The sequence below is a fragment of the Moschus berezovskii genome, chromosome 3, assembly GCF_049115385.1.
Source record: "Moschus berezovskii isolate FMDL1 chromosome 3, NW_MosBer_1.0, whole genome shotgun sequence".
Classification (NCBI taxonomy): Eukaryota; Metazoa; Chordata; class Mammalia; order Artiodactyla; family Moschidae; genus Moschus; species Moschus berezovskii.
The window spans coordinates 123,533,461-124,027,707 of NC_142462.1; the positions used below are offsets into that span (position 1 = coordinate 123,533,461).

Consider the following 494,247-nt stretch of genomic DNA (forward strand, 5'->3'; position numbering starts at 1 on the left):
TTCACGAGGCTGCAGAGTCAGGCGCGACTTAGTGACTGAACAGTAGTAACAGAGAACTCGACCCCACATGCCTCAGCAAAGACCCTGAGCGCTGCAATCAGGTCAAGCGCAGTCAAAACAAAAGCAAAGAGTGAGAAGACAAAGGAAGAGTCGGGGAGACCCAAGCGGTCTGCAGAGGCACCTGTTATCTTCAACAGCCACGGAGCGGGTGTTCAAGAAGTGGGGAGGTCCAAGGCAGGGTAAGATGACCCCGGCCACACCCTCAAGGCGCCTGTCTACCAGGGTTTGAGAAAAGCTCAGCTCTCAGGGGGCCACACACTATTAGTGAGCAAGTTGGGAGGCATGGTTTCAGCCCCTCAGCCGCCACCAACACAAACCCGCCCCCTCCCCAGCTCCCCGCACACGGAGCCTGAAGCCCTTTGGAAGAGCTACAGGACGTTTGGAATGCTGACACGACGGCTGCTGGCCAAGGGCCAGGACTGCTCACCTCCAGCATCTTCTGTCCAAGCCGAGACGGTTTGTGTTCTTCTTGCCCTTCTCCTGTATCCCTCTTCCCCCAGTGGTGGTCTGGCGCAAAGTGGCCCCCCCAGTAGGGGTGAGTGAGCCTGTCTACTTCCTTGTGGGTGAGGGGGAGATGGGGTGGGGTGTCTGGGTGTGTGGATGTGCAATAAGGATGCTGAGTCGGCTGCCCTTCCCAGGTCAAGCATTACAGACTCCGCTCTGGTGAACTTCGCCCAAATCTAATAGTGCGAGAAGGCGGCAAAGTCAAAACAATACCTTCAGTTCAGTTCAGTGCAGTCGCTCAGTTGTGTCTGACTCTTTGTGACTCCATGCACTGCAGCACACCAGGCTTCCCTGTCCATCGCCAACTCCTGGAGCGTGCTCAAACTCATGTCCATTGAGTCGGGGATGCCATCCAACCATCTCATCCTCTGTCGTCCCCTTCTCCTCCCGCCTTCAGTCTTTCCCAGCATTAGGATCCTTTCCACCGAGTCAGTTCTTCGCATCAGGTGGCCTAAGTATTGGAGACTTCAGCTTCAACATCACTTCTCCCAGTGAATATTCAGGACTGAGTTCCTTTAGGATGGACTGGTTGGATCTCCTTGCAGTCCAAGGGACTCTCAAGAGTCTTCTCCAGCACTGCAGTTCTAAAGTATCAATTCTCTGGCGCTCAGCCTTTATAGTCCAACTCTCACATCCATACATGACTACTGGAAAAACCAATGCCTAATTCCCGAAACATCATGTCCTTAACTGTCTTCCAGAGACTGCTCCAAGGGCCCAGAGTTCTCACAGAAGAAACAGGAAGATTTCCTGAAGATTGGCAGGGGACTCCTGACACTAAGAGCAATGGAGGAGGCCACTCTGTGCTGGGGGTGCCCAGATACATGCCACACAAAGAGCCACAATCCCGCCTGCTAGAAAGAGTGACTTCAGGGGCTTCTGTGGGCATCAAGAAAGGCAGATGGGCACTGGGTTTGGAGACAGGGTGGTGAAAGGTGTAAGTGGAGAGTGGTGACAATTGCATGACAATGTGAAGGTACTTTGAACAATTTAAAGTAGTTACAATGGTAACTTTTATTGCGGGTATTTTACCACACACAAACACAAAACATACTGTATCACTGGGGAAAAAAAGAGGGTTTTGTGAAGCCTCAGTATTATTACTATTATAATTAAGGTTAGCCAGAGAATTAAAATTATTTGGAGAATAAAACATGGCCACAAACCCTTGCATTGTCTGCTCAGTTGTATCTGACTCTTTGCAACCCTATGGACTGTAGTCTGCTGGGCTCCTCTGTCCATGGGATTTTCCAGGCAAGAATGCTGGAAAATCTTTCCCCCTCCAGGGGATCTTCCTGGATCAGGGATCAAACCCTGATCAAACCACCTCTACCTCTGAGTCAGCTGGGAAGCCCATACACCCTTCAGTTCAGTTCAGTTCAGTCGCTCAGTCGTGTCCGACTCTCCACGACCCCATGAATCATCCTTAGAACACCGTATATACATGTGTCCTAGGCTGGGAGTGTTGCCAGGGTCCTGAGAAGGATGGGACCAGCAAGAGACAGCAGAGAGTCCCTAGTCTCTGAGCAAGAGTGCAGAGCTGGACCACCAGACTCCGCTCCCCACCCCCATCACTCCCAGGGCAGCATGCATCCAGTCTGTTCCAGGGGTCACTGTCCCTTCCAGAAAGGGTCAAGATTTTAAAAGAAGCAGACCTAGAAGACCGAATCCCCCTCTCATGCCAAGAAAACTTCCATTGTACAAGGCCACTCTTGGCCACGGCTTCTAACTGCTGGCCTGAGAAGTCAGGAGTCAGGCCTTCTGGGTAAGAGAGCTGCCACTCAGAGACGGGCCCCGAGGGAGGTTCAGAGACCCGACAAACCCACGGCTCTCCAAGCTCACCCCACATCCGGTACTGGAACGTTTGGTTCTTTCCTGGGTGTCTCACCAGGGCTGCGTTAGCAAAGACATGGCTATGCTGAAGTTTTAAAGCCAGCTGGACGACATCCCAGCCCTCCAAATTTCACTTTATCTCCCCCACAGACTATTCCTGGCAGTTTCAGAGAAATATCAGAGGCTAACAAGACAAAGGGAAGACAGTTTCTAAAGCGCTTTCAGAATTCACTAGCTTTGACTTCAAGTCTGGCCAACAGAGTAACAGGGATGGGATTTGGTCTCCCGCCTGCTACCTGGAACAACCAGAAGCAGTGCGTGCATTGTGTTTGACTCTGTGACCTCATGCATGAACTATAGCCTGCCAGGCTCCTGTGACCATGGGATTTCCCAGGCAAGAATACTGGGGTAGATTGCCATTTTATCCTCTAAGGGATCTTCCTGACCCAGGGATCAAACCCACCTCTCCTGCGTCTCCTGTATCTCCTGCATTGGCAGACGGATTCTTTACCACTGCGTCACCTGGGAAGCCCAAAACAACCAAAAACCAAACATCAAATATGTGAAACAACAGTTTGCAAGACACTGGGCACCTGGCAGTAAAGGATGGTAATTCCTGAGAGACAGGGACAAATGAAGGAGTTCTGCGAGAGGAATGCTTACTGCTCTGAGAGAATTTCCAGACTTCAGAACAGGAAGGGGGAGCCTGGACTGAGCCCAGTGGACTCCCTGAGTTTCAGAAGCAGCTGAGCGTCCAGGATGAATGAAGTGCTCAGAGCTGACTGGATAGAGTCCCACAGAGCAGAGACCCTGGATGTCTACGAAAGGCCCCTCTTCCATTTGCAGCTGGAGACAGATCTGCTCAGGCGTGGGAGGAAACCACCCAAGGTGGAAAGGGCTGTATCCAACCCCCACCGCGCAGGGCTGAGTGGTGCAGCGAGGACACGGAGACTGCCACTGCAACTGGGCTCCAGGTTTTCAGAGGAGACGCAGAGGCACGGCGCCCCAGCTGAACAGCTCGAGACAAAAGCAGTGTCTGAAACGAAACACCAGCAACACTGGATGGAGTCAAGAACAGAGCAGGCATTTCAGAATAAACTATTAGCAAGCTTGAAGATACAGCCGTGGAAACTATCCAAAACAAAAAGCGGAGAAAAAGAATTTGAAAAATGGAAAAATCATCAGTAATCTGTAGGACAACTTCAGGCAGCCTTATATATTGGTCCCTGGGTCAGGAAGATCCCCTGGAGAAGGAAATGGCAACCTACTATAGTATTCCTGGAGAATCCCATGGATGGTGGAGCTTGGCGGGCTACAGTCCACGAGGCCACAAAGAGTCAAACACGACTTCAGGACTGAACAACAGCAGCAGCAAGGAGTCCCTGAAGAAGAGGGAAGAAGGGAAGAGAAAAAATATTTGAAGAAACAATGGCTGCACGTTTCCAAATTTGATGAGAATTATAAATCCACACATCCAAGAATTCACCAAATTCCATACATAAGAAACACAAAAGACACAAGCTCCACCAAGAAGAAAATGTCATCTGAATAGCGTGTGTCTATTTTAAAAATGTAACTTTTAGTTAAAACCTTTCCTCAAAGAAAACTTGAGGTCCAGATGGCTTCACTGGGAAATTGTACCAAATATTTAAGGAAGAAAAGACCAATTCTCTACAAATGCTTCTAGAAAATTGAAGAGGAAAGGGTACTTCTCAGTTCATTCTGTGAGGCTGGTATTACTCTGATATAAAAATCAAAGACATTATAAGAAAATAAAATTACATACCAGTAGTCATCATGAACATAGATGCAAAAGTTCTGAAATAAACTTTGGCAATATATAAAAAGCCATACAACATTAAGACCAAGTGAGATTTACTCCAGGAATTCAAAGTTGATTTAACAATCAGTCTTGAGAGTCCCTTGGACTGCAAGGAGATCCAGCCAGTCCATCCTAAAGGAGATCAGTCCTGAATATTCGTTGGAAGGACTGATGCTGAAGCTCCAATACTTTGGCCACCTGATGAGAAGAACTGATTCATTGGAAAAGACCCTGATGCTGGGAAAGACTGAAGGCAGGAGGAGACGGGGACGACAGAAGATGAGATGGTTGGATGGCATGACCAACTCGATGGACACGAGTCTGAGTGAACTCCAGGAGTTGGTGATGGACAGGGAAGCCTGGCGTGCTGCAGTCCGTGGGGTCGCAAAGAGTCAGGCACGACTGAACTGAACTGAACTGAACTGATGGCACATGGATGGGCTTCCTGCTGGCTCAGATGGTAAAGAATCTGCCTGCAATCCAGGAGACCTGGGTTCAATCCCTGGGTCGGGAAGATCCCCTGGAGAAGGGAAAGGCAACCCCCACCAGTATTCTTGCCTGGAGAATTCCATGGACAGAGGAACCTGACAGGCTACAGTTCATGGGGTCACAAAGAGTCAGACATGACTGAGCAACTAACACTTATGGCACGAGGACAGACATACAGATCAATGGAATAGAATTGAGAGACCAGAAATGAATTTATACAAGTAGGGTCAATTCATTTTCAACAGGGTTGAAATTCAATTTCAATTCTTGAGAGAAATTCAATTCAATGAGAGAAAAGAGCAATCCTTTTAAAAAATGGTGCTAGGACAACTAGAGGCGTGAGTGCATGCTATGTCACTTCAGTTGTGTCCAACTCTTTGTGACCCTATGGACTGCAGCCAACCAGGCTCCTCTGATCATGGGGATTTTCCAGGCAAGAATACTGGACTGGGTTGCCATGTCCTGCTCCAGGGGATCTTCCCAACCCAGGGACTGAACCCACATCTCTTATGTCTCCTGCCATGGCAGGTGGGTTCATTACCACTAGCGCCACCTGGGAAGCCCAGGACAACTAGATAGCCCCATGCAAAAGAATGAATTTGGACTTCCTATCTCACACTATACACAGTAATTAATTCAAAATGGATCAAAGACCTAAAACATAAGAGCTAAAACTGTAAAACTCTTAGAAGAAAACACTGGTGTACATTTCCATGACCTTGGATTTGGGAATAATTTCTTAGACGTGACATTGAAAATGTAAGCAAGCAGTTTTTTTAAATTGGACTTCATCAAAATTTAGAACTTCTGTGCTTCAAAATATATGATCAAGAAAGTGAGAAGTCAGTCCACAAAATGGGAGAAAATATTTGCAAATCATATCTCTGGTAAGGGTTTTGTATTCAGAATATACTTTAAAAAAATCTTACAACTCAACAATAAAAATACAAATAACCCAACTTAAAAATGAGGAAAGGATTTGAACAACATTTCTCCAAAGAAGAGTACCAATAAACACATGAAAAGATGCTCAACATCACGAGTCATTAGAGAAATGAAAATTAAAGTCACAATGAGATGCCACTACACACATATTAGAATGGTTAAAACAAACAAGCCTATTCACACCAAGAATTCTTGTTGGCCAGAATATGAACTTTCATGCATAGACACACTTTGTTTTATTGCCCTTCACTGCACTTTGAAGATACTGCTTTTCATAAACTTAAAGTTTCAAGGCAACCCTGTGTCAGGCAAGTCTATCGGCCCATTTTCCCAACAGCAGCTGTTCCCTTTGTGTGTCTGTGCCACATTTTGGTAATTTTTAAAATATTTCCTTTTTTTCCCCCCATTGTTATCATACACTAAGTCCCCTACCTACAAATGAGTTCCATTCTGAGAGCATGTTTGTGAGTTCAATTTGTTCCTAAGTCCAGCAAAGTGAGCCTAGCCGACTCCCCAACTAGCCTGCCTAGCCTAGCCCAACTAGCCTAGCCTACCCAACTACCACATTCAGCTATATGGTGCTGACCATAAGAGGTCTATACTTTCCACACAAATAACACTTTAAAAAGACACAAACGCACAAAAGAAGAAAAACGTTTTTAATCTTGCTGTTTGGTACCTTGAAAAGTACAGTAGTTCAGGACAGCAGCTGGCATATGGGGGCTGGCACTGCATGAACAGGCAAGAAGAGTTACGAACTGGAGAAGGAGGGGAGCTGGGAGACGGTAGAGCTGAAGGGTCCTCAGCGATAGGAGACAGAGGGCAAGCTGCGGTGTCACTCACGCCTGACTTCGATGCCACAGGTTCTTGCTGGATCCAGAGCCATCTACCCTCTTGAAACAAAGATCCACTGATGTCCCGGCAGTAGCTCTTTTCTTCCCATCATCCGATGACACCGTAGCACTGGACGGCTTTCTGCACGGCGGCGGCAACCCTCGTCTAGTTCTGACAGCGCCTCCTTGAAGAAAGCAAGCCTCCCTGCCATCCCCTGTGTCGTGAATCTCTTGCCTCTCTTCGTCCTTTCCCGGGACCTCCAATTCCATCAGGTCTTCGTTCGTAAGTTCCACATTCACATCTTCGAAAATTCACAACTTGAAGGTTGGTAGGTAGGGGACGTTGTATTTATTATGATGATCTGTGACAAGTGACCTTCGATGTTATTAGTAGGTAGGTGTTGCTGAAGGCTCAGATCGTCGTTAGCACTTTTCAGCAATAAAGTATTTTTAAGCATTTTAAAATTAAGGTGTGTGCTTTTTAAAAGGGGCTTCCCACGTAGCTCAGTCGGTAAAGAGTGTGCCTGGGTCCGGAAGATCCCCTGGAGAAGGAAATGACAACCCACTCCGGTATTCTTGCCTGGAGAATTCCATGGACAGAGGAGCTTGGCGGGCTACATACAGTCCATGGTTTCTCAAGAGTTGAACATGACTTAGGACTAATCTACCACCGCTTTTTAAAAACATATGCCGTTGCGCACAGGACACGATGGTATAAACATAACTTCTACGCGTAGTGGGGACCCCACATTTGTGTGACTTGTTGTATTGATATATTCACTTTATTGCTGTGCTCTGGAGCTGAACATGTATCTCAGAGGCATGCCTGCACATCTGATAAGAATATAAAACATTACTCACTTTGGAAAACAGTTTGGCAATTTCCTAGAGAGTACAACATACACCTACCACATGACTCATCCATTCTCCTTTACTCAGGAGGACGAAAGCATCCATCCATATGAAGACTTACATGTGAATTTTCATAGCAGCTTTATTTGCAGTTTTCACAAACTGGAAACTCCCGAATTGTCCACTCGAGAGTTTAGCTGAGCAAATGCTGCCTCAGCATCCACTCTGTTGGCCGGGGAGCAGGGGATGGGGGGCAGTGGGCCTGCAGGGACCTTCCTATTATTTCAAGGGATCCGTCTCTCCTTCCTTCAGGGTCCTGGTTTGATCCTTTCTACCCTCTCTGGCCCCAGTGCAGGGTCCCTCCCATTATGCAACAATTAAACATCTCACAATTCTTCTTGAAGTGGAATTACTAGGCTTTCATTTGCTGTTAAGCGAGGAAGGGGAGTGGAGGGGACGGGGGTGGGGTGGGGGGGAAGAGAGGTTCTCTTTCCCTGCGTTCCAGAACTCAGCCTCAGGGAGAAATATTTGACACACACACCTTCCTAAGTGTCCTCATTCTCCCTGGTGCACGTGGCAGCCGTCTCTGGTTTCAGGCCAACTCTGCCAACTCCTTGCGAGTATTAATAGTTACCTGAAACTACCCCATCATGCACACTGTTCACCAGCATCTTGTCTGCAACAGATTATGAAGAGATAAAGCCAGGTCTCTGTATTTGCCAGCCAACAGCAAAGTGACCATTGCCAAGAAGGGTAGAAGCTTTCTTACAGATTTTACACACACACACACACACACACACACACACACACCCATAGCATGAAACAAAAATTCCTATGTTTTAGAAGTTTTATATGATTTCACTATAATCAAGTGGCAGTCACAAGGCAGGTACAATTATACTTCCCTGGTGGCTCAGATGGTAAAGAATCTGCCGGCAATGCTGTCAACCCCGCTTGCATCCCTGGGTCGATAAGATCCCCTGGAGGAGGGCATGGCAACCCACTCCAGTATTCTTGCCTGGAGAACCTCAAGGATGGAGGAGGCTGGCGGGCTACAGTCCGTGGGGTGGCAAAGGGTCAGACACAACTGAGAGACTAACACTTTTTCACTTCAATAACTTTTAGCTTTCATAACAACTCAAGATAAGTATTATCTTCCTGGTTTTAATGATGAGGAAACTGGGGCCTCGAGTAGTTAAGCAAAGTGGCTCAGCTAGTGAGTGGAGATCTGAGATTCCAGTTCTGTTCACGCCAAGTCTAAGGACGTGTCCGTGAAATGACAGGGAGTCAGTGGCTTGAAAGGAGTAAGTCCACCTCTGTGCCAATGCACAGGAGGTTCATGGGTCAACCTTCCTGTCCAGTCCCACAGAATTTCCCGAGTGAGACCTTGGGTGGAGATCTGGCAAGAGTGCCTTTCCCTGAATATTCAGAAGAGGGTCCATGGATGCTGCTGGCCCAGCATTTCTCTGGGGATGAGATAAGCAAGCCAACAGCCACCCTTGGGGCAGAGACCTCAGAGGCTCTGCACGCGGGCACCTCTTCTCTTCTGCCTCATCTGCCACAGCAAGGCACCCTCGTTAGAGAGCGTGCCTGTGTCCATGTGCGTGTGTCTGTGTGTGACTTGGAGGGACAATGGGGGAGCCTGGTTTAGCAACATCTGTTTTCACTCATTCCAGAAGATTTCTAGCTGCCCGCAAAACCATGTATTTGCTTATTCTCTGTGTGGATTCTGAAGCCAAGGGTAATTCGTACTGGAGCTGCTAATCCTGCAAATGGTATTTACATGAATTTCAGGTTCTTTCAGGTGGAGGCCAGGTCCAGCGGACCACTAACTCCACACCTGCCTTTATTTTCCTGGGAGCAGAGAGGAGGAATCGGCTGGGAGGGGGAGGTCGGCATTCTTCGGCTGCTGCAAAACAAACTGAGCTTCGTGGGTTTAAGCAAGAAAGGGGGATTTACTGGAAAGATAGCAAGTGAAAGAGAGATGAACACCCAGGTTAAAGAAGGTCAAGCACTCAGGAAAAGCTGGCTTCTTGGTAGCCAGGACTTGAGGAATGCATGTCTGGATGAGGCTGTGAGTGCACTTGGCTCCGGCCTCCTCCTCTCCCAGGGTAACTTGGCACCAGAAATCATTCCCAAGAAGAGACAGTCCAATCCCCACCTTGAGTTTCATTTGGTTGGGAGCAGTACCCTGTGACCGCCACCTCATTGGACCCACAGCAACTGTCGTGAATCCAAGTCGCTCACTGCCCTCGACCCGTGGCTGCCCAGGGCTCACACACAAACACCGCTGTCTCCGCGGTCGCTGAGGAGAAAGGCCCCAGGGACCACCCCGTGGGGACCACCCCGTGGGTACCACCCGAGCATTGCCCCACTCCCAAATAGGGGACAATCCAACTGACACCCCACGCACCCCCACCAGTGTACCATGCCCCGAAGTGGTGTGACAGGGTGGCTGGTCTCTGAGTCCAAGAGCTTGATTCACGTTCACTTCCCATCAAGATACCATCTTAATATTCTATAACCTATGAACTATGTGATAAATCAGACACCAAAATCCTACACTACTTACGAAGAGAAGAATATTTTTAAGGTATGCTTATCTCAGTAGAAGAATTGATGCTTTTGAACTGCGGTGTTGGAGAAGACTCTTGAGAATCCTTTGGACTGCAAGGAGATCCAACCAGTGCATCCTAAAGGAAATCAGTCCTGAATATTCATTGGAAGGACTGATGCTGAAGCTGAAACTCCAATCCTTTGGCCACCTGATGCGAAGAATGGACTCACTGGAAAAGACCCTGATGCTGGGAAAGATTGAGGGCAGGAGGAGAAGGGGATGGCAGAGGATGAGATGGTTGGATGGCATCACCAACTCAATGGACAAGAGTTTGAGTAAGCTCTGGGAGTTGGTGATGGACAGGGAGGCCTGGTGTGCTGCATTCCATGGGGTCGCACTGAGTGACTGAACTGAACTGATCTCAGTCTGAAAGCTGGGAATGCCCCTGCTCTGGGCAATGGGCAGGAGTTAGGGGGCACCTTGGAGTCAGTCGGCAGGAGATTTGCCTCTTCAGCCACTTCCAGCACAGCTCTGGGCAAGTGACAGTTACCTCGTAAATCTATTTCCTTTTCTTTTACAAATTTGGCCACGCAGGAGGCATGCAGATCCCAGTTCCCCATCAGGGATTGAACCCTTGCCCCCCTGTGGTGGAAGCACAAAGTCTTAACCACTGGACCACCACGGAAGTCTCATAAATCTATTTATTTAAATATAAAAGAGAAAGATCATATAGTCACCTCATTATAAATAAAAAATAGTTTAGTACAGTGTTTTGGGCATACTGATTGCTTAATAAATATTAGCTATGTTGCTGTTACTAGTATTTACTGATAACCCACTATGGCTGGATGACAAGAAGACTCTTGAGAGTCCCTTGGGCTTCAAGGAGATCCAACCAGTCCATCGTAAAGGAAATGAACCCTGAATATTTATTAGAAGGACTGATGCTGAAGCTGAATCTCCAGTACTTTGGCCACCTGATGCCAAGAGCTGACTCACTGGAGAAGACCCTGATGCTGGGAAAGACTGAAGACAGGAAGAAAAGGGGCAACAGAGGATGAGATGGCTGGATGGCACCACCGACTCAAGTGACATGAGTCTGAGCAAGCTCCGGGAGATGGTGGAGGACAGAGAAGCCTGCAGTTCTTAGGGTTGAAAAGAGCAACTGAACAAGTATGGCCAGGCCCTGCTTCAGTGGCCCAGATTCTCTTAGAATTTGCTAAAAGTCCCTATGTAAACAAGTGATGTTAAATCTTCTCCCCCCATGGAAAGCTTACTTTGGCATGATGCCACTGGCCTAACCCTGTGGGATGTGATTAGCAAAAAATCCAAAAAACTTGCTCTTTTCTTGGGGGGGGATCTGTTGAGAAGGCAGCCTGTGATGTTTAGCAGGGGTCCTGAGGACCCAGTGGGAAGAAATTCCTGTTTGGCCCAAGTCCCAGGCATCACTGAGCTCCTCCTGATAAACGGGTTTATCTTTCGAACTCAGCATCACAGGACGCATCCGGCTGAGAGGCGGGCCTCTGTTGCACAGAACACTGGACGCTCACCTTACACTGGCCTCACCTTTGTCCTTCTACCGAAAAAGCCCAAAGATGTCTTCACATTCCTTTCCCATCTCATTTTTTTTTTTTAGTAAGATGGCCGCTCTCCCAGGCACTGGTAGCTTGGGGGCTGGCTGCCTGGCCAGGAGCAGGGTCCTCACGGCTGACCACTCAGCCAGCTTCCCGCGACCCAACCAAGGGGCTGTTCTCAGCGTCCAGCAAAGCCTGCTGGCGGGCAGCCACCGCCCGGCCCGCCTCGGTAAGGCCAGGCCGAGGCTCCACGGCCATCCGCTCTCCTCTTCGGATGTTCTCAGTCACTGATTCCGAAGAGGAGGGCTTTTAGCCGCAGTCAGCAGGGAGGCCAGGAGCCTGTTTACAGAAAGCTCCTTTTACAGGCCTGGGCTTCGCAGGCCTCAGCGCTCTCACCCCGTGGGGCCATCGGGCTCCGCAGGTGGCTCGGGCAGTGCGGGTTCAGCCCAGGGCCTCACCCCGGCCGGCCCCTTCCGCACCTCCCGGTCCGGTTCCGCCAGCGGCCGCCGCCCGGCCCTGGATGTGGGGGACAGGCCGGGTGAGAGGCTTCCCAGGCGCCAGGAGGGCGGGCAGGGGGACTTCTGCTACATGCAGAGTACCTCCCGACAGCCCCAGCCCCCGGGAGGAGAATGCCGAGCGCCCTCACGGGGGGAGCACGTCAAGGACAGAAGACTCACCCCTCGGAGCCGTTTTCCAGGGCGCCGGGCATTAAACGCCTTGACGTTTTTCGGGGGCAGCCATCACCACCACACCACCCAGAACCTTCTCATCTTCCCAAACGGACACTGAGGAACTACAGTTTTCCCTTTTTATTTTTGAGCTACATATTTAAATTCTGTCATTCAACAGGTGGTTTTATTTTTTAATTGAAAATCTCTGTGCTTTCTTGAGGGGAACACAGATCTCTAGGGCCCTGGAGGTAGAGACCGGAGGAGGTCTCAGGGAACATGGCAGGGTGGTCTCCAGGGGCGCAGAGGATCCTGGGACTCACCCAGACTGGGGGGGCAGCAGTGGGGAGGGAGGGGGAGGGGTGGAGGGGCGGGTGGGGGCAGCGGCGGGGGCAGCAGCGGGGGGAGGGGCGGGTGGGGAGAGGGTGGGAGCATCGGTGGGGATTTCAGAGGGGATGTTTTCCAGGGGTCAGACAGGCCTGATACACAGCACGTGTGGTTCCTGGTGGTCAGGGGGCGTGGGTGGGGGTCGGACGGCTGAGGACAGGACGGCAGGGTGAGAGCCCCGCTCTCCAAGCCACAGAGCAGACACACAAGTATGTGAAGCGTGTGTGACTCTCTTCAGAAGGCGCTGGCCCCCGGTCCACCGGCCCCCTGGCCTGACTTCAAACAAATTACAGGCCTGCCCACAAGCACTTTGCTGGGAATCCTGTTTTTCTTCCTGAGACTGAGAAGCAGATTGGCGGGCACATTAGAGGGCCGGGGGAACAGGAGGTCACCCAGGAGCACAGGCCTATCGCTGAGGCCCGAAATCACCAGTTAATGAGGTGCTGGGGAGCAGGACAAGTTCAGAGAGACCTCTGGAACTCCGGAAGGGCTGCGAGGCCTGGCCCCTCCCCAGGCTTCCCGGACTGGACCGAGCTCCTCGGCTATGGGCAAGTCTCCCTTAATTCCCTGAAGTGAAGTGAAGTCGCTCAGTCGTGTCCGACTCTTTGCGACCCCATGGACTGTAGCCTACTACGCTTCTCAGTCCATGGGATTTTCCAGGCAAGAGTACTGGAGTGAGTTGCCATTTCCTTCAGGGCCTGCCCACAAGCACTTTGCTGGGAATCCTGTTTTTCTTCCTGAGACTGAGAAGCAGATTGGTGGGCACGTTAGGCAGCAGAGGGCTGGGGGAACGGGAGGTCACCCAGGAGCACAGGCCTATCGCTGAGGCCTGAAATCACCAGTTAATGAGGTGCTGGGGAGCAGGACGAGTCCAGAGAGACCTCTGGAACTCCGGAAGGGCTGCGAGGCTTGGCCCCTCCCCAAGCTTTCCCACTGTACAGCTGGAGAAACTGAGGCACGGGGCAGTGACTTGTCCAGGACACAGTCTAGCGAGGGACGAAGAGAAGATCAGGGTGGAGACCCCGAGCTGGCCCTTAACCCTTGCTCTGCCGGGGTCCTGGGTGAACTTGGGTGCGTCCCTTACAGCTAATAACCAGTATTCATACGGCACCTTCTCAGAGTTACTTGTTTGGCTTTTACAGCTTTGTAAACAGCTGGAACAGGGCTTCCCAGGTGGTTCGGTGGTAAAGAATCTGCCTGTCAATGCAAGGAGACGCAGGAGACGGGGGTTCCATCCCTGGGTCGGGAAGGTCCCCTGGAGGAGCAAATGGCAACCCACTCCAGTATTCTTGCCTGTGAAATCCCATGGACAGAGGAGCCTGGTGGGCTACGGTCCATGGGGTTGCAGAGTAGGACATGACTGAGTGACTGAGCACACACGCAAGCATACAGCTAGGACAATAGACATGATCGAGCTCCTATCATAGAGCAGGAGACTGAGGTCCAGAGAGGCTATTTGGTTCATGTTACGGGCTGCCATGTGTCTCTCCCAAACTCATTTGGGAACCTCAGATGTGCGTACGTGCTAAGTAGCTTCTGTTGTGTCTGACTCTGTGACCCCATGGACTATAGACTGCCAGGCTCCTCTGTGCGTGGGGATTCTCCAGGACAGAACAGCGGGTTGCCAGGCCCCCCTCCAGGGGATCTTCCCCACCCAGGGATCAAAGCTGAGACTCTTAGGTCTCCTGGCAGGTGGGTTCTTTACCACCAGCAGCACGTGGGAAGCCCTAGAACCTCAGGATGTGACTGCATTTGGAGATGCAGGGTCTTTAAAGAGGCGGTTATGTGAAAATGAGGTTGTTAGGTTGGACTCTAACCCGATATGACTGGTGTCCTTCTAAGAAGAGGTTTGGACACAGGCAGCACAGAGAAAAGGCTGGGTGAGGACACAGGGAGAAGACGGCTGCCTGCAAGTCGGAGGCGCCAGCACCTCGATCGCGGACTTCTTGCCCCCGGAGCTAAGAGAACAGTTTCCATCATCCTAGCCCCGCACCTACGGACACGCTTTGCTCCCAGTTCGCACCAGGTTCTGCTTCTTCCTGAACCCTTTCCTCACGGGTCACCGGGAGTCTGAATGAGGTGACGCAGGGACTGTGGTTCTGCGTGTGTGACTGCTGCTGGGTGGACGACTATTACCTTAACTCTTGTGATACACACCCACATATGCAAATGTGTGTGCAGTCCAGTGGAGTGATGAGAAGCGAAGGTATCAGCCAGGCCCAGTTTGAACCCTGACTGCGGTGTGACCTTGGGCTAGTTGCCTAACCTGTCTGTGTCTGGCTCTCCTTTGCAGTGGTGATAATAAGCTTATCACGATAATGGTGTTATTGTACGTAAGCTTCCCTGGTGGCTCAGACAGTAAAATTGTCTACTTGCGATGATGGAGACCAGGGTTCAATCCCTGGGTCAGGAAGATCCCCTGGAGAAGGAAACAGCAACCCACTCCAGTACTCTTGCCTGGAAAATTCCATGGATGGAGGAACCTCATAGGCTACAGTCCACGGGGGTCACAAAGAGTCGGACATGACTTCGCGACTTCGCTTTCGTACATAAGTAAAATGACACAGATTTTACTCTTAGCCCGGCGTCAAGTCAGTGCATAAGATAAAAACTTCAATGGAAGCATCATCAACATCAACATTGGGGAAAGGGGTGTGAGGTCCTGCAGGCCGGGGACCAGCTGGACTGCTGACCCCTCCTCTCCCAGGCCTGACGTGGAGCTCTGAGGGTCAGACAGCTGCAGGAAAGACCAGCTCAGCAGTCACAGGGGCCTGGCATCAGGCAGGGCCTCCCACACCTGGAGACAAATGTGGCTGAGCTCAACCAGAGAGACGGCCTCCCCGGAGCAAGCCAGCAGAGAACACAAGAGCATGGCTTTCGGCAAACCCTCTTCTTGACTTACAGGAGGTGAGGCATTGTGGGCTTAGGGTCTTGCACTGGTTTGCAGTGAGTTTCATGGTAGTTTCTTCAAGTCCTTAGTTTAGATGGAGAGAGCTCAGGACTCTGGCGGTCGGCCGTGGGCAGGAGGCGCGTTACCTTGGTCACTCCCGGGTCCAGCAGCTTATTTGTCGTCTCACTGAGTGGGGGGTACGGGGGTAGGCTGGACACTGAAGTGTGGGTGGGGAGGGTCAGGAGCTTCTTTTTTATGGTTGGGTGATTTATTTTCGGCCGTGCTGGGCCTCCGTCGCTGCACATGGGCTTTCTCTGGTTGCGCTGCGTGGGCTTCTCATTGGGTGGCTTCTCTTGTTGCAGAGCTCGAGCTTCAGTCGTTTCGGCACAGGGGCTCAGCAGCTTTGGCTCCCGGGCTTTAATGCACAGGCTCAATAGCTATGGCACTTAGCGGAGCTTTGTTGCTCCAAGATGTGTGGGATCTTCCCGGATCAGGGACGGAACCCGTGTCTCCTGCACTGGCAGGTGGATTCCTTACCCTTGAGCCAGCAGGGAAGCCATGGGGGTCTCTTATTCCTGGAAACCCCACTCCCTCCCAGGCCAGGTTCCTCCTTCCCTGTCCCCTGCGGGGGATGTGTGTGTGTGAACGCCCCTCCCACCAAGGTGGGCCCACTGCCCTGGAGAGGGCCCCGTACAGAGCGGGGGTCCTGGGTTGAGCAGCACTGTGAGAGTCCAGGATGGGGTAGTGATGCTCCCCCGCCTCCACCCCCGCCTTTCAGCCCTGAAGGTGCCTCCTGTCTCCACCCCCTCCCCGCCTCAGAGCCCACCTGATCAGGCAACAACCCCCCCTTCCCCCCCCCTCCAAGCCCTTCAATGTCTTTCTCCTTAGGGGCTGTAAGGGGTGATGTGCCCCCGCACTCGGGCCCATCCTTTCAGAAGGTTCTCCCCTATGAGAGTCTCCCCGAGATGCCGACTCAGGGGCCCTGGGTCAGGCTTTGGTGGTGGAGTGGACCAGGCCACACCGGCTGGCCTGGTCCCCTCCCCCACCCCATCACACCCTCCATCCTTGCCCCTCCCCCATCAATTCCCTCACCTCGGTCCCCCTCCCCCACCCCATCACACCCTCCCCCATCACAACACCTTCCCTCCTCCCCTAGCTGGCCTGGGGCAGCATCATTGGCTTTTCACACGTGAAACGACAGGGTTGGACTCCATGACCTGCAGGTCCCCTGCGGCCCTAACGTTCTCCCAGCGGGTGCCTCACCGCATCCCCCTCCACCCTTCCTGGTCAGTCCTTCCAGGGCCCGGGGCACCCCCACCTACCCACTTACCCCCACACTGTCCCTTGGTCACAAAGGGCAGAAAAGTCACTCAGCACTTGGCTTTTAGGACGTTTATTCCCCACGGTCCCAGAGTGGGCAGAGGGGACTGGCCCTCTCCTCGGGGGGGTGCAGCTCCTGGTCGTGGCCAGACCTCGGTGGGCGGGCGGGCGGTTAGAAGAAGTTGGCCACCCGGCGGAGGGACTGGACACGCGCGCTGTGGGCCTCCCAGTCGGAGAAGCTGCGGAAGTCGCCCCTCTCCACCAGGTACATGCGGCCCCGGTAGTTGGGCTCCTCGTAGAGAACCCACCTGGGTGGGGGGCGGCAGGAGGGGTGGTGGGGGTCAGGGGCGGGGGCTGATCAGATCCTGACCTTGCAGCCCCACGGCCACCCTGACCCACAGCCGCCACCCCGCGCCCCTCCCACTCAGACTACACATCCTGGGGCGTCATCAGGCAGCTTGTCTTGGCCACGGGCTTACATATCTCCTTTTCAAATTGAAGTCAAGGAGGCAAAGGATGAAGGCTGCATGGGGAGTGAGCAGAGCCCGGGTCCAGAGGTAGCATCCACCACGGGCAGCCTCCAGTGACCCCTCACCCCTCTGAGCCTCATCTCCTCTGAGGCAAAGTGGGGCCTGAAGTCCCTGTAGTCAAATCTTAGCTCCTACCTCCCTGCCTTCTTTCCTAAACAAGCCCCTGGGACCCCCAGGGGTGAGTGGAGGTTGGGCCTCAGGGCTCAGGACAACTTCTACCCAAAGGTATGACTCTGGCCTCACAAGACACAATTTAGCCAGCAAATGGTTGTTTTGGAATTCTCTCCCAGATCCCCAGGTGGCATCAGCTTGGGGCAAACCTGGAATTTCTGAAAGACCTTTGGGTCAGGGCCCAGGGCCCAGCAGCCAACATCCGTCATGCCAGGAAAGGTGGGGAGCATCTTCCTTCAGTCCCTGGCATGACCATCCCTGGCACCCTGACCCCATGTCTTAAAGGATCCCACGATGCTGTGACAAGAGCTGGGCTCCTGGGACCCATATTTTGGGGCTCTTCTGGGGGCTGGGGCTGAGGTCTGGGGAGACACCCAGTCCAGAGCAGGAACAGCCTGACTTGGAGCCAAAGGCCTGCCTGTCATCCCAGCGGGGCCACTCACTGCAGGGTAGGGATAACTTTCTGGGCCTCAGCTTGCTCCTCTGTAAAATGGGGACACACTGTCCACCCAGCCAGGTAGATGGGGAGGAGATGGCCAGCTTGGGTACGAGCAGGAGCTGTGAAACTTGGCCCAATGGGCATGCACAGAGGGCGCAGAGACTGCCTTGGCTGGTGGAAGGAACTGGGTGTGCAGGGAAAACCCACTCCACCACGCGGTCCACCAGAAATGAGCCACCTTGAGGCATGTCTCCCCGGGGAGGCCCGCCTAGTGGGGCTGGGTGCTTGGAAGGAGAGAGGTCCAGTGCAGGGTCAGTGAGGGGTGGGCAAGTGGGCAGGGCCACCCTGCCCAGAGCAGACTTCCCCTAGCTCAAGCAAACCATAGCCCAGCCAATCCTAGAGAATGACTGTCTGCAAAGGGCCCCCTGCCCTTTGCGGGGGGTGGGGTGGGCGGGGGCCCTATGGAGCCCCGCATCCCCTCACCCTGGCCTTCCTGGGCCAGGGAGGCGGCTGGGGGAGGGAGGAAAAGGGTCTCAGGGCAGGGGACAGGCTGCCCCTCTGCTGGGGGTCCGACCCACCCTGGCAGGCGGGGACCCGTGGGTGGAAGCCAGGTGGGTTCTACTCACGCTCCATCCCCGTACGCCTTGATGGCGTTGACACAGTTCTTGGTCCAGCCCCGACTCTGAAGGAAGGGACAGTCTTCCTTGAACTCCAGGCACTGGCCCGTGAAGTTGCAGCCCTCGAAGATTTCTAGGCGGAAGTGTTCCCCGTGCTGCGGGCCCCCACCGAGAGCGAGGAAGGGAAGCGGGTGAAGGGAGTGCCCACAGAAGCATGTATGGGTGGGAGCGGAAACTCACCCAGGGCCCCGGGGGCACCCAAGAGCTCCTGGGCTGAAGAGCTAGTGAGTGCCCACCCCAGCCCAACACCCGCCCCTCAGCCCAGAACTGGCAGATAAGACTTGTTTGGATGAAAGGCATCTATTTCTTTACAAAGATTCAGTCTACTCTCCTCTTTCTTTAACTAAAGAACCCAGGATCCAGCTTGGAACAGCGGCTGCCCTCGGACCAGTCTGGGGCACTGGGCTTCCTCCTGCCCAGACACACCACCACATTCCTGTGCCCATCACCCCCCCGCCCCCGGCCACCCTGCCCCGGGCTACAGGCCATGGGCAGCTTTTAAAGGATAATATTTTACAAACTGTAACAGAACCTTTTATTAAAACATGAAGCCAAAAATCTAAAACAAATAAGAGATCTCATTTGCTAAAATCCCTGCTGGCTCACTGGGCCGAGGACATACCCTCTTAAGAGTCCCCTGTATTTCCAAAAGCCCGAGGCGGGCCAGCTCCCCTTGGGCTCTGGCGCCGGCGGGGGCTGGGTCTATGCCAGAGCTGGCCCCAAAGACAGTTCTTTATGAGAACAGCATTCAAAAGATAGCCGGGATAGTTTTCATACAAATAGCATTATGCAAGACCCAGGGCCAGCCATGGCAATTCCTTTTTTCCAAATGTCCATGACCTGATGGGAAGCCTAAGAAAGCATTCTTACAATCTGAGAGGGTTAAGCCCAGCTGGGTTTTCAGCCCTTGTGGAAAAGAGAGAGGTTAAGGGGTTTCTACTCAGGAGGCCCCTCCCCTGGGGGTTCTTAGATGCTTGTCCAGGGAGGCGCTCCTGCAGACACAAGGTCTGAGACGCCCCATGAGTGGCTCACCCAGCTCTCCAGAACCAGCCGTGTCCCACCCTAGCTTCCAGAGCTCACAGCAGACTGGTTAGAACTTAAACTTGGGTGACTCCTAAGGAATGGGAATGCCCAGTCCTCAAACCCCACGCTAGGGACAACCAGACACACACAGTCCTTCGCAGAGGAGGAGTGACACCCCGTATCGTCCACCCTGGGAAATGGCAGCCGTCTGCTGGGTCCTGTCCCCTAGTTCTCACTGCCTGGCCAAGGATGCCTAAGCATCTCCCATCGGCCACTGGAGCGAAGGCTCCCGAAAAGTGCTACAAGGTGACTTGCCTGGTGGACACACCAGGCCCACATGAGCCTTACTTTAGCAGAATGCTTCCCCCATCTGGCTGCAAATCCAAACTCCTGATGTTTCCAATAGCATCTTAAGTGGAAAATTCAGCAAGATTTTGGCATCGGAAATCGAAACTGATGCATGGCTGAAAACGCGGGCAAGAAGACTCCCAGGGGCTCTCCGATTTGGTCCTCATGCGTGGGAGTGGCTAGGTCTGTGTGGGGACATCTCACTGTCTTAAAGATCCCATGGTCTCATTCGTTCCTAAGGCTGGGAGGGTCACCCCCCACCCAATACCTGTTCCACGTCTTGAGCGGGCTCACGGAGCCCTGGGTCACTCCAGTAGGAAGCCCCCCAGCCCCACGCCGGCCAGGTGGAGGACCCCGGCCCACTCACCATCCTCACAGGCCGACAGGAGCCCATGTGGTCGTTGTGGCCGTTCCAGCGGTAGAAGTCAGGGTAGTCGCCGTGCTCCAGGATGAACTGCTGGCCCCGAAAGTCGGGGTGGTCGAAGCAGACCCAGGCCCCACTCTCCACACGGACCGAGTTCACCCGGTTCATGAAGCCTCGATCCTGGAAGTTGTCACAGTCCCCGAAGACCTCCAGCTTCCTGCCCGTGAAATGCTTGCCCTCGTAGAGTGTGATCTAGAAGAGCCAGGTGAGAGGGCACAGGGTCGGGCATGCCTCTCCTTTCAGTTCTGGGAATGGACACATGGGGCCCAACACCCCCACTGAACGCTGAGTCCCCAGGCCCAGACCTGCTGCATACACTACGTGCTCAACCCTGTCTCTTGATCGGGTGAAAGAATGCATGGTCGGCTAGTTGAGGTCAGCTGCAATGCCCTGCCGTCCCCACCCCGGGGGCCCACGGTTGAGCAGACAAATCTCAGAAGATCCGAGGAGACAGGCACTTCCCCTTTGTCCAGGGGCCCCTGTGAAAACAGGCTCTTTTCAAACTGCCACTGCAGTTTTTAAACTCAGTTTTTGTTCATCATTAAAACACAACATCCAAGGAAATGCTTCCAAAAGAAAACACTTCACTCAAGACTCACCATTATAACTCAGTTTTCAGAAAGTCTGGTTTCTGGGACCCGTCTGCTTCACCGGACAGACTGAATCCAACAGAGCCACGTCAGGGCCCGGCGTGGGATTAATAGCTCAAAAGTAGGTTTTTTCAGTGTAGCCCCGTCCCTTTGTGCCCTAGGCCACTCCTCCGAGTGACATGCATGTGTTAGATCTGGAGCTTTTCTAACCCGGCAGTCAGTTCAGACACCGGGCTCCATGGTGATAGAGCACTGAAGGGTGTCCTCAAACTGAGCACCGTGAACCCGATGATAACTAGACCTGTTGTGGTGATCATCTGGTAAGGGATAAAAATATCCAGTCACTACATTATACACCAGAAACTAAGCCAATCGTGTCAGTCAACTGTACTTCAATAAAAACAAAATGGAAACAAACATGAACCATATCAACCTTAAACTCACTCACTTTCTGCAGAGGAACCTAACATTCCAACCATTTGATAACTCTTCAGGGGCTTCCCTGGTGACTCAGAGTCTGTCTGTGCAATGCAGAAGACCTGGGTTTGATCCCTGGGTTGGGAAGATCCCCTGAAGAAGGGAATGGCAACCCACTCCAATATTCTTGCCTGGAGAATCCCAAGGACAGAGGAGCCCGGTGGGCTACAGTCCATGGGGTTACAAAGAGCTGGACACGACTGAGCGACTAATACTTTGGGCTCCTAGAAGGGGCCTGGCAAAGCAATCCTGCCTGGGCCCAGTGACTGTGGCCATCACGTATGTTTGCTATCACGATGGTACAACTGCCCCTCTGGGCCCCAAGGAGTTAAGTGAGGCCAGAGGCTTTGGCCGAAGGGATGTGCGTGGACTCGGAAGCTCTGAAAATGCCTTGTTTCTCCTCTCTGCCTCTGCCGCTGTCAGGGTGTCACTCGGCAGCACAGAGGGTGCGTGGACAGTGGTGGAGGGTAGCTCCTGGGGCTGTTCGTTACTGAGGCATAACTTAGCCCGCGCAGACAGATGCAGTAATACTCTCACTCACTAACCTTAAATGTAGCCCCTGGGTACCAAAAGACAGGGAGCCAGAGAAGACGGGAGGGGTCCAAATTTACCCTCCTTCCCACACAAGTCTGTTTGAGAGCTCTCCCCACCCCCAGATATTCAAGGACAACTGGTCACCCACAGAATTCGGAGGCCCCCTCAGATCTGAACAGTTGTGCAGAGAACTAGTCCCAAGTGCCCCTGGGCAGATTCTGAGGAAGGAGCAGCCCCGTTAGAACAGCCCCAGGGAAAGAAGCGGGCCCAGGGCCTGCAAGGCAAGGCAGGAGTCCCCCACCGCAACCCAGGCCCCCCTCACAGCTCACCACCCTGCATGCTCCTGGCTGGGGGTGAGGGTTGGAGCCCCAGAGCTAGAGCTTGCTGGAGGGGCTGGAAGGGGTGTTGGGGGGACTTCCTAACCCCCACATCACAGAGGCGCTCAGCCATGGCCAGGCTACCCCGGGGTTGTCAGATGCAAAGGGCACCAAGCAGCAATTTGCCACCCTCTGCCCCCAGCCCGCATCCCGAGCACCAAGAGCCACGGGAGGGGGTTCTGGGCCCCACCCCGGGGCCTGCGGTTGCCGCGGGCACTCACCTTCCCCGAGCGCTGCGCCATGGTGCGCCTGGGCCGCCTGCAGCTCTGGCCCGCGGGGCCCGGATATAGCGGGCGGCACCCTGCTGGCTCAGCGCCGCCCCGACAAAAGATTTGCTGGGCCGGCTGGTTAGTGCTGTCGGGCATGCTAAGCCCGCGAGGGGCCGCCCGGCCGAGGGACTCGCCCCGTCTGGGGGTCTCCCCGGTGCTCACGGGGGTCACCGCGACCCGAGGCCGAATCTCTCTCTCAGGCTCAGCCTGCCTGCTGGCCCTGCTGAGTCAGGACCACGCGCCCCCGCTGCCCCACCCCTACCCTGGGGTGGGGGTCTCCAGGCTGCCCTCCTCCTCACGGAGCCCTGAGCCTTCCCAGACAGACGGCCACTCCCCTCTCCCACCCGGACCCGGGCTCACCCTGTTACTGAGTCGTTCTTTGGGTGAAGGATGGACCCCAGGCTCCAGAGGGCAGAGATGACAGTCCCTGCCTGCCACCTGCCCTCTTCTCTTGTCCAACCCAAATTGGTGTACCCCACCCACAGTGAGGCCAGGCAAACCCAGGGTTGGAGCTGGGCACAGAGAAAGGTTTCTTGCAAAGGACAACCAGGCGACTCATGCTCAAAAGGTTGCAACTCCCTGGTGGGTTTCAGGTGTTTTTAAAGCAAGGTGAGGAGGAGAGTCACAGGGTGTGTGCTGATCAGCTCTGGGATAAGTGTCTGATTGGTTTTTGGTGAGGTAATGGGGCAGTGTCACAGGGGTTAACATGATCAGTCCTCAGGCTCCAGTAGGTCTGGGGGCTACAGTGCTCACGGTCATCAAGTAGTTAGCTTCTTTTACTTGGTGGGGATTTTAGCATCTGTAAAACAACTGAACTGAAAACAACTCAGGAAAGGTGCACACTTTACCTAGGTACTTCAGGGAGGAACGAAAGATTCTGTGACTGCCACATGGCTGATGTACTGTTCAAATTCTTACCAGTTCTCCTGGCCCAGCTACTATCCATTTTTATCACTACATGTTCACATCCTTCCAATCACTAATTCTTTTTTTTTGTTGTTAATTAATTTGCTGTTGTTCAGTCACTAAGTCGTATCTGACTCTTTGAGACCCCATGAACTGCAGCATGCCAGGATTCCTTGTCCTTAACTACCTCCTGGAGTTTGCGCAAACTCATGTTCACTGAGTGGGTGATGCCATCCAACCATCTCATCCTCTGTTGCCCCCTTCTCCTCCTGCTCTCAATCTTTCCCAGCATCAGAGTCTTAGTTAATTAAAGTTAATTTATTTTTGGCTGTCTGGGTCTTCAGCTGCATCCATAGGCCTTTTCTGGTTGGGCATGTGGGCTCTTAGTTCCCTGACCAGGGACTGAACCTGTGTCCCCTGTATTGGAAGGCGACTTCTTAACCACTGGGCCACCAGGGAAGTCCCCCAATCATGAATTCTTGAGCCAGGCTTTTGTGACTCAGCTGAGGCCTGGGAGACAACAGTTTTTCTCTAAACAAGAGGCAGGCAGGGGCCATGGGAGGAGGACGGGGTCTGTCCCAGGAAGGCCCCTTAGGGTCCTGCTCTGTTACACTGTGGTTTTTGTTCCCAGCCCCACCGTATCTTTTCTCTCCAGCAGCACCCTGGTCTGCCCCCCACCCCCCAAAGCACACACACACACCTCCGTGTCTGGCAGTGGTCCCGAAGCCTCCACTTCCGTCTTGCTCCCGGAATCCTGTCCTCTACCACCCCCAGTCAGTGCTCACCCTCATCTGTCTAGGTGTCACCTGCCCCAACTTGAACCACCCCCCCTGCCCTTGCGGATGGGCTGCAGGGCTCAGCACCCAGACCACCCCTGATGGCAAGGACGGGTTTACAGGAGCATGCAGGCCCGCCTCAGCGTGGGGCTTTCTAGGGCAGGGAAGTTCCTGGCACAAGACTGAGGCTCAGGCACGGTTTACAGGGTGAACAGAGTCAGCACTGCGGCCACAAGATGTGCAGGCCTCAAATTGCTGGGGAGACGAGATGTGAACACAGGAAACAGTGCAGGGTGGTTAGCTGGGGCGAGGGGCCAACCCGGAGCTCAAAGGAAAGAGACATCATTTGGAGCAGGGGGGACCCCGGGGGGCTTTCCAGGGCACAGGGCAGCGAGGAGTGGGTGTGGGAGCGGTCTGAGCTGTTTTCGGGAAGGCAGGTGTTATCACCATCTCACGGACGAGACACTTCAGGTTCAGGAAAAAGAAGTCATGGATTCTGGGGGTTCAGGGGGCCCTGCCCCTGCTCTGGGAGGCTGTCACGTGTAGTAAATACACTATAACCCGCATGTCACCCTGCATCCAAGGGTCAGGCCTGCCAGGGGGCCCAGGCATCCACACTGGCCAAACCACACATTCTAACATTTGCCTTTGGACACGGGCCCTGTCGCGGAATATAATTAAAAGCAAGCTCTCCCAACCCAGAAAGCCTGTCCATATAGGTTAAAGAGAAAGAACGGTCATATTATTGACATTAAACCAAAAAGCGACGCCTCCCAGGCAATCTACAGCAGTGACTGCAAAGACAGGGGCGTCTCAGCCTTCACACAGCCAGGCAGGCTTTCTTATTACCCACACGTACGTGTGCTCAAGGTAAAACGGCTCCTTTTCTCGTATCTGTATGCCCATAGATAGGCTTTGCACTTCAGAGTAAGGTGATGGCTGAAGTTAAGCCCTTCTCCTCCCAGGAAACTGGGAGGTGGGATGTTATTGTTTCAAAGAGACAGCTCCCAGCTCCTAGAGGAAAAACCTTCAGAGTATTAGGCTGGCAAGAGGCTTAGTTAGCCGTCAAACTGATGCATATACATGAGAAAAAGAGGAATTCTGGAAGAGAAAGGCAGGGAAGTCTCTTCCCTTGTATTCAACTGGGAAAATTAAACCCTTTATTATTTTTTAAACATAGGCTTTACTTTTTCTAGGAGTTTTAGGTTCACAGCAAAATTGACTAAAAGTGTAGAGAGTTCCCACGTCCTCCCCACACAGCGCCCCCCACACAGCTTCTTCCACCATCAGCGTCCCGCCCCAGATGGTGCATTTCTTGCAACTGATGAAATATACTGACACATCATTACCACCTGAAGTCCATAGTTTACATTATAATTCACTCTTGGTGTCGAGTTTTGACAAATGTATAATGATATGTATTTGTCATTACAGCATCTTAAATATGGAATATTTTCATTGCCCTAGAGTTCCATAGAACAGCAAAGAGAGATAAGAAAGCCTTCCTCAGCGATCGATGCAAAGAAATAGAGGAAAACAACAGAATAGGAAAAACAAGAGATCTGTTCAAGAAAATTAGAGATATCAAGGGAACATTTCATGCAAAGATGGGCTCGATAAATGACAGAAATGGTATGGACCTAACAGAAGCAGAAGATATTAAGAAGAGGTGGCAAGAATACACAGAAGAACTGTACAAAAAAGATCTTCACGACCAAGATAATCACTATGGCATGATCACTCACCTGGAGCCAGACATCTTGGAATGTGAAGTCAAGTGGGCCTTAGAAAGCATCATTACGAACAAAGCTAGTGGAGGTGATGGAATTCCAATTGAGCTATTTCAAATCCTGAAAGATGATGCTGTGAAAGTTCTGCACTCAATATGCCAGCAAATTTGGAAAACTCAGCAGTGGCCACAGGACTGGAAAAGGTCAGTCTTCATTCCAATCCCAAGGAAAGGCAATGCCAAAGAATGCTCGAACTACCGCACAATTGCACTCATCTCACACGCTAGTAAAGTCATGCTCAAAATTCTCCAAGCCAGGCTTCAGCAGTATGTAAACCGTGAACTCCCAGATGTTCAAGCAGGTTTTAGAAAAGGCAGAGGCACCAGAGATCAAATTGCCAACATCCGTTGGATCATGGAGAAAGCAAGAGAGTTTCAGAAAAACGTCTATTTCTGCTTCATTGACTATGCCAAAGCCTTTGACTGTGTCGATCACAATAAACTGTGGAAAATCCTGAAAGAGATGGGAATACCAGACCACCTGACCTGCCTCTTGAGAAACCTTTATGCAGGTCAGGAAGCTACGGTTAGAATTGGACATGGAACAACAGACTGGTTCCAAATAGGAAAAGGAGTACGTCAAGGTTGTATATTGTCACCCTGCTTATTTAACTTATATGAGAGTACATCATGAGGAACACTGGGCTGGAAGAAGCACAAGCTGGAATCAAGATTGCCAGGAGAAATATCAATAACCTCAGATATGCAGATGACACCACCCTTATGGCAGAAAGTGAAGAGGAACTAAAAAGCCTCTTGATTAAAGTGAAAGAGGGGAGTGAAAAGGTTGGCTTGAAGCTCAACATTCAGAAAACAAAGATCATGGCATCTGGTCCCATCACTTCATGGGAAATAGATGGAAAAACAGTGGAAACAGTGTCAGACTTTATTTTTTGGGGCTCCAAAATCACTGTGGATGCTGATTGCAGCCATGAAATTAAAAGACGCTTACTCCTTGGAAGGAAAGTTATGACCAACCTAGATAGCATATTAAAAAGCAGAAACATTACTTTGCCAACCAAGGTCCGTTTAGTCAAGGCTATGGTTTTTCCCGTGGTCATGTATGGATGTGAGAGTTGGACTGTGAAGAAAGCTGATCGCCAAAGAATTGATGCTTTTGAACTGTGGTGCTGGAGAAGACTCTTGAGAGTCCCTTGGACTGCAAAGAGATCCAACCAGTCCATTCTGAAGGAGATCAGTCCTGGGTGTTCATTGGAAGGACTGATGCTAAAGCTGAAACTCCAATACTTTGGCCACCTCATGCGACGAGTTGACTCACTGGAAAAAGGCTCTGATGCTGGGAGGGATTGGGGGCGGAAGGAGAAGGGAATGACAGAGAATGAGATGGATGGATGGCATCACCGACTTGATGGACATGAGTTTGAGTGAACTCCAGGAGTTGGTGATGGACAGGGAGGCCTGGCGTGCTGTGATTCATGGGGTCGCAAAGAGTTGGACACGACTGAGTGACTGAAATGAACTGAACTGAACTGAAAAATCCTCTGGGCTCTGCCTATTCATTGCTCTTCCCCACTGTGCCCCAACTCCCGGCAACCACTGACCTCTTTCTGTTTTTATTTTTTAAAACTTAAATTAAATTTTATTTTGGCTGAGCAGTGGCATGCAGGATCTTAATTTCCTGACCAGGGATTGAACCTGAGTCCCCTGCAGTGAAAGCCTGAAGTCCTAGCCACTGGGTCACCAGGGAAGTCCCACGAATACTGTGCTTATGGGTAAAACCATGGGACAATTGAGGTTTCCCTGGCGACTCAGTCTTAAAGTATCTGCCTTTAATGCAGGAGATATGGGTTCAATCCCTGGGTCAGGAAGAGCCCCAGGAGAAGGGAATGACAACCCACTCTAGTAATCTGGCTTTGGAAATCCCATGAACAGAGGAGCCTGGCAGGCTACAGTCTGTGGAGTTGCAAAAGAATCGGACACAGCTTAGCAACTAAACCACAATGGGACAATCGCTCACTGATGGTTGCTGCTGCTGCTGCTGCTAAGTCACTTCAGTCGTGTCCGACTCTGTGTGATCCCATAGATGGAAGCCCACCAGGCTCCCCTGTCCCTGGGATTCTCCAGGCAAGAACACTGGAGTGGGTTGCCATTTCCTTCTCCAATGTGTGAAAGTGAAAAGTGAAAGTGAAGTCGCTCAGTCGTGTCCGACCCCTAGCGACCCCATGGACTGCAGCCCACCAGGCTCCTCCATCCATGGGATTTTCCAGGCAAGAGTACTGCAGTGGCTTGCCATTGCCTTCTCCGCACTGATGGTTACAGGGTATCAAATACCCCTGGGCCCTGCCAACTGAAGGCTTCCCTCCCTCAGTCATTCTGACAAACACTTTCAAATTTCCAAATGATCCCAGGGACCATTCTCGCCCCCTTCGAGGTTCACACCTTTAGTGAAATTGCTGGGGCAAGCATGAGCACACCTTCAGCTCCACGGGATGCAGGAGAGGGCCCCTGACCCGTGGGTTTGTGTTCAGCCACACAAACTGGGTTTTCTTCGCTGTTTACTGCTTATTCATATCCTTTGTCCACTCTCCCAGATCCCCTCCTGACTGGTGTGTGAGTGTTAACCTAAACCTATCACCTGTTCCTTTGTGGTTGGTGTCTATCAGCCTGTTAGCCTATCCTTTTCACGTCTGTATGTTACCCTGTTATCTGTTCCCTTGTTCTGTCCATGTGTGTTTTAACCTGCCATGTAACCTGTTCTCTATCCCTTGGTGGTGTGTGTGGATTATAAAGACCTTTCCCCATCTGTGGCTTAGACCACTGGCCTGGGTCCCGTTGGACAGGCACGGAGGGAGCTCCTTTGGCCAAAACCTGTGCTCTGCTAAGGCAGCCTGTCTGTGGACCAGTGGGAGCCTGAACCTTCTGGGTGGACGGGTGAGACATCCTCTGGCTTGCTCAGTGTTCGGCCCTACCAACCAGGGTGCCCTGCTCTGCCCTAGTTCAAATCCACTTCTGGGAGACTGGAAGATATGTCCCTTCCACAAGAGGGGCCAGAGGTCTCCAGGAGGAGCATCAGATTGGGGCAGGGAAGGAAGGTGTGGGAGCGCAAAGGCCGGACGCCTGGGTCCTAGAGGAATCCCCTTGTTCCTCCCACACCAAAACCTACCCTCAAATACTGAGCGATGAAGTAAGTGAAAGGTGCTGAAGCCTGACCCCTAGAGGTGGTTACAACAACTACACCTCCCTTTCCCAGGGAAACGGGCCAGGCTGGGATGGGTTTCCCTGGTGGCTCAGATGGTAAAGAATCTGCCTGCAATTCAGGAGATCTGGCTTCGATCCCTGGGTCAGGAAGATCCCCTGGAGAAGAGAATAGGTACCCACTCCAGTATTCTTGCCTGGAGAATCCCATGGATAGAAGAGCCTGGCAGGCTGCAATCCATACTGTCAAAAAGAGTCACACACCTGAAGGGACTTAGCACGCACATACAGGGAGGATGGAGAAGCTCTATTCAGTCAGCAAAAACAAGACCGGGAGCTGACGGTGGCTCACATCATCAGCTCCTTATTGCAAAATTCAGGCTTAAATTGAAGAAAGTAGGGAAAGCCATGGGAGAAGGCAATGGCACCCCACTCCAGTACTCTTACCTGGAAAATCTCATGGATGGAGGAGCCTGGTGGGTTACAGTCCCTGGGGTTGCTACGAGTCAGACACGACTGAGCGACTTCACTTTCACTTTTCACTTTCATGCACTGGAGGAGGAAACGGCAACCCACTCCAGTGTTCTTGCCTGGAGAATCTCAGGGACGGGGAAGCCTGGAGGGCTGCCGTCTATGGGGTCGCACAGAGTCGGACACGACTGAAGCGACTTAGCAGCAGCAGCAGCAGGGAAAGCCATGAGGTCATTCAGGTATGACCTAAATCAATCCCTCATGATTATACCGTGGAAGTGAGGAATAGATTCAAGGGAATAGATCTGACAGACAGAGTCCCTGAAGAACTATGGATGGAGGTTCATAACATTGTACAGGAGGCGGTGACCAAAAGCATCCCCAAGAAAAAGAAATGCAAGAAGGCAGAGTGGTTATCTGAGGAGGCCTTACAAATAGCTGAGGAGAGAAGAGAAGCGAAAAACAAGGGAGAAAGGGAAAGATACACCCAACTGAGTGCAGAGTTCCGGAGGACAGCAAGGAGGCAGAAGAGGCTGTCTTCAATGAACAGTGATAGGAGGTAAAGGAAAACAACAGAATCGGAAAAACCAGAGATCTCAAGAAAACTGGTGGTATCAAGGGACTATTTCATGTAAGGATGGGCATGATAAAGGACAGAAATGGTAAGGACCTAACAGAAGCAGAAGAGATTAAGAAGAGGTGGCAAGAATACATTGAAGAACTGTACAAAGAGATCTTAATGACCCAGAAAACCACAATGATGTGATCACTCACCTAGAGCCAGACATCCTGGAATGTAGGGTCAAATGGGGCTTAGAAAGCATTACTACGAACAATGCTAGTGGAGGTTATGGAATTCCAGCTAAGCTGTTTCAAATCCTAGAAGATGATGCTGGGAAAGTGCTGCACTCAATATGCCAGCAAATTTGGAAAACTCAGCAATGGCCACAGGACTGGAAAAGGTCAGTTTTCATTCCAATCCCAAAGAAAGGCAATGGCAAAGAATGTTCAAATAACTGTACAGTTGAGCTCATTTCGTATACTAGTAAGGTTATGCTCAAAAATCCTTCAAGCTAGGCTTCAGCAGTATGTGAACTGAGAACTTCCAGACTTACAAGTGGGGTTTAGAAAAGGCAGAGGAGCCAGACACCAAATTGCCAACATTCCATGGATCACAGAGAAAGCAAGGGAATTCCAGAAAAACATCTACTTCTGCTTCATTGACTATACTAAAGGCTTTGAGTGAATCACAACAAACTGTGGAAAATTCTTAAAGAGTTGGGAATACCAGACCATTTTACCTGCCTCCTGAGAAATCTTTATGCAGGTCAAGAAGCAACAGTTAGAATTGGACATGGAACAATGGATTGGTTCCAAATAGGAAAAGGAATACGTCAAGGCTGTATATTGCCACCCTGCTTATTTAACTTCTATGCAGAGAACATGTGAAATGCCAGGCTGGATGAATCACAATCTGGAATCAAGATTGCCAGGAGAAATATCAACAACCTCAGATATGCAGATAAAGATGATGGGGAACTATTTCCATTCTCTGGAGAGTTTGCTCCTTGGAGGTTTTGCTAAAAATGGCCTTTAAAACAATCTAGGCCTAGTGCTTTTTATGTGGCTGGATTTTTTTGACTATGGATTCAATTCCTTTAACAGTTATAGTTCCATTGGGGCATTCTACTTTTTTCTTGGGTCATTTTTGGTAATTTATACTCTTTCATGCTATGGATCATCCACCAAAATTTTCGGTTTTACTGGCATACCGAGTTCATAGGGGCTTCCCCCGTGGCTCAGTGATAAAGAATCTGCCTGCAATGTAGGAGACACAGGAGATGCGAGTTCAATTCCTGGGTCAGGATGATCTCCTGGAGGAGGGCATGGCAACCTCCTCCAGCATGTTGCATGGAGAATCCCATGGACAGAGGAGCCTGGAGGGCTACAGTCCATGCGGATCACAAAGAGTCAGACATGACTTAAACAACTCAGCAGGAGCACCAGAGTTCATAGCATCCATTTACAATTTTTAAATGTTTTATCTGCCATGATAACCTCTTTTCTCTGCTGATATTCAAATCCGAGTCTATCTGACATTTGCGTGTGGCCCTGGATCCTTTCCCGCATGGGTTGAATCTGAGTCCTTCTCTCTGAAACTTCTTTTCCTTCTGCCCTCTCCCCCCAGGGGTGCCCTCATATGAGCCCAGAAAGATGAAAGGAGGCCAGCCTGCGGGCAGTGCTGGGTGGGTGGCCCTTTCCCCCCCTCCCAAGGCTGTGAGTGTTTTCCCACTGTGGGAAGAGTGGGTGCTTGTCTGCTTTCCTTCAGGTGACAGCATCTCCCAGGCCAGGGTGGGGGTGGGGTGGGTGGGAGTTAAATCAGCAGTCAGATGGTCTCCTCCGTGGTTCCTGTTTCCTTGGCCTTCCTCACTGGCATCCCAGAAAAGGAAGCTGGGATGCCCATCTGGCAGATCAGTCGTCCCCAAACAGAGCTTTCACGGGGCTTCTCTGATCAGGGAGCTCCGGCCCATGTGGCTCCTCACACAGCCCCCCGCAGACAGAGGGAGATGCATGTCTGTCCCCTGAGAGGCCAGGCGACCAGCACTTTTGGCACCTCGAGGGGTGGAGAGCCCCCCGAGAGGTTACACGGGAACTCTGGGTGGCCAGTCACCCATCCCGTGCGGGGAGGGTGGAGAGCCGGAGAAAAAGATGCAGGCCCGATGCGCCCCCGCCGGGATCCGGGCGAGCGGAAGGGCAGACGGGGCCGCGTGCACTTGGACTTGGGGCGAGAGACCCCGGGTGCCTCTGTCCCCCCATCCCCGCGCCTTTGCGGAGCTTTGAGAGGTTAACACGCCCAGCGCCAGGCAGAGCGCCCCCTCCCTCTCCTGGGGACCCTCTCCCGCCCCCACCGCCGGCCCGCTTTCAGATCGCCCTTCACTCCGAAAACCCGAGAAGGCATCGCGCGCGGAAGATGAGAGAAGGAACCGCGGAGCAGCTTGCGGGTCACCAGTTCGAGGACCGCGGGCAGGGCCTCCGCCCCACTCCCAGACCGGCACCCCGCCCCCACTTCCACCCCCGTACCCCGCTAGAGGCTGCGGGGCCCGGGAATGCAGCAGCAAGCGCTCGGGGGCCGCGCCTCGCCCGGCCGAGGTGCGGGGCTGCTCTCAGCTTGGTCGGCTCCGGACTCACCCGACGCACCAGCAGCACTTCGTTTGGGGTTAAATCACATGGCGCGGACAACGGGCTGCAGGTGCCACCGGGGAAAGAAAAATTGTTAGGAAATACCCCCTCGAAACTGAAAAAAAAAAAGTTTTTTTTTTTGTTTTGTTTTCTGTCTGAAAGTTGGGAACTTCTTATTCTGTGGTGGAACGCCTGAATGCAACTCAAGAAACAAGCATCACTGGAAACAACCAATTAAGTTCAAACGCCTCTTCATTTTGCAGATGGGAAAAAAAAAGGTGGAAGGTGGATTGTTGAGCCAGCGGCAGAGGGAGGGCAAGACGGAGGGTCCCTGCCCTTCTCAGCAGTCAGCCCAGGATCACGTCTTTATTCCAGGGGCTACATCTTCCCCAAGGGCTTACATAAAGCAGGCAGTGTGCCCCCAACCCTGCCCCTGCCGCCAACTCAGCAGCATCAGGAAGGGAAAGTCTAGGTCTCAACCGCAGACTGAGCCTGCATGAAGCGCCCGCCCCCACCTTGCGGTGGCCCTGAGGGTCACACTCTCCCGCGTCCTCCGTGGTCAGGCCACTCTGGATGGTGGCTGTTCCCTTGCCCTCTGTCCACCCCGTACCTGACCAGGGCCGCCTTCACCTCCACCCTGCTCCCCCGACGCCCCCTCCTGTGTTCTTGCCCCAGGCCCCCGCTGGTGATTGTTCTTATCAGAGGGGTAGTGGGTGGCTGCCCCCTGCTCGTTTCCCTGGTAACTGATGAGTCAGCCTGACGGTTCCCCTATGACTTCCCTTCCCTTGCCAGAAGCAAGGCCTGCTGCCATGTCCTGTCCACTGTCCGTGGGCTGTCACTTCAGGAACTTGCCTCCAAGGTGTAAGCTTCCCCGTCCATTAAACAGCTGTCTCTGTTGCTGGCTCCAGGCTCGTTTTTCAGCCTTGAAGCTGAGCCAACCAAAGCCCTTATAGGCCTCGGGGTGCAGCCCAATAGTGCACACGTGTGTTCACATGCATTTTCCTTCTGCAGGGGATCTTCCCAACCCAGGGATCGAACCTGGGTTTCCTGCGTTGCAGGCAGATTCTTTACCAACTGAACCACTGGGGCAGTCATGAGAGTCGTGCCTTATAAAGTCCCCGGAGACCGGCCTCTCCCCTAGTACCATACTAGGACTGTGTCTGTGAGCCAGGAGGCAGGCCTCTCCTGACACCCAGTCTGCCGGGACCTTGATCTTTGACGTCCCAGCCTCCAAAGGGGAGAGAGAAACCTCTGTGGTGATGGGCCCCCCAGTCTGTGGTGCTGTGTGAGCCCGGCCCGAGCGGGCCCGGAGAGCAGTCACAGCCTCTCTGAGCATCAGTTCCCTGCTGTAAGCCTGAGAGTCCTGGCCACTTAGCTTCCTTGTGCTTACAACCAGCTCTCTCTGGTTTGGTAGGAACTGTCCAGGTTTTCAAAGTCCAGCCTTGCAGGACCCCTGAGGGTGGCCACAACGATTATCAGAAATGGAGCGGCTGAAAACAACAGAGATGTATTCTCTCCCAGTTCCAGGGGTCTGAAATCTAGGTGTTGGCAGGCTTGGTTCCTTTCTGGAGGCTCCGAGAATCTGTTCCACGTTCTCCTGGCTTCTGGGGGTGGTGACACCCCCTTGGCAGGTGGCTGTGTCACTCCAGTCTCTGCCTCTGTCTTCACATGGCATTCTTCCTTGTGTCTGTCTCTCTGAGTCCAGATTTCCTCTTTTCATAAAGACGCTGTTGGTTAACCAACCCTACCCTCATTACATCTGTGGAGGCTCTCTTTCCAGATAAGGTCACGCGCACAGGGGCTGGGGATCAGGCTACAACACGGCTTTTTGGAGGCCAGAACTCAACGCCCCTCAAGGACCAGGCAAGCTGGGCCGGTGGGTCAGCCTGCACACTCTGAAGTCCTGCAGTCATACAACTCCCACCTGTGACCCCCCTTATTCTGAGGTATCATTGCCTAGGTCAGTTGTTCCCAAATTGTGGTCCCTGGATCCCCACCAACAGCAGCAGCAGCCCTGGAACTTGCCAGAAATCCAGATGTCTTCAGAGAATCAGAAACTCTGGAGGGGCAGGGGCGTCCCTGGTGGTCTGGTGGTTGAGAATCTGCCTTGTGAGGCAGGGACAGGGGTTTGATCCCTGGTCAGGGAACTGAGATTCCCACATGCTGCGGAGCAACTCGGCCCATACACCGCAACTGTTGAAGCCTGCAGGCCCTGGCGCCCAGGCGCCACACCTGGAGTCCATGTTCCACGATGGAAGGTTCCCCATGATGCAGCGAAGATCCTGACATAGCCAAATAAACAAACAAATAAACTCTGAGGCTTCCCAGGTGGCGCTTGTGGTAAAGAATTCTGTTGCCAATGCAGGGGACATAAGAGACACAAGTTCGATCCCTGGGATGGGAAGATCCCCTGGAGGAGAAATGGCAACCCAATCCAGTATTTTTTCCTGGAGAATCACACAGACAGAGGAGCCTGGTGAACTATAGTCCAGGGGGTCACAAAAGAGTCAGACACAGCTGAGCACACTGGGGGTGAGCCCTCCGCCCCCCAGCCCCGTGTGTTCTCCCGAGCCTTCCAGGCAGCTCTGGAACCAGTCAGGGTTTGAGAACCAGCAGTCAGCGGAGGTGCTGCCCCCGCAGGCATTGCAGGGGCGTCTGTGACGACCCAGGGCTCTTCCACTGGTCATTTTACAACTTCACGCGACGGTGCTCCAGTTACAGGCACAGAAAAGGCTGTGCCTCTGAATGATTTCTGCTCTGGGATAATGACAATGCACACGTCAGAGCTGAGGAATGTAACCTTTCCAGCTGTGCCAGATGTCAACACCAGGCTGGCCCTCTGCTTAAGCCTTTTAGGGTAAAGTTCAGGGCATGTCACCCTCACAGCCACACCACACAGAAAAACTAGATGACCGCATGGGTTTACTTGGATTCTTTGATGGGAGTGATGGGAGCAGGGGGAGAAATGAAAATTATAAGAACACCAGGAAGCCAGGACTCTTGCAGCAGGCGGCCTTCCCGGTGGGAGTGGCTGCCGGGCAGGGCTGCTTTGCTTTTGGAAGTAATGAATCAAAGCCCTGCCCAGGCCATTCTTGGGCAGCAGCAAGAACTGGGTGAAAGGTCTTGACTCTTGAGGACATGATGTTTCCAGAATCCTATTCATGCCTTAAAAAGATAAGCCGGGAAATTCCTCAGCGGTCCAGTGATTAAGACTCTGTACTTCCAACGGGGCTTCCCTGGTGGCTCAGCTGGTAAAGAATCCGCCTGCAAGGCGGGAGACCTGGGTTTGATCCCTGGGTTGGGAAGATCCCCTGGAGAAGGGAAAGGCAACCCACTCTAGTCTTCTGGCCTGGAGAATTCCGTGAATTGTATAGTCCATGGGGTTGAAAAGAGTCGGACATGACAAAGTGACTTTCACTTCACTTCCAACGCAGGGGGTGAGTGAGGGTTTTGATCCTTGGTGGGAGGACTAAGATCCCATATGACACGTGGAGCAGTCAGAAAAAAATAAATAAAAGGCATAAAAACAAAAGACATGTTTAAAGGAAAAGGTGAGCTAGGTCCAGCATTCTTGCCTGGAAAATTCCGTGGGCAGAGAAGCCTGGTGGACTCTAGTCCATGGTGTTGCAAGAGTCAAACAGGACTCAGCAACTAAACAATAAAACGAAGAACTTAATGTTGATGGTTCCAAACTCAAATCTGTATCCATTAAACCAAAAAGAAAAAAAAAAGATGACCCAGGAATTCCCTGGCGGTTCTGCAGTTAGGATGGCACTGCTGAGGGCCTGGGTTCAATCCCTGGTTGGGGAACTAAGATCCCAGGAGGCTGAGCTGTGCAGCCAATAAAAGGCAGGAAAAAAAAAAAAAGAGCCAAGTGCATCTCCCAGGTTGTAGCAGAATGTGGGAGCTGGAGGGACCTGGAGGTGTGAGACGACCTCAGGGAAAGGACTGATGTCCCCATTGAGAGTCCGAGGGAACGCGTTCTCTGTCCCCTAACCAGGGCTCCTCCACCGAGTAACCGCAGGGGCCCACTGGGTGTGTGCGACTGAGCGCCGTGGGTCCAGACGGACCTCCCGTGCATGTGACCTGTGAACTTGGGCGGACTCACGTGTCTTATCATCTTGTGTTCTCGATACCTCGGGCCAGACTGGCAGGAAGCTTCCTGGTAAATTTGCTTGTGGAGGAATTTGTGACTTTCCATCTTGCCCTTTTGGGACGACGATACGGCAGGAGTTCAGAGTCACCGACCGTGGCGGGAGTCGCTGGGTTAGGAACCTTGGAGCTCCAGCAGCAGTGGAGGCCCTGCTGAGGTGGGAGAGCGCAAGCCCGGGGGTCTGATCAGCTCGTTATCCAGAGGACAGTGGTCAGCACTGGTGCTGGGCTTTGGAAACAGCCAAGGTTTCTGTACCTGTGGCCATGACAACAATCCGCGGCAGAGAGGTCTTCTCGGTACAGGAACCAAGACCAGAGGCCATAGCGGAGCTGCCCAGAGACACAGACACATTAGCTGCAGAGCTGGGACCATGACCGCCGAATCTTCGTCTGATGTGCCATTCATCTGGGGGGTTCCCTGTGTGTTGGGGTCACATTCACGCGTGGTGTTGTGCAAACAACAATTAACTGAGTTACGTGCGGGGGGTGTGGGGTCTCTCAGGAATCTGGCCCCTCCTCTGATAACAGATGTTAAGTTAGCTCTCAGCGTCTCTGCAGCCCTAATTGCAAAGCAGACTTCCCTGGGTCAGGCTAGGATGCTGCCAGAGGTAAAAAGGGTAATAAGGACGGGAGAGAAAAACTTGACTCATGTCAAGGTTTTTGGCCTGATGTGTAAGTCTCCCCTCATGGGGAGATGAAGGAGTGCTATGAAGATAAAAATTCTAGAATTTTCTAAGAACGTTTTTGAAGACGCCCCAGTTTCCTGCTGACATGGCCTTCATGTCAGCCTCTGTTCATCCACACAACAGTCTCGGTCAACGGAGTAACCAGGGCAGCCATAAACCTTCCGCCAGCAAGCCGCTCACGTGCGGCTGGAGACCACAGGAGCTGGAAGGGTTTTCTCAGGAGTCCAGACTTCTCCAAGAATCATTAAACCTTTTCTCCATTGAGATGATCTCCTAAAGGCAGTGCTGACTGTGGTCCTCTGACACCCTATTAAGAGAGCGTGGCTCTTTCCTTGTTGGTGAGCTGCTCAGTCGTGTCCAACTCTTTTGTGACCCCGAGGACTGTAGCCCTCCAGGCTCCTCTGTCCATGGGATTTCCCAGGCAAGGATACCAGAGTGGGTTACCATTCCCTTCCTCCAGGGCATCTTCCCGAGCCAGGGATTGAACCCTCCTGCATCTCCTGCATTGGCAGGTGGACTTTTCGCCACTGCTCCACCGGGAAGACCATCGCTTCTTCCTCGTTAGGAGTGATAAGGGATGGACCTGACCTGAGACGGATTAAAGGCCATCCCAGTGTCCTGTGTGAAAGGGGAGGGGTTCCTGCACATTGCAGCAGACACAGGCCCGATTCCAGGGAACCTGTCTAGAAGGCAGCATGCGGGAGGGGTCAGCTACCCATCCACTCAACAAACAGGTACCTGCAGGCTCCAGGTCACCACTGGGGAGCATGCAGGAAGAACCTTCGAGAAATCAGTGAAAACCCTGGCAGCACACTGTCCAAAAGTATCAGCTTTTTCATAGGTCTGGAGATGAAAGGCTCGCACCAGTCTGGGGCTGTTTAGGAAACCGGCCCATTCCCAGCACAGCGAGCTCCTCGAGGCACGGCCACTTGCCCCACTGCCAGGTGCCTCCTTAGCGGCTGCAGGAAGGGTCAGGACGGGGCTGGTGATTTCTCAGCCCAGAATGTCATCGTCTGCAGTCCCCTAGAAAACCCCCTCTGTGAGGCTTGTCTCTGACCCGACTCCCTTTTCCCCGGGGGTGTTTGTCAAAAACAATCAGTGGCAATTTATTTGATGCTGTGAAAGTTGCTTAGTCGTGTTCAACTCTTTGCGACCCCATGGACTATACAGCCCATGGAATTCTCCAGGCCAGAATATTGGAGTGGGTAGCTTTTCCCGTCTCCAGGGGATCCCCAACCCAGGGATCGATCCCAGTCTCCCACATTGCAGGCAGATTCTTTACCGAGTCACAACAAATGAAAACAAGGAAGCTCTTAATTTTTTTCACAAGAAAAGTTGGAAAATGAGATGCCCGAGGCCCTGGACAGGCACATTTATTATTAAAAGCTTTTAAGCAAGGGAGTAACATAAACAATGTGTAAACACATTGATTTGGGCTGCAGTGTAAACACTTTGGAGGGTGTGCCGTTAGAGGAGGGCAGCATGCAGTTAACACGGAAACAGTGGGGAAAAGGTAAGATTTCAGAAGGCAATGCCTTTAGGGTTTGTTGCCGGGTTGGCTGAGGATGGCTCCCAAAGCCTAGCTTCACCACCGAGTGGTGCCTTTTCCTGAAACAGGGTCCAGTGGAAGACCATGTTTATTGGGAAAATCAAAGAATTCAATTTGGGGCATGATAAATTTGAGATCATGCCTATGAGACATCTAAAAGACAGGCCTGGAGCCCACAGAGGCGAGGGTGGGAAAAATGAATTCTTGTCTTCAGGAAACATTGACAGACTTAATTTTGGGGGGATCCAAAATCACTGCAGATGGTGACTGCAGCCATGAAATTAAAAGACACTTGTTCCTTGCAAGAAAAGTGATGACCAACCTAGACAGCATACTAAATGCAGAGACATTACTTTGCCAACAAAGGTCCATCTAGTCAAAGGTGTGGTTTTTCTGGTATGGATGTGAGAGTTGGACTATAAAGAAAGCTGAGCGCCGAAGAATTGATGCTTTAAAACTGTGGTGCTGGAGAAGACTCTTGAGAGTCCCTTGGACTGCAAGGAGATCCAACCAGTCCATCCTAGAGGAGATCAGTCCTGAATATTCATTTGAAGGACTGATGTTGAAGCTGAAACTCCAATACTCTGGCCACCTGATGCAAAGACATGACTCATTTGAAAAGACCCTGATTGATTTCCCTGATGCTGGGAAAGACTGAAGGCGGGAGAAGGGGATGTGGACCTGTTTGAGTAAACTGCGGGAGTAGGTGAGCTGCAAAGCTGCAAAGAGTCAGACACGACCGAGCGACTGAACTGAAGGAAACAGCACCCAGAGCTGTGTGTGGCGATGAAATCAAGAAGGAAAAAGGGCCCACAGGGAGGTCAATGGAGGAGACAGCCAAGGAGACTCAGGCGAGGGTGAGCTGGGAGACCAGAGGGCGGAAGTGAGACTCGCAGAGACGTCGCCAACCGTGTGCAGCGCTGCTGGAGGGGCAGGAGAGAAACTAGGGAATAACCCGTTGGATCTGGTGACAAGGAGGTGATGAGCAACTGTGGCAAGAGCAGCATCACTAATGACCTGGTGGGCAGTGAACGGACAATTTAACTTTGGTCAAATTCCATCACATTAACTTGAATTTGTCATGTGATTTCATAGTTTGTATTTACTATGAACGGCAAGATAGTTTTGGACATACACCTCATTTTGTTATTTGCACTTACAATACTGCAGTAAATCTAGGATAGCATGCATGTTCCACTAAGAAGAATTTTAAAATGTAAGGCACAGGTCTTAGGAGTGATGACATAAAATATTAAATAACAACGCTGAAGTCGAGCCTGGCAGCTCTAAGGGCCCAGAGTGAATGTGATTACTGCCTGCTGCTAACACTGCTAAGGCAGTTTCCTTGTCTGTACAAAGCCTGGCCCTGCTTAACAGGGCGAAAATGAGTCACCCAGTCGTGTCCGATTCTCTGTGACCCTGTGGACCGTAGCCCGCCAGGCTCCTCTGTCCATGGGATTCTCCAGGCAAGAATCCTGGAGTGGGTAGCCATTCCCGTCTCCAGGGGATCTTCTCCACACGTGGATTGAACCCAGGTCTCCGGCACTGCAGACTCTTTACCTGCAGAGCCACTGGGGAAGCCCTCACAGGGTGAATGTGAAGCAAACCGGAACAGGTGCCGCTGGCCTCCTCCCATCCCTGTCTCCCGGCCACGCGCTCGTCCCCGAGTCCTGCCGCTCACTGCACTGGGAAGCAGGACCGCACGACCCTGGTATTCAAGGGCTGAGGTCAGACGCAAGCTCTCCAGGGTGCAGAGTTCTGTTGTGTTCCTAACACTTGGAACGGTGGCTAGCACACAGTAGGCGCTCAGAACACATCTGAATGCACAGTTGAGCTGCACCATGTGGAGGGCCATGTCACCTCCAAACAGGAAAGCCAGGCCTAGAGATGATCTGAGAGTCACACTTTAGTTGCCAGGATGAATATGCTGGGCTTCCCTGGAGACGCAGTGGTAAAGAATCTGCCTGCCAATGCAGGAGACATGGGTTCTATCCCTGGGTCGGGAAGATCCCCTGGAGCAGGAAATGGCCACCCACTCCAGTATTCTTGTCTGGAGAATCCCAAGGACAGAGGAGCCTGGCGGGTTAGGCTACCATCCACAGGGTTTTGAAGAGTTGGACATGACCGAGCGACTAACATTTTCACTTTTCTTTTTTTTCCACATTCAGTCAGAGTACTGACATATAATATTACACCTAAGAATAAACACTGTTAATGATACTACATTGCTAAAACTTATCTTTATTTAAATAAAAAATATTTGGTGAAGTTTTTCTAAGGCTCAAATTTCATCCTTGAATGATGAGGCACAAAAAAAAAACTTCAAAGATCCAAAATAATGACATATTCTAAAAACATAACTTTATCATTAAAAAGTCAGTTACAAAGTGAAATTATATTTGATCAACAGAATCAGTAACATTTAAATGTTAGAAATGGCCCTGTGAAATTTTACCTGGGAGAGGGCAGCATTTAACGTTATCAGTCAACTAAGCCAGAGCTGAGGTGACAGACACCAGGCAATTTCAGTCTCTGGTTGTCCTTCCAAGCTGCTCCTTTCAGAGCAGGCGGTACGTGAACACAGAAGACTGACCAGCAATCTATCCTGTCCTTCAAACTCCTGGAGGTTTGGGATGGGGACAGGTCAGGATATTTCCTAAGTAAGATCCTATCTGCTATGGACATCAAGCTAAGTACAAGGAGGGGCAGTAAGTGTTTCCCTACATCTCCTTCAAGTGCCTAAGAAACAAGCCAGAGGGAGCCCAGAAGGCCCTCAGGAAGCCTGTAGTCCCACCTGCGAGAAACACTCCACCCAAGAGGGGGCCTTTGGGGGCTAAGGTGGGCACAGTCATTATTGGGGAACACTCCTCTCACAGATCTCCCCCCTCATAGCCACTCAACTTCAAGCAATTAGAGACCCCCCCAAATTCAGGCACTCTACCCCACTGCCCATGGCCACCAGGTGGACCCCTCGCCTCTGTGGCCACAGCCCCCAGCGGGTTCCTTGCAATCCAACCCAGAGACTCCCAGGAGGCTGGGAGAGGTGCCCTCAGGAGGACAGCTTTCTTCTTTACAAGCCACACTGAGGAGCACAAAGATTAAGGTTTGCAGCTATTTTATTTACAAGTATACATTTAACACAATGAAATAAACACTGATATATCGAAGCCTAGTTAATAGTAGTGTAACAATATGTATCATTTGGATGATTACATTATTTTAAACAACAAACTACACTGAAAAATTAATGCGATAAAATTCTTGGTCATAATATTATTAAGAAATACAATATATAAATTGAAAATATGATTGCTCAAAATTTGAAAATGGAAGTGAACTCATTTGGACAGAGTCAGAGTTGAACATAATCTGAAAGGAGGGGTGGGGGAGAACCTCTGACCCAAACGAACCCTTTCAGGTGAACAGGCGAGAAACGAAGCGCTTCATCGTAAAGGACGACGGGCAGGTGGCTTCCGCAGGGGGGACTGGGCCCCAGTGTCCCCAGTTCTGCAGGAGAATCACATCACTGAGCAGGAAGACTTTCCTTGTGAAGCGGCCCCATCGATTTTTTCTGCCTCCAAAATTATCCTTCTAAAAACATCAACAGCAGTCTGAAAACACAGAGAAAACCAACTGGCGTTAGTTTTAAAGTGGAGCCGTGACCAACATGGGGTTGCAAAGAGTCAGACAGGACTCAGTGACTGAAACACACCACAATGAATGTGGTTTCTGCTGGCTGGACAGGAGGGGGCCCACTGCCCAGTCCTGCACTTGGAGGTCAGGGGTGGAGGCTACCGGCTGGAGGTGCCCCAGAGCTGCAGGAACCAGGGCTTCCACGTCCCCCAGAGACCCGGTTTTCATCCGTCACCACAGGAAGCCAGAGGAGCCGTCATCCCCGGGCTCCGGCCCGCTCCCCTCTGACCTTAGGGCCCAGTCTCCGCCCCCTCTCATCCAGGGGTCTGGACTGGAGCAGGGCAGGGGCTCCTCCTGCCTCACACCACACCCTGCCCTTCACACCCTTTCCCCTCCCACCTCCTTAAACCCCTCAGCTCTGACTCTGAGGCTGTCCCCTCCCCGAGCCTGCTGCCTCCAGGCCCCCCATCTCTCCTGACGGTGACTCCAGGGCCCGGCCCTTCACAAGGAGGAGCCCCTGTCCCTCAGGGCAGCCGTCAGTCCCTGTCCTTTCGGGGCAGTGACTGTGATAATCCCAAAACGCCCATTTTCAAAAGCTTTGGGGGGCAGCATCTACATCCTGCCATCACCAGGCACCAGCCCCCATCGTGCTTTTCAGCTCCGCTCAGCGTCCTCTGCCAGCACCCCTCAGCCTCCTTCCTTGAGCCAGCCACACTGCCCTGCCCTCTCTCCTGGGCCAGCACAGGCCCAGGCAGCCTCCGCCCTTCTGCTCCCCGCCCTGCCATCCGTCTGCCTGCACCCACACAGCGGACGCAGCTGGGGGACACTCCCCCAGGGCCCCGAGTCCCAGCGCCCACTCACACTTCCCTGGTCCAGTCACTCCGCGGGAGGAAGGGGTCACGCCTCCTCCTTCCACTGGGGTCTCTGAACCTCTGCCCTATTGTCACCCTCGGCTGACGACTGCGTTCTACACAGAAGCAGCACCCATAAGTGAACTCTGCATACTTTGTCCACCAGTGACCATGCCCTTGAGTCTGAGTTCATCCACTCTGGCTCGTGCTTTCCTAGGATGGAACGATGGAGGCAGCCCGAGGCGAGCCCCAGACAGCCCCCGGCCCAACGCTCTTGTCTAACCGAGGCCACTGGCTTCAGCAAGTACTCCTCTTTCCGCATTATCCATTCCCCTCCTTTGCCATGACTAAGCAGGCACGTTGGTATTTATTTCACCCTGAGTTTGAGTGAACTCCGGGAGTTGGTGACGGACAGGAAGGCCTGGCATGCTGTGATTCATGGGGTCGCGGAGAGTCGGACACGACTGAGTGACTGAACTGAAGAAAAATGCACAGAAAAATGTGTGGAAAGATGCATGCCAAACTCTTACAAAGAGTGTGCCTGGAATCTGGCTTTCTAGATAAATCTTAGCACTCTCTTGATTACCTGTGTGGTCTGACTCTGCCAAAGTGCATTCTCTTTCATCAGACTGCTGGAATACAGTGTGTGAAGGCCTCCACAGAAAATAAGCCAAAACTGCAAACACATCTCATACTTCAGTAATAGTCAAAGTGCAGTATTCGCACTGACTTGAAAACTTTTTTTGAAACCACTGTGCATTTTGTTATCAACAAATCTGACTCGATTCTACTGAGGACAGTTTATTTTAAAATACTGGATTTTTGGTTAGTACCACGCTATACTTGAACATTTATCAATAAAATATTCGAGCAGTTTACACAGCCTGGTCTCTAATTGTGTGACTACTGATGAGGTGTCTCTATGACTAGAGTCTCTCTTCCTACACACAGACCAAGAGTAGTAAGCATCCCAGTACGGAGCACCCGTGTGGGCCAGAATCACCTACACCTCTCATGCACGCAGGTCAGAGGGACTTGGTTACTCCTACCTGGTGGGGCACAGATGCGACAACAAGCTGAGACAAGGTCCCAGGAGCCGTGACCGAGGGCTGAGAAGGGTCCACACAAGTGTGTGGACTGCGGCTTCCCAAGGACACACACAGCATCACTGTATGTGCCAAACTGCAGAGTGAGGATCCTTCTGCCTTAATGGAGTATTTCACGTCTGATAAGGCGTTTGTTGGTCTGATGAAGATGCTCAAGCAACCAAGGGAACGGTGAGCTGGGTCATCTGACCCTCGAGCTTGTCTGGGATGTTTGAGGCCACCATACTGCACCTTTATCTTCTCTGAGAGTTTTGGCTGATACCACATACATTTGCTAAATGTATCAAAACTTTTAAAGAATCACAGCAGTTGGAATTTTTTCATATTAACTTTAAGCCCTGAGCACAATTCCAGCTTTCCTCCGGATACTGAAAAAGCAGTCTACTGTCTTCTAAATGAAACTGAAAGGTCAAAGAGTAAATCTATCCAGAATTGTATTAAGAATCTTAAGCTATACTAAAGTATAACATAAACTAGATAGGAGAGGCCTGCATCCTCAGACCGAAACGTAGTTCAGCAACAAACCCTAAGCCAACCAGGCCACTCTCAGTGACCACAACCCCAGGTCACTCTCAGAAGATAAATTAGCGTGAGGTTTACTAGGCAATTCCTCTTGATTACATGGAGGCAGGGTCCATGAAGTGCCTACACCTTCGAGGCTGCTGGAAAGAGTAATAAAGGAACCGCCAGACACGTCCAGAGCAGTAACACACAAACATACACACAGCACAGGGGCTACAGAAACCCGCAGGAAGAGTGGAACAGCTGCTGACGCCCGTGCAATTGTCAAGTCAAAAAGAGTAACTGCTCCTGGATCCTCAGATTTTCACCAAAGAGAAGCAAAACAGAGGGAAGTCAGTAAACAGACCAAATAAAGCGCAGGGCCAATTCAACTGTACTCCTCACCCCAAAACCTGTTTAAATTGAGATACAGCTGTCACAAAATAAATATTCCAGGTGTACAACATCATGACTAGATGTAAGCACATACTGTGAAAGGATCACTGCACTAAATCTGGTTCAGTCACAATTTGTTTATTCTTGTGGTGAGAACTTTTAGGATCCACTCTTTTCTTAGCAGTTTTCAAATATACTGCATAGTCACCATGCTATATATATATCACATCCCCAAGATTTATTTTATAACCTGTAGTTTATACCTTCTGACCACCTTCAAATCTATACTGTAAATTTTCAGGCACAAAGAAACATGGGGTCACCTGTGTAGCAGCCACGGGGCCCCGCTCCTGAGCTCAGCAAGCGTTAACATCCTCGCTGCGTTCGCTTGCTCTCCCTCGATCCATCCACCCGTCGATTCCATCTGAACCCAAGTTGCAGGCGTTATGGAACTTGGCCCCCAAACACTCTGGTTTGCCTTTTCTGAGAATAAGGATGTAGTTTCTTCCTAATCCCAACACCACCACCACACCTAAGACAGTCATTTCCAAAACATACCCAAATCTCTCCAACTGACTGGAAATGTCTTTCACACTAGCCACTGTAGACCATTTTAGAACAGGCTCACAGAGACGTTTACACACAGAACGGTCTCCATCTCTCCCTCAAGAACACTATCGCCTGCTACACTGTGGGTCAGGCGCAGGCCCCCTCTTCTCATCTATCAGAAAGCACGGTAGAGAGGACTAGATTTGGGTTAGGTTTAAAATTCAGTCCAAGTTTCTACACCATCTGAAGTACAGATTCAGATTAAAAGGTTATTCATCTCCTGGATCTTAAATGCCTCACTTCTAAAATGAGACAGATCAACTAGATGATCTGAAGGGTCCATAAAACACCCAATGGCTGGTTTAATTCAATTAGAGACAACATAGGTATCTCTCAGCTCTTATTATCTGAATTCTCACTGTCTGTATGTGTGTGTGTTAGTTGCTCAGTCGTGTCCGACTCTGCAGACTGTAGTCCGCCAGGCTCCTCTGTCCATCGAATTCTCTAGGCAAGAATACTGGAGTAGGTTGCCATTCCCTTCTTCAGGGGATTTTTCTAACCCAGGGATTGACCCTGGGTCTCCTGGATTGCAGGCAGATTCTCCAGCCACCAGGGTCTGCACTCAGAAACTAAATGACTGCAGATAAATGTCTTGCTATCTACAACCCAGGAGGCAACCACATAGATTTAAGTTCCCTCACCTGGTGACACAGGGACAAACATATCTGCCTGTCAGGGGATCCCTGGGTTGACCAGGCACCCACTAGAAACAAAACCACTGCATGTACAAAACCACTGGCTGGACACTGGAGAACACCGAAGCTCAGTGATACTGTCCTTGAATCTAGGCATGAAACAAAGGGGCCAAGAGAGGAGAAACTAATTGTGGCTGGAGGAGGCCTGAGGGCCAAGGAGGTGGGATTTGAGTAGCATCTCCAAGGGCAGGGTTCTGGTTGGGGAGAGGGGGCGGAGCTGGGGAAGGACAGCCCACTGTCCTCGACCACAAGCCCCTCCCCCGACCCCGGAACAGGCAAAAATGCAAGCCAATTCATTTTACCTGAGGATCAGACAAGAAAACGTGTTGAAAAGACTTTAAGTATGCAGCTAATTACATTAGAGAAACATGAGCGCACAGGGGAGGCATCTGCAAGCGCCATGGTGTTGAGGGGAGTGGGAGGGGCTTGGTGGGCCTGCCGAGCACAGGATGTGGTGGAAGAAGAAACTGCAGAAGTGTGATTCACACCCTGCACTCAACACCATGCTGAGCGCTTTGGGGCTTGTTCGACAGACGACGGGCAACCCACAGACAGTGAGTGACATCATCTGATCTGCAGCGAACAGAAACACTGGTGAGAATGTGGAGGCGGGAGGCAAGCTGGGCCGCTCTGGGTCTAAAGGAAGGAAGAGGAAAAAGGGGACACGGGAAGCCTGCTGACAGAGAACTTACATCCCTTCTCACACAGGCCTGGAAAGGAGCATCTACCTGCTGGGCTGATACTGGTGAAACATGCTTGTGGAGTGGTTCTTACTGGTTTCTATGTTTTAAAAAAACACATACATCTCAGTTTTACCCAACATAAAAAGAGGGGAGGTACAAGAACAAAATGATTGCCAAAGTGATTTCAAATCGTTCTTGTTTCTCTTCTACGCCTGGACTTACTTCTGTACCAGCCTTCAGCATGGAACAAAAATAAGACTATGTGTTCGCAAAGGAAGTACTGCCTTTACATTAATTAATTTCTATTTATCATACAATTATTCTAGGTCCCATCATACTTAGAACACTGACTGAATTAAAGTATCAACAGCCTTTTATCTTCCTAAAGCAACCCAGAGCTGGGTACTCGAGATGGTAGGAGAAGGAAGACTGAACAGGAGTGATGATGGCGGGGAGACGCTGACTCAGCAACACACAGGCCCACGACTGAGGGGATTCAGGGCAAGGTGAGTTTTAAAAACCACGTACCTGATTTTCTTTAGCAGACGATTCCAAAAACGCTGCGTTCCAAGACTCTGCTAACGCTTTCCCTTCTTCATAACTGATCACCCTAACAGAAACAGAAAATTCTGACTGAAGTACTTTGCTCTTTACCACGTAAGGCATGTGTAACTGACTCACGAGGCAGTCAGCTCAGTCTCATCCAGCGTGCACGCAGTCTCTCGGCCACCCTGAGCCGGGGCAGAGCAGACACTGCCTGATGGGGCCGCCCAGCTCCTGCAAATCCCCTATGGTTCGGAGAACAGGACTCCAGGATGCCCGCCTCTGCAACAATCAACTCCGAAGCCCTGAGAGACGGGCAATTCTGAAAGGGCCCACAGTGCCCTCCTGATGCCCACGGGCTGGGTCTTCCCATCTAGGTCTTTCTCTAGACGCTGAGCTCCCCAGGAACAGGGTCCTCAGTCCGGTGCTCAGCAAACTGTGTTGACTAAACCAGCACTACCACTGTCTTTTTAGTCTGCTTTGTGCAAAATGGCAAAAGCATCTGAAGATAATTTTCTACAGTGTGTGCCCTCTTTTGAAAAGGAAACATTTCCCACGATGGGTGAGATTTTTTACTGCAGTTTTGTTTCTGTTATGCAGTCATCACCACACTTCTGAAAACAGAAATGCTCCAGCTAAAAATATTCTGGCTTTAAGAACAATTAAAAACAGAACCTCAGTGACTACATCACTTTATATAGCAGTATTTAGAAGCTACATACCTTTCCATATGTAGGTCTTTCTTATTCCCAACCAACATAATAGGTATTCTGTTAACACAAGGGAAAAAAAAGCCAAAGTACACTAGTCAGTGCCTGATTTGATGGTTCAGATGATACTAGTGTATCTAAAAAGAGATAAACTATTGCTACTTACTGTACTTTTCCCACCATATCCAACAATTTGCCATGGATAACTTTGATCACTTCAAAACTATAAAACAGAAAGCATGAAATCAGACACCCATTTTAGTGGTGACATTCTAAAATGGTTGTTATTGATATTTACATTGGTAACAATAGAAAATGTCACAGACTCACCATTTTAATATAAAGTAAACTGAACACAAGGAATTCCTTTATTTTTTCCTAGCCCTCTTTTTCACACGTGTATGTATTCAACACTCAGTAGCCCTTACTGAGAATATTCAAGGTGGAATAGGCGAGATACTTAAATTGGAACGTTTACAACTGGGCTGATTTAATCTCTGAATAAAACATTTGTAGAACGTTCCTTAGCAATCAGCCCATGCTCCACACTAATAAGGTAAAAACACAGAAAAATAAATCAATTACGTATTTCCCATTTTAATTAGCAGGAAAGCTCAGATCATGTTCATTCACTATTCTGGGCAGTCTGAGGTAAGACATAGTTTTTTATTCCACTGGTGCAAGAGAATATCTAATGGGATAATTTTTTCCCTTAACAACTTGTTTGCTCCCCCAGACAACCACTAAAAGCCATTAAAGTCTGACTGTTACTACTGCCAGTTCCAGCGTAACCCCTCAGAAGGATTAATGTCACTGAAGCATGGCAAATAAACTGCAGCAAGAAGCAGCAGGCCTTACCTTTTGATTGATGTAACAGAGTACACAAGAATATAACCGTTAATATCTATGGAGTATGTCTGAGGAAAGATGGAATATTCATCCTGTGGAAGAAAAAATAATTACATTTGAAAAAAGTCTTCACATGGGACTTCTCTGGTGGCTCAGTGGTAAAGAATCTGCCTGCAATGCAGGAGACCTGGGTTTGATTCCTGGGTTGAGAAGATCCCCTGGAGGAAGAAATGGCTACTCACTTCAGTATTCTTGCCTGGGAAATCCCATGGACAGAGGAGCCTAACGGGCTACTGTCCATGGAATCTTACAAGAGAGTCTGACACGACTAAGCAACTAAAGAACAACAAAGTCTTTATATAGGGTAACAAGCAATCTGAACTATCACATGGTCAAAGAAATCAAAGCAAACAGAAAGTAGATTATTATTTTAGAGACATAACTTTTTATACACCCAAGATTTAAGGCTGGTTTGGGGACAATAATATGCTTTAAGCCAATACTGACAAATGGCTCAGGCTAGTCTAAGACTTTCCAGGGACAGCTAATGTCTTGCAGTTTGTGAGAGAGACAGAAGGAATGAAAAGACTGGTTCCATGATCCTGTGTCAAGGAAAAGCACCACCACATTTCTTACGGACATAAAGCCCAGAGTCCCTTAGGCCTCGCAGAAAATTCACGAGTGCTCTAGTTTATCCTGTAAATGTGTATTTTCACCTATTTCCCTCACGTGAGTCACAGTGGCCTGGGCCCAGTCCCTGGGTCATTAGTGGGCTGCTACCAGCACTTGAAAAAAAGAGGATGACTGAAGAAACAAAACACCAGACTCAAGTCAGCACACTCAGACCTGTTAGGCTCGAATGAGCTATTTCCTGAGCAACTTTAGGAATTAAAGGCAAGCCTTATGCCACTGCCTCTTAGGACCAGTTTTATAAAGCTTTACGACAAACCCTGGTGCTTTGCGTACAGAATTATTTAAAGCACACAAAAGTGTCTAACATCAATGCAGGATTCAAGAGTGCCACTGTCTGGTACAAACATTTACTGCTTCAGCTGAAATACAGCTGCTACTATACTATCCCATCCCAAGCTCTACTATAGGAAAATCACACCAAGCCATCCTCACATCAAGTAACTGTCTCTGGTAACTGTGCAATTCCAGTGTGATTATGACAATGACCCTGAATCATTGCCCCATGCTAATGTGTCTCAAAAAAAAAGAGAACTATCAATGCTCTGATATTAATCAGAAAATAGCATTTCAACATCACAGAGCTTACCACACATGCAAAGTAAAACCATTAATTATTAGTACAATTATGATTAAATTTAATTCACTCTTTAGTGTTGATGTTGAAAATCAAATTATTAATGGAATGACAGATCTTTCTACTCAGATTAAAACAAAATTTCAAATGCTTTTAGTCGAGAGTTCAGCAACAGTAGACTCAAAGTTAAAAATTATCTTTTCCCTGAAGCAAAGATGAGGGAAAAAAGAAAATAATCATCATATTCCAGAGGCACAGTGTGAAAAAACTAGTAAGAAAAGTAAAAGGGAGGAAAAAGACCCTCAGCTTTAATGGTGATCAAAGAAGACAAAATTCCTAGGAATAAAACCTAAGAAAATAGAAGTGTAATATGTAGTCCAGCTGAAGAAAATCTTAAAATAGTCCTAAAAGATAAAAAGGCTTAATCAGCCAAAGAGTGTGCCACAGACTTCAGCAAGAATATGCAGACTCCTAAGGATATCTATTAATTAATCCTAAATTATGCACGAATGTAACATACTCCTGATGAAAAGTGTACTTCCTGAGAAAGAACAGCAACTGCACAGCAGGTGGGTAGAAACCATAAAGCTAGAGATTAAAACAGAGCAGGACTACCTCACGAATGCAGCAGACTGGGAAGGCTGCAAAGACCCAGATCCAGGAAGCAGGCATATAACACTGGCATTTCAAATCAGTATGGATGAAAGGTAACCCACAGCTAAATGTACAGCAAACAAACGCAGAGCCACCTGGGGGTAAACGACTAAGTTGGATCTCTAACTCACACCTTAGCAAAAATGTATTCCAGAGGAATTAAAGATCTGAAGATGAAAACTGACACTGTGTACACAGTGGATGGGAGAATAAAAAAAAAAACTAACAACAGTCTTGGTTAAAAAGGGATTAATTAACTCTATGAAAATGAAGAAGTTCTTCATGGCTAAAAGTCTTTCAAGCAAAAGGAAGACTGAAAACAAAACCTTGACGCTCAGCTCATATACTAAATCCTAATTTTCTTCACATATTAAGGGATCTTTAAGATCAGCAAGCAAAGATCACCCCCCAAAAGACAAGGGTGAGGTATGTGAATAGGATAATTCACAGAACGGCAATAAAAATGTCCTCAAACACAGGAAAATAAGATCAAATTCCTTAATAAGAAAGATGACTAAAATGACACTGGGATACTCTTTTTCATCCAGCAGACTGGCAAATAAAGTTGGCCACACATCGCGTTGGTGAGGCTACAGGGAAATAGGCAGTCCTATTGACTGCTGCCAGGCAGGTGACCCTATGGGTCGAGTAGGCCCCCCACCCAGGAAATCTTCTTATATATGTGCCAGATATAACCATCTTTCTAAAGCAACACAACATGTTGACTGCAGCACTGCTGCTGGTGGCCTGACCGGAAACAACCTAATTGGTGATCAATAGTTAAATCATGATGTATCCTGGGCTTCTGTGGCAGCTCAGTGGTAAAAAACCTGCCTGCCAATGCAGGAGATGTGGATTCAGTCCCTGGGTAAGGAAGATCCCCTGGAGAAGGAAATGACAACCCACTCCAGTATTCTTTGCCTGGGAAATCCCTCGGACAGAGGAGCTTGGCGGGCTACACTCCATGGAGTCGCAGAGAGTCAAACACGACTTACTGACTAAACAACAAATGATATATCCAAACAATGGGCTATTACGCAGTCCTGGTGGAGCCGGCCAGGGCAGGCCGTCTGTACTTATAAAAAACAATCTCCAAGATGGAGATACAGAAACACATTCCTTTTTGTGTAGAAAATAAAATAAAAAAACTTAAAATGAAATATATTTGCATGTTCATGTATAAAAGAGCCTGGAAGCATTTCCTAAAAACTTACAATGGGTTACTGTTGGCAGAGGGAAGCTAAGACAGCTACTGTAGAATGATTTGAGTTTGACTATTTATCTTTTTGCGTTGTTTTATTTCTATTGACATGCACATGTATTATTATTTTTAGATGACCCTAAAAGACAACAAAAAGGGGAGGGGTGGGAATTTGACATTAAAATTGACTCTGACTCACTTGTCATGAGTTTACTTAAATTAGACCAAAACAAAATATTTCATGCAAACTAAAAATAACCAACTTGTATTTACTATGCTCATCGCCATCCCTAGCTGGGCAATTAAATCAGCTGCATAAAATAAATACTAAATAAACAGTACTTGTTATCAAATATTGCTATACAGTAATTGATTACATGTAATTTTACTCCTCAGATGCATGAGTGAACAAATTTATTACAGACTGCTTCTAAGGATAGTGCCCTTTAATCATTCTTCCTTGCTACAACGGTCTTAAACACAGACCTAGCCCATAGGAATCCAATTTAAAAACAGCTCTTGGAGCAGTAAATGTAAGTGCCACGTCATCCAGTTTCTACAGAACGAGGGTGGGACTACGGTACAAGAAATACTGCCCCGGCTGTACCATCCTGAATGGTATATAAACACAACACAGCCTTTAATGGTCTCCCAAGTGTGAATACAGCCTTTAGGAACTATTAGCTGCAACGAGAACAAATTATTCAAAGCACCTAATCTGGGTATATTCTGGGCAGAAATTTTCAAAATATTCTGAGCCCGTGGTAACAAAACCCAAAGGAGCGAGACAGCAGGGCTCAGGACGTAGCCCACGCTCCTATCACACTCATACCAGACACATTCCCTGAGAGCTCTGGTCCTTTTGGGGACATTCTTTGTATCACTCCATCATTAAAACAGTTAATGGCAAAGTGTACGTTTATGCTTTAGAGCAAAACAAAACCTCACAGAACACATTCAGAATAAGGTCCTACCCCAGGGGCTCTTCTACACTGGTTTTTAGGCCATGTGATCACTCATCTGTGAGGTCAGTCATCTATGGATCAGTTAGTTGTTTATGAGGTTGGTCACTGGTGAAGATTTCATTGTTTCTATTGTTCCAGTCGGCTCCCACTCTGCAATGCACAGGGACCCCACTGACTGAAAGCCTAGAATGGCTCTGCTCTAAGAAAACCCCATGAGGTCTGAAGACGGAAGCCCAGCAAATCCACACGGACGCTGAATGAACGAGCTAGGTGTTACAGCTCTGGGACACACACATTTGCTGTATCTGAAGCTTCCAGAAAGAAAACTCCAGGATTCCCTGCATTGCCCAAATGACTCAATACAGCTATTGTCTTGCTTCACTGTGGGGGTGGGGGTGGAGTGGGGCACGGTTTACACTTTCCTTCTTTGTTCACTTCAAAATATAAAGCAGAGGGAATTCACACCAAACCTAGAAGGCAGACTACATCCTTCTAAGTCTATCCGTCTTCCCAGGTCCAGAAATAAAGCCTCCGTCTAACATGGCAGACCAGTCCTACTTGACTCTCACCTGCCTGCTAGTCTGATCCTCTGTTGACTCTAAGACACAAGGTGGCATCCCAGCGTCTTTACAGGTCCCAGCCTTCAGTCAACAGTCATAAATTCAGCTGAAGAAAGCGGCTTTTAATCAATCAAAGTGGGACTGGCTGACGTGTAATGGGGAAGATGAACCATCAAAGGGCTCCCTCTGCTCCTCTGGAGCTCCCCTCATCTCGTTTATCCTCTGTGTGCACACTACGTCACTTCAGTTATGCCCAACTCGTGGTGACCCCGTGGACTGTAGCCAGAACCCTCTGCCCATGGGATTCTCCAGGCAAGAATACTGGAGTGGGCTGCCATACTCTCCTCCAGGGCATCTTCCTGACCCAGGGATCCAACTCCCATCTCCTATGTCTCCTGCACTGGCAGGTGGATTCTTTACCACTGGTGCCAGCGACCCACTCGCCACCTTCACTGTCACATTCTATCTTTTGTGGGGAGGGGTTACTTACCTTTGGCAATTACTGTCTAGCAAATAAAACTGACACTCTTTAATCTTGTAATCATATAATAAATCCATGCAACCAGCTCATTTTTGCCCTATAGCTATCCTATGCCTTTTCCCCTGGAAAAGATCTACTTTTGTCCTTAATGTAGAAGGAAATGTATTTCAAAGGGACGAAGAGGAAAAGCACTGATGTGATTCTCTGATACGGAATCAATGTTTAGAAAATAGAAAACTAACCTGTAATAAATATAAACCTTTACAATGTCATCATGAATATATTTAAAACAAATTCTAAAGTAGAAAAACAAGCGAATTATTTGAAAAAACTTCCATACGTCTCTTTGAAAAGACAAAGCAGTCGCCTACCGATGTCCAAACACACAAAATCACAGGGGCTCTCTTGGCATCGTCCTTGTGCATGAATCAGTAGCAGGGCCAGGATGTCGGACATGCTGTATGGGATTCTGACAGACTTACCTGCCCAGCTGTGTCTACAAGTTGAAGATGATACTCCTGTCCATTTACTGTGATCAATTTTGTGAAAGCTACAGTGAAAAAGGAATTAAAATATTTGTTAGCTAGAAAAAAAAGGACTTTTGATCACTGAAAGCTTGAACAATGACAACCAATTAAGCAGAGTCCTTAATAATCTCATAAAATGATCCCAGAAAACAAAAAAGAATGTCTGAGTTAATAGACTCTTCCCTTCTTCCATTATTTAACTAAGCAGTGACGACTGACTAAAACCAATGTCAGGGAAACCTTGAACTATTTTCAGAGAAACTGAAAGCAGATAACACTTCGTATCTTATAAAAAGCAGTATGAGTGCTCTGTGGACAGTCCTCTTGTGAAAAAGCGCAACATATAAAGCCTGAGGTCTAGAATGAACCCAAAGCACACAACTTTTCATTAATTTATAGCAAGTCTGGTGTCAGAACACAAAGAGCTAATATTAACTGAAGTGCTAAGAACTTCCAGTGCTAAAAAATTAACAATTTTATCAAGAAATAGAACGGCACAGAATAGATGTTCTTTGTGAAGTCACCACTCCGACTTGGCTTAAGGCTGGAAGCAGTTAGTCACAACTGCTTTTCCCTATTAGGGGGTGGGTGGGAATCACACTCAAGTCACTTAGGGAAAGTTCATAATTCTAAGGAGAAAGACAGCAAACAGAGATGAAAGAGGAAAGAACTATTAATAGTAACAGGATATGAACCCCTGGTAAATAACCATCCGAACCCCTGGTAAATAAATGGGACAGATTTCCTCTGCACACCCCAGGCCCAGCATCTTGACTCAGCCTGAGTCTTCAATCTCCTAGCTGGCCCCCCACCTGACTGGAGCCGGCCAACAGAATAGACCCCTTGCACCACTGAGAGGGGACCCACTTCTGCCACTCTGTTCCACAGATGAAAGAGAAAGCAAAAAGTGACTGATGAAAATCCTGAGAGAAAGCCGTGATGAGGAGGAGAGATCTCTCAATGATGAATTCACCCGGGAGAGAAAGGCTGGCCCCCAAGAGAAGTCATAATCGAAGAGACTCATCCTGGCACCAAGTTCTTCCGATGCGACCAGGGCGGGGCTAGAATCAGGGAAGCGAGGATCGCAGAGCAGACCACTCAAGCCGAATGCCACACTTCATCATTCCGGTGCTCTTTCTGCAAACCATCACTTCAGTGAAATCGTCACACCAGATAAAAACTCCATCAGAACATATCAAGATAGGGAGCACCCAAGATAAACTGCTTTCATAACTTCCAAGAAAAAAACGCTACTGTACTCTTCCCCCACACTGGAAGCTTAAATGTGGGGTGCACAGCAGACCGACTGTGCTTCTGATGCCTGTCAGCCAGGGGCAGTCATGGTGTGCCTGTGTGAAGACCTGCGCCCTCCCCATCACACTCAGTCAGGTGAGACCAGAAGCGCATCCGAGACTTGATGGAAGCTCTGTCGGGGACGCTGGTGAGCAAGAAACCTGGAAAAGATCACCGAGACAGAACATTCATTGTTCAGGAACTCTTTCCTGGGGACTGGTGATCACTGCCAGCACTGTTCCAAGTGTTCAAGATACTGCAGTCTCTGACCTCGATGAGCTGACACCCTAGGAAAGGGAGGATAAGCAGATGGAGCGACAGACACACACAGTCGATTAGCTTCTCTATGAGAAGCATCCAGGCAGAGCTGAAACTGCAGGTGAAAAAGTAAGAAAGTCAAGGAAAAGTGAGAAAGACTAAGCCATGAGACTGCGAGAACAGTGAGGGTGGGGGGTGGGGAGAGGGCACCATAATGAACACGCTGGGACATGGTGAGGAGCCTGGCGCGGTCTGTATTGAAAAAAAGCTCACTCTGGCTATGCCACGAGTAACAAGACGGACAGAAATGGATGAGGGACACCAAGAGACGCCATCTAGACTACCACGGTCTAAGGACAGGGGCCTGGACTGCAGGGCTGAGAAACGGTGGATCCTGGACACCATGCACAAGGAGAGCCAGAGGGTTCTCTCACGGACTGGAAGCAGCTGTGAGAGAATGCAGATCAGGACGACTCCTGAGCTCCTGAGGCCCGAGTCACCAGCCATCAGCAGAGGGCAGGCCTGGAGGAGCTGCGGCGGGGGGGCGGTGTGGCTGGCTTTAGTTATGTTCAGCGTGAAAGCCCAGGAAATATCCAAGGGGCAACGGGGGCAGCTAAAGAAAACAGCTGAGCTGAGGGGAGAGACAGGGTCACCAGAGAGCAAGGGTCTAAGCGCCGGGGGCACTGCGAGGCCAGGTCAGAAAGCCATAAGAGATTCAACCAAGGAGCAGGGGAAGTACCGGCCAGTGAGGGGAGAGACAGAAAAGAAACAAGATATTAATAAGCGTTTTAGTGTTTCATTGCCTAGGAAGGGGATGTAAACCCTCCTACACACAGCAGTGAAATCAAACTGAAGACCTTCCATATGCCGCGGGAACACTGCCTCTTCTTGTTACTACAGAAAAAAGGCAAGTGCAATGAGAGGCACGCCTGTGGGTTCCACAGCCCAGAAGGACACTCGACATGACCTCCTGGTGTAGAAGGGAAAGGCAGCCGGCTCCTGCGAGCCTGTCCTTGGGCTCTCCTCTCTCCCTCCCTTTTCCAATCACTAGAGAAACTCCTCCAATTTCCAACCTCAAACCCTGAAACTGCCGCAAGCAAGACGAACAGATGCTTATGAGCTAAAGTTAAACCTAATAAGCAAATAAGCAGCATATTAATAAAGGTTTCTAAAATGAGGTACTCACAAAGTAAGATCTGTGTTACTAATGTGTGCTGAGAACTCCTAATTCATAGTCTGTTGGACAAGTTACCCACCATGCAACGCGTGGTGATGCGGTACAACGCCTAAGGAGAATTTCCCAACTTCTGGTGAGGAGCTGTACTAATTCACCAACAGTGCTACTTCCAGATGGCAGAACTGTGAACCGCTGCCATTTTTCCGTTAAATTATAAACTACCACTGTGAGATTTCATCATATCAACTTAGTTTGAATTGAGGTGTGACAGCAGCCATGAAATAGACAGCTTATTAAAAAGCAGAGACATTACTTTGCCGATAAAGGTCTGTCTAGTCAAAGCTATGGTTTTTCCAGTAGTCATGCATGGATGTGAGAGTTGGACTATAAAGAAAGCTCAGTGCCAAAGAATTGATGCTTTTGAACTGTGGTGTTGGAGAAGACTCTTGAGAGTCCTGTGGACTGCAAGGAGATCCAACCAGTCAATTCTAAAATAAATCAATCCTGAATATTCCCTGGAAGGACTGATGCTGAAACTCCAATACTTTGGTCACCTGATGCAAGGAACTGACTTCTTGGGAAAGACCCGGATGCTGAGAAAGATTGAAGACAGGAGAAGGCGACAACAGAGGAGGAGATGGGCGAATGGCATCACCGACTCAACGCACATGAGTGTGAGCAAACTCCAGGAGACAGTGAAAGACACAAATGTCTGGTGTGCTGTCTCTGTGTGACCCCATAGATGTGTGACCTCATAGATGGAAGCCCACCAGGCTCCCCCGTCCCTGGGATTCTCCAAGCAAGAACACTGGAGTGGGTTGCCATTTCCTTCTCCAATGTGTGAAAGTGAAAAGTGAAAGTGAAGTCGCTCAGTTGTGTCCGACCCTTAGCGACCCCATGGACTGCAGCCCACCAGGCTGCTCCATCCATGGGATTTTCTAGGCAAGAGTACTGGAGTGGCTTGCCATTGCCTTCTCCGGTGCTGCAGTCCACAGGGTCCCAAAGAGTCGGACACAGCTGAGCAACTGAACCGCCACCACAGTCACATTTATCGCATCAATTGAGTTTGAATCGAGTTGTGGGAGTAACACTACAGCATACAAGAAAGCACACTGGCAGAGCAGTGTTTGGTCTAGAAAATTTCTCAAACTAGAAACTATGACCATGGTTTTACTGATGCTATTCTCTTAAACCCCTGTTAAAAGATGACCGAGTCCCAGAATTTTTGCTTTTGCAGTGATACTTCAGAGATGTGTTACTACTGAATGTTTGCTAGCAACAACTTGGACTAGATTATAAAGTTAGGTGTAGCGGTTCCCAGATTTAGAGTACTGTTTTTAAAACCATAAAACTACAAATTCATTTATGATGCTACCAACAAGTTTATGACAACCATTTCCTTGCTTGTTTCTTGTTTTCTCTGAACAACTTTCTTCCGCTACATTGTGGGGGAAAGGGTGGAGCTGTGTTAGTTGGTCAGAAGCCTCATATACGGAACGTGATGTCTGTATATGCCTCATAAACTTAAAACATTTTTTTAATCATTTATTTTTGGCTGCCCTGGGTCTTCACTGCTGCCTGGGCTTTCTCTAGCTGTGGTGAGCAGGAGTTCCTCTCTGGTTGTGGTGCTTGGGCTTCCTTTGTTGCGGAGCGTGGGCTCTAGAGCAAGGGCTCAGCAGTCGCTCTGCAGCATGTGAAATCTTCCCGGACCAGGGATCGAACCTGTGTCCCCTGTGCTGGCAGGAGAACTCTTAACCACTGGACCACCAAGGAGGTCCCACCTCATGAACTTTAAAGGGACTCATACTCTGACAATCATTTCTGCTCTTGCCAAAAAAATTAATAAATACTGAGAACTCAATATTTATTACTGAACATTAAGTGTTAGGAAAATATTAAAAACGTGATTAAAGATGATGCTGATAGCCTTCAAGGTAGGATTATATTCTGGTTTTGAGATAGCATCAAGGTAAGAAAGTCCCACTGGCATCAGGTCCATTACTTACATACAAAGAAAATGTATTTATATACAACATGACTTTCCTTCCAACTCAATTTTAAATGGCACAAAGCTACACAATTAGAAGAACCACTTTTAGGGCATAGCTTGCCATGAAAACTGTCTTCTAGGGATAAAATTCCCAAATGAGCCTTATCTCTTTAAGGACACAAACTTCGAAATTGATACATATAGCAAATATTAAGAGAAAGGTCATGGGTTATTCCAACACTGAGGCAACCAAGCTTGCGCATGGAGCACTCAGATGAACCTGCTCATCACTACTGGCACACCAGTCAGTGCCAGCTAAGCACATCAACACAGGATGTGGTCAGGACACCTTCTTCCAGAGACTGGCAGGGGTTACCTCAAACTCGGATCTGCCCAGAGTTAGCTCAGCAACCTGCAGGCTTCCTTCCCCGCCACCAGCATGCTGGGACGCGAAGGACAGTTGAGCATTTTAAGCCAGAGGCTGGCAAACTCTGTCTGAAAGGGGCCAGACAGTAACTATTTCAGGCTCTTCAGGCCAGATGGTCTCTGAGGCAGCCACTCAACAGCTCTGCGATTGTAGAGCTAAGATGGCCAGAGACAGTGGAGCATACCATCTTGGTAGGGCCATGTTCTGATAAAACTTTATCGATCCTGAAATCTGAATTTCACGCAATACTCACATGTCACTGTCATTATTCTTTTACCGTCATTATTCTTCTTTTGACTTTTTCAAATATTAAAAAATGTAAAAATCATTCTTTGCTCATGAGTCATACAAAAAGGCAGTGAGGCCTTTGTGACATGCAGGCCATCGTCTGTCAAACCCGTCATAAGCCTCTTTTTTGGGAGAAGTCTTCAAATCCAGCTGTTAAAAGTCATGAACTTGGCTGTTAAGTCAGCTTCAGTCTAACATGCCAATCAGACTTTGACAATCTCAGCTTTAAATCTGTAAGCTCCTGGGGAGATTCTAGGTAAGTCCTGGTGTCAAGAACCTTAAGACTTGGTTCTAGTGTCTACATAGGGTTCTAAGACAGCCTGAAATAAGACCAGCGTTCAAAACACCAGCTTCCCAGGATGGAAGTGTTCCAGGTTCTCTTCCCTGTTTCCTGCAATCTAGGCTTGTGTCATGGGCCTAGACTCCCTTAGAAAGATTCTGAAACCATAGACTGATACTGGACAAAGTAAAGGCTGAGGCTGGTTCTGGTCTTGGGGGCTTTTTTCTGCACATGGCCTGAAATGCCAATGAGCACTGGATGCAACTTTTCAGAAAACGCTGCAATGGCTCGCTCCAATCCTGAAACAGGTCACTCTCTACAGACTCCACTCAAGTCTTCAGATCTGGAAGGGGCTGTGGGGACTAGCACGTCTATAAGAGTAAGGTACAAAGGATCTGGAGTGTTTTCATCCTTTCAAGCTTGGAATCGCTACAAAGGGCTACCATTGAGAAGAGGAAAGAAAAGATTGGATACTCTCTTTTCTTACAGCAGCATCTCTAATAGGAGGTTCCAATGTGCACCTGGATCCTATGGAAATGAGTAACAACTTAGAGATAATGGGATCTGGACATCATTCATTCAGTGTGAAGTAAAATTCATTCCGTGTGAAATGGGTAAAGCTGTGGAAATTTTTCTGGGCCGCGGGTTAGAGATCTACAGGTTTAACTGAATACCCTTAGCAATCAAAGCCTCCAGGAATACACAGTGGCTGCTGATAAGCAAAAAGCAGGCTTCTCAGCTTATAAATCCCTGAAAACAATACTTACTATTTTCTATGGTTGGATCGTAGGAATCAACAAATTGGCCTTCAACAAACTGAATCGTCAACGAAGATTTCCCTATAAAAGAGAGCAACAGCTCAGTATGTATTGGCATATTAAGGTAAAAAAAAAACAACTTTAATTTTACTATTTTACCAAAAATAGTCTAAAAGGAAATATATTCCATATATACAATAGGAATTTAAGCAATGAAGCTAATATGAATTAAACATGTCTGTGATATTAACAAACTACTAACCAATAAGCATATCACACAGTTTGTTAAAAGTAAACAAACCTTTAAATAGGGTCTAAGCTAATTTCCTCTGGTGTCCCTGAAATCTGGTTATTAATTTTGAACATAAAATTAATACAGCACAATTAGTTTCTTTGAGCTCTTTAATTTATGGATGTTTTAAGTGTTTGCAAGTATAGTTTTTAAAGAGGATAATCTGAAAATGGGCTTCCCTGGTAAACAATCTGCCTGCAATGCAGGAGACCCGCGTTCGATCCCTAGGTTGGGAAGATCTCCTGGAGAAGGGAATGGCAACGCGCTCCAGTCTTCTTGCCTGGAGAATCCCATGGACAGAGTAGCCTGGTGGGTTACAGTCCATGGGATCACACAGAATTGGACATGACTGAGTGACTAATACACACACACAGTATCTGAAAATATGTGATAAAAGTCTATTTTAAAAACTTTTTGAAGGTAGAAATTCTCTCAATCATTCAACACTGAAGGCCTCGTAATGCCTGGCACACAGAGGAAAATGAAGAAACGTTCTGACTTCACAAAATCTCCAGTAATAACCGCGCCTGTATGTTAACAAGTCAAGAGCCAGCCTTGAGTTCTCTCTCCTCTGCTGTCAGTCAGCTTCTACTGGGGGTGTGAGGACAGGGACCCTGTGAAGAAAGGGGGCGAGGCCACATGACAGCCGCCCTGCTGAGTCCCAGGGGGCTGGGCCCAGGACTCCCCTCAGACACCCAAACTCAAAGATACACAAGTCCCTCAAGTAAAATGGTACAGTATCAATGAGCTAACAAAAGAGAAACAGACTCAGCGACACAGAAAACACAGAAACAGACTCAGCGACACAGAAAATAGATTTACGGTTACCAAAGGCGGAAGGCAGGGGGGGACCTATTAGGAGTTTGGGACTAGCAGATATAAACTATAAACAAGAAGGTCCCACTGTACAGCACAGGGAATTATATCCAATATCCTGTTAACAGACTATAAGGGAAAAGAATATGATAAAGTATATACGTAACTGAATCACTTTGCTGTATACCTAAAACTAACACACATCTCTAGATTACTTATAATACCCAATAATACAAATTAAATACCAAAGTAAATAGTTGTCAGTGTGTAACAAATTCAAGTTCTACTTTGTGGAACCTTCTGGAATTCGTCCCCCAACCTAATATTTTCCATCCGAGGTTGGCTGAACCCCTGGATGTGGAACCTGCGAATATGGAGGGCAGACTGATTTTACTGGCAGGAAATAGGAAGTGGTCCCTCCCTAATTTCACCCCAAATCCTTCCTTCTCTCCCATTCTTGCTGCTGCTGCTAAGTCACTTCAGTCGTGTCCGACTCTGTGTGACCCCACAGACAGGAGCCCACCAGGCTCCCCCGTCCCTGGGATTCTCCAGGCAAGAACACTGGAGTGGGTTGCCATTTCCTTCTCCTATGTGTGAAAGTGAAAAGTGAAAGTGAAGTCGCTCAGTCGTGTCCGACCCTTAGCGACCCCACGGACTGCAGCCTACCAGGCTCCTCCATCCATGGGATTTTCTAGGCAAGAGTACTGGAGTGGCTTGCCACTGCCTTCTCCCATTCTTAGAGCATTATTAAACACCCTTCTTACGGGCCTGCTGTATCTCAGGGAACCTCCACCTCAAAGGATGTGCAGGGAGGGCCAAGGAGAGAAGTTTGGTAAGACTAGTTTCACACTTCTGGGGTTTGGGTGGTGCCCATCTCCCTCCAGACTGCAGAGAGGTGTGGCTCAGACTTTTACACCAAAGGCAGTCCCCACACACTCCAACTAACAACACTTCCAGGTCAGGGCTGTGGCAGATGATGAGAAAAGCCCCAAGCTGGCAGGCCTCTCTGGACGTATGTGCAGTAAGCACAGTTCAGAGCATCTTTAGAATGGCCAAAAACTGAAATTGTTCTCTACAAAGCAGTCTACAAGAGCTTCTGAAAATTAAATGTTACTGCCCTGCTTAAAACCGTCAGTGCCATCAGAATAAGCCCCACCTCTGAACCACAGCCCGCTGCCCCAGGCTCTACCCACCAGGGACCCCTACCTCATCTGCTGTGCCCACCCCAACCCCAAGTGAGTGAAGTCGCTTAGTTGTGTCCGACTCTTTGCGATATCATGGTCTGTAGCTCACCAGGTTCCTCCGTCCACGGGATTTTCCAGGCAAGAGTCCTGGAGTGGGTTGCCATTGCCTTCTCCAGGGGATCTTCCCGACCCAGGGATGCAACCCGGGTCTCCTGAGGTTCAGACAGACGCTCTCTATCTGAGCCACCACGGAAGCTTGGTCGTATCTTTCCATCTTCATATCCACCCCCACCCCCAAGCTCCAGTCACATCCTTCCATGTTCACCGAGTTCCTGCTGCCTTCATGCCTTTGTCCCAGCCACCCCACCCCCATCTCTGAATGTACACACTTCTATTGTTATTCTGGCCTGAGTTCAAACATCCCTCTCTTAAGACCGCCCAACCGGAGGTGTACCCACTCCCTGCCAGTCACTCTCTCATAGATGTCTTGTTTTCTTTTTCGTGCTTAAAAGTTGTCTGAAAGGATCTTCTTTCACTAATCAGTCTACCAAGACAAGCACAGTGCCTGATACACTGTAAACACACATGTTCAGACCTTTGAAGGGCATGCTCACACTCAGACCACAAAAGATGTCAATTTATATACATGACTAGGAAATAGGTCAACAGAAATTATCGGGTTGGTCCAAAAGTAATTGCGGTTTTGCACTGCAGGAATTTGCCATTTGATATTGTAATAAATAAATATGGTTATGTTATACATCATTTTAATGTGCGTTTCTTGCTTTATGCTTTTTTACTAATGACTATTATGTGCTGTTTATTTCATATTTATTTTAGACTAGGGAAATGATGTTAGACAAAACGTAAATTCAAGCAGTTTCTTATTCTAGTTCAAAATGGGTCATAAAGCAATGACGACAACTTGCACTATCAACAGTGCATCTGGCCTAGGAACTGCTAACAAACGTACAGTGCAGTGGTGGTTCAAGAAGTTTCGCAAAGGAGACGAGAGCCTGGAAGACCAGGAGCACAGTCGCCAGCAATTGGAAGGTGACAAGGACCAATGCGGAGCAATCATTGAAACTGAACCTCTTACAACTACAGGAGAAGTTTCTGAAGAACTCAGTGTTGACCATTTTATGGTCGTTTGGCATTCAAAACAAACCGGAAAGGTGAAAAAGCTAAGTGGGTGCCACACGAGCAGACTGAAATTCAAAAAATTGTCATTTTAAAGTGTTGTCTTAAGTCTACGCAACAACGAGCCATTTCTCTATCAGGTTGTGATGTGCGACGAAAAGTGGATTTTATACTACAACCAGCAGTGACCAGTTCAGTGGCTGGACTGAGAAGCTCCAAAGCACGTCCCAAAGTCAAACCTGCACCAAAAAAGGTCATGGTCACTGTCTGGTGGTCTGCTGCCCGTCTGATCCACTACAGCTTTCTGAATCTCGGATAAACCATTACATCTGAGAAGTACACTCAGCAAATTGATGAGATGCACTAAAAGCTGCAGGGCCTGCAGCGGGCACTAGTCAACAGAAATGGCCCAATTCTTCTCCATGATGACACCCAATCGCACAACCAAACACCTCAAAAGTTGAACAAATTGGGCTACGAAGTTTTGCCTCATCTGCCATATTCACTTGACCTCTCACCAACCGACTACCATTTCTTTAAGCATCTTGACAACTTTTTTTTGCAGGGAAAATGTTTCCACAACCAGCAGGAGGCAGAAAATGCTTTTCATGAGTTCATCGAAGCCTGAAGAACAGGTTTTCATGCCACAGGAATAAACAAACTTAGCTCTCATTGGCAAAAATGTGTTGACTGTAATGGTTCCCATTTTGATTAATAAAGATGTGTCCGAGCCTTGGTATAATGATTTAAAATTCACGATCTGAAATCGCAATTATGTTTGCACCAACCTAGCAAGAAACACGTGTCTAGTCTGTGTTGGTGTCCAAGTAGCGGCCTGCCTGCGACACAGAGTTGCAGCAGTTGTCCAGCAATGCCATACACTTCAGGTGCGCTGTGGTCAAAAGAAACCAGGCTGTATCGCCACACTATGTGCCTACTGCCCTGCGTTTCTGTATGTTTGCTTTTTTCTTTGGCTTTGTTTTTCCTAAAGGGACACACACACAACCCAGCCTTAGCTCATTTGTGATTTTGTATTTTAAGAAGCAAGCGTATGTCCGTGGAGGAAATGTTTTTACTTTGAGAAAATTTTGATGAGGGAGATGGTAACACCTGGCCTAGGTGAGGTGAGACACTAGCCCCTTAAAGGAACATTTAGCTCAAAATACAACAAAACTCTTTTATGCAATGAAAGCAGCAAGAAGAAAAAAAACCCAAACACCTCTTTTATAAGTTAGCACGGCTGAAAAGTTTTGAAGAATTTTTAAAAAAGGAATTAAAAATTATTTTTGTAACTTTTTAAAAGTAGAATTACATTAAAACCAGTGAAAGAAAGAAGGTATGCTATGCTATACATGTTGCTGCTGCTGCTGCTGCTAAGTCACTTCAGTCGTGTCCGACTCTGTGCGACCCCATAGACGGAAGCCCACCAGGCTCCCCCGTCCCTGGGATTCTCCAGGCAAGAACACTGGAGTGGGTTGCCATTTCCTTCTCCAATGTGTGAAAGTGAAAAGTGAAAGTGAAGTCGCTCAGTCGTGTCCGACCCTTAGCGACCCCACGGACTGCAGCCTACCAGGCTCCTCCATCCATGGGACCTTCTAGGCAAGAGTACTGGAGTGGCTTGCCATTGCCTTCTCCAGCTATACATGTTAAGCTTCCCCAAAGAGGGAAATCAGTAGGAAACACTGGATTAGATAGTAACAAACCATAATGTGTTGGCACCAGGTAAGTCTCAACAACCTTACTTGCAGGGGTGGGGGTTGGAAACAGCCTCATAAATTATTGAGTCAATTTCCGAAGTGACGACCAAATTCAAAGAAGTTACACGTAGTAAGGGCTTCCCTGGTGGCTCGCACAGTAAAGAATCTGCCTGTGATGTAGGACACCCGCTGTCAGTCCCTGGGTTGGGAAGATCCCCTGAAGGAAATGGCAGCCCACTCCAGTACTCTTGCCTGGAGAATGCCGTGGACAGAGGAGCCGGACGGGCCGTGGTCCACGGGGTCGCGGAGAGATGGCCACGACTGAGTGACTAGCGCGTCACTCCTCTTACACACGGCAGACACGCCGCACGCAACAGTGTGCACACACAGGCGCAGAGAACCAGCGGCCACACTGAAGAGAGACACGGACCGGCACACATCCAGTGACAGCCCCACGGACATCTTCATAAAGCGCACAAGTCACCTGACAGGCTAAATGAACGCTTCACGGGAAAACACAAGTAATTACTCTGACAAAAGCAGACAACATAGTTCAACTCAGATCACAGGCAGGCTGACAGCAAACTCTCCTTTCTGGAGTAACTGGGACACGAGAGTTGAAACCTCAGCTCCCCAGGGAGCAAGCTGGACTCCACTCAGAATGGTCACTGGAAAAGGGGATTACTCATGAGCAGAAGTGGGACTGAGGAAAAGCTAGGTCTCCCTTGGGTCTTTCATCCTTGGACTCTCCCCTAAGGGGAGATCATTAAATACTTAAATTAAGAAGGAACAGGAAGGTCCTATTTGCAGACCTGACACAGTGGTCTACTGTTTTCAGTCAAAAGTAGAACTATGAGATAACTAGGGCTAAACTCTTTCCAAGTCAGCACTAAACGCTAACTATCCTCAGTGAGCAAATCCCACTACTCACAGCGCTCTCAGTCCTGCTTCCAGTCACTCCTGGCTTTGGGAGGCGCCCTCACCAACCTCCTCCTCCAAACCGGCCATTCAGCTCCCCGGTCAAGTTCACAAGCACTTTGCTTGCCGCAACTACAAGACACTTTGCTAATCTACAGCAAATTATGTTCTTTACTTGATCACCTTTCAAAGTCTGCCCTCATTATAGTAAGTTCACATATTTACTTTGGCTTTTGTCCTAATCCAATAAGGATTCTGAAACACTAGTTATTTCCTGAAGATGGTTCAACAATGGTCATACTCTCAGAAGGTGCATTAAGTTTTAAATCTGGAGAATCTCAACTCCAGATCAACTCTTTGGAGAAACGCTGTATGAAAACAATACAGGCGTGATCCGAGAGAAAAGGAAAAGCAGCACGTGCCCAGATGAGGGTTTATCAATACAGAGACATAAACCACTTGTTTTATAACAGTACTATCTTTAAAAGGTTTGAAAATTACATATTTCAACACCCCACAACTATCCTCCAAGAACCACCTCAGTTTTAAAAATCATAAAAGTTATTTTTAAAGTTTCTTCTGAACTTTTTTACCAGATCAAAAATAGCACTGCCATATTTATATGTATTTTGCAACGGTGATTCAGCATACTAAGTTTTTTCACCCAGTATTTTCACACAGAAGATAAACCTTCAAGGTTGTTAACTGAATCTTGCACTTCATGACTGTTACAAAATGGGCACTATTTATACAAATGTTTTAGTAATTTTCAAGATTAATTTTGAATGACTTTCCATGTTTATTCTCCAAAAAGAAAAACACTTATGTATCACTCCCTATCCCCTCCCTAACCCTAAACCAGCATCCTCTGTTACAGCAGTCAGGAGATCACAGGGATAAAACGAGGAGGAGTAGGTTTCAATCTGCTAGGCTGTCAAGTCCTTGGAAGAAGGGTCCATTAGGACCAAAGTAATAAATCTGGGACACAACCCATGCCAAGAACTGCTTTCATTTTCCCCGAGTCCTTAAACTCACCGTACAGGACTTTGATGACCATGCATACGATCTGTCCAAGCTCAACGGTCCTGCCACCAATAACCATCTCCACACCACAAAACACCCACATAACTCCACCTCCATCATCTGCAGTTCCCAGCGCCCTCACCTTCTGACTCCCATCACCTAATCCAGCTTGTCTCTGGAAGCAATGTTGTCCAACTAGGGGTCATAACCCCACTAGATCATGAAATCAATATACTCAACAGAGCTACGACCGGCACTGTTTTTAAAGAAACAGGCACACCAGAGTGGACTGCAAATAATAAAGTCGCCATTACTGTTATGTAAACTAACAGTTATATAAACGCTATGACTGGGGTAAAATGTGTTTCTCACTACAGGTTGAAGCCAAAAAAAGTTAAGAGACACGTGACTCTCTGATTGTCTTGAATCTCCAATCTCTACCAGGGCTCACCTCCTTCCCTATGGTTTAAGCCCCAAGATAAATCACTATGCACTACGATGCAATGCTCTTTTATCAGAACCCGCTGATTTCCTTTCTCTGGGCTTGCTGATAAATCCTCTGATCTCAATCTAATCTTTGGCCTTTCAGTGAGCCTGTTGAGCTCAGCTGCAGCTGTGTAGGCTGGCAACAGTCTCCAGCTGCGCCCCCCTCCCCCGGTCCCCTCTTCAGGAATCCTTTCTAGGGTGTCCCTGTGGCAGCGTCACAGGGTAATTTATTACAAATGCAAATTTTTTGAGCACATCCAAACCTCCTGGATAGGAGTATATTTTTAAAATATTATTTATTTTTAGCTGCATCAGGTTGCTGCAAGTGGAATCTTGGTTGTGGCCTCGGGGGCCTAGTTTCCCCACCATGTGGGGTCTTAGCTCCCCGACTAGAGATCAGACCCGAATCTCCTGCATTGGAACGTGGATTCACCAGTGGACCACCAGGAAGTTAAGTCCTCCCGCCCCAAATGGGAATATTAGCAACCCCCCCAGTCATTTGCTGCACCCTGAAGTTTACCCAGGCAACAAGTTCAAATCTGACCATTCCAAATCAACTACCTCCTCCAGCCTGAAGGGTCTTCCCAAATCCTCCAGTTCCTCCCAGCAGCTCAGATCATAAGCATTTAAAGCACACACATACTGGGCCGGGAACTAGGATACAGCTGTGATTACCAGCTGGAGTTGAACCGGGGTCACAGCCATGACCCCGCGGTCTTCCATTCACCTTCGTCTTGGCTCCACGCACATCCGACAGTGAGCAGGGAGCACTGGGCTGTGCAAGGCAGCCTGTCTGTCTGGCCCTCTTCACACTGTTGCTTTGAGGCTAAGGTGTGCGGTCAGCACACCCTCCTTTCCACAAAGCGATTCCAGCCCCTGGCTCTAGATCCCACCCTCTCCTGGTCTCCTCCACACTGTCCTCCTGAAAGACTTCTGAATTCACTCTTCATTTCTCCACTGGTTGGCTCCAATCCATCTGGTTTTTCACACGCCTCTGAAATACTTATTAAGTCTGTTTAAAAATCCCAGGCAGTATATTCCAACTTACGTTCCCCTTCTGTTCTCAGGGTTGGAGAGAGAATTGGCTGGGCACTGCAGCTGTCAGGTGCTGCCTGCTGGATCAGAGATGAGTGTGCAAGACACAAACCGATCTGTGACTTAAAGCTCCACCCACTAACCCAGAGGAAACGCAACCGTGGGGAGGCGTGTGGCCTCTATGTCCTCCATCACCACAGTACCTAACAAAACGTGTGCAGCCTCTGGTGTCAGGAGCTTTTAGTTAAAAGTCAGGAAAACAGAGGCTAAAGCTATGGAAGCAATGAAGGAAGAGAAGCAGCACTTTCATTTTACAAAAGAAATCAAGGAACAGTGAAGCCTGCAACCCAGAACAATTCCAAGAACCCCCTGGCCTGAGGCATGCTGGGACTTCTAGATGTCTACCTCTGCAGGGACCAGAGGCTGCACAGCCACCCAGCTGCAGGTGCTCTGTTCTCCCCGCCCACTCCCCAGAGCTCAATGGTGACACTACCACAGCTTTCATACTGTGGTGCTGGAGAAGACTCCTGAGGATCCCTTGGACTGAATGGAGAGCAAACCAGTCAATCCTAAAGGAAATCAACCCTGAATATTTACTGGAAGGATTGACGCTGAAGGTGAAGCTCCAACACTTTGGCCACCTGATGTGAAGAGCCGAATCACTGGAAAGAGACTCTGATGTTGCAAAGACTAAAGGTGGGAGGAGAAGGGAGCGACAGAGGATGAGATGGTTGGATGGCATCACCGACTCAACGGACATGCGTTTGAGCAAACTCCAGGAGATAGTGGAGGACAGAGGAGCCTGGCGCGCTGCAGTCCACGGGGGTCGCAGAGTTGGACACGACTGAGCGACCAACTACAACAACTGGTGCTGAAACCCTGGTTTCCAGTTTCATGAGTCAGAGACAGAGGTGCTGGACGAGCCACTCTGTAAAATGAGGTGCGCCCCCAACCTGTCCAGGCACCTTTGGCCCTCCCAGTTCTGCGCCAAACAGCTGCATTTTCTACGATGTCAAGCTTGATAACATTTCGTTCTGTTCTGAAGCCCAAGTTTTCAAAGCCCTGACTATGGGTTAATTCATTAATTTACTCAAATATCTATTAAGCAGCTCTTGGCGGGCTGTCAGAGTCGGACACAACTGAGCATAGAGCACACACATTCCAGGCACGTTTGTAGGCACTGGGATCTATCACCAAACAGACAGAAACCTTTCTCTGGTATGTAAGTTCTAACAGTGAGAAGTACATTAAAAAAAAAACAAAAAGATAAGCACAATAAACGCAGTAAATTTAGAGAAAATATGCATCTGTTCCTTGTAAACAAAAGGATAAAATCAACAATTACCATGATTTTTTAAACTAATGAATGAATGGATCTAAGCAGCAATAAGGAGCAGCTATTAACGCCACAAAAAGAGAAATAACCAGATATTATGGGTCTCCTGATGCAAACAGAGACCTTTAACCTGGAAACAATTTTAAGAAGGTTGGGGAAATAAAAAGAAACCACCTAAATCTAACCCAATTCTTAGATTTAACTGCCAACTTACAGGAAATAACAGGGGACAAGTGAATGCCTTGAATCCTATGGGATGCAACAGCAAAACCCAGGATCTAGGTAACACGTTAGGACTCCTATGAATCAGAATTTCCTGGGGTGGGCCCATGTGTCAGTATTTTTCTAACTCCTCTCCAGGGATTCCAGCGTGTTTGAAGTCTGAAAATCAGCAGGGTTTCCCTAATGTTGAAGAACAAGGAGTTCTCCCAGGGACCATGTTAAAGTGTAGATTGTTAATCTAGTCGATCTGGGGTAGGGTGTGGGATTTTCCATTTCTACCAAGCTCCCTGGTGATACTGATCTCCAAACCAAGCTCAAAAGTTTAGAACTCTGGTTCTCAAACTTAGCTGCACTCCAGAATTACCTAGGGAATTCAAAAGACTAGTGGCAGGGCCTTGTGGCTCAGCTGGTAAAGAATCTGTCTGCAGTGCCAGAGACCTGGGTTCTCTCCCTGGGCTGGGAAGATCCCCTGGAGAAGGGAAAGGCTACCCACTCCAGTATTCTGGTCTGGAGAATTCCATATGGTCCAAGGGGTTGCAAAGAGTCGGACACTACTGAGCAACTTTCATTTTCATTTCATTCACCCCCAAGTAATTCTGATTAAATTAGTAAAGGTGCAATTGGGGTGCGGATTTTTAAAAGCTCTCCGAGTGATTCCAATGGGCCACAAATTTGAGAACCACTGGATCAAGGTCAAGGATGGCAGAAAGAGATGGAAGAAACTCTGTTCTTGATGTGACTGACCACTCAATCAACCGCCAGTCTTCCATTTCTATGAATGAATACCCTTTCCTTGGACTTTCCAGGTGGCGCTAGTGGTGAAGAACCCACCTGTCAAGGCAGGGGACATAAGAGATGCAGGTTCGATCCCTGGGTCAGGAAGAAACCCTGGAGGAGGGCATAGCAACCCACTCCAGTATTCTTCCCTGGAGAATCCCATGGACAGAGGAGCCTAACGGACTACCAGGCTACAGTCTATGGGGTTGCAAAGAGTCAGATACAACTGAGGCCACCTAGCACGAACATGTACCCTTTCCTTATTCTGTAAGCCAGCACAAGATAAATAACTTTGCAGTCAAAAGCATCCTGACTGATTACAATATTACTGCAGTTAGAAGTGAAAATTTAAGTATCTTCTGTTGAAGATCACTCCTCTTCTCTTTGATAAATTTGAATTTTAGAGTGATAGGACTCTTCTCTGCTTTAAGAAACATTCCTTATCACTTGACTCTACATCCACTCGTAACTGACATAACCTAGAAGTAGAATTTCTCAAGGAACTTAGGTCTTTGAGAAACAAACATCAGTGATGCCTTCTAGTAACTGTCTTGAATGATCCTCAGAAGAGGATCCCTACCAGGAACCAGTGATAGACTTTATTTGCTTGGGCTCCAAAATCACTGCAGCTGGTGACTGCAGCCATGAAATTAAAAGACGCTTGCTCCTTGGAAGAAAAGCTATGACCAACCTAGAGAGCATACGAAAAGCAGAGACATTACTTTGCCGATAAAGGTCTGTCTAGTCAAAGCTATGGCTTTTCCAGTGGTCATGTACGGATGTGAGAGATGGACTATAAAGAAAGCTGAGTGCCGAAGAATTGATGCTTTTGAACTGTGGTGCTGAAGAAGACTCTTGAGAGTCCCTTGGACTGCAGGATCAAACCAGTCAATCCTAAAGGAAATCAGTCCTGAATATTCCCTGGAAGGACTGATGCTGAAGCTGAAATTCCAATGTTTTGGCCACCTGATGTGAAGAACTAACTCACTGGAAAAGACCCTGATGCTGGGAAAGATTGAAGGCAGGAGGAGAAGGGGATGACCGAGGATAAGGTGGTTGGATGGCATCACTGATGCAACGGATATGAGTTTGAGCAAGCTCCAGGAGTTGGTGAAGGACAGGAAAGCCTGGCATGCTGCAGTCCATGGGGTAGCAAAGAGTTAGACATGACTGAGTGACTGAACTAAACTGAACCAGGAACCAAACAAACGGCTCACAAGAGAGTCTTGGACAGGGGCCAGATGAAGGCTAATGAAAGAACACCAAAGAAAGGAGTGGTAAAGATGGATGGCAGAGGAAGTAACAGGAGGTGAACTCTTAATACCAACCTGCAACCCCAAATTCCTAATCACACAAAAACCCCCACTGCTAAGAAAAAACAGCCATCAGAGCAATTGGGAATAGATGAGATTAATCTTACGAAGACTCCAAAGACTATAACAAAAATATGCCAAGTTTCCAGAGATTATCCAAAGCATCACTTCTACTTTTAAAAACTTACACAAAAAGGGCTTCCCTGGTGGCTCAGAGGTAAAGAATCCTCCTGCTAATGCAGAAGACACAGGTTTGACCTCTGATCCAGGAAGACCCCATAGGCCATGGAGGAGCTAAGCCAGGTGTCACAACTACCGAACCTGCTCTCCTATAGCCTGTGTTCTGCAACAAAAGAAGTCACCACATGGGAAGCCCTTGCTGCAACTAGAGAAAAGCCCATGTAGCAAAGGAGACCCAGCATGGCCAAAATAAATAAATAAAATTAAAAATCAAAAAACTTATGGGAAAAAACAGGTTAAACACGATGAAGTGATTATGAAAAAAACTTCTTTTTCACAAACCCCTTGTTTAAGAAAACCCTAGGTAACATCTTTTGAAATACATTTCTATTTCACATAAAATATATTTCAAGGAAATAATGGAATAACTGTGGTTTTATTTACAAGGCAAAAAGCATTCACCACTGAATAATCATCTTTTCCCACTTCCAGGACTCCTCTTACTCTAAGAAACATCATCTCTTAACCACAGTCTCGGGGGGGCAGGGATTGATGAGTGCACCAGTAACTGAAAATCACAATACATCCTGGCACCAAGGAAACAATTAGTAGAAACAGCACTGTGGGTTCAGGATTTGAATTCAGATTATGGTGTGAACCCCAGTATGCCACTGTGCCCTAAACACTCACGTGTGTGATGACTACTTAAAATCACAAATACAAAGCATAGGTGATTATAGTAATCATCTATAAACGATTACTAAATTCTAGTACAGCATTATGACCAACCTAGATAGCATATTAAAAAGCAGAGACATTACTTTGCCAACCAAGGTCCGTCTAGTCAAGGCTATGGTTTTTCCCGTGGTCATGTATGGATGTGAGAGTTGGACTGTGAAGAAAGCTGATCGCCGAAGAATTGATGCTTTTGAACTGTGGTGCTGGAGAAGACTCTTGAGAGTCCCTTGGACTGCAAGGAGATCCAACCAGTCCATTCTAAAGGAAATCAATCCTGGGTGTTCATTGGAGGGACTGATGCTAAAGCTGAAACTCCAATACTTTGGCCACCTCATGCGACAAGTTGACTCACTGGAAAAGAGTCTGATGTTGGGCGGGATTGCGGGTGGGAGGAGACGGGGACGACAGAGAATGAGATGGCTGGATGGCATCACCAACTCGATGGACATGAGTTTGAGTGAACTCCGGGAGTTGGTGATGGACAGGGAGGCCTGGCGTGCTGTGATTCATGGGGTCGCAAAGAGTCGGACACGACTGAGCGACTGAACTGACTATATAGCATTCCAAAGTCAATAAAGCTTTTCCCAAATTACGATCACCACAGTAAGATTCTATGACAATCTAAAAAATCTATCAGTGTGATATGCCTGATTGACACATACAAGGATCCTGTATCCTCAACAGAGAGAAAAGCACCCATGTGAAAAGTACACACATACCCCCTCTGTAGGACTGGAGAGTGTTTTGCTATTTTGTTTTTTTTTTAAAGGAACCACCAAAGGTTTTCCACTTAATCCTATTTAGAAAAACAAAACAAAACTGGAGAATTTCCAGTCATAAGAGGGATATGAGAAGATGAAAGACCAGGAAGATCAGGATGAAATTCTGAAAAATGGACTAGAAACGAAAAACGCAGATTTTAACCTGCTTCAAAGTAAAGTATTTATTACAAACCAAAAAAGGAGTGGGGGGAAGGGAAAATTAATCTGTAAGGTAAACAACAACTTCAGTGTGGGATTGGCTGGCATAAAGACAATGTACGGATGAATGGAACAATATACAGGCCCCGGAAATAAACCCAGATGTATAAATGTTCAGCTGATTTTGGATAAATGTGCAAAGCAATTGAAGGGAGAAGAACCTTTCCAAAGAAGTGTGTTGCCATAACTGGATGTCAATATTAAAATAGAAAGAACCCACTGCATCTCATATCAAAGTCTAGGATGAGAAAATGGATCACAGACCAAACTGTAAAACCTATACTATGAAACTTGTAGAAGAAAGCAAGGAGAAAAATCCTTGTGACTTTGAGTGAAGATTTCAAAAGTGCAATCCATAAACATAAAAAGGATATAGTGGATTTCATCAAAATGAAAAATGGTCAGCGATAAATCTGTTAAGGGAGTGGAAAAGACAAGCCACAGACCTGGAGCAAACAGGTGCGAAACATACCATCTGACAAAGGGCATGAATCAGGATATGTAAGAAACTCTCAAAATTTAACAGTAAGAAAACAAAAAATCCAATTGAGTGGATGACCAACAGATTTGAACACTTTAACAAAGAAAATGTTCAAATGGGAAGTAAGCTCAAGAAAAGATGCTTATCATTTTTCATTAGGAAAATGCAAATATAATCACAGTGATTAAAATGTCTAATTAAAAACGCCCACCATAAAAAATACTGACAACACCAGTACTGGAGAGGATGTGGAGCAACTGATCTGTCTGGAGGGGATGCAAAATGGTACAGTCACTTTGGAAAAAGTTTTTAAAAAATAAAACATACATTTATCAGATGATCCAACAGTCCCATTCTTCAGGTATGTATCCAAGATAAATGAAAACTAAGGTCACGCAAAAACTTGCAAGCATTACCCATTAACAGCTTTGCTCATAACTGCTCCAAAGTGGAAACAAACCAAAAGTCCTTCAACAGGTGATTGGATAAACAATTATATGAAATTCACACAAACGAACACAACTCGGCAACAGAGAAGGATTAAACGACAGCAGACACAACAACCTGGACAAACCTCAAACAGATTCCATCTGTGTCACATTCTGGAAAAGACAAGACTGCAGGGACAGCAAACAAGGGGGCAGGGCTGTCTAAGAGGGGCACAGGGCCTCCCGTGGGGATGGACAGAAAACTACTCCATGTTGCGTGGTGACACAACTGTCTCTGCGAAAACAGCCACACAGCAAAATGGACAGATTTTACTGCATGGAACTGTACTGCAAGTTTAAAAAAGAACTCTAACCTTCACCTTATGCACAAAAATTAGCTAGAAATGAGTCACAGACCTACACTTATGAGCCAAAACTATTAAACTTCTAGAAGTAAACATAAGAAAATGAGAAAATCTTTATGATCTTCAGGGAGGCCAAGACTCCTATGTGATTAAAAAAAAAGAATAAACCATAAACAAACTCTGATCAACTGGGCTTTATCAAAATTACAAATTTCCATGTTTTGAAATACAAGAAAATGAAAAGGAAGCCATGGACTAGGAGAAAATATTATATATATATACATATATATGAAAAAGAACTTTGATCAAAATGTGTAACTCAATAAAAAGAACCCAATAATAAAGACAACACTTTAACAGACGTTTCACAAAAGAAGATATACGAACGACCACAAGATATATGAAAAGATGTTCAAAGTCAGTAGTCATTGGGAAATTCAAATTTCCATAGCCTGACAACAAAACCACCACATCAGGATGGCCACAGTTAAAAGAACTGACAACAGCCAGTAGCAATGTGGATGGGTCTCATCGCTAGTGGGAGTGTAAAATGGCAGCTGAAACTGGTAGCTGCTCAGAAAACTACAAACTCAACACATACGTGACCCTAACCTCACTCCAAGATAATCACCAAAGAGAAATGGCTGCATGTTGACAAAGACACAATAAATGCCTATCAAATCTTTATTCTTAGCAGTGAAAGACTGGAAACAACAGGTGATTGGAGAAACAGATCCAGGTGTGTCCATGCAACAGACTACTACTTGGCAATAAGAAGAAACTTACACATGTAACCACATGAATGGCTCTCAAAAACATTATACTCATTGAGAGAAGTCAGACAAAGAGTATTCACAGCATGATTCTATTTATGTGAATTTCAGAACAAGAAAAACTAATTGATAGTAATGGAAAGCAAATCACTGTTTGCCTGGAAGTGGCATGAGGTATGAGGGAACTATGCGGGATGATGAAAATGTTTCTCATTCTGACTGAAGCAGTGGTTTTACACAGGTGAATAAATCTACCAAAACACACACCTAACTTTACACTTAAAATGGATACTTTATTATACATAAATTAAACCTCAACAAAATTTGGCTTCTTTTTTATTGATGTACAGTTGAGGTATAATATTACAGAAGTTACAGATGTATAATACAGTGATTCACTATTTTAAAGGTAATGCTCCACTTACAATTAATATAAAATACTGACTATATTCACCATTTTATACCTACTAGTTTGTGCCTCTTAACTCCCAGCTCTATTTGGCCCCTCCCACTTCCCTCTCCCCACCAGTAACACTAGTCTGTTCTCTGTATGTATGAGTTGGCTTCTTTTCTGTTATATTTACTACTTTGTTGTATTTTTTAAGATTCCACATATAAGTGATACATCAAGGAGTATTTGTCTTGGAGGATGTTATGCTAACTGAAGTCAGACACAGGAAGACAAAACTTGATTTTTAAAAATGTATAACAAAGGGAAGACAATACATTGACTTTTTTTCACCAAGTAGGACAGGATGGTGACTATCAGGTAAGTGACGGTAAGCAGTTCTCCTGGTCTGTTTCCTCACTGTAAAACAGAGATAATAAGAGTACCTACTTTAGAGATGGTTGTGAGGATTAAATGAAGATACATGTTGACTATCTGGTATGTAATAATAATGACAGTTATTGAGGACTTATTATCTAACCACATATTCTAGATATTCATTTAATCCTAGCCAACATTCTAATAATTATCTCTAATACATTACCTTGGCTAAGAAAATTATATACAGTAATAGTTACTAAAGCTAAATTCTCAAACTCACATGAAAAAATATCAATAAATAAAAACACACACACTACTGCAGAAAATTACGGTTTCAGCTATCACTCATTGCACAACAATAACCTCAAAACTCAGTGGCTGAAACCAACATCCATTTCATTTGCTCCGCATTCTATAAGCAAGGCTGGGCTTGGCTGGCTCCTCAGCAGGGAGGGCGGGACCTTCTCCCTCCCCATGTGACCTCTCCTGAGTGTCCCCCCCAAACTACTGGAAGCTGCTGACTTCTTACGGCTTGAAGCCTGGCACTGGCCCATGGTCATCTCTGCAGTGCCCCGCTGGCCACGAGTGCTGCAGGGCCAAGACGTGAAGAAGCCCCAGGAAGGGGCTTCTCTGGGAGCCACTGACAGAAGGACAGGGATAAAGGGGACCAGGTCTGCAAACAGCAGAGAAAGACTGCAGAATCAGCCGAGGTTGCAAACGGGGATGGCAACCTCAGTGTATGTATCATCGCTATTAAAAGGGCTAGAATAACAATGAACTGTGTGAAGGCTTGTTTAACAATGTGTTCCTCACACAATATAAAATATCAATTACATGCTTATTAAAGTACCCATTTTAGTGAAAAAAAAAAAAAAAGTGTAGCTGTGTCAATAGTAGCATTGGTTATCGTTGCTTTTTTGAGGAGGCAGGGTGAGATGTATACATATCAGGGTCACCAAGGAAGACTTTTGAAAAATACAAACCCTGACCTTGCTGTTCTCATTTTAAAAAGGGTGTCTAAGGAGTTCCGGTGTGTTCTGTACAAGTGCTCCCTGGAGTCTAATAGGCACACTCATCCCCACACCTCCAGCACACACAGGGTCACATGAGGGCATGTGATGCAGATAATCCAGATTTTAATTGTTCACCAGAAGCTACAAGTGAGACACTGTGTTAAAGAGTTTACAAAACATTTTCACATGAATTATCTCACTTGTTCCTATGAATTAAGCAGGACTGACATCACCTTATTCTTTCTCACACTTCCTTACTAATTTTCAAAAAATGGGTGTTAGGAGAGAAAAAAATTAAGGTGCAGTTATCACAACAAAGAGAATAAGTAAAACTGATTCGTAAAATTATTAGTCATTCAAATGCTTACTGGGTGCTTACTACTGTCAGGTGAAGCTAATGCTAAAGAATCCGCCTGTCAATGCAGAAGAAGAGACGTGGGTTTGAGCCCTCGGTTGGGAAGATCCCTTGGAGAAGAAAATGGCAACCCACTCCAGTACTCTTGCCTGGAGAATCCCATGGACAGAGCAGCCCGGCGGGTGACAGTCCATGGGGTCGCAGGGTCGGACACGACTGAGCGCACAGAGCATACACGCTTCCAGACACATGCCTCTGAGGAAACGCAGAGAAACAGGTGTGTATTTAATACTGTAACAGGAAGATCTGAGCTGCATAAATGAAGAATTTTGTTATCTGTCAGGGCTACTGAACTAAAAAGAAGAAAAGAAAGTGCTGCTAAGAAACTGCTTCCCTAAAGATTTCAAGAACAGGATATTCATCTATATGGAATGATTTACAGATAAAGCCAAGTTTGAAAGCAAGGGAACAGAACTGAAAAACTGCAGTCAATTAAATGATTGGCAACAATGAAGAATGAATTTTGCTAGATCCGGGGCCAAAACTGGGGAGAAGGTTGGGGGTCAGGGTGGGAAAGAGCTGGAGAAAAGCAAACGAGAGAAATTCCTAAATTATAACACGATCTTGTAACAACCACATGGAGCTTAAGACTGATTAAAACTAGTAATAACAAAAAAGTCAGGAAAATGAATCGAGACATGAAATAGAGCCTACTTATCAATCAGCATAAATGGTTATTGATACAGATTATTTCTTCAAAAGTTCTTTAAACATCTGCATTGATCCCGTGTCTTAGCACCAATTAGGTCCTCATTATTCCTGAGCTACTTCCTGGAGGTTAAGGCATCCCAGTCCAGTAAATGTTTTAAGAACAGCAGTCAATGATTATTAGTGGCAGTGATATATATGTTTGCTGCGGCTCCCTCACTAGGCTGAAGTTCCCCGGCAGCAGAGGTCAGGACTTCCCCAGCCTTGGGGACTCAGCACACAGTGCCTGGTCCATGGAAGGGACACAGTTGACTCAAAACATTTAATGAACGTCTGAATGACATGTGGTACACTTAACCCACACACTGTCCTCGTCAACCAGTCATGTCAGTAGTTCAGTCTTTTGGGGGCCTGAGGTCCTCTGGGGAGCTGATAAAACCCTGGACTCTTTCCCCAGAAACTGTTCACATGGTCTCAGGCAAAGCTCCTGCAGTTCCAGTTTACGCACCACCACTGGCAGTGGGCAGCAGAACCGGGAGTAAACACGTCAGGTCCCCCAATTCACGATGAGAACAGGCCACCGGAACTGCCCAGAAAATGAATCAGGTCTCTCAGCCTGGATGTGCACAGGAGGTTTCTTCTGAGATGGAAACACAAGACTGCACCTCTCCCTTCAGTAGCCACCCCAGTGATGCGCTGCTCTAAACGTTTGCACAGCTCTCCTCTGCAGTGAGGTGCTCCTGCTCCTGAGGGTACTCAGTGTCATACTCACTTCTAATTTCTCGTCAGCAGATGGATTAGAGGGCTTGCTTCCCTGGTGGCTCAGACGGTAAGGAATCTGCTTGCAATGTGGGCAACTTGGGTTCGATCCCTGGCTTGGGAATATCTCCTGGAGAAGCAAATGGCAACCCATTCGAGTATTCTTGCCTGGAGAATCCCCATGGACACAGGAGCCTGGTAGGCTACAGGGGGTCGCACAGAGTTGGATATGACTGAGTGACTAAGCACAGCACAGATGGATTAGAAATTCCACAGAGCTTTCCCACTTCCATTCCTGCCACGGAGAGCCAGGTGGTGCTAGTGGTAAAGAACCCGACTGCCCTGCTGGAGACGTAAGAGATATGCGTTCGATCCTTGGGTCAGGAAGATCCCCCAGAGGAGGAAATGACAAGCCACTCCAGTATTCTTGCCTGGAGGATCCCATGGATTGAGAAGCCTGGCGGGCTGAAGTCCGTGGAGTCACAAAGAGTCAGACATGACCGAAGCGACTTGACACACACGTCCAGTCTGGCAAGGTCATTTTGATCCTTCCTCCATCTTGAATTCAGCCACCATGGTTGGATTTTGCCAGCTACGTTGTTTATTCACTCACTTAAATCATGAACAAGACTAAAAACAACCTGTATTTACAAAATCTTCTCTTTAAAATAAATTCTGAAAGTGATTTAGATTTGAGAATGAGCAAAATACTGGCCAGATGCATTTATACTCATGACACACTAGTCCAAGAAAAGCATTTCCATGTTCTAAAACTATATGAACTGTAAAAGCCAGTATTTTCCTCTCCATGTTCACAAATTATTCATTATGCCATCATGGAGCTAACATTCAACTTTGAATCTTGCAAAAGTAGGATGGTAACATGGCTTGTAATATTTATTTCTGTTTCAAGTCCTGGAGGAGTCTCTCTGCAAGCATGAAAGCATACCAAGAGGAGACACGGGGCAGGGGAGCAGGTAGGTGAGGGGGACTCGCTTCTGTCACGGCTAGGCCGCCAACCAACCAAGGACACGGAGGAGCTAATTATACCGGCATTCTTAAAGGGCCCTGCTCTCACCTGCCTACAAAGCACAGTACAAGATCTTCAGCATGTCTGTTCTAAACTAACACCAATGCAGACTGCAAATTCTGATGCCCTATGTGGAACTCTCTTTTGTCAGAAGCCCAATATATATTTAAAACTTTTAAAACTATTAAAACACTAAAATAGCATCCTGGGACCTTTGTGTTTCAGATATTAAATTATATTTCTAAATCAATCGGCAATTCATGTCAAAGGTACTCAACAGTCTGCATTCTGACAGTTATCAGTTTAAGACAGACTATGAGTACTCTAAAATTTAATTTGGTACTTCAAAATAAATTAGAACTAAGAATAAAGGTTCTCTCAACTGTGAGCACTAAAGATTTCATAATGTTTTATCTTGCACAATCACGTCCCAGGTCAGTTCTGATTTATTCAGGTGAATAAGTACAATCCACTCATGGACAGTATTAAAGTTATTAGCTCTCTTCCAGACCTTAAGCTAAGGAAAATGTTGCATCTTTCTCACTTCATAATCACAGATGCCATTTCATATTCTGTGATAAAGTTGCTGATATTTGGACTTGAAAACCATGTAATTAGCATATAGGTCTTGGGGGTGCTGCCACCATGGCAATTCTTATTACTCTTTTGGGAGCTTCACTGGTACCAGGCTGAAAACCAAGCATTCACCCTAACTGCACAACCATCAGAGGCCAAGTCAGCTGGCATTTAGACACCCTAAATCTCCCCAGGCTTCAGTAATTCACTGCATACCACACAGGAAAGCTGCCCTCCAATTCCCTGCATAGCCAGCTCCTGCCTACCTTTCCAACCCTGCTTTCCCCTCCCACCTCATGAAGCCCAGCCACCCCCACTTCCTTCCTTCTCAGCATGCCAAGTTCTTTCCCGGCTCACCAGCCTGGTCTCCTGTGATGCTGCAGGGCCTCTTCTGGAAGGTTCCTCTAAGACTGTGGTCACCACAGCCCTCTGAACAGGAGCGAGCAGCAGTCTAGCCAGATTCTGTGCACCATGGTTCTCCAAGTGCAGTCTGCACAAGGCTGGGGGTCCCCGGAGACACTCTCAGGGGGCTCATAAGTCAAACTACTTCACAGTAAGTTCCCTACATGCTGCTGAGTCACTTCAGTCATGTCCGACTCTGTGTGACCCCATAGACGGAAGCCCACCAGGTTCCCCCGTCCCTGGGATTCTCCAGGCAAGAACACTGGAGTGGGTTGCCATTTCCTTCTCCAATGTGTGAAAGTGAAAAGTGAAAGTGAAGTCGCCCAGTCAAGTTCCCTACATACAAACTTTAAAGATGAGAACACGCCCCTGAATGCCAGCTGTTGGACTTCTGTTACTACTAGACTTTTCAAGGTACTGTAAGAGTAAAAATGTTTTGTTTTTATGTATTATTTGTGTGAAGAGTATTATAAACCTAGTACAGGATAGTACTGTATATCCAACTGTGTTAGCTTGGGCACCTAGGCCAACTCTGTTGGACTTAAGAAAAAAACTGGACTTAAGGGGCTTCCCTGATAGCTCAGCTGGTAAAGAATCCGCTTGCAATGCAGGAGACCCTGGTTCAATCCCCGGGTCGGGAAGATCCCCTGGAGAAGGGAACGGCTACCCCCTCCAGCATTTTGGCATGGAGAATTCCATGGACAGAGAGCCTGGCGGGCCACAGTCCATGGGGTTGCACAGAGTTGGACATGACTGACAGACTTTCACACACACGCAAGGATGTGCTCTCAGAATGGACCCTGTTCCTATGTAGAGAACTCACTGTATAGTCTGCCTTTCCCACTAGGCTTTTGTGTGCAACAATGGTACAAAACCAATGGTGGTCAAACCGCTGGCTTGGTGCCCCTTAGCACAGATCAGACACTGGTCACAAACTGTAAAGGACAGTCACATATTCTTCACTACTATGCACACACAGTAAAAAAGGAGGAAACAAAAAAGGCCATTTTTACTTAACAGTGTCCTTGAGGAAGCAGCAAAAATAATTTATTAAATCTTGACCTTTAAATTCACGTCTTTTGAATATTCTGTACACAGAATGGGAAGTTTGCATACAGTGTAGCTGCTACACACTCAAGCATGGCGTCACCTGGGGAAAAAGCACTCATGCAAGGGTGTGGGAAGTGGTCTGAAACAGGCAGCTTTATCGTGGAACGCCATTTTTACCTGTAAAAACGACCAACAAGCTATTGCTGTTCCAGATGCAGGTCTCTGGCAGACACCTTCTTGGAAATGAAAGAAATGAGACTCTCATTTCAAGAAAAGCTGGTAGCATTTTGCCAACAATCAAACTTGAACTTTCAAGAGGAATTCTGGAAAATCTGCATCACTCAGGGTGATCTTAAAACTATTTCCCGATATTTAATTTTTCTGAGAAGATGGGTGCTGATGTTACAAGATGTCATTTAGAGAAATAGTTGTATATTGAAATGTGTTTAAATGTGGTAAGATCTGCAAAAGAGTGAACCAGTATTTCCAACTGACTGGATCTTAATGACCCAGATAACCATGATGGTGTGATCACTCACCTAGAGCCAGACATCTTGGAGTGTGAAGTCACTGGACCTTAGGAAGCATCACTACGAACAAAGCTAGTGGAGGTGATGGAATTTCAGCTGAGCTATTTCACATCCTAAAAGATGATGCTGTTGAAGTGCTACTCTCAACATGCCAGCAAATATGAAGAACTCAGCAGTGCCACAGGACTGGAAACGGTCAGTTTTCAATCGAATCCCAAAGAAAGGCAATGCAAAGAATGTTCAAACTACTGTACAACTGAGCTCATCTCACATGCTTTTAGAAAAGTAATGCTCAAAATTCTCCAAGCCAGGCTTCAACAGTATGTGAACTGAGACTTTCCAGATGTTCAAGGCAGAGGAGCCAGAGATCAAATTGCCAACATCCGTCTGATCATAGAAAAGGAGAGTTCCAGAAAAACATCTACTTCTGCTTTATTGACTGTGCCAAAGCCTTTGACATGTGTATCACAACAAACTGTGGAAAATTCTTAAAGAGATGGGAATACCAGACCACCTTACCCGCCTCCTGAGAAATCTGTATACAGGTCAAGAAGCAAGTTAGAATCAGACATGGAACAACAGATTGGTTCCAAATCGGGAAAGGAGTACGTCAAGGCTGTATATTGTCACCCTGCTTATTTAACTTATATGCAGAGTACATCATGAGAAATGCCGGGCTGGATGAAGCACAAGCTGGAATCAAGATTGCTGGGAGAAATATCAATAATCTCAGATATGCAGATGACACCACCCTTATGGCAGAAAGCAAAGAGGAACTAAAGAGTCTCTTGATGAAAGTGAAAGAGGAGAGTGAAAAAGCTGGCTTAAAACTCAACATTCAAAAAATGAAGATCCTGGCATCTGGTCCCATCACTTTATGGCAAGTAGATGGGGAAACAATGGGAACAGTGACAGCCTTTATTTTCTTGGGCTGCAGATGCTGACTGCAGCCATGAAATTAAAAGACGCTTGCTTCTTGGAAGAAAAGCTATGACCAACCTAGACAGCACATTAAAAAGCAGAGATACTACTTTGCCTACAAAGGTCTGTCTAATCAAAGCTATGGTTTTTCCAGTAGTCATGTATGGATGTGAGAGTCAGACCATAAAGAAGGCTGAACGCCAAAGCACTGATGCTTTTGAACTGTGGTGCTGGAGAAGACCCTTGAGAGCCCTTTGGACTGCAAGGTGATCCCACCAGTCAATCCTAAAGGAAATCCATTCTGAAGATTCATTGGAAGGATTGATGTCGAAGCTAAAGCTCCAATACTTTGGCCACCTGATTCGAAGAGGTGACTCAGTGGAAAAGACCCTGATGCTGGGAAAGATTGAAGGCAGGAGGAGAAGGGGACAACAGAGGATGAGATGGTTGGATGGCATCACAGACTCAATGGACATGAGTTTGAGCAAGCTCTGGGAGATGGTGAAGAACAGAGAAGCCTGGTGTGCTGCAGTCCTTGGGGTCACAAGGAGTCGGACACGACTGAACGCCTGAACAACAACAATGTACCATGTTCCCAAATCAGGTAGAAGATCCATGCAAAGTGCAGACAAGTCAATGGAGTTCAGAGGAACACAGTAAAACAAACAAACAAACAAAACCCTTCATGTGAGTTCAGATATTACAACTAACTTCTAAGAAACTACCACTTACGGAGTCTTCGTGGGTATCAGAGTGTACGTATGCACGGGCACGCTCAATTGTGTCCCAACTCTTCGCGACCCCATGGTCTACAGCCCACGAGGCTCCCCAGTCCGTGGAATTTTCCAGGCAGGTTGTCATTTCCTACTCCAGGGGATCTACTCGACTCAGGGATTGAACCCGTGTCTCCTGCATTGGCAGGTGAATTCATTACCACTGTGCCACCTGGGAAGCCCGAGTATCAGAAAACAGCCACAATCACGCAAAAAAGTATTGTGTTAGTAGTTTAATGTAACAGTATTAAAATACTCCTCTATTTCCCAAGTACCTATCTGGCAGGGTGGATTTCCTTTATATACCTTATATTAAAGTTATGGACTTCCCTGGTGGCTCATACTGCAATGGAAGGAACTCAGAAGCAGGTAAGAGAATTCAAGTGTTTTTTAAACCAGGCGTTAAAGACACTTGCAAATTTGTAAAACAAAATCCCACTTGCCTTTTTTTGCAGAAATTGATAAGCCAGTCCTAAAATTCCTATGGAAATAGGAGGGACTCAGAAGTTAATCTTGAAAAAGAATTAAGTTAGAGGGTTCACACTTCCCTATTTTGAAACTTACCATAAAAAAACAGTAATCAAAATAGTATGATACTGGCACAGGGACCAACACAGAAATCAAAGGAATAGTCCAGAAAGAAAAACATATATTTGTCATCACTGGGGTTTTTTCTTTTTTGTAATTTATTATTTAATGTGAAGTGAGTTTCTATTACCACCTTGTAAGTCTTTTTTCAGAGGGAAGAGGGATGAAGGGGAGGGGCTTTCTTCTCCATTGCAAACAGTACTTCCATTTTGAGATGGATCACTTGGTTTTTGACAAGGATGTCTAGACAATCCAATGAAGAAAGAACAGTCTTTTAACAAAGACAGTGGGACAACTTGGTGTCTATATACAAAAGAATCAAGTTTTACTATTTCCCACCACAAAATTTAGCTCTGAATAGATAAAAGACCCAAATGTAAGAGATAAAAATTTAAAACATTTAGAAGAGAACATAGCAGTAAATCTATATTTCTGAACTAGGCAATGGTTTCTAAAATATGACACCAAAAGTACAAGTGACAAAATAAAAACAAAATGGACTTTGTCAAAATTGAGAACTTTTTGCTTCAAAAGAAGGCCACCTTCAAGAAAGTGAAAAGAACCCACAGAATAGAAGAAATTATTTGCAAATTGTAAATGACCCTTCACAAACTCATAAGGATGGCTAGTACAAGAAAGACGGATGAGCTAGTTAATTAGTGTTCAGTCACTAGAAGTGTCTGACTCTTTGCAACCCCACCGACTGCAGCACACCAGGCTTTCCCGTCCTCCACTGTCTCCCAGAGTTTGCTCAAATTCATGTTCACGGGGCACAGTCAATGAAGCAGATGTTTTTCTGGAATTCCCTTGTTTTTCTCTATGATCCAACGGATGTTGGCAGTGGTTCCTCTACCTTTTCCAAACCCATCTTGAACATCTGGAAGTTCTCGGTTCATGTAATGCTGAAGCCTGGATTGAAGGACTTTGAGCATTACCTTGCTACCATGTGAAATGAGTGCAATTGTAGGGTAGTTTGGGCATTCTTTGGATTGCCCTTCTTTGGGACTGGAATGAAATTTGACCTTGTCCAGTCCTATGGGCACTGCTGAGTTTTCCAAATTTGCTGGCACTTTAACAGCACCATCTTTTAGGATTTGGAATAACTCAGCTGGAATTCCATCACCTTCACTAGCTTTGTCGGTAGTGATGCTTCCTAAGGCCCACTTGACTTCACATTCCAGGATGTTTGGCTCTGGGCGAGTGACCACACCATCATAGTTATCCAGGTCATCAAGGCCTTTTTTGTATAGTTCTTCTATGTATTCTTGCCACCTCTTTTTAATCTTTTCTGCCTCTGTTAGGCCCTTGATGTTTCTGTTCTTTATTTTTGTATCAAATGTTTCCTTGGTATCTCCAATTTTTTTGAAGAGATCTCGTCTTTCCCATTCTATTGTTTTCCTCTATTTCTTTGCATTAAGAAGGCTTTCTTATCTCACCGTGCTATTCTCTGGAACTCTGCATTTAGTTAATTATTAGAGAAGTGTGGATCAAATTTACAATGAGGTATCACCCACACCGGTCAAAATGGACATCAAATCTACAAATAACAAGTGCTGGAGAAGGTGTGGAGAAAAGGAAAGCTTCCTACATTGTTGGTAGGAATGTAAGCTGGTGCAACCACTATGGAAAAGTGGTTCCTTAAAAACTGAAAACAGGGCTGCCATATGACTCTGCAATCACATTCCTGGGCATATACCGCCAAGACAAAAACTCTTAATTCAAAAAGATACATGCACCCCAACATTCATAGCAGCACTATTTACAATAGCGAAAACACAGAAGCAATCTAAACATCCACTGACAGATGAATAAAGAAGTTGTGATACGTATATACAGTAGAATATTACTCAGCCATAAAAAGAATGAAATTATAGCATTTGGAGCAACATGGATGGACCTACAGATTATCATACTAGGTGAAGTTAAGCCAGACAAAGAAATACAAATACTCTGCGATATCGCTTACATGTGGAATCTTAAATATGACACAATTAAAGTTATTTATGAAACAGACTCACAGATAAACTTACCATTAAAAAGGGGTAAGGGTGTGTGAGGAAGGGGTAAATCATGAATGGGATTAGCAGATACAATCATGTATCAAATATAAAATATACAAGTTCCTACTGGATAGCACCCGTGGAGAAGGAAATGGCAAACCCCTCCAGCATTCTTGCCCTGAAAATCCCATGGACAGGGGAGTCTGGTGGCCTATGGTCCATTGGGTCAAAGAGTCGAACACAACTGAGTGCACACACATACTCTATACCATGGGGACCTATATTCAATGTCCTGTAATGAAACATAATGGAAAAGAATATGAATGTATAGGCATGTATAACTCAATGTTCGCTGTACACCAGAAACACGACACTGTAAGTCAACTATGAAAAGTGAAAGGCGTGAAGTCGCTCAGTCGTGTCCCACTCTGTGTGACCCCGGAGACTGCAGCCCTTCAGGCTCCTCCGTTCATGCGAGTCTCCAGGCAACAATACTGGAGTGGGTTGGCATTCCCTTCTCCAGGGGATCTTCCCGACACAGGGATTGAATCCAGGTCGCCTGCACTGCAAGCTACCAGGGAAGCCCTGTGAGTCAACTACACTTCAATAAAATTTTTAAAAAAAATTAAGATAATAAAAAAATAAAAATTAAATAAAAAGATAGATGATTAGAAGTGTTGGTGTGGATATGGAGAAACTGAAACCAATTTCAATCGTTAGCTGGAATGTAAACTGGTTGAAAAACAGTTTGACAGTTCTTCAAAATGTTAAACGTACAATTACCACATGACCCAGCAATTACAATTATACTCCTAGAAGTATACCCAAAAGAAGAGAAAACATGTCTACACAAAAATTACACATATAAAAAATATGTAGCGGAATGCTCCTAACAGCTTTATCTATATTAGCCCAAATGTAGAAACAGCCAACATGCCCATCAGTTAACGAACTGATAAGTAGAATGTGGTATATTCAAATAATGGATTATTATTTGGCAACCAAAAGGAATGAATTACTGAAACCTGCTTCAACACGGATGAACCTGGGAAATATTTATGTTAAATGAAAAATGTTAGGCATGCAAGGCCATGTATAGGTGATCCCATTTACATGAAATGTCCAGAATAGGTAAATCTGTAGAAACAGAAAGAAGATTAGTGATGCCAGGGGGTGAGGTGCGGAGAGGGTGGGAGGGGACTGCTGCTGAGTACAGAGCTTCTTTTGGGGGGATGAAGGGAGGCACGGATTGCTGCAACTCACAGGGATATCACATTAACATTTGATATAACAAAAAAAGCAAATTCACAGATATACAGAACTAATGTTTAGAAGGAGGGAGAGGCAATACAGCAGCAGGACATTAAGAGGTACAAACTATTATGTGCAAAATAAGCTCAATGCATTGTACAACAGGAGGAATATATAGGCAATATTTTATAGCAACTGTAAACAGAATAGCCTTTAAAATTGTGAACCATTCTACTGTACACCTGTAACTTATATAAATATGATACATCAACTATACTTCAAAAAAAAAAAAAATCTAGGGACTTCCCTGGTAGTACAGAGGATAAGAATCAACTTGGCCAACGCAGGGGACACAGGTTCAATCCCTTGCCAGGGAAGACTCCACATGCCATGGAGCAACCAAGCCCTCAAGTCACAACTACTGAAGCCCAAGCACCTAGAGTCTGTGGTCCACAACAAGAGAAGTCCCTGCTCACTGCAACTAGAGAAAACACACGCAAAGCAACAAAGACCCTGCGCAGCCAAAAAAAGTCTACAAATATCGTATTAAGCACTGGAAAGTCAAAATTACAAAAGCAAGCTCTGAATATTTCTTGTACGGAACAATGAATGGCACTGAAAGAAAAGTCAATTTCAAGCTTCAACACAAGGTGGTCACCACAGGACTATCCCCACCCACAAGTACACAACTTCACAATGTTATGAAGCACGTGAACAAACAATTTCACATACTAATACACTTTATACATGGCAAGCAATGTCTAACTTTACAATTCCTCAATGCAATGTTAGAAAAGGATACGGTAATTTAAAAATATACAGTAAATCAGCATACAGTTGGATGGTATTCTATTGGGAACAAATTTAATGATATCTTTCCCTCTGAAGTAGCCAAATCAAAGGATGCATGTTCTTTACTACCTAAAACGTTTTGACAAGGAGGGTAATAATTTGAGTTACTTTTACTGAACTGCCTTTTACCACACCACAGAATTTTTTCATGTTCTCTTAAGATCTTTCACATTCCTTTGATCCCATCCTGTCTGTTAACCTCCGAGAGTAATATATGACAGTCTTTTGATTGTTGTGGTCTAATGGTAAACTAGATTATCAAACCTCTCTGTAGAACATTCCAGTGAAAAATGTGCCAGATTTTCTTTGAAGACAGTTGTTAACCTGGCACTATAACTTTAGCCAGATTAAGTTTAGTTGCCTCCTATCACAGGACTACTCATTCAGTTACCTCCTATCATGGGACTACTCATTTGTATTAGAACAATGGACGTCAGGGAGCTGGCACATTTGGCTACCACCAAAACAATTCATACAAAGCACTCCCTGCAAGCCAGCCTGCGCTACAGGTGACGTGTCCTTAAAAGCTTAACATTGTAAATAACAGGAAAAGTCCTTCAGGACAAAAAAAAAAAGTTGTATAAATTATCTGAGAATTCTGTTTTTCTCACTGGTAAGTTTTTTCAGTCGGACATGACTGAGCAACTGAACTGAACTGAAGTTTTTTCAGTGTTTTAAATAAATACAAAATTTGAACACCAAATAGTAAAACAGTCACTGCACTTAGTAGTTTCATCTGAAAGCAAACCGTCGTGTCTGACTCTTTGCGACCCCATGGACTATAGCCCACCAGGCTTCTCAGTCCATGGGATTCTCCAGGCAAGAATCCTGGAGTGGGTTGCCATTTCCTTCTCCAGGGGATCTTCCCGACCCAGGGATCGAACCCGGGTCTCCTGCATTGTAGGCAGACACTTTAACCTCTGAGCCACCAGGGAAGCCCAAACTTCTAAAATAAACTCACAATGACAAGTATTTTACAAGTCAAACTGGCATATGATATTTAGTCAAGAGAATATTCTAAGAAAGATGCGATTTCTGGCTTAGACTTTTCCCACCACTCTTTTACCCCCCGTCAATATGACACTACAGTTTAGCATCACAGTAACACAACCTAGGAACACAGGTACTCAGATTTCTCTACCCTAGCATCATTGGCAAGCAGACATGTCCGTGAACTTGGAAGTCTGAGCAATTCTCTGAAGAGTGGCTAGGATGTGGAATTAGGGAACTATCTCCGTTTCCAATGCTGGCAAAACAAAAGAACCCACAAACTATAAAAAATCCTGATTCCTAACAAAGGTAAACAACTGTAAAATCAAATGCAAAGACTGGTAGTCACTGAACCTGTGCAAAACACATTTTAATCATCACCACGTATGAAAATAAACATGGAGACAATGGAGCAGGGTTTACCAATAGGAAGGCATAGAAAACAGGGACTGGACCTACTCTGGCTGCCCCTGGAGGCTAATCCAGCAGAGTATTTCACGAACAGTGGTTTAAAGTAAATGTGAAGTAAAGGCAAATGGGTGATGTGTCACCTCTGGGTCTTCAAGAGGATGGGAACAGAAGGCAGGTAAGACACAACTGGTTTCAACTGGACCTAAACAACTTTTTTAACAAACAGTGATAAAATGCTAGACTAGGTTACTTGTGACTGGAATCACCATCTCAAGAATTTCAAGGGGTGAATAAGCCAGGATGTTTGGGACATTTTCTTCAGTTCAAAGCAGGCAGCCCAGGTAACTCATGTCACCTGTAACTTGATTATTCAGACACTGGTACCTTTAACTAGTGGGCACTCTGAGGAGACAGACTCATTCAAGAGACAGGATATGTCCGAGGCTCACTCTCCACAATGCAGAGGAGGAAAAGAAAGAGAACAGAGAAGCAAAGGCTCTGAGATACAGACTGTCAATAAAGGTGGGATGCAGTGGCTCCATATGGGCATTCGGGGCTGTTAGACTTGAAAAGCCTCCATCTGCCGCCCGGTGACTTGACGGCTGCAGTTGTTAAGACTGTCACCTCTCCTTCCCTCCACGATTACCGCATCTGACAGGAGTTACCCCCGGGGCTCCTGGTGCCCCTTATCTGTACACAAGAGTCTCTCAGCCTCTCATTTTGATACCCCCCCCAGCACTTTGACAAAGAGAGATGATAAAAGGATGAGTAAGCACGCTGCAGCTGATATTGGTCAAAGAGCACAGACCCTGGCACCAACCGTGGAAAATGGGGGTGAAGGAGAAGGGAAAGCGAAGTCGGGGAGTTCGGCCAATGAGCAGGCAGTTACCAGCTTTCCCAGGGCAGTTTGTGTCACCTCCTTCTGCAGTCACCACAGACTCCGAACCCCTGCCCTCGCTACCCCCACCCCACTGTGGTCAAGTGCGCCCTTTTCCTTGGACAGCTACTTCTTAAAAACAACACAGAGAGATAAAAGTAATTTTTCCAGACTTCCGGTTGTCAAAGACAATAAAAACCTCACCCTGAAGCATGGTTAAGTTCAACGGTTCTGTTTTCTCCCTCGTTTTCTGGCACCCCGTCCACCACCTCCCACCCCAGCCCACCTCTGTTCGGGGTGGAAAAAAGCGACTGCCACTCTCAGTTTCAAATATATGTCAACCTTTGGAGGGGGGTGGGGAGGGGTACTTTTGAATTACTTCGACATTCTGGTTACAAGTATCTGACCTTATTTTTTCCTCCCCAAAGGAAAAAACAGGGCACCAAGAGGGCAGAAATTTCCCTTTATCTGCTCTCCTACTTCGGTCGTTGGCAGCATCTCGGGGGGCTTCCGAAGCGGGAGGGGGGGGGTCTTTCGAGTTTCTTCCTAGGAAACTGGCCCTCAGCAGCCAAACGTCCTTTGAGCTCCCGGATTTGCTTTAAAATGTTGAAACTTCACAAGACAGAAACATTACGGCTAAGGAGCCACGTCCTTTGTTGAAGCCCCACGGGTTTTAATTTGGGGTGGAAAAGGCCACGAGCAGCAATCACGGACTGCCCCCCGCGGGGACGGGGACAGGTGCGACTCCGGGGCCGTGCGGGGCCCTGTGGCGGGCGGCGCGGCGGCCGGCCCGGCCCGGCCCGGCCCGAGCGCCTGTTCGCCCGCGGCCTCCCACACGCGTCCCCCGCGGGCCCGGCCGCGCCGCCGGCCTCCGCTCCAAGATGGAGGTGGCGGCGACGGCGGGCGGCCGGTTACGAAACGCGCGGCCGCCACATGGCCGCGCCGGCCCCAAACTTGGCCGGGCCCCGGGCGAGGCTCGGGGCCCGGGGAGCGCGGAGGCCGCGCGGCGCCCGCCACTCACCCACAGACCGGTAGCCCAGGATCGCGATCTTCCGGGACTTGGACTGCGGCATCTTGGCGGCCTCCTCAGCCCCGGGTCAACCACATCAACAGCGGCGCCGGCGGCTCCTGCGCTGCGATCGGCGGCGGCCGCGCCGGGGCACAGCGGCATCCAGGGGCGGGGCGGGGCGGGCGGGCGCGGCTGCCTCAGCTCCTCGCTCGCGCGCCCAACCGCCCGGAACCGCCGCGCGGCCCCGCCCCCAAACACGCCCACGTGACCGCGCGACGCCGCAGGCGGCTCGCGTCAGCACCGCCCTCCCGCGGCCGCCGCCCCCTCCCCCAAACGCACGGGGTGTGCGTCGGGCGCTGTTTTACTTTAAAGGGAAAAAGAGGGGACGCCGAGATGCCCCTGGAAAAGTCACGACTAAAACTCGCTGCGTCATGACCCGCCCACCGTCTTCCGCCGCCTTTTAATGACGCCAGTACTCCCCGAGCGCTGATTGGACAGTTCCCAATCGCCCGCGCGCTGACGCGACGGAAACTCCTTCTCCCATTGGGGGGGCGGTCAGTGAAGAGGCGGGCCCGGAGGCGGGGGCTGCTTGTCCCGGCAGCTAAAAATAAACTCCGACTGGGAGCGCGCGGCTAGGCGCCGGTGAAGTTTGAAGGCTTCGAACTTCAGAGGGGCTGGAGGCGGGTGGGAGGGGCGGAGAGAGGCTACCTCCCCAGGGATTGGTTAGATCGCGGGGAGGGGGCGGGGCGACGTGTGGGAGGTGCGGTGATTGGTGGGCCGCTGAGCGGTCGGTGAACTCGCGCCCGCTGAGCCCTTAAAAGGCACGAGGCTGGTGGCGGGTGCCTTCCTCGTGTGTTTTTTTGTTTTTGTTTTAAAATTGCTGCATTGGCTTTCGTGAGTGTAGGTTGGAGGATGTAGGTGATGACGAAGCATCAGCCATGGGTGAAGGATCATGGGAAGAATGGAGTATACGTTCATTGAAAATGTGAACGCGTTTCGTGAAAAAAGCGTTCTCCTGAGTTCTCATGCGTCTCCTCAGTTCTGGTCTTAACCCTGGCGTTTGCGGAGCCCGCACACCTCACGGGAAAGGACAGCGCCGGGTCGACGCAGGTTTAAATGTCAACGCCTGCGTGGCTAATTGAGTAAGGCAGACTTAAAACACTCGCCGTTGTGGGCTGAGAACTCTCCAGAACCGTCCTTCCAGGGGGATTTAAGACCGGTGAGCCGGCGCCCTGGCGTGGGCTGACCTCTCCGCTGAAGGGACGCTGCTGTATTTCCCTCCAGAGGTGCCCTGACAACCCCTTTTTCAGAGGTGCTGATGAGGGCTGTCTGGGGGTAGCCCGGGTCTTGGAGTGCAGGGAGCGGTGCCAGCTCGGGAGGCCTGGATCATGCGACAAGAAGGTGAAAACCGGCCCCAAGAAGACAGGATGCGGTCAGAGCTTTCTGTCATGCTAGGTATTCTTGTCCATGGAGGCTGCTGAAGAAGCAGGTATCTGCTACTCGTACTAAAGTCCCTCTGTCGTCCTCGGGCTGTCTGGCAGTGTTGACCTGCCTGGTTAAGTGGGACCACCGCTCTCTGGTCATGGCCTCGCCCAGTGAGCACCGAGGAGAAACCCCCAGGAAACTGAGCGGCAAGGGCAGGATTCTTGGGTTAGGAAGATTTAGAGGTGACAGTCCCTAAGACTGTCGCTGTGTTGGGTTTAGAACACCGACGTTGGGGCAGAATCCTTCCACTGTCCCTGCTCACTGGAGAGGGTGCGTGCACATTCAGGTCCTGGAGGGGGGCGTCCTACAGTTGAAGTCCCAGGCCACCAGCTGGACATGAGAAAACCTTTCAAGTTGCCTTTTTTTTTTTTTTTAATTGATGTTTGCATTCCACCCTGTAATTATTTGAAATACTTAAACAATTCAGGCCTTAAAATGGACTCCCCAGGAAAATGTATAATTTTTGTCCTGTGAATTGGATGCCTCTCCTGCAGTATTTTTTCCAGGTGGCATAGTGGTAAAGAATCTGCCTGTCGAGGCAAGAGACACCGGCTTCTGTCCCTGGGTCAGGAAGGTCCCTGGAGTAGGAGATATCAACCCGCTCCAGTATTTTTGCCTGGGAAATTCTGTGGACAGAAGAGCCTGGCAGGCTACACTCCACGGAGTCAGAGTGCGCCCATGCGACTGAGCCAGTACCCACTGCAGTATTTTGAACTAATGGTACCAGACTCCCCAGTAGGTTGTGAAATCAGCTTAGTGGTTTTTTTGTTTTTTAATAGAAGAACAGAAAAGGAAATAGTGCCTTGCATAGTAAGGGTGAGTATTGTTTCATGACACTTTTGCTGTGTGTGTTGCTGCTGCTGCTGCTAAGTCGCTTCAGTTGTGTCCGACTCTGTGCGACCCCATAGACGGCAGCCCACCAGGCTTCTCTGTCCCTGGGATTCTCCAGGCAAGAACACTGGAGTGGGTTGCCATTTCCTTCTCCAATGCATGAAAGGGAAAAGTGAAAGTGAAGTCGCTCAGTCGTGTCCGACTCTTAGCGACCCCATGGACTGCAGCCCACCAGGCTCCTCTGCCCATGGGATTTTCCAGAGTACTGGAGTGGGGTGCCATTGCCTTCTCCGGTTGTGTCTGTATAGATATTTATATATGCTATGTATATATGTATTGTGTACTGCATTCCATTGTAATATGTATTTCTTTCTGTGTGTTGCCCCAAAAAGTTTGAAAGCACCGCCCTAGCCTGAGAAGTCCAGACTTAGGAATCCAGACTTTCAGGAGTCTAGACCGAGAAGTGCAGTTGTAAATGACAAATTCATTCGCAAAATATTCCAGTTGTGTTAAAGCCCTTTCAGGCCAGACCCCAGAGTTCTGAAGATTCCTTTGTTCCAGAATGGGGAGAATTTCCTTGGTTTAAGAAATGACTCAGATGACATGAAATATTTGGGATTGATGTATGAATTCACATAGAAATAGCTGACTGCTGCCAGACCATATAGGATAAGAGACCAGATGGGAAATGCAGGCAGGGCCTTATTGGGGCTCATGCTGCAGCAGGAAGGAGAGAGAGAAGCAACAAGGGCCCTTGCTTGGGAGGGGAGGGGTGGCTTGGTGGTCTGCCCATCCGCTTGGTGATGATGGGTGCGGGGATCACCCTTTTCTCCTGACACTCAGAAGCAACCATTGGGTTTTGGCCTTCTTGTCTCTTACTGTTGATAATTCTCCCCTACAGTGCACGTGTGCAGCTATCTTTCAGTTCAGTTCAGCTGCTCAGTCGTGTCTGACTCTTTGCAGCCCCACGGACTGCACCACGCCAGGCCTCCCTGTCCATTACTAACTCCCAGAATTTACTCAAACTCATGTCCATTGTGTTGGTGACACCATCCAACCATCTCATCCTCTGTCGTCCCCTTCTCCCACTCCAGTCTTTGGCAGAATCAGGCTCTTTTCAAATGAGTTAGTTCTTCAAATCATGTGGCCAAAGTATTGGAGCTTCAGATTCAGCATCAGTCCTTCCAATGAATATTCAGGACTGATCTCCTTTAGGAAGGACTGGTTGGATCTCCTTGCAGTCCAAGGGACTCTCAAGAGTCTTCTCCAACACCACAGTTCAGAAGCACCAATTCTTTGGTGCTCAGCTTTCTTTATAATACAACTCTAACATCCATACATGACTACTGGAAAAACCATAGCTTTGACAGATGGACCTTTGTTGGCAAAGTAATGTCTCTGCTTTTTAATATGCAACTATCTTTAGTCCCTTGTAGTTTCTTTGTGTTCTGTTGCCCAAGGCGTGGGGAGAGGAGATGAGGAGACATCTGTCCAGGTGCGAGCACTGCAGGAGAGGGTCCAAGGTCCCAGCCTATCTCAGAATGTGTCCCCCTCAAAGATATGTCAAAGTCATAACCCTCTCAAAACATAATCTTATTTTGAAATAGAGCTGTTGATGATATAGTTGAGGTCAAACTGGAGTGGGCTTCCATGATGGTTCAGTGGTAAAGTATCCACCTGCAGTGCAGGAGCCGCAGGAGACATGGGTTTGATCCCTGGGTGGGGAAGATGCCCTGGAGCAGGAAATGGCAGCCCACTCCATTATTCTTACCTGGAGAATCCCATGGACAGAGGAACCCTGGTGGGCTACAGTCCATGGGTGGCAAAGAGTCAGACACCACTGAAGCAACTTAGCAGCAGCAGACTGGAGGAGGGTGAGCCCTAATCCGACATGACTGGTCTCCTCAGGAGAGAAGACAGGGACACACGCAGACACACCCACCCACCAGTGTGACGATGGGGGTAGAGGCTGCAGCGATGCCCCTCCCTGGAGACTTCAGAGGGACTGAGCCCTGCTTCCCTCTGAACTTGGCGGGTGTTTATACTTCTGGACATCAGAACTGTGAGAAAAGAAGCCTCAGTTTACAACACTTTGTTAACAGCAGCCTGGATAAAAGAACCCATCACCAGTCCTCAAGTTGTCAGTAGACTTTCATTTAAAAGTTGACTCTAGTTTCTGCCGGGCTGTGGATGAAACTGACCTTCTTCCCAACACCCCAAGCCAGTGTGCGCCTCCTGGGGGTGTTTCCCTAGGTGGGTGCTAACTGCCCTGCAGAGCAAGTCCTGAGGGTCCCTGTGTGGTCATCGGGCACGATGTCTGAAGGGGAACACCATGCTCCTAAGAGCTGGCACAGCAGTACCCAGGGAAGCTCCAGGAGAACAGGAGGTCAGGTCCTTGAAATAAAATGTGATGGCTTGGCCAGCAAGGCTTTGATTATGACTGCGTATGCTCTTCATGTGTACCTTAGATGTGGAATTTAGCCACAGTGCTTACAAGCCTCCAAAAGTTATAATTATGGTTTGGGGGACCATTCGCCATTGGTTCCTCCTCCTGTGTGAAGCGTTCTCAGTGTTGGACTTTATCCAGCTTGTTGGGACCTGGAGAGTTTCTAACATTATTGTGCAGGAAAAAAAAAAAAAAACACGAACTTCTTATAGTTTTTTTTTAACGTTTTTATTTATAAATAAAATAATTGAGCACGAAAGATCTGATGCTTTCAAATTGTGCTGGAGAAGACTCTTGAGAGACCCTGGACTCCTGGGAGATCCAACCAGTCAATCCTAAAGGAACTCAACCCTGAATATTCATTGGAAGGACTGATGCTGAAGCTCCGATACTTTGATACAAACAGCCGACTCACTAGAAAAGACCCTGATGCTGGGCAAGATTGAGGGCAGGAGAAGAAGGGGGCGACAGAGGATGAGATGGTTAGATAGCATCATTGACTCAATGGACATGAATCTGAGCAGACTCCAGGAGACAGTGAAGGACGGGTGAGCCTGGTGTGCTGCAGTCCATGGGGACATGACTTAGTGACTGAACAAAAAACAAAAAAACCTAGGTAATATATGGATTGAGCATGGCATACTCATGACAACGTTTTGTGACTGGGATGAGAGGTGTCCTAGTGGGGTTTCCACAATGGGGAGGGGCCATCAGTGTTGCCCTCACTGTTCAGTGTATAGAATATTATAATGGATTCCTTTTCACATGTCTAGTTCCGAGGAATTACAGAATGTATTACCTCAGTTCTGCTAAACTGAATCTCACAGAATGGTCATGGGTCTTAAAAAAGTTTTCCTTTCTCTTACACTGTTGGTGGGAATGCAAACTAGTACAGCCACTATAGAGAACAGTGTGGAGATTACTTAAAAAACTGGAAATAGAACTGCCATATGACCCAGCAATCCCACTGCTGGGTATACACACCGAGGAAACCAGAATTGAAGGAGACTCATGTTCATTGCAGCACTGTTTATAATAGCCAGGACAGGGAAGCAACCTAGATGTCCATCTGCAGACAAATGGATAAGAAAGCTGTGGTACATATACATAATGGAATATTACTCATTAAAAAGAATACATTTGAATCAGTTCTAATGAAGTGGATGAACCTGGAGCCCATTATACAGAGTGAAGTAAACCAGAAAGAAAAACACCAATACAGTATGCTGCTGCTGCTAAGTCACTTCAGTCGTGTCCGACTCTGTGCAACACCATAGATGGCAGCCCACCAGCCTCCCCCATCCCTGGGATTCTCCTGGCAAGAATACTGGAGTGGGTTGCCATTTCCTTCTCCAATGAATGAAAATGAAAAGTGAAAGTGAAGTTGCTCAGTCGTGTCTGACTCCTAGCGACCCCGTGTACTCAGCCTACCAGGCTCCTCCGTCCATGGGATTTTCCAGGCAAGAGTACTGGAGTGGGGTGCCATTGCCTTCTCCGCCAATACAGTATACTAACACATATATATGGAATTTAGAAAGATGGTAACGATAACCCTATATGTGAGATAGTGAAAGAGACACCGATGTATAGAACAGTCTTTTGGACTCTGTGGGAGAAGGTGAGGGTGGGATGATCGAATAGCACTGAAACATGTATACTATCATATATGAAACAGATCACCAGTCCAGGTTCGATGCAAGATACAGTGCACTCAGGGCTGGTGCACTGGGATGACCCAGAGGGATGGGATGGGGAGGGAGGTGGGATGGGGCTTCAGGATGGGGAGCATATGTACACCCATGGCGGATTCATATTAATTTATGGCAAAACCACTACAATGTTGTAAAGTAATTAGCCTCCAATTAAAATAAATACGTAAAAAATATAAAGTTTTCCATTCAAAAAGCCCGTGAATTATTGATGAGAATGAAAATGCAATATAAGTATACACTAAGAAAAATAGCAGGCTGCACTTCTTCCTTGTGTGGGCTCTTTGCTAGCTATGTTAAAGGTAAACATGGTAACCTAATCATATCTTACCAAGAAATGACCAAGCGTTTTTCCAAAAAGGTAAAAATTGACAAAGGGTTTCCCTGGTGACTCAGTGGTAAAGAATCCGCCCACCAGTACAGGAGACCTGGGTTCGATCCCTGGGTTGGGAACTTCCCTTGGAGAAGGAAATGGAAACCCACTTCAGTATTCCTGCCTGGGAAATCCCATGGACAGAGTAGCCTGGTGGGCTATAGTCCATGAGGTCGCAAAGGGTTAGACACGACTTAGCGACTAAATACACACAAAAGTTGACAAGAGCATTAAAAATACGAATTCATATCCATTATCGTTAATGATGACTTAGCATAATTACACCTTGGTATTAGCTAATAAAGTAGTAAATATCCCTTAACCAATAGTGAGATGTTAAAAAACTGAGCATCTAAAACACTAAGGCAGATTTTACAAATATTTCTGCAACTTTTGTTTTCCCTTTGGAAAATTTCAAGGATGTATAAAAGAGGAGAGATTAGTGCAATTGACCCCAGACCACCTGTCCCCTCTTCATTTGGTATTTACCGAGTCATGGACACTCCCATTTCCTGCCAACTATTTTCCACCCACATGTGGATTATTTTGAAGTAAGTCCTACATGTCATACCATTTCAAATTCATTTATTTCAGTATTTTCTCTGAAAGATGACTGTGTGTGTGTGTGAGATCTTAGTTCCTCCACTGGGGACTGAATCCAGGCCCACAGTGAAAGTGCGGAGTTCTAACCACTGGACCACCAAAGAAGTCCCTAAAAGATGACTCTTTAAAAAAGAAATGCCATTTTCGCTCTGAAATACAAGCCCATTAAGGAATCCTTAGTACCACCGACCGGCCAGACTATTCCAATGTCTCTTAATGCATCATCATTTTCTTTTACAGTTTGTTTAAATCAGAATCTAAATAAAGTTCATATGATACAATTGGTCACTATATCTGGTCTTTTTTTCTTTAAATAAACTTTATCTTTTAGATGTACAGAGTAATTGGAAAGATAATGTAGAGGATTCCACATACCCTGGACTCAGTCTCCTCCCTCTCCGCTGTACTATTTGTTAAAATGACTAAACTTCATACATTATTCAGATTTCTCAATTGCCCCCTAATGCACTTTTTCCAGGACACCCCGTAACAATGAATCGTCATGCCTCCTTAGGCTCCCCTTGGATGTGACCATTTCTCAGACTTTTCTTGTCTTTGATGACCTTGAAAGTATAAGGCTTGCTCACAGGCATGATTTTGTAGCTTGTTCCTCAATTGCAATTTGTCTGGTGTTTGTCTCAGACGTGAACGGGGCGTGCAGGTTTTGGGAGGAAGACCACAGAGGTGAAGTGTCACTTTCCTCTCATCGAGGGTGGATCGTCCCCATGTGACCTGCCACTGTGGATGCTGTTCTGGATCGCCTGTCTGAGGTGGCAACTGTTGGCTTCCACAAAGGTAGTGAGATCCTCTTTCTCCCTTTCCATGCTGTCCTCTTTGGAAGGGGGTCACTGTGTGCAGCCCTCAGGGACTGGCGAGTCAAGTTATGCTTTCCCGTACTTGCTTCCTGCCTGAAGAATTTCTTTGAGCATAGTTTCCTGGCAACAAATTCAGCATTTATTTATCTGAAAATCGTCTTTATTTCTTTTAACTTTTTAAAAATGGATTTTTTTCCCATTTTTAATTAAATAATTTTTTTGGCTGCCAGGGTCTTCACTGCTTTTCAAGAGCTTTCTCTGTTTGTGGCGAGTGGGGGCTACGTTTTTCATTGCCGTGGTTCTCTTGTTGCAGCGCACAGGCTCTAGGCATTCAGGCTTCGGTAACTGCAGCACCCAGGCTCAGTAGTTGGCACCTGCAGGTTTAGTTGCGCCACAGCATGTGGTACCTCTTTAGACCAGGGATCAAACCCATGTCCCTTGCATTGGCAGGTGGATTCTTACACACTGCACCACCAGGGAAGTCTCTTTAACTTTTTATTTTGAAATAATTATTGATTAACAGCTTACTTATATGCAGAGTACATCATGCAAAATGCTGGGCTGGATGAAGCATAAGCTGGAATCAGGATTGCCGGGAGAAATATCAATAACCTCAGATATGCAGATGACACCACCCTTATGGCAGAAAGTGAAGAGGAACTAAAGAGCCTCCTGATGAAAGTGAAAGAGAGTGAAAAAGTTGGCTTAAAACTCAACATTCAAAATACCAAGATCATGACATCCCGTCCCATCACTTCATGGCAAATAGATGGGGAAACAATGGAAACAGTGGCAGACTTTATTTTTGGAGGCTCCAAAATCACTGCAGATAGTGACTGCAGCCATGAAATTAAAAGACACTTGCTCTTTGGAAGAAAAGCTATGACCAGCTTTGACCTCTATGACCTAGACAGCATATTAAAAAGCAGACATTACCAACAAAGGTCCATCTAGTCAAAGCAATTGTTTTTCCAGTAGTCATGTTTGGATGTGAGAGTTGGACTGTAAAGAAAGCTGAGCACCAAAGAATTGATGCTTTTGAACTGTGGTGCTGGAGAAGACTCTTGAGAGTCCCATGGACTGCAAGGAGATCCAACCAGTCCATCCTAAAGGAGATCAGTCCTGAATATACATTGGAAGGACTGATGCTGAAGCTGAAACTCCAATACTTTGGCCACCTGATGCAAAGAATCGACTCATTAGAAAAGACCCTGATGCTGGGAAAGATGGAAGGCAGGAGGAGAAGGGGACAACAGAGGATGAGACGGTTGGATGGCATCACCAACTCAATGAACATGAGTTTGAGTAGGCTCCGGGAGTTGGTGATGGACAGGAAAGCCTGGTGTGCTGCAGTCCAGGGGGTCGCAAAAAGTCGGACCTGACTGAGCGACTGAACTGAACTGGAAAAAATAGTACAGAGAGGTCCTGTGTACTACTCTCATGATGGTAAATCCTATGTAAATGTAGCATGATATCAAAACCAGGAAATTGAAATTGTATGATCCACAGAACTCGGAGTGCACCAGTTTTTCATGCACGTGTGTGTGTGATTCTGTTCAATTTTAGTACATTTATGGATTTGTGTTACCGAAACCACAATCAAAATACAGAGTTGTCCCAGCATTACAAAGATCTCCCTCATGTTATTTTATCCCTCTACATTTTTGAAAGGTTTTTTTTTTTTTGCTGGATATACAATTTTAGGTAGACCGTGGTGTGTGTGTGTATGTGTCTCTGCGTGTTTTACTATTTAAAGATGTTCCATTTTCTGCAGCCTCCGTTTTTTTCTGTTGAGAAATCAGCTATCATCTTGTTAATTCCTTTAGGTCCTATGTTCCTTGCTACCCACCTCCTTTTTAGATTTTGTCTTTATTTTTGGTGCTTAGAGTTTTACTGTGATATGTTTGTGTGTAATTTTCTCTGCTTTAATGCTGTTTAAGTTTTACTCAGCTTCTTAGATTTGTGAGTTATTGTTTCTGATCCAATTTGGAAAACTTCCAAGCCAATGTTTCTTCAAGTATTTTTTTTTGCCCTATACTCTCTCCTCTCTTATTCTGGGACTCCAGTTTCACACATATTAAGCAATTTGATAGTTTTCTACCAGTTATTAAGCCTCTGTTTGTTCTTTTCTCTACTTTTTTTCTTATTTCTAATTTAATAATTTTAAAAATTTGGGGTAACACATTCTTCAGTTCTAGGATTTCCATTTGATCCTCTTATAATTTTCACCTCTGTCCTGAAGTTCTCCTGTCTCTCCCCAACATACACCTGTTTTCTGTAGGTTCTTTAACATACTTATCACAGTTGCTTTTAAATCTTTGCTGATTGTAATGTCTGAATCATTCATCAGTTCAGTTCAGTTGCTCAGTCTTGTCTGACACTTGTCTGAAACCTTAAATAGCCACCCCATGGACTGCAGCACGCCAGGCCTCTTTGTCCATCACCATATCCTGGAGTTTACCCAAACTCATGTTCATTGAGTTAATGATACCTTCCAACCATCTCATTCCTTCTCCTCCTTCCTTAAATCTTTCCCAGCATCAGGGTCTTTTCAAATCAGTCAGCTGTTTGCATCAGATTGCCAAAGTATTGGAGTTTCAGCTTCAACATCAGTCCTTCCAATGAACACTCAGGACTGATATCCTTTAGGATGGACTGGTTGGATCTCCCTGCAGTCCAAGGGACTGCAACACCACAGTTTAAAAGCATCAATTCTTTGGCACTCAGCTTTCTTTACAGTCCACCTCTCACATCCATGCATGACTACTGGAAAAACCATAGCCTTGACTAGACGGACCTGTGTTGGCAAAGTGCTGTCTCTGCTTTTTAATATGCTGTCTAGGTTGGTCATAACTTTCCTTCCAAAGAGTAAGCGTCTTTTAATTTCATGGCTGCAATCATCATCTGCAGTGAATTTGGAGCCCCCCAAAGTCTGACACTGTTTCCACTGCTTTCCCATCTATTTGCCATAGGTCTGCTTTTAAAAAAATATTATGTATTTTTGGCTGTGCTGGGTCTTCATTGCTTTGCATGGGCTTTCTCTAGTTGCGGCAAGCAGGGGCTACTCTTCATTGTGGTGTGCGGGCTTCTCATTGCGGTGGCTTCTCTTGCTGCAGAGGACAGGCCTGAGGTATGCTGGCTTTAGCAGCTGCAGCCCTGGGCTCAGTAGTTGCAGCTCCAGGGCTCTAGAGCGCAGGCTCAGTAGTTGTGGTGCATGGGCTTAGTTGGTCTGAGGCATGTGGAATCTTCCCGGACCAGGGATCGAACCCATGTCCCCTGCATTGCAAGGCAGATTCTTATCCACTGTGCCACAGCGAAGTCCCACAGGCCTGCTTTTATTAAATGACTTTTCTCTTGATTATAGGTCATTTTTTTTGTTTGCTTCTTTTCACATCTTCTAATTTATATTTTATAGTGGCCATTATGGATGAAATGAATCTTGATATATGGTAGTTTTATCCCTCTAACCTTGTTCTTATTTTTCAACATTGTTGTGACTAATCTAAGATCTTTGTCTTTTCATGTGCATTTCAGAGTCAGTTTTGTCAATTTCTACAAAAAAGCCTGCTGGAATTTTGATTGGCATTGTTTTGAATCCATAATCAATTTTGGGAGGACTTACATTTTAGCAATATTGAAGCTTCTGACCCATCAGCAAAGTGTATCACTCCCCTTGTTTGAGTCTTCATTCATTTCTCAGCAGTATTTAGTACTTTTCAGTGTATGGGCTATATATATCTTTTATCAGATTTATTCTAAGTATTTCATATTTTGATGCTGTTATAAATGGGATTTGGAGTAGGAAATGGCAGTCCACTCCGGTATTCTTGTCTGGAGGATCCCGTGGACAGAGGATCCTGGCGGGCTACGTCCAGGCAGGATCCTGGAAGGTCCATGGGGTTGCAAAGAGCCAGATACGACTGAGCATGCACGCATGTAGTACTTAAGATACTACGTGTTAGACGTGGCCTAAGCATTTTATGGGCATTAACTCATCAAGCTTTTAAAACCTTCATAACATCCCTATAGGGGGCTTCCCAGGTGGCACTAGTGGTAAAGAACCTGCCTGCCGGTGTAGGAGATGCAAGAGATGTGGGTTTGGTCCCTGGATCAGGAAGATCCCCTGGAGAAGCACATGGAACCCACTCCAATATTCTTGCCTAGAATATTCCACGGACAGAGCAGCTCAGCAGGCTACAGTCCATGGGGTCGAGAAGAGGCAGACGTGACTAAGTGATTGGGCACACGTAAATGGGATTTACATTTTTCTATTTTTGATTGCCTATTACTTGTATACAGAAATACGATTGATTTTTGACTGCTGATTTCTTATCCCAAAACATTGCTAAACTCACTAGTTTTAGTAGATCTTTTTGTAGAAGTCCATTAGCTTTTCTGTGTTGATGATCATACAGTTTTTACTGGTTTTCATTTCGGATGCTTTATACAATTTTCTTGTATTATTGCACTATGATCCTGAATAGAAGCGGTGAGAGCAGATACCCTTGACCTTGGGGAGGAAGCAGTGCACATTTCACCGTTAAGTGTGGTGTTTATTTGCTTGAGGACAAGACAGAGTTGGTTCAGACTCTCCTACCTTAGCAAGAGGTGTTTGTATCTTAAATCATCTTGAAAAAAAAACAACAACACTGGTGTGCCAGTTTTATTCCAGAAATGGCCTATTAACAAGGCAAGGACTTCTGTTTTGAGTAAATACCCCAGGGTTTGAACTCCTGCTCTACCTCATAAAATCTGGCAAGCCACACAAACTCCGTGTGCCTCCAGAGCCCACCGATGGACTGGGTGAGGCTCCCCAACTAACGCTTGGGGAGGCTTCGCCTGTCTTCTTGGCCCTTTACTTTGCATTCCTTCTTTTCTCTTTTGCGACTGGATTAAATACTTGATTCTGTCTTAATTGTGTATTCTCTCATGAAGTATATGAGATGGCATTGAATATAAATGTTCCTCATAGCCTTGTTTTCAAATTATTCTATGATATCTACTTTTCTCTGAATTCTTTCATAATATCAGTTCATATCGTGTTACTTGTTCTTTAATGTGGTTTTTGTTAAAGATTTCATCTCCAAGGAAAGCCAACTTTCCTTTGATTTTGATGGAGGAGAGATTAGCTACATAAGTCTTTTGAAATTAAAGCGAGTCAACCAAAACACAAACATGAAAGGAGTATCGAATGTTTCCATGAACTGAAAAGGTTCCCATCCCAGAACTTCTAAAGCCGGGAGGGCTCTTTTGCTTGACCTTGAAGAAGGTGGCTGGGAAGAAAAGAAGACCAGCTACGGTAGTTAAGAGGGGAACAGCCAGCTAGAGACAAACCAATGAAAAGCCTTAGAGGCAGCACTCGGCTGGAGGAAGAAAGAGATCTGACTGGAGCATGCTAGACAGAGGTCTTCCCTGAACTGGGCAGCGCCAGGCTTGGTTCAGAAGTTTCCTTTGGTAGTGGGATGGTCATGACCAAGGTCAGGGTCAGAGAGGAAGCTTACAAAATGGGTTGGATGCTAAAAAAAAAAAATAATGTAAAAAGGTGATGTGCCTAGACAAACGACAAGAAAGAAGCTTAAATTGTGTGTAAGGAAATTTGGCTGTGAATTTCCTTCCATGAGAATTACAATTTTTAAGATTAATGCAAGCAAAAAATTAGCCAGCTGTCAAGAGTTCAAGAAAATGTGTCGTTTAGTATAGCATATACTAAACAATAAAAATATTCAAACAGAATTTTGGGAATAAGCTTTATGCCCTGGTTGAACAACAGTGTCCTTTACAGAACTTCACCTAACAGTACCTAAATTCTGAACTGAAATAGCCCATCCTGATTTGGAGTATAGCTTTGTCTCAGCATTTGCTGAAATATAGGAACTCATTAGTAACTTGAGCTAATATTAGATCAAAATCATTACATTAGAACATCGAGTCTGAACGGATAGTTTTATTTTCAACTCCCCTGAGCAGGCCAGCCAGGATGCTCACCGGTTTAATTCCACAGCTGCTTTCTGGGGAGACCTTGGAAGGTTTTTCATGCCCACAGGGCCCTGCTGGAGGGTTTCTCCCTTCACAGGGTGTCATGGTCTGTGACGGGATGGTTTTGGTCCGGCGCTGGCTGGGTCAGGACAAGCACGTGAGCCAAGGGTGGCCCGGCTCGAAGGGTGAGCTGTATTGTGTGATTGGCTCAGCGGTCCCAGCTCCTCAGGGCTTGCACATAAGATGCATCAAGTTGGAAGTAGGGTAGAAGCTGAAAGATACAGGGAAACAGGAGCCACAAGCCGCTGAAGACCACGCAGCAGAGACAAGTGCCACAGGTAGAAAGGGTGAAACTTGTGGGGCAGCAGAAGCCGAGTGTGAGAACAAAGGCACCAAAGCATTGCAGGCTGGAGCAGAGAGAGGTTTACTGTAGGGCCAGGCAAGGGGACCGGGGTCTCGTGCCCTCAAAAGCCCAAAGCTCCCCGAAAGCTTTCAGCAAAGCATTTTTTTTTATAAAAAAGCCAAGTGAGGGACTTCCCTGGTGGTCCAGTAGTTAGGACCAAAACTCCTGATGTAGGGAGCTCAGGTTCGATCCCTGGTCAGGGAACTAGATCCCACATGGCACAAGGAAGAGTTCACAGGCTGCATTTCTCAGGCTGCAGCTACAGAAGGTCTTGCACGCTACAGCTAAGGACTGGTGCATCCAACTAAATAATTTTAAAAAATAAATAAAAGCTGGGTAAGGAAGGAGGGTCTTAGAGTCTGGGATCAGCTTGTGCACAAGCCTCTGGACTGGCTGATGGGGAGGTCACACAGGGTGGTGTCACAAGGGTTAACAGGATCTGTCCTTGGGCTCCAGAGACCTGGGAGCAGGGGGCTCCTACTCCTCAAGTAGTTAACGTCTTCATTTGGTGGGGTTTTCACACCTGTGGAACAACGTAGGCGTGTGCATCTGGCCCTGTTAGGCCAGTCCTTCAGAGGCGTTCCGGCAGAGGGGACGGGGGCGGCCTGTCCCGGGAAGGCCCCTCAGGGTCCTGCTCAGTCAGAGGGGAGCAGCGCTGTCTCCCAGAGCCGGCCGTGCGGGATGGGGGTCTCCCTCCGTCTCACCTGTCTGTGGAACCTGTCACCAAGGTGATCAGCCTGCCTGGAGCTTTTCTGAGGAGCCCAGGACAAAGGCAAGTCTCTTGCTTCCTAACTGACTGGTTCTCTCCTTGAGTGAACTTGGAGCAGAGTTGCCTGTTGTCAGTATTTAATCATAATTCTTACAGAGGGAGAGGCGGAGGGGCCGGCTCTTGAAAAATATGTCTTTTCAGTCCCTGAAAAATATTAGGGAATGCGGTCTTGAAAAATATCAGGGGGCAGGGGCACATAAATTCTGGAAAAGTGGAGGGTTTGTCTTAGAAATTATGGTTAACCTGTGACTTTTCAAGTTTCAGATTGTGTAAGTAGAGTTTCATTCAGCAAATGATGAAAATTGTCATTTTGTAACTATAGCTTTGCAGTTTTTTTTTCACTTGTGATTTCCCTTCCCCGTTTAAGTAATTTTTGTAAATTGGGTAAATAGTGGAGGCAGTCAGGATTACTCACTGGATATCCGTACAACCAAAGGCCGCCAGATAAAGGGAAGAACTGCTTGAGTAATTAATGGAAACAGCACAAGCCCCTGGGGTTTCCTATATTCTTCCTTCTTAGACACACTTATGTTAAGGTTGAAGCCTGGGGTCAGAAGGGAGGTGTTTCGGCCCCAGTTGAGATAGATATTTGGGAATAGAGTAGAAAGGGGTGGAGAGAATGGCAACTTTCATTTATTTCCTTCTTCTGTCCCTGGGTTGTTGTCAATATAGATCCATTTTTAGGGAGAGTTTCATGAGAGCAAAGGAAAGAAAGCATTGATTGGAAAGAATATATGTAAAAACCAGCTTTGAAAAACAGTTTATCAGAACAGAATTCTTTTCAACTGCTCTCAATACTCATCTCTCATCTGTCTCATTAACTGGAAAGAAATGAACTGTAAATAGCCAAAGCAGTATGATAGGTAAGCTGATTCTATTCAATATAGCTGAAAAAAATTTCTTAAGCCACTCAGATTTTCAACATATATTGGATAAAATTCAAGGGCAAAACTTGGTATTTCTTTAATAGTGTGCATTGTTCAAAATGGCACTTAAAACACATTTTACCAAATTATAATAAAATATATGTATTTTAATCATTTTTATGTCATCTTTTAAAATGTTTAAAATTTCCTACCTCCAAAGAGCAAAAAGTAGAAGTTTATGCTAGCTGCTGGACTGATCAGTTCAGTTCAGTCTCTCAGTTGTGTCCGACTCTTTGCGACCCCGTGTACTGCAGCAAGCCAGGCCCCCCTGTCCATCACCAACTCCCGGAGCTTGCTCAAACTCAGGTCCATCAAGTCGGCGATGCTATGCAACTATCTCATCCTCTGTCGTCCCCTTCTTCTCCTGCCTTCAATCTTTCCCAGCATCAGGGTCTTTTCCTATGAGTTGGTTCTTTGCATCAGGTGGCCAGAGTATTGGAGTTTCAGCCTCACCATCAGTCCTTCCAATGTATATTCAAGACTGATCTCCTTTAGAATGGACTGGTTTTATTTCCTTGCTGTCCAAGGGACTCTCAAGAGTCTTCTCCAACACCACAGTTCAAAAGCATCAATTCTTCAATGCTCAGCTTTCTTTACAGTCCAACTCTCACATCCATACATGACCACTGGAAAAACCATAGCTTTGACTAGACAGACCTTTGATAAGATGGACTGATAAGTCTTAGCATTATGTGGTCATACTTTTCTCTTTCACAGAAAACATAGGAACATTTTTATCCTATCTCAGAAAAGAAACATTTCTTTTAAATATGATTCTTTATTAAAAAATAATTTTATTTATTGATGTTTTGGCTGCACTGGGTCTTCGTTGCTGTCCGGGCTTTCCCCTAGTGTTGAGCAGGGGCGGCTCTCTGGTCGTGGTGGGTGCATGCAGCGGCTTCTCTTGTTCTGGAGCACGGGCCCTAGGGTGCACAGGCTTCAGTAGCTGTGGCACGTGGACTCGGCAGTCGCAGCCCCCGGGCTCCAGAGCGCAGGCTTGGTAGTTGTGGCTCACAGGCTTAGTTGCTCCATAGCATGCGGGATCTTCCCAGATCAGGGATCAAACCCATGTCTCCTGCTTGGAAGGCAGATTCTTCACCACTGAGCCACCAGGGAAGCCCCATTAATATGATTCTGATTATTTTCAAATAAATGGAAGATGAAAATGGATGGTCTAAAATAAGACTAAAAAGTCTGGAATGTGATTTTTTTTGTGTTTATGCCAGACTGGAGCATCCGTGTAATATTTCTGAGGCTTTTTGACACCATTATTTCTGAACGGTGTTTGCTTTCTGACTTGTATGCTGAATTGCATCATGTCAGGAAACACACTACGTCTGATTGTCTTGTAGTAGAAAGTACAAGTCCCATCTATGAAATGTGTTTGCTAAAAAATTAAACCTGAGTCTGAAGAAGCCCCAAGCCAGGTTAGAGGAACATACTAAGTGATGCCCAGTGAAGCATCAGCAATCCAGAGTGTACAGAGATCTGTGGGATAAGCCTCCCGATTCCTTCAGCAACCAGGTGACCTGGAAAAAGGGGGGTGGGCCGAGAAACTCTTACAGATTAAAACAGGCTTCCCAGGTGGCTCAAGTGGGTAAACAATCCTCCTGCAGTGCAGGAGACACAGGTTCGATTCCTGGGTCAGGAGGATCCCCTGGAGGAGGGCATGGCAACCCACTCCAGAATTCTTGCCTGGAGAATCCCATGGACAGAGGAGCCTGGTGGGCTACTGTCCATAGCGTCTCAAAGAGTTTTACATGACTGAAGCGACTGAACACGCACACATAGATTAAAAAAGCGGAGAGAGAAATTAGCCAACTCCAAAACATGGATCTTATTTACATCCTAATTTGAACACGCTAAATGTATGTTGCTTTGGGAATGTTTGAGAACAGAGGGTATTATGTGATAGTAAGGGGTTTTGTTAATTATGTTCAGTTGAGATAATCATATGATAATTAAATGTCTTAAAAAGTCCCTATCTATTTGAGATAGTGCTGAAATATGCAAAAGTTCTAAATAGTAGAAGGAGAAAATGGGATAAGAAATGGAGTGGAATGAGGAAAAAAAAATAAAATAGGGAAAAAAGATACATGAAATAAAGCCATGATTCATGGGGTCGCGGAGAGTCAGACACGACTGAGCGACTGAACTGAACTGAATAGAAAACATAAAGCCAAATACAAATACAGTAATTACAACAAATGGATATAAAATGTTCTGAAGGCAAAAATTGACAGAATGGATTAAAAAAAAATCTATCCATGTGATGATTGCAAGAGAAACATCTAGAACATACAAAAATTTGAAAGTAAATGTTGCAAAGGATATACCAAACATTGATCAAATGAAAACTTGTGAAGCTGTATTGATTTTTTTAAAAATTAGGTTTTAAAGCAAAACCATTACTGTGAATGGAGAGTCTGTAAATAATTATAAAAGGTTTAAATCCCTAGAAACATATCATGATTCCAAACTTATATAAGCAATAACATTTTATTCATGGAAAATATATCAAGCAAAACTTGACAAAACTACAAGGAGAGAAAGAAATCATATAGGATATTTTAATACCTTTCAGTAGTTGGTAGGTAAAATCGTTTTTAAAAATCAGGAAAGTTTTTTTTTTGAGAGGAAAGATTTGAGGAGCAGAATTAATAAACTTCTATAATGCCCATCTATCAGATATTGCTCTCAACAAACAGAAATACATTCAAGCCATTTATGAAGCCATGTCTTGTGTCATGAAACAAGTCAACAGATGTTTAAGAATTTCTCTCATTGGCCATATTCTTTGATCACAGTGCAGTTAAGTTGGAAGTCGGCAACAAAAACAGAGAGAACCCCACACATTTGGGAAACAGGAAACAGATTTCTATGTAAGTCATGGGTCAAAAAGAAATGAAAAAGGAAATTAGAAAGTATTTAAACTGAATGATAATAAAAGTGCTACAAAAAACACTAAAATCAAGGCTTATGGGATGCCATGAAAGGGAAATTTTTAACCTTAAATGCTTACATTAGAACAGCAAAGAAGGCTGAATATTAATGAGTTTAGGATAAGAACTTAGAACACAATAAACTCAAGGAAATCAGAAGGAAGGAAAAATAAAGCTGGAATTAAAAATATACAAAGCAAAAATTAAGTATTACCAACAAAGGAAGATGTTGGTGTTTGGGGAAGAACTAATACAACGGACAAGCATCTGGCCAGACAGTGGGCCTAGAAAAGCCACTGGTCCAGTTTGAGCAGGAGGATGGCCAGCTGAGGAGAGCTGTCCCTAAGGACAAGGAAACAGATGGGTTATGGCATGTTTCTGAAATTCGTGTGAAGAGACAAGTTCTTCTTGCTGAGAGTTTGGGAGCTGAAATAATGACAGGGGATGGAAATCTAAGCAAATGAAGAAGTGATGGGTGAGGCCAGCCAAGGCAGTGTGTGTGGCCATCCAGGGCTGGGGTCTTTCAGGAGGAGAAGGGCATCGGGTTGGTGGTGTCTGGGTGGGAACTAGGCTGGACCAGGAGGGCAGGGAGTCAGGAGGGTCAGACCGTGAGGACTACGAGGCTGTGGGCTAGTCCCCCCTGAGGGGCTCACAGGGCCCTAGGCACGGGGCTGGGGGAGGAGGAGGGTTGCTTCCCCGGTCAGTGACCCCCTACCTGACCATCAGGAGGGTTGGAGGCGGCTGATGAGCTTGGGGCGGGGCAGGGTGGCGTTTCCCATCATTTCACTTCCCCACAAGGCATGCTCCACGCGTTCTTACATCTTCATTTCTGTTTCACAGAGGTGGGAGCATTCTTCTCCAAGACAATTTGCAAATAATAGAGGAAAGTACGTTCTGTTCTCTTTTAAAAACTATTTCTGCTCCTTAAAAACTATTTCATAAAAGAGCACTGGGATCAATGAATTTATAGCATAATAAATAGAACTTTCAGGTGCACGCCTGTAATGAACAAACCTACATTATTCGTCACGTGTTAAGTTGTCTGGAATCAATAACATGGTTGCTTTTGAGTGACAACTTTGAATGTACTAATAACAGGAAGTAGCACGCACAGTCTGCTTCTAATGAAGGCATGTCAAAGTACCGGGAAATCGAATGAATCTGTCACTGAAAAATCGCAAGTGTCTGCTTTGTCTGCTTTTTAATTCTCAGCTATATACCTCCTATCACTTACTTTAATTTTAATACGTCTAGGTTTACATAAAACTACTTTAAAAGGAAAGACAACTTTAATTTTGTAAAACATTTTGTGAAGTTTTAAGAACAACTGGTATGGAACATTTCAAAGACATAACTAAGCACCTGGCTCTGTCGCATGCATCAGTCAGCCATCACCTGTCCTGGCCTGTCGGTGTGTCTGTCTCTGTGTCAGCCAGCCCTAGGATAGGATTAGGGCCCGCCCTGCTCTGCTTGGTGACATCTGCAAAGACTCTGCTTCCCAGTGAGGTCCTCTTTGCAGGTCCTGAGGGTGAGGACTTCAGCAGACCCTCCTGGGGGATGTAGTTCCCTCCATGACAGTCGTTGAGAACCGGGTTTCAGGGCATGGGCTTTGGAACCAGACAGGACTGTTATCCAACCTCAACATCCTCAAATCTGAAGTGGTTTGAACTTGAGCCTGTGAACTTTTCTGTGCTGACGCAGACCAGCTCCCGATGGTGTGTGGGGACTGTGCTCATAGGAGAAACACGTTAGCTCCTTGCTGGCTCTCCTCCAGCTGCGTGCTTTGCATTGTTATTTGTATTGGTCATAATTATTCATAGAATGTGGTCAAAACAGGCCTCACCAAAGAGGGTGAGATGCCAGCAAGACTGAAGCCGTGGCTGAGCTGGAATCTGGGGTGGGGGTTCCAGGGAGAGAAAGCAGCTGGAACCAGAACCCTACGACCCCCAGTGCTGCTCTCCTTCACCACCCCCCGCGCCCCAGGAGGGCCCACATTCTATTGTTGCCCTCACGGGATGGGGTTCTGGAGGGTACAGTGGGTCAGGAGCAGGGAGCACAATGGACCCTAGTGAAGGAGAACGAGGAAATGTCACCAGCGCCCGCTCAGACAGGAAAACGAGACTGTCCTCGGAGCTGGGAGTGGATGGGACGGACCGGAAGGATGCTGGCCACACGCGTGGCCCAGGCAAGTGCTCTGTGCCCAGCGCAGCTGTTGCCAAGTAAATGAATTAATACTGCAGCTCCCTCGATCGGGATTAAACTCCTCTCCTCTTCACCGTGGTCCTGCAAAGTACCAGGGATGATGTGGCCCTCTTTCCAGGCCGGCTTCCTGGACACCTGCAAACTGCTCCGCTGCCCTGTCCCTCCTTCCACTCTACACTTCCGACTGGGACTCATCTGGGGCTGTTCCTTAAACAGTGCCTTTTGGTTTCTGGAAATCGAGCTGGCCAAAGAAAGATGGTGCCTCGAATTCTCAAAATATCACCAAGTGGCTGCTCCCGCTTTGTCAGAGGGTCAGGAGCGAGCTCACTGGATCCTCTGCACCTTCTCTGGAGGGGAGAGGCGCTGGCCCTAAACTCACCTCCTTCTGGTCTGTTCTCCTTGAGACCCCAGGGACTGTAGCCCACCAGGCTCCTCTTGTCTATGGGACTCTCCAGGCAAGAATACTGGAGGAGGTTGCCATTTCCTTCTCCATGTCAGCCCTCAAATCCTGCAGCTTAAGTGAGAGGAGGAGCTTCCCTGGTGGCTCAGCTGGTAAAGAATCCGCCCGCAATGCGGCAGACCCAGGTTCGATCCCTGGGTTGGGAAGATCCCCTGGAGACGGGAAAGGCTACCCACTCCAGTATCCTGGCCTGGAGAACTCCATGGACTGTATTGTCCATGGGGTCGCAAAGAGTCGGACACGACTGAGCGACTTGCACTGTCGAGGCAGAGGAGAGGGCTGCCTCTGAGTGTGTGGATGGCGCTCCATCTTCTGTGGTATTTCTCCAACTTTACCAAGGAAACCTGCAGTTTAGAGGGAAGAGCTCTTGTGAGCCAGCCCACAATCCTAGTCAAGTACGGGCCTTTACCAACCATTCATCAAACATCGGAGGAACATTCAGGAAGCACCTCCCTGGTGCCAGTGACTCGCCAGGATCAGCGATCGGACAAACAGGGTATTCTTACCTTCCCAGGGACCCAAGCGACCACTGCGGCGACCGTGATAACATGTGCATCTGACTTTACACAGTCCTTGAGCTTTTAGGAGCACCCTTCCTCCTAGCCCTGTGTACACGTGTATTTATCCCTCTCAGTGACTCCGCAGAGGGGGAATGGGGCTAGGAGCTCTGAAGGATTTTTATAGCAGCCTGCGGACCTCAGGTGGGCCCAAGCCTGCTCTCTGCTTTCTGGAAAGGAGGCAGGACACAGCAAAAACTTAAGCGCAAAGCGCTCAGCCTATCCTGAGTCAGGTGAGGCGGGGAGGCAGGAGGTGGCTGTTCGTGGGTGCGGAGAGTCCTGGGAGGCTTCACGGAGGAGGCAGTGTTTGGTGAGCGCCTGGAGAGAGGAGCTGACCGTCTCCAGGTGGACAGGTGTGTGTGGGGTCCCATCCCCACCGAGGAGGCCCAGCTGGATCCTGCAGGCTGCCAGGGGGTGGGTAGGGGGCTGACGATTTCTGAGCAGTGAAATGAGGTGATCAGAGGTTTGGGTGAAGATGGCAGCGTGATTACTGTGACGGATGAATGTCGGAAGGGTCACCTTTTTGGGTTTATGGACCTGATGTGCCCGAAAGCTGTCAGGAACGCTGCCATTGTGTGATGTCTTTGAGGGACGGGATGGGAGGCGAGAGGTTTCCAGCGTGTCTGCGGGCAGGGGGCGGGGTGTGGGTGGGGGCGTCTGGGCGGTGATGGAGGGGAGGGCGCCGCTCCCCGTGGGGAGCCCCTGCACCCCCCCCACCCCCGGCCGCCGAGCCCACGAATCCAGCGGCCTGGACGTGGGCAGCGAGTTGAGAGGGTGGCCAGAGCCTCAGGTGTGCGGATGCGGGAGACGGAGGCCTCGGGTGTTGGACCCTGAGCCCTGGAGCCGGGAGGAGGTGGAGGGAACAGGCCCCAGCTGGGAAGGGGTGGCATTGCCCCTGGATGGTGGAATGCATTTCTCTTTCAAGTGCTCCCAGGACCAGTGGGTCACTGGAATGAGCAAGGGGGCCCCCCAGCTTGTGGCCAACAAGTTCTGGGGCTGGAGGGAGTGCTGGTCCAGATTCTCTGCTGTCCTGTGTCCTGAGGGCTGGGGAGAAGTGGGAGGGGCAGGATGCTTGAGTCCTGACCTTGGCGGGCAGGAATGACCCTGACCCCAGGCCTCTCTCTTCAGTGTGCCAGAACCCGGTATCTTAGGGCTCTGGTTGCCAAGGAAACCTGGCAATGGGGATGCAGGTGTTCCAGGGAGGGAGACACAGAATTAAGAGTCAGGCCTGGCATCTCAGTGAGTTTTCAGGTTCTGACCGGTGAGGTGTGGGGTCGGGCCCCTTCTGGCTCAGAGATGTCTAGAGAGAACTGGGTGTCTGATTTTCTCCCTGCAGGTCGGAACCTCAGTTTGCTTTGAGAGTTGAGTGTTCTATGCAGTGTGTTTAGTCCAAGAAGGAAGATGGCGTGACTCACACTGAGAAGGAATTTCAGGTGAAGTTGCTTTAAGTGTGTTCCACACATTAATTTATACTGTCAGCTTTGCAGGTGAAAAAAATTATTTTTTCTTTTTTAACATTTTCACATGTAAAATTTGTTACGTGAAAAACAATTAGCCTGTTCTAAAATTTCTTTATGAAAATAAGATAACTGAGCACAATTGACTTTCCAAACATTTCCCTATGGGCAACAATTTCCCCTTTAGAGTGCTTGATATTATGCAAAGCAACGTTCCCTTTTTTGGTGAAAATGCTTTGGAAGGAAATTGTGATGAGGGTCATGTGGACCCATGGAATTCACCTGCAGATTATTTCAATTGTCTCTACTCCCAGAAAGACTGCCTGCTGAATTTTTCTTCCAAAGACAGGTGGATTCAGCTAGGAAGTAACAAATATAATCAAAATACCAAGAAAATACTGATTTTTTAGGGCAGAGTTTCTAGCTTCAATACTACAGACATCTTGGGCTAGATACTCTTTGTCATGGGGGCTGTTGGGTGCAATGAGGCGTGCTTTGTGACACGCAGCCCCTCTCTCTGTTCCCAGTGGTGACAGCAAAAACATCTGCACTTTGCCAGATGTCTTCTAGGATGGAAATCTCTCTGGATTGAGAACCAGTGGTCTAAGTGGACTGTCTGTTCTTGCAAAGATGTCTCGCTAAGACAGTCATGGGAGATGTTATCGGCTCAACACATCTGTAAGTTTTTCTTGGAGATCAGGAGACTCCATTTCCGGAACAGATATGGTGTTTCCGACACGCTCTTGCTTTCACATCAGTCACTTTTGTTCACGCCAATCTCTGGAGGTGCTGTCAGCCTCTTGGTACAAGGGTTTCCAAGGTGAGCTCCAGCTCTCAAATTGTTTAGACGTTTCCCCTTAGAATCCTTCTTTCACCTGGCCTTCAAGTCCCACTTTTCCTTGTTGCCAGAAGGGCACCCAGAAACATGTTTACTGTAACCCAGTCTTGATCATTTGCTGGGAACAAATAACACTTAGATGGAAACCGAAGGATAATGGAACTTGGTTACTTGTAGCCTGACCACTAGACGGGGCTGCTTCCTTAGGCTCTACACGCTGATGTGCTTGGCCCGACCGTACAACTCAAAACCCTCAAACAGAAACAGTAGGCTCGGGGGTGGGGCAGAGACCTGCAGGACACGAGTGTGGCTCATGGGAAGAGTCGTGGCTCTTTTAGAGCCTGAGCTGTCTTGTGAAGCAGAGGACACGGGGCACGCCTCCTGCACATCGTGCCGTCTGCGCAACTCTGCCCGTGCCGCCCAGGCGAGGGTGGGCTCAGGAGAGACACGCTGGCCTTCAAAGCCACGCTCCAGCAGCTTCGCGACTTCTTCCCTTTCTCCAAGTAGTGTCCTTTTTTAACTGAAGTGTGAGAAGAAAGTGAAGTCGCTCAGTCGTGTCCGACTCTGCGACCCCATGGACTGCAGCCCACCAGGCTCCTCTGTCCATGGGATTTTCTGGAGTGGGGTGCCATTGCCTTCTCCGGGGGCTCTTCCTGACCCAGGGATCAAACCTGGGTCTCCTGCATTTCAGGCAGATGCTTTACCGTCTCAGCCACCAGGGAAGCCCCAGTTGAAGTATAGTTTATAAATTTATAATGTTTTAGATACACAGCAAAGTAATTAGTTATATATATATATATACACACACATACATATCTGTATTTTGTTGAGGTTTTTTTCCATTGTAGGTTGTTACAAGATACTGAATATAGTTCCCTGTGCTATATAGTAGGTCCTTGTCATCTATCTATTTTATATGTAGTAGTGTATCTGTTAATCCCAAACTCCTAATCACCCCCGCCCTTTACCTTTTGGTAACCATGGACTTATTTTCTATGTCTGTGAGTCTGTTTCTGTTTTGTAAATAAGTTCATTTTTATCTATTTTTTTAAGATTCCACATATAAGTGTTATCATAATATTATTTGTCCATCTCTGATTTATGATCATCTCTAGGTTCATCCATGCTGCTGCAAATGGCATAATTTCATTTTTTTTTTGACTGAGTGATATTCTGTTGTACCGCATCTTCTTTATCCATTCATCTGTTGATGGATGTTTATGCTGCTTACCGTGTCTTGGCTATTGAAATAGTGCTGCTATGAACACTGGGATACATGCATCTTTCCTAATTAGAGTTTCTGGCTATATGCCCAGGAGTGGGATTGCAAGATCATATGGCAACCCTATTTTTAGTTAACGATCCTCCATACTGTTCTCCATAGTGCCTGCACCGATTGCATTTCCTCCGGCAGTTTGAGTTCCCTTTTCTCTACACCCTCTCAGGCATTTTTTGTACTTTTGGATGATGGCCATTCTGACTTGGGTGAGGCAATACCTCCTCGTATTTGATCTGCATTTCTCTAATGATCAGTGATGGTTAGCATCTTTTCATGCCACCTGTGTCCTCTTTGGAGAAATGTCTGCTTAGGTTGTCTGCCCATTTTTTGATTGTTATTGAATTATATGAACTGTTTGTATATTTTGGAAATTAGGCCTTTGCTGATCACATTGTTGGCAAATATTTTCTCCCAGTCCATAGGCTTTTCATTTATGGTTTCCTTTGCTATGCAAAAGCTTGTATGTTTGATTAGGTCCCCTTTCTGCTTTTACTTGTCTTGAGAGACTGACCTAAAAAAAAAAATCGGTACTTATTTATGTCAGAGAATGCTTTGCCATGTTCTCGTTTGATGGAGTCACATCTTGCATTTAAGTCATTTTGAGTTTATGTATCGTGTGGTGTGTTTGAACTTCACTGATTGACATGCAGCTGTCCAGCTTCCCAGCACCACTTGTTAAAGAGACTGTCTTTTCTCCACTGTGTAGTCTTGCCTCTTCTGTTGAAGACTGACTGTGTGTGGATCTATCACTTGACTCTATTCTCTTCCACTGATTCATGTCTGTTTTTTTTTGCCAATACCAGGCTATTCTGATTACTGTAGCTTTGTAGTAGTGTCTGAAATCTAGGAGGGTTATGCCTCTAGCTTTGCTTTTTCCTTGGTATTGCTTTGGCAATTCTGGGTCTTTCATGTTTCCATATAAATTTTAGCAGTATTTTCCGTTCCGTTCCGTTCTGTCGCTCAGTCGTGACCGACTCTTTGCGACCCCGTGGACTGTAGCCTACCAGGCTTCTCCGTCCATGGGATTCTCCAGGCAAGAATACTGGAGTGGGTTACCGTTTCCTTCTCCAGCAGTATTTTAGTTCTAGTAAAAAATGTCATGAGTAATTTGATAGGGATTGCATTTAAATCTATAGACTGCTTTGGGTAACATGGCCATTTTAACAATGTCGATTCTTCCAGTCTAAGAGCATGGGATATATTTCCATTGTTTTGAATCATCTTCAATTTCCTTTATCAGTGTTTTATAGTTCTTAGCATATAAGCCTCCCACCGCCTTGGTCATGTTTATTACCAGGTATTTTTTTTAACTTTCTCTGATATTTCATTGTTCTCCAAGATTTACCATTAGCCTGTCACAAACACTACTGTTTCTATGGGGAAAACAGGCAAGATCTCTTTCATATTTGGCCTGTAAGGCGATGAAAAAATTGACCCCTATCATAATAAAATATGCATGGAAATTTTAAATGAAATGTTTTATTTAATAATGGAGAGAGATAAAGTTTATGAATCAAATTATTAAGGTTTTTTTTCCTGTTGATGTAAAAAAGGATAGGAGAATGCATGTTCTCCTTTATTTGGGGAGAAAGATCTAAGTGGGAAATTGCATGTAGGGTTTTAACTAATGTGTGCTGAAATACAAAGTATTTTAAAGAACTTCTTTAACAAGATGGCAGATAGTAAGATTTATTTTAAGTTTTCAATCTGCAAAAAAACACAAAAAACAACCCATAAACAAAAAACCAAACTATACTCGTGTGTGTATACACACACACACACACACACACACACACACAGTGTCAACATTTTCAGAGCACTTACACTAGGAAACATTGTGTTTCTCCTCAACCATATGACAATACTGTATATGCCACAGTAAAATTTACAAAACAATCGCATCAGCAGTCATACAGACATCATGATTTTCATGTCAAAACACAAGAAAAAAAATAGACATTTTCCGGGCACTTTGTTTGCAGCCCTGCAGAGCAGGTTCCCACACATGCTGTTAGAAATGTCAGCTTTTAAAACCCAACAGTGGCTCTCTCAGAAGTCTTATCCTTTCCAGGTCCGAACTGAAATGACGAGAAATCTGCCCTTTTAAAGTAGCAACCAATGGTTTATTCATGGGTACGGTGAAGTTTACCCACCAAGATGTGTAAAAAAATTGCATGAAAGTAAAAAATAAATAAAGCTGCTGTAAGTCAGCCTTGTTTTACACTATGGTTCAGAACGGAACACTTAAACATAAGACCATCATTAAAATTTTATAAAGTATTTATATTCAGATTACAGCCAGTCAACAAATTGAATGAAAACAAACTGATTTGGTAAAGGTTCAGAGACGTTCACACTCCAGCAGTGCTGTTTTGCCAGGACGCGCCCCAGCTGCCGTGGGCAGCGGTGACGACGGGCCGCTGTTCCGACATAAGGCACTAGTTCTCAATAGGCCACACACTCACCTTATGTCATGCTGCCTGTTAAGATACCAGTGACTTCTTTAACATGAAAAAGAATAAAAACGCAGGACACAGTGCACTTTAATGACATACAGCATTTGAAATCTTTCAGACGACGGTCTGAGAACAGTCTTTTAATGCAAGCTTGAAATCTTCAAACACATACAAGCTTTCTCTTCTTATGCTTCGTGTCAACATCACTGGGGAAAAAGAAAAACCCATCGCTAAAGCCTGATGCCACACGTTCTCAGCCACGTTTGCTGTGTTCGTCGCGGTCCGTGCTCATGAGGCAAAGCGTGGCCCAGCATCTTTGTTCAAGGTCTCCTGCGAGGGCTCCTCCGCTCACGGGGGTCACTCGGCTTCTGCTTGCTTCTGTTTGGCACCTGCCAGGAGATGGGAAATGGAGGTTTCAAAGCAACATAAAAATACGTTGCCTCTGCGCTGGTCCTAGGCGAGCACAGAGGTGGTTCTCCACCCCGTGGCTCCCACCCTCACCTGCAGAGCCTCACGAGTCGTGGGCGATGAGCAGGTGGGTCCAGGTTCCACTGCCCCCCTGCATCGCTGCAGCATGCCTTTATTCCATACTGCATATTGTAACTCTAACTGTACAAGGATTAATTGGAAAAGAAGAGGGTTTTGCTACTAAAAATTTTTAAAAGAAATGTATATTTAAGTTTTAGTGAAGGTGCAAACTACTTCCGTTGTATATACTTACAAAAAATGTGAAAAAATAAAAAAACTATTATAACTTGTTTACAGGACCTGCACCTAACACCTCCTCTCATCTTGGCCAGGATATTTCTAAATGGGTTGGGAGGGGGGAGTTGCTTTTTTTTCTCATTACAACAGCTTCTCTGTTTTCTCATCAGACACTAGAAGACAGTTCACTTTGAAAGAGATTAACAATCTATAAAAATAAGGGGTTAAAAGATTGCAGCTCCTGCCATTGGGCTGTTGACTCACTGGTTGCATGTGGAGATACTTAAGTTCGCTTGAAACATCTGAGATAAGCCGGACAATGAACTATAGCTAAAACTTTTTTGAACAAGAGAAAATGTTAATTATCAAATCAGTATCCTTAATGGGGAATTGTGTCCATTATCCAGTGAAAAGAATAACTACTGGTAAAAGCAGAGACATTATTTTGCCGACAAAGGTCTGTCTAGTCAAAGCTATGGTTTTTCCAGTGGTCATGTATGGATGTGAGAGTTGAACTATAAAGAAAGCAGAGTGCCGAAGAACTGATGCTTTTGAATTGTGATGTTGGAGAAGACTCTTGACAGTCTCTTGGACTGCAAGGAGATCCAACCAGCCCATCCTAAAGGAAATCAGCCCTGAATGTTCATTGGAAGGACTGATGATGAAGCTAAAATTCCAGTACTTCAGCCACCTGATGCGAAGAACTGTCTCATTAGAAAAGACCCTGGTGCTGGGAAAGATGGAAGGCAGGAGGAGAAGGGGATGACAGAGGATGAGAAGGTTGGATGGCATCACCGACTTGATGGACATGAGTTTTAGCAAGCTTCGGAAGATAGTGATGGACAGGGAGGCCTGGCATGCTGTGGTCCATGGGGTGGCAAAGAGTTGGACATGACTGAGCGACTGAACTGAACTGCCCTTTTATTCACATAATACTGGATGATTTCAAAAGCATCTCTTACTCATTATCCCATAAACATCTACCCTGTTCATCCTGGGCGGGGGCAGGGACAGGAGGCCTGTGTCAGCTGCTCATTCTGTAGAAGGGGCAGAGGCTGCACTAGGGAGCCTTGAGCTGGCCCACATTCTCACAGCTCCGGGGGAGAGCGGACAGATAGCGGGCTTGGTTGCCCAGGTGGGACCTCTGCTCTGACGCTCCCACCACACTGTCTGGTCTGAAGGAGGTGCTCCCTCCATTCCAAGAGAGCTCTGCCCCCAAGGCTCATGGATAATCCAGATACTGGGAGCACAGGGCACGTCCTTAAATAAACAGTGTTACATCCACTGTACTAGAAAGAACTCTTAATTTGACTATCCCTGTCTTCACAATGCTGCTGCTGCTCCTAAGTCGCTTCAGTCGTGTCTGAATCTGTGCGACGCCATAGACGGCAGCCCACCAGGCTCCCCTGTCCCTGGGATTCTCCAAAGAAGAACACTGGAGTGGGTTGCCATTTCCTTCTCCAATGCATGAAAGTGAAAAGTGAAAGTGAAGTTGCTCAGCCGTGTCCGACTCTTAGCGACCCCATGGACTATAGCCCGCCAGGCTCCTCCGTCCATGGGATTCTCCAGGCAAGAGTACTGGAGTGGGGTGCCACTGCCTTCTCCGTCATAACGCTATTTCTGTGTTAACATACATTTCAAATCCAGCTGTGGCCCAGGTTTCCTCCTTGCATTCTCATTAATGCTGACTTGCATCAGTGACTTAGAATTTCTGAAAAAATCCAATCTGGATGGAAATTTAAACTTGCCCAGATGAACATTCTCGTTCTTCTGGTTTGTGATGCCAAGGCACAGACAGGATAAAGAATTGCTTACTGTGGACTTGTGATGCACAAAGAATCTTGGCCTCGGGGACAGAAGGGAGCTGATGTTTGGCCTGACTGCCTGGCAAGCTGTGTGCCTTGGCCCAGAGCCAGCCGGGTAGAAAAGGGGTGTCTTTTTCTCAAGGTGCCAAGTGACGTGGCCATGGGGATGAGCCTGAGTGGAGAAGAGTCCTTTCCCTAATGTGCATGGAGGGGCTGTAGAGCTGACCCGTGAACATATGGAGCCGGGGCACTGCATACAGCCTGGCCTCTGTACCCACGATTCCACCTTGCATCCTTGGTTCCGCCTCTGTGGATTCAACCAGCCATGGGCCGTGTGGGACTGCAGTCTTTACTACTGAAAACATTCCACACAGAAGCGGACCCTTACTGTTCAAGGGCCAGCTGTGCGCCAGCGGAACCACCCTCTCCACACTGGTCCTGCTTCTTCGCTTTCTGGTTTGTCTGTGAGGTTCGTCCACTGTCAGAGACAACTGTGCATTCACCATCCACCCATTCTACCGGTGGACAGAATGCAGTCTGTCCATTCTTGCGTTCAAAGATGTCTGGGTTATTCCCAGTTTTAGGTTACTGTAAGTAATGCTACGGACAATCTCACAGTCTTTTAGTCCTTTTCTCATTTCATGACTATAGAGATTATCATGAGCCGTAAAAAAATGAAATCCTGCCATTTTTGACAACGTGGACAGATCGTTCACTTACTTCAGCATGAAATAAGACAGGAAAAGATAAATACCATATGATTTCATTCATATGTGGAATCTTCAAAAAAAAACACAAAAACCCTGAGCCAAAACTAATGAAATAACAACAAAAACACATGAAGAGAGGACCGGTTTCCAGAAGGATGGGGATGGGGCTGACGTGTGTGAGTGGTCATCTGCATGGTGGTGGCTGGACTTGTGGGCTGATCGCTCGGGGTGTGTGCAGAGGCTGACCTCTAACTCTGTACTGAAACTCGTCCTTAAAACGAAGTTCTCTAATGTCTGAGATTTGAAACTGACTGCAGCAAGCCCCATCTCGAGAGGTTTGGCTCAGCAGACGCAGGCTGGGCCAACACTGGCCGGGTGCTGCTGCAGCTCTGAGAAGCCCCTGACCCCTGGGGCCACGCCCCTACCCCCGCCCTCCTGGCTTAGTGGGGTCTGCTTCCTACTGGTGGTGAGGGTTCCTTTAGGGCGGGTATCTTCAGGTCACAGGCCAACTGTAAAAACTAGTTGTAGCTAGTCTGATTAGTTTCTGACCTAAAGGAAAATCAATACCCTAGCAAACGCAAATTTTAATGTTTAACTTGAGTTCAGAGGGCACATCATTCACTCTCAGGCCTTGGCCTCGAGCTGTGAAGCCTGAGGCTGGGCTATCTGTAAATGCTTAGTACGGTAGGACGTGGGGGTGGGGGGCGGTAGTTTTAGGACCCATCGAGTAAACATGTGGCGTGGCAGAAACACCAACTTCTCTCTTCTAAAGCCCCCTCCCCCGTCTTGCAGGCTCCCTGACTGTGACCTGAGGGTTTGCTTAGAGTGAATCTGGGAGAAAATGAGTTTAGTCACCAAATGTCATTTGGCAGTTAATGTAAATAACTATTAATACACTATTAATGGAAAAGTTTGTACAGCTCATTTGTTTTATACACTCACTACTAGTAAGTCCTTTTGGAAGGGTGAAAGTGAAAGTGTTAGTCACTCATTTGTGTCCAATTCTTTGTGACCCCATGGACTGTAGGCCACCAGGCTCCTCTGTCCATGGGATTCTCCAGGCAAGAATACTAGAGTGGGTTGCCATTTTCTTCTCCAGGGGATCTTCCCAACCCAGGGCGTGAACCCAAGGATGGTTTCAATAGGTAGATCCCAAAGAATTTCCTTCCTGATTTCCAGTTAGCAGCCCTAAAAATTAAGTGAAACCGAGAAGCTCTTTTTAAAGGAAAAGGTTATGATGAACATGGCAGTGAGTCCTTGATTACTGAAGCACTCTGGGTGTCGATAGGATGCTCCCAAGTCAGAATACTTTCTATAAACTTTTCTCTCTCAAGTAGGACAGTGAAACTTTAAAACCACAGCGAAAGTGAAAATGCCTGATGAAGTACGGTAGAGAAGGCTGTGGCTGGCAGGTGCTAGGGAAGGGCTTACTGCTCGTCCCCACCCCTGCCATGCACTTACGGTGAAGGTCAGACACTAGCATTTATACCTGCTGGGGTGAGTATCAGGGCCTGCAGAATATCCGACAGGGAAATAATTCCCACGATACTATCAGCTTCATTGACGACCACCAGCCGATGGACCTGCAAATGAGAGAAGAGGAGGCCCCACACATGAAAGCTGAAATAAGTCAAGTTTTAAAATGAACCTTAGAAAGTCTTTCATGTACTATACAGCGAATAACAACCACTAGTGGCTCAGATGGTAAAGAATCTGCCTGCAATGCAGACCTGGGTTTGATCCCTGGGTCAGGAAGATACTCTGGAGGAGGGCATGGCAACCCACCCCAGTATTCTTGGCTGGAGAATCCCCATGGACAGAGAAGCCTGGAGGGCTACAGTCGAAGCATTGCAAAGAGTCGGACATGACTGAAGCAACTTAGCCCTCATGCACACGAGAAACATTAGCTGGCTATGTCTGGCTCAGTTTTCTACTTTCAAAATATTAATATAGGAAAGATACAACTCAAAATATGAAGTGTACTAGTAGCTATTTCATGTAGCTATAATCTCTGGAATGGTTTTAGATTTTTTTACAGTTGTACTTTGGTTTCTAATAACTATCAGATAACACATGGGAAAGAAGTCCAAATAAACAGCAAAACTAAAAGGTCACTACACTTAGATTATTTTTTCTCTCTTCTCTATGAAGTTCATATATTAAGAATAACAGAGGATAATCAACTATAATAAAGCCTTTCATAAGTGGACAGTGTTTGATGTATTACTGTAACAAGGTATCCTTAGGAAAGACAGAGCAGGGAGCTTCTCTGACGGATGAGCTTCAGGACTCCGGCCTGAGGCAATCACGTGCCGGTGGTCGGCTTGGAGATTCTCTCCCCCGTACTGACCACGGAAACCCTGGCTGGTACAGAATCAGGGGTGGGGTGCACAGGAAGGAGATGGAGGGAGGAGCAGAATCCTTTTCAAAGTCTGTCTCGAATGATACCCTGTTGCTGACGCTTCTCACATCACAGCTTGCTTTTAGGTTAAAAAGGAAATTACTCTGTCATCTTCATCATGCTAATCGTACATTTCTTTTAAAAGCTCCTCTAGAACAACTTAGGTTCTTCAATCACCCTATGATATAACACAGTTATCTAGTAACTGTGACCATAAATTGATGCTTGACAGCTAGGGTCAGAGAATGCTTTATATTCTATACTAGACACAGTTGGCTGTTAATATTTAATAATGATAAATGACTCTCTTTTGAACTACTGAAGGTCAAGGGGCAATCATTTCACTTAGAATTAGTTGTACCAAAAGTATTTTATTTGTTGATGAGTCTAAACTTACAGATGTTCCTTTTCTAAAAGCTAGTGTGATAGTCATCATTTAAATAAGCCAAATCATCACTGATATAGACATCGCTGATGAATACCCTTCTCCTAACAAAAATACGTTGAAGCTAAAAACTGGTCTTTGTCCCCAGTTTTCAGCTTCAACATATTTTAGTGGAAAATAGTTAATGAGGGAAAAAGTCAAGAAGGGTAACTTGACAAAACTTTAACTACGTCTTCATTTTCCTCAATGACCTATTTCATATTACAGTGAAATTTGTGTTGCTCACCTGGTGAACTTCCAGGACAAGCCTGAACTTTCTTCGTTCATGTGACAGTAACACACGCTCAAACAGGAGTGTGGGAACATGCAGGGGTGTTGGCATTCCCATGTCCTCACGTCCCCAGAAACAGCCGTGTCAATACTGGGGTGCAAGTCTTTCTAGACTTGTTTCTATGCACGTGCGAGTTACACTCACACAAAGGATCACACTTTATATTGGCCTTTCTTCTCGGCAATACATTGTTTTTCTGTATCAAGAGCATCCTCCTTTAACATGATCCTTAATGATTATAAAAGAGTCCATCAGATGGATGTGGTCCATTGTCCTTATAATTACAGAGGGCTTTCTTATGATCTTCAAAAGCACATAAAAAGAATAATAGAAAGCTTAGATGTATTCCTAAGCCACTTAAAGCCCTTTGGAAAACTAGTAATGGGTATTAAGTTTAAGTAGAAAAAGGAAAGCCTTCATGCGGAGGGCCAGGGAAACAGGGTAGAAGTCTGGAGACTGAGGCTGGGGCGTCAGCCCCGAGGACAGGGGAGTGGGGCTCTTCACACGCGTGACACTGGCAGGGCCGGTGGACTTGGGTGCCACTGGCTCCTGAGCAGGGGCTCCAGACTCCACACTGCTTCACAGGTAAGATTCAGAAAGCAGGCTAAGGTCACCCGTCGTGAGCCTAAAAACACTCAGGCACTTTTCTTCTTGGACTGTATCATTGCATTTAAATAAAAATCAGAGCAAACTTGTGAATGGCTTCTGCCCAGTTAGGGGTTAGGAGGAACACAGTCGGATCGATGCTTCAGTCCTAAAGACTGATAAAGAGGCAAATTCCTAACAAGAAAGGAAGGATTATCTGAGGATGGGTTTAATGTATTCGATACACTATGGGGGTGATCCTGCGCATCTTTTATTTAGAGTGTTATGCAAACTATATGAAACAATCTTACAAGCAGTAAAATAAAAGGGGACATGAGGCTGAGGGTCAGGAGATGGACAGGAAAAAATCAGGAAAAGACACACTGATGGGAAGACAATTACTCTAACTTAGTAAAAGATCAGAACACAGTTTTATTGACTTACTTTGTTAAAACCATATAATTACATCTATAGCTTTAAATTCACCAACACCCTAATGAAACTTAAAGCTCTTGGGACTTCTGTTTTCTTAAGTTTTAAAACCATGAAAGTAGCCTACCCATTTATTTGATTCGGCTGTGACATCAGGACTTATAAATTGAACTCAGTGGCCATTCACAGATGACCTACTAGGTGCCAGAACACGCGATATGCTCTACAGCAGGAGACTGCCGCGTCACTGGACTGGAAGGCTGCCTCAAGGGCTGCTCCTGTGACTGGAATTCTGGGGCCCTGCTTCCTAGTTAGTGCTGGTGGAGGGAAGGAAGGAGGGAGGTGGGAGGGACGTGCGTGTGTGTGTGTCTGTGCGTGTGTGTCTGTGTGTGTCTATGTGTGTGTGTCTGTGTGTGCATGTATGTCTCTCTGTGTGTGCGTGTGTGTCTGTGTGCGTGCATGTGTGTGTCTGTGCACGTGTGTGTCTGTGTGTGTGCATGTGTCTGTGTGTGCGTGTGTCTGTGTGTGCGTGTCTGTGCACGTGTGTGTGTCTGTGTGTGGGTGTGTGTCTGTGTTTGCGTGTGTGCGTGTGTGCGTGTGTCTGTGTGTGTCTACGTGTTTGTGTCTGTGTTTGTGCGTGTGCATGCGTGTGTGTGTGTGTGCAGCCGCCTCACCTCCGCTCTCACGATTCTGTCCACGATGGTCTCCAGTATCTCCAGCTTACTGCACTTCACTACACCCTCGAAATACTGCGACCGGTGCTGTAGGGCCTGGGTCACTGTGATGTCTAGGTTGTTGTACGTTTTTTCAGCAGCTAGGTTCTGTAATCAAGTAGCAGTGAATTATATCCTTTGTTTCCATTCACATTAATGACCAAAGTAAGTTTAAAGCAACCTGATTTTTTAAAAACATTGATGTTTATCTTATTTTAGTACCATGGTACTGGCTTAACACATGCCATGAGTACTGTTATTTCATCATCTTATCAACAGTAAAGCTTGTAAGGTATACCTTTATTATGAAGCAATTGTGTTACATTCTGACTATGTGACCTATGGAAGATTCCCCCATTCTTACCCAATAGGGTTTTTTTTTTTAAATTGAAATATAATTGATTTACAAGGTAGTGTTACTCTTTGATATACAGCAAAGTGAATTAGTCATATATATGTATTTTTTCATTTAGGTTATTACCAGATCTTAAATATAGTTCCCTGGGTGTTCATTGGAAGGACTGATGCTAAAGCTGAAACTGCAATACTTTGGCCACCTCATGCGATGAGTTGACTCACTGGAAAAGACTCTGATGCTGGGAAAGGTTGGGGGCGGGAGGAGAAGGGGACGACCGAGAATGTGATGGCTGGATGGCATCACAGACTGTGTGGACATGAGTTTGAGTGAACTCCGGGAGTTGGTGATGGACAGGGAGGCCTGGCGTGCTGTGATTCGTGGGGTCGCGGAGAGTCGGACATGACTGAGCGACTGAACTGAACTGAACTGAAATATAGTTCCCTGTGCTCCACAGTAGGATCTTCTTTATTTCATATATAGTAATTTGTATCTGCTAATCCCAAACTCTTAATTTATCCCTCTCCCTCTTACTCTGCAGGGGTGTTCCCTGATGTCTAAAGTCTTTTGAGAGGGGGACTAACATTTGCCAAGGGTGAGAAGTCCCCGGGCTGGGGAAGAAGGTTTCTGCTAGGAAGGCTTGGGGGCGGGGAGCCATCAGGACCAAGTACTGGTGGAGGAAGTCCTACAGATGCGAATGGTTCTCAAGGCTCTGATTAAACTTACGGGGGTCCCACCCAACCAGATTCCACTAAGCCTGTTTTATGGGGTCTATGATGTTAAACGGATTAGGATGAAACATAAGGGCCTGAGACAGCTACAAAAGAATACTTAAATGCTGCAGTCAATATTGTGGCAAAAAAAAAAAAAAAGATGTGCATGTCTGGGGCTATCAAAGTTTCAGTTCCCTTTCTTAGAATTAATGTAAACATCTAAGGAAATGCATTTAAATGAGTGGGGGGGAAGAGGGAAGCACCAAGTGGAAGGATGTAGCACCAAAATCAATCTAGTAAATTTAAACCAGGGATTAAAGAAGATCTTTATATAACGCTATGTAATAGGTTTGCTGTTCTCTTTAGAACAGCTGGTGCCAATCAGCAAGTAGTGGGCTATGTGAGTCCAGGGATCCATGTGTGTACTAGGCCCATGCCTGTCGCAGAATGAATCTCTGTCCCCCCCACAGAAACACGACCACTCAATATACACACACGCTATAGTAACAGGTAAGTCACGGCTGATCTGGAAAAACAAAGAATTATAACATGCTGTCTGTATGTTATTCACTGCTAAATCAATGAATAAAATACCAACAAAAGTACAATTATTATGGGGGAGTCTGTGGGATTCTCTGATAGGATCCTCATCCTCAAATAAGCCAGGAATTATTAAGTTAGGAAAAATCACAAAAACAGAGTAATGAATATGCTTGACAGGCATTCTAGATGACAGGTCTAACAAAATTAAAAATACTTACAATTACATCAAATTTGGAATAAATATCCACAACTTTTCCTAAAAATAAAAACATATGTTAGAAAAAGCCTTAGAAACAAGAAATAGCATTTGATATCAATCTTAACTAGATAATCACTAGGAATTAAATACTGCTAAACAAAATAAACTCGTTGGTTTAAAATAGATATGAAATAATATCTTAATGGAAAATATGATTCTTATTACCCTGAGTGCTCCCTGGTCTAAGTTTTCCTTTTCCCCACTTATCTGATACGCCAGGTCATTTAACAATAATTTTACCCTAAGTGGCTCAGATAGTAAAGAATCTGCCTTCAATGCAGGAGACCCAGGTTCGATCTGTGGGTCAGAAAGATCCCCTGAAGGAGGAAATGGCAACCCACTCCTGTATTCTTGCCTGGAGAATTCTATGGACAGAGGAGCCTGGTGGGCCACAGTACATGGGGTCACAAACAGTCAGACACAACTGAGCGGCTAACACACACATTTTACCCTAAGGAGATAATAGGTATGGCTTGGCACACAGACCTGACTCGTCCACCACAGGCAAGGCTGACACTCGTCTTTCCACAAAAACATTCAAGGCTTTAATGATGGGAGTGTCCGGGTGTATGAAGGCGATGTTATGGTAGGTCCCAATTCCAAGTGCGTCCAGGTTCTGCTTCATGAAGGCAGGCTTTGGCATATCAGACATCTAGACAGGAAGATAATACAGATGCTCTAGAGCCGAGACACTCCTTGTTAATGTTCACATGTCCACACTTGATGAAATACTATGTGCAACAAATTAAAGTTAGTCTTTTCTAGAAATCTACCCGGAAATCTGAATTAATATGAACATGTTACATATAAGGACTGTGTCTTTTGTTCAAACCAGCCTGTATGTCTAAGCTTCTATTTAAGTACTTAGTAAATTAATATGAAAATGTTACGTATAAGGACTGTGTCTTTTGTTCAAACCAGATTGTATGTCTAAGCTTCTATTTAAGTACTTAGTAAAACGCTGCGGAGCACTAACATTTTCTCCTTTTCTTCATTCACTGGGAAAGTGGACAGAAGGGAACAACAGGTCTGTTTGGATATTAAGGCCCATCAGCCACCAAGAATCTTTTAAAATTATTCCTGTTAAATTCGTGGTCCTGCTGTCATCTTTAAGTAACAGTTACTAAGAAGCCACACGCTTCCAAATCTGAAGTGTTGGATGGTGGCTAGCTGAGCGGCTAAGCCAGTTCTCACCCCATCCCACCTCTAACATCCCAAATTCTCCTTTGGAGGACTCCAAATTTTGTCTACGAGGAACAAGAACAAGCCAACTGAACAGAATTAGAAGAACATTTAAAAGTTAACTTTTCTTTTCATGGGCTGTTTTAGAGGAGGATGGAGAAGTCAGAAGAGAGAAGCCTAGGGTCACGTTTGACTAAAACAAAACAAGATTCTATGGTTTCAAAAATCCACCTTTTATAAAGGGCACAGTTGATTCCGTCCTCCTGGTGTACCTTATAATTATCAGGAAAAGATGAACAATTAGAAGAAACAAAATGTTCAAGTCAAAGAGTTCATCAATATTCAAATCATGAGAATCCTAGAAATTTAGAGAAAAAAAAAAAAAGAAAGGCCTATTAGGTCACCTAGCCCATCTTGATGCAGGATCACTAACCCCTGATCCATACTGTCCACTCGGGCAAATGGGCAAACATCTCCAGGGGCAATGCTACTGCTTCTGAGAAAGTGCTTTCAATTCAGTAAAAATCAGGCTTTAGAATTCTTCATTTTTTATCTGGAAATTCCTAGCTAGACATTCTAACAGCATTATTGTAATGATCACATTGGCCCAAAGAGAAGGCAGGACTGGCGGAGGCAACCTCCTCTCCTTTGTATAGAAGAGAAAAATGGTCCAAGGCCTGTCTCCGACTGTGGGTGGCTCCTCCTCGACAGAGCGGTGTGGAAGCGGGCTGGAGCTCCGCCACCCGGGGTCCAGGTCTGTGAGCCAGGTGCCCTGAGGGCTAGGACCTGAGCCACCTCCTGAGGGGGCCAGGGGCAGCAAGGGCTACCATGGCAGGCCCACGCCACCTCGCTGAACTGTATCACTTACGAATCAGATGAGTAAAAATACCTACCTGAGAAGGGTGGTGGCGGGGATCGGTTTCATCACGTGAAGCGCCTGACACAGCGCCAGTGCTTACCGGGGTTTGGCGCTCATAATTCCTATTCTTTTTAAATGATGACTTTAAGGGGTACATGGGCGAAAGGCCTGGCCCAGCCCCAGCCGGGGTCCTGCCGAAGCTTGGAGCCAAGGGGATTGCATCCAGCCCACGGCGGACGGGGACTCTGACCATCAGAATCCATGCCTCTGCAGTTCTTCCCTGGACTGTCTACCAAACTTCATGCTTTTTTTTTTTTTTTTGTAAATTAACTCTTCTCCTTCCTACTTTTTCTATGCATTTAAGCATCAAGAGGGTTGCGTTTACACAAACTTACTAGAACACAGGGCTGGTCTGATGGACAAGGCATTTCTCCCAGTCTTAACTAAACTCTCTGTGCTGCTGTCTGGCAAGGGGTTTGTGGGGAGCAGGTCCAGGAGCAGCAGCTGAGCTCTTGCATGTCACACCAGACGCGACACTACTTCCTTATCTGAAGCTGGAGGGAAGACAGCAAAGCTAACCTCATGCAGATTTTACCTTCTTTTAAAGAATGGTTCTTAATACAATCTCTTCTGAACCAGGAATGAGGCTGCCTACTGGTTCCAGCTGATCAATTACTTATAACCTCAGTTTCGGTGCATGCAATTAGAGGGAAAAAAAGATTAAAGCCCTTCTGTAAACATTCTGGTCTGTCTGAGCCTCTTTTCAACACTGCGAAGCAAAGAGGTTCTATGTTTTTGCTGATTATGAAGCCATCTTATTTCAAACACAGTTGAGAAAACCTACAGGAAATATAGCCCGCATCTGGACCAGCATGGTATCTCTTGGTCAAAATTTTATTTGCTGCGGGTGTTTCTATCACTGCTGCACTTATCGGGGGACAGGACTTTTAGAATATATTTCCCAAATCATGACACCAATAACGCTTCATAAGGCAATCTGGCTCATTATCTTGTACAGCAGTTCCTTAATTAGACTGACCTGCGAATTGCTTTATGTCCCCTCATTTCCGGCGATAAAAATATTCTTATTTAAATAGGGAATTCCAAGTGTTTTAACTATTTTGATACTTGCGCTAAAAGGGGATTGCTTTTTAATTGGAATCGACTTTGAGAATGTGCAATTCAAACAGCAGTGAGATGAGAAACGGAGACCTCAAAGCTAACAAATTCCTTCTATGAGGGGTAACAGGGAGCCAATTTACTTGAAGTAAATTAGTTAAAGCAGATGCAACTACGTCTTTAGAAACACTAAAAACTACTTACAAAAAGCTGGAGGAACTTGAGGATTCTTTTGTGGGTAAGTATATAAAGTGCATTCCCACTGATGGGGTCAATAACTGGCAATCTGTGGATTTTATTTTTGATCAACGAGTGCACAGCATCGAAGAGGCTGCGGGAAAAGCCATTACAGTTGTTAGGAGGCTTTAAAGGAGAAGTAGAAAACTGTGGACCACCCCGGGTTTCAATGTATCTTCAATGCCTTCCAGTAACAATTATTAAGAGGTTGATAGACATGAAAGTGTTCTGGAAAAGTTTTAGACTTCAGACTTCAGCAAAATTTTTGATCTTCCACGATCGGTGTTAATATAAAACCTCAAACCCAAATGTAAGTGACAAACCTCTAGGAGAGCAGTTTTTTTTTAATAGCAGGGTTGATGCTTTTGAGAAATGACAGAAGCTAAGCCCAACTGGAAAAGACTCTGATGCTGGGAAAGGTTGGGGGCGGGAGGAGAAGGGGACGACAGAGAATGAGATGGCTGGATGGCATCACCGACTCTGTGGACATGAGTTTGAGTGAACTCCGGGAGTTGGTGATGGACAGGGAGGCCTGGCGTGCTGTGATTCATGGGGTCGCGGAGAGTCGGGCACGACTGAGCGACTGGACTGGACTGAACTGAACTGAACTGAACTGAACCCCCAGGGAGGCTAATGGATGACCCTGGCAACAGAGGGCGCTGTGGTGGGCTTGGCGAGGCTGCCCTGACTTCCCTCACTGGCCGCTTCCTGCTCTGGCCTCTCCTGTGACTGCAGACAAGGAGGGGCTGCTGGGTGGAGCTGCTTTTTTTAGGGCTTGGAAATAAAAATCAATATTCCACCTTTTCTCACTGTGTGTGTGCGTGTGTGTGTGTGCTCAGTCGTGTCCCACTCTTTTCAAGCCCATGGACTGTAGCCCGCCAGGCTCCTCTGTCCATGGGGATTCTCTAGGCAAGAATACTGGAGTGGGTTGCCATTCCCTCCTCCAGGGGATCTTCCCGACCTAGGGATCAAACCTGGGTCTCCTGCATCGGCAGGCAGGTTCTTTACCATCTGAGCCTCCAGGGAAGCCCACCCTTTTCTCACTAGAGCACTAGTTTTAAGAATGCTTTTATACAGATGTAGAGGCATCTCTGAGCTATTTCCTGGAAGCCTGGTTGGTTCCACATGTGTGGCCAACTTCCTGGATCTGTGGTTTGATGTTTGTCTTTAATTTTGGGAAGCTCCTGGATCTGGAACAGTGGGACGTCCAGCAGGACGACCGAGAGCAGCCTTGCCTCTGACCACCTCTGGACCAGTGCCCGAGGAGGCTGACTGCTCAGCTTCAGTGCCCATCAGAACTCCTGGGGGAGCTGCTGTAACGCACATTCCTGGGCACAACACCCTCCAAAGGCTGGTCTGTGAGGCTCAGAGGACAGCTCAGGGATTAGCAGCTCTAAGAACTAAACAGCTCCCCACTTGGCTTCTGTTGCAGGTGATCTGGATTCTTGAGTTGCTTAGTACGACCACCTTCTAGTCCATCACCAACCCTGTGGACCGACAGTGGTGGTGATTTCCATCGTCTCTTAAGTTTACCGAATTTAATACTAAAGGCTGGCCCCCATCTAGACAAAGTAACCTGTCACCCATGGTCACAAAATGGATGAATCTGAATGAATGAATGTTTTCAAAGGAGAAAAACTTGACACGTTTACCTTGCATCTGGAGATATATTCACTAAAGGCTTAAATGTTTCTTGTAAATAAAGCTCTGTATTTATAGAAAGAAAATATGTAATTAGTAACATAGTTGCTATTTGTAATTATTAAGTTAAAATATCCTTCCATTTACAGATAATGATTAGAAGGATTAAAAACTGAAACTGAATTAACTTACTGAAAACTATTGTGTTAATGATAGTTATGGTTATTTTAAACAAGTTCCATACTGTTTTTCAGATGGTGCCTTTGTGGAAAAGTATTTGAAAACAATATTACCATAGATATTGTAAAAACCAGAAAAGTCAAGAAATCTAGTAAAAGAGCAATACCAGCAGAGGTCACTGGAATATCACCAAGTCATGATCACCCTCAAGAAATGAAGCTTAGTATGATATCCTCTAAAGCTAATTTTTATAAAAGATAAAAGCTGTAACAAACTTTGTTCTTTAAATGTTACTAAGTTTTATTTTCCACACCAAAGCTCAGATCTACTGTATCTGGGGATATTTCTAGTATGTAGAAATCATCCTTGTAAAGATAAACTGTAATTCATTTGCTTTACTAGGATTCTATAGAGAAGGTATTCAAGAAAATCTTGACATTATTATTACTACCAAATGCCACGTAATATACAAAGTGTAAATATACTTAAACCTTGGTCTAACATAAGTTAAACAGTATAATTTATTAAGAAGTATCTGTCTTGGTATTAAAATATATATTCACTGCATAAAAGGCTAATATGTGGATTCCATGTTGACTTACTTTGGTTTGGCGTGATAAAGCCACCATAAATCAAATATATCAGTCAATGAAACTTCTGTACAGGATTAAAAGAGGCCCAGTCCTTTAGAGAATTCTAACAGATGTTCAGATTTTGCAGCCAGTCTAAAGGGTGCTTTTCAAACCAAGCAGATAATGGGAAGTACCAAGCTAAATTTCAGATTTAAACTCAACAACTACCTTTAGCGGGAACCTCTGTTTCTGTCCACACCCCTCCCTGAACGCCTGCAAAGGATCCCTCCTTAATGACACCCACCCCTGGCTCCTAGCTCTGCTATTCCTGCTGGCTGCTCCTTTGCCCTCGCTGTACCAAACCCAGCAAGACGGGTCTCATTAACGATAACGATTTCACAGCCCTGAAATCACAATTTTAAAAATGCCTCCGTTTCAGAAAAAGGTTATTGTGATTATACACAAGAAGGGTGAGATCCAATGTGGCAAAAGAAAGCAATCTTAGAGTTATTTTCTTGTGATTTAATTCAAATCATCAAATCATCTAGTTTAAGGTTCATTTGTTCTATGTTTCTACATAATTTGCAAAGAAATAATGGCCGAATTTAAGTAGGAACAGATCCTTGCTTTAGTTAATTTCAGGCATTCCTTTTGTGCGTTTTCTATCCAAAGACAAAGATTTGGGAGGGAATACTCAGTGAATGGTGGCCCCACTGAAGGGCGGAGACTCGGGCACTGTTCCTTATTCATCTACATCCCAGCCTCATATAAAGATTTGCTGCAGGTTCTCTGTACATGTGTACCTTATAGAACGGGTAACACTTATATGACATACAGCAGTATCAAAATAAAGACAGAAAAGAATGTTTTAATTAGCACAGTAGATTATAAAGTGGAGAGAAGAGGACCCGTGAGATTAAAACGTTTTACGTATAAGCAGAGCACCTTTTTCCTGTTATTAAAAAGATTTAACACTCAATATTGCTTACCCCTCCACGTTTCAATCTTATGTTCCTCCAATTCATAAATCTGTACCTAGAAATAAGGAAAATGTTTATTTGCAAATGTTAACATATACAAGACAAGGGAAAGAAGAAACTACTATTTCATAACTACTGCTGAGTCCCATAATTCAACAGATGGGAACAAGCGAGGTAGTTCAGAAATGTAGAAATATAAATGAGAGACATAAAGCGTGCTCTGCATTTCTTTGAAGACAAATGTTGTATAAATTTAAAACATAAACCAACACAATACTATTAATTTGAAAATTTGTGATACACTTTAAAATTTAAAACTTTACTGTACAGTTAGTATACAACTTATACTAACTACAAATTTAAAACTTATGTATAAACACATACTCCTTCTTAGGATATATAAGATTTTTAGCCTCTCTGGTTTAAAAAGCGCAGTTGGTTAAACTGTGCTAATTAAGTTGCTGGATCAGGTGATGCCTGGACCAGGCGGGCGTCTTCGCAAAGGTAGAGAGGGTTTGATGGCAGCCAGTCCCCTGGAGTCATCGGCACGTGCATCACTGCATCTCGGCTGTTGCTTTTGGTCAAAGTACTTAAGGTCCCTGAATCTGCGTCCCTCCCTAAACAACGGGGTGGAAGGCTGTCCACACTAGCTTCTGTGAGGTCTACGTGAGGGAGCCTGGGGCACAGGGCCTCCCCGCCTCCTGCAGCACTCGCTACCCTGGGGGGCCCCTAGAGCCCTGCCGCAGGAACGCCTGACCTCTTTCTGAGCTCCCAACCCCGCCTGGCAACGCTGACACAGTCCTGTGCAGAGCCGCCGCCGACTGGCAGGGGCGCAGACTCTGCAAGGCTTATCATGGGGATGCAAGGGTGAGCAGAGGTCAGAGGCCAGACCCGGAGATTCAGGAGGCAGGTTTCAGCCAGGCTCTGCCTGCCAGGTGGACTTCACGTCAACCCAAAAGACAAACCCATGTAAGGGCCCGGAGAAGAAGAGGACTTCTTCACTTCTTCACTCCCCACCCCGGGGCCGGGGGCTCGGGGACTGACAACCCGGGGCGGGCTCCGTGTCGGGGGCAAGAGGCCAGGGCGGCACTGACGGTTTAAGCAGCGGGCCCACGAGACGGCACCAGAGTCAGAAGCAACAAGAGCAAGCGTCGGGGAGGTCGGGCCTCGAAATGGTGACTGTGGGGACGGAAGGGGCCCCTGGGAGAAGAACAGAAAGGTTCAGAGAAGAATGAAGGCCGGGAGACAGAGACAGATGGGTAAAGAAGCCCCCCACCTCCCGGTGCTGATGCTGGGTGACTGGATCACAGCAGCCAGGACACAGAGGAGGATGAGGAAGGAATCAGCCTCCGAAACGAGGAAGGTGGGCCTCTGGCTGTCACAGCTGAAAGCAGAACATCCTGGCCTCTCTCAGGCAGTTCTGAGGTGAAGCCTGAGCCCAGCAGAGGAGGCGCCTCCCTGCTGCCTGCCTGCACAACCCCTTGGGGCTCTAGCTGCAGTCATCAGCGTGGACATGCTCGGCTAACATGGGTGTCTATTATGAACTGGGGGTATTTGGCCCCAGCATGATGGGCAGGTGTGTATAGTGTACAAGGTATAAGCACGTGTAAGACAGAGTCGCTACCTCTGAAAACGACCTAACAGGAGCCTCAGATACCCTGATGACAGCGCTTGGCACGACAGACGTTTTAGGGCATCCTGTGTGCTGTGTTCGGTAGCATCCTTGGCCTCCGCCCACTCCACGCCAGTCGAACCAGCCCACCCTTTCCCACCAGGAGACGTAATGTTCCCGGGGAGGCAAAATCACTCCTAGCTGAGAGACCGTGCCCTTGGCGAAATCAGAGCACAACAGGAAAAGTGACACTGGAATAATTCCTGGGGGGCGCTGAAATGGGGACTCATCCGCTCCAGGGGGACAACAGGGAGCTCACCATGGCAGAGCGGGTGCCTGAGCAGGGTTCTGGAAGACCACAGTGTCAACCGGCAAGGACCAAGGGCCTGAAGGAGAATGCCTGTGGAGGGCGTGGATTTGGATCTCCAAAGAAGAGCAGCCACAGTGGGAGGAGAGAAGGGGAGTCCGGGGGAGGGAGAGAGAGGAGGAACGGAGTGGACAGGTCGGCATGAGAGGAGAAGCAAGATGGACCCCAATTGCCCAGCGTCAGCAACACCCTGGCCGGCTCTGGGGACGGCGGGCAAGAAGCCGGCGACCCCCGCTTGAGAACAAAACTGGGCTTTAAAAAAAAGGCTATCTGGTACCTCCACTTGTATAAACACAGTGGTTAATAGGAAAACTAGCCGCCGTGGCTCTCATCATCAGGAACAGTTCTTTTTATAATAGACATAAAAACGATAATTTAAAATTTCCATTTCCAGTTGGTGAAAAATCAGCCTGGAAAATCTTCCAGAGAAGCTACAAAATCGTTCACAGTCACAGTCCCGGTCTCAATGAAAAGAAGCATCCAGAAGAAATAAGGTTTGATAGTAAGATTGGAAGTTACCCCAGGTAGAATTAGTAGTTTAAGATGGATCAACAGACATTATCTGAAGATCCCTGATGCTAAAGACTGAGACCTATGGGACACGATCAAGAGGTCTAAGACACAAGGACTCCAAGTCCCAGAAGGAGAGAAGAATGAGATTAAAAAAAAAATGTTTTTTGAAGAAACAGCAGCCCCCAAAATAGGTAGAAATGCAACTTAGAAGATCATGGAAACCCAACATAGCCGCAACAGGATGAATACAAAGACACACTGCAGTCAACAGCGGAAATCCAAAGTTAAACAGACAGCCTTGAGTCAGGAAGAACTGGTGCCTTACAAAGAGGAGACAAGGAGCCATTTCCACTGACTTCTTATCGAAAGCACTGGGGGGCAAAGGACAACAAAACCACATCCTCAAAGAGCTAAAGAAAACAAACAAAATCAGTTAACTCAATCTCTATAAAACAGCAAAGCTGTCCTTCTAAAATCAAGATTAAAAAAAAAATGAAATAATGACACTGTTGGACAAACAAAAACGGAGATAATTTGTCACTGATGTGGACCACACAAATGCTGGTGGGTGTTCTTCAAATGCAGTGAAAACAGATGGCGACTCAGACCACAGAAAAGAACAGAGAATGGTACCTATGTGGGTAGATACAAAAAACTGATTTTTTTCCCCTTTTATTCATTTTGTTTAAAATAAAAATGCGACGGGCAGATTAAATGGAAGTATACTTCCTACATAACACCAATATAAACTCTAAATGGACTGTGGTAAGTTAAAATTGATTCTGAAATGCATACAGCGACCACAAGACAACAAAAACTGCAGAAAGGTATACCTGAAATAGTCACAGAGCTCTACTGGCCCTGATGCAATAGATGAGATCACACTTAGTCTCCTGCTACAAATGACCAGAAATGGGAAAAAATACGTGGGGCTGCTTTCAGACAGGAGACAGCGGGCGGGGCAGGTCGGCTGTCCCTGAGAGAAGGGAGGCCAACAGCTCTGTGACCGCCATGTCCTGCTTTAGAGGCACTGGGACCTTGATGCGGGCAGCTGGCCCCTAGCAGAGCATGACGTCACACTGAGCTGAGGAGACAGAAATCAAAGTCTAGACAGAATGAGCCAAGTGGGACTTGCAGGACACACCACTAGACAGAGCAGGGCTGGGGATCCAGAAAAAGAGAAGGCTGCACAGAGCTCCTCGAGTTTCTGACGGAACACTAAGCAGGCATGCACGGGATGAGGCTATGTGAGCCCGGGCAGATGTACCCTGAAGGACATCTACCTTCCGACCACAGAGTGGAAACTCCTTGCCAAACAACCAGGGAAATCCATGAAGATCCCTGAAGTATCAGCAGAGCTAAACCAGCCAGAGTAACAACGAACACTCTGACAAAGCTTAGAAGCAATCCTTGAAAGAAGCCCGTGAAAAGATACTCGACATGATTAGCCATCAGGGAGATGCAGCTCAAAATAACAACTGGGTATCAACTCACACACACCAGAATGGCTGTCATCAAAGAGAGAGGCAGTCACAGTGTCAACGAGGGTGTGGAGAAATTGGCGCACTACACACTGCTGGCAGGAAGGTGCAGTGCTTCAGCCACTGTGGAGAAGAGCTAAACACAGGTTACAGTGTGACCCAGAAACTCTGCTCCTGGGTCTATACCCTTTTTTTGGGCTTCAAGATCACTGAAGATGGTGATTGTAGCCAAGCAATTACAAGACGCTTGCTCCTTGGAAGAAAAGTTATGACCAACCTAGACAGCATATTAAAAAGCAGAGATGGTACTTTGCCAACAAAGGTCTGTCTAGTCAAAGCTGTGGTTTTTCCAGTAGTCACATATGGATGTGAGAGTTGGACCATAAAGAAAGCTGAGCACCAAAGAATTGATGCTTTTGAACTGTGGTGCTAGAGAAGACTCTTGAGAGTCCCTTGGACTGCAAGGAGATCCAACCAGTCCATCCTAAAGGAGATCAGTCCTGAATATTCATTGGAAGGACTGATGCTGAAGAGGAAACTCCAATACTTTGGCCACCTGATGGGAAGAACTGACTCATTGAAAAAGACCCTGATGCTGGGAAAGACTGACTGAAGGCTGGAGGAGAAGGGATGACAGAGAATAAGACAGTTGGATGGCATCACCAACTCAATGGACATGAGTTTGAGCAAGCTCTGGGAGTTGGTGATGGACAGGGAAGCCTGGCGTGCTGCAGTCCATGGGGTTGCAAAGTGTCTGACACGACTGAGCGACTGAACTGAACTGAACTGAGGTCTATATCCAAGGGACATGAAAACAGAAATCCACATAAAAACCTGAATGTGACTGTTCACAGCAGCGGTATTCCTAATCGCTGAAAAGTGGAAACCATTTAAACGTCCATCAACTGATGAGTGGATAAGTAGAATGTGATACAGCCACACAATGGAATATTACTTGGCAACAAAAGGAAATGCAGTACTGATCCATGCTGCAACGTGGGGGGATCCTGAAAACACTGTGTCATGTGAAAGCAGTCGGCCACAAAGGACCACATGTTGTGTGACTCCATTTATATGTAGGCTAATCTACAAAGCAGCTCAGTGGGCCCCCCCGAGGTTTGGAGGTAATGGTGGACTGGTGGCATGTCACAGCTGAGAGGGGTGAAGCTTCTCTTCAGGGTAATGAGAATGTTCTAAAACTGTAGTGACGACTGCACAGCTCTGTGATATACTAAAAACCACTGGACTGCTCTACTCTAAATGGGTGAAATATAAGATACACAAATTATATCTCAACAAAGTTGCTTTCAGTGAAGGATCTTCAAGTAATTTAACTGCCTGCCCCAAGTCCAATACTCTTTGAAGGAAGACAAAACAGATATTCAACCACATAACGTTATAATTATAATATCCACAATATTATAATATATTATATATAATATTCAGCATTCATTAGGAATTATTAATTTGTAAGAAGCAGAAATGCGACCCATGACAAGAGAAAAACCAGTCACTAGAATCAGACCCAGAATAGAGATGATGGAAATAGTTTCTGATACATACATATCTGATATATAACAACTGACATAATATGTTCAAGGATTTCAAGGAAAATATAAACATTACAGGGAGGGAAATGGAAAATATAAAAAAGATCCAAATGGAACTCCTAGGACAGAAAACATACTATCTGAAAGGAAAAAAAAATAGTAGGTAAGATATTGTGGAGGAAAGGAACCGTGGAAATGAAGACATAGAAATAAAATATATCTGAAATGAAGCCCAGAGAGGAAATACTGGGGAAAACGCGTCGAAACAAGAGAGTGTCAGTTGAGTAACTAGCATCCTAGAAAGTGGAGGCGGGGACAGAAAAATACTTGAAGAAAAGGTGTCTAAGAGAACGGAGAAAAAGAATATGATAATCTCAACAGCTGCAGAATGCACCTGACGCAATTCAACATCTGTTCATGAGAAACATTTTTGGCAAACCTGAAAACGGAGGAACATCCTCAACGTGATAAAGGGCATCTACGAGAGAACTACAGCTGGCACCAAAAGTAACAGTGAAACACTGAATACTTCCCCTCTAGGAGGGCACACAAAGCAAGGAGGTCTGCTTTCACGATGTCAGCACTGTACTGGAGGGCTCAGCCAATGAAATAAAGCAAGAAAAACAACAAAAACCAAACAAGCTGGTAGAATCACGAAAATCACAGCGTTAGATAAAGGCCACATGTGGGTTTCCAACTATGCTGTTATTAAACAGCGGGACTGGACCAGGGAGTTCTGTCACTAAAATTAGCCAGTAGAAAGATGTCAAAAGTGAGTTTCTCCAACTTTAATTTTTCCTTCGTTAAAACCACAGTGTCTGTACAGTCCTTGTTACAGCATTTCGGGGGTAACTGCAAGAAGCTGCATGAACACTCACAGGCCCGGAAGGTAAACCCCGTGTCAGCTCATCCACTGCGAGGCTTCACTGGGCTCAGCCATCCGGTCCAAAGACGTCTGAGTGGCCTCCTTCATTTATACATCCAGGCAGATCTCAATGCTACAGCGTGCCCATAATGCCATTACAGAGCACAAATTTAGTCACATTTATAGTAGGGGCTTTCCTGGTGACTCAGTGGTAAAGATTCTGCCTGCCAATGCAGGAGACTCAGGGTTCAATCCCTGGGTCGGGAATGGAAAAAGAAATGGCAACCTACTCCAGTATCCTTGCCTGGAAAATGCCATGAATAGGGGAGCCTGGCAGGCTACAGTCCATGGGGTGACAAGAGAGTTGGACAATACTGAGCAGCTAAACAAACAATAGACTATCTAGGCAATAAGTGGGGGCTTCCCTGGTGGCTCAGATGGTAAAGAACCGGTTCGATTCCTGGGTCAGGAAGATCCCCCAGAAGAGGGCATGGCAACCCACTCTAGTATTCTTGCCTGGAGAATTCCATGGACAGAGGAGCCTGGTGGGCTGCACTCCATGGGACTGCAAAGAGTCGGATGTGACTGAAGTGACTTAGCACACAGGCATAAATAAGAACACAGAATCCCACTAATCTGAGATTTCTGAAAGCTGAATAAAGAGGCTATTTTTTTTAATGTTTCTGAGACTACTTTCTTCAAGCTTCAAATATCAAACTAATTTACACTGAAGTTTCCTGCACATATATATATGAAAGTTGCTCAGTCGTGTCTGACTCTTTGCAACGCCAAGGACTGTACAGTCCCTGGAATTCTCCAGGCCAGAATACTGGAGAGGGTAGCCTCTCCCTTCTCCAGGTGATCCTCCCAACCCAGGGATCGAACCCAAGTCTCCTGCATTGCAGGTGGATTCTTTACCAGCTGAGCCACCAGGGATGTCCAAGAATATTGAAGTGGGTAGCCTTTCCCTTCTCCAGCGGATCTTCCTAAGCCAGGACTCGAACTGGGGTCTCCTGCATTGCAGGTGGATTCTTTACCAACTGAGCTATCTGGGAAGCCCTATGTGTGTGTGTGTGTATTTGGAAAGATCAACCAGCAGCACTGCTAGACCAGTACCAAAAAACACACAAAATCTTAACACACACACATACACAAACAGTTCTATATACATGCATAGACATACATAGTTCCACTTACTTGACATAAGGATTTCTGGCACTTACCATGGGTGATTTATAGTATCTATGTAGTATATTAATGAAATCTGTAATTGTTAGCATTCCTGGAAGAAAGAATTACATACTAAATATAAAACTATGAAAATATTAAAAGAAAATTTCAGGTGATAAGCAAACCTGAAATATTTATTTACTAGAAAACCTTCTAAATTATACTATAATGATTACCAGTGCAGCTTAATATATCATTTAAAACTATTAACCTGTTAATTATCTACCCCAAACTAAGATATACAAATTTAACTGAAGTTAAAGTCTAATAGTAGTTAATGGAATTAATCACAGTATTTGGCAATTCACTGAGAGAAAACTTTCTGAATGTTACAAAAACATCACGAAAGACTTGCATCTGCACACAAATAATTTCGGATACTTTAAGATCAAGTATGCCATAAGCTCTGGAGACAGGGCACTTTTGGCAGCACGTGGGTGCTTTTCTGAGAATCCTTCTAAAAACAATGGCTTACTCAGGCATGATTATGAAGGGCCCACTGTGTGCCGGACCCCAGAACTATGGGGGTGAAGACAAGGACGGCTTCCCTGGTGAAGCTGCAGCCAGAGGGGAGGCGGACACAGGGAGTCATTTCAAGACGATGCACTGCCTGCTGAGAAGGGGTAACACCCGCAGTCCACCGTGATTCCTAAGATGACATATTATGGCGCCTGGATACTGTGAGTCAGCGGTATTTTTAACAGTGTAATAATGATTTAGCAAAGGCATCAACCATGTTTCCATCATTTCATCTGCCGTGTCAGAAAGACGTTCACCCAGGAGGAAACGGGGGTGCCCTGCAGCGGGAACCTAGCAGAGTTGCCGACCAGCAGAGGGCGGGCCTCAGGCCAAGGAGCCCCGGTTCCTGGGGCTCTCGGGACCAGGAAAGGCCCAGAGGAAGCTTTGGTGCCAAAAAGGTGCTAGATGAAAAGAAACCCAATACAGGTTCATAAATGATTTGAATTTACTAGCTGCCCCACCTCACAGGATGTAAAAAGTAACGGTGTTTTTTAACTTGGTATTTTAACTTGGTAATAATGTTTTTACGAGGCTGGATTCCAACACCTCAGGTGTTCAGATTTCTCCCCAGGCCCACACTGCTTACCTACAAAACTTTGTTTTTTACTCTCCCACAGAGGTGCTGCTCGAACACCATTGGCGACTAAGGCAAAGAAGGCCTTTTTAACCTAAGACGAGAGAAACAACACACATTTTTAGTCATACATTTGCAGGGAGAAAAATACCTTCAACTATTAGGTTGGTGCAAAAGTTTAACTGTGGTTTTGCACTGTTGAAATCTGCCGTCTGATACTGGAATACAATCTTAATGTGGTTATGTTATACATCGTTTTAATGCGCCTTTCTCACTTTATGGTTTTTTGCTAATGACTTATTACTTGCTGTGTATTTTTATGTTTATTTTAGACTATGGAAATGATGTTAGACAAAAAGCCAGTTTGAGCAATTTCTTGAATATTCGAGCTCAAAATAGGTTGTAAAGCAGCGGAGACAACTCACAACATAAACATGACATTTGGCCCAGGAACTGCCAATGAACGTACAGTGTGGTGGTGGTTCAAGAAGTTTTGTAAAGGAGGCGAGAGCCTTGAAGATGAGCACATTGGCCACCCATCGGCAGGTGACAAGGACCGATTAGAGCAATCATCAAAGCTGATCCTCTTATAGCTATGCAAGAAGTTACCAAAGAACTCAGTGCTGACCTCTGTGCTCAGTCAGCATTTGACACAAACCGGAAAGGTGAAAAAGCTACATAAGTGGGTGCCTCATGTGCTAACCAAAAATAAAAAAATCTTCGTTCTGAAGCGTCATCTTCTCCTGTTCTACGCAACAACAATGAGCCCTTTCTTGATCGGATTGTGATGTGTGACGAAAAGTGGATTGCATACGACAACCAGCATTGACCAGCTCAGTTTCTAAACCGAGAAGAAGCTCCAAAACACGTCCCAAAGCCAAACTTGCAACAAAAAAGGTCAAGGTCACTGTCTGGTGGTCTGCTGCCCGTCTGGTCCACTACAGCTTTCTGAATCCTGGAGAAACCATGACATCTGAGAAGCACGCTCAGCAAATCAATGAGAAGCACTGAAAGCTGCAAGGCCCGCAGTGGGCACTGGGCAACAGAAAGGGCCCAATTCTTCTCCACAACAAAGTCCGACTGATGTTGCACAGCCAACACGTCAGAAGCTGGAACTGGGCTATGAAGTTTTGCCTCACGCCACACGTTCACCTGACCTCCCGCCAGCTGATGACTACTTCTTCAAGCATCTGACAACTTTTTGCAGGGAAAACGATTCTTCAATCAGCAGGAGGCAGAAAATGCTTTCCTGGAGTTTGTCAAATCCCTAAGCACGGGTTGTTATACTACATGAACAAACTCACTGGCAAAAATGTGTTGATTGTAATGGATCCTATTTTGATTAATAAAGATGTGTTTGAGCCTAGTTATAATTATTTAAAATTCACGGACTGAGAATGCTAATTATGTTTGCACCAACCTATTAAAATATTCAACCTAATCTAACCAGTTATCTTCAACATTGAGTTTTGTAAATTTGATAAGTTAAAAATAACTGAATGTATTAATATAAGCAATATGCTTCTGTATTACACTGCAAGGTACACAGGGATTGGAGATTAGTTTTTAAAACAAAAAATGCAATTAACCTCAAAAATTTTTTTCTTGTATCTAAAGTGTCTTGACTACATACAGATTTCATATAATTAACACCACATAAAAGAATTAAACTTCAGAGTTTAATCCCTTTTATAGGTGGTTATTAATTCATTTGAAAACACTGAAGTATCAAAGTACTTGAAATGAAAATCTGTTTTTCATATGTTTAATAACAAAATATCAAGCATACCTCCTTCATTCCCCTGAGGGTGAGAAAGAGAAGGACTGAAGGACATAATATACACATACTTTTATATATTTTTGAGACAGACACCCACCACCGTATGCCCGTCGTGGGTTGGGTCTTGTTCAGAGTAGTTCACACGCAAACTCTCTCTGAGCCTCCAGGACAAACACCCTCCCAGATACCATGGCAGGGAAAGAAGGTGGTGGAGGTGATGACTTACTAAGCTCAGTGATGAGAATGACTTCTAAATATAGAGAGCAAAGGGCATCTGGAAAATGGCTCAATTTTACTGATTATCAAAGAAATGAAAGTTAAAGCAAATTAAAAATATCATTTATAGCTGCTAAATAAGTCAATATTTTTAAGTTATAGCACCTAATACAGGTGTAGCTGTAAAACCACCAGTGGCATCACAGATTGCTATAGTTAAGTTACAGTGAAGTTGCTCAGTCGTGTCCGACTCTTTGCAACCCCATGGACTGTAGCCTACCACACTCTTCTGTCCATGGGATTTTCTAGGCAAGAGTACTGGAGTGGGTTGCCATTTCCTTCTCCAGAGGATCTTCCCAACCCAGGGAAAGTACCCAGGTCTCTCACAACGTAGGCAGACGCTTTACTGTCTGAGCCACCCGGGAAGTCTAGTTATAGTTATTGTTATAACTAATAGTTATAGTTATATAAATTGTTATAGTTTATTGTTAAACAAATAGAATAGCTTCTGACCCACAGCTTGTATCAAGAATCACAAAAATACTGTTTGTGTACCAGCTTTTTCTCTGTCGAATTAGTTACACAAAAATTTCAGGAGTAGGATTCTTGAATCGACGATGTTCAGTGTGGCTTATTTCTACTACAGAAAACTGAAACAAGATCTGCCTCCTGCAAACTTGTTAAATACTGGCATACCAATGAAAAAAAAATGTACCAAACACTGTAACTGTGAAGACTGTGTTGAAATGGGGAAGAAAAAAAAGGTTTATGGCAGTGAAAATGCAGACTATAAAATTATGCATTATAATTACATAAAACATGTATTTAAACAGAAAAGATCAAAGAGAAGCAAAAAAATTTAAACTTTTATACTAAGGCGTTGAAGCTGTGGAAGTGTATGTCTTCAAATTTTTTTTAGTCTGTGTCACAGTTATGTTTATAACCAAGAAATAAAAAGGCTCTTTTTTCATCCACTATATTCCCAACCCCTCGTTAACAGAACAGCGAAAACAAACGGGAGGGTCACAGGAACCAAACGCTTCACGTCAGAGGAAGCGTAATGGGTCGGCACTGGTCCCTGCCTTTATTCACGGAACAAGAGTGACTAACAGAGGTGCCTGGCTCATCAGAACGGGAGCCGAAGGATGGCTGCAGCTAAGAGGGACTCTCACTGGCCGTTTCCCACACTTGTCCTGGCTGAGCCTGGCACTGTCCTCAGTACAGCAGGGACTCCATCAACCTGCTGGACAAACGGGCAGGGGACTGGGGAGAGGAGATGAGAAGAGCCAACCCAAGGGCATGAGGGTCAAGAGGGAACTGAACGGCATCCACAAACTGGTAAGATGGTTTTTGAACCACAGCTTGTATCAAGGATCATAAAACATTCACAGTGTGTGAAACTAAACGGCATCCGGGGTAGAGAGCGGGGCTGAATGGTCTGTTTCTGCCTGGACCACAGGAATCTGGGAATCCTTGATGGTGGGCCTAGAAAATATCACCAAAGGATACGGGGGAAAGTCACGGACAAATAGATTCTGAAACACATTAAATATCTGCTTAGCTTGTTTTTCTAACTAGTTGGAGTAGGCAGGGAGTGGGGGCACTTTTAAAACCACAAACTCTTCATTATTTTCTCCAAAATAAGAGATTTAGCACAGAAAAACCAGTGTAAAAATCATTCATGAGGATCATTCATGTAAGCCTGAGTGACCACAGCCGTTAAGGTTCGGGTTTGGCCATGGTGAAATAGCTGAAAACAACTACACAAGTTGGACAGACCGTATGCAAACCCTGATGGGAAAGCGCCAGCAGGCACCACACAGGCAGGATTCAAGGAGCTACAATTATTGAGAGAAAAGAGACCGACTGAGTTCCATAATCTTTCTGGAAATTTTTCCAGAGGCGTTTTTCCAATCATCTTCAAATCAGTGAATTTCAATAGAAAACTGTAATCTATCAAAAAGAGACAAATAAAACGAGGGCAGGAAACATACAAAGAAAACCGCACCCAGCACATCACCTGTAAGATGCTAGAAATCAAAGGCAAAGAGAAAACTGAATCGACCCGAGGGAAAAAGGACATTCACGTTCAAAGAAGGAACAAGTGCACAGACGGGGACGCCAACAGAAGCAGGGTCTGACCCTGAAGACGGTGACTGTCCTTCCAGAAACAGCAAAGGATCTTGCTTTTCCACAATAACTTCCCTGCCTGACCCGTTACCTACAAGCTGTGAGTGTTCGTCGCTCAGTCATGTCTGATTCTTGCGACCCCATGGACTGTAGCCCGCCAGGCTCCTTGTCCATGGGATTCTCCAGGCCAGAACACTGGCGTGGGTAGCCTATCGCTCCTCCAGGGGATCTGCCCGACCCAGGGAGCAAACCCAGGTCTCCTGCATTAGGGAGTTAGGGATTCGAGGTGAAAAGTACCTTCATTTCTAGATGGGAAGCTAAGACAGCCAGTGAAGTGAAAGTCACTGTTGTGTCCGACTCTTTGCAACCCCATGGACTATACCGTCCATGGAATCTCCAGGCCAGGATACTGGAGTGGGTAGCCTTTCCCTTCTCCAGGGGATCTTACCAATCCAGGGATCGAACCCAGGTCTCCCACATTGCGGGCAGATTCTTTCCCAGTTGAGCCAATAGGGAAGCCCAAGAAGACTGGAATGGGTAGCCTATCTCTTCTCTAGCAGATCCTCCCAACCCAGGAATCGAACCGGGGTCTCCCACATGGCAGGCAGAGTCTTTACCAACTGAGCCACACAGGAAGCCAGACGCTGAGGAAAATGCTGGGAGTGAAGCAGAGGCGCCTCCCACTGCCTTCAGGGTGTCGAAGCTGCAGGACTAACCAGGCTGACTTCAGCTTTTCCTTGGCTCAGGCCCTTTGCCCTCTCTGAGCCCCGGACATTCTCAGCCACACAAGGGGCTAACAGACGTTTTCCTCACAAGTGCATGGGTGTTTTTTTTTTTTTTTGCCATGCCACATGGCTTGCTGAATCTCAGTTCCCCCACCAAGGACTGAACCTAGACCTTTGGCAGTAAAAGCCTGAAGTCCTGACCACTAGGCCAACAGGGAGTTCCAGCAAGTGACTGGGTGAACCAGACTTGCTCTGAAGATGTTCAGCAGTAAGAGTCAAAAAGGAAAAAAGCTTTTAATTTTCCAGTCTCTACAAACCAGACCAGAAGCAGAGAAAGATTCACTGTCTTAACTTCAGCCACACAGACTGTTGACATGTCGACACGCCATGGAGGGTGGGGGCTGCAACTCGGCCCTCCAGAGACGGAACAGAGCCCTCTGGAGTGGACAGGACGTGCTCTCAGCCCCGAGGCGGGTGCATGTCGGTGTGGCCAGTCAGTAGCCCTGCCTGTCCCTCCTCTGGCTTGGCTGCAGCTTCTGTACCATCAGGAGACCTTCTAAACCTGCTTCCTTAGCACCATGTGTGCGGAGTCCTTTGAAACTGTACTTAGAAAACTTCACAACTACAGAAGGCATAGGGTGTCACCAAGTACCAAAGAGAGACAGGATAAAAGTGGACGGGCACAATCAAGTTTCAGTCTTCAGGGAAAAACGCCAGGGTCCTTGAGTACCTTTGAAAAATTTATTTCTTTTCACCTGATGAGCAATTTACTTAAATTGATACCAATTAAAAACTTATATTTTAATAGGCGTGGGGGAGAGTCAGGTGTGGAGAGAAGCCCACGACTGGAGGCTCCGGACGCCGGCGGGGGGAGGCGGGGGCGGGTCTGAAAACAAGCAGGGAGATTGTTTCAAATCAGATCATAACTGCATCAACCATCAAAGGACTATTTTTTCCGGAGAAACTGCATCAGAAATAAAATGCACAAAGATGAACACTGGGGTGCTTCCAGTGGAAAAGACAGCTGGCCCGACTCCTGAGTGAGACCCACCAGGCGGAAGCCCCGCGTGAACAGCCTGTTCCTCCAGCTGTGGGTGTTCCCTGCTTAACTGTGTGCCGCTCGGCACAGCTGTGAACGCTGAAGCTGTACAAGTTCCAGTCTGACATCCGTCTCATTAGATGGGTGAAGAAAACAGAACAAAAAGGGGACGTCATAAGAATGCTAAAGAGCAATTCAGGGGCCCACGATCTCCTGGCTGAAGTTGCAGAAGAAAGGAAAAAACAGGCAGATTTCCTGGGAAGAAACAGCACGATGAACCACAGACCAAGCGACAGGTCAGGCCCGAAGGCCCACTGGGTGCCGGCTCACAAGAGGGAAACTCTACAACCAGGCGCGAGGCATGGAGTTCAGGAGCCCCAGAGAGATGGAGGAAACCTCAAAAGTGTCAGAGGGGGAAAAGAAATCACACATCAGAGACGGAACTTAAAGAAGAAAAAAACACAATAGCTTTCTCTTCAGCAACACCGGCAGCTAGAAGTAGTGGAACAAAGGCTTCAACATTCAAAATACACATTATGGAATTCTGCACACAGTCTACAGATTGAGTGCAACGAACGTTTTACTTTTCAAGTAACTGCTTTCTCATGTATCTTTTCTTGGAAAGTGTACCAACGTTTGAATCCTCCTAACGAGGAGATCCAACCAGTCCATTCTAAAGGAGATCAGTCCTGGGTGTTCATTGGAAGGACTGATGCTAAAGCTGAATCTCTAATACTTTGGCCACCTCATGCGACGAGTTGACTCACTGGAAAAGAGTCTGAAGCTAGGAGGGATTGGGGGTGGGAGGAGACGGGGACGACAGAGAATGAGATGGCTGGATGGCATCACCGACTCGATGGACATGAGTTTGAGTGAACTCCGGGAGTTGGTGATAGACAGGGAGGGCCTGGCGTGCTGTGACTCATGGGGTCGCAAAGAGTTGGACACAACTGAGCAACTGAACTGAACTGAACTGAACGCCAATAAGACTCATTTGAAAAGACCCTGATGCTGGGAAAGATTGAAGGCGGGATGAGAAGGGGATGAGAGGATGAGATGGTTGGATGGCATCACTGACTCAATGGACATTAGCTTGAGTAAACTCTGGGAGTTGGTGATGGACAGGGAGGCCTGGCGCACTGCAGTCCATGGGGTAGCAAAGAATCAGACATGACTGAGCGACTGAACTGAACTGAACCCCAGTATGACCCGGCTTCCCTGGTGGCTCAGTGGTAAAGAATCCACCTGCCAATACAAGAGACATGGGTTCAATCTCTGGGTGGGGAAGATCCCTTGGTGAAGGGCATGGCAACCAACTCCAGTGTTCTTGCCTGGAGAATCCCATGGACAGAGGAGCTTGGAGGCCTACAGTCCATGGGGTCGCAAAGAGTCGGACAGGGGTAAGAGCCTGGGCAACAGCAAGCCCCAGTGTGATGGAGCTGAACAGGGTTAGAGGAGGTCACCAGGGTGGGACCACTGTCCTCATGAGAAAGACTTAGAGTGGTCTTGCTCCCCAGGCAACTGTCCGCAAGCCGGGAAGACAGGCCTCACCAGCCAAGAGGATTTGAAGCTGGGAGAAACGAAGCCCGCTAGTCAGCGGGGTTTTGTCACGCAGCCCTAGTGGACCGAGGCAGGAAGCTCCGGGGGAAAGTGCTCTACCAAAACAGAGGGAATAAATCAAGAGCGCAGAAAAGCCTGCGTTCCGGTTACTAGGAGAGGGTGGAGGCCCTGACAGCGTGAAGCAGTGAGGGTCTCGGGTGACGGTGACGACCGAGGAGGAGACGCAGAAGCAGCAGGGGTGGGCCTGAGAGGGGCTGCAAGCCTGCGGGCCCAGCCTGACTGCACAGGAAATCCTACCGAGAGGTCAGACAGTGGGAAAAGCCTTAGATGATCAAAGAAAATTAAAAACGGAAGGGTCCTGAGCTCCAGGAATAACACTGAACTGAACAAATAGGAAATGTAACCACGGTACAACATGACACAGTCAGATGCATGAACACACCCCCTGAGATTCGGTTAACGGGGGTGGGGGGCCGGCGGGAGGGGAGGAAGGAAGCCACACGAGGAACAAAGCACCCAGCTGCCAAGTTAGAAAGAAGGAAAGTGCCTTAAAATGAACGACTCAAGCTAAAGTGGCAGTGACTGCCAGGCCTAACTGCTGAACTGCTGTTTCTGAGAATACGATGAGGAGGCGAGGAGGAACAGACACCGCTGTTTGTATGGAAGCCTGTGTGCACCACCTTTATTGACGTGACAGGTAAAGCCACTGCCTGGACTTCCTGCTAACAGCCTGCCAGCTGTTGTGTGAGCCCCCCATCGGGTCAGCCTCACACCGCAGTTCCGACCACTTAAGTCTTTTCTGGAATACCGATATGCTCTAATTCCCATTGTTCTGGACAGCAGGGACTTACGAATTAGTCCCAGGGATCATTTAGCTAATTGAGGAATCCTTCTGGATATTGGTTATTATTTTCTCTCTCTCTCTCGGCTTCAAGTCATCTGTTAATTAGATGATGCGGCCAATAAAATCAATATTCAAGTCACTGCTCCAAATGCTAATGGGCTTAGAGGGAAAGAACCTTAAGGCATCCAGTGATTTCTTAGCTAGGTTACCCCAGAAAGCAGAGCCTGGCCCGCTCATGGCTTATCTGAGAAGACGACCCCAGGAGTAGGAGTAACACAGGCCTGCAGGGAAGAGGGGGATGGGTGGTCGAGCTGGCCTGATGTGGCTCGATTCCTCTGGGAATCGAGGACTCCTCCCAGAGGGGGAGAGGCAGGGGCGCTTACCCACCTGCTTGTCCCCCGCTGGTTCCAGAGGCAGGGTGCTGCCCACCGAGGCTGCAGGAGGCAGGGCTGGCTGGAGTGACAGGCGGCCTGGTCCCTGAGAGGAATCCAAAACAATCAGGAGCCTTGCTCCAGGGAGACCGAGATTTCACTGACGTTCTTTTAAGGTCCATCAGTTCAGTTGAGTCACTGTCGTGTCCGACTCTTTGGGACCCCATGGACTGCAGCACGCCAGGCCTCCCTGTCCATCACCAACTCCCAGAGCTTGCTCAATCCATGTCCATTGAGTCGGTGATGCCATCCAACTCTCTCATCCTCTGTCCACAACAAGCTATTAATTCGCTGAGCTGCCTAAATATGCTTCTGCATCTTATCGGTCAGGACGCTGCGCCAGGCTCTGTCAGCCCCCAGGCTGGCCTTTCCGTCATGGTATTACCACAGCTACGAACGATCCAAAGAGGAAATCGGGTTCCTCGCCCTGACTTTCTGGGGTCAGGCCACGACAGGTTTCTAGAGACTACTACTTTTATTAATGATTCATTCAAACACCTTACTTGGGATGGACACCGCGTGTTCCACTGTCTTTTGAGGAATCTTGTTTTGCCTCTCACCTCTGGCCTCGGGCATCAGGCCTCAGACCTGCTCACCTGGTCTCCACAATTCCTCTGACACCACTGCACAAACTGGGGGCCAGAAAGCAAACAGGCACTCTCCTACAGTCTCCACTCCTACCCTGGACTTAGCTTCTTCTAATCACCATTTATTGCACTTCTTCCATTTTGAAGATCATTGTCCTTGATGATGAAAAAGCACAAAATGAGCTGAAACATCTCTCTTCCCCTTTATTAGCCCCTGCAGCGTGAATTTTGGGAACAGACTGAACCCTTATCTTTCTTGTCTCTAAAGTAGGCAAGTGGGGCTTTCCCGGTGTTATTGTTGTTCAATCCTTAAGTCGTGTCCGACTCTTTGTGACCCCAGAACTGCAGGACACCAGGCTTCCCTGTCCTTCACCATCTCCCGGAGTTTGTTCAAACTCATGTCCGTTGAGTCAGAGATGCCATCAAAACATCTCATCCTCTGTCGTCCCCTTCTCTTCCTGCCCTCAATCTTTCCCAGCATTAGGGTCTTTTCCAATGAGTCACCTCTTCACATCGGGTGGCCAGAGTACTGGAGCTTCAGCATCAGTTCTTCCAATGAACACTCAGGGTTGATTTCCTTTAGGATGGACTGGTTTGATCTCTTTGCTCCCCAGGGGACTCTCAAGAGTCTTCTCCCGCACCACAGTTCGAAAGCATCAATTCTTTGGTGTTCAGCCTTGTTTATGGTCCAACTTTCACATCCGTACATGAATACTAGAAAAACCATAGCTTTGACTAGACGGACCTTTGTTGGCAAAGTTATGTCTCTGCTTTTTAATACGCTGTCTAGGTTTGTCACAGCTTTTCATCCAAGGAGCAAGTGTCTTTTAATTTTGTAGCTACAGTCACTGTCTGCAGTGATTTCAAAGCCCCCCAAAATAAAGTCTGTTTCTGTTTCCACTTTTTCCCCCATCTATCTGCCATGAAGTGATCGAACTCGATGCCATGATCTTTGTTTTTTAAGTGCTGAGTTTTAAGCCAGGCTTTTCACTCTCCTCTTTCACCCTCATCAAGAAGGACAGTTTAGAGGTCAGCATTTGCCCTGTCAGTTACCCAGGTAACTTACATCCAATTAATGCCAATATATGTTAGCTTTCTATTCAACGACTGTTGTGGTTTCTGTGTCCTGACTGGACCCCAACGGATCAGAAATGCACCCAGGAGGGTTTTGGGGACCGAGGGTTTGGGACTGGGCTCATGTCTTGGGGCCTGAAAACAGTGCTGAGCTCTGGGTCAGTGGGGCACAGACCCCGTGGCCCCGGGCAGGGAGCACTGAGAGGGAACCAGGGTCCCCTGAGACCATGGCGCCCCCGCCCCAGCCTGCAGTTCCTAGAGGAGAGCCGGGGCCAGGGCTGCAGTCACTGTGGCGAAAGGAATGTGGGTTCTGGTGTGGGCAGGGTCCTGCCAGGCTGGGGTTCACACAGGGGACTTGTGGTCACTGAGAACCAGACAGCCTCTACGGCAGCCCCCAAAGAGCCCTTCCCTTACAGCTGCAGGGCTGAGATTTCCCAAATCAAACACACGGTGCTAATTCTGCAGGGGACAGAGCGTCACCACCTCAGGGGCCACTGTCTCCCTGCGTCTTGGACGTGAAAGCCTAGGCGCTGACTTGGCTCAACCCCAGAACCCAGCACAGTGACAGGGCTGGTGTCAGAACTGCCTGTCTTGGCTTGGAGGCCCAGGGACAAGTTTTCCTGGGTGGATGCCCTGCGCACGTGGGGTCACTCATTCCTTAGACAACCGCAGCCAACCCCTGCTGCCCCAAGACCTGAGGCAGGCTCCAGCCTGCCCCAGAGAGGGCCTCACATGTAGGGACAGGGACAGAGCTTTGCCACTTCGTATCTGCAGAAAGGGAGTGTGGGAATAGCTTCTGGATTACATGGGATTTGGTGGAGTTACTGGCAGTGTGGACGTGACGTCTAGTGTAGCCACTGGGAAGGCTCAAAAGGTTTCCGAGTTGATGGCCTTGAAAGTAGGGGATTGGGGAACATGTGTGTAACAAGGCCGAGATGCCAGAACTCTGGTGCTCTGAGGAGGAAGAGTGAACCCACGAGCTTACGGAGATTTCGGCACGTGCGTCTGTGCGCCCAGCCCCCAGCCCCCTTGCCCAGCAGGGCCCAGAGGCCACACCACCCTGAGAAGCTGCGCGCTGGTGGCGCTCCGCAGGGGGCACACCCGTGTGGACCTCGCTGATGCGCCTGGGGTGAGGGTCCTCCTGGGGAGGGCAGGGCTGTGCTGAGCTGCCAAGGACGAGGCAGCAGGCGCCCGGCTCGGGTGAGAGTGTTCTGATCCGCGGGCCCTTGGCAGTGGCTGACCGGTTACAGCATCCCTGGGAACGAGGCAGATGCCCGGCCTCTGAAATATCCCCTGATCCACACAGCCAGAAAAACTCTCAGCCCAGGGACTGAAACCCTGCCTTAGTCAACAACGTGCAGGCCCATTCTCCCACCATTCCCAGACCCGTGTCCCCTGAGGATGGTGCCCCACCCAGGACTGCTGCTTCTCCAGGCCCGCTGAGCGCAGAACTTTCAGGGTCACCAGGCACAGGCTTTGAACCGACGCCACTTCCGAGCACCTCCAACGCCACTGTGGCTGCAGTCTAGTGGGCGAATGGTCTACCAGGGGACAGACGGAGTCTCAGCCAAGGTCAAGCCCCAGAGCTCAGGGCTCTGCAGGCCACACTGGTTACCCCCGAGTCCTCGAATAGAACACTGGGATCCCTACTCTGACTCTCGGACACAAAGGGCGTGGGATGCTATGGTCAGACAGGATGCCCCTCGAAACCACAGGTTGGCAAGCCAGGGGCAGAAGGGCGTCCCCGGGGAAGCGCAGAGATGGAGGTGCTGATGGTCACACTCCGGGGGAACCTGCTCACGTGGCTGGATTCCTGCGACTCCAGACTGGGCATCTTGGGCCTTGCAGCTGCACCTGCACGGGTGTTGTCTCTGGACTGATGTACTCGGCCCCCGAGATGCAGGTCGCCTCGGCGGGCACAGCCCACTTCCATGCTCTCCGACTCCACCATCTGCAGAGATGCGGACTGGCCCCCCAGGCCTCGTGTTGCGCACAGTGGCATCGCTGACACTGGGCTGGCTGGTCTAACGGGCGGGGAGGACCCACACTTCACAGATGCCTCAGAGTGAAGTCTGCAAGCCTGAGGGGTCAGGGTCGGGGGGCGGGCAGCAGCCTGGAGCATCAGAGACCCCCCACCCCGTGAGACTCCGCCTGCCCCCGGCTCCCCACCACCTCTTGGGCCTTTGGAAGAACACGCCTCCATCTGAGAGCTGCTCTGACCCGTGCACTGAGTGACCAGCGACAGCGGTCTTCAGAGGGCCCAGAGCAGGGCATGGCTCTGCAGCAGGGTGGACTCCTTGTCCACCCGGGCCTGCGACACCCACAGGCAGAGCTGCGGCTGCTGGATGAATGGCCCACCAGGCACCAACAGGCGAGTCACTGGTTTGGGGGTGGGAAAAAGATTTCAAAAAAAACCCCACACCTTCTTCTGCAGGTCACTATTTTCCTTTTGAGAAATGGCTCCTGGCTTCCTACAGGGCCTGGTAGGGGAAGAATAACTCAGATGAAAGCCGAGGGACCGTGCAAGCCCAGCACCCACCCCGAGAGGGTGGCATCGGGCCTGTCTGGCCCGAGTGCTGGCCCATCCGCACCTCCAGCCGTGGAACCATCTAAGGCAGGCTTCTGCCCTCCGGGGAGTAGCGGGGAGCCGGGCAGTGCCCCCTACCTTAGTCACACCACCGTCAGGGGCTCGTGATGACTGTTGACCTCGAGGGGAGAACCAGTCAGCCCGAGCAGCGGGACTCTGGGATGTGCACTTGGCTTCCAGGGCACCAGGAGCCAGGCGCTGCATGTCCGCAGACACGAGACACACGGACACGACACATGGTGGGTATCACGGCCCAACCCAAAGGAGGCCTGCGGTCTCATAGAGGCCGAGGACACAGGCGCCGGGGTGGGGGCCCTCCAGCCCTGCCCTCCTCAGGCCTCTCTAGTCGCCTCTGTTTTTGGTGACCCCCGTTTTCAGTTGACGTGTGGATGGCTGACCCTGGCTCCTCAGACCAGCAGTGTCTTTGATACCCTCAGAATGACTTGATCGAATACATTTCTTTCTTTTTTTTTTTTTTTAGGTAATTAATTTATTTTTTGTTGGAGGTAAATTATTTTACAATATTATATTGGTTGGTTTTGCCATACATTGATATCATTTCTTTTTTTTTAACTGAAACACATTCTGGACAAACTTCTACCCGTCTTGACGGCTCTGTGCTGCCCTACCACGGGCACACTGAGTGCTGTCCCGGCTGCCACCTCGAGAGGAGGACGACCGTCGTGTGGTCCCGGGACAGACACACTGCAGCCTCCCAACCTGCCTCCCTAGCCCTCAGGACGTGTCCACGGCCACCCTACAGGCTGTGTCTAGACAACGGTCTGCTTAGCCTTTCAGACACATAATTAAAGTGCCAAAGTGTCACCGCCATTTCCATGGTAACCCGTTTTAGCTCCTTGAAAGCATGGAGCCCACAGGATTCGTGACTTCCATGGGACGAGGCTCAGGCAGCTTCTATTAATCCAGGGGGTGACAGTCACTGGATTAGTGACCTCCGAAGATCCATAAAGCATCACATTTTTCACGAATCACTCGCTCTGGCTAAATGCTACATTCAGAAAAGAGTCCATTCACCATGAGGGAAAAGCTGAGTAAGAATGAAACCCGGGAGCTTTTCTGTTGCTGGAAAACCTCTGGTCAGGCCTTTGGCAGATGGCTGAGGGTGAGACGGGGTGATCTACTTCTTTATTTGGGGAATTCAGAATTTCCAGGTACTTCACTACTGCAGTCTGAGGTTTTAGGGGTAGAGACGGTTTCCTGAAGTTACTGTCTGCTTCCCTAAGAGCCTGCCTCTGGACACCGCTCCGTCCTCCTCGAGTCAAGGAATCAAGAGCTGGAGAAGGGGCCTCAAAGGGTGCCTGGGCCCGGGTGAATTCACCAAAGTCACAGGGTATCAGGCCAATTTACACAAAAATCAGAAACAACTGGAAAATAAAACTAAGGACAAAGCGATTTTCACATTTCTGAGAATTCTGGGCACTGATGCCAAATGCAAGCAGAGTGGTCCCCTAGAGCCCAGGCGTCCTGGGGAAGAACCGCAGGGTGTCCCCAGGGGCCCACAGACCAGGGGGCTGGGCAGGGCTCCCAGGACCCCGCTGGATGAGGAGCCGAGGACCCGGGGTGAATGCGCTCGCCCACTGGAGTCCCACCGAGGGAAGGAGCGGTGGTCTTCACCTGAGAGCTGCCCCTGGAGGCCCTCAGCCCCTCCCCGCTCTCCCCCAGTCCCTCGGGGGCTCCCCAGGGGGATGACACCCTCATAAAGCGCCAATGGCCCGTGAATTCCTGCCTCAGTGGCTACTTTTGGGGAACCCAAGCGAACGTCATCCTCTTGGTAAAGATTTATGCATAAATTTACATGCACACGTGTATACCTGTGTGTGCACACATATCTTATTACACTGGATGTAATCTGAGTATATTGAATGTATTGTTTGGAACTTTTCACATACGATTGTAAGTCACATTGGTATAAAATGAGTTGCAGTAGGCACAATTTTAATACCATAATAATCGGGTTCAAATTTCCTGCTGAAAGAGATCGACAGTTTTCTCTTAAGAGATTATCCACCTGACTAATTTTTTCTTTATAACTGAAGTTTTTTCAACTTTATTCTGGTAAATAACTAACACAGGCCATCAGGATGTGCCGAGGAGGGACCGGGGTAGACACACATCAGGGAGACCTAAGTTCAGATTCCACCCCATGACTCCCTGGGTCTGTGGACCAAGTTCTCAAATTCTAGAATATGAGTAAACTCTAGATAATGAGTTTCCTTATCTGTTAAGCAGTGCATTCCTTAGAAGACTGCTGTGACGACTGAAAATTCAGATGGTGAAACTCAGCACAGGCCCCGATATGCAGAAAGGACTGGATCCAAATTATCTGACAGAGCACCCACCGAAATAACACAGCCCAAACCCAGGGAAACAGGGCTCACTCACTTGTAATGTGGTGTCAAAGACGACAAGCTTGGAGCTGGTTGGAACGATGTCGTAACACTTGTGTGACCTCATGAATCGCATGTAAACGCCACTTTCGGAGTCTTCTGCTGAAAAGGAAAAAACAAGGCTAGTATCAGTGATAAATAAACAAGAACTTCCTCTATCACATTAAGAGTATGCATGAAAAATCTATTGCTAACGCACTTAATGGAAAATAAGAAATGTTTTTCCCTGTAAGAGCGAGAAGCACATGCCACTCAACCCTGCTGTCCGTGCTGATGCAAGAAGGCAAGGGAAGAAATGAAGCCTCTGGGCTGAAAAGGAAAAAGCAAAACTGTCTTTATTTGGTGGACTATATGATTTTCTACACAGAAAATACCAAAGAATTACAAAAAAAGCTCACAGATATAAAAAAAAAATAAGTTTAGCAGGTCACAGACGACAGAGTAAGTAAAAAACCAAAAAAAAAAAAAAAACCCACATGCTACTGTATTTCTACATACTAGCAAGGAACAACTGGAAATTTGAAAACATTAAAGGCATCATTTATATAAAAATGAAGTGTAAATAAGGATCTACTTAAGGAGACCTGAAAACAGTAACTGCATGAACAAATCTGTATAACGTCATCGCTATTATTTTAGTTCCTGTAGAAGTTAACGGACAACTGGCAAAAGGAATGACAAGGTGCTGGACTCCAAAGCTGTGGCTGTGGCTGGCTGGTGGCCCAGTGCCCTGCCTGCAAGCACCTCACTCCTATCTCCTGGTCCAGTCAGAGGACACACCTCCACACCGCTCAGCCCACACCTACCTCTAAATCTGGGGAAGATTTAGGTTACCTGGATAATACCCAGGGAGAAAAAAACCTGCTTTATTACTGTTGTTCGGTAACTAAGTCGTATCTGACTCTTTGTGACCCCACGGACTGCAACACGCCAGGCTTCACTGTCCTTCACTCTCTCCCAGAGCTTGCTCAAATTCATGTCCATTGAGTCAATAATGCCATCCAACCATCTTGTCCTCTGTTGTCCCCTTCTCCTCCTGTCTTCAATCTTTCCCAGCATCAGGGTCTTTTCCAATGAGTCAGTTCTTCGCCATCAGGTGGCCAAAATATTGGAGCTTCAGCTTCAGCATCAGTCCTTCCAATGAACACCCAGGACTGATCTCCTTTAGGATGGACTGGTTGGATCTCCTTACTGTCCAAGGGACTCTCAAGTGTCTTCTCCAGCACCACAGTTCAAAAGTGTCAATTCTTCAGCGCTCAGCCTTCTTTATGGTCCAACTCTCACATCTGTACATGACTACTGGAAAAAATACAGCTTTGACTAGATGGAGCTTTGTTGGCAAAATGATGTCTCTGCTTTTTAATATGCTGTCTGGATCTTTCATAGCTTTTCTTCCAAGAAGCAAGCATCTTTTAATTTCATGGTTTCAGTCACCATCCATAGTGATTTTGAAGCCCAAGAGAATAAAATCTGTCAATGTTTCCATTTTTTCCCCACTTAGTTGCCATGAAATATTGGGACTGGATGCCATGATCTTAGCTTTTTGAATGCTGAGTGTTAAGCCAGCTTTTTCACTCTCCTCTGTCACCTTCATCAAGAGGCTCTTCAGTTCCTCTTTGATTTCTACCTTAAGGTGCTGTAATCTGCCTATCTGAGGCTGCTGGTAATTCTCCCAGCAATCTTGACTTCAGCTTGTAGTTCATTCAGCCTGACATCTCACTTTATTATACATACTAATTAGCAAGATGGGGCTTCCCTCAAGGCTCAATGGTAAAGAACAGGAAACATGGGTTTGATTCCTGGGTCGGGAAGATCCCCTGGAGAAGGAAATGGCACTCCTCTTCAGTATTCTCACCTGGGAAATTCCATGGACAGAGGAGCCTGGTGGGCTACAGTCCATGGGGTCACAAAAGCGTCGGACATGATTAAGCGACTAAACGATGACAACAGAATTAGCAAAATGAGAGTTAGAAGTGCAAAATGGCACGACAGGAACCAACTTCCTTGACTGTGTCAAGAAGCCCGTTATTCTATTTCTGACTGTGGTGAACAGAGTCCATGCTGGCTGGTTTGCCAATTTCACGATAAAGCTATTCAGTGAGCTACTCCCAAACCTCTGTTTCCAATTCTGACTTCTCTTCGGGGCACTGTAACTCGTAGTTCACACCCATCTCTCCCATCACCTCCGGCACAGCCCCCTTCTCCCACGTCTCCCCTCCTGCTCGTGGAATAAAGTCAGCCGACTGCCTGGCATTCAGGCTCCCGGGCTTGGCTTCTCCGTGGCCTTGCTTGCCTGTTTCCTGCTCCGTCCAGGCACACGGCTGGCTGCCAGGCTCCCTGCACTCCTTAACCTCGCATGCCGGCAGTCGCTCTTTCCGCCGTAATGGAGGCGTCTTGCTCTCCGCTTCCTTGCCCCAAATGCCGTCTTCTCCATCCCAAATGCCGTCTTCTCCACAAGGGCACTGACTGTCCGAGTGCTTGTTTCTGCGCTGCGATCCCAGGCATGACAAGGAGTGACCTCATGCAATTTACGTGACAAGCTCGAAGGGTGTGCCTGCATTTGCTCTATGTGTGAGCCGACTTAGCCACTGGGGTGGAGTAGGAAGTGACGGGAGTGGGGTTTCAATCCATGTTGAGGAGCTGCTGTCTGCTTGGCTGTCCTGGTGTGCAGACACCTGGGGTGTCCTCCCAGCACACGAGCTGGCGGGGGCAGCGAGGGCTCCAGGATGCGAGTCCCCAGATGGGTGAGATGCTGGCTGCAGGCAGGAGCGACCCCGAGTCAGGAAGGGCAGGCTGTATTCACTCTGTACCTTCCATGGCTCCTCACTGGGCGAACCCGGTGTGATCTGCATGGCTCCAATAGTCTTTCTCTTCCTGGATGCTAATTTCTTTGAATGGTCAGAATCTTACCCATTTACTCCGTTAATTAAGTCCATCAATACCTATTTATTGCAGATGGCCTTAGTGTGGGTTCTCCCACAGCTGACCCGTGAGATCAGGGGAAGTGAGATGAAAGGAAAGAGTCAGAAAGAAAAACACCAATACAGGATATTAACACATACATAGGGAATTTAGAAAGATGGTACGATGACCCTATACGTGAGACAGCAAAAGAGACACAGAGATAAAGAACAGACTTTTGGACTATGGGAGAAGGTGAGGGTGGGGTGATGTGAGAGAACAGCACTGAAACATGTGTATTATCATATGTGAAACAGATCGCGAGTCTAGGTTCGATGCATGAGACAGGGCGCTCAGGGCTGGTGCACTGGGATGACCCTGAGGGATGGGATGGGGAGGGAGGTGGGAGGGGGTTCGGGATGGGGGACACATGTACTCCCATGGCTGATTCATGTCAGTGTATGGCAGAAACCACTACAATATTGTAAAGTAATTAGTCTTCAATTAAAACAAGTGAATTAATTTAAAAAAAAAGAGAGAGCGAGCTCTAGTGACCTTCCTCAGAGAAGGCAATGGTACCCCACTTCAGTACCCTTGCCTGGAAAATCCCATGGATGGAGGAGCCCGGTAGGCTGCAGTCCATGGGGTCGCAAAGAGTCGGACATGACTGAGTGACTTCACTTTCACTTTTCACTTTCAGGCATTGGAGAAGAAAATGGCAACCTACTCCAGCATTCTTGCCTGGAGAATCCCAGGGACGGCGGAGCCTGGTGGGCTGCCGTCTATGGGGTCGCATAAAGTCGGACACGACTGCTTAGCAGCAGCAGCAGCAGTGACCTTCCTGGTGGTCCAGTGGCTAAGACTCCACACTCCCAATGCAGGGGGCCCAGGTTTGATCCCTGGTCAGGAACTAGATCCCACCTGTTGCAACTAAGAGTTATCATGCAGCAACAAAGACAAAAAATCCTGCACATTACAATGAAGTCCTGGTGCAGCCAAATCAATAAATAATAAGTATTTTTTTAAAATAAAATAATTAAAAACAAAGGGGGAGCTCTAGTCGGCAGGTCACAGCTCCATGCAGTCGCAGCTGCTGGGGACCCCGGAGAGGCTGTGCGTGCCTCCTCATCAGAACCACCCAGGCTGCTTTGGTTAGGGGTCACCCAGGGGTATTGCTCCTGCCTCGAACCCACAAGTCCAGCTGCCAAAGAATACCCTCAGGTAGAGGTGTTCAGAGAAGAGAACTTGGATGCAGGGGAGTTATCCATGGCATCAGCTCCCAAAACTCTAAGTTTTGTGTACTAAACATATTTTGGGGTACCATCTTAATTTGTCTGATTTTTAAAAATATTTAAATAAACATTTTATTTTGAATAGCTTTAGATTTATAGTAAAGCTGTGAAGACACAGCAGCTCCTTGTATTCCATACATTGGGTTTCCCCTACAGGGATCATCTGAGGTCCGTCAAGTCAGAGCTATGTTTTTTCCAGTAGTCATGTGTGGATGTGAGAGTTGGACTATAAAGAAAGCTGATCGCCAAAGAACTGATGCTTTTGAATTGTGGTGCTGGAGAAGCCTCTTGACAGTCCCTTGGACTGCAAGGAAATCCAACCAGTCCACCCTAAAGGAAATCAATCCTGAATATTCATTGGAAGGACTGATGCTGAAGCTCCAGTACTTTAGCCATCTGATGCAAAGAGCCGACTCACTGGAAAAGACCTTGATGCTGGGAAAGATTGAGGGCAGGAGGAGAGGGTGAAGACAGAGGATGAGATGGTTCGATGACATCACCGACTTAATGGACACGAGTTTGAGCAAGCTCCGGTAGATGGTGAAGGACAAGGGAGCCTGATGTGTTGCAGTCCACGGGGCTGCAAAGAGTCACACAGGACTGGGTGACTGAACAACAGCAATTTTCTGAGATAACATTCCCCTAAAGGATGTGCTGGTGTGTTTGTCATGACCGACAAATCACAGTGACGACTTACACATGATTAAAAACTCACAGTTTAATCTCGGTGTGGACACATGATATCTCTCTCATTCTCTGAGTCACAATCCAACACCTTGTTAGGACTGGTGCTCGGAGTGGCAGGGTCCCTTCCGAGGATGGGGCTGCTTGGGGCCCGGCCCACATTCCCGGAGCCCACTCGGCTCTGACTCCCTGTCAGCTTCCCCGGGGTGTCCTTGTTCACAGCTGCAGCCCAGCTCGATGCCAGCGGGATGTGGGGAGCTGGGCCCTCAGGGTCTCACTGTGAGAGGGGAGCCCTCATTTCCCTGGTGGTGGGCAGTGTGCCTTCAATCACTAACGTCTCACATGAGTGGGGTGCATTTGTCTCAAGTCAGCCCTCTGGGGTAGCGCCTCACAGGCAGTCCTGTCTCCGTAGTCTCCCCAGACCCTGACCTGCCGGCCCTGCTAATTCTGAGGGCCGCTGGGAAGGTACTGAGGATGAGGTTCTCTGACTGGAATTCGTCTGATGTTTTTCTCATGCTTAGCCTCCACTTCTGGGTTTTGAGGCAGGTCTGTAACATTTTTTTTTGTAATGTAAAAAGCTTGACCAAACAAAGCAAAATGTTAAATATGTAAAACAGATGACAGTAAATTGAATTTTTCTTTGTTACAAAGGCTAGATTACTACTGATATAATAATACTGCTAATGAAAGGGTTAGCCTTTAAAGTTAGGAGAATAAAGTATAATACTATGAAATGTCACTGCTTCTCCACCTTTGGTAAAACTTTCTGAATAGGGCACCGTTTATTTTATTTCCATTATGATGAAGTCTCCAATTGTACCTGAAGGAAGAAATGCATTGAAACAGGATATAAAGAGTCAACTGGAGTTAAACCAAAAAGAAAAAAAAAAAAAACCCAAACCAAAACCCCTCAAAACCATTCAACCACAAGAGGCTGTTTGGAATACATTACTGAAATTCCTGAGAAGGCCAGTTCAAGCTCTCATTACTCAACAGGTTAACCGGGGTTAAGACAGCATCACAGGGTCCCAGGGGAAAAGTGTAACTAAAGGGTGTCTCACTGACACCCAAGTTGTGGTCTGTGAAAGCTGCCCATCATGGGTGGATGGACGTTCCATATTCTACCACACGCTAACCCAAGGCCATTGTCCAAGGGAGCGACTGAAGACTACTGCTGTCTAGGAAAAGTATATGTTGAACTGTTTACCTGTGAAGGTTAGCAGAACAATCTGGAAACTGCGACATCTAAGCTTCAGTTCAGTTCAGTTCAGTTCAGTCGCTCAGTTGTGTCCGACTCTGCGACACCATGAATCACAGCACGCCAGGCCTCCCTGTCCATCACAAACTCCCGGAGTTCACTCAAACTCATGTCCATCGAGTCGGTGATGCCATCCAGCCATCTCATTCTCTGTCGTCCCCTTCTCCTCCTGCCCCCAATCCCTCCCAGCATCAGAGTCTTTTCCAGTCAGTCAGCTCTTCGCATGAGGTGGCCAAAGTATTGGAGTTTCAGCTTCAGCATCAGTCCTTCACAATTCTACACACGAACCAGCGTGTCCGTCGCTGAAAGCAGATCTGACTACACGACACCCTTGACACGTCCTCACTTCACAGCACAGTCACGCCACTCAGCCGCCACGCACATGCCCTAGGAATTTCACACCCTAGGATCCCATCCGCACTTCCTTTCAAAGGCAGCTTCTCAGCTCTGGGACCTTGTCCTCGTGCCTGCCTCTGCCCAGGGCACTGCCTCAGGTCGGGGCCACTGCAACCCTCCCTCCCTTTCTGAATGGTGCTCATCTGGAATGACAAAACAAGACCTTTCTGGAAACAAGGCTCTCTGCAGGTATACTTAAGGTAAGCATCTTGAGATGAGGTCAAAAGCTATGACAAACCTAGACAACGTATTCAAAAGCAGATTATCACTTTGCCGACAAAGGTCCGTCTAGTCAAGGCTATGGTTTTTCCAGTGGTCATGTATGGATGTAAGACTTGGACTATAAAGAAAGCTGAGCGCTGAAGAATTGATGCTTTTGAACTGTGGTGTTGGGGAAGACTCTTGAGAGTCCCTTGGACTGCAAGGAGATCCAACCAGTCCACCTTAAAGGAGATCAATCCTGGGTGTTCATTGGAAGGACTGTTGCTGAAGCTGAAGCTCCCTTTGGCCACCTGATGCAAAGCGCCGACTCACTGGAAAAGACCCTGACGCTGGGAAAGATTGAGGGCAGGAGGAGAAGGGGACGACAGAGGATGAGATGGTTGGATTGCATCACTGACTCAACGGATGTGAATTTGAGCAAACTCTGGGAGATGGTACAAGCCAGGGAAGCCTGGTGTGCTGCAGTCCACAGGGTTGCAGAGTTGGACATAACTGAGTGACTGAACACCACCACCACCACCACCGTGGATTACTAGCTTGTACCCTAAACCCAACTACCCATGTCCTCCCAGGACAGAGGATGCAGACACAGAGGAGGAGGCCATGTTGGATGGAGGCAGAGATCACAGCGACACTGCCAGGTACCAAGGAGGGCGAGCAAAGACTAGAAGGCAGGAGGGAGGCCTGGGATGGAGCCTCCTGGAGCCCCCAGAAGGGGCTGGCCCTGCTGACTCCTGGTCTCAGATATCTGGCCTCCCGACTGTGGGAGGATGAAGCGCCCTGGCTCTCAGCCACCAGGTGTGCAGCACTTTGTCCCAGCGGCCTTGGGAGCCTCCTCCGCCTTCCTAGTTCAGTTCACAGGCCCAGTGCGCCTTTCTCAAAGGCCCGCAAGCCACAAGCGCCCCCTCCACTGCCAATGCCACCACTGGGGCTTTGCGAGTAACGCCCCTGTGCAGTCGTGATGCATCTCCTACCAAAGTTAGACATCTGCAGCAGATGGCAGCTTCAGAGGCAGCAAGTTCCTCAAGTGTGTCAGGACAAGCTCACACCTGCTAACTGGTGTGGCGCTGACAGACGCATCAGGGAAAGGCAGGGGTCACAGTAAGGATCCAACCCCCATCTTCAAGAGCTGAGGGTGAAAGGATGCAAGCGTGAGTCACTTCAGTCGTGACCCCACAGACTGTAGCCCGCCAGGCTCCTCTGTTCATGGAATTTCCCAGGCAAGAATACTGGAGTGGGTGCTATTCCCTTTTCCAGGGATCTTCCAATCCAAGGACTGAACCTGGGTCTCCTGCATTGCAGATTCTTTACCATTTGAGCCACCAGGGAAGCCCCAAGGGTGTAGGATGAAACGCACTTTAAAACAAAATTTACACGTCGCCCAAACAGCGATAAAAAAAAAACAAACCCAAGGTAAAAAAACTGACTCTTTATTTCCAATTCTTATTAACTTTAACTTAATGTAAGATCTTTCATTGTAATTCCACAAAGAAAAACGACTATCAATAGGCCAGTCAGTTTAACATTTGTCCTTCTACTTTATTCTACATTTGGAAATGTAAGGTTACTATACTCATACAGTATCTTTTCTTTTTATGTGTGTTAGTTGCTCAGTCGTGTCTGACTTTTTGCGACCCCATGGACTTCAGCCCGCCAGGCTTCTCTGTCAATGGAATTCTCCAGGCAAGAATGGATTGCCATTCTCTTCTCCAGAGGAACTTCCCAACCCAGGTATCAAACCCTGGTCTCCTGCATCACAGGCAGATTCTTTACCATTTGAGCTACAGGGAAGTCCTCTCTTTTCAGAAAATTATTTAAAATACTTGAGCAAGAAATAAGCAAAAATCATTTAAAATAGTTGAGCAAGAAATAAGCAGAAACGGAAATGTTAAAGTTAAAAGTATATGGAAAAGATTAAACTCCTGTGAACATTTCCTAAAGTGCTTAGATACAAGGCTATCAACAAAGTCAAAGTTTAAATGTAATTTTACAGGACTTATAAGGTAGCAGAATAAATGAAGTGCGTTAGTTTTTGTTTTTCCCTTCCATGCTTTATACGCTTGGCTTCGTGTGTGCTGGGGCAAAAGGGTCCACTGAAGACAGAGCTACAGATGCTCTTCCAGACAAGGGGGCAAAGAGTTATTAAAACAGTAGGAAAAGCGTATGTAAGTGAAGGCACAAAGTTTCCCCAATTAGTTAGTTGCAACAAATAAACGATAATATAAACAAATACACAATACGTAATAAAAGAAAATAAAATTTAAAGGTTAGTTGCAATAAACGCCCAAGGAATGTCACAAACAGACAAGGCTGTGACCTTGAAACAACTGAGTCCCATCCACTTGAAAATTCTCGGAACTACATGGCTCAAACCTCTACCACAGCCAATGTTTCTTCTTTCTCAGGAAACAGAGCACAACTTCTGAGCTGAAGCAACAGTGAGGACCGAGGTTGGTGCGCAAGGGTCCAGCCCCCAGCAGCAGCCGGCCAGGAGGTTAAGGAACCCCCTGACAGCAGTGATGCCACAGACAGCCTGGGGCTGCCCCAGCCAGCTCCTGCAACCCGAAGGAGTCTCCTGCTTTCTCTACCTTGTTTCTTTAGGATTTTGTTAATGCAACATAGGTTGAATTTTATCAGCTGCTGTTACAGTATCTACTGAGAGGACCAGAGGTTTCTCTCCTTTTATCTGCTGACATTAATTCCCTGGTGGATTTCTTAATAAACTGTAATCCTGCATTTGTAGGACAAGACCTTGTTTGGTCACCACAGACGGCGTGGCTCACTCCGCCGATGTGTTCATGGGAGTTCTGCCCATGCTTTAAATGCCAGGCGAATCGTTTGTTTTCTTCTGTGTGTGCTGCCGTCCGGTTCTGATGTTCGGATCAAGCGCGCTCCACAGAAGGGGCACGGTCCCTGCTGTCCTTTCCTGAGCCCTAGAATAATTAAAGTGACCGCGGCCTTAGCGGCTCCTTGATGCTTTTACAGAATTCACCCATCAACAGGCTGAACCCCAGGCCTCTTCTGCAGGAGCAGAGGAAGGGTAAGGCCCTTTACTGGAAACAAATTGAAAAAATCTTTATTGAGATAATTCACAACCATACATTTCACCCATTTGAAAAGTGTAAATCAATTAATTAGCTTTTAACTTCTTTTATGGTGATTGATGAAAGGGATAATCGATCAGGAAAATACAAACTTACTCAAAAACTTACTCAAAAGTGACTGAAAAGATTCTTGAATGTATTGATATAATTTGATATATTTAGATTTCTTTCAATGTGATTTTCTAAATCTCTGCATTTATTAAAAAGTCCTTATTTCTAACACCAGGCATTTTCACTCTTTTGTTCTTGAAAAGACTGGACACAGGTTTACCCATTTTATTGGTCTTTTCCCAAGAATTAAGCTTTAGCTTTTGTTGAGCAAGACTATTTTTTGTATTCGATTTCATGGATTGCTGACATTTCGGCAGCATTTCTGGGGCGGGGAGGAGAGAGACCTGAACATATTCAACAAACCGTCTTGAACCACAATGTGGGACCCAGCGCAGTGAACCGGTCAGGTACGGCTCGGACAGGCTTCTCACCCTGTCCCCGCCAGCGTGCTTCTGCTTGACATCTGGATTAGAATGCGGTTCGGACGCGTCTTGACATATTCCAGTTATCAGCGTTTCAACACGTCTGTAAACGTGTGCGCGTCTCTGTGGTTTAGCGACACAATGGGTCCTCCGGCCGCCCCTAACACAGCGCAGCAACCTTCTACAGCACGTGGAAGTGCTGCCCAGAGTCATGATTTCACTCCTAAAGACGAGGAGTGATTTGCAGAGTCAGGCAGGGAGGACACATGGTTCCCTGCAGAGCCCACAGGCCTGGGTACGTCAGGCACGTCAATACGTCCGGTATGTCAGTACGTCAGGTATATCAGTACGTCGGTACGTCAGGCACGTCAGCACGTCAGGCACGTCAGGGAGCACGCGCCTCTCCAGCAGGTGCTACAGGAACTCCGGGCGCCGGCGGGAGCCTGTGTAGAAGAAGGAACAGGGCACGTCTAGAGCAGATCTGTGTCAGAACTGCCATCACATTCTGCGGGACGCTCCGGAAGTTCCTTCATCCCCTCGGCCTGGATCTCATCGTTTGTAAAATGGAGAGGACACCATCTTTCCTGCAGAGTGATTCTGCGGGATGGGATAGATCACAGGCGCTGCTGACTGGACGGTACTCATATAGATAGTCACACGCAGAGACGTCTGACCCCGAAGCCGGCGCTGGGCCGGCCGCAGTCACCCGATGAAGCACTGATGGTGGCCTGATCCTACCTTTTGGCTCGTTTGCCTTCCTGGTCCTTTCCAGGGGCATCACTGTAGTATATTTGTGGAGACTATACAACAGGGCAGGTGCCATTACATTCAGGTTATTTAATGCACGGATAATCCTGTTTAGCTGGGTGCTAAGACTCTGATGCTGGGAAGGATTGGGGGCGGGAGGAGAAGGGGACGACAGAGAATGAGATGGCTGGATGGCATCACCGACTCGATGGACATGAGTTTGAGTGAACTCTGGGAGTTGGTGATGGACAGGGAGGCCTGGCATGCTGTGACTCATGGGGTCGCAGAGAGTCGGACACGACTGAGCGACTGAACTGAACTGAACTGATGGTTACTTCCTGCTTACACAAGGAGAAACTGAAGCTTGAAATAACTTGCCTAAGGTCTCACAGCTCTTAAGTCGAAGAAGTGGGACTCCAACCTGGGTCTGACTCATGCTCTTGATTACTTGACACTAATTACACATGCAACTTAAAGGGGGAGGGGACAGGCCACATGCGTAAGCATCAAAGCTCAAGGAGTCATTGTGAAAGGAAGAGCCAAACGAAACGAAGGGACGTGTCTTCCTGAGGTCTTACTGAAACAAGTACACATTCCACAATACGTTGTCTATGAAAAACAATCTACTGGTAGCAACTTGATGCATTCGAACTGTGGTGTTGGAGAAGACTCTTGAGAGTCCCTTGGAAAGCAAGGAGCTCAAACCAATCAATCCGAGAGGAAATCAACCCTGAATATTCATTGGGAAGACTGATGCTGAAGCTCCTATGCTTTGTCCATCTGATGCAAAGAACTGACTCATTAGAAAAGACCTTGAAACTGGGAAAGATCAAGGGCAGGAGGAGAAGGGGACGACAGAGGATGAGCTGGTTGGATGGCATCACCGACTCGATGGACATGAGTTTGAACAAGCTCCGGGAGATAGTGAAGGACTGGGAAGCCTAGAGTGCTGCAGTCCATGAGGTTGCAAAGAGTTGGACATGACTGAGTGACTGAACAACAACTTACTATTAGAAACAAATGACCAAAGTATAACCTAAAATAACATGAATCAGCTACTACAAAGTTCAGAACCTCAATGATGTGACATAAACTCAGAAACACAGGAAACAGCTCTAACTGGGACAGAAGCAGCAAGTGAAAAGATTTAAGATGTGACTAAAATTTGACCAAAACTTCCAAATTATCTTCCTCCCCAAAGGACTTTCTCCTTTGAGCATCTGAGTGAAGCTCGACTTCTCCCCTAACATCAGCACAAGTGCAGTCACAGCCACAAAAGAAAAATCTCAGAGACTTTCTCCTGGGACACCAGCTTATGGGAGTAAGTCATCACATTTCCATGACTGCCTCTGAAGCTGTTCCGGACAGAGTCCACCCTAACCTCACGTTCAGGAGTGGGAGTCTCGGCCCACCTGGGAGGTACACCCACGTCATCTCACTGCTCTTGGATTAGCACACATCAACTTGGCAAGGGGGCTTCCTCTCACTGCCTTTAATAGAAATGCCTTTATTTCCTCATAAGAAGTAACATTAACTACTGAAGTACACTGAGCCCACGTGCCAGAGTAAAAGTTAAAGCCCCCAAAACTATCAGTTCACGTATGTGACAAATATTTACTGAAACTAGGTCTTGTTTATCATGATATCTCCGAGACCTGGCAAATAGTAAGTTTTCAGCTCTGTCCTCACAGGGCTTACACAACGGCAAGGAAACATGAACACATTTCTCCTGAACAGCCCCATCAACCAGGTGGGGTCATGACATAAGGTGTGAAGGCTGGTCTGGGGATTCCAGAAAGTCGCCCTTCCTGAGGGAGTGACATTTAGGCTGAGACCTGAAGAAAGCCAGCGGGTGGCTCAGAGGACGGGGAAGAACCATCCAGGGAGAGGGGACAGCCCACCTGAAATCCAGAAGGCGCAGACAACAAAGCTGAGGAGCGTGCACGAGGCCTGGAGAAGGGTGGTGTGAGGTGAGGCGGGCAGAATGGAGGGGCAGAGAACACGGGGGGGGGGGGAAGACCGGACTCCTGCCTGAAGGCAGAGGAAGCCAGAGAAGGCTTTTAAGCTTGGGAATGACGCCATCAGACACATGTTTTCAGAAAGTATCGCTAACTGCAGCATGTGAAGTTGACTGAAGGAGGGCAGAGTGGATGCTGGGTGATCAGGCTGTTTAACAGTCAGCAGAGAGGTGACGATGGCAGAATGACAGATGGGAGGGATTCAGGAGATGGCAGGGAGAGGACAGACCGCTTGGATGTGGGGGGGTGAGAGAGGCAGGGCTCAACGTCATTCCTGTTAAAATACAAAGCAAAAAACCAGGGGGACACGGTGCCCATTTACTGAATCAGGCTGGGGGAGAAAACAAGAGGGGAGCGGGAGGCTGGGTGAGAGAGGTGGTGGTGCCTCAGGTGGAGACACCCAATAGGCAACCAAATACTCAGGAGAGATGTGGCTGGAGATAACTGCGGTTATTAAAGCATCCTGTAATTAAATACACGGGATTAGAACACTGGGCAACAGGCAGGGGGTAATTACAGCCCTGGAGTGAGTAGGACTGTCTAGGGGAGGGGACAGGAGGAGAAGACAAGGGGGGCTCTGGGCAGAGCCGGGAGCAAGACCCGTATCTGATGTCTGCGTGAGTCAGACCTCACGCCACCTGCTACTACAAAACAGAACAGAACCTAAAAAGGAGACAGAGGCAAGCCACCGCGGAGACAGGGACGAGGAGCGCGCGGGGGTGTTCCCCGGGAGAGCGGGGCGGGGCATCTCGGGGGCGGCCACCAAGCGCTCAAAACCGGAGGAGGACCGAGGTCCGCGGGAGTTCGCAGAAGGACTGGGGAGCCTGGGTGGAGAGGTGGAAAGGGGCTGAGGACGGACGGGAGGTGAGGGCGTGGAAAGTGCGTTTCCGGGTAAGGGGCTACTTCCTGTTGGGAATGCAGGCTGGCTCGGAGCCCGCGCGGTGAGCCTAAAGACCGTGTTTGAAACCTGGTGACCCCACCTTCCCAGATACACCCTGGGAGGTATCTTACTGAACCTCTCACCCTCTTAATGTCCCCCTCTATAAAACAGAAAACAGGATTAGATGAGATCAATGTAAAAGATTTACAACAGTATCTTAATATACTTAGTACACACCAGTTACTATAAACCAGAACAAGGACACAAACGTTCTTCCACTTTTCATTTCACGGGTAAGATGCAAAGTCCCTGGGGTCCCGGTATGACAACTTCGCAAGAGTTCTTCTGCCCCCACTGCAGAGCTGCAGGATGGAGCCACCCGGCCAGTGAGCACACAGCCTGACTCACCGGCCTGGACTCCGGCCAGCTGTTGGCTGGGGCTGCCGGGCGCCCACCAGGGAGCAGACAGCCAGTCCTGAGAGGGAAGGTCATGGCGATCCTTTCATCCCAGAGATGACTCAGCCCCGCCTCGGCTCCCGGTGACTCCCTGGTTACTTGTGAAGCCCGGTGGCCGGTCCCGCTATCAGATCCCCAAACCCTGCTGTGAACTCCCCTCTTGTTTAAAGGAGTCAGGGGTCTTAACATTTCAGATAACAAAACCTCCACTCCTCTACCTCATCAAATCTAAGATACCATCAAATGTGAAGTTATAGCCTGACTTCAGAGACTTTAAAATGTACACCTAAAATCTATTAAACATGGCAAACTTTCAAATATGGGGCCAGCCAGGAAAGAAAATGTTTCACTGTGAATATTTCATAACAGCTGTAACTATTTTTATAATCAAGACACAGTCACTCTCTTGTGGAAGGTAAGTTGCAGGCTCGGTAGGGAAGGGCAGAGTCTGAATGGCAGGTCATCAGAGCCTTCTGATACTATGAGGCGATTGGCCAGCGACCGAGCTGTGATCGTCACCCTGTCACCACCAGAGGTCAGCACCCCTCACACCACAGTCAGCGAACCAAGTGGACGCAGCCGAGCCTCCCAGGCCATCTGCTATCAAGGCTAAGTGATGAGGAGGTATAAAGGCAAAGGAGGACGTTCTTCCCTAAGAAAGTCAGAGCAGTGTTTCTCATTATCCACACCTTCCCCCCCCCAACTGTCCTACCCCCATGAAACCTGAATACTGCAAATATGATGTATATCCATTCAGGGGCCCTTTGGAGAGCCAGAAACCACTATAGTATCTAAGATTTTTCTGTCCCCCAACAAGAACCAATCTCTGCTCACATCACAGCAACATCCTCATCACAGCAACATCCTCCAGTTGAGAATGAGCGAGTTTGAGTGAATGTACATTTCTGGTTTCTGTAGAGCGGCTGCTGGTTGCTCTAGGTCATATTTTCAGGCTGGAAGGAAAACCACAAGTTTGCCAAGTGCTGGGCTTCGTTTTACAGAGAAAACCCACAGCAGCGACAATGACAAGCCAGACAACGCCTGGAGAGGCTAGGGTCACCCAAGAACGCAGCTGCCCCGTTACAGAACTGGGGCCTCAGGTTACCAGGCTCCTGACTGAAAAACAGCCCTTTCCCTCTCGCTTTTACAGTCCACGTCTGCGTTTTACCTAGTTTTCATCGTGCAGACTGGGTTGATCAGTCTTGCTAGGAAAATGAGTTTTGAGGCAAGTCTTGAAAAGACTATCCTTTGAGGAACTCCTTGTAGGTGAAGAAGGAATAGCTCAGACAGAAGATTGCGAAGGAAGCAGCAGACAGTGAGGGAACAGAGGAGAGGTGAGTGGACAGAAGTGAGACGGTGGGACGAGCCCACACAGTGAGCCACCGAAAGCCTGAAATGACTGGAGGGGCTGCGACAGCTGGAACGGCGAGAAGAGGGTGAGGAGATAACACAGGTAGTTCCCAGGGGCTATAACGTTCTTGACATGGTGCCAGAATCATAGGTTTATTAATCATGGAAACATTTCAACCCTGAATATTCACTGGAAGGACTGCTGCTGAAGCTGAAGCTCTAGTACTCTGGCCACCTGATTCAAAGAGCTGATTCACCGGAAAAGACCCCGAAGATGGGAAAGATTGAAGGCAGGAGAAGGGGATGACAGAGGATGGGATGGTTGGATGGCATCACCGACTCAACAGACATGAGTTTGGGCAAGCTCTGGGAGATGGTGAAGGACAGGGAAGCCTGGTGTGCTGCAGTCCATGGGGTCGCAAAGAGTCGGACACGACTGAGCCAGTGAACAACAACAACATCATTTACTGGAGAAAGCATTCGAGGGCTGTGTTCAGGTGCTTATGGCGGTGCTTGGTCTTGTTGTTAAATAAGTTCTAGACAGTTAACCTTGATAAAAACAAACAAGTATGACTGGTGTAATAAAACATTTGAAAAGCGAACACATAATGTGACTGCTGAGCACTAGGCGCCGCTCTCATCACTTTGCAGATCCTGAATCATCCCATCCTCCCATCACTCCCATAAAGGAACCATAAACCCTGGGTGTAGTCACCAGAATACTGCTGAGCACCCACGGTGCACCACTGTGTCATGAGCTGGGAAGGGGAGGCGGGATTTTGGAGAAGTACAGAAGGGCTCTGGTTTTCCCTGGTGGCTCAGACAGCAAAGAATCTGCCTGCAATGCAGGGCTTGATCCCTGGGCTGAGAAGATCCCCTGGAGAAGGGAATGGCTACCCCCTCCAATACTCCCGCCTGGAGAATCCCGTGGACAAAAGAGCCTGGTGGGTTATAGTCCATGGGGTTGCAAAGAGCTGGACACGACTGAGTGACTAAGCACGCGCGTGCAGAAGGGTTTTAGGGAGGGACTCTGGGAGGGTGAGACCTGGGCTGAGCTGTGATGGTGGTGGTATGAGACAGGATGTACACGGTGGCGATGCTGGCAGCTGGAGGACACAGCGAGAGAAGGTCTCACCCTCCAAAGGATGAAAACCTTGAGTCACTGAGACCACGAGGAGTCACAGAACAGGGGGCCGGCCTACTCTGCTGTGGGCCCAGGTTTAAACAAAAGTTTGGCTGGAATGCCAGCCCTGCCAGTGGGACCACGTTGCTGCTCTGCGGCGGCCCGGGTGGGCTGAGGAGTTGCGACAGGGACCGAGACCATCCAGTCCTTGACAGAAGGAGACTGGGGAGGCTGGTTCTCCATCTGTGAGGCAGCGACAGCCGCACCTGCAAGCTTGGCAGAAATGCAGACTCTCAGGCCCACTCCCCATTCCCCGATGCAGAGAACTAGAATCTGCCTTTTGAAAAGCTCTCTCATGCACAGAAAGCAAGCTCTCCAGTCTCTCGTGTGCATGGCTGGGAAGAGGCGGTGAGGCTGTAGATGAAAAGTCTGCGTGTATTCTATATATAGACACAGAAAAGTGGTAAAGATTTTCCCCATACAGGAATGGGGCTGTCAATTCATGCTCTGGAAAGGTCCCTCTGTCAGGGCATGAGGGTAAGAAATGGGCAGCTGGGGTCAGAACCCAGGCAAAGGAGGACCTGAGCAACAACACAGGGGAGACTGAGGTCCAATTTGTTCTTTCTCCCCAGAAGCAAAGAATATTTTTAGAGATGACTCCAGCTTCACTAATGCCGCCAATTTTGTTTCTAACAGAGTATCTGTTATAATCTATTAGGAAAGAGAAAAATGCTTGGTTACAAAAACACAACTAATCAAGTGTCTCGGTGTATCCCAAATGTATCTCCATCTAAGGAGAGGCTCCAGATCACAATGCATGAAGGATGACTTTGGGTGAATAAGAAGGGAGCTGGAAGATTAAATGAGGATCTACTCAACAGCCATGTATTATGTAGGCTGCTAACAAGTCAGCTCACAGGATACTTAAAGGTGTAATGTCTGTTAGGACTCACTGTTTCCCCATATAAACGTAAGATTCTGCTTGATAGTCAGTTTTTCTGTATTTTGGATGAGTAAGCAATCTGAAGTTCAAAAGAAACAAAGCAGCGTTTGAGACGACCACGCGAACACTATCCCTTCCAGCTTGGCTGACAGATTCCAAGAAACTGCTATTTAACATTTTGCCTCCTTAAGAATCCAGAAAAGTTTGACAGGGTTATTTGTGGGGTTCAGCATGCTTTAAAGTAATGACAGCAATATAGATAAAAGCAGATGGCTGAAAATGGGAAATTCCTTTCCTTAGATGCTTAGGTTTAACATTTTACATTCACTCCATTGGCAGAAACAATGCAAAAGAGAAAAGGCTTATATATCTACTTTGAAAAATGTAACATAATAAATCTCAAGTAAGGAAAAAAACCTAACCTGTGTTGAGAAGAATCTCTATGGAAGATTCATTGATAAAAACTTACAAAGTCCATGAATTCAGTACAATGGTGCTTAAACTTAACAGCAACATTTACACAGTGCTTACTGTGGATTTACAGTGTACTAAATAGCATTATGGGCTTCCCTGGTGGCTCAGAGGTTAAAGCATCTGCCTCCAATGCAGGAGACCCGGGTTCGATCCCTGGGTCGGGAAGATCCCCTGGAGAAGGAAACGGTAACCCACTCCAGTATTCTTGCCTGGAGAATCCCATGGATGGAGAATCCTGGTAGGCTACAGTCCACGGGGTCGCAAAGAGTCGGACACGACTGAGCGATGGAACGGAACGGAACGGAAATAGCATTATATAGACTATCTCATTTAATCTTCAAAACACTCTGATATTAGCTCCTTATGAATGGGAAAACTAAGGCACAGGGAGGTTAAGTAACTTGCCCAAGGTCACACAGCTTAATAAGTTAAGATATGGATCTGAAGCTGAGCCTGTGCTCTTTACAATAACTATGTGGGTGGGTGTGTGTGCTCAGTTGATCAATCTCTTTGCGACCCCCATGGACTGCAGCCCGCCAGGCTCCTCTGTCTGTGGGATTACCTCAGCAAGAATACTGGAGTGGGTTGCCATTTCCTCCTCCAGGGGATCATCCTGACTCAGGGATTGAACCCAAATATCCTGTAGTGGCAGGCAGGTTCTTTACAAGTGAACCACCTGGGAAGCCCCTAACTATAAGCACCTCTCTAATAGCATCTACTCTCCTTTCTTTTTGCCCCCATGTAAATCACAAAATGATGAAAATGTAATGGACTCCCATTGTTACTAAAATCAGGGACAAAGAAAACTCTTATGATTTCAACATTCAAAGTCTTAATGGAAAGGGGGGGCCCTTTGGACAATGCCCAAAATTTGACCTGCAATGCAACAAAACCGAGGAATAGTGAGGTGGATTGGACTTAAGACACTGGACTATTTTTCAGTAAGATGGAATGAAAATTAAGTCCCAGTAAAATTCTGAAATGTGTCATGTAACTGCTTGTTAACAGTAAATATGGCTGCAGACTTTTGATGATAATTACTATGAATACATTATCTTCTGGCTAACAGGTCTGTGAAATGCAGGAACTCTAAAAGGTAAAATAAACGTGGGCCTAAAAAATTAGGCCCTGGTCTAATACTGTCGACTGAACGTTCTCATATTGGCTGAGAGTGCTTATTTAAGTAATTGCGTGACTGTAAATGAACGGAAGTATTAAAGTTGGCACAAGGCACAGCATCCACATGGCACATGCTTTGTTCCCGGAGCTTTAGTCCATCAGTACTCTTGGAAAAAAAGAGAAGTCACTAAATGAATAATGAAGACCACAAGACAGTGTGGAGGTCTTTCACGTTCCTCAAATTGTCCCACACCCGTACAAAGTTCTTTTTCAACTCTGAGCTCATCGTATTCCATTTTAAAAACTAATTTTACCAAAGAACAAGCGCATCCCCTCCAAATTTTCAGTTTCAAAATAAAGATTCAGGTAAGAGCTAACCGTATTCCATGTTAAATATTCATTTTTGCCAAAGGAAAAAAAATCCATCCCCTCACATTTTCATAGCTTCGAAGTAACATCCAAGTAAGAAGAAGAACGGGGGAAAGGGGCCAGGAAGATGAAAAAGTGAAAGAAGAGGCGACAGAAACGATGGAATGACAGGGTCACCTGAACTCAGAGCCCATTCGCTGAGCCGCCCCCGGTTTTCCTATTGAACTTTCCCTATTAAGACAAGAAGACACACCCTGCTGGTGGTATTTTCACAAGTACAGATAGGGAAGCCGTGTGTGTTATTTAAAGGTACGGACCATACACATAATTTGGGGGCGACTTCCACGCGTACCGTGGCATTACAAACAATCACGACTGCATGTCACCTTGCTCTCAGCCGAGTCCAGCTCGTAAGGACAAAAGGACCGACCATCCGTGCCGAGGGCCGGGCTGCGGGCTCCCCTTGGAGCCAGCTCGATTACGCCTCCGAGAGGCACCGCGGCCGCTGCAGACGCGCTCTGTCGGCCCCGCGTCTCCCTCGCCGGCCCCCGCCGCGGCCGGACGGGCGGTGGGCGGCGGGGACCCGCGGCCTCCGCGGCGGAGACCCGAATGTCCCCGCGCCCCGGCCCCTCCCGGCCCCCGGCGGAGGCGCGATCCAGAGGCAGGCGGTGTGTGCGGGGGGCACTCACCTTCTTCTTCCAACTCGAATTTCTCCAGCATGCCGGCTTCCGCGGGTCCCGGGGCCGCCGCCAGCGCCGCCTGAGGAGGAGGAGGACGACACGGATCAGCATGCGCTCGGCGGCGCTCGTCCCCGGCCGCGCGGGCGGGGGCGCGCGGGGGCGGAGGGCGGGGGTGCGGGGAGACTGGGGCGCGGCGGGGCCGCGGGGGGCCGCAGGGCCGCGGTACGGCGGCGGGGCCGCGGGGGCGGGGCGGGGGCCGCGGGGGCGGGGCCGGGCCGCCGGGCCGCGGTACCGCGGAGGCGGGGTCGCAGGGGCGGGCCGGGACGCGAGGCCCGGACGCGGGGGCCGCAGGGCCGCGGGATGGCAGCGGGAGCGGGCAGAAGGGGGCGGGGCCGAGACCGCAGGGGCGGGACCAGGGGCGGGGCCGGGACGCAGTACGGCGGCGGAGCGCGGGGGCGGAGCTGGGGTGCAAGGGGCGGGGCCGGGGCGGGGCGCGGCCGCGGGGGGCCGCAGCACAACGGCAGGGGCGGGGCGGGGCCTAGGCCACAGGGGCGGGGACAGGGGCGGGGCCTGGGTGGGCCGGAGTGTGTGGGTGGGGGCGGGGCCGCGGGGCCCCGCGGGGCCGGGGGTGGGCTCTGCTGCCCCGCCGGGCGCTCGGCTCAGCGCCCAGTCGCCGCGAGGAGGGGGCCTCCCACGCGGCTGGCAGGACGGGGGTGGGTCGGTGGTGGCACGGCGCGGTCCAGCTCGCAGGGCCCGGCAGGGAACCGGCGGCGCGGCCCCGTCCGCCCTCTCCGCCCCAGGCCGGCCGCGGCCAGACCTGCCGCCCCCGCATCGCGAGTGGAACGGCCCGCTCCCCGCCCCCTTTGCCCCGCGCGTTGGTACCAACCGGCGAGAGGGAACCGTGGGAAGAGGACCCCGGGGGGCAGGGGCTGGTCCGCGCCAGGGCAGCGGGCGCGCCCCGCTCCGGCCGCCGGGGCCGGCGACCCGCCTTTCGCGGCGGCCGGTCTTCTCATCCTCTGCGCGTCCTCCCATCCCCTCGCTCACACCCGCTCACCTTCCCCCCGCCACCCACGGAAGCGCGTCCCCGCAGGTTTAACCTGCGCAGGTGTGGTCTCGGCCGGCCGGGGGTGGGGCCCGAGGGGTGCGGAGCCGGGGCGGGGGTGCGGTGGGCGGGGCGACGTGCCCGGGAGAGGGGATGGAGGCTGCAAGACCCCAGGGGAGACGACATCGCAGACTGGGGCGGAGGGCGGTGTGAATGAGGGTGTGCTCGCTTGGTTTTCTTTTAAATTTTAGCCCGGCGTCCTGCATGCAGTCCACTGAGTCGCGAGGAATCGGAGACAATAAAAAAGCCCATCCCTTTTCCCTTTATTAAAAAATTTGTTCCCTGGAATATATGTATTGTAGATGCACTGTGTTGCTGTCAGTTTTACCCGGCCATGAAACTCTTGCTTCCTCTCTTCATAGCTCGTTCTCTTTGGGGAGCCAGTGCCAAAAAGTACATACAATTCTAAATCTGGCTCTGGCCACTTCTGTTACCCTGGATCTGGGTATCTGAGACTCTCCGATCGCCAGCACAGGTTGGCAGGCGGCGGGGCCTGGCAGCCGAGAGCTTCCTGGAAGAGCAGGGTAGCCAGATAGGCGACAGGCACCCCTCTCCCGTGTTATAGGCAGTGACTGCCCCAGGTGCAGGGCCCTTAGCTCACTGCAGAGTGCAAGCACCATGATAAAGAGATTAGCTCGCCAGCGCTAATTAAGGCTCCACCCCCACGCCCCCAAGGAACTTGGTTCTGTCACTGCAAGCCTAGCCTGGAGGAGGAAGTACTCATATCTTTATGCCTTCTTTTTGCTCTGTCATCTCTGTTGGGTCAATTTAAGTCTTTTTTTGTCACACCCTGTAGCATGTGGGATTTTACTTCCCTGACCAGGAATTGAACCTACACCCCCTGCATTGGAAGCATGATGTCTTAACCACTGGATCCCCCTATGTCCTACCAATCTCTTAGTCTTAATCTTTGCCTTAAAAAATGAGGGGGGAGGAAAATAAAAATAATTTTGTAAGAGGTGGTAAAAACTCTTCTCTGTGTCATGCTTAACAGCAAAAGACTGAATGCTTCCTCTCTAAGTTCAGAACAAGACAAGGATGTCTGCTTTCACACTGTTCTTATTCACCATAGTACTGGAAGTTCCAGTCACTGCTGCTGAGTCACTTCCATCGTGTCTGACTCTGTGTGACCCCATAAACAGAAGCCCACCAGGCTCCCCCGTCCCTGGGATTCTTCAGGCAAGAACACTGGAGTGGGTTGCCATTTCCTTCTCCAATGCATGAAAGTGAAAAGTGAAAGTGAAGTCGCTCAGTCGTGTCCAACTCGTAGCGACCCCATGGACTGCAGCCCACCAGGCTCCTCTGTCCATGCGATTTTCTAGGCAAGAGTACTGCAATAAGGCAAGAAAAAATAAAAGCCATACAAGTTGGAAAGGAAGAAATAAAACCATCCCTACTTGCAGATGATATGATTGTCTGCGTAGAAAGTCCCAAGGAATCTACTAATTAAAAAACCTCCCACAAAACCCCCAAAACACCAAAACTGGAACTAATGAGTTGGTTACAGGATACAAGATCAATACATAAAATCAGTCATATTTGTGTATGCTGACAATGAACATGGGGAAACTGCTATTAAAAATATTGTTGGGACTTCCCTGGTGGCCCAGTAGCTAAGACTCTTCACTCCCAAAGAAGGCAGAACTAGATCCCAGGTCAGGGAACTAGATCCCACATGCCACAACTCAGAGTTCACATGTCGCAACTAAACACCCCCTATGTTGCCACTCTGGAGATTGAAGATCCCTCATGCCACAACTAGGACTCAGTACAGCCAAATAAATATTAAAAGAAAAACCAACATTATTTACGATCACCACAAAGAAAATTAAATACTTAGGTATTCACTTGGGAGAACATGTCACAAGATCTGTATGCTGAAAATTACAATGTGGGGATGAAAGAACACTAAAATAAGTGGAGAGGTACCTCATGAACTCAGCATAGTAAAGATATCATTTCTCCCTCCAGACTGATCTCCAGGTTGAATGCAATGCCCATCAAAATCCCAACCAGGTTTTTCATAGACAAGACAAGCTTCTAAAATTTACATGGAAAGGCAAAGCTAAAACAGGCTTGAAAAAGAAGAATGAAGTGGGAAGAATCACTCTATGGATATTAAAGCTTACTACAGGGTCTTCCCTAGTGGTCCAGTGGCTAAGACTCTTAGCTTCCAATCCAGGGGGTTCCAGGTTCAATCCCTGGTCAGGGAGCTAGGCCCCACACGCTGCAACTGAGTTAACACGCCACAACTAAAGATCTCACATGCCGCAGCAAAGATCAGCGAGCCCACGTGTGCAGCAAAGACCCGGCGCAGCCAAACAGATAAAGATAATTATTCGTACAAAAAATAAAGCTTACTACAGCGCTATAGTAATCAAGACTGTGTGGTTTTGGCAGGGAGACAGACACAACGATCAATAGAAACAAGTAGAGAATCCAGAAATAGATCCACATAAATACTGCAAATCAACGTATGATAAAGGTGCAAAGACAATGATGCTGGAGCAATTGGACATCAACAGGCAAAAAACCCTAATGTAAGCCTCACACCTTATACAAAAATGAGCTAAAATTGGATCAAGAACTTATAAATATGTAATACTGTGAAATTTTTAGAAAAAAAATTGGAGAAAGCCTTTGAAACCTATTGATAAACAAAGAGTTAGATCCGACATCAAAAGCATGAGCCGTAAAATAAAAAATTAATGAATTGGACCTCATTAAAATTTAAAATGTTTGCCCTGTGACAGAGCCTGTTGAGAGGATAAAAAGACAAGCTACAGAGTGGGAGAAAAAGATTTGCAGACCACAAAGCCAACAAATGACCAGTATTTGGAATATGTAAAGAACTCTCAAAGTTCAATAGCAGAAAAAGAAAACAATCCAGTCAGAACATGGGCAAAAGATACAAAGAGACATTTCACTGAAAAAGATGTATAGATGGCAAATAAGCACAGGAAAGTAAGGCCAGCACATTAGCCCTTAGGGAAATGCTATGAAAACCACAATAAGCTATCACCTCACACCTGTTAAGACTGGTCAAAATAAAAATGGTGGTCACACCAAATGCCAGTGAGGGTTCAGAGAAACAGAATCTCTTGTGCGTTGCTGTGGGGATGTACAGTTTTACCACTCTGGGAAACAATTTGGCAGTTCCTCAAGGAAATAACCTTCCAACTGTCATATGATAGATACATCAATGGCATTCTTTGGCATTTATCCTGGTGGAAACAAAACATGTTTACACAAAAACCTATGTATGCATGTTCACAACAGCATCATTTGTCACAGCCAAAACTGGAAATAACAGATGTGATTCAACAATGTTATATCTATACAGTGGAGTACTACTCAGCAATAAAAAGCAATCAACTATTGATACATACAACCACTTGCATGAATGTCCAGGCAAGTATCTCAGTGAAAAAAGCCAGTCCTTAAAGGTTTCCCTGGTGGCTCAGATGGTAAAAGCATCTGCCTACAATGTGGGAGACCCAGGTTCGATCCCTGGGTCGGAAAGATCCTCTGGAGAAGGAAATGGCAACCCACTAGAGTACTCTTGCCTGGAAAATCCCATGGATGGAGGAGTGTGGTAGGCTACAGTATATGGGGTTGCAAAGAGTCGGACACGACTGAGCTACTTCACTTTCACTTTCAAAAGTTATATACTGTATGATTCCATTTGTATAATGTTCTTGAAATGACAAAATGACAGAAATGGAGAACAGATTAGTAAATGCTAGGGGTCAGGGGTGGGGTGGGGGTGGGGGAACAGAGGTACCTGTGGCCATAAAAGTAATGATAGAACTGTTCTGATTCTTAAATGTGTCATAGTCAATAACCTGCCTGAGATCAGTCAGTCAGTTCAGTTGCTCAGTCATGTCCGACTCTGCGACCCCATGGACTGCAACATGCCAGGCCTCCCTGTCTATCACCAACTCCTGGAGTTTACTCAAACTCATGTCCATTGAGTCGGTGATGCCATCCAACCATCTCATCCTCTGTCATCCCCTTCTCCTCCCGCCTCCAATCTTTCCCAGCATCAGGTTCTTTTCAAATGAGTCAGCTCTTCTCATCAGATGGCCAAAGTATTGGAGTTTCAGCTTCACCATCAGCCTTCCAATGAACATTCAGGACTGATTTCCTTTAGGATGGACTGGTTAGATCTCCTTGCAGTCCAAGGGACTCTCAAGAGTCTTCTCCAATACCACACAGTTCAAAAGCATCAATTCTTTGGCACTCAGCTTTCTTTATAGTCCAACTCTCACATCCATACGTGACTACTAGAAAAACCATAGCTTTGACTAGATGGACCTTTGTTGGCAAAGTCATGTCTCTGCTTTTTAATATGCTGTCTAGGTTGGTCATAACTCTTCTTCCAAGGAGCAAGCGTCTTGTTATTTCATGGCTGCAGTCTTGTTATTTCATCTGCAGTGATTTTGGAGCCCAAAAAAATAAAGTCTGCCACTGTTTCCACTGTTTCTCCATCTATTTGCCATGAAGTGATGGGACCGGATGCCATGATCTTTGTTTTTTGAATGTTCAGCTTTAAGCCAACTTTTTCACTCTCCTCTTTCACTTTCAAGAGGCTCTTTAGTTCTTCACTTTCTGCCATAAGGGTGGTGTTATCTGAATATCTGAGGTCTGCTTGTGATATCATACTGTATTTTCCCCCACAAGTCAAGCCAAACTGACTTGTGTGGAGAAAATGACAATTGGGGTTCATTTAGAAAAAAAATCTTTATTGAGAACTTCCCTGGTGGTACAGTGGTAAGAATCTGCCTGCCAATACAGGGGACATGGGTTTAATCCCTGGTCCAGGCAGATTCCACATGGCGGGGAGCAAGTAAGTTCTCAAGCCCAAACTACGGAGCCCACGTGCTGCATGCAACTACAGAAGCCCGAGCACCGCAGAGCCAGCAAGTCGCAACTACTGAGCCCGAGCGCTTCCAGCCTGTGCTCCACAAGAGAAGCCACTGCAATGAGAAGCCCGAGCAGCACAAGCTGAGGGTAGCCCTGCTCGCCACAGCCTGAGCAGCGCACGCGCAGCAACAAAGCCCAGCGCAGCCAAACCTTAAATGAGTAAATAAGTATAACAGAAAGGAAATGTTATAGAAATCTTACTGAGCTATGATTCACGTACCGTAAAATATGATTCAGTACATGCCCAGGCTTGTGCAACCATCTCTGTTTACAACACTTTCATGATCCCAAAGGCAGACCCTGTACCCATCACTGTCTTTAACCTCCTTAACCTCCACGCCCAGTCCTCGGCAACCACTAATCTCTTTTTGGACTCTATGAAGTGAAGTGAAGTTGCTCAGTCGTGTCCGACTCTTTGCGACCCCACAGACTGTAGCCTACCAGGCTCCTCTGTCCATGGGATTTTCCAGGCAATAGTACTGGAGTGGATTGTCATTTCCTTCTCCAGGGGATCTTCCCAACCCAGGGCTCGAACCCGGGTCTCCTGCATTGCAGACAGACGCTTTACCATCTGAGCCACCAGACTCTATAGATTAGCCTATCCTGGACATTTCACATAAATGGAATCATATAATACGTGGTCTTTTGTCTCTGACTTCTTCCACTCAGCATAATGCATTCAAGGTTCATCCATGTTGTAAAATTTAACACTTAATTTCTTTTTATTGCTGAATCGTATTCCATTGAATGGATAGACTACATTTTATTTATCCATTCATTAGTTGCTGGATATTTGGGTGATAATATGATTATTGCTTCTACAGACACTCACGTACCACGGTTTGTGTGGACATACGTGATCATTTCTGTAAGGTGTAGATCCAGGAATGGAATTTCTGGGTCATATGGCAACTCTACATTTAACATTTTGAGAAACCACCACACCGTTTTCCACAGTGACTGCACCTTTTTACGTTTTCACCAGGAATGTACAAAGGTTCCGATTTCTCCTGTCCTGTAGTTTTTGTAAGATGTTACACTGGGGGACACTAGGTGAAGGGCACGCAGGATCTCTCTATTATCTGTTACAACTGCACGTGAATCCACAATGATCTCAAAATAAGTTTAATTTTAAAAAGTTTGGTGGTACCTAGTGGAGATATCAATCATCCTGATTTTGGAAAAGTCTACATTTCAATTCCCTGCAGTCAGTTTGGCATACTTAAAAAAAAAAAATCCCTCATTGATATTCAGTAGGAGCATCAGCAATTTCCCTGAGATCCTGATGAATGCTTTACTGGGAGGCAGAACTGTGCAGCCAGTGGGAGTATGCATTTCTGGGTGCTGTGAACTCTGCAAAACTGGTCCTCACACCCCAAAGTCCCGTGCCTATGACTGTTGACATGTGTGGAGAATAGAGATGGAGACAAATTAATGTGAGTCTCTTACTTTTACTGCACTTGATAGTGGGGGTACAGGAATAGAAGAAAATAAAAATGTCTCTATCAAATACGCAAGCGAGGCTGAATTTATCTCCACAGGTTATTTTTTCACTTTGTAAGACATCTCATGCTTTCTTCCTTTGAAAGGCATGCAGTCAGAGGATACCAGAAGGAGGCAGATGCCTCTGCTTTATGACACACAAGGTCAATTTCAGGGACGTGAAGGCCCGAGACGCTTTTCAGATGTGCACGGACATGTCGACAGGCTGAAATGAGTGATGGATGGGTTCGGACAGATCATCTGAAGTTGGTGGTCGTCGGCTGCCCTTTCAACGGTGATGTTTTCTTAAAGTCTCAACAGACTTACACGCCAGACTTAATTTTAGCTATTTCAGGCTGGCGGGGAAGCCAGGGGCAGAGAAGAGCAGAGAGGGAGGGCTTGGGCCATGTTGTGATGCAAAAAAATGGGGCTTGGATTGATGTGACCTGGCGCCTCTCATTCTTGAGAGGTACCCCTCCCTAGACCTCGTGTAGATTTGCGGTATTTCTACGTTATACCATTCGCTTCTGTGGCCAGTCTGGGCTTACTGGACTTCAGTGCGATGGGAGGGAGTGGAGCTGAACTTTACTGAAAGAATGCCTGAGAAACATGGAGCCCTTACAAGTGTGACTTTTTGGTTGCTGCAAAATGCTAAGTTATTAAGGACCATCTTGCATAACTGTGCCCAGTGTTTTGAATGATTGTTGGAAGGGCAAACGCCAGTCTGGAAACCTAATCATAAAACAACGGCCAAAAAAGCTTTCCTGTATGCAATGAGGTCGGATGTGAGTTCACTTTGCCTTTTAAAAAAAATCCTAAATAGCTACTTCAAGAAATCAATCAACCTTAAATACTGGATGAGGAGCTCTTGAATAATTTAGCAGCTTCGTTGTTTCTCCCCTGCTGTCTTCCGAGAGTTCTGCTTTTCTGCAAAGACATCCTCCGTGTGGAAGCAAAGGGGAACAGGAAGCTCCCACCAGTGCGGGCAGGAGATGCGCACGCACCGCCTTCTACCTCCCACTCTGCGCTCCCTAGACAGGCCTCACCGCCACTCCTGTGCTGCTGGCCTTCAAGCCTCGGCCACAAGCCCTCAGTTCTCCTGAGTTCCAGACCACCTCACGGTCATCTGCACTTTAATCTTCTACAGGCAGCTCAAACTCCTCCATCTCACACGGTCCCTGGGCCCTCCACTCTGTCTCAGCATCCTTGGAGGCCGTCCCAGGCGTCTCTGTCTCCATCACACTCCTTAGCGAGCCTGGTTGTTGGAACAGCTCTGATTTCTCCCACCTCATCCTTTTCTAGTCCATTCCCTACCCCGGAGCCAGGGCCCCTTTTAAACACAGACTTGTTCTTGTTACTCTCTTCAGAACCACCCCGTGACTCTCAGGACCCTACAGGGATGCCGTGCAACTCCCCAGCCCTGAGCAGGACCTGGTCATTTTATTTCTTCACCTTCTCTGGCCAAGCTCCTCTGCATCCCCTACACTGGAGCCCCGAGGCTTGAATATTCTGCCCCTCTTTCCTACTTCTGCCACTGGGCTAGTTCCTGCTCACTCCTTTATGGGTCTTGACGATGAGAAAAACTTTTTAGTCATATTAAGAACTAGTCCAGGAGAAAAAAAAGATGCTAAAAGTATATACTTTTTGGATCTTCCCTGGTGGTGAAGTGGCTAAGACTCCACACTCCCAATGCAGAGGACTAGGGTTCGATCCCTGGTCAGGGAACTAGATCCCACATGCTGCAACTAAAACCTGGTGTAGTCACATAAATAAATATTAAAAAATGAAAACAGTGGTCTAGTGCTTAGGAGACTCTGTGCTTTCACTACCTGCGCCCAGGGTTTGATCCCTTGTCGGGGAACTGATAAGACCCTGCAAGGTGTGGGACAGGGCCAAAATACATATATATGTATATGTATTTATATCATATATAAATATCAGCCTTCATACTCCTCAGAGGTTTTATCATTTGCTTCTATTTTTCTCTGGAATCTTAATTTAAAAAATTTCCATTAGGAATTTTTCTTTGAAAAAAAGCTATCTAAAATAAATTCAAGGTTTGCCTATTAAAAAAAAAAAGAATGAGTCTTAAGAAAGCGGCTCAGGTTTCACCAGGAAGCCTTTCTTGATTCTTGACCTCTTCTAACAGCTTACCTGGTAAATTTCTTCTCTGAACCCACAGGCTTCTACAAGGCGCGTAGCATGAGACTGGGATTCACTTTTCTGTCCTCCCCTAAATCCCATAAACTCTCTGAAGGGGAAAAACGACCCTGTTTGATTGTATCCCCTGTGCCTGACACGTAGTAGGCTTTGTAAAAATACTTGGGTGAATGAATTGTCTGTTATCAGCAAACCAGTTGAAAACACAGTGGGTGAGCAGATGATTTTAACAGCATAAACAGGCTCAGAGGTGATTTACTTCCACTCACTCTGACTTCTCCTGGACCTTATTTCTGTTTAGCAATAATGACACCCACTTCCCCTTGAGCATCAGAGCTGGTATTTTGAAGAAAGGAAAGTGACTGTGCTAAGAAACAGGAGCAGCATTTTTATTTTCATAGACTCTGTCTGAGGTCTAGAGGTTGTGGATGACTGTGCTAAGAAACAGGAGCAGCATTTTTATTTTCATAGACTCTGTCTGAGGTCTAGAGGTTGTGGACGGCACATCCTGGTTTGGGTGCCCCTGGAGAGCTCTGCCAACTCTTACCACCTCTCCACAATTTTAGTTTCTGTTGAGTAAGAACAATTGATTTTTTAAAGTGCTGCAGAAATTTGATAAAAACTGAAACTACTTAACTATTAAAAACTGAGTAAAAACTCTAATTATTTATATCTTAAAATATAAGATATTTAACAACGTAACTATTAATCCTTCTGATCAATCTTAATCATTATATTTGGGAGAAAGGTTTTGTTCCTTTTGACAGTTTTCTAAATAACAATTTCAGATAGTATAAAGTTAGTTCCTTCCTAACATTTATTTATGATTTCCTTTAAAGAGCATTTATTCCACAGAATCGTTTCAGAGAGTATGGTAACCAATTTCTACAGTTCAGCAAGTCAGCTCAAAACTGTTTCAAAGGAGGCATAATGAAATAAGAGATGAAGAGGGACTTCCCAGTGGTCCAGTGGCTAAGACTCCGCACTCTCAATACAAAGGGCCCAGGTTGGAACCATGGTCAGGGAATTAGACCCCATATGGTGCAACTAAGACCTGGTACAGCCAAATAAATAAATAAAAATAAATATTTAACAACAATAAAAAAGGATGAAGAAAAGGGACTAAACAAAAAAAAATTCTTTTTTGTCTGGCTTCTGTTAAATTTTCTTCTAACTTTCAAAAAATAGACAATGTTAAGATTTTGAAGATAATCATTCAGCGAGTATTTACCATCTGCTATGTGCCAAGAACCACAAAAGGTGAGTCAGTGAAATATCTGGTGTGATGAGAAATTCACATCAAAGATATGAAGTAAGAACCCTAAACATATATAGATTTAATCTGTTTACTCTTCAAATTCTGGATCTGTGGAACTCATTACTCAGGGTCTAGAATATGTATTTCTTTCTCCTTTCACAAATAAATCCAAATTAGTTTTTTTTTCTTTTTTTTTCTTTTTGCTAATTGAAATCTTATCAAGTTTGTGTTTAAGGGGAACGAAACACCTTCTATTACATTGACAACTCTTATTATCCCATAATATCCCATAATTAGCAAATTAAAAAAATAAGCATTGCTCAGCCAGTTCAATTAACCTTTCAGTTCTTACTGCATCAAGCCATGAACTTTGAAATCTCTATTTCAAAACAAACAGAAATTTATATTCCTCTTATAAAGTAATCCCTCAAATGATATAAAGTCTTTCTTCACTGTTCTCTACTCTCTCCCCTACAACTATTAACCCTTCTGAGAAGAGACTACTGTTAGTTGTTTTTCCAGCTCTTTGTATCCCCTTTTTATGGAAATTCTGGCCAGAAACTGGTGGAAAGCTACAGAAGTGATTGACACTACTTCCATTTTTGTTCCGTTTTGGTGTATGTTGATGGACAGGAAGGCCTGGCGTGCTGTGATTCATGGAGTCGCAAAGAGTCGGACACGACTGAGCAACTGAACTGAACTGAACTGAAGGGATCAAAAGGAAAGTTAAACGGACCTGTTCATGCTCTGCTGCACCCTCTCCGCTTGACCCCGGGGAATTCTGAGATCTTTTTCCACTCTCTTTGGTGTTATGTAGCTGATGAGGATGAACTGGGGACACAGAGCCATCTAAACACACGTGTAGGACCTCAGTGTGTCAACCTTTTGAGAAAGATTTTTACATCTCTTTTTTACTGTGATATAATTTACCTGTGATAAACTGCATCCATTTGCAACTGTGTCAACTTGAAACCAGTTCTACAATCAAGATACAGCACATTTTTATTACCCCCCACCAAAGTTTCCTTGTGCTCCCTCCCTATTTCTGCCCACAGTTTCAGGCAACTAGTGATCTACTTTCTGTTACTATAGGTATTTTCTAGAATTTTATATACAGGGAATCATACAGTATACACTCTTTCGCCCCGGCTTATGTCACTTAGCATGATGATTTTGAGATTCATTCGCACTGTTCAGTGTGTCAGCAGTTTGTTCTTTTTTACTGCTGAGTAGTATTCCACTGTATGTACGGATGTGCCATATTTTGCATCACCATTCACTTGTTTGATGGGCATTTGGGGAATTTCTAAATTTTGACCATTGTGAATAAAAATGCTATGAAGACACATGGTCAAGTCTGTGTGTGGACACATTTTCATGTCTCTTGAATTAACAGCAAAGAGCAGAATGACTGGGCATACAGTTAGCCTTAAAGTGTTTCTTTATTTTTAGTTATTCTAGTGGGTGTATAATAGTTTCTTACATTGTGGTTTTAATTTGCATTTCCTTGAGCACTACTTATATCTTGTTTATTGGGCATTCATAGATCTTCTTTTGTGAAGTGACTATACAAATCTTTTGCCCATTGTTTAAATTGGGTGTTTTGGGTCCACATTAGGTTGCATGAAGGCGGCATAGAGACTCTATTTTGCATAGTACATCTGTTTAATTATATTATGACTGTTCATGTACTACCTGCCTCAATAACTTCACTCAGATAATAAAAAATAATGGCATAATGGTAGTTTAAAGCTGGTTCAATTGCATGATTTTACAAGCTGATCTACTAAGAGTGAAAACAGAAGCCTATTAAAAATAGATAAAAAGATAACGTGTCACAGTGCTTAATGCTTCTGGAACTGTCGGAAAGGCCCTGGTCCTTCTTCCCCTTGAACGTGAGCTGGCCCTAGTGGCTTGCTTCTCACAGAACACAGCAAGGTGATGCGCTATCACTTCCATGATTAGGCTACACAAGACTGTGGCTTCTCTTGTACTAATAGACTCGCTCCTTCCCCAGCAAGCCTTCAGATGACACCTCAGCCCTGGCTGACGTCTTGACTGAAGTTTCATAAAAGACCTGGAGGCAGTTGACCCAACTAAGCTGCGCCTGAACTTCCGACCCACAGAAAGTGTGAGAGCGTAAATACATGCTTTAAACTGATTCAGTTCAGTTCAGTTCAGTCACTCAGTCGTGTCCGACTCTTTGCGACCCCATGAATCACAGCATGCCAGGCCTCCCTGTCCATCACCAACTCCCGGAGTTCACTCAAACTCATGTCCATCGAGTTGGTGATGCCATCTAGCCATCTCATTCTCTGTCATCCCCGTCTCCTCCCACCCCCAATTCTTCCTAGCATCAGACTCTTTTCCAGTGAGTCAGCTCGACGCATGAGGTGGCCAAAGTATTGGAGTTTCAGCTTCAGCATCAGTCCTTCCAATGAACACCCAGGACTGATCTCCTTTAGAATGGACTGGTTGGATCTCCTTGCAGTCCAAGGGACTCTCAAGAGTCTTCTCGGACCTTTGTTGGCAAAGTAATGTCTCTGCTTTTTAATATGCTATCTAGGTTGGTCATAACTTTCCTTCCAAGGAATAAGCGTCTTTTAATGGCTGCAATCAGCATCTGCAGTGATTTTGGAGCCCAAAAAAATAAAGTCTGACACTGTTTCCACTGTTTCCCCATCTATTTCCCATGAAGTGATGGGACCAGATGCCATGATCTTTGTTTTCTGAATGTTGAGCTTCAAGCCAACCTTTTCACTCTCCTCTTTCACTTTCATCAAGAGGCTTTTGAGTTCCTCTTCACTTTCTGCCATAAGGGTGGTGTCATCTGCATATCTGAGGTTACTGATATTTCTCCCAGAAATCTTGATTCCAGCTTGTGCTTCTTCCAGCCCAGCGTTCCTCATGATGTACTCTGCATATAAGTTAACTGGTGGTAATTTGTTACGCGCCAACAGACGATGCAACAAGTGTTTAAAAATATAGTTAGGATTCAAGTTCTTTGTCAGATACATGTACTGTGAATATTTCATTCCATTCTGTGGCCTGTGTTTTCATATTCCTACCATATTTTTCAAAGAGCAAAATTTAAAATTTTGATGAGATCCAGTCCATCCTTTTATGATTCATGCTTTTTGTGTCCTATTTAAGAAATCTTTGCCTCCTCCAACACTGTGATGATTTTCTCTAGTGTTTCCTCCTAGAGACTTATCTTTTTTTTGAAACTTTACATTTTGACTTTGACATTAGGTCAATGATCTGTTTTAGTTTAACTCTGTATTATGATGTGTGGTGAGGTTAAATTGTTTTTTCCCATACTGATCTCCAGTTGTTCCACAATGCTTACTAAAAAGACTTTATTTTCCCCATTGAACTGTCTTAGCACATTTATCTAAAATCAGCTAATCACATCACAGTAGCCAAGACATGGAAACAATTTAAATGTCCATCAACATATGAAAGGATGAAGAAGATGTAGTACACACACACACACACACACACATACATATATATACACCATACTTCTCAGTCACCGGCTTCCTTGGTAGCTCAGCGATAAAGAATCTGACTGCAATGCAGGAGTTGCTGGAGACATGGGTTTGATCCCTGGGTTGGGAAGATCCCTGGAGGAGGGAATGGCAACCCATTCCACTATTCTTGCCTGGAGAATGTCATGGACAGAGGAGCTTGACAGGATACGGTTCATGGAGTCACAGAATTGGACACAACTGAAGCGACTGAGCATGCATGCATGCACTTCTCAGCCATAAAAAAGAATGAAACACTGCCATTTGCAGCAAACATGGATGGACCCAGGGATTATCATACTAAGTGAAATAAGTCAGAGAAAGATAAATATCATAAAATTGCTTGTATATGGAATCTAAAATATGACACAAATGAACCTATCTATGAAGCAGAAATAGACTCATATGCATAGAGAACAGACTTGTGGTTTCCAGGGGGAGGGGAGAGGAGGGAGGGAAGGATCGGGAGTTTGAGATTAACAGATGCCAACTATTATATACAGAATGGATAAACAACAAGGTCCATGTATAGCACATGGAACTCTATTCAATATCCTGTGATAAACCATAGTGGAAAAGAATATGAAGAGGAGTGTATATGCATATATAAGTGAATGACTTTGCTGTACAGCAGAACAACATTGTAAATTGTTATTATTTGTAAAGTGCATTATTCATACACTCTGATTCTTACCTAAATATATCATCTTATGTTTCTTTATTAAAAAAGACATTTTTGTTATTCTGCATGACATTATGTATTTAACCTATACATGTATACGTGTAAGATTTAAGTATTACATATGTAATGACACGCATGAAGATATACGCGTATATATGTGTATGTGTGTGTACTCCGCAGCTTAGCCTCAATTGTTGTCAGCCTGTAGCCCTCAGTGTGTGGCGGATTGTACTAAACTGTAGTGGATACTGTTGGTTGTCTACTTGGCGTCCACTTGTCTCCTACCACCTTCTTTCTAGAACACCCCACTAATTTTGTCACATGTATACCATTTCCTTATACGAGTCATAATGGTGACTCAATCCCAGGCTAAAGGAAAGGACTTAAGGTTGGAGAGGCCAGCGCCCACATGCATGTGTTCATGTCCCCATCCATCCCATTCCTGCCACAGACAGCCTGGAACCCTGACTGCTATGGAGGACCAGTTTTCAGAGGAAGCCAGTGCTGGGAGAAAGTGCTTCGGCCCTTGGCGACACCACTGAGCTGGCCTGTGTCCCACCTTGCCTGGGGCCTGTCCCACCTCTGGGTCTGTAATACGAGGCAATAGACGTCTTTGTCCTCCAACTCAGTCTGAATTGGAATTTTCTGTTCCTTTGCAGCCAAAACATTCTAGGTGATATTTGGTTATTATATTAAATACAGGCCATCCCTGCCCTCAGGAGATGATATTCTAATTCAGTAAAGATTATGTCTACTTGTTCACTGTACATTTCTGCATATATAACAGTGTAAAAACCTTACAAAGTACTTTAAAAAACGAACTTTAGCAACTGCTTGCTGCTGCTGCTGCTAAATTGCTTCAGTCGTGTCCAACTCTGTGCGACCCCATAGATGGCAGCCCACCAGGCTCCGCTGTCCCTGGGATTCTCCAGGCAAGAACACTGGGGTGGGTTGCCATTTCTTAGTGGACACAAACACTAAGAAGGAAGAAAATACTTGAGAGCCAGTCTTCCTAAAGAGATGCTATTTGGGAGGGGGCATGCCATGCGGCTTGTGGGATCTACCTTAGTTCCCCAACTAGGGGTTGAACCCAGGCACCCTGCATTGGAAACTCAGAACCTTAGCCACTGGGTCACCGGGGAAGTCCCTAAAGAGATGGACTGGAGCGGATATTGACGGAAGCAGGGAAAGGAGAGCGTCTCAGAGAATGGCTGCGGCAGAGCACAAGAGCCCCGAAGGGAAAGACACCTGCAGGACACAGCAGGCCAACAGTATTTAGTGCAGTAGAGTGTTTCAACATTTCATCAGGGGCTTCCCTGTGACTCAGATGGTTAAGAATCTGCCTGCAATTCAGGAGACCCGGGTTCGATCCCTGGGCTAGGAAGATCCCCTAGAGAAGGGAGTGGCAACCCACTCCAGTGTTCTTGCCTGGAGAATCCCATGGACAGAGGAGCCTAGCAGGCTACAGTCCATGGGGTCGCAAAGAGTAGGACACAATTGAGCAGCTAACACTTTCACTTTCACAGATGATTTACAATGTTGGGTCAGTTTCAGGTATACAGCAAAGTGATTTAGTTGTACACACACACATATACATATGTTTGTCTTTAGATTCTTTTCTATTATAAGTTATGGTGTATAGTTCACTGTACTGTATAGGAGGTCTTTGTAGAGGGTGGGGTGTCCTTGCAGAGAAGTTAAAGAAAGATCAGTAGAGCCCACGAGAAACTAAGGGGTGAAATCAGATTTCAAATGTAGGCTCTAAGGAGTGAATGTCAATCTCCTCAAACTGTTCTTAGTGCTATGAAAAGATTTTAATATCTGCGTGGAGTGGAGAGGGTTGGCTGGGGGGGGCGGGGACCAGCAGGAAAATTTCAGATGTCTGTACAATGAAGAAATTCAGCAAGTCTGAGGAGTAGCACAGAGATAAAAATAGTTTGAGCTTGGTATTTCAGTGGATAGGGAATACATAGCAAAGAGACTAGAATATCGGGGGAAATTGGCAGGATGAGCCTATTTGAGGTAAGAAGCAGGGAAAATGCTGGGATGAATCTGTTAAACCTCAGATGTTGATTGCCTGGCCAAGAAGTGCCTTTCAGGATGTGAGTAGGGGAGCTGTGGGTATGTGGCTCTGCAGGAAAGGAGGAGTGGGTGGTTTAATTCATCAGCTGTGTGCCCCGATGTACAGCTCTGGTGCATTTTTGTGATTTCTGTCGTGTCCCCATACAAATTATGCATTAATTTATTTATGTTTGGCTGCGTGGAGAAGGCAATGGCAACCCACTCCAGTGTTCTTGCCTGAAAAATCCCATGGATGGAGGAGCCTGGTGGGCTGCCATCTATGGGGTCACACAGAGTTGGACATGACTGAAGCGACTTAGCAGCAGCAGCAGCAGCGTGGCATGTATCCTCTTAGCACCCGGACCAGGGTTTGAACCTGAACTCCCTGCACTGGAAGCATCTTAACCACCGGACCGCCAGGGAAGTTCCTGGACAGTTTTTAAACTGACTTAAAAAAAACTAGCCAAAATTCCATGAAGTCATAAGTTTGGATATTCTCGATACTTCCTCCCCACCGCGATTCACAAATACATTGCTGTGAAAACTGTTCATTCTCATACTGCCCTGAACTCATCCAGCATAACACAGGGGCTCCCCCTGCACTTTGGGAAAACTGGTCCAGGGGGACAAGGAGTTGGTACCGAGAGCCAGAGACCCAGGGCTGGTGTTCACAGTGCAAAGGGAGGAGACTTTCAGTGGGGGAGATGAGGCCCTCTGACTGAAGCGATGAGAGGAATCAGAAGCACCAAGAGCAGCAGCCCCGGGAGCGGCCCCACAAGCACCTCTACTCCACCTGCAACAGGCAAAGCAGGGGGTGCGAATGGAAGCCTTTTTTTTTTCTTTTTCGTCTCTTTTTCAATATTATTGAATGTGAGCTAAGGATGCAGGTCTAAACTAGAGGTTTTAAAACGGTAAACTGTGACCCATGCATGACTCGTGAAGGCAGTTTAAGGGGTCAGGGCGACATTAGTTAAAAATGAAATAATATGGAAATACCACTTTGCATTGCAGGTTGGTGAGGGAGTTATCACTTCAAGAAATCTGTCTTAATTATCCACATGTATGTGAGAACTCGGAGAAGGCAATGGCAAGCCACTCCAGTCCTCTTGCCTAGAAAATCCCATGGACGGAGGAGCCTGGTGGGCTGCAGTCCGTGGGCTCGCTAAGGGTCGGACACGACTGAGCGACTTCACTTTCCCTTTTCATTCTCACACATTGGAGAAGGAAATGGCAACCCACTCCAGTGTTCTTGCCTGGAGAATCCCAGGGACGGGGGAGCCTGGTGGGCTGCCATTAGTGGGGTCACACAGAGTCGGACACGACTGAAGTGACTTAGCAGCAGCAGCATGTGAGAACTGGGCCAAGATTTTCTATCGTAGTTTCCAGGTGACGCTAGTGATAAAGAACCCACCTGCCAATGCAGGAGACATAGGAGATGAGGGTTTGATCCCTGGGTGGGGAAGATCCCCTAAAGGAGGGCATGGCTACCCACTCCAGTATTCTTGCCTAGTTAATCCCATGGACAGGGAGCCTGGCGGGCTATAGTCCATGGGGTTGCAAAGAGGCAGACATGACTGAACAACTGCACGTGCATGCACACATGAGGGACCAGATGCTCCAGTATCTTTCTGAGGAAAGGTACACGGGGAGGTAATTCTGCAGAAACCTATATGTCTAATCATGGCTTTCAATTGGCTGCCCTGCCAAATTACCAAATTTGCAATCATTTCACCTCCATTTTGAAAGTACCACTCCATTGCCTGCTACCTTCTGCTGTTCTAAAGTCTAGCACTATTCTGAGTCACGATTCCGGTTTCTTTAAACTAAATTTTGTTCGCCTTTTCATTGGAAGGACTGATGCTGAAGCTGAAACTCCCAATACTTCAGCCACCTGATGCGAAAAAATGACTCATTGGGAAAGACCCTGATGCTGGGGAAGATTGAAGGTGGGAGGAGAAGGTGACGACAGAGTATGAGACAGTTGGGTGGCATCACCGATTCGGTGGACATGAGTTTGAGCAAGCTCCAGGAGTTGGCGATGAACAGGGAAGCCTGGCATGCTGCAGTCCATGAGGTTGCACAAAGAGTTGGACACAACTGAGCGACTGAACTGAACTGAACCTTTGTTTGCACCTCCTCTCTGGAAGATTTATCCTGTCTTTGCCCCTGTCCTTTCTGAAATTTCATGATGCTGTGCCTTGGTGTAGGTCCTTTCTTTTCCCTCTTTTTTCCTTTCTTTCTGTTTTGTTTCTTTTTGTATTGGGCATTAGTCTGGAAAGTAGGGCTCTTTCCTCATGGGCAAGGACCTTTTTCTCCTCTGACTCTCCTCCTATCTCCCTGGTTCTTCCTCTCTGGGCTAGTGTTTAGAGGTTGAACCTCCTGGACAGATACTCTCATTTTCCTTTTCATAAACTAATTTTTAATGTCTGCCTTTTGTCTATTTTCTGGGAGATGTGCTCAACTTTATCTTCCAGTGCAGGAATCAAACCTGGGTCTCCTGCACTGTAGGCAGATTCTTTACCATCTGAGCCACCAAGGAAGCCCAAATAAACATCCATGCATATCTAGTCGCATATTTTTATTTTCCTAGGACTCTTGATCATGGAATACAACCCCCCACCTTTTTTTTTTTTATAGCATCCTGATCTTGTTTCATGGCTGTAGTACCTTTTCCTCCCTTTAATTGCTTTCTCCAAATTCCTTTTATTCTGTTTGCTTTTTGTCTTTGTCTTTCACAGCTGAGTTTCCTCCAAGTCTGGTTTTCCTTGGATTCACATCTAATAGAAATGCTCTCAAGAGCTAGGTAGGGGGCTTGTGGGGAGCTCACCAGTCTGTGTATAGGCTTTTACTCAATTTGTGTCTTCAGAACCTGTACTCCCGGGCAGGCATTCAGAAAGCAGAGAAAGCAGACTTATCGTCTCATGAGGGTGACAATCTGAGATGCCTGTATGGTAACTTTCAAACAAATTCACCCCCTTGCCTTCAGAGGTCCCGAGTCTTCCAACCAGAGTCCCTAAGACTCCTGTTTCAGTTGAAAGTAAGTTTTTAAAGAAGGATGACAATTAAAACTAGGAGGATTCATCAGAAGAAGCCTTCAAATACCACCATGAAAGCTTTATGGAAGTGAAAGAAAACCAATAAAGGGAAGTGGAGTGGATCACAAAAGACGAGCAGCATGGCTGTAAATTTCATTCAAAAACTTCAGGGAGTTACAAGCTTATTTACCTCTTAGGTGCCTGGGTGGTTTAGTGGCTTAGTCTTAGTATACTGTTCGGTTTATAACTCTAGAAAAACGGTACCGATTTCTGCAAAGCAGAAACAGAGACACAGATGTAGAGAACAAAGGTATGGACCCCATGCGGGGAAGGGTGGGGCGATGGAATGAACTGGGAGATTGGCGTTGACATATACACACTGTTGATGCTGTGTATAAAATAGGTGACTAATGAGAACCTACCGTATAGCACAGGGAACTCTACTCAGCGCTCTGTGGTGACCTGAAAGGGAAGGAAACCTAAAAAAGAGGGGATATATGTACACCTATAACTGATTCAGTACGCTGTTCAGCAAAAACGAACACAACATTGTGAAGCAACTATACTCTAAAAAAATTATATATATAAAAAAAGCATGCCAGCTGAAAATTAAGTTTTGATTAGCACTGCTCTCCTTCAGTGGTCCTGAATACTGTTCAAAGATTTTTTATTTACTGTTTTAAAAAGTAATTTACAAGATTAAAAAAAAAAAGCTTCATTATCCCCAGCAGCTCAGAACCTTTCTGCCCTGTTCTTCCTTCTCTAAACTTGATGGGTCAAAGCTCCTTGCCTTCTGGGTGCTGGGAAAGGCACTTTGCTGACACCATGACACGGGCTTGGGAGAGGGCAGAGGAAAGGACGGCACAACCATGACTGCCACCGAGAACACGAGGGCACACGCAGCATCTTAGGTTTTCCAGCAGAAGGACGATCTACAGGTGAACCGAGAGGAACTCACTCCCGGCATCTGTAGCGTGAAGGGGCCGCCCGCCGTGCCTCACTGTTTCTCCCCCAAACCCTCCCTGCCCTTGGTCTGATGACTATGACCGTGTCAGAGGCAGAGAACTGAGAAAAGTCAGTGGTGGTGGCGCTGGGCGGGGGAGCTCAGAGACGCTTGGGCTGTGTTACTGCTGTTGATCCACTCTTGAAAAGGAAATTGTTCCCACATTTAACCTCAGGAGAGCCGCCCAATTGTAGGCATTATTCAGGAAACAGGTGAACAGGTCATGATATTTTTATTTTTCTCCTTACGTGCTGTGTCCTGGGCCTTTCTTTGGAAAAGAACAGCTGTAGTTTTATGCTCGTCAAGGGCTCAAAGCCGGAGGCCCCATCTCGGGGCGCCCTGACTTGCCACGGGAAGCAATCAGTCCCCTGAGGACAAGGCAACCCGCTGATTCCTCCCGGGAGGCGATCGCCGTCTGGAAGCCCTCACTCCCATGGCTGTGCCCTCACATGCTCCCCAGAGAACTGCTGGGGTGCGCAGTGGAGAAGACACCACACAGCCTCTGCTGGCCACAACGTCCCCCGAGAGGCGGGCGAGCCTGAGCCAGGAGGCAAGTTCCGGAGCGGACACCGGAGCCTAAGCCCGGCTCTCGCACGTGAACATGGTTTAAACTCCAGCACTGGCTGCACTGTTTGCCCTGGAATCGAGCATTTCAAGATGACACAACAGAGCACTGCGCCAGGAGAGGGCCCTTCTGAGCAAGGGCCTGGGGGCTCAGACGGTAAAGAATCGGCCTGCAGTGCAGGAGCCCTGGGTTTGATCCCCGGGTGGGGGAGATCCCCTGGAGAAGGGCATGGCAAGACACTCCAGTATTCTTGCCTGGAGGATTCCATGGACAGAGGAGCCGGGTGGACTTCTGTTCATGGGGCCGCAAAGAGTCAGACACGACTGAGCGACTAACACTCTTTCCTGTGTCACTGCATGGGTCCCACAAGCATGTAGCCATTAGTGCCTCACTGTCCCCATCTGTAAAATGGGACTCATAACTGTACCTACCTCAGAGGGCGGCAAGGAATATGCATAAACTACACATAAGGCGCCGACACAGCATTTAACGAGAACTTGAGAAATGACTACCACATCCCCATACAACCTACACTTCACGTCAGACCATCTCAATATATTACCCACATTTGATGAAAATACAGCCCGCCAGTTCTCTGTGATATGGTCCAACAGACAAACCCAACTTTATAAGTCTGGTTAACAGCAACCTGCCAATGATTACGTGCTTTTTAAACCCTGGGATTTTTTTTTTCAGTGAATAAACTATAATGACTGAAAACTCAGGCTAAACCTGTAATCTTGGTAGTACTATACTGTGCTTCATTTTTGCGGTTAAGTTTAAAAAATGATAAGTACATCACTGTTTATCACGACCACAGAGAAATATAAATGATGTGTTGTCTGATGAATCAAGAAAAACTGGAACTAACTAGCAGTTTTAAACAGAGGACAGGGACTTCTCTGGTGGTCCAGTGGCTAAGACTCTGTGGTCCCAATGCAGGGGGCCCCGGGTTCAACCCCTGGTCAAGGAACAAGATCCCACATGCTGTAGTTAAAGACCCCATGTGCTGCAGTTAAAAGAGCATGCATGCCCCAGCCAAGGCCTGGTACAGCCAAATATATCAATGTTAAAAAAAAAAAAAAACTAAAAAATTAAAACAGAGGACAACACCAAACATGCTATTAATACATGTCAGTGAGAAAAACAGTTTATTTTTTATGCAAGTATCCTTAGGCCAACAATATATTTAGCTGGGCAGAAACCTTTGAAGGACCAGACCCATTTATAAGGATCTGAGTAAAGGGATGCCAGTGTCTTGGAGAGCGTCAACGAGGAACACGTGATTTTTTTTAAAAAAGTTTTTTTAAAATTTATTTTTATTTAAAAATATTTCTGGCCATACCATGCAGCTTGTGGGATTTTAGTTTCCCAATCAAGGATCAAACCTGGGCAGTGAGAGTGTGGAGTCCACTGGACCGCCGGGGAATTCCCTGAGAAAGATGCTTTGTAACTAACCTACAGCTAGCATCACTAAACATCCAGAACATTGCTATGCTCATTCTATCGATGTCTTTTCTGGTGTAGACAGATAAGCAGCTGGTTTATATTATTTCAACTGCTGCCCTTCTATATTAAAGGACCAAGCTGGAAATAAGACACAGAATCTCCTAACGGGTGCTGCTGATCTTCTAAGTCAATTCAAAATTTAATTCAATAAGGCTGGAGGGGATAGGATGGATGGTTAAGAATTCCTGGTTCCACAATGAACTGCATGAAGGCTCTGCTTGACTTTTGACTCAAGTAGTGAAGGGACTTGGTGACCCAGCAAGCAACCTGGGTTGACCGAGCCAACCTGTTACAGTGCTGTTTTTAAAAAATACTTATTTATTTGGCTGCCTCGGATCTTAGTTACGGCACAAGAGATCTTTGTTGCATCACGCAGGATCTTTTGTGGTGATACAAGGACTCTCTCGTTGGGGTGCCCAGGCTCAGGCGTTGTGGTGGATGGAACCCGTGTCCACTGCATCAGAAGGTGATTCTTTAGCCACTGGACCACCAGGGAAGTCCCTCCAGTGCTGCTTGGATGGAAATGAAATCTGATCTGATTCTATGAGCTCAACCGAACATATTTATAAACATCAGCACAAGTTGATCTTCTCGCGCTGGTCTTGGTGGTTTGTTTAAAGCAGGCTCTTTCCCTCTGATTTTGTTCTGAACAGACCTTCTTTCATGATTTGTGTTTGTTTTGCCCAGGCAGGAGAGTCTCTGCTCCACTGCTCTTGCTGCCTCCTCCCTCTGTTTCTCAGAAAAATAAATTTAAACTGGCTTCGCTTTGTTCAGGGGAGGCTGTGGTGTGCACACCCGTCCATTTAAGTCAGGCCAACAAGCTAAATGCTGACTATATGCTAAGTCCTGCGCTGCTGCATCTAGAAGCCTCTGTGTTTATAAAAAGGCAGGGGCGAGGGTTTGTGCGGACATTAAGGCTTTCTTCTCACATCACTCAGATGCCTTAACACGGGGGTCCCTGCACAGCCACTGACCATGTCTGCAGATCTAAGGCACACAGCTGAATGCACTTCATGCTTTAGGCCAAGTGGGAAACAGACATTTTCTTTAATCGCCCATTTGTGAGAGGAACGAGTGGACAGGCAGAGGGAAAACTCAGTCCCATCTGGGGAACCGTGTCCTGACTGCATGAGTACAGGGGCTTTTTAAAATACTTTTTCTTTTGGATTGGGGTATAGCCTATTAACAGTGTTGTGACAGTTTCAGGTGACAGAAAAGGGAGTCAGCTATACAAGCGCGTGTGTCCATTTTCCCCCGAACTCCCTTTCCATTCAGGCCGAACACTGAGCAGAGCCCCCTGCGCTACACCGCTGGGCCTCGTTGATTACCCACCTTAAATACAGCGGCACGCACCTGTCCATCTCAAGCTCTCTAACCCTCCCCTCCCCCACCCTTCCCCCAGCACAAGGTCTTGGACCACTGAGACCAGGTCTCTGATTTGAAACCATTTCCTTGATTATTTCAGCTCGGTGTGCTGCATACAGCCTCATGGAGGGGCCTCCTAGGAAAAACCCTCAATGAGTTACGTAGATATTTTCCACCAGCTATGCTCTACCACATTAAACATAACCAGTGAGAAATCATCGCTACAATTCATTCTTACATCCTGAAAAGATAGACCATATTGATATTATGACCCAATTCTAGGGCCATGAAGTGTGGGTAGCGAATACATGAACTGGTATTTGGGGATCCCCAAAACAAGTCTTCATTGCTGGATATAATAAACAGACTCAGGAACATGGAATGAGGACAGATCTTAAGGTACAAATGTGTTCCTTTCATCCCACTGCTCATCTGACCCTCAAACTAGCCGCTGAGTCTCAGGCAGGCAAACAGCTCAAAACTCTTCTGACCTCCAGACACTGAAGTATTCTATACACATATTCAGTGTTTTGGGCTTCCCAGGTGGCACAGTGGTAAAGAATTTGCCTGCCAACACAGGAGATGCAAGAGACCTGGTTTTGATCCCTGGGTCGGGAAGATTCCCTAGAGAAGGAAATGGCAACCCACTCCAGTATTCTCGCCTGGGAAATCCCAGGGACAGAGGAGCCTGGCGGGCTACAGTCCATGGGCTCACCAAAGAGTCAGACACGGCTGAGTGACTGAGCATGCACACATTCAGTGTCTTAAAAAAATCTGATCACTAGTAACTTATTGAAATTGCACTGTTTTGTGTACAAATATCAATATAGTCTCTGTCTGAGGCTTTGGTGTGTTATACACACGCTCCAGGCTGTCTGTGACATTTGCTGTTTGCAGTGTGCTTCATAATTCAAACAGTATAAAGTGTGCTAATGTTGTGTACCAGGAGTCATGTATGGATGTAAGGGTTGCACCAGAAAGAAGGCTGAGCGCTGAAGAACTGATGCTTTCAAATTGTGGGTTCTGGAGAAGACTCTTGAAAGTCCCTTGGACACCAAGGAAATCAAACCAGTCCATCCCAAAGGAAATCAACCCTGAATATTCATTGGAAGGACTGATGCTGAAGCTGAAGCTCCAGTACTTTGGCCACCTGATGGGAAGAGCCAACCCACTGGAAAAGACCCTGATGCTGGGAAAGATTGAAGGCAGGAGAAGGATGACAGAAGGTGAGATGGTTGGATGGCATCACCAACTCAACTGACATGAATTTGAGCAAACTCTGGGAGATAGTGGAGGACAGGGAGCCCTGGAGTGCTGCAGTCCGTGGGGTCGCAAAGAGTCAGACGTGACTTAGCAACTGAACAACAACAACAAATGTTGTGTAACCACCAAGTTTTACAAGCGAGACTTTTAAAAATGTCATTATCCTAACAACCAAACTATGTCAACCAAAGACAGGGGCCTGACCATAATATTAATTAATATTAATATAATATTAAGTGAAAAGCTAAGTTGCTACACAATCTATTTTTATATCTAGGTATAAAGAAATAACACATGCCAAGCAAAGACTGCTTGCCACTATTTAACTGTCTTGAAGTGGTAGGACTACAGGAAGTTTTTGTTCTCTTCTTTATGCTTCTCTTTATATCATTAAAGGAACTATTTTATACAAAATTATCCTAATTGTGGTAAAATACACATAAAATTTACCTTAACCATTTCTAAGTTCACAGTTTGTAGGGTCAAGTACATTTATCTTGTTATACAATTTCCAGAATGCTTCTTCTTAGAGGAATGGTATTTTAAGAGAGAATAATTCTCCAGATGCATCTAATTTTTAAAATTAAAAGCAAAGATAGTACATGGAATGGCTTAATCAGGCCAAACCAAGATCACGGAATAGTCTTACCAATTTGCGAATGAAAACATCACAAGCAATGGACTTTTAACTTGCTTTTGAGACACTGCGTGGAGAGGAAAGCATTGGGCCAGATGTAGAAATCATATTTGAACCTTACCCTCTGTGGTTCCTTGGAGGGCTTTTTATTGAACTACTTGCTTCAATTTCTCTTTTTATGAATAAAATATCCTCTGATTTCATCATGCTCAAGATGAGCAGATATTATTCTTACTCCAGACTCAAAACAACACTGGTTTAGAGTTCCATGTTAAGCCTCATGCAAAACAGTGGAGGGACTTCCCTGATGGTCCAGTGGTTAAGACTCTGCTTCCACCGCAGGGGGTTTGGGTTCGATCCCTAGTCGGGAAGCTAAGATCCCACACCCCATGCAAGTGGAGCGGCCGAAAAAAAAAAGTGGAAAAAATGTTACAACACACCCCCCCTTGAAACAGGTTTACTCCAGACCTGCTGCAGAATTTGGGCGTCATTCATTAACTGGGCAGGCACTCCATCCTCAGAGAGATGCCAAGGAAGGCTTGTGCTAAACATTTCCACCATTCCAGCAGCCAATTTCTACTGAGTCATTAAAGGCACACGATTAGTACTGGTGTTATGGTTTGTGTTACTGTTGTACCAACAGTACTTTTACCAGCTAAAGTTAATGCTTTTCTAAATACTGTGAGTTAGGGATAGTCTTGGTTCTGAGCTTAAGGAATTCCCATTTAAATGCAAATCAACACAAGTCCTTTGAGAATGCATGATTAGGTACAGTAATTTTTCCACCATTGAATGCTCAGCCCTTAAAATGCATTTTTGTACAACTGTGTTGGTGAAGTGTCTCTTATGGAATGAAGCTATGTTTTCTTCCCGGCACCAGCAGTTACACAGGTAAAGGTGTTCAGAGTCCTTTGAGTTAATAAATGGTGAATAAAGTGAACAAAGAGAATCATTTTTCTAACCTCTTCTTCTCCACCCCAGACTCTATATCCGGGCCCCTGACAACTCTATTTGCTGTTCCAAAAGAATCAGAGAGTGACCCAGATGGAACTTGTCCTTCATCCCCACATCTATCTCCCCTTCCTAATTTGATGACATGGCCATCCATCCTTTCATGCCAAAACCCGGAGAGTCACCCTAGACCCCTCCTTCCACCCGCCACGTATCTCTTAGATTCTTTTAGAATTAATCTCTTCCTCCAAATCTCCACTCCAGTGGCCTGAATTCAGTGTTTTGCCATCTCTCGCTGAACTCTTGTAGCACTTTCTTGACGGGTCAGCTTGCTTTGTCTTTTTCCCATGAAATTCAACCTCCAGCTCATCACTGGAGTCATCCTTCTATTAAAATGCAAGCCTGACCAACGCACTCCTCTGAAAACCACTGCCAGTGTGGCCAATGAGAAGTTTATGATGCTCGGGACTTCCCCGCCGGTCCAGCGGTTGAGACTCTGCTTCCACGGCAGGGGGTGTGGGTTCGATGCCTGGTCAGAGAACTAAGATCTCACATGCCGCCAAAAAATAAAATCATAAAAAAGAAAAGTCTATGATGCTCACCTGTCAAATTTGAGCAAATCTGTCAAATCCTGCTTGTGTCAAATTTGATAATTTCTTAACTCAATGAGGTTAAGGGGAAGAATAAGCGCCCTTCCATCTTTAGTTCACATTATTCCAAATACCCCAGTTCAGTCCAGAAGCAGATCGAATCACGTTACAGTGTTCTGAGGGGCAGGAAAATGCGAACCCTTCAGTCCGAGCTCTACAGGACTGTTAGATGGTTTGCCATCTTTCCGACCACTCTAATTCCCGGGCCTCTTGTGGGTGGAACTGGTGACTAACCAACCCGCTCTCCCCAGAGGGACACACCCCACGCATCTGGTGGGGGCAAAGCTTTACGGCCTGCCTCTTGCCTTTCTGGAGACCAGCCTCACTCTGCCACTCTGCATGGGATGTCTTAGCAACAAACTGAGTGGCAGCAAAGGGAACCTCTGGCACAGATTAGTCAGAAGCTGGCTTTTATTTTTCCTGAAAAAAGGCCAGGAAGTAAATATTTTGCAGGCCACCCAGTCGCCACTGCAATTACTCACCTCTGCTGTTGATGACAACAGCAAGAGAATGTGCGTAAATGAATAACTGTGGTCACACACTAATAAAGCGTTCATGACACAAACAGGCCTGGCCCATGGGCCAGAGGGTGCCAACCCCTGCGTTAGGGACGTGGGTGAAGATGCTGAGTCAGCGCGCAGTGGACAAGGCTGCAAACCCTGAGACGTCTTAGTGATAAGACAGTAAGAATGTGGGTTTTGGAACCCGGTTGCTTGGTTCAGTTCAGTTCAAGTCAAGGCTAGCTCAGGAGCCTTTGGGTCACTTTACCCAGATTATCTCGGTTGATCTTCATTACAATCCTGTGAGGTAAGTCCTATGTTCCTCCAGAACAGAAGCATGGGGAGAGAAGCCCTGAAGACTCGGCAACTTGTAACGCCTTTCACCAGTGTACGGCCACGCTCAAGACACACCCGTCTTTTAAAAGAAACGCCCTTCCAGACGCCCCCTGCAGTCGCAGTCCCATTCACGACTCCTTTTCCCGCTGAACTTCCTGACACAGAGGTCCACGTTCTGTCCATCCACTGGCGTCTCACACACACTCAGCCACCCTCTGCAAGCTGGCTTCTGCCCCCAGCTTCGCGAACTCGGTGACGGGAGACCCTTTCTTCGGCAGAGAGACGTTCCTCACACCAGCCCACGAGAGGGGAAAAGATGACCGTGATAGACTCTGCCCCTGGGTACAGGCACTTTTTGTAGATCCCCGTGAAAAACTCCAGTGAACATCCCAACATCTCAACCATTGCCTTTGCCAGGTTGAAGGCAGTGTTGCTCCCCCAGGGGGCAACCTAAGGTGGCCGCTGTCTTGATGGCAGATTTAACCTCCATCAGCCAACACAGTCTAATAATCCACCACTGGAAATTTACATTTTTTATCCCACACTTGTGTTTCTGGGACCACAACACTGCTGTGTGCATGGTTGTGGGCCCTGTGAGTCTTTCGGAGCCGATCTGCCGTCTGTTAGCTTGTGACCCAAGAATGAAGATGTGGAAGGTGCCCCTCCGTGCTTTAGCTCACGGTCCTGATTCTGCAGGACTTACTTCTTGCTGGGAGATTCTCAAGAGCAGGAATTATCTTAGCCATCTTTGAGTGTTCAGTGCCAGGCACATGGTAAATTATTAGGATATCACTGGTGAAGGAATGAGCTCCTTCTTGGGTCCCTGGGGAGGTGACACAGGCAGGGCCTTTATCAAGCTGTAGAAAAAAAAAATGCTGAGGACTTCCCTGGTGGGCCAGTGGTTAAGAATTCGCCTTGCAATGCAGGGGACATGGGTTCGATCCCTGATCAGGAAACTGGGATCCCACAGGCCATGGAGCCACTAAGCCTGAGCACTGCGACTCGTGAGCCCATTCGCCACAACTAGAGAGTCCGTGCGCCACAAGGGAAGATTCCACATGACGCAATGAAGTTTCCATGCGCTGCGACTAAGACCCGAGGCAGAGAAGTAAATAAATAAATATTAAAAAAAAATGTTGAGGTAAAAAGATCCCCCGTCTTCTCCTTGGAGCTCAGCCACCCTAGCTGTTCAGTTGCTCAGTCGTGTCTGACTCTTTGCAACCCCATGGACTGCAGCACGCGAGGCTTCTCTGTCCTTCACTATCTCTTGCAGTTTGCTCAAACTCATGTCCACTGAGTCGGCAATGCCATCCAACCGTCTCGTCCTCTGTCAGCCCCTTCTCCTTGCAGCTACCCTGGGGGAACAGAGTAAATGAGGATCCCGCAGACTCAGGCCACAGCTCAGGAAACGCACCAAGCGCTCAGCCAAGTACGTCTCTCTTACTCTGGCTCTGCCTTCTTTCCGCTCATCCAGTCATGATTCCAGCAGTGTAGGAACCCAGGAACAACGCCAGTTATGATACCTTTTCCTGACAGCTGGGAGAAGAGATGGTCTCTGCCTGCCTCTTCAACACACAGGCAGCACTTGTCCGAGCTCCAGCTCTCACGATAACCAACCCCATCGTGAATCAGGTCTCTCTGCAGCTCCTACTCCTTGACATAATGTGAATTTTTTCCAACTATTTTTAAATTATCTAATCTGTTTTGAGTAATGGATGATGAAATGGTTAGTTTACCATTCCTGGGCAGACAGCCTTAACGTCAAGACCTTATTAGGTTATAACTTGCTATTTTACATGGCAGACAGAAATATAAAACAAAGTAGTACATAGAAAATCTTTACTCCTTGATGCCAAGTGATCTGAAATAGTTTCAGATGTTTAAAGGGCTGTCTATTTTTCAAAAGGAGCTTATTATTCCAAATAGCAATCTTGAAAACAGTTTCTTTCCAAATAGTCATACTAGAAAAACAAGGGACCTTGGTGAGTAATTTGTGGGGAGGTGACCAGTTTCTAAAAAGAACCCAAAGTTCCTGAGTTTATTATCTTTTCTGAATCTACTGAGTTGTTTCCTTCCCACAAACATGATCAAATAAGTATCAGTTCTCTTTTGATATGTAACAAATCACCCCAAAACTCAGTGGCTAAAAACAACAATAATATTTTAATATCTGTTATGGACTGAATTGTTTACCCCTGCTCCCCAAATTCATATGTTGAACCCCTAACCCTCAACGGGCTTTTATTTGGAGATATGACTTTTAAAGAAGTAATTAAGGTCAAATGATGTTGTAAGGGTGGGCCCCTGATCCAATAGGACTGGGGTTTCTGTAAGAAGGAAGAGACAGCAGGAATGTGCGTGGATGCAGGAGAGGCCAGGTGAGGACCCAGAGAGACAGCAGTCATCTGTCTCCAAGGAGAGAGCTGTCAGGAGAACCAAACCTGCCCTGAGCTTGGACTTCTGGCCTCCAGAACCGGAAAAATAAACTTCTGTAGTTTAAGTCACCCAGTCTGTGAGTTTGCTACGGCAGCCCTAGCAGACTGACTCGTGATGTCTGATGGTTTCTGTGGGTCAGGAGTTCAAGAGCAGCTCAGGGGTGGTCCAGGTGCAGGTATGGGCTGGGGCTGTGGTCTCATCTGAAGGCCTGGCTGTGGCTGGACTATCCACTTCCATGGTGGCTCACTCCGACTGCTGGGATATTGGTGATGGTTATCAGCTGGAGGCTTTAAGTCCTTTTCCCTCTGAGCCTAAGGAAACCTCCCTCATTCAGTCCCAACCAGTCATCCTGAACCCTTTTCTTCAGTTTAGTTACATACTAACTATATCGTAAGGAGAGATATGACAGCACTTATTTTCATCTGTCAGAATTTTGGTATCATAAATTGGAAAAATAGGGACTTCCCTGGTGGTGCAATGGATAGAATTCACCTGCCAGGGCAGGGGACGTGGGCTCCATCCCTGGTCCGGGAAGATTCCACATGCCATGCAACAGCTGAGCCTGCGGGCCACAGTTAGTGAGCCTGTGCTCGACAACAGGGGAGACCACTGTAGTCAGAAGCCTGCACCACAAAGAAGAGCAGCCCCTGCTTGCTGCAGGAAGGCGGCCTGCGCCCAGCAGTGAAAACCCGCACAACCATAAATAAATAAAATCATATAAGAAATATAAAAATAAATTGGAGAAATAGAGACTAAGTCCATGTCCTAGAGGCTGTGACGCACAGTTGAGGGTTAGGGGTGCTGAGCCTTCTCGTGGTGGGAAACCCAGTGGAACTGACTGTCAGCTCTCGCTACACATGGTTCCTCCATATCTGTGGTCACGCACCCAAGGATTAAACCAACCTTGGGTCAGGATTTACTATCGGCAACAATCTGCATCCCAGTGAACCCGTGCAGTTCAAACCTGTGTTGCTCAAGGGTCAACTCTACCACCGGAGAAGGCAATCGCACCCCACTCTAGTACTCTTGCCTGGAAATCCCATGGACAGAGGAGCCTGGTGGGCTGCAGTCCATGGGGTCGCTAAGGGTCGGACATGACTGAGAGACTTCACTTTCACTTTTCACTTTCATGCATTAGAGAAGGAAATGGCAACCCGCTCCAGTGTTCTTGCCTGGAGAATCCCAGGGGTGGGGGAGCCTGGTGGGCTGCCGTCTATGGGGTTGCACAGAGTCGGACACGACTGAAGCGACTTAGCACCAGCAGCAGCAACTCTACCACTCTGGCCCCCTTGCAACAATGAAGGATTTTCCCCTGGATGCTGTGAGCCTGCCAATGGGCGACCCTCAACTCTCAGCAAGGGCAGCCCTTGGCTGGAGAGGGCTGCCTTGCCTGGGGTCGAGCCTCTTCCAGGACAGCTGCCATCTAACGACCCGTGAGGAGGGTGTAAAGGTCCAACTTGGGGTCACTGGGAGGTGCTCCCTGAGGTATGGAGAGGACTGTGTTGAGACGGTACTGCATCATAGCTTCTCTCTCTGCCCATCCCTCCTCCTTCCTTCTTCCCGCAGGTGTTGATCCTAAGAGGACAGCCCGATAAACATCCTGCACAGGAATCTCTACCATAGAGTCTCTGTTTCTCCAGGAAGACAAACTGCAGCAGTCTGCTTAACAGGAAGTTACTCTCAGCGAGGTACAGCATCTAAATTAGACTCCTTAAATACAGATACAGAGCCTCTAGACTCAAGCATGTCACGTGTACACCTGCAGACCCAGCTGCTGGAATCAAGGGCTAAGAAAGAAGGTAGATTTCAAAACTGGCCCGCACCCTGAGTCCAAGCCCCCCGCCATGCGGTGGTCACTTCTGATGTGTTCTGTCGGCCAGAGGAATCCATGGGCCCAGACCCAAGGGGAGAGCACGTAGGTTCTACCCCAGGATGGGAGGGGCTACAGAGCCCCGATTCTGAGTCCAGCCTCAAGAAGCCTTGGATGGACCTCCCTGTCGTGGGGAGCCCCAACACGGTCATGAGAGCACACCCAGTCTACCCGACTGCAGGAGGAGACCGCATGGAACAGACACAAGCTGTTCTGGCCGAGGCCACTCTGACCCAGCCAGTCCCCAAGTGACCTGCTAAGTGACCACAGATGGGCGAGTAAGCACAGTCGGGGCCAGAAGAACGCCCGGCCCAACTGCTGACCCACGGGGTGGCGAGCTAAATCAATGGCTGTTTTCTTAAGTGTGGGGGAGGTTTCTTACGCAGGAGTGGGAAACCTGACACAGTACCCAACCTTGCTGGCCACGGGAATCGAGCAGGTGGGAGAGGAGGGGTCAGAGACTCCAGGCTGTGGCAGGGGGCTGCTGCTAATGGCCCAAACCTGCAACCTTCTTACAGGACTGCCCTGTAAGCGCCATCCCAGCTGGCAGGTGCATTTTCCTCAGCCAGGGCATCCCAGAGCTGACGGCAACTGCTCCATATAAAGACAGTAAGAGCCCAGGGACCTCCCTGGTGGTCCAGCGGCTAAGACTGCACTCCCAGTGCAAAGGGCCTGGGTTCAATCCCTGGTCAGGGAACTAGACCCCACACGCTGCAACTTAAGATCCCATCTTCCACAACTAAGACCTGGCACAGCCAAATAAATAAAGATAAATATTAAAAACAATATATATATAAAATATATGTTTTATATATATATAAAGCCTAGTTCCTCGTCCCGAGGCAGAGCACCTCCTGGGGCAGTTTATACCGCAGAGCTCCCCTGTCGAACGGCCAAGGCTCAACCTCATCTGAAGCCACACCCTTGCTTTGCTCCTTCCTTTCCCGGCTCCTTAGACTTTCCTTCTGAGAGCTCTCCATAATGAATAAACACGCTTGCACCTGAAGCCCCATCTCAGGCTCTGCTTCTAGGGACTCTGATTCAAGACATAGGTCAAGAGTGAAATTCCATAGAAGAAAACAGGGGGCACATGGAGTGACGGTAGAAAGGAAAGTGGATAAGCACCCATCACTTTAACACCTGCACATCAAATTTTCAGCCCCCTAAAAGATGTTTCTTCCTTTGCTGGATGATTTAGTCACTAAGTCATGTTTGACTCTTTGCAACCTCATGGACTATAGCCCACCAGGCTCCTTTGTCCATGGGACTTTCCAGGCAAGAATACTGAAGTGGGTTGCCATGTCCTCCTCCAGGCGATCTTCCAGACCCAGGGATCGAACCTGTGTCTCCTGCACTGGCAGGTGGGTTGGTTACCACTGAGCCACCAGGGATTCCCAACTCTTCCTTCAGTTCAAGACAAATACCCCCGTCACATGCTCCCACCTCCTAGGAAAATTCACCTGTTTCCTTTACAAGCACAGATGGCATGCTTGCTTTTCCCCTTCTTTTTTTTTTGGCCATGCTTTGGTATGTGACATCTTAGTTCTCTGACCAGGAATTGAACCCACACCTCCTGCACTGGAAGTCTTAACCACTGGACCAACAGGGAAGTCCCTCCTATCTTTAACTGCTCGCTTCCTACAACTCTTTCCCTGTTGGTGTTTAAATCTATTCCCCTTTATGGGAGCAAACCATCACCTTCATTCTTCCAGCTCCAGCCCCATCTCCTCCCCTTCGAAGCCAGGATCCTGGAAAGCATTTTCTACACTGAGGCCTTCACGTCTTCAGCTCTTAACTGTTCACCCACATCACACGGCTTCCGCTCCTGACCTTGCCATCGGGAGTAGTCCTACCAAGGTCACAGATAACCTCAGTCCTGACGTCTCACAGCCAGGAACGGCACTGACCATACCCTCCAAACGCGTAATACCCATGAAGCCCAGTGCTCGTGCTTCCGTGACGCCGCGTTTGCCTGGTTGTCTTCCAGGCAACTCAGAATCCGTTCCTTTGTCCTTCAAATACCCACGTTTTTCTGGCTCTCTTCTCACCTGTGATACATCTCTCTGGATTATTTCATCTACTATCACGGTGAGGGTCACCATTTACATTCTGATTATTTAAAAAATCTTAATTTCCAGGGGAGTTCCCCGGTTGCCTAATGCTTAGGGCTTTCACTGCTAGGGCCCAGGTTCAATCCCTGGTCGGGGAACTGAGATCTTGCAAGCTGTGTGGTGCTGCCAACAAATAAATAAATAAAAACAAATAAGCAAAAATCTTAATTTCTAGCTCCAGATTCACATATCCAGTGGCCCTTTGGACACCTCCATTTAATTATCCCCTGGGGACTTTGATGTACTACCACCACCAGCTAACACATACATGTGTGCACTTAAACACACGTACACACCTGCACAAACCCTGCCTCCTCCTCTGTCCCTTATCCCAGAAAATGCGACCACCATCCATCCAGTTTCCCAAGGCAAAATCTTCACACTCATCCTTGATTCTTCTCTTTTGTCCCCTCAACTAATCAATTGCTGCTGCTGCTGCTAAGTCACTTTAGTCGTGTCCGACTCTGTGTGACCCCATAGACAGAAGCCCACCAGGCTCCCCCTTCCCTGGGATTCTCCAGGCAAAAACACTGGAGTGGGTTGCCATTTCCTTCTCCAGTGTGTGAAAGTGGAAAGTGAAAAGTGAAAGTGAAGTCGCTCAGTCGTGTCCGACCCTTAGCGACCCCACGGACTGCAGCCTACCAGGCTCCTCCATCCATGGGATTTTCTAGGCAAGAGTACTGGAGTGGCTTGCCATTGCCTTCTCCGAACTAATCAATTACTGCATACCAAATCCATTTCAACCTGACCTCTTAAATAGCTCTCTACATTTTAACAGCAGTGCCCTCCCCTTTCCACCGTCAGCTGCCACCAGGCCCAGATCATTTCACAGGCATCTCATCTGAACTCCTGCTCTACCCACATCCGGTCTCATTTCCACTCCCAACCACAGGGATCATCCTAAGATGCAGAGTTGATTGTTGCTCTCTGCTGCTGAAAAAAATTTCCACTTCCTTCCTCTGGGATTGGCTTTTCCACTCCCTAAGACTGGACTAGGAATTTTCTCCCATGCACAGTTTCTATCAAATTCTATTATAACTATTTACCTGTCTATACCCCTCTCCCCAAGTTGGGCATCCCAGGTGGCTCAGTGGTAAAGAATTCACCTGCAATGCAGAAGGCATGAGTTTGATCCCTGGGTCAAGAAGATCCTCTTGAGAAGGAACCAGCAACCTGCTCCAGTATTCCTGCCTGGGAAACCCCATGGACAGAGGAGCCTGGCGGGTTACAGTCCATGGGGTCACAGAAAGTTGGACATGATGGAGAGACGAAACAACACCACCTCAGACAGATAAAAGCTCCTTCCCTTTGTTCAGTGAAAGTCACCGAGTCATGTCCGACTCTTTGTGACCCCATGGACTGTAGTCCACCAGGCTCCTCTGTCCATGGAATTCTCCAGGCCAGAAGAGTGGAGTGGCTAGCCGTTCCCTTCTCCAGAGGATCTTCCCAACCCAGGGGTCGAACCCAGGTCTCCTGCACTGCAGACGGATTCTTTACCAGCTGAGCCACCAGGGAAGCCCAAGAATACTGGAGTGGGTAGCCTATCCCTTCTCCAGGGCATCTTCCCAACTCAGGGATAGAACCCAGGTCTCCTGTATTGCAGGCAGATGTTTCATCAGCTGAGCTACCAGGGAAACCCTTTGTTTGGTGAGTTCTGAGCTATTTATCAAACCCCTCCCAAGCATACAGTGCTGCTAACAGATGAAGAGAACACCATCCCTGCCTCATGAGAGCCACTCACACACTTGTCAACCCATCAGCCTTCCCGAGCCCAGGGTCTGGCACCCAACAGTTGCTTAATAAATACTTGCTGAGTAAATAAACGATAAAATGAGTACTTCTACAAAGACGAATTCATTGCCCTCATCCCCTTTCTAATTTTAGAATAAAATTCATGGGAACAAAGTTTATAAAAGTAATCTTCATGGTCGATGTTTACAGTAAGCTTTTTTTTTTATCCCAAAAGGCAGAGATAAATTGTATCTAAATACTTTCAGGCTGATAGAAGCCTTTAAGCAACTCACATTCCTCTATGAAGATTCTGCCGGTAACCAAACGCATGAAATCAGCCAAGTTCTTAAGGAATTTAGCACATGAGGACATTGAACATAATCCAATTATAAAGAAACACTTAGATGAACTCGAATCCATCACCAGCCCTCCTGCCAAAGGCTGCTGAAAGCAGAGACCAGGGCCAAACACAGCTGCAGGGGTTGTGACCAGTATGCTTGAAGGAGCCCCTGGAGGCCTTGGGTGATAAAACTTAAACATGATTAAGGCTCCTGTTTAATGTTCATAGCCAGTGGAACACTGTCTTCCAATTTGAAACATATCATTTCAAAACTCAAGTGGGGAATCTCGGGTGATCACCCTGAATTTCTGAAGCTCAAACTTCATAAACATTGTACTGTTGACTGGATCATTTTTTTTTTTAATGTGGTAAAACATACATATGGGGCTTCCCTCGTAGCTCAGTCAGTAAAGAATCTGCCTGCAGTGCAGGAGACCCGGGTTTGATTCCTGGGTCGGGAAGATCCACTGGAGAAGGGATAGGCTACCCACTCCAGTGTTCTTGTGCTTCCCTTGTGGCTCAGTTGGTAAAGAATCCGCTTGTAATGCGGGAGACCTGGGTTTGATCCCTGGGTTGGGAAGATCCCCTGGAGAAGGGAAAGACTACCCACTCCAGGATTCTGGCCTGGAGAATTCCATGGACTGTATAGTCCAGGGGGTCTAAAAGAGTCACACATGACTGAGCGACTTTCACCAGGCTCCTCTGTCCATAGGATTTCCCAGGCAAGAATCCTGGGGTGGGTAGCCATTCCCTTCTCCAGGGGATCTACCCAACCCAGGCATTGAACTCGGGCCTCCTGCATTGCAGACAGATTCTTTGCCATCTGAGCCACCTCGGAAGCCCTACTACTTCTTTGTACAGTCATTCTATTAACTTCTGAGAATTTGATATTGAAACTGCAACTAAACAGCTTCATTTATCTACTTAACAAACAATTGTAATATATTGTGAAACTATATGTAACTTTGTTGCATATTTACCAAGTTTCCTGTAAATATGTTATATTTTCATAATTTAAAAAATAAAAAAGAAAGGTTAAAAAAAAAAGAATATCACTGTCTACTCATAATCAGGGGTCGGGGAAGGGGTACTGAAAGCAGACTTAGAACATCCTCTGAATTCCTTGTCATTTAAGTTAGGAAAGGCTGTGAGCTCATTCCGCGCACAGAACTTCTGAAATCATGGAAAAACCCCGTGTCTGCGTCTGCACCATCACTTCAAATGATCTAAAGCCCAAATAACCACGTCCGCTTCGAACCAGAATCCCTTCTCTCATGGGGCTGTCCTGTCAATCCTCCCAGGTCCGGGAGAAGAAGCCGATGCTTTGAACAGACTTCCTCCATCCTGGCCTCTCTGCCAATTATTCCCCTCTCGGCTCCCTCTTCCAGTCCCCTGACGGCTCCCTCTCAGGTCTCCAGGCCCGCTGGCCTCTCGGCAGGCTGGGCACACGGTGGAGGGCAGGAAGCCACGGAGATGTCAGGTTTCCTATCCCTCTGTCTCCAATGGCAGCTCAGGCCAGTGGCTGCTCCTCCTCTGTGGCCCCAGCTCCTGCCACGCAGACACGCTGGTCCCACCTCCCACCTGATGGGGCCCTCTCCCATCCCTCCAGCCCCAGGGGAGTAGCAGCTCCCTGCTTTTGATAACCTTCAGTTACCACATGACCCCCTTTTCTGGACACATTTGTTCTAGTATCAGAAAAAGGCGATGGCAACATACTCCAGTACTCTTGCCTGGAAAATCCCCTGGATGGAGGAGCCTGGTAGGCTGCAGTCCATGGGGTCTCGAAGAGTTGGACACAACTGAGCGACTTCACTTTCACACGTTGGAGAAAGAAATGGCAACCCACTCCAGTGTTCTTGCCTGGAGAATCCCAGGGACAGAGGAGCCTGGTGGGCTGCGTCTATGGGGTCGCAGAGTCGGACACGACTGAAGCAACTTAGCAGTAGCAGCAGTTCTGATATCTCTATGACCAAGTCTCTTCGCTAAATGCCCAGGAGAACAGAAACCTCAAGATCTCTTCTCATTCACACCCAAGAACATGGATGACCTTCCTTCTGGGCCCAGAACGCTAAGGGGCCTCCTGGTCTTCCCGTCTCCAATCTCCACCAGATCACCAGGAACCCCCAGACAGCACCCCGCTGCCCCACCACCAGAAGGCCCTATCTCCACCTCTCCTGCTGATTTGAGCCTTACAGTCACCCAAGTCTTCCATCCTTACCCTCATCAGACACCAGTATTTTCCCCTTCCCACCCTCCTGCAGTGTGGACTATTTGTTTCCTGCCTGATCCCCACCCAACCTACCTTCCGCTTTGATTTAACTGCTTTATCAGAGTGTTATTCTGTTCCCACTAAGACTGTAAGCCCTAGAGGGCGGAGACAATACCTTACATTTTATCCCTCAGCACTTAAAACAATACTCTGTTTACATCTAATAATCAGCTTACATCTAATAATCATCTGACGAACAAGAAGACTCATGGTAGGTTCTCTGCCAGACTAACACATCTTTCTTCCCAAAGGCAGCAACTGTTATGGTTAGATGGTGTCCCCCGAAAAGCTTTGTGAGATCCTGACCACTAACAGCCATGAATGCCACCTTGTTTGGAAATGGGGTCTTTGCAGAGGTAATTAAGTTATAAAGAGGTTGTCCTGGGATTTCCCTGGTGGTCCAGTGGCTAAGACTCTGTAAGCCAGAAAGAAAAACACCAATACAGTATACTAAGGCATACATATGGAATTTAGAAAGATGATAATGATAACCCTGTATGCGAGACAGCAAAAGAGACACAGATGTGTAGAACAGTCTTTTGGACTCTGTGGGAGAGGGTGAGGGTGGGATGATTTGGGAGAATGGCATTGAAACATGTATATTATCATATGTGAAACAAATCACCAGTCCAGGTTCGATGCATGATACAGGATGCTCGGGGCTGGTGCACTGGGATGACCCAGAGGGATGGGATGGGGAGGGAGGTGGGAGGGGGGTTCAAGATGGGGAACATATGTACACCCGGGGCAGATTCATGTCAATGTATGGCAAAACCAATACAATAATGTAAAGTAATTAGCCTCCAATTAAAAAAAAAAAAGACTCTGTGCTCCCAATGTCGGGGGGCTGGGTTCAATTCCTGGTCAGGAAACTAGATTCTATATGCTGCAACTAAGACTCGGGGCAGCCAAATAAACCTTTTTTAAAAAGTCAGGCTTCTCTGGTAGTCCAGCGGTTAAGAACCTGCGTGCTGATGCAGAGGACACGGGTTCAATCCCTGATCCAGGAAGATCCCACATGCCTCAGGGCAACTAAAGCCCGTGCACCGCAACTCCAGAACCCATGCTCTAGAGCCCTCACTCCACAAGAGAAGCCACCGCAATGAGAAGCCTACACCCTGCAACGGACAGCAGCCTCCTCTCACGGTGACTAGAGAAAGCCCGTGTGCAGCAACAAGGACCCAGCACAGCCAAAAACAAATAAATAAATCTTAAAAAAAGAAAATCCAGGGACTTCCCTGGCAGTTCAGCGGTTCAGTGGCTAAGACTCCGCACTGCCAACACAGGCGGCCTGGGTTCGATCCCTGGTTAGGGAACTAGATCCCACATCCCTCAACTAAGACCTGGCATAGCCAAGGATTTTCCTGTCTATGTATAAAGCAGTCATACTGAGTTAGTATCAGTCGTTCAGTTGTATCTGACTCTTTGGGCTACAGGCCAAAGACCCCACGGACTGTAGCCCACCAGGCTCCTCTGTCCATGGGGTTCTCCAGGCAAGAATACTGGAGTGAGTTGGCATTCCTGTCTCTTGGGGACCTTCCCAAGCCAGGAATCAAACCCAAGTCTCCTGCAATGCAGGCGGATTCTTTACCATCTGAGCCACCAAGTTGGATCCTAATCCAATATGAATAACGTTCTTTTAAGAGGAAAATCTGGACACAAACAGAGTCCAAGGAAAGACAGCAAGTGAAGATGCAAGCACAGACTGGAAGAAAACTGCCGCAAACCAAGGAAACCCCGGGGCTCCCGGAAGCTGGGCAGACAGGGGCGGCCCCCCCCACCCGCCCCTGAGACTTCGGTGGGCACACGGTCCTGGGGCTCCCGGAAGCTGGGCAGACAGGGGCGGCCCCCCCCACCTGCCACTGAGACTTCAGTGGGCACACGGTCCTGGGGCTCCCGGAAGCTGGGCAGACAGGGGCGGCTCCCCCAACCCACCCCTGAGATTTCGGTGGGCACACGGTCCTGGGGCTCCCGGAAGCTAGGCAGACAGGGGCGGCTCCCCCACCCGCCCCTGAGACTTCGGGGGCACACGGTCCTGGGGCTCCCGGAAGCTGGGCAGACAGGGGCGGCTCCCCCACCTGCCCCTGAGACTTCAGGGGCACACGGTCCTGCCAAAACCTTGATCTCAGGCTTCCAGCCTCCAGAACGTGAGATGATGGCTTCCTGTTGTTTCAAGCCCCCCAGTTTGTACCCCTTTGTTACAGCAGCTGCTGGAAACTAATACCACACTGAATAGACTAGCTGCATCCATATGCATAGACTTCAGTGATACGGTTTTTATATCCTTGTTGGGCATAGGAATGATAGTGCATGTCTGTGGTCCCAACATAAACTAGGAGGCGGTGACGGTGGTCCCCACACACACTTCAGGCCCATGGTGTTAAAATGCAGAGTGTTTAAGTGCTGGCATTAAGCCAGCCTCCTCCATTCTTATCCACTAGTTCTGATCCTCTGAAGGATGCAAAGACACCCGTTTTACCAACCCACTCTGCTTGGAAAGGCTCACCTTTCCAAGATCGCTTCCCAAGTCAAATGATGTCAGACTCAATATTTTTTTAAAGCGTCTGCCTGCAATGCGGGAGACTCGGGTTTGATCCCTGGGTCGGGAAGATCCCCTGGAGAAGGAAATGGCAACCCACTCCAGTATTCTTGCTTGGAGAATCCCATGGAGAGAGGAGCCTAGTAGGCTACATTCCACGGGGTCGCAAACAGCTGGACACGACTGAGCGACTTCACTTTCACGACTTTTTACTTTAGTATCCCAATCACGACAAATTCAAATAAAGCTTTTAATAACTGATTTTTTAAGAAGAAGCTAAGAGAGCAAAAAAGTTTTCCTGGTCACGTGCCAGAAGCTACTGTTCATTTGATTTCCACTTGCCTATTGCGCTCTTATGAGAGTCCCTTGGACAGCAAGGAGATCCAACCAGTCAGTCCTAAAGAAAATCAACCCTGAATATTCACTGGAAGGACTGATGCTGAAGCTGAAGCTCCAATACCTTGGCCACCTGATGCAAAGAGCCGACTCACCGGAAAAGACCCTGATGTTGGGAAAGACTGAAGGTAGAAGGAGAAGGGGACGACAGAGGATGAGATGGTTGGATGGCATCCGTGACTCAATGGACAAATCTGAGCAATGTGAAGGACAGGGAAGCCTGGTGTGCTGCAGCCCATGGGGTCACAAAGAGTCAGACAGGACTTAGCAACTGAACAACAACAATAATTGTGCTCTCGCCACTTTTTTTCTAAAGTCTGTGATTTATGATAGAATACACCCAAGATGTCAGGAGTGCCCAGCCTTAGCTTCAGCTACATCCAGACTCTGCCCTCCCCGCCCACCCCGGAGGCCTGGCCCCCAGGAGGAGGCCCAGACTTACAGATCTGGAGGGAGAAGGACGTGTCGGAGATGCTGACGGAGGCCTGGCTGCACTCTGGAAGGAGGATGGGCTGAACCTTTGGCCTGTGTCTGGAGGCGAAGAGGAGGCATAGATGCGATTTTCCAGCCGCTCAGGCTCGTGCTTGTAGGACTCGAGAGGGAACGTGTGCTGCTTGGCCCCCTGGGTGGGTGTCGACGGAGAGGAAGAGAGGCCTGGGGTAGAGGAGGAACCGCAACATCGTGTGAGTGGTTTGCTGACGTGGAGAAAGGGCTCCCAGCTGCAAGTGCTGAGAGTCTCACACAGCAAGGATCTAAATGATTCAGTTCCGTAAACTACTTCTAATCCCTTAGAACTGGTTGTGTCTAGAAATCCCTGCCCCACCCAACCTGAGTTGTAGGCACAGTCCCCCTTGCTGTGACAGGGACAGTTCAGAAGTTGTCAGGTGATAAGACTTATACACCCTTGTCGGATGTGATTTTCATATTTAGTCCAAGACTATTGGATCTCCCCTCCCTCCCCTACAAAGCATGGTGTCGATAGAGTGTGGAGTGGAGCCCATAGTCCTTGGGATAAGACACAGGAAGTTCATATTCAGCAGAGATGAAGGTCAGAAGTCACATAACTACACCAAGGACCAGAGCAGACACGCTGCTATTGTCAAAACGTGTGATGTGAAAACTGCCACTGTGGGTGTGCAAGAGCTAGAATCACTGTGCAGATGATCGCTGGGGTGGCTTTGGGAAGGAAGGGCCTTGCCAAGTGAAGACCTGGATAGGACTGGAACCAGGAAGAAGTGGGTGGGACATGGGGGACAAAGAACTGGCAGGAGATCCGGACAGGAATCTGCCCAGAGTGAGAGGCTGTCCACGGCCACAGGGTTTGTGCAATCGTGGAGGCCGGTCTCAGGCAGGCGACTGTCACTCACACCTGCCTGATTATGCTGTAAGATCATGGTTATGGCTGAACGGGGTCCCCCAAACAGATAAGTTAAAGTCTGAACCCCCAGTACCTATGAATGTGACCTTATTTGGAAATAGATCTTTGTAGACAGAATCAAGCTGAGATTATGCTGAAACAGGCTGGGCTCCTAGCCCCATGTGTGAGTCCTTATAAGGGGAGAAGACACAGATACACACAGAGGAGAGGCCACGTGATGACGGAGGCAGACACTGGGGTGATGTCTCTATGAGCCAAGGAATGCCAAGCGCTGCTGGCAACCATCCAGAGCTAGAAGACTGGACGAAGGTGGTCAAAAGGTCCAAATTTCCGATGATCAGATAACTAACTACTGGGGATGCAATGTACAAAATGATGACTGTAATTAACACTGCTGTATGGCACACAGGGAAGTTAGGAGAACTCCTAAGAGCTCTCTCATCACAAGGAGAAAGTTCTTCTTCTTTTTCATTTCCTTTTCTTGTTTCTGTAGAGATGAGGGATGTTAGCTCACCCACTGTGATCATCATTTCACAATATGAGCAATTCAAAGTACCATGCTGTATGCCTTAAACATACACAGTGATGCACATCAATTATTTCTCAATAAAACTGGAAAAAGGAAAAAGGAAGCTAGAGGCGGCAAGGTGGGAGGCTATTCAGAGTCTCAGAGGGGGTGCGGTCCTGCTGACACCTTGGTTCAGACTTCCCGCCTCTGGAATTATGAGAGAATAAACTCCTGTGGATTTACACTACCCAGTTTGGGCTACTTTGTTATGGAAGCTCTAGGAAACAATACAATAATGCTGCCTGATATTGATTTGTTTCCAAGAGAGGTGGACTCTGGATTTGGGTCTGGTCTCTCACATTTATAGGTAACTGAATACAATTTTTAAATTATTTAAAAATACAATAGGCATGGGAGCCAAAGACGTCAGTAAACACGGCCCAAGGGCCACCCTCTTGCTCCCTTTGACTTGACAAAGACTGATTGTCCTACAAGCCACAAGCCTACCCTGTGCTGCTCTGTGCCCCGTCCAGACTCCTCCGCTTGCCAGCTCTGTGCACCTGTGTTCCTTCTTCTGCTTCCATCCTCATCCCCCAGACCACCTCCCGATTCATCCCATCCCCCGCTCCTGACTCTGAGGCCCTGTGAGCCTCAGCCCATCTCGTCTGTACCGGGCCCACCAGTGAACAACAGGCTGCTTCACGCCAAACCAAACCAGAGGAGAACAGGTAAGTTTCTCATGTGTGCTCATTGCTCAGTCATGCCCAACTCTTTGTGACCCGGTGGACTGCAGCCCGCCAGGTTCCTCTGTCCATAGGATTCTCCAGGCAAGAGCGAGAGAGTAGATTGCCATTTCCTCCTCCAGGGGATCTTCCCAACCCAGGGACTGAATCCTGTCTCCTGCACTGGCAGGCAGGCCACCTGGGAAGCATCCATAAGTTGCTCCTCCCCGCCCCAATTCATCATCTGGTCCGGCGGGGGGTGGGGGGGGTGCGGGGCAGGTGTGTGGTCTGTGTCCCCCCCCACCAGGCAAGGAGACAGAAGTGGGGGGAGGGGGGCCAAGGCTCAAGCTGGGCTGGAACCTTCCCTCCCATATTTCCTAGACGGGAGCACTGGGAGTAACCAGTAACCCCGCTATCCCAGGAACCACCACACCAAGCAGAGATCTCAGCCCCCAGGGTGACCAGGGAGGAGCTCCAGGGCAAGCAGGAGGCAGGCTGCTGTCACCATGCCCTTGAAGGTCTCCAGGCTTATGACGTGAAAGGCCCCTAGGAGCAAGACTCCAAGCTTTTTTGAAAAAAGGTTCACCCCAAAGGTTTTAGAAGCAAGGCCCACTTGGAGGAGGGGTTGGGGGAGTGGGGAGGGGAGGGTGGAGAGTGGGGACCCTGAGGAGGAAGAGATTTGAGTCCAGCAGCTCTGCAGGGGAGACAGGGCAGGAGGCGGCGGACTGTGGGTGGTACCCACAGCCCGGGAGGAGTGAGGCTGGGTCCAGGTGGACCGACCGGGAGAAGGAAGCCCCTGTGCTGTCCTGTGTGTGGATACCCTCAGGCCCCAGGGGTGGTGGCGTGTCCTTCACTGGCTGTAGCGATTGCCGCACAGTGGCCTGGAACGGGCCGGCTCCCAGGGCCACGGTGGTCCAGTAAGAAGAGTCATGGTCCCTGCTCCCGACTCCGGCCTGGGCCCCTGGACGCAAGGCCCTTCCTGTATCCCTCTGGGGTGTTCCCTGCATGCTGGGGTGTGTGCTGGAGACCTGACAGGGGTTCTCCATGGAAAGGATGGAGGGCAGGGCCACTCCCCTCAGGCTCCCCCAAGGAGGGGAGCCCTCCTCTAAGCGAGACGCTGTCCCGCTTAGACTGGACTGGGCTTATGCAGTCCTCAGGATCAGCACCCCCTCCGCTGCAGGGGGACTTTCAGAGCTGGCGGAACTCCTGACTAGTTCTGTGAGACAGCATGTTCTCTTCTCAAGTGTAAGGAATTAGAAAGCACTTCTTAAAGGCTAGATGGCAGCTTCTGCGTCCCCTGGGGCTCATCCCGTGAGCATGGGGACGAGTGTGACCAGGTCCCCATGGAGGACAAGAGGGACGCTCCGAGGACGCGCCCTCGACACCGCTGTGCGGAGCCGCCCAGGCTGAGGAGGAGATGGCGGACTGGCCGCCGGAGGTGGAAACAGGGGACCTGAAGGGAAGCTCCTCGCAAGAAAGCTCCTCTCGTGGAACTCTAACATCAAGAGGTGCGTCCACCTTCCACCTGGCCTTCCTGCAGGCTCTCCTTCCCTCCCAGAGGAGGGGAGTCCCGTGGGGGATACAGGATGGCACCTGTACTTCAGAGCCGGGAGGGGGAGCCGCGGGGAGGGGACAGGGACCGTGATGCGTGGCTTAGGAGCGTGTGTGGCTAGGACACGGGGCAGGAACTCTGCTAGAACCCAAACATGACCCTCTCTGCACTGCAGCCTGACACACCGCTCAGGGTAGAGTCTAACGAGGACATCTTACTGGTCACAAAGTGCTGGGGTAAACTCTTGCTCCCTTTGCGCCCATCCCCAAGAGGGGGGTGGTTTACGGTCCTACTTCCCAGGTGAAGAGACTGGGGACTAGAGAAATCACTCACTGGTGTGAGTGGGCGGGAGAGGTCCCATTCTGCCACAGTGACACTGGGAAATCACCCAGGGAAAGAACACAGAATCACACGCTGGGTGCGTGAGTCACCCTTCCAGAAAGTGGGGTTTCAGCAGCTAAGAGCAGGGGGAGCTTGGGAAGCTTGAGTGCCTGGAGGGATGGTGGGGTTGCTGTCGGAGGGGAGCGGGGTGGCCTTGCGGGGTGGGGATGGGTGTCTTCAAAGAGGTTTTCTCTTCCATGCCAGCCAGAAAATGCAGTGAGAATTTCAACAGAGAGGGGCTTCTGACCACATTTATGCCCGTTTCCCTGGTGGCTCAGATGACAGAGGATCTGCCTATAATGCAGGAGACCTGGTTTCCATCCCTGGGTCAGGAAGATCCCCTGGAGGAGGAAATGGCAACCCACTCCAGTATTCTTGCCTGGAGAATCCCATGGGCAGAGGAGCCTGGTGGGCTACAGTCCATGGGGTCACAAAGAGTTGGACACGACTGAGCAACCAACAGTTTCACTCACTTTCACCAGTGAGGGAAAACTACCTAATGGAAGGAAGGGGGAAGCGGGTAAGAATGACATTCCAAACATTTTTTCCCCTTTTCTGAATATTGGCGTCACCATTCATAAAGAGGAAAATGGGGCGATACTGACACAATCCTCCATTACCATGAAACAGACCGATTTATTTCCTCAATCGTGAGATAAACTGCCAAGCTCAGGCTCCCAGGAGAGGCCGGTGTCTGAACGGCCAGCGGCTCTGGGCCAGGTCAAGGTGCGGCAGACGAGTCCCACCTTCCAGCCTGGTTGGAGGAAACGGAATAGGACTCAAACCCAAATGCACAGCAATAGCACCATGTGGTGAGCGCTGAGTCAAGTGCCCGTAAGCCCAGAGCAGGGGGAGCTCAGAGGGGGGGCTGGAGGGGCGGGGAGGTCCCGCAGAAACACTGGGAAGGGCTCGACTCGAGAAGGAACTGGATTTGCCCCCAGTTGAGGCGGCTTTCGAAGGGGCCCTGACCAGACAGGGCTGTGGAGACATAACCAAGAAGCCCCGACAGGCTCCCTGTTCTACTCTTCTGGGAAGGCGCTCCTGCCCTCCCCCGGCCCTCAAGGACTTTGTTAGCGCTGCCACCACCTCAGGGACTGAACAATGCCCTCGCGTCTCCCGGGGCTGCAGCCAGGCCCAGTGAATAGGCCCAGTGAGTGAACAGAGGCGACGCCTGGCAGCCACACCAGACACCAGGGAGCCACGAGCTGGTGACTTCACAGGGCTGGGCCATGCTGGCCTGAGCTGCGCCTGGAGAGGAGGGGAGAGAGGAGAACAGCGGGGCCGCTGGAAGGCAGTGAACAAGAGCAGCAAAAGGGTGCAGAGGAGAGCCCTGGGTTTCAGGAGCCTTGAGTTCTAGGCCTAGTTTCACCACTAGCCACCCCCCTGCTTGGTTAAAAAAAAAAAAAAAAAAAGCCAGGTCAACCAGATGGCTGTGTGGTGTGCACCTTCCCCCACCCTCCCCACCCCCGACATGTGGTGTCCCCTCACCAGGGCAGCACCAACCTTCTTCATGCGTATGGTATGAAACAGCCAGAAACATATAATACCAAATAAATTCACTTTCTTCCTGATCTGATATATCCTTGCTGACCATCGTCTCAAGAGCCTGGAGTGAGAAGCACAAATTTTCGATTTACCCTGCATGGCGGTTTGCTAACATGTGGCCTTTAAAATAACTAACAACTCATCACAGAGATGAGGAACAACAAAGTTAGTTCTTCCTCACATTAAAAAAAAAAAGTTTGTTCAGTTATCACAGTGCCACTTCCATGTATTTACTTGTTGGTGGGGCTGGGTTTTCGTTCCTGTGTGTGTTTCTCTAGTTGTGGCAACCAGGACTACTCTGTTCCACGGCATGGGCTTCCCGTTGCGGTGGCTTCTCGAGTTGCAGCTCGTGGGCTTAACTAGAACATGGGGATCTTCCTGGACTAGGGATCGAACCCATGTGCCTAGCACTGGCGGGCAGATTCTTTACCATTGGCCCACCAGGGAAGTCCATTGGTTCCTGACTTAGGACGGGTGGTGGATGCTGATGAGGGTCATGGGGGGATGGTGACATGGACAGTGTGTGTCAAACCAGTAGCCCCGGCCGGGGAGATGCAGGGACCCCTGTGGCTAAGCAGCCAGGCCACGGATAAGGACATCAGAGGGGACAGAAGGCCCAGGGTGACAGAAAGAAGACAAGCAAGCTGAGCACACGCCGGGGTCCGGTCTCCCCTGTGGGGAGTGGTCCTCACGTACAGGGCACACATGTCCATCAGGGTGCTCCCCGCACCCAGGGCTGACGTCCATGAGACACCAGAAGCAGAAGAGGAGCCACAGAAGCACAGCCAGTTCCCTGGAGCTTGTCCGCAGGTCCTGTTCTAGGCCTCACCAGCCTCCATCCGAGCATCTACCACTCAGGCACAGAGAGGATGTGGCAGGGATGGAGGGGAGGGGCCGCCCTGAGCCAGGTCCTGCCGGGAGGCAAGCTTGCAGCACTCCAGACAAGCAGTCACGGTCCAGGTAGAGGCACCGAGGCCCGCGGATGGGTACCTGTCCTGCTTCTGCAAATCCTTGGATCACAGGCCTCCACTCTGGCCGTCCAGGATGGCCAGTGCCCACCCAGTGCCTGATGGGGTGAAATATAGCCCAGACACGTCAATTGACTTGACAGGGCAGGAGAGCTACAGGGGTGAGGGGATACCCCGAGGTGGGGACTCTGGAAGGAAAGGCAATCTCACCTCTCTCGTCCCTGCGGGGTCTCCCAGGGTAACCCACGGGAGCCTGGAAACACAAAGGTATGTGAGCTCCGTGTCAAAACAGGAAGCTGGGTCATCGGGAAACCTGGGCCCAAACTTGAGACCCCAGTGCATTCTGGGCACAGGCCATCCTGAGGTCTGAGTCTTGATGGGAGATTCCTCGGTCCTTCTTGACTTCAAGGAATCAGCCATGGCCCTTCCGGTGGCAGCTGGACTTTCTGGGGCTTGAACGCTCTGTGAGGGGAAACCAGACTCTGGCCTCAGTGGGCTGGGGTCTCCCTCGGTGCAGAAGCAGGTGCTGTTGGGACTTCCTTGGTGGTCCAGTGGCTAAGACTCTGTGGGACCAATGCAGGGGGCCCAGGTTCCATCCCTGGTCAGAGAACTAGATCCCACACGTTGCAACTAAAGTTCGCACACCACAACTAGAGATCCTGCCTGTCGCAACAGAGGACGGACGATCCTGTGTGTCGTAACTAAGGCTCAAAGATATGGTGCAGCAGCCAAATAAACACATATTTAAAAAAAGGAGAAGCTGGTGCTTCTCTTTGCTCAGGAGGATGGATTGGGCAGCCCTGCCCCTTGCCCAGCATGCATGTGGTCCTGGTGTGTCCCAGCCTGGCAGTGATCTGTTCTCAGGCTCTAGGCAGAATACCCGTGAAGGTATTCATAATACCCATAACTTTCTCACTGAACTCTGGATACCTTTCTGCCTCCCTTTCCCATGGGAAGACTTTTCTTAAAACCCTTGGTCTGAGGAGTCCTCGGTCTCCATCCCCAGAGTTTGACCTAACACCCTGGGGCAAGGCGTCTCAGTCACCTGGCCAGTTGAGATGGTTTCAGCCCACAGTTCTCAAACCCGACTGAGCAGGATCACCCAGCAGCTTGGAGAATACCCCATCCCAGAGCCTAAAGAGTCCATTGAGTGGGTCCGAGATGAAGACTGTGTGTTTAGCTGCTCAGTCGTGTCCGACTCTCTGCAACCCCGTGGCCTGTAACCCCCCAGGTTCCTTTGTCCGTGGGATTCTCCAGGCAAGAAAACTGGAGTGGGTTGCCATTCCCTTCTCCAGGGGATCTTCCTGACCCAGGGATTGAACCTAAGTCTCCTTCACTGGGAGGCGTGTTCTTTACCGTGGTCCAAGGTGGAGCTTGGGAACCTGCATTTCTGAAGTTCCTCAGGTGATTCAGGTGGCTAGACAAGTTTTGAACCATTCATTCAAACCAGTTTCCTCATTTTACCGATAAGAGACTTCTAACGTAACTCTGAACTGAACTGAACTGAACGTAACTCTAGTTCTCATTCTTGGCAGCAGGCTCAGCCCTCTCTCTCACAGCCCCCTTCCTTGACAGCAAACTCTCTTCCTCCTGAATTCCAGGCTCCCTGCCTGACCTCTGATGGAAATTACTCCTCCTGCAGCCAGAGTTTCTGGACTCTTTTCCCTGGTGGCTCAGATGGTAAAGACTCTGCCTGCAATGCAGAAGACGCGGCTTCGATCCCTGGGTATGCAAGATCCCCAGGAGAATCCCACGGACAGAGGAGCCTGGCAGACTACAGTCTGTGGGATCACAAAGAGTCAGACATGACTGAGTGACTAACACACTCTCTCTAGAAATGGGCCTGGATAACTTTATACCTGATGGCTTTGGCTCTGGCCCTGCTTGAGCTTCCCCTCAATTCATGTATTAATTTGGAATAAGGTTTGGGGCTGCAAGTTTTGCTTATAGATGCAAAGAGCCTGTTTTATAATCTTTTATAACAGAAACTATTCAAAGTCTGTTGGAGACCCAAGTCGTTCTGGAGTCAGTTTATCATTTTTGATGATAAAGCAGTAGGTGAAAAATTCTTTCAGAAAACCAACTTTTTCAGGACATTTTCTAAGGTTCTTATTCTCCGAGAAGAAACGCAGGAAAAGCTGCAGTTTCACAGGGGCTTGTACACCCGGCAGGATTCTGGACCTGGTTATTGAGTGGTTGGCTCTAGCATGTTGACTTTGGCGTGGGTGAAACGGCAAAACAAAACAGAAACAGCGGGGCAGGGGGCAGGGGAGGCCGTGGGCACTCACAGAGGTGATTCTGGCTTGGCCCCTGCAGGGTGATCTGACCTCTGGCATCTGTCTGCCTTTAGAGGAGCTGTGTCCTCTTCAAGCTCTTCTGGAGGCCTGTGTTCTGCTTCATGGTCCCCAAGTGTAACCCCAGTGACTTCACTATAAGATAAGAGTCTACGTGCCTTTTGATGCTGAAGCTCAAAGACAATTCTCCCAGAAGGGAGGTGAAAAAAAAAACCCAAAAAACCCTCAGCTGCTTTGTAAGAGGGAGACATTCTAGGGCCTCCCTGGTGGCTCGGTGGTAAAGAATCTGCCTGCCAGTGCAGGAGACACAGCTTCCATCCCTGGTGTGGGAAGATCCCACGTGCCGGGCAGCAACGAAGTCTGTCAGCTACAGCTACTGGGCCTCAGCTCTAGAGCCTGGGAGCTGCAACTTCTGAAGCCCGACCACCCTAGAGCCAGCGCTCTGCGACAAGAGATGCCACCGAGATGAGAAGCCCACATTCTGCAACTAGAGAGCAGCCCTCAGTTCAGTTCAGTTCAGTTCAGTCACTCAGTTGTGTCCGACTCTTTGCGACCCCATGAATCACAGCACGCCAGGCCTCCCTGTCCATCACCAACTCCCGGAGTTCACTCAAACTCATGTCCATCGAGTCGGTGATGCCATCCAGCCATCTCATTCTCTGTCATCCCCGTCTCCTCCCACCCCCAATCCCTCCCAGCATCAGATTCTTTTCCAGTGAGTCAACTCGTTGCATGAGGTGGCCAAAGTATTGCAATTTCAGCTTCAGCATCAGTCCTTCCAATGAACACCCAGGATTGATCTCCTTTAGAATGGACTGGTTGGATCTCCTTGCAGTACAAGGGACTCTCAAGAGTCTTCTCCAACACCACAGTTCAAAAGCATCGATTCTTCGGCGATCAGCTTTCTTCACAGTCCAACTCTCACATCCATACATGACCACGGGAAAAACCATAGCCTTGACTAGGCGGACCTTGGTTGGCAAAGTAATGTCTCTGTTTTTTAATATGCTGTCTAGGTTGGTCATAACTTTCCTTCCAAGGAGTAAGCGTCTTTTAATTTCCTGGTTGCAATCAGCATCTGCAGTGATTTTGGAGCCCCCAAAAATAAAGTCTGCCACTGTTTCCACTGTTTCCCCATCTACTTCCCATGAAGTGATGGGACCAGATGCCATGATCTTAGTTTTCTGAATGTTGAGCTTCAAGCCAACCTTTTCACTCTCCTCTTTCACTTTCATCAAGAGGCTTTTGAGTTCCTCTTCACTTTCTGCCATAAGGGTGTTGTCATCTGCATATCTGAGGTTATTGATATTTCTCCCGGCAATCTTGATTCCAGCTTGTGCTTCTTCCAGCCCAGCGTTCCTCATGATGTACTCTGCATATAAGTTAAATAAGCAGGGTGACAATATACAACCTTGACGTATTCCTTTTCCTATTTGGAACCAGTCTGTTGTTCCATGTCCAGTTCTGACTGTTGCTTCCTGACCTGCATACAGGTTTCTCAAGAGGCAGGTCAGGTGGTCTGGTATTCCCATCTCTTTCAGAATGTTCCACAGTTTATTGTGATCGACACAGTCAAAGGCTTTGGCATAGTCAATGAAGCAGAAATAGATGTTTTTCTGGAACTCTTTTGCTTTCTCCATGATCCAACGGATGTTGGCAATTTGATCTCTGGTGCCTCTGCCTTTTCTAAAACCTGCTTGAACATCTGGAAGTTCACGGTTCACATATTGCTGAAGCCTGGCTTGGAGAATTTTGAGAATGACTTTACTAGCGTGTGAGATGAGTGCAATTGTGCGGTAGTTTGAGCATTCTTTGGCATTCCCTTTCTTTGGGATTGGAATGAAGACTGACCTTTTCCAGTCCTGTGGCCACTGCTGAGTTTTCAAGAGTAGCCCTAGGTCTCTGCAACTAGAGAAAGCTTGTACAGCAACGAAGATCCAGCATGGCCAAAATAAATACATACTAGTAAAAAAAAGAGGCAGAGATTCTACAGCAATCCAGTTTCCATATATGACAGTTTCTGAAAACCAGTTTACTGAGGATTTGACAACATAGGAGAAAGGTTAAATAGCTACCCCAGTGCCCTCTGATGACGATCTTTGTGGGATCACAAAAGCAGCTGGCATCCTCCGGTACCACACAGATGAATTCTGCTGAACGTGACAGGAGGAATCGGAGCCGGGGGGACATGGCCGTGGTGACCTGAGTGCACACATGTGCCATGACCTCCTTTTACAGTGGAGGAGAGGCAGGCCCTGAGAGGTGATGGGGAGGCCCGTGGGCCAGGGCTGGGACACAAGCTGGGCCAGGCATGTCATTGACAGGGGTCTTCAGACTCCCAGAGGGCACCTTCCCTGAGCTGTGAGAGGTTCAGGCTGCCACTCACCAGCATGTGTCTGGGGAGGGGCCCGTCTGTGTGGGTGAGAAGAAGGAGCACGTGGTCCCATGGGGGGCCTGGAGGTGCATGGACTCAGAGGTGAGAGGGTGGGGTACGGGGGTAACCCCTGCCACCCCACACGCCCCCACAGGCTGCACAGGCTGGAGGGCAGAGTGCATGGCCCTGACTCGGGTTTGGGAGAGGAAGAAGAGGAGGGTTGGCCTGGTGACTGTCACCTCCTGAGAGGAAGCAAGGGAAGGACACTAACTCGGTAGAAGGCCATGGGGTTTCACACTCGCCGGCTGGTGCCAAGGTACCCGGGGGTGGGGCAAGGCTTTGTGACACTGGTCACAGGTGGGGCCAGAATATTTCCGGGCAGGAGCCTTCCTAGGGCCCCATCCTGCTCAGCTGTGCCCTTAGGTCAGGACCAGATTTCTAGGTCGGTTCAGACAAGGCTTTGTAGCCTTGACCTCGCAGAGTTGCCTGTGGATCATAGCCTCGTCCAGTCAGATTGTCCTGGCAAAGCCAGCCTGCCTGGTACTGGCAGACCTGGCTGTGATGGAAATTGGTGGATCTGGTACGAGGGCACACTTGGCATTGGCCCTGTGAACTGGGATGACCCTATTGTACAGGGAGGGGCAAGACCTCCCGCCCCACCCCGGAAATAGCCTCTCCAAGAGAGGTCTCCACCAGCAGAGCCTCTGCCTGCAGGCACCCCCCACCCTGCGCTGACCAGGGACCCCAAGCCGGGCCTCCCCTCTCTGCGCCTGGGACACCAACCCCCAAGGCCTTTCCCTGCCCTGCCTCCAGCCCCTCCTTGGAATTCCTGATTGTCCATCATCCATCACCTGTTTATTATTCCAGCTAATGGGGAAACCTGCCACTCGGAAGCTCCCAGGGCAGACTCTATAAAATCTGAAATTGTCCCTTGAGTTATTCCTGCACCTTCTGCAATTTGTCTGTAGGAACCACCGAGAACCCTTGATGCCAGCACCACCCGCTCCGGCGTGGACTATAGGAGCCCAGAGCTCGTGGAGTGTGGCCCCTCGTGCTGCGCTTGGCTGCCCAATTTTGGGTGGATTCTGGGCTGTTTTAGCCAGAATCTGATCCCCTCTTCCACACGCTGGACTCAGTATGGAGCGGGCTGCGGGGTCTCGGAAGGGCGCCAAGCCCCATCCCGTCCCCAAGGTGACTGTGGTCGTATCCAGATGTGCAGCCCTTGATGCACCCGGAGCACACCGGCCTGCCAGGCTGTTGGGTGGCCAGTGGGCCCGGGAGCAGTTCACAAACCACATCTCTGAAACCCTCGCCCAGCACAGCAGGCAGAGGAGGCGGGGGCCTGGCCCGGAGTGGGTTAGTAGGGGGGTGTGGCGCCCGCTCTGGCCTCCCTCTGCTGGGCGCCTGGCAGGCCAGGTGGCTGCTGGCCAGTGGGGGCATCCCCTCCCCTCCCCAGGGTGCTGGCAGCGGCCGCGGCCACAGGACTCCAAGCAGCGTTCTCCTGTGACTCTGTTGACTCAACACATCACGTGACACTGCCCGCTGGGCCGTCGGGGTGCGAGGTGCCGCTCAGGCTGGCCGGCGGGCGTGCCAGGCCACGGTGGCCTCGGGCCGGGCGGGCACCCAGGCTGAGCCTCTGCCACCCGCGCTGTGTCTATGGAGCTGGTCTGAGCTCCCTGCCCTCCTCATGCACCCCCTGGAGCAAGGGGCGGAGAGCATCCCACTCCCCTCCCGCCCAGGGATTAACTAAGGGGGCGGGGGGCTCGCCACGGAGGAGGAAGAGACGAGCTGCTGCCAGAAGGAAACCAGGCATCTCAGATGGAAACCACGTCCTGCATCCTTCTAAAGACAACCCAGGGGAGTCCCTGCGGGTACAGTGGCTAAGACTCTGAGCTCCCAATGCAAGGGCCCCGGGTTCGACCCCTGGATGGGGAATGGGATCCCACATGTCGCCACTAAGGCCTGGTGCGGCCAAATAAATACGTAAAAACACAGATAGAGAAAGACAGCCCAGAGCCTCAGACAACAGCAGCACAGAACAGCTCTGGGAGTTCAGGTTCAGAACAAGATCGCAGCATCACTCCTCAATTTCCTCTGCGCTTTCAGAAGACAGGGAACAACCCCGCCAGAGCCAGCTGGGAGAGGGGCCGCCTTTTCCGGGCAGCCTAGCATTCTTCACCTTCTGCGTCTGACCTACGATACCCGCCGCTGTCAGAGCTTGTTTTACAGACGGGGAGAGGGCAGCCCTGTATGCAGGGCCCCCTACCGAGTTCAGCCAGACCCTGGGGGGCTCGCGGCTCCCCCCTTCCACACGCTGGACCTGCCCCATCAATCTCTTTGATGTCCCAGGCTCCCCTTTCCCCGCGCTGTTTTCACCTGAGAGATGCCACCCCTGCCCGTTGAGGCCACCCCGCTGCAGGCTGGGGGACCACAATTCTGACACACGCGACAAGGAGGAGGCCACGGAGAGTAGAGGGCTCCCGCATTGCAGGCGGGTTCTTTACCAACTGAGCCACCAGGGAAGCCCAAGAAGACTGGAGTGGGCAGCCTATCCCTTCTCCAGGGGATCTTCCCGACCCAGGAATTGAACCGGGGTCTCCTGTATTGCAGGGGGATTCTTTACCAACTGAGCTATGAGGGAAGCCCTGCATACAGTTACAGGATTCTGCAGTTACGTCTTTACAGATTCCATCTCCTCCACTAAGTGGGAGTGGTAGTGAGTCTTATATGTCGCCTAGCCCCCAGCACACAGGGTACCCGGCACATAGTCCCTCCTCAATAAATACTCACAGGACTCGTGTGTCACCCCTGCCTTGTTCAACAAAATGCTCAACGAGCACAGTCCATGTAAGAACAAATGAATTCACTGGATTCATCTAAATTTAAAAATTAGGCTTCTACGAAGATACTGTTAAGACTCAGAGAATGAACTTATGCTGCCAGGGGATGGATGAGGGTGAGGGATAGTTAGGAAGTCTGGGATGGACGTGTACACACTGCTGTGTTTAATATGGGGAACCAGCAAGGACCTACTGTACAGCACAGGGAACTCTGCTCAGTGTTATGTGGCAGCCTGGATGGGAGGGAAGTTTGGGGGAGAATGGATATACGTATTATGGCTGAATCCCTTTGCTGTCCACCTAAAACAATTACAACACTGTTAATCAGCTATGCTTAGTCACTTCAGTCGTGTCCGACTCTTTGTGACCCCATGAACTGTAGCCCGCCAGGCTCTTCTGTCCATGGGATTTCCCAGGCAAGAATACTGGAGTGGATCGCCATTTCCTCCTCCAGGGGATCTTCCTGACCCAGGAATCGAACCCGCATCTCCTGTGTCTCCTGCACTGCAGGCAGGTTCTTTACCACTTGAGCCATTGGGGGAACCTCTCTTTATGGATGGTGGTGATTAATTGTATACGTTTGACAAAACTCACAGAACTGTACACTAAAAAGGGTGAATTTTTCTGTATGTAAACTCCAAGTCAACAAACCTGACAGTTCACAAAAGTGCTCTAACGTGAATTGAGCGTGACTCAGTGGTAAAGAACCTGTCGACCAAAGCAGGAGACATGGTTCGATCCCTGAGTCAGAAAGATCCCCTGGAGAAGGAAATGGCAACTCACTCCAGTGACCTTGTCTGGAGAATCCCCTTGGACAGCCTGGCGGGCTACAGTCCATGGTGTCGCAAAGAGTCGGACATGACTGAGCGACTCAACAACAACTGTGTGGCCTGGGCTAATGGGGCCATTCCCTGTGGCACCTGCACGACACAGGTGGGCTCCAAGGGGCACCCCTAAGCATTCCCACAGAAGCACCAGCTTGGCCTGGGGCCCAAGACCTGCTCAACTAAAAACAGCAGCTGGAATCCCATCCCTCTGTCCTGAAGGTCATCTCAGGAGACAGGCTGGAGCCACCGCTGCTGAGTAGGGAAAGAGCCAGGCCTTGGCCCTGGAGCCCCCTGCACGCCAGTCCACGCCCTCCAGGTGGCTGGGAAGGCCAGGCCACGAAAGGGGAGGAAATGCCCGCAGAGCCGCTGGGAGAGGCAGGCCTCACACTCCGTGCCCCCTGGGCGGACACGAGCCTCACCCAGGGCCGTGTCGCACACCTGCAAGTCATGTCTCTTCACGGGGCTCCGGGCAGGACTGAGCTCCCAGGGAAGTCTAGGGTCAGGGCAGGAGGCCCGGGGCTCTCCTAGGACTACACAGGGGCCATGGGAGGCCCCCTCGCCAGGTGGCCACAGGCCCAGAGCCACTACTGCGGAAGTGAGAACGCGCACCTTTCCTCCCAGACCCAGGACTCTCCCGCCAGCTGCCCCCTCGCCGGCTCCGTCCACACGGACCCTCCAGGCCCACAGAGAGGCCGCGCGTCCCCACCCCGCCGGGGCTCGCCTCACTCTGTCTTCCATTTGTAGAGACTGAGGTTTTGCTTTGTTTAGAAACCTAAGTGCCAAGTGCACAAATGCTCACGGACAGCTGACAGATCCGTTAGGAGAACTTTCTGAAAAAGCTAACCTGTTGATCAGAACTTTTCTAAAAAGATCAATTTAATTGTGGTAAAATACACAACATAGAAAGTCTACCATCCGAACCCTTTTGAATCATTCAACTCGGTGGGGTTAAAACACCCACACTGTTGTACAACCCTCATCGCCACCCAGGCTCCTGAGCTTTTCATCTCCTGAAGCTGAGACTCTGTACCCGCAAGACACTGTCTCCTGCTTCCCTCCCCCGAGCCTCACCCCACTGCCCACTTTCTGGGTCTATGAATCTGTCTCCTCTGGGCCCTCATGCATGCAGGATCGTCCAGCGTTTGTTCTTTCCTGCCGGCTTCTCTCCCCACGCGTGACGCTCTCAAGGTCCCTCCTTGTCATAGCAGGTGTCAGAATTTTATTCCTTTTCAAGGCTGAATAATATTCCAGGGCGGAGAAGGAAATGGCAGTATTCTTGCCTGGAGAATCTCACGGACAGGGGAGCCTGGCGGGCTACGGCCCGAGGGATCGCAAAGAGTCAGACACGACTGAGCACACAGCACACACACAGTATTCCAGGGCATGGCCAGACCACAGACTGCTTTCTTTTAAAATTCAATCCCCGGTCTCCAGTGTTGCTATTGCCCTGCTTTCCCTCCCGGGTCTCTGACAGCCCTTTTCCATGGAGTCAGCAGCCCCCTTGGAACCAACAGCCCGGCTTCCACACACCCCTGCACGTGGGACATGAGGGCCCAGAACAGGGATTCGGGGCATGTGACGTGCACGCGGCTCCCAAAGATACCGTGGGGACGTCCCCACTGTGCCTCCCGGTCAGGATCCGTCTGTCTTATTAGCCCATGCCAGGGCCCGTCCCTTCCTCCAGGCTCTGGGTGTGTGTGTGGGGTTGGGAGGGCCGTGGTCACAGGACCCAGAACGGGTCACCAGGCTGGCAGTGGGAGGGAGGCCAGAGCGGCGTCAGACAGCCCGCGCCTCCCGCAGCCAAGTTTCCGATGTGCTATCTGGGCAGCCCTGCCAAGGGTAATGTGACATTTACATGACACCCGGGGAGGCGGCCGCGGTGACATAACCGGGAAGGGCGGGAGGGGGTGTGTCCCCTGGGCACGGAGCCCGCAGCTGGGCACAGTCCGCTGACTCCGTGTTGTGTAAATTCGAGCACTAGTCACCTGCTTCCCCCCGTGTGACGGCTCAACCTACTCCCTCCAACGTGACCGCACTCGCTCAGCCCATCCCCTCTGGGGGTCCCCTGCCTCCCTTTCCTCCCCCGTCCCCGAGAACGCCATTCCAGAAAACACCCACCAACTTCCTGGGGAGGATCAGGCAGAGGCCGGGCGTGGATCGTCTGGGAGACTCCCAGCCTTCCCCTGGGAGACTTCCATGCCTTCCCCGGCGGGCGTGGGTGACGTGGGTGGTTCTGTGGGTTAGCTCACACACGTGTTCACTGGAGTCCAGCCGGCCCCCTGTGCCGGGGGCTTCAAACATCCTGGTGGGAAACACAGTCCCTGCCCTCTTTCAACTCCTTCTACGGGAACCTCAGCATGCACTCTAGCTCTGTTGCCCACAGGGCTACTCCTGCGTAATCTGAGCCTCAGTTTATCCATCAGGGAAATTGACAGATCACACCTGAACATCTGGATGGGATGCCTCCCACCAGGGAGCACCACTCCCCATGGGCGCAGAAAAGCAAGGAATGGACCCGGGGGTAGATGAGGCCAAGGCAGATGTCAGTCCTGACAGATGGGAACATCAGAGCTACTGAAATGGCACCACACTGGACCTGTTCTCTGCCTGGCCTCCCTACCTTCTTCACACAAAGGCCCAAGGGCCCCAGAATAGAGGGGCTGGGGTGGTGCAAAGGGTCCAGGTGAACCCAAGCAGATTCCTGTCCCCGAGCCCTCATCTCTGAGATGAGCCTATGGACATCTGGACCTTGGCCTCCTCCCTGTCCCCAGGAACCCAGAGATGCAGTGTATGTCCCTATGAAAACTCACTCCAGTGCAATGACAACCAAGCTTAAATGGTCATCGGTAGAGTTTCAGTTAAAAAGCACCTTTGCTGACAAAGGTCCACACAGTCAAATCTATGGTTTTTCCAGTAGTCATGTACAAATATGAGAGTTGGACCATAAAGAAGGCTGAATGCCTAAGAATTGATGCTTTTGAACTGTGGTGCTGGAGAAGACTCTTGAGAGTCCCTTGGACTGCAAGAAGATTCAACCAGTCCATCCTAAAAGAAATCAGTCCTGAGTGTTCATTGGAAGGACTGATGTTGAAGTTGAAACTTCAATATTTTGGCCACCTGATTCGAAGAGCTGACTCATTTGAAAAGACCCTGATGCTGGGAAAGATTGAAGGCGGGAGGAGAGGGGGACGACAGAGGATGAGGTGGTTGGATGGCATCACCGACTCAATGGACATGAGTTTCAGCAAACTTTGGGAGCTGGTGAAGCCTGGTGTGCAGCAGTCCATGGGGTCACAAAGAGTCGGGCACGACTGAGTGACTGAACAGCAGCAAGAGTTCCAGTTAGAAGGAAACAATCGGCAAGCCAACAGCCTTCCCGGCAACCCTGAGCAGTACCCCTAAACGCCCTGGGGATGTTCGAGGCCACTCCTTTTCCTCTGACCTTGATCCCCTTTTCCCCCTCGGGTGGAGCTGTCCCCCCTTGATGGCTATGGTGTCAACTGTAAAAAGTTCACCCTCATGTTAGTAGGACATGCCTGAGAAGCCACATGAACGGTTGTCATGAGGGCTCAGCAGCAGTTAAGATCTCTGGGCAGAGTTCCTGCCTGGGTGCCCTCCTCCCCCACAAAGGTTGCCTTCCTCCTCTGGGCGAGGCTACTGCTGGCTGATCTCCCAACAGATGTGAGGGAGTTTGGCCTGGGTGGATACAGTCAAGGGTACAGTCTCAACCCCCTGCAAGAGGGAGGTGCTAGGGTTACCGCAGGGAGCCTGGTGCCTCTGATTCCCTAGAGTAGAAACATTCCCTAGCCAGCAGCGTTTCCTTTGCAGCCTTTACCATGAAGGAGACTGGTATAAAGAACTTTCCCCATCCTGCTGGAGATGTTTACTTTTCACTTAAGACAAGGCAAAGGGGCCTTTCAGAGTGTTCTTGCTTTGAAATAATCAATTGATGAGATGATAAGCATTTACTGGGCACTGGTTGCACAGTGTTTGCCTGGGTGCTTAGTTGCTCAGTCATGTCCGACTCTTTGCAACCCTATGGACTGTATGTAGCCCGCCAGGCTCCTCTGTCCATGGAATTCTCCAGGCAAGAATGCTGAAGTGGGTTGCCATTTCCTCATCCAGGAGATCTTCCTGACCCAGGGATTGAATCTACATCTCCTGTGTCTCTTGCACTGCAGGCAGATCCTTTACCGGCTGAGCCATCGGGGAGTGAAGTGTTTGGACAGGGATAAAAAGGTATGAACCACAGATCCTGTGCTTCATATAATGGGACAGGCTGAGGAGACAGAAATGAATGAGCCCATTAAGCACAGTGCAAGGAAATGTACGATGAAGTGTGCATAAATCCTTTTTGGGAAAACAGAGGGTGTTCACAAATAAATGAAAGCACGATAAGGAGCCCGGTACACGGCAGAGCAAAGAGCTGTAGGCATGGCGGCGGTGGTGGTGGGGTTGATTCTTGGATGAGGCTGGTCTTTGAGAATGATCAGGGTTGGATCAACTGGGGGAGGTGGGGTAAGGAAGGAACAGGCTTGTGGAGGGGGACTGTGGCCTGCTGCCATCATCTGTCACAAAAGACTAAGCACACAGCACACCATGGTCTTTACGGAGATAAGCAAGTCAACACGAGGTCATTAGAAGTGAAGTGAAGTGAAGTTGCTCAGCCGTGTCCAACTCTTTGCAACCCCATGGACTATAGCCCGCCAGGCTCCTCTGTCCATGGGATTCTCCAGGCAAGAATAGTGGAGTGGGTTGTCATGCCCTCCTCCAGGGGATCTTCCCAACCCAGGGACCAAATCCAGGTCTCCCACACTGCAGGCAGACTCTTTACCGTCTGAGCCACCAGGGAAGCCCCATGAGGTCACTAGGGTGGCCCTAAACCACTATGACTGGTGTCCTTATATTTAATTAGTTGCTGGGCCATTTCCTATTCTTTGTGACCCCCTGGACTGTAGCCCGCCAGGTTCCTCTGTCCACGGGATTCTCCAGGCAAGAATACTGGAGTGGGTTGCCATGCCCTCCTCCAGGGGATCTTTCTAATCCAGGGATCGAACCCTGGTCTCTCGCACTGCAGGCAGATTCTTTACTGGCTGAGCCACGGAGAAGCCAAGAGGAAAATCTGGACACAGACACATGTGGTGAAGGCCACGTGAGCAGGGAGACAGAGATGGGAGGGAGGCAGCCGCAAGCCGTGGAGCAGCAACAATGTCAGCAGCTGGTGGCAGACCTGGGACTGATTCTCCCACAGAGCCCATGAGAAGGAGCCCACCTTCTGACACGTTGATTTTAGACTTTCAGCCTCCAGAACCAAGAGAGAAATGTCTATTGCTTTAAGCCGCCCGGTTGGCAGGCTTGTTACAGCAACGCCGCCATACTGCTGGTGCTCCCTGGCCACATGTGGCTGGTGGCTATCACACTGGACTGCACAGATATGGGACACTTTCGTCTCTACACAGTTTTACTGGATGGTGCTGTTCCACTGCATGCCTTTTTAAGACAGAAGCAAAGATCAATGGTTCAATTTTCAGAAAAAGTCAACTTTGTGGAGTAAGCCCAAGCTCGTCTTCCATACTCCCAATATCCCCAGTGCTGGTCCTTCAAAAGGGAGGGAGCCACCCCCATCTATTAAAAACTTATCTCTTCTGTAGGTTTGATGTCTCTCCTCATCTGCAAGTAAGCCTGCCAAGGGCACGCCATATCCACTCTGTGCCCAGACAAATGCAACTCTCAAGTTCATCAATCACCTGCTAGTAATGTAGTCCTTAGGATGGAGCATTCACAGCCCCAAGAACCCTGAGTGAAAATATCCACATTATTGGCTAATAAGACGGCAGCATGGGGGACTTCCCTGGTGGTTCAGTGGCTGAGACTCTGAGCTCCTAATGCGGGAGGGCCCAGGTTTGATCCCTGGGTTGGGAAGCTAGAGACCACACGCCAAAACTAAGACCCAGCAAAGCCGAACAGATAAATAAGACAGTGAGTGAAGTGAAAGTCCCTCAGTCGTGTCTGACTCTTTGCAACGCCATGGACTATACAGTCGATGGAATTCTCCAGGCCAGAAGACGGGAGTGGGTAGCCTTTCCCTTCTCCAGGGGATCTTCCCGACCCAGGGATCGAACCCAGGTCTCCTGCACAGCAGGCAGATTCTTTACCAGCTGAGCCACCAGGGAAGCCCTGAATAAGACAGCAGAATGGATTAATAACAATCATGCGAAGGCCTGAGGGGCGTGACCAGGGGAATCGGAAGACACCAAGGAGGGCGGGACCAGAGACCTGAGGTATCCTGGGAGGGGCCCAAGTTTAGGGCTGCTGGCGAGCCCCCCAAGGCCAGAAGCTGGAGTTCACAGCTGGAGAACGGGGACAAAGTAAGGTTGAGGCCCAGCTGTCAAAGGCACAACGTGGCCTCCGAGCGTTCGCACGTCCTGAGCACCGCGCACCTCTCCCTCCAGGGCAGCACACACCGCTCTGCCCAAAGAGAAAGAGAAAGGGAAACGGAGGAAAGGAACACCAGGCAGAAAGACCCCGCCCACGCCACCCTCCCTTCTAGCCCGTGTCAGAGGCTGAGAGCTGCTCGTCCTGCTTTAATGTCATTTTGAGTTCCGAGACGCACTCATCAGTGGAGCCCAGAGGTACAGAAGGGGAAGGGAAAAGATGGCTCTTCTCTGCCACCATGAATAACGCTCTGCAGCTGCTCTCAGCAAGAAAGTCTGTTCACAGAGCTCCCCCTGCCTACTCCTCAGGTGAGTTTGAAACTTACATGAATCAGTATTCCCCCGACCCCACTCGCATCTCCTTCCTGGACAGCAGCAATTCCGCTCCTGGGTCGGGCCCCAAGTCTCCACGGCTCCCCCACTCTCCTCCGTCTGTTTTATCAATGAAATGAACTCGATAGATAGTGTCCCTCCTCCCCCAGCATCTTGCTGCTCGTGGCTTGAGAAATGCTTTATTGGAGTCTAATACAGAAAAGGACTGATGCTGAAGATCCAATACCTCGGCCACCTGATGCGAAGAGCTGACTCACTGGAAAAGACCCTGATGCTGGGAAAGAGTGAGGGCAGGAGGAGAAGGGGACGACAGAGGATGAGATAGTTGGAGGGCATCACTGACGCGATGGACATGAGTTTGAGCGAGCTCTGGGAAACAGTGAAGGACAGGGAGGCCTGGCATGCTGCAGTCCGTGGGGTCGCAGAGTCGGACGTGACTTGGTGACTGAGCAACAACAGAGAAAAACGCACCAGTTTTGCGCAAACGACTGGACGAATCTGCACAAAGTGCAGCAGCTCTCAGGTGAGGTGCAGAACGGTCCTGACTCCCAGGAGTCCTTCAGAGGCACCACCCACCTTGGAAGGGGATCCCCATATTGATCCGAACATCATCTGGGAGTCCTGCCTGCTGTGTCTATGTTCTTTGACACCAGGCTCCTCTTCCTCACATTGTTTGCGCAATGCGTGCACCACGCTGGCCGCAGGTGGCTGCAGCACGCTCCCTCCGTGAACTCACTGCGGCGCCTTCACCCTCCTGACTGTGGTGGGCACCTGAGAGTCTCTGTGTTGGGATGATTACCAATAACATCCTCTGAACAGCACACACGTGTTCACCAAAGGCACGGGCATGTTCACTGGGGGTTCCGCTTGCCTTTATCTGAGGTTTTTATTCACACACATTAATCTCCCAGGACAGAAGTGAGGAGGAGACTAGCATCAGTGCGTCTGTGGAACTTCTGCAACGTGCCGGGCTACACATCGCATCTGAGGGAGCCCAGCACCACCTGTGAGGGAGGAGGTTATCCCTCCGCATGCAGGGGTGCCAAGGCTTGGAGAGAGAGACAGGAAGACAGAGGAGAGCCAGAGAGAGAGACACACAGGGAGAAAAAGAGAGAGAGGCAGAGAGAGGGACGCTGGCGAGCAGGAAAGCACGGCAGAAGTAGGGCTGGGATACGGTGGGGACCAGCTTTTGAACCCAAGTCTGACAACCCCAAACCCCAGACCCAGAGGGTGAAGCGTGTCCCCAAAACTTAGTGCTCAACAGGCCTCCCCTGGCAGCCTCAGCCGCAGGGAAACACAAAACCCTGAGCTGAATGAGAACTTTTTTTTTTTTTTTTTGAGTATCAGCCACTATCTCCTGTCAGATACACAGCTGAACGCCAAACACATTTCTGATGACGAGCAGGCGAATGAGACTTTCTCAAGGTTCTGATAAGCTGTAAAAGTGATCGGGCTGAACTTTCGGCCGCCCTGACCAGAGGCCCGGGCGTCTGAAACACATGATGAAATGCTCTGTTATCAATCTCGGGTATCAGAGTCCGAGGAGGATGGCAGGTTCCCTTTTCATTCCCGCTGATAAGAGAAGAGCCCACTTCCTTTTAAGTAACACCAAGAAAACAAAGGATTATTGCATTTGTTCCCTTTGCTCACCCTGGTCATAAAACACACGCACGCACACATGGAGAGGAACAAGAATCCAAAGTTGATCCTGCCGGTAAAGTTGGCTGTCCAGCACTGAGCCCCACAGGATTAATCCAGCAGACTGAGCACAGCAGCATTGTCTGCCAGCACCATCCATCACGGGGTGCAGGCTCTGGGGACCGTTGGGTGCAGTTCCTGCCACAGCCACACTGTCTTCGGCAGACAATCCTTAGGGAGACAGGTGGTGGGGGGCTGCTGAGCTGATACACAGAGGGACCTAATAAGCTCTTGTGAACGCACCAGAGGTTGCTCCGCGGCTTTCTCATGCCGCGCCGTGCTCTCACCGGTGAGGCAGGGTCTCCCTGCCCAGGAAGGACGGGGGTAGGGTGGGGGAGTTGTCCCTGACCCCTAAGCTTGGCCCATCTGGGAGCCTGACTTAGCAGGCATGTGTGCCCGCCAGGCCAGCTCCTGATCTTATGTAAGGGGCCACGGGACGCAGCTGTGCCCAGCCAACGGAGCAGCTGTGGGCAACAGGAAGGGAAACGGGCACGTCACAGAGGCAGGAGATGTGAGAGTCAGTGCAGTCGATTTTTACAAGGACCCAGAGAGAAAACAGTCCCATGGGCCAAAAGATCAGCTCTCTGAGGTCCTCCTGGAGCTTCTAGGGATCTGAGTGAATTTTGGGCTCTGGGTGCCCAGGCTCTGGGGCTGGTCTAGAGTTACAGCAAGAGCTGAGGGTCTGCCTCTCCCCTAGGGCCCACAGGGTGTCAGGTCTGGGCTGGCCTCACACACTGCCTCCCCTATTGCCTCTTCGCTAGACACCTCCACACACCAGGTTCAGGACGCATGCACGCATGCCAAGTTGCTTCAGTCGTGTCTGACTCTTTGCGACCCTATGTACTGTAGCCCACCAGGCTCCTCTGTCCATGGGATTCTCCAGGCAAGAATGCTGGAGTGAGTTGCCATGCCCTCCTCCAGGTGATCTCCCCAACCCAAGGACTGAACCTTCATCTCTTACGTCTCCTGTATTAGCAAGCGGGCTCTTTACCACTAGTGCCACTTGGAAGCCCAGGTCTTCACCCAATTCCCAAGATCAGTGTCACTGAGGACAGGACTTCAGGCCTACAGTCTGGGTCTCCTGGGCCCTACTGATGAGAGTAAAGATGAAACAAAGTCCGAGGAACCACCTCGTCAGCAGGTCAGACAGAGACGGCATCTTCCCTGGAGGAAGGTGCGATACCAAAGTATTCACCCAGTGCTGGTGAATACCGCAGCTCCCCATCACAGGGAAAATCAGCCCAAACGAGTCTGGATCCAGCAATGGGAGCCCCTGCTAACCGGCAACTTTCAGCCACCAAGGCCCGGTCAAGCCAAGTCTGGCCTCCCCGATGACCCCCAGGGACACAACCAACAGAGCAAACTCCACTGAGAATGACCCAGGCCATCAGTAGGGGACCAGGGACAGGGTGTGACTTAGCAGCCTCCCTGGCAGCCACACCCTGGGCCCCCCACCTTTCTGCAACCACAGCCATGACAGTGGGCTGTGATACCACAGAGTGCCTGGTAGAGTCGCAGCCTTGGGCCTGTGCAGTGGGTTTGCTCTCTATACCGGCTGCCTCCTGGCCTGTTCCAGCTGGTGTCCTGGCTGTGGTGCATAAGGGGAAGAAACCAGAGGGGCCCAGGGAGGTTGGAGAGGAGCTGCCCACAGGAGACCCAGGCCAGAAGCGGGCTCGGCCATGGCCACTCACAGTGGTGCTGCTGACGCATGAAAAGAAGGTTCATTACAGGGGCTTGCCTGTGGTCCAGTGGTTGAGAATCCACTTAACAGAAATGGAATATTTCCTGCCATGATATGATAGTAAACAAGGATGCCACAGTCATGAGCAATTGCAGCCCTCCAGTGTGAGCTCAGAGAAGGAAATGGCAACCCACTCCAGTATTCTTGCCTGAAGAATCCCATGGACTGTAGCCTGTCAGGCTCCTCTGTCCACGGGGTCGCAAGAGTTGGACACGACTTAGCGACTAAACCACCGCCACCACCATCACCACCAATGTGAGCTCATGAGCTGTAAGGGCACTCGGGAAGTGATCTGGCAGCCAGGAGGCTGTAGCCACTCCCTATGGGGAGCTGCAAGGGAGTTCAGGATGCAAAAAAGCATAGGATCCTGCCCAGGATAGCTGATATACATATGAAAGGAATGATTTCAGTGAGCCCAGACTCTGGCATTTTTCCCATATATCAGTTCAGTTCAGTTCAGTCGCTCAGTCGTGTCCGACTCTCCGCGACCCCATGAATCACAGCACGCCAGGCCTCCCTGTCCATCAACAACTCCCAGAGTTCACTCAAACTCATGTCCACAGAGTCGGTGATGCCATCCAGCCATCTCATTCTCTGTCGTCCCCTTCTCCTCCCGCCCCCAACCTTTCCCAGCATCAGAGTCTTTTCCAGTGAGTCAACTAGTCGCATGAGGTGGCCAAAGTATTGCAGTTTCAGCTTTAGCATCAGTCCCTCCAATGAACATCCAGGATTGATCTCCTTTAGAATGGACTGGTTGGATCTCCTTGCAGTATAAGGGACTCTCAAGAGTCTTGTCCAACACCACAGTTCAAAAGCATCGATTCTTCGGCGATCAGCTTTCTTCACAGTCCAACTCTCACATCCATACATGACCACGGGAAAAACCATTGCCTTGACTAAATGGACCTTGGTTGGCAAAGTAATGTCTCTGCTTTTTAATATACTATCAAGGTTGGTCATAACTTTCCTTCCAAGGAGTAAGCGTCTTTTAATTTCATGGCTGCAATCAGCATCTGCAGTGATTTTGGAGCCCCAAAAAATAAAGTCTGACACTGTTTCCACTGTTTTTCCATCTATTTCCCATGAAGTGATGGGACCAGATGCCATGATCTTTGTTTTCTGAATGTTGAGCTTCAAGCCAACCTTTTCACTCTCCTCTTTCACTTTCATCAAGAGGCTTTTGAGTTCCTCTTCACTTTCTGCCATAAGGGTAGTGTCATAGCAAAGTGCTAAACTGCTTAACTTGGGATAGCTGACTTCCTTTAGTTAACAATACTCTTTTGATGTTCAGACTACCTGCCCCTTGTTGCAAAACTTCTGTATAACCCGACTCCTCCCCTCGCCTGCTCAAAGCAGTTCTCTCAGGGTCACTTGAGATGTTATCTCCCGGGCTTGAAGTCCTAAAAATTCCCACTGAATAAAACATAACTCTCAACTTTTAGGCTGTGATGATGTTTTAAGTTGACACGGCCTACCAATGCAGGAGTTGTGGGTTCAATCCCTGGTCAGGGAAATAAGATCCTACTTGCCATGGGGCAATTAATCCTGCATGCTGCAACTATTGAACCCCAGAAAAGACCCAGTAAGTGCCCCCCCCACCCACCCAACCGCCCAAAACACAGGTTTATTACAGTGAGAAGGGGATTTTCCTGCCTGAAAGATGCTGTTAGAATGGTGTCCTCTAAGGGTAAGCTTCAGTTCTTTTGAAAACTCACTGAGGAGAAAGCATAACTCCCCAGCCTTGTATTCAGTGGCTCTTCGTACCAGGCATTGTTTGGGGCGATTCGCAAACAGATTTAATCTGATTTAATCTCACCACACCCCTTGAGGGAGGCTTTGCGGCCCCTGAGAAATGAGGAAACAGGGCGCAGGGGAGGTCACATGGCTTCCCTGAGGGTCCAAGCAGGTGGGATTCAGAGCCACAGTCAACCTATGCCATCTGGCCCCCTATCCAGGCTCTGAGTCCCTGGTCTCTCCTGCCTCCTGGTCCTCAGGCAGCGAAGGAGACACCAGGCTTTCGGAGTCGGAGGTGAGGGAGCCGGAGAACCTGTTCACAGCCCTGGACCAGAAGTCAGGCTCCCACCCCGCCCTGCCTTTGACCAGTGTGTGCGTGTGCTCAGTCGTGTCCGACTCATTGTGACCCCGGGGACTGCAGCCCGCCAGGCTCCTCTGTCCTTGGCACTCTCCAGGCAAGAATACTGGAGTGGGTAGCCATTCCTTCTCCAGGGGATCTCCCCCACCCAGGGATCAAACCCACATCTACATCTCCTGCACTGGCAGGCAGATTCTTTACCACTGAGACACCTGAGAACCATTGCTTTAACCAGTGAGATTCTCAAAACGTCCCCTTCGCTAGTCTCCCCAGGCCATGAAACTGGTTCTGAAAGGGCCAGAGCATCAGTCCCATAGGGTCAGTGGTGGACAATGAAGACAAGTCCCAGGAAGCCACCACGGGGATGACGGGGGCCAGAGCACATGCAGCAGCCCACCATGCGCTTTGCTAAGGTGCACCCTGGAAGGCAAACTGTGGGCCCATGTCATCGGCTGGAGCCTTCCACACTTGCTTCCAAGGAATGCATTCACAAGAAAGATGCAGACCTGCCTGGCCTGGGCGCTAGCTGTGGCAGCGACAGCAGCTCAAGCCCATGTTCCCCGCGGGCGGCCTCCAACCTATGCTCTGGCGCTTGCTTCCGCTGCTCAGACTGGACCCTGAGGCCACTGGCTCCCTCGGCCTCTCCGCTGGGAGAGCAAGGAACAGGCACTCAGTGTGCCCCCCGAGGTGTCCACCTACAGGCAGGGTTGGGCCGTCAGGCCAGCCCTGCCTCTGCCCCAGGCTGCCCAGAGGGGCCCCTCCCCACCGGCAGCCGCCAGGAGCCCCCGCCCCCAGTCACCCCGTCTCACAAGGAACCACCCTGGGAGGGGCCAGGGCCATTCAGTCACCCAGAACACTCAGCGGGAGTCTCAGCACGGGCTGGGTAACAACAGGGTCGTGTCCCTGAAACCCAGGCCCTCCTCTCTCGGACGCTCCCCAGACTGGAAGGGCTTTGTCCGGGCTGTAATGGAGCGTCCATTCGACCTTGATGGGCCAACCCTGGGTGGTGGTCAGCAGGCAGCCTGGGGTGGGGGGCGTGGGTATAGCAAGGGTGCTGCTGCCACCACGTGTCCTGGGTCCCTCCTGCAGACCAGTGACTGGAAAAGCCCTGCTGCTTTGTGGAACCACTGAGTGACTTTCTGAGACTCACTCACGCCCCCCAGCCCACATGCCAGCTTCCCAATGATCCCCAAGGCTGCAGGAGGGGAAGGGGGAACAGGGAAGGGGAAGGAGGAAGGGAAATGGGGGAGGGGGGCAGGCAGGGGGAGGGGGACAGAGGCGGGGGAGGGGAAGTGGAGGAGGCTGGGTGGTGGTGAGGGGGAACAGAGGGGGCGGTGAGGAAGGCACAGGGGTACGGGGAGGTGGAGAGGGGTGAGGGAGGCAGAGGTGGAAGCGGGGTGGGGCTGCGCAGCAGACATGCCAAGGCCAGCCGTTCTCTGCCTGGTGGAGGGGATGCTAAGAAGTGACCGGAACAAGCACATCCCTCAATCGTCCCACCCCATCCCGCCAGTCTGCCCCCTGGGAGCCCAAGGTTAGGCTCTGGAAGAGGTTTCCGTGCACCCCGCCCCCGGCCCACACTGGGAAATGCAGGGCACACAGAGGACCGAGCCCCTGACCAGGAAAGCAGACTGGACAAGGCCAGCCAGGAACCAGGGGCCGGGGCCGCAGAGGATTCCAGGGAGGCTGGCCAGGGGCTGACGCAGAGCCCAGGCTCAGAGACTTCCCTGGGGGTCCAGCAATCAAGACTGCGTTCCCAGTGCAGCGGGCACAGGTTCAACCCCCTTGCTGTAGATCTATTAATAAGACCCCACATCCTGCACCAGGCAGCTCAGGCCCCAGCACACGAGAAGCCCCAAGAGCCAGCAGGGGCATACTAAGTCAGGAAACTCTCATCACGCCCCGAAAGGGTGGGGTAAGGGAGTGGAGGAACAACGTGCCGATCTCCGACCTTGGCAAGGCACCGTGAACACGCCCCAGGACGAGACCCTGGCCATCACCTGTCGCGGGCGTGGTGCTCCCCGTGTTGTAAAGTTGAGAAACCACATTGGGGAGAGACAGCACTATTTACTCAGGGTCACTGGGCAGAGCTGGCCTGCACCCAGGACTACACTGGTGAGAGACAGCACTACTCACTCAGGGTCCTGGGCAGAGCTGGCCTGCACCCAGGACTACACTGGGGAGAGACAGCACAACTCACTCAGGGTCACTGGGCAGAGCTGACCTGCATCCAGGACTACACTGGGGAGAGACAGCACTACTCACTCAGGGTCCCTGGGCAGAGCTGGCCCGCACCCAGGACTACACTGGGGAGAGACAGCACTACTCACTCAGGGTCCCTGGGCAGAGCTGGCCTGCACCCAGGACTACACTGGGGAGAGACAGCACTACTCACTCAGGGTCCCTGGGCAGAGCTGGCCCGCACCCAGGACTACACTGGGGAGAGACAGCACTACTCACTCAGGGTCCCTGGGCAGAGCTGGCCTGCACCCAGGACTACACTGGGGAGAGACAGCACTACTCACTCAGGGTCCCTGGGCAGAGCTGGCCTGCACCCAGGACTACACTGGGGAGAGACAGCACTACTCACTCAGGGTCCCTGGGCAGAGCTGGCCCGCACCCAGGACCACCTGGCTCCAAGCTCAGTTGGAGTTGTTTTGTTTTTCTACCCACTCTCCATGGAGCCAGCTACTACTCAATATTGTGAAGGGAAAGTAGGACGAATGTTCTTATTCTTGCTGTCTTTAGCGGGGCTCAGTGAGGCCTAATTAATGTACTCAGAGTTCTACTAACTGCTGGCAGCCAGGCTCACCCTTGGCAAAACTGCTCAGGGAGGCGTTCAATAGCTTCTGGGTCCTCCTGTGTCGATCTGAGCCCTGTCTGCCACTAAAGGAGAATTGAGCAAATAGAAACTGGAGAATAGAATTACATTCTGAGGGGCATAAGTGCTTTCAGTCTGTGATCATCTCTTTTCAGGAGGGGAGTGCATTTGCAATGACAGACGTTAAGGTACTGAGTTAGCCGGGCGAGGAACCCAGGCCAGCTATGGGGGCACAGGGGTCACATTTCTGCCTCTGCACAGAGCTGGTGAGAAGACACTCTTCCCATTGGATGCATTTCCCTCTTTTTACACCAAGATTGGGCTTTCCTAGTGGCTCAGTGGTAAAGAACTAGCCTGCCAATGCAGGAGATGTTAGAGACGCAAGTTCGATCTCCGGGTCAGGGAGATCCCCTGGAGGAGAGCATGGCAACCCACTCCAGTATTCATGCCTAGAGAATCCCATGGACAGAGAAGCCTAGCAGGTTATGATCCATAAGATTGCAAAGAGTCCGACACAGCTGAAGTGACTTAGCATGCACACACCAGTATTCTTGCCTAGGAAATTTCATGGACAGAGGAGCCCGGCAGGCTACATACAGTCCATGGGGTCGCAAAAAGATTCAGACACGACTCAGTGACTAAGTGACCAAACAACACCATCAAAATTATCCAGGAAATGCTGGCGGTGAGCAGAAGAGAGGTGAAATGTCTGAATACCATAATTCTACCAGGAAACTGAGCATGAAAAAGTAACTGGACAAGTGCAGAAGAGCGACGGCTCAGAACCACACCTATGGGACCTTCTCAGAGATGTCAGTAACTCAAGTTCCCCGTGAGCCACCAGGGGAGCCATCAGTCTTGGGCACTGATTAAACCCAGTGCCCCACAGGAGATCTGCATACAGCACTTCTCTGCTCTGAGCCGAGCCCAGCAGGCAAGAGACACTCAGTTCTGGGCCCTGGGGACCAGGACAAGTGACAATGAATGTGTGTGTGTGTGTGTGGGGGGGACTTTCCATTTCAGAGGGGCTTTCAGGAGGAAAAGTGCTTACCTTGGAGCCTCAAAGAGCAGTCATGAGGCTAGAAGGATGAACCCAAGCCAGAGAGTAAAAATAATAATGGCATTTTAACGCCCACTTCCCAGTTAGTGGGATTTCCCTGGTGGTTCAACACTCCTTGAGCCCAGTGCTGGAGGCTGGGGTTCAATCCCGGGTCAAGGAGCTAGCTCCTGCATGCTACAGCTAAGACGTGACGCAGTCAAATAAATAAATACAAATATTTTAAAAATTTCCCAGTTAGTAATTATTGAGCATGTTAGTATATGCACTCCAGAAGATAATGCATTGAGAGTCAATGGAGCAACATATTTAAATACTTTAAGGCAATTCACTGAATCCCCTAAACTGATGAGCTAGTTATACCCGTTTTATAGATGATGAAACTGAGGCACAGGGAAGGTAAATAACCTGCAGACAGTTAATAAATCTTTGTTAAATGAACAAACAACCCATCGCAAGAAATGTTGAAACAGAAATCGAAGACTACTTGTTGAGGTGCCTGAGAGGAGATGAAAATATCAGACACAATTTTCATGAGAGCCACTGGCCTGTCTGTGGATTCTCTTCTGCATTCTAGAAATCTTCCCATCTGAGGATTCTTCCTTGCCTCACCCAGGTGGTGACCCTGAACTTGGGACACAGGCCACATGTTGGTGGAGTGAGAGCCACTGGCAGGATCTGGGCCCTCCCCCCAGAATCCCCACCTTCCCCGAGGGACCCAGGGCTGGCAGCAGCCTTGAGGCTTCCTGGTGCTGCACCCCAGGGTGACGTTCAGCCTCACCCAGGGGCTCAGCTGCCTCTCAGGTGATTGGCAGCTAGGAAGACCAGGGTGGGACCAGCCAATTGGGACCTGGCTTCATCCACAGCTGCTGGCCTGACTGGAGATGGTTCCTAGGGCTGCCGGCTGTAGGAGGGAGCCCTGGGGAAAATCAGGCTCCTATCCCCAAAGGGGCTCATGTGTGTGTTGAGTCGCTTAGTAGTGTCTGCCTCTTTACGACCCCATGGACTGTAGCCTACCAGGCTCCTCTGTCCAAGGGGATTTTCCAGGTAAGGATACTGGAGTGGGTTGCCATTTCCTTCTCCAGGGGATCTTCTCTACCCAGGGATCGAATCCGCATCTCTTGTGTCTCCTGAATTGGCAGGCGGGTTCTTTACCACCAGTGCCATCTGGAAAGCCTTAGAAAGGGGCTTTACAGTGACTGTTTAAAACTAGAGTCAACCAGCTTAGCTGGGGTCCGACTGCCAATCGCAGATGCAACAACATTCTCCTCCTCAATCTTTCAGCTTTTGTGGTGATTTCCGTACAGTTTGATGATTCAGAGGAGAAAAACACTCTAGCCCTGAAAATTTGTTCCACCTGCTTTACATGATCCATCACTCGTTTGGGTACAGGGTATTTTCAGCAGATTTCCAGCAACCAAAGTAAGTTGTATTCGTGGGGCCTCCCTGTGTTCATGCCTTGGAGGAGGGGTGTAGGCGGCTTTGGGTATGTCCTCTGCAAACCTCTTCACCCTGCTTGGGGGAACTTCCTGTGGAGCTGAAGAGGTTTCCAGTTTCTTGTTTCTGTGGCTGGATAATTAAATCAAGGCGGGATAATAGAATGTGTTGAACCTGAAGGAGGAAGACTCAAATGCAAAAGTCTTAAGAGGGTTGGGGCGGGGGTGGGAAGTGTGGGGGAGTGGGGAGGGTGGTCAGTGAAGAAAGAGTTCTGAACCCGACAGTTCAGAAACCAGACAGGCTGGCTGGTAAATCTAAAGGCCCTAAACCTCTCCTGGGAGTAGAGGGAACTGTGGACATTGTTGTCTTTTCCCTGATCCCTCCACCAAGGCAGCCTGGATCCTTCTTCAATGCTGGTCTCCAGGACACACCCCTGGCTCGCAAGCCAGGCTGTGAATCAGCAGTTTTTCTTTAAAAGGCCGCAGTGCCTGTCTCCTGCATGTGTGTACTGAAGTATTGTTTCTTTACCTTTTGGTGCGGAAGAATTTAAACACATGAATCCTGACGTCCCATCTTCCCATCAGCCACCGTCCGCAACTATCAACTCACGAAGATGGTACACGAGTGTCATCACTCTCACGCCCACACTGGAATCAATTAGAAGTCTTGTCAAAAAATGCAAACCCCCAGGCATCTCTGGTGGCTCAGTGGTAAAGAATCTGCCTGCTAAGGCGGAGCTATGGGTTCAATCCCTGATCCGGGAAGATCCCACATGCCTCGGAGCAACTAAGCCCAGGCATCGTAAGTACTGAGCCTGTGCTCTGGAGCCTGGAAGCAGCAACTCCTGAAGCCTGTGTGTGCTACAGCCCGTGCTCCCCAACAAGAGAAGCCCTCGCAATGGCAAGCCCGTGCACCAAAGCTAGAGAGCAGCCTTCGCTCGCCGCAACTAGAGGAAAGCCCACGCAGCAACCAAGACCCAGCACGGCTAAAAATAAATAAATAAAAAATTTAGAGACTGCAAACTCCCAGACCCTACTCCAGACCAAGTATATCACCACTGAAGGGGGTCAAGTTCAATAATCTGTAGTTTCCCCATCCATCCCCTAGAGGATGCTCATCAACAGAGAAGGGTTTACCAAGTGTGGGGAGAGAACCCTGGCCTTGGTCCCTGCTCTGCCATTCACCAGCTGGGTAACTTGAACAAGTCTGTTATTTCTCAGCTCACATCTCCATCTGAATATAGATAAGACGGTGGTGTTGTGAAGAATAAATAAAACAGTGTAGGAAAAGTGCCGGGCACACAGTAAATGCTCATTAAACACCTAATGCTATTATTAACATCCTTTACTTCTGTTTGGCTTCCAAGCCCCAAGGAAAATGGAGACCAAGCTGGAGATTTTGTAAGGGCTTCCAAGAGAGAGGCTTCATCTGAACCCATGAGCCCAGCCATCTCTTGGTGCGAACATAGAGCCATATGCGATTCTGTTTAAGGGCCACTGACCAACAGACAGACAAACAGTATACAAGCAGCTTGACATTAACTCCCAGTGGTCAGATATGGCACCAAACCCAAGGTTCTCTTGTCCTTTAACTCAGAGACCAAAGGGGAATACAAATGGAAATGTTTACTGTTGGATATTGAGAACATTCCCCAAGGCAACAGATAGAGACCTTGGTCTGGTAAGAATGCCCGGTCATTCCAGCCCTCCCTCTTTGTGACCCAGAGCGTTCATTAGAGAATCAGGGGTTGAACAGAGCAAGTCCTCTTGTCAGATGGGGACTGAACTCACCAACCCTGGTCTCACCGGTTCAGGGCTCAAAACACCAGAGTCCACCAAGCATGGCCTGAATGCAGCCCAGTCCTGCGCGTATCAGTTACAAAGGCAGGCAGGGGACATAGTTCCCATTTAGGGTCGATGTGGACACTGAAGCTTAGACATAACCAAGCCTGCAATGTGGCTCCACAGAAACTCATTTTGCAAGGCAGGCGGCTCAGATGGTAAAGAATCCGCCTGCAATGCAGGAGACGGGGGTTCCTTCCTGGGGTCAGGAAGATCCCCTGGAGAAGGAAATGGCAGCCCGCTTGAGTATTCTTGCCTGGAGAACTCCATGGACAGAGGTGCCTGGCAGGATACAGTCCATGGGGTCTCAAAGAGTCATACACGACTGAGCGATTAACATTTACTTATTTTATTTGTTTAGGGATTAATAAGCTCAGTCATGTCTGACTCTCTGTGACCCTATGGACTATACAGTTCATGGAATTCTCCAGGCCAGAATACTGGAGTGGGTAGCCTTTGCCTTCTCCAAGGGATCTTCCCAACCCAAGAAGCAAACCGGGGTCTCCTGCATTGCAGGCAGATTCTTTACCAGCTGAGCCACCAGGGAAGCCCAAGAATACTGGAGTGGGTAACCTATCCCTTCTCCAGGGGATCTTCCCAACCCAAGAAGCAGACTGGGGTCTCCTGCATTGCAGGCGGATTCTTTACCAGCTGAGCTACCCAGGAAGCCCTAAGATTCAATCAGCCAGTGGTCTGAATTTCCCTAAGGAAAAGTTTCTAAACACTCCAGAAAACATGGAGACCTGAGACAAGCAACTGATTCAAAGATGTGAACCTCTATGGGGCAGGTGAGGGCACATACTGACCCGGGGGTGGGTAGCGGGAAGGACAGTAGCTACGCCTTCAGCAACTATAAAACCTTTTCTAGAAATAAGTGTTGGCAGTAAGCTGAAGCAGCAGTGACTTGCCCCATAAGGATCTGGGGAAACAGGAGAAGGAACGACGTTGCCCTTATAAAGTTAAGTTTTGAAAAACATAAAGAGAAGATGTAATCAACCACTGATGAGTGCGTGACTATGCGGCTTAAGAATTCGGGGGCACCCGTGACTGCACTCCAAGTGACCTGAATCACCTGCAGGGAGACAGAAAGAATATCTTACTCTAATTCAGCAGGAAGAAACGTTTTTGGAGAAACTCTCAAGAGAAGAGAATGGAGGGGAAATGCTCTTCCAAGGGCACAAACGCTCTTCCACCCTCAGTCTGTGGGGAGGGTGGCTGGGCTCCAGGCCCGTTGCGTTTCACTCCTGCAATCGCTCTGCGGCTAAGGCACTGGGTCGCCCGTCACGCAGCCGGCAGGCGCTGGTGTGCGCACGCTGGTCTGCGCACGGGCCCGTCATCGGTGTCAGAGATGAGGAACCGTAGCTCCTGGCAGTTTCTGTGAACCAAGAAATAGATCTGCTCTTGCTGCGCTGGAAGACGGTGAGCTGTTACAGCCTACAGAACCAATCACCCATCTTGAGACCATGTCTCTGGGCAACCTTGGGTCTCAGCCTTCTGGGGACCTCGCTCAAACTCACTGCCCTGATGCTGGGTGGGCGCTTGTCAGTTCTTTTGCCCATCCAGTATGTGTTACATCTTCCCTGTGCTTGGTCTCTAGGGTGGATGAAAGGGGCTCAAAGATTCACCTCTCCAGCCCCCAGGGGACCCAGAATGATGAATGGATGTTCTGGGCCAGGCTCAGCTGCACAGAGGTAGCTGCAGAGCAGGATCCCCTGGCTTCCAGAGACGGCGGGAGCTGACTTAGTCTTCTCGGGCTGCCCTCACATAACACCCCAGACTGCGTGGATTAAACACCAGAACTTTATTTTCCCACAGTTCTTGAGACTGGAGAATCCAAGATCAGGTAACAACACAGTCAAGTTCTGGTGAGAAAAATCTCTCTCTCTTCCTCTAGCTATAAGGCCACCAACCCTATGGGATTAGGTTCTCATGCTATGGCCTCATTAATTGCCAACATCAGCTGGATCATGGAGAAAGCAAGAGAGTTCCAGAAAAACATCTATTTCTGCTTCATTGACTATGCCAAAGCCTTTGACTGTGTCGATCACAATAAACTGTGGAAAATTCTGAAAGAGATGGGAATCCCAGACCACCTGACCTGCCTCTTGAGAAACCCTGTATGCAGGTCAGGAAGCAACAGTCAGAACTGGACATGGAACAACAGACTGGTTCCAAATAGGAAAAGGAGTACGTCAAGGCTGTATATTGTCACCCTGCTTATTTAACTTATATGCAGAGTACATCATGAGGAACGCTGGGCTGGAAGAAGCACAAGCTGGAATCAAGATTGCTGGGAGAAATATCAATAACCTCAGATATGCATATGATACCACCCTTATGGCAGAAAGTGAAGAGGAACTCAAAAGCCTCTTGATGAAAGTGAAAGAGGAGAGTGAAAAGGTTGGCTTGAAGCTCAACATTCAGAAAACAAAGATCATGGCATCTGGTCCCATCACTTCATGGGAAATAGATGGAAAAACAGTGGAAACAGTGTCAGACTTTATTTTTTTGGGCTCCAAAATCACTGCAGATGCTGACTGCAGCCATGAAATTAAAAGATGCTTACTCCTTGGAAGGAAAGTTATGACCAACCTAGATAGTATATTAAAAAGCAGAGACATTACTTTGCCAACCAAGGTCCGCCTAGTCAAGGCTATGGTTTTTCCCATGGTCATGTATGGATGTGAGAGTTGGACTGTGAAGAAAGCTGATCGCCGAAGAATTGATGCTTTTGAACTGTGGTGCTGGAGAAGACTCTTGAGAGTCCCTTGGACTGCAAGGAGATCCAACCAATCCATTCTAGAGGAGATCAGTCCTGGGTATTCACTGGAGGGACTGATGCTAAAGCTGAAACTGCAATACTTTGGCCACCTCATGCGACGAGTTGACTCACTGGAAAAGACTCTGATGCTGGGAAAGGTTGGGGGCAGGAGGAGAAGGAGACGACAGAGAATGAGATGGCTGGATGGCATCACTGACTCTATGGATATGAGTTTGAGTGAACTCCGGGAGTTGGTGATGGACAGGGAGGCCTGGCGTGCTGTGATTCATGGGGTCGCAGAGAGTTGGACACGACTGAGCGACTGAACTGAACTGAACCTTCATTATCTCCTAAGGGCCTTATCTTCAAATTTTGTTGTCATTTAGACACTAAGTCATGTCTGATGCTTTGTAACCCATGGACTATAGCCCACCAGGCTCCTCTGTCCATGTGATTTCCCAGGCAAGAGTACTGGAGTGGGTTGCCATTTTCTTCTCCAGGGGATCTTCCCAACCCAGGGATCAGGCATAGGGCCCCCATCTCCTGCATCAGCAGGCGGATTCTTTACCACTGAGCCACCTGGGAAGCCCTGTCTTTAAATACCGCTCCGTTAAAGGTTAGGGCTTTAACACATGAAGTTGGCGGGAGGGGGAGTGGGGAAGGCACAGCTCAGTCCTCAGCAGCGTCACGGTATCTGTGTTCAGATCTGTGTGGGGTCCAGTGTCCCTGCTCTGGACTCTGGGCACTTCTTGGGAAGATCTAGCCTTGTTCTTTGCATGCTGGGGATTCTGTGAGCTACTCAATACCTTATTTTATTTTTAGCCTCATGGCATGTGGGATCTTAGTTCCCTGGCCAGAGATCAAATATGCACTACCCCTCCCCGTGTTGAGAGTGTGGCGTCTTAATCACTGGACTGCCAGAGGAGTCCCTCGATACCCTTTAATACATTCTGGGGTCCATTTCAACAAGGGAGATCTCATTTCTAGGCCAGCTGGTAGGAAGGCCGACTGACGCCAGGCCCAACGGGACCCCCTGGCACAGAATCCGAAGCTGACGTCCAGTGGGATTCTCCAGTTCTCGCCCACTGGGCCGAGCACGGGCCTGCATCCCCTCCCCCCACACCTCCGTTTAAGAACTTGCCTCCTCTCTCTTTTCTGTATCAGCTGCTAGAGTCTGAAAGGGCTGCCCTGTTCCCCTCCGCCTTCTGAGCTCCCAGCCCACCGGGTGACCAAGGGGTTTCTCATCCACGGGGGACTCCTGTTGTCTCCGGGCACAGGGACGTCATGAGTCCCTCCCCGCTATGACTAGTCCCCAAGGCCTATTAAGCAGAAGGCCCTGAACTTGGGAAACGGGGGGTACGGAGATGCCCGGAGCATCGCCCCTGCCCACGGTGCCTTCGGGGGAGCAGTCAGTGCCAGACGGGAGTTCCCTAGCCCAGAGAGGACTCCGCACCCCATCCCTGGGCTCAGCCGGGGCCCAGCTTCCCCTATAGGCTGTCACCATGGGCAGGAGGACACGGGGCTCAAGCCTCCTACTGGGGACCACGGACCCCACTCCACGCAGAAGCTGAGCCCCTGCAGCTCCCGCCAGCCAGGGCCGTGACAGGTGCGGAGAGAGGCCTGATCCCACGGGACTTGACACGGCAGCGCCCGACCCCTGGCCGGAGCCTCCCAGGAGCCAGGCAGCCCTCTGGGGCTCTCGCAACCCCATCTCAGTCCTGTGAACTGCCCGCGGCTCCCGGCCAGCTCCTGATCCCTCACTTTACCCTTCCGGGGAGGTCACCCGAGGCCTCCCTGACACTCTGAATTCCATCTGCTCCTCGAGAACATCAAGGTCCCAGCTTCCCAGCCGGCTTCTTCCTGCGGGACCGGTCCCGCTATCCGCACCATCACCTGTGTCCTGGAGAGCAGACCCTCTGTGGGTCAGGGGATCCATGTTCTCTCCACCTGGGAGTGGCGGGGGCTGGCTTCACAGGCCTCCTGGGCGCCCTCCACCTCGCCTGTGACACAGCTGGCACCCTTGGGATGACTTCTGGGAGGGGATCACAGTATCAGCCTGGGCTACCACTCAGAGTGCCCCCGGCTGGCTGGACTTGCTCTGCCCGAGGGCCACTTAGGGGCCACTTCCCACCCCCCCGAGCCCTCCTCTGACTCTCCTGGCTCCAGAGCACCCACCCAGGATGGTCGGCTTGGCTGACCGACTGGGAGTCAGGGAGGGCCTGGCAATTCCTCCTGGTCCAGGGAGAGGGTGGCTGAGGCCAGGCCTCATGCCCAGGTGGGGGGTGGGGGGTCCCCCTTTTTCTCCTTTCCCTCGTGCCAGGTCAGTGACACAGCTGCTGGCAGCACCGGTGACCTCCAGGAAAGGTAGCCACCAAGCAAGTGGACACAGAAAGAACACGGCCGCACCCAGGCCTTCCTGTCCCGAGACAAGCGTTGCTATTGTTCAAGCCGGGCAGAGTGAGGCTTTCTGCTGCTAACAGGCCCCGAGCCCCAAAGTGGGAGGTTCTATCTGACAGACCGACACCGCGGGCCTTCAGAGTGAGCCCACACTGTGTGTGTGTGTGTGTCACAAACTGGGTAACTCAGAACAGACATGACACACTCAAGTCAAGCATTTAGAGTGTCTGTTTTTAAAGCAAAGCTGGGTCAGGCTCTAGAAGATGTGCTGGTAAGAAAGATCTAGGAACCCGGTCCAGAGGGGGACAGCGGTGACAGAAGGGGGGCAGAGACTGGCTGAAGGGGATAAGGAGGGCCCCCAAGGCTGCCTCTCCTGGTGAGGTGGGGTGTGTGGACGCAGGCATCCACCTGCTGGGCCCCCTCTGACTCCAGGGCAGCTGTCGTGGACAGTCCCCCAGGCAGACAGGGCCCCCTGAAGCCACCAGCATGGTTCAGTCCATAGCCGAGCCCAGCCCTGAAGCGCGGGGAGCGGGGGGTGACCCCCCTGGGGTCATCTTCCAAGCCCACCTGGTGACCGCGGTGATGCTCCTGTGAGCCCCTCCCTCTCTCTGCCCCCTGCCCCCCTCCCTCCCTACTTGCTGAGGTCGCCTTCCGAGTGAAAAGCCTGCCCCGTGTCTTGGTCTCTGTTTTCCAGAGTAAGAGAAGTGGTATCTCGTTTTTATTGTTATCAGCACAGGATCCAATCATTAAAGAGACACAATTGGAAACATACCAGCCAGAGAACAAGCAGCTCACGCAGCATCTGGAAGGGCCCAGTGTCCTGGGCAGGGGTGGCAGCAGAGGGGGACCGTGTCCCTGTGTGCCCACAGTTCAGGGCCCTTGCTGCCCCTGGTCCTGGCTCCTTGGTGTCCGTCCGCTCTCCTAGTCCCCTTCCTGGGCCTCCGGCCTCCCCAGGCCTCAGCCTCGACCCCACTGGGCACAGGAATGGAGCCCCAGACTCAGCCCTGTCCCTACCTCACACCCAATCAGCCCCTGCCCTACAGAGCTGGCATCTGATTGACCCCCTCCCCCCAACCTCCACAGCTCAGAAATGCCCCCTTCCTGCCCTTTCCACCCTCTCATCTTTTTCAGGATAGGTTTCCCATTTAGGACTGAGCACCAACTGAAGCCAGGGCCAGCACCAGGGGCCAGCAGAGTGATGTCATGTGGCCGTGCAGCTGGAGATGACCTTGTACCTGGCTCCCAAGGGCATTTCCTCCTGTCTGGGGGCCTAGGAAGACCACCAATGCCAGCAGAAGCGGTGCTACCACCGTGCTGCACATTTCAGGGTGTGTGGCCAGAAGCGGGCATCTACAGGGATCTGCCCTGGTGGGCCTGGGCACAGTGGGCCGGGCACCTCTAAGATCCAAGAACAAGCTGAGTTTGTCTGGGGGTGGACGAATACGAAGTATTCCCAGCCACAGGACAGTGGCCCATCACTCACTGACAAGCAACTGTGTTTGCTTCAATTGCTCTCATAGACGTGGTCTGGCCTGACCGCTTCTCCGGGGCCCCTGGCTCCCTGGTCTCCTTGGCAACCCTGCTGAAGCACCACATGCGGCGGGGCCGTGAAGTCTTCCCCTCCTCTGCCGACTGGTCCTGCTGCCCCTTCAAGGCCCGGCTCTTGGGCTGCCTCTCCTCCCCGCATCGCCCCTTGACTATGCGTGCCCACCTGTCGCCCTCGCAGAATTCCTCAAGCGCTGGCAGGAGTGCTTGATGGGGAACTGGCCGCTGTGTGTGCTGCCTGTTAATATCACCCATGTTACAAAACCCTGCTGGCACGCCTCCTATGGTCAGGCCTAGCGGCTGGAGCACCGGTGACTCTGAATGCCTATTTTGACTAGCTGGTTATCTCTTGGATCCCTAGATTCTGGTATAACCAGTGTGGACTCAGACCCAACTGAGACAGCAGGGCAGCGCGGTCTCCTTCTCACTTTCAGTTCAGGGCCCCGTGGCCCTTCCTTGGCCCTGCCCTCCCCGGGACCCTGTGGCCACACGGCCCTGCCCTCCCAGGGTTCCTGGTCTGCCTGGGCACCCAGAGGACCCTCCGGGGATCCAGGATCAGGCGAGCCCAGCAAAGTCGAAGAGTCCCCATTTTGGTGGATTGCTGAAGAAATGGCTCATTTTCTACACAAAATAGACGTCCCGTGAGCGCAAAAAAAAAAAAAGTCGTGTCCGACTCCCTGCGACCCCACGGACCACAGCACGCCAGGCCTCCCTGTCCATCACCAACTCCCAGAGTTTATTCCAACTCATGTCCATGGAGTCGGTGATGCCATCCAACCATCTCATCCTCTGTCGTCCCCTTCTCCTCCTGCCCTCCATCTTTCCTAGCATCAAGGTCCTTTCAAATGAGTCAGGTCTATGCATCAGGTGGCCAAAGTATTGGAGTTTCAGCTTCAGCATCAGTCCCTCCAATGAACACTCAGGACTGATTTCCTTTATGATGGACTGGTTGGATCTCTGTGCAGTCCAAGGGACTCTCAAGAGTCTTCTCCAACACCACAGTTCAAAAGCATCAATTCTTCGGCGCTCAGCTTTCTTTATAGTCCAACTTTGACATCCATATTTGACTACTGGAAAAACCATCTAGCCTTGACTAGACGGACCTTGGTTGGCAAAGTAATGTCTCTGTTTTTTAATATGCTGTCTAGGCTGGTCATATCTTTCCTTCCAAGGAGTAAGCGTCTTTTAATTTCATGGCTGCAGTCACCATCTGCAGCCCCCCAAAATAAAGTCTGCCACTGTTTCCACTGTTTCCCCATCTATTTGCCATGAAGTGATATAACCGGACCTTCTCTCTTTGCTCTTGCAGAAAACTCTGGTTTCCCTGGCGCCCCTCCTTCTCCTGGGGAGCTAAGTTTGGGGGACGTTGGCTGGTTACGCCCAGCCTTGATCGGCCCTGCCTTAGAGGCTGGCCGTGGGGAAAGAGTGAAAATGTGTGAAAAGTGCGTGAAAGAAGGCAGTCGCCGAGGCCACGTGGAGAATGGTTCCATTTACACGAAATAACGAGAAGAGGCAAATCCATGGAGATGGGAAGGAAGGTTTGTGGTGCTGAGTGCTGCGGGGCGGGGTGCTGGCTAAGGCGCCCAAGCTTTCTTTGTGTGGTGATGAAAAATGTTCTAAAATGAACTGCAGTGCTCCTCCTGGGCATACACACCGAGGAAACCAGAATTGAAAGAGACACATGTACTCCAATGTTCATTGCAGCACTGTTTATAATAGCCAGGACATGGAAGCAACCTAGATGTCCATCTGCAGATGAATGGATAAGAAAGCTTTGGTACATATACACAATGGAGTATTACTCAGCCATCAAAAAGAATGCATTTGAATCAGTTCTAATGAGGTGGATGAAACTGGAACCTATTATACAGAGTGAAGTAAGCCAGAAAGAGAAACACCAATAAAATATACTAACGCATATATATGGAATTTAGAAAGATGCAAATGATAACCCTGTATACGAGACAGCAAAAGAGACACAGATGTATAGAACAGTCTTTGGGACTCTGTGGGAGAGGGTGAGGGTGGGGCGGTTTGGGAGAATGGCATTGAAACATGTATATTATCATATGTGAAACGAATCACCAGTCCAGGGTCGATGCATGTTACAGGATGCTTGGGGCTGGTATGCGGGGATGACCCAGAGGGAGGATAAGGGGAGTAGGGAGGTGGGAGGGGGGTTCGGGAGGGGGAACTCATGTACACCTGGGGCGGATTCATGTCAATACCAACCAATATAATATTGTAAAATAATTAGCCTCCAATAAAAATAAAAGTAAAAAAAAATAAAATGAACCGCAGTGCTGGATACATAGCCATGAATACAGACAATCTTCAGCTTAATGCTGGTTCGATTTATGATTTTTTGACTTCATGATGTTGTGAAAGCAATACACACGCAGTAGAAAGTGTACTTTAAGTTTTGAATTTTGCCCTTTTCCTGGACAGTGCTGTGTGGCTCAATCCTCTCTCGTGATGCTGGGCAGGGCAGCTCCCAGTCAGCCCCTCGGTCAACAGGTGAAACCATGATACATGGAGGACCCTTCTGGACCCAGAGGGCCATTCTGCTTTTCCTTTTCAGTATAACATCCAATTAATTTCATGAGATATTCAACAGTGTATTACAAAATAGGTTCTGTGTTAGAGGATTCTGCCCACCTGTTGGCTACTGTGAGTGCTCAGAGCACATGTAGGGTGAGCTGGGCTAGGCTATGAGGTGTGGTAGGTTAGGAGTATTAAATGCACTTTGACTTTTGGTGTGTTTATTGGAACATACCCCATCATAAGTTAAGGAAGATTCATGCACATAAAACCACTGAAGTGGGCATCAATTTCCCAATGGGGACACATGGTGGGGAGACCAGGGTGGGGCTGAGTGGCTCGAGGTCTCAGGGGACCTTGAGAAGAAGGATGTAACCGGAGATTTTGATGCAGGACCAACATTCCACAGAATAGACTAGAAACTTTAAAATCTCCAGAGTCCCCCGAGTTCCTTGAGCCCAAGCAGGAGAGCAGGGACCTGGGATCCACATCAGGACGTGTTTCCTGGAGCAGAAGGAGCCCTGGTTTATTTACTCCATGAACAACCGCCCAAGGGCCTCAGGGCTGCAGAGAGAGGGCCAAGGATCCAGCGGGTGAGTCGGGGGCATGGAGGACACCAGTGATGAGGACACTTTAGAGGAAGCCCTCGCCCAGGAGCACAGGCGGCCGGGAGGAGCGCCCAGGGGGCGGGAGGTGCGGCTTCCTGGAGCGGGGGCCAGGAAAAGTCCCAAAGTGGCAGCCTGGGTTGGACTCAGGCAGCATCCCCGGGGGGCATCCCTGAACCCCCAGGCACGCAGAGGAGGGTAGGGCATTTGAGGCAGTCTGCAGCCCCGGTTAAAGAACAGTGGAGGTAGGAGGGGACGGTTGAGCCCCTGAGGCTGGGTTGTAGAGTTTTCTAGCAGCCCTCAGCGTCCACGCCTTTGGGAAGCTCCCAGGCCACCCGCAATGGCAGGTGGAGGAGCAAAGGTTCCTGAAGGTGGCAGACTGTCGATGGGCCCATGGGCAGCCTCCTGCGTCTGCCCTTAACATAGGGGGTGCCGCCTTCAGCTCACGGTGTTTCCAGGACTGCAGAGTTTCAGGTCAAAGTCAGGAGATGGAATCCCTGGACCACCTCCTTTGTGGGGGGAAGGGGGCGGGTTGCCGGGCGGATCTGTGGGGGCAACACGTGTGGAATCCGTCAGTAGCCCCAGGAGCTGTCACAGGATGGGGAGGGGCAACTCCGCTGCAACACCTGGGAACACTCATGATCCTGGAGAGGGGTTGGCCCTGCATCACATCTGCCCCCATCCCGGCACCAAGGTTCTCTATCATAGCTCGGGTCTGAAACCACCACGACGACGAAGATCAAGGAGCACTCATCTCCGCGTGCGGAGGATGTCGGGAGAAGGCGCGCTTGCAGAGCATACGCGGTACGACCTCCACGCAGGGCGATTCAGCAAGAGCTCTCACAGGAAGAATCCACGCACTCTTGACCCAACAAACTCCTAGGCATTTCTTTCTGGCAGCATGTGAGATCTTGAATCCCCGACCAGGGAATCCAACCTGCAGCCCCCGGCAGTGGAAGCTCGGAGCCTTAACTGCTGGACCATCAGGGAAGAAACTCCCACACCGAGGAGTTTCTATCACAGATATATTTACACACATGCATGAGAAATGCCTATGACAGTATCTGTTGCAAGGCTTTTTTACTGCAAAGGATTGAGAATGGCTCCATTGATGGTGGACCAGTTCAGGCAATAACAGAGCACCCCACAACCGTGGAAATGAATAGGGCATCTCCTGATGGACTGCCAGTGTGAGCTGCCCCGGGGTTAAAACCAAGGTGTAGAAATGAAACAAAAACACAAAATCTCAACAATGCATAGACTGTCTCTGGGCAGAGGGACCGGGTCCAGGGTGGAAGAATGCTTACTTTTATTTTTTTTTACCATATGCCTTTGTGTTTTCTGAATAAGTCTCAGTACCGAAGAATTTATGCTTTTGAACTGTGGTGCTGCAGAAGACTCTTGAGAGTCCCTTGGATTGCAAGGAGATCAAACCAGTCAATCTTAAAGGAAATCAACCCTGAATATTCATTGGAAGGACTGATGCTGAAGCTCCAGTACTTTGGTGACCTGATGCAAAGAGCCGACTCATTGGAAAGGGCCCTGATGCTGGGAGAGATTGAGGGCAGGAGGAGAAGCGGGTAGCAGAGGATGAGATGGTTGGATGGCATCATTGACTCAGTGGACATGAGTCTGAGCAAGCTCTGGGAGATAGTGGAGGGCAGAGAAGTCTGGTGTACTTCAGTCCAGAGGGTCACAAAGAGTCAGATGTGAGAGCGATTGAACAACAACAAAACTTGCACACGTATTAACTCTTCAGTTGTATATGCATTAAACAAAACAATATCTTTCTAGAGATTGAAACTATTCTGGGGACTCCGGCATATTTAGTTGCTTGGTGTTTGTGCAAATAGGCTGAGCTCCAGGTGCCTCATTTGTAAACCAGTTGCACTGATCTTGCGCCGACTAGAAAGCTGGAGGCTGGGATGCAGGCCTTTTAGATTCCTTCTGCTCTGAGATCTATTAACATACCCACATGCAGGAGATCCGGGTTCGATCCCTGGGTCAGGAAGATCCCCTGGAGTAGGAAATGGCAACCCACTCCAGTACTCTTGCCTGGGAAATCCCATGGACAGAGGAGCCTGGAGGGCTGTAGTCCATGGGGTTGCAAAGAGTCGGACACGACTGAGCGACTAACACTTTCAGTTTCCTGTGGGCACAGCACAAAGGCTGTGCATCTTGGCCAAGGGCCCTGAGACTGTCCTTGGCACAAGTCCTCTCTGAGCAAAGGTAAATGCTGCTCCCTATCTGTGGCCGGTGGGGCCTAAAGACCTGTGCTTGGCAGGGCCGTCAAGGTGGTAGGATTGCTTGAAAACTGTTCCTTCTCCTGCCTGCATGGACCCGTCTTTTCCTCCCCCAAACACCAGGGTCCCTTTTCTGCCCTGGGCATCACATCTGCCCAGGACGGGCATCTATTGCTAGTCACTTGCAGGCTCTCCCTCCCAGTGGCCCCTCTTGGGGGCTCATAAACGAATGACAGATAGGAAGTGGCGGGGGCATTCCATCCATCCTCTTGAAACCAGCAAGGTTCTGGTTGGGACAGACAGATGCTCTCGGGGTTCTATGCCAGCGAGGGTCGGGGATGGAGAGCGGGCACCTCGGGTTCCCCGTCAGCCAGCAGCTCAACACCAGGACCGCCCCTGGGCTGGCCCGTCACGGGCACGTTCTTATTCTGGATGTGCTGCTAACACGTACCCACGCTGATTAGATAGACGCGGGCCGCTGGTTCTGATTACAGAACATTCCTCACTTCCCCAAACACCTCTGAATCTTCCAACAGCTCCTGCTTCTGAGCTTCCAGCAGCCCCAGCCCCACACCCTCCCTTCCCGCCTCTCCCAGGTCTCTGCCTCCAGAAATGGGGAAACTGAGGCCTGCCGAGGGGAAAGGCTTTCACCCTCCATGAGGGAGCGGCAGAAACTCTCTGCTGGAGTCACCAGGCCCTCCTCCTTCCCTAAGCTCCTGCCGGGGGCGGGTAGGACACAGCAGTGCTCTGGGATTCCTGGGGTTCATGTCAGCTCAATGTCCACTCACCTCTGAAGAGTCTAATTCTCACCTTTTTGCCAACGCCCTCGCTCTGGTAAGAAGACACAGGCAGCTTCAGGGAAGGCCAGAGAAAGGACAGTGGTCTACCTTTTTGTCTCTGAGTCTGTTAAAACTGGCTCAAGCCTCGGGATTAACTGCGGTGGGGGGGGCACGATGCTGTTTTTTATGATTCAAGTTAGACTGTTGTTCACTTGACCTGGAGCTCACTGGTCACTTATTTTCAAGTAAGAATTGAGGCCCCATCAGTCTCACTTCTAGGACGACCAAGATCAACCAGCCACGGGTCTGCCAGAGTCGGAGTGTTTCCACTGTACTTGACCCCGTTGTCTCTACGGCCACCACGCCCACCTTGTCTTTGGGGTTCAGTGTTGCCACATGGCCCTGTTGCCCGGGGTCCAGTGGTCGGCACTGCATTTAGGGTTCCCAGTGCAGTGGCTGCGGTTCCCCTATAAACTCTGATCTCCTGGAGAGTGGCCGCAGAGCGTGTCAAAGCGGTGGGCCTTCCCTTACAAACCATGTATCATGGTCCTGCTGAAAGGCGTGTCCTCTGGACCCTCCCGTGTGTGTGTTTGTGTGTGTGTGTGTGTGTGTGTGTGTGTGAAAGAGAGAGAGACAGACGGAGCAGGTATTACATGAGAATCTAGGCTAACTTCCAATCTCCCTAAGCCTTTGGAGACCTTCCTCTATAATGACCACACTCCAACCAATCCAACCAAATAAACGGTTGGTCTTTCTGGCCTCGGAGGTCTTCCCACTCCTCTGCTTAAGCCCAGGACTGAGGATTTCCACGGTGCGTCAGCTCTGTCCTGCCCCTGAGGACATCACACCTGGGGAAGAGGTGACTCCAAGCCCCTCCCTGGCCCAGGCAAACCCTCTAGACCCCTCAGAAGGCTGAGCTGGTTTCCACTCTCCTGTGACAACACCAGGCAGGTCTCCAAGGCCCACTGCCTCCTCCTGGAAGTCCTCCTGGCTTCTTGGGCCCTCTCTGCCAAGAGCCCTGTGCCCTCAAACCAGCTCCCCGGCCCAGCATTCCCGACTGCTGCACAGTTTCTCGCCTGAATAACCAGTCCTCACCCATCACCATCGCTCGGTGTAATAAGCCAACTCCTGCGTGGGTGCTGGCACCAAACTGCACAGGCTGACAAGGCAGAGCCTCTTGGAGGGTCAGTGAGACAGAGGGTGATGCTGGGGCCAAAGTGAAAAGCGAAATTCAGTCACTCAGTCATGTCTGACTCTTCGACCTCATGGACTGTAGCCCATCAGGCTCCTCTGTTTACGGAATTCACCAGGCAAGAATACTGGAATGGGTTGCCATTTCCTTCTCCAGGGGATCTTCTCGACCCAGGGATCGAACCTGGGTCGGGTTCAATGTCTTCTGCATTGCAGGCAGATTCTTTACTGTTTGAGCCCTAAGGGACCAAAGCTGGTACCTTGAGAAAGTCAGATGAGGGGTCTTGGGGGTGCTCACTGTCCCTGGATCACATGGCACAGGGCTGCCCCCAAGGTCCCCTGGGGGCTGACCCCCAGCAGTACCTCCGTATCGCCCATCAGGGGAGGCACGGGGCCCTTTCGGCATGGGCCCACGTGTAGCCCCAGGGGGGCCCACCAGCATGTGAAGTGAGCTCGTCCAGGGTGAGGGGAACAGGCCATCAGTGTCTCGAGGGGCTAGCCATCAAGGCGGGGAGAGACCACGTCCACGGCAGATGAATGGGTCAGTGAACACAGCAGTTACATACAACAGAATACTATTCAGTCATAAAAAATGATGACATTCTGACACACGCCACACCACCAGTCACAAAAGTACAAACACTGTAGGAGGATACTGAGCTCATGCTCCGTCAGTCGTGTCCGACTCTGTTAACCCAGGGACTGCAGCCCGCCAGGCTCCTCTGTCCATGGGATCCTCCAGGCAAGAATATGGGAGTGGGTTGCCATGCCCTCCTCCAGGGGATCTTCCCCACCCAGGGACTGACCCCGTGTCCTGAGTCTCCTGCATCACAAGCCAGTTCTTTACCATTAGCGCCACTGGGGAAGCCCACACAAGGTTCCGAGAACAGTCAAATTCATGAAGACAAGAAACAGAACGGTGGTGGGGCAGGGGACGGGGAGCTGTTAACTGGGGACAAAGTTTCAATTTTGCAAGGTGACAAGGTTTGGGATGGATGGTGGTGATGATCGCATGTCAGTGTGAAAGTGCTTAATTCCACTGAGCCAGACGCTTAAAGACGGTTAAGATGGTGCATCTTCTGTGATCTTGACTGCAATCAAAGCCTAAAGAGAAAGGAGGGGCTGCATCACCGCCTGCCACCGTCTGTGGCTCCCAGGCAGTCAGGGTCCCCTGGAGTAGAGTTGGGGGGATGTCTCCCTAGCAGGGGCCCAAGCCCAGGCTCCCGAGGCCCCTGCCTGGACTCAGCCGTGCACTGGGGGCTACCGTCTGCACCGCCACTCCACGGTTCCCGCTGGTCTGTCATTCTCAGCCACGTCTGTGCTCCACTCCCACCAGAATCGCGTTGCTGGGACCTCAGCGTCTCCATAAGCCTCCCATCCCGCATGAAATCTTGCCCTTGGCTGGAATGCTCCCAGCGGTAACGACGCACGCAGCTGAGCGCCAATGGTGTGCAGGGCAGGGAGCCCCGGACGACACCCTGAGTGTCCACAGCCCCCTTCGAGGACGGCCACCCCAGCAGGTTGACGGAGTGCAGCTGACTTGGGCCCCACCCTGTCCACACTGGGCACCCCCGCCTGGAGCCTTGTGGCCCTTAGAGACCCACAAAGCTACTCGCGTGCTATGCAGGCTTGTCGTTATGGAGGCCTTCCCCAGCTCAGAAACGTTTGGAACTGTCCTTTCACTTCCATGATTTTAGAAAATGCAATAGAAAGATACATCTTTTCATGGAGGGGAATATTTCTTCGTCCGTGGAGCTGAGTTCTGCGTTCCTGAGGCATGAGAGGAACAAGGAAGTCCCTCAACGCCAGGACAAACATCTGAAGATTGTTCCCACCCGGTCCTCTCAAGGTCCCTCTGCCCGTGCCAGCATGTCCGGTTCTTTCAACTGTTTCTCATAGGAAAGGATTTCGAGTTCTCATACCACCCTACTAATTAAGTCCTTGACCCTGAAAAATATTTACAATCCCATAAAAGAATTGAGATTAAAGATTAAGACACCGAATAAATCTCAAGAGAAATGACTTTATAATTACGGATTAACTTCTGTGGTTCAGCCTATAAAGGAGAAGACAGACAAGGTCAGGGCAGGGGCGATGCCAGCATCCCCACAGCCTGGAGAAGGTCAGCAGGGTAGACCTGCCACCCCCCAACCCCTAGCCCTTTCTGCTCTTAGGCGGGCAGTTAAAGAGACCCCAAGAGCTACATTGCTGCACCTCAAAATCCGTCTGGGTGCCCGCAGCTGAGCACACAGGCCCTCCCCTACTTCGATTTTCTTTGATTTTTTTTCTATCCCAGGGATGAAGAGGATCTATTTTTAGTGGTGTAAGTGAAGAGTTGCCATAGCGACAGCTGGTGGTTACAAGCCAGGTCCTGCTACAGCTCCCAGTCATAAATAAACCCCAAATGCTGAGCCCCAGGAAGAAAGGGGCCTCAGAGACCACAGCTCCTCCCGATCCACCAGGCCCCGGCCTGCCCCGCCTTCACCATGTGCAGTCAACAAGCTGGACCTGATTCTCCACTGGTGGGGGAGTGGATCAGGGTGCAGGATGCAGGGAACTAGCCTTCAGGGGACCCCGGGGGGCCTCCTGGGGATGCTACAGCTCAGTTACCAGGTGAGGAGAACATTTGCCTCGGTGCGGAGCTGGGCGATGGGCAGAGGAGGCTGGGTACACTAGGCGGCGCGTCCACATGCTCTCCTACCGCAGACCTGCTGTGTGTCCAACGGAAAGGCAGGAGCGTATACAAGAAGTGGCAAAGCAGCAGCGGGAACTATCAGAGCTCCAGACTGGAGACCAGCGTCCCCCCGCCCGCAGGTGGGGGTGGAGGGGGCATGGTCTACGCAGAGGACGGAGCAGTGACCCAGCAATGAAGTGAATGAACTTCAGCCACACTGTGGGCGGGGCTGCATCGCTGGCGTTCAGGTGAAAGAAGCCAGACAGAGAGAAAAGTTGTGCCGACCCATCACATAAAGGTCAAAGCCGGACAAGGCTTGTCTTGGGGGTGGGGCGTGCCCACGGGGACCTGGGAGAAGCTTCTGGGGGGCTGGTGATGTTCTGTCTCTTAAGTCTGAACATCGGTTACACAAGTACGTGCGGACTGTGCAAATTCACCGCCTACAATGGACATGATTCTGTAAGCGTCTGCAGCAGCTGGTAAAGAACCCACCTGCCAGTACAGGAGATGCAAGAGACCAGGTTTGATCCCTGGTTGGGGAAGATTCCCTGGAGGAGTGCATGGCAATCCACTCCAGTATTCTTGCCGGGAGAATCCCATGGACAGAGGAGCCTGGCGGGCTGCAGGGATACACTGTATGACTGAGCAGGCATACACATAGCAAAATTTACATGAACAAGGTTTTACAAGTTTGCTGCACTGTTAGTCAAGAATCAACACGGTGGTGTCATAGGCAAACTCGGTGCTGGAGGAATTTGAGTGTAGATATCAGGATGGGTGGACTCCCCAAGTGCTGCACGCCCACCCCTGGGGCCCTGCTGGGGGTGATCCTGCAGAAGAGAGACCCTGGAAGGATTGCAGAGGAGAGGTAATCCCCCAGGCTCAGCACACCCCGGGGTGCTTGGTCCACTGGCACTGGACTGAAGGCATGGCCCTCCCCCCCTCCCTGGGGCACCTCCTCAGAGTCGCGGCCACAGCTGCTCAGAGGCCACCTCGAGGCTCGGCCACTTCTGCTGTCCCTTTAGATTGGCTCCGGCTGTTCCGTGAGCAGCTGAGTCGCTCAGGAATGAGGCACAGGAAGGAAAGGGGACTCTGGACTCAGTCTCCCCCGGGAGTCGCGGCTGGCGGAGGCGGGCAGCCTTGGGGGTGGGGGAGAAGGGGATGCTCTGCTGGCCCTGCAGGGGAATAGGGACGGTGTGGTCCCCCCACACAGTCAGCAGCGGGAGGCCCCGTGAGGGGCGTGATGCCTGGAGGAGGCTGAGATGCCAGGTGCCCATCTCTCCCTGGGTTCCACCTCCTACCCTAACAGGGTGGTTGAACATGAAATGTCAAGGCAGCCACGCAAGGGACATCAACACAAATAGCTCGTGATGGGGACGTCCTAGCCCCCCAGGCCAGAGCAGCCCCTACCAACGTGGCCTTCCGTTCTCCCAGACGCTGCTCAGGTCCGGTTCTCCAGGCGGGCGACCCGGGTCAGCACCCAGCCGGCACCAGGAGACACCCGCCTACAAGAGGCCAGGCTTAGAGCCACGGGGCTACTCACGGGGGAATGGGGGGCTGCTGCTTCAGGGCTTCACACCCCTGCAGCCCCTGGGGAGGCTGGTGGGAGGCTGCAGCCGACGCTCTGGAGGGCTCTGCACTCTAGGGACAAGTTCCCCTCAGTGGAGTCTCAGCTCACCAGCCCCTTCCCCAAGCCCCCCACCCCCAACATGACGTCCCTGCTCATGCTCCCTCCCAGGGGCCCCTGTTCCCAGCTCGTCCTCCAGCCTGGCATTCTAGGTTTTTCTAAAGTCTGGCCCTATCTTCTCTTTCTAGATGTTTCCTTGACTAGGCAAGACCCCCCCCCCCGCCCCCGATCTCCACCAATCCAGCATCACCCCTGCGTCCAGACCAGATGTCACCGCCCCCCACCAGCCTCGCTCACAACCGAGCCCATGAGTGTTTAGCCTCAGTGCCCATCCTGGGGGCCCCTCTCCAGGCAAGCGTCCCTCACCTCTGCCTACGTGCAAGCCGCTGAGCCTCCTCTGGTATCTTCATGTCGTTCTCAGAGCAGCCTGACACACGTGCAATAAATAACATTTATCAGATGGGTTAACTTGTGGGTGTCTAGCTTATCCACTGATGGGCCCCAGAGACACAGCACAGCAAGGAAGGCCAAGGCCAGGGTGGCCTCGGGGGTTCACTTAAAAACGTACAGAAATGGTGAATCGCTACATTGGGGTTAACACAGTGCTGCAGGCAATTAAACTTCCAAACCAAAAGACGCTTGCTCCTTGCAAGAAAAGTGATGGCTAACATAGACAGCGTATTTAAAAGCAGAGACAGCACTTTGCCGACCACGATCCATGGGGTCGCCAAGAGTCAGACGTGACTGAGCAACTGGACAACAACAAAACCAAAGAATCAAGGACTTCCCTGGTGGTCCAGAGGCCAGGGCTCCACTCTCCCAATGCAGGGGGCCTGGGTTCAATCCCTAGTCAGGCAACTAGATCCCACATGCCTCAACTAAGAGTCAAGGCTGTCAAATAAATAAATAATAAATACTTAAAAACAACAACAACAACCGAACCAACAAATAAGCTCATAGAAAAAGAGATCAGAGTGGTGCTTACCAGAGGTGGGGGTGGAAAATCAGGGAGGGGAGTTGGATGAAGATGGTCACAAAGGTATAAACTTTCAGTTATGAGAAAAATATAATTCATTTCAGGAAATTCAAACAGGGGCTCTGAATCAACCTAGAGGGATGGGATGGGGAGGGAGATGGGAGAGAGGTTCAAGAGGGAGGGGATACACGTATACCTATGGCTGACTCATGGTCCGGTTTGACAGAAAACAACAAAATTCTGTAAAGCAATTATCCTTCAATTAAAAAATAAATAAATTTAAAAAAAGAAGATATAATTAACACTACTGGATGTTAGTTACATATGATAGTCGTTAAGTGAGGAAATCATAAAAGTTTTTATCGCACGGAAACTTTTTTTTCTTTTATTCTGTATCTATTCGCCATGACGGATGTTCATTAAACTTACTGCGGTAATTTCATGGTGTATGCTGTCCACCCTGAACGTATACAGTGCTGAATGCCAACTGTACTCTGATTTTAAAAAGTTTATGGTTGGATTTCCCTAGTGGATAAAAATCTGCTTGCTAATGCAAGGGACATGGGTTCGACCCCTGGTCTGGGGTGACTCCGCATGCCGTGGAGCAACTGAGCCTGTGCAGCACATGTAGTGGAGCCGTGTGCTGAAACCACTGAAGCCTGCGAGCCTGTGCTCTGCGACAAGAGGAGCCATCGCAGTGAGAAGCCCCCACGCCGCCTCGAGAGGCGGCCTCTGCTCAACACAGCTAGAGAAGAGCCCGCCAGCAACGAAGGTTCAGCACAGCCAAAAATGAACAGATGAATATATATATATATATATATATTTTAAAAAGTCTATGGTTAGCTGTAATAACTTTCTTTTAACAAGCCATGTTAGTACAGAGTCCAGACTTCACGGCTACTCTCAAGCTCCCCACGGTGGCCCAAAAGCTGGGTGTGGATTTGCCTTTACACCTTCATGGATGTACTAGCTCGTCTCTCTCTCTGCAGTGGGATCGTCTCAAACAAAGTCAAATTTTAAAAGATGAAATATGTCCACAGTAAGGGACACAGCAATTTAAAGAAATGGTCCATTTGTATAAAGCACCCACAGGCCTAATTTTTTTAGTCTAAATTTAGAATATCAGAGTTTTCTTATAGAGAGTCTTCTTGCGGTGCAGTGAACACACAGCTCTAGGGAAAATGGAGCTGGACAGAGGTCCATGGGATGACCTTAGAGACACGTGCTCTTCCCGGTCTGGGCAGCCCTCACCCACCTGGGCCTCGGTATCTTGGGTCTGAAGGAGCCACACCCACACAGATCTCCTGCTGGTCCTCAAGTAGCTACCGAAGGCCTGGTATGGATCAAGTTCCATCTTAGGCTATGTCAGTTTCTGTTAAGTTTGTCCTTATTTAACAGCAAAATCCAAAATAACAGTGGACTCAGCCAGAAAGAGGTTTATTCTTCTTTCACATAAAAAAGACGTCTGAAAGACAGGCGGTCCATAGCTAGTATGGCAGCGTCACAGTGTTAACCCCGGCTTCTATCTTTATTTTCCACTAACCTCATTCCCTGTATCTTCAGCAGTCACCTTATGATCCAAGATGGCTGCGGAGCTCCAACCCTCACATCTACATTCACGGCAAGGGGCAGGTAAGAGGAACCTAAGGGGATTGATTTCTCCTCCCTTTTTTTTTTGCCCTATCTTGCAGCATGCAAGATCTTAGCTCTCTGACCAGGGAATCAAACCTTCACCCCCTTCAGTGGCAGCTCAGAATCTTAACCATTGGACAGCCAGGGAAGTCCTCAGTTCTCCCCCTTTTTAAGAGTCTTTCTAAATGAAGACAACACTCGCCATATAGCTCACTGAATAACTGTCACCTTCCCTACTGAGCCACACGCACTGGCATGAAATGAAACCGAGGTCCTGCGACTGAGGAAGACGGGGAGCAGGAATCAGAGTGACGATCAGAGAGATTCTGTCACAAGCAAAGAGAATAAGAGTCTCTGCGGCCCAGGCGTTTAACGAGAACACCCCAGCCAGGTTCATCAGGCTCTGGGTTGAGTTTTCTCAAGGCAGGTCCTGGAGAGTCCAGGCACGATTGTAGGAGGACATCTCCAGGGCCGTGGACCTTGAGGAGAAGCTGCAGGAAAAGTACAATCGGTGGGGTTCTCTTTCCTTTATCTTCTGAAGATAATCGTGGATCCAGAAGGCCCCTCTCAGCCACGTGACCCAGAGAGGCCTGCAATGAGGGCAGACTCGCGAAGCAGAGGTATGTTAGGAGTTGCCAGGGCTGCATGGGGGAACCTGCAGCAGAGGAACCTGCTTTTCTGGGAGTGGATCTGTTCCCTTCCCTGTCCTGCCGACAAACCAGTCACCACCAGTCAGGCAGATTCTGCAAAGGTGGGCCTGCCTCGGCGACGGCCACACTGATCTCAGCAGGGACATCAGAAGCAGGGTGGTCAGCCAGCGGTGATAGGCACCGCTTTCCCCAAACATCTGAGAGCGATGATGAGCTGAGTGGTACCCCCTGAGGATGGCCTTCCAGGTGTCAGAGAGCCCCCGAGTCCCCCTGGGCACTGGGAACCCCTTTGGGGAGCTCCATGTGCCAGGCCAGACCTGCCCACATGGCTTCTCCTACCTGGATCCCTTCTGCTCCCTCTTCCCTCCCCTCCCCTCCCCACTGGCTGTGATCTAACGCTTTAGAGCCTATTCTTGTCCACAGCAGCCTTCCTGCACACCGAAATCCATCCTCCTGGTATCTCAGCTTACTCTTTAATATTTCACTATGCACTTTAATTACTACGGACGCATGTTTGCTCAGCACCTATCCTGTTCCCCACGGTCCCCAGCAGCTACACCCACACCCCAAGGTAGGAGCTTAATAGACGTGTTCGGTGAATTCAACCTTAACGTCAGAGACACAGAGCAGGAGGTGGGAGCCCCAAGAGTCTGATGCTCATGTCTGAGGCCCAGGTGGGTACAGAACCAGGCAGAGAGGACACACAGGGCAGGGTTGGCGGGGGCAGACCCTGCGCGGGGCGTCAGATTGTGAGTGGAGCTCTGCTTCAGGGTGACCCCTAGTGGGGCGACTTGTGGGCCTCCCAGAGCTCACAGGTGATGCTGAGTCCCCAGCGCACCCTTGTGCCAGCCTGGCCACACCTCCCTGTCACTTTCTATTTTTTTCCCCCTGTCACTTTCATCCAGAAACACGACCACGATTAGGGACTCCCAGACTCCACGCGGAGGTGACCTCATAGCATCCCTGGCAGAGTGTGTGTTTAGAACCCACTTGCTGTGCGTCCATCAGCCACACTGAGGGTGGGCACGTGGTTGTTTGATGGACCAGCCCTGATGACCAGTGTGGTGGTGGTGGAGGTGGGGAGGAATAGGCAGCACCCGTGAGCTGGTCTGTAGTCACTCACGGGCATTTTCTGAGGCCTGGAGATGGGATGGAGGACCCGAAGGAGACCCACCAGGCACAGAGAGCCCTTCACCCTGTTCCTCGGGGGCCTGAGCTGCTGGGTATGTCAGACTCGGAGTCTAGGGCGTTTGGACCTGGGGATACCAGCCCCTCCTCCCCTCTGAGCTGGAGGCTGGGGTCTCAGGGCAGGTGGGTCGCCCCCCAGCAGAGTTGGAAACACTTTGAAATTATGGGCAAAGAGAACAAGTGAGAACTATGGGGGTAGTAGCATCCTGCATTGACTAGATTTTCTTATTTTCTGTGTTCCCCACGGTCTGACATCTGGGGTCTGGCTGACTGGGGAGGCCTGCCCCTCCCGGGGTTAGCCCGCCCCTCCCTTGCAGGGAGCCTGCCTTTCGCATGCAAACAAGCCAATCCACAGTCCCACTGGGAGGCACCCTCCTGCAACTGGTCCTTATGCTCTAGAAGGCACTACCCGCAGCCTGATCATCCCAGGGGCAGGTCCCAGACCCCAGCGCCTGCTGAAATGACTCAGCTGGTCCATCCCAACCCTGGTGGCTCTGCCTGCCTTGTCTCTCCCTTGGAAACCACAGTGAAGGCTCCCGCCCACCCTTACCCCTGGCTTCTTCTACCCCCTCCACTGACCCTGAAGGTTCCCTGCATGGTCCTGCAGGGCATGGGTGGGGGGAGGCTGTGACCCCTCCTCTTGGGAACTGGGAGTGACCAGTGGCCTTTCTGTGGCGTCCACTCCTGACCTGTCAGCCTCACAGCATCTCAATAGCAATGAAACCGACATTTGAATATACACCTCCCCATCGTCTTGGGACCTTCCTGGTGGTCCAGTGGTTAAGAAGCTGCCTGCCAATGCAGGGGATATGGGTTCAACCCCTGATCCTGGAAGATTCCACATACCAAGGGGCAACTAAGCCCACTTGCCACAGCTACTGAGCCCAACGCCCTGGAGCCTGTGCTCTGCGACAAGAGAAGACAGCGCAGTGGGAAGCCAGGCAGCACGACTAGAGTAGCCCCCGCTCATCACAACTAGAGGAAGCCCGTGAGCAGCAACAGAGACCCCGAGCAGCCAAAAATAAACTGGTTAATTAACAAAAGATAAGAATACACCTCCCCATCCTCCACACCAGGCGTCTTTCTTTCTTTGCGCTGCACTGGCAGACATGAGAAGGACTCCTCACATCCATACGGACGAAATCTTCAGTCAACAGAAAAGCCGCAAGGAGAAACATGCCCTTGATTCTGACTAACAGGGCATTTCTCAGAAACCCTTGCGGAAGCACACGGGCACATGACTGATTTCCCAGGGACGCGCGCAGAGGAAGGAAGACAGCCAACCCGAGGCCGAGGCCTGGGGCCCGGAACTCAGCGGGCAGGGGCTTGCCCTCCTGCTCTCAGCCTCGTCTCCCCGCAAAGCCGGACACCTCCAGGAGGCGGGGGCTTGGGTTGGGGGCACTGGGAGTCTTAAAAAGAATTCTTTCTTCCTTTCCTTATTTTTGGCTGTGCCGGGTCTTCACTGCTGTTCGGGCTTTTCTCTGGTGGCGAGCGGGGCCTAGTCTTTGATGCTTGGGCTTCTCGTTGCGGTGGCTTCTCTTGTTTTGGAGCAGAGGCTCCAGGGAGCTCAGGCTTCAGTAGTGACGGCTCCCGGGCTCCAGGGCTCAGTAGCTGTGGCCCACGGGCTTAGCTGCTCCACCGCACGTGGGATCTTCCCGGATCAGGAATCGAACCCGTATCTCCTGCACTGGCAGGCAGATTCTTCACCACTGAGCCAAGCAGCGAAGCCCAGGGATTTGGATTATGGACATGAAAGCAGCTGGACAGCTGAATGCAGGCGAGGCTGAGCCCTGGTAGTTTCAGCACTCATCTGCTGTGCATCTGTGAAGTCACTAGTATTAGCTGCTTTGTGCTACCTCTTTCGGCAAAGCCTGTAGTCATCTGAGTCACCGAAACGCCCTCTGAGCCCTCCACGCGTCTGTCTCAGCAGTGCCCTTGGCCCTGGAGCCCCAGGCGGGTGCCGCGTCCCTGCCTCCAGCCTGGGTTTGCTGGAGGACCACACCACACCTCCCTCCACAGCTCTGGGGACACCAATCACCCCAGACTCCAGAGCCACACACAGGTCTGAGCTGGGGCCTCCCTGGGAGGGGACACACTCCCTCCTGGGGATTATGCTCTGACCACCGCCACGGTCAGGAGACACCTGTGGAGGCCAGCAGTCCAGGGCCAAGGGCAGCAGCGGTGCCAGAGGCGTCCAGATGCTCGGGTTCTCGACAGGGTCTGGACCACATGCGTTTTCCTTCTTGATCATTAAAGACAAACTAGGAGTTGAGGAAAACAGTGGCAGATTTTATTTTCATGGGCTCCAAAATCACTATAGATAGTGACTGCAGCCTTGAAACTAAAAGATGCTTGCTCCTTGAAAGGAAAGCTATGACAAACCTAGACAGCATATTAAAAAGCAAAGATATTACTTTGCCAACAAATGTCCATCTAGTCAAAGCTATGGTTTTTCCAGTGGTCATGTATGGATGTGAGAGTTGGACTGTGAAGAAAGCTGATCGCCGAAGAATTGATGCTTTTGAACTGTGGTGCTGGAGAAGACCCTTGAGAGTCCCTTGGACTGAAAGGAGATCCAACCAGTCCATCCTAAAGCAGATCAGTCCTGGGTGTTCACTGGAAGGACTGATGCTGAAGCTCCAGTACTTTGACTACCTGATGTGAAGAGGTGACTCATTGGAAAAGACCCCGATGCTGGGAAAGACTGAGGGCAGGAGGAGAAGGGGGCGGCAGAGGATGAGCTTGTTGGACAGTATCACTGATTCAATAGGGGTGAGTCTGAGCAAACTGCAGGAGACACTGAAGGCCAGGGAGGCCTGGCGCGCTGCAGGCCGTGGGGTTGCAAAGAGCCAGGCACGACTCAGCGACTGGACAAGCACAGCGGAGGAGCCGAGGACAGAAGCCGCCGTCTCTGAAAACGCCCCGGCTCTCAGTCGGCTCCAGGTGCCGGAAGCCCCAGGTGCTGCTCTCTCGGGCCGAGCCCCCCGGGCCCTTAGACTTACCCTGGACCAGGTCCCAGCGGGAGGCTCTGGGGCACAGAGCAGCAGGTGCCGTCTGACCCCGGCCAGGCTTTCCCGCCCCGAGGCGTCTCCGTCACCGAGTGGGGTCACTTTGTGAGGTCCACCCCCTCCCGCCTTCCTTCCTGCTCCCTTATCCTCTGCTCACTCCACCAGGCTCTGCGATCGGGTCCCCCTGTCTTCACACACACCCTCAGTCCTAGAATCGCAGACTCGTCGTGTCCGCTGTCAAGGCTCTCTGCCCAGAAGCAGGACTCCCCAGGACCGCGCCTCCTCCAGGCAGCGTGCAAGCCTTCACTGTCTCCATCATCACTGTCCCCATCATCACTCAGGCCTTGTTTCTAGAACGTTCCTAGTCTGTCCCCTTGGGGGCTGGGGAAGGAAGGGGCACTGAGAGTGAAGGCCAGTTGCTGCTGTCTCCTCCATCCCCACCTCCACCCATGGGGGATGCGTGCAGTGAGAACACGCACACCCCCGTTGCTCTGTGCCCGCCTGTCAGGTGGTGACTGGCCCACTCACCGGTGATGCAGGGCGGCCTCTGGGGGCAGATGAAGGCGGAAGTGCTTAACCCAGATGTCCCCGGGAAGCCCTTTGCCTGGGCCCCTCCTTCCACCTGTCATCCTTGGATGCTGGGCCAGGGCTGCCACACAGCGTGGTGACGGCCACACGGAGGAAAACTGGACAAAGGAAGATGAGCCTTCCCAGCCGGGTTTGGGGTGGGGAGGATGGGCGGGAGGTGGTGAGCCAGCCTCCTCTGACTTCTAGCCCGGATGACTGATCCTGAATCCTACACACCTCCCCCAGACATTATAGAGTCCGAATCCCCAACCCCCACCCCTGCCTTGCAGACGAGCGGCAGGCTCTCTGGGGTCTCCAGTGGCAGGCTCTCTGGGGTCTCCTGTGTGGGCGCGTGTTCGGCAGAGAGGCTGGGAGCCAGGGCTAGCCGCTCTGGGTGGGCACTGGGCCTGCAGAGGGACACAGGATCATAACCCCAGTTCTGCCCTCACCGTTCCATGGCCTTGGGCAAGGCCCCACAGAGCCCAGCAGTGCTGGCTCAAGACCCCCGGGGGCTCTTGCCCCTCACCTGCCTCTGTCCCCCGCTCCTGCTGGGCCCCCTGCCTAACGGCTTTGCCCTGCTTCCTGCCATCCAGTCACACTGGCCCCTCAGTGCCCCTGGACCCAAGGGTCACCCTCCCCAGGGCCTGGGCCTTCCATCTGTCTGGAAGGACCTGCCTCAGGGTCCACACAGCGCCTCCTCCTGTCCCCTCCAACCCCTGTCCTGCCTTTTCCTCCACAGCATTCACCACGGCCCGGCATCGCAAAGGAAAACTCGCTCGGCTATCAAACAAGCCAGACACAAGGAACACAAGGAGAGAGGCAGGGAGGAGAAGTTGGGGGGAGTGCCAGGGCTAGGGGAGCAGACAGAAAGGCCAGCTGTTAAAGGGGACAGAGGTTTGGTTGGAGACGCTGGGAAGTGATGGTCTGCTCAACAGTGTGAATGAGCCTAAGTCCAGCGCAGAGCACGGGTGAAAATGGGTAAGGTGGTAAGTCTCACGTTCCGTCTATTTTGCTGTAGTGGTTGAGTCATTGTGTCCGACCCTTTGTGAGCCTGGGGACTGTAGCCCTCCAGGTTCCTCTGTCCTCCACTATCTCCTGGAGTTAGGCTCAGACTCATGTCCATTGAGTCAGTGATGCTACCTAACCACCTCATCCCCTATGTTACCACGGTTTAAAGAATCATCTCAGTGGCTTGCCCCGCGTGGGGGCACGGGTGTCTGCACCCCCAGTGTTGGCACCAAGCAGCTCAGATGCTGGTGAGACCGGCAGAAAGCGAAGCAAAAGTGGAAGTGTTCATCGCAAGTCGTGCCTGACCCTTTGCAACCTCATGGACTGCAGCCCGCCAGGCTCCTCTGTCCACAGGACTGGCAGGGCACTTCTCACCACTGAGCCTGAAAATGGACACAGTTCCGCCATTCCGCCTCCTCCTCTGGATGCTTGACATGTTCCATCATAAATAACTAAATGCATATATTCATATGAGTGACCGAGACAATACTGGGCTCTCTCAAGGCCACCCCAACCTGGACACCGGAAGCTGGGTGGGCAGGCAGGTACCCAGAAGCAGCACGGAGATGACAAGGGGCGGGGCAGGGAGCAGAGGGTCCCGGGGTGCGGGGGATACCGGGGGAGGCAGGACAACAGCCGTGCCCGCTGCTGAGGCAAAGATGACCCACGGTCCCCGCAGTGGCACAGCCCGCTGCGGGCTCCGCTGGCATGAACAGGGGATGAGAGACTGGGACAGGCAGCGTTGGGGTGATGCGTGAACCCAGGCAGGAGGAACTTTGGAATTTCGTTCCAGAAGTGGTTGCACATTCATCACAAGGAGGGCTAACAGGAGGAGGAGGCTCAGTGCAAAACAAGACTTGTGGGGGGCTCTGGTCTCCAGTGTCCCTTGAACCCCAGCTGCGTGGGGACACAGCCTCCTGATGCACCGAGGGGCTTCCCGGCTCTAGTGCTGGCCCTCAGAAGGGGCCTCTTAAGGCTCCAGGCAGCTTTGGTTTAATCACTCACCTCTCACTACAGAGGGGAGAAAAGTTGCTACAGTCAGTTTTCTGAACTGATGAGCAAAATCCTCTCCTAATCTGTCTTTTGCACTTTTATTACTATTGCTACATGCTCTTTGTCCATGTCATCTGGATCTCTGTTGACCAAAGAGGCCGAAATCGAAGGCTTAAGTCCAAACCCTCGCTGGGTTTGCCTACAGAGTACTACACCTGCCGCGGGAGGCGCCTACTGAGCTTTGTAGAGGGGTTGGGGCTGGGGGGCCCTAAGCTCTGGGCCAAAAGGGGCAAGCTTCTTGTAAATCAGAACTTTCTGGGGCATTTTGTTACCAGGCTTGAAGTGTTTAAAATATCCAACCAGAACCACACGCTTCCAAACAAACATGCCGGCCAGGGGCAAACATACATGGATTAAGTCACTGCCGATCTGCCGGGCCTTCATTTCTCTCTTGTGGTTGTTCTGGCTGCTCAAGAGCCTAGGAGGGGACTTCCCTGGTGGTCCAGCGGTTAAGAAATCTGCCTTCTAATGTAGGGGACGTGGGTTTGATCCCCTGGTCAGGGAACTAAGATCCCATATGTTGCAGGCCAGCTAAGCCCATGCATTGCAACTACACGGGCTTACGACTAAGCCCATGCGCAGCAACCCCTGTGCCTCAGCAAAGACCCAGCACAGCTGAAATCAGGAGGAAAAAAAGAAAGAGGCTACAGGGGTGGCTGTGTGTGTGCAATTGTGTGTAACGAAAAAGATGCACGCGTGTGAGGAACGACTCCACCTTGACATGGAACAGAGGATATGGTGGGTGGTTCCCGGAAAAGACTGATGGGGCCACAGAAGCAGCCAAAGAGTACACAGACTCGTGCCAACCGCCCATGTTCGCTTGGGCTGGGGAAGATGGAGGTGAAAGACAGACATCCTCTCACCCCTCATGGGCGCTTCCTTAAAAGAAGAAAGAAGACGTCTCTGAAATTCCTGAACTCCAGGGTTTCGCCAGTGGCTCAGCAGGTAAAGAATCTGAGACACAGATGTGGGTTTGATCCCTGGGTCCGGAAAATCCCCTGGGGGAGGAAATGACAACCCACTCCAGGATTCTTGCCTGGAGAATTCCACGGAGAGAGGAGCCTGGCGGGCTACAGTCCATGGGGTCGGCTGCAGTCAGACACGACTGAGTGACTACGCACCCACATAAGAATGACTGTAGGGAGGAAAGGGATCGGCTGGAAGGGGATTAAAAGAAAGCAAAATCCGGAAGCAACTCTGCTGGAGAGCCAGGAGTAACTGTGGAGTGACCCCGTTTCAGTCCACCCCATAACCGGCAGTTCTCTAGCGAGAACCTGTGGTGCTTCAGGGCGTCAGGGTCGGAAGATGGATGGAAAGCTTCCCTGGGGACGTGGTCCTTGTCCCTAAGAAGCCCAACTGAACAGGCAGTTGGGATGGTTTCAGATGGGAGTGGTTCAGTCTGGTCTTGGGGAAGCTGCAGGTGCAGGCAGGGAGCTGGGAGGATGCTCGGTCCACACTCTCTGTTTTTTTTTTTCATCTGATGTATCCACACCACACACGACTGAGGGGCCAGCAGCTGCTGCCTGCCACTGCTCGATGGCTCTCACACTGGGACTCTGACAAAAGGAAAACTGGATACATGGGCTGTGTCTCAAATCCCAGAGGAAGGTTCTAGAAGATACTCTGATTTTCCTGACCCTGCGATCAGAGCTGGCATTTGCATGTGAGCACTTGTAAAGCCTGGTCAACATGCAAATATTATTTTTGATTTCGGAAGCAGAACAGACAGGATGACAGATTTAAAACACAAGGGAGAAACCACTGTCTGGCAAATAACAGGCATATTTTTTTGCTAATGGACCCACCCATGCTCATTAGCAAAACCAGACTTTTAGTTAAATAACAGGTTTAGACTTAGCTCTATAGTAAATGAATGTTTATTACTTTACTATTTAAAAGAAGAGTCTTCTTTTAAAACCACGTCTAATTAAGTCTGAAGCTGAAGCTCCAGTACTTCGGCCACCTAATTCGAAGAGCCGACTCACTGAAAAGACCCTGATGCTGGGAAAGATTGAAGGCAGGAGGAGAAGAGGGTGACAGAGGATGAGATGGTTGGATGGCATCACCGACTCGATGGACATGAGTTTGAGTAAACTCCAGGAGTTGGTGAAGGACAGGGAGGTCTGGTGTGCTGCAGTCCAGGGGGTCATAAAGAGTCAGATACGACTGAGCGACTGAACAACAATTAAATCCAGGTGTCTGTCATCTCCCACCTCCTCCCCTGCCGTGTCAGGCTAGGCACCTTTCTCCTCCAGCAATTCACCTTTGCACACGGTGCAATCAGACACTGCTCTCTAATTCCTTCACAAGACTGAAAACTTCCTGAATTTCCCTGCTGTCTCCTTTGCTTATCCTCCCCGGGGTTATCAGTGACACACTAGGTCCATTAGAAGCTTCTGGAAGTAATTGGCTAAACTGGGTGCAGCAAGCGATGTCGACAGGTTTTATGTTTACCTTTTTCTTTTCTTACTACAGGCGCTGCCTTGGAGATACTGCAGGTTCAGTTTCCAACCCATTGCAGTAAAGTGAATATCGGAATGGTGAAGGGAGCCACACGGATTTCTCAGTTTCCAAGCTTATATGAGTAATGATCATACAGTAATGGAGTCTACTAAGTGTGCAATAATAGCATTACGTCTAGAAAACAATGTACATCCTTTCATTAAAATACTTCACTGCTAAAATATAAGCTAGTCATCATCTGACAACACAAGGGAGCCACAAACCTTCAATTTGTGTAAAAAAAAAAAAGAAAGAAAGAATAATGCAATGAAATGAGGCATGTCTATATTCAAGGCTTCCCAGATGGCTCAGTTGGTAAAGAATCTGCCTGCAATGCAGGCGGTGCAGACAGACCCAACTTCGATCCCTGAGTCGGGAAGATCCCCTGGAGGAGGGCAAGGCAGCCCACTCCAGCATTCTTGCCTGGAGAATCCCACGGACAGAGAAGCCTGTTAGGCTACAGTCCATGGGGTCACAAAGAGTCGGACACAGCTGAAGAGACTGAACACACACGCGTGCCTATGTTCCAGTTTCCATGACTGCCAAGATGTTTCCAAAGACATTTCCTTACTACACAAACCGATTATTTTCAGCCACTTACCATGTCACCTTCTACCCAAGGAACACAATTTAGTGCACCTGTTGGCTTCCTCATCTTTGCTACCACTGGGCTGTGTGAGTGGGGCTGCTATTCTGTCTTAGGGGAGAGTGTTCAGAAATATCCCATGTTCTACAAGCAGCAGCCTCCAGGGCAGGCAAACTTCCAATTCTTAGGAAGTCCACCACCTACTTTTGAGCAGGCAGGCCTTCGCCAGGCCCCTGGGAAACTCTGGCTGCTTTGAGATCCACCTGCCCAACTCCAGCCAGACAGGGTGCCTCCCTCAAACCTGCAGGTCACTGCAAATACTGAACTGTAGATGGTTCACCCCACGAACCAAGCACACTGGTCCCGACCCCCTGTACCCGGAGAGGCTGCAAGAAGGTCCCAGAAGCCAGGGAGATCACACAGCGAGCTTCTCCCCCCACCCCACCACCAGCCCCGGGGACAAAAATCAAGGCAGGCGTTAACCCTTCCCTCCCACGTTAACCCTTGACCACCCGATGACATAGCCGTGGGGCCAAGGGGATGAGAGAAAGGCATCCTCTGTGATCTCCGGCGCTAATTTTCTCTACACATGGCACATCTCGTACTTCATAGCCGCCAACAACAGTTCCGGTCCATTCTTACTTCTCCCCAGGCTGCTGCTTTTGCCGAAATGAACGCCAGTCCCATTGATCACTCAACCTCATCAGGGCCAGTTAGAGAAAACAGCCTGGGGGAAAGCACTGCTGGGCAGTTCAGGACAGCGGCGGGGGCGGGACTATCCGTAAGGACAACTTCCCCATCTGTCCCCCCTGCCTGACAATCATATCTGCACATAGCTGTCACCTGGGAGGCTGTATACACACACACACACACACACACACTGGCCCTGGGGACCAGCAGAGGACTGGGCAAGGGGAAGTGTCCTACCACAAAGGCCATGGGGCTCCGACTGCCGCCTCGCGGTGCTCCGGCTTGGCTCCTTGTGCTTTCTGTTGCCCCTGAGGCTGCCAAAGCGCTTCATGGGGAGCTGGGGGCGCCGCGGGAGCCGGGCCGGGTGTGCATGCCAGGACTCGCAGGGGGTAGCGTCAGCCCCGGGTGGCCGGGGGCCAGGAGGGGTGCTGCATGGGCCGGCAGGCGTGGGGCCCGAGAGCTCAAAGACGCCGCCCGCACACTGGCCGCAGCCTGGGGTCCCCCAGCCAACGCTGGAGGGGTCGCCCACGGGGCCAGCAGCCGCTGGACAGGCCGGGTAATCCTCACCACTGCACCTACCTGCCCGGGCCGCAGCAAAGCCGGAGCAGCCGCTGCCCTTAAGTAGGCAAGAAGCTGCCCCGGAAGCCCAGGCAGGTCTGTTTATATAGTTAAGGTCAGCCGCACACTCCGGCGCTCGGGGCTTTTTCCTCCTGAAAATGAAAAAAAAAAAGGGAGGGAAGACAAGCTAGGCAATGGGAGGAGGGCAAGGTTGGCCGGTCATGTGCGGGTCTGCAGAGGTCCCTTTAAAAAGACTGTAAAAGGAAACCACCCGGTCCAGACAATTCCTGGCACCGGTTGGCCAGAGCGCATTCCCATCATGACATGACATCACACAACTATTTTGATTCATGTGTTCCAGGGCTCCCTGGGGTCAGCAGGCTCCAGCTGCTTCTGGCTGAAGAAGCCGCAGGTCCCCGGGGCTGGAAGTCGCTGAATCTATTTCAGCTCGCGGCTCCCTGAGATGAAAGAAGCAGTGACTGCCTTTGAGGAGGGGACACAGGGTCCCCAGGGACTTACCAGGAGGGTCTTGAGCTCATGTCAGTTTGAACCAGGGACTTGCTAAGAACTGCAGAATGACAGAACCCAAGGGGACTTTAGAAAGCATGTGATCCAAACCCCTCCCATGACCAATGGGGAAACCGAGGCTCCAAAAGGGAGTAGGATTTGCTTCAAGTCCTGTAACCAGTGGTTAGAATTCCAATTTCCTTGACCCCTAAGCCAAACCCCTGACCTAATAAAAACAAAAAACTTCTAGTGTACATGTGCTTTGCAACTAAAAATAAAACTTTAAAAAGACAGGGGAAAAATGTTCAATTCCTTTTGCTGATACCTTCACTAGACTAAAGGGACCTGCCACTAATTAGCTTTGTGACCTTAAGAAAGTCACTCCTCATCTCTGGTCCCAGTTTCCTCCTCAAACCAAGGCAAGGCCTGCTCATGTTAGGAATTCATCTCCTTCCAGACGTCTGAACATCCAATAGCTCTTTGCCCTGCCTTTTCTTTCTGCTGAGACTGACAGAGATCCAGTGATCAAATCTTTGTAGCAGGATGCTTTGAAAGAACAGAGGAAATAGGTCTTGCCCTCACGATATGTAAAAATGACTTGGAGGAGAGACAAAGAAAAATTATAATACTAACTGCATAAAACAGTGATGTGTGCTCAATGGCCAGTGGCCAGAATGGACAGTGTCATCAGCACAAAAGGATAGACAGAGGGGGCAATCACATGACCCTGCTTGGAAAGCAGAGCTTGAGTGGGCCTTGAGGGCTGGTGGGTCGGGAGAAGAGAGGAGAGGCCAGGCCCCCACTGCACCTGTGGAGGAACCGACAAGTCACAGAACAAGTCGCAAAACCCACCTCCACTTGGGTTCTCCAGTGCACTAGTGGATTGTCATCTGTGTTAAATACGGTAGCTCAGACTTTTCTGTGTTAAATACGGTAGCCCAAACTTAAGCTCTGAAAAAGTCTAAGAAGGTAGGTTTCCGAGTTTCATATTTAGATTTTCTCTTTTTAAAAGAGGAAATCTAACTTTTCCCTGGTAGCTCATCTGGTAAAGAATCCGCCTGCATAGCGGGAGACCTGGGTTCGATCCCTGGGTTGGGAAGATCCCCTGGAGAAGGGAAAGGCTACCCACTCCAGTATTCTGACCTGGAGAATTCCATGGACTGTATAGTCCATGGGGTTGCAAAGAGTTGGACACGACTGAGCGACTACCACTTTTTAAAAATATCAATTCAGGGACTTCCCTGGTGGTCCAGTGGCTAAGACTCTGCACTCCCTATGCAGGGGGCCCAGGTTCTGGCCCTGGTCAGGGAACTGGATCCCACATGCCTCAACTAAAGATCCCGTGTGTTGTGAGTAAGACCCAGTGCAGTCAAACAAATAAATAAATATTTTGAAAAATTAAAAAATCAATTTGGCATTAAAAAAAATGGAAATGTTCTTCTGGTTTAAAAATGAAACAAAGCAGAGCTTCCTTAGAAAAGATTGCTAAACAAGAATTCTAGTAAGAAAGAGCCATATTTGATTAAAAGAAAAATGAAAGGCTTTATTGAAACCAATGCGAGATTCTTATACTATATGAGAGACTATGTAGAAGGAGAAAAGACTTCAAAGTTTAGCGACTAAAAGGGAAGAATGAGTTTCAATTTGTGTGGGAAATAAACAGCAACTTGGGCACATCCAATGGTTCTGCACATGGTTTATACAACCGTTCACTCACCAAGTAGTTATTAAACCTCAACCAAACGAGCAGGACAGAAACTGATGGAGGGGATCAGTGCTACGAAGAATTCAAAGACAATCCTGTCCGCTAAGAATTATATTTCAATTAGTAAGACAATAAATACTGTTTGGGGAGTGCCTACCATATGTCGGTTGGAGTGCTGAATATGAATTTATTTCATCATTTCCAGAAACCTATGGCGCAAGTATTACTAACACCGTTTTACTTTAAGTTGAATAACTCTTACTGGGCCATCTGCAGAGACATGGATGGACCTACAGACGCTCATACAGGGTGAAGTCAGAAAAACACATGTTGCATATTAACACATACATGTGGAATCTAGAAAAATGATAGAGATGGGCTGGTTTGCAAAGCAGAAATAGAGACACAGATAGGAAGAAAAGTGTATGGGCACCAAGCGGGCAGGGGCGTGGGATGGACTGGGAGACTGCGATCGACACAGACACCACCAACACTAAAGAAAGCTGAGCCCGAAGGAATGATGCTTCTGAACGGTGCTGTGGAGAAGACTCTTGAGAGTCCCCTGGACTGCAAGGAGGTCCAACCAGTCCATCCTAAAGGAGATCAGTCCTGAATACTCACTGGGAGGACTGATGCTGAATCTCCAATACTTTGGCCACCTGATGCAAAGAACTAATTCATCGGAAAAGACCCTGATGCTGGGAAAGACTGAGGGCAGGAGGAGAAGGGGTGGCAGAGGATGAGATGGTTGGAGGGCATCACCGACTCGATGGACATGGGTTTGAGCAAACTCCGGGAGTTGGTGAAGGACAGAGGAGCCTGGCGTGCTGCAGTCCACGGGGTCTCAGAGTCGGACACGACTGAGCAACTGAACAACATAAAATAGGTAACTAATGAGAAGCTATTGTAAGCACAGGGAACTCTACTCAGCGCCCTGTGGTGACCTAAACAGGAAGGAAATCCAAAAAAGAGAAGACACGTGTATACATCGAGCTGATTCCCTTTGCTGTACAGCAGAGACTAACACAAAATCGTAAAGCAATTATACTCCAATAAACAAATAAATACATAAAGTTGAGTAAGTAAGTCTCTGCTGCTGCCCAGCTCTGGCCTCCATACCCTCTGGATTCGTCCAGTAGGAACATGTGATGCCTCCGGAGAGGACAGTCAGGGTGTGCAGTGCAGGCAGGGTGGAGGAGAGAATCCCTGGTTCCTTCGGGGTCACGGTTCTGTTACTGAGATGGCTACAGAATATTCTGAAAAGACACAGTAGAACTGGCCTGATCGAGCAAAAAGTCGTTTGAGGCTCACAACAGTTCTCTGTCCCACAGGACGGACCCTGGGGAGCTCTGGATGGATGGGGCTGGGGAGCAAGGTTAAATGCAGCTTTAAGACAAGCCTGGGAGATGAGGAAGGATTGGGAAGCCTCGTGTGCTGCAGTCCATGGGTTCACAAGGAGTCAGACACAACTGAGCGACTGAACAGTAACAAAACAAATGATGCCAGACACAATGATCTTGACTACGGATACAAGGCCCAAGCGAGACCCGGACCTCACTGACAGGTACCTTTGATCTCACTCAAAATGCTCTTCCCAGGGTCAGCTTCACCCCAGAGCAGAGAAGAAGGCTGTGGCGACACTGGACTTCCAGGGGTGGAGACACACACGGGGCATGCGGGAAACGCTGATCAGGCAGCCCTGGGGTGGGGTGGGGGGCAGGGAGGGCTGAACGGTAGGGTCTGCCACTTGCTGTGGTGCAAACCTCCCGCCTTGGTCCATTTCAGGGCGCTGATGGGCACGGATGGGCTTGCAGAATTCCCAGACATTTTACAACCGGCTCTCTTACCACTGTGTCTCCCTGTTCGATTCGTATTTGCCTGAAATTCCTTAACTTGGGACAACACTTTTGCACAACTGAGATGAGTGCAGATACACGGGATGAGGCGACGCTCAGGCTGCAGGCTGGCTGACGAGGACGCTGCCTTTAGGACATCCGACCTCGGGGCTGGGAACGGTGGCCACTGCCAGGGAGACCGAACACCCTTTGCCACGGTTTCCGCAGCTGATGGTCCCCAATGAACAAGAGCTGAAGCCCCTTCACGCGATCGTGATTCACCCGCCAGAACACATCCTCATGGAATGCTTTCCACACTTGGGGGATTTTTTAAAGGGAAGGGCTGAAAAAGAAGGAACTAGTGGCTTCCAAGATAGAACTGTGTTTATTTTGTTTGGCCCCACCGCGCGGCCTCGGATACCTTCGTTTCCTGACTAGGGATCGAACCCATGCTTCCTGCAGCGGAAGTGTGGGATCTTAACCCCTGGGTCACCAGGGAAGTCCTGAAAAGTGTGTTTAAAATGTATTGCTGGAGCATATTATACAAATTACTCTCTTGGTTGGTGCTATACCCGGAAGCCTGGAATAGGACCATGTAATGAGGGCAGTTATCAAACTGTGGGGCCGGACAAGACTCTTGAGAGTCCCTTGGACTGCAAGGAGAGCCAACCAGTCCATCCTACAGGAGATCAGTCCTGGGTGTTCACTGGAAAGACTGATGCTGAAGCTGAAGCTCCAATACTTCGGCCACCTGATGTGAAGAGCCAACTCACTGGAAATAACACTGATGGTGGGGAAGACTGAGGGCAGGAGGGGAAGGGGACGACAGAGGATGAGACGGTTGGATGGCACCACCGACTCGATGGACACGAGTCTGAGCGAGCTCCGGGAGAGCAGCACACCACTCAGCACTCAGAGAAGGCTCCACTGCTGAGGGAGGTTCAGGCCTTGAACATTTCTCATTTCTCCTTACTGCTATTATTACATGACAGCTGGGAATCCAGGGGAGGGTGGACTGCTCCTCGGGGAGCCTGGCTGGCCTGGCCTTCTGATGGGGGTGGGGGACAGTGGGCCTGTCTCCACGGCCTGTCTCTGCAGTCAGGGCCTCCTGCTGTACATGCTGGGCATGGGCGGGTGGAGGAGCCAAAGGATGCTGAGCATCGACCACAGTGTCCACACGGCCAGTTGACAAGTCCTGCTGGGGCTATGGCAGGAAGCCCAGGGTGGACCCCTCTACTGGGACAGAGCTGCCTCCTGGTTCGGCCCGCGTCCCCTGTGCTGTGGGAATGGGCCTCCTGGGTCAGCAACCGACACCTGGGCGGACCTTGTTTACTTCGTTTCACTGAGACGGTCAGCGGAGGCCTGGATGCAAGGCTGGGCTGGGGGGGCTGAGACCCCGTGCAGACCTGCCCTGCTTGTCACCCCCGTGTCCAGACACACCCTCAACTTGGGCCCCCGGTCCAGGCCTGTGGGGCTGAGGAGGGCTACCAGCAGGTGGGTGCACCCCGTGTAGACCAGGGCCTTCCCAAAGTTCTCCTTGGCCATGCCGTGAGGCAGGAAGACCAGCCCTCATGATTCAGTTTAAGAAGCAAAACACACAAGAGGTTCAGAGTAGTGAAATGATTTGCCCAAGATCCCCCCGGGGACCAGCGGCACAGCTGGGCTGGCACCCTGCCGGTTTGCTCCCCGCCTTGAGACCTGGGTTCGATCCCTGGGTTGGGAAGATCCCCTGGAGAAGGGAAAGGCTGCCCACTCCAGTATTCTGGGCTGGAGAATACTATGGACTGTATAGTCCATGGGGTTGCAAAGAGTCGGACACGTCTGAGCGACTTCACCTTTTTACTTTCATCTCCTGGCATTTGGGACCCCCCCACCCCCATCCCTCATCCCTCCAAGGCTGCCTCTTCCGGGTTTGATGTTGGAAAAGGAAAGGAAGACAGACCCACTGCCAATGCACTCAGAAGCTTTGCAAGTCATGTGACCCAGTACCTGAAAAGCACAGGACCCCTGAGAGGCCGCGGGCCAAACCAAACCCCAGTTATGTAAGAGGCTCTCGGGGGGGTCCCCCTTGGAGAGACAGGCGGGCCGCATGCCCAGGAGCACAGAGTTGCTGGCGCTCTCCGGCTGGTTGCAAAATACTGTGTCGGATTTCATGGAAAGTTCTAAAGGTCACCGCGGCACTTGACTCTGAGTGAGACTGTGTGTCACCTCCCCGGGGCTTCCTCTCCTGTCCCCAGAGCTGTTTGTGAGGCCGAGGCTCCCGGGTGTCCTTCCCCGCCCCGACTCAGGCGCCCACGTGTCGCCCAGCACGCCCACCGTCATGCACGCCTCCCAGCTCCTCCCGGAACTCTGAGCGACAAGAGGGTGATTTTTTTGGCAAAGACAAACCACCTTGACTTGGAATAGTTCAAGTCACGCCAGTGGCATCTAAACCCAGTGACATCGGGGGTAGCTTGATTTAAACAAATACCGAAAAGGACAGAAGAAGCAGACACCACTGGCAGTCGTGATTTTTAGCACGCCAAAGTACAGCACCCCAACAGTAGGGACTCCCTAAGTGTTCTTAAAATCTAATGCCCCATGGAAGGACCCACTGTGTGCCTCACTGAATCCCTTCTCATGGGCCCTGTAGTCCCCCGGGGGTCTCTCACCAGGCCAAAGGCTCTGATAGTGCCAAAGACAAGGGCTGATGCGATTTGCTCTGACTGGAGCTTTCAAATTGGCCCCAGGGTGAACCCCAGACTCAAGGTCACAGAGCAAGGGCTTGCAAACACTAGATTCCATAGGGTCTAGAGGTTGAGTGTCTGGCTTTTCTGTTTACTTCTTCCTCTAAGTTATGTCTTAGGGAGGTCAGAGGGCTACCGGAATGTGTAAAACCCTTGTGCAAGGGTGAAGACCCGTGAATTCACAGGCTCGGCAGAAAGCCAGACCGTGGTCCACCCGGGCCCTCGTCTCCCAGGCAACCAGGCACTGTCTCCATTTTCTCAGGCAACCAGGCACTGTCTCCATTTTCTGGAATCCAGGGCTTTCAGAAGAAATTTGAAAAGTGTTGCTGTGGTAAAGAATGTGTCTTCAGTCAATGCAGGAGACACAAGAGAGGCAGGTGCGATCTCTGGGTCAGGAAGATCCCCTGGAGAAGGGCACGGCTACCCACTCCAGTGTTCTCGCCTGGAGAATCCCATGGACAGAGGAGCCTGGCGGGCTACAGTCCAGGGGGTCACACAGAGTCAGACATGACTGAAGCAGCTTGAGCACCTAGGAAAACCCCACCTGCTTCAGTATTTCCTTCAGCTGGAAACCACTAGCTTAGAATATGAGGCCTAGGTGGAGATTTGCCTTGAGCTGTCCCTTCTGAATCATGACATATATCCCCCAACGAGACGATGCACAGAAAAGTTTACAAGACTTGAGTCAGACTCCACACCACAATGCAGTTACCGGCATCAGTTCTGAGCCACTGTCTCTTCTCCCTCATTCCTCCCATAAGAAAAAAAATCACAATACAGCCTGAGCCCATGGCACAGGGGTTTAAAGTAGGCAAAACACCCTGTCAGCCGCAGAGCATTTTAAACACCAAACGGCATCGTCAGGACCTTAAACCAGCCCAGAAGGCTGTCATGTGCCTCACAGGGCGTCACCTGGAGAGCCCGTCTCCGAGGCCGCCTCTGCTCCGCGGCAGCTGGTGCAGGGCTGGCTGCCCGGGCTCTGCAAGGGGGACAGTGTTGGGCACTTGGACTTGAACTGGGAGCACCACGTGTCTGCAGTTCCTCTTCCAGCTCAACTGAGTCAGAGGTGCTCGGACAGAACCCCTGCTCACGAGCCAAAGGCACTGCATTTCTCGAATGGGGAGCCAAGGGACTTTCCTCCTGATCATTTACTCATTTCAAACAACACGCACAAAGAACCCCCGTTTCTTAGCAGCACGTTTCAATTGGGGAGAGCCTGGGTGCTGTTCAAGGCAAAACTCTGCTGCAGAGAATGCAGTGGGAAAGCGGAAGGGAGGACCACGTGGTGGCCAGAAGCTCCGTCCTTCCTTGGTGCCCAGCGGTTAAGACTCCGCTTCCAATGGAGGGGGTGCAGGTTCGATCCCTGGTCAGGGAACTGAGATCCCACGTGCCACATGGTGTGGCCAAAAGTCACCAAAAAAAAAAAAGTCCTTCAGTCCGTACGTCTACACACAGTCTTCATACTGCATGGGCAGTGGGATGCGTCTATCCCAGGGAATCTGGTAACGATGCTGGGTCGTCGATAAAGAGTGAGATGATAATTAGTATCTTTTGAATAAGAAAACTGCAAAGTGTCTGATATACCAAACACTTGAAAAGATGCAGGTTTGGGTGCTCAAAGGCTTACGCTTCTGATGTCTAGGAAGTTCATTTCCGTGGCTGGCTCATTTCTCGAGGTTGACCAAATATAAAAACGATAGTCTATAATTTAGATCATTTGCTGATTCAGATGGGCCTTACCCCCAATGAATCATATCTTACCATAATCACTGACATCTCTCACCTCAAATTCCACTGACGGCATCATTCTCCTTGGGGGCAATATTGTCTCTAAGGGTGTGAAAACTGGCTTAGGGGTGGTGGGGGGACAGCCTCTTTTTATATATAAAGCACAGTTTCATGCAACACATAAATAATATGTAGTATATCTGTTTTATTAAAATTGCACAGGGCTGATTAAAAATGCCTAAGAAGATTCCTGAGGGGGTGATAAAAAGAAAAGATTTATTAATTAAAAAAAAAAAAAAGAACAGAGGGAAATGGAGGAAGACGTGGGGAAAAGAGTATTCATCCCCCACTGTGATAAGACTGCATGCAAGGTTTGCCACCAATAAACTGTACAATAGTTGAAGATGCACATAATTTAAAGAGGTCCTTTATGAGGTTTTGGAGGAGTGGGGCTGGGACCTTTCCATCCTGATCATTTTGCATTCCTTGATTTTTTATTTTTTTAAAAACCATGTCATTGAACTGCTTCACTGAAAACTAAAATGTAAAGAGGAGAACACAAAAGAAAAACAACAACAAAATCTAACAAACGGCAATTAGTGTCTTCAGCAGAAAAAAAAAATCAGCAAAGCACCTTTTAAGGCAACTGTTTTAGCAAATGCTTAAAAAAACAAAGATGAGGGACACTGTTGGAACCAGCACCTCTCCTGGGCCATTGGCTCTCGTTTTAGCCCAACCTTTCCTCAGGGACGACCTAGGAGAACTCGCCATTCACCAGCGTTCTAGAGCCAGCTTCCTGGCCTTTAGTGACCTGGGGCTGGCTGAGGGGCCTCGGGGCCAGAGGGTGAGGGGGACGGCATGGGCAGAGAAGGAGGCCTTCCACCATCTCCACCAAAGAGAAACGCTCGGAGGAAACTGGACTCCCTGCGGTCAAGCAGGAAAACTTCAGAGGGTCAGAAGACAAAACTCAGGCACAGATGCTCCAGAGAACTTGCTGTTTTTTTCTCTCCCCTCACTCAAGGCTTTAACAGACAGTCAGACCCTCAGCCAGCCTTTCCTGATGAGGCAGATGACCCTGTGACAATGCCCTTGTCCACTGACCTGGCCTGGAGTCTCATCCTCCCTGGAAAGGCTCATTCCTGGAATCAGTGACCTGCGGTCAGGGGCAGCCACCTCCCGGGGCCCTGCTCACGCCAACAGGTCTGAGGGTCTCTACGGGTCAGGCACCAAGGAGCAGCACGTTAAGTAATTCTGGTCATCAAAACCTTGCTGTCATAGAAATTTAAAAAATTTTAGGACTTCCTTGGTGGTCCAGTGGCTAAGACTCCGCAATCCCAATGCAGGGGCCTAGGTTTCATCCCTGCTCAGGGAACTAGATCCCATGTGTCACAACTAAGAGTCCCCAAGCCGCATCTAAAGTCCCCATGTGCCGGAAATAAGACCCAGGGCAGTCAAATAAATAAATAAAAGATCCCGCATACCGTAACTAAGACCCAGGGCAGCCAAATAAATAAATACTAAGACATTTTTCTACACAGTAAAGGACACTATTAAGAGAGTGAAAAAACCCACAGAAAAGAAGAAAATATTTCCAAATCATATATCTGATAAGTGTCTAGTATCCAGAATATATAAAGAACTCCTACAATTCAACAACAAAAGACAACCCAGTTAAAAACGATAAGACATTTTCCCAAAGAAGCCATGTACGTGAAAAGATACTCAATGTCATTAAAGAACAGCAAATCAAAACCATAATGAGATGCCACTTCAGATCGACCAGGAAGGCAATAGTACTAATAACAACAGATGGAAAATGGCAAGTGTTGGAGGGGATGAGGAGAAGTGAAAACTCTCACCCGCTGCTGGTGAGAATGTAAAATGGTGTGGCCACAGTGGAAAACAGTTACATCATCCCTCACCACGTTAAACAGGATAATCAAATGACCAGAAAGTCCACTCCTAGGTATCTACACAAAAGAACTGAAAACAGGTGTCTACACAAAACACGTGCGCGTGAATGTTCACAGCAGTACTAGTCACACTAGCCAAAGGAGGAAAGAACCCGTGTCTACCAGTGGAAGCAAGGATAGACAGCATGCGCTCTGTCCATATGGTGGAATACTATTCATGACAAGGAATGACGTACTGACGCACACGACACCACGGACAAATCTTCAAAATGATATGCTCAGGGAGAGAAGCCAGACACAGAAGGCCACATTTTGTATGATTCCATTTAAACAACCATTTCAGATCAGGCAAATCCACAGAGACAAAAAGCGGATCACTGCGTGGAGGGTGAGTGTGGAGCAGTGGTTATTGGTATGAGGCTTCTGCTGGCGTGATGAAAAAGTTCTAGAACAAAAGAGTTCAGCTACAGTAGATACTAGAGGAAAATACTGGTAAATTCTATTGGGTTGGTCAAAGAGCTCATTCAGGTTTTCCTGTAACAAAAAGACAACCCACTTAAAAATGATAGACATTTTCCCAAAGAAGACATGTACGTGAAAAGATGCTCAATGTCATCCCTTAAGGAATTTTTTGCCTACCCAATACAACCTGGGCTCAGGGAGAGGTTTCCTACTGATGTTGAAGCGCTGTTGAGGGGCCACCTTCATGTCTCTTGAGAATCTTCCACTCGTGTTTCTTGCTGTATCAGCTCAAAGATATCATATTTATGTATTTATAGTTATAAAACACTCCACCGTGTGGATGCACCTTTTTTATCTTATCTAACCACTCTCCTAAATTAAGCGTATTTCCGGCATGTCTGCTGAGAAGGCCTAGAAGCTGTGATATCCCAGGTGCAATGAACATACTTCGGCCCTTATTTCTAATACTAGTCACCGCCTGAAAATAACAAGGGCTGTCTGGAGAAATGGCTGATTCCAGGACTGGGGCAGGGAGAGTTCAGGTGAGGTTGGACAGTTTTGTTGCATCAGAAAATAAGAAGTGTGCACACGGACACAACTTAGTGACTAAAGAAGAGTGAGCTGCTGGGGACAGGCCCAGGACACAGGGGCCCGGGACACAGGGACCAGCCTGAGGCGGCTCCTGGCGGCCAGCAGGACAATCTGAACATCAGAACATGATAAGGACAAACTGGAACCTGTTGACTAAAACATGAGCCCATGATCATACATGTACCTACAAACGTAAGGCAAAAGGGAAAATTTCTTCCTTTGTAGAAAGGAAGAATCAATGTAGAATTAATGATCATGTAAGAAAACACCCCACCCACCACTGTAGTAATAATTCAGGCAGAATAAATGACTGATGCTAAGATCAGCAAGTGAAAGCTGGATGAGAAGGAAGATATTTACATAATTCTGAAGGAGTTCCCCACGAAATCTTTACTGCTTACAAAGGCAAAAGGAGTAACTTTCTTAACTGGGGTAGACACCTCCTCTAACCAAGTGATCGGTTAGCGTCACCCAGAGCAGATCATCATGACATCCAACGCTCCCCACAGTGAGGCCAGCACAGGACACTGGACACATGGCCTCATGGCCAACCAGCCAACCTGAATTGAATCCCGAGGAAACATCAGACAAATCACAGTGAAGGACCGTCAGACAAACCACAGTGAAGGACATCAGGCAGACCAGAGGGAGAGACGTCAGACAAACCAGAGAGAAGGACAGTCTGTGCGTGGTCTTGAAAAATGTCACAAAGAAAAAAGATTGGGGGCAGCAAATCAAGAGGGACGGAGGAGAAGGGACACCCAAACACAGTGTGTGACATGGGCTTCCTCTTCTGAAAACGTCACTGAGACAATCTCGTGAACCGAGAATAAAGTCTGTAGCTTAGTGAAGACAATTGTATTAACATTAATTTCCTGGTTTTGATAACTAAACTGTAATTGGAAGAATATCCCTGTTTTTAAGAGACGAAGTATTTAGGGGCCGGGGACATTGTGACTGCAGCTTCCTCTTGATAGTTCAGATTTCATATAGACACACACAAATACATATTTTATTGAGAGGTGGGAGCGGATATAAACAAATGTGGTCACAAAACGTTAACACCGGGGCATCTAGATGAAAGGGGTGGGAGAACGCTTTCTACTGTTCTTGCAACTTTTATATAAGCTTGAGATTGTAAAAATAAAACGTGATTTTTTAAAGAGACATTAAGCATTAGTCAGAGATGGGCTTCCTTGGTGGCTCAGTGGTAAAGAATTTGCCTGCTAATGCACTGAACTGAACAGAATGCAGGAAAGTGAAGCGAGTCTCTCAGTCGTGTCCAACTCTTTGTGACCCCATGGACTGCACGGTCCATACAATTCTCTAGGCCAAAATACCTGAGTGGGTACCCAGGTCTCCCGCATTGCAGGCGTGTTCTTTACCAGCTGAGCCATCAGGGAACATGGGTTCAATCCCTGATCCCCGATCTGTGTTTCCCAGCAAGAGAAGCCACCACAGTGAGAAGCCTGCATACCGCAACTAGCAAGCAGCCCCTGCTTGCCTCAATCAGAGAAAAAAACCCTTACAGCAACGAAGACCCAGCACAGCCAAAAATAAATAGACTCGTTTTTTTTTTTTTTAAAAAGAAGCGGTCAGAGCAAGAATGTAGGGACCTCCCTGGTGGTCCAGTGGTTGAGACTCCATGCTCCCAGGACTGGATCCATCCCTGGTTGGGGAACTAAGAACTTGCATGCTGCCTAGTGCAGCCAAAAGAAATAAATTTAAAAGAAATGTTATCTAAAAAAAAAAAAAATCCAGTGTTTGATGGCATCTCCTTTTATTGTCGCATTGCCGGAGCAGCCCTGACAGACCCAGAGCGCTCTACCGAGGGAAAGGAAATCCTTTTCCCTTAGCTTCCCCCAGATGACAGTATTGATGGCCGCGCCCTTCAGCCTGACCCCAGCGCGCTGGTCCACGTTTCTCTGCGTGGTGGCCAGCAGAGGGCGCTCTCGCCAGGGGCCTCGCGGGTGCCCGGCCACATATCTCTGCCATGCGCTGGCTGAACTTTTCAGGAAACTCGGATGCCACACATACTCTTCCTTTCTTTGCGGGCAGGCAGGATGAGTCACGTATTTTTCTGAAGTCTGCAGAGCCACGGGATCCAGACCTCAGCAGCTGCCCGGATCCAGAGGGCTCCGGCCTGGGCGGTGGACCGAGGATGGGGCCCTGAGCCCCGGGACCGGGCAGGGAGGCTCTCGCTCAGCCGGGCGCAGGGGAGAACTCGTGTGACTCCAGATCACAAACAACGAGCAGGCCAGGGCCGTGGGGACCAGTGGCCGCCGGCAGCCCCGGGGCCTGCTTGCTCTCCCAGCTCACGTGCAGCCTCACCCCGAGCCCGGATCCCATCTCCAGCCCCCGTGCACCACTTCATCTCCGCATCCAGTCTGCCCTGTCTTCTCTCCAACAGCCACTGTCGAGCGGGACATCAGGTCGAGAGCAGAGGGCAGGGCAACACCTGAGATGGACAGCCGCGGGTGTGCTTCAAGGACACTCTCAGGATCAACATCCACAACAGGAGGAGGAGGACTGGGCCGGGGCAGAGTGCAGAGGCCACAACGACCCAGCCAGGCCCGCCCCCCCCAGAAAGCTCAGAGCGGGGACAACCCTCAGAGCTGCCCAAAGTGGGCTGAGGGGCTGGTCCTTGACAGACAGGCACCTTTGAGGACCCAGAGGGCAGGGGCCAGGTGGGCAGTACAGGCTGCGATCAGTGCCAGCCCAGGCCAGAGTGTGGAGGGCATGGCAAGACCAGATTTTCACTCAAGCGGATCGGGGAGGCACTGAGGGGTCGAAAAGGGGCCACTGAGATGGCCACCATCTATTATAAGGGGGCCAACCCTGCTGACCGCCTGCTTCTGCAAATAGGGGTTCACTGGGACACAGTTTACCTTTTGTCTGTGGCTGAGTCATGGCAGCAGAGACCTGGTGACCCACAAGCCTTAAAACATTTCCCACCTGGCCTTGATAGCAAGGGGCTTCCCTTATAGCTCAGATGGTAAAGAATCCATCTGCAACGTGGGAGACCTGGGTTCGACCCCTGGATGGGGAAGAGCCCCCGGAGAAGGGAAAAGCTACCCCCTCCAGTAATTCTTGCCTGGAGAATTCCATGGACAGAGGAGCCTGGACAGAGGGCTACAGTCCATGGGGTTGCAAAGAGTCGGACAGGACTGAGCAACTTTCACTTCCCTCTTATAGGAAGAGTTTACCAATTCAGTTCAGTTCAGTCGCTCAGTCGTGTACGACTCTTTGTGACCCTATGGACTGCAGCACGCCAGGCCTCCCTATCCATCACCAACTCCTGGAGTTTACCCAAATTCATGTCCATTGAGTCGGTGATGCCATCCAACCATCTCACCCTCTGTCGTCCCCTTCTCCTCCTGCCTGCAATCTTTCCCAGCATCAGGGTCTTTTCAAATGAGTCAGTTCTTCACATCAGGTGGCCAAAGTATTGGACTTTCAGCTTCAACATCAGTCCTTCCAATGAATATTCAGGACTGATTTCCTTTAGGATGGACTGGTTAGATCTCCTTGCTGTCCAAGGGACTCTCAAGAGTCTTATCCAACACCACAGTTCAAAAGCATCAATTCTTTGGCTCTCAGCTTTCTTTATAGTTCAACTCTAACATCCATACATGACTACTGGAAAAACCATAGCCTTGACCAGATGGACCTTTGTTAGCAAAGTAAAGTCTCTGCTTTTTAATATGCTGTCTAGGTTGGTCACAACTTTTCTTCTAAGGAATAAGCGTCTTAATTTCATGGCTGTAGTCACCATCTGCAGTAATTTTGGATAGTTATGATAGGCCTTTTTAAAAAGGATTTAATTAAGAAACCTCCATGAAGAACTGTGTTTTGCGCTAATGAGTTTTAAGCGTCCTACTCAAACCAACTTTCTTTAAGTAAAAACTTGATGGTGTCATCAAAGCCAGGTTGATAGAGCAGTTCCAACCTGCTGGTCACCAAAACAGCCTCTCCAAGAGAGGACTGGTGTTGGCATGGAGGTTCTGACGGGGAACCAGCCTCGATGTCAAGACTCAAGTATCAGGGACGAAATCCCTCATGTCTGACCCTGCTCTGGAAGGGGGCACAGAGGCCCCGAGCCCTGGCATGTGAATCGGAGACTCAGAGGCTCCAAACTAAAAGCTTAAAAGCCCAAGTTAGTTCCTCCACACACAGTACAAAACTCGGCATTTTATGGGAAAACAGACTTTTATTTGAAAAATAAACTCCAGTTGCTGGGAGAGAAAAAAAGAACAGTCTGTGATCCAACACGGAGAGGACTGAGAAAGGACACAAGTTTTACAAGTTCAATAAACCTCCTGGGAAGCTCATTCGCATTTCAAACGGCTCTCGTTACATCCTTTGATCCGACCCACACACCAGGAGGGGTGGGGTGGGGGGGTGTTTAAAGAAGCGAGATGTAAATAACCCAGAATTACAGTCATCCACGATACAGCATTAATATTTTAACTATGAACAGAAAATTAAATGTATTCGGGGTGTCTGAAGTACACATGGCCTGGGTCATGGCTGTGAGCTGGTCCGAGAAACAAGTTCAAACGTCTGGCATCTGGCATCTCTGGCAAAGGCCCCCAGCGCGTCCTTCCAACCCTGCTGGTTCTCTGGGCCCCGAAGTTCCCAGCCAGACTCCTCGCTCTGCGGGCAGGCGATCCACGCCCATCCTGCTGTTTATGACCATCTAGGGTGGCATTTCCCAAAGTGCAAGTGCAGCCCCACGCCTGCCCCCTCGGGCACTCCGCCGTGTGGGTCAGAGACGACACGCTGGTACTACCAACCCAATGAGAGTCGAGTCAAAAACAGCACGCAGAGGCCAGGGGAAATATGGCCTTTAGCCATAGTTGGTTTTTAGCCATAGTTGGTTTTTAGCCATCCATGTGACTGTGCTGGGTTATGATATAAAATGTATTTCTGACTGTGGGCTGCAACAAAGCAGCTTCAGACCAGGGTTGTGATGATGCTTTGGGCCTCACTGAACTCCCCGGGCTTCCTGCTTCCCCGCTGGGCTGCAGCAGCCCCTGGGTTCTGGGGTCCACGCTGCACCTTCTCCTCTTGGCCTGTCTGTCCTACAGACCCTGTGGTTGGGACTGAGAGAAGCCCTCGGGGTCATCAGAGTAGGCGGCTGTCCAAGTCTGCGACTTTCAACACCTTTTTACTAGCGGGGCTTCCCAGGTGGGTAGCGGTAAAGAACCTGCCTTCCAATGCAGGAGGCCCAGGTGTGGATCCCTGGGTCAGGAAGATCCCCCGGAGGAGAGCATGGCAATCCCCGTTAGTACTCTTGCCTGGAAAATGCCATGGACAGAGGAGCCTGGTGTGTCCACAGGGTCACAAAGCGTGGGACACGACTGAAGTGACCAGCACAGCACGGGACTAAGATAAATGTCCCCGTGCCCAGTGGGGCTGACTTCCGTCAGCCGTGGTCACTCGGGGTGGACAGCTGCCCACATGGGACATGATGCCATTTCTTGCTCAGTGGGGGCGAGGCAGCCAGCAAAAGCACCCTGGTCTCACCCCAGCAGCTAACATAGCTAGATCGATCGTGTGTTCTGGGAAGACCACAGCTTCCAAAAAGAGCATCTGTCGTATCTGTTTTGTTTTTGCTTTTTGGAGTTACTATTAACTTTTACTTCGCTTTATTTTGGCCACGCAGAAGCACATGGATCTTAACTGTCTGACCTGGGAGGGGACCTGTGTGTGTCCCTGCAGGGGAAGCCCTAACCGCTGGACCGCCAGGGACTCCCGTGCCCTGGTTGTGACGCTGCTACAGCCCCTTCTCATGTATACGCTAAATGTGCCAGCGACCCCAGAGGACGCAGCCTTGAACACCCATAACGCACATCGTAGTTGGCCTACCTTTGCCAGAACCTTCCCCGAGAGTTGGTCTGAGCCCGAGGGTGATGGGGAAAGTTAAGATATAACTTAAATTTTATCCGAGAGCCGGGCAGACCACTCCAGGTGAGAACAGTCAGGCGAGGCTTTCTGGAGAAGGCCGGGTGGGAGGAGGTCTCAGAGATGGGCCCCCGCCTCTGTGTCCACCATCTCTCTCTTCACAGCAGCCAGATGAACCCCTCCATGGAGCAAGTCATCCCCCCACCGACACCCCCTGGACCATTCCATGGGGTCTTGGGCTGGCCTGCAACCCCCACCCCGACCGCCCTTCCCTGTACCTCCCCACGTGGTTCCAGCCACACTTCCTGCTCCCTGCAGGCTCGGAGGCTGCCCCAGCTTCTGGACACTTGCACTGCTGTCCCCGTGGCCAGGCACGCCTTGTCCCCACCCCACCTGCCCCACACACCTGCCTCATGCACCTGCCCGGCCACACCTGGCTCCACCCTGCCTCCGCTCAGATGCCCCGGATCAGTCTTCCTGGAGGTCCTGCATTAACAAGCCGTCCCTTCTCCCCGTGGTTCACTTTTGGAGCAAAGTTTTCTCAGCGTCTCCCTCACCTGTGCACTGTCCCCGGTGCCCAGGATCTCAGCAAGGACCGAGCGAATACTCAGTGTGAGACTGCTCCCCTGTGAAAGGCCGGGTCAGGCTGACCAGGGCTGAGGTCCGCTTCCTGCTCGGTAACATCCACTGCTTTTGCTGTCTAGGAGGGGCTCAGCTGGTAAAGAATCCACCTGCCAATGCAGGAGACCTGGGTTTGATCCCTGGGTGGGGAAGATCCCCTGGAGGAGGCGTGGCAACCCACTCCAGGATTCTTGCCTGGAGAATCCCTATGGACAGAGGAGCCTGGAGGGCTACAGTCCATAGGGTTGCAGAGAATCAGACAGTGACTAAGCAGGGGGAAACCCAGGCAGGAGCCGCAGGTCCAGCCACGTCCCCTGGGTTCACACATGGGGCTCTATCCCCCTCTAGTGGTCACTTGGACACAAAGCTGGAAAAGCCCCGGAGTTTTGCAGGCCTGCAGGGCTGTTCCCAGGCCTCCCCCAGCCCTGGGACCCAGAGCTGCCCCCGCCCCGTTTTTCTGAGGGAAATCAGATTTCAAGAAACATTCAGGAGAGAAAGGCGAAAGGTGGACACACATTCACCCTGTCCTGTTTCGAATGTGGGAGAGATTTAACATGGACCTTCTTCCTCTGCTCGGTGCTTCCTGGTGGACTAGCTGTCCCCAGGGGAATCTGCACGAAGCAGGGACGGCCACCCCATCAGAGCCTCAAGTCATCAAAGCTTTTCAAAGGTAAACTTGAAAAAAAAAGAAAGAAACCAGGACTTCCCTGGTGGTCCAGTGGTTAGGAATCTGCCTGCCAATGCAGGGGATGCTGGTTCGATCCCTAGTCAGGGATGGTCCCACCTACCTCGGGGCAGCCAAGCCCACAAGACACGACAGCTGAAGCCCAGACACCTAGAGCCTGTGCTCTGCAACAGGAGAAGCCATCACAATGAGACGTCCATGTACCAACACTCGGGAGTGGAGAAAGCTAGGGAGAAACCCTGAGTGCAGCAACAAAGACCCAGGAAGCCATAAATAAACAAATAAACCAAAAAGAAGTTCATCTGTATCCATTAAAAAACGATTAAAAAAAAAGAAACCACGTGGAAGGAATGGTTCAGAGAAAACCTAGTGAATTCCCAGAAGGCAGAACCCAGATCTAAGACGTCGCCCAAAGGCTGCCTGATAAGCTTACTAGCTTATTTAGTGGGTCAAGGGAGAGTTTTGGAGGAGAAAGGCTGGCGGGTGGGATGGGGAGGGCGCTGGCACGTATAATGAGGCTTTCTGCTAACCTGCACTTGGCCGCTTCTCTGGCTCAGTCGAGGTCACTTGGCAGAATTCATCCCTCACCACGTCTCGCCCCAAACCTCCCCGCCCCCACCTCCTCCCTATGTGTCCCGTTTCCCCTCTTAGCACGGGGCGGGGGGTGGGTGGTGGCGATGGTGGTGAGGGATTCAAGTCTGTCCAAGCACCAATCTGCCTCCATCCCCACCCAGCCTTGGGTCTGGAATATTCCAGTTTTGCCTTAATTGCCATCTGGACAGATGTCACCTCTGCCACCAAGGAGATGTGTGGCTTAGTTAGGGCGCTTTAATGACATCATAACCAAAACAAACACACAATGTAAAAGAGATTAAACTATCAGGACATCTATAATCTAAAATACCGAGCTCCATGACCCTGCCCCCTGGCGGCCTGCCATCCTGTGTCCACCATGGTCCCTAGACACCAAGGTGCCCTGGAAGCTATGACCTCTCCCCATGGAGGAAGAGGCGAGGGGAATCCGCCCAGGGACATCCCTCTCTGTGGGCGGGGAGGAGGCGCCTTTGCTTTGATCCCTTGCAGGGCTCCACTCACATCCCGTTGGTTCACCCTGAGGCCAGGGGCGTGGAAGCCAGCATGTCCTCACTGGATTATCAGATTGTCTACAACTGAAGCCTGGAGGCCTGTCTTACAGGCCTGGGTATCTCTGCTCCACCTAGAAGTGCGCCCAGGTCTCTCCTGTCAACAAGCCAGCCCTGAGCGCCCATCTGCTTCCGTCCCCCCGCCCGGGTCAGGATGGCCTCACTTGGTGCCACAGTAGGATCAGAGCCCGGGGTTCCCGGCAGTGTGACCTCAGAAGGGTTTCTTGCTGACATCACAGTCTCACACAAGGAAGGCGGTGGGCCTGACCATGTCCCCCCGCTACCAGGGCACAGATCCGGCTTCTCACCTCCTGCAGCCCCATCACCTCCACCTCCTGTGCCTCCAGCCCTGCAGCTGCAGACGGAAGACCTCCCATCTGCCCGGAACTGTCAGCCCCTGATGGAAACCCCAACGCGGCCTCAGCGAGGGGCCAGGAGGGGAGCCCCCGGGGGCTGTGGGTGAACACAGAGACCCTGCCCCAAGCTCGCCTTCAGGCCCGAACGCGGTGAAACGAGGCCAGTGTCTTCACCCTCAGCCCCCCGCACAGCTTCCTTCCCTTCCCCGCCACCCAAACTGCCCTCTCAGAAATCACCAAGGAGTCTGTGCTCAAGTCACCAGGAACTTGACAGCAGCAGCTGAGACAGCCTCACGTCTGGCCTCCTCTCCCCACCGGAGAAGGTGGGGGTCGTCTGAGCCCCACAGCCCCCGCCCTCACGGATGGTGGTCTTGTGATGCAAAGATCAGGGGCCAACCTTGGTTCATGGAGCTCAGCCTCCCATCTGCTAACCCTCAGCACTTGCCCAAGGCCGGTCCCTGCATTGGCTTCCTGTGGCTGCCTGCACCAGAGCGCCCCAAACCGGGTCATCAGAAGAGGGTTCCCTCACAGTCCGGAGGCCAGAAGACAGAAATTGAGGTGTCCTCAGGGCCCTGCCCCGTCCTTCCTCTTCCGGCTTCTGTGGCTGCTGGCAGCCTCGGCTTGGAGACACACCACTCCAGTCTCCATCTCTGTCGCCACACAGCATCCTCCCCATGTGCCTCTGACTTCCCATTGTCTTCCCAACTCTAGTACGACTCTACCTCAGCTAAGTACACCTGCACTGACTTGGTTCCAGGTAAGTGACTTGATTCAAGGTGAGTGACTTGATTCCCAGGTGAGATCACAATCAGAGATCCTGGGGGTTAGGACTTCCATGTATCTTTGTTGAGAGGACACAGTTAAACCCACAGCAGTTACTAGAAGGGTTAAATAAAACTCTGTGTCTTTATAATCGTCTAACAGTGTCTGAAATCAGTTTTTTAAAACATTGGAGTTTAGCCGCTTCACAGTGTTGCGTTAATCTCTGCTGTGACACAGCAGAGAGAATCAGCCACACACATACATCTGCACACGCGTCTACACGTACGCGCATCTCTGCTCTGCGCCGCAGCGGAACACTGAGTACAGCTGCCCGTGTTACGCAGTGGCTTCTCATCCGCCGGCTTTGTACGCATGGTAGCACGCATGTGTCAGTCCCAATCTCCCAGTTCATCTCCCCTCCTCCCCGCCCCCACCGCCCCATGGTATCCATATGTTTGTTCTCGACGCCTGTGTCTCTATTTCTGCTTTGCAAATAGGCTCGTTTGTACAGTTTTTCTAGATTCTGTGTGTATGCGTGAACACTGGATCTTTGTTTTTCTTTCTGACTTACGTCTCTCTGTGTGACGGTCTCTAGGTTGAAACTGGTTATCTTGCCCAGTTCCCCATCTAAGCCCTGACCTGATAACTTGCCTTGAATTCCTACATGACTTCTGACCCGCTAACCTCATGCTGACCACGACCTTGAGGGTCACGACCAGGTGCCTTCCTAACATCGGAGGACGGGTCTTGCCATAATGGTTCTGAGTGTCTTGTTGGGTGCAGAGCCTACAGGGTGTCCATGCGTCTTCAGGAACTGTGCCCAGTGGCAAGCTGAGAGTCAGCTTCATCTCCTTCTGTGATGCCACGTGAGTCGCAGCACGATGGAAATCCAAGCGGAGCACCCAGCCTGCACCAACATCCGGAAGAACTGAGATGCCGACGTTGCCTCTCACACGAGCTCGGCGGAGGGTGGGAAGGCGGCTGGTGGCAGCCAAAGGCTAGGGTTTCCCAGCAACTCTCTTGCAAACAACTACACACGCCACAATCCACCTCCTTCTTCTCGGGGCGGGAGGGGGCTGGCAGGACGGCTCTTTTAAAAGCAGACCTCCTAGAGGAAGTGGTGGTGGGTGGGATGCAGGGGGAGGGTGGTGTGGACATGAGAACTGAGGCCCACTTTCCAGGAAACCGCCTCCTCCTCCCATTGTCGGCAATTTTCACCCTTCGGGGGGTTTGCCCTGGGTTCCCTTCCAAGCTGGGTCCCTGCCAGGTGTCTGAGGGCAGTGTTGGAGTGGCCGCAGCCCACGTGCTTGCCAGCACCCATATGCAGCATCCCGGGATGAGGAACAAGCTGCCTCTGCTGGACACAGACCAGGACTCCTAGCCGAAACATCCACTGGGGCAAGAAAGGGCCCAGAGTTCCCCTAAGGACCTCAGGCTGACAGAGAGCCAGCGGACTGGGTTTGAACAGCCCGTGTTCGGTGGGTGGTGCCCTGGCAGTCAGGGGGGCAGGGAGTGGGACTGGGGGGAGCAGGCCAGTTAGATGGACAAGCTCCTGCCCCGGGTGGTAAACAGCCAGGGCCAGAGACCTCCTGCCCCTCCTGGGATGTCTGACCCACTCTTCAGCAAGACGTTACCCCAAAAGCTAACCTGCAGGATAAGCAGCCTCTGGCGCTCAGGCCAAGACCCTCTTCTGAGCCCAGGGGCCCGGCGCTGGGCCTTGTTTTGAACACCAACAGGTCAGACGGCCTTGGAGGGGAAGGGACAGACCCGTGTGGGCAGCAATGCCTCAATGTGTTTAGCAGGTCTGGGGCCAACCCTACAGAACTGCCTGCCATGGGGAGGGCGTCCTGCAGTCCTCCTGGGCCCAACTCTGCTCACCGGACATGACAGGAGGGAAAAAAAGGAACCAGGACCCAAGTTGAAGAAATATTCTCTATTAATGTCCATCACTTCGCCAACAAAGATCCATATAGTCACAGCTATGGTTTTTCCCGTCGTCAGGTATGGATGCGAGTGTTGGACCATACAGAAGGCTGAGCACCAAGGAACTGACGCTTTCAACATGTTGGAGAAGACTCTTGAGAGTCCCTTGGAGTGCAAGGAGATCAAACCAATCAATTCGAAAGGAAATTAACCCTGATTACTCACTGGAAAGCCTGAAGCTGAAGCTCCAATGCTTTGGCCACCTGATGCAAAGAGCGGACTCACTGGAAGAGAGCCTGATGCTGGGAAAACTGAGGGCAGGAGGAGAAGGGACGACAGAGGATGAGACGGTTGGACGGCATCACCGACTCGGTGGACGTGAGTTGGAACAAACTCCAGGAGATGGTGAAGGACAGCGAAGCCTGGCGTGCTGCCGTCCACGGGGTCGCAAAGAGTCGGACACGACTGAGCGACTGAACACCAACAACCCAGTGTCTTACCCTCCACCCTTCACTAGGAGTCAAGGCAGGAAAGCCATTAACTGTCCGGACCTCCCATGTGGATGGTGAAGTCATTTTAAAAGGATGACGCTGAGCACCCAGGGTGGAGACGGAATGAGCAGCTGCTGCAGCCAAAGTCGTGAGCGGAGCCGAGGGTGGAGCCCCGGCCTCACGCCCGGCGGTGAGCCTGTGTCCCGTCCCCACCCAACGCCACGCGCGTGGGTTTCTGCCGGTGCAGCTTCATCTCAACTTCTGACCCCAAACATTACCAGCCCAAAGAGAGCTCTTTACAAAAAGGAAATCCATCTTCCACAGGCAAAGACAGCCCATCACCAAGAATATTAAAAAACGAACGTGGCTCTGAAGGCCATTCTCAGAGAAGACTTTCAGAAGTGGGAGGGATTACTGTTTCTCGCCGTGAAAGGAAGCGTAGATAGTCCAGACTTTGCACACTGACCAGTTCCCCGCCTCCCCATCTTGCTGGCACCCGAGGGCCCCAGGGTGGGGGTCAGGCCTGGTCCTCCCTCGCATCAGCCACCCCAAGCCCACCACCACTGCACACACGGCTGCCTCCCTGCCTGGTCACCCTCCCTGGTGAACTTTTAAGAAAAAAGTTAGGAAAGAAATGGGTTTCCCTGGTGGCTCAGATGGTAAAGAATCTGTCTGCAATCCAGGACACCTGGGTTCGATCCCTGGGTCTGGAAGATCCCCTGGAGAAGGGAAATGGCAACCCACTACAGTCTTCTTGCTTGGAGAATTCCATGGACAGAGGAGCCTGCTGGGCTACAGTCCATGGTGTCGCAAAGTGTCAGACACAACTGAGTGACTAATACTAGGAAAGAAATAGCGTGGTGAGAAATAAAGGGCAACGCAGGGGCATTTTCAATCAGCCCACAGCCTCTCTTCTGCCACACTTCCCTACAGCCGGCTCTGATGAAGAGCAGGTAAATACAGGTTATGCAAACAGACACGGGGTGTCATTGAGCTGGGAGGGATTTGTATGCTCAGGGAAATCACAGAGGTCCCCTTCTCAGCTCCTGGAGGACCGGTGGGGGTGGGGGACGTTTGCTGCATGTCTGCCTGAATCCCAGGGGAGTGCTTCTGGGTCTGTAGTCTCAGTAGCATGGCCTGACCAGGGAGGCTGTGTCTCCCCGTGGGTGAGTGCCAGCGCCTGGAGAAGACGCTGCCCTCCCCCGTGCCCATCTTCAAGCTCAGCTTTGTCCTGGAGCCGCTGGCTGCGCTGCAGGATGGCTTCATAGTTACGGGGCTGAGCCAGGAATGTGTGCGATGCCGGGCGCTGCCCGCAGGCGACATGATCATGGCCTGCCTGGCCGCCTCCCGGCTCTTTCTGCAGGGGATTCAGTTCAGTTCAGTCACTCAGTCGTGTCTGACTCTCTGCGATGCCAAGGACTGCAGCACACCAGGCCTCCCTGTCCATCACCAACTTCCAGAGTTTACTCAAACTCACATCCATTGAGTCGGTGATGCCATCCAGCCACCTCATCCTCTGTTGCCCCTTCTCCTCCTGCCTTCAATCTTTCCCAGCATCAGGGTCTTTTCCACAGGGTGGCCCTCCATAACAACCTCTCAAACTCCTTTGGTGTTAGTTTCAAAAGTTCTTTCAAAATCTCCTGGGGCTTCATCAACAGCCTTACCTCCGCGCTGACCACCTGTCTTTCGGCCAAGATCGCCTCCTTCTCATACCCTGTCTTCCTCTGGCTGAAACAGAGGGTTTCCAGGTCGGTGCCCCGGTTTCTGCTGGGCGCCCCGATCCTGTCTGGTTCGTCGGTCATCTTATCCGCTGAGGCATCCAGTCCTTAGGCAGATGGTTGCCACCCAGGGCTCCCGTGGGAACCACACCGAGGCTGACAGGCGACGGACCATCTCTCTGCACTTCGTTCTGCCCCACGTGGTTCTCCCGTGGTTGTTTCCGCTCCGCCTGCTCCTGGCGTCCACCCTCTCGCTCCTGTTCTCGCTGCGTGACCCCAGCTCCGGGGCTCACACCGTGGCCCTGCAGCCGCTCGCCTTCTTCCTCATCATCTTCTACACGCCGGGCTTCCTGTCGCTGGCCGTGGCCGTTACGCACGTCGCCAGGCTCCAGGAAGTGCTGACCTATGCGTGCATCTGTCTACACTCCGGCTTCTCGGCGCGAGGCAGCCCCAAGCTGAGAGAGGCCCTGAAGAGGAGGCTCTGGGGAGCCCTGGACAAGGAGCCGCTGGTCTTGCATTGTCGGTACCGACAACTGCCATCACCGAACAAGCCCTGAGTGGCAAGAACGCACGCGGTTTGGGTTCTGTCTTTCACGCTCTCATTTCCTTCTCTCTTCCCCACCCCTTCTACACCCCATTAATTATTTTTCTTTTGTTAAGTCTTCATTGAATTTGTTACAGTACTGCTCCTGTGTAATGCTTTTGGCCATGAGGAACACGGGATCTTAGCTCTCGGAGCAGGGACCGAACCCACACGCCCTGCATTGGAAGGCAGAGTCTTAACCATTGGACTGCCAGGGATTCCCACCATTAGTTCTTCTTCCATCCCTCTCGGTTCCTACCTTCCCTTCCACTGCTCCGAGTCCCTCGTCTGGGTCCCAGGCCACCTTGGACTGGAACGGTGGCCTCGTTTCCTTACAAGCCCCTCTCACTCTGCACAAATGGTCCTAATAATATTCTCCAAGCATCAGTTTGGTCCGTACTCCCTTTATGGAGGCCTGTAAGGGTTGTTAGCTGTCCTGTGGTCAACCTAAAGTTATTATTATTATTTTTTAATGGTGACATGTTGTTGCTGTTTAGTTGCGAAGTTGTGTTGACTCTTTGCAACCCATGAACTGCAGTACACCAGGCTTCCCTGGCCTTCGCTATCTCCTGGAGTTTGCTCAGAGTGATGTCCATTTGGTTAGTGATGCTATCTAACCGTCTCTTCCTCTGCTGCCCGCTTCTCCTTTGGCCTTCGGTCTTTCCCAGCGTAGCTGTCCCATGTCACCCCATGCGGGTCACCTGTCCTTCTCACCTCTGCTCTGCTCTCAGCTCAGCGCCTCTACTGCAGCCCAGGAAAGTTGCTTTCTGTCTCCTCCCCGCAGCCTGTGGTCTTCTGGCCTGCCTGGAACTTCCTCCTGTCCTTTCTCTGCCGTTCCCTTTTTTCGTGCCCTGTTTATGACCAATTCCACCCCGGGAGCCCTGTCAGCTGGTCCCGTGGGAGCCTGAGGGCGTAGACGCGTTCTGTGCCACTGCATGTCCTGTCCTGGATTCTGTGTGTTTGCCGTGTGCTGAACTAGGAGGAACTGTCTGATGTGGAAATGCTGTTAGGTTTTGTCTAACAGAAGATAGAGAAAGTAAACCGAGGAAATTCACTACAGTGCCCAATCTAGAGAATCTTGCTTTTCCTGTCTGCACATCCAGGAAGTGAACCCTGAATGTGGACACCTGGGACACCGAAGTCTCCAATTAAACTTTTGGTGTGTGTTTTATGAGGCACCTAATGTATCAGTGAAGTATCATATTAACAAGCAAATAAGTAAAATGAACAAATATGCACCTGTCGGAGCAAACCCCAGCGCCCACGCACGATGCACTGAGAACAAGCACAGCAGACAGGGTAATTACTCTCAGCGATCAGGGGGCGGACCTGTGCAGCATGAGATTCGGTCCTTCTTGAGGCCCTGCCTTGCTGACCGTGCCAGACTGCTTTTCTTTTTTTAAAGGCTCTCATCTCGTTATTTGCAGTTCGCGAACAGATGGACACGCATTTCCCTTTCCTCACCTTCAAAACCAAGGCCACCCTCAGCCAAGTTGTAAGAAATCTTTGTTTTCCTTTTGGAGATAAGTTTCGCTATTTTCTGGAAGCTTCTACTGCCTCATGGCCATGTAAGACTTTTTGGGAACTAGACAAGATGTGAGGCTTCCCTGGTGGCTCAGCTGGTAAAGAATCTGCCTGCAATGCAGGAGACCTGGGTTTGATCCCTGGGTTGGGAAGATCCCCTGGAGGAGGGAAAGGCTACCCACTCCAGTACTCTGGCCTGGAGAATTCCATGGACTGTATAGCCCATGGGGTCACAAAGAGTCAGACACGACTGAGTGACTTTCACTTGAAGAAGAGACGTAAATGTGTTCTACCCTGTGGAGCACGTGGTTCAGAGACAACAGTGAGTCTGCTGTTACAAGTGCAAATAGCCACGGTTGGGGGGGAACAAGGGCGTGCCTGTATCTCAGCGATTAATGTACAAAAATGAAGGAAGGTTCCAGGCTGGATTTTGTCCCGGGATGTCATCTGTTATTAGAGGAAGAGGCCGAAAGTGGGTCATTGCTTTGCTCGGGGTGGCTGACCCTGATCCTTCAAGGGAATTAGGCTTGCTGCTAGTTAACCGTGGGGCTGGGGTGAGCATGATGAAAACCCCAGAGTCCCCAGGACGAGTTTTGGATCAACACGCCACTGGGCCAGGAGCCCAGGGGAAGGCTACAGCCATGGCATTCAAGAAGCCCCTCCAAGGGGTAGGGTCCTTGCAGAGCAAAGGGCTGGCTCTCCTGCCAGGGACAGGTCCTCGCTGGTCCCGACAGCAGATGGAGCACTTGGAAATGTAGCCTCTGTCTGCACTTCCTCTCTCTCCTTATAAAAATGTGTTTTATTTACTTGTGTGACTGCACTGGGCCTTAGTTGCTGCACGTGGGATCTAGCTCCCCGCCCTGGGGATCGAAGCCGGGCCCTGCATGGAGCCCCCAGAGTACCAGCCCCTGGACCCCCAGAGATGCCCCTGTCGTCCTCTCTCATTCTTAATGCGTCTGAATCCTTTTCCTTTCTTTCCCTTTGAAAATGGCTCTGCAGGATTTCTCTCCTCCCCCCTTTTCCGAATAACAGACCATGCTTGAGGGTCCCCTGGGGCATCCGCTGCGCCTTTAGCTCCTGTGTCATCACAAGGGCTTTTAGGTTTGGTCAACCGACGATAGAGAAACAGAACACAGGAAACCTGCTGCGGTTCTTAAAGTGGAGAATCTCGACTTTCCCCCGAAGTCACAGGACGTGAGGACAGGGTGCGGACAGCACTGGAGGAGAAACGGGCGTCTCATCACGGGAGGCGAAGGGCTTGGCCCGTCGCACCCACATCCTTGGCAGTGGCACTCAGACACGATCGGGGAAGCAGGGCAACGCTGACTGCCGGGTGTGGGGTGACTGGGCCGAGCTCAGTGAGGGCACCTTCGTGGACGTGGGGGGCTGCGTGTGCACACAGGCCGGGCAGTGGCGCAGAGAGTGGTATGGGTGCGTCCTGGCTGCCAACCGGGCCTCTCCTCCTGGAACGTTCCGCCCACCTCCGGGGCGGGCTCCTGGTCACTCTGCTTTAGCTGCTTGACCCTGCCTCCCAGCTCCCCCCTCACAGGACCCCACTGGTTCAGAGACCTCACCTGGGCTGGTCCGATATCCTAGGATGAGGCGTTTGGAGTGGTCGGTGGAGAGACGCAAAGACTAGGCATTCTCTGCATCTCCGTGAATTCTGGCCGCCGAGCCTGCCAGAGCCAGCCTGGTTCCTGCCCTTCCTGAGTCGTGAGCGTTCAGCTGCTCTTTGAATTCTGTAAATACACCCAACTCCTTCCATTTGGAGAAGGAAATGGCAACCCACTCCAGTATTCTTGCCTGGAGAATCCCATGGACGGAGGAGCCTGGTGGGCTACAGTCCACGGGGTAGCAAAGAGTCGGACAATACTGAGCAACTTCACTTTCACTTCCTTCCATTAAACTGTCTTCCTTATTTTTATTTTTAAAAAAAGTGAGTTGTGGGGCGGGAAGTAAAAGTATCGGGGGTCAAAAATGGATTCAGAAACCAGGCGAGAAATGCTTCTCTTAACACCCTGGGTACAGAGTTGGTTCCAAGATTCCCAGCAGACAGTGCAGACGGGAAATGGGGTCGTTACACCATCACGGTCTATGACACATGAAAGCCATCCGGCTGCTCAGAAGTACAGCTATTCTTGGTACCGAGACGGGCAATTTCTCCCAGGGGCCTCGTGTGACAAAGCATCCCCACGACATCTTTCCAAATCTTTTCACAGCGCGTTCCATGGGCTGCCACTTACAAGACCCTTCACGCAGGCCGAGGGCGTTACTCTCAAGCTCAGCATTACAAAATCAGTTCCGGGGCAGTGGGAGTGATGTACAGTCCAGGCACCTTGATGTGGGTGTAGATTCAAGCAGGAGGAAGAGTAGACAGATTGTATGCCCTCCACACAAGCCTCACACCAAGTGCGATGGGAAAGCTGGGGGACCAGGGCCCGAGGGGAGGGCCCTGTGAAGCAGGGCACGCACTGCCTGCATACGGACCAGGACCTTCACGCTCCATCAGCAGGCTGGGCAGGGCTGGTTTCAGATGGGGAAGGTCAAGGACATGGGCTCTGTGCTTCAAGGGCAACAGCATGGGCTACTGTCCCTGGTCCGAACACCCGCCCCACCCAGACAGCTTCTCTAAGGAAGCTGAGCCCCAACCCGACCTAATCAACGAGCGTCTTTTTACCAGCAGCCTCAGCCACTCTTGGATTCGATCCCCGGGTTGGGAAGATACCCTGGAGAAGGAAATGGCAACCCACTCCAGTATTCTTGCTGGGAGAATCCCATGGACAGAGGAGCCTGGCGGGCTACAGTCTATGGGGTTGCAAAGAATCGGACACAACTGAAGCAACTTAGCACCCAGGCATGCACATTTTCTAGCTAAGCACACTGAATGGTCTTTAAAGTCACTGACCAGAAATGGGCAGCACGGACTCCTGGCGCCCCAGGAGCTGAAGGTCGGCATGCGTCCAGGAGTCCTATCCCACTTGCAGGCTCCCCCAGACCTCCCAGACTCGGCATCTTGGCTGCTCCCTTCTGCCTTCAGAAGTGACCCTGGTCTTACCAGGATGAGCATCCTGTGCCCGCAAGTCAGTCCTCCACTCCCCAGCCAGTGATGTAAACTGCAGGTCTGGCTTTTCTGATGTCACCCGTGTTCTGGGTGGGATGGTTGTGTGTGCCGTGCTTAGTCGCTCAGTCGTGTCTGACCCTTTGTGACCCCGTGGACTGTAGCCCGCCAGGCTCCTCTGTCCTTGGGATTCTCCAGGCAAGAATACTGGAGTGGGTTGGCATGCCCTCCTCCGGGGGACCTTCCCAACCCAGGAACTGAACCCACGTCTCCCGCATCACAGGCAGATTCCCTACTGTCTGAGCCGCCAGGTGTCCCCCCACCCCCAAATTCATGTTTTTTCCAGGAACCTCAAAAAGGGAACTGAAGTGGAAACAAGGTCACAGCAGATGTCAGGGATTCGGGGGAGGTCGTCCTGGGGTCGGGTGGCCCTTCACACAAAGCAACTGTGGTCCTCAGAAGACGAGAAGCGGCCCGTGGACATGGACGGACACACAGACACACAGGCGGGAGCGGGCCACGTGCCCATGGCGATGGTGGCAGACGCCGAGTGTTGCCTCGGCGGGCTAAGGAAAACCAAGGGCTGCCAGCAACACCAGGAGTGGAGAGAAAGGCCTGCAGCAGCCTCTTCCCCAGCCCCTTCAGAGGGACCACAGCCCTGCTGAGACCTTGGTTCCAGTATTCGGCCTCTGGAGCCATGAGAGAATAAATTCCTGTTGTTTAAGCCACCTGGTTTGGGCTACTGCGTCAAGACTGCCCCCACGAAATTAACACAACCTCGTTCTGTTGTAACCAACCCAGGCCCGACGCAAGAAACAGGACACCTGGTGAAGGTTGGGTCTGACCGCCCTCCTCTGAGAGGTGGCGCGTGATGGAGTAGTTGAGGGTTTCAGGATCCCTGTTGAGGAAACTGGGGATGTCCTCTGGGGCGCTGGGACATCAGGGCTAGGACACACTTGCCTCTCTGGCTTCACATGTAAGTTCCCCACCGCACGTGGCCCACATCGTCTGCGTGAGGACCATCGTGTCACAGGACATCTGTACACTTACACGTGAGCTCAGTCGTCACGGGGATGACTTGAGGGGCGCTAGGAGCAACACCCCAAACCACCAAAAGAAGAGTCCCCCACCCTTCCTCGTAAGTCACAGAGCCTGAAAACTGCATTGGTGCTGGCCTTGCGGATGGAGTACAGCTCCGATCTACAGGTCCTCTTGCAAAAACAACCAGAGATAGAGGAGGACCACTCCAGACCTGACGCCCAAGGGCACGCATGTTTCCCAAATCACCGTCTTCCCGAACAAGAATTTCCTCTGTCATCAGAGAGAGTCATAACGAGTAGGGGGATGCACTGAGAAACAGAAGAGGCAAAAATAAACCATCTGCTTTATGGTTTGGGGCTTCCCTGGTGGCTCTGTGGTAAAGAATCCGCCTGCCAATGTAGGAGACCCGGGTTCCATCCCTGGGTTGGGAAGACCCCCTGGAGAAGGAATGGCAACCCACTCCAATATTCTTGCCTGGAAAATTTCACAGACAGAGAAGCCTGGCGGACTACAGTCCATGGGGTCACAAAAAGTCTGATGCGACTTGGCAACTAAACAATAACAACAACTTTATGGTTTGCCATAATATTTCCAGTTACGATCAATGGTGCTCAGTGGAGAATAGTTTATCCTGAGATCACAAATTCTCATGAGCCTAAAGAACTCTCTCTTAAACACACGTTTCCTGCCCCTGTTTCTCTTAGCAGATAAACCCCAGCTACCCAGGGCCCAAAACAAAGTCAGGATGTGCCAGAAACAAGTAACCTCCAATCCCTCAAATGTGGTCCCAAATTTGAGTCCCAAAGACTCAAATCCCTCTGGCTTTTGGTCCACCCTGGGGCAGACCACAGCAAGGTATGGGCCCAATCTTGGCTTCACACCACTCCTGACTTCCAGCGTTCCACGTGGCTGTCCTTACAGCCCTACCAGATGGCGATGTTTGCATTAACCCCCGCAAACCATGCCCGACGGGTGGGGGTCAGCGCAGGAAGAAAGGGACCCCGGTGGAAACCCATTGTTCAGAGCTCAATCTGTTCTTGGGAGACGGACCCAGATGCACGCACTCAGCACCATCACTACAGCCACAGGCCAGCGGTGGCGTCCCCGCGGCCTGGCTGAGAGCGGCTCCCCCCACAGCCCTGCACCCACCTGGAACAAAAGCATCAATGCCTTACTTTTTCTGGAGCGAGAGAAGAAGCGGATGCCCCCCGGTGAGGTGGACGGGTTGGAGCTGGGGGAGGAGTCTTTGGACGAGGAGCGGAAGATCCCACTGAAGCTCATGCGGCGTGGGGAGCGCGGCGGGGACTCCTGGTAGGAGAACGGGAACACGGTTTTGGGGGAGCCGGGGCTGGTCTTGGGGCGCACAGGGGCAGACACGGGGCTGGAAGGCCGGGGCTGGGGGCCTCTGGTAAAGAAGCCTTTGGAGGGGCTGCCCGAGCCGAAGGGGCTGTCCACCTGCAGATAGACAGACAGACAGATAGGTGAGGTCCCTAGGAGCCCAGACGGCAGCCTGTGCTGACCTGCCCCCCCCCCCTGCTGTCCCCTGCCACCCAGCTGGGGGGTCCATGGCACCCAGACTGAGAAACAGCTCCACCAGGCTCCTGCACAGATAAGGGGCGGCCTTGGGGGGGTGCAGGACAGGACACAGGACAACACGTCCACAGGCTGGGCCGCACCACCCCGGCCCCCCCCAACTCCAGCTCTCTGCAAGGGGGCTTCCGGGAGACGGGGAGGACAGCCGAGGCAACTGCAAAGCCTTGAAACACAGCCTCTTCCCTCTGTCCTATCTGCAGCCCCGTCCCCTGGCCTTCACTTCTCAAGAACATGCATCTGTTCTTGAGGTCTGACCACCCTGCAATAATGTTCTCCGGGCCCTCCTCAAAGGAGGGAGCACAGACCCCCATGACCTGAGAGTCAGGGGGCCCAGGGCTCCGTCCCAGGGTCCTGGTGTGGGAAGGGATGAAAGTTTCATCTCCAAGCAGTGTCCACGTTGGAATGACCGCAGAGGTTAGGGAAAAAAGTTAATGAGACTGAGGCTCACTTGGGCCATGACTTGAAATTGCACCAGTTATGGTTTGAAAAAATGCTAGACTCCGTCTTCAAGTCAATGTACACGCAACTCATAGACTAGAGGGATTTCTAACATGCCCTGCTGGTGGGTTTAGGAACCGGTATTCGCATCTGAATGGCTTCCCTCGTAGCTCAGCTGGTAAAGAATCCGCCTGCAATGCAGGAGACCCTGGTTTGATTCCTGGGTCTGGAAGATCCGCTGGACAAGGGATAAGCTACCCACTCCAGTATTCTTGGGCTTCCCTTGTGGATCAGATGGTAAAGAACCCGCCTGCAATGCAGGAGACCCCAGTTCGATTCCTGGGTTGGGAAGATCCCCTGGAGAAGGGAAAGGCTACCCACTCCAGTATTCTGGCCTGGAGAATTCCATGGACTGGATAGTCTATGGGGTTGCAAAGAGTCGGACACAACTGAGCGACTTCACCTCACTGCATTCGCATCTGAGTGCCTGGGCCTGACCTGCTCACCCCGTGCTGGACCACTGGGGGCGTTACTGAGACTCGCTAAGCCTGGGTGTCCTCCTGGGTGGAATGAGGGGCCCGCCCTGCCCCTTAGGGCTGTCTGAAGGGGCACTGGCCAGACCTGACCCACAGGAATCACCTTTACACATGACCAGCTGCCGTCCCCTAGGTAAGCCTGTAACACAGGAGCCAGAGGGCCTTGGGCCACCCCGCTCTGCAGCAGGAAAGGAAAACTGGGTGCTGGGGCAAGGACGAAGCCTGGTGGGAGTCGGCCAGCAGGCTGAGACCCCAGGCTCCGCAGGTGACCCCAGGTGAGCTGAGAAGGGAGGTGAGAGGGTGCCTCTGTCTCTGTCCACCTGGGGTGCCTGTCCAGGCCCAGGACCCTGAGAATGCTTCCACCACTAGAGGGCGCCATGAGCTGGGCTTGATGTTTAGTCGCTCAGTTGCGTTTGCTTCTCTGTGACTCCATGGACTGCAGCACACCAGGCCTCCCTGTCCATCACCAACTCCCGGAGCTTGCTCAAGCTCATGTCCATTGAGTGCGTGATGCCATCCAACCATCTCATCCTCTGTCGTCCCCTTCTTCTCCTGCCTTCAATCCCAGCATCAGGGTCTTTTCCAATGAGTTGGCTCATCCCATCAGGTGGCCAGAGTACTGGAGCTTCAGCTAGGCTTATGGTCCCTTAAAGGAAGGGATGTCCTTGTGGAGACTCTCAACCACACTCCCCCTTCTTCCTGAGACCCTCTGCCCTGCGATAAAGGACTGGTGTGGCCATGGAGGGCAGTGCAGAATCCTCACGACCAGTGGGCTTCGGAGGCAGAGGCCGAGCTTCACCATAACCATGGAACTCAAGCTCTGCTTGTTACGGAGAAGTTCAAGGTTTTCTTTTTCTAACCATTTGACACAGGAAGCACAAATGTCTCTAGAGTGTTGGATTCAGCCACTACCCACCGACCTATGGGTTCAGGCATTCCGAAGTTCTTCTGAATCCCATGGATAATTCACATGGAGCAGCTTTCTGAGCGGTGGGCAGCATGTGTCTGTGGACACGGGGTGGGGGCAGTCACAACCGCGGGCCCAGGGATGGAGGGTGACCCCACAGCAGGATGGTACGAGCAAGGATTCTGGATACAGACACAGGAGCTGAACACTGGCTCGGTTTCCAGCAGTGACCAACGACCTAGTGTCAGCATCCCCGTGTGTCCACTGGGGACAGCAGGCCGGCCTGAAGGGCCAGGGGAAGCACCCGCCTCAGGTCCTGGCCCACAGTACGTGCCTTGGACTGTTCACTCAGCTCTCACTGTCATGAATGTGGCCCAAACAGGTCCTCGGTTAGGTGTGGAGAATCAGGGAGGCAGGGCTGCTTTAGGGAGAGGCTCCATGTGGGGTGGGGCTTCCCTGATAGCTCAGCTAGTAAAGAATCTGCCTGTAATGTAGAGGGCTTGGGTTCGATTCCTGGGTCGGGAAGATCCCCTTGAGAAGGGATAGGCTACCCACTCCAGTATTCTTGGGCTTCCCCGGTGGATCAGCTGGTAAAGAATCCGCCTGCAAAGCGGGAGACCTGGGTTTGATTCCTGGGTTGGGAAGATCCCCTGGAGCAGGGAATGGCTACCCACTCCAGGACTGTGGCCTAGAGAATCCCATGGACCGTACAGTCCACGGGGTCCAAAGAGTCAGACACAACTAAGTGACTCACTCAGTCACTTCATGTAGGGTGTGAGAACTTAAGCCTCCTTAGAGGGGCAATCATGGAGGCTCTGCAGCACAGGGCTGGCACAGTCATTTAGGGCCGACATGTTGGATGCCGGTCACCATCACCCCCCAGGTATCCCTGAACCCAGAGCACCAACTGGAGACACAGTGAAGGCCACAAAGCTGGTCAGTGGTAGGTGGGACATCAGGCCCACGGCCTCGACCCTTGCACCACATACCTCCCGGGAGCAGCCTGGCAATGTGAAACAGAGGAGGAGTCAAGGTCAAGTGTGAGGACAGAGGCAGGTAGTCACGTTAACCCCGTGGATGTCCCCCCAACGCTGCACAGTGAGCTCGGCCTGGGGAGGAGGAACGGCTGAGCAAGGCTGACGTCCGTTCCATGCAGAGAACAAGATGGAAGGTTAGGGTCCCTGTGAGGCCATGGAGAACAGCAGGGAAGACTAGGCTGGTCTGAGAGTGAGCCAGAGGGGGAGGAGTCTGCAAAAGGGGACCCTGTGGGTCACGGGCCCCGAACCAGAGGAGGCGCCGAGAGCTGACGGGCTGTGGACAGGCCGAGGGGCAGAGATGCCCCACGGCCAGAGAAAGAGAAGGAGGAGCTGGGAGGACAGACAAAAAGCCCCTCACTCGGGCCACCATGGACAGCTCACAGGGGAAAGCTGAACCAACTGCCGCCATATGGTCAGCCTCACAGGGCCCGGGGTGCCGACTTGAACCCTATCTGAAGGGCAAGCGGTGCCCCAGGATTCTCCAGACTGGGATTCCATCCTATGCTCAGAATTCCAGGCTGACGGAACCAGGCTTGAGCTGTCAGCTTGAGGAGGGTGCCCCAGAGAGCAGACCATCCCCCCAACACGGCCAAAAATGGTGGCCCCAGCTCAGCCTTGTCCACAGGGAGCGTAAGGACTGGTCTCGAGCCGTGACCGTGAGAAGGCGGGTACAGAGCTGGCCTCTGGGTCTGCTTCCTGCAGGGTGGGTGGGGGTAAGCACCCCAGGGACAGGGCCCGTGCCTTCAAGCAGGATGCAGCTACGATGGTACTTTGCTAACATAATGGTACGTTTCCCTGGGTTTGGATGAACAAAGGGCCCAGAGCCTCCCCAGTGCCTGCTGGCTCCTCAGAGCTACGGATGGGAATTCAGGGCGCCGTGGGTAGGGCTGCCAGGCCCACCTCTGTCTACGGCTGCAGGGGGGCTGCGGGGCAGGGCCTGGCACCCCAACTCTCAGGTTTCAGCTGTGTCCCAAAGATGCAGGGGAAGGGAGAAGAGGGGTGCAGGGGCAAAGGTGAAGGGTGGGCAGGGCTGGCCTGGGTGACTGACAGCCGACTGGCAGTGGCCTCTTGGGAGCTTGTGGGAAATGGGTGAGGATAAAGGAAGTCACAGGCAAGGGGTGCCAGAAGAGGGGGGCGGAGTGAAACAAAACCTTGAGAGGAGGATATGTAGGCCAGGAACACCCTCCCCTGGAGCCCGACTCAGGCCAGGGAGGTGGGGAGTTCAGGTCTGGCAGGCAAGGGCTGTGTCCAGTGAGCTGATGGTGGGGTGTCCCAGCTGGAGCCCCTGTGTACTCCCGACAGAAAGGGGGCAGGTGTCCTCAGCAGAGGAGCCAGAGGGGTGGTTCACGCGGCCAGTGATGAACAGGAGTACCCGAGTGCAGTCTAGGGCCCGGCTGAGTGCAATGCTCCCCACAGTCAGATAAACAGCGTGTCCCTCCACAGCAGTCTAGACAGGGGACATCCTAAGTCACAGCCACACTCCCAGGCAGCCCTCGAGCACCTGCCCTGGGCTGGGCACCCATCTGTGTCTGCTCTACGGATGAGCTCGCTTCATCCTCACAAGGGAGGTGAGTGCTATCACGAGCCCGGGTTTGCCAACGGGGAGACAGGTTCACAGAGAAGGTCCTGTCCCAGGTCACACCTCAGGGAAGCTGACAGGAAAGACGAACAGAGGGGCCAGGCTCCTCGTCCCAGGATCAAGGGGCACAGACAGGAAAAACCCGTGGTCACTCATTGGGGTTGGGGGTGGTGGATTGCCAGGAATTCCACAGATTCCCCCAGGCCCCGGCCACCCTGGCTGACCCGGAGTGACCACAGTGCTCTTGAATGATCCGGGGACGTCAAAGGCACTGACCTTCCTCTCAATGCTGGCCCAGAAGCTGCAGACAGAGCTGTGTGGAGTCGAGGTGACCAGAAGCCCTTGTATCCTGAGATGTCTTTTGTGACAAAGGGCTGCCCCCTCTGGGGGGCAGGGGAACCAGGACTGGGGACTGGTGGGGAGAGCGGACAGACTCCCGTCCACTCTCAGGACGTCCCCAGAAAGGGGAGCTCAGTCGTGGCCCCTAGATCATGGAGGAGGAGGCCACCCAGGGTCCTATCCATGTTCAGCTTGGCAGCCACAGAAGGTGTTCAGTTCCCTGAGGAGACGGGGACCTCAGTCACAGGGCACAAAGATGCAGAGACGAGCTGGGAGGTGCAGGTCCTGTTCTGCAGGGACACTCCCTGCACAGCCTGCCCCGCCAGTCCCAGTGCAGGAGGTCCGGACGCAGCATTGCACATACTGGGCTGAGCACCAGGCCACCCAGACTGGACCCAGCCCAGCTGCGAGGCAGCCCAAGGACTGGGGGAAATTCTGTCTACCCCTCTCTGCTCCCAAGACACTGCCTGCAGCGCTCACCCTTCTCTGCTCCCAAGACACCGCCTGCAGCGCTCCCCGCAAAGGCACGGCCGCTGGGCCTCCCGCCGAGCCTCCCGCCCTGCACTCACCCCCACCGCAGGCTGCCTCGACCTCCCCGTTCCTGCCACAACCACCCCACCCATCCCAAGACATGCATGCCTTGGGCTGCCGGCCCTCCACCGACCTTGAGCAGGAAAAACGGACCCGTGGGAGAAGGGAGAAAGCAGGTGAACGAGAGGAAAGGAAAAGGCAGAGAGAGGACGGAAGAGAGAGACGGGCTTGAGGGCGGGGCGGGGCGGGGACTCCTGTCTGCAGCGGGGAGAGACACCCCAGCTCCATGACCCGCTTTTCCCTGATTTTCAATCTCTTCTCTTTGCCCGTGAGCATCTCGGGCACTCGGGCTGCTGAGCTCAACGTGAACTCTTCAGCATCACCTCTGCCCGCTTTGGGGCATCCAGGGACCACGGAGGAGCCCCGAGGGAAGGGAAGAGAAAGGGGTGAAGCCTGGAGGGCGAGGGTGGGCTCAGCTGCAGCCGGGGGCACAGGGAGGAGCAGTCTGTCTCCGGCTCAAGCTGAGCGAGTCCGGCCTCGGTGGCACCTCCGGTAAGCTTGGAGAAGCTGGGGGGAAGGGGGCCTTACCTTACGAGACGGAGGCTTCTCCGAACTCTCCAGATCTCCATCCAGGAGCGGCATGGCAAAGGAACTCAGGTCCTAGGACAGAAAGAGGGCACTTGGTCAGTGACCTGGACCCTCGGGGGCCCACATGGCCGCGTCTGGGGCCACACCTGGGTCTCCGAGTGTACCCCCAGCCCCTCGCTGAGTCCTCCTCGAATGTCAGCCACCAGGGAGGGAGGCGGATGGCCAAGAAGGTGGAAGGAGGCAGTGGAGACGCCCTGGGCCCCCTCGGGGATCCAGCCCGCTCTCCACCTTCCCTCTCGACTCCCCAGGGAAGGAGCAGGAAGAAGGCACCCGGACTGCAGGGCAGGAGGGAGACAGCGAAGGAGGAAGGCTGGGGAGGGAAGGGAGAGCCCACTGGGCGCTTTAGGGAGTGGCCAATGGGCCGGACTCCATCTCCTGGCACAAACGTGGCCCGAGGATGTGTGTCCTCCCAGGAAGAGGACAGGGCTGTGTGTTGGGGGCTGGCCACTGGGGCAAAGCGCTCAGAAAAACCTGATGACACTGTGGCCCGAGAGATGGTCTTTGAGGGGTGGGGGGGCAGGTAGTTGCCACAGACTCATCGTGTCTGAAATGATGAGACCCTCACTGTCTCCTCCTTCCTCCCGTCTCCTGCCTGGTGGACACCTCCACTCAAGGTAGAAACCCCACCTGGGCAGCCCTCCACCAGGAGAAACTGCCCAAATCCTGAACCTTCTTTTCTTTTAATCCTTGTTAACTGCAGTAAAATACATGTAACACAAGATGTGGGCTTCCCTCGTGGCTCAGTAGTAAAGAATCCTCCTGCCAATGAAGGAGATACGGGCTAGATCCCTGGGTTGGGAAGATCCCCCGGAGAAGAAAGTGGCAACCCACTCCAGTATTCTTGCCTGGAAAATACCATGGATGGAGGAGCCTGGCAGGCTACAGTCCACAGGATGGCAAAGAACTGGACATGACTTAGCGACTAAACAACAACAACAAACACAAGATTTACCATCTTAGTCGTTTTAACTCAGCGGACTTGAGCACGTTCACACGGCTGTGCAAACAGCCAAGGCCCTTTCCTCTCTGCAAAGTGAAACTCCACAGACTTTTGACAACTGTGGCTCTCCCCCAGCCCTCCCCCCACATTCTCTTTCTGTCTATGAGTGTGACAGCTCCAGGGACCTCACAGAAGTGGAATCGTGCAGTATTTGTCTTTCTTGTCCCTGGCTTCTTTCCCTTCACACATGTCCTCAGTTCCATTCATGTTGTAGCATCTGACAAAATTCCCTTCCTTTTAAAGGCTGAGTAATGCTCCAAAATCACTGCGGATGCTGACTGAAGCCATGAAATTAAAAGACGCTTACTCCTTGGAAGGAAAGTTATGACCAACCTAGATAGCATATTAAAAAGCAGAGACATTACTTTGCCAACCAAGGTCCGTCTAGTCAAGGCTATGGTTTTTCCCATTGTCATGTATGGATGTGAGAGTTGGGCTGTGAAGAAAGCTGATAACCGAAGAATTGATGCTTTTGAACTGTGGTGCTGGAGAAGACTGTTGAGAGTCCCTTGGACTGCAAGGAGATCCAACCAGTCCATTCTAAAGGAGATCAATCCTGGGTGTTCATTGGAAGGACTGATGTTGAAGCTGAAACTCCAATACTTTGGTCACCTGATGTGAAGAGCTGACTCATTTGAAAAGATCCTGATGTTGGGAAAGATTGAAGGCTGGAGGAGAAGGGGACAACAGAGGATGAGATGGCTGGATGGCATCACCGACTCGCTATGATTCATGGGGTCGCAAAGAGTCAGACATGACTGAGCGATTGAACTGAACTGAATGTTCCACTGTATGGACAGACCACATTCTGCTTATCTATGAATCTATTAAGGAACTGGAAAAGACCCTGATGCTGGGAAAGACTGAGGGCAGGAGGAGAAGGGGATGGCAGAGGATGAGATGGTTGGATGGCTTCCGTGACTCGATGGACATGAGTTTGAGTGAGCTCCAGGAGTTGGTGATGGACAGGGAAGCCTGGTGGGCTGCAGTCTGTGGGGTCACAAAGAGTCGAACATGACTGAGTGACTGCACTGGGTTGGTCCCACCTTTTGGCTACTGTGACTAATGTTGCTATGAACACAGGTACTATCGATTGAACTGTGTGCCCCTCAAAATGAATAGGTTTGAAGTTAAACCACCCCAATATTCCAGAATGTGACTGTACTTGTAGAGTCTTTGAATTATGATAATTTGAAGCTATACAGGTGGGCCCTCCATAAGAACTCAATCCAATATAACTGCGTCCATAGAAGAAGAGGCCATTAGGATGGACCCAGAAGGAAGACCATACGAACACACGGAGAGAATGGCCATCTATGAGCCAAGGTAAGAGGCCTCAGGAGTCTCTCACCCTGCTGACACCTTAACCTTGGACTTCTAGCCTCGAGAGTTGTGAGGAAATAAATTTCTGCTATTTAAGCCACCCAGTCCGTGACACTTTGCTACGGCAGCCCTAGCAAACTAATACAACACGTGTACAAATCTCTCTGCAACCCTGCTTTCAGTTCTTTTGGGGTACAGACTCAGATGTGGAATTCCTGGACTATACAGTAATTCTATTTTTAATACTCTTGAGGAACCCCCATACTTTTTCCATAGCAGCCACACCATTTCATACCCCCACCAAGAGGGCACGCGGGTGCCAATTTCTCCACATCCTCACTGGACACTGTTATTTTCTGCTTTGCTTTAGCTGTCGCTGTTTTAGCCATCTTAATGGGTGTGAGATGGTATCTCAATGAGGATTTGATTTGCATTTCCCAAAAGTTTGGCTTGAAGCTCAACATTCAGAAAACGAAGATCATGGCATCTGGTCCCATCACTTCATTGGAAATAGATGGGGAAACGGTGGAAACAGTGTCAGACTTTATTTTTGGGGGCTCCAAAATCACTGCAGATACTGATTGCAGCCAGGAAATTAAAAGACGCTTACTCCTTGGAAGGAAAGTTATGACCAACCTAGATAGCATATTAAAAAGCAGAGACATTACTTTGCCAACCAAGGTCTGTCTAGTCAAGGCTATGGTTTTTCCCGTGGTCGTGTATGGATGTGAGAGTTGGACTGTGAAGAAAGCTGATCGCTGAAGAATAGATGCTTTTGAACTGTGGTGCTGGAGAAGACTCTTGAGAGTCCCTTGGACAGCAAGGAGATCCAACCAGTCCATTCTAAAGGAGATCAATCCTGGGTGTTCACTGGAAGGACTGATGCTAAAGCTGAAACTCCAATACTTCGGCCACCTCATGCGGCGAGTTGACTCACTGGAAAAGACTCTGATGCTGGGAGGGATTGGGGGTGGGAGGAGACGGGGACGACAGAGAATGAGACGGCTGGATGGCATCACCGACTCTGTGGACATGAGTTTGAGTGAACTCCGGGAGTTGGTGATGGACAGGGAGGCCTGGCGTGCTGTGATTCATGGGGTCGCAGAGAGTCGGACACGACTGAGCGACTGAACAGACTGACTGACTAACTCAGCCTCTGCTGAGGGGTCCAGGTTTGCGCCTCCTTTTGCCCAGCCCTCCTTTGGGTTTCTTTGGAGAAGGCACTGGCAACCCACTCCAGTACTCTTGCCTGGAAACTGCCATGGACAGAGGAGCCTGGTAGGCTGCAGTCCATGGGGTCGCTAAGAGTCGGACACGACTGAGCAATTTCACTTTCACTTTTCACTTTCGTGCATTGGAGAAGGAAATGGCAACCCACTCCAGTGTTCTTGCCTGGAGAATCCCAGGGACGGAGGAGCCTGGTGGGCTGCCATCTATGGGGTCGCACAGAGTCAGACACAACTGATGTGACTTAGCAGCAGTCTTTGGGTTTCCTAATTGTTCTCCAACAAATCTTTCAACTTAGCTAGTTTCAAGCCATCTGCAAACCTCTGCTAGAACAGTGATTCCTAAAACTGTGGCCTCATAATATGGGCCCCTCCCCTAAAGCCTCGGGGCCTCCACTCCACTATGGCCAAGCCAATGGCTCCCATAGCGAGTCCACTGGGACATGCTGGCAGTCTCTAAGAACGTAGGCAGATTCCAGACTCAGCCCACTCTGGGGTGGTTCATTTCAGCGTCTCAAGTGGGCTGCATGTTTGAGTCACCTGGGGAGCCTGGGTCCCACAGCACAGGTGAGTCGACTGGTCTGTTGTGCAGGGCAGGCTTCACCGTGATTCTGCCCAGGCAGGAGCCACCGGCTTCCCACAGGTGATTCACCATCAGGAGCCCTTGCTGGGCCCCACAGCCTCTAATCCAGGCCTGAGGACTTGCCAATCTCCACAGCCTGATTTCTGACCCCGTCTCCCTTCAGCAGGCACCCAGACAGGCTCTTTATGGTGTTTTAAACAGGCTGTGTATGTATGGACACTTTGGAGTGCCATCTCAACCCCTCCAACATGGCAGCTGAGGATCACTCTTCGCCAACGGCCAAGGGTGTCCCCTTCCTGGGACAATAGACCCCGTGTCACCTGGGCCCCTGCAGGGCCAAGCCAGCCTCTAGCGTGGAGCTGACAACCGCCTCTGAAGCTCCAAGCCTTTTCCTCCTAGCCACCCACCCTCAGACCCCAGCCGCTCTCCTGGCTCACAGGGTGAGCTCCAACTAGTCTGCAAAGCCCAATGCAGCCGCTGTTTCTGGCCTGGCCGGGACCCACCCTCAGGGGAAATCCATTCTTCTCTTATCTGTGCTTCCCGAAGCTGACAGCAGGACTTATGGTGCTGTATTACGATCATTTATCAGTCTACGTCTATCACCAGACTGCGGACCGTCCAGGGCCAGGGCTAAGTTTGCATCTTGCGATTCCGTGCCCTGCCTTTGCCATGTGCAGCAGGTGGGCAAGAATCTCTGAATCACCTCCCGGATGGAGGACCCCCTGCCTGGGCAGCATGCATGGGGGCTTGCCCAGCCTGTGCTAAGGGGTTGGACGGCGGGCGGGCCTCGTGGTCACAGCTCACAGGGGAGGAAGAGGAACCAGGTGTGGGCACTCACCTCCCCCTTTAATGAGTACACTCCTCTGCGGTTTCCAATAACCATCACCCCGGGACATTCGTTCAGCCCGGCTGTCCCCAGATGCCTGGCGGGCACATGCCCATCAACTTCTCAGGGAACCATCATGTGCCAGTGACCGAGCCCCCAGTGGTGGAGTGACTCAGGACAAGACGGTCTTGAGACAGCTGAGGCCGGGATGGGGTCTCATCCCACCCCGGGCTGGGCCCCTCACCACCCGTCCTGCCCGAGAGCGAGCCCAGGAGAGGCTCACAGAGCGACCACAGCGGCACGCAGGGTGTTTTGCTCGGTCGAGCATCCCCATAGCTAAGCCTCTTGGCGCCCGCGGCGGGCTTTGCTGGAAGGCTCCCTCACCCCACATTCCATGATGCTAATCTCACCAGGAAGCAGGGCGCGCCTCGGAGACTGGTGTGGGAAAATCTCCGCCTGCAGCTGTGACCATGAGCCTGCTTGCCGGTGTGTGAGTGGGACCGGGTCGCTTAGCTGGGGTGAAGTTCCAGAAGGCCAGGCTCCGGGAGCTTGCCCGGGGCTTCTAAACGTTTAAACGCCCACTGGAGCTCTGGGTCTCACTGCTGTGGCCGCCCCTGGCCATCTCTGAATTTCTTCTCCCCATCGGCAGGCGCTCAGACCCTCCCTGGGCACTGGGTGGCCGGTTCACTAAGCTACCAAGAGACGGCTTCTGTCCTCGGGGACGGTCCCAGGCTGCACACGTCCTTTAGACCCTGACCATGTGCTCTGGAGAGGACCAGCAGGGCCCCTGGGGAAAGTGCGTTTTCAGGGTTCGGGCCGATAAAAGTCGCCTGTCGCGGAAGTCACAGCACAAAAGGGGAAGGCCGCAGGTTTGAGAAAATCCCCACGATGGAGCTGACCTGAGAAGCAGCTTCTTTATTCACCCCTGTCTCTGCCCCCTCAGAATCTCAGGCCAAACCCAAAGATCTCAGCAGCAGGGTTGTCACTGATTTGCCATTGGTATGTCCCTGGGTTTAATCCCTGGGTCGGGAAGATCTCCTGGAGGAGGAAATGGCAACCCACTCCAGTATTCCTGCCTGGAAAATCCCATGGACAGAGCAGCCTGGCTGGCTACAGTCCATGGGGTCGAAAAGAGTCGGACACGACTGAGCGACTAACACTTTCACTTGTTTTCACGTCCTTAAAAACTTTTGAGTCTTTGCCTCATATGGTCTTCAGAGCAGCCCAGACAAGTAGGAAAGGCAAGTGGTTTCACGCCGGTCTACAGATGAAGATACTAAGGGGTCAGAAAGGTGAAGCCTTTACCCAGGGCAGACGAGTGCACCACAGCAAACAGGCTCTATAAACCAGGTCCACCCGCTCCCAGCTCAGAGCTCTACCCAGTACACCCTCCCCACTCCTTGGGATGACTCAGCTCCAGTGACAAAAACAACTGGCTATCAGAAGTTACCCAGGGCTCTTCCGTGCAAAGTGCGCGTCCCCGGCACAGTGAGGTCTCAGGGGAAGAGCACCGATGGAGGAGACTTGCTACAGTTCAATGGTTCACCCCCAAGGCAGCGTGTGATACTGTCTCTTTAAGGTCTGCTACGTCTTAATCTAAAGCAATGCACCGAACAGAACATTGTAAATCAAGTGTACTTCAATAGAAGATTTTAACAAAGTAATGCATGCTGATGTTGCAAAGGGCTGAAAAGTATCAAGCGTCCCACCACCAGATGCAATCACACCGTTTTGTATAGTTTCGGGTCTCACTTACAGCTCGCCCGCTCCCCCAGCCACTTATCCCAACGTTTGTCCATACTGTTTACAACCCTCTGATGTCTCAGAGCCTTGACAGGAGGCGTGTTATCGATCAGATGCAGTTCTGCCCTTTCAGCATTTCTGACGCGTTATCTTACAAAACTCTTTTGTTGTTGCAGCTGGGCTCCCCCGGAAAGAGCCCTGATGAAAGTGCTCACACAGGACAAACAGAAAGGCCGCCAAGGTCAGGGGCCACAGCCTGCACCTGAGGGCCAACCAGGGGTTTTAAATGTCAGAGTCATCACCGAACATTCTCGTGCAATTTCCTAGCGGTTTGACTCCTCCCGGGGAAGGCACACATGGAGGACGGTCTCACGTTCCTTTCCTGCCGAGCAGACCTGAACCCACAGAGCGTCATTGGCATCTGACGCTACCCGGGCAGACAGCGGGCCCCGGGCGCTGTTTGGGCTTGACGAGCCCGCATCCCTTGGGCACGTAATAACATGACCTGTTCACAGAGGTGGAGCTTGGGGTCTCCAGCCCTGTCCTGTGGTTTACTATCTGGGGAACTGGGGATCTTAGGCACGCCTGAATGCAGTCTTCCAGCTCCCAAATGAAGGGTTTAACGAGATAATTTCAGAAGATGCCTGTTATCGCTGATATGCTCTGTTCTTATCTGTTGAGCTAAACAGCTGGCAGGATCAGGAGCATTTTAAGGGACTACTGCTAGACTGAGAATAAAATGCTTCTCATCTTCCAGGACTTGTCGTCAAAATAATTTTCTTCTTTTCTCAAACTACCAGACATTCTCCACTGCCCTCCCAGCTCAGGGCAGGCTCCCCAGACTCAGTGTGTGTGTCGGGGGTTTTTGAGGGGGGGCCCCTTGCTTCCCTAGTGATGCTTCATAGCTGAACGGGTTATGATCCAGACGCATTTCTGGCTTTCGATCTCTTTTTAGAACCTTTTATTTTATATTGGCGTATAGCCAATTAACAATGTTGTGATAATTTCAGGCGGACAGCAAAGGGATTCAGCCATATATATACATGGATCTACAGCCTGGTGGCTCAGATGGTAAAGAGTCTGCCTGCAGTGCAGGAGACCTGGATTCAATCCTGGGTCAGGGATTGGCTACCCACTCCAGTATTCTGGCCTGGAGAATTCCATGGACAGAGGAGCCTGGTGGTCTGCAGTCCATGGGGTCGCAAAGAGTTGGGCGCTTTCATCACTTTCACTCTCCTCCAACCCCCCCACCAGGCTCTGGCTTTCTAACCTTACGTGTGTTCTAATGCTCTCTGCTTCCTGAGCACTAACCCTCTAGTCTCGCAAGTGATTTCTCAGATCGCTCAATCTTTAGCACCAGAGTCATTAGTGCCGACGTCAGGGGCATCCCAGCGGACGCTCGGCATAACTCTGGAAAGCTTGAGTGGCATCCCCAGAACCATGGGTACCCCACCCCCTACCCAGCCTGTCCCCCCACCCCCCTGTCACGCACACAGAGGCGGTGCTCACACCACCAGCCTCATCTGCACCCGAGCTGTCGGGACTGGGATGAAGGCCTTGATGAGCCCCTCGGGTGGGAGGCTCCAGGGAGGCGTCTCCATAAGGACTGACTTTGCTCCATCCCTCGGTCCACCAAACGGGCATCTCTTGGTGCTAATGTAGGGGTGGTGACCAGAGCCAGGGTCATGCAGCCTCAGGGAACAGTCACATAACTGTCAGAAAATAAGGAACAAACCCTGAAACGCTGGAACTTGGCAACAAGGGTAGTTCAGTTCAGTTGCTCAGTCGTGCCCAACTCTTTTGCGACCCCATGGACTGCGGCACGCCAGGCTTCCCTGTCCATTACTAACTCCCGGAGCTTGCTCAAACTCATGTCTGTCAGATCGGTGATGCCATCCAACCATCTCATCCTCTGTCATCCCCTTCTCCTCCCGCCCTCAATCTTTCCCAGCATCAGGGTCTTTTCCAATGAGTCGGCTCTTTGCATCAGGTGGCCGAAGTATTGGAGTTTCAGCTTCAGCATCTAACCCTAATCCCAACCCTAACAAGGGCAGATCAGAGGTCAAATGAGGGGAAAAGCCTAAACCTGACTCTGGAAGAATTTCCAGAACTCTTTAGTTCCCACAGAGGATATCAAGGCTTCTGACTGCAGTCTGAGAGACTTCCTGAAGTGAAAGAGAAAAAGAAGCCACGATTTTTCCCTCCTGCGGGCATTCTCCTTCCTCCCCTCACCTGTGGTCCCCACAGACTCATGCAGCTGCCTGGGGCCTCCCTCCCTGCCCTGGATCTTTGTGTTCTCGTGATGCCTGCCGAGGGAGGGAGTGTGTTTTGGCCTCATGGCAGGTAGGGATTCCTGGTGGCTTGTTGGTAAAGAATCTACCTGCAATGCAGGAGCCGCAGGAGACACAGTTTCGATCTCTGGGTGAGGAAGATCCCATGGAAGAGGAGGAAATGGCAACCCAGTCCAGTATTCTTGCCTGGAGAATCCTATGGACAGAGGAGCCTGGCAGGATACAGTCCATGGGGTCGCAAAGAGTCAGACATGATTGAAGCAACTTAGCAGCAGCAGCAGCAGTGGCCTTCCTCCCAAGAAGGAAGACCTGAGACACGAGAAAGGCAGAAATCTGCCGCCTGACCCGCGACTTCAAGGGAGTTACCCCCACCCCAGCCCCCTGCAGTCTCCAGCTCCACAGCAGCGGCAGACAGCAAACTCTTTTCTCCATACCAAGGAGCTTTAGAAGCCCTAGACCAGCGTGGTCAAGAGTCCCCATTCTTCCCTCAGTTTGCCCCTAACTTCTGGTGTGTAGCAAATCATTTTAGCTTCCAAGGGCCTTCACTTTTCAATCTGAAAAATGAGGCTGCAGGGCCTTCTGTATCACCGGGCAGTGTCGTGAAGACCAGGTTGGATGACACCACAGAGGGTCCTTCCTGAAATTACAACGATGTACCACCTCATGCTGGTCAGAAAGGCCATCAAGAAAAAGGCTACGAGTAACTGCTGGAGAGGGTGTGGAGGGAAGGGAACCCTCCGATATTGTTGATGCAACCACCAAGAAAAACACTGGTGAAAGTCATTCAGTCGTGTCCAACTCTGCGACCGCATGGACTATACAGTCCATGGGATTCTCCAGGCCAGAACACTGGAGTGGGCAGCCTTTCCCTTCTCCAGGGAATCTTCCCAACCCAGGATTGAACCCAGGTCTCCCCCATTGCAGGAGGATTCTTTACCAGCTGAGCCACCAGGGAAGGCCAAGAAGACTGGAGTGGGTAGCCTATCCCTTCTCCAGCAGATCTTTCCGACCCAGGAATCGAACTGGATCTCCCTCATTGCGGGTAGACCCTTTACCACCTGAGCTATCAGGGAAGCCCTGGAAAACACTGGAGGGTCCTTAAGAAACTAAAAATAGAGTTACCATATAACCCAACAATTCTGCTCTTGGATACATGTCTAGAAAAGACAAAAAAGATACATGCACCCCAGTGTTCATTGCAGCACTGTTCTCAGCTATCAAGAGATAGAAGCAATCCACACGTCCATTGACAGATGGGAGGATAAAGAGGCGGTACATATACATACAATGAAACGATGCCATTTGCAGCTGCGCAGATGGACTTAGAGGTTACCATACTAAGGGGAGTAAGTCAAAGACAAATATCATAAGATATACACGTCTATGTGGAATCAAAATGATGATACAAACAAATTTATTTACAAAACAGATTCACAGGCATAGAAAACAAACTTATGGTTCCCAAAGGAGAAAGTGGAGGAGGGATAAATTAGGAATTTAGGATTAAGAGATATACACTACTGTTGCTGTTCAGTCCATGGAATTCTCCAGGCCAGAATACTGGAGTGGGTAGCCTTCCCTTCTCCAGGGAATCTTCCCAACCCAGGATTGAACCCAGGTCTCCCACATTGCAGGAGGATTCTTTACCAGCTGAGCCACAAGGGAAGCCCAAGAATACTGCACTGGGTAGCCTGTCCCTTCTCCAGCGGATCTTCTCCAGGGATCGAACCCAGGTCTCGTCTCCCGCATTGCAGCCAGATTCTTTACCAGCTGAGCCACCAGGGAAGCCCAAGATGGAAAATTCTGATGCGAGTAACACTGTGCACTCAGGGAACATGTTTATAAGGTCACAGCGCTGCTGGTGGCTCTGAGATACATCCTCCCCCATGCAGGGGGCTCTTACGCAAGAGTCAGGGTTTAGAGACCTAATTTCTGCTCTCAGTCACCTACCCAGTGTGGCTCCGGGGCTTGGCCCAGGAGCCAAAGTCCACACAGTTTTTAAGCTCAGAATCTTGAGAACATCCAATGTCTGTATTTATAAAACTGTTTATCAAAAGATTCTTCCTGATCATTTCTACAGGTGCCCAAGGGTTCTTCCACTCCTATCTGTGTCTCCCCACCTGCCACATGACCCCATGCTATACACTGAAAAGTACAAGAAGTTCGCAGGAAGCAGCAAACACCAGAGATTTGAAAAAAAAGAAAAACCGCAAGTAACATCCTTGCGCACTAAGTAAGCATAACAAACAGGGTGCTTTTCTTTGTTCACTGTCACCTTCAGCCTGAGCTGAACTGACGGCTCCAGAAGCATTTAGCCAGGTTTCTGACGAAGAGTCCCAACCCATCAGTGGATCATGACATCAATTTAGTGGATTATACGACCGCCAAAATATAAATTAGAACAAAATAAAGAGTGCATCTTATTGTTAAAATTCTTGCTTCAATTATTCACACATAGGCACATGTGAACTCTGGATAAAACACATGTCTTACCGAACTGTGGACCAAAAACGTCTGAACAACGGGGTGCTGCATGAGCTCCGAAGCAGCATGGGCAGAGTTCAGAGAGTGGCCGAGCCCTGTCCTTCCAGAAGTCATGAGAGTGGACAAAGACGGCACCACCTATTTCCCTCCATCCTGGCTGAAGCCCTCTGACCTCTCTTTGTACTTTGTGCCCAGAAATAAGCACAAAGAACAGAGACAGAGAATCGCATCTGGTGACGGCCACAGGCAGCAGGCACCTCCCCACCTCCCCTTTCATCCAACCCCATCCACCCCTACCCTGGCGCCCTGAGCAGTGGGCACTGCTGCTCTGACCCACCGTGGGTCCTGCCAACCCCAGCACCCTCGGGCTACCCCAGACCCAGAACAGCAGTTACGGCCCCGAGGGCAACCACCCACCAGGCCCTCCCAGAGTGGTATCCGTCAGCACCTGTACCCTCCTGACCCAGGCCTGCTGCAGACCCCCAGGTCTCCTGAGGGTCTAAAGCTATTTAAAAAAAAAAACTAAACCACGGAAATAAAGCAGTCATAGGACGCTGCTGTTGGACAAGGTCAGAAATCTTCCCCATCAGGCCCCTTCCACTACAGGTGGGGAAACAGTCGTCCAGGGAGCGCCTAGTGGGTTACTCAGAGCCACGTGCTAGAGCCACGACCCAGCCAGAAGCACCTCCCGGTCGCGCGACTTTGAGCCGAGTTCTCTATCACACTGTGCTCTCCAGCAGACTTTTCACCTTCCAGTTTCTGTCTCCATCACGTAAAACGACATCAGCTCTCCCGCAGTCACCGTGCAGACCCACCCCTGGCACGGACTTGGCTGTTCTGCACACACGGTAGGTGTCAGTTATAATTATTACACAAGTTGATTCTTTAATTTGACTTCCCAGGTGGCTCAGGTGGTAAAGAATCCACCTGCAATGAAGGAGACCCGGGTTTGATCCCTGAGTCAGGAAGATCCCCTGGAGAAGGGAATGGCCACTCACTCCAGTGTTCTTGCTTGTCCCTGGGGAATCCCATGGACAGAGAGAGAGGTCTGGCGGGGTCACAAAGAGTCAGACAGGACTGAACCACTAACACTTTCACTTTCCACTTTCCTCCTCTAACTTAAGCTCTCTGGGCAACTTGGCATCCAGCGACAAAGCTCTCGTTCCAAGTTGTTCTTTGTCCCTGCTGGCTTCGTGTGACTTTATCACTTTCTGGGATTCCTCCTCACTTATGGTCACAGCCATCAGGGTGAGCAGCTGTTCCTGGAACTTTTGGGAACCACAAAAACCTCAGCGTCCTCTTGCCGACGGAAGGCTGGCGGGAGCTCTGCAGAGAAGGGCTCCAGGTATTGGCATCAGAGCCTAGAGCAGCAGGTATGTGGACGCCAGCGGGCCCCACACAGTGTGTCTGCCCATTTCCCCTTCCTTCCAGGGCAGGGCTTGCCAGGGCCCCGTCGAGCATGTGCCAGGCACACCCCTCACTGCCCCATGTAGGAAACTAGCGTTCTCAGCTGGAACTGTGGGTGTTGGAGGCCCATGGAGCCCGGTGGCCACGGAGAGTTCGAGGACCCTACCTTGGGCCAACAGGCAGGTTTAGGAGGGGGCGGGGTTTGCTTATTTATTTATTTGGCTGCACCAGCTCTTAGCTTCGGTACTCGGATTTTTGATCTCCATTGCAGCATGTGGGGTCTGCAGTGCAGCATACAGACTCCAAGTGGCAGCCTGTGGGATCCAGTTCCCTGACCGGGGATCGAACCTGGGCCCCCTACTTGGGGAGCTTGGAGGCTGAGCTACCAGACCACCAGGGAAGTCTCGACACATGGCAGGTTAATGATGACACTCAAAATGGCCAAGTAGCTAGCTCTTTTGTAAAGTGTATTTTTTGGTCCTTTTTACTAATTGAGCTCCTGTTATTTAAAAAAAAAAAAGCAGCTGAACCGAGCCCACACCCTCTCTGAGGAAGGCCCGGATACAGATTTCGGTTCTAACCGGCTGTGCTGATTGGAAAGGCACTTCCCACCACTGGCCTCAGTTTCCTCCTCCGAGATAGGACGTGTTTGTGCCTGAATCCTGAAAGTGAAAGTGCAAATCGCTCAGTTGTATCCGACTCTTTGCGACCCCACGGACTATACAGTCCATGGGATTCTCCAGGCCAGAATACTGGAGTGGGTAGCCATTCCCTTCTCCAGGGGATCTTCCCAACCCAGAGATCAGACCCAGGTCTCCTGCACTGCAGGCGGATTCTTTACCAGCTGAGCCGCCAGGGAAACCCGTGTCACTATAGATTTATCAAAACTCATAAAATGTACAAAACCAAGAGTGAGCCCACTGTGAATTATGACCTTCAGTTAATGCGCTCAGTCATGTCCGACTCTGCAACCCCATGGACTGTGGCCCTCCAGGCTCCTCTGTCTGTGGGATTTTCCAGGCAAGATTATTGGAGTGGGTTGCCATTCCCTTCTCCAGTTCAGTTAATAATAGTGTATTAACAAAGGCTCATCAATTGTAACAAATGCACCACTAATATTAATAACAGGGGATGCTGGCAGGGAGGAGAAGGGGGTACATGAGCTCTCTGAACTTTTCGCTCAATTGTTCTGTAACTTTAAAACTGCCCCTCAAAAGTCTATTAATTAAAAAAAAAATTAATAGCAGCAAACAGGCAGAAATGTCCTCAGTTCTGCCCGCCAACTCATCACACACCACTCTGGGCCTTGATCACCCACCTCCTGTCGTTCCTGCATGAGCAGCAGGGAACCTGCAGTCTAGCTGAAGGTCTGCCCAGGGCTCTGCCAAGAGGCCGGTGGTCATCAGTCCATGTCGGGATGGGAGCTGGAGTGTTCACTTCATCCCGCGTCCACAGCTCTGAGTCTTTCCTGAATGCCGGGGGCCAGGTGCCTGGCACACGCCCAGACTCGGGGCCCTGAGGCCAAGGGGATCTCGGGCAGAGAAGATAAATGAGGCGAGGGAAACCTGGACAAGGAACTGCTAGATGAGGTCAGGAAACAGGAGGGCGGGAGGAAGGTGGGCACACCCACGTCCCCTCTCTCAGGCCAAGCCGGCCATGTGGACCCTGGAGCGAGGGCTCTGGTCATCAGGCTCCAGATGGAAGCTGGTGGCAGCCTCGGGATGTCTGGAGTGGGGAGTGGGGGGCCCAAATCCCAGGCCCGGGCTGGAGACCCTGTGAGCACTGAGTAACTAGTGGCTCCCGGTCCGGGACTCAAGGATACAGACCATGGTGCTAACAGAGCCAAACAAGGGATTTGCTGGGGTTTCTGTTTCTGCTGCCAACAAACCCATTCTGTTCAAGAGCGGGGCTTGTTATGTAAGGAGGAGAGGGAAGAAAAATGCTGGGTGTGTGGCCAAAGTCACCAGAGGAGCAGAAACTTCTAGATCAGCTGCCGCCACGGCAGGGAGTCAGGTACAAAACACAGGGGTTGTTTGCAGCTTTGCTTTTTCAAGGGAGGGGGAAAAACGGCCTGCTTCCCACATCCCAGGAACTGAGTTAAAAGCCACGATCCCTCAGGAAGAGCTGGTCCCAGTGTGTCCTCGTGCGTTGCAATGTGTCCCCAGGCCACCCAGGGGGCCGGGATCTGGCTGTCCCCTGGCCCCTGCTAGACGGTTTGGGATCTTTATTTCTCACTGAGAGAGGCACGGAAGATTCTGGGTCAGTTCCCTCAAGCCAGAGGACCCCTTGGGATTGCATGTCCCCGGGCATCACCAGCCCTTCCGTTTTTACTCTTGGTCACTTGGTTCTGGAAGCTTCTGGACGTATATCTCTGCCTTTTGTACCTATAAGTTCTTGTGGACACCTCCCCCTGCTTGCAAAACACAGGTCTTCACGTCCCAGGTCTTTGGGCCCAAAGTAAGTCGAGTCTGACCTTCCAGGATGACCGTAGGGAGCTGATGCTTCCCAAAGATCTACTGTAAACCGATCGGTCCATCCCTGGGCAGGTCCACAAAGAGTGGGAAGTCCCACAGGTTGGCGGTGGGGGGGCGCCCAGAGCTGTCAGGGGGGCTTTCAGAGGCTCCGTGTGATCCCCTCTTGGTTTCCACACAGTCCCACTTTTGTGGTTCAAAGGACACGGAAGATTGTGTGGGCTTGTCCTCTCCTGTTGCGTGCCTGGACTCAGGAAAGGAGCAGTCCCAAGCAGGGACCTTGCTGGCTGAAACCTTCTGTGGTCCCTCCGGCCTGGGGAAGCAGGTGTCATTTTCATCACCTGGTGTCCAGGCCACCAAGGCCACTGCCCAGACTTCCATCCGCTTCCTCCTGGTTACTCTGTGGCCTACACGTGGCCTGGGACCCCTCTCTCCCTCCCCCACTCCAATGGGGCTCATGACCCCCAAAAATTCAAGGTTATTATACACAAATCATGTTTAAAAAGTAGCAGTCAGGAAGCCAGTACCCCACGGCTGGCTTGGTCTGAGAGAGGGGACGTGGGTGTGCACACCTTCCTCCCGTCCTCCTGCTTCCTGACCTCAGCTAGCAGTTCCTTGTCCAGGTTTCCCTCACCTCGTTTATCTTCTCTGCCCGAGATCCCCTCGGCCTCAGGGCCTTGAGTCTGGGCGTATGCCGGGCACCTGGCCCCCAGCATTCAGGAAGGACTCAGAGCTGTGGACGCGGGATGAAGTGACCACTCCAGCTCCTGTCCCGATGTGGACTGATGACCACGGGCCTCTTGGCAGAACCCTGGGCAGACCCTCAGCTAGACTGCAGGCTCCCTGCTGCTCCTGTAGGAACGACAGGAGGTGGGTGACAATTTGCAATTAAAAATACTTCAACGGGAATACAACTGTAAGCCAGCGGTTTTCATGCTGGAGTTCAGGAAGCCACCGTCAGGGCCAGTAGGTTGGCTTGCCTCCTCCACCCCGGGGTTTGAGAGGCACTGGCTAGCACCAGGCTGTCCAGCTGGGGCTGATCCGGCCTTCTCTCACCTAGTCATCGCCTCTTCCTCCTTTAGAAAGAACGTGGGTCTGATAGATTCACAAGGCCTTTGCAGTCCAGTCCACTGGAAATGACCTCTCAGCCGACTGCATTTAAAATCCAGCCACTCAGGCTTCCCTGGTGGCTCAGTGGTAAAGAATCTGCCTGCCAATGCAAGAGACACGGGTTCGATCCCTGGTCCAGAAGATCCCACGTGCCGTAGAGCAGCTAAGCCCATGGACCCCAAGTACTAAATCTATGCTCTAGAGCCAGGGAATTGCAACTACGGAAGCCCACATGCCACAGAGCCCATGCTCTGCAACAAGAGAAGCCATAGCAGTGAGAAGACAGCAACCAGACCGTAGTCCCCGCTCCCCACAACTAGAGAATGCCCACCAGCAGCAACGAAGACCCAGCACAGCCATAAGTAAATAAACAAAATTATTTTTTAAAAAATGTTATAAAATCAATCCACTCAACTGACATGCACACATTGCTATATTTAAAATGGATAATCAACAAGGACTGCACAGGGAACTCGGCTCAATATTATGTAACAACCTAACTGGGAAAAGAAATTTGAGAAAGAAAAGCCACATGGATCTGGACAACTGAATCACTCGGTTGTACACCTGAAATTACCACAACATGGTTGCAACTCCAAGTGACGTACTGTCAATTACACTCCAAGATAAAAAGTATAAAACAAAGAACAAGAAAACTGACCCACTTAAGCACTGTCCATCTGCTGTTACAAGTTTTCTCTCTGTCAAGGTTGTGAGCTGCCTGAGGGCAACAGCAATGTCATCCGACTGACTCTTTGTGTGTGGATTAAAAAAACTCATTACAGCGACTAAAGAGTCAGAACAAAGTGATACAAGCTTGAGAAGCTGGGCTCTTCCTCCCTTGTCTCCATCCACAGTTCAGTTCAGTCGCTCAGTCGTGTCCGACTCTTTGCGACCTTATGAATCACAGCACGCCAGGCCTCCCTGTCCATCACCAGCTCCTGGAGTTCACTCAAACTCATGTCCATCGAGTCGGTGATGCCATCCGGCCATCTCATTCTCTGTCTTCCCCTTCTCCTCCCTCCCAGCATCAGAGTCTTTTCCAGTGAGTCAACTCATCGCATGAGGTGGCCAAAGTATTGGAGTTTCAGCTTTAGCATCAGTCCTTCCAATGGATTGATCTCCTTTAGAATGGACTGGTTGTATCTCCTTGCAGTCCAAGGGACTCTCAAGAGTCTTCTCCAGTACCACAGTTCAAAAGCATCAATTCTTCGGCACTCAGCTTTCTTCACCGTCCAACTCTCACATCCATACATGACCACGGGAAAAACCATAGCCTTGACTAGACGGACATTGGTTGGCAAAGTAATGTGTCTGCTTTTTAATATGCTGTCTAGGTTGGTCATAACTTTCCTTCAAAGGAATAAGCGTCTTTTAATTTCCTGGCTGCAATCAGTATCTGCAGTGATTTTTGAGCCCCAAAAAATAAAGTCTGACACTGTTTCCACTGTTTCCCCAACTATTTCCCATGAAGTGATGGGACCAGATGCCATGATCTTTGTTTTCTGAATGTTGAGCTTTAAGCCAAACTTTTCACTCTCCTCTTTCACTTTCATCAAGAGGCCTTTGAGTTCCTCTTCACTTTCTGCCATAAGGGTGGTGTCATCTGCATATCTGAGGTTATTGATATTTCTCCCGGCAATCTTGATTCTAGCCTGTGCTTCTTCCAGCCCAGCGTTCCTCAGCGTGCCTTCAAAAGGACCACTTTCAGCTGCATACCCAGTTGGGGTTTCTTCATGCAAATGCAAACACCAAGCATAGTCCCCCTTTCTAATACAAGGGCTCCCTGGTATATTATATATTCTGCTTCACACCTCATCCATCACTGTATCTGTCTAGGGATCTCTCAACGTCAGCATGTAGGGTTTTCTGGTATCTGCGGTATATCCGTCAGCATGGGACGCTCTAGTTTCACCAGGCCCTGTCGACATTACAGGCTGCTTCAGTGAAAACTGTATGTTCTTCATGGTTCTAGGTTCACATGACCGCAGCTCAAAAGGGTATTGCATCCCTGATTCCTGACAGAAACCATCACAGGCCTCCTTAGGTCTGGACCATTCTGCTCTCCTAACGGGGGGGGTGTAGGACAGCATCTGTTTGCCCCACAGCCTCATCACCAACAGTCAAGGCTGTCAGATCGCTGAACTTCTGTTGGATCAGTGAAAAGTTACATCTGAGTAACCTACATTTGCACCTACTCTATTTGCATCTATTTTGGGCTTTCCTGATAGCTCAGTTGGTAAAGAATTCACCTGCAATGCAGGGGACCCCAGTTTGATTCCTGGGTTGGGAAGATCCGCTGAAGAAGGGATAGGCTACCCCCTCCAGTATTCTTGCCTGGAGAATTCCACAGACAGAGGAGCCTGGCAGCTTCCAGTCTATGGGGTCCAAGAGTCGGACACGACTGAGAGACTGAGCACATGGAAGCACAGAAGGACAACTTGGGTCAGCTTGGCGTCTGAGTGAGGTGATGAGAAGTTTACCCCTGGATCCCCGGCACTCTTCCCTGAGGAAAGCCAGCTGCCGAGTTATAAGTCCCACTGCTCCGAGACCACTGTGCTCTGGGGAAGTTCAAGCTAGCAGCGTGGAGAAAGGGATGTGAAACCGGCCCAGGCGCCAATGGGGCAGTGAAGAAACCTTGAGAACTCTGCCCCAGGGGCCACTGGATTGAAAATGTTTGAGGAACCCCAAAGGAGAACTGCTGGGCTGATGTGGCAGCCTCGAGACCCAAGCGATCCCAGACCACAGCCTTAAGAATCAGGGAGGTTTATGAAACAGCAACAGATGTCCAGAAAACTATGTCATCTTGTGACAGCTAATTTCTCAGTTTTCTAATCTCTAAAATGGGAGTCATAGGGGTTCCTGTGAGAGTATGAGTTAGATTATGATTATATAAATCAGTTTGGTCGCTCAGTCGCGTCTGACTCTTTGCGACCCCATGGACTGCAGCACGCCAGGCTTCCCTGTCCATCACCAACTCCCAGAGCTTGCTCAAATTCATAAATAGGTAAACACAATACATTTGGAATGACATAGAAAAGGATTACAGGGCTTCCCAGATGGTACAGTGGTAAAGAATCCACCTGCCAATGTAGGAGACATGGGGTCGATTCGTGGGTTGAGAAGATCCCCATGAGGAGAGATGGCAACCCACTCCAGTATCCTTGCCTGGAAAATCCCATGGACGGAGGAGCCTGGTGGGTGCAGTCCACGGGGTCACAAAAGAATCGACATGACCGAGCTGCTAAACAAGAAAACAACAATAAAGAGATTATAACGGTGTGCGACAATCGCCTGGAAACTGTTAGCTATTACTCTAAAATGAATGACTGATCTTATGGGTAAAGGCTATTACATTTAGGGGCAAAACATTTTTAACATTGAACCCACTGGGTAGATCGTGGAATCCTCTTTCCCACAGCTTTGGTTATGGGAAAAGGACAGATTCAAGGCACCCTTACAACGGCAAGATCCATCCCGAACTCACAGGAGAAAGGACAGTTCAGCAAGGCATGATGAATGGGCTCTGACCCCTTGGTGACGAATTAGGGAAACTGAAAGTCCCTGTAAACTGAAGCAGCCTCTGGGGATGCTCTCTGGGTATGTCTCTAAATCGCTCAAGTGCTAGCTTCCTCTTTATGACCAAAAAATCCCCAAACCAAGGAAGGTGGGGGGTGAGGTATGGCAGTGACTTCCGGTCTAGGATGGGAGCTGACGAAAAGCGGCCACGGATGCTCCTGCAGTGCATCCAGTCTTCTGAAGAGTGGGAAGGGAACTGCACACTTGCCCCTGACGGCATAAGCCGTGAGAACAGCATGTCTCTGCCTTTAGCTGGAATTTCATCAGCTCTGGGAACGCTGATTATCTAATGCTGATCAGAAGGCTGAGATCAGGAATGACTAAACGCAGAAATTATTTATTAACAAAAGCCTGTTAGACCATCTTTCAGAACTGAGGGTGAAGCGGGGGAACCAAGAGTCTCAGAGGAGGGTATTAAATATATGTTAGAGCCACTGATGTGTGTATCCATTTAGACATCCATTAAGTAGCCCCTGTGTGGGGGTGGCACTGGAAACACAGGTAAGGCATTCGTGGGGAAGACACAGAACCACCCTCAGTCTCAAGGTGGGGGCGGGAGGGGGCAGGTTGCAGAGGGACCCGAAGGACCTTTGGGGGGTGACGGAAATGTCCTGTACCACAATTGCGCCGGTAGTCACCTGACTGCATACTGATCCCCAACCTAGTTGTATACTTAAAGTTAGCAAATTTCACTGTATGTAAACCACAGGTCATGAAAGCTGGCAAAAAAGTAACCAGTCAACCACCAGCCATCCCTATACCACAGGGGAGAAAAAGCAAGACAAGCAATCAACAGAACCCAGGGAAGATGTCTGCGTTGCCAAGCCTGGAATATGGAATATGCTTTTCCAAGCAGTGGGAGTAGAGTTTCCAGGAAGCACTGTGCTCTGTGTTATAGACCAGTTACAATACTTTCTAGCAGAGTCTCCAGTTCCAAAGGGCTTCCTGATGTCAAAGCACCTTGTTACACAAATCAGAGAGGGTGTGGCTATCCCTTCTTCCCTTAACTGGGACCTGAAAAGCCAGCATTCCACCTTCTAGAACCCAGCTCAAACACACAGCAGCTACAAACAAAGCCAGGGGGAAGAGCCCTTGGACACCAAGAGACCATTTCTCCCAAGGGTAAATCCCCAAGCATGAGATGTCCCAAACCTAAACAGGTGCTTCAAAGATCAGTTTTCTCTAATTTCACTCAGGGAGAAAGATAAGAAAATCATTGTGAAAGTGCCAGAAAACAAACAGAAAGTCAGAGTATTTTTCGCTAATTCTAAATGCCTGGGGACTCTGCTTAATCCAGGGTCCTGTCTGAGCTGCTGGCCATGCCTCAGCTGGATCCTAACTGCGGATCTCAAACAGTGAGATTAGAGAAAACGGACTCTTGTCTGGTCCAGGCTGCATTCAAATAACCAGGAGAGATAACTCACTAAACTACCCGCTTCTCTGTGTTGGTAGATTATTGGATTAGCTAATCTCAGAAGATTATCTAATATCTAGGTTTCTCAGGAGTCACCTATGGATGTGAGAGCTGGACCATAAAGAAGGCTGAGCATAAAGAATTGATGCATTCAAATTGTGGTGTTGGAGAAGACTCTTGAGAATCCCTTGAACTGCAAGGAGATCAAACCAGTCAATCCTAAAGGAAATCAACCCTGAATATTCATTGGAAGGACTGATAATGAAGAGCCAACACTTTGGCCACCTGATGGGAAGAGCCGGCTCACTGGAAAAGACCCTGATGCTGGGAAAGATTGAGAAGAAGAGAGGAAGGGGACGACAGAGGATGAGATGGTTGGATGACATCATCAACTCAATGGACACGAATTTGAGCAAACTCAGGGAGATGGTGGAGGATAAAGGAGCCTGGCATGCTGCAATTCATGGAGTCAGATACAACTCAGCAACTGAACAACAACAACAAATCTCAGCAGAAAACCCTGAAGGCCTTGGAGATAAAAGAGAGAAATCTGAAAGGGATGGAGACAGACAGGAAAAGTGCTTGAGTGAGGCTAGTCGGGGAGCCATGGAGGGGGAGCCCTAGGAGTGGGAGGGGGTGCTCAGCGGCTCTCTAGGACTGAGGCCATGACTCCCCACTCCCCGCTCCGTAAACCACACCTTCCCCGCCTGCCAAGTAGGAAGTGTAGGGATCACTGAGCACCAAGAACACGTGGCTATTTAAACGTGGTGAAGAGTGAAGCCCACAGCCAGCTTATCTCCACCTGACATCTCCACTCACTGGATTCCAGATTTTGTCAGAGTGGTGGTCACTGAGATCCGGAAGGACCTCTGGGGTCAGAGCCTGGGCCACGTCAGGTTGGTGTCACTGTTCCAGACGTGTCACCAGCAGCCAGTTTTTTGACAGTTAGGATCCAGCAGAGGCATGGCCAGCAGCTCAGACAGGACCCTGGATTAACCAGAGTCCGCAGGCATTTCAAATCAGTGAAAAAATATTGTGGCCTTTTGTTTTTGTTTGTTTGTTTGTGCTCTGGGACTTTCACAGTGATTTCCTTATCTTTCTCCCTGAGTGAAATTAGAGAAGGCTGATGGGGATGGGAGTTGTGGGGAGGGGCAGGGAACTGCTAGACTTGCCGCCAGGCTGGACTTTGGGCAATATCTAGAATCTTCCTCTTTTTTTAGATAAATGAGCAGGAGGGAGAGAGGCTGATTCCAGCTCATGCACCCAGATTTCTCTCCTGCAAAGCTGGTCCTCAGGGCCCAGACCACTCTGCTGGGAACCTCCATTCAGCAGGTGGGGCCAGCCCTTGAGAGACCCCACGCAGCAGCGGGGAATGCTTGGAGAAACACTCAGGGCTCTGGCTGAACTCTGGGGGTCTGGAAGTGAAGACAAGCCGAGGTGAGGAGGAGAAACAGGCCAAGCAGCAGCTGTGACCCCCTTCCTCTCTCAGCCCCCCAAAGCCTCCCTCAGAGCCTCTCCCAGGAGTGGGAGTGGGGTTGACAGGCCCCCAGGCAGGCCCAGCGCCCCCTGTGCAGGCAGCCAGCCTGGAAGGAGAAGGAGTCCTTCAGGGAGGGACTGCCAGGTGGCCGCTAGTGAGACCACAAGGGGCCAGGTGGGGCCGGGCGGGGTGACCAGACACCATCCCAGGGAAGGAAAGCAGCGAGGGGCTCTCGGGACCCCAACCCACGTCCCTCCCCCCTTCCCCAGGACCCTCCTTCTTCCCTGGATCTGTGCTGGAAGGCCCCCCTGGAAAGCGCATTTCAAGGCTCTTCGCTTTAAGCAGATAAGTGTGGATGACTCAGAGCGAGTGGGTGGTGACAGATGTCTGCAGTGAGCTCCAAGCAGCATGCTGGGGAGATGCTTGGCCAGGGCCTGGGGGAAGGGCCAAGCTCCACCAGGGGCCAAGGGGCTCGGGGAATTCGAGCAGAAAGCTCACTCAAAACGCCTGAACCCCCAGCCCCGTCTGGCCCCTTCCTGCCTGTACCCAGCCTCAAGTCTGTGCAGTGTCAGGAAGCCCCTGGCACTCCTGGCCGTCAGCCCAGCCCCGTTCAGGATCTGTGGCTGCCCTGTCTGCCCCCTATCCTTCATCCTTCCCCCCTACCTGCCCCCCACCCCCATTGGAGGTCTCTCCCCAGCATCAGGTTCTGGAAGTTTCCCTCCCATGTTCGTCTTCCCAGCCATCAAAGCACATCTATCCTGCTCGCTGGAAAAATGCAGACACCCCTCCAAGGGCACCTCCAGACCGCCCTTCCCCAGATCAGCCCTGACTCTGACACAGGAGGGCTCACCTGGCTGGTCAAGTGCTCTCTTTGGGAAGGAGTTTCCATTATCCAGAAACTCACCTTGGAGAACCACATTTCCTGCCAAAGCTGGGCAGGAAAGGGTTTGATATTACCCAGAAACTTGCCTTGGAAGAACCCCGTTTCCTGCCAAAGCTGGGTAGGAAAGGGTTTGATGTTGTTGGCGTTGTAGTTTAGCCACTAAGTCGTGTCTGATTCTTTGCGACCCCATGGACTGGAGCCCACCAGGCTCCTCTGTCCATGGGATTCTCCAGGCAAGAATACTGGAGTGGGTTGCCATTTCCTTCTCCAAGGGACCCTCCCCACACAGGGATCGCACCTGCAACCCCTGCATGGCAGGTGGATTCTTTACCGCTGAGCCTTGGCTCAGGGTTTGGTACTAGCAACAGCAGTTAAAGAATTATAACTGATTTTTGGATAAGGAGGAATCACCCTTCTGATCCTTACTGGTGAAAGTATTTCTAGAAATGTCTTCCCACATCTCCCATCTTTGAGAAGAACAGGTGGGCAGGATTTACCTGGCAGAGGCCCACGGTTTCTGTAAAGCAAAGGAACCTCCACTTCAACCAGCCCAAGTCGCGGCAACCCGTCCCAGGGCCAGACCCACTTCTGTGCGGAAGGGAGCCTTTTGGTCTTGCTGCATCGCCCCTTATGTTCTGCCCTCCTTTTCCCCTCCTGAGGGGGTCTCACACCCAATATGGTTCATGGAAGAGTCTGTTGGTCCCAATTATTTGGAGGGTCGTGAACCGTCCCCAGGCTTCCCCGGTGGCTCAGAGGTAAAGAACCAGCCTACACGGCAGGAGTTGCAGGAGACGCAGGTTCGATCCCTGGGCCGGGAAGATCTCCTGGAGGAGGACATGCAACCCACTCCAGTATTCCTGCCTGGAGAATCCCATGGACACAGGAGCCTGGCGGGCTACAGCCCACAGGGTCATAGAGTCATATGACTGAGGTGACAGCACACACACACACATGCACGTCCACGCCCTAAGTCAGGAGAACACTCTGTCTGCTTCTTTATGACCCTTTCCCCAGCATGGCCCACCCTGTTCCTCCTTCCCCAGTGGGCGTCTCAGAACACCCCAAATGCCCATAAGCGTCAGCCCCAAGTTTCCTTCCAGTCATGAAAACATGACTCTGAACATGACTGAGTCAATGCAGCTGCCTGTCCAGAATGACGAAGGCTGTGTGGGGTACAGTTCTGCTGAGTTGCCCCGATTTCATGTCTGGTTCTCAAGCCGGTGAGACCCTGTCCTGGGAGCCCTGCACCCAGAAGAGAAGGAAGAGCCAGCTGGGGGCCAGCGCTGACCCCGATTCCCTGGCCCTGGGTAGCCTGAGACCCTAACCCTCCAGGTGCTGCCTGCGGACGCCTGCCCAGGTCTCTGTCCTTTTATTTCTGGGACCCGCCCGGCAAGGCTCTAAGGAGCTGGAGCCACGATCACAGGCAGATGGCAGACGCCCTGAGAAACAGACATGAGACAGTGAAATGCCAGCACACACCTAGCCCACGGAGGAAGATCAGAACAGAAAGCCAGGTCCGGGTTTGATTTTCTCCTACCTTCTCCCCACCTCCCGCTGGGCTGTATCTTAGGATGAAAGATGCCAAAGGAACTCAAGGAAGGAATTAAGATTCAAGGAAAACCAGGCCACCGTGACCCTCAGGGGAGCCACACGAACACCCAGATGACCCACCCGAGGGCATCAACTGTCCATGTAGGACAGGCAGGGAGGGTGAGGGCCTGGGCGGCCCTGTCACCAAGCACAGTCAGAGAAGGGGCCGGACAGGAGTCACCGGGGAACTGCGTGAACACAGCAGAACCCAGAGCCCTCCAGCCTCGATTTCCTGATGAAAAACCCGACCGAAAAGCCCCAGAGAACTCGGAAAACCAGGTCACTTCTAGGTCTTTCGTGAGAGGTTCTGCCAGGCTCAGCAGGGACACCCACAACTGACCGCCACCTCGACAGAGGGGCCTGCTTTTTATTGAGAATTTATTACCTGCCTGGGCTTCCCAGATGGTGCGAGTGGTAAAGAACCCGCCTGCCAATGCAGGAAACATAAGAGATGTGGGTTTGACCCCTGGGTGGGGAAGATCCCCTTGAGAAGGAAATGGCAACCCATTCCAGCATCCTTGCCTGGAGGGCTGCAGGGCCTTAGGCTGCTCATGGGAAGGAAGTCTGGTCCAGGGGGACACAGAGCAGAAGGAGGAGGGGCAGCTGGCTCCTCCAGCAAGCCCTTGGCCTGGAGGTCCTGACTCAGCTTCTCGCTAAGTCATCCCCATGACGGGAGCCGAGACAGGGCCCCATGGTGGGAGAAGGACCCACCCAGCACAGGAAGGAGGAAGGGCAACTCTGGAGTCAGAGGGCCTGAGTTTGACCCTGGTTTGCCACACACGAGCCATGCACCCTCAGTGAATGATTCAAGTTCACAGAGCCCCAGTTTCCTCGGGGGTAAAATGAGGCCAAGACTGTCATAAGATTTAATATCATGAATATCCACAAAAATGTCAAACATGGTGCCTGGCATCTAATACACAGTCAATAAACATTTCCCGAAATGTAAACAGCTGTTAGCAGTTTAAGAGGTGATATGAAGACAGCCAGTCCATCCTAACAGCAATCAGTCCTGAATATCCACTGGAAGAACTGATGCTGAAGCGCCAATACTTTGGCCACCTGATGAGAAGAGCTGACTCATCTGAAAAGTCCCTGATGCCGGCAAAGATTGAGGGCAGGAGGAGAAGCGGATGACAGAGGATAAGATGGTTGGATGGCATCACCGACTCACTGGGAATGAGTTTGGGTAAACTCTGGGAGTTGGTTATGGACAGGGAGGCCTGGTGTGCTGCAGTCCATGGGGTCGCAAAGAGTCGGACTCGACTGAGCGACTGAACTGGACTGATGAAGACAATCCTAATAAAATCTCTAGCTGACCAAGGAAGGAAAGGAAAGGAAGGAAAATCACTTCAGTCGTGTTTGACTCTGTGCGACCCCATAGACGGCAGCCCACCAGGCTCCCCTGTCCCTGGGATTCTCCAGGCAAGAACACTGGAGTGGGTTGCCATTTCCTTCTCCACTAGCTGACCAAAGGGAGTTATCAATTAAGTCAACCTAGCAAAACTATATGAACACAGCTTAACACAAAATAAGGCAAAAAACAAAAAGTATAGGCATTAATGTAGCCTAAAATGGCAGCCCACTCCAGTGTTCTTGCCTGGGGAATCCCAGGGACGGGGGAGCCTGGTGGGCTGCCGTCTATGGGGTCACACAGAGTCGGACACGACTGAAGTGACTTAGCAGCAGCAGCAGCCCATGGGCGCGGTAGGAGGGGATGCTAAGGGGCTTCCCAGGAGGGGATGAGCGTCTGGTGGAGGAGAGACTGGAAGACTATTAAAGGAAGAAGAAGGCCTGTCGTTAGGAGGAGAGCAGTGAGGAACTGGAAAAATCCAAGAAGGATTCCAACAGTTAACCATGGAGCCGACACATGAGTAATACTGCACTGCATGTTTGAAAGTTGCTAAGAGAGATCTTGACATTTCTCGTCACAAGAAAAACAACTTCTTGCAACTATGAATGGTGATGGATGTTAACTAGACTTACTGTGATGATCACTTCACATCACAAATAACTGAATCATTGTGCTGTGCTCCTGAAACTAATACAATGTTGTATGCCCACTGTATCTCAATTTTAAAAAGTGTGTTTGCTCCAGAAAACTAAAACAGCTGAGCTGAAGTGAGAACCCCAAATTCGCACCCCCATTCCAGGGCTCCCTGGCTGCCAGCACCATGAACGGATGATGTCATGACCACACGCCTCACTCAGCTCGGAATGGCCAGTGCCTGGCGTGCAGGACTCAAGAGGTTGTCTCACTAAAGTTTATTTTAATATCAGCCTGGGGACCAGCCTTGAAGAGGAGCCACACAGCCTGTGATGAGGTCCCCCCCACCCAGCCTCAGTCTCCCAGACCCCCGCCCTCCCCCCCAACTCCTCAATAAAGACAGAGTCGAGCCTCAGGATACCTGGTTTCTCTTCCCAGTTCCACCCTTGTGGCTTCAGATGAGAAGATTAAGAACCTTAAACATCCTAGATTTTCAATTATCTTCCCTGTACGAATTTAATCTTTTAAACTTTCCTTTCCTCTTCTATAAAAAGGAGCTGAATAACTTGTCTCATAGGCCTAATATTGGGTAAAAAACAGAAAACAAAAACAGAGCACTCCCCCCACCCCTTAGACTGATGGAGCCCTTGGCAGTTTGCACATAAACAGTTAGAGAGGTGGAGGGGGGTGGTCCTGAGGGTCTGGGTTACGATGCCTCCCAGACTGGGCTGGTGAAGGCGGCTGGATGGAGCCCACAGAGGCTGGTTCAAGCTCACTGCCTGAGGCGTCCTGCACTGACCGGCCATCCCTCCCCTCCGCTCCTACAGGTAGGTCACACCTACCAGCACCTGAGCGTCCTCTCCGCTTATGCTCCAGGGTCTCCCCTGCCCTTGGACAGAAGCCTCCGGGCTGAACCCTTCTGTCTGCACCCCCTGTACCCACCCCTGGGCCCAGGGGCACCTGCCAAGTCACTCTCCCAGCTGTGCAGACCAACCCTCAGCCCTGCCCCTCATCACCTGGAACCGACCAAGACCCGGGGCTTGACTCCCCAGAGCCCCCGAGTCGCCAGTCATCTCCTGTGCCTACTTTTCTCCCCACTCGACTGAAAACGCAGAAGCAAGGGCTCAACCTTCTTTCTATTTCACCCCCCACCCCACCCCACCCATCTCTCCAGTCACCAGCCATCACTGACCCTACGTTCAAGTTCTGTCCACATGTAACTTGTGCAGCCCCCGCCTTATGGAAGGGGCTTGTGGTGGGGGCGGGGGGAACCCCCAAACAAAAACAGCAGTGGTGTGCTCGAAGCAGTGCGCCTCAGTATGAGTGGAGGTCCCAGCCAGCCGGCCGTGTCTCCAGACCCAGCCCTTTCCAGCCCAGAGCTCCACTTGTGGCTCTCAGACTCACTCAACAGTCCAGGCTTCATGTTCTCAGCCTCCCCGCTCGTCCTTTGCACAGAGAACAGACCAGTCTTAGCTCAGACCAGGGTGAAGACACTGTCCACCCTCTCTTCCTCCCCTTCCTGGTCACCCCCCTCACCTTCTATTTTCCGTTTCTTCAATGTCTTTCCCAGAAGTTAAAAGCAACAAGTACAGTTTTCACAGCTCACCTTCCACTGGCAGGAGACCGACCGACACGAGTTATGTGGTCAAGAGCCTTCCAAGGGACCACGGGGCGGGTGCCCCAGAGTCCCCAAGCATCCCGGACCCTTTTTCCCTTTGGAGCAGATTCAATAAATGATGACTCAGGGCAGGCAGGGAAGTCAGAGCCTGCTGAGATTTCAGCCAGGGAGATTTAAGGTGGGTGGGAGGAGAGTGAGGGGAGGGAGCAGACCCTGCACTCAGGTGGGTGGGGGAGGAGGGACCGAACTCAGAGGAGGAACAGAGATGAATTCGCCACCCCCTCCCCCGCCCCTGCAAAACACACACACACACACACACACACACGCCACCTTCATGAGTTATTCTCTAAACCTCCCAGAAAAAGTTATGTAAGGAGAGAACACACAGCTCCAGGTAGGGGAGGGAACATTTGGTTCGGCCTGGAGGTGTTTAATTGAATAAGAGGCTCCCCAGGAACAAAGCGAGAATCCGGCATCCCTCTTGCATACAGAGGAGACAAAGCATCGAGAGCGAGAGCCTCACACTCAGGCACCGCAATGACCAGCACGCACTCAGACAGCCAGCGCCTCCGGAGGTCTGCTTACTCAGCCCCGAGCGGTCCAGGCGATCTCCCCTTCCCGGGTGCTCATCGGCGGCGGCGGGGAGACGCGCCGGCTGACAAGCGATGGGGGAGACACAGCGCCCCCAGCTCGGGGGAAAAAAATCCTGCCGCCTCGCTGGCTCCCGAGGCTCCCCGAGAGAGACAGAGAAGGGGCTCCCCAGCCCCCTCGGCGCGGGCGATTTCTGGGGTTCCGCTGGACGCACGTCTGCGACAGATGGGGACCGAGCGGGCTGGGTGTGTCCCCAGTCCCCGAGCCGCGCGGGCGGCGGGCGTGAAGGCTGGAGCCCGCGGAGCGGCTCACGACACCGGCGGCGCCGGGCAGGTCCCCCCACTGACGGGACTGCAGCAGACTGTCATGACCACCGCGTGCGGGGGGCGGGCAGAGAGGTGACTCCTCACTACCCTGGTCCAGGGAGCGGGAGGGAAGACTCAGCCAGCTCTTTTAAGAAGACAGGCAGCCGGATGGAGGGAGGCGGGAGAGACTGCCGATGGATGCTGAAGTCGGTGGCCCTGCGCTCCAAGTCTGCTCCCAGCGCAGCCCCTGCAGGGTTCTCGTCTCCCTTCAAGGGGGTGGGGGGGAACCACCATGGCTCCAGGAACCTGGGCCCCTGGGGGGCCCTGCCCTCGGGATAGGGACAATGCCGGTTTTATTTCTCTCTGCCAAGCAGACGGATGCTGAATCCTCCCTCTGTTCCTGGGGAGCCTCTTGGTCAATGAAACACCTCCAGGCCGAACCAAATGGTCCTTCCCCTACCTAGAGCAGAGGCCCTTCCCAAAGGCCTTGTGAGTGGAACTCCCATTGGAAACCCCAGAGCCCCAGCCCTAACCAGACCAGCTGCAAAGCCGCATCCCGCAGGCCACGTGGTCCCCGCCGGGTATCAAGCCAGGATACTTGCTTCCCTGTCGTTCTGATGCTCTGACATCCGGGTCCTCGCTGACCCTGGAGGGAATGGCCCTCCCAGGGCTCCACCGATCCCTAGAGTCAGCAAACCTCTCCCCCTTTTCATGTCAAAACCAGCGAGATGCCAAGCCCACACCCCTCACCTCTTCCGCGGCTCTCAGCTTCACCAGGTACCAGACAACTAGGGGGTGGCCCCTGCACCCAGAGGTCCCCCCCCGCCCCCGCCAGAGCTGAAATGATTCACACTCACCAACCCTTTGCCTGCCTACCTGCCCCGCCTGCTCCTTCCCACAGAAACCGCTGGGGAGGTTCCTGCCTACGTTCTCCCCAGGCTCCCCCTGCCTCCTCAGCCACCCCTCGCTTCCCTCGTGTGCCGTGGGAGCTCCTGTTTCCAGGGATCACAAGTACACTAGCCTTCTGCCTGGTGGCGGTCACACTGGTATCACCCGAAGGACGTCCAGGCCGTCTCAGACCTGAGCATGGACACTCCACGACCGCAGCCCAGGCCCCCTTCCTCTGAGAAAACGGTCTGAGGAACACAGCCCGCATCTCCCAGGGCTGCTGGTGGGGTAACTGGCAAGCAAGCATTTGGACAAAAATAAGCATCGGCTTGGGGTGGGAGGGATTTTTTTTTTTTTTTTCTGGAACCAGAGGGCAGTGTAAACTCGCGGTTTAACAAAAAGCTGGTTCCATTTCGGTCACTTCGGAGCTAGCCCTGCAGCCACCCCTCCCCGGGCACGGGGACGAGGGGTCCCCTGGAGACCCGGCCAATCACAATATTTTCTCCAGCTGGTTCTGGAACTAGACTCTCTGGGTGAGCTGGGTTTGTTTTATTTTTCTGCGTGCTTTATTCCAAAGCATACAAACAAGCTTGAGGCAAAAACGCCTAATTAGCTTTGCTTGGAATAGCTGGCGATGGCAGGGAAATGGGTTACCCCATCCAAAAATGTCCAAAGGTTTGCTACATTTGGAGGCAAGCGCCTGCGAATGACTTAGAGGGCGCGGGTGACTCTCTGTAGTTCTGATTACCAGCCAGCCTGAGCCTCAGGAACCCGGAATATTTATTAGAGATGGAGAAGCACAGGCCACTCTGCTCTGGCTGCCAAGTTGCCAAAACAGACATGGCCAACGTCTTCACCTGCATTTATTCTCACTTCCAAAATCTCCACTGACCCTTCACACTTCTTCAGGTTCTGAGGTTTTCCACCTACTCTCCTGAGAGGGTGGAGGTCAGCGTTCTGGAAGGAGAAACCCCAGGGGACCGTGTTAGCAAGGCCGGAAGACCCAGGAAGACTGTAGTCAGCCCCACTGCCGGTCTCCAGAATATTCCTGCCTGTCTCCCATCCCCCACCCCACGATTCACTGCCCCCTAATCAATCTCCCTAAACACTTCTTTCCAAACTTTCAGCACCCTCACCAGATCCAAAAGGACAAACTAAAACCAAAAGAAAGCAACCCCCCCAAAACACAAGTTCCGTAACACCTACCAGACAAACCCAAGGTCTCCAGGGTGCTGGGCCAGGCCCACCAGCCATCCAACCTTCCGACCTCATGGGCTAGGCTGAACTGTCACCCAGGGACTTCAGGGGACCTCACCATCCCCCCTACAGGCTTCACAGGCATCTGCAGGTTATGACCTGGCCTGTCTCCTGGGACAGATTTCTCAAGGGCTAGCTATCTCAACCTGCACAAGAGGTAACTGGGTAAAACACTACCTATTGTACGAATAAGGATACTGCAGTTCAGGGAGGCTGAGACGCCAAGGTTACAGACAAACCAGTGTCAACGCCGGGCCTCAGTGAGTGGTGTATTTCACTCCAGTCCTGACAGGTTCACATCCCAGCCCGTTTTGATCTGTTTACTTTTGGTCATTTGAATCTTCTGGCGTTTCTGTGGCACAGGTCTATGACATGTGTAATTAAAAATAAGCGGAATGGGCTTGCACTCTCAAAGTCGGTAATTCCCCTTTGAGGGGTTCGTCCCAAAGAAAATCTGAACTGCAAAAACAGCTTTCTGCACAAAGCGAGTCTGCAGCAAAGAGGAGGCCCAGATGCCACGTGAGCCACAAGAAGGGGAGGAGGGTCTCATCCAGGCTGCTCTGCCAGGGCCACGTGGTGCTGTCAGGAAACCACCATGGCAACATCCAAGAAGCAAGCGACGTAAGGGATGTGGCTGGAGAATCGCAAACCAGGCACAGCACCACTGTGTAAGGGACACAGAAGACTAGAAACACACGTCACACACGAGGCAGCGTGCCCCCACCCAGCCCCGATGAGACAGACCAGGGTTAGAGTCTGAGCGTTCCGTAATCTAACACGAGGCCTTTGCCACGCCCCGCTCCATCTTGGGCCATGAGTCTGAAACTCAAGACGCTGAGTGTAAACTCAGTCCTGTAACCGGGCACCACTGCAGGAGGGCAGCCCCTGCCCTAACAGCAAAGGGACCCACAGCCCCGAGTCCAGATCTGCCCGGCCCTGGGCCTGCATATCACGCCCTCAGCCAATGCAGAGGACACAGGTTCGATCCCCGCTCCAGGAAGATCCCACATGCCGCGGGGCAACCGAGGCTGTGCACAAGTGCTGAAGCCGCGGGCCTAGAGCCTGTGCTCCGCAACAGGAGACGCCGCTGCAAGAAGAGCCCATGCACCGTACAAGGGCAGCCCCCACTGACCGCAGCCAGAGAAAGCCTGTGCAGCAACAAGGACCCGGCACAGCCAGAAATCAATCCATCAGTCAAAACGCTTAAAAAGAAAAAAGGTCCAACCTCGGCCAAGGGCTCCTGGCTGTACTAACCACACCTGTATTTCACTCAGAAGCTGGGAGGGCCACAAGATGGGGCAAGGCATGGTGTTGGCTGGGCCATCCACTGGCATGGCATGGTATTGGAATGCATTGGCTTGGCCATCCACTGGCATGGCGTGGTGTTGGCTTGGCCATCCACTGGCAATGACATCTGAGATGTTCTAGATCAGGCAGAGATGTGAGTGCTGTGACATCTGACTTTGGAATCCCGTTTCTACACACAGCTTGTGGCCAGTGCTCCTGCATCTGCTCACTATGCAATACGTTAGGGCAGTTTGGTGGCTTCCCAGTTGGCCAATCAAAAAATGGGCAGAAGACCTAAAGAGATATTTCTCTAAAGAAGACATACAGATGGCCAAGAGGTACATGAAAAGATGCTCAACACCCCTAATCATTTGAGAAAAGGAAGTCAAAACTACAATGAGGCACCACTTCACACCAATCAGACTGGCCATCATCAAAATGTCTACAAACGATAAATGCCAGGGAAGGTGTGGAGGAAAGGGAACTCTTGCACACTGCTGCATGTGTGCTAAGTCACTCAGTCCCGTCGATTCTTTGCAACCCCATGGGCTGTAGTCCACCAGCTCCTCTGTCCATAGAATTCTCCAGGCAGGAACACTGGAGTGGGTTGCCATGTCCTCCTCCAGGGGATCTTCCCGACAGCCACCGGGGAAGCCCCCCACACTGTTGGTGGGAATGTCCATTAGTGCAGCCACTATGGAGAACAGTAAGGAGGTTTCTCAAAAAACTAGAGCTACCATATGATCCAGCGATCCCACTTCCAGGCATGTATCTAGAAAAGATGAAAGCTCTAATTTGAAAATATACTTGCACCCCAATGTTCATAGCAGCACTATTTACAATAGCCAAGACATGGAAACAACTTAAATATCCATCACCAGATGAATAGATAAAGAAGATGTGGTATATATATATATGCAATGGAATTATTCATAAAAAGAATGAAATAACACCATTTGCAGCTACATGGGACCTAGAGATTACCTTACTAAGTGAAGAAAGTCAGACAGAGAAAGACAAATATATGATATCATTTATAGGTGGAATCTTAAAAAAAAAAGTACAAATAAACTTATTTACAAAACAGAAATACAACACAGAACACAAACTTAATGGTTACCAAAGGGGGAATAGGAGGAGGGATAAATTGAGAATTTGGGATGAACAGATAAAAACTACTATATATAAAATAGATAAACAAGAAGGACCTACCTTATATAAAGTAGATAAACAAGAAGGACCCACGTATAGCACAGGGAACTATAATATACTCAGTTATCTTATAATAACCTATAATGGAAAGAATCTGAAAAAGAATACATATGTCTGTCTATATCTGAATCACTTTGTTGGAGAAAGAAATGGCAGCCCACTGCAGTATTCTTGCCTGGGAAATCCCATGGACAGAAGGATCCGGTGGGTTGTAAACAACTTAGCGAATGAACAACAACTTTGTTGCATACTTGAAACACTGTAAATAAACTCTACTTCAAAATAAATATATAAATAAAATATCCCAGTTAGGAATCAACATGCACAAGAGGGCCACTTGGGACCCGGAACATCTTTACTGACATCTATGGCAGAGGACGTATTAATCAGCTCCTTCTCACTGGCAAAATGAGTGGTGTCAAGGCGAGTGTGGGCTCAGGAGGCCGGCACAGGCTGCAGCAGCCTGGAGAAAAGCAGTCAGAGAATCCAGCCAGCCCCCTACCCTCCACACACACCCACCGCAGCCCTCGAGGCCACGATGCCCACATCCTGTGCCTTGGATGCTTGAACTCTGCTGTTAGGTCGGCCAGTCCCGCCCCAAGGACACCTCTGAGTTCTGCTCAGAGTGAATCTATTGAAGGGCAGCAGGACTGCCTCTGAGCTACAGTAGGTTGTTCCTAACCATCTGTAAGGGTTTGGCAAACTTGGATCGAAGATTTCCTCTCAATGTAACATCACCCGGCACTGAGGCTGCTGGGATAGGGGTGGTGGGGGAACACATGGCCCCATCCACCTCCAGTACCAGAGACCACCGATATTTATCAAAGTCCCCAGGTGTTTCCTAAGCAGTCAAATTGGCTCAGAGTCCTCTGCCACTCCCTCGATACCAGCATCCAGGTAGAACCAGCAGCTCCAGAACTCCTGAACTGCGAAGACATTTGGAATCAGCGGGATCTCATGCCCTGATCTTAATGGAGAGGAACCAGAAACAAACCAACCCCAACTCCAAAGGATAACAGTTTCTCCATCTTTCACAGCCTCGTCCTGGACTCTCGAAGGTCTTTAGAGACTCACCCCTGGAGCCCCACAGGGTGACATGCTTCCAGGTCACAAGCTAACCTGAGCCGTGAACGTCGAGCAGGGTGCTTGAGCTCCTCCTCCAAGAAAGTGCACTGACCACGCACACACACACACACACGTGTTACAGCGCTTGTGTCTGGAGCACGTCACCTGCCAGATCACGGAGTCACCACCATCAAGTAACTAATAACATGTGCAAGCTTTGGGCTTCCCTGGCGACTTAGTCGGTAAAGAATCTGCCTGCAAAGCAGGAGACCCAGGTTCAATTCCTGGGTCAGGAAGATCCCCTGGAGAAGGGCATGGCAACCCACTTCAGTATTCTCGCCTGGAGAATTCCACGGACAGAGGAGCCTGGCAGGACATAGTTCATGGGGTCACAAAGAGTTGGAAACAATTGAGGGACTAAGACACACACGGCATGTAAGCTCCAAATCACATGCCCCCACTGGGCAGTGACTTGCCCGAGGCCACATGGCTGGGTGCCCAGAGGCCCAGGCCTAGGACTCGGGGTGCTCTGGACTTTGACCCCCCGCACCTGCCGAGGAGGAGCTCAGCCCTGCCTGCTGGGTTTGTTCACACAGCCCCGCAGTGGCCTCTCCCCTAACTTCAGTCCAGACAAGCCCAGGTGTGCAAGGTGCAGAGGGCAGGGTAGATGGGAAAGGATTTGCCATTCCTGCTGGCAGCCAGCAAGGACGAGGCACACAAAAGGAGCACGGACGGACTGGGGGGTAAACAAGTGACACAGCCTTAGGCGTTTGCCTGTCACAGTGGACACGATTCACAGCCACACGATTCTGAACACAGCAAGTCTGCACCTGACTGTTTCATCCAGGTCACTGCCGACCAAGGAGGAAGCTCCTCAGATCTGAGACAAGGGGGACACGCCGTCCGGGAGGTCAGAGCACTTACCTTCACGGGAGCAGTGTGGTGCTAAGGAAGCTGCTGTGTTCCTCTCTGACTCTGCAGTTAAACACACAGGATGGGCTTGCGAAAGACCCTCTGTCTGCAGGGGGTCTCCACCGTCCACCATGGCTTTAGCTTCATCTCTCAGAGGCCCCCCTCCTCACAACGAGTATCCAGGGGACCATCAAACACATGTCAGCCTCAGGCTGGGTTTCTGGGACCCAAGACAAGTAGAAGATGAGACTTCCCAACCTCGTGAACTTCAGTCCTGGCCAGGAGGAAGGTTGTGGAGACAAGGAATAAGCAGACTGAGGGTCGCTGCAGGACCTCATGCAGTGTAGGCAGTGGTCACCACAGTAGTGTCCAGAAGGAAGTGGCTGCTTTGGAAGAAAGTCATAACAGAAGAACTTCATGCAAGAAGCAAGGCTGAGGCTGAGAGCTAAGAAGCAGCAAGTGAGCAGAGGCCCTGGAGGGGCCTGGCATTTGGTCAGGCTCCCTCTTTGGTCCCTGGACTGGAGGAGGAAATGGAAACCCACTCCAGTATTCTTGCCTGGAGAATCCCCGCAGACAGAGGAGCCTGGTGGGCTACAGTCCATAGGGTTGCAAAGAGTAGGACACAATTGAGCATCCAACATGTCTTGGTCCCTGACGTGTTGCCAAGGCTCTGGAAAGCTCAAGAAACTAGATTTTCCATTGAAGCCAGAAACCAGACTTGGCACAGTGAAGGGGCTGACAGGCTGAGCTTGGCTAGACTCAGGCAGGTGCTCCAGTTCTGGAAGCCTGTGACCTCAAACTGTCTCAGAGGCACTGCCGACCAGATGGTCTGGGCTGCTCGGGTGGTGGTGGAAGGCCAGGCTGGTGCTAAAAAGGCCCCCATCTTCCCAATTTAATTGAAACCGACACAAATCACCTTGGGCACAAAAGAACTCTTTTGTCCAGGCCGCCCCCTGTCACCGTGGTCCTCAAGCACGCCTTCTCTTAGACAAGCTGGGCTCATCCCCCTTTGTCCTTCCTCATCCTTTTAAACCAGATGCTGTTATCCTGTCTCCCCGCCCCCGGGCCCTGGCCTGCAGGCGTCCCTACGAAAGATGTAGGAACAGGAAGGTTCGTGTACCCAGATTTGTTGGCTACAAAGATTCCCTGTCAATTAATTTAGCTAAAAATGGAATAAACACTAAACGAGCTGAAACTTAGAACACATTTAACACTTTTAAAAGAAGTCAGATGACACCACCCTTACAGCAGAAAGTGAAGAACTAAAGAGCCTCTTGATGAAAGTGAAAGAGGAGAGTGAAAAAGTTGACTTTAAGCTCAACCTTCAGAAAACAAAGATCATGGCATCCGGTCCCATCACTTCATGGGAAATAGAGGGAGCAACAGTGGAAACAGTGGCTGACTTTATTTTTTTGGGCTCCAAAATCACTGCAGATGGCAATTGCAGCCATGAAATTAAAAGATGCTTACCCCTTGGAAGGAAAGTTATGACCAACCTAGACAGCATATTAAAAAGCAGAGACATGACTTTGCCAACAAAGGTCCATCTAGTCAAGGCTATGGTTTTTGCAGTAGTCGTGTATGGATGTGAGAGTTGGACTATAAAGAAAGTTGAGCACTGAAGAATTGATGCTTTTGAACTGTGGTGTTGGAGAAGACTCTTGAGAGTCCCCTGGACTGCAAAGAGATCCAACCAGTCCATCCTAAAGGAAATCAGTCCAGAATGTTCATTCGAAGGACTGATCTCCTCCAATACTTTGGCCACCTGATGCAAAGAGCTGACTCATTTGAAAAGACCCCGATGCTGGGAAAGATTGAAGGCAGGAGGAGAAGGGGACGACAGAGGCTGAGATGGTTGGATGGCATCACCAACTCAATGGACATGAGTTGGAGTAAACTCTGGGAGTTGGTGATAGACAGGGAGGCCTGGCGTGCTGCAGTCCATGGGGTAGCAAAGAGTCAGACACGACTGAGTGACTGAACTGAACTGAAAAGAAGTGTCTCAGAATGTATCATATGGAACTGAGTCTCATAACCCTCAAAGATGTGTGGGAGCCCTGACCCCCAGGACCGCAGACCATGACCTTATTAGGACATAGGGTCTTTACGGAAGGAATCAAGTTAAAGTGAGAGCACTAGGGTGGACCCAAGTTCAATATGATGTTGTCCTTATAAAAAGGGAGATTTGAACACATATACAGACATGTAAGGGCTTCCTTGGTGGCTCAGCAAAAAATAATCCACCTGTAATGCGGGAGCTGCAGGAGCTGCAGGTTCGATCCCTGGATCTAGAAGATCCCCTGGAGGAGGGCATGGCTACCCACTCCAGAATTCTTGCCTGGAGAATCCCCATGGACAAAGGAGCCTGACAGGCTATAGTCCATGGGGTTGCAGAAGAACTGGACATGACCGAAGCAACTGAGCATGCAAGCACACAGACATGTAAAGAGAGGGAAAACGACGAGCCATGAACCTCGGGCTGAGGTCTGAAACAGACATTCCCTAGCATGGCCCGCCCACACCCTGATTTCAGACTTCCCACCCCAGATCTGGGAGACAACAAATGTCTGCAGTTCCAAGCCCCCCGGTTTGTGATGCTTTGTTTCGGCAGCCCCAGGACACTCACCCACCTGCACTTTCGTTTTTTCACAGCTTTATTAAGACAGAATTCACATACCATACAATTCACCCAATTACATGCACAATAAACGGTCTTAAGTGTTTCACACACCTGACCACAATGAATGTTAAAACATTTTCATTATCCCCAAAAGAAGCCTTGTGTCTACTAGGAGTCACTCCCATACCCCTCTCCTCCCCCAGCCCATGGCAACCACGGATCTATGTTGGGTATCTGTGGACTAGCCACTTGTGAACACTTCTTTTTTTTAAATAGTCAATTACCGGGCACCTAAGTGCCACCCCTCCTTTTTATTTGGCTGTGCCAAGTCTTAGCTGAGGCATGTGGGATCTTCGTTGCCGTGTTTAGTATCTTTTCTTTTTTTTTTTAAGTTGCAGCATGCAGGACCCAGTTTCCTGACCAGGGATTGAACACTCTGCATTGGGAGTGGACAGTCTTAACCACTGGACCACCAGGGAAATCTCTGAATACTTCTTATAAACGGAACCATTCACCCTGAGGTCTCTTCTGACTGAACTCCTTATCTTCTCAAACAGAACATAACTCGGCAATTTAACGAGGCCAGCACTATACTGCAGGCTCGGGGGATGGACGGGAGAGGGGGTGGAGGGGGGAGTGGAGGTGTGGGGACCCACTGGCCTCGGGATCGGAGTTCGGACCTGTTCCCCACTCCCTGGTTCTGTGACCTTAAGTAGGTTACTTAGCCTCCTCCTTAACCTGGCCCAGAGCCCCTTCCTTTATAAAGACACAATTGCAGCCTCAGAGCCAAGTGATGACTCAGTGACCACAGGTGTGCGGGCCTGGCACCGCTGGCTTTACTATCAGTCCACTTCTCACGCCTTGAAGACACGTCACCACTTACTAAGCGCTTGGTTGCTCGGTCGTGTCCGACTCTTTGTGACCCCGTAGACCGAAGCCCTCCAGGCTCCTCTGTCCATGGGGATTCTCCAGGCAAGAATACTGGAGTGGGTGGCCAAGCATCATTTAATACAGAGGTGGAGTCAGGGATACTGGGGCAGGTAAGTCCTGGAGGGGGGACCCTTTCACGGAATTCCCCAAAGTGCTGCTCAGATGAACAAGGCTCTACATGAAGTAGCTTAATGCTGGGTTCTGTGAATTAAACAGCACAAACAATGACAGCTTTGATTGGATTCTTCTGTCTCCTGCCTCACACTTAGCTTCTAAAGCTGCTCTAGTTTCCAGAGACTTCTCATCTTCCACCTTCTCTAGGAAGGAGCCCGACCACCACCCTCGAGGTCCTGACCACCCAGCTCACCGTCCACTCCCTGTGATGTGGGGCTGGGGACCCAACCGCAAGCTGCCGTGAGACCCGTACCCCCGGCAGTCTCCCTACCGCCCGATGGCCCTGCTCACGAGGAGGGAGAAGGTCACATATCGGGGGCCCCACGTCATCATCAGCCTTAGTGACCAGGATGTGGACACCCAAACAACATGCAGGTGCTGCGGGGGTTGGGGGGCAGCCAGAAGCAGGGGCCGCCCTCGCAGGCTCTATGACATGAACCCCGAAGCTGTCTGGCCTCCATCTGCGATCACCTCCCCCGCCTCCGCCATGTGTCAGGTGTGTGGCGGACACAGACCCCTTCACGTAGACAGGAAAGCCGAGCCCGAGGCGACGGAGCCTCAGCCTCCAGCCCATCACAGGCCTGTCTCCCCAGAAACTTCATGCCTCAGCGACACGCGAGGCTGGGGATGGGGCTGGGAAGAAATGACACCCTTGGTCTGGTTCTCAAGCCTTCGTCAGCCTGATGCTGTGGTCCGGCTCCCTCCCCACCCCCGGGTTGAGCCTGGAGACCCCCTCCCCCGTGGGTGGGAGCTGGAAGGGAGGTGGAGCCCACCCCCAGCTAAGTCACTGCTCTAACAGCTGCTACCCCAGAGGGCACATCGGGGTCCCCAGGGGGTGCCTTCTCCAAACATGGCTGCCCAGGGCCCCTCTAGAACCGCTGAATCGGAATGTCTGGGGCTGAGATGGGGGTGACTGACACACACCCTAATTAAGAGCCTATGGTGCAGTCCAGCACCTCACTGTAAAGATGGGCAAACAGGCACAGGGGCCCCCTGGTCACAAATACAAAGTCCCCAAGAGAGGATATACGAAGTCAGAAATCTGAGTCTTCCTCGTAAGAAGGAATCCAGTGTTGATTTAATGCAAACTAAGCGGCAATGACTTGACAATGCAAACTAAGTGGCGGAGCATGAGATGGTTGGATGGCATCACGGACTCAGTGAACGTGAATGTGGGCAAACTCCTGGAGATCTGGAGGACAGAGGAGTCTGGCGTGGGGCCGTCCACGGGGCCACAAAGAGCCGGACGCCGCTGAGCAACTGAACAGCAACAACAAAGCAACAGCCACTTCAGTTCAGTTCAGTTCAGTCGCTCAGCCGTGTCCGACTCTTTGCGACCCCATGAATCACAGCACTCCAGACTTCCCTGTCCACCACCAACTCCCGGAATTCACTCAAACTCATGTCCATCGAGTCGGTGATGCCATCCAGCCATCTCATTCTCGGTCATCCCCGTCTCCTCCCACCCCCAATCCTTCCCAGCATCAGAGTCTTTTCCAGTGAGTCAACTCATCACATGAGGTGGCCAAAGTATTGGAGTTTCAGCTTTAGCATCAGTCCTTCCAGTGAACACCCAGGACTGATCTCCCTGCAGTCCAAGGGACTCTCAAGAGTCTTCTCCAGCACCACAGTTCAAAAGCATCAATTCTTGGTGATCAGCTTTCTTCACAGTCCAACTCTCACATCCATACATGACCACGGAAAAAACCATAGCCTTGACTAAACAGACCTTTGTTGACAAAGGAATGTCTCTGCTTTTTAATATGCTATCTACGTTGGTCATAACTTTCCTTCCAAGGAGTAAGCGTCTTTTAATTTCATGGCTGCAATCAGCATCTGCAGTGATTTTGGAGCCCAGAAAAATAAAGTCTGACACTGTTTCCACTGTTTCCCCATCTATTTCCCATGAGGTGATGGGACCAGATGCCATGATCTTTGTTTTCTGAATGTTGAGCTTCAAGCCAACCTTTTCACTCTCCTCTTTCACTTTCATCAAGAGGCTTTTGAGTTCCTCTTCACTTTCTGCCATAAGGGTGGTGTCATCTGCATATCTGAGGTTATTGATATTTCTCCCAGCAATCTTGATTCCAGCTTATGCTTCTTCCAGCCCAGTGTTCCTCATGATGTACTCTGCATATAAGTTAAATAAGCAAGGTGATAATATACAACCTTGACGTACTCCTTTTCCTATTTGGAACCAGTCTGTTGTTCCATGTACAGTTCTGACTATTGCTTCCTGACCTGCATACAGGTTTCTCAAGAGGCAGGTCAGGTGGTGTGGGATTCCCATCTCTTTCAGAATGTTCCACAGTTTATTGTGATCCACACAGTCAAAGGCTTTGGCATAGTCAATAAAGCAGAAATAGATGGTTTTCTGGAACTCTCTTGCTTTCTCCATGATCCAGCGGGTGTTGGCAATTTGATCTCTGGTGCCTCTGCCTTTTCTAAAACCTGCTTGAACATCTGGAAGTTCACGGTTCACATATTGCTGAAGCCTGGCTTGGAGAATTTTGAGCATCACTTTACTAGTGTGTGAGATGAGTGCAATTGTGCGGTAGTTTGAGCATTCTTTGGCATTGCCTTTCTTTGGGATTGGAATGAAGACTGACCTTTTCCAGTCCTGTGGCCACTGCTCAGTTTTCCAAATTTGCTGGCATATTGAGTGCAGCACTTTCACAGCATCATCTTTCAAGATTTGAAATAGTTCAACTGGAATTCCATCACCTCCACTAGCTTTGTTCGTAGTGATGCTTTCTAAGGCCCACTTGACTTCACATTCCAAGATGTCTGGCTCTAGGTCAGTGATCACGTTATCGTGACTATCTTTGTTGTGAAGATCTTTTTTGTACAGTTCTTCTGTGTATTCTTGCCACCTCTTCTTAATATCTTCTGCTTCTGTTAGGTTCATATCATTTCTGTCCTTCATCGAGCCCATCTTTGCATGAAATGGTCCCTTGGAATCTCTAATTTTCTTGAAGAGATCTCTTGCTTTTCCTATTCTGTTGTTTTCCTCTATTTCTTTGCATTGATCGCCGAGGAAGGCTTTCCTATCTCTCCTTGCTGTTCTTTGGAACTCTGCATTCAGATGCTTATATCTTTCCTTTTCTCCTTTGCTTTTCACTTCTCTTCTTTTCACAGCTATTTGTAAGGCCTCCTCAGACAGCCATTTTGCTTTTTTGCATTTCTTTTCCATGGGAATGGTCTTGGTCCCTGTCTCCTGTACAATGTCACAAATCTCCGTCCACAGTTCATCAGGCACTCTATCTATCAGATCTAGTCCCTTAAATCTATTTCTCACTTCCACTGTATAATCATAAGGGATTTGATTTAGGTCATATCTGAATGGTCTAGTGGTTTTCCCTACTTTCTTCAATTTAAGTCTGAATTTGGCAATAAGGAGTTCATGATCTGAGCCACAGTCAGCTCCTGGTCTTGTTTTTGCTAACTGTATATAGCTTCTCCATCTTTGGCTGCAAAGAATATAATCAATCTGATTTCGGTGTTGACCATCTGGTGATGTCCATGTGTAGAGTCTTCTCTTGTGTTGTTGGAAGAGGGTGTTTGCTATGACCAGTGCGTTCTCTTGGCAAAACTCTATTAGCCTTTGCCCTGCTTCATTTCGTGCTCCAAGGCCAAATTTGCCTGTTACTCCAGGTGTTTCTTGACTTCCTACTTTTGCATTCCAGTCCCTTATAATGAAAAGGACATCTTTTTTGGGTGTTAGTTCTAAAAGGTCTTGGAGGTCTTCATAGAACCGTTCAACTTCGGCTTCTTCAGTGTTACTGGTTGGGGCATAGGCTTGGATTACTGTAATATTGAATGGTTTGCCTTGGAAACGAACAGAAATCATTCTGTCGTTCTTAAGACTGCATCCAAGTACTGCATTTCGAACTCTTTTGTTGACCATGATGGCTACTCCATTTCTTCTAAGGGATTCTTGCCCACAGTAGTAGATATAATGGTCATCTGAGTTAAATTCACCCATTCCAGTCCATTTTAGTTCACTGATTCCTGGAATGTCTATGTTCACTCTTGCCATCTCCTGTTTGACCACTTCCAATTTGCCTTGATTCATGGACCTAACATTCCAGGTTCCTATGCAATATTGCTCTTTACAGCATCGGACCTTGCTTCTATCACCAGTCACATCCATAACTAGGTATTGGTTTTGCTTTGCATCCCTTCATTCCTTCTGGAGTTATTTCTCCACTGATCTCCAGTAGCATACTGGGCACCTACCGACCTGGGGAGTTCCTCATTCAGTATCCTATCATTTTGCCTTTTGATACTGTTCATGGGGTTCTCAAGGCAAGTATACTGAAGTGGTTTGCCATTCCCTTCTCCAGCCACTTAGATTTTGGTTATTCATGGGCAGTGCAGTAAACGGCCCTCGATCCTGAATCTTCATAATATTCTAAGGCTGAGAAAACTTCTGAGCTGGAAGCTTTGTTAACAGGCTAGGGCCAAAGCACCCAATACAGGCGGCACTGTGTCCTAGCTGGCTTCCCGCTGTGTGTCATTGTGCCTGAATCCCGACATCCAAATCCTAAGAAGGTGCACATGTGTCTGGGTTACACTGGTTGCATTACATCAGGTGTGTGAAATAGACTGCAGACAAGCATGTGATGTCAGAAGACCGGAATCTCAAGGGAGAGAGCACCAGTGTTCTCGAAATTGTGACCGGACTGTGCTAACATCACAGCCGCTTGCTTCCCTGTGGAGCCCTGACCAGGGACAGCAGGCCAGCCATGTGGCTTGCCTTTCCCAGAAATGCTGTTGTGTCCCTCCCCGGGGAAGCTTCAGGAGCTGTCCTGAGTTCTGATGGCCCCTCATCCCTCTGACGACAAGGACTCAGACAGGAACCGCGTCTTCCGCCTGGGTTCCCAGAACAAACTGGAAGCCACGGCTGCCCATGCTGGGCGCAGAGATGGGAGAGAAACGCGCGTCTGCCGCTGCTCACGGCTGAGGCTGGAGTCATGTGTCACTCGAGGGTATTCGGCCGACACGCTCTATTTTTCTGCATCTACTCGTGATCCCTATAAAACCTCAGTAGAAATGACTGTGCTTTCTAGTGGTTTGTGTGGCTTGCTGCCCCTGCCTTGCTATCTGAATCTGTTTGGACTGAGGGGTCCTCTGAGAGCGAGCCCTGAACCCAACCACAACAACGCTGCTTTGGTTTTCTTTAACAAATTCGTTTCATGCTATTTTCTAAGTGCTAATACTTTGTTGTATCCTCAATGACATCTTTTTAAAAATTATTTATTTTTGGCTGTGTTGGGCCTTCGTGGCTGCTCAGGATTTTTCCAAAGACTACCCTCTAGCTGTGGTGTCAGGGTTTCAGTTGCGGTGGCTTCTCTTGTTGCAGAGCGAGGACTCTAGGGTGTGCGGGCTGCAGCAGTCGCGGGTCCCGGGCTCCAGAGCACAGACTTAGTATCTGTGGCACACAGGGCTTAGTTGCTCCACAGCACGTGGGATCTTCCTGGACCAAGGAATGGACCCGTGTCTCCTGCGTTGGTAGGCAGATTCTTTACCACTGAGCCACCAGGGAAGCCCCTCATGACATCCTGAGTAAGGTTACACCGATCCTTTTGTAACTACTCATAACCCCTAATGTCAATGTCAGACTTCCACTTGGCTGGGCTGAACTCAACAAGGACACACTGGACACTCGTGTACCAGACACACAGGTGAGGAGGACACGAAGGGGAAAAGCAACGTCTACCCTTCAAGCAAGGCCTGGTCTAGGGGAAAAACACATTCGAAACAGAATTTTTGTCTAAAAGGCCCTAGAGCTGGGACTTCCCAGGTGGTCCAGTGATTAAGGTTTTGTGCTTCCACTGCAGGAGGCATGGGTTCGATCCCCAGTTGGGGAACTAAGATTCTGCAGGCCATGCAGCACAGCCAAAAAAAAAAAAAAAGAAAATATAAATAAAAACAAACAAATAAAGGCCTCAGCCTGCTGCCTCGGAACAGGACGCTTCCCACCCCGCTCTCTCTATGGATTTCCTCCGGACCCCCATTCCTTCACGCCCCACACTCCCCACTACGGTTTTGTCTGGTGCATCCTTCCCCGAGAACCAATGGATTGGCTAAAGGTATGCCCAGAACTGTAGACACTGGAGCTTCAAATCCGTGTCAGGAGAAGCCAGGTCACACTTTCCGCACTGCCCCTTCCTGACCCCGATGCCACCAAACAAAAGTGAGTAACCAGGCAACCAGCAGGTGCTCCTGGTTACTGTCCTGGTTTTAAAGCAGATAGTCTTGTATCTCTAGAAACCTGTCTGACTCTGTGCGACCCTGTGGACTGTAGCCCACCAGGCTCCTCTGTCCAAGGGATTCTCCAGGCAAGAATACTGGAGGGGGTTGCCATTTCCTTCTCTAAGAAACCCCTCGGTCCCAGGCAAATCAGGACGGCTGGTCACCCTAAAAGGCAGGTGACCTCTCCTGCTGCCAGCCGCCTTCCTCCCCCGTCCCGCGAGGTCCTGTGCCCGTCGCGGCATCCACCACCCTGGCTTCGGCTCCACGCCCTCCTCTCTGTCTCCCCCCTCTCCCACATCCACTCACTTCACCCATTTCCCCTTTCCATTTCCTAGCTCTTTGGAAGCTAAGGAAATCCCCCACTCTCCCTTCCTCTCTTTCTGTTTCCTTTCTAACGTAAAAATTTACCCAATCATGGAAAAAGCAAGAGAATTCCAGAAAAACATCTACTTCTACTTCAGCCTTTGATTGTGTGGATCACAACAAACTGTGGAAAATGCTTCAAGAGATGGGAATACCAGACCACCTGACCTGCCTCCTGAGAAACCTGGATGCAGGTCAGGAAGCAACCAGACGTGGAATAATGAACTGGCTCCCAATTGGGAAAGGAGTACGTCAAGGCTGCATATTGTCACCCCGCTTATTTAACTTCTACGCAGAGTACATCATGCGAAATGCGGGCTGGATGAAGCACAAGCTGGAATCAGGATTGCCGGGAGAAATATCAATCACCTTCAATACACAAATGACACCACCCTTATGGCAGAAAACAAAGAGGAATTAAAGAGCCTCTTGATGAAGGTGAAAGAGGAAAGTGAAAAGGCTGGCTTAAAACAACTTTCAAAAAACTAAGATCATAGCATCCGGTCCCAACACTTCATGGCAAACAGATGGGGAAACAGTGACAGACTTTATTTTCTTAGGCTCCAAAATCACTGCAGATAGTGACTGCAGGCATGAAATTAAAAGACAGTCCTTGGAAGAAAAGCTATGACCAAGCTAGACAGTGTTTTAAAAAGCAAAGAGGTCATTTTGCTGACAAAGGCCCGTGTAGTCAAAGCTATGGCTTTTCCAGCAGTCATGTATCAACGTGAGAGTTGGACTATAAAGAAGGCCGAGTGCTGAAGAACTGATGTTTTTGAACTGTGGTGTTGGAGAAGACTCTTGAGAGTCCCTTGGACTGCAAGGAGATCCAACCAGTCCATCCTAAAGGAGACCAGTCCTGAGTGTTCACTGGAAGGACTGATGCTGAAGCTGAAACTCCAGTACTTTGGCCACCCGATAAGAGCCAAGTCATTGGAAAAGACCCTGATGCTGGGAAAGATTCAGGGAAGAGGAGAAGGGGACAGCAGAGGATGAGCTGGTTGGATGGCATCACTGACTCAGTGGACGGGAGTCTGAGCAGGCTCTGTGAGCTGGTGATGGACAGGGAGGCCTGGCGCGCTGCGGTCCACGGGGTCGCAGGGAGTCGAACACGACTGGGCGACAATCACCGACTAAGAAGACAGCCAGTGACTTGTGTTCATCAAGAAAACACAGGGGGCCCCAGCGATCCAGTGGTTAAGACTTCACCTCACATGCAGGAGGTGCAGGCTCCACCCCTGGTCAGGGAGCTAAGATCACACATACCTCAGGCCAGAAAGCCAAAGCATAAAACAGAAGCAACATTGTAACAAATCCAGTAAAGACAAAAATAAAAAAATTTAAAAAGCCCACAACAAAAAGACATTAAAAAAAAAAAGAAAGAACAAGCACTTCAACTTCAAAGAAAAAATGTGTTTTTTTAAAAAAAGGAAAAAGTAACTGCTGTAAGTGAAAAGAAACTTTTAAGACGAAATTAAACATAAATACCAGGAGTTGTCACATCCCCGAATATACAGCGGATGTCTAAAAGCCCCTTGAGCGTTTTCATAACGTGAACCTTCTTATATTTTCTCCATGTACCTCTTCCTCTAGTCAAACCTGCTTTTCATAAAACGCCACTTTGGAGATAAAACTTCACTGCAACTCCATTTAGTCTCCTGCTTTTTAATTACTGTATTCACTCATCCACTCATTCAGCAGAGCATTTTCCTAACATCACAAATGTGCATCTTGGCAGCGCCCATAGACAAGAGAGGCCATATTGCAGTCAAAGGCCACCTTCCTTGTCCACTGGCCAAGAGACATCAGGATGAGAAACAACCCAAGATGGAAAACTAAAGCCAGAGAAATAGAGAAAGCAGGTGCGCAGGAGAGAACTAAAGTCAGGTGGGACCTTTGGTTCCAAACGTCCTGTAGCCACTGGCTCTCAACCTCAGATGCCTGTCACCTGGGGAGTTAAAAAACAACAAAACCCCAATGTCCACTCTCAGAGTTTCTAATTTAATGGATTTAAATTACTGCAGCTGGGTCCTGGGAGTTTTAAATGTCCTGGGATTTCCCTGGTAGCTCAGACAGTAAAGAATCCACCTGCAATGCTGGAGATCCCCTGGAGAAGGAAACGGCAACTCACTCCAGTTATTCTTGCCTGGAGAATCCCATGGATAGAGCAGAGGAGCCTGGAGGGCTACAGTCCCTGGGGTCACAAAAAGTCCGACGACTTAGCAATTAAACAACAACAATGGGTGAGTCTAAAGAGCAGCCAAGGCTGAGAATCACTGCTGTAGACCAAGAAAAATAAACCACAATGGGTTACAAATTGTTCATTTTACATAGAAAAGAAACCAGTTCCTATATAGAAGCTCAGCTTTTCTGAGCACACATTCCAAGAGAAATGTCTTGAGAGGACCTTAGTAGAACCTGGATGGCTGTCACCTCTTCCAGAGCAGCTGTCACGCCAGCCCCTGCTTGGCCCTGCATCCAGGGGGCTCCCAGGGACCCCAGGGCAGACAAGGTCAGTGTGGCAGTTCCTTGGACGCACCTTGGGCTGTGCTGGATTCCAGGTCTGCAACAGATGTGACGGACGTGCCTCACCCCACTGCCCTCTCCGGGCATCCTGCCCAGAAAATGCAGGAGTAACGATGTGGGTCGATGTGAGCCGAGGATTCAAGCTCACTTGGGAACAGCGCCAGGATCTCAGTGGATCCCGGGACTCTGGGCATCATCAACTCATTCAACAAGGAGCCACCAGCACCTGCTGCCCAGGAGGAGGCCTGAGCCAGGAATGAGTGCAACCCCGTGTCCACGGGTCTCCACACTTTTGTGAGGAAGACCTGCATTTCAGGGGTCTCGATCAGGCACTGGGGTGAACATCAAGTCCCGGACAACAAGTGTGGGCGGGGGTCTCGGAAAGCGGCGCTGACATTTGATGCATCTAATCCAGATCCTGATATAAGGGAAATGCTAAGCAAAGGCTTGCTGAAAGAATGAGTTTGTGTTCAGTCACTCAGTCGTATCTGACTCTTTGTCATCCCATGGACTGCAGCACGCCAGGGTTCCCTGTCCTTCACTATCTCCAGGAGTTTGCTCAAACTCATGTCCATCAAGTCGGTGATGCCATCCAACCATCTCATCTAGTTTAATGCATGAAAAAACAAAAAAGAATGACCCAAAAAGCCCATCTCCCTGAGGCAACAATCCTAGAAAATATGGGAAAGCAAATATGAGGAAAAGTAAGGAATTTCTGCAGATTTAGGAAACTTACATCTGACAATGGCCATATCTCATCTCTTTCTCTCTCCCTTCAGGGTTTATGATTTCATTAAAATATTAATGTGAAACTACCAATACAGAAGTCACTTGGGGTGTTCTGATGTGTTCTAAGGATTCTTAGATAAGATACGAAAAGTATAGGTAACAAAAGAAAAAGCAGAATCAGACTTCATCAAAATTAAAAACTAGCCTGCTTCAAAAAAAACGACTAAAAAAGTGAAGTGACAATCTATAGAATGGAAGAAAATATTTGCAAATCATAAATCTGATAAGAGACTTGTATCCTGAATATATGAAGAACTCTTAAATTCAATAATGTACAGACATCCCAACTTTAAAAAGGCAAAGAATATGAATAGACATTTCTCCAAGGAAGATTTACAAATGTCTAAATAGCATATGACAAGATGCTTAACATTAGTCATTAGAAAAATGCAAGTCAAAGTCACAATAAGATATCTCTTCTCACCCACTAGGATGGACAGACAGACACTAACAAGTGTTGGTGAGGATGTGGAGAAGCTGGAACCCTCACCCACTGCTGGTGGGGACATAAGATGGTAAGCCCATGGGGACTAAATGAACAGCAATTTCACCCCTGGGTATAAATCCAAGAGAAATGAAAATGTAAGTCCACACAGAATACTCACTGGAAGCACAGGTGCTGAAGCTGAAGCTGCAACACTCTGGCCACCTGATGAGAAGAGCTGACTCACTGGAAAAGACCCTGATGCTGGGAAAGATTGAAGGCAGGAGGGGAAGGGGACGACGGAGGATGAGATGGCTGGATGGCATCACCAACTCGATGGATGTGAGTTTGAGCAAACTCCAGGAGATGGTGAGGGACAGAGGAGCCTGGCGTGCTGCAGGTCGCAAAGAGTCGGACGGGACTGAGCAGCTGAACAACAGCAGCAACACAGAAACTTAAACATGAATGTTTATGGCAGCAATACCCCTAATGGCCAAAAGCTGAAAACAACTCCAATGTCCTTCGACTGATGGAGGGACAAACAGAATGACGTACAGTCATCCACACACAGGAAGACTGATCAGCCATAAAAGGAAAGCAAGGCAGGCAAATACAGTCGCCCCTCCCCATCCACCAGTCGCACATTCACAAATCAAACCAAAATTATTTGGAAAAAAATTCAAGTTTTAAAAAGCAAAACCTGAATTTGCATCTTCATTTACATTGCATTTACATCGCATTAGGTACCATGAGTATCGACTCTAGTATCCAGGAAGATGCACATTGGTGGGATACAAACACTGTGCCATTTTATACAAGGGGCTTGAGCGTCCACAGACTCTGGTATTGGAAGGGGGCCCTGCAACAAGTCCCCCCAGAGAAACCGAGGTACAACTACACTAGAACATGGATGAACCTCAGAAACGTTACTGTAAGGGAGAGAAACCAGTCACAAGAGACCACGGGTCCTACGCTTCCGTTTACGTGCAAGTCCAGAAGAGAGAAATCTACAGGGACAGAGTTGCTCAGGCTTGGGGTGGGGGGCAGGGGCGGGGTACAGAGAAGAGATAAAGGGTAAGGGGTTTCTCTTGGGGGAGATGAGAATATTCTAGAATTGACTGTGGTGGTTGCACAACTCTGTGAACTGTGCACTTTAAATGGGTGAATTTTTGCTGTATCTCAATAAAGTTATTTTTCGGAGAGAGAAGGTGTACTAAGGCCAGGCAAACGACACCACCAGCAACAACGCTGAGACCACCTTCCAGACTGGCAAAAGTGAAGATGCACACCCGCTCGGTGTCAGCAGGCCGAAGAGAGACAGGCACTCCCATCCGCTGCTATGGGCCATGCAGATTCGTGAGCCCCTCCCGGGGGGAACCTGGGGACCCCCGGACAGAAGCACATTTCTGCACACCCGAGCACGCTGGGGCCACTGCCGAGGCATGGCTGCCCTAGGGCTCGAGTTACGTGCTCAGGCGACTCCTCACCGTGGAGGCCGTGGCCTCTGTGTGCACGCGCCCGGAACCACCCCCAGCGCACGGCTCAGTCATGCTCAAGAGGAGAGCAGTCTGCACGTCACCCATCCAGCTGAGGACCCTGGAGCCACTCAAGGAGGCACTGTATGAACAGACCAGCCACAGCTCCTGTCAGGCAGAGAGCAAAGGAGAAACGGGAAACCAACATGAAGATGTTCTGGGAGACGAGCTGTGACTGTGGAAGCAGCAAGGAGAGGATTTTCCTTCCCTTACAGTCAGAGACTGGATCTGTTCCTTCCTTCAGCGTGTGGATTCTTTCAGGAATGAATTTTCCAGCGGAGACACTGCACATGCAAAGGCCCTGAGGCCTGTCTGTAGAACCAGTGGTAAAGAATCCGCCCGCCAATCCAGGAGACACAAGAGACATGGGCTTGATCCCTGGGTCAGGAAAATCCCCTGCAGGAGGGAATGGCAACCCACTCCAATATTCTTGCCTGGGAAATCCCATGGACAGAGAAGCCTGGTGGGCTACAGTCCACCAGGCAAAGAGTCAGACACGACTGAGCGACTAAGCAATTATATATGAATATATAAAATGGGTTTCTAAGCAGGGAGATGAAAATATTCTAGAACTGACTGTGATGGTGGCTTCAAACAGCAGAAACACAGCTATCCCAGCTCTAAAGGCAGGAACCCAGGACTGAGCTGTCGGCAGGGTTACTTCCTTCTGAGACTCAGGGAGGAGCTGGTCCGGGCCTCCTCCTGGCCTCTGGAGGCTGCTCCAGTCTTCCCTGGTCCTTGGCTTACGGACGCATTACCCCCATCTCTGCCTCCATCCTCATACAGCACCCACCAGGGCGTCCAAATCTCCCCTTTTATAAGCACACATTCATATCGGATTAGGGGCCCACCCTGGTCCACCGTAACCTCACCTTGACTGATCACATCCGCAAAGACCGTATTTCCAAACAAGGCTAAGTTCTGAGGTGCTGGGGGCCAGGGCTCCAACACCCCAGATGGTTTGATTCAATCCTGAACAGCAGCTCTCAGAAACTTTCTTATGCTTCTCTGTCTCCCTGAGAGACACTTAATATCATAATAACAGTTCTAAATCTGCAGCCCTAGTTGGAGTGCCCAAGTCTTGTCTGTAAAATGTTAAAAACAGCACTTCACGTACATCCTGAGATCAGGCTGTCCTGACTCTAACAGGAGAAGCTAAAATAGATTTAATTCCAGATCCTTCAGTCGGCAACAGCAACAGCCACAATACCTTGTAATTACATAGGACTTTTGGTCCAGGAGTGAGAGAGTCCTTTCAAAAATAAATATGATCTCCTTTGCTGCGCAAAAGCTTTTAAGTTTAATTATGCCCCATTTGTTTATTTTTGTTTTTATTTTCACTACTCTAGGCGATGGGTCAAAAAAGATCTTGCTATAATTTATGTCAAAGAATGTTCTGCCTGTGTTTTCCCCTAGGAGTTTTATAGTATCTGGCCTAACAGTTAGGTCTTCAATCTATTTTGAGTTTATATTTGTGTAGGTGTTAGGGAGTGATCTAATTTCACTCTCTTACACATAGCTGTCCAGTTTTCCCAGCACCACTTACTGAAGAGACTTTTTCGCTATTGTATATTCTTGCCTCCTTTGTCATAGATCGTGTGCGCATAGGTGTGTGGGTTTACCAACTAACTTTCTATCCTGTCCCATTGATCTATATTTCTGTTTTTGGGCCAGTACCATATTGTCTTCATTCCTATAGATTTGCAGTAAAAGGAAACCAAGAACAGAACGGAAGGACAACCCTCAGAATGAGAGAAAATATTTGAAAATGAAGCAACTGACAAGAGATTAACCTCCAAAATATACAAACAGCTCATGCAGTTCAATATAAAAAAAAACCCAAACAAACAACCCAATCAAAAATTATGTGGAAGACCTAAACAGACATTTCTCCAAAGAAGACATACAGATGGCCGATAAACACATGAAAAGATGCTCAACATCACTAATTATTAGAGAAATGCAAATCAAAACTACAATGAGGCATTAGCTCATGCTGGTCAGAATGGCCATCATCAAAAATTCGACAAATAATAAATGCTGAAGAGAGTGTGGAGAAAAGGGTAGCTTCTCTACACTGTTGGTGGGAACGTAAATTAGCACAGCCACTGTGGAAAACAGTATGAGGTTCCTCAAAAAACTAAACATGGAGCTAACATATGATCCTGTAATCCCACTCCTGGGTATATATACCTGGAGAAACCCCAAATTCCAAAAGATACATGCATGTCAGTGTTCATCACAACACTGCTGGGAAAGACTGAGGGCAGGAGGAGAAGGCGATGACAGAGGAGGAGATGGTTGGACAGCATCACCGACTCAATGGACACGAGTTTGAGTAAGCTCTGGGAGTTGGTGACGGACAGGGAAGCCCGGCGTGCTGAGGTCCATGGGGTGGCAAACAGCAGGACACGACTTAGCGACCGAATGACAACAGAAACAATAAAAAGACAGATGGACGACATGCCATAAGGGCTGGTGGGAGGCCTCAGGCCCGCCCTGTCCACTCCCCTCCCACAGTTCCAGGAGGGTCCACGCCCCTTCCAACTGGGGCTGAAATATGAATTGCTTTTTTAACTGAGGAGAGAGTTGAATTTTTTCAAACAGTATCACAAGTGTTTCTAAATGGCCTTCAGTTCCTTGTGGGAGCCAATTCGGGGGTGATGGGGGGAAAGGAACAAAGTGGGCAGGAAGATGTAATTCTGGAAGAAAAAGGTGAGGAGAACAAGGCAGCTTCCGGGAGCGAGGGGCTGACGGTACCCAGAAGAGGCTCCCATTGTGCTGTTGGTACCTGCAGCCCGGCTTCCCAGCGCATCTGCAGTGCTCACGGCTGACGCGGAGACATGGATGACAGCCACATGGAAACAGCCCATGCAGAATTCACACACACAGAAAGCATCAAATTACTTTTTTTTAACAACGAGAGCCATTTTGGAAAGAGGGGCAACTGCAAATTTGGGAGGAGGGAAAAGAGAGGAGAGATGAGAAGGGTTCTGGGAAGAGCTAAACGCTGTCCTTTTTTCCACCCTGTCGGCCGTGAACTTGGACGTGCTAACACCTTGATCGTTTCCCTTTAAGATGCTGCTAATGTATGAAGCCACTAAATTAAAAGACGCTTGCTCCTTGGAAGAAAAGTTATGACCAACCCAGACAGCATTTTAAAAAGCAGAGACATTACTTTGCCAACAAAGGTCCATTTAGTCAAAGTTATGGTTTTTCCAGTAGTCATGAATGGATGTGAGAGTTGAAATATAAAGCAAGCTGAATGCTGAAGAATTGATGCTTTTAAACTGTGGTGTTGCAGAAGACCTTGAGAGTCCCTTGGACTGCAAGGAGATCCAACCAGTCCATCCTAAAGGAAATCAGGAATATTCATCGGAAGGACTGATTTTGAAGCTAAAATTCCAATACTTTGGCCACCTGATGAGAAGAACTGACTCATTGAAAAAGACCCTGATGCTGGGAAAGATGGAAGGCAGGAGGAGAAGGGAAGGACAGAGGATGAGATGGTTGGATGGCATCACCGATTCAATGGACATGAGTTTGAATAAACTCCAGGAGTTGGTGATGGACAGGGAGGCCTGGCGTGCTGCAGTCCATAGGGTTGCAAAGAGTCAGATACGACTGAGCAACTGAACTGAACTGAACTGAACTGAACGTATGAAGCTATTTGTAGCTAACGTCCCTTGATCCTCCTGCCTTCAACAGGCCCCCGCCTCGAGGGACAGGGCAGAGAGGCATTTTTTTTTTCTGGGCTAGATGCATGGGCGGGGGTGGGGGAAGGGGTTGCTAAGGCTGTAAAGCTGATCAATGGGAGACTTTCCCAGGAACAGAGCTCCAGGTCTCCCCTCCACCTCCCCGCAACAGCACTTAATATGTGCTGATGGCACATCTCCTGGCAAAGTGGAGACAGGAGAGATGTCGGTGAGGGCATGACTAGGATGGTAATTCGGGATAGGCTCTGAAAGCCTGGGCTAGCTAGCGGTGGCGGGTTATGAGGGGTAGGAGACACTAGAACCTGAACTTCCCCGCCCGCCTCTCTCCCCCAAGGTGTTCCTCTACTTCTAGAAGCAACGATCGAGACACACTGACTGCAGACTCACAGGACAGGCTGGAGCCCAGCTCTGCCTCCAAGGTGTCCCAGGGCTGGGTCGGCAGGGCCGAGGCACCCCATACCCCCAACCAGCACGGCTTCCTTGGCCACACAGGGCCCGGGGTCCCTGGACTTGGGCACAGTCACTCTGCCAGGCTCGGCCCGGCCAGCCCCCCTCTGTCGCCACCATGCGCTGGGCCCTAGCAGTCACAGGCTGTCTCCCTGGTCTCGGGCAGGCACGGTCCCTGGACACGTCCCGCTTGACTTAACTGGAGGCAAGGTCACCGAGAAAAGAGAGTGGTTCTCCAAGTGCCAAGTCCATAGCCTTGCAGCCGCCAGACACATTAACCAGGTCGTTCCCTAAACCTCCAGGAGCAGGACACCCAGCACTCCCTGGACCAAGATCTACCTAGAAAAACAGTTGTTTTTTAAAAAGAATCAAACACGTCATGACTTTTTTTCAGGCATGAGCCAGACCAGAGGCGAGAAAGAAAATATAAAGAAAGAAGAACCCAAAGGACACCTCTGGAGGCAGGAGACCTGGGAAAGCCATGGGCAGGGAGGGAGTTCTCACCGTCTGCAGCCCTGGGCATGACCCCTGCTCTAGCTCTTGGGGCCTCAGTTTCCCCAGAGAATGAGGATTGTCCACGAACCTGCTAGTTCTCACTTCTCATTCAGCAAAGTCTACTCCAGTGCCCGTTATGTATAAGAATAACAGCACTTGCAATTCCAAAAGGTTTCCTCGTACCTTACTCATGGCTTGTGTTTCAACCCTGCTTTGCAGTTTACCAAATGCATCACCTACACTATGTATTCCTTCAACCAGGGAACAGGGGTATAAGCGAGATGCTGCCTCCTGCCAAGAGAGGGACGACTGGACCCACGTTCCTGGCTGGAACGCTGTCACCCTTGCATGTCACTGAGCATGGGGGGATGCTGTCCTCAAGAGAGACGCCTGCTTGGAGCCTGTGCAGGGGACCGGTGCCTGGGGATGCCATGTGGCAACAGAAGCTGTGCAGGGCCCTCACTTGAGTTCTGGGGTTCCTGAGAAGAATTGAGGTGTCTGCTATTCCTAGGGACCATGGCCTGGAAGTCGTCAGAGGCTGAGCAATCCGGGGACTGAGCTGTTGCTATGTTTTTCAACTGTATGGACCTGTTGTCATGTCCCCAAAAGTTTATTAAATTATGTCATCAAAAAACTAGTATTTCTGGGGCAGAGTTTGCTATCTCACTGGTGAGCATCCACAGAGAGCGAACAGAGTTCTCCTTCTTCCAGACCTGGGCTCAGGCAGCCTGTCTCCAGCCACACTGGGGTGGGGCTTCCCAAGAAAGCTGACGCCGGAACTTGAAACCGCTTATTAACAAACAAACTAACAAATTCACTGAGAGGCAGCGGAGTCAAGGTCAGGAAGGCCTGGATCCAATTCAAACACCTGGATGGAAGCCCACGGGGTTAGGAGCAGATGGAAATTCACCCGGCCACATCTCCGTCTGTTGGGCCAGGACCAAAGGCGCGGGCGTTCTCAGAGCTGGCCCGGGCATCCCCAGGAAGGGACAGGGACCCCGGGAGGCTCACAGTAGCACAAAGAGCCAGCGGAGGGGTGGCAGTGACCACCCAGGCACTCCAACCTGAGGCCTCGACCCCATGTCTGGCCGTGGACATGATCACTGGGAAACTTCTCAACAACTCAGATTCCAAGGCCTGAACCCGGACCTCTGACTCTTGCTGGGGGTCTGTAGGCTGGGGGTTGGGGGGGGTGCAGGGAGAGGGAGGTCAAGGAAAACTGAGCACAGAAATTGGCCACAGGTCTCCCCGAAGAATTATGCTCTGCAGGATGGACATGCCCGGAGGAGGGATGGGGGTGGTGGGGAAAAGAGCGAGTGTGGGAGTTCAGGCAGGAACTCAAGAGCCTCCCGGTGACCTCTGGGCCTCAGTTTGCTCCTCCGTAAGATGGGGAGATGGCACAAAGGTAACATCTCATCTCTTAACACCTCTCCAGCTCCCTGGCCTGTTGTTCTGTGATGTCAATAGCTGGAAAGCAGAGAGGAGCTGTGACTCGAAGGAGACGTGGGCTGTGGCCAGAGAGGCAGGTGGGACGAGAGCGAGAAGCCCTCCACCTAGGTGAGGCTGCCAGAGTTCAGGGGCTTCCAGAGGTCAGCCCAGTGGCGTCTGCATCAGTGGATCACAAAGTTACATCATATCTAAAGTGGGCCACAGTCCAGCAGTTTTTTAAAGATGAAATAGGACAGAAGAGAAAATATTACAGCGCCTGGTGCAAAGTAAGCACCAAGTAAGTTATTGTTGTTGTTGCTATTATTTCTATTGTAGGCCATGGTCTGCAGCTTGAAATACACGAATTTTTGTTACTGATGATTTCTATTTCTGCACTAGAATGGGAGCTCTTGAGTTAGGGGTTTCTGACAGTTTTGTTCACTGACAGCCAGAGCATTGAAAGCAGTGTCCCTGGCAGCAGGTAAATCCACGATAACTATCTGTTGGCGAAGTCCCTGGGGGTCCAGGGGTTAGGACCCTGACTTTCACTGCCGAGGGTATGGGTTCAATCCCTGGTCGGGGAACTAAAAGCCCACAAGCTGGGCAAGGCAGCCAGAAATAAATAATTGATTTAAAATATTTATTTATTTTTGGCTGCACTGGGTCTTCATTACTGAGCACGGGCTTTTTCCAGCTGCTGCAAGCAGCAGCTCCTGAGCTTCTCACTGTGGTGGCCTCCCTCGTCGTGGGGCCCGAGCTCTAGGAGGGGGCCGATCCACCAGTCACCAAGGTCGGGGAGGGGTACAGTGGGGAGGCACTCGCCAAAACCTCTAAGAGGTCAGAGTCCGTCCAAAGCCCCAGTGGCAGGGCCCCTGAGCTTGTCTCCTCAGAACCACCCACAGCACCCCGACGTCTCAGGTCAGGACCCTGTCCTTTCACTCTGGGGCTGGGTTCTCCCCAGAGCCACGCGTGTGGCCACCAGAGAGAAGAGGAGAGCTCTCCTCTGGTCAGACGGCCAGCAGGGGCTCTGGAGACAGGCCCCCAGCTCAGGCACAGAACAGGGACGCCCACGGGACGATGGCAGGGGACGCCCTGATGGACACCAGCCTCCCGTGCCTACAGATTGGTTTTCACCGTGATGCTGTTCCATTTCTGCCAGTCTTGGGGTCTTTCTGTTAAGAACAGATATAGGTCAAATACTACCACCAGGTATATGCGTGTGCTCGGTCATGTCCAACTTTTTGTGGCCCCATGGACTGTAGCCCACCAGGCTCCTCTACCCATGGAATTCTCCAGGCAAGACTACTGCAGTGGGTTGCCGCTTCCTTCTCCAGGAGCTCTTCCCAATCCAGGGATCGAACTCGCATCTCTTCTGTCTCCTGTGTTGGCAGGGGTAAAAACTGTGCGGGTGCAAATTGCTGCAGTTTTGGACACGCCTTTTCTGCAAAGCTGCCTCTCATTCCCTGAGGGGTAAGTAACTTAGGACGCTGGAGGGAGGCGGCATTTCAGCCCATGTATGGAAGCACCTGTGTGTGTACACACCTGTATACGCACATGTGTGTATATGCACGTGTGTACATGTGCGCGCATGTCTGTGTACATGTGTGTGCACACCTGTATGTGTACATGTGTGTGCACACCTGTATGTGTACATGTGTGTGCACATAGCTGCATGTGTACATGTGGGGGTGTATGCGTAACTGAGCGAGCATTCTTCTAGTCAACTTTGTGAAACAAATTCTACTCTTACAATCACCACAGGTATCAATAAACAGCATGTTCTGATGCACTTTATACATTTATACTTTTCCCAACTCTGCTCCCAAGATGTTTCCAGGACTGGTCTGTGAAGCCTGGTCATTGAATGAGGAGGGCCCACGGAGGCCCACAGCTGGGAACCGGAGCCAATTGGTTTTCAAGGGTCTTTGTGTTTTAATGACACACACGTGAGTCCCCAGCTGCTTATTTAATTGTTCTCAGCATTTGTGATTCTATTTCTGTTTTGTAAATAAGTTCACTTGTACCATTTTTTTTTAGATTCCATGTATAAGTGGTATCGTATGGTATTTGTCTTTGTCTGTATTCAGTATGATCCAGCAATCCCACTCCTGGGCATATACCCGGAGAAAAACATAATTTTAAAAGATACACACACCCCAGTGTTCACAGCAGCACTATTCACAATAACCAAGACATAGAAGCAACCTAAGTGTCCATCAACAAAAAAATGGGTAAACAAGGCATGGTGCATACATACGATGGAATGCTGCTCGGCCATAAAACAGAAGGAAATGATACCATTGCAGGACCACAGATGGACCTGGAGATTTACAAAACAGGAACACAGTCACGGATGTGTGGGCAAAATGTGTGGTTACCGGGTTAAAGGAGCGGGTGTGAAGAATGAACTGGGAGACAAAGACTGACACACACAGCACCGTACATACAGCGGACAACTAACGAGGGCCTGCTGTGCAGCACAGGACGGGGGACGCCCAGGACCACAGGACGAGATGGCTGGATGGCGTCACTGACTCGATGCACATGAGTTAAGCAAGCTCCGGGAGGTGGTGATGGACAAGGAGGCCTGGCGTGCTGCAGTCCGTGGGGGTCGCAAAGAGTCAGACACGACTGAGTGACTGACCTGAACTGAACTGTGTAGCACAGGGAACTCAACTCGTTGCTCTCTAATGATCTCTATGGGAAGAGAACCTAAAAAAGCATGCATATATGTACAACTGAATCACTTTGCTGTACGCCTGAACTTTCATGACATTATAAATCAACCACTGAAGTTGAAATGAAGTGAAGTCGCTCAGTCGTGTCCGACTCTTTGTGACCTCACGGATTGAAGCCCACCAGGCTCCTCCGTCCATGGAATTTTCCAGGCACGAGTACTGGAGTGGGTTGCCATTGCCTTCTCCAGGGGATCTTCCCAACCCAGGGATCAAACCCGGGTCTCCTGCATTGCAGGCAGATGCTTTACTATATGAGCCACCAGGGTGGGGCCTTGAAAGAAAGTGAAGTCGCTCAGTTGTGTCCAACTCTTTGTGACCCCATGGACTGTAGCCTACCAGGCTCCTCCATCCGTGGGATTTTCCAGGCAAGAATACTGGAGCGGGTTGCCATTGCCTTCTCCAGGGGATCTTCCCGACCCAGGGATCGAACCCAGGTCTCCCGCATTGCAGGCAGATGTTTTACCATCTGAGCCACCAGGGAAGTCAACCATACCCCAATAAAGAAACAAAATTGTTCTCAGCAAAATCACCAAGGCGCATACCAGTAAAAGTGGGCGGCCACAGGGGTAAAAGGTTGGGGAGGGGACGGCTAGGTACACAGTCCGTGCCCACAGTGGGGATGCCTTCGAGGAAAAAAGTGGGTTGAAATGGTTATGGAAAAGGAAACCGCAGGGACCTTGCAGGAAGGCTGTGGCCCTGCACTGGGGCCCCTGGGTGTCTGGTGTCACGCTGGGCACACAGCAGCATCCTACAGGGAACGCCAGCTGTACCGGGCAGTCGACCCAGCTGGGGCTGGCGGGAACACTCCTCCTGGCGAGGGAGGCATCCACGGGACCCCCGAGCCCCTGGGGCTCCCCCTCTGGCCAAGGGCAGCTGGAGTGAACCGGCCGGGACAAGGGGCCGGCCAGGTGAGACACGAATCAGGCAAGTCTGTCCTCGGTGACCTTCCCTCCGCGTGCCAGCTCTGTTCCTGTTTCTGAGCCACATCCTCATGGGGACGGTGGCCTCTAGGGGCTTCCCCCGCCTCTGCAGGGGAAGGGGCCGGTCCTGTTCAGTCCCTTTGGCCCGGTGGAGGGGGCTCGGCTCAGGCTCTGCCTCCACCGGCCCCCTCCCGTCCCCACCCCTGGGCCCAGGCCGATCATCTGACGACTCAGACCCCATCTCCTCCCAAAGTGATGAGGTCAGTCAACGCCAGCAGCCAAGTGCCGAGTGCTCTGGGAGGGCTGGCTCTCCCCATCCTGGGCACCAGGAAAGGGAAAGAAAGCCAAGCCACAAGGTCATGTCCGACTCTTTGCGACCCCAGGGACTGTAGCCCACCAGGCTCCTCCATCCATGGCAAGAATACTGGAGTGGGTTGCCATTCCTTTCTCCAGGCGATCTTCCTGACCCAGGGATCGAGCCTGGGTCTCCCAAATTCGAGGCAGATGCTTTACCATCTGGGTGGACCCTGGGCACCAGGATGCTGTTTCAAAGGTTCTTAAGCCCCATCCCATCCCACACAACGCTTCCTTCCTCTGGGTCCCAGGACACGCGATGAGGAGGTGCAGGTGAGCATCTCAGAGAGACGAAGACGGGCTGTGGGGGGAGCACTCGCACCCCGGGCCGGTCAGGGCTGCTCTCCTTGATCCAGTGCTGACAGCCTGCTGCAGCCTGCGGCCCTGGACTCCCACCCCCACTACGGAGCCGAGGCCGAGGACACACCTGCTACACGCTGGCCGCCCGAACGAAAGCTTGGACAAACACCTTCCTTTTTTGTTTTTCCATCTAAAAACGAGATCTAGAAATGACTTGAAGGGTCAGTCTGAATTCAGCCTGCACCCCTTATCCCGTTGGATCTTCACCTGCAGGCAGGTGAGGCGGGACAGGGGTCTTGAGCTGCACACGGCTGGTCCAGGCAGGCCCAGGGCCCCAGTTCCCTGCTCCCATGGGCCCTCTTCTCAGCGGCTTCTTCGGGGGAGTTCTGGATGACAAATAATTACTGTTTAGGAAGCTCTGTGGGATCCGTGATGGAGACGGATGATACACCTGTGTTGAGGGAGTGGGCAGGACAGGGCACACCCCCGTACCCCCTAGTCTCCGCTCCCAGGCCTGGAGCAGAGCTGTGCAGGGATGAGCTTTCCTGGGGACACTTCCTGGCTGCCCAGCGCTCGCCGTGCGGGCAGTTGGCAATGCACCGTTTTCCTGGAACTCGTTCCCTCCCGTCCACAAGAATCCAAGTGATCTCGGGATTTGCGAAGCCTGGTGGGGGAGGCCGTGGTCTGGGCCCCGAGCCTCAGTTTCTCCAAGTCTCTATGTTGTTTCACCTTCCGGGGCCGCACTAAAGAAGCACCAGAAACGGGGTGGCTTCAAGGAACACAAATGTGTCCTCGCCCAGCTCTGGAGGATGCAAGTCCACAGTCAAGGTGTTGGCAGGGATACCCCACCCCCAGGTCCCACAGGTGGCTCAGTGATAAAGAATCTGCCTGCAATTCAGGACACACGGGTTCCATCCCTGGGTCGGGAAGACCCGCTGGAGGAGGAAATGGCAAACACACTCCAGTACTCTTGCCTGGAGAATCCCATGGGCGGAGGAGCCTGGCGGGCTGCAGTCCATGGGGTCGCTAAGAGTCAGACATGACTGAGAGACTTCACTTTCACTTTTCACTTTCATGCACTGGAGGAGGAAATGGCAAACCCACTCCAGTGTTCTTGCCTGAAGAATCCCAGGGACAGAGGAGCCTGGCGGGCTATAATCCATGGGCTCTCAGAGAGTCAGACAAGACTCAACAACAAACAGCTCCCCCAAAACTTGGGTGGGGACAGTCCTTCCTCCCCTCTTCCAGCTTCCGGTCTTGCCAGCATTCTTGGCTTGTGGCTGCAGCAGTCCAGCCTCTGCCTCTATCCTCACGGGGCCTCCCCTCCGTGGGCGTCTCTCCCTTCTTCTCGTTAGGACACCAGTCATCTTGGAACAGGGGCTCCCTCGGCGTAGCTCATCACAACTAATTCCACCTGCAACAACTATTTCCAAATGAGGCCCCACTCACAGGCATTGAGGACGTCGACACACTTGGGGACGCAGGCTTCAGCCCCTAACACCTACTGTTGGGAGTGTGTTCTGGTCTGGGGGACCTGCTCCAGGCCCACCCCCCGGCACCCCGCTGTTTCCCAGAGGACAGTGTGGCCATCTCAGAGAAGGGCGTCGCTGGGCCACAGGGCACCCAGCACTGGGCGCACAGGCTCTGGACGGCGGAGGGCAGGTCCTGAGGCGGTGGGGGCCATGCCAGTGAGGCTGAGAACCCGTGTCACCATCAGAAAGCCTGTCCTGGAAGAAGGGACCCAGGGCCAAAGGTCACTTGTCCTGAGCTCAGATTGCCTAAAGTGGACACCCCTCCACCTGGAGGCAGCAAGCTGAGACTTGGAAGTGACCGTCTTGCCGGGTACAGCACTCAGCAACGGCCTCCTGAGCCTGGACTTGAACTTGGGTGGTCAGGTTCCAAGACCCTTAAGATGTCCTGTGCTCCTTCCCTCCACCCCAACATCCTGTGCCCTGCCCCTGAGGAGCCCCTTTCACCTCGCCCCTGTCTATCTACCTCGCCTGGTTATCTGCCAGCGAAGCACCATGGTTGTTGTTTAGTGGCTCAGTCGTGTTCAACTCTTCTCTAACCCCCGTGGACTGCAGCCCACCAGGCTCCTCTGTCCATGGGATTCTCCAGGCAAGAATACTGGGCTGGCTTGCCATGACCTCCTCCGGGAGATTGTCCTGACCCAGGGATCAAACCCGTATCTCCTGCATTGGCAGCTGGATTCTTTACCAGTGAGCCACCAGGGAAGCCCAGCGAAGCACAGAGACAGTCAATTTGAGTCACCGTCTCCGTTGGTGCTGAGAACAGGGAGGATGCGTGGTGAGGCCTGATGCTCCCCCTTGAGTTCACTGACACCCTTACAGAATCCCCAGGGAGCCACCGCTGTTCAACCTCAGGCCAGCTGCTCAGCGTCCCAAAGGGTGTGACCTCCACCTGATTCCCAAGAAGCCAGAAAGGACCAGATCGGTTCAGGTCCCTCCAGGGACAAGAGCCAGGCATTCTGTCAGACACTTTATCTTCCCTGCACGTCTGCGTCTGAGATCTCCCCACTCCCGACCCCTCACCCGCCCAGAGACAACTGTCATCTGACAGGTTTCTAATGGCCTCACGGAAAATACTGAAAACACACACAGGCAAAGCAAAGCAACAGAAACCCAGCAAACGCCAGAGTTCGGCTTGGTGATGACAACACATGGTGCCTCTTCCTGTGAAAGGCCAGCCCACAGCTTTCCGGAGCCCGAGGGACTTTTCCTGCTGTCAAAGTGCTCGGGCATGCATTTTGCTAAGAACGAGTTTCCCCCTCCCCATTTGAGGTCGGTGAGCTCGGAGCCTTGGCAAACAAGTCGCTTCTGCTTTGGCCAAGAGGCTTCCCCTTTTCTGGAAGCCGCTGGCCCCGCCGGCCGGCAGCGGCCTCTGCCAATGACAGCTGCTCCCCGCCTCGGTCCCGCCCCGCCGGCTCAGGACGGGCCATCGCGACAGCTCAGCTGTGGGCAAGTTGTGTGTTTTTTTTTTTCTGAAGTTGATGTTATGTTGCTCTCCGGAGTCGGCTACAAATGGAAATTTCCGTATTCCCCTGTTCAGCAAAAATTACAGGCTTTTGGTTTCATCATCACTCTCTCAAGCCATTAACCATTAACCCTTGGCATCCTGCGGAGCCCTAGAGGAAACAACTTGGAGCACCTGGCCGTGGACGCTGAGAGCGCTCCAGGGCAAACAGCAGCAGGTGCGGATGCTTCTCGAAAGAGAGGATGGAAGTCCTCCGCTCACTGGTCGCCCCCGACCCCGCTCACATCCAAATGTCTCGCTCTGCCTGGTTCTTTTCCGTGAACTGCGTGCAACTCCAGTCCTGCTGCCTCTACCCCTGAACCCCTCAGCTCCCCCAGGGGTGCAGACACGGGGGTACCTGGGGCCGCGTCCCCCTCTGCATCGCCAGGTCAGGGGCCAACCTGCCCTCTCCCCAGCGGGAGGAGGGGCCGCAGGCACAGCCACGAGGCAGCTCAGAGGAGCCTCCCGCTCGGCCCCACGTGGGGCCAGACGGAAAAGGGCCTCACCAGTCTCCTGGACCTCCCCTCCCTCCAAGCGACTGTCCCTGGAGGGGAGTGAACGGGTGGCCCAGACTCCAGGCACCCACACGAAGCCTGTGGACTATGAGGGGCCGCGTCAGACTAAGCGGAGGCTCCTGAAAGACACGGGTCGGGTACTGAAGCCCCTGGGGGTATAGGAGTGGTTGGGCCCCCTCCTCCACTGCGGCTCCCAGGGTGCGGGTGAGCGCTCCATCATGGACGATGGGGTGCAGTAGGTCACAGAGGCACGGGGCCCCAAGGAGCCAGGTTGAGGATCAAGACTGTGTCCCAGGAGAGCACACACCAACCGGAGACAGGAGGCCTCCCCCGTGATGCCTCAGACGCACTCCTGCCTTGTAGGAGAATAGGGACAGGTGTGGGAAAGGCACTCGGCCATCAGCCACTGGAGAAATGGCTCAGACCTTGACCCCCGTGCCCAGGAAGCTAGGACCCCAGGCTGGTCCCCGGTCCCCAGCTCAGGACCCCACGTAGCATCCGTCACGGCCAGGAGGAGGCATGCAATGTGAGGAGGGAGGCCAAGCCGCCCCAAAAGGCAGGGGCTCTGGACCACCTGTTCCAACCCTGAACTAGACTGAATTCCATCCTTCGGAGGTGGGGGAGCGGCTGCCTCAAAGGGCTCCCCAGTCACCGAGCATCCCCGGAGTCGGCCCTTCGTATCTGCAGAGCTTGCACCAGGAGATGCAGACGTGACCACCTTTTCTCTCCAACTTCTCAAAAACAGGTGATGACCACCCCAAGGCCGACAAGGGCCCCAGCCTGCATGCACTGGACCCGGGACCCCACATCTTGGTGAAGGAGAAAAAGAGGCTGTGGCCAGGCTGCAGAAAGAGGAAGAGAAAGCCTCTGCTTCAGCAACAGGGAGAAAAAAATCAAAATGACGGGGTTTGCCAAGAAAAGAATTCAGTTCTGAAACCAGCTGTTTAAAAATGGTTCTTCAATACATTTTTCACATGAAAATTTCAACAATTTTATACAGTGGACAAGTCAGATGTTAAAGTGACTTCTATAAAATGATCATCTTCTCAGTTAAAAAAAAGAAGGGTGAAAGACTGCCTATTTTCTACAGCTTAACCTAATGTTATCGTCTGCTTTTACCACGGGGGAAACAGGACACAGAAATGAGAAGGGGTGGGATGGCTCCGGGGGTCCCAGAGTTAAGATTCCGAGCATCCACTGCAGGCGGCACAGGTTCAGTTCCTGTTCGGGGAGCTAAAAACTCCACATGTGGCTCCGTCAAAAGAAAAACACAAGAAGGGACGGGTGCAACTCACACCGACACCGTCCCTCTCCCAATCCAGGCTCTCCCACAACACCACGACGCGAGTCCCCAGACCACAGCAGAGTCCAGGCCCAGGCCCAGCACATGCTCCCAGGCGGCTGGTGGTGAGGCTGAGGGGGGTCCCCGACCTCCACCAGCAGCACCCGGGAAGCCCACAGCGCAGCCCTGCCCCCCATGCCTGGGCCCCTCGCCCACCCCGGACCCTATCCCGGGGACCGGTGGAGGCAGGGCCGTGCGCCAGTCCTGCAAGGGTCAGGCGGGGGGATCCGGCCTCGGTCAGCGGAAGACGAAGGTGGGCCCCCCAACGTGTGAGACCCTGGGCTGCGTGGACCTTAGTGTCTGTCCAGAGTGAGACCATGGGGGTTAGGGGGCCCCGGCTCAGCTTGCACAGCCGAGCTCTCTCGGCTCCCAGCGCCCAGAGCTCTCCCTCCCGCTCTTGGAGCACAGGACTGTCTGCCCCCTGACCCGCCACCTGGGGTTCCCAGAGCGCTGCCTCAAGGGACAGCCAAGCGCCCAGGAGACCACGGAGCCCAGGGATGCGTAGGGCTCTCAGCAAGAAAGGACAGGGTCCCAGCAGGACACGGACTCTCTGCATGGCTCGTGATGGCCGCAGGACTCAGCTCCCCCCAGACAGAGGCCGCCCGCCAGGGTCCCGCCACCCATAGCCATGCCCCGCCGTCCACACCCATAATCCACACCCCACCATCTACACACCCATGGTCACACCCCGCCGTCCACACCCATAATCCACACCCACGGCCATGCCCCACCGTTCACACTCAAAATCCACACCCTACCACCCCCACACACTGCTGTCCACATCCCACTGTCCACATATCCACCATCTACACACTCAGCGTCCATCCCTCACCGTCAACACCCCATTGCCCTCACCCCACTGCCCACACCCCACAGGTTCAATCCCTGGTGAAGGAGCTAAAATTCCACATGTTGCTCCATCAAAACAAAAACATGAGATGGGATGAATGCGACTCAAACCAAGACTGTCCCGCGCCCAATCCAGGCTCTTCTGCAAAACCACGAGGCTTCCGGCCCGCAGACCACAGCAGACTCTGTCCAGACCCCACCGTCCACACCCACCACCCACACACACCACCATCCACACCCACTGCCCACGGTGGGGATGCGCTCGCCAAGAAACAGCAGGAAGACCAGGCATGCGTGGGCTGTGCCATCAGGGCAGGAGCAGGACGAGGGAGGGAGCCTGGAGGCAGAAGGAAGGGGATCGGGAAAGGGCCCAGCCCCACGCCCCCGCCCAGCAGACGGGCCGAGAAGACTCGTCCGCTTGCTTAAATAGAATTTATCAGGTTCCAGGGATACTGACTCACACCCCGCCTTCACCACCGAAAGGATGCTGCAACGCAGTCAGATGAAAGGGATAACACAAGAAGGAAAACCAGCCACAGGAGCAGGGTGGGCCTGGTGCGAGCTGTACCCCGAGCTCGGTCCCCTGGCCTGCGAGTCCAGCCCCCCGGCCTGTTCTCAGGGCTTCTCCAACACCGCAGCCAGACAAGGCAGAGGATGACGTCGGAATAACTAATTCATTCCAGTTTGCAACACGCCAGGTCCTCTGAGGTCCTTTAATTCTCCCACCAGCCTCAGGTGCTATTTTACAAATAAAGCAACTTAGGTTCAGGGCTGCCAGGAGGCTCCTGGTGGGAAACCGAGGTCGCAGAACCCCAGCTCCTTGTCACCATCGTTACAAGGCCAGGTCCTCGGAGCACGCACGGGGGACAGGTGTGTCCATCTGCCAGGGAGCAGCGGGCCTCCTGGAGCTTTAGGCAGCTTCTAGGAGGCCATGTCTGTCTTTGCTCCACCCCGTAAGGACTGGGAGCATGAACAAGAAAAGCCTGCAGGAGAAAGAGCATGGATTTGGGATTCAACCCCACCTGCTTCAAACGCTGGCCTTGTCCTCACCAGCCACACCCTTTGGTGCAAGTTGCTCAGCCTATCTGAGCCTCAGCCTTCCCAGCTGTGAAAATGGGTGCAATCACTCGAACCAGGCAGAGGGGATGAAGAGTTAAATGACAAAGCACATGGCCAAGACTGTCATGGCGCGGAGCACCTCACACACTGTCTGGGAAGCATATACGTCACGATTCCATCCCAAGGTGACCTAACGGTCTGAGAACAAGACACACGAGGGACAGCGTCCCCGCAGGGACGCGGCTGCTGCCTCTCGGCTGGGGCAGTGACTGCAGGGGAGGGAATTAGGTCAGACAGCAGGTTTTTCAAGCCTGGTGAAATCCAGTTCTAAAGAAACAAAAGGACGAGGGAAGACAGAAGGCCGGCAGACAGAAGAAAACAAGGCACCGAAAAGAGACACAAAGGAGCAGACAAAACAAGGAAAAGGGAAAAAACAAGAGAAACTCAATTTTGCAGCCAAGGGTCTTGAGCATCGGTCCACTTTCTTCGGCTTTCGTGAAAGGTGGTCTCTTAGGGGATCCAAAGACAATAATCAGTAGAGTTTTTGGAAACAACGTCAGGAAAAACACACTGCTTGAGTGTGTGCATGCTTCAGTCGTGTCTGACTCTTTGCAACCCTATGGGCTTTAGCCCGCCAGGCTCCTCTGTCCATGGGATTCTCCAGGCAAGAATAGTGGAGTGTGTTGCCATGCCCTCCTCCTGGGGATCTTCCCAACCCAGGGATCGAAACTATGTCTCTTGTGTCTCTTGCACTGGCAGGCAGGCTCTTTACAACTAGCGCCACCTGGGAAGCCCCGGGGCAGGGGGGGTGGGGAACTGAAGCCCCAGCAAGTCTCAGTGAGCCAAAGGCTGACGATGGCTGTGAAAGAGCGTGTGCTGAGGATGAGGGGAGGTCAGAAGCAGAGGCTGTGAGGGTGAGAGAGTCGGGGCCAGGGCTGGGAGAGGGGCGTCACAGGCACATCCACAGGAGGACTCAGAGGAGGGAAAAGTCATCTCCCTTGGCCAGTGACATTCAGGATCCTTCTTCTCTCATTGCTGGCTCCCTGCAGACCACCAAGGTCCCCAGAGCTCCACACTGGGGGTCCGCCCGTCACGGGGCAGCTGAGGCCAAGGTGACCCCATCACCTGCTGCAGGGGCAAGACCACAGACTCGTGTGTCCACGATCCGCCTGTCAGAGGGCTGGAGGTAAACACCCCCATCCCTGCCGTCCAAGTCCTCAGGGCCTGCTTTGGCTCCTGGCGTCAGCTGGCTGTGGACTCGGGTGCCAGATGGCTTGGGCTTGGGAGGCTGGTCCCTGCTGCAAAGATTTCCCCACCTGAAGAATGCGGACATCAGCAGCATCGCCTAACAGGTGGGGCTCAGGTAAGCCACCTCCCACGTGAGCCCCGGCAGGGTAACTCGTGACTAACGGCTATCTGTATGAGTCACTGTTCCTCCATCCTTCCCCGTCCAGGCTGACCTTGAGAATCGCATGGACCAGGTGCCACCTCCTTGGGGCCGTGGAGGCGCACACACGCCTTCTTCCACCTTCAGCACCACGCTGACCTTTGTTTCTCATCCCTGGGCTGGAAGATTGGAGGAGACGAAGGGTAGCAGGTGGCCCCGTGGCCATTCCAAGGAGGGTCTGGTGTGCTGGGTGCTCCTCCGGGGCCCCTCTTCAGGGGTGCGGGGCTCGTTCCCAGCTGCTGGCAGGGCTACTTTGAAGGTATGCTTCGCCCAACGCCCACCACCCTCATCGGTTGCGTGACTGACCGGCCCTGCACCAGCTGGGGGTGTGGACTGAGGGACTGCCCCGCCCCTCCCCTGCCTGACCCTGCCTCCTTCCATCCCCAGGAGTTGACCCCAAAGCTCCCCTGTGTGTGGTCAACACCCCCAGTGCACACCTCCACCCGAGTCCGCTCACCCAGGAGCCTGACACAGGACACGTGTGAGCAGGCGGTTGAAGCTGGCGCTGGCCTGTAGCTTCAGGAAAGATGGGGACGGTGTGACAGCTGTGTGGATGCGTGCCTGGGCGCCTCCTGCCACTTCAAAGTCTAGGTATTTTAATGATACTTTCTCGGGGCTGGACCAGGTGGTCCTCGGGGGACACCGAAAAAGCCACGTCTCTCCCAACTCGGAGATTCTCAATGACCCTTCCCTCCTCTTCTGCCCTCTCCTTCCCCGTGAGCGAGGGGGGACGGGGAAATAGAGGCACCAAAGTCCAGCCTCCTCGGTGCTCCCGGACCACACAACCCCGACTGGAGGCGAGGCGATGCTGTGACTCCTTTTGGACGCTGCTGGGAGTCCTGCGCCTTCAGAGTTTTCTAAGGGTGAGATGGGTTTGCTTTGACCTGAAAAACCAAAGGTGTGTTTGTAGAAGCCAAAATGCTGTTTAGGGAGTGTCTGTGGTAGGGGACAATCTGGGTGCTTTGAGGAAGGGCTAATGGAACAGAAATTCCCCCGAAGAGCCTGGGGGAGTGCAAGAGGAGCCCAGCCTCTGTCGCCCTGAAGGACTCCTCTTCCTGCAAGACTGCAGCACAAATGGCAGGTCCAGCCCCACCCCCACCCCCCGCCAGTCCAGGGGAGTTTTCAGAAGCTGAGGAAATCAACCCTGGATACTCATTGGAAGGACGGATGCTGAAACTGAAGCTCCAATACTTTGGCCACCTGATGCAAAGAGCCGACTCATTAGAAAAGACCCTGATGCTGGGGAAGATTGAAGGTGGGAGGAGAAGGGGACAGCAGAGGATGAGATGGTTGGATGGCATCACCAACTCAATGGACGTGAGTTTGAGCAAGCTCCAGGAGATGGTGAAGGACAGGGAGGCCTGGCTTGCTGCAGTCCACGGGGTCGCAAAGAGCGGGACACGACTGAGTGACTGAACAACAGGCCTCAGAAAGCTCGGGGAACTGGCGTGCTCTGCGGAGGGGCCAGACGCTGGCCAGCAGCTCTCACTTCCGTCAGGGAACAGGTTCGGGAAAAGCCGACGCCCGAGGCTTAGAGCAGGGTGAGGAGGACGCTGTAGGGGGCAGGGTTCTGCACCACTGCACAGACTTCCCCCTGGCACCAGCGAGCTCTCACTCGGGACCCAGGGACAAAGCTGGTCCTGAGCTGCACTGGGGGGTGGCTGAAGGGGGCCCCCCCAGCAAGACCAAGACCACCGCCATCCAGGCCTCCAGCCACTCCCCGAGAAGGGCTGCGTGTGGAGCGGGTGTGAAGCCACTGGCTCCCCTCAGAAACAAGGAAAAGAAAACAAGGGGAAATGAACTGCGACCTTGACCTTGAAGGTGGAGCCAAGCCCTCCTCTGGATCTTCTCCCGAGCTGCTGGCAGGGCTCGTGGGGCAAGGCTATGGGACGGGAAGCAGGTGACCCCGGGGGTACCCCAGCTTCGTGCCCAGAAGGGCGGCCAGCCCAGAGCTGGCCTCACTCGGGCAGAAGCTGAGGGTCTGTGACACTTGGCGCTTCTCTGCCATGCTGGCTCAGCCACTAACCAGCTGAGCGGACCCACGTCCCCAAACCCACGACTCCTCTCGTTCAGGGACCACGCTGTCAACATTTTGCTGTGCGGATCTGGGAGAGGTGCCAGCCTCCCACTGGCAGACTCCGTCTCAGGATCGCAGGAGAAAGATGCCACCTGGTGAATCAACCCTCTGGGCTTCTTGGGGTCCCGGCCTTACAAACCGATGTCGTCCGATCCCCCGTGGCTCCGGGTGAGGACGGTGGGCTAACGCACCAAGAATGCTTGCACAAACCCCGCCTCGGTCCAGGGTTCAGCATGTGTGAGTGACGCACCCGATTAGACAGCAGCCATCTCATATAGCAGAAGGGACTCTAGGCTTACAGGACTCGTCCACGTCGGGACTGGGGCTGGAATGCCCCCATCTGCCACGTGGCCCAAGACTCTTCCCACAGTGGGCCCCAGCCCTGCTGCTGGCGTTGAGGGCTGGGAGGGACGGTTGGAGGTCAGGCACCTGCAGTGTCCGCAGGCATCACAAAATCACAGGATGCTAGCCCCCGGAGGGCCCTGCCAGCCCCTGAGGAGGCTCCATCTCCCCCAGCAAATGCTTTCGCCCCTCCCTAAAGAAGAGCTATCAATGCACAGCATGGGAGGAGACCCCAGCCTCGAGAGGGAGGCAGGAGGTAGAGGCCGGCACGTCCAGCAGCTCCAGGAGAGACCCATGGAACCAGGCAGCAGAAACACAGGCCGGCAGGCTTGTCTGAACCATTTTTCTAGGTTCCAGGTATGTGCATTACTATACGATATTTGCTTTTCTCTCTTTCTGACTTAATTCACTCTGTATGACAGAGGAGGCTATTTGCAGAGCAGAAATAGAGACACAGACGCAGAGAACAAACACACGGACACCAAGAGGGGAAGGAGGGTGGGATGAACTGGGAGACTGGGACTGACATATACACACTACTGTGTAAAACATTCACTGGAAGGACTGATGTTGAAGCTGAAGCTCCAATAATTTGGCCACCTGATGTGAAGAGCTGACTCATTAGAAATGACCCTGATGCTGGGAAAGATTGAGGACAGGAGGAGAAGGGGACGACAGAGGGTGAGATGGTTGGATGGCATCACCGACTTGATGGACATGAGTCCAGAGCAAGCTGTGGGAGTTGGTGATGGACAGGGAGGCCTGGCGTCCTGCAGTCCGTGGGGTCGCAAAGAGTTGAACATGACAGAGCGACTGAACTGAACTGAATTGACATAAAAAATAGGTAACTAATGAGAACCTACTGTGTAGCTCAGGAAACTCTATCAGTGCTCGGTGATGACCTAAATGGGAAGGAAATCCAAAAACAGAGGGGATATATGTGTATGTATAGCTGATTCACTTTGCTATACAGCAGGGACAAAGATTGAGGTCAGGAGGAGAAGGGGACGACAGAGGATGAGGTGGCTGGATGGCATCACCGACTCGATGGATGTGAGTCTGGGTGAACTCCCGGAGTTGGTGACGGACAGGGAGGCCTGGCGTGCTGCAGCCCACAGGGTCACAAAGAGTCGGACATGGCTGAGCGACTGAACGGAGGGACTAAGATAACACACTTCAGTAAAAATTTAAAAAACAACCACGGCAACAGCAGGCTGGGAAAGCGTCTCACCCACCTTCTCTGCGACGGAGCACAACCAGAACTCGCAGAAACCCACTCTCCTCCCCCTATTCTGCCCCCTGCCTGCGCCCCCCTGGGCTCCTCCGTCCCAATCCCAGCCCTCCCGCGCCCCCCACCCCCCGGGCTCTATCTCAGGCTCTCCTCCTCCCCTTCTTCCCGCAGTGGATTCCAGCCCACGCCTGCAACAGCGGAGGTGACAGTCAGAAGCACAGACAGGCTTCACCCAAGAGTGGCCCACAGCACCCAAGGCCATGACCACAGACCCCTGATCCCACCACACCCGGGGATGATCTGGGGGAGCCCAGCCCTCCAACCCCATCTGAAGCCCAAGGGGCCCCAAAGGCCCTCCACACAGTCTGGAATCAAAGCACAAAATCCCTGGGCAAGCATCAGCGGCGGGTGCCCAAGGGGATGAGGACAGACACACGTTCACCCCAGCAGGCCAGCTGCTCAGCACCTTCTCCAAGGTGGTTGCATTCCAACCCAGGGGAGCACACACCCTCCGGGGCCAGCGACTCCTCTGGGGGTCGGGGGGAGGTGGGAGAGACTCTGGGAGCCCGCAGGGGGTGTCCCGACCCCCAGATGGAGCTTGCTGGGTTCCGTATCTGCGCCCACCACCTACTCCCAGCAGCCTTCTGGCTTCGCTGTTTGGCATCTGCAGTTTCTCATCACCAGCATCAAGGAAGAGGTGTCCCTGTGCAAAGTGGTTCCTTGGGGCTGGGAGATGAAGGCACAGGTGCACGCCATTCTCAAAGGAGCACGTGGTCCAGCTAAGGAGAAAAGGGTCTGCCTCCCACGTGGCCCTGATCCTGGACAACCCTGAAGGGCCATCCCCGTCCCAGGGGGCTCAGCTGAAGTCCGCTGTGACTGCGCCAGCGTCCAGCTTCTCCCTCTGCTTTCTTTCCTTCCCCCGCCATGGAAGGACCAAGGTGAGAAGCAGCACAGACGCACTGGCTGAGAACAATTTTTAGGTGAAGGTCACAGACGACATTGAGCGGTAGCTCACCATTCAACAAGGAACATAACCCAAAATGTCCATTTCACTTTTTTAAAGGTTTATTATTTTATTTCTGGCTGTGCTGGATTTTCACTGCGGTGCCCGGGCTTTCTCTAGTTGCAGAAAGTGGGGGGCTGCTCTTCAGTGCAGAGCACAGGCTCCAGAGCGTGGATGTCAGCAGCTGGGGCTCACAGACTCTAGAGCGCAGACTCAGGGGTTGTGGTGCACGGGCTTAGTTGCCACGGAATCTTTCCGGACCAGGGATCGAACCCATGCCCCCTGCATTGGCAGGCGGATTCTTTACCACTGGACCACCAGGGAAGCCTCCATTTGACTTTAACTTGTATTCTATTGGGGCTTCCCATGTAGCTCAATCAATAAAGCAAGTGCCTGCCATGTGGGAGACCTGGGTTCAATTCCTGGGTTGGGAAGATCCCCTGGAGAAGGAAATGGCAACCCACTCCAGTATTCTGGCCTGGAGAATGCCATGGATGGAGGAGCCTGGCGGGCTACAATTCATGGCATCGCAAGAGTCAGAAACGACTTAGTGCTATCTTTCTTTCTTCCCTCTTTCTTCATATTTTATTACGATCCTAAATGCAGTGCCCACACACCCAGCCTCCAGAGCTGTGCTCTGAGCCTTCCCTGAAAACTGAGGTCACCATGTCCAGAGAAGGAGAGCAGACAGCAGTGCAAGCCTGGAGCCTGGGTCTGCACTGAAAGGACTCTACGTTTGCTCATCACTGCCCACAGCCTCGACTGGAGCCAGCGCAAAACAGAGCTGCTTTGAAAACATTTTCTGTCCACCCCGAGGTGCAGACACCCCTGCAGAGCTCCACGCAGGCCAGGCAGCTGGGACCGGGCTCCCTAGACGTGCCCCTCCCACCTGTGCCATGAGTGCCCACCTGCCCAGAGGGCTTCCTCTCTTCCTGACATTCCTCCAGGAGAAAACCCGAGTTTTGCTGCCTGCTTTGCCACCATAGCCCACCATGGGACCCTGGGGCCTGCCTCCTCCGTGGTCCGCAGCAGCGATCCGCCACCCTCTCAGCTCTGGGGTCACCACGCGGGCTCCAGACCACTTCCATGCCTGGTGGGGTAGTCTCCCCCCGGCTCCTCCTCTAACCCAGGTGGATACTGCCGCCCGGGCATTTCCCTCTGTCTTGGAGCCGAGAATATTCTATTACCTGTGCTCTAAGGGCGTTTCAGAAATCTCAAAATACACCTAACAAGCAAAGAAGAGTGGTGAAAAGCTACCTCTCCACTCTCCTGGCACCGGCCTCTCCCCAAGGGCAGAGCAGCTCCCCTGAGGCTCACCTCTCCTTAGTGATGAAAGCAGGTTGGGGGCGGGGGTGGGCGGCTATCAAATACCAGCCTCCAGAGGACCTGGGTTCCTCACCCTTGCTCCCAGCCCCTGAATGCTCACTTGTCCTGGGGATGAAGCAGTTTCCATACGATCCTGGTGCCTGAGCCACATGCAGACCCTACACTGCAATCCTCTTTGCAGTATGTATGACACAGAATATCATTAATACTATCCAGCAATTGTACAATTAATAATATGTTATTAAACAATAATACTATTACAATTCAACCTGTTTAAGATCTTGGGCTTCCCTGGTGACTCAGGCAATAAAAAAAAAAAACCTGCCTGCCATGCAGGAGAGCTGAGTTCAATCCCTGGGTTGGGAAGATCCCCTGGAGGAGGAAATGGCAACCCACCCCAGTACTCTTGCCTGGAGAATTCCATGAACAGAGGAGCCATGGGGGAGTCACAAAGAGTCAGACAAGACTGAGCAACTAACACTTTAAGATCTTAATATAGTAACAAGTATATTATAAAGTAATATTTAATTAATAGCTACTGTTATAATGTATGGAGAAGGAAATGGCAACCCACTCCAGTGTTCTTGCCTGGAGAATCCCAGGGACGGGGAAGCCTGGTGGGCTTCCATCTATGGGGTCACACAGAGTCAGACACGACTGAAGTGACTTAGCAGCAGCAGCAGTTATAATGTATGGAAAAAGAAATGGCAACCCACTCCAGTGTTCTTGCCTGGAGAGTCCCAGGGATGGTGGAGCCTGGTCGGCTGCCGTCTATGGGGCCGCACAGAGTCGGACACGACTGAAGCGACTTAGCAGCAGTAGCAGTAGCAGCAGTTATAATGTATGATATATGCAATATGTTATTCTATATACACATATTATAATTGTGTAATTGGGCTTCCCTGGTGCCTTGGCTGGTAAAGAATCCGCCTGCAATGTGGGAGACCTGGGTTTGATCCCTGGGTTGGGGAGATCCTGTGGAGAAGGGAAAGGCTACCCACTCCAGTATTCTGTCCTAGAGAATTCCATGGACTGTATAGTCCACGGGGTCACAAAGAGTCGGACATGACTGAGTGACTTTCACTTTCACTTTTCACATTATGTAATTATATCTATACAACATTAAGTATATACAGTAATAAGATAAAAATTGATTATTGTTTACATTACTAATTATTATGTATATATACATGTTTGAGAAGGATAAATGCTTGTTGTTCTAAGTCACTGTGATTTGGGGTACTTGGTGGCAAAAGTGAACCTGTGTGGTGACATGTGCCCGGAGCACCCCATGGAGGCACTAAGCCTGTGAGGTGGGGGCTGAGCCCGTCCTGGTTATCGTTTTACTCTCAGCCCTGCCCAGTGCCTGGCACACAGAGGGCTTTGGGTAAATGTCTGGTAACTCGGTAAGAAGCCCTGCAGCCGTTTGACAGAACACCCAGCACAGAATGTCTTGATTCCTGCTTTGCTGTTTATCCTAATATTCAGTTCTTATTTTAAAAAGTGACAAAATGAAAAAGAACTACAAAATAAGATCTACGAAATTATAAAGGGCAGGTTATTTATGTTTGAGATGAGACGGGTAGATCACAGGCTTCAGTGCCCTTCTGCAAAAGGGAGCAAATAAACACCTGGTCAACCCTGAGGGCAAACCCGTGGAAGGCAGACCAGATATTTCACTTTCTCTGTGCCCATCCTGGGGCTGCTGTCTGTCCTGCCTGGCAGTCTTGCTTCCCACTCATGGGCACCAATGTGGGGCGGGGGCAGGGCAAAGCAGGGATGTCAAAAACTCAAGTTAAACACAACACAGCTTTCTTGGCAGGCTGTACTAGAACAGGTGGGTGCTGTGGACAGCCTCAACTGCTTTCTCTGTGATAAGGATAATAACACTGATAATGATGATTATAGTATTTCACAGGGTTATTTCAGAGATAAACAGAGCCAGCTCATATACAAGCACACCCTTGGCATCCTGAGCAAGTGCTCCATCAGTATTGCTAAATCTGATGACAATGTGTCGTCCCAGAGGGTATCTGATTGTCAGTAATATTGATCACGAATGGAACTACCCATCGCGGACTGTCCGAATTGCTAGGAGGAAGAAAGCGCTTTGGGGTGTTCATTATACAATATCCTGTGGACAAGAATGCCTGGGGACGACCGCGCAATGGCCACTGACCCCAGCAGTGCTGTGAAGGCGGGGACTCTGCTGGATGAGCCCTGGGGCCCCATAATGTACCACAAACAAAGGGTGGGTGTTTTTTTAAAAGCCTATTTGACTTTTTTTTAAAGAGTTTTTAGGATGTGGACTATTTTTAAAGTCTTTACTACAATACTGTTTATGTTTTGGTTTTTCAGCCATGAGGTTTGTGGGAGCTTACCTCTCCAACCAGGGATGGAACCTGCACCCCAGTATTGGAAGGCAAAGTCTTAACCACTGGACTACCAGGGAAACCCCCAAACAATGTGCATTTAAAACTATAGAAATTCTCTCTCAGTTCTAGAGGCCAGAGCCTGAAATCAAGGCGTGGGCAGGGCCACACTCCCTCGGAACCCCAGGGGAGGGCCTTCTCTTGCTTCTTCAGTCCCTGGTAGCCCCAGGGATCCTTGGCTTATGACAGCATCTCTGTAACCTCTGCCTTGTCTTCCCATGATCTTCCTTCTGTGTCTCTGTATCTATGTGCTAAGTTGCTTCAGTCGTGTCCAACTCCTTGCGACCCCATGGACCATAGCCCGCCAGGCTCCTCTTGTCCATGGGATTATTCCAGGCAAGAATACTGGAGTGGGTTGCCATTTCCGTCTCCAGGGGATCTTCCCAACCCAGGGGTCGAACCTGCGTCTCTTATGTCTCCTGCTCTGACCACTAGTGCCACCTGGGTAAGCCCCTCTGTACCCACATTTCCCTCTTTTTATAAGGACACCAGTCATACTGATCTCAGCTTAACTTGGCCATTCCATTTGCAGAGATCCTGCTTCCAAATCAGGTCACAGTCATTGCTACCAGAGGTTAGGATTATAGCATCTTTCAGGAGACGTAGAATCCCAGGGATGGGGGAGCCTGGTGGGCTTCCGTCTGTGGGGTCGCACAGAGTCAGACACGACTGAAGTGACTTAGCAGCAGCAGCAGGAGACATAAGTCAGCCATGATCCCGTTCACCTCTGTATCCTCAACGCCTAGCACGGTACCTGGGAAACAGACAGAAATGGGCTCACGGGTTTCCCAGTTCCAGCTGAACATGCTCCCAGCAACCTAGCTCCCCATTTCCCTCAAAATGAGAAGCTGGCCCCTCATCCTAAAATTCTGGCCCCATCGTATCCTTCCTCCTATCCCCACTCCAGCACCAGTGAGGACCCCAGGGCCACCTGACCAGCTCTGCACTGAGCCCCCTCCGGGTCCCCGCAGAAGGTGGGCAGGGCTGCACGGCTCCCACAGCGAGGACCTGGCCTCAACCACCTGGAAAAAAGGCCCCTGGGGTGACCCAAAGCAAAGTGGTCTTTATTGTCCATTCATCAGCGCCTTCACCGCCAGATCAGAGTGTATCAACACACAGAGGCTCTGGCACGAGGCCCCAGAGCCCGGATGATATCTGATGGGTGTGTGACAAGCCGTGCGCTGGCAGAGAAGGGCTTCCTGTCAACAGGAAGGGAAGGATGCGGATCAAATCATTTTCAAAGCAGGCAGAGGAAGAAAGAGATGAGCGAGATTGGGGTTAACCGTTCCGACGCGGGGCTAAACCAGCCTTCCCTGGAGGGGAAGCCCGACTGACAAGCCCTCAACCATTTCCTCTGCTCAGCGGCACACAGCGTGCAGTGGGGTCTCTCTAAGAATTCCCCAGGGAGGCAGCCTCCCCCCCCCGCTGTGGCTCCCCCGCCCGTCTGACAGCAAGGTCACGGTCAACTGACCGAGCAAATGAAGGACTTCACCTCCGGTGCTCAGCACTACATTGGCCACTGCCTGTCCCTTATCTTAAAGCTTTTGACCACACATTGACATTTGGTTTGCTGTCCGGGGATATCAAGATGGGCTGGGCCACCGTTTGGAAAGAAGTGGGAGTCACAGGTGTTCACGTGTGATGATACCCACTGTTCTGGGTCAGAGTCGGGGTGGATGGGAGAAGGAAGGCCAGATTCTAACCCAGCTCTTCCAGGGTCTGTGGCCTGTTTGGTGACCTGAGTAACACCGTAAAAGTGAAATAGTGCCCAGAAACAGACATTGCTGGCAGTGAGCTGAATATATCAAGGTGGGAAACGTAGAAGAAAAACAGACAGTCGAGAAACAGCATCACGTGGGACTTCTCTAGTGGCCGAGTGGTTTAAGAATCTGTCTTTCAACTGAGGGGACGCGGGTCTGATCCCTGGTTGAGAAACAAAGACCCCACATGCCTAGGGGCAACTAAGCCCAAGAGATGAAAACAACCGAGGCCCCGTGCCACAGCTAGAGTCTCTGCCCCACATCAAAAGATCCTGCCTGCTGTAACCGAGATCCCATGTGCTGCAACGAAGATGCGAGGCAGCCAAACAAATGAACATCAAAAAACAAGCAAAAAAAGAAACAGCATAATTGAGGAGCACATTTATGTGCCCGGATGGTTTCAGAAGACACAAGCTGATGTGCTGAAGGTAAAGAGAATGAAGTCTGAGCAGGTGAAAAGCCCTTGGCAAGTTAAGACGTGCTTCGAGTTTTTCCGGAGTCAGACTTGGGTCAAAAGGGAAACCCCCGGGGGCAGATCAGTAATAGAAGACAGTTTTGCTAGATTTTTACCGGAGGAGGAAACAGGCAGGGAAAGATACCGGTGAAGCGCTGAGAACCAGATCAAGTTTATGATGTGTGGAAAGACACAACACTGAACATACACGTGCGGGGCTGCCGCTGCTGTTGGCTGGAACCTCAGGACTAGCGATGTCCTTTTGGCGCAATAGTGACCCAGGATATCAATGATCGCATTTATCATGAGGCCACGAGGCAGTGTTCAGAGCCTGGTTTACACAAGGATCTTGAACCGTCCACAGACAGGTGCTAGGAAACAGTGGGCCCAGCGCAGCAGAGGTTAGACTTGACGATAGGGTCACCAACCATGGGACGGGGGATGCCCTGTTCTCAGCCGGGGACAAGCTGTAAAGTGGGGACAAGATGAGACAGGGAACCCAGCCTGTGAGTCGCTGGATGTGTGATTCTGTTTCATGCTCAGCTTAGGCCACTAGGTGAGCTGGCCCATGGAGGTCCATGCATAGTCCGTAGGGTGGAATCTTCAAGGAAGGGTACCCCTATATCCATTCTCTACCTACCTGTAGCCCCCCTCCCACAGGCCCAGAGCTGGACTGGGCGTAACTGTGCATTCAGCCGACGCGCTACATGAGGCCCACCCCGCAGTCAGTCCAGCCCACACGCTGCGAGCTGCAGAGAGACATCCAGGCCTCGTCCATAAACCCCGGAGCCACAGAACAGTTCCAGGGACTCCAGTATCGGCTCCTCTGCCTCCTCCAGTCCCTATATCACACTCTGGGTCCTGTAAGAGCCTGTGTTCAGGGTGCCCAAAATGCATCAAGCCACTGAAGGGCGGAGTCAAACAATGCGGCGAGGTCTAAGAGGCTGGACCACCACCGGTTTACGCAGGCTGGGGGCCTGTCTGGACACTCATCTTTATCTGGGAGCCAGAACTACTCTGCCTTTGTTCTACCGTCAGCAGCCAAGAGTGTCTCTTCTCAACGGCAGGTGGAAGAGGGCAGATGGTAGAGAGAAGGATGGAGGGATACACAGATACTTAGATGGGGGACGGACAGACTGATAGAAAGAATAACACCAGGCAGGCGGCTTCCCCGGTGGCTCACGTGGTAAAGAATCTGCCTGCCAAGTGCAGGAGATGCAGGAGACATGGGTTCAACCCCTGGGTCAGGAAGACGCGCCTGGAGAAGAACATGGCAATCTACTCCAGGTCTCTTGCCTAAGAAATCCCATGGACAGAGGAGTCTGGCTACAGTTCACAGGGTCGCTAAAAAGTCAGACATGACTGAGCACTCACACGAGTCAGAGCCCACACACTGAGGAAGCTGGAAAGCAATTCTTTGTTAAATCCCTGGAGGCCTGAGAGTCACCCAGAAAACTTATCAAAAACAAAGAACCGCGGGTCCCACGCCCCAGAGACGCTGATTCAGCAGTTCTGGACTGAGCCCTAGGATGGTACATTTTAAGCAAATGCTGGGTGGATCGACTTAGCCTGGTCCGTGAGCTGCACTTTGAAAAACACTGTCCTAAACCCTGACCCATCTTGCTTAAGGTGGTACATGCCGACCAAGATCAAGGCCAGAGATGACACACACCCCTGCACCTTGCTGCATGGCACCCGCTGTCCCTTCACCGGGGTTTTAGTCCAGGAAGTTCCAGTGGCAGGGTGGGCAGTGAGCAGTCCTGCAGGGAGCAGAAGGCAGTGGGGCCCCCTCCTTCACGCCCTGCCCAGCAGAGCGGATCTGGCTCGATGGAGGCTACTGGTAGCAGGCCCATCTACAAGGTGAAGGGCACTGGGCTTCAGGCAGTGCGAGACTTCCCTTGGGAGACACCACAGGCAAAGACATCCCCAGCGACCGGCCCAAGCCACGCTGGGTCTCCATGACCTCTCAGGCCAGCCAGCTGCTTCTGGCTCTATTTCTAGGCTGTCTCCAGGGGCTGACAAGGATTTCTGCTGCCCCTCTCCCAGGAGATGCAGGGGCACTCTGGCAGCAGTAAGTATCAGGCCACTGCCTCGGACCGAGGCTGACCTCCCCCAGCTGCCTCCATGTCCCCACGGGCCCCCGCGTGGGTCCTTCTCTCCAAAGTCCTCTCTGCCCCCCAACCTCCTGCCCTATCATTGGCCTGTGAACAGTCCCAGGGTCCCACAAGACGGTCAAAAAGACAGCCAGCGGTCACCACTTACAGTAAGGCTGCACGTTAACAGGGCACATTCTTTTTCTCGGACAGAAGGGCGGAAAGCACATGCTAACTCCCAGCGATGGCTGCTTGGGCAGGTTGCCAGGCACAGTTAGGCTTCTAATGAGCTCTTTTCTAAAAGCATTCCCACCACCTGGATGACTGCTCCTGCCTTCCATTAGGGATGAAGGCGGAGGAATGAGAACCCAGGCGAGTTGCCAGCACACCACGACTCTGAACACTATGCTTGTCTTGCTACTTTTAAAGGCCCAGGGCAGCCCCAGAGGAGCCTGCGCACAGGCGTTCCTCTCCTCTCCCTCTTTCTCTTTCCCCGGACAAGATCTAAGACGGTCTCCCCCAAAGGGGACCCACCCCGAGACTGAAACCAAGCAAGGCGACACCCTCCATCAGGCCCAAGGGCCATTCTCCCTTCAGTAGAATTCAGTTAATGAATTACTTTAGTTAGTAACTGTGGGTCTCCGCTACCCACTGTCACCTAAGCCCTTAGCGTATCCCCTAAAGTTGAGTCCTCTTTTCCAGAATCTCAGGGCACAGCAGGCGCTATGCTGCTGGCAGGAGGGCAGGGTAAAAGGTGGTTAAGGATCTAGATGAAAAGACTGTCCTGGGGGTCCAGTAGCTAAGAATCCACCTGCCAATGCAGGGGACACGGGTTCAATACCTGGGCCGGGAAGAACCCACGCGCCTCAGAGCAACTAAGCCCGGGAGCCACAAGGAGTAAGCCCAGGAGCCGCAACGACGGCGCTCACACACCCGAGAGCCTGTGCTCCCCAACAAGAGAAGCCACGGCAGTGAGAAGCCCCCGCTGGCCATCACCGGAGAAAACCTGAGGGCAGCGACGAAGACCTAGTGCCACCAATAAAAAAAATTACAAAGTAAAAAATTAAAAAGCAAAAAAATAAATTAAAAAGAAAGGTCTAGATTAAAGAGCCTAGGATGGAGGTTTGCAGCTTACATCCTTGGCCATAGTTCTGTTTATGCAACAGACGTGGGGCTGGAGACCGAGTCCAGTCGTGTCCATTTCAGAAAAAAAAAAACAAAACAAAACCCAGCTGCTTTGGACACGAGAGGTCCCAGGAGGCTTCACCACGGTGAGTGTCATTGACCGCCACCAAATGACCCCACCACTGGACTGCCAGAGCCACGGTATCTTCCGGCAGCCGCTCTTTAGGATCCCGAGCATCCTGGGAAATGAACACCGATGGCCACCAGGTGTTGGGGAGGAGGCAGAAGTGATGCCCTTCGATTCACTGCTCAAGTCCACCTGGGCTTTGACAGACTCACAATCCTCCCCCAAGAACCGCCTCCTGATACCAAACGTCCTACAATACTAAGGCCAGCTCAGTCCCTTGCATCCATCAGACACCACGGCTGACCATCTTCCATCTTGACTCCATCTGTTTTCTCTTTTCATTACTACAGTTCAAGCCCTCAAATGCTGACCTCTGGGATTTTTACCCAAGCATTTGATCGCTTCCCTTGACACCAACCCACTCTCCACAACTTTACACCACGAGGTGTTGTTGTCATCATTTTTAATTGCTTCTTACTTGAAAGTGAAGTTGCTCAGTCGTGTCCGGCTCTTTGAGACCCCATGGACTGTAGCCCGCCAGGCTCATCTCTGTGGAATTTTCCAGGCAAGAGTACTGAAGTGGGTTACCATTTCCTTTTCCGGGGGATCTTCCCAACCCAGGGATGAACCTGGGTTTCCTGCATTGCAGGCAGACGAAGTTACCGTCTGAGCCACCAGGGAAGCCACTGACTTGAAATTCCCCCTCAAAATAGTGAGATAATGACTTGGATTCAGTAGTTTATCCCATGGAGCGGGGGAGGTGAGGCAAGGAAGTCAGGCCAGAAAGAGCGCGTGAATAACTGGTCCACCACTCTGGGCAACAGGGGCTGGGTCCTGCAGGGACCCTTGGAGGCCTCCACAGAACCCATGGTAGAACCCTTCCCCCCATCTGCATTCCTCCTTGGTGATGGCTGCCCCTTCAGGGCATAATCCCAACCCCAGCATTCCCACTCCAGCCTGTACTCAGGCTGAGCGAGCTGCCACTATTCAAGAGGCCTCCTTGAGGAGCAGAGAGACACAGTGAGCAGCCGTGGTGTGGAGTGGAGCTGTCCAGCAAGGCTGCAGGGAACCCTGGGTGGGCTCTGGGCACAACAGGAAGGATGCCCATCGCATCTACTGCAGCTTAAGGGCTCCGGGGGCATCCTCATTCCTGGGAGTTAGGCCCAGGAAGGACTCCCAGAGAAGAGACAGGAGGCCAGGTAAAGTGGGATTTCAGGTAACAACGGACAGTGTTTCTTTTAGTATAAGTTTATCCCAAATGGTGCCTGGCACATTCATATACTAAGAAGTTGTTCATTGTTTAAAATTCTAATTTAACTGGGCACTTAGTATTTCTACTTGCTAAATCTTGTAAGGCTGATTCAAGGCTCTCCTTGATCCGACCTTGATGTATTTCCAATTACCCTGATTTTTCAAACCCTTTCGTCCATGAAAAGGGGCCCTTCGCTGGGTCTGGAAACAGCCCCACACTCTCCGATTCCAGAGGGGGGCTCAAACTGGTTCCCTGGCAGGAGTGATCCCCCGCCATGCCCCTGACACGCCTCCGTCCTGACTACCACCTCTGGTGCAGGGTCTCTCTGAACATGTCAATGCCCTGCCATCTCTCCCTTCTCTCCCCTCTGAAAGCAGGTACAGCCTGCACCCGTCAACCTGTACCCTCAGGACGTCTGCAAACATCTGCCTGAATGCCACATTTTCCCAGCTAGCATGTAACTCTCACCCAGCCCAGCACAGGGACCCACAGGCAATGACTAGTTGGTTAGTGACAACACCCTCTTGGTTCCCCCCTGCCCCCAAACACACAGTAAATGCAGGTCCTGCGAGAGCAGAGACAGAGGCCCTCTCCTTTCCCCCTGGATCTCACCATCAAGCAGCACAGCACACGTGTCGTGGAATAACTGAATGGTACTTTCTGTAAGGGCTGCAGCGGGCCAAGAACGATGTCTAAAGCAGCCAAAGTCATCACCAGCAGCAGGAGGGCTGGTGAGAGGATTCCAACTATATCGTGGCTTTTCCACCATCACACCTTGGCCGCTCAGTCCTTTTCCGGGTTCTGGATTTCGCCCACTACCTCTCCGGAGCGTGCCCCACACACATGTTCCCATTTGAGACCAGCCTCACCTATCACCCTGAATAGGCTATGGCCTGGGCACTAGACAATGTAATTTTCTTTTCTCTCTTTTTTAAAGTAGATGCTCTGATGTAAGTATAACTGTCACACATTCATATAAAAGTTAGCACTGGTACGAGCTTTCCCATGACTTATTTTTATATCAACAGACTTGAAAGGGGGGCAAAATAGAGTTATTATCTGTTTGACAAACAGGAGAAGCTGAGTGGTTAAATGGCTCAGTCAAGTGAAAACTACCAGAGGGAGGCTTCGCCTGCTGGTGTCTAACTTTTCATTTACAAATATGGCTCAAAACATCTCACATTAGGAATGTAAACAGGACTATCTCATTTTCAAATAGGATGTTTATTTGTTCAAAGGCATGCTTATTCCAGCAAGCTTGGGTCACCACCCTGGTGGTCACACTGCAAGCTCGGGCCCAGTCACCTGCTCCCTGAGCTCTCCCTTGCCAGGGAGGGCTGGCCACCTGTCCCAACTTGGGGCTGCTCCCTGGAGTACCCATCAGATGTCTGGGGCTCCCCCAGTACCTGACCTTCCTGGCCAGTGTTTGCACACAGGACTGGGAAGGAAGCGCAGTCAACAAAGACCGGAGTGAAATGCCTAAGAGAGTTCACAGCAGAAAATGCTTGGCCAGTCCCCACCTCCCTCACTCCCCACCCCCCCACCCCCGCCGGCGGCTGTCAGGAAGGATTAGCTTCCAGGAGGTGTCTGTAACAAGGTGAGGTCGGAGGCAGCCCTGGGCGGGTGGGATCACCGGCATCTGTGCCCAAGACCGGTCACCCATCATCAAAATTACGTTCTCCACGGAGTTCTCTTGCGTGTATGTTTGGACACACGTGTACTCGGTTAGTGAAGGCTGGGGGTGTGACCCAGCTGGGGGCTTCCTTCGGGTACAGGTAAGGGCTGCAGGGCTCAGCATCAGACCAATCCCCCCACCCAGCCACCCACCCACGGAGTGGCTAAGGAAGGCTGCGGGGGCCACGGGCAGGCAAACCGCAGGGTGGGCGCACGACCCCTGCCCGCCACGCCCTCCAGCTGGACAAAGTCAAGCTGCAGACCAATCGATGCCGCCGAAGTCCAGCCCTGCGGCCGGCGTGGCCAGGTCTGAAGTTCGCGAGGGCCCTGCATGCCTTAGGGGGTCCGGAGCCCCCAAATGCCTGAAATGTGCTCCCAGGATCAGGCCCAGGGGCCGGCTGCAGAGGAGCCTCCCGCCCCGGGCCCAGAGACACGCGAGGAAAGCTGAGGAGCGGGGTGCTGGGGAGCCGGGGGGGGGGTCCGTTTGAGGGCGCAGCTCCACACAGCTGCCGCCCCCATCCCCCGCTGTCCCCACCCACCGCCCCTCCCGTCCGTCCCCAGCCGCGCCGCGCGGCTCCACCTCCCCGGAGCGCAGTCCACAAGGTCCTCCTTCAACAAAAACAAGCCTACGCACCGCCCCCCGCGCCCGCACCGGGCTGGATCCCGGGCTACGCCCAGCCCGCCCCGCCGCAGACGGTGGGTCGCCGGGCCCCGGCGGCACGCGGGCGGGGCAGGACACGGAGCCCGAGCCGGGCGGCGTAGCTCGGCCCCGCGCCGTCAGCCGTCCCCGGAGCTGCAGGAGGGGCGCGCACGGCGGCGGAGCGGCCCGCGTTAACCGCTTCCGCGCCGGCTCGGAGCGCCGCGGGGGGCGGCGAGCGGGAGCCCCGCGGGGCCGGACTCACCGGAATGTGCACCCGCAGCGAACGCCGCTTCTGGCTGCTGTTTTTCTTGCCGCCGCTCCCGCCGGGGCTGCAAACATCTTTCTTCTTCTTGGTGTCCATGGCCGCGCTTCCCATAACTTTAAGCCGAAGTTAATTCCGGGTGACCCGTTCCTGGAATTCGGTCCTCTCCTCCCCGTGCCCGGCCCCTGCCGTCGGCCGCGGGCGCTGTTTACTGTCCCCTCCCGCCTGAAGACACCGCGCGGGGACTTCCGCGGGAGGGAGGTGGGGCAGGGACCTCGGGCCCGCCGGGGGTGGCGGTCGGCGGGAGCGCCGGGTTCACGTGTCCGCTTCCTCCTACGGGATCGTCCGAGGCAGAACCGAAGCCCGAGGCCGTCCTGGTTCGGGGCTACGCGTGGCAGCGGGCTCCCGCCGGGTGACAAAGTTTTCTTCCTTTGGCAAGGCGAGGCAACATTTCCCACCCTCCCGGCTCCCCGCCACTCCTCGATTCCCAGAGGTAATCGGACAAGCAGGTGCAGTTACACACTTTGAGAAGCAGCCCTCCCGTCGCCTGCGCCTGAGTGGAAGATCTGGCGAGAGCGAGACGCCGTGTATATTAACGAGAGCCTCGGCCGCAGAATAAACCAGCCCGCAGCCTGGAGCGAGGTCCGTCCTCCTTTCTGAGCGAGGGAGGGAGGAGGAGGAGGGGAAGAGGAGGTGCAAACGCGGAGACTCTGCGCAATTGGACCGAGCCGCGGCGGCGAGCGCGGCTGCTGGCGGCGGGCCGGGGAGCGCGCGGGAGCCGTGCGGGGAGCCGAGGCCCCGGCGCCCGCTCCGTCCCCCCGCCGCCGCTCCAGGGCTCCGGGGCCCGGGGCTACGCGAAGGGCCAGGTCTGGCCCGGACGCGGGCGGGCGGCGCGGGGAGGTGGACGGCGGCGCGCCTCGAACAGGAAGTGCACGGCGTGCCGCGCGCTCCCCTCGCCGCCGCGCGCTGTCGCCCGGGGGGCTGCGGTCCCCGCTACGAGACGGGTGTCAGACCCCGGGAGACCCCGCCCAGTGTCGGTCATAAATGTCTGAACCCCCGCCACACACACCCTGAAGCACGCACACGCGCCCGGTGCCCCGCAGACCCGGCGGCGGCGGAAGCGCGGGGGTTTTGGTGGGATGAGCGCTGACCCGCACGTGCGTCTGGAAAGCCGCGGCCCCGGGGCCCTGCCGCCGGCGTGCGCGCTGAGATCGCACCCGGCTGGTGCGACCCGGCGTCGCGGGCGGAGTGCGGGTTTTCACCGCCACCACCCCCCGCCCCGTACCCCACCCCGCCCGGCTGTCTCAGGTTCACCAAGGTTCACCAAGGCAGGCGCCGCGGGGCACGCGGGGTTGCCAAGACAGCGGAGGAAATGGTGGGGGCCGAGGGCTGGGGCGAGGCCCCTACGTGCTGTCTCAGCCCCGCGCGTAGCCCCGGGCCGGCCGGGCGTTCTCTGGGGGTGGCGGGGTGGCGGGGTGACCCCTCCCACCCCAGCCAAGGTGCAACCCGGACCCTTCCCACACCCTGGCTGGAAGTGGGGCGAGTCCTCGGTAGAGGGTCGCCTGCCCTGCTGCTCGCGGCTCTGAGAACAGGGTGGCCCCCCAAAGTCACTCGAGTGCCCTGAACGCTGATGTCAGCTCTCCTGCTCCCGGCCATCAGTGGTGGAGGACGCAGGTCGCTCTGGGGACGCCCTGGGGGCTGTGAGGAGATGGCTTTCCCGTCTGTCCAGGTGCGGAGGGTCGCAGAGGTCTCCCCCGGGAAGGAAGGTGAGCCCGCTTCAGGGACGCCCCCCCAGGCGGTGCCGCCCACCCAGCCACAAGACACCCTCGTGCAGCCTATCTTTCCTGCCTCCCTCTCCAGTCCGAGTTCCTCCGCTTGTGTGAAATCCCCACAGTCCGGGTGGTGCCTGGTTCAGACGTTCTGCACCTGTTCAGGGTTTCTGGAGAGTTCTTCCCCTCCCGGCTCTCCAGTCCAGAGTGGACCCGGGGCGCTGAAGACCCTCCCATCCCAGAGCCGTGCTTTCTGGATTGTTGCCTCTGCTAAGTGATTTCAGTCCTGTCTAACTCCTTGTGACCTCGTGGACTGCAGCCTCCCAGGCTCCGCTGTCCATGGGACACTCCAATGAAGAATACAGGAGTGGGTTGCCTTTCCCTTCTCCAGAGGATCTTCCCCACCCAAGGATCGAACTCGCGCCTTTAGTGTCTCCGGTACTGGGAAGCGGGTTATTGACCGCTAGCGCCACCTGGGGAGCTTTCTGAACAGAAAGTTGCAATGCACTGGAGGGACCCTCACCTGGGTTCAAAAGCCACTTGGCTATCAGGTGTGGAGTTTCTCGCTTTGACCTTGTTCTGACTGGCTGGCGGGGGGAGCCGGGAGGATTTCCGGAGGCTCAGGGAGACGACTGCCTTATTCCAGGGAACGCTGGAAACACTGATGAGAAAGAGACCAGGGTGGGCCTTCAGCCTACCTGACGTGGTATAAAGCCCACCGGGACCCACGCAGAGTGACTCTCCAGTTGTCATTTAAATTCCATCTCTTCAGTTTAATATTTTAATCCCTGTCACAATAATAATTGGCCAAGGCAAGCGAATGACTCCATTTGCTGAGAACTGGTTTTGGAAGGAGGGACAGGAGGGAAGTCAGGGAGCCTTGGGGAGGGCCCTCCTGGGATCCATTCAGAATGAGGACGCTGCCCTGTTATTTCTCACACTGAGCATTTTGCCTGAGGCCTGTCATGGTTAATGGGCTGCGCCTGGTTTGTTCCAATAGGTGCTTTTGTCTGTTGATTTGAGTAACTATGCCCCTGCGTTTCCGGGCTTCCCAGGTGGATCAGCGGTAAAAACACCCACCTGAGATGCAGGAGCTGCAGGTTCAATCCTTGGGTTGGGAAGACCCCCTGGAGGAGGCCATGGCAACCCACTCCAGGGTTCTTTCCTGAAGAATCCCATGGACAGAGGAGCCTGTGGGGCTAGTCTGTGGGCTTGCCCCATCACTCATTAATGAAATTCACTTGCTCTGTGAGTTTGGTTGGAGTTCAGACTTTTCTGCCTGGGAACCCTAAAGCATTTTCCTGCATCGCCGACAATTTAAGAATCCCCCCACCTTTTCGTTGTTGTTTTTCCACATGTTAATTTTTTTTCCCCCAATCTGGGTTCATTTTTTTTAAAAATTTTTTATTTATTTTTGGCTGCACTGGGTCTTGGTTGCTTTGCCTGGGCTTTCCGTTCTGTTCAGTTGCTCAGTCACGTCCGACTCTTTGCGACCCGTGGACTGCAGCACACCAGGCTTCCGTGTTGATCACAACTCCCTGAGCTTACTCAAACTCACTCATGCCCATTGAGTCGGTGACACCATCCAGCCATCTCATCCTCTGTCATCCCCTTCTCCTCCTGTCCTCAATCTTTCCCAGCATCAGGGTCTTTTCCAGTGAGTCAGTTCTTCTCATCAGGTGGCCAAAGTATTGGAGCTTCAGCTTCAGCATCCGACGTTCCAATGAACACCCAGGACTGATCTCCTTTAGGATGGACTGGTTGGATCTCCTTGCAGTCCAAGGGACTCTCAAGAGTCTTCTCCAACACCACAGTTCAGAAGCATCAATTCTTCGGTGCTCAGCTTTCTTTATAGTCCAACTCTCACTTCTGTAGTTCCGGCAGGTTGGGGGGGGGGGCGGCTACTCTTCATTGTGGTATGAGGGGCTTCTCATTTTGGTGGCTTCTCTTGTTGCAGAGCATCCCCTTTGGGTGTGTAGGCTCAGTAGTTGTGGCTCTCCCGCTTAGTTGCTTCACGGCATGTGAGATCTTCCCGGACCAGCGATGGAACCCGTGTCCCCCGCATTGGCAGGTGGGTCTTATCCACTCTGACACCAGGAATGTCCCTGGGTGTTTCTTATAGATGGTGTCAGAAGAAGCTTACCAGTCATTTTTAAAACATGTGTTCATTTATTTGGGGCTATATCAGGTCTTAGTTTCGGCAGGCAGGATCTTTCTTCATTGCGGCCTGTGGGCTTCTCTGCTTGAGGCTCACAGCCTCAGTAGTTGCCACACAACATGTTGGATCCCCAACCAGGGATCAAACCCAAGTACCCTGGATTGCAAGGTGGAGTCTTAACCACTGAACAACCCGGAAAGTCCCTTACCTGTCTTTCTTTTTCTTTCTGAAAAGCAATTAATAAATTGATCGTACATCTTCTAATCAGTGAAAATGTATAATCAGTTGTAAGTTCTATCGATCATACACAGAATGGAGGGAGCACAGTGACTGATTTGTGTGGGGTGCCTCCTGGAGCCCGTTCTGTCCTTCACCTGGCTGCACAGTTGTTTTAGCCGGTAGCTAAATGTGGCACGCCCAAACCACAGCCTTTCTTAATGACCCTGACATCAGCTGTTTCTGAACACCCTGACCTAGGACTCCCTTTGCAGAATTAATGCAATCAAATGTATGCTGAACCAAAGAGAAACGTTTTATGTAAAGGCAGCATTACTGATTTTACCTTTTGCCACAGGGTCCAGTATTGCTCAGCTGAGCACTGTTAATGATCCTGTCTTTATGTAAAATTATGACTTGGGGGGAGGTATAACATGAAGTTCATAGATATAATTTTCCCCCAAAATCAAGGAGAGACTCTTAGTGGCCACCAAATATCTATGATTATCTACATAATAGATGTGATTATCTACATTTTCTAATGCGCCGGCAGTTAGGGTAGGAGTATGTAATTAATTCTGGCCAAAGAAATATGAGTGAACTTAGTAGTGTTACTACGGGGTCAAGCAGTGAAGAGTTAGCATGTCTCCCCATCTCCCTTTTCCCTCCTGCCATGATCTTGGAGGCCACATGTCCCATGTAAGATGGAGGAGGGCAACCCGACTTACACTGGACTTGAGTCGATTGGATTAAACCACTGAGATTTTGTAGGCTTCCCTGGTGGTCACACAGTAAAGAATCTGCCTGTAATGCAGGAGACCCAGGTTCTACCCCTGGGTTGGGAAGACCCCCTAGAGAAGGGAATGGCTGTCGACTCCAGTATTCTTGCCTGGAGAATTCCATGGACAGAGGAGCCTTGTGGCCTACAGTTCATGGGGTCACTGAGATTTTGGTAATTATTGGTTATCACAGCATAGCCTTGCCTGTTAAAAAAATTACTACATTGAAATATTGTTTATCTTCATGACTGATTTGGGGGCACCTCCTTAAATTTCACTCCCGGGGCAAGAGCCTCATTTGCCTCATCTTTGTGTGGTCCTGTCTTTTTGATTGATGGAAAGGTGAGAAGCAGAGGTTAGCCAGGGCCATGGGCTGTCAGGGGACCAGCTTCCATGTCCCAAGAGAAAGAGTTGAGTCCTCCCTGGCCCTGCCACTGAGGAGTGGTGTGGCTGTGAGCAGGGCACTTAGTTTCATCCGTAAGGAGTGGGATTGCCCGTGGAAGATTTCTAAGGCCTCTCTACTGGGGGTGTGTATTTTGTCCCAATTGTATTTTATATGTCCTGGTTAATTTTATTGCTCTAGGAATACCTTCTTTAAATATATTTTTTTCATTGGAGAATAACTGCTTTGTAATATTGTGTTATTTTCTGCCGTACATCGACATGAATCAGCCACAGGTACACGTGTGTCCCCTCCCACCCCCGCCCCATCCCAGCCCTCTAGGTTGTCACAGAGCCCCGGGTTTGAGCCCCCTGCCTCATATGGTGAATTCCCACCGGCCGTCTATGTCACATCTGGTAATGCGTCCGTCTCGGGGCTACTCCTGTAATCCATTCCTCCCTCTCCTTCTCCTGCTGTGTCCACAAGTCTGTTCTCTGTGTCTGCAGAAGTCCCTTTTTTAACTGAACTTTTAGAAGAATTGCCTGATGAATTGAAAATTTAAAACAGACAAGCAAACAGAAGACCGCTGGTCCTTCTCCACAGATGGTTAAAGAGCTTCTCAGGGGAAGCTGGTGTTTGGAAGACGTGTCCATCTGGGGCATCACTTGTCTGGGCTGCTCACAGTGAGAGTTTCAGATACATGGCACCTGGTAATACTAGGGGTTTCCCTAGTGGCTCAGACGGTAAGGCGTCTGCCTGTAATGCAGGAGACCTGGGTTTGATCCCTGGGTTCGGAAGATCCGCTGGAGAAGGAAATGGCCACCCAATCCAGTACTCTTACCTGGAAAATTCCATGGATGGAGGAGCCTGGTAGGCTACAGTTCATGGGGTCACAAAGAGTCGGACACAACTGAGCAACTTCACTGGGTCCTCTGGTTAATATTAGGTGCCCCTGCTAGGGTGTTTCATGTATGTGACAGGATGCTATTAACCCTGTTTTAACACACGTGTTGGTCTCCCCAGACTAACATCCCCTGAGCATTTGACGCACCCCCAGGGCTCCAGGTCATCACACTGGCCACCGTGATGGTGCCACCTCTTTCCCAGCCAGGATAGCATTTCATTCAGAGATCACGTAAATGCTGCCCTGAGGACACCGATGATCTAGTTGAGAAGTGAAATACACAGAGTACAAGTCAGCACAAAACAAACCCTGGATAAAGAGTTTACGGGATGTTTAATTTCACTTAGCCCAGTTTTCCAGATTAACTATTCCCTACCCACCCTCTCACCCCCCTGCTTTTTTTTTTTCCATTTGGTCTATTAATATGCCATGTAAATGAAAATGACTCTGGAAACGATGAGTCATCTTAGTTAAGCACTGACAGCCTAGAAAGTCTTAGCATCAGTGGTGTACTCATGGATTTAAAGTTTGCCCTGTAGGGACTTCCCTGGGGGTTCAGTGGCTAAGACTCCACACTCCCAATGTGCGGGGTGGGGCGGGGTGGGGGGGCCTGGCTTCAATCCCTGGTCAGAGAACTAGATCCTACATGCCCCAGTGAAGAGTTCACATGCTGCAGCTAAGACCCAAATACACCAAATGTTTATGTATTTGGTGCAGCCAAATACATAATTTTTTTTTTTAAATAACGACTGCCCTGTAAACTTGGAATGTAATAGTGAAGGGGATATTGGTGATCAAGGGTGTGTAGACGGATGGACTTCTGTGTTTGATGGATTACTGTGTTTAGTCGTGTTACATTCCACTGTCAGGAGGAAGAAAGGAATGGACTTTTTGATTACCTATTACATAGCAGACATTGTGTTAGGTAGTTCATATTAATTATTTTACCTAATTTCTGTTAAAGTCCCCCTGAAAACTCTCCTCGGCATTTTACAGCTGAGGGAAACTGAGACTAGCTGTCAGCTTAGCTGTCCATTTAACTTCTGTCCATTGGTCTTAATTTGCTGTGTCCTCTGAAAAGATATTTTAAAATGTGGCCCCTCCTTTTTAAAAGCTTTGCACAAGGCTGAGTACTACTGAGGAACCTCCTTCAGGGTGACCTTGGACAAGTGATTGAGCATCTTAACTAGGCATCAGGCATCAGCTTCTATGCCTGTGACATGGAGTTGCGGGGAGAATGGTGGTCTATGTAGCCCCGAACACCAGTGACTCAATTCTGGGCAAATGCAACTCTAGGGAAAGTGAAACCCTAAGGTTTGGAATCAGGACTCTGTAAATGCTCTGATTACTGATGGGATTCCGAGAAGGGGGCGGGTGTTACCTAATCGTGAAAACCAGTCTTGAGAGTCACACTCCAGTTTTTATTTCCCTTTTAAACCTGGCCACTGATTGGATGACCTTGTGACAGATTGCATTCCCTGGTGCAGATGGAGCCATGACTCTCCATCCACGGGGAGAAGAGGAGCAGGCGCTCAGGACCCGCGGACGGGGCAGTCTTGGGACAGCACCTCTCCTGACAGCCCTTTCCCAGGTCCCTTTTGATTTTCCGGGGGGACCCAGGCAAGCCACTCCATTATCTGTGCTCCAGATTGCTCTTCACCTTAACACAATATTGTAAAGCAGTGTTCTGACCACGAGGCTGTCCCCATCCTGGAATCCAAGAAGTACAGTGGATTAAGGTGAAGGTAGACTGTGTGGCAATGTTCTCCCGAGGGCAGACTTGTTGTTCCTGTCTTTTCTCTGGAGAGTTGCCTGCTGTCTTGACCAGCTCTGTGCCTGCACACAGGCAGATAAACAAGCAGGGTCTGTGTGCCCGTGCAGTGCTGTGCAGGGGGAAGGGTTTGTTTGCTGAATAAAAGAATAGGTAACCCCAGCAGTTATGCTGCTTTCCTTGACTGTAGGTAATCGACATGTGAACAGCATTAATTGGGAATGAAATCTTGGGTCCCACCAATGGCTGCTTTACAGTTTTCCGTGTGACTTTTGTTCCAGTGACCTGGCATTACCTCCCATCAGGGTAGTGGGTTTGGGTTCCCTGGGCCAAAGAAGTTGACTAAAAGATCTGTGTGCATTGGTACTCAACTTAGTACTGAGCTTTAAACATGCCATAAGCATACAGATTAGTCCTGAGAAGTATTTGTTGTGGTCGTTCAGTTGCTAAGTCCTAAGTAGTAAAGAATTTGCTTAGGTTCATGTCCATTGAGTCGGTGATGCTGTCTAACCGTCTCATCCTCTGTTGCCCGCTTCTCTTGCCCTCAGTCTTTCCCAGCATCAGGATCTTTTCTGATGAGTTGACTTTCGCATCAGCTGGCCAAAGTATTGGAGCGTCATCTTCAGCATCAGTCCTTCCAATGAATATTCAGGATTGATTTCCTTTAGGATGGACTCATTGGATCTTCTTGCTGTCCAAGGGGCTCTCTAGAGGCATCTCCTCCAGCACCACAGGTCAAAAGCATCAGTTTACCACTATTATCTGACTGCAGCTCACGACTGACTTCCTGACCTCTAACTCACCCAGCTATTTCGGACATGATTAAATAATGCAAATCAATTGTAATAATTTCCCAAGCAGATGAAATTACTTGAGGAATTAGACTGGCCCCAAAGCTCATATATTGCAGGTTCAAATCTGAATGTGAACTTGTACAGGGGGACTCTTCCCAGCACCATTGGTACCATCCCTTCATGTGACTTGCAGCTGGTGCCCAGACCTGGCCTCCAGAATGCCAGTTACAGGGACTTCCCTGGTGGTCCCATGGTTAGGACTCCGAGCTCCCACTGCTGGGGGCACAGATTCGATCCCTGAATGGCAAACTAAGATCCCGCATGCCACGTGGCATGGCCAAAGAAAAGATGCTGGAAGGTACACTTAAAAAAAGAAAGAGAGTGCCAGTTACAACTTTTCAACAAGATTCCAGAACAAATGTATTTTTTAGGGTTTGTCACATTTGGGGAACAGAGCACCAGTTTGGAGCCTGGATTTCCAGATGTTTTCAGACCTGCTGACCTCTGAACCCCACTGCAGATCCATGGTTACCATCCGGTTCTTAGATGTGTTCCTCCTATGGGGGCCCAGCCACACCCAGAGGCAAACCCATGCTCCACCTTGCCAGCCTCTACCCCTGTCCCTCTCCCTTAGCACTTTATTCCATAATCAATAAGTGCCCCTTTGGTGCCCAGACAGAGCCCATAGGAGGCTTGGTCCAAGGGCTCTGGATGGACCGGCAGGGAGACTCCCAAGGACACAGGGGTTTTCACGGCCCTCCTTGTGCCTGTGGGTCAGAGTGGCATTTTGTAAGAATGTTCCTAAATATAACTCCTGGGAGTTGCATGAAGTCTTGGGAGAGGATGGGAGAGAGCGATTTTCCGAGTAAAACTCCGTGCCGAGCGAGGGCTTGCGTCAGCTCCTGTTAGGTCATTGCAACACACACTCCCAGCAGCATCTCGGTGCCAAAGGGCTGGCTTGTTTTTCCTCTCCCCACTCACTGTGGCCCTTTACCCTCTAGGTCAAAAAATAAAGCGTAATTATAGTGCTCATTGTTCTTTGGCCAGCCTGAGAGGACATTTTTCCTACAGTTGTAGCTCATTCAGCCCTGGACCAGGGCTTCCCGGCATCGGGTGGAGGTGGGTGCACCAGTTTCTCTGGGCACCCAGGATCCTGGCACACAGTGCAGGGTTGGGGGCGGGTGGGGCTCACTGCCAAGGCGCCAGGGCTTACCCTGAGGCCAACACGTTGTCCGTGACCCTTGTGGTTGGAGGCCGATAGAGCAACTCTTTCCAGCCGAGCTTCAAGGAGCACCTACGTATCCATAGTGCAGAACCGTGACTCCAAAATCTCTGGTTTATCTTTCCAAGTTTCAGAACCGATGCATCTAGAGCGTTGTGTCTTTTAACCACTCCTTCACCCTGATGCTGCAGCTTGCCTAGAGACTTGCTCTTTTCCACAGGGGTGTGTTTTGTGGTGGGGGGTGGTCACTGCCTCTGCTTTTAGAGGTTCCCTCTCCCGCCTTCTCTGTGTTTCCGGGAAGGGCACGCCCTGGATCTTCGTTCGACCAACCGGTGTCTGGCCAGACTCGGCCAGTAGGAGGCTGTAGAGGAGTCTGGAGGGTAGAAGGAGGGACCCAGGGATTTCATCTTACTCCCTGTTTTGTCTCGGGTGTGGCGTCTTGGACAGTGTGTCCATCCTCCGTGGTTCCCACTCTACCAGGTCCAGCTGCCACCGGGCAGCCTCAACTATGGCTCTGATCTTGAACCCCTGAGCAGAAATCTGGCAGCCGTGGGGGTGAATGAAGTGGGCAGCTGGGGTGGAAGATGCTAGGAGGGGTCCGGAGGGCAGTGAGGCCAGTGTGGGCAAGAGGACAGAGGGGCTGGTGCTTGGAGAATTGTATCCGAGACGAGACGGTGCCAACTGGAAGGACCAGACTGAGCCTGAGTTTTGACGGACCAGCCCGGCCATCATGGGAACGTGTTGTACCAAGCAGCAGGAGGGACCCAGGTGGCACAGTGAGGAGCTGTCACTGACCTTCAGACCAGAGATATTCATGGCTCAGGCCAGGATGGGAGCGCCAGGGTGGTGAGTTGTCGCTTCTGAATAGATTTTTGCAGGCAGAATCCCCAGGATTTGTGGACAGGTTGAATGTGAGGTCTAGCAGAGAAAGCATGCCCTGTGGCTCTGAAGTTTTTGGCCTGAGCGAGTGGAATGATCCCATCTCCTGGGAGGACGGGCAGAGAAGTGGAGAATCTGCTTTTAGCTGCAATGTATCTGAGATGCCTGTAGGACACCCAGGGAAAAAACAGAGGGAAAACACCAGGGTGACATCTGGCTGGAGACGCGCGTTGAAAAGTCATCAACCAAAGGCTGGCGTTTCAAGCCATGAAGCAGAAAGAGACTTAGGCAAGCGTGTAGACAACAGACAGAAGGGGTGATGATTGCACAGGTGGCCCTCCCCGGGAAGAGGTCTGGGGCGATACGGAGGAACCGGCAAAGGGCCCATGAGGGAGCAGTTGAGAATTAGGAAGATGACCGGGAGAGGTAGATCCAGAGATCACCAGACAGAGTGTCTGAGGGTGGGAGGAGCAGTCAGTGCTCTGTGAGTGACAGGGGGACACAAGATGACCGTGGGTACATACCGCTGTGTGTAAAACAGGTCACCAACAGGGCCTCTTGTGTAGCTCAGGGAACTCTGCTCAACATTCTCTAACAACCTAAATGGGAAAAGAATTTGAAAAAGAACAGATGCATGTCTGTGTGTGTGCAAAGTCACTTCAGGGGTGTCCGATTCTTTGCGACCCTGTGGACTGTAGCTTGACAGGCTCCTCTGTCTATGGAATTTTCCAGGCAAGAATCTTGGAGAAGAGGGTTGCCATTTCCTCCTCCAGGGGATGTTCCTGACTCAGGGATCAAACCAGCATCTCTTAATGTCTCCTGCATTGGCAGGCAGGTTCTTTACCACTCACTCCACGGGGGAAGCCCAGATACAAGTCTGTGTATCACCGAATCACTTTCTGTACCCCTGAAACTAACAACATTATAAGTCAACCATACTTAAATTTGTTTAAAAAGTCAAGAGAAAAAAAAGGTGACCGTAGGGTTTGGTGACACGGAGGCCACTGGCACCCTGGACAAGAGCTCGGGCTGGCCAGGGCCGTGGCCCCATGGAGTAGGTTTGAGAGGGACCAGTTAGTGGACACAGCACAAAGTGGAAGGCTGTTCCAGGAGCTTCCCTCCCCAGGGAGCAGAGAGACAGGCGGTGCGGAGAGAGGAATGGGGTCAGGAGAGGGACTGTCTTAAGGAGGGGGATGTCACAGCATGCTCGGCCGCCAATGTCACGACTCTGTCTGGAATCGGGAGGGGGCGGGAATCGAGGATGCAGAAAAGAGGAAGAGAAACGTCGGGAGTGAAAGGCTGGGGCAGGCAGGAGGGGTGCTGTGTGCTGACAAGAGGACAGCCCACCATGAGAGTGGAGGGGTGGGGGGAGGTCTTGCTCCCCGCCTCTAGTTTCCTTGGGACTGGGAAGCGATGCCGCTACTGGACTGAGGGAGAGGTTTGGGGGAGGCGTGGGGGATGTTGAGAGAGGAAAGGAGGGGAGTGGCAGGGTGGCTCTTGCAGACGTTCCCCCAACGAGTGGGAGGGAGAGTTCTGTGCTGCTTCTAACTCAGGAAGACATCCGGAGCATCGTGCATGTCTGCTGACAGAGCCCTGCGGCATCCTTGGGAACGGCCGCATGGCATCAGTACCAAATGTATTTGTTGCGATATGGTTTATCACGTTGCTGCTGCTGCTAAGTCACTTCAGTCGTGTCCGACTCTGTGCGACCCCATAGATGGAAGCCCACCAGGCTCCCCCTTCCCTGGGATTCTCCAGGCAAGAACACTGGAGTGGGTTGCCGTTTCCTTCTCCAATGTATGAAAGTGAAAAGTGAAAGTAAAGTCGCTCAGTCGTGTCTGACCCTTAGCGACCCCACGGATTGCAGCCTACCAGGCTCCTCCATCCATGGGATTTTCAAAGCAAGAATACTGGAGTGGTTTGCCATTGCCTTCTCCGGGTTTATCACGTTATGTGCGTTTAAACCATCCCCTCCTGATGAAAACGTAGGCCGCTTCCGGGGCTGGAAAGCTCGCATGCCCATCTTTTCACACGTGTGGCAGTTGGTGTGAGGGTTCGTGCTCAGGGCCCGGGTGTGTGTGTGCACCCGCTTCTTGTCCACAGAGAGGAAATTGGTCCTTCTCGGAGGTCCCCCACGCTTCACTTCCACCGCAGCGCGTGCACGCGGCCCGTCTCCCCGGGCCCTCTCCAGTGCAGCGTAGTTTCTCGCTCTGCTATTTTCCAGTCTGTTAGGTAACAGTAGTGTCTCTGTATTTTTTCTGTCTTTCTTGTTACGAATGAGGGTGAACACCCTTCTGTGCAGTTGTGTTTCCTTTACTGTTCCCTTTCTGTGATTATCTGTCTCTACTCTGCCCCTTCGCCTGTCTTATCTATTTATAGGAGCTTTTTATATGTATGGAAAAAATTAGCCCCTTGTCAGTACTGTGGGTTGTCAACATTTCTTCCCAGCCTGTTTGTGTTTTGGCTTTGTTTATCTTGCCCTTTTTCTTTCAGGATCGTGCCTTCTTGTGTAGTTTGTTCTATTGATTAGTTCTGTATGGCTCCTGGGGTTTTCAATCCTGTTTACAGAAGGGCATTGAGAGAAGTCAGACCTGTCTCTACCACTCCCTGGCGGAGTGTGTGCTCAAATGCTCAGCTGTGTCCAACTCTTTGCGACCCCGTGGACTATAGGCTGCCAGGTTCCTCTATCCATGGGAACACTAGAGTGGGGTGCCATTTCCTCCTCCGGGGATCTTCCCAATCCAAGGATTGAACTGTGTCTCTTAGGTGCTCTGCGTTGGCAAGTGGCTTCTTTACCACTAGCACCACCTGGGAAGTACCCCCCACACCCACCTCCCCGAGGAATGTCTTCGGTCAACTTTGTAGCCATCTTGAAGTGCCTGGGAGAGTGTACTTGGCATGGAAGATGCCAGAAGGAAAGGGAAAGAGCACCCTATTTCTTTTATGGTAGAGCAGATTGACCAGTTCAAAGTACATATTTGTATTTCATATTTTTACATTTTTATTTCCTTATAATCAAAATGCTGTTCAATGTGCTTTTCATAGTTGAGAAAAAATGTTTTGCCTAAATTGACTCCACTGTTGAAAGAGTGATGCCTTAGATTGAACCATCGTAGCTGAAGACTCAATCTTTTCCTAAATAAAAATGTAAAGCCTCAAAAAAAACAAAGTTAGCTCCTTTCTTTTCCCTGCATCAGTCCCCAAAGCAGGCACATGGCAGTGGCACCGTCAATGCTGTTTGCTTCCCTGAATTCCTCTGGAAAATTACAAAAAGTTCATCATTTCCTGGGTACACGTCCTGTTGCCATCTGAGGTCTATCTGTCCCACACTCAGAAGTGATATCCACCCTGGAGGAGAGCTCATTTCCCAGAAACACTGCTCCAGAGTTGCTGTGGGTCTCGGGGCCTGACTCCTCGGAGATGGAGCCACCTTCCTCCTTCTCACAGAATGGTCCTCCTGAACTTGCTTCAGAATGGCCGGGAGTTTCCTGGTCTCCTTCTAGAGACAAAACGCCTGCACACGCGGTCTTTCCTGCCAAGAGAAGGGCAGGTGCCATGCCTGCCTGTCACCAGAAGGTGTGTGGCTTTGTGGGATGTCCTTGGAGAATAGCCCTATCCCTGGGGATCACCAGGCAGGAGAGCACACTGTTTCCCAGGGAGCCGACTTCCTGGCTGTGTGGGTGGAAAGCCCGTAAGTTCATGCTCCCAGCGGGGGGGAAGGTGGGGGAGGGGATGCCCACTCGCATCCCCTTTGCATTTTACGTACAAAACGTCTGCAGCAAACACTGGCTGAAGAGAGGTTATGTCATAGGAGGTGCAAATGTGAGCTTAGCGTTACTGATTTTCTAAGTCTTTTCTGGAGTGGCTTTTAGATTGAATGACAGGGGAATGCGTTAGACACCCTGAAATGGGATACTGTCTAAGGACCAGGTGGAAAGCAGAATTTTTATTAAGGCAAAAAAGGGATCGCACTGGATTTTGGAAGGTGTCATGGACTTTGGACTGGTGGCCCAGAAGAAGAGGGGACAGAGAGTTATCTGGGGTTCAGGTTCCAAGAAGGAGGGTGGGGGACCCTGGTAGAAGAACTGTTTCTACTCGGAACTGCACCAACTAGAGCTGTGTCTGCAAGGACTCATATCTGTGAGTGCCCTGGGCTGTGTGTGGCTGGCAAACTTGGGGATCTGATCATTTGAATCATAAAAAAGACCTCTGTTTAGACCCACAGTATACAAGTCCTGTTTGCTTTTAAAACCAGGAACAGTTGTCTGTCTCCTGAACCCTTGGTTTATTTGTTCCTTGTGGACATGGGGACTGACAGTCGTCTTCACGGCTGGCCAGAGCACAGAGCATGGAAACTGTAACCCACCCGCACACATGGTGTCCGTTAATTGCTTTATCCTCCTTTGGGGAGACTTGCCTTCCGCACTGGTAGAGGCTGACCCTCTGACTCCGGATTCTGCTCTCTGCCCACCAGCTCAGCCAATCATAAGCCCTTCTCTTGGGGGCGTGGCCCTGGGCAGCCAATCAGAGCCCTTCCCTGGGATTCTAACTGGGTCTGACCCCACTGAAGGGCCGTAGACTGAGAGGTTGAACATAGCACTCTCTCATCCCCACGCGAGGGGGAGAACACTAACGCCTTGCTCCCCATCGTCCCAAAAAACCAGCTCCTCCTCCCTCTCCCTGTGTCCTTTCTTAAGTTGGACTGGATTTTTGTCTCATGCGAGGCGAGAGTCCTCACTAAGAAACTTCTCACTTTTAGTTAATCTTGTATTTTTTACAAGATTATTATTGTTTTTTGCAATAATATCTAGATTATTCTTTCTAGAATAAAGCAAGGAGCAGGAAAACGGAGTCAGGAAGGGCGAAGAGAAGAAAAGGAAGGCTGTGTGAGCAGCATTTATACCAGGACCCGCTATCTAACAGTTCCAGCCTGACCTCTCTGCCCTTTGGCCACCCCTGACATGGTCCTCACTGTGGTCAGGGAGCCCTGGTGGCCCTCATGACCAGGAATCTCCCCGGAGGGCATGCAAGCCTCCAGCAAGTGTATCTCCAAGCCTGTTCTGAGTATCTGTGGGAATGGAGTTCTTGGCGGTTGTAACGCCCCAAAGTGCCCATGGGCTGCCAGGGCCATTGTCAGTCAGAGGCTCAGCTCAGGCAGAAGCCCTGGGTGTTCTTGTTAGTCTGGAGATTCAGATGAGCGTCTCTGATGGGTGTTTATGGAATTGGAGTCCATAAATCTTTTATAAGAAGAGAATTTTCCCCTTTGTAATTGGAGACAGCCCGATTAAAGTATACTAATAACTGGGATTATCGATGTCCATTAGTAATTTTTCAAGTTACCTGAGCAGGAAAAAAAAGTAGTGATTAAGAAGCTAAAGCTCAGCATTATCAAGTATATGCTGGGCATTTGCTTTGACGGGCATAATTCAGTTCTCTTTATTTCTGGTTAAACTCCCATGGCACTGTAACCAGATACGTCCAGGCTAGGAAACAGACTAAGTAATGCGAAAACAAGGTTGTTGGGCTCATATACATGGTCAGATTGCTAGTTCAGAAAATTACTCAGATCTGATGCAGAAGAATCCACTTTCCTCTGATTTACTCTTACCACATCCTCATTTTCTTTGGGTCCTAGTATCTCTTTCTATTTTTAAATTCAGATTCACAAAATGGCCTGGCGTGTTGTGATTCATGGGGTCACAAAGAGTCGGACACGACTGAGCAACTGAACTGAACTGAACTGAACTGAGGGCCACGTGAGATGGCAAAGCACCCCGCCTTGTATTCTACCACTATTCTGCTTTTCTCGAGAATGAGGTAACAGACAAAAATAATGGTTTTTATAATAGTCCATTGGGAAGATCTGTATTTGTTCTAATGATTTTCCCACGGCTCAAAATATTTTGAAACTATTTTTGAAAAATAATTTTGGGCCAATTGGTGAGGTGCAAAGAACAAAAAGTCTCCATGTCGATAAATTTATGATAGCATATTTGTGAAAGTACCAAGCAAAATCCTTAGTGTGGAAGTGGTGCATAAAGAATCCAGTGGGGTGGGGGAACTTCCCTGGCCATTCAGTGGTTAAGACTCTGTACTTCCACTGCAGAGGGCAAGGGTTCAATTCCTGGTTGGAAAACTAAGATCCTGCGTGTCATGTGGCACAGCCAAATAAATAAATCCAGTGGAAACTTCTGCTGCAGGTCAAAGTGCAATTTCTTTGTTGCAGTCTCTGTCCACATCTCACCAGCCCTTGACTTTTGCTCTCCGTGACCCTCTTTAATGAAAACTGGGGTCTGTTTCAGGTGGAACTACTAGCATCCCAGGGATTACTCAGCGTATCCCCCTCCCTTACAGTTTCAGAGGCTGCTGTTTCCCACTGTGTCTGCGTTGGTGGGGATTCTTGGGGATGTAGATGCCAACACGGGATTAGACGTGCAGGAGATGTTTGGGGGAAAATGCAGTGATGGATGGAGGGATTGAGGTGGCGAGAGCCTCAGACCAGGTGTGTGTCTGACACCTGTGCTCAGAGCTGGGGAGGCAGGCTTGGGTAAGAAAAGCCTCAGACCACACAGTTCTGGGAAACTCTTACAGACCAGTGAGGCGTTCTCCAAGCAGAAGTCAGCCATCAGATGAAAACCTGAGAAGCGGGAAGGGGCAGCTCTAGGCCCTCCCAACCCCTGAGTCTTCTGTGACTGCGTGGGGACAGCCAGGGAAAGTGGGACCTCAGGGCAAATACAGCGCGGACCCCAAAGGGGGCAGTATCCGGAATGTCCATCAAGGGTGCGTCTGCAGCAGGTCCTTTGGAAGGAGAGTTAGGTGTCACCTCCATGGCCACTGCGTCCCGCTTTGTACCATACCAGCCCACCTTTCTGTGCCTGCTTGGGGGGGCAACTCCCCCACGGTTCCTGGGCCTCTCATCTGGAGGGGACTAAGCAGAGCGGGGTGGGGCGGCTGGAAGCCCTCCACGCTGCAGCTGGTCTTAGGTCACAGTGGGCTCCTCTCATGGGCTCTGTGACCATAAGCACCTGTGTGGGTTTGATCATGTCCCCAGAGAGACATGTGGCAGCCCAGTCACTCAGTACACACCCTCTCTTACATGTCAAATCACACCCCTCAGCACTTAGGATGAACCGCCTTGTTGGACTTACTTGTGTATCTCACCTTGCTCCGTGCAAGGATTTTAGGCAACTACTGCTTCCTCTTGTTTGCCAAAAGGTTTACTTGTTTTCTTTTTTCAAAACTGACTGAATTGTTTTCGGAGTCAACCTCCAACCTCCAAGCCCAGCACACAGCCGTCCTCAACACGAGGTCTTCAGGGCCTGCCCGGAGGGACGACCATACCTCCTGAGTGCAGGTGTCATATAGACCAAACTGTCTGCACCCCAACTGTGTCCATCTCCCCACTCTTGATGGACAGCAGCTCTGCCATGTTCCATCAGGAGTTCTAAGTGTCTCTCTGAAGGCCTTGACCATCTATTATCTGACCAGCCAGACTTCAGCAAAAGCTACAAGAAGACAATCAGTTGGGGGTTCGAGCAGAATTTAAACTCACCCAAGTCTCAAACTAGAAAATGCTTTACTCTTGGAAGAAAAGGTATGACAAACCTAAACAGTGTTTTAAAAAGCAAAGATGTCATTTTGCTGACAAAGGCCCGTGTAGTCAAAGCTGTGGTTTTTCCAGCAGTCTTGCGTGGATGTGAGAGTGGACTATAAAGAGGTCTGAGCGCTGAAGAATTGATGCTTTCAAACTGTGGTGTTGGAGAAGACTCTTGAGAGTCCCTTGGACTGCAAGGAGATCAAACCAATCAATCTTAAAGGAAATCAGTCCTCAATATTCTTTGGAAGGACTGATGCTGAAGCTGAAGCTCCAATACTTTGGCCAGCTGATACAAAGAGCCGACTCACTGAAAAAGACCATGATGCTGGAAAAGATTGAAGGCAGAAGGAGAAGAGGGAGACAGAGGATGAGATGGTTGGATGGCATCACTGATTCAGTGGACATGAACTCGGGTAAACTCCAGGAGATAGGAAGGGACAGGGAGGCCTGGAGTGCTGCAGTCCATGGGGTTGCAAAGAGTTGGACATTACTTAGCAATTGAACAGCAACAAGTCCCAAACTCCCCAAGTCCTTTCGTAACTCTTAATAGGGGAAAAAAAAATAGATTCCAGACCTTGCCACATGCAACTTAATGCACAAAAAAGGGTATGGGGACCTATTTCAAATGCTAATCAAAGCAGTTTGCATGGAGCATGGCAGCGGCTGCATTTATGCCCGTAAGCTTCCATTTTACTGAAGAAGAGACTTGGCTCATCTCCAGTCAAGGCCACAGAACTATCAGTTCTCGTGACACACCGTGAAATCCTGCGGATTGCAAAGAGGACTGGGGATGCAGGGCCTCCTGGAGACCAGCTCTGCCTCGTGATGCCCTGTGGCTGTGTGGTGCCACCCCAAGGACTCATCCCGACCTGTGATGTGTGAGCTGAGTGTGTGAGCATAATCCTTGTCATAGGATCATGGGGTGTCAGAACTGGGGGACCCAGTGGCCCTCTGCTCTCATCACCCCTTTCCAATGAGGAAGATGCTGGACACCCCCGGGGCCTCCACCCTCGCCTCCTCTGTCAGCTGACTCACTGCCTCGACCCTGCTCACAGCAGATCCGGTCCTGGATTTGAGCCCCCTCCCCACCAGCAGGGTGGGCCTGGCCTGCTCAGCTTCCTCACCTGGGCAGTGGGCATCCACCCCACCTGAGACCCAAAGGAGGGTGTATATGTCACAGCCCTTTGTAAAGTGTGAAGCCCTCTCCTAATATGTTATGTCCCATGCATCAGAGAAGGCCCTGGAAGGAAGGACTCATGTTCCTGCTGGAATGGACAAGTCAGAGGCCCACGGGCAGCAGCAAAGGCCCATGAGCGGACGGTATGGGAGCAAACAGGGGGTTCATCCCGGGGTGCCTGGGTCCTCGGTGGAGATAGTGTCACTATTAAGAAATGGAAACTCGGGAGATTAAATAAGATGATCATGGTCACACAGCACCAAGTGACAGAGCCAGGACTTCAAACCAGGACTGCTGGCCCCAAAGTAAGTGCCCAAAACTGTGGCACTGCAGGAAGAGGGTCTCCAGGCTGCGTGGTCTCACTTTCAGTTACCGGCCACAAGCTTAAGAGACCCTTACAGGCACTGCCTCGGGCCACAGGACCCTTCCAGAGTGCCTTCTCTCTCCCACCCCCCTGGGTGATGTTTCATGCTCTTTTCACCCCCCTCAAACCTCCAGCATGTCGCCCTCCCTGCCTCTCCCCATAACCTCTCACCTGTTTCTCCAGCAAAGGGCCCATCAGAAGGGAACTCCCGCCATGGCACCCCACCAGCAGTGATACCCGCAGAGGCACAGCGTGCGCACTCCCCTCCCGCCCCATGAAAGGCCCTCCCTGCTTTTCACCAGATGTCCCCTGCTCTGCTCAAAGAACGATCCCCTCTCTTTCCCGCTCCTTCAGTGTTTCTCTCGTGCAGTGGTTCTTAACCTTGGCTACAGGTTGGAATCAACAAACTTTAAAAAAAACACACACACAAGGGGCCCCAAGACTTTGACTTCAGTGGCCTGGGGTCCTCCAGGCATCGGGAGACCTGAGCTCTCAGGAGCCTGCAACCCCACCTGCCAGCTTTCTCTGCCGTTCCCACCATCACGACCAGCTCACAAACAGCTGCTCTTTCCCACCACGTCCACCTTTCCAGCCAAGCTCTTCCAAGAGCTGTCTAGCCCTATGATCCCTCCTTTGACCCCTGACATTCCTCTTCAGTCCAGTTCAGTCGCTCAGTCATGTCTGACTCTGTGACCCCATGGACTGCAGCACACCGGGCCTCCCTGTCCAGCACCAACTCCCGGAGTTTTCTCAAACTCATTTCCATTGAGTCTGTGATGCCATCCAACCATCTCAGCCTCTGTGTCCCCTTCTCCTCCTGCCTTCAGTCTTTCCCAGCATCAGGATCTTTTCCAGTGAGTCAGTTCTTCGCATAAGGTGGCCAAAGTATTGGACCTTCAGCTTCAGCATCAGTCCTTCCAATGAATATTCAGGACTGATCGCCTTTAGGATGGACTGGTTGGATCTCCTGGCAGACCCTCATGCAGTTGGCCTTGGTTTGATCTCCTTCAGACCCTCCTGCAATTGTCCTTGGAGCTGAAAACACTGCCCTGAATTGCTGGGCTGCTGCGTTGCTGGATCACGTGGGACCCCAGCCCGATCATGCTCAGCTCTGGCAGCACTGACTGTCTGTCTCTTCCTTCCCCCACTGACATCACGCCGTGGCTTGCCTTCCACATCACCGGCCGTTTATTCTCAATCTCTGCTGCCGGTTCCTCCTGATCTACCCGTGCTGGTGGCACAGGGCTCTGTCCTGGGCCCTCCTCTCACTCCCTCGTGTGCTCATCCCATCCTGTGGCTTTAGAACTTGTCTGTTCCCCAGTGAGTCACAAGTGGATGCCTCTGGTCTACTCCTCTTTCCAAACTCCAGATGCGCAGATTCCAAACACCTACGTGCATCTCCTCTGCCTGTCCACAGAGGCAGCTTTCAAACTGAACAGCCCCCCAAGCTGAAGCTCTGCCCTTCCTCTCCCTCCCAAAGCTGTTCTTTCTCACCATCCTCCGTTCTCACCACAGCCCTGCCAGCCTTCCTGTTACTCAAGCCAGAAACGGAGCTGTCTTTGCCTGTTTTTCCCATACACATGTCCAATCCCATCATCAAATCCAGGTGGCCCTAACGTCAGAGCACAGCCAGAACCACCACATCACACCACCCCCTCAGTGCCAGCCTGCTCCAGCGTGGATCATCTGTCACCTGGTAACGGCTTTCTGCTTCCACCCCCGGTCCCCGTGGTCTAGTCTCAAAACAACAGAACGATCCTCTGCCAAAAACCCCCAAAGTCTCCAATCTCACTCAGCGAAAGCCCAGGGACCCACAATGACCTGCCTCCTCCATTCCTTTCTGGCCTGTCTCCCACCCCTTGTCCACACCTTGCCCTGGTGCAGCCAGCCATGTGCCCAGCTGTGCTCCAGCAGGCCACGTGTCCTCCTACCTCGGGGCCTTTGCACTGGCTGCTCTCTGCCTGCAGGGTCCCAGTGATCTACTTTCCCCGTTCCTCTGGCTCTCTACCCCAAGGGACTCAGTGAGTGCCTCCCAGACCACTGCTTTTACATCAAAATCCCCTTTCTGGACACTCCCCCATCTACCTTCTTGGCTCATTTTTCTCCTTGGCACATGTTGCCTCCTAATTCACCGCATAACTTATGTATATTGTGTTTTTTGTATACAAACAGATGTCCACCTGTCTTCTTCCATGTCCAGGACCTAGCATAGTGCATGGCACTTCAGTTCAGTTCAGTTGTTCAGTTGTCTCTAAGTCTTTGCAAACCCTTGAACTGCAGCACACCAGGCCTCCCTGTCCATCACCAACTCCCAGAATTTACTCAAACTCATGTCCATTGACTTGCTAATGCCATCCAACCATTTCATCCTCTATCCTCCCCTTCTCCTCCTGCCCTTAATCTCTCCCAGCATCAGGGTCTTTTCCAATGAGTCAGCTCTTCGCATCAGGTGGCCAAAGTATTGGAGTTTCAGCTTCAACATCAGTCCTTCCAATGAATACCCAGGACTGATTTCCTTTAAGATGGACTAGTTGGATCTCTTTGCAGTCCAAGGGACTCTCAAGAGTCTTCTCCAATACCACAGTTTGAAAGCATCAATTCTTTGGCGCTCAACTTTCTTTATAGTTCAACTCTCACATCCATACATGACTACTGCAAAAACCATAACCTTGACTAGATGGACCTTTGTTGGCAAAGTAATGTCTCTGCTTTTTAATATGCTGTCTATGTTGGTCATAACTTTCCTTCCAAGGAGTAAGCGTCCTTTAATTTCATGGCTGCAATCACCATCTGCAGTGATTTTGGAGTCCCAAAAAATAAAGTCTGACACTGTTTCCACTGTTTCCCCATCTATTTGCCATGAAGTGATGGGACCAGATGCCATGATCTTTGTTTTCTGAATGTTGAGCTTTAAAGTCAACTACTTCACTCTCCTCTTTCGCTTTCATCAAGAGGCTCTTCAGTTCTTCTTCACTTTCTGCCATAAGGGTGGTGTCATCTGCATATCTGAGGTTATTGATATTTCTCCTGGCAATCTTGATTCCAGCTTCTGCTTCTTCCAGCCCAGCGTTCCTCATGATGTACTCCGCATAGAAGTTAAATAAGCAAGGTGACAATATACAACCTTGACGTACTCCTTTTCCTATTTGGAACCAGTCTGTTGTTCCATATACAGTTCTAACTGTACCTTCCTGACCTGCATACAGGTTTCTCAAGAGGCAGGTCAGGTGGTCTGGTATTCCCATCTCTTTCAGAATTTTCCACAGTTTATTGTGATCCACACAGTCAAAGGCTTTGGCATAGTCAATAAAGCAGAAATAAATGTTTTTCTGGAACTCTCTTGCTTTCTCCATGATCCAGCGGATGTTGGCAATTTGATCTCTGGTGCCTCTGCCTTTTCTAAATCCAGCTCAAACATCTGAACATTCATGGTTCACGTATTGTTGAAGCCTGGCTTGGAGAATTTTGAGCATTACTTACTAAGGTGTGAGATGAGTGCAATTGTGTGGTAGTTTGAGCATTCTTTGGCATTGCCTTTCTCTGGGATTGGAGTGAGAACTGACCTTTTCCAGTCCTGTGGCCACTGCTGAGTTTTCCAAATTTGCTGACATATCAAGTGCAGCACTTTCACAGCATCACCTTTTAGGATTTGAAATAGCTCAACTGGAATTCCATCACCTCCACTAGCTTTGTTCATAGTGATGCTTCCTAAGGCCCACTTGACTTCACAATCCAGGATGTCTGGCTCTAGGTGAGTGATCACACCTTCGTGATTATCTTGGTCATGAAGCTCTTTTTTGTACAGTTCTGTGCATTCTTGCCACTTCTTCTCAATATCTCCTGCTTCTGTTAGGTCCATACCATTTCTGTCCTTTATCGAGCCCATCTTTGCATGAAATGTTCCCTTGGTATTTCTAATTTTCTTGAAAAGATCCCTAGTCTTTCCAATTCTATTTTTTTCCTCTATTTCTTTACACTGATCACTGAGGAAGGCTTTCTTATCTCTCCTTGCTATTCTTTGGAACTCTGCATTCAAATGGGTGTATCTTTCCCTTTCTCCTATTTTTTGCTTGTTTTCTTTTCACAACTATTTGTAAGGCCTCCTCAGAAAGCCATTTGCTTTTTTCATTTCTTTTTCTTGGGGATGGTCTTTATCCCTGTCTCCTTTACAATGTCATGAACCCCCGTCCATAGTTCATCAGGCATTCTATCAGAGCTAGTCCCTTAAATCTATTTCTCACTTCCACTGTATAATCTTAAGGGATTTGATTTAGGTCATACCTGAATGATCTAGTGGTTTTCCCTACTTTCTTCAATTTCAGTGTGAATTTGGCAATAAGGAGTTCATGATCTGAGCCACAGTCAGCTCCCGGTCTTGTTTTTGCTGACTGTACAGAGCTTCTCCATCTTTGGCTGCAAAGAATATAATCAATCTGATTTCGGTGTTGACCATCTGATGATGTCCACATGTAGAGTCTTCTCTTGTGTTGGTGGAAGAGGGTGTTTGCTATGACCAGTGCATTCTCTTGGCAAAACTCTATTAGCCTTTGCCCTGCTTCATTCCGTGCTCCAAGACCAAATTTGCCTGTTACTCCAGGTGTTTCTTGCCTTCCTACTTTTGCTTTCCAGTCCCCTGTGATGAAAAGAACACTGGCACTTAGATGGTCAAAAAGTGTTTGTTGAATGAATAAATGTGATACAGACCGAAAGCTATGGGGGATCAGGAAGGGAAGAGGAATACCAGGGTTAGGTTCCACAAGGATTATTTAATTTTGGTGGTAGGAGTGCTTTATGAAGACTGGAGCTGCGCCTTGAAAGAAGGGTAAAATTTTAATAGAAATAATAATATAATTGGGATAAACTGTAAGACTTGAAAAACCTTAGCAACTATTTCTGCAGAGCTCGACTCTCAGGTAGCGTGAGGACAGAGCTGGGAGAAGTCAAGCCCGAAGGAGCGTCAGGAAGTTGGGATGCGAAGCAGAAATGTCTCTGAGTGGGATTTGAAATCGAGTCCAAGGGCCAGGGGTGGGGGCCCCTGGGATGTCCACGCGCTGCAGCAAGTTGTCAGGCCCCTGTCATAGGCCTCCTTTGGAGGCCGACGCTCCCCATTTCTTCCCCTTGGCCCCAGCCAAGAAGATAAAGAGAGATACACACTGAGGATTCTGACTCTGGTCAGCCTGAAGGGGTTTCTCATGGATGGACTTGTATTGGAGGGAATGTCGTGTCAGGGAAGAAACAACGGTTGTGCAGATCTATGGCCAGATGGGTGGTCAGTGACGGGGAGCTCATTCCCATTTCCAGTGTGTGCGTGCTCAGTCGCTCAGTCGTGTCCGACTCTGCGACCCCGTGGACTGCAGCCCACCAGGCTCCTGTGTCCATGGGATTCTCCAGGCAAGCAGACTGGAGCAGGTTGCCATCTCCTCCTCCAGGGGACCTTCCCGACCCAGAGATCAAAACTGTGTCTCCTGCATCTCCTGCATTGGCAGATGGATTCTTTACCTCTTTACCACTGCGCCCCCCGGGAAGCCCCCGTCTCCAGTAGTGCCATGGTAATTATGCATCGCTATAAAAACTGCTTCCCCGTTACAGGCTAAGCTTGGCTTAAGTCAGTCAGATGCAGACAAGCCCTTTTCAACCTCAGCCTGAAACGAGGACTCACAGGTGTTGGTGTCTGCCTCCGGAGCAGAAAGCCACAGTGCCCCCTTCAGGAGTGGGAGGGCATGGGGTGTGTATTCCCAGTTCAGTTCAGTCGCTCAGTCGTGTCCGACTCTCCGCAACCCCATGAATTACAGCACGCCAGGCCTCCCTGTCCATCACCAACTCCCGGAGTACACTCAAACTCATGTCCACAGAGTCGGCGATGCCATCCAGCCATCTCATTCTCCGTCGTCCCCTTCTCCTCCCGCCCCCAACCTTTCCCAGCATCAGAGTCTTTTCTAGTGAGTCAACTCGTCGCATGAGGTGGCCAAAGTATTGTAGTTTCAGCTTTAGCATCAGTCCCTCCAATGAACATCCAGGATTGATCTCCTTCAGAATGGACTGGTTGGATCTCCTTGCAGTATAAGGGACTCTCAAGAGTCTTCTCCAATACCACTGCTCAGAAATCCAACTGCAACTTGGATTCCTCTCTCCATCCCTGGCGTCCACCTGCTCCGGTCTACTCTCCCTACTCCTGCAAGTCCACGCCACTTGGCTTTGCCTAATTCACTTACTCATAATTCTCAAAATGCACCGGAGAGAATGGTGTGTAGGCAAAGAAGCAGGATGGATACAGCCTGTTCAGGAAACAGCTTCAAGTTCGGTTTGGACTGGAGCATGTGGAGACCTCAGGGTGCGGGTCAAGGGGGGAGGACTCTGGGTCCTGCAGACACGGCTGACACAGCTCTTTCTCCCATGTGGGGGCGGGGTGGGGGGCAGGTTCCTTAACCATCTTAAGCTGCTTTCCTTGTCTGTAAATAGAGGCTGTAATACTGCCTTGCAAATCTGTGCTGAGAACCAAGTGAGGTCAGATGTGTGCGAGTGTCTTGCACAGAAGCAGACAGTGGGGTGGAGGCGGGGGGGCTCCATATGCTCCACACCAAGGCGCTAGGTTTCGTCTGGTGGCTGGTGAGGGGTCAGAGAGAGATCTGAAGCTGGGAAAGAGCGACTGCTGCTGTTGCTGTTCAGTCGCCAAGTCATTTCTGACTACTTGGGACCCCGTTAACTGCAGCATGTCAGGCTTCCCTGTCTTTCACCAACTCCTGGAGCTTTCTCAAACTCATATCCATTGAGTCGGTGATGCCATCCAACCATCTCATCCTCTGTCGTCCGCTTCTCCTCCTGCCTTCAATCCCTCCCAGCATCAGGGTCTTTTCCAGTGAGTCATTTCTTCGCATCAGGTGGCCAAAGTATTGGAGCTTCAGCTTCAGCATCAGTCCTTCCAGTGAATATTCAGAGTTCATCACCCTCAAGATTGACTGGTTTGCTCTCCTTGCAGTCCAAGGGACTCTCAAGAGTTTTCTCAAACACCACAGTTCAAAAGCATCAATTCTTGGGTGCTTTGCCTTCTCTATGGTCCAGTTCTCATATCCGTATGTGACAACAAAGGTACAGAGAGACTAAGGAATTTGCCCAAGGTCACACAGTTAGTCAGTGGCAGAGCTGGATTTAAAACCAAGTTCTTAACCACTGTAGTGGTTATTCTTCCTCCAGCTGAACAGAGAGGAAGGGGAACGGCCTGTAAGACGGAGGCAATGTCAGGGATCCTAGAAAAGAATTGACTGATGACCAGATTAAAACTGGATTTGGCTTTGCTTCCAGCATAGTGGTCAAGCTGCTGGCAAGAAACCTTCTGCAATCGGCACATTCATCAGCACGACTTCTGTGACAAGGAGAGCCCATTGCCCACTCCAAAGCCCGGGCCTCTCCCTGTACCGGGTGCGTTGTGGAAAGGCCCATCTAGAGCCCAGTGGCCGTGCGCCCTGCAGGTGTGGAGCTTGAGGAGGCAGGGCGGGTTCACAGCAGCTCTTCCCAGTCCTCTTAGAGCAGAGAAGCAGGGAGATCTGGAGAGGAGTGGTCCTGGCATCGGGACTTGAGGCTGCCATTCACACACGGACAATGGAGAGGCGTGCTCAGGACGCCGGCTACAGAGGTCAGGGACCCGGGCTGGAGGGGGACATCCTCAGCAACCACGTGGACTTGGGTGACCAGCCTGGTCAGCACCCGCTGCAGGGTTTCAGCCAGAGAGAATTTAATACAGATCTTCAAACCCAGCTTGGTCTCCGCGCAGCCACAAGGCCGGAAGGCCCAGGAAGCCTGCCCTGCCTGCTGCCGCCCTTAGGGTTGGGCTTCCATGGCAGGAGGGGGGCGGTTTGAGGTGGTTCTACCAAAAACCCCCCAAACCAGGGCCATCTGACTGTGGCTCGGCCATCAGAGGTGGACGGATCAATGACAGTGGACCGAGGAAGGCCATCCAGCTTCTTCCAGGGCCACCCCAGGAGACAGAGAACGAGGAGGAGAAAGACTCTGGCCTCCCCTCGCCTCCAGCCTCTACTCCTGCTCTAATGCTTCCATTGGCCAGGCCAGCTCGGCGCTAGCGCTCAAGGGAACCTGGGAAACGCACTCCCCACGGCTGGGCTTGAAGAGGCAGGGCAAGGCTGACTGCTGGGGAAGAGGTGGTTGAGGCGCACGCCATTAATCTCACCTTGGAATCGTCCTGGGTTACCTGGGATAATCTAAATTTTCATAATAATAGAAATTTCCTAGACGTTTAAACATCAGTTCTTCTTACTCATTGATAGGTTTGTCTTCCCGACGCACAGCATTTTGTGTTCCACTTGCTCAATGAGACCTGACTCCAAAGTCTGGCTACAGAGTCTTCATTTGAACAACTATTCAGAATTCTTCTCCGTAGTAAAAGCATATTAAAAAGCAGAGACATTACTTTGCCAACAAAGGTCCGTCTAGTCAAAGCTATGGTTTTTCCAGTAGTCATGTGTGGATGTGAGAGTTGGAGAATATTCATTAGAAGGACTGACGCTGAAGCTGAAACTCCAGTACTTTGGCCACCTACTGAGAAAAACTGACTCTCTGGAAAAGACCCTGATGCTGGGAAAGATTGAAGGCAGAAGGAGAAGGGGACAACAGAGGATGAGATGGTTGGATGGCATCACTGACTTGATGGACAGGAGTTTGAGTAAACTCCAGGAGTTGGTGAAGGACAGGGAGGCCTGGCGTGCTGCAGTCCATGGGGTCGCAAACAGTCGGACACGCCTGAGCAACTGAACTGAACTGATAGTAAAAGAGTCATCAAGCGTCACTTTACTTTTATTATGTTTTTCCTTAACACGATGAAAAATCCCTAACAAAATCACTGAAACAAGAGAAGTATTCTCAATCAATCTAAACAGACTAAGAATGATAAATGTTGAAAAGGAGACACGAATTTCTTTGATAATATGATCACCTACCTAGATTAACAAATTAAAATCGACTGAAAATGCTTAGGACGAGTAAGGTGATTCCATGACCCGAGTGGCTGGAAAGTACTCAAGACTTAACGCTTTTCTTATGTAATAAGAAGCCATTTAGAACACTAAAGGGAAGGAAGACGTGGTTTTCAAAAAATCAACGTACAGGACTTCCCTGATGGCTCAGTGGTCAAGAATCCGCTGGCCAGTGCAGGAGACACCAGTTTGAACCCCAGTCTGGGAAGATCCCATGTGCTGCAGAGCAACTAAGCCCGTGAGCCACAACCACTGAGTCTGTGCTCTGGAGCCCGGGAGCCAAAATTGATGAGTCCATGTGCCCCAGACCCTGTCTTCTGAAACAAGACAAGCCACCGCGATGAGAAACCTGACCACCACAACCAGAGAGAAACCCCCGACCCCACCCCGCCCCTCGCCACAACTCGAGAAAAGCCCCAGCCGCAGCAAACACCCAGCACAGCCAAAAATAGAGAAAGAAGAAAGGGCACCACATGCTGGTCCCATTGGTAGAAAGGGGGACTCCGTGTGTTGAGAGCAAAGCCCCCATCACCTCCTGGACTACTGTGAGCAGAATCTAATCTCTTCACCCCTCGCAGGATTTTCAAACATTGAGATGCGTCCTTTTAAAATTCCTCCAGAAGTATACGCATAGGAGAAGAGCCATTAGTGGTTTGGGAGGACAGAATGTGTGATGAGGGAAGGAGACTTCCTTTAGCAGATGGAATGGTTCACAGTTACACAGTGTTTTAGTACAAAACAGTGCATTAATGGGCCCGTAGGAAGCAGGCAGGTCCATGAAACCCCAAATAATCAGGTAAGAGATGACGACTGTGACATTTTCTATGGTGGGTGATTGTTCATATAATTTATCTAACAGTGCGGTCAGGAAGCTGACACTGGCTGTTGTCATTCAACAACTTCCACAGGCTAAGTGCTTCTCCGGTTCCTTCCAAAGTGGTCATGGGATCAGGAAGGAAGGAGAGGACAAGAAACCTCTGGATCCTGAAACAGGCACCCTGGTGGTGGCTTATGTTTCTCTTCCATCAAAATTAATCTGCGGAAGGACCGCTGGGAAGTCATTATCAGCTCTGGGACCACAGCGTTCCTGCCTCCTAGAAGGGTCTGCGTTTTCATAAGCCTGAGTCTGCCGTGTGGAGGGCCTGTGTTAAAGGATGCAGAACACGTTGTGGGGAGGGTCTCCGCCCCGTACTGCAGGCCATCCTCATTGCTTTGCCATAATATTTCAAAGACTGTCTCCCAGGGGTGTCCCCAGGCCAGATGCTACAAATGCTACCACAGGAGATACTATGTCTGTTAAAATAAAACTAACATTTTCAGAAAGAACTTTTAAATACATCATTTCCCATGAATTACCTCTAATATTTCAGGTCTGCTCCAGGGAAACCTGCAATGAAAGCTTGGAGTAATGAGCTGCCATTGTTTAGATAATTGTCGGGCACTTTGCTAGTCTAAGATCACTGGTGCCCCTGTTTACTGCTTTAAAAACTGTGGCACCAGATCCTTCTCTCTGTCAACAGACACTGTAGATCCCACCTTGGGAACTGGATCAGTTATAAAAGTGGGTTCAATCCCTGGGTTGGGAGGACCCCCCGGAGGAGGAAATGACAACCCACTCCAGTATTCTTGCCTGGAAAATCCCATGGACAGAGGAGTCTGATGGGCTACAGTCCATGGGGTCGCAAAGAGATGGATTCAACTGAGCAGCTAAACAGCAAGTTTACACCCAGAGAAAAAGGAAATGACAAGGCCAGTGGTGCCTTGCCTTGGTTCCCTAATCGCTTGCGGAGGACTTCTGTAGCTGGGATGGAAAACACATTCCTTTTTCCTGGTTTATTTCGGTTTCTGACTCAAATGGGCCATGAGGCCTGGTCTGTTTCACCTCTCTGAAGCCCAGCCCTGAATCTCAGTGGTACCAGGACTGGGGGCAGCTGTGGATGGTCGTGAAACACACAGGCTTTGGAGTGAAACTTCTAGAGCCTGGGCTCAAATCTTAGCTTGACCATTTAACTCGATTTCCTGAGGTCTCACGACAGTAATAGTGCCTACCTCATAGGGCTGGGGTGGGGAATGAATGAATTCAGCGATGGAAAATACCTAAAAACATCGTTATCATTATATTAGTACTGGTCTGTAGCAGGACGAAAGGGAAAACTGTGGGGGCGGGGAGGAGGAGGGTTGTACCAGGCAGGGCTTCTGTTGCCTAGCAACACCACTCACCACCTGTTCCACACTTTGAAAAGTCTGCTTGTTGCTGCACTTCCTTTGGCAAAAGCAAGGTGGTGAATAGAGACAAATCTAGGAACTTCCAGTTACCGGGGCACCTACGTGATGAAGAAGGGAACAGGCTTATCTGTGATGCTCCGAAGTTGACACTTGGTCACTAGGGAATAAAGGTTTGTTCTCAGCAGGATCGGGAACTGTCTAACCTTTCAGGTGTTCTTGAGGAATAGCGAGCAGATACAGGGTTCCGCCACGGCCGCACCCACCTGCTGCGAAATCAAGACCTGGCCCACGCTTGACGTAGCTCCCACTCCTGGAAAACAGAATGTGGGAAGCAGGGCAGAGAGAAACCCATGCTACATATAGCCACCAGACCGTCTTTTGTAAATAACGTTTTATAATGCACATTGACCTTTCCATCTTTTCAAAGCTATGTTTTTTCCAGTAGTCAAGTATGGATGTGAGAGCTGGACTATAAAGAAAGCTGAGTGCCGAAGAATGGATGCTTTTGAACTGTGGTGTTGGAGGAGACTCTTGAGAGTCCCTTGGACTGCATGGAGATCCAACCAGTCCATCCTAAAGGAAGATCAGTCCTGGGTGTTCATCGGAAGGACTGATGTTGAAGCTGAAACTCCAATACTTTGGCCACCTGATGTGAAGAGCTGACTCATTGGAAAAGACCCTGATGCTGGGAAAGATTGAGGGCAGGAGAGAAGGGGATGACAGATGAGATGGTTGGATGGCATCACCGACTCAATGGACATGAGTTTGAGCAAAGTCCGGGAGTTGGTGATGGACAGGAAGGCCTGGTATGCTGCAGTCCATGTGGATGCGAAGAGTCGGACACGACTGAGCGACTGAACTGAACGGAACTGAATGTGCGTTGACAGTGAACTTGCTCCAGGTAGTAGGAGGCACTGTGTGGGATCTTATTTGGTGGTCACCTCTGCCGGGTGATGCAGATACTCTGTTAGTTTGGATGCTGATAAGAATGTATCCTCATTATCCAGAAGAGTATGTTTTGCTCAGTATAATATCCATGGCTGCCATCTTTTGTTGAAAACCTGAAATATATTACTATCATTTTATAAAGGGTCACTATTGAAAAGTCTTGTGATAATTCAGTATTATTTATAAGTCACTTTCTGTTTTTTCTAGGTACTCCAGGTTTATCTTTTCTTTATTCCTGAAAGTCTGTAATTTCACTAGAATATGCTTTGGTGTTGATTTTTGTGGGTCATTATTTTCAGGTACATGGTGTTCTCCTTCAGTGCTGCTGCTGCTGCTCAGTCGCTTCAGTCGTGTCCGACTCTGTGTGACCCCATGGACTGTAGCCCACCAGGCTCCTCTGTCCATGGGATTCTCCAGGCTAGAATACTGGAGTGTGTTGCCATGCCCTCCTCCAGGGGATCTTCCTCACCCAGGGATCGAACCCAGGTCGCCTACATTGCAGGCAGATTCTTTACCTGAGCCGCCAGGGAAGCCTCATTCTCTTGCAGTACATAGTTTAAAATGTTTATTTTAGAAATGTTTTCTTGAATTACGGTTTTTAGTATTTGATCTCACCCCTTGCTTTGTTTTGCTTCTTCAGGGACTCCTGTTAGCCATGTGTTGGATATTCTTTTTCTGCCTTCAATATTTGGCACAATCTCTAACCTTTTTACCTTTCTCTTTATTCTATTAAAATTTGTTTATTGGTTCACGTTTGCCTGTTCTGAGTCTTTGCTGCTGTGTGAGGGCTTTCCCTGGATGTGGCGAGCAGGAGCTGCTCTCTAGTTGTCATCCACGGGCCTCTCATTGTAGTAACTTCTTATTGCAAAGTGCAGGCTCTTCCCCAACACCACGGTTAAAAGCATCAGTTCTTCGGCACTCAGCCTTCTTTATGGTCCAACTCTCACATCCATACATGACTACTGGAAAAACCATAGATTTGATTAGACGGACCTGTGTCTGCAAAGTGATGTCTCTGCTTTTTAATACGCTGTCTAGGTTTGTCATAGTTTTCCTTCCAAGGAGCAAGCATCTTTTAATTTTGTGGCTGCAGTCACTGTCCGCAGTGATTTTGGAGCCCAAGAAAATAAAGTCTGTCACTGCTTCCACATGTTCCCCATCTATTTGCCATGATCCCCTTCCCCCTGAATGTGGTAGGACCTGGGACCAAGAAGGGATATAGTCCCCATGATTAGGCTACGTTACCTGGCAAATGTGAGAGTGTTTATCAGATATAATTAAGATCCCTAATTGGATGGCTCTAAGGTAAACAAGAGAGAGTCCTGAGTGGGCCTGGCCTAATCAGGAGACTATTTAAATGAGAATCTAGGAGAGAGATTCGAAGCGGCAGAGACTCCCTCTGTTGGCCTTGAGAAGGCACTGCCGCGTGGTGAGAGGGCCTGGAGCTGTGACCAGCGGGTGGCCTCTAGCTGCCAGAAGTCTTAGTTTTACAACCACAAGGAATGGAATCCTCCCAGCAACCAGTGGAATTAGAGAAGGACCCTGAGCCTCAGAGAAGACCGCAGCGCCAGCCCACACCTTGATTCCAGCCTCCTGAGACCCTCACCGAGGACCTGCTGACCTGTGCTTGGGACCCTGACCCACAGAAATTGCAAGAAAACCGATTCGTTCTAAGCTGCTCAGTGTGTGGAGATTGGTTCTGCACCAGCAGAAAACGAACAGAGTGCCTTGCAGCGTCGGCCTGTTTCGTGAGCATGTCTTTCCTTGCACCGGCTGTTATTCTATGGATGTTATTCTTCCCCTTTCCTTCTTTTTCTAAGCAGTATCTTTGTATGAGATTCGACCTTGATATTTCTCTGCTGTGGATTTTTATATAAAGTTCATTTCCCTGAACTTTTATGAGAAGGCTTAGTGCTAATAACTTTTTTTTTTTTTAACTGAACATAAGAGATCCTTCTGTTGTTTTCAATGAGCAGCCTGCTAAGGACATGTATTGTCTTGGCTCTCAGTTATCTGAACGTTCTCTCTTCTTCGCTTCTATCATCCCTGTACGCCTCAGTCTTAATTTTACTCCAAGCTGTTTCTTCCCGTCCAGGAAGGAAGCCTGGGGGGTTGGGGGTTGCAGAGCGGTTTCAGGAGTTCACAGAGTGGGACCGATCCAGCTCTTCGAGGTTTTACTGCAGGACCCTCAAGCTCTCTCTCTCTACTGAAATGGGCCAAACCATGTGTGCAGACCAGTCTCCCAGCTTCTACCTGTCATCCTGCTGGGTGCCCTCGCTTCTCTGCAACCTCCCACAAGGATGCTAGTACTGTGCAGGCCTTGGTGCTCCAGTGGCTTGTCACACCTGCTTCTGTTTTGAAGTTTATGGAGACACTCTGACATCTAATTAGCTGGTAAATGTCAGGCAAAGGGTTTTTGTTGCTGTTTTTAAAGATTTTTTTTCATGTGGGCCATATTTGAAGTCTTTATTGAATTTGTTACAAAAAAAATATTGCTTCTGTCCTATGTTTTGCTGTTTTTGGCCAGAAAGTATGTGGGATCTTCGCTCCCCAACCAAGGTTTGAACCCCAGCACCCCCTGCATTGGAAGGTGAAATCTTAACCACTGGACCACCAGGGAAATCCCATGCAGAGGGCTTTGTTTTTTTTTCTATCGGGTTGCTCTGCCTGTTGTTACTGGGGAATTTGGGAAGATCCAAAAGTTTATTCAAGGCTTCCCAGGTGAAGCTAGTGGTAAAGAATCCACCTGGCAGTGCAGGAGATTTAAGAGATGTGAGTTTGATCCTTAGGTTAGGAAGATTCCCTGGAGGAGGGCATGGCAACCCACTCCAGTATTCTTGCCTGGAGAATCTCATGGACAGAGGACCCTGGCTGGCTGTAGTCCGTAGGGTCACAGGAAGTCGAACACAACTGAAGCGATTTAGCACCCCTGCACACAAAAGTATTATATATTCAAAGACATGTCTCTCCCAGGGACTCCCCCGAGATCTTCTTTTTATAGCCCAAGAAAAGCTAATTCCCAGAGTGGTTAACCAATTTCCCCAAAGTCACACAGCTGGCGAGTGGGAAAGCCAGCATTTGAACCTGGTTCTGATTTCAGTTCAGTTCAGTTCAGGCGCTCAGTCGTGTCCGACTCTCTGCGACCCCATGAATCACAGCACGCCAGGCCTCCCTGTCCATCACCAACTCCCGGAGTTCACTCAAACTCATGTCCACAGAGTCGGTGATGCCATCCAGCCATCTCATTCTCCGTCGTCCCCTTCTCCTCCCACCCCCAACCTTTCCCAGCGTCAGAGTCTTTTCCAGTGAGTCAACTCGTCGCATGAGGTGGCCAAAGTATTGCAGTCTCAGCTTTAGCATCAGTCCTTCCAATGAACACCCAGGATCGATCTCCCTTAGAATGGACTGGTTGGATCGCCTTGCGGTACAAGGGACTCTCAAGAGTCTTCTCCAACACCACAGTTCAAAAGCATCAATTCTTCGGCGATCAGCTTTCTTCACAGTCCAACTCTCACATCCATACATGACCACGGGAAAAACAATTGCCTTGACTAGACGGACCTTGGTTGGCAAAGGAATGTCTCTGCTTTTTAATATACTATCAAGGTTGGTCATAACTTTCCTTCCAAGGAGTAAGCGTCTTTTAATTTCATGGCTGCAATCAGCATCTGCAGTGATTTTGGAGCCCAAAAAAATAAAGTCTGACACTGTTTCCACTGTTTTTCCATCTATTTGCCATGAAGTGATGGGACCAGATGCCATGATCTTTGTTTTCTGAATGTTGAGCTTCAAGCCAACCTTTTCACTCTCCTCTTTCACTTTCATCAAGAGGCTTTTGAGTTCCTCTTCACTTTCTGCCATAAGGGTAGTGTCATCTGCATATCTGAGATTATTGATATTTCTCCCAGCAATCTTGATTCCAGCTTGTGCTTCTTCCAGCCCAGCGTTCCTCATGATGTACTCTGATTTCAGAGCCCTTATTTTTTCCCACTACATTTTGTTTAAAAACTGCTTTTATTATAGGAATTCCCAGCTTTAAAACCTAGCTTGGTTTCCCACTACCTAAAGCACCCAGTGTAAAGAAAGACCTCCAGCACTTGAGGTTTCCTGCCCGCCCAGCCTCCTCACCTCTGCTTCCTAAAGCTCAGCCCCGCCTCTGGCCCCAAAGCCCTCCCCTTCCCCTCCCTGATCTGTGACCCCTCTTCTACTCTTCCTTCATCTCTTCTTGCAAGTCCAGATCATGCGCCTCTCTAATTGATTGCTCCGTTCCGTTCCGTTTCGTCGCTCAGTCGTGTCCGACTCTATGTGATCCCGTGGACTGTAGCCTCCCAGGCTTCTCTGTCCATGGGATTCTCCAGGCAGGAATACTGGAGTGGGTTACCGTTTCCTTCTCCAGGGGATCTTCCCGACCCAGGGATCGAACCTGGGTCTCCCGCATTGGAGGCAGACGCTTTAACCTCTGAGCCACCAGGGAAGGCCCTAGAGACTCTAATATTTGTTGGCTTTTTATTCATGAATTTAGAGGGAGGGGCAGTATTTGGAGGAATTAACCTGTGCTTTTCTATTGTTATTCAGTTGCTCAGTCATGTCTGACTCTTTGCGACCCCATGCACTGCAGCACCCCAGGCTTCCCTGTCCATCACCATCTCCCAGAGTTTGCTCAAACTCATGTCCATCGAGTCAGTGATGCCATCCAACCATCTCATCCTCAGTCGTCCTCTTCTCCTCCTGCCTTCAATCTTTCCCAGCATCAGGGTCTTTTCCAGTGAGTCGACTCTTAGCATCAGGTGGCCAAAGTATTGGAGCTTCAGCATCAGTCCTTCCAGTGAATATTAAGGGTTGATTTCTTTAGGATTAACTGGTTTGATCTCCTTGCAGTCCAGGGGACTCTCAAGAGTCTTCTCCAGCACAATTCAAAAGTTTTCTGTACCTCTCTAAATCTGTTTTCTGAGCTAGTGTTAGTCGCTCAGTCGTGTCTGACTCTTTGAGACTCCATGGACAGTAAATAACTCACTAGGTTCCTCTCTCCGTAGAATTCTCCAGGCAAGAATACTGGAGTGGGTTGCCATTCCCTTCTCCGAGGGATCTTCCTGACCCAGGGATCGAAGCCGGGTCTGCTGCATTGCAGGCAGATTCTTTACCAATTGAGCCATCACCTGCCTACTAAGACAGGAGACATAAGAGATGTGGGTTTGACCCTTGGGTTGGGAAGATCCCCTGGAGAAGGGCATGGCAACCCACTCCAGTATTCTTGCCTGGAGAATCCCATGGACAGAGGAGCCTGGTAGGTTACAGTCCATAGGGTGGCAAAGAGTCGGACACAACTAAAGCAACTTAGCATGCACGCAGGAAGAAGGAGCCAGTCAGAACTCCCCCACTGAATTGACTAGAAGAGATTAGCAGGGTCACTCCTTAGCATGACAAAGGATGGTCCCTGTGTAGGGTGGGACCCTGGGATGTAGACCCAGCTGTTCTTTGGCTGGTCCCAGCACACGGAACACTGCCCTCCTGACTTTGCAGCCGGGAACAGTCAGGGTACCTCCTTCTCTTCAACAGAAGGAGGCCGTCCAATGCTTCCCTCATCATCATTCTGGTTCCAGGGGACACCTGCCTTTCAAGACAGCCTGCTGGCTTTATTATTTATTTAGGTGTGGTAAGGACCTGCTGTCTGTCTCCTTGGTGGTCTGTGGGCCTTGGAAGGCAGGAAGCCAGGGACATCCTGAGCTCCAAGTCTGCTGGGGCCAGTTTTGGGGTGAAGGTTGGGGATGGCTGAAGGACGGAATTTAGGGAGCCCCACGCCAAAGCTAATACCGTGCAAAGTGAAAGTGAAAGCCGTTCAGTCGTGTCCGACTGTTTGCGACCTCATGAACTGTACAGTCCATGGAATTCTCCAGGCCAGAATATTGGAGTGGGTAGCTGTTCCCTTCTCTAGGGGATCTTCCCAACCCAGGGATTGAACCTAGGTCTCCCTCGTTGCAGATGGATTCTTTACCAGCTGAGCCACATAAAGCATTGTTTTAAGATTTGAAAGAAAACACTGCATGTGAAAATAATCTGTAAATTATAAAGTACTTTGGAGAAGGCAATGGCAAGCCACTCCAGTACTCTTGCCTAGAAAATCCCATGGATGGAGGAGCCTGGTGGACTGCAGTCCGTGGGGTCGCTAAGGGTCAGACACGACTGAGTGACTTTCACTTTTCACTTTCACACATTGGAGAAGGAAATGGCAACCCACTCCAGTGTTCTTGCCTGGAGAATCTCAGGAATTGGGGAGCCTGGTGGGCTTCTGTCTAGGGGTCACACACAGTTGGACACGACTGAAGTGACTTAGCAGCAGTAGCAGCAGCATGAATAATAGAGATGGTAAAGAGTCTGCCTGAAATGTGGGAGACCCAAGTTCAATCCCTGAGGTGGGAAGATTCCCTGGAGAAGGAAATGGCAACCCACTCCAGTATTCTTGCCTGGAAAATCCCATGGACAGAGGAACCTGACAGGCTACAGTCCATAGGTTGCAAAGAGTGGAACACGACTGAGCAACTTCACTTTTACTTTCATGAATAATAGCTGTTATTGTTCAAAGAAATTGCTCAAGTAATTTTTACCCTTGGCAGCACCTACTAAAGACCTCATTAAGAGACTTCCCTGGTGGTCAAGTGGTTAAGAATCTGCTTTGCAATGCAGGGGATGCAGGTTCAATCCCTGGTCAGGAAACTAAGGTCCCACATGCTGTGGACCAGCTAAGCGCTTTGCATTGTGACTACTGAGCCCACCCGCGCTGGAGCCCATGTGCTGCAACTAGAGAGTCCATGTGCTGCAAAGGAAGATCCCACCTGATGCAACAAAGATCCTGCTGCAGCTAACACCCAACACAGCCAGATGAGTAAGTAGATTGGTTGGTGTTCAGTCGCTAAGTAGTGCCAACTCTGTAACCCTTTGAATTGCAGCACACCAGGCCTCCCTGTCCATTACCAACTCCTGGAGTTTGCTCAAACTCAAGTCCATTGAGTCAGTGATGCCATCCAACCATCTCATCCTCTGTCATCCCCTTCTCCTCCCACCTTCAATCTTTCCCAGCATCAGGGTCTTTTCTAATGAGTCATTTCTTCGAATCAGGTGGCCAAAGTATTGGAGTTTCAGCTTCAGCATCAGTCCTTCCAATGAATATTCAGGGTTGATTTCTTTAGGATTGTCTGGTTTGATCTCCTTGCTGTCCAAGGGACTCTCAAGAGTCTTCTCCAACACCACAGTTCGAAAGTATCGATTCTTCGGTGCTCAGCCTCCTTTATGGTCCAACTCTCACATCTCTACATGACTACTGGGAAAACCATAGCTTTGACTATAAAGACCTTTGGCAGCAAAATGATTTCTCTGCTTTTTAGTATGCGGTCTAGGTTGTACATCCAAAGTCGCTTCAGTTGTGTCCGACTCTTTGAGACTCTATGGACTGCAGCTCACCAGGCCCCTGTCCATAGGATTTCCTAGGCATGAATACTGAGGTGAGTTGCCATGCCCTTCCCCAGGGGATCTTCCCAACCCAGGGATCAAACCTGTATCTCTTGCATCTCCAGCATCAGTAGGCGGGTTCTTTACCACTAATGCCACTAGGAAAGCCCAGGTTTTAAAAAATCCCCTCTTTCAGTAGGAGAGCTGCACTCCATCAGGTGGCTCAGGGACACCTGGCGGGGCACAGAGCACCCTCCCTCTGTGGAGACGATGGTCTATAGCACATCCCCCACCAGAGGATCCTTCCTTCTGAAGCCTGTGTCTCTCCTAAGCCCTCGGTCACTAAGTCCCCTTTCATGACAGGAGTTCATCTAATGGCCTTTCATGTATTAGCCTGGCCAGGCTGGAGCTTTGCTAACCAACCCTGAGGTGTGGAGCTCGGTGGGCACTTGGTGTCCATGTGCCAGGTCTTGCCAGCATACTCCCCCCGCCTCCTGGACCAATGTGAATCTGCATGGCGCTGGCCCAGCCCCAGCCGATGGCTTCTCGGGCAGCATCTCAGCGATATCGGGTCTGTTGTCCTGCCTGGTTCACACAGTCCCCGGGTGTCCCGGTACTTTTGTGACTGCCTCCACAGCGGGCGCCTGGTCCGAGGGCTGTAATGAACATGCAAGGCTGAGAGCGCGGCCACAACCCCAAATCCCTGCTCCCTTCCGCTCCTATTTGCATCTCCTGTTTGAAGCACAGGTGCTTTGTAGCGGCCGGTGGGTGGCTCTCACGTGTCCAGAACCTGCGCCTCTGCGGCTCACCTGAAGCTACTGATACTCATCAGACAGCCAGTGAGACTCGTAAAAATCACCATCTGGGACCCGTGTAGGAGCTGCAGGCAATGCAGAGAAGCATGGAACCCAAGACATGGTGGCTTGGATGGCAGACCACTGTTTTACTTACCGTCGGGAAAGAAATGCCCTGGCAGTTAAACTGTGACGCATATCGATTGTAAGATGCATCCTGATTTTACAGCTGTTAAAATGCCTTGGAGAAGGAAGTGGCAGCCCACTCCAGTACTTTTGCCTGGGAAACCCCGTGGACAGAGGAGCTTGGTGGCCTACAGTCCATGGGGTCGCAAAGAGTCAGACACAATGAGCGACTGAGCACAGAGAATGTCAAAAGAGGTATGTCTGAGGTTTAAAGACATACAGGGCACCATGGCTCCTTTTAAAGAGCTGTAATCTTCCCGGGGAGAAAACACACACGCTCACAGCAGGAGGCGGTGCCTACTTGACTCTCAGAGGAGTCGCAGGGGTTTGGGTGCTTGAGAGGCTGGAAGGGTTGTTAGTGGCTGGATCTTGAAGTACGAGCTGGATGGATACCATCTGGGTGGAGCTGAGGAGGGCCATTGAGAAGAGAGGAGACAGGTAAACACAGGCAGAGCAGGTGTGTAAATACAGGAAGACGGAGAAATAGGATCAAGTAGGAAAGGCAGGTTCATGTCTAGGTTACGGTCATCCCTCAGGAGTGTAGAGTTTATCCTTGAAGCACTGGGGAGCCATAGAAGGTTTTAGAGCAGAGGAGGAGCTCAACAGGCAATATTAGGGGAATAATAATTTTGAGGTATCAGGCGGGATGTATGGAAGCAATGGTCGCAGGCAGGGGACCTCTTGCTTCCATGTGTCCTGTTTCAGAGACATTAGAAGTCCAGGAGGGACTTCCCTGGTGGTCCAGTGGTTAAGAATCTGCCTTGCAACATGAGGGACGCCAGTTCGATCTCTGGTGGAGTAACTGAGATCCCACATGCCACTGCTGCTGCTGCTGCTAAGTCACTTCAGTCGTGTCCAACTCTGTGTGACCCCATAGATGGAAGCCCACCAGGCTCCCCCATCCCTGGGATTCTCCAGTTAAGAACATTGGAGTGGGTTGCCATTTCCTTCTCCAATGTGTGAAAGTGAAAAGTGAAGTCGCTCAGTCATGTCTGACTCTTAGCGACCCCACGGACTGCAGCCCACCAGGCTCCTCCGTCCATGGGATTTTCTAGGCAAGAGGACTGCAGTGGCTTGCCATTGCCTTCTCCGCACGTGCCACTAGTATCCCACAACCAGAGCCTCGATGCAAGATCCCATGTGATGCAACTAAGACCTGTCACACCAAATAAATATATATATATATATATTTTTTTTTTAATAAAAAAAAGTCCTGGAATGCAGCAAAGAGAAGAGAGTAACCATGTGGAGTGAAAAAGAAGGGACAAAGGGAAACTGGTGCAGAAACAGAAACAAGTGGACATGGTTAAGAAAGAGGACAGTGTTGAGACTGTATCCAAAATGTGGGCGTGGACAGCTGAGGCTGCGCTGCAGAGTGTGAGACTCCTGGGGTCCTATTCACCACCCCCAGCCTTCTCCATCACTACGAAAGGAAGCGCCCGCGGCCTCTCCAGGCTGAATTCACTTCATGGTTGCCATAGTTTCCTCTTCTATAAAGCGGTTTCATCGCTACTGACATCTTTGGTGATGCTTTACAGGAGACTGAAACTACATCCTGTGATTGCAAGTACCTGGGACCATTCACAAACAGCCTCATTTGGTTTTGCAACCTCTCCATGTAGAAAAGCAAGGGCAAGCTTTACTCTAGGTGCACTGAGAAATCAAACGACCTTTATAAAAATCACAAAAGTCAGAAGCAAACCTGGGAATAAATCCAAGGTTTCCTGATTCAACATTTGTATCTTAAGTGTGTGTGTTTGCTGAGGACCTTGCTGCAGTCAATAAAATAGAACCAAGTACTGTGTACACATTGAGAGCCCTGTAAATGCTGGGTAGTGACCCAGGAGAAAGGGTTCATTCATGGGGGAGGGTCCCCCTTGTTTTCCACCCTGTCGCTGATGCTGTGAGCAAGGTGTGGGCTGCACGCACTGCCTACCAGACAGGGCATTCATACCCTTGACTGTGCACAGCCTGGACTTTATCTTGTTAGTTTTGGAGACTCTTAGAGGAAGCACTTCTTCTGGAGGTCAAAGTCTGGGAAAACACTGTACTAACAGAGCTTTTCTTGTTCTTCAAAGGGAACAGTATGTTCAAAGGTATGTCTGATTCCATAGTATCTGTTCAAAATGTACTTTATCCATAAGTAAACAAACGGATGTGGGGGACCTTCTGTCCAGCAGAACCCAGGCCTGTCTCGGGGGTGGTTGTTGTTCAGTTGCTAAGTCCTGTCCGACTCCACGACCCCATGAACTGTCTCACACCAGGCTTCCCTGACCTTCACTATCTCCCACAGTTTGCTCAAATTCAGGTCCATTGAATCTGTGATGCCATCCAACCATCTCAGCCTCTGTCATCCCCTTCTCCTCCCTCCTTCAATCTTTCCCAGCATCAGGGTCTTTTCCAATGAGTTGGTTCTTCACATCAGGTGGCCAAAGTATTGGAGCTTCAGCTTCAGCATCAGTCCTCCCAATGAATATTCAGGACTGATTTCCTTTAGGATGGACTGGTTTGATCTTCTTGTTGTCCAAGGGACTCTCAGGAGTCTTCTCCAACACCACAGTTCAAAAGCACCCATTCTTCAATGCTCAGCCTTCTTTATGGTCCAACTCTCACATCATACATGACCACTGGAAAAACCATAGCTTTGACTATACACACCTTTGTCAGCAAAGTGATGTCTCTGCTTTTTAACACGCTGTCTAGGTTTGTCATAGTTTTTCTTTCAAGGAGCAAGCGTCTTTTAATTTCATGACTGCAGTCACCAACCACAGTGATTTTGGAACCCAAGAAAATAAAATCTGTCACTGCTTCTGCTTTTTCCCCTTCTATTTTCCATGAACTGATGGTACAAGATGCCATCTTAGTTTTTTGAATGTTAAGTTTTAGGCCAGCTTTTTCACTCTCCTCTTTCACTTTCATCAAGAGATTCTTTAGTTCCTCTTCACTTTCTGCCATTGGAGTGGTATCATCTGCATATCTGAGGTTGTTGGTATTTCTCCTGGCAATCTTGATTCCAGCTATGAGTCATCCAGCCCAGCATTTCTCATGATGTACTCTGCATATAAGTTAAATAAGCAGGGTGACCATATACAGCCTTGATGTACCCTTTTCTCAATTTTGAACCAATCAGTTGTTCGATGTCCAGTTCTCACTTCTTGTCCCTTACCTTCTCAGGAGACAGGTAAGTGATCCTGGTATTCCTATCCTTTAAGAATTTTTCCACAGTTGTTTGTGATTCATACAATCAAAGGCTTTGGCATAGTCAGTGAAGCAGATGTTTTTCTGGAATTCCCTTGCTTTCTCTATGATCCTAGGAATGTTTGCCATCTGATCTCTGGTTCCTCTGCCTTTTCTAAACCTGGAGTTGCCACTGAAACAATGCTGAGTCTCTGTCCTTTACAAGCAGTATTCTAGCAGAGGGACAGTGGCTGAAGTAAGTAAGCAAATAAAGAAGATAATTTCAGGCGCACCACGGAACACAGAAGCGCAGCAATGTGGCACCAAGGGGCATGGCAGCTGTGATCAGGCAGCACCAAATACACCTGAGCAGTGAGGTGGAGGGAGCCAGCAACGCTCGGGAGCAGAACAAGGACAATTACCCGGGCCCCGAAAGTGGAACCAGCTTAGTCCAGTCAGCAGACAGAGAAAAGGCCAGTATGGAAGCGGGGCGGGCAGGAGGTGGCAGTATGGGACCTGCTGTCCTTCATAAAGAGCTTGCCTTTTACTGCAAAAGTTTTGTTGTTTTGTTGTTTGGTCGTTAAGTTGGATCCAACACTTTGCGACCCCATAGATTGCAGCACTCCAGGCTTCCCTGTCCTCCACTGTCTCCCCGAGTTTGTTCAAATTCATGGCCATTGAGTCGGTGATGCCATCCAACCACCTCATCCTCTGCCACCCTCTTCTTTTGCTTCCAACCTTTCCCAGCATCAGGGTCTTTTCCGGTGAGTTGGCTCTTCATATCAGGTGGCCCACGTATTGGAGCTTCAGCTTCATCATCAGTCCTTCCAATGAATGAGCAAGGATGATTTTCTTTAGGATTGACTGGTTTGGTCTTCTTGCAGTTCAGGGGCCTATCAAGAGTCTTCTCCAACACCACAATTTGGAGGCATCAATTCTTTGGTGTTCAGCCTTCTTTGTAGTCCACCTCTTTTGCAGTACATGACTGCTAGAAAAACCATAGCTTTGACTATATAGACATTCATTGGCAGTGATATCTGGTTTTTAATAATCTATCTAGGTTTGTCATAGCTTTTCTTCCAAGGAGCAAGCATCTTTTAATTTCATGGCTGCAATCACCATCTGCAGTGATTTTGGAGCCCAAGAAAAATAAAATCTGTCACTACTTCTGCTTTTTCCACTTCTATTTTCCATGAAGTGATGGGACTGGATGTCATGATCTTAGTTTTTTGAATGTTGAGTTTTAAGCCAGCCTTTCACTCTCCTCTTTCACTTTCATCAAGAGACTCTTTAGTTCCTCTTTGCTTTCTGCGATTAGAGTGATATCATCCTTATATCTGAGGTGTTGAGAGCAGCCAAATCTGATTTTCTCTGTCTGACAATCACCTGCGCAGCTGGGATGCCCTGTATGTGCAGACTAAGAACAGAAGCTGGGATGTGGGAAGTAGTCCAGGGGATGAATGATGGTCCAGGGAAGGGGGAGGGGAGGGTCCAGGGGAGGGTAAGGTCCAGGGATGGCACGGTGAGTCACTTGAGTGACAGTGGTGATCTGTATTTTTGTTTTATCATTAAAGGTGGTAGAGTTAAACAAGAAAACTTAGTTTAGACTGGGAAACTGCGTGGATTTCATTTGCAGAGTAGAGGGGATACTTAAGGAGCAGGTTGAGGGGCGTTCAGTAGTTCTCTTTTAGCCATGTTAAGTTCAGTGTGCTTTTGACATCCAAGAAGTGACTCCTAGCAGATGGTTGGGTCATCCTGTGCAGGACTCAGATCCCAGGTCAGGACTGGAGTTAGATATTTCAGAATCATCAGAGCAGAGATGGTGGGTGGAGACGCGGGACTGGTTCGGGTTACTGCTTGGGTTGCCTGCGGCTTCCTCAATGAAGTGCCGCTCAAACTGCATGGTTCAGAACAACAGAAACGTCACTCCGCTGTAAGCTGTAGAGGAGGGTCCACCGTGGCTCCTTCTAGCTTCTGGTCGACCATTTGTGCTGTGGACATTCCTTAGCTGGCAGCTGCCTCTCTGCCAGCTCCTGGCCTGTCATCACCGGGTATCCTCTGTGTGTCTGTCTGTGCATACGTCTCCCTCCCCATCGCTGGATTTGGGCCACCCGCCCCCAGCGTGACCTCATCTAAACTTGAGGACTCTCCAAAGACCCTGTTTCCGAATGAGGCCACATTCACAGGTTCTGCTGTTCAACCCTGGATGGTTACCCGGGGATGGGGGTAGACAGAGGGGAGACCTGATGGGCACAGAGCTTTGAGTCCTGATGCTGGGAGGATGGAAAGGAGAAGGGGCTGCCTGGGAGGGGGGTGGGCGGAGGGCATGGCAGGGTGGTCCCACGAGGCAGGAGGGGTGCTCTGCTCCACGGAAGGAGGAGTGACCAGCCCCGCTAACCGCGCGCTGCTGAGACACGCCTGACCGCTTGGCTTTGGACACATGGAAATAATGGGCAACTTGGCCTCAGACTCTTCAGTGAAACTGTCAGGCAAAAGCATGATTAGATTGGGTTGAAGTCAGTGTGGGGATGGTGAGAAAATAAAACCAGAAAGCAGAGACATTTTTTTCTGAAACTTGGAAGTGGGGTGCAGAGATGGGGCCAGGGGAGGTTGAAAGAACATGTGAGGTTGCAGGACATTTGTGTGAAGACGGGGTACAGCCAAGCCTGGGGCAGTGGGGGGCAGTTGGTGATTCGGGAAGACGGGCCAGCAGAAATAGACCACCCCTGCGAAGGTCTGCAATGCAGTCTGAAATGAGAATGGGATTAGCCTGGAAGGAGTCAGCTGTTAACAGAAGGAAATGGCTGAGAGAAACAGGGGTTCCGCTCATCCGCTCAGTGTCCTAATATAACCAGTGAGGGTTTGAAAAGAAAGAAAGACAGCCCTAAATCGTGTCCGATTCTTGCGATCCCATGGACCGTAGCCCGCCAGGCTCCTCTGTCCATGGGATTCTTCAGGCCAGAATACTGGAGTGGGTTGCCATTCCCTTCTCCAGGGAATCTTCCCAACCCAGGAACTGAACCCAGGTACTGAACCCAGGTCTCCTGCATTGCAGGCAGATGCTTTATCGACTGAGCTACATGAGGATTTGAACCCAGCTTAAAAACTCTGAGGTCCTGCCCGCTCCTAATTTTACTAGGAGCAAATTTTTCCCTTGCCTTACTTAATCGTTGAGCTTGCAGTATGGCAGCGAGTCACGGGATAAGATTTCCTCCGATAGGTCAAGCCTAGCTCTGTGCTGCTGATAGATCCAGGCTGTCTGTCCCCGTTAATGCTTGCATCATCTTCTGGAACCTTTAGAACACCCTGTGTGCTTGTTTGTTTTTTTTTCCCCATCTCCTCTCAGGGACCAGGCCAGAGTCTCAGAGGGTGGATGTGGCTTGCTCCTATTAGAGCAGCTGGTCGGGGAAGAGCTTGGCAAACCCCGCATCTTCTGACTCAATGTCAGATGCCTCACGCGGCCTCCCTCGGGCTGGTTTGAAGACCACGGTCCCTGAACGAAGGGAAACCCAGGAAGACTTCAGCAGCTCTGGTGTTTTCATCTGTTACATGTAAATCTCACCATCTGTCCCAAGCAGGGGGGCCTCCCGCTCTGCGAGCACAACTAAAATGTGCTGTGGAGGCTGACCCAGCACCAGCCATGAGCCCTCGTCCAGGGGCAGTGGGGGCCGATAGCTCTCTGGACCCGGGCTTAGCCCCTGCCCCTCCTCTGTTAGGTCCTGGGTTATGACCAGCCTAGCCAGCATTGAGAACATGGATTTGAAGTTAGCAGGGGACCTGAGTCTGGATCTCAAATCTCAGCAAAGATACCAGCTCTCACCAGCTGTGAGCTCAAGCGACAGTCCTCTCCCTGGGCCTCGGTCTCCACCCCTCCTATGTTCCGTGCCCGTATGGCCTCGCCCACTCCACACCTGGGCGGCTCCTGTGACCTCCGAGTAGTGATGCTGCGGTCCCAGCACTTGGCCATAGGAGACCTGGAGCCTCCTCCTCCTCTGTGCTCGGGGATGCTCCGGGCCATTCTGGAAGTTGCCCACGAGCAAACCCACAGGAAGAGGCCACGCCCAAAGACCTGGAGAAGAACCACCCCAAACCCCAGCTCCGCCCGCCCTCCAGGTGACCCACCGGCCTCTGGAGGCTCCAGTGCAGGCCAGCTCTGAGGTGGCTGCAGCCTTGATGGACATCGAGTGGAAGAAGACGCCCAGCCCAATCTAGTCAACCCGCAGAATCACACCGGCTGTTGTTTTAATCCCCCGAGAGTTGGATAGTTTGTACAAAGCACACAGCCTTAAAATGTTGTCAACTGGAGCGGGGCGGTGGAGGTGATTATGTAAGTCCAGTGTCCTGGAGCTGGGAGTTTCCTGTAGGCTCTGAGCCACTGGGAAGGCGACCCTGTCTTGTTGGACGTGCAGTACTTTTCCGCAGGGCCCTGGGAAGGAGCACTTTGCTTTATCTGTGCAGCAAGGCTGACGGGGAGGCTCTGCCAGGTTCAGCCTGTCCCTTGGCCTCACAAAGCATGCCTGCCTCCATCAGCGATGTTAATCCTTCCACACCCTGCGTGCAGGTGTGCCTGCTAAGTCACTTCAGTTGTGTCTGACTCTTTGCATCCCCAGGGACTGTAGCCCGCCAGGCTCCCCTGTCCGTGGGATTCTCCAGGCAAGGATACTGCAGTAAGTTGCTGTGCCCTTCTCCAGGGGAGCTTCCTGACCCAGGGATCGAATCTGCGTCTCTGATGTCTCCTCCATTGGCAGGTGGGTTCTTTACCACTAGCGCCACCTGTGAACCCTGCAGGGCTGGGCAAATAAGATGATGGAGGTGCCAGACCTGGCCTGGTCAGGGCCATTCAAGAAGTGAGAGGAAAAGAGACCCCCCTTGTCTTAGTCCCCTCGGCTTCTAGCAGATGCAGAGATGGGGGGCGGGGCTTGTCAGCAGCAGAGCCCTGCTTCCTCAGCTCCGGAGGCCTTGTGCTCCTGACTGCGGGCCACCAGACCCGCTGTCTGCTGAGAGCCCACTTCCTGGCTCACAGACAGCTGTCTCCTTGCTTTTTCCCAATGCCGCACAGAGGGAGGGGGAGTTCTCTGGGGTCTCTTTACAAGGACTCTGAGCCCACGCCTGAGGCGCCACCCTTGTGACCTAGTCACCTCCTTGCAACCCCCCCCCATCCAAATGTCATCACAGTGGGGAGGAAGTTCAGTTCAGTTCAGTCGCTCAGTTGTGTCTGACTCTTTGCGACCCCATGGACTGCAGGCCTCCCTGTCCATCACCAACTCCCGGAGCTTGCGCAAACTCATGTCCTTTGAGTCAATGATGCCATCCAACCATCTCATTCTCTGTCGTCCCCTTCTCCTCCTGCCCTCAATCTTTCCCAGCATCAGGGTCTTTTCCAGTGAGTCAGTTCTTCGCATCAGGTGGCCAAAGTATTGGAGTTTCAGCTTCAGCATCAGGCCTTATAATAATATTCAGGGTTGATTTCCTTTAGGATGGACCTGTTTGATCTCCTTGCAGTCCAAGGGATTTTCAAAGTTAGTACCAAGTGATATTTGAATCTACGTCCATAAAGACCTTCACTGGAAGGACTGATGTTGAAGCTCCAGTACTTTGGCCATGTGATGCGAAGAGCTGACTCCTTGGGAAAAACAACACTGATGCTGAGAAAGACTAAAGGCAAAAGGAAAAGGGGGCAGTAGAGGATGAGACGGTTAGATAGCATCACTGACTCAACGGACATGAATCTGAGCAAACTCGGGGAGATAGTGGAGGACAGAGGAGCCTGGCGTGCTTCAGTCCATGGGGTTGCAGAGAGTTGGACACCACTTAGCGAAACTACATAGCAATAACAGCAGTGTCCAAAAAGTGTCTAATATTTCCAACTCAGTTTCAACATGTGAATCTGGGGGGAGGACAAAAAACAAACAGAGCAGGATCCTATGGTCCTTCCCTGCGGCCCGTGCCCTCTGCCTGCCTTTGTCTATGGAAAAACTTTAGCCAAAGAATAAGTCTAATCCGAGAAGCAAGAAAATACAGAAACAAAGGAAAACACACAGAACAAAACGATAATAGTTTAGTCACTAAGCAAAGCCAAGGACCTTTATTTCCTCCTCAGGGGCTGTAGATGATATTCTGAGCCATGTCCTGTGGGCTGTCTTATAGATACTGAAACCCCCACCAGGTGGAAGAAGTTAATTACAAGACTGTAGCTGTGACAGAAGCCACCACAGTCCTGAGAATTAGCCTCAAGGAGATGGGAACAAATAGCCCCTGGCACTGAAGGTGTGACTGTATTAAGATGATCAAGGTGAGACGGATCAGACCACCAAAGATCAATTTCAAGATGACTGTCAGAGCGCCATGCTGTTCCTGCACATAGCCCCCTCCCTCCGCCTTTAAAAGCTCTTGCCCCCTGATTGTCACTGGGGGGAGTTGGCCTTTGGACAGGCATCCACCCTTCCCCCCTCCCCCCAGTTCCCAGCATCCCAAATAAAGCAAACTGGAACTTCCCTGGTTGTCCCGTGGTTGAGAATTCACCTGCCAACCCAGAGGACACGAGTTCGATCCCTGGTCCAGGAAGATCCTATGTGCCCCAGGGCTGCTAAACCTGTGCAGCACAGCTTCTGAAGCCCACGCATCCTAGAGCCCGTTCTCCCCCAGCAGAAGCCACCGCAGTGAGGAGCCTGCACTCTGTGACCAGAGAGTAGGCCCTGCTCACGGCAATCAGAGAAAGTCCATGCATGGCGACGAAGACCCGGTGCAGCCAAAAACAATAAGCATAAATAGTAAACGTCTAAAAACTCCTAAACTAAAGCCAGCCTTGCCTCTTCATTGGCCGTTGAGTGGCAAGCAGCCAGACCCCACTTTCGGTAACACAGTCTATATCATTTTGGTTCGTTTTCTGTGAGCGTGGTTTTCCTTCTGTCTGCCCTCTGATCAACGAGGATAAGAGGCTTTCTACACGTGTGTAACTATAAATCGGGCTTCCCCGGTGGCTCAGTAGTAAAGAATCCAACTGCCAATGCAGGAAACACAGGAGACGTGGGTTTGATCACTGTTTCGAGAAGATCCCCTGAAGAAGAAAATGGCAACCCACTCCAGTATTCTTGCCTGGGAAATCCCATAGACAAAGGAGCCTGGCGGGTACAGTCCACGGGGTCACAAAGAGACAGGGCTGAGCAGACTACGGTAACTCTGTATTATTACATAGTTGCAGTCATACTATGCACACAGTTTGTGTCCTGATTTTTCACTTAATGCTATGTCATTTTCAATTATTTACCTTCTTTTTTTATTGTTAAACAGGTGGACATTTTCCAGATTTTGCTCTTATGAGTAATGGCTGTGATAAATGCCTTTAAAACATGATCTTCAAGTTCCGGTACTTATGTAGGATATACTTCTAGAAATGGTCAAAATATTAAAAAATTTTAAGATTCCTGATATAATAAAATGCGTTTCAAAAACATTTTACTAATTGGCACACCCACCAGCAGAAAAAAATATTTAAATGACTGCACAATTTTCAACTCTCTTGTTTTTTTCTTGTATGCTGAGTTACTTGCTAGAGCAAGGCTACTCTCCAAATGGCCGGGATGCTAATGGCTGGACTCTGCTTCATTTCTCTGCAGCACGAGGAAAGGAAAGGTGTGTTCGAGTATTTCTAGAGCATGGAGCTGATCCCACAGTTAAGGACTTAATCGGAGGCTTCACTGCTCTTCATTATGCAGCCATGCATGGCCGGGCCCGGATTGCACGCCTGATGTTAGAATCTGAATACAGGAGCGACATTATTAATGCAAAAAGCAGTGATGGCTGGACTCTCCTTCATGTGGCCGCTCACTATGGTAGGGACTCATTTGTCTGACTCCTACTGGAGTTCAAGGCTGAGGTTGACCCGCTCAGTGATAAAGGTACAACGCCGCTTCAGCTCGCCATTATCCGAGAGCGGTCAAGCTGTGTGAAAATCCTCCTGGACCACAACGCCAACATCGACATTCAGAACGGTTTCCTGTTGAGATACGCTGTGATTAAAAGCAATCACTCTTATTGCCGAATGTTCCTCCAAAGAGGAGCAGACACAAACTTGGGTCGCTTAGAAGATGGACAGACTCCTTTACATCTGTCTGCCCTTAGGGACGATGTGCTTTGTGCACGGATGTTATATAATTATGGAGCGGACACGAACACGAGGAACTGTGAAGGACAGACCCCACTGGCTGTTTCAATAAGCATTTCTGGAAGTAGTCGACCATGTTTGGATTTCTTACAAGAAGTCACAAGTATGTAATTTAATTATTGCTATTATTACATTTAAAAAAAACTTTTTTTGCATCTTCTGAGGAGCTTAAGGTGGTTTTACAACTTAAAATGACTAGATGTTAATGATTCTTGTTAGCCCTGCTCATTCCACTTGTCTGAAATGAAAAAGAAAGCTCTATATCACAGAATTTTATAAAACTAAAGAATTATGTTACTAAAAGTAAATAGGCATAGATAGGATAAGAAAAAATTGGCGAAAAGGATGCAGAGAGGAGAATTTTTTAAATTAACAGAGATCAATACTAGAACAGGGCATTTCCTACTAGTCATAAACATAGTCTTTCCAGGCTTTCATGAAATTGAGAATGAGGAATTAGGAGGACGATTTTGGGTCTTAGCACCCTTAGCTATGGAAGTGTCTTAGAATTTGTGCTTCCTTTTCCTAAGCTGTTCTCGTGTTTTATCATTGCGTTTCTAAGGATGCTGGAAATTAGAAATGGTTGTAAGGAAATGTTTGTTCCCAGTAGGAAACTTGGTGCCACTGTCCCCCGCCCACACCGGATGGTGTGACCATCCTGTTTTCGTGTGGGCACTTGATTTTTAGGCCACGAAGTGTCTGGCCCGCTGCGTCAGTGGTGCCTGTGTGCTGTTTCTCTGATGGAGGAGTTAGTTTGTGTGGAATCGCCACCCTCTCCTCTCCCACTTCCTTATGGGCACTCTCAGAGCTTCATATTCAACAGGAAGCTATCGTCTATAAACACGGCGTTTTGTCTACCGTACTTTTTAGTGAATTCCCCTTTGCTCAACTAATTTTTATGTTTCATTCATTGTTATAGAAGAAAGACGTTCTGGGTCCCAAGTAGTAGAGGATTAGGAGCTTACTTGACCTGCTTGTAAATAATCCACTGTCCTCCTTGGAATTGAATTTGGGAGTAGAAAATTTATGAAGAAATGAGGTATGATTTGGATTTTGTTTATTCATAAGAAAGACAGGATGAAATTATTACCACTGAGTATATTCATACTCAAGCATAAAAAAAAAAATCACACTCAGGGTCTAACGCGTGCTGTCCGATAGAACGTTCAGTGATGATGGAAATGGTCTCTGTGCCATCCACTGTGGTAGCCACTGGCCCCCTGTGGCTGTTGAGCACTGATTTTGTGGCAAGTGCCACACAGGAAATGGATTTTATTGTATTTATAAATTATTTAAATATCCGCAAAAAAAAAAAAAAAAAAACATTTTACTAATTGGCACACCCACCAGCAGAAAAAAATATTTAAATGACTGCACAATTTTCAACTCTCTTGTTTTATTCTTGTATGCTGAGTTACTTCAGTTGTATCTGACTCTTTGAGATCCCATGGACTGTAGCCTGCCAGGCTCCTCTGTCCATGGGATTCTCCAGGCAAGAATACTGAATTGGGTTGCCATTCTCTTCTCTAGGGGATCCTTCCAACCCAGAGATCAAATGTGTGTCTCTTATGTCTCCTGCATTGGCAGGCAGGTTCTTTACCACTAGTGCCACCTGTGAAGCCCTGTTTTTTTCTTAAACAGATGCAAATCCTTTTTAGAAACCAGATTAAAATATTATGGAATATGATACATAAATATATGCATATGTTTATATACACATACATACATATATCTTTCTCCAAATAATCTTAATAATCTGAGTACCAATGTAAAGGCAAAAAAAAGTTTTATCATGTCTTCTACAGGATGGTGGTAATGAAACAAATTCCTCTGTTCCTAATTTAGAGGAAGGGAAAAAGAAACTGGCAGATCATTGCCCTAGTAGACTGTGGGTTCTTGTAGATGAGCCGGTGAATGAAACACTCTACGAGTACTCATTTCATTCTTAGAGTAACCAGCACATGATCCAAGTAATATTATCCTAATTTCACGAAGGGAGAAAACTGAGTCTTTGTGAGGTTAATTAACTTGCCCAAGACCATGTTGGGCTTCCCTGATAGCTCAGTTGGTAACGAATCCACCTGCAATGCAGAGGACCTGGGTTCAATCCCTGGGTTGGGAAGATCCCCTGGAGAAGGGAAAGGCTACCTACTCCAGTATTCTGGCCTGGAGAATTCCGTGGACTGTACAGTCCAGGGGGGTCACAAAGAGTCAGACACGACTGAGCGACTTTCACTTTGAAGACCATGTAACTAATAAATGGTGAAACCAGGATTCACACGCACTGCCTGTCTTGGTTGAAAGTCTGCTTTCTTTTCTGTGAACCGCCTTGCAGAGAGAGAGAACCAGCCTTGAATGGCCAGGTTTTCTCCACTCTTTTGGAACTTGGCCATTCGAGGCTGGCTCCTTTAAGGGAGGGGAGAAGCCTGCTCTTTGCTAAGGCTACTCCTGCTTTCTGGTCCTGGCTTGGGTGAAGACCCTGGACTCCCGCAGGAAGCCCATCCTCCAGAGGTGGCCAGACACTACCCACTTCTCTTTCTGGGCGTGTTTTAGAGGACCTCAGCCTGCCTCCTGTGTCTCTCCTTTGCTCTCACAGCCCCACCACACTCACAATACACTCACAGGGCTTGTGACACCAGATGCTGGGGGGCATGTCCCGCTGAGCAGTTCTCTGTCACCCCAGCGAAGTGGCCTACAGCTGAGCTCAACTCTTGGTTTTTTAATTAATTTATTTTTTTTCAATATATATTTTGTTGAAGTATAGTTGACTTGCAGTGTCTCAGGTGCACAGCAAGGTGATTCAGTTATACAAATACACATACATACATATATTATTTTTGAAATTATTTTCTAGTATAGGGTATTACAAGACATTGATTATGGTTCCCTGTGCTATATATAGTAAACCTTTGTGGCTTGTTGCATTATCTATTTTTTAATTAGAAATCTGGCATTCTATTCATACTAAGTCAAACAAGTGCAATCAAAATGTCATAAATTTTTTAGTTAAGCAAAAATTCATGTTTTCTAAAATATATATATTATATATATGTGCGTGTGTGCAAAAGCTTTTCTACTACACCTGATAAAGACTTGAGAAAGAACATTAAAAAAAAAGATGGAGAAATTGGAGAACATAAGCTAAATGAAATGGGAGCACTGAATATGAAATAGAAAAAGTGAAACAAACTAGATAAAAGATCATTATATAGTCCAGTTGTTTTTAAACATGACTGCTCATAAAAAAAAAAAAAAAAGGAAATACATCCGGAGCTCTGGAGAAAAAAAGCAATACCTGGGCATTTGTGTTTTTCAAAAATTTTCAAGATAGTTCTGGTATGCATCTGGATTTTAAAAAGTGATTACAAGTTTTTCTGTTAGATCTTAGTTTGGGTGATATAGAATTCTATTATTTTTCTGTTGACCAATCGTGATACAATGGTATTGAGTAATAGTTACATAATCACAATAGTAAAAGATGTTTATCAGTTTTCACAATCAATAGCCAGACAAAAAATAAAAGATAATTATAATTGCAAGCCATAATGGGAACATGATTAACCTAACAATATAAAATAATTGCATATAATTTGGGGGGTCAACCAGAGTGATGTGGTAAGTGGAAGTGCACACATGCACACGTTTTCATCCACCAGCCAGCCAGTCTGTGTCTTTTGATTGGTGCATTGAATCCATTTACATTTAAGGTAATTATCAATATATATGATCCTATTACTGTTTTCTTAATTATTTGGGGTTTATTTTCTGTAGGTCTTTTCCTTCTCTTGTGTTTACTGCTTAGAGAAGTTCCTTTAGCATTTGTTGTAAAGCTGGTTTGGTGGTGCTAAATCCTCTTACTGCAGATGCTGATTGCAGCCATGAAATTAAAAGACGCTTACTCCTTGGAAGGAAAGTTATGGCCAACCTAGATAGCATATTAAAAAGCAGAGACATTACTTTGCCAACCAAGGTCCGTCTAGTCAAGGCTATGGTTTTTCCCGTGGTCATGTATGGATGTGACAGGTGGACTGTGATCTAGAAAGCTGATCGCCAAAGAATTGATGCTTTTGAACTGTGGTGCTGGAGAAGACTCTTGAGAGTCCCTTGGACTGCAAGGAGATCCAACCAGTCCATTCTAAAGGAGATCAATCCTGGGTGTTCATTGGAAGGACTGATGCTAAAGCTGAAACTCCAATACTTTGACCACCTCATGCAACGAGCTGACTCACTGGAAAAGAGTCTGATGCTGGGAAGGATTGGGGGTGGGAGGAGACGGGGACGACAGAGAATGAGATGGCTGGATGGCATCACCGACTCAATGGACATGAGTTTGAGTGAACTCCGGGAGTTGGTGATGGACAGGGAGGCCTGGCGTGCTGTGATTCATGGGGTCACAAGGAGTCGAACACAACTGAGTGACTGAACTGTACTGAACTGAACTGAAATCCTCTTAACTTTTGCTTGTCTGAAAAGCTTTTGATTTCTCCATCAAATCTGAAGAGTCTTGCTGGGCAGAGTATTCTTGGTTGTAGGTTCTTCCCTTTCATCTCTTTAAATATGTCATGCCATTTCCTTCTGGCTTGTAGAGTTTCTGTTGAGAAATCAGCTGATAGCCTGATGGGAGTTGCCTGACATGTTGTTTGTCATTTTTCCCTTGTTGCTTTTAATATTTTATCTGTCTTTAATTTTTGTCAGTTTGATTACTGTCTGGGTGTGTTCCTCCTTGGGTTTATCCTGCCTGGGACTCTCTGTGCTCCCTGGACTTGGTTGCTTTTTCCTTTCCCATGTTTGGGAAATTTTCAGCTATTATCTCTTCAAATATTTTCTCAAGGTCCTTTCTCTCTCCCTTCTCCTTCTGGGACCCCGATAATGCGAATGTTGGGTGTTTAATGTTGTTCGGAGGTCTCTTAGGCTGTCTTCATTTCTTTTCATTCTTTTCTCTATATTCCCTTCTGTGGCACTGATTTCCACCATTCTGTCCTCCAGGTCATTTATCCATTTTTCCTGCCTCAGTTATTGTGCCACTGGTTCCTTCTAGTGTATTATTCATCTCTGTTTGTATGTCCTTTAGTTCTTCTAGGTCTTTGGTAAACATTTCTTGTGTCTTCTTAATGTTTGTCTCCATTATTTTCCCGAGGTCCTGGATCATCTTCACTATCATTATTCTGAATTCTTTTTCTGGAAGGTTGCCTGTCTTCACCTCATTTAGTTGTTTTTCTGGGGTTTTATCTTTTCCCTTCATCTGAGACACAACTTTATGCTTTTTTACCGTGATTAACTTTCTGTAATATAGTTTTGTTATAGCCTCTCTGAGACTGTGTTGTTCTTGTTTCTTCTGTCTGCCCTCTGATGGAGGAGGCTAAGAGGCTTGTGTAAGCTTCCTGATGGGAGGGACTGGTGGTGGGAAACACTGGGTCTTGCTCTGGGCAGGACCTTGCTCAGTAAAACTTTAATCTAACTATCTGCTGATAGGTAGGGTTGCACTGCCTCCCTGGTAGTTGTTTGGCCTGAGGCAGCCTAGCCCTGGGGTCTATGGGCTCTATGGTAGGGTCAGTGGCAAACTCCAAGAGGATTTATGCCAAGGGGGACCTACCAGTGACCCTGTCCCTGTGGTGAGCCCCTGCCAACCCGCGCCTCCACAGGAGGCCTTTCAACACTAACAGGTAGCTTTGGTTCGGTCTCCTGTGGGGTCCCTGTTCCTCTCCTTTGGGTCTTTATGCATGCAAAATTTTGTTTGTGCCCTCCAAGACTGGAGTCTCTGTTTCCTCCAGTCCTCTGGAAGGCTTATAATCAAGTCCTGCTGGCCCTCAAGGCCAGATTCCCTGGGGATTCCCAGTCCTTTTGTTGGGTCCCCAGGCTGGGAAGCCTGACGTGGGGCTCAGAACCTGCACAGGAGTACAAGAACTTCTTTGGTATTATTGTTCTCTAGTCTGTGGGTCACCCTCCTGGCGGGTATGAGATTTGATTTTATCTTGATTGGCACCCTCCTACCATCTCATCATGGCTTCTTCTTTGTCTTTGGACGTGAAGTATCTTTATCTTTGGATGTGGGAGACCTGGGTTCAATCCCTGGTTTGGGAAGACCCCCTGGAGAAGGGAATGGCTACCCACTACACGATTCTGGCCTGGAGAATTTCCTGGACTGTAGAGTCCATGGAGTCACAAAGGGTTGGACACAACTGAGCAACTTCCACTATCTTTTTTTGGTGGTTCCAGCATCCTCCTGTTGATGGTTGTTCAATAGCAGGCTGCAACTTTGATGCTTCTGCAGGTAGGGATGAGTGCATGTCCTTCTACTCTGCCATCTTGAACCGGAAATCATTGAGCTCAGTTCTGACACTACCCACCTAGAGATCAAGTCAGAACCCACAGGTTAAGGGCTCAGTCCCACAGGATCGTTGCTACTTCAGACAACCACCTAGGCTGTCACCTTATTTCTGGCCCATCAGCCACACGTCGGAGAGTTCTATGACCCCCCCACCTCCTCAAGTTCAATTAATTTGCTAGAGCGGCTCGCAGAACTCAGAGAAACATTCTGCTTACTGGATTAGCAATTTGTGTTGGAGGGGTACAAGTCAGGAACCGTTGGTGGAAGAGGTGCACAGGACAGGTTTACAGACGAGGCTGCAGAGCTGCCAACCCCACCAAAATGCCACGTGTTCCCCAACCCGGAAGCTCTCCAGACCCCACATTCTGCAGATGTTTATGGAGGCTTCATCATCACAGAGGTCTGATAGATCATTAACTCCACATCTAGCTGGTCTCCCCTCCCAGGAGAATGGCTGGGGGGAGAAGGGGCTGAGTATTCCAAACTCCTAATCACTGAATCACCCAGGGAATTCAGGAGGTCTGTGCCAGGAACCCGAGGCAGAGACCGAGCTGCTGCTGCTGCTGCTAAGTCACTTCAGTCATGTTCGACTCTGTGCGTCCCCATAGATGGCAGCCCACCAGGCTCCTCTGTCTCTAGGATTCTCCGGGCAAGAATACCAGAGTGGGTTGCCATTTCTTTCTCCAATGCATGCATGCATGCTAAGTCACTTCAGCCGTGTTTGACTCTTTGCGACCCTATGGACAGCAGCCCACCAGGCTCCTCTGGGCAAGAATACCAGAGTGGGTTGCCATTTCTTTCTCCAATGCGTGTATGCGTGCTAAATCGCTTCAGTCATGTTCGACCCTTTGCAACCCTATGGACAGCAGCCCACTAGGCTCCTCTGGGCAAGAATCCTGGAGTGGGTTGCCATTTCCTTCTCCAAGAGACCAAGAGAGAGACATATTTTCTATCACCTCCCAGGGCCATAGCCTGACCTGTGGGACAAAAGCCAGCTGTCTGGTCATACTTATTACATGATTGTGTAATAACAAGCCCTTTCCTAGGGAACTGGGCAGTGACAGCTATTTTCTGAGAATTCTGGAAGGCTGTGATTTCTCTCTGGGATAATTTTCCTTGGAGGCAGTGCTCTGTTCTGAGTCCTCGGATCCAGGACCTCACCCGGGAGGGAGACATCTGAGTCACGGATGTGCGAGTTGCAGAATCCAGCCTCTGTCTGTGAGGATGAAGACGTGCTAGGTGTTCACTGGTCCTCCAGCGTTCTCTTTCTCTTTTTCTTCTCTCCTCCCATTTCCCCATCCTTCCTCGGGTGCGGCCATGATTCTGTGCCCTGGTGGAGGAGGCTGACGGGAAGGAAGCTGTTGCACAGTGGCTTCCAGCACAAAGGCCTTTCTGTTCTTCCCTCTCTGCCCCTCGGGCTGCTTGGTGGCATCTGTGACCCCACTTACCTGTGATAGTGCTGCTCGCGAGGCAGTTTCTCATGCCTCCCCCCAGGTTCCTGAGCTTGGGATCTGGGAGACCTCCAGGTCATCTCTTCCTCCCCCTGGAAGTACCGTGCCCCTGCAAGGAGGCCACATGCCCCAGATTCCACCGTGGGAGCCAGGCTGACCCACTGATCGAGTTTAGAACCATCCCAGAGGCTTGCCACCTAAACAGAAGGAGGTTCACTTTCTCCAGTGTTCTTTCTGTTGCACTAATTTTCTTTCCTCAGTCCTCGTGGTAAAATATACATTGAACTGATGCTGAAGCTGAAACTCCAATACTTTGGCCACCTGATGTGAAGAACTGACTCTTTTGAAAAGACCCTGATGTTGGGAAAGATTGAAGACAGGAGAAGGGATGACAGAGGATGAGATGGTTGGATGGCATCACTGACTCAATGAACATGAGTTTGAGTAAACTCCAGGAGTTGGTGATGGACAGGGAAGCCCGGCATGCTGCAGTCCATGGGGTTGCAAAGAGTTGGACATGACTGAGTGACTGAACTGAACTGAACTGAAAATATACATGGGGGCTTCCCTGGTGGCTCAGGCAAGAAAGAATCTGCCTGCAATGCAGGAGACCCCGGGTTTGATCCCTGTGTCAGGAAGATCCCCTGGGGAATGGAATGGCAACCCACTCCAGTATTCTTGCCTGGAGAATCGCTTGGACAGAGCAGCCTGGCCAGCTACAGGCCATGGGGTCGCAAGGAGTTGGACACGACTGAGTGACTAACACTTTCACTTTCGAAATATGCATAACATGAAATTTACCATTTTAACCATTTTTAAGTGTGTGGGTGAATAGTGTTTTTATGGGTTTTTAAAATTCATTTATTTTTGGCAGCACAGGTCTCTGCTGTTGCTGGGCTTTCTCTAGTTGGGGTGAGCAGGGGCTCTTCCTTGCGGTGTGTGTGTGTTCCTTTCTCATCGCGGTGGCTCCTCTTGTTTTGGAGCACAGGCTCTAGGCGCACGGGCTTTAGTACTTGCAGCATGAGGATTTAGTCATTGTGGCTTTCAGGCTCTAGAGCGCAAGGTCAGTAGTTATCGGGCACGGGCTTAGTTGCTCCGTGGCATGTGAGATCTTCCCGGACCAGGGGTCAACCCACATCCCCTGCCTTGGCAGGTGGATTCTTATCCACTGCACCATCAGGGAAGTCCTGCCGTTCCAGTGTTAAGCACATTCATGACCATGGTATGCAGCCATCACCACCCTCATCTCCAGAACTTTTTCCTCTCCCTAAACTGAAACTCTGTCCCCAGTAGACTCAATTCCCCATTCTTCCACCTCCCCCCCCATCACCTGCACACCTTCCATTTTACTTCCTGTCTATATGAATTTGATGACTCTACTAGCACATGGAAATGGAATTACAGAGTATTTTTCTTTTCGTGACTGACTTATTTCATGCCTTCAAGGTTCATCTGTGTCATAGCAGGTAATAGGAATACCTTCCTTTTAGAGTCTGAAAAAAGATTCCTTTTATGTATATACTGCAGTTTACTTATCTATCCATCTGTCAATGGACACTTGGCTCTATCATCAACTTCACAAACATCTTTTGAGTACCCCTGATGTAGCAGGCATGAGGTTTGCTGCTGGAGATAAGATTGCTGTCGAGGTAACTAGGGGGTCCCTGCCCTCCCAAAGGTGAAAGTGAAAGTGAAGTCACTCAGTTGAGTCAGACTCTTTGCGACCCTGTAGTCTGTAGCCTACCAGGCTCCTCCATCCATGGGATTCTCCAGGCAAAAATAATGAAGTGGGTTGCCATTTCCTTCTCCAGAGGATCTTCCTGACCCAGGGTTTGAACCCGGGTCTCCTGCATTGCAGGCAGATACTTTACCCTCTGAGCCACCAGGGAAGCCTTAGAGGTAAAGAGATACTAAATTGTAATGACTAGAAGGAATGGTTTACAAAGACACCAATGAAGAGACTATTCTTAATTTATGTATCCTCCACAATTTTTACTAAAACCTCTGGGCACCTGATTAAAAATGAATGAAATAAGGGACTTACCTGGCAGTCCTGTGGCTAAGACTCCGTGCTTCCACTGCAAGGGGCACATGTTTGATCCCTGGTTGGGAAACTAGGATCCCACATGCTGCACAGCATGGTCAAAAAAAATTTTTTTTTAATTTTTTCCAAAGAGTAAAATAAATAGCAGAAATATAAATGGAAAAGCCTGAAAATCATCACACACAGTCTGAATTTGTGAAGGGGCCTCCTAATGGTGAATTTAAATTACATCGACAAACAGCCGTGCTCATCACTGGCTGCAGTTTCTAGCTGTAGCAGTAGAACTAGCTAGATCAGCTTTTTCCGTGTTCACCGGTTAAGCGGCAGGAGTTTCTGGTTTTCTCTGCTGTGCTGGGGAACAGACCCCAGGCACCCGGCCGCAGGCTCCAGAGGACCCGGTGGGTCTCCGTGTCTGCCAGCACCCTGTGAACCCACTGTCCCCTTGCTGCCCTGTGCTCGTCCCTCTGCAGACATCTCATTAAATTGCAGTTTTAAAACATCATTTGGTTTAGCACTGCATCCTATGATGTGTCTCCTTTACCATGAGTGGCTGCTCTGCAGATTTCTGAACATGTCTGTCCTGACTTAGACGGAGGCCAGACAGGAGCCTGGACAGCCCCTGGTCTCATCGAGGTTCCGGCCGCATGTCCTTGGGCGCCGGTTGTCATCATATTCACTGATACGTCGGGTCTTTGTTGTCGTTCAATGGCTAAGTCATGTCGAAATGACCCCACGGACCGCAGCACGCCAGGCCTCCCTGTCCTTCACTGTCTCCCAGAGCTTGCTCAAACTCATGTCCATTGACTCGGTGATGCCATCCAGCCATCTTGTCCTCTGTTGTCCCCTTCTCCTCCTGCCCTCAATCTTTCCCAGCATCAGGGTCTTTTTCAGTGAGTCCACTCTTCGCATCAGGTGGCCAAAGTATTGGAGGTTTGGCTTCAGTATCAGTCCTTCCAATGATTATTCAGGGTTGGTTTCCTTTAGGATGGACTGGTTTGAGCTCCTTGCAATCCAAGAAATTCTGAAGAGTCTTCTCCAGCACCACAATTCAAAAGTACCAATTCTTCGGGGCTCAGCCTTCCTTAAGGTCCAGCTCTCACGTCCATACATGACTCCTGGAAAAACCATAGCTTTGACAATAAGGACCTTTGTAGGCAAAGTGATGTCTTTACCAGAAAAAGACAATAAATAAATGTAGAGTAAAGAAATGTGCTATGCAGGAGACCCAGGTTTGATCTCTGAGTTGGGAAGGTCTCCTGGAAAAGAGCATGGCTATCCAGTCCAGTATTCTTGCCTGGAGAATTCCATGGACAGAGGAGCCTGGTGGGCTACAGTCCATGGGGTCTCAAAGAGTTGGACACAATTGAGTGACTAATACACACACACACACACACACACACACACGCATCAGGTCACTGAATTGTTCCAGGTCTCCCTCTTGTGGGCCATCTATGAAATAGAACACACCAACTACTTTTAATAGATACTATGAAGAATCTTACAGATGATAAAGAATCGATTTCTGTGAATAGGACATTTCACTAATTTTATTTCAAAATATTACAAACTTATAAAAAGTGTATAGAGAATAATATAAAAATACTCATGTACCCACACACCAGCTTTATCAAATCTTACCATTTTACCCCATATTTACTTTAGATATTTTGAAAAATAAAATAGATATAGCTGAGGACTGTGTATTTCCCTTGCTGCACACACACAGAGAATAAGATAACCATTAGTCTGACTCTGTGTTTGATTCTTCCATATATATTTTTGCTGAAGCTGAAGCTCCAACACTCTGGTCACCTGTGTGAAGAACCAACTCATTGGAAAAGACCCTGATGCTGGGAAGGACTGAGGGCAGGAGAAGGGGGCAATAGAGGACAGATGGTTGGATGCCATCACTGACTCAATGAACATGAGTTTGAGCAAACCCTGGGAGGCAGTGGAGGACAGAGGAGCCTGGCGTGCTGCAGTCCGTGGGGTCGCAGAGAGTTGGAAGCGACTTATTGACTGAACAACAACACAACACAACCACAAATCTGTTCTCTGTGTCTGTGAATCTGTTTCTGTTTCATAGATAAGTTCATTTGTGTTGTATTTTAGATTCCACATACAACTGATAGCATAGGATATTTGTCTTTTTATGTCTGACTTATTTCACATAGTATGATCATCTCGAAGTCCATCCATGTTGCTGCAAATGGCATTATTTCATTCTCGTATAAGCCTCAGTAGTGTTCCATTGTATTAATATATAGGCACCACATCTTCTTGATCCATTCATCTGTCAATGGACACTTAGGTTGCTTCCATGTCTTGGCTATTGTGAATAGTGCTGCTGTGAACATAGGGATGCATGTATCTTTTTGAATTAGAGTTTCATCTCTTCTGGATATGCCCAGGAGTGGCACTTCTGGATCATGTGGTAAGTCTATTTTTAGTTTTTTAAGGAACCTCCATGCTGTTTTCCACAGTGGCAGCACCAACTTACATTCCCACCAACAGTGCAGGAGGGTTCCTTTTTCCCCACACCTTCTCCAGCATTTGGTATTTGTAGACATTTTAATGATGTCCATCCTGACTGATGTGAGGTGATACCTCTTGTAGTTCTGATTTGCTTTTCTCTAATAATTAACTAGCTCATCTGTCTTTCTTTTACTAGTCATCCTTATGGGCGTGAAGGATCATATACAGTTTGCAAATAATTTCTTCCATTCTGTGGGTTGTCTTTTCACAATCTTGAAGGTGGTCTTTGAAGCAGAAAGTCTTAGAATTTGACAGAGTCCATAGATTTTAATACAGATATTCAGGGTACCAAGTAGCCCTCTTCTGCATGTTGATTCCCAACAGGAATTTTTAAAAATTGAAGTAGAGTTGATTTATAATGTTTCAGGTATACAGTAAAGTGATTCAGTTATATATATAAATATATTAATGTATATGTGTACTCATGTAACCCTATATTCATAGCAGCACTATTTACAATAGGGAAGACATGGAACTAACAGAAAAACAGAAATAAAAGCCAGGTGGAAGAAAAGAGGAAAAGGAAGTGTGTTTTCCAGCTGTTCTCTGCTCAGCCCCCAAAGGAGCTCTGAATTGCTTCTGAGCTCCTACAGAGCTGCCTGTGCTGTGTAGGTCTGACCCAGTCCTTTGGGGCATGTGGCTGTGTGCATTTTCTAATAAAACTTCCTCCTTTTATTTTTAAGTCAGAGTGGGAGTTAAGTAATCCAAAACCATCAGAGCCTGACATGCCTCTTACTGGACATCTACTTGAATTAAAGCAGAAAAGCGCTAGGGTGTTTCCTTGCTTTTGTTTTTACTACAACAACAATATGTGGGCTATTTTATTAGAGTTGTTATTGCTTACTTAAGAAGAAAATGGTGTTCAAAATAGAGCAATCAAAGCAAACCAGAAGTGAAAGTCAGCAAGTATTACAGAAAGTCGACAGGAAGAAGAATGTGTGGTGTGGAAATGAAACCCCTTTTTAAAAAAAAAGCACATGAAGAGCTCAGTGGATGAGGGCATCGTTTTCTTTGCAGGAGTCAAAGGATGAAGACACCTCTGTATGTGCCTATGTCCTAATCTTGCATTTTTAGGGCCCACCCACAAGACCTCATTTTACCTTCTTCACCTCTTTCAAGACCCAGTCTCCAAACACAGTCATGTTCTGAAGTACAAGGGTTAGGACTCCAACATACGAATGGGAGGCAGGGACACGGCTCAACCCACAATCTGATCAGATGATATGTGGACAATGGCGTCAGCAACTAAGGTCAGCAGGGAACACACTCGTGGCCTCTTCTCCCCATCTAGTCCCTCTACCACTTTTAAAACAACATTTATTTACGTGGCTGCAGTAATAACTAACCAGGTCTTGGTTGCGGCATGTGGGACTTAGTTCCCCAAGCAGGGATCGAAGCTGGGACCCCTGCATTGGGAGCTCAGGCTCTTTGCCACCAGACCAGCAGGGAAGTCCCTCCCTTATAGTATTTTTACCTACTGCTTGCCCTCCTGATATTCTCCTCAAAGTTCCCTCCATGGTGATTGTCCTTAAGACCTACTTAAATCAGCTTTAAAAGGAGGGGTGTGAGGAAAGCACACAGAGTTATTTATCCTGCCTGTTCCTCAGATGGATGCATCTCCCAACCCAGGAAAGAAGTGGGCCACCCCACACCTTGGATTCTTTTTTTAAAATTATTTTTATTAAAGTCTAGTTGACTTACACTGTTGGCTTTAATTTCTGCTGTACAGCAATTTCAAATTTATTTTTAATTGAAATATAGTTGATTGGGGGAGGGGGTCGCAAGAGTCGGACTTGACAAAACAATGGTCGATTTAAAATGCTGTAAACCTTGGATTCTTCAGCATCCTTTCCCTGCAGGGGTAGAAGTGGGTGGCTTCCACTTCAAACTGTGTGTGCATACTCAGTCGCCGAGTCATGTGAGTCTTTGCGGCCCCATGGACTGTGGCCCGCCAGGCTCCTCTGTTCCTGGGATTTCTCAGGCCAGAATACTAGAGTGGGTTGCCATTTCCTTCTCCAGGGTATCTTCCCAGCCCCGGGATGAAATCTGCGTCTCCTACATCGGCAGGCAGATTCTTTACCACTGCACCACCTGGAAGCCCCTCCACTTCCACTTCAAATCAACTGATGTTTTTTGGATTCACCGCAGAATTTCTAGCTGTGTTAAAGTCCAAGACACAAAAATGAGGTGACTTCCCTGGTGGTCCAGTGTTTAAGACTCTGAGCTTCCAATGTGAGGAGTGTGGGTCCAATCCCTGGTCTGGAAACTAAGATCCCACATGCCCCACAGTGTGGCCAGAAAAAAAAAAAAAAATCAAAGACAAGAAACATTCCCTCCTCTCCTGGAGCTCACAGCCTGGTAGGAAGGAACCACCAGCAGTTACTATTAGTTTGCAGTAAGCCAATAGCAGTCATCCCCATGATAATAGCTCAATCAAACTTCATGTCAGAACATTACCAAGTTTCCCTGGAAAGGCTGTCCTTCACTGTTATTCCATGACTCTCCATGATGGTTCACTGGTTCCCCTGTTGTGGATTTTCTTCAGATTACAATGTGCCTACTCTTCCCTAGTGGTTCAGAGGTTAAAGCATCTGCCTGGAATGCAGGAGACCCAGGCTCGATCCCTGGGTCAGGAAGATCCCCTGGAGAAGGAAATGGCAACCCACTCCGGTACTCTTGCATGGAGAATCCCATGGAGGGAGGAGCCTAGTAGGCAACAGTCCAAGGGGTTGAAAAGAGTCGGGCATGACTGAGCGACTTCACTTCACTTCACTTCACTCCTGCTCCAAATACTTCACTTTGTAGGCCATCAGCATTACCCACCCCCTTTAGAGATCAGACAGCCAGGCTCAGAGACATTATACCAGCATTTTTCAAACTGAACAGAATCATGTAATTGTTCACTGACTCTGCAGATGGTTTCTTAGATGAAGAATTTTTTTTCTCAAATTAAGTCAAATGTAAGCTGAATACATCAATCAGATAAAGGCATAGATGTTCTGGTCAAGGAAAGAATACTGTCCAACCCAGGAACTCACACCCACTCCCAGGATTAAGAAGCACCCAGGAAAAGTCCCAGGGGACCAAGAGGGGGTCAGAATGTAGCCTCTTGCTGGGTGGCCATTGGCTAAGCAAAAACTTGTTGTTCAGTCGCTAAGTCGAGGTCAGCTCTTTGCCACTCCATGGACTGTAGCCCATCAGGCTCCTCTGTCCATGGGATTTCTTACACAAGAATACCGGAGTGGGTTGCCCTCTCCTTCTCCAGGGGATTTTCCCCACACAGGGATCGAACACTCGTCTCTTATGTCTCCTGCGTTGGCAGGCAGGTTCTTTACCTCTAGTGTCACCTGGAAAGCCCAGAGATGTAAGAGACAAGAGTTCAGTCCCTGGGTTGGGAAGATCCCCTGGAGGAGGGCATGGCAACCCACTCTGGTGTTCTTGCCTGGAGAATCTCATGGACAGAGGAGCCTGGCGGGCTACAGTCCATGGGGTCACAAAGAGTGGGACACAACCTAAGCAACTTAGCATCCACTGTCTCCTATCACTCAGTGTTATGTTCGTGGGATTCTCCCTCTTCTGTGGCTCTGTGGTTCAGTCATTTCACTGCTGCTGTGCATTCCACTACATGGAGAGGCACAGTTTATTCATTCTCCTACTGATGACATTCGGGTCCTTTCCAATTGGGGGCAATTATAAATAAAAGCTTACTTTTTAATATTAATATGATGATAAAAGGACCTTTTCTTTGAGACTGTCTAAAGGAGGTTCAAAGTTATTCTTGAAGGTCACTATTGGTGGTCCAGGGGCAGTATATCTGCCCCTGGAGAGGTATCAAAATCTCAACTCACCCCTTTCCTCTCCTGTCTGGTCCCAGGAAAAACACCAAGTCAACCTCTTGAATTCGGGGGAGGGTCAGGTCTACCCAGACTTGTTAAGAGACAAGAAATTTCACAAGTGTTTGGCTGAACTCATGTACTAATGTCTAAAGTTGAGCAATAGAGTAAGAAATAAAAAGGCAGCCAAGTAACCCTTTGGCTCATCTTTAAGTCTCTTGAGACGTTCTGAGGGCTTCTTCATTTTTTTAAAGTTTATTTCAGAAAAGCTAAAAATGAGGCTTGCCCTAGAGAAGGCTAGCATTTCGTCTTGGCTGCAGCAAGGACTTTCCTATTTCCTCAGCAGAGGAGCGAGGGTTCTGAGACTATCTGGAAAGACCCTTGCAGCTTTGGAATTTCTGGATCCTGCCCACTGATTGGAGCTCCCAGGCAGGGATCACTGGGGCTGGCGAGCTCCTGTATGATGTCACAGGGCTTTGTGAGGCAGCCTGGGGCAGCCTGTGTTTTGAGCCCCGCCATGCAGGCAGGGTACCCAGTACAATCAAGTAATTTGCTCAGAATCCAGGTGCCACTGAATCAACCATTCAGGAGGAAATTCCATCTTTGAGATCATTCGTTGAGCATAGAGTCCTGCCCAAATCTGCCTATGACCCAGCTTGGAGAATACATCAACTCCATAGCAGCCAGTGTTTATCTCAGTGGTAGGTGGCTGAGGTCCATATGCTGAAAAGCAGGAAGATGGGGAGGGGGTGTCCTTCCACATAGAAAAAATGAGCCCAGTGCACCAAATCTCTGAATCTTGAACAGGACACTGGCTCTGGGGATCAAGATTAAGAAGGTCAGATTTTTCAGGCTGGGTTATAACACCTGAGAGGCTTACTGGACATCATAATAACTTTAGTTATTGAAAATCAGGGCCAGTTCTCATTTTATACCACAAAGGTACACCTCTTGTACTTCTTAAGATTTATACAGAATGAATGTACTACTTATTCAAAAAACGAAATAGAAAAAAAAAACAAAAACCACCTCTTCCTAGTATCAGAACCAATCAATCCTAAAGGAAATCAACCCTGAATACTCACTGGAAGGACTGATGCTAAAGCTGAAGCTCCAATATGTTGGCCACTTGATGCGAAGAGTTGACTCACTGGAAAAGACCTTTTGTTGGGGTTCAGTCGCTCAGTTGTGTCCAACTCTTTTTGACCCCATGGACTTATGCAGCCCAACTCTTTGCGACCCAATGGACTGCAGCTCGCCAGGCTTCCCTGTGCTTCACCACCTCCCGGAGCTTGCTCAAACCCATGTCCATTGAGTCAGTGATGCCATCCAGCCATCTCATCCTCTGTCATCCCCTTCTCCTGCCTTCCATCTTTCCCTCATCAGGGAAAGGATCTTGTGCAGAGATCACTATTAAGACTGTTCTAGGAAAGCAAAGGATTACAAATACTGATTATTTGCAGAAAAAAAAAAATTAGTTGTGACATTACGTAAAGCATGGTCATGTTTTCCTGGCTCAGAGAGTTACATTTTGAAAGTCAATGACCATAAACACAGATTTGGCTTAGGGCTTTGGTTTCTTGGTGTGTATGCGTGTGTGTGTGTTAGTGATTTTCAGCAGCATTCTTTTCTGCTTTACTGCATTCTTTTCATTAACTCAGGGTTTTTTTTTTTTAATGCATTTAAAATTTTACTTGTTATACATACAAATTATCTTTGAAATATGTTTTAACAAATTAATTCTGTACTTTTCCAGCACGTAAGTTTTAGTGAAGAAAATAATCGAACATGATTTCCTTCTGAGACGGCAGAGTTGAAAAGCCAATCACAGACCTATCTCTTGGTAGGCAATGTTTCCTGTGTTTTGCGGGAGTGTGGCGGAGGGTGCTGGGGTGAGGAGGATGGGAGAAGAGGTCAGTGTTCCTCTGCTTAAAGAAAATCTAATGTAGGATAACTTACGTTAGTAAAATAAGAAGTCTGGAGGGAGAGAGGTTTTTATGTGGTCACATCTAAAGAAAACTTTCCCCAAGTGTTCTTGTTATATGTATATTTTTTCATTTTATATTGGAGTATCGGGAAGCCCTGGTGGTGCAGCGGTAAATGCCAATACAGGAGGCATGGGTTCAATACCTGGGCTGGGAAGATCCCCTGGAGAAGGGCATGGCTACCCACTCCTGTATTCTTGCCTGGAGAATCCCATGAACAGAGGAGTTTGGCGGGCTATACAGTCCATGGGGTCACAAAGAGTCGAACAAGACTGAGCAACTAAACGGCAACAAACAGTCGGTTTACAACACTGTGTTAGTTTCAGGTAAACGGCAGTGTGATTCAGTTATACGTGTACATATATCTATTCTTTCCCATTTTTTCTTAGTATGGTAGAATTCGGAGAATATCGATTTATTGTTCAGTAATATTTCTATCGTATGAATTCATGTGTGTATTTTGTATATTAAACTTGGTCGCCTCCCTTCACTATTTTCTCCTTCAACTAGTTGCTAATTGCTTTTGGAGAACCTCAAAATAGAAGTCTCTTAAAATGACATTTAATAGGACGATATTCAAGCAGCGTCATTCTCTTTCCAGTTTCTTTAATCCGCCCATTTTCCCTCATTAGAAGTTATCTTTTTCTCTTACTCATTGGATATTTCTTCTTTTTATAATTGATTAACTTATTTGGTTGCTCTGGGCCTTTGTTGGCTACATGCAGGCTTTCTCTGGTCGCATTGCCCAGGCTTCTCATTGCGGTGGCCTCTCTTGTTGCAAAGTACAGGCTTTAGGCACGTGGGTCTCAGTAGTTGCAACATGTGAGCTCAGTAGTTGTGTCTAGTAGGTTAAGCTGCTCCTTGGCATGTGGGATCTTCCAGGACCAAGGATTGAACCCATGTCCCCTGCATTGTCAGGCAGATTCTAATCTGCTGTACCACCAAGGAAATCCTGATACTTCTTTCCTTAATCAAGTATTTCATTTTTAAAGGGATTATTCATTCAATCGGCAAACCTTTATTGTGCGACCAAGATCTTGGTGAGGGTGTCAGGTCCTCTGTCCTGGGAGAATGTTCCTGTGTTAGTAAACTACCGAATCCAGCTTTACACACCCGCTCCCTTTACCTGGCATCCTCAGGACTCCACCCAGACACAGGCCCTGACTCCACTGGTGGTGATGCCTGGGCCCTGCAGATCTCAGGAACAGACTCTCCTCCCTGGGGCTGGGTCTTGCACTTTCCCAGCCAAGCTATGATGTGACTTGGCCCTTGTTACTGATCTGGTGGCCAGGAGTGGACTTGAGACCGAGATTTAAAGTGGCTGCAGCAGTCCACAGTCCCATCAGTGGGGTCCACACTGCTCCTTGCCCACTTTCTTTCCACCATGGGATGTTACATGTTTTTATTAATACATTTCTAACGGTCTGATTGGGGCTTCCCTGGTGGCTCAGCTGGTAAAGAATCCACCTGCAATGCAGGAGACCCTGGTTCGATTCCCGGGTTGGGAAGAT

General features: G+C 49.9%; 3 protein-coding genes, 1 long non-coding RNA gene, 1 other non-coding gene and 2 pseudogenes across 11 annotated transcripts; 3 read left to right on the forward strand and 4 right to left on the reverse strand.

Moving 5' to 3' along the window:
* Window positions 1-16,773: 16,773 nt before the first annotated feature.
* On the reverse strand, window positions 16,774-22,633 carry CRYGN (crystallin gamma N). The gene is made up of 4 exons (XM_055420335.2): window positions 22,546-22,633; window positions 20,290-20,538; window positions 18,501-18,646; window positions 16,774-17,042 (listed from the first exon to the last, which is right to left on the reverse strand). Exons 1-4 carry the CDS (start codon window positions 22,564-22,566, stop codon window positions 16,907-16,909), a joined length of 552 nt encoding a protein of 183 aa, XP_055276310.1. The 5' UTR covers window positions 22,567-22,633; the 3' UTR covers window positions 16,774-16,906.
* Window positions 17,242-18,997, forward strand: LOC129552176 (uncharacterized). The gene is made up of 3 exons (XR_008685186.2): window positions 17,242-17,291; window positions 17,555-17,654; window positions 18,901-18,997. It is a non-coding gene; the product is annotated as an uncharacterized LOC129552176 (long non-coding RNA).
* A 19,723-nt stretch (window positions 22,634-42,356) lies between the features above and the next one.
* RHEB (Ras homolog, mTORC1 binding) lies at window positions 42,357-95,383 on the reverse strand. Its single transcript, XM_055421586.2, has 8 exons — window positions 95,021-95,383; window positions 61,970-62,041; window positions 55,445-55,512; window positions 49,844-49,926; window positions 49,152-49,208; window positions 48,998-49,045; window positions 48,261-48,342; window positions 42,357-42,869 (listed from the first exon to the last, which is right to left on the reverse strand). The coding sequence occupies exons 1-8, from the start codon at window positions 95,070-95,072 to the stop codon at window positions 42,777-42,779; spliced, it is 555 nt and encodes a 184-aa protein (XP_055277561.1). The 5' UTR covers window positions 95,073-95,383; the 3' UTR covers window positions 42,357-42,776.
* A 25,066-nt stretch (window positions 95,384-120,449) lies between these two features.
* On the reverse strand, window positions 120,450-120,522 carry TRNAF-GAA (transfer RNA phenylalanine (anticodon GAA)). Its single transcript has one exon. It is a non-coding gene; the product is annotated as a tRNA-Phe (tRNA).
* Window positions 120,523-123,341: 2,819 nt separating this feature from the next.
* PRKAG2 (protein kinase AMP-activated non-catalytic subunit gamma 2) lies at window positions 123,342-423,409 on the reverse strand. Of its 7 annotated transcripts, none has more exons than XM_055421587.2 (16): window positions 422,627-423,389; window positions 333,978-334,049; window positions 327,605-327,884; window positions 227,973-228,184; window positions 184,833-184,902; window positions 164,330-164,436; window positions 148,966-149,047; window positions 147,854-147,912; window positions 140,252-140,297; window positions 138,522-138,576; window positions 136,837-136,963; window positions 133,959-134,124; window positions 133,432-133,469; window positions 131,564-131,710; window positions 128,245-128,338; window positions 123,342-123,924 (listed from the first exon to the last, which is right to left on the reverse strand). In XM_055421587.2, the coding sequence occupies exons 1-16, from the start codon at window positions 422,738-422,740 to the stop codon at window positions 123,893-123,895; spliced, it is 1,701 nt and encodes a 566-aa protein (XP_055277562.1). In that variant the 5' UTR covers window positions 422,741-423,389; the 3' UTR covers window positions 123,342-123,892. The 7 variants fall into 7 exon arrangements, with proteins under 7 accessions (XP_055277562.1, XP_055277567.1, XP_055277563.1 ...); XM_055421592.2 differs by having other exon boundaries at window positions 327,605-327,737; window positions 422,627-423,324; XM_055421588.2 differs by having other exon boundaries at window positions 164,330-164,433; window positions 422,627-423,316.
* On the forward strand, window positions 318,599-323,852 carry LOC148778431 (taste receptor type 2 member 134-like; annotated as a pseudogene).
* A 50,521-nt stretch (window positions 423,410-473,930) lies between the features above and the next one.
* Window positions 473,931-474,873, forward strand: LOC129552018 (ankyrin repeat and SOCS box protein 7 pseudogene; annotated as a pseudogene).
* Window positions 474,874-494,247: the final 19,374 nt, after the last annotated feature.

Coding starts and splice junctions, on each gene's coding strand:
- CRYGN (XM_055420335.2), bottom strand. CDS start 22,566: ATGGCGCAGCGCTCGGGGAAG. Junction 18,647..20,289: donor CCTGTCGGCCTGTGAGGATG/GTGAGTGGGCCG, acceptor GGGGGCCCGCAG/CACGGGGAACACTTCCGCCT. Junction 17,043..18,500: donor AAGGCGTACGGGGATGGAGC/GTGAGTAGAACC, acceptor CCCCCCACCCAG/GTGGGTTCTCTACGAGGAGC.
- RHEB (XM_055421586.2), bottom strand. CDS start 95,072: ATGCCGCAGTCCAAGTCCCGGAAGATCGCGATCCTGGGCTACCGGTCT. Junction 48,343..48,997: donor AAAGACCTACATATGGAAAG/GTATGTAGCTTC, acceptor TGTTTCTGTTAG/GGTGATCAGTTATGAAGAAG. Junction 42,870..48,260: donor CGTCTGCTAAAGAAAATCAG/GTACGTGGTTTT, acceptor CTGTGTTTTCAG/ACTGCTGTTGATGTTTTTAG.
- PRKAG2 (XM_055421587.2), bottom strand. CDS start 422,740: ATGGGAAGCGCGGCCATGGACACCAAGAAGAAGAAAGATGTTTGCAGC. Junction 136,964..138,521: donor AATATATCTCCAGATGCAAG/GTAAACGTGTCA, acceptor CTTTTCCCGCAG/CCTCTTCGATGCTGTGCACT. Junction 133,470..133,958: donor GCCTGTGGTGGACGAGTCAG/GTCTGTGTGCCA, acceptor TTTTATTTTTAG/GAAAAGTTGTGGATATTTAT.